Source organism: Schistocerca nitens, chromosome 3 (assembly GCF_023898315.1).
Source record: "Schistocerca nitens isolate TAMUIC-IGC-003100 chromosome 3, iqSchNite1.1, whole genome shotgun sequence".
Lineage (NCBI taxonomy): Eukaryota > Metazoa > Arthropoda > Insecta > Orthoptera > Acrididae > Schistocerca > Schistocerca nitens.
In genome coordinates, this window is record NC_064616.1 from 683,249,019 (window position 1) to 683,825,734 (window position 576,716).

A 576,716-nucleotide genomic window follows, 5' to 3' on the forward strand; every position below is an offset into this window, starting at 1 on the left:
ATATGTTTCATATATATATAATACTCAACCAGACACACTTTCAATGATGTCTGAGTCTTAATATATATTTCACATGTGTAAGGGGATATATTTATATTTTTGATGTTTGAGCCCTACTTGACCATACAATGTACATAGGAATGTTTTTGAGGTTTGTTTTCACTTTCCTTAATGCACCTATTTATTTTATGTTTGGAACAAGCTCTTCTTCCCTTGTCACATCAAGTTTTTCCAGTCTTCTTGGTGTTTTTATGCGAGGCCAGCTGTCCAGTTGTGAATTTTCTGCCTAAATGTCTTCCTCTCTGCTATATGAAACTGTATTATCCCTGCTTCCTTTGGGTCTTCTTTTACAGCACCAATCCATTCTCTTGTTTCTATTTTTGCTTTACTGTGATTTTCATGGAATTCCACAATCTGTCTAGTTAATCTGATTGGTTAAATTCCTCTAATATAATCATAGAATTTCCATCGGGGTTTTCCCATATCTGAATAAATGTTGATACACTTTTCAATTCATTTATTTCCCCTTAGTCTGTATGTTCCTTCTGTAGTGTAACCTGGACATAAAATTTTCATGATTTTTTGTCATACTCTCGTTTGGATTTTGTCGATATCTTTCTGTTTAACATAACTGTCTCAGCGCCAAAAAGACACTCTGATTTGATGGCTCTGTCGTAATGTCTCAGTTTGGTGAATTCTGAGATTCATTTTTTTTTATTGTGTGTCTCTTTTGTAAACCTGAAAGTATTTCTCATTTTATGACAACGAATTTCGTAATCAGCCATTTCCAGGCCACTTTCCTGAATGCTTTTGCTTAATATTTGAATTGAGAAACTATCACGATATTCCCGTGCTTAGTTTTTAGAATTTTGGGTGTCAGTCTATTGCTGGACATGTGTTCTGCTTTTTCAAACGATATTGGGACATTACTGCCCTACTGCTTTTTAAGAATATTATGTTCTGTTTGAATGCTGATATACAGAATCATCAGGTCATCTGCAAAAACTAAGCAGTCTATCTCAATTTTGTTCTTTCTAATTTGGTTAGTTCATCAATTTTAAGTTTTTATTTTAGTTTCCAGCACTGTTGAATTACTTTTTCTAATACACAGTCGAATGGTAATGGAGAGAATCCATCATCTTCCCTCGCTCTTACTTTAATTTCAAAATGTTTCGAAATTTCTAATCTGAATTCTACCTTGGATTTTGTATCATTTAGTTTTTCACTAATGATTGTAGTGGTTTTGAGATACAGACCATATTCTTGCAGAATTGAGAAGAGAGGTTTATGGTCCTCGGAGTCATAATATTTTTTGAAATCTTTGTGGGTGCAAACTACTTTCTTATTGTAAATTTTTTGATGCCTCAGAATTAGTTTCATAACTAAAATTTGATCTGGGGAACACCTGTTTGGTCTGAAATCTGCTTTATACTCACCAGTTTTGCATTCAAGTTGTTGTGTTCGATCTAGGAGACAGTGAGGTCTCTCTATAATTATTATCATCAGTTGTGTCTTCCTTTATGTGTAGCGGATGTATCAGTGTAATTTCCCGTCAGATGTTTTGTATGTTCAATGTAATTTAATTTCAAGTTTTATGGCCAGTTGATTTCAGTATGTCTGCAACAATTTCGTTTTCACCATATGATTTCTTAATTTTTAACATTTTAATTTATTTAGCAATTCCTCTTCGTCTGATGTGTCTGAACATGGATTGGTTTGTGGGGGAATTTCTGGTGGAAATTTTTCCATGGATGATTTAAATCTTTTCTATAGTGCTTGCAATGTTCTGTGCAGTTTACGTCTGTTCTCTTTCTTGAAAAGCATACCAATAATACTGTATCGGTATCTAGAATCACAATCAAAATAAATATTCTGCTCATTAAAGCATTATTATGTAGTGCCATCTGTTGGATCCCTACACGTGTGGACATTAAAACACAAGTGTTATGAGAAAACTGTTTATTTCATGAAAATTGTTACGTACGTTTACACCCTGTCAGAGATATTCATGTGCTGAAACTATAATAACTTTGCGCTGCGGATCAGCGTCACTCAGTCAGTGTTCGTTGTGGAGGGAGGTTATATTTTCGTGGTTTAGGTAAAAAATGACGTCCATCATTAGGAAAGCACCTGAATCTCAAAAAAGTGTCCAAGATCTTGTGCAGTCGCCGTTTGATGTAAGTTTTTAGCATAACCCCGTTGTAATACTACTTGTTTCCACATTTAAACCAAATAGTAAAAAGTAAATTATTATTGTGCGACATATTCTGTTGGCGGAAGCATGAGTAGCGGTCGTTAAGTATCCGTGATCGATGTAATTTCATTTCACTTTTTTTTTTTTTTAACCAACTGATTTCTGTAGTTCTGTAACAATTTCGTCGTCACCAAATGCTTTACTAATTTTTAACCTTTTAGTTTATGTAACAATTCCCTCTTTATTTGGTGCGCCTGATTATGGACTGGTGTGTAGGAGAATTTATGGTGGAAATCTTTCCGTGGACAGCTTAAAAGTTTTTCCTTTAAATATTTGCAATGTTTTTTGCAGTTTTCATCAGTTTTGATTCGTGAATCGGTAAATCAATAATACAGTATTTAGAAACACAATGAAAATAAATATTCTGCTCATTGAGGTACTTTAGTGTAGTGTCGGCGAAGCTGTTTACTTTTGAACTGTTTGTTCCCTATACGTGTGCACATTAAAACACAAGGATCATGGCAAAACGCTTTTTGTTTCCTGAAAATTCTTTAGTACGTTTACATACTCTGAGATATTACTGTACGCTAACTATAATAACTTTGCGCTGCAGACGAACTACATTCAGTGTTGGTTGCATAGAAAGACAATATTTCTGTGTTTTAGGTAAAAATGACGTCCACAATTACGAAACCACCTGAAGCTCAAAAAAGTGCCCAAGATCTTCACCAGCCGCCGTTTGATGTAAGTTTTTAGTTTGCCGCCGTGTATAACAATACTTGTTTTCATATTTAATTCAAATTGTAAGACGTGGCATAAATTATTCCCGTGCATCATATACTGCAGGCGAAACCACGTACAGCAAGTGTTAAGTATCCGTGTTTCTTTTCTAATAAAGTTACCATTTAATATCTAGTAATAACAGGAGTAAACCCCACCACAGAAACAGGGAGATGATTCCTCGGCAAATGATTTATGAGCTGCTTGAAACAACTGACATTATCCTGTCAGAAGCAATGAAAATGAATAAGGGATGGTGAAGGTGTGAAGTTGTTGCTACAGTTGCGGCTATGTGTTCTTGTCCCTTGTCGCAACAGACATACAGCCAAGCAACACATTATGCGTGTTACACGGTCTGAATCCTGGTTATTATCACCAGCTCACCGTCCAAAATATTTAGACGTGTTTGATACGTTGTTTGTGAAGTACAAAAACACGCATACATCATCAAAGCATACTCTTCTGTTAAGAGAAATGAACAATAATCTACCCGTCATTATGGTGTACTGCAATTTAACTAACATGATTGTTTATTGCTACCTGTTAATTTGATGGAGTGATAAGCAGTTCACAGTGGGTGCTGTAGTACTCATAATTAACAAGACATTCTAGAGAAACTAAATGTGTATACGCAGTTATTTTGAAATGAAGTAGCCCCCCACCCACTGTTACTATTTATGAGAGACATAATGAAGTACATAAGTGGATTAAGGCAACATTACTGTAGACAAATTAATTTTTTACTATAGTGTAAGAACAGTGAAACTATTATTTTTTTGGTGGCCTAATTTCCATAGGTACCCTTCGTATTGCCCAATATCATCAATGATGTTAGGTGTAACTTTGGAAAATTTACAGTATTTGATTGTAGTTATGTGAGGAAGTGAAACTGAAAATCAATAAATTATATTACAGTCAACTGAGCTTTGATTCATTTTTAACACAATAATGGTGTTACTGGTCACTTAAATTTAGCACTTTGAAATGCAATAAAACAAACTCCCCATACTTACTTAACTCACTTGGAGAAAATATGCTACTGTGTAGCTCATCAAGCCAATCAGATGGGGATGTAGTTGACAACGGATAAGTCATATGTAGAGGATTCAGGTACATTTTCTTATCACTTCAGAAGTCATGCTTTGGCATTTACTCATGTAAAACTTAGTACCAGTTGACAAAGCATGGCTGTACTCTCACAGTGTTGGCTGTTTTGAAACCTCTAGTGAAAGAAAGAAGTGTTTAGTTTGGCAGGCAAGCAGAAAAGTTGTACTACATTACTTATGTTCTAGATTCGTGTTTAAATGAGGTGTGAGCAGATATACATTGTGCCAGTGTGTTATATAATTACCCAGTATTTTGAAGCTGGATATGAATAATGGTGTCGATCACATTCAAACATTACACACAGTATTTCCCACAGTGTTATTCAAAAGTAGTAGGGCATGTGCTTGTTCTGGGGCCCTCTTCTTCCTTTCACCTACAACCCACATGTAATATGCACGAGTTGAACCAAATATTTACTATGAAGTCACAATACTTGCTAAAGGAAAGAAATAATGGAAATTTACAAATTAGTTGGCTGAACCATCTCCTCAGGTTCTCTGTCAACATTTGATTTTATTTTTAACTGTCACTTCCAGAGCATCTCACAACCATTGCCTGGTTCCCTGTGACTGGAGTATTATTAAACCAGCATTAACTGTTTTCCGTTAAAATTCTAGCATTTCTGTAGCTTCGATATGTCTCCAGAGCCAAACATAAAATTTCTGAAGATATGTTTCCTTTATAGTTCCTGATTCTGTAGTAATATTTTGTGCAGAGGAAGCTCAGTTTTATAAGAAAACTCTGACAAAAGCATATTGTCCATATTAATAAACAGATGTATATGTGGAGTGACACTGTAAGATAATTAAGACACACATTTGTTGATATACATTTCAGTGTCAGTGATCTAAATATTAAAATTGATCTCTCTGTAGGTATTGTATATCTGAGGTCATTTCAGATATAATTAGTTATAGCGGGTGTTTACATGTTCCATCAATCGTATTGCGACTTCTCACTGTGATGTTAAATGAGTCAGTTTTACAATTATAACCCACTTTCTTGATGAAAATTATAACAACGTACTGACCAGCTACATGATGTTCTTACAAGCATACAGTGATTTATATTTAACTACATCCAATCCCTCTCTTAAAGAATCATATCCTACCTAACCGCACTTTACTGAGTCTGCTACAGTAATTTGAAGGGAAGGAAAACGGAAGATTAGGGTTTAACTTCCATGACTACAATGTCATTAGAACCCAAGTAGATGTTCTGGTTGAGGAAAGAAGAATAAGGAAACCTGCTGTTTGCTTCTCAAAGAGACTGTCCCAGCATTTACCTTAGTGAGTTGGAGAAGTGTAGATTACAATGGCCAGGCAGGTATTTGAACCACCATCAGGATAAAGGGAAATATTTGATAAGAGCCATCAGTTTTGACCAGTGATGTAGGAAACATGCGGCAATTGCCATAAACAACATGGCAACTATTAATGGGATATCAGTGGCAGTTTTTCTTAAAATGGTCTAAACAACAGATCAGCCTGTAACTACAACAGTATTTTCTTTGTTTCACATTCTTTGGGTTCGCCAACTCACAAGCAAACTGTCACCTTCGAACTTAACCTAGACTCTGGGCTAAGCTACAGATTAATCTGTCATCACAATCAGGTTTTTTGCTTTCACATTCATTGGCTTCACCGACTAACTATAAAACTCTGAATATATGAACCAAAAGGTGATGTCACAGTAGCCATTATCATTAAGTCAAGCTGACAATTCGTATTGAATGTTCCTCATGACCCACCAACATACCAAATGAGAGTTCAGTATCTTACCACTGTGCCACCTCACATGGCCCCTTACACTGTGGAGAAAGTGTTGTACGAAATCTGTATAGGCAGTACTATATTCACTACTTAAGTTTTTATGTGCAGTGTTTGTAAGAGAAAGACAGAGGCAGAGTTACATAACATTTCTTATAATGTGAGAAAAGTTGTTACACACCAATCTGAAATACTCTATTTAAAGAGCCATTATTAATCTGGCTTGTGGGTTGAACTATGTCATTAACAATGTTGACATTGAAAGCTGTAATTTACATTACACTACCTAAGCTGATGTAAAACAATTTGGTATCCTGTACAAAAGGTGCAGTTTGTGTGTCAATGAAGGGCTGAAAAAACCATCACAAAATAGCTTGCTTTGTTCTACATTTAGTAATGATGCTTTGTATCTTTGTAGTATAACAATATCAAGGCATTGAGACTGTGTTAGAATTGATACTGAGGAATGTCCTTTAAATTTGGATGGGTGAAATGGTCCATCTAGTCTACTAGCAAGACTATTTGCTAGTGTAGGATCTGTCTATATAGACAGAACAGCAAGAGAAGTAACTGTGCAGTCCAGGCTTTCTTCCTCTATATGTAAGCCTCGCTATATTTTCTGTAATGATTGTAATGGGCATAATGTCATTTTCAGTGTCTGAAGATCACTGTGGGAGGAAATGAAACTATTTTAAGTGATTATAATAATTCAACAGTCAATTCGTTCTTTGTTGATAACAGAAGATATTACCTTCTGGAGTTACGTACCTAGGATTGGGTTTAAACATAAATGTAATCATTGTAAAATTGCTACTTCATGTTCAAAAATTCACCTATTGTGTAGGAGGAGCTGAATCATTCAGAAATTTTTAATCTGTTTTTAGATGGTGGTTGGCTATCTGCCAGACTTTTAATGCTCTTTGGCAACTGATCGGATTTTTGTGGTAGCATAATTCACCCCTTTCTATACCAAAGTCAGATTTAACCTGTAATAGTGAAGAGCATCGTTTCTTCTAGTGTTGCAGCTATGCATTTTGCTATTATTTTTGAATTGGGATGGGTTATTAATAACAAATTTTGTAAGTAGCAGATGTATTGTGATGGTACTGTGAATATCCCGAGTTAATTAAATAAATATCTGCAAGGTGATCTAGGGTGGGCTCACGCTATTATTCTGATTACATGCTTTTGTACAATGAATACTTTTTAAGTGTTCATATTGCTTTGCCCAACACTTTTAGTTAGTCAGTATTAACAGAATATTGTTTTAGTGACTGAGAGTTCTAGCCTTTTCCCAATCAGCTCACTGTTTTTAGGTAAAACCACAAACTGTATGTGTGTCCCAATGACATTTGTTAGACTTGTTGGTGGTTTAGTGTGTGTTTAATATGGGGTGGTTCTTGACCTTATTGCCTGAGTTCTCAAAAAGGTTATAAATGTTTTCTATCAAAAATAAAAAAAATGTTTATTATAGTATCAGAGAGATGAATGGGTGATGAGGTAAGTCATTATTTTGCAGAGAAGGATAGCTCAATTTGGTCTAGAATGGGGCAGTAAATCAGAGTAAATGACTCAAGGTAATAACAAAATCCTAATTCTAGATATTCTAGATGAGTTTGAATTTTGCTCCTCCATATTGTAAATGCAGTGTTTGTTACTGTATGTAACTAAAGTACTGTGTGAGATAGTACAGTGTTCTGTACCACCTCACTTGGAATTTTTTTTCATATAGTAAGGAACATCTGTGCCAAACAGATATCTAAAAACTATGAATAACTTAAATCGTAAACAAATTATGTACCCAATTGTATTGCAACTAGATCTGCAGCTATGTTCTATTTAATGTGCAGTAGATGTTCACACATGGCCTCCAACATTAGTTCATTCATAAAACTTCAGTGCTCTTCCTTTATAAGACTTCCTATGCTGAGTTACTGTACATAGAACATCTGCAAAATTATAGACCAATATCTGTAACACTGGTCTTGTGCAGGATCTTTGAGCATTTTTCTAGAGGGGGGGAAACTGCTTGAAAGCTGCTCTGAAAACAGAGCTTCACTGCAGATTTGAACATGGCGAAAGCCTCATAGACAAACAGAACTGCATAAGTCAAAATTAGAATAAGAAGAGACATCTGTTAAGCGTTCAATGAATTCAAAATTCTTTCTATTGATGTGACAAAAACTCTTAAGTTCTGGTGTCTTTATGATCCTAAATTATTTGTCCAAAACTTTTTCACTGAGGAAGATTGTACTGTTTTCAAATCATTGCATGAACATCAAATGAAGCATTGCCAGTGATTGGAAAAAGTGCAGGTTGCTCCTATTTTCAGGAATGGTCATTGAATAGGTGCACTACACCAGTAGTGTCAGTATGTTGTAGAATTTTTTTAATTGTATTATGCTCACGTATTGTGAGAATACTGGAGACTGAAAATCTCTTGGACAAATGATGTAAAATGCAGCTCACTCTGTTCTTCCAGGAGGAACATAAGAAGGATACCAGTGCCATTTTGATGCCATGTTCCTTGACTTTCAGAAGACATTTGTTACACCTTTGTTCTGTTACCTAATGGACAAAATGATAGTGTATGGAAATAAGACCAACTTTTTGATTGGGTTGAAGGGTTTGTAGCAAACAGAACACAGCATGTCATTCTTAATGGAGATAAATATTCAGATGTAAAAGTCACTTCAGGTGTATGTCAAGAGCATGTTATAGGACCTAATGGCTAACATTGGAACTTTTATGAGGCTTTTCAAAGATGATGCAGTTGTATAAAAAGAAGCCTCAGTGCTATAAAATTGGAGCAAAATTTTGGAAGACCTGCAGAGGATGTACACTAGGTGCAGGGATTGGCCCTCTGCATAAACAAATGTAACATTCATAAAATTTCTGGGAGTGTGCATACAGAGTGATGTAAAGTGGAATGAGCACTTAAAACAAATCACAGGTGAGGCAGATGCCAGACTAAGATTCATTGGAAGAACTCTTGGGAATTGAAGTCTGCCCATGAAAGAGGTAACTTAAAAAACCCATGTTCAACCAATACTTGAATATTGCTTGTTAGCTTGGGATCCATACCAGATAGGATTGATAGAGGAAAAGATATGCTCTGAAGAAGAGCAGCACATTTTGTTATAGGTTCATTTGGTAAGTGTGAAAGTGTCACAGATATGCTAATTCAACTCCAGTGCAGATGCTACAAGAGGCTTAGTGCATCGAAGTGTGGTTCTCTGTTAAGATTCTGAGAGCACACATTACTAAAAGAATTGACAAAATATTGCTTCTTCCTATGTATATTGTGAAAATGCCTTGAAGGTGAAATTTGTGAGATTTGAGCTAACGATGACACTAGTCTACAATTATTTTCCCGTGGACCATTCATGACTGAAACAGGAAAGGGGGAAGTGATAGTGGTACACAAAGTATCCTCTGCCAAACACCATAAGGTGGCTTGCTGAGCGTATGTTTAGTACATTGTCTCGGACAGCGAACTGCAAAGGTAACATCAGGAGTACCCCCAGAGAAATGTGGTAGGACCTCTCCTGTTCTCCATGCAAATAAATGCTGTGTTGGGTATAGTGAGCAGTAATCTGAGACTGTTTACTGCTAATGCTTTTGTGTTTTAGAAAGTGGCATTATATGACTGCAGAGGAGTTGAGGATGACTTACAGAATTGCTAGTTCATGTGCTGAATACAGTTTACTTTGGATGTGGATGAATGTAAGTTATGAGGATGGATAGAAGAAACATTCCTGTAATGTTGAAACACAAATGCTTGTTTCTCATTCAAATCAATTTAATATATACAGCAAACCAACATTATATGGAACGAGATTGTAACATCAGTTGTGGGGAAAATGATTGGCCAACTGCGGCTTTATGGGGAAAGTTCTGAGAAGTTCTTGGGTGCATCATCACATCTGCCCATAAAGGAGGTAACTTGCAAAATGCTAGAGTTTTATGGAAATTCTTCATGATGATAGATCGGAATCCTGAGAGAGGAGAAGATGACAATCTTTTTGTGAAGCACTGTTGAGAGAGTTGCAGAGAACCAGCGTATTAAACAGCCTGCAGAATGATTAGATTATCTGATCTGCAACATGCATCTTATGTAAGGAGCAGAAGGAAAAAATAGGGAAGATTAAGGTGCCTACAGAGGCATACAGGCAACCGTTTTTCCCTTTCTACATTTGTCAGTGGAACAATAGTGTGGAATAATTCTATGGTACAAAGTAACTTCTGCCATGGGCTGTACTGAAGTTTGCGGAATATTTATGTGGATGTAGATACTCATAAAATTTTATGTGTGGTTTACATTACTTTGAGCAAATATGTTCACTTAAATTAGTAAAACATACTTGAAGTATATAATGTTTTCAGTTATCTGAATTTAGTTTTCTCTTGAGCTGTGCTGTATAAAATATGTTTCTGTGACTTGCATGTCTCTGAGTAAGTTTATTGCACTCATTCTGTGTTGAGGTACTTCCATTTGCCTATGTTGAATGTATGAAATTAACTCTTCAGTTTTTTCCTACAGTGTCAAAATTTCCTTTAAACCACAATTTATTTACCCAAAAATATTATTACAGAAGTTAAGGGTGAGTGTAAAATGACAAAGCTTCATTATTGTTGTATCATATGGATAAAATAATCATTAAAATGATCTATGGAACATGACATAACTAAACTAAACTACAAGCCCTTTTCAATTCAGATCCTGATCAGTATGCATTGCTAACAGTTTTGTAGTTTTTACAGCTTGTTACCACCTACCAGGTTAAGATTTTACCCTATGGTCCACCAGATTCAGGGCTGCCTCCACTTGCTCCACTTGGGGGGTGTCTCTGTGGCGTTCCTCTGGATCCCAGGACATGTTGGTATCTGTGGAAATGAGGCGGCTGATGTAGCGGCCAAGGCTGCAGTCTCTCTTCTTCAGCCAGCTATTCGCATGATTCCCTTCGCTGATCTATGGAGTGTTTTATGTCGTCATGTTGCTCTTTTATGGCATGCACATTGGTCAACACTTCCCAATAATAAATTGCAGGACGTGAAAGCTCTTCCCTGTGCTTGGACCTCTTCCTCCCGAACGCGTCGTCGGGAGGAGGTAATTTTAACTAGACTCCGGATAGGGCACTGTCTTTTTAGCCATCGACATCTTTTAAGCGGCGATCCTCCCCCACTCTGTCCCCACTGCTCTCAGCTGTGGACGGTAAGACACCTTTTACTTGAGTGCCCCTATTTTACTCCGTTACGCGCCTGATATATCTTCCATTTTAGCAGATGACACGCGCTCAGCCGATCGCGTTCTCGAGTTTATTAGTGCCAGTGAGATGACTTCAGTCATTTGAAGCTCTTTTTGGGGACAACCAACCCCCTTCTATAGTGGTTTTTTAAGCTTTCATTCTGCTTTTAGTTTCTCCAATTTTTTTGAGTTTCATTCCCATTGCTGCTGGTTTCCAGTTTAGTTTTTACCTTTTACTAAGTCACAGACTGGGCGCTAATGACCGTAGCAGTTTTGCGCCCTTAAAAAAAGTTAAGATTTTGGTTTTGACACATTTTACATTTTTTGTGTTTGGTTATATTTACATTTACAACCTGTTGGCATTGAACCATGCATGTAAACTCTTCAGAACTTTATCAGTAGCTTTATACAAAGATTTCTTTACATTGCTCACAATTACAACAGTTTCGTGTGCTAGCAGCATGCTCATGGCTGCAGTGTTTGAGGTGTGTCATTATTGTGAAACATGAGAGGAATTAGATACTGCACTATTAACTGTTTGAAATGCTAATGAATATGGCTTTATGATTAGAATGAACTGTTGTGAGTCCCACAACATGTATCCTGCTTGGAGGGAGGGGGGGGGGGGGACGGCACCCACTAACAGTATCGAAACCTATAGAAAGGTTCCACACTTCCATTTTCGGTATTGCTATAGGTGTCAGTTGGTATACTGGTTTCGTGCAGCTCTCTACGCTACTCTTATCATGTGCAAGCCTCTACACCTCCAAATAACTACTGAAATGTACATCCTTTTGAACCTCTTTTTTTGTATGCATCTTTTGGTCTCTCCTTGCAAGTTTTACCCCACATACATCTCTCCAGTACTAAATTAATGATCCTGTGATGTCTCAGAATGTGTCATAGCAACCAATCCCTTATTTTAGTCAAGTTATGCCACAAATTTCTTTACTCCCCAATTTTATTCAGTACCTCTTCACTGGTTACATGATCTACCCATCTAATCTTTTGCATTCTTCTATAGCACCACATTTCAAATGCTTCTGTTCTCTTGTCTGAACTGTTTATCATCCACGTTTGATGTGGGCTCCCATAAACCCCTTTATCCACATTTCACACTGTCAATTATATTCAACAGCTCTTCCAAGTCCTTTCGCTATCTCTGACAGAAGTATAATGCCATTGGCAAATGTCAAAGTATTTATTGCTTCTCCCAGGATTTTTAATTCCTTCTACAATTTTTGTTTGGTTTCCTTTACTGCTTGTTCAATGTAAACATTGAATAACATTGAGGATTGGCTACAAACCTGTCTGACTCCCTTCTCAGCCATTACCCTTCCATGCCCCTCGGCTCATATAACAGCCACCTGATTTCTTTAAAAGTTGTAAATAGCTATTCACTCCCTGTATTTTACCCCTGCTACCTTTATAATTTAAAGAGAGACCACTGTCAAAAGCTTTCTGTAAATCTACAAATGCTTCAAACATAAGTTTTCGTGACCTTAACTTATCTTCTAGAAAATGTAGTGTCAGTATTGCCTTGCGTGTTCTTATATTTATCTGGAATTGGAACTGATCATCTGCGAGGTCAGCTTCCACCAGTTTTTCCAGTGTTCTGTAAATAATTCATCTTAGTATTTGGCAGCCATGACTTATTTAATTGATAGTTTGGTACTATTCACACCTGTTGGTACATACTTTTTACTACATTTTGCTTGAAGTCTGATGGTATTTCCCCTGCCTCATATGTCTTGCACACAAGGAGAAACAGTTTTGTCATGGCTGGCTCTCCCAAAGTTATTAGTAACTCTCGCGGAATGCCATCTACTTCCAGGACCTTGTTTCGACTTCAGTCTTTCAGTGCTCTGTCAAATTGTTCTTGCAGTACCGTATTTCCCATCTCTTCTTCATCTTCTTCTTCCTCTTACTTCCCTAAAATATTGCCTTAGTTTATTTCCCTTGTATATCTCCTCTCTATATTCTTTCCATCTTTCAGCTTTCCCTTCTTTGCTTAGTAATAGTTTTCCATCTGAATTCTTGTGATTCATACAGCTGCTTCTCTTTTTTCCAAAGGCCTCTTTAATTTTTCTATAGGCAGTATCTCTCTTTCCCTAGTTATAAGTACTGCTACATCCTTACATTTGTCCTGAAGCCATTCCCACTTAGTGATTTTGCACTTCCTGTCAAAGTCGTAAGTAAGGTGTTTGCAATCCCTTTCACCTGCTTTATTTGCTGCATTTTTATATTTTCTCCTTTCTTGAGTTAAATTCAATATAGCCTGTGATATCAAAGGTTTTCAACTAGGTCTTGTCTTTCTACTTACTTGATCATCTGCTATCTTCACTATTTCATCTCTCAAAGCTACCCATATGTCATCTACTGTATTCCTTTTCTTGTTTCAGTCAGTCAGTGCCTAACACTTGGTATGAAACTCTCTACAACCTCTTTTTATTCTACAACTTACACAGGTTCCATACCCTTTATTTTTTTATGTTTGTGTCATTTTACCCAGTAAACCATTGTTACTATTCCTGGGCATCTAGTGGTTTGAATGTCTCCATGATTACTTTTCAGTTACTTGCCATTTAAGTATGTAGTGACATGTTGCATCAATAATCACTGAGTTGCATTGATAAATGCTGGAATGATGATATGGATCAATAGTTTTCTACTACTAGTGGCAATAATTTATTCATCCAAGGATCATTTTTCAATAATACAAGACTAGATATTTTTGTTAAAAAACAGGTCATACGTGTCAACATGTAATATGACACATGTTTAATTAGCAGTGGACTGGTGGTCAGCTGTGATACGATATGGGAAAACCACAGGAAACCTAAAGCAGAATGGTCAGACAGAATGCAAGTCTACATCCTCATAAATCTGAGGCCACTGTCTTTAACAAAGATCCACTACCTCAGTCAGTTATACTTAACATGCAGTAATCTTATGTTTGCATGTAGTTGGAACAAGTTTGTTTAATAAGGTGAAACATAATTATACACTATTCACTTAGTCTCTAAATAAGTAATTACACAAACACCTGCATATGACTTTAGAACCTCGAGTATGCTGCAATACCTGTCCTAGATTCCCTTCTGCATGTCTGAAAAACTGAGTTATCTCCACATAATGATGATATGTTGAACTCAGAAAAATGGTGACACATTAGGCCTAGTATTACTTAGTAGTAATCAAGGGTGTATGATTTTCCTGTAAGGAGCATTACATCGTTAATGTTTATTGTAGTGTGACATACATGCTTTAGTTGTCACTTTACCAGTGCTTGTTGTGAGTTCTCTAAGTGATTTTTAATAGTATGCTATGCTATATCTAAGAGGTATGCTTTGGATAAATTTTTAAATAAATTTATTTTAAATATCTCTTTCATCTCCTTCTGTAAATTACACGGTATTAATCCTGCATAGCGAAGCATGATAAAGTGATTGCTTCCAAGACACTGAAGTGCGCTGGGCCCACATCAAATCTGCCTCGTGGATTAATGACAGGAGCCTCTGTGCCAGCCAGAATTTACTTAGTTCTCAGGTGGCCTTCCATATCCACTTAAGTAAATACTGGGCTAGTTCATATGTCTGGCCTCGGTTACATGATGTGTAAACACTTTGAATGGGGGGGGGGGGGGATGAGACATCACATTTGACAATGCCATTACAATAGATGCAGACAGAAGAGATACAGGGATTCTTCTCCCTGAGGGAGGAGGGGGCAGTTGGGATAGCCTTTGGGAGTCGTTACATCATCATAGTAATAGCCTATGTATGGGCATGGTTACTTTGCTGTTAGACTGGAGATGCACCATGTCAGTCCTCACCCAGTGCTGGCTGGATAAAAGGCGCTGGAAAGGAAGGGAGGAATCCCAGAAAGAAAATGCTGTTTAGAGTTCATTTTTCCTTTGTAAATGTAAGACCAAACTAGCTCTCGTTCTACGATCATGTATAGAACTGTTTGTGACATTCTTACTAATGTTTTTCCTGATGTGAGCAACAAACTGGTTGATGAACTCGTTAAGCTCAGTAAGGATACCCAATTATTCTTTCTAAACATTTCGTTACACTGCACCTTACTACTGCTTCTAAGTATTATTCTTATGGCCCTTTTCTGCACTTTGAAATTCGCTTCTTTGTTTAGTACATCTCATAACCGAAAAAGAATCCCATACTACTTTCTACCATTTTTGAAATTTTTAACCTCTTTGAAATACCCCTATACGTTATGATAGGTTAGCAATGTGTGCAACGTGTGAAGTAGTTTGGGTTATGAGAAGTGGTGGTACTTCGTGCTCATTTGTTGTAACTGTTGTTTTTCTGCAGGCAGCTCTTGAACATTAAAATCTTTCCAGCTTATTGAATTTCAAGTGTAAAAATTTATTTATAAAATAATTGTGTATCTGATTTTGCAAGCTTTTTAATATTAAAGTTTTCTGTGATCTTCTACACTCTTCCCAATTTACCTGCCGAAATTCCCCACACAGATTTTAGTGTTGCTATACTGTCTTGTTGAACTGTCTCTTATTGAATAATACTTTCCTATAGATAAGTTTTTTAATATTCTATAAATGGAGAATTATATTCACATTATAATTTCAAAATCATAATTTCAAAGCCCTAGAACAGTTACCTTTACCTGCTCTCCATGAAATTGGGCAGCTGTTTTTTGACACTACACTTCTCCTTCACAAACTCATTTCATATTTGACTCTTGGGTCAGCAAATCTATGTGCATATCTTTTCCCCACATTCTTTCAATAAGATTATAAACATTAATTAAAACTCTAAGCACCAGTGCTTCAAAATAAATGCAAACATTGTTGGCAGCTTGAAGAGATTTTATTCTTGAACTCGCAATGTTGTAGTGTGGATGTGTTAGCAGTTACACTTAGATTTTGTAGTGTCATACTTAGTGTTTCCATGAGGTGGTATACCAGAAACTGTTGGGCACTGTGGTATTCTTGTGATTTGTTGGGTGTTTCTGTTATTGTGATGTGATGATCATTGCTGTAGCTACTGGTGGCTTTTAGGCTTTTGGTGGTGATTGAGACTATGCAAGATAATTGCTTTGCTGTGTCCAATGTGTGGTAGAGGGTACCTCATGTATCATTATTATTTGCCTCCAATTCTTTCTCAGTTTACGAATTGTGCATAGGAAGTAAGACATTTAGTAAGCTTCTGCATGAACTCGAGATTATTTGCAAGATGTATGCTGTAGGAAGTGGGATGTTGCTTGAATTGTCCTGGAAGGTGTACTTTATGTGATATGCAATGTCTCTCTTATGGTATCTGCCACTGGAGTTCAATGAGCATACCTGTGATCATCTCACTAAACAAAACCCATTTCCAAAGAGTGGTGGAGTGCTTCACTGAAATCAGTTTTGCATCATCCAGGCCCCAGCTTCAGTATTGCAGCTGAATACCTGTGTAGAAAGTTCTGTGGGATTCGTAAAAAAAAAAAAAAAGCATGCTCGCAATTGCCACTTTTGTCCATCTGCAGTAGATTTGAATTTTCTGGTGTTAATCACAAACATGTTGTCGTGACATGCTACAAAATATTTGAGGCAATGTGAAGAAAATCATCTTAAGTGTTTGAACGGAATATGATGTACAGCACATCCAGGCATAAATAGTACATGAGTTGTATGCCACTTCTAACCCTAAAATAATGCATGTTAATAGTTGCCATAGTGCCACTTCCACCATCTTCACTGCTAAGGGCATGGAGCAGGTAGGTGGTGTACTGTGTTAGATCCCGCTACTGTCTCATCATTCATGTCTCATGGTTGCACATTTAAGAATCAATGTACATTGTGTTAATGAAGAAAGTGTTCCATATTTTGAGAAGTGGTAGTCTCAACCAAAACAAGAAAATAAAATAAACATGATCTCTAACATGCATACCTTAAGAGCTGTGAAGACTTGTCCATCTTCCCTTTTGTGTAACACATTTCTTATATAACAAGCACATTGTTTGTAATAGCAATCTACAGAAGACAGTAAACAAATGAAGACACATTCTTCTGTTACTGTGACACAACAGAACTTCTAATGTAATCTCCTGCTAATTACATACAAGCTGCACATGTGAGCTATTGCTAAAGGGCATGCTCAATATGGTGTCCATTCATTGTATGGCATGCTTTTGTCAGTACCTTAGGGAATTACACACACACTCTGAAAAACTCCGTGTTGCTCATAGATATTTTTCATCATACACGGCGTGGGCTTGAGAGTTGCTTCCATTTCCCAGACTGTAATAAGCATGGCTGCAATGCCCTGTGTGGAGTAATAGCTATCCATTATGATGAGTGCAAGGAAAAAACTGCAATGTAAAAGCATTTCACAGACTTACCAAAACACAAACTGGTCCCATTATAATTTATGTATCAACTGCACTTATCCAAAACTGTGAACATGATTTACAGTAACAACTCTAATAGATGTTTACTGAATCTACATCTACGTGATTACTCTGCTATTCACAATAAAGTGGCTGGCAGAGGGTTCAATGAACCACCTTCAAGCTGTCTCTGTACCCTTCCCCTCTCGAACGGCACGCGGGAAAAACAAGCTCTTAAATTTTTCTGTAAGAGCCCTGATTTCTCTTATTTTATCGTGATGATCATTTCTCCCTATGTAGGTGGGTGCCAACAGAATTTTTTTGCAATCAGAGCAGAAAACTGGTGATTGAAATTTCATGAGAAGATTCCGTCGCAACGAAAAATGCCTACATTTTAATGATTGTCATTCCAATTCACATATCATGTCTGTGACACTATCTGCCCTATTTTGCGATAATGCAAAACGAGCTGCCCTTCTTTGTACTTTTTCGATGTCATCCATCAGTCCCACCTGATGTAGATCCCACACTGCAGAGCAATACTCCAGAATAGGGCGGACAACCGTGGTGTAAGCAGTCTGTTTAGTAGACCTGCTGCCCCTTCTAAGTGTTCAGCCAATGAATCGCAATCTTTGGTTTGCTCTACCCACAATATTAAACGCTAAGAAGTGAGATTTGCAGAACTGATGGTTTTTCTAGTAATGTTCGTCATGTGTGAAGTACTACTGTGACATGTAGCACAGCACATTAGTTTGTATGAGAGACCACTGACACAGAAAATAAGTATATATGACACTAAGCAGACATTTTGAATTTTCTACATAGTTAACACTGCATTAGATACAGACAGACACAGATCCTGCGTCAGAGTTAGCAAAATATTATAATATGTTCAGGATGTAGCTGTGGAATTCGTTTTAGTTAAAGTGAAAAACAACTGCTCCAAATGCAGAACAACATTTTATATGGAAACAGATAATTCATAGATATGCATCTTCATATTTTCGCGGCGCAAAGACTGTTCCATAAAATTTCGGGCGTGCAGCCGCACAAATTCAGCCCCTCCTCCAATATTTAGGCCGATATGTCTATGCAGTATCTATGCACAATAACAGTGGAGAGTATTCTCATTTGTTTATTGCATCCTGTAGGTCATTTGCTGTAGCAGAGAGCTTACAGTAGAAGAGATCACAGTAGCGAAGATGAAAAAGTGTCATAGCTCTTAAGGTATACACTTTAGAGCCCATTTTAGTGAGCATTTTTGTCTTGTTTTGGTCCATACTACATCTCTAAAAATTTGGAATACTTTAACACCCTGTATTTCATGTTGGAAAGGAATCTTATCATCAGATTAGATGATAGACAAGTCACAATTATGTATGGCTACCACTGATAGCATAATTAATAAATTATCACCTAGCACCACAAACTTTCATAGATAAATAAACCAGAAAAAATACACTATGCGCAATTACTTTTTATAATTATTTTCACATTTGAAAAGTACACAGGAACCGATATGTCTTCTGCTGTGGAAGTGAGCTTGTGTGTCTCCTCTGTGCAGTGTTGCATAACAAACCTTACAACTGTTGCCTTACAGTGTTATCAAATGCCAGGAAGCTCTTTGTTTGCAGTACTTGTTGTAGAGGTGTTTTCCACCATTCATATTATGGGCCTTCTGGAAATGATTGTGAAGTGGTATTTCATATCCATGCCTCATAAGAACTATAGTACACATCTTAGAGAAGCTCTACAGTATTTGTGGAGCTAAATTTGCCCAGGTAACAGAACTAGAGGAGCTACTAGGCCTATTTGACTTTTTTTAACTCTTCCTAATTAAATATGAAGAGTAGTTGATGTGTTGATTTTTTTCTTTTTTAACCAGTTGGCAGTATCTCAGGTGGTATAACAGTGCATGCTTATAACTGTTCATAGTATAACATTTGCACTAAAGTGTACTGTAGAGCATCCTCACTTGTTTCGAGAGGCATGAAATTAGTCAGTCAGTCAGTTAGTTACATATTTCATAGATCATTTGAATCAGTCTTTTATTGAAATGATGTGGAACAAGTCAGTTTACAGGATACATATATATGATTAGTATTAACATTAATGAACACATCATTTTATTCGTACTCATGCAACTACACTTCAAAACTAGGTGTTTTTCCTACTTAAGTCATTGTGTTTTACTGCAGTTTCAAGATTGTTTCAAGTGTATGAACTCTTGTATTTGTTCAGTTCTTTTCGCTAGCTGTATATTAGAATTCACTCAGTGGGCAATTATGCAGATGCAAGTTGAGATGAAAAGTGATCAGAAAAGTTAATCATCTTAGAGTTCTTAGGTGCCCTTGAAACTACCTGGAAGATTACCCTACAGAGATGATATCCATTTCCCAACTCCAGTTTCTCAGGTGTGGTGCACTAGAACTCATCATTTCTTCTTGTCTTCCCACATTTTTTTAGTCCATCACATTTCCACAGTTCCAGTTTTTCTTCACCTTACATTTCATTGTCTGTAGTCACCATTTATGTGGCCTACACCTTGGTCTTCCTGTTTTTCTTTGTCAAAGTAGGTTCCTGTTCTTGCCCCCATCCCCTTTTCCATTGATCATCGTCATTGAGTGACCAATATCCCTGCAGTCTCTATAACACCAGTAATGGACATTTTGATGCCAGCTTCATTGCTAATTTCATTTTTGATCTTGTCTTGTTCACTCTTCTGATTAAAGGTTCTGACTGATTTCATTTATGTAGCTTTCATTTCTTCTGTTTGCTTTATGTAGGAGGGTATAGGTCTCCAGTCCATTGTTCATAATTGATACAAATCGAGTATGGAGCAGGATTAATTTAGCATTGATAAGTGTAGTGTAATATCCCATAATAGGTCTTTCACTTACCGTAAATCGGAAAGGTCTTTTCTGTTCTGTTGTACATTTCCTTTTCTTTTGTAGTTTGCTTGAACAGGATACTTCCCAAGTACAGTGGTGTGCAACACTTAAGGATGAAAACAACTTTCGCATAATGTGCCACTACCAAGTAACATAGATAGAAAGAACTGCTACAATGTAGTACTTAAGGTAACTGGAAGAATTACTAAATGTGAGAAACAGAAATAACACTTTTTCTCAAAGCAATAGCTACCCAGAAGCTACCATGATTTATGATGGCCCCCTGGATATTCCAGAAGGTTCCTAATAGTATGTGTGATCACCACAGAAGGCACTGCAACATGCTCACATGATGGCCACAAGGTTGGTAAGGATTTCTTATGGTATAGCATCCCATTTCTCTTCCAGTGTGGCTGACAACAGCTGGATGGTTGTTGGTGGATGTGGACATATGTTTTCCCAATACACCCCACACATGGTTAATGGGATTTAAGGTGGGTGGTGGGTGAAGAGGCAGGCCAGTCCATTCACTGTATATCATTTCATTCAAAGAGCTCCTCCACCTGTGATGTCCTGTGCAGTCGTGTACTGTCATCCAGGAAAGTGGTCAGGGCTAAATGCAGTCAGCATGTGACCCCATTCCTTGTTGGTGCAGTCCATATACTCTTGGTGTCATCACAAATGGTGCAGCTGATGTGCGGTGCCAGTGGAACACTACATACTGGTTGTTGGACAAATGAGCCACTTCCATGCAGTTGTCATGCCACTGTGGAATGTAAGATTGTGTGCCTTGAAGTTCTGTTAAATGTGGTTCCAGTTGCACCTACTGTTAGATGTGGGTCCTTCCTTGCCTGTTGCATAATATGGTGACCATTTGCTGATGTAGTTTACTTTTTGTCCACCACCACCTCCTCTTCGAGGAATGCTCCCCATGCACATGAAACAGTGCTGTAAGCAGTACCAAACTCTTGGGCTACATCATCATACTTAGTCCTTTTTCCAGTTTTCCGATGGTTCTTTACCACGTTAAGTCATCGAAATGTTGCCTCTGGACTATGTTGTAATAAAGACCACCACCACAGTGCACTGTAACTGCTTACTAATTAACAAACACCCTGTCCTTTCCCGTTCATCCAACTGCTTCATTTCGTGGGGCCAGCCCCATTTGGTGCTATAGCTCTGGTGACCTCAGACCATGTGACATCCAATTTTCTGTAAATGACTGGAAGACTTCTGGCAACATGCTCCCAGACTTCCATCCATTTCCACTGAAAATTAATATGTTAGTTTCATTTGTCAGTTCACCCTTAAGTTTTTCAGGGCAGTTTATTTAAAGCTGAGAACAGAGTCCAGTATAGTTCAACTTAAAATAATATTTGAACTTTGTTCCTTGTTGTCTGAAATTTCCACTGTCTTCATTTTGCGTATAGGTAGCTGGACCACTCTGAACTGGTTATTCCAAGTATTCAGTTTTTCTTGCTCTTACACTTCTGATTCTAAACTATCAGAACATAATTAACATATATATTAGTGGTGATAAACATTCTTGATGAACTCTTGTGTGTTTAAACAACTCGGATCCTCCATATGCTCTCAAACCTGTAACACATATGATATAACATTTTCGCTTTGTTAATCGGAAAGCTTTACACATTCATATCTTTAAGGCATTTCCAAATTTTCTGTCTTATGATACATCCATATGCCTTTTCTCTCTGGAAATACTTTGGTAATATACTTCCCCAGTTCTCAGTGCTTCTCCAGTACAGTTATTGTCCGAAAAAAATCTGTGGTCTATGTTTATTTTCTTGATTCTTCTTTCTTGTAACCCTAGAGTTACTTGACCATCAACCTAAACCTCCCCGTATCAATTTTTTCAACTACTTTAAGGTATGTGACAACATTGATACTCATTATTTTCCACATTTCGTTCTGTTTCCTTTCTTTGTCAGTCATCAGGAATTTGCTTCTCATCCCAGATGACGGAAAAAAAAGCTCTGTACAGCCAATGCAAATCTTTTGTCCCAGCTGCCTTTATCATATCAGTACGGAGTTCACCAAAATGTGGTGTCATTTTCCATTTTTTCATGTTCCTCAGTTTTGCCCTTACTGTCACGTTAGAGGATGTGTTCATTATTTACATGTGGTTTGTCTGCCTCTTCACCATTGGTGTTTGGATTCTGGATGTCAGTACTATTGTCAGTGTCTTCATTTAACAGTGTGCTAAAACTTTTCATTATTTTTCCTCTGATTCCTTCTCCTATCCTCGCAAAATTTCAATTATCTGTTTCTGTTGCTAGTATATTTTTATTTTATCTTCACTGCTTTGTATAGTAACCTCTTAGTTTCCTGGCAGTCTGTTGTTAGTCTGAAGTACTTACTGACAAGAGTGACTCTCTGTTTAAGAATGAACGTGCTTTTGTAGATAATTAGACAATTTTTGTGAATAAATAAAAAAAGTAGTGCTATTTGATCAGGTAATGCTTATCATGCCCATAATATTCCGCATGCCACAGAACCAGTGAATGCCTTGGAGCTGAACCAAGGTGACTGGGTGTAGGGTCAGTGAATTTAGAATTCCTGATGAATTTTCCAACATTGTCACTACTATATTACTGAAAGACTGCAAACTTCAGTGAACAGTCCCACTCATTACACCTCCAAATAAACATGACAGTAATCACTTGAATCATGAAGCTGCACTAAACACTTAAAGAAGAATGGACATTAGGACAAAATACTTCTCAACAACTAGTGTCTGGAGTAGGCACACAGAAATGTTGGAACTGACTTCCATTTCCCTAGCATCATAGCAGAATCTACTAACTCTGTAAAAACATTTCCAATAATTAAAGTAGTCTGCCTCACTACATTCAGATCCTTCCAGCTGAAAGACTCAAGCTAAGCACCATATAAAGTGCTAGTTATTTGGAGCCCTCACCATGATGTGTGACTTTCAAACTCCATGAGGTAGATAAAGCTCACAGGCATACAAATCCAGTACGCTAAGTTCTACTTCATCTTAATGTGTCAGTGCCTCAGGAAGACAGAAGAATTGGAGCGATGGATGTCCAATGTATTGATGAAAGGAGGATTCAGGAAATAATGGATATCTTGTATTAATAACTTTATTAATTATGTGAGGCTCATCTGATGAGTTGTGGCTCATCAGAAAACTGAAGTGATCTGTTTGGCTAATTGCAACTTGAAACTTCCAGGCCGTGAGGATGGGGCATGAGTCATGCTTCGGTAGCTCAGTTGGTAGAGGATTTTCCCGCGAAAGACAAAGGTCCCGAGTTTGAGTCTCGGTCCGGCACACAGTTTTAATCTGCCAGGAAGTTTTGTATCGGCGCACACTCCACTGCAGAGTGAAAATCTCATTCTGGTAATTGCAACTTGCCTGTTTGGTATAATTAACAGCTTCCCTTTCTGACTGAGCTGTTTTTCCAGAACTCAGCTGTAGCTCTCCTACTGCTCTTTCCTGTCTGATTAAGCAGTGAAGTGATTTTACTCCAGAAGGTATTCAAATAGCTGCAAGTTCATGTCCTGCAATGAGTGAAGAAACTGCTGACCTGCAAATGCACTTCATGGAACATTCAAAATGTCTCAGCATAATTTTAAACAAAATGCTAAAACAGAAGAGAGCTGTTGCAGTGGTTAAAATAAGAGCAGTCCTGCATACTGAACTTCGTATGTCGTTAAAAGGAAAACAAAAATTTTAAGAATTAAAAACATGAAATGCAGGGTTGGGCAAAAAAGTGGGAAGGCACAGGCAAGAAAATATGTTGAAAAGGGTGGTGATCCCTTGCAAGCAGAAAATAATCTACCTCTGCTGCAGGTATCATGTAAGACACTATGCAGTGAATGATTTTGACTTTTTCATTAATTTGTACAAATGATATGAACATAACTGCATGAATTGTGGCTTTTTAAGAGGGGGCTGTGTAGGTGGTATTGATAAGGCAATAGTACTGTCTGCAAATGAGGTTCTCAGTCAGGTGAAGACAGGTTTGATGCTGAAAGTGACCCCTCAGGGAAGCAGCCAAAAGTGATAAAAAGAGAAAGTTCAATGAGTAAGAGGCTGAAGAGGCCTCACTCTTACTGAAATACAAATACTGTGATGAAATACAAAGATTGATCATGCTCAGCTGAAAGTCATTGCAGTGCAAGAGAACAACAAAAACTGCAATTACAGTTCAGGAAAGGAAAAATCTGGCATGGAAGAAAAAAGACTGGCAGACTGAAGTCGAACACATATATGCCTCTGTAATTGTTTGCACTGTCATGTTTTTGTTATAATAAAATAAGAATACATAGCAACAAATTATATTTCCCAAGGACAAATGTACATGCTGACTTTCTGATGTTGGCCTCTGGAGGCCAAGTGGTGCCAACTGTTGTGGAGGTCACTTGTTTGTGACTGTTTATGGGCATGAAAATGTAATTATATTGTTTGTTTATATTAATAGTTCAAACATTTGGCATATTTGGAAGTAATATACACTATTCAACTCAGAAAAGAAAATAGATTTATGTAACACAATATAACCATATCACAAGACGTTCTGAAAGTCAAAATTTATATTTCAGTTGACAAAAAGTGAATTAGAAATCATACGCAGATTGTTGCACTATGTAAACAGTGAACATGCTCAGTTCAGACTGTCTTGAATCATTCTTGCAATTCCGTCCCTTTTTTGCTGGCCCCCATCTGATGTGATGTGCATCCTGCAAGCGGTCTGCTGCAGCTGCTTTATTTCCCTTTTTGCATTTATCTGCTGCTGGAATTTTGAAAAATTCATACTTAATTTGAGTAGCCTTACTTTGCAGATCCATAAACAATAAAATAAATGAAGGCTCTCTCTCTGCTACAAACTGTGTTGTTGGATGAAGACTTGGAAAATACTGTTTCATCTGTGTGAAACTGGGTTGAAACATAATGTGTTCCTTTATTGTGCATTTATTGTAAACTATTTATTCTGCAGTCCTAAGATTCTGGTAAGGAGTCATCAGCCATTATGGAATTCCATGGCCCAAATCTCTGTGAAGGAGAGCATTTGCACTGTGCCAGTCTTAACTCTGCACACATTGGAATTTTTCCATGTCCTTACATCTTGTGCAGATCTAGATCAGTTTACAGTAACTTCAATGAACTGTTTTACTAAATTGCTAATAGCATGAACATTAATGTTACGAACTCATTTCCTGGTGGTGATCTGTATTGAATTCGTTGTCATGTGCATGTGGGTTTTTAAATAATGCACGTGTCTGACTGCCCCAATATCATTGGGAATGTATTTTATTCTTTTATTTTCTCTTGACGGTTTTAAAAGCAATTTTTTATCAGTCTGCCATGATGCACATCTCATCAGACTCTTGTACTGAGCCACCATCTGAGGTATCTTTAGAATTTACAAGCCACATCTCACTTTTGAGAGTTGCCATTTGGTTTTATTAATACCAAGCAAAAGACGCATCTCAGCCGGTGGAAAGGGAAGTCGTCCCAATGGCTACACAGTGTATGCTGTGCACATTACCTGACGACTGAAGTAGTCTATTCCATAGACCAGTGCTGATATTTGAAAGACAGAAGTTGATGACACAAAAACATACAGTTCCAGAACTCTGCAGTTTAATAAACTTGGAAATTGGTCTAAGTTAGAAGTTGTCACAGAATCTAATGTGATGCAGTGTTTGCATCTTATCTAAAAACAAACATAAATGAGTAAAGAAATATACCATAAAATGCTACTTTATGAAGATATCCAAGGATTTTTCTTTGGAGAGGGGCAGCTAGAACTGCAGCTGCACCAGTGAAAGAAAAGGCTGTGCAACAATATACTTACATGTAACCAGATTGACATTTTCTGAGGCGAGAGATGGGACCTGCTGTGACAATGATTTATATTAGTCTGTTGCACTGCTTCAGACATACAGTGAAACAGATCTTCCTAGGACATTTTTAATGAAATGTGCCAGTGGGACACATTCCTGATGTTTGAAGGAGGTGATGTCCTCTATTGTGAAATGGGGGGGGGGGGGGGGGGGAGAATCATACATCACACATTATACATTATACAGGATGTATCATAATTAATGGTGTAAATGCATACAGTTGAAAGTACACAATACTAGAAGCAAAAAAGTCTCAGTAAACATGGAGTCAAAAATGTATACCGTAAGAGATATGAGCAATTTTTCATCTTCGATACTGTGAAACAAATCTCTTCTACTGCAAGTTCTTTGCTTTCCATATTTTGGGAACTGGTAGTATGGACCAAAACAAGAAAAGAAAAAAAAGTCCAGTAAACATGTGCTCTAAAATGCATTCCTTAAGAGCTATGAACACTTGTTCATCTTCGCTACTTTGAAACACAACTCTTCTAATGATAAAGTTCTTGTAGCTTTTAAGGTATTCATTTTAGAGCACATGTTTGCCGGACATTTTTTCTTATTTTAGTCCATACTACCACTTCCCAAAATATGGACAGTAAAGAACTTGCAGTAGAAGAGGTTTCACAGTATCGAAGATAGAAAAATTGCTCATAGCTCTTAATGTATGCGTTTACAACCCTATGTTTACCGAGACTTTTTTGCTTCTAGTATCGTGTACTTTCAACTGTATGTGTTTATGCCATTAATTATAATACACCCTGTATAATGTTGCACTACACTGACAAGATGTATAGGAAAAAGCCTGGACAGTTGTTAGCTGCCACGTACACAGTAGTTAGGAATAATGACGCATTCTTGTTACTAACAGTGTGGGATCGAGTTCTTGACGACACCATTAACAAACTGATCCAAATGGAATGACTATAAAAAAAGCTTTATTACACAGACATAATGCAATATCCATTGAGGATAGTAGTTGGGGGAGGAGGGAGACATCTGATATTATTTTGGACTATAATATGCTAGGAAAGTGTCAAGGTCAGTTTCATGGATAGCGATTGCAACAAACAATAACCATGAACAATTTTCAGCTGTAATATCAAATCAACATGGAGTATTTAGTGCACCGAGAAAATGTCAAGGTCCACATGTGATGATCTGTCAGTCGTTTTGAGTCAATAGCAATTGTTTTCTGGGTAGGTCTTTAATATGGTAGGTTATGATTTTGACCAGAATCACAGAGTCCTACTCTGTGTTCTTTATTTGTGAATGATTTTTGCAGTCTTCTGCTCATACTCTAGACATCCTAGTTTAAGTTTTGTGGTTCCTGTAAATTATTTTAGGCAAATGTGATGTAGTTAAATACACAAGGACTTGGCTGATTCCTTCCACCATTTCATAAATTCTTTGTAAGTAATGAGGACATAATCTATTTGCTCAGTGCTGCACCTCTTGTAACTTGGTGTGGATCCAATTAATATAGGTACTTTTACTTAAACCACAGATCATTTGGAACACCACAAAACAGCTTTAGATTTTCAAGAATATGAAATGACTGTACCATCATGTATGTTTTTCATTGTGTTTCTTTGTTTTTTAACGTGATCTTTGTAACAACATTTGTGGAAATTAAAATTAACAGTTCTAGACATGAAAGAAATTTCCATGTGACACTAATGAGAGGCTAGTAAACGGGTGTGAGGAGAGTATGAACACTTTTTTTCAGTATTATTGGAGCTCGCAAAAGTTGCAGTGACTTTCTGAAAGATTTGTTTGTTGGTTTGAACTTCAAGAGAGTTTAAAGAGCCTCATAGACATAGAATTAACTGAACTTCAGTAAAGTTGTATGATAGACTTGGGGGTGTTTCCAAAAACTGTGTTCAGCAGCTAGGTCAACAAACTGCACTCAGTGGAAGTACATTGGACCTTGTAGCTAAAAACAGGCCTGACCTTATCAATAGTGTCAGTATAGAGACCGGGATTTGTGATTATGGATGGTGCTAGCCATCAGTGTAGGTCCCATGAGACTGCGTCTGCAGTGCCATCTACTTCCTGTAACGGTTGATGACAAATGTCTATTTGAAGAAAGCTGCAGCAGAATTGCATTGAATGCTTGTTGAAGCTTTTGGCAAATGTGCTCTTGGGACAACAGTGTTTTCAATGGTTCAAAAAATTCAAGAGTGGTAATTTTGAAGTGAGAAATGCTGAACGCGAGAAACCACTGAAAAAGTTCAGAGACAATGAATTGCAGGCCTTATTGGATAAGATGATCCTCAAACTCAGCAGGAACTCGTGGAACAATTTGACACAGAAAGCTGTTCTTCTTTGGTTGAAAGCTATGGGAAACGTGTAGAAAGTTGGAAAATGGGTTCCGAATGAACTGAATGAAAGACAGAAAGAAATCAAAAGACCACTTGTGAAATGCTGCTTGCCAGGTACAAAAGGAAATCATTTCTCCATTGATCAAATAGTGACAGGTGATAAAAAATGTATATATTTTGAGAATCCTAATCATGGATGAATCCAAGCAAACCACTGACATCCACTGCAAGTCCAAATTGCTTTGGAAAGAAGACAATGTTCTGTGTTCGGTGGGATCATAAGCATGTTATCTATTATTAGTTGCCAAAACCTGGTGAAACTGTTCACACTTATTGCTGCCAACAGAAAATTATCAATTTAAATCGAGCATTACGTGAAAAACAACCAGCACATAGAAAGGGCAACACAAAGTAATATTGCTCCATGACAGTGCCCCATCACACACAACAAAACGGGTCAGGGAAACGATTGAAGCTTTCAGTTGGGAAATACTAGGGTATGCAGCTTATTCTCCAGACTTGGCTCCATCTGATTATTATCTGTTTGCATCACTGGGACAAGCTGAACAACGCTTCAGTTCATATGAAAATGTACGAAAATGGCTTGCTGGCTGGTTCGCTTAAAAAAAAAAAGAACTGTATTTTTTGTGTGGCATTCGTAGCCTGACGGAGAGGTGGGAGAAATGTATAAATTGCAATGGAGGTTAGCTATCAGTTTCAAACAACAGAAGTGCAATTATTGCAGCCAAATTCCAGTTTCGTACTTCTACACCTGGTAGTGATAATGACTGCTAAAGTTAATGAATTCATTAAAAAGGCTAGGCAGCATTTACGCTGCGAAGAGCAGACAAGCAGTTGTTAACATCTTATGTATACAATGAATGGACACCATTTAGTTCAAATATGATGGACATAGGGGAATTAGGGGCAGAGTTGAAACTGATTGTATATCACACTATGGAGAAGTGTATGCCAAGTAAGTGTATTAAGGATGGAAAAGACCCACTATGGTTTAATAACAAATTTGGAAAATGCTTCGGAATAGACATTTTTGCATTCTCAGATCAGAAAATGCTGTGAAAATGTTGTCAGGAAAAATTTAGTAGAAATTCATATGTCTATAAAAAGGTCAATGCTCAAAACATACAACTACTTTTACATTCATACTTTAATGAAAGATCTCGCCAATATCCCAAGAAAATTGTGGTCCTATATAAAATCACTAAGCCGGTTGAAGGCTTCTATCCAGTCTCTTGTCAACCAGTCTGGTGAGGCAATAAAAGACAGGAAAAGGAAAGCTGATGTTTTAAATTTCATGTTTAAGAAATCTTTCAAGCAGGAGGATTATACAGAAGTATTGTTGTTTTATCTATCATTTGACCATCACACAGACTGCTGTATGGGGGTCATAGTAATAGGCATCCTTGGCATTGAGAAGCAACTGAAGGAGTTGAAAAGAAATGAGTCACTAGGTCTAGGTTTTCCAAAGACTACAGTATGGCATTGACCTTCTACTTACCTTCCATTTATCCCTAGTCTCTCACCCTGTGCTAACTCCAAAACACCTAGAAAAAAGCGCGTGTTGCATCTGTGTATGTGTATAAGAAGGGTAAAAAGAATGGATCTACAAAATTATGGGCAAACTTCCGTAACGCGAGTTTTGCTGCAGTATTCTTGAACATATTCTATGTTCAAATATAATAAATCTCCTTGACACAGAGACACTCCTCTCCACAAATTGGCACAAATTTAGAAAGCATCGCTCATGTGAAATTCGGCTTCCCTTTTTCTCACATTATATCTCACAAACCACAGATGAAGGCCAACAGGCAGATTCCATCTACATCTAGAAGCATTCGACATTGTGCCCCGCTGCAGACTGTTAACGGAATTCCAAGCTTATAAAATAAGTTCAGAGATGAGAGTGGCTAAAAGACTTTTTAAGTAATAGAACCCAGTACATTGTCCCAGATGGTGAGTGCTCATTGGAGTTAAGGATATTGTCAGGAGTGCCCCAGTCGAGTGGGACAGTCTGCTCTTATTATCTATGTACATAAACAATGTGAGAGATAGGGTGAGCAGCAACATGTGACTAAAATGTTGTCGTTGAGTGACTGTAGAGGGATGCATGATTGCTTATGACTGGTTTTGGTGTAATGGGTAGCAGCTTGCTCTAAATGTAGAAAAATGTGAATTAATGCAAATGAGTAGGAAAAACAATTCTGTAATGTTTAAATATAGTATTAGTGGCCTGCTGCTTGACTCAGTCACTTCGATGAAATTTCTAGGCATAGTGTTGCAAGGCATTATGAAATGAAATGAGCATGTAAGGACAGTAGTAGGAAAGTTGAATGGTTGATTCCAGTTTATTGGGAGAATCTGTGGAAAGTGTAGGTCATGTACAAAGGAGGCTTTGTATGGAACACAAATGGAACGCATTCTTGGGTACTGTCCAGGTGTTTGGGATCCCCACCAGTTCAGATTAAAGGAACATGAAGCAGTTCAGAGATGTACTGCTAGATTTGTTACCTGTAGGTTTGATAAACACCCAGGTAATATAAATATGTTTCTTTAACTCAAATGGGAATCCTTGAAGGGAAGACAATGTTCTTTTTACAAACACTATTGGAAATTTTTTAGAGAATCAGTACTTTTAGCTGACAGCAGGACAGTTCTACTGCCTCTAGCTTCCTTTTGCATAAGGATGGCAAAGACAATATAAGTGAAATTAGTGCTTGTTCAGAGATGTGTTGCTCCAATTTCAAGTGGAACAGGAAAGGAAATCACTAATAGTGGCAAAGGCACCCTGCACCATGAACCATATGGTGGCTTACGGAGTATGTATGTTGATGTAGATTTAGATAATTTTGAAAAATTGTACAATGCGCTGAAATTGAGGTGACAGTTGAGTCATTGTTGGTGTCAGTAGACAAAGGAAAATGCACACAACCAGTGTTTTTGTTTCAAACAACAGTGGCATACAGACTGTCCATGGCCAGTTCTTATGTTCCTTGGCTGCATTAGTAGTATTAGAGTTCTAAGTATGATAATGTTTCAAAGTTCAGGTCATTCATGGTTTATCTTGAAAATAACCACTGCAGGAGATATTAAAGTCCATAAAATCATGCAATAATTTAATAAATCTTTTAACAGAACACTGCAGTTCACAAAATCTATTAAAACCACACCACCACCCTTGTTTATGTTTGTGAATGCTTGAAGACCTGACATACAAAAAATTTTAAACACTTTGAGAACCAACCGATGTGCATTGGTCTTACCTCATTGTCTGTAACCAACAGGCTGACCTAGGCTATTATATGGCCACAACCCTTAGATAGCCTTAAATTCCCCCTGCGGGTCCGAGGGTTAGAATAGGCCAGAGGTATTCGTGCCTGTCGTATGCGGTGACTAAAAGGAGTTTCACATGCTTTGGCCTTTATGTGATGGTCCCCTGTAGGATTGGATCTCCAGTCTTCTACATTTTCCCGAAGAGCGAGCCAATTGGGGAAGGGCACCTTACAAGGTGCATCGTGTCCATTGTGCATTGAGATCTATAGCCCACTTTCTTGTTGTCGCATTGCAGTCCTGCCCATTCTCCATCTCTTGGGAGAGGACACCTTCCTGGGTGCGTTTACCAGCATGCACTATGCAATGTCAATTTCTGTGTCGACGATGACCATGGACTTCTTTGCACCTGATATCCAGCATGGTAGCCAGTCCGTTGTGGTGAGGCCGCCATGTACCCTGTTGGTTGTAGCCCCCTGACCACACAGGGATCGCTCTGCTGATGCCTGCGCAGTCAACTCCGCAAGTACGCCAAGGGGTAGATCCCCATCCCCCTGGGGCATCGGGACTCCCGGCAATGGCCATCCTGCCAGGTGGCCTTTGCTGCGGCTGGGTGATGCCCGTGGGGAGGCCCCTGGTCAGAGTGGGTGGCATCAGGACAGACGGCACGTGATGTAGCGTAGTCCATCATCTCTTGCTGTTGGTGAAACACCAGCAGTCTCTAAGCGATCATGAGCTCAATTCAACGCACAAAAGTACGACCCCAAATCGTTCCCCTCCCTGGCCACACTATGGGAGGAACATCAGGCTAAGGATGGCAGCGGATATTATTTGCCCCAGTACCTTGTATGTTCGAGAGCTGATGGGAATCTTTCATGACGAGCATTTAGAGGACAGGTTTGGAGAGGTGGAGGGCTCGTCCAAAATGAGATCTGGGTCAGTCTTGATCAAAACAGCATCCTCTGCCCAGTCAAGGGAGTTACTCGCTTATGACAAGTTGGGGGCTGTGTCTGTAACCATCACGCCCCATAGAGCTTAAATATGGTCCAGGGTATCATATTTCATGGAGACCATCTTTTGCAGTCTGACGATGAGTTGCACGCCAATTTAGAGCGGCGAGGTGTACATTTCATCTGGCGTGTCCACTGGGGTCCGAAGGATAATCAGGTTGCCACCGGTGCCTTCATCTTGGTGTTTTGGTTTACCGGTGTGATGATGTAAAGCCCTATATCCCTCCCCAGATGCGGTGCTTTATGTGCTGGAAGTTCGGCCATATGTCTTCCCGCTGTACTTCCAGCGTCACATGCCAAGATTGCGGACGCCCATCACATCCCAATACTCCATGTGACCCGCCTCCCATCTGTGTCGACTGCGGAGAGCACCACTCGCCTTGCTCGCCTGACTGCAGGATTCTCCAGAAAGGAAGGAAAATCCTGGAGTACAAGACCCTGGACCAACTGACCTACACTGAGACTAAGAGAAAATTTGAATGCCTGCATCCTGTGTGTGTATGACATTGTCGTACGCTACCAGTACAACAGTTCTGGCACCATCAGCTCCTCCAACCCAGGTCACCTCTCGGAGCCAGAAGACTACACCTGCCCCCTTGATGGTGGGGGGGGGGGGGGGTGGCAGGGGGGCATTTCCCTCCCTGTTGCTCCTGCACCACCTACTTAGGGAGCAACACCCCCCAACCATTGGGGACGTCCTTCCCGACTTCTAAGCCGGAGAAGCATAAGTCTTCTTCGGCTTCTCTTGTTAGGAAGGGGTCCCTTGGGTCACTCCTTTCCCAGGTTTCTTCTAGTGGGAAAGACGACACCCACCAGTGGCTGAAGAGCCCAAAAGCAGCTGGTTGTAGGGCTTCACACTCATCCTCAGTCCCTGAGACTGAGCCAGTGAAATCCTCCCAGCCCGGGAAACCCAAGGAGCAGCGAGAGAAATCAAAAAAGAAAACCCCGAAGACCCACACCACTGTTATCTACAAGCTCTGTGGCTGAGGATGGATTGGAGATTTTGGTGTCTGCTGAGGACCTAGATCTCGCCAGACCCTCAGACACAATGGATATAGACTTCTCAGGTAATAAATCGGTGGCAGCAGGTGACTGTGAGGCGTAAACTGCCTCATTGAATGTTCCATGCCTTTCCCAGTCTCACGATGTCATCCTTCAGTGGAAATGCGGTGTTTTTTTTCCATCGCCTGGCTGAGCTACGGCAACTGTTAAGCTTTACACCTGCTATCTGTATTGCCCTCCAGGAAACCTGGTTCCCAGCAATGTGGGCCCCTGCTCTCCATGGCTATAAGGGATATTACAGAGAACCGTAGTGACTGTAATACAGTGTCAGGTGGAGTTCGTGTTTATGTCGTAAACTCGGTCTGTATTGAATATGTGCCCCTTCAAACCCCTCTTGAAGCTGTGGCTGTCAAAATAAGGACGGCACAGGAAATAGCTATCTGTAATGTATATCTTCCTTCAGATGGTGCATTACCCCTGACTGTATTAGCTGCACTGATTGATCAACTCCCTAAACCTTTCCTACTTCCGGGAGATTTTAATGCCCATAACCCTTTGTGGGGTGGTACCATGATTACTGACAGAGGCAGAGGTCTCGAAACTTTACTTTCACAATTTGACCTCTGCCTCTTACATACTGGGGCTGCCACACATTTCAGTGTGGCTCATGGTAGTTACTCGGCCATTGATTTATCAATTTGCAGCCCAGGACTTCTCCCATCTATCCATTGGAGAGCACATTACGACCTGTGTGGTACTGACCACTTCCCCATCTTCATGTCACTGCCCCAGCGTCAGGCACGTGGACGCCTGCCCAGATGGGCTTTGAGCAAGGCAGACTGGGGAACTTTCACCTCTGCTGTCACCGTTGAATCTCCCCCACATGGTAACGTCGATGTGATGGTAGAGCAGGTGACTAGCACAATTGTTTCTGCGGCAGAAAACGTGATCCCTCACTCTTTAGGGTGCCCGAGGTGTAAGGCAGTCCCTTGGTGGTCGCCGGAAGTAGGTGAAGCAATTAAGGAGTGTCGGCAAGCTGTACAGCGGCATAAGCAGCACCCTTCTCTGGAGCACCTCATAGCCTTTAAACGGCTCCGTGCCCGTGTTTGCTACCCTATCAAACAACGGAAGGAGGAGTGTTGGGAGAGATACCTCTCCACGATTGGGTGCCACACGTCACCTTTCCAAGTCTGGGCAAAGATCAAATTTCTGTTCAGGTACCAAGCCCTAACAGCTGTCCCCAGTGTTGTCATAAATGGCGAGTTCTGTACAGACGCAAATGCGATTGCCGAGCACTTTGCTGAGCACTTTGCTTGAGCCTCTGCGGCGGAGGAGAGCCCTCAACTATAGTAGGTGGCCTCATGGCAGGCACCATGCAAGTGAAAAGAATTAAACTTACACCAGTTAATGCCCATGTTAGATGGTCTGTGACAGTAATTGGAAGAAGGAAATTTAATGCAGGAACCTATACTCTGTCAGACATCCCTTTCGTAGCCATGTATTGGGCAAAGAGACAGGCTAGGAAACAAGAAATCAATCGGTTTACCCAGTATTTAATTCTCAATAGTGCAGATGGTGATTCCTCAATAACAATGAAACCTGTGTGTGTGTGTGTGTGTGTGTGTGTGTGTGTGTGTGTAGAATATCAAAGGTAAGTGTGGTGAAGTAGCTGCCCTGGGAAAATAATGCAGAATGGATTCTTATTAATGAAAGCACCATAACAAGTACTTCATCACATACCAAGTGTGGAAATGTCTGTCACTCTTACTCCTACACTAAGCCTTAATATGACCCAGGACTGTACTTTTCATTGAAGTCTAATGCTCCAATCTGCTGAGGAACTCATTTTGTACTATGTGTACAGGAAAAGCAAAGGAAAACAGAGTTGACCCAGTTGCCTTCATATTGGCATTTGGAGGACACGATGTTAATCCATTTGTCCCAACACTCACCAGGTGCTTCTGATGTTTCCATTTTTGCACTGTACTTAAGAACCTGTCTGTGGAAACTGTGGTAGAGCTCATGATGATTGCCCTTGTGAACAATCTTAGCTGTGCACAAACTGCATGGACAATCATCCTCCCCTGTTTCAAGTTTTCCTTAAAAAATAGCTACCATGTCCTCTGTTCAAAGTTGTGAAAGACTTCCTAAATCAATATATTGTTAACGGAAGAAGCCGCCAACTCCCTTGAAAACATCTCAGACCATGTCACGAGATAAACCTCTGGTGATGTAGCCAGAGGCCCTCCAACCTTTTCTGGCATCATCCCTAGGAAATCTTCCCCCCCCCCCCTCTCTCTCTCTCTCTCTCTCTCTCTCTCTCTCTCTCCCCCCCCTCACACACACACACACACACACACACACACACACACACACACACACACACACACACTCATCTTACCCTGGTGTACAACCTGACATGCCCGCACAAAAATTAAAATCTTCTGAATGAAAAAAGAAACAGAAACAAATAAAAAGATACAAATCAAAAACCTTTTTGGTAATGCTTCAGCTTGACTCTCCCACTACAGCACTACTTCCTGTAGATACATATGTTATACCAGTCACACAGGTTTCAAGTGAAAGAAGATTACTTTAACAAACTGCCTTTCACTTTTGCTGTCCCAACAGCCCCTCTTTTACTGACAATACGGTGGGACAGCGATGGCTATTACCACCAATTTGATGAAATCAGTTGATGTCCCACCACTGTGTGTTGCACTGCAGGCATTCCATTTAATGGAAGATCACCTACTTACAATCAGATACTACCATGTTTTTATTATTAATCAGACTAACATGATTAGGGCTTTGTAAAGTGTTCACATATTGGTACAGTCAACTAATTTTACTGAGCAGGTACTACTGAACAGTGCACTTGAGGCTGCAGTCATTAGAATCCAACTGCCTACCTTCATAAGTACTTGCAATTTATACCCCCATCAGGTAGGTATATATCCTTTCATGAGCTGGAAAAACTATTACATCAGTTACCTCTTCCATTTATCCTGCTGGGTGATTCCAATACCCACAGTTACCTGTGATGCAGTGCGAATACAAGCAGTATAAGTCAATTGGAAGAGTGGCTCCTTCTGGATTATAAGCTCTGACTAATAAATACAGGATCCACACATATTTTAACATCACCCAGGCATGTTTTCTGCAATAGACTTCTTGCTCTACACTCTTAATATTGTATTTATGATAAGACAGCATGTTCACAGCGATTTGTGCAACAGCAAACATTACTCTGTCACTTTATCTGTACCACATTGAGACCTATTGGCTTTCTACCAAGTTGGTTCATACAAAAAGCCTGTTGGGAAGCTTATTTTTCTGGAGCCTGTATCACAATTTCCCAAGAAAAATATGTTGGTAAGATAACGCAAGAAGCAACAAATGTGATTATTTATGCAGTGCATAATGTATCAATACCATATTGATCCATTGTCTGTACCTTGGTGGTCTCAAAACAGAGCAGAGACCATCAGGTGCAGACGGAGAACATTACACTGATAAAGGAGACTCCCTTCACTAATAATGGCATTTTATATAAATAACTGCGTAAAATAGCATGTTATTTAATCAAACAACAAAACCAGGATTGTTGAGAACAATACAGTGGTTCAGCGAATGCATGCACAACAGTTGACCATATGTGGGGAAATTTGTGATGTATCAATGGGCGTTACTTTCCTGCTGGAAGACCTTTAGATTTAGACCTAGGTGTGCTTCATACCAATCCTTTCAACACAGATGATTTTCTTGTGATGTATTCTGCTGAAATGTCAGCTTCAAAACATTTTCATATTTCACCACCTGACAGGTGAGAGACCTATAACACCTGTTTCACAGTCTGGGAATTCAACAACACGTTAGTACAATGCAAAAATGCCTCTCCAGGCCCAGACATATACACAGGCAAATGATCAGTGACTAAACAAAGTATCCTGATGATTGACATCATTTGGCAAAAGGGTGTTTACCCACCCAAGTGTCAGAAAGTATCATTGTGCCAATATATTGAAACCAGGTAAAAAAAAAAAAAACACTATACAGGCAATTACAGAATGACTATGCAAGCTCTTGGAATGTATGGTCAGTCACAAACATTTGCTGTCATGATTTCAGTGCAGATTTCGAAAGTCCAGAAACATAACCAACCACCTTTTACCATTAGTCTGCTGTCAGAGAAGCCTTCACACTTCGACAACACCTGGTAGCAGTTTTCCTTGACTTACCAAAGACTTATTACACCATGTGGCGTCACATGATATTAGCCACAGAAAGCATCTAACGCAACTGACCAATCTTTATCAAAATTTCTTTCCCCTTTGCAATTGCTGGGGTATTGTGGGTACAGACCTTAACAACCAACATGTACAGGAAAATGATAAATGGCCTAATAACCATTCAGTTGAGTCCCTAAGAAAAAACTACTCCTCCTCCTCCTCCTCCTCCTCCTCCTCCTCCTCCTCCTCCTCAAGACTTCCAAACACTTCGCTTTATATTCAATTTATTTTCGATATTCTGGTTCTTGTTTTCATAAAAACTTTTCTTGCTGTTGCCAGCAGCATTTTGTATCCTCTCTACTTCGGCCATCATCTGTCACTTTGATGTGCAAATAGCAATACTGACTGATTAATAATAATCTCATTTACAAATACAGGGTGTTACAAAAAGGTATGGCCAAACTTTCAGGAAAGATTCCTCACACACAAAGAAAGAAAATATGTTATGTGGACATGTGTCCGGAAACGCTTATTTTCTATGTTTGAGCTCATTTTATTACTTCTCTTCAAATCACATTAATCATGGAATGGAAACACACAGCAACAGAACGTACCAGCGTGACATCAAACACTTAGTTACAGGAAATGTTCAAAATGTCCTCCGTTAGCGAGGATACAGGCATCCACCCTCCATCGCATGGAATCACTGATGCGCTGATGTAGCCCTGGAGAATGGTGTACTGTATCACAGCCGTCCACAATACGAGCACGAAGTCTCTCTACATTTGGTACCAGGGTTGCGTAGACAAGAGCTTTAAAATGCACCCATAAATGAAAGTCAAGAGGGTTGAGGTCAGGAGAGCGTGGAGGCCATGGAATTGGTCCGCCTCAACCAATTTATCGGTCACTGAATCTGTTGTTGAGACGCGTATGAACACTTCGACTGAAATGTGCAGCAGCTCCATCGTGCATGAACCACGTGTTGTCGTACTTGTAAAGGCACATGTTCTAGCAGTACAGGTAGAGTATCCCGTGTGAAAGCATGGCGGTGAATCGAGGAAGTACAGTACATATTGACGAAACTAAAATGAACTATAACATGGAAATTAAACATTTCCGGACACATGTCCACATAACATCTTTTCTTTATTTGTGTGTGAGGAATGTTTCCTGGAAGTTCGGCCGTACCTTTTTGTAACACCCTGTATAAATATCTGAGCCTCACCTGATCTGATTTGGTGACATTGCATTACCCTTATTTTACTTTTGTTTTCAAACTTTAAAGTTTTTATGTATTTTCCCTGAACTTCAATTCAATTTCCAAATTTCTCTTCAGTTTCTTTTACTGCTTGCTCAGTGTACTGACTGAATAACATAGGGATAAGACACAATCTGGTTCCCACTGATTATAGCCATTGGCCTCCCTTTCATGTATACACAACTTGGTACTCCCCATGTTTCATACCTGTTGTCTTCAAATGGTGTATTATAGTCAACATTATTGAAAGGTTTCTTTAAACCTACAAATGCTGGAAATACTAAGTTACCTTTATCCAGTTTATCTTCCAAAATGAGTTGTAGGGTTACTATTGCTACATGTTCCTATATTTCTTTGGCCCCCATATTGATTTCGCCGTAAGAAAGTTTTCAGTTTTTCCATTCTTCTATAAATTATTTGTTAGTGTTTTATAACTGTGGTTTATTAAACTCACAGTTTGGCAATGTTAACACCTATCAGGAAGTGTATTTTCTGATATTGGTCTTATTACATTCTTCTTGGAATCTGAGGATGTTTCACCTTTCCTGCATACTAGTTCGAACAGTTTTACAATGTTTGGCATTCCCAGTGATCTTGATAGCTCTGAGTGAATATTGTCGACCACAGGTGCCTTGCTTTGACATCGGTCTTTCAGTGCTCTTTTAGATTATTTTCGTAATGTCACATCTCCCATCTAATTTTCATCCACTCCAAGTTTCTTTCCTTTTATAACCCTAATATATATTTCTTACAACATTCGGTATTTCCATTTTGTTTTGTACTGTCTTGCCATTTGAGTTCTTGATGTTCATACAGCTGCTTCTCTGTTCTCCAGTTTTGTATATGTGGTAGCAGTATTTCCTGTAGGCTCTTGTGGCTTTGCAGTTCTCCTTTGGCCATTCCTGATTTACCATTTTACACTTTATATCAGTCTGTATTCCCATTTGATGCAATTTTCTATTTTATTCTTCACTCAATTAAATTGAATATCCCCACCTTACAGTGGCAGAAGTGTCATCCTGCTGGGTACCAGGAAAATAGGAACCTATCTGGGGAATACTCATACAAAATGCTAGTAATCACTCTGTGATTCCAACATATTGTCTCCGCTGTCTCTTATCAACTTTTTATCTTAAAGACTGTAATACAAATCCTGACACTTGTAACAAAAAATTCCCCTTATATTTCATTCACTTTCTAAAGAATGCTGTCACCCCACCTAATTAAAAATATTGTTGATTAAATGAGGAAAAGAAGACTCATTAAAATTTTTAAGAGAAATACACATTGAAATGATTTATTCACTTATCAAGACATAAGTTGCAGAACGGCAGCACCTATATTGTTTGTCAATGAAATCAATAGTCATATTCATCTTAATTATTTGCAAATAAATGAGGTATTATCTCACTCCAAGAGACTATTTTTATCATGTTTAAGAAACATATTTGTATATCTTCCTGGCATCAGTGTTCTGCCACAATCCTTTCATCAAACAACTAGGTCAATAATGAAGTGCTGTTTGGTTTTCAGAATAATGTAAATGGGTAAACTTGAAATAATTTTCAATAAAACACTTTTTTAAAGCATGAATATTATGATTTTGAGACGTGTGATAAGACATCTTGATTGGCCACATGTTTCATAGATCGATGATACCATTTACATGAATTTCACATGTTTGCAATGGAGACAAGTTAGTCTTGCTCCCCACGCCTGTGCACCATCAATACTCTAAACCAACTTCATTTCAACTCCACTGTGACATAATGACTCTTATCTCTATGTACAAACTTCAGGGAGCAAAGACAGAGATGTTACATTTCAACAGATCACTGACTTTCATTAATATCAGTATTGTTCAAATGAAATGACATTTATGTAGAAATTATTTGAATCATGAGAGTTTGTAAAATATAATACGTTAAGTAATTTTTGAATGTAGTTTTTTATAACAGAGTGTACAAAACAGTTTGCCTGAAACAATTAAAGCTTTCATATAACAGTTGAAAATGTACATGAAGGGTTTTTCAAACATAAAGGAAATAATAAATGAAATATCCAATATAGACCTCCAAACATTAAAATAAATACATAAACTCACAAAGAGATTTTTTTTTGCAACAGACAAGAAATATCATAAGAACAAGTGTATTGAGGTGTGCATTAGACATAACCGTATCACTATCCACTGTAGTGCAGGAATTACACAGGTGTAGGCTCATTTCAAGTTGCATATTGTGATGAATTTTTTGTAAATACTACTTAAAAGCTTTGTAATTCATAATCACAAAGTCTGAAACCCCTATCATATGGTCTTTGGGGTAAATATGATTTCTTACAAAACAGACACCAAAACTAAACTTTCTGTCTTGCCTAGAAAAACTGCTGCGTATGCAAGAATTCCCCCCCCCCCACCCCCCCTCCCTTGTTTTCAGATTTGTGACTTGTAATTATTTTTGTATTTTGTGTGTTTTGAAATCTGTGTTGTTTGGAATAATTGTTTCTTTAATCATTTCACATGGATTTTTGTTTGGATTTTGTTGATTTTGTATTGCTAGCTGTTTGACTGCTCATATTGTCTATTTATAGAAGATTTCATTTGCATGTTAAGTATGATCTTGTCCATATGTATATTTCTTGTTTTACTTACTTTGCTCTCAGGTTCCTCTTTCAGTTAAAAGTGAGACTTTGTTGGTTACTTGCAACACCTGGAAAGCCAGTAGGATAAAAGTTTTGTGACATTTGTTAAGAATATGTTGGTGTGTGCTGAAATACTAGTAAGGAAGGGAATAGAGAGCTTTAACAATTGGTATTGTTGCATAACAGAGAAAACAATGGTCCACATTGATTAAAAGAAAGCCAGTAAAGAATGTTAAAGAAGTGTGTAACAAGGTGGACCTATGCTGAACTTTGATGGACTTGTTAGAGAGATTTGGGAAAGCTTTGTAGGGCAAAAGAGAAGGGAACTGCAGAGGCCACTTCCAACTGATGTGCATCAGACAGCTTAAAAAAGTGCAGGAAGTGATGGAAACTGTATACTGAAGACCAAACAGTAGCATCAAAAGAAAGAAAAGTGAAATAAAAGATAAAACTGATGCTTTTGTTTCCACACTTCAGTGAGAAACTGGTAAGACAATACTCAGTTTTGGTAGGAATTTCATTTTAATTCATAATTTTAATTTTCTGGAGCTTCTATAAATTACTTCCAATTAGTAATGTAGATGTGCTGCAAAAACACCAGGCATGATGATATGCCGGTTGTTTGTAATATAAGCATAAATACTATGCAAGGGTTCAGAAATTTCACTTAAAAACTCTTAGATGTGTAGAAAGCATTGAGTAGGTAGTGATTTAATAAAGCACACATCTCAAGAGATCTGTTTCTGTGATATAAGAACAAACCCATTAAACAATGTGTTCCACTCTCCCGTTTATGCCCAGTGGAAGACTGATAGTAATGTATGGTGATGCCGCTAATTATTGCATATATAATTAAATAATTGGTGTGACAATGATGTTCAATGGTAACCACTGTTGTATTAGTGCAAAAGGATGTAGATTATCAATGTAATAAATTAAAATTGAACTAAATAAGCCCTTGGTCACAATTTTTAGCCTTTTTGACCAGGTTTCAATACTTCTATGATTGCCTTCATCAGAAATTAATTATTTAAAGTGGCCTATAACATAAGTGCAAATTTATGGGAAATTTTTTTTTGTATAAAAGTGTAAGTACTGACTAACAGTACAAGAAAGAGACAGTAATTACATATCACACATAAAATAAATACTAAGTGAAAAAGCTTTAGTCACAATTTTAAAGTAGAAGGAGTGGAAAGTAGCCACTATGGGCTACCCGCATGTGTCGAGCTACAGGTAGCATCAGGGGTGTACTTAGTTCAACTTTAATTTATAAATGGTCACTGAACCAAGCAGCCATGTTTAAAACTTTGAGAATGTAAGACATAATATAAAGTTAGTAGTGATACACAATAACAGTGTATGTTTAGATTGTCCTCTGACATTTGATATTCTTATAGCGTCAGTTACTTACAAGTGTAAAATGACAAGTATCAGTATATTGCTATCACTTTTTTGTCCAGAAAATGTGGGTGAAAGAGGAAAAAACAATTGTACAGCATGGTTTGTTCCTGTAGCACAAAAATGGTACTTTTTGTTACATGATTTGTATTCAAACCATTTTCTGCACCATACTACCTACATGTCATAGGAAATTGCCCGTAAGACTCAGGGTACCTCATATTTCTTAATATATGTATAATCTTTTTGGTAAATAATGTCTTAGTTTACAAATTTATATCTTAATAGCTTTGCAAGTAGAATGTACAGCTTTAGCTTTAATATTATTTTCCTGTTGATGCATGTAGTTAGCATAAAAATTGCTGTGCATTTCTAAAAATGTCTGTAGAAATCACAATAAAAGGCATAATTGCATGCGAACATAACCATTCAGATATATCATCATTTTTTAGCTTTTTATTTCTAACAAAGTAACATTACTTTGCAGATGTTCTAAAAGAGTACTATTTCAAAATACTATAAGGATTGCAATGTGTCAGGATCTACTGAGAACAAGAATAAGTTGCTACAAGCAGAGATGACTGTACAAACATTTGAGAAAAAAAAGTAACTTTTTATACAAATTGCTACAGAGAATTATTAAGTCCAATCAAATACCCCATTAGAGCATACCGAGGTTACTAGGAAAGGGTCATTATGTGAAATTCTATAATGTTATCACAAAACTAGGTGGTTCAAGGTCAACTTCCCTATGTGTAGCATTTCCAATTATTGACAGTTTCAAATGTTAGTAAAAGTTCCGAAAAAATGTTATACACTCCGTTTATAGTCAGAATATGATTGAGCACTTTCTAAAAGTAAATTACTGTAGTTGCTAAAACTAATCTGACAAGATGTTTTCAAGTAAAATGTTTTTATGTCAACCCATGGAAAAATCCAGAAGCACTAATATATTTGGATTGGAAAAGAAATTACATCTTTTATTATCTTCTTCTTCTTCTTCTTCTTCTTCTTCTTCTTCTTCTTCTTCTTCTTCATATCCTTCCAGCCAACCAGGTAGGGTGTTTATGAAAAATTTGACTCCACTTTGTTCTATCTTGATATACTTCTCGTCGTGATACTGTTTCCCAGTTTTCTCCACTAGTTTTCAGTTCCTCCTTAATCTGATCCAGCCATCTTCTGCAGGGTTGTCCTATTGGTCTTTTCCCCTGCACATTTCTATCCAAGTATTGTTTTGGCAGGCAGTTATCCTTCGTTCTCTCCACATGTTCGAACCACTTGCGCCATGCAGTACTCAAGACTGTTATGGACAGATCCACTTGCATCTCTCCTCTGATGTCCTCGCTTTTAATTTTCTCTCTTCAAGTCTCCTGCAAGGCTGATTGCAGGAACTTCATTTTGCATGCTTGCTACTTGCGCAGATATTCCTTGTGAATTACACAGCACTCTAAGCTGTATGTCATAATCGGTAGGATATAATTTCTAAAAATGGTCTGTTTGGCTCTCACGGCAATTTCCTTATCCCACACAAGGTTCCATATTTGATGAAAAAAATTTAGATCCCTTTCCTACTGTGTTTTGCATGTCTAGTTGGCAGTCCCATTTCTTGATACTGTACTTCACCACATCCAATTTTCTCTCCTTCTAGCATCACCTTGTCCTGGACCCAGGTCCTGCTAATAATCATAGCTGCAGTTTTGCTCTTGAATACTGTCAGCTGGTACTCCTGTAAACTTGGAGTTCCATTCATCTAATCTTCCTTTTGTATCTCCCCAAATAGCTAAATCATCAGCAAAGACTAATGCACTGAGACCACCATTTCCTATCTTCTTGATTTCCCTTATGATCATGTCCATAAGTGTAATAAAAAGTAGTGGGGAAAGTTCACTACACTCTTGCACTCCCCTCGCTATCTTGAACCAATTGAATCTGCCATTGTGCACATTTTCACAACTTCTGCAGCCTTCATATATCATTTTCATCTTCCTTGTTAGTGAGTTTGGAACCATTAGGTGTTTTTTTTTAAACAGTCCCAGAACCTGCACCTCAGTCTCAGTGCATTGTTTCCAATGCTTTCTCCACATCCAGGAACACAATTATGAGATCTTTACTCATTTCCCAACACTTTTCTATTAACTAATGTAGCACAAATATGAGGTCCATTGTTTCTATGCTGCTTCTATATACATGTTGGTCCTCTTCAAACTGGTTTTCTGACAGTGGTCTTAATCTTTCCTCAATAATGTTTTCCAATATCCTAAGACAGGGTGATTCCTCAATAGTTAGAACACGTCCTCATATTTCCTTTCTTGAACAGGGATATTATAATCCCCTTCTTCCAGTGCTTTATTTTTTCTTTCAGATTTATTTATTTAATCATATGGCTAGGGGCCCCCCGTTGGGCAGACCGTTCATTGGATGCCGGTCTTTCAATTTGACGCCACTTCGGCGACCTGCAGTCGATGATGATGATGATGATGATGATGATGATGATGATAATAGCACAACACCCAGTCCCTGGCTGGAGAAAATTCCTCGACCCAGCTGGGAATTGAACCCTGGCCCAGAGGATTGACAATCCGTTACGCTGACGATTCAGCTACCGGGGGCAGGTTCCTTTCAGACGACTCCCAGTGTTTGGTGTAGCGATTGTATTACTTGGATGTCTGCTGCTCTGATCATATCTACTGTCAATTCATATGGCCTGGCTGACTGGCCTCCTCTCATATGCTTAAAGGCATTCTGTCTCTGCACAGACAGTAAGTGGTTTTACACACACACACACACACACACACACACACACACACACACACACACACACACAGAGAGAGAGAGAGAGAGAGAGAGAGAGAGAGAGAGAGAGAGAGAGATAATTTTCCATGTCTTCTGTGACCATTCTGCATCCTGGAATAGACCCCCCCCCCCCCCCCATTTTCTCTTTCTATTGCTTTCATGCCTTCACTGTCTGATCTTTTGCTTTTTACCAATCTGTAGCCTATTTTATTATTTCCAGTGCTATCTAGTTTTTGGGTGAATATTTTCCAACATCTCTCCTTTTCTTCCTTTAAAACGTATTTAACCCAAAGTTTCTCGTCTGTATATGCCTGTTCCAGTGTGGAACAATATTGAGCACCTACTCGTTTAATCCCATGGGTTTGTTTTGGTTTGTCCCATCTTTGACTTTCTTAGCTATGGTGTATTCTTTAATAGCTTTCTTTAAACAGTCATTCCACTAGTTGGTTTCCTTTACCACTTGTTTCATCACAGATTTGTACAGTGTAGTTTACTAATGCTATCTTACATGTTACCCACTCTTCATTTGCGCTACCTGTTTCATTTGTTGGTAACTTTGCAGTCATCTGACTTTGATAGATGTTGTTGTTCTCTGCTTTCTTTTGTCTTGATTCTTTGATCTTAGGCATCTTTCTTGGGCAGGTTGTGATAGCCATTTTCTCCTTCACATGAGCTATAAGGCATCTGTGATCACTGTCAGATGGTTCCGTCGGTATGACTTTTACCTCTTACTCTTCCTCAACTCTGTTGGTCAGTTATTATAAAATTGATAACTGAATTGCTTCTTCCATCCCAGCCATATCTGGTGATTTTATGGCTGTCTGTTTTTCCTGAAGAAAGTGTTGTTTATGGAGATGTTATTTCTTACACACAAGTCTAATTGGTGGTGTTCTCCAGTATTTCTTCCTCCCTACCAATAAGCATCCAGCACCTTTTCATATCTGCCCCAATCTGGGCATCAAATCACCCATTACCATGATTTTATTTTTCTGGATTTCATCTTTCAGTTCCTGGAGGAAGACTTCTTTGTCCTCATTTCTGCACCCTTGTTGTGGAGTATACACTTGTAAAATTGTGAGATTAGTCTTCCCAGTATTTATTGTGGCTTTAATGATTCTCTCATTGATGTATGTGACATCTGCAATACCATCAATGTCTGTATGAAGCACCAGGCCCACTCCATTTTTTGCCTTATTTTGGTATACATACCAGTAAATTTTATAGCCTCCCGTCAGTTTTTTAATTGGCAATTACCTCCTTTGCATATTGTGTCACTCAAACCAAGTACATATATTTTCCTTTCTCCATCATATTGACTATGTATTCACTCTTTCCAGGTAGTGTTTGATGTTCAGCGTTCCCACTCATAATCCATTCTGGTGTTCAGGTCCATTAATTGTGTGGTTGTCACATTTAGGATTCCTTCCTGTGATCTTAGCATGTCAGACTCCAGTTGATTGTCATTCATTCCAGTGGCATAAGATGATGAGGCTACATTTGGTTTATTCAGTTTGAGGGTTGTTCTAGTGTTGAAAGAAATTATACATGCATTTTATAATAAAAATATAGGAGTATTCAGAGATAAAAAAATAAAATACTTTAAGAGGAATGACATTTTTACCTGTGTAATGAAAAAATGTCGTTGCATTTTGTTTAACCTCGAAGAAATTTGCAGTGAGAAAGCTGTAAAATTAATTTTGGTAACCTCTGAGACTTCATTATTACATAATGATACCTATAAACGTGGTTCATCTCTGAGAGATTCCATGCAAGGCATCGCATGAGAACTTGCATGCTACCACTAGGACTTGGTACCAAAGCTAACCTTAATAGAACCTAGAATATTCTCTGTCTCTCGAAGAGATTATATTTGCACCTTTTACAGACTCATCGTCACTTCATCAGTCACTCGAAACACCAATATACACTATACAAGAGTTAACAAGAAACTGCAGTATTGTAGAAGCAGAGAAGGATAAGCATGAAGACCAAACGTAATTCCACAAGTGGTGTATGAAGTAAGACTTTAAAAAACAATTCAGTGACTATTTCTCATAAATATATCAATAGTGGTCTAGTGGGTAGAGCACTAGACTCAGGTTCTGGGTTCAGGGACAAGAATTTTCTTCATTGCAGTCCCTCCAGGACAGCCCCAGGACTACTCAGCCTACTATCAAATGAGTGTTGGGTTTCTCTCCCAGGGTTAAAATGTGGCCAGTGCAATGGGCTCGCCTCTCTCCCCACCCTAGTGTTGTGGCAAAGTCTGCACTCCCTTGCTGTCAGGCCAATAGCCTGTCATGGGCTTGTGCCATAGACTTTAGCTTAATTATCAAAAATACTGTTGAATTCTGGAGTTCCAGCATCCTTAACAAACTGCATTAATACTGTTCCATCATCTTTCGGGCGTGCACTCGGGACAGCGACAATTCTTCTTGCGATATTTTGGCTGGAAACCTCCCAGCCATCTTCAAGGCGAGTCTGAGACTGAGTTCATAGCGTTTGCGCGTGCCTATTTGTACGGAGAGTCACGTGATACAAAGCTGCTGAAGATTGAAAGCGCATGCGTCAAAGATATCAAAGTCGCCACTACTGCGCTAGTCATAGATAAGATGTATATAGCAAAGATAAACATATAAGCGCAGAGTGCAAACAAAATAGTGCTGCTGCGAATCCACCATGCTTGTAAATAAATAATTAATCTTTAAAAGTGGTAACATCTGTCGGAAGTGAAGATGCAGAAATTCTTTTCGAACGAAGGTGTGAAAGAATTTCTGCATCTTCACTTCCGACAGATGTTACCACTTTTGAAGATTATTTATTTATTTACAAGCATGGTGGATTCGCAGCAGCACCATTTTGTTTGCACTCTGCGCTTATATGTTTATCTTTGCTATATACATCTTATGTATGACTAGCTCAGTAGTGGCGACTTTGATATCTTCGACGCATGCGCTTTCAATCTTCAGCAGCTTTGTATCACGTGACTCTCCGTATAAATAGGCACACACAAACGCTATGAACTCAGTCTCCGACTCGCCTTGAAGATGGCTGGGAGGTTTCCAGCTGAAATATCGCAAGAAGAATTGTTGCTGTCCCGAGTGCACACCTGAAAGATGATGGAACATTATGTCCGCCGGGAAAACTTCAAGAATTGCATTAATACTCTTTCTCACACAACTCTTCTCCGTGCTTTACCACATGTAGCCCAATCTTCTTATGTAACATGATCCAGAGTGTCATGTATATCACATTCAACACCAGGAACACAGAAATTCAGATTCCTTTTTGATGTATCCTGTTTAGGTTGAACCCATGTGGGATCATTCTGGCTGTGGTAGGACTGACGTTGAACAACTTCATGCCCCATTCTCTTTGCAACATGATCCAATTCATAGATCTTCTTCGCACATCTTGTCTCTTGCATGGATAAAAGCTCATCCTTAGGTGTTCAGCAGGGAAAACTGAACATTCTTCTTCTGAAGCCAATCCATGATGATGTCTTCTTTGTTCCAGTGTGAAGATGGTGCTTTTTCAGTTTGTATGGAATGATAGCTTGCATTATCGATTAAAATAATGCAGCCTTCTTCCAACAAGTTCAACTGATTAATGAACTAATTTTTGAAAACTGCTCCCTTTCTGAACGGTAATCACTTTCAACAGTACTCTCACAGCCATAAAATACAAGTTTTTCTCCTGATATAAATCCAGTATTTGCAGAACCAGCATGAACCACAAGGAGCTGATCTGTTCTCTCTGTGGGTTCTGTCAGGCCACTATTTCCTTTCTCCATCATATTGACTATCTCTTCATCCTTTCCAGGTAGTGTTATGATGTTCAGAGTTCCCACTCATAATACCATTCTGGTGTTCAGGTCCATTACGTGTTGTCTTTTTTATTTGTTGTCTGTTTTATTTGTAGGCATCATTTTCTGCAGTTGCAGTTACATTAGATAGTATAGGTTATATACCATCTTTTGTGACTGTAAGAAAAGTCTTTTAGATCATACATGTTATGCTTAAATTAACGCATCTTCAGTGGCCCAGTAACAATGCAGTTTCCCATACAAATCTGTTTGTCAAGATTGTAACTAGTTTTCAGGTTTTAAATTTCTGCTATTAAACAGTGTTTAACTATGATTATTACTTGTGCAAAATTGAACACCTAGGTGGGGGATATTGGGAATGAAATTGGTGGTGGTGGTGGTGGTGGTGGTGGTGGTGGTGGTGGTGGTGGTGGTGGTGAAGGGGAGTTCGATACCAGGGGGGGAAGCAAGATGAGACATAAAGGGCTGACACGTGTGACCTTGAAGCATGTGGTTTTGTGATGGGGACAATGGATACATACAGTTTGCAATTCTGTCCCTGGAAACTTCTACTCATTCGTACTATAACTAAAGTATCAGTTTTTCATATCAATTTTATCCTAGTTCTTCAGTTATTTAATGCAAAGAGAAGTCATGTGGGAAGAAAGAAGAGAGGTGAGAAGTTTAATGACAATGTTTTTTCCCTGATCTTATTTTGATGGCTCTATTGCCAATACTTCATTGCACTAACATATTAAACAGTAAGTAGCATTGTAACCATGAACTGGCATATCCTCATCTTTCTTAAGAATGCACTAAGAAAAGTTAATTGTAAACTCTAGGTGAGTAACACGCTAGTAGCATTTGATTCAAGTGGAGATGAGAATGGCTTAGAGGTAGACAGGAAGTCGCAGAACCAGAGTGTACAAACGTCGGCCAGACAGTTTCCTCATCACTTAAGATAGATATTGCTGCTATGGAAGGTGCACCTTCAGGAATGAGATAATCTCTAACAGTTTTGGAGTACCATCAGGTCAGGAGTTTTTTGCCAGGACAACAAATCCTTCTGCACTGTAGTCGTGGACTATAGAAAGAATCTGCTAATCTTACACGAGCTACACCATAAAGAGAGGGGGAGGGGGGGGGGGGGAAGGACTGTGCACTTCCCCAACCACTGACAATGTGTTAAATCTCCCTATTTGTGGCCAATACAAATGTAGCCTGACCAGGTTCTTCATGCAGATAATCCTGGAATGGCTGCAGTAAAGGCAGCCCTAAATTTTAGCACATAGATCCTGGGGCATGACCACATGAGTCTTCTTGTTCTGTGTTTGGCATGATGGTGCAGTCTCCCAGGAAATGAACCGTCGTGGCATAAAGAATATAAGTAGGTGTCTTGCAGTGCTCTGTGGTGTCCTTGTGAGCCATCAATATTGGAAGCACTCAAAGACCTTTGGGGAGTGGGGTGCTGCTTAGTCCCCTGCACTACCTGTGCCACCATGACTTATCTCGTATTTCTAACCATCATAGCACATAGTTCCATATGAACTGGAAAAAAAAAAACCATATAAAATGTGACTGGAATATTTTAACAGATGTAACCTAATCTAAGGGACAGGTATGAATTGGAACACTATTTATAAGATCTTGCTAGTCCATTTGAATTATTATATGTTTACTCATTCATTGTCCACTGCATCATAATCACTTTTTTCCAAACCTTTCCAGGAACATCCAAGAAAACTGATCCCAGCACTGTGTCGCCAGTTCTACAATATGGGTTGGGTTTCCGGAACTGGAGGAGGAATGAGCATCAAATACGGGTATGAATGTAGTTACTCAGTTTTCCCCCTTGTGCTGCTTGATTTACTGTTGCTAAAGTTTATTGTTATTAGCCATTGTTATTCAATAATCCATGTGGGAAACAGATTCTGTTTGTTCTGTACTTCACCGTGTACTCAAAGCAAGCTCTTATATAGATGATATCTTGTCTATATGTCACACACAATACTGAAATAATAGATGTAAGAATACAGATTACTACCACCAAATGGAGGGGGCACATGGCAGTCCACTGCTTGCTGCCTCTTCTATTTGGTAAGTAATGAATTATCCTTCTTATATATTATTATCTAATGTGGATTATGTAGAATATAATAATGAAGTAATTATATTACACACATCAAAAAAGTTTTGTGTCACCTCGGTTCCAAGAGTTACGGACCCTGCACAGAAAATTGGAATAGAGATCAACATAAACATCATTTCTGCCCCCTGTTATTGGTCATGAAAACCACACATTGCATGTTGTACCACCAGACAGCGAGACCTTCAGAGCTGGTGGTCCAGATTGATGTACACAGTAACCTCTAATACCCAGTAGCACGGCCTCTTCCATTGATGCATGCCAGTATTCATTGTGGCATATTGTACACAAGTTCATCAAGGCACTGTTGGTCCAGATTGTCCCACTCTTCAATATCTTTTTTTCTGTGAAAGTTGTTTTATCCACATCAAGACATTTATATTCCTACATTCTTTTATTAAGAGCTTCATTATCCCTGTCAGGAAACAAACATATGGAATCAGATGAGCTGGTGTGTGTCTTGGTGCTGAGTGGCGTGAAAAGCTATCATGGACAGCACATGTTTAGCATCGTACAGGCAGTACTGCTGGCCCAGATGTTTATTTACTGGCAGCAATAGGCCAGACCCGTCAGCTCTTATGCTGATACTGCTTAAAACTGCTCTTGGTTCCATGAGCTAGCCTAGTTGTTACGGTCATTCAAGCTGGTCACATTTTGTGCTTTCGTCTGTGCCAGTCTCTGTACAATGTTTGGACTTCCTGCTCCCCAGTCAACTGACTCACACAGAATTATTCCTCTTCTGGGGTCCAGCGCCTCAGCCCCATAGTCAAGCATCCACGTTGTATAGAATAATGACTTTTGTACTGACGGGACAGCTCCATGGCTTTGACGTACCTGTGCAGATACAGAATGAACCACACTGGATGTTTGTATCTAAAAGGAAATAATCAACCAATCAAATGCGTGCATTTGTATGTGCATGTCATACAAGAGTAAGATTCAAAATTACACAGACTTTCTCAAACATAAGTCCAGAGTTCGTGGGAACCTGAAGTTCAGTATAAACGACAAACCACAACTGACATCCTGTGTAGATCCCTCAGAGTGGTTGGTCGGTCACTTCGTCCATAAACAGCCCTTTTCAATCTATCCCAGGCATGTTCGATAGGGCTCATGTCTGGAGAACATGCTGGCAACTCTAGTCGAGTGATGTCGTTATCCTGAAGGAAGTCATTCACAAGATATGCACGATGGGGGCGTGAACTGTTGTCCATGAAGACAAATGCCTCGCCAATATGCTGCAAATATGGTTGCTCTATCAGTCAGAGGGTGGCATTCATGTATTGTAGAGCCGTTATGGTGCCTTCCACGACCACCGGCGGCGTACGTCAACAATGTGTCTAATACATTCAGCCTGACGGGGTTGCCTCCAAACATGTCTCGAACAATTGTCTGGTTGCAGGCATTTGTGACACTCATCAGTGAAGAGAACGTGATGCCAATCCTGAGCAGTCCATTCAGCATGTTGGTGGGCTCATCTGTACCTCGCTGCTTGGTGTTATGGTTGCAAAGATGGACCTCGCCATGGATGTTGGGAGTGAAGTTGCACATCTTGCAGCCTATTGCACACAGTTTGAGCCGTAACACAACATCCTGTGGCTGCACGAAAAGCATTATTCAGCATGGTGGCATCTCTGTCAGGGTTCCTCAGAGCCATGATCCGTAGGTAGCGGGCATCCACTGCAGTAGTAACCCTTGGGTGGCCTGAGCGAGGCATGTCATTGACAGTTCCTTTTTCTCTGTATCTCCTCCATGTCCGAACAACATTGCTTTGGTTCACTCAGAGATTCCTGGACACTTCTCTTGCTGAGAGCCCTTCTGGCACTAAGTAACACTCCAGCCACGGTATTAACTGTCTAGGCATGGTTGAACTACAGACAACACGAGCCGTTTACATCCTTCCTGGTGGAATGACTGGAACTGATCGGCTTTTGGACCCCCTCTGTCTAATAGGTGCTGCTCATACATGGTTGTTTACATCTTTAGATGGGTTTAGTGACATCTCTGAACAGTCAAAGCGACTGTGTCTGTGATACAATAGCCATAGCCAACATGTATCTTTAGGAGTTTTGGGAACCAGGATGATGCAAAACTTTTTTCGATGTGTGTCTATGAGGACTGTCCAGAAAAAAAAAACTATTTTGTGCCATAAAAATAATCGTGAAGTCAATACAGGCCTACATATTTGCTTTACTTTTCTACATGATCATTATTCATACTTACGCATTTTATCATCTCTTGAGTAAATTGTAAATTCCTTCTGCACTGTAGATCCCATCCTGCCTATGGTAGTATGTTGAAGTTATTAGTTGGAGTCAAATGGAGTCAAAGTATTTGGAGACAAGCCAGTTTTTCATGTTCATAATGAGGTGGAAATGACTTGAAGTGAAGACTGGGCTGTAGCGTGGATGTTCAAAAATGTTCTATTTGAACTGATGTTAAGATTCTTGTGTTTTTGGCCAGCTTAGCACAACAGTGTTGTGCAAAAACATATCAGTGTTGGGCAAGAGACTGTGGCTGGAGAGGTCATCTGTTTTCTTAACATCTCACTCGAGGCTTCAGAATGTGTCGTTGCATATTCCATAAAATCAATAAAAATAGTTCCTTTAGCAGCCCAAGAAACATAACCATCACCTTTATAACTGAGAATGTTTGGTGTGCTATTTTTGATTTCTTTTCCAATGATTACTGACCATATGCCATGGGCACTGGTTTAGCCCCATATCAACAAAGGAAATCAGTGTCTCAGCATCAGTCAAAATTTTTTTTGCATACTGTCTTCTTCTCTATTGTAACAAGAAAAAAAAGAAGTTTCTCAGAAAGGAGCTTCATGACCTAACTATTGGGTGTATACAATACAAAGCCTGCATCACACCTTTATTTTTCCTGTACGTAGCATCTAGAACAACTTCATCCAACAAATAGAAGTTTCTGCATCAAGAACTTCATTGAGCTCAAGCACTTCCAGCTATTTAATACTTCCTAATGACTCTGACAGAAGTATTTTACTCTGTGTGAGTCAGTCGACTGGGGAGCAGGAAGTCCAAACACTGTACAGAGACTGGCACAGACAAAAGCACAAAATGTGACCAGCTTGAATGACTGTAACAATTGGGCTAGCTCATGGAACCAAGAGCAGTTTTAGGCAATATCAGCATAAGAGCTGACGGGTTTGGCCTATTGCTGCCAGTAAGTAAAGACCTGGGCCAGCAGTTCTGCCTGTACGATGATAAACATGTGCTGTCCATGATAGCTTTTCACGCTACTCAGCACCAAGACTCACACCAGATTATCTGATTCCATATGATTGTCCCCTGACTGGGATAATGAAGCTCTTAATAAAAGAATGTAGGAATATAAATGTCTTCATGCAGATATACCATTTTTTACAGAAAAAGGATATTGAAGAATGTACAAGGATGTACAAAAAGACTATACTGAGCTGAGATTCTAGATAATCCCCTTCTTCATTATTTCATTCTTTATAGAAAAGTTCTCTCACTCACTCACTCAGAGAGAAAGAGAGAGAGAGAGAGAGAGAGAGAGAGAGAGGGGGGGGGGGATTTTTCCCTCTAATAAAATACTGCTTATAAAATGGTAGTTAAATATTTACTTTAAAGTTGCTGCTCTAGCTCATATGGCCAAATTGTGTTTTTACGAGCTGAAGGTGGTGTAAATAAACTGAAACAAGTTAAAAAGTATTGAAGAATTTTAATTTTACTATAAGCAGTCTCTGTTGCTCTAAAATGTTCACTGCTTACTTGATGAAAATGGTTGTTTGTGGATTGGAAAATGCATGGTGTGGCTATTTTGTTGTAAGGCAGCAATACATAAGCCATGCATACACTGGTACAGAAAAGTCGCCAGGAAAAAGCTAAAAGTAGAACTTGAATTGTTAAAACTACACACTCTGTAATAGACAATTAATGAAGAGGTGTGGAGAAGTCTTAAGTTCATTGTTTCACGATACAGTCAACTCGCCAGTGTCAATGGAAAAACAGTGCTACACAGTTTATTTTTATGATCTACATCTACATTCATACTCTGCAAACCAGTGTAAAATGCATGGCAGAGGATACTTTCAATTGAACCACATATTAGGGTGTCTTCTCATTCCATTCTCATATGAGGTGCTTAAATACCTGTGTGCGTGCGTGCGTGCGTGTGTGTGTGTGCGTGCGTGCGCGCGCGCTGTAGCTAGTCTGATCTTTTCTCCTGATCCCACTGGGAGCAATACATAGTGGACTGAAATACACGACTTAATACTGGTTCTTGAACCTTCATAATTAGGCTTTCATGGGATTATTAATATCTGACATGAAGTTACTATCAGGTGAGGTTTCTCAGCATTTCACCGACACTCTCCCATGTGTCAAAAAAAGAAGCTGTAGCTATGTGTGCTGCTTTTATTTATATATAATAAAAATCCCCAATTAGTCCTATTTGGTGCGGGGTCCCATGTGAGCAGTAAGTGTTCAGAAAGCATTCTGCTTTCTAGACAGCCTGCATTTTCCCAGTGTTCTACCAGTGAAAGAAAGTCAGCCAACTGCTTTTTCCTGACGTTGATTGTATGTGAGCATTCCATTTAAATCTGTACATGTTGTTATACCTATTTGTTTGTATGAGGTGACTCATTTCAATTGTGACTATTATTTATTTATTTGTAATGTACTATTTTACATTTCTGAACATTCAGAGCAAGCTGACAATCTTTGCACCTCTTTGAAATCTTATCACGGTGTGATCAGATATTTGGGCACCTTTTTCGTATAGTACTTACTACTTCATTACACAGTGAAACCCCCCTTTTACACTTTTCAAGGGACTTCAAAAAATGGTGTAAAATGCGGGAAAATGTAAAATAGAAATAACGTTTTAAGCTGTAAAAGCTATGTATAGGATACCCCTTTGCATTTTCGCACTTTGTGTGATATATGTACATAACAGGCATCAAAAGATTTGTCAGGGACTTGTTTATTATGTGATAAAGGTTTTTTTATCCAATAAAAATAGCATATGTAACTGTAACTGATAACTGACTGGGAAATAGTAATGTTTGACTGAATTTCATATGTCGTAATCAGTGTTTTTGAAAGCCTGCAGCTGTCATTTGTTACTTAACTACTGAACTAGTTACATATGTTTCCATGCTTACCATGGTACATTTTGAGAATTTCTTCTTGTTGTCAAGAGCAAATAAGTAGATAAGTCTTATGTGTTGCATTTGCATGTGTTCTGTTTTTCTCATGTGGTCGTATTTTGGGGTTATCAGGTACTGTGCCTCCTCAGCTATGTAGAAAACCACACACTCACAAACTATCACTTGCATTGTTTGTGTAACATCCCAAACACACACACACACACACACACACACACACACACACACACACTACTGCACTTGGCAAAAAGACTAAATTCTCAAACACGTTTTGCTCAGCATTAGAAACTTGCATAACCAGTGCTGTGTTTATACTACACGGTAAAAATATTTGAGCAATGTGAAAATGAATGACTGTGTCAACTAGCGCTACGAGTGGCCAAACACTGAAACATGCTAAATATGATTTGACAAAGCTGACACGATGATCACAACAATCACGAAAATGTGTTTGCACAGCAGAGACAGTTTCAAAACCGTTGTTGTGATTGGTCATAATATATTTATTTGAACAAACCTAGTTACTTCCCTCAGCCAAGATGCCAAGTAGAGCTTGGCAGCAGCTGGAGATAAGACACAAATTGTTGCAACTGTTCACTGGTTCAAATCTGCTGACTATAGTGCTCTGTTGTAAAGAAACTTAACCACGTACTATTTATAAACACTACTGGATGGCCAACATCATACCAGCATCATTTTTTCTCCACGAACACTTTTCGTAATGAATATGTTGACACAAAATCGGGTGTGAATTAACAGTTTGAACATGGGAAATTTGATGGGAACAATAAAAAATATTGTAAACGGCGGGAAAACGTTAAAACCGGGAACGTGAAAGCGGGGTTATACTGCATCAGCTGCAAAAAGTCTGATGTTACTATTAATATTGTCCTGCAGGCCATTTATAACACCATGATCCATAACGGTCCCATTGTGCATCCCTGAAACGTGCCTAAAGTTACTGATGCAGTTGTCGTGTCACTCTATCCAGGATAACACTTTACATCCTTTCTTCCAAGAAATCCTCAATCCAGTCACAAATTTGGTTTGATATACAATTAACTAAAATGGTTTAAAACACTTAAGTGTTATGTTGCTGCTAATTTCTGATAAAAAGTCTTACAATGCAATGTTGTCATTTAGAGGCACCTGCCTCTTTTTTTTTTTTTTTTTTTTTTTTTTTTTTTTTTGCCCCCCCCCCCCTCTCTCTCTCTCTCTCTCTCTCTCTCTCTCTCTCTCTCTCTCTCTCTCTCTCTCTCTCTCTTTTCACATAATACATTCTTGTGAGATTAGCTGTTTCTTCCAGAACACACCCACAGATTTTATTTGTGTTCTTAAGTGTGATATGATGATATTACATATACCAAAGAAAATTGTAGTTTAAGAGTAAGACATAACTAGAACTTTCACACCATAGAGTGAGCTACTTTTGGCAAAAATATGACATTCAGTGTAAAATACAGTAATTGAGAAAGAAAAGATATCAGTTCAAACATAGTAAAATGTTAATAGCTTGTATGTTTTTATTAAAAATGCCAATACAGTCTCTGCCTTAGTTAGTCCTGAAGTTTATGTGTAAAGTGGTGAATAGTTTTGCATGCCTACTTCTAAAAAATGAATGTGTTAAAGCTATGACAGTTCCACCATCCCAGCCTAAATTCTGTCAGCACGTGTGTGTGTGTGTGTGTGTGAGAGAGAGAGAGAGAGAGAGAGAGAGAGAGAGATCAGTACCATCATTTCCCCTCCTTCTGTCTACCCTCATCCACAAATGGTTTCATTTAGTAGTATGTACAGATTCTTATCCCTTTGAAAGGCAACCACTCATCTATAGCAGACTGATGCACAGCACGTAGAAACACTCAACAGAATGCAGTATTTATACTAGCTTTTGAGCTCCTGCACTTTCTCTAGCAAATGTGCACACATTCCCATTGGGGATGTTTGCACTTTTGCGAGAGAAAGAAAATATTTTGAAAGCTAGTATAATCACTACATTCCATAAGAGTGTTTCCATGTGCCACACAATGGTCAGCTATAGGCAAGTCATTGCTTTTTCTTTATTTTATGTATTATTCAATTCAGGAATTTCCATTGTTATACATGTATTTCGTCATTCCACAGCGGCAAGATTTACATTGCACCCTCTGGTGTTCAGAAGGAACTCATTCAGCCAGATGATCTTTTTGTTATTGATATGGAGGGCCAAGATCTTGAGCTGCCTCGTCCTGAAAAGAAACTGAAAAGAAGCCAGTGCACACCTCTCTTCATGTGTGCATATACAGGTACAGCTGCTGTTAATGTGGTGTGGCAATAAATGTTAAATGCATCATCTTACAAGTTTCTGCATATTACAGCTCGTAATGCTGGGGCAGTCATACATACTCATTCAAAAGCTGCTGTGATGGCTACATTTTTGTATCCAGAATATGAATTTCGCTGCACCCATCTTGAAATGATCAAGGTATAGTTGTTCTTGGAGTAGTAGTTAGTTTAATTAATTTAAGCACAATTTTACTTACAGTCACTGTATTGTATGTATGTCCCCAGTTTGAAAATTAAATGAATAGACTCAATGGTTGTTTCCAGCAAAACTAGTTGAGGATTGTTCCTTTTTTAAAATGTGTATGATTTGGGGGGGGGGGGGGCGAGAGAGAGAGAGAGAGAGAGAGAGAGAGAGAGAGAGAGAGAGAGGGGTAGGGGTGTGTGTGTGTGTGTGTGTGTGTGTGTGTGTGTGTGTGTGTTACAATAAACTTCAAAAGTAATCATTAACAAAGAAATGTTAGCACTCTCATACACAAGTATAAAATGTCGAGGAGAAATGAAGTATACCTTGACAACAGTATTGCCATTCTACATACATTGCTGGATAAAGCTACCTCAAGACTTCATTCTTGATTATAGTGCTACCCACATTCCCTTAGGTCATCTTCTCGGTCTTTGTATCTTTTGGAATCCAGAAAAAAAACTTTCTTAGTCCTCCTAGTATTTGCCAAATTAATCTGGTGTGGGGGTGGGGAGGGGGGGGGAGGAGGAGGTGGGGATGAGGGGGCAGGAAGAAGCAGACTCTCAATAGAGAATGTTGCAGTGTAGTAGAAACTGTGCTTATATCGTAGAGTTCTACCTGTGTGATACATTTTGCTAAAGTACCAAAGTGACATTTTAATTTCCAGTAATGCTGTACATTGCTACAACTTTATTATCAGTTCTGAGAAACAGCTTTTGATGACATAGTTAATTATATTCCTCACATCATTCCATAGTCTAACAAACTTTCTTTGAGCAGTTGTATGCAGTTGAGACATGGGCCTGTATAGTTAACTGAGCACACATTGTGAAACAAATAAGCCAAGTAGCAGTGTGTGTGCTGTGATAGACAATATTCTTATTGTTGGGTCTGTTATGTTGGCAGGTACTTCACATAAAACTCTAGCAGCTGGAAGTCTTCAAAGCTCTGCTGATTCAAAAATTGGGATCAGGAAAAGTTAGACAAGTGGTACTGTCAATTCATCTAGCTAAATTACCAGTCCATGTAGATTGCATTTACATGACAATCACACACATATGGAAAACAGTTTTGCATTATCCCGGTTCCCAGAACTTCTGAAATGGATGATGACTGTGGATATTGTATCACAAACACAGTCCCTTTGACTGTACAGAGACGTCACTAAACCCGTCCAGAGATGTAAACAACCATGCACGAGCAGCGCCTATAAGACGGAGGGGGTCTGACAGCCTATCAGTTACACGGCTCGTGTTGTCTGTAGTTAAACTATGCCTAGACTCCCCCCAGGGGTTCACAACTCTTTTGTGGATACGTGCATGGCGAGCACAGGACCCCAAGCTAGTGGCACTCTTTCCTTTCCTGGCTGCATACCTTTCTTTTCCACATTCTTCCCCATTCCCTATCCCCCCCCCCTCACCCCCCCCCTCCACCTCTGCCTCTTCCCTTCCCCTTCTCCCCCTCTGGGAGTATGTTCCGTGCCTACATCCGGAGACGGACACTTGTAACTGTAAGACAGTCTCTCTACTTCGCTTTCTATGCTGGAAAGTCTCTGTCCTTCCTTTGTCCTTCTCTTTTTCTTGCCTCTTCTCTTTACCCTCTTCTCCGCTGCGGTGTTTGAGACCTCTCTTCTTTCCTTTCCTTCTCTTTGTTCCTCCCTTTCTCTTTTTTTTCCCCCCTGTGCATGTCTGAAGGCCGACCTATGCGTTCCCACACGTAGCCGGTGACGGGGTAACGCGTAATTCCCTACCCCGGGTAGACAGGTAGGACACTTACGTACCCCCTGGTAATGGCCAGGCCCAGGGAGGGGTGATTACCCGAGCTCATACCTTCCAAACGTGCCGATTGGTCCCTCCGTCCGTTTCTCAGGAGGTGTGACCTGAGGTGTGAACAATCACTTAAGGCAGGAGTGCCCTCAGAGAGGTCCCCCACAAGCAAGGAGCACGCCATCGGAGACGCCAGTAATCATGGGGGATACTTCCGCAATGTTTTCCTCTACATCTACAATGTCTGGTCACAAGCGAAAGTTAAATGAGTCTCAGCCACGGACAATTCTTCCATCAGTGCCACAGTTCCTTATTGTGTCTCGGTCAGACAGAGGTCAAGACTTCCCCACAGTCAATCCTTTCATTATTCAGAAGGGTGTCGACGCAATTGCATGTCCTGTTTACGTCTTGTTCCCGATCACAAAATGGCACCTTGTTGTTAGAAACAGTCAGTGCCCTCCAGGCACAAAAATTGCTGCGAACTTCACTGCTACACACCTTCCCTGTCCGGGTGGAAGCACACAGCACTTTAAATTCATCACACGGGGTGGTTTATACATGCTCTCCCTCGACAGATTGTCTGACGAGGAAATCCAAAACTACCTGTCTGACCAGGGCATAACGGCTGATAGTCACGAAAAGGGTTGACAAGAACTTGGTTCCAACCCGTACTATCTTCTTGACATTTGACAGAGTTCAACTTCCATCGAACATTAAAGCGTGCTATGAGAGAATTTCAGTTCGCCCTTACATCCCCAACCCTACGCGCAGCTATCGGTGTCAGCGGTTCAATCATTCCAGGCAGTCATGTTCCAATCCGGCCAAATGCGTTACGTGTGGCAAGGATGCCCGTGAGGGTGCTTGTCCACCTCCATCCCCTCAATGCATAAACTGTATGGGTGACCACGCTGCTTCCTCTAGAGATTGCCCCATTTTCAAAGATGTCTACATTTGCTGCTCGTAAGTTATTTGCCAGTCGAAAGTCCACTGTGCCTCCGGCAGGTAAATATAGCACTGTCCTTGCATCTCGTCGGCCTACTAAGGAGGCAGCCATGCAGACTTGTGATCTCACCTTTAGTGCCACGGTCGTCAGATCAGCCAGCACAAAGATTGCCGTTCAACCTCCCCACTATCACCTGCTCACTCTACAACTCGCCCTTCATCGGCTTCTGCTAAACAACGAGCCCCAGAATCAGTCATCCGGACTTCCAAAAAAGAGTCTACTCGCGAAGCTTTTTTACGTACCCCGACAACACAACCATGAGTTCCTCCCTCATCTCAACGTCCTGTTTCCAAGAAGGCTCATAAGAAACCAAGTTCCTCTCCTTCTCCGCCACGGCATGTCTCATCTACAGCGCCACCTGGCGGTAACCGCCCTCGGCCGTCTTCTGTCGCCAAGGCGCACTGCTGGCAGCCGATCAACCGGCCGATCGCTGGTGGCAGGAGCTGCCCCCAAACAACCCATGGATCAGGATCTTCTGCCTTTGGCTGAATGCCATTCCACTCTGTCGGCCGCCGGCTCTCAGCAGTCGTTGAGTTGAGAGAAACCGTGGTGAGATTCTTCCCTTTGCTGTCCATCCTATGTCAATTATCCATTGGAATATCCACGGCATTAGAACCAATTGGGATGAATTGTCGATCCTCTTACGATCCTACTTGCTGGTTATCTTCTGTCTTCAGGAAAAAAATCTGCGTCCCGACGATAGCTTTGTTTTCCCTCATTTTCAGTCAGTCCGGTTCGATCTCCCCTCTGTTGATAGCACTCCAGCACATGGGGGACTTAAGATTCTTCTCCATGATACTGTCCATTATCATCCAATCCCCTTAAACAGTTCCTTCCAAGCTGTTGCTGTCTGTCTTTCCCTTTCTGGATACATCTTCTCTCTTTGTACCGTATACATTCCATCGTCCACATTGATGGCAAGAGCTGATCTCCTTCATCTCCTTGGTCAGCTCCCACCCCCCTATTAGCTGGTTGCGGACTTCAATACCCACCACCCACTTTGGGGATCTCCGCGTCCTTATCTGCGAGAGGCTCCCTATTGATTGACGTCTTCCACCAAGTGGATCTTGTTTGCCTCAACTCTGGGAAACCTACATTTTTGTCTACCTTTCCGTCGGTACTGTTCAGCTAGCTTGGCACTTGGAATGGTTTGCTCTTGCTGACTCACACTCGAGTAACCATTTTCCATGTGTCCTTTGATTGCAGCCACAACTGCCATCTATGCGCCCGAGATGCTGGAAGTTTGCCCAAGCCGATTGGACACTTTTTTCGTCTCTAGCAACATTCGATGACCGTCATTTTCCTAGTGTCGATGAACAGGTCACTCATGTTACAGAAGTTATTCATACAGCCGCGGAATGTTCAATACCTCGCACCTCTGATTTGCCCTGGCACATCCCAGTTCCTTGGTGGACTGAGGCGTGCCGTGACACAATATGTGAGCAGTAACATGCTCTTCGCATTTTCTGCCACCATCCTACTTTGGCCAACTGTATCTGCTATAAGCAGTTACGTGCGCGATATCGTAGTGTCATCTGTGATAGCAAGAAGTTAAGCTGGGACCTCTTTACTAGCTCTTTTAACACCTTTACTCCCTCCTCAGGAGTTCGGAGTCACATTTGACGGTTATCTGGCGCGCCTATTTTCTCCCTGATCTCTGGGCTCACTGTTGGGTATGATACCTTAGTGGAACCTGTTGCAATTTCTAACTCATTGGGTCAACACTTTGCTGAGATTTCAAGCTCTTCAAATTACCCACCAGCCTTTCTCCTGAAGAAACGTGCAGCGGAAGTGTGACCTCTTGCTTTCTCCTCTCACAATAGCGAAAGTTATAATACTGTTTTCTCCATATGGGAGCTCCAACACACACTCTCTTCTTCTCGCTCTTCCGCCCCAGGATTGAATGGTGTCCACATCCAAATGTTGCTCCATTTATCATACCATAGTCTGCATTACCTCCTTTGCCTTTATAATCGAATTTGGATCAACAGTACTTTTCCCAGAAGATGGCGGGAAGCTATCATCGTTCCTGTTCCGAAACCTGGAAAGGACAAACATCTCTCCTCTAGCTATTGCCCCATTTCTCTCATGAGTAATGTATCTAAAGCCGTCGGCACACGGACCGTGCATCCGAACGTTGAGCGTTGAGCGTGCCGAGTTTCTGACGTCACAGCATGGAATAGCACGCTCGGGAGTCTTTCCGAACGTGCAGAGCAATATCTGGCATGTCAGATATTCTCAGCGTGCATCTGAGCGTTGACCAATGACATGGCACAACGCCACCTACGTCACAAGCACGCCGTCTCCCTTCAGTACAGAGTTGTGACGCGCCATATTGTCATTCATTTCAAGCCTATACGTATATATGCCGTTCCGAGCACCATCAAATTGAGAATCACTGCAAAACTCATTGTTAACTGTGTGATTCGTTCCAATAAAATAATGAGAAACATCATATTCGCGGCAAAATAATTATTGTAACTTGCGTATAATGAGAGTAGGCTATTTGAAGGCAGCGACACACTGAAGATCCACCCAAAACGCATTGTTCTTGGTACAATGTGTTATAATTAAATTTCAGTTAGTAAAATATCTACGATTAAAGTTTTTGGCAAGAGGTAAGGTACTATCATTAGATACACCAGATGTGATGGTATAGCGTAATGAATAGCATCATTGTATACTAGTGAGGTTTTTTTGTTGGGGCGGTGGTTCGCGTCCTGACACGACTATTTTTTTTCCTAACATTCGCGTTTTTATTAGGTTCTGATACTTTATTATTAGTTTAATATAAGTATAGACTGTAATGTTTGATTTTATGTAAATACAAGTTCACCTTTTTTTGAGGGGAGATTTTGTTCGATTGGCTTAATCTAAAGGACAGCTTACGCTACTTGTATAAAGGTATTTTTTCTCCTTTTTCTTTTACGCTTCGTAATTGACATGTTGCAAAGATTCTGCTACTGGGTACGAACAGTGATCAAGTAAGACTCACCTTGGGGTTTTACTAAAATGTGGGAATGATGAAATAATGTTTATCTTATGCGGAAAGTATTCCAATTTTGTAGCGCACTGCTTGTAATGGAACTTTTATAAGCCTGTGTCCTTATTGATTGGACATGGTACTTTCCTTTTCGTGGACGATGGAAGAAATGTGCATTTTAATAGAGCTAACGTGGGAATTTTACGCGCCCGTTGAGTAAACAGTGTGATTAACGAACTAGAAACATCCCTCAACTGTCGCTTGAGTGCGTTGCGATCGTGTATACCACGTTGGGGTCCACGTACCGTATGCACAAGTCGCATCGTTCCTGAGCGTTGAGCAGCACGTTGAACTGGGCACGCTCAACGTTAACGTTCGGCAGCACGGTCCGTGTGCCGACGGCTTAAGGTTTTGGAGCATATGGTGAACTGCCGTGTAGCCCGATGGCTGGAATCCCAAAGCCTTTTAACACCTGCCAATGCGGTTTTCTGAAAGCATCGTTCTGCAGTGGACCATCTTGCTGCTCTCTCCATTTATATAATAAACAATTTTCTCAGGAAATTCCAAACGGTAGCAATATTTTTTGATCTGGAGAGAGCATACGATATCTGTTGGAGGACAGGCATCCTCCGCACACTGTTCTCTTGGGCCTTTCGAGGTTGGCTGCCCCTTTTTATTCATGAATTTATGGCAGAGCGCACATTTAAAGTGCGAGTGAACACTACTCTCTCCCATATATTCTCCCAATAAATCAGGGTACCCCCAGGGGTCCGTACTAAGTGTTGTACTGTTTGCCATTGCCATAAATCCAATTATGGATTGTCTCCTTCCCGATGTCTTGGGCTCCCTCTTTGTGGACGATTTTGCGATGTACTACAGCTCTCAACAGACCGGCCTTCTTGAATGACGTCTTCAAAGATGTCTCGATCACCTCCACTCTTGGAGCATTGAAACTGGCTTCCGCTTTTCTCCCAGTAAGACTGTTTGTGTCAGTTTTTGGCGTTGTAATGAGTTTCTTCCGCCTTCCCTACATCTAGGCCCTGTTGACTTTCTGTTCATGAACGTCGCTAAATTCTTGGGACTTATGTTTGACAGAAAACTGTGCTGGTCCTCCCACGTTTCCTATCTTTGGCTCGCTGTCTGCGATCTGTCAACACCCTCCGTGTGCTGAATGGTACCTCCTGGGGAGCGGACCAAGTGGTCCTTCTCCACCTATATCGCGCCTCAGTGCACTCGAAATTTGACTAGGGAAGCATAGTTTACTCCTCTGCTCGGCCGTCTATTCTTCGGCATCTCGACTCTGTCCACCACCGTGGATTGCGTTTAGCATCTAGAGCTTTTTACACCAGCCCTGTGGACAGCCTTTATGCCAATACTGCTGACCCTCCACTGCCCAATCGGCGAGCTATCCTTCTAAGTCTTTATGATAGCCATCTGTCTTCTATGCCTGCTAATCTGGCCCATGACCTTTTTTTTTTGACGCCTCCTTGGATTTAGGGTATGCAGACCGCCCTTCCTCTCTACTACCGCTGGGAGTCTGCTTCCGTCAACTGCTATGTTCTCTTTCCTTCCACTTTCGTAAAACTTTCTTGACAGCTGAGAGTACAGCATGTCCTTGGCTCTGCCCCCAGACCTGCCTGCTCCATGACCTTTGTCAGCGTCCCGAGGATGGTACCCCTTCTCTCGTTTATCATTGGGCATTTGCTGCTCTATGCACACAAATGAAGGGTGCCACATTTATTTACACTGATGGCTCAAAAACATCATTTGGTGTTGGGAGTGCCTATATTGTTGGCGACACCCCTAATTGATTTCAGCTTCCCGACCAGTGTTCGGTTTTTACTGCGGAGCTTTACGCTGATCTCCAGGCTGTCCAATACATCCGTCACCATCAGCAGATACAGTATATTATATGCTCAGATTCGCTCAGCTCTCTCCTCAGTCTCCAAGCTCTCTACGCTGTCCACCAGATTCAGGACTGCCTCCACTTGCTCCAGTTTGGGGGCGTCTCTGTGGCATTCCTCTCGATCCCAGGACACGTTGGTATCCGTGGAAACGAGGCGGCCGATATAGCGGTCAAGGCTGCAGTCTCCCTTCTTCAGCCTGCTGTTCACATGGTTCCCTTCGCCGATCTGCAGAGTGTTTTATGTCATCATGTTCCTCTTTTATGGCACGCACATTGGTCGACACTTCCCAATAATAAATTGCAGGACGTGAAAGCTCTTCCCTGTGCTTGGACCTCTTCCTCCCGAACTCATCGTCAGGAGGAGGCAATTTTAACTAGACTCCCGGATAGGGCACTGTCTTTTTAGCCATCGACATCTTTAAATTGGCGATCCTCACCCACTTTGTCCCCATTGCTCTCAACTGTGGACGGTGAGACACCTTTTATTTGAGTGCCCCTACTTTACTCCGCTACACGCCCATCTACAGTTGTCGCCTGATATATCTTCCATTTTAGCAGATGACACGCGCTCAGCCGATCGCGTCCTCGAGTTTAGTAGTGTCAGTGAGATGACGTCGGTCATTTGAAGCTCTTTTTGGAGAAAACAACCCCCCCCCCCCCCCCCTTCTATAGTGGTTTTCTAAGCTTTCCTTCTGTTTTTTAGTTTCCACACTTTTTGAGTTACACTCACATTGCTGCAGTTTTTTTACAGTTGTGTCCGCATTGTTACTTTGTGCCAGGAAGGGCTCTCAACAAGGGAAATGTCCGGGAATCTTGGAGTGAACCAAAGTGAGGTTGTTCGGACATGGAGGAGATACAGAGAGACAGGAACTGTCAATGACATGCCTCACTCAGGCCGCCTGAGGGCTACTACTGCCGTGAATGACCGCTACCTATGGATTATGGCTCTGAGGAACCCTGACAGAGACGCCACCATGTTGAATAATGCTTTTTGTGCAGCCATAGGACATGATGTTAAGACTCAAAGTGTGTGCAATAGGATGCGTGATTCGCAACTTCACTCTTGAAGTTGATGGCGAAGTCCATCTTTACAACCACGATACTATGCAGTGCGGTACAGATGGGTCCAACAACATGCTGAATGGACCGCTCAGGATTGGCATCGCGTTCTCTTCACCGATGAGTGTTGCATATGCCTTCAACTAGACAATTGTCGGAAACATGTTTCGAGGCAATGTTGTCAGGCTGAACGCATTAGACACAATATCCAATGAGCGCATCAAGGTGGAGGATCCCTGATGTTTTGGGGTGGTATTATGTGGGGCCAATGTATGTCGCTGGTGGTCGTGGAAGGTGCTGTAACAGCTGTACGATACGTGAATGCCATCCTCTGACCGATAGTGCAACCATATCGGCAGCATATTGGCGAGGCATTCGTTTTCGTGGATGACAATTCGCGCCCCTATGGTGCACACCTTGTGAATGACTTCATTCAGGATAATGACATTGCTTGACCAGAGTGGTCAGCATGCTCTTCAGTCATGGACCCTATTGAACATGCCTGAGATAGATTGAAAAGGGCTGTTTATGGACGACGTGACACACCAACCACTCTGAGGGATATACGCTGAATCGCTGTTGAGGAGTGGGACAATCTGGACCAACAGTGCCTTGATGAACTTCTGGATAGTATGCCACAACAAATACAGGCATGCATCAATGCGAGAGGACATGCTACTGGGTATTAGAGATACCGGTGTGTACAGCAATCTGGATAACCACCTCTGAAAGTCTTGCTGTATGGTGGTACAACATGCAATGTGTGGTTTTTATGAGCAATAAAAATGGTGGAAATGATGTTTGTTGATCTCTATTCCAATTTTCTCGACAGGTTCCGGAACTCTTGGAACCGAAGTGATGCAAAACTTTTTTTGATCTGTATAGTTGCATCCTCAAATCCATTCTGTTTTTTAATCCAGTCCACAGCTCATGGTCTGTGGATTAATATTACTGCCCTTAGTTTCTTGGATCCTGTGTTCGACCCCCAGTTGGGCAGGAAATTTCCTCGTCCCCTCAGAACTGGATGTTTGTGTTGTTCTAATGATTTCATCTCATCTTCAGTGATGCACAAATCACCAAAAGAAGGAAGACTTGCACAAGGCAGCTAAATGACCCCACATAGTTTCTCCCAGTCAGTAATACCATATGATCCTTTCATTCCTGTAAACCATTAGTTTGTTTTTCTTGTCTCTGTTTCTCCAATGCTCACAAAATATCCCTCACTTCTTGAATGATTTTTGCATTTAAAAGTCCTTGACACTAACACAAGCAACAGTCTGTAATGCACAGGGATTGTAAACATCCCTTCTCATACACGTGGAAAGTTAAGTTTTTTAAAATGTATTTAGTTCACTAAGAGCACTCTACTCTTTTTACTCCTCTGTATCTTTCTTTCACAGTCCATCCACTCATTGTCTTCAGCTTTTTTGTATATTGATTATACATTAAATGTAATATGATTTTTCAGGCATACTCTCAAATGTGCTATGTTAAGGTGTTCTCTTGCTTGAAGTGTATCTGTATTAGGCGTAAACAAGATGATGTCATCAGCAAAACAAAAGGGTTGCAGCTGGGTACCATCAACATACATTACTGTTTTGTTTCTCCAGTTCAGAGATCTGAGAATAGTTCTGGTGGTATCTCTTTGCCTGACTATTCTTTCACTTTTGACTATCACTGTCTTCATGAAGTTCAATGAAATTTGTAGCATTGGTGTACTCATTTTTCAGTATATTAAAATAATTGCCTTGTTTTTAAAATGCTGAAACTACAGATTTTCCTAAAATATTATTGAAAGCTTTTGTAAAATCTCAAAATTGTGTGCAGATTGGTAATTCATAGGGTCATTCTACAGTTTCATTTGAGACTTGAAAATTAAAATCTATTTCTCTCTAAGTGGTTGTTGATGATGTCAGTTAATATTCCCATGAGCTGTGCTGCCTGTATAAGGGACAACCAAATGAAAATGAGACAGATGGAAAATTAAGTAAACTGTTTATTATATCAAAAGTAATCACCATAACTGTTAATACATTTATCCCACTGTGAGACAATACAGTCCATGTCTTCTTGGAGACATATTTGCAGTAGCATATGGAATCATGATTGCACCCAGGCATGCACATCTTTCTATGAAGCAAATTGACAGTCATTAATGTGTTTCTTTAGGTCTCAAAAAATATGAAAACTGCATGGGGTGAGATTGGGACTGTGTGGATGATGTGTAAGGGCTTCCCAGTGAAACTTCTGCAATACAGTGAAACAGTCTTGGCAATGTGTGGGTGGGAATTATCCTGCAACAGAACGAAGCCTGCTTTCAATATTCCTGGGCATTTGGACTTGATGGTGCATTTAAAGTTTTGCAAAGTGTCTACACACCACTACGTGTTAATTGTGATGCTGTGTTCCAGAAAGTCAATCAGCAGTGGGCCCTTGCAGTCAGAGAAAGTTTTCACAGCTTTCCTGAAGTTGATGTGCCTGATGTTCAGACTATGCTGAAGAAGTTTCAGTGGGATGCCCTTCCACATCTTCCATATAGTCTGATCTCTCCCTACGCAATTTCCATATTTTTTGAGCCCTCATGAAAGGCATTTGTGACCATTGATTTGCTTTGGATGTAAAGGTGCATGCCTCGGTACAATTATGGTTCCATAGGCAACTGCCAATATTTTTCCATGAAGGCACTGAACATCTTGTTCCATATTTCAACAGTTGTGGTGATTACTTTTGAAAAAGTAAAGAGTTTACTTAATTTTCCCATATGTCTCAGTTTCACGTGAATGTCACATTTTAAAGTGGAGTAATGATTACTATCACTGACTAGTGTGCTACAGGCCTCCATTTAAACATGATTACTGGAGTTATTTGTTATTCATCATTTCAAGGTTCTTGAAATTTCTTATGTTTGTAATGTTTGCGTAGTCTGGAATATTCAGTGTCGCAAGCCATTATATGGTTTGTTGCGGTGGGTACCTTGTACCACTAGTAGTCATTATGTTTCCTTTCCCACTCAAAAATGGAGCAAGGGAAACACTACTGTCTATGTACCTCTGCGGGACTTAATTTCTCTTGCATTCATGGTCCTTGGGTGAAATTATGTTTGCAGCAATAGAATCGTTGTGCAGCCAGCTTCCAGATCCGGTTCTCTAAATTTTCTCAACACTGCTCAGTGAAAGGTTTGTCGTCTTCCCTCCAGGATACCCACTTGAGTTCACAAGTATTTCTGTAACACCCGCATGTTGATTGAACTTGCTGGTAACAAATGTAGCAGCCTGCATCTAAATTGCTTAGATGTTGTCCTTTAATCTGACCTGATGGGCATAGCAAACACTCGAATGGTACTCAAGAATGGGTCACACTAGTATTCTGTATGTGATATCCTTTACATATGAGAAACACTTTCCTAAAATACACCCAATGAAAGTCCGCAGCTCGTGGTCGTTTGGTAGTGTTCTCGCTTCCCGCGCCCGGGTTCGATTCCCGGCGGGGTCAGGGATTTTCTCTGCCTCGTGATGACTGGGTGTTGTGTGCTGTGTTTAGGTTAGTTAGGTTTAAGTAGTTCTAAGTTCTAGGGGACTGATGACCATAGATGTTAAGTCCCATAGTGTTCAGAGCAATTTGAACCATTTTTTGAACAACCAATAAAACAAAGCTGACCATTCACCTGACTTACTACTGTCTTTATGTGCTCATTCCACTTCATATCGCTTTGAAATGTTACGCCTAGATGTTTAATTGACCTGACTGTCAAGCAGTACACTGCTAATGCTCATCATCAATGGCTAACCTGTCCAGTTGACTCAGGGGCTTCCTTTTTTTAATGTCAAATGCCTATTGTAGCTAGATAAAGAAGACAGTGGTGTGTGATTATACTAAAAGTCACAAATAGGAAACATGTCCAGTGGACAGGAACATGGAATGCAAGAATAACACTCTGTGACAGAACACAACCTTTTGAATTTGTCATTTTAACAGAATTTAGTCCTAACATTACTCTCAGATGCGACTTTTTGTTGCCATCTCAAGCAGTCGTATATTGTAGAAAATCAGAGCTCCATATTGACAGATTTTATCCTATTAGTAGACATAAGGTTCGTAAGGGTGGTTGTTAACCATTGAAGATGATGATATCCTCTCATCATCAATGAGACAAATTGTAATAGTCAGTCCAGATGCTCAGATGCTTTTGTCGATTGCAAAAAGCTACTCAGGCTTACAAGTGAATTCTGCAGGCCAGCAACTATCATACCATTGTACGTCGTTAAGGAGAACTTTGTCATGGGTAGCCCCAACTCATCCCTAAAGGTATGTTTGTAGCAACAGCTGAACCAGGTCATGAAGGACAGATTAGTGGCATTGACGAAGAATCGTGCTCCCCTACCACTACAGGCAATGCAGTTGAGGAAGCCACTATGAAACAGCCAATAGCATATAGCTCGAACAAGGAACAACATAAACATTTGTTAACAGTTCTGCAGCAGTTTTCAGATGCTTTAAAATCTGGTGTGGAGAAAAGACAGACCAAATGGCCCATGGTAAAACACCATATCAACATATGATATCATTGTCCCATTAAGCCAGCATTCATAATAGGTGTCGCCAGCTGAATGAAGGATAACTGGTGAGGAAATTGAGAAGATCGTGCATGATGACATCACTGAACTGTTAGTCCTTGGTCACCTTTGTTCGTCCTTGCGAGAAAGGGTGACAAAGCATGGTGTTTTCTGCATCAATTACTAGCATCTCTCTATCCATTGCCACACATTGATGTTAGTCTAGACTGCTTGAAAGGAACAAAGCATTTCTTAACTATGGACAAGTAGACAAACTACTGACAAATTGAGGTTGACGAGGCTGACCAAGAAAAGACTGTGCTTAGAATCCCTGATAGCTTCTGAGTTCAAAGTTGCATTTTTTTGACTACATAACACTCCAGCCACCTTTGAACATATGATGTAAATCTTGTCACTGCAAAATGAGGAAACAAATATGTACCTATACATACTGCTTACTAAAACCAGTTGTATATGGGGTAGAGAAAGTAGGGGGGCAGGGTGCTTGTGAGAAAAATATAAAAACAAATACATGCACACATGCTTGTCATATTTGTATCTCGACGACATTACTGTTTTTTTCTCAAACATGTCTGAAGAACATCTAAGCTACCTACAACTTGTATTGAAGTGTACAGAAATTTCATTCCCATGCCCGAATCCAAGAAATCCAAAGAAATAAGAATCTTTGAACATTTAGTGAATGGCATCTGAGTCCATCCTGATCCAGAGAAAATAAGAGCAGTCGCAGATTCTCACCTCCTCAGCGCATTCATAAAGTGAGAAGTTTTCCCAGAGTGTGGTTGTACTTCTGGCAATTCAGACAGGACTTTTGTAGCAAGCCACATCAATTACAGGAACTACTGTAGGGAGATGCCAAATTTGCCTGAAACAAGGTGCAAGAAAGGGGTTTCCTTTTCTTTAAGGATGCACTAACATCTTCTCCATTCCTAACATTGTATCACAAGAAGGTAAAGATAGAACTTCAGGCCAACACCAAAATGTTATTGAGTAGGTTCAATTCTCATACAAACTCAGAAATATGCTGAAAAGATTATAGCTTATGCTTCCAGAGAATTCTTGAAGTCCAAGACGAAGTGCTCTGCAACCGAGAAATGCTTTGGAGTTCTTTGGGCCATCAACAAGTTCCAGCAGTACTTATGTGGCAAACTTTTCACCATTGTGACAGAACACCATTCTCTACACAGACTGAGTAGACTGAAGGATCCATCAGGTCGACCTGTGAGATGGACGTGGGCTTCAGAAGTACACCATGACACTGGTATACAAAAACCGACACAAACACAAGGTTACCAGCTGCCTTTCAAGGAATCCTTTGGCAGAACACAATGGCATGGACAAAAATCTGTCATAGCTACATTATGAGATTGGTGTTACACACAATGAAGATGCAGCATTGCTGGAAACCATAGAAGCCTTGATGGAGGAGGATCTGACCAAAGGACAATTTTAATTAATAAACAGATCATTGTATAAAAGAAAGTATGATCCAATGGGGGCAGAAATGGTTGCTCGTCATCCCAGTTCATCTGTAGCCAACTATCTTGAAGTATTTCCACAACACTCCTACATCTGATCATCTGGAATTCATGAAGACTCTAGGCAGAATCTCTCTCTCTCTCTCTCTCTCTCTCTCTCTCTCTCTCTCTCTCTCTCACTCACTCACACACACACACACACACACACACACACACACACACACACATCACTGGCCGGGTCTCCACTGACCCGTTAGATGCTATGTGAGCCACTATAAGGAATGCTAACAGTGAGAGCCTGTGCTGGAGTTACCTCCAGGATATCTGGTACAAATTCTGTCTGTAGCAGTGCAATTCCAATGAACAGGGATGGACCTCTTTTGGACATTCCTGAGCTCAGGAACCATGAATCGATGGATAATAGTCAGCACTGACTGTGTCACCTGATACGCTGTTACTGAAGCTGTGCTAACTGCTGAAGCAGAAATTGCCAGGCTGCTTATGGAAGACTACACTCTGAAGCACAGAGCACACTATGTGATAATCTGTGATTGTGGAAAAGTTTTCCAATCAAGACTAGTATTGGAAGTAATTTCGTGTTACCACACCATCCATATGATGACAAATGTCTTAACACCCACAGACAAATGGCCTCCCAGAACCCTTTAATAAGACAGCAGATATTCCCTTAACGTATGTTGATGTTGAACAGAGATATTGGGATAAAATACCATATGTCATGCCATTTGCATACAACATAGCAATGAGACACTACTGGCCTTACACCGTCCTTTCTGCTCCATAGTCATGAAGCCAAACAACAATGGATATACTGTTCCCATTTCAACTTGACAAAATGGAATACTACATGAAACACTTAATCACCATGACCAAAGAAGCAAGGGAGCTAATTGCCAGGACCAAAGAAGCAAGACACCTGGCTTGCACATGGCTCCTGGACACCCAGGAGAAGGACCGAGAGTGCTGTAACACCAGTCACCAGCCAGTGAGATACAGCCTAGAACATTACATATGAAGTCAAGGATTATGACTAATCAAGGAGACAAAAGTGTAAAGTCTTCATCCATGTGCACTGAATGAAGCCTTGTTACAGTCCTGAGGCACAGATTGGCAGTGAGAGCTTCTTATTCAAGGGAACTGAAGACCTGAAGAGTCACAAGTTTTTGATGGGAGGGGCTACCATTGATGATGAGGCGGCTGTGATAATGTGACCAGTATGGGGAATCCACAAGTGCTGCTGTACAGATGACCATTGATACAGTCTATATCCAGGATACCATCGTAAGTTCCAATGAGAACTTCTGAAATGGCAGATCGTTGTTTTTCCAGGGAAAGGAGCAATACCACAAGCTGTTCTACATGCAGTTGGCGGGTGCGTTGCAGGTCACCAGTTCAAAGTTGACCACCAGCAGTTATTTGCTATTCATTATTTATAATTTCTGGAAGGTTCATGAAATTTCATATGTTTTAATGATTACAGGTTCTGGAATATTTGATATTTGTATAAATAGCAGTACTGTCTGTATGTTGGTGTTGGTAAAAAGTGTGATTTCAGTGCTGTGTGTTACACTTCGACAGCCCTGCTTTTGGATTTGGACGTGATTGTGGTTATGACATGACAGTATCTTGTGAATTACAGGGAGGGGGCAAGTAGGTGTATTGTTTCTCTATCTCTCTCCTTTGCTGTGAAGCAGAATTATTGGAGCAGTTTCTGAAGTACTAAGAATTGTCTTCCTTGCAAGTATCCAGTAAACAATTTTGCAAACTTCTTTTGTATTATTTTCCCTTAGACTTAAACCATTGCTGTTGAAACGCCATCCCCAGAGGCGTTCCTTCCCTCATACTTTGATGCGGTTTATACACCTCATATGGAATTATTTTTAGACTGTTACTATTATCATTATCAATTATATGTCTTTCTGATTTGTCTCTTGAATTAGTCAGACATTTAAAGTAATCTTTGAATGTCTCTGTGGAGTTACTAGTGTTGATAGGCACTGTGACCCATCTGTCATCTTAACTTTCGGATTGTGATGTATAACAACATAAGTCCAACAACAGTAAGAGTATGAGAAAGACAAGTCATTTTTCTCAAAAACTTTGTATTATTTTTTCTCTCACTCAAATACATTTCTAAGTTGTTTTAATTAACTCAGTGTAACTTTGCTGTTATTTTCTATCATTTAAAGGTTTCTATAAATTATCACTGTATTATTACACCACCTTAGCCGTCTGTTAGCGTGTTCTTGCATAGACTTTTTACTTGGCATATAAAGTCTTTCAGTTCTGTATGAGTTTACTTTAATATCTCTAATATTAATTTTACTTTTCCTGAGTACCTCGGTTCCCTTCCTGGTCTGTTCCTCTGTAATAAAACAAATGGCCAAATGGTTCAAATGGCTCTGAGCACTATGGGACTCAACTGCTGTGGTCATAAGTCCCCTAGAACTTAGAACTACTTAAACCTAACTAACCTAAGGACAGCACACAACACCCAGCCATCACGAGGCAGAGAAAATCCCTGACCCCGCCGGGAATCGAACCCGGGAACCCGGGAACAAATGGCCAGTTTTAATTTTATATGGTCTTAATTTTTTGCTCCACTTCTAATAAACCTACTGTATCTTGTTTGTTGTTATGACTCCTGTTTCAACCCTGCTAAACTATCAGCTGGAGTAACTGAACTAAAGTAATCACATGTATTACTAATTTTAGTAATATGTATTAGAAGGTGAAATCTGAGAGTGGTTAGATGAAGACTTAATCAGAAAGTTTTCATTTCATATAAATGGGTGCTGACAAGGACAATATTTAATATTGAAATTGGTGGCGAATCGTAACCACACATTTTTCATTTATCTAACAATTGGCTGATTTGCAGACCCATGTTTACTGGAACATTCATTAATGACTGATTATATGAAGGGTACTGATGTTAGAAATCTTGAAGAAAAGTATATCTGGTAAATTACATTTATTAATTAAAAAAATGGCAGTGACATAGTTGGAAAGAGATAATTATTATGATGCAGTTTACCTCACATAGTTTCCTACTAGTTTCCTTCATTCTCTCTTCAACATAAATCTCAAAATATGCAAATAATAATGTTCTGTTCATGGAAATATGGTTTTCTAGAAGCAAGTGCTTTATTTTTAATTTTTAAAAAAATATGTATGCACAGAAATCACATTCACCTGTAGATGACTAAGCTGCTTTTGTATACAACAGGGCCAATAAAAATACAATACAATACGAGAACTAGTGAAAGAAATAAACTGTCTATGTAATTTAGAGTTTAGAGCTAAGCGAAAGGAAGTCTAAGACAATGAGAGACAACAAAAATAAAATGAAGCTGTGCTGCACATCAAATTGGGGGTAGATACAGTAGAGGCAGTGAATGAATTTTTTTGTTTAGGAGGCAGAATTGTACATGACACTTACAATGAAAGAGCAATGAAAGCAAGACTAATGCAGATAAAAATCTTTTCTCCATGCAATCTCAGAATAATTCTGAGATTATTAAAGGTTTGAAAATTGCATATTTGTAACTCTATTTTCAGCTCTGTGTGGAAGCCAAAACATTTGTGACAGGAAAGCAAATGGAGGTGAGATGGAAATAATAATCTTCTTCTACTGCTACCACCACCACCACCACCACCACCACCACCACCACCACCATCACCACTACCACTACCACCACCAGGAAAATTAGTATGGGGGAGGAAATACATTTGTGGACGATATCTCAGAAATATCAGTCAGTGGGTCATATCCAAAGGTATATATTATTAATTTAGGTTTATGAATCAAGGGCACAGAAGAGAGAGGATTTTGAGGGGGACAACAAAGCCTCATGTTATATATATTGTGAAACATGGTTGAAGATAGGAAGAAAATAAAAATTTATCCACACCATTAAGAATGCTAAGGGCAAAAAGTAGTCTGTAACACAAACAAGACAATAAATTTCTTTTTATGTTAGTATATGTTAAGTGTTATTTGGTTGTTATTTCATCTCATTTTTGCTGTACCTATGGCCTGTTTCCACTAGTTGTTCCTGCATATTTGATTCTTGCATTATTTTCTTTCTTTTGTGTATATGTGTGAAATAATAAATATACTTTTCCTGTAGGGTATTTTTAATCAGAAACTGAGACGATACTACCACTATGATGAGGAATTGGTGGTTCCTATAATTGAGAACACTCCTCGAGAAGAAGACTTACAGTTCCGTCTGAAACAAGTACTAGAAGAGTATCCAGAAACATCAGCCGTTCTAGTACGGCGTCATGGTGTATACGTGTGGGGAAATACATGGCAAGAAACCAAAGCAATGTAAGTCACATACAAAATTTATTTCCATTAGTCTTGGCCTATTTACTTAAACCAGTTAAATAATAAGGTGTTGAGTATAGTGATTGACTTCAAATCCTCATCCAACCATTCAGATAGAGATTTTCTGTGGTTTCTCTAAATAGATTAGGATGATAGTTGAGATGGTGTCTTCTCAAAGAGGACATTTCCAGTTTCCTTCTTCATTATTCTCAAGTCCGCACTTGTGCTCTACCTCTAATTAGTATGTCATCAGTAAGGCGTTAAACCCCAATATTTGCTTTAAATAATTACGTTGCTTCATTGAAAATCTCCAGAGAGCAACTTGAAACAAGACAATACATTATCTGCACAGTGGTTAAAAGACTAAAAATCAGAACTTCCCATGTCAAAATCTGTCAAAGTATGGTTTCTGGAATATGTTTCGTTCAACCTTTACATCTGGAAGAGTATATTTTCTGTATATTGGCTAAGGTTTGAAATGATGATTATTCTTTATGAATTTCCTTACATTCCACATATTGATATAGCGAAACCGTGATGTTTCCTCCAATCTGATTACGACTGTATTGGTGTAATGTTGTTGTTGTCTTCAATCCAAAGACCTATTCATCTCTGAATAAATACTGGAACCCCACATCTATTTAAACCTGCTTGCTGTACTCTTCTCTTGGTCTCCCTCTGCAATTGATGATTTCTTGATGTCTCAGAATTTTTCCCGTCGACAGGTCTCTTCCTTTGGTCAAGTTGTGCCACAAATTTCTTTTCTCTCCAATTCTATTAAGTACTTCCTCATTATTCATGTGATCTACCCATCTAATCTTCAGCATTCTTCTGTAGCACCACATTTCAGAAGCTCTATTCTGTTCTTGTCTGAGTTGCTTGTTGTCAGTGTTTCATTCAATTCAAGGCTTCACTCCAGACAAATGCCTTCATAATAGACTTCCTAACACTTAAATCTGTGTTCGATATTAACAGATTTCTCTTCTCCAGAATTGCTGTCCTTGCATTTGCCATTCTACATTTCATATCCTCTCTGTTTCAGCTGTTATTAGCTACTTCACGAACCAAGTAGCAAAACTCGTCTACTACTTTTAGTATCTCATTTCCCAACGTCATTCCATCAACATCATCTGATGTAATTCAACTCCATTCTGTTCAACTGCTCTTTCAATACCTTTGCTGTGACTGTCAGAATTACAATGTCATTGATGAACATGAAAGTTTTTATTTCTTCCCTCTGAACTTCAATTTCTTCTCCAAATTTTTCTTTGGGTATTTTTACTGCATGTTCAGATTAAATAACATTGGGGATAGGCCACAGCCCTGTCTCACTCCCTTCTCTTCCACTGCTTCTATTTCATGCCTTTCAACTCTTATAACTGCCATATGGTATCTTTACAAGTTGTAAATAGCCTTTTTCTCACTGTTATTTTAGTCTTGTTTATCTTCAGAAATTTAAAGAGTGTATTCCAGTCAACATTGTCAGAAGCATTTCTCGAAATCTGCAAATGCTACAGTTTTAGGTTTGCCTTTCTTTAATGTATTTAAGATGTGTGACGATACAACTGCTTTAATCCATAATGAGATCAAAGGGTTGTGATGTTAAAGACACACAGTTCAGCAAATGCACTACTCTGTCTGAACTAGTAGCTCAATATTGCCTCAGAAGTAAGCCATGTTCCATCTGCTTTACATCCTAGCAGCTAAACACGCTGCGAATTTATAAAACTCATGACCCCGCAGTCTAAATTGTCCAAGCTTTGTCAAGCTTTCCAAAATTAAATAAAGCAAAAGTTGAATAATTAAAATATTAATAGAAGTGATAAAAAGGTGTATCCTTTTGGATAATTTATTTTATGACTGATGATTTATTCACCCACAAATATTATTGCTTGTACACAATGGGATGACTTTTATGATGTGGTGAATGGTTTTTCCATCTATAAAGATTTTATTGTAAATTTTCCAAGCAGTCTGGCGTCCCTGAATGTGGAAAATAAATAAATAAATAAACAAATCAACAAATCTTAACCCACATACAGGAGAATGACAGTTTTTAAAAACTCTTTGTACAGCACTTAGCACTTTTTTGAACTTCCGTGATTTCATGCCGGTCACAATTACATTTTTAATTTCTGAGTCAACTCATCAACTCTTTTTTGAACAGTGTGACTAAATTTTCTGGGTGGTTCTCGCATACATAAAAAATGTAAGGCAATATCTTTCCTGATGCAGTTATTGTATACTGTGCTGTGAAGGAACGACTAATCTTGTTCAGATCGATTTTCAGTCCTTTTTCCACTAGGGGTCTATTGTACATAGATTGGTACTGGCAGCTGGTTTGATTCGTATAATTTATGTGATGGAGGTCAAAATAGAGGATGAGTACTTTTGTCTTTATATGGAATCCTTCTGCAAGGGCACAGGGGCAGTATTGGAGCCCATGTAGACAGCATAGTAATCGTAAACCTTTGTCGCTGCACTGCACTTGTTCAGTCAAAAACTGATTAACATAACAGGTATAGGAGGTACACATAAAACTTCAGCATCAATTTTCTCTTAAACTAGGGGCCATTGCATGAAAATTTGCTAGCCAGGTACTCAGGATAGCTCCCACTACAACATACCTAAGACTCATCAAAAGCCGTGATTAATGGGTCTGATGTTCCTCATGTAAGTTCCTCCGATCACCTGTTAGCATTGTGCACAAGTTATCTACTGTTCCCAATCTGCCCCAGCAGTGTGTCAGTTCACTTGCTGTTTTGTACACATGTAATCTGTTCTCAGGTGCTACATTTAGTCTGTTTGACTAATGTTTCTGACAGCAGTGGCCAATAGCCTGGTACTTTTTGACTGAGCCTTAACTGAAAACCAACTGACAACCACACATTGTGGCACATGACAAACTATCAAGTTGCTTTGGTTAAACTATATTCTGTCATTCAGCACTAATAATATAATCACAAAAACAATTAGATAGCCAGTGTAGACCAACCACATCAACATGAACAGGATCAATTACACAACAATCGTATAATATGAAATGGCACAAAGCTTCACAGAGCTCCAAATGAAGGCGAGATTAGACTTCCACTGCCACTCCTCTGTATTAGAACAAAACAGTTTGTCAGAAATTTTGTATCATACTTCCAGTGCAATAAATTGCAATAACACTGTAAATACATTTATTTACATTAATTTTGCATGCTAAGATTAAGGCCTTCAGGCACACTCTTACATCTAACCAGAGGTTCTTAGTGAACTAACATAACATATGCGTAGTAGATGTAGATCATGGTGGTGGTGATGAAAAATTGTGTAAATGCAAGGGAATAGGCCACACTGACATCATGCAGTGCTGGGAACACACTTGCTTTCACATACAGTTTGTGCTCAAAGTGGCATTGACAGTGCCCTCTATTAGCCACCACTATAACAGCTATCTTCTGCTGTGTATTGTATGTCTGGGAAAGTAAAACTGAGACAGCGGCATAATGAAAGCTTACAGGATTTGTGAAATTGAAATTCATAATGTCATGTTGAATGATGATGCTTGTTGCTACTAATTCAGTGTCTGTTCTCATAGAAAATTAAAAAGAACCAGTAGTAAAACTTACTTTGTAGTAATAAAAAGAGAATGAGTAAAATTTTGAGCATTTATTCACAAATGTAATGCTGATTTGTAGGCACACAAAAATTGCTCAGAATCAGACTCGTAGTCAGTCAGACTCAGTCTCATTATATTCCTCATCTGTGCACGATTCATTATTATCTGTACTGTCTGAATGACCAGTATTAATGATTTTGTCTATTGCAAGTTTCATGACACCGTTGCACCTCTAGTAATGTTCATTATTATCTGTACTGTCTGAATGACCAGTATTAATGATTTTGTCTATTGCAAGTTTCATGACACCGTTGCACCTCTAGTAATGTTCTTCCAGTTGGACTTCCCTACAGTACGCTTCACAGCCATCAGCAGTTACTAACACAAGGGACTCACTTGCAATCTTAAACTAACTGTCTTGGGAAATTTCCCCGAAAATGTAGGCGGCTCTACCAGCTGCAATGGGTGGCCAGCAACAAGGTCACCATTGAAAATCTCAAGCAGAAGAGGGGCATGGCACAGTGCTTCCGCTGCCAGAGAAAGGGCCACAAGGCTCACCACTGCTCCTTCCCCGAGGCTTGCGTGAAGTGTGCAGGTGCCCACACCAGCAGTAACTATCTGCTACCGAGGACACCCATGCTGAAGTGAAGTGTGCGAACTGTGGCAGCCCACACGTGGCGAGTTGCCACAGCTGCAAAGTCATTAAAGCCGCAGTTGCTCGCCAACACAGGCACCAGATGCAGAAGACTGCAGACAGTTTCCTCCACCATTTGCACCCAGGTGCACAGGCGGCGAGGCGGCTGGCAAACACGAGGTCAACGCTGGCAGCTGATGCTGCCACGTCAACAGATGGAGCCAACAGAAGAGGTCCGATTCAGGAAACATGCTCATGAGGGTGCACGTGAAGATTTGCTCATTAATCCCCCCAGGGGAAAAACATGCAAAGAAGAAGCCACATTGTCGGGAGGTGGCAGGAGTAGCAACACACCAGCTGCCAGTCGTAACTCAGCTGCTTACAGCCATGGCACAGCACCCGATGTGCAAGAAGGAGAGCTGCAGAGGCAGTACTAACTGCCACACTGATGGCCCCCAAGGTCACCTGATGTAACACCACCTGACATTTTCCTCTGGGGTCGTGTAAAAGGAAAGGTCTACAGGAGAAAACCAACTTTTCTGAGTGTTAAAATTTGGTTGTGCAGAATCCTCCAATATCATTTAACTGTGGAGTCTTTTGTGTTTCCAACTATATCATGTATCTTTTTTGGTTAATTCTCAAAACAGACCACTCATTAATTTTTTGCTCTGCTCACATGTATATATCTGCCAGTATAGAGGATTTCTGAAGTCATGTGCATGATTTCTCTGTTTCGGGGTTACTTTGACCATTGGTCACTGTTACCCCATGTGGGCAGATACATAATTTATTAAACAGTATTGATACCAATGACAGTGTGGAACCGAGGAATACAAACATTACCCATCAGTATACACACAGACTCATTTGTAATTGTTAATGTGCATGCAGCCAAGAAAAACAAATATGTCATATTTTGCCCAAATTGCAAGCTATTGTGCTTCAGGCTGTGATTCGGGTATAACACATAATGTCAAATATCTCCCGAAACAAGGAATGAAGTTTGTTTGGTCCCGAGTCCCAGATATTGACTTCATAAATGAAGAACAGATAACGTTAGTTCTAACTGCACCAGATGTTGTGAAATGAGGATTTAGGATTAAGATGAATGAAATGGAAGGTGATATGCTCAACTAAATTTGGAACTATGTGTGTGATACTCTGTCCAAGTTCCTTTCATTCTGTTTAAAATTCTGATGATTGATAACACTGATTTATGTAAAGTACTAGGTTTATTCTTTCATGAGGCTTAATAAAGCATTTAAAAAAACTTCAGGCGAGTGAATTTATTTACGGGTGGCCCAAATTTCATTGTGTTTTTGAAATACCGACCATAAATGGTTTGGTAGTTGACAACTTTGGTGGAAATATGGCCAGTCAGTGTATCCTCATATCCATGCCAACTTTGACCATTACTTGCTCTGCATTTTAGAAAATGCATTTTACTAATTAGTATATACTCCTTTCATAAAATCCCTTATGTTTACTACCATAAGAAGCACAGACGTTAAAAAAGTCATGATATCACATTTTAATCTTTAAATTGGTTGAAGTATACTCTGTATATGGTATCTTAATTGTTCACTACGTGGGGTTTCCTAAAAAAAATAAACTTCAGCCACTTACTGGATGGCAAGAAATTCTTTTACATACACAAATAAAGGACCCTTTTGAAGTAACTGAGACAAAGGGGAAGGCAGCGTTAAAGCAATGTTGAACCGACAAATTTGAACTGAAATTTACCTCTTCTTTTGCCAAAAGTGTCTGGTGATTTCCCTGCATTGTTTTCACAAAATCTTTGAATTATTCTCACAGAATTGAAGCTTACCCATGTGTTATCACTATTCGCCTTGTCAGCTGAGAGACAGGGTGGAGCAACTCTTAGTTTTGCTCTCCTGCATGCAGAATTCAATGGCATTATCAATTATTTTTCTTGCTCTACTCTGTAATGTAATGCCCCTTGCCCTTCTTCAAGGAGTGGGAAGACTATCTGGCATTGTCTCTGATTGGCCAGGAACTGCTTCATCACTCAAGAGACCTATTACTTTACTACGCAGCACGACAGTCACTTCACAGTGGCTACATATACAAGGTGCTGTATTTAGATCACTGAGGTTGGCAGTAGCTGGATGCAAAACAGTGAATGGACAGAAGTCAACTGATTTCTGCCAATTCAGAACTAGGGAACCATCTTTCTCCTCATTGTGAACAAATTTTAGTATCTTTGGTTTATAATTAGAGCAAACATATGCACACACATAGCCCCCACAAAGAATACTCATTATATTCCAAAATACTTCAATCATTAATAAAGAGTTGTTGGCCTAAATTCAGTCTATACTGAGTAGATCACCTGCAGATTTATATGTCAAAACCAACCATTTAAAAGTCCTAAATGGCTGACAAAAATGATGCCACTGAATGTTTCAGTTCATGTTTGACAGAAATGGACTTCCAATGATAACAGTTGTCCTTGCTGTCATTTGAATACTCCACTTGTGCCACTGTAATGTACACAAACAGCATATGGAGAAGAGGTCAAATGCTATTACGATTCTGGGAGATTAGTCATATGAATATAAAAATCACTCTATATTAATGTTAAACTATAAAAGTCCTGGGTGTAATACAAATGAAGGAAGAAGTAAAGAAAATGACTCGTGTATAACTGGGGCAATGAGCACTCAACACATACAATTCAGATTGTTGCTGAGCTACAGGCAGTGTCCTTCTTCTTTAGACACACACACACACACACACACACACACACACACACACACACACACACGCGGGAGGGGGGGGGAGAGAGAGAGAGAGAGAGAGAGAGAGAGAGAGAGAGAGAGAGAGAGAGACTGACTGACTGACTGACCGATGGATCTACAACCACACCCAATCTTTCACTTCCTTGTCCGATCAACACTGATATCTATGCATATCTTTCTTCAGTTCACCAAAGATTTGAAAATCATTTGGAGAAAGATCCTGGCTGTATGGAAGATGTTGCAGTGTTTCCCAACCAGATCACTGAATCGTGGCCTTCGCCCGATTAGCAGTGTGGGGGTGGGTGCTATCATGCAACTGGATGATTCTGACAGGCAGCATTCATGTGCATTTTGACTTTGTGGACCATTGCAGTTTCTGCAAAGTGTCTCCACAGCACTGCACAATGTGTTTGGTCTCTCACTCAAGGAACTGAACAAGCAGCAGGCCCCTTGCAGTTGAACGGTGAGGTCGTCATGACCTTACGTGGCGCCACCATTTCGAGCCCGAGGGCAACAAGCAAAGCCAACAGTGGGAGCATATCATACCTTCCCCACCAAAGAGATACAAAGCTGTTCACATAAGTTCTAGTAAGTTGAATGGTAACCCCCGCCTATTCAGCTACAAAGACAACTGATACAACATTATCTATGTAGTTATAATGCAGTATAACTATATGTATAACACCAACATATTCTATTTACAGAAAAGTTTGTCTACTTTCTTTAATTGTTGTAGAATAGTAACAGGACCAAGTCTGGAATTTTTTTTCTGTTCTGAGAGTTACCAGTGGAAAAGGAAAACAGACACGCATTTCATTTGTGTTGGTGCTGTACGTGACTTTATCTGTGACTGATTACAATGGCTAATTTTTGCACTGTTAAGTGTATCCAGTTTGGGCGATTAGGAATCTTACAGTATCTTGAGATTGTATTGTAGATTGCTTGGTAAATTCTGCCAGTAAAGCAGACATAGAAAACCTGGTGTGCTTACAGTCTTGTCACCGCCAATTTTCAACAGCAGCAGCAGCAGCTGCTGCTGCTGCTGCTGATAGCCTTGTAATGAATTTTTTTTTTCTTTTCCAGACCAAAATATACCTGATCATATGATATCACATTAAATTGGAAAGTCATATAAATGGTCTTCCTGACCATGGTGAACAAATGCCTGTGTTTAACATCTTCAGCATCCCTCAGAATGGAACTGGTCTCCTATTAAGAGCAGTTAGAATAAAGAAGGAATCTATTTAAACCTTAAAAATCACTCCTTCAAGAAATTTACTAGAGACTCTTATCTTGCAGATTATATTAATTTAGAAGTACAATTTATTTTCTAATGAATTACTAGTTTTTCTTTCAAGTATTTGAAACAGTTAACGCAGAACAGGGAATCAGCAATCATAAAGCGGTTACTGCATTGATGATTTGAGCCGTAAATAGGAATATTAAAAAAGGTAGGAAGATTTTTCTGTTTAGCAAAAGTGACAAAAAGCAGATTTCAGAGTACCTGACGGTTCAACACAAAAGACCGATGACCTCACTGTCTGGTCTCCTTCCCCACAACAAACAATCAACACAAAAGTTTTGTCTCAAGTACAGATAGTGTTGAGGATCAGTGGACAAAGTTCAAAACCATCGTATAATATGCATTAGATGAGCATGTGCCAAGCACGATTGTAAGAGATGGAAAAGAGCCACCGTGGTACAACAACAGAGTTAGAAAACTGCTGCGGAAGCAAAGGGAACTTCACAGCAAACATAAATGTAGCCAAAGCCTAGCAGACAAACAAAAAATTCTGCGAAGCGAAATGTGGTGTGAGGAGGGCTATGAAAGAGGCATTCAATGAATTCGAAAGTAAAGTTCTATGTACTGACTTTGACATAAGACCAAAATTTCTTAGGATTTTCTGCAAAGCGGTAGGTGGATCAAAACAAAAGTCCAGACACTCGGTGACCAAAATGGTACTGAAACAGAGGATGACAGACTAAAGGCCGAAATACTAAATGTCTTTTTCCAAAGCTGTTTCACAGAGGAAGACTGCACTGTAGTTCCTTCTCTAGATTGTCACACAGATGACAAAATGGTAGATATCGAAATAGACGACAGAGGGATAGAGAAACAATTAAAATTCCTCAAAAGAGGAAAGGCCGCTGGACCTGATGGGATACCAGTTCGATTTTGCACAGAGTACGCGAAGGAACTTGCCCCCCTTCTTGCAGCGGTGTACCGTAGGTCTGTAGAAGAGCGTAGCGTTCCAAAGGATTGGGAAAGGGCACAGGTCATCCCCGTTTTCAAGAAGGGACGTCGAACAGATGTGCAGAACTATAGAGCTAACGTCGATCAGTTGTAGAATTTTGGAACACATATTAAGTTCGAGTATTATGACTTTTCTGGAAACTAGAAACTATTCTGTAGGAATCAGCATGGGTTTCGAAAAAGACGATTGTGTGAAACCCAGCTTGCGCTATTCGTCCACGAGACTCGGAGGGGCATAGACACGGGTTCCCAGGTAGATGCCGTGTCTCTTGACCTCCGCAAGGCATTCAATACAGTCCCCCAAAGTCGTTTAATGAATGAAGTAAAAGCATATGGACTGTCAGACCAATTGTGTGATTGGATTGAAGAGTTCCTAGATAACAGAACGCAGCATGTCATTCTCAATGGAGAGAAGTCTTTCGAAGTAAGAGTGATTTCAGGTGTGCCGCAGGGGAGTGTCATAGGACCGTTGCTATTCACAATATACATAAATGACCTTTTGGATGACATCGGAAGTTCACTGAGGCTTTTTGCGGATGATGTTGTGGTATATCGAGAGGTTGTAACAATGGAAAATTGTACTGAAATGCAGGAGGATCTGCAGCGAATTGACGCATGGTGCAGGGAATGGCAATTGAATCTCAATGTAGACAAGTGTAATGTGATGCGAATACACAGAAAGAAAGATCCCTTATCATTTAGCTACAAAATTGCAGGTCAGTAACTGGAAGCAGTTAATTCAATAAATTATCTGGGAGTACGCATTAGGAGTGATTTAAAGTGGAATGATCATATAAAGTTGATCGTCGGTAAAGCAGATGCCAGACTGAGTTCATTGGATGAATTCTAAGTAAATGCAATCCGAAAACAAAGGAAGTAGGTGACAGTACGCTTGTTCGCCCACTGCTTGAATACTGCTCAGCAGTGTGGGATCCGTACCCTATAGGGTTGATAGAAGAGATAGAGAAGATCCAACGGAGAGCAGCACGCTTCGTTACAGGATCATTTAGTAATCGCGAAAGCATTACAGAGATGACAGATAAACTCCAGCGGAAGACTCTGCAGGAGAGACGCTCAGTAGGTTGGTATAGGCTTTTGTTGAAGTTTACAGAACGTACCTTCATTGAGGAGTCAAGCAGTATATTGTTCCCTCCTACGTATATCTCACGAAGGGACCATGAGGATAAAATCAGAGAGATAAGAGCCCACACAGAGGCATACCGACAATCCTTTTTTCCACGAACAATACGAGACTGGAATAGAAGGGAGAACCGATAGAGGTACACAAGGTACCCTCCGCCACACACCATCAGGTGGCTTGCGGAGTATGGATGTAGATGTAGAGATGTAGATACCTCCCTTAGTACATAACGATACTGTGAGGAAAAAAGAATATATGTACACTACTGGCCATTAAAATTGCTACACCACAAAGATGACGTGCTACAGATGCGAAATTTAACCGACAGGAAGAAGATGCTGTGATATGCAAATGATTAGCTTTTCAGAGCATTCAAACAAGGTTGGCGCCGGTGACGACACCTACAACGTTCTGACATGAGGAAAGTTTCCAACCGATTTCTCATATACAAACAGCAGTTGACAGGCGTTGCCTGGTGAAACGTTGTTGTGATGCCTCATGTAAGGAGGAGAAATGCGTACCATCACGTTTCTGACTTTGATATAGGTCGAATTGTAGCGTATCATGACTGCAGTTTATCGTATCGCGACATTGCTGGTTTGACTGCTGCCCTGGCCAGCACATTCTCCAGATCTCTCACCAATTGGAAACGTCTGGTCAATGGTGGCCGAGCAACTGACTCGTCACAATACGCCAGTCACTACTGTTGATGAACTGTGGTATCGTGTTGAAGCTGCATGGGCAGCTGTACCTGTATACGCCATCCAAGCTGTGTTTGACTTAATGCCCAGGCGTATCAAGGCCGTTATTACGGCCAGAGGTGGTTGTTCTGGGTACTGATTTCTCAGGATCTATGCACCCAAAGTGCGTGAAAATGTAATCACGTGTCAATTCTAGTATAATATATTTGTCCAGTGAATATCCGTTTATCATCTGCATTTCTTCTTGGTGTAGCAATTTTAATGGCCACTAGTGTAGTATCCAAAGTTATAAAATCTTGCCGAGCTACATTATTGTAAGATTAATTGTAAAATTTTAGCAGAAGCAGCTGAGAAATTAGAAAGGACTTGCACAGGATCTGAAAATAATAAAATCAAAACAGTTCACCCAGCTACACTACTCTTTAACTGTATTTTATTGTATAAAACACTCACTAGGAGCCCATTTTGGCATGTTTTCGTCGTCAGGTGCTCTGTAACCACGTAAGTGATAGTCTTATTACAGTGGTCTGTAACTATTATCAGAAAAGTTATAATACTTTCGTTTGGTGTTTTCTTACCTTACGTGTAATATTGTTGCTGCCATGACCTGTCTTTTTTTATATAATTAATAGTTTCTCCTTAGGTGTACATCGGAGACACACGTCTGGCTTCAGTCGGTTTTATATACCCGGTTTTTCTGTTGACAGTTTGGATGAGAGTGGATCAGTGATATTACATGCTTACATAATTACCATTATAATTTGGATGTGTGGAATTCTGGTTGTTATATTATCTCCATAGGTTTGGTGCTAATTGTGTTTTAGGTTTAGAATTTTATGTTACTTTTTTTAAAATAATTTTGTTATTGTCTATGATTTTTTATGTTTTCTTGGTGATTTTGTTGTGTACTCTTCATGTTGTTATTACTGTTACTATGGATATGTATTATTTAGTGTCTGTGATTTGTTACCTTCTGCAGTTTCTTGCTTCATAATGTGAATAAAGATTTCTGTGTGCTTTTTGTGCTTCAGGTTGTTGTTCATTCAGCAAATTTGTGGGGTTGCTGTACACATGTGAATATATCTCTTATTTCTTCAAGGATGTTTATGATTGTTCCCTTTTGTGTAATATGGAGCGTTTCTAGTGCTTCATTTATGGGTTTATGTCATGTTTTTTTGTTTTTAGATGTTGAAAAAATGTGGATAGGTTGTTTTCACTTCCTCTGGTATGCTCTTTATACCTAATGTTGAAGTTTCTACTGGTTTGCCCTATGTAAAATTTGTGGCATTGTTACATGAAATTTTGTGATTCATAAAATAACAACCATTTGAAGAGCAGTGTAGTGGGCTGATATTGATGATAACCATGCCATTAGAGGACATATTTTGCAGTGCAGGCCCCAAAGAAGAAGAAAAAAAAAAAAAAATCAGAACGGTTTGGAATGTGAAAAAAAGAACTTACTTAGCTTTAACCCTAGAATGGACAGGCAAAAGAGAACACAAATGGGTGGGCTGGGTGTGACAGTCCCAACATTTCCTGTACGTTCCAGGATAAGGAAGACATAAATTTTCAACAGCAGTGCTAAAAATATGTCTCATTGTTTATCAGTATTTAAATTTACCATATATTTCTTTAAAAATAAGATAGTACTCCTCTTAAAATTAATTATTCAGTATTTAAAAACATTCTTGAACATTTAAAACCCCTTTGTTCATTCCTTAAAAGCTATGAATTTAAGAATGTCACACACAGTATTACACATTTTAGTGTATAATACAATCTGATAAAAAAAAAATGGTGGTCTCGCTTTGTGATAATGTGTACTTGCTACAAAATCTTCGTGTAACATTACAGAGTGGACAGACACAGCTGCTTCCAAAATTTTTACAAAAATATTTTGTTTTGTTGTCTTTGCATTTAGAACAAGGACTTAATTTGCCTTCTGGAACAACTTCCTTCTCAGTGGTTATTCCAGATAGCTATGCTGCCAGCTGGTGAATGTTCATCAGGATAGTCTTCTGATTAGCTCTCTGTGCCATGTGAGATTTTATCAGTTCCAAACCCAATTGCTTGAAAAAATAATCTTCTTGAAATATCCAGTTCTATGTTTGCTATGTATACTACCAATGTATTTATACCAGCAATGCTCAAAAGGGCATAAAACATTCACAATGGCCAGCATCTTGTTTACCTTAGGACATTATATTTTGAACACATCCATTATGTGAATATTATATAATCAAACACATCTCAAAAGAAGACAAAATCTTCACAGTGACATGCTTGGAGGGGAAGATTTCTGTTTCTGTGCTACAAGTGTCTCAAAATTCTTTCATATTCATTTTGCCTCCATAAAGAATGCCAGAAATGTACAAAAGACTTAAAAATGCCCTTAACACCTCTTTTTCCAAGTACCTTGCAGTATTTGGGTTACTTTTGCAAAGAGGTTTTACATGATCTATTATCAAATCGAGCAAATAGTCAGTGAACAGATTCCAGGTCACTTTCAGTAACAAAATTAGGATCTCAATCCAAACAACCACCACCACCACCACCACCACCACCACCACCACCACCACTTTCTGACAACAGTGTTTAAATTCCTTCTTCAATTAGTGGATGCTGACAAGCCATTTTAAGCAGTTTTATTGTTCAGTCACTATAACAAGAAACAAACAGAAAAAGCTAATGTAAACAGACAAACTGTGGGTCTTTATGACCCATAACATGTTTCCCATAACAGAAATCAACTGGCAAACAAAGAGGAATGATGAAACAAGTAGTGGTCTCTAGAAATGTTCACTGAAAAGCTACAGTGAATGGCTTACTTATAAGTAGTGTACTCTTGCAGATGAAAATCTGCCTTGGTCTGGGAGACCCAGCCTGTCCGTTCTAGTGTTAAAAAAGCCTCTCTTTAAAATCAAGAGTTCAGTAATGGTCGATAAACACACAGATAATATTTTCAACAACCATTTCTCAACTGTCATGTGAATCGCTCACAACTTTTAATTAAATAAAAAAAATAAAAATAGAAAATCATTTGCTCAATAACATGGTGTTTGGGAATAGACAGTATTTCCAGTTCTAAATTTAAATGTGCCTAATATTGCTTATATCTGAATCATCTCTCTTTCTCAAAGAGTAATTCTACATAGAATGAAAATGCTAGTTTTTACAAATGTTGTGAATTGTTGCCCTGTCTCTTGTTTAACTACATCAATTGAAGTTAATGTAAAAGCATTGTGCAGCAGGATGCAGGCACATCTTAAAAACCTGAACCAAAATAACAGTAAATTTGGTTTCAAAATGGTATTTTTGTAGATGAAGCCATTGTCTCATTGAAGAGTGTACTTTTATTATATTAACAATAAGAACTAATCAGTTGATGTCCCCCATGATATCTCTGATACTTGTATAGGTAACCAGATAAGTTTAGAGAAGGCCTAACATATCACAGTACCACAAGTTGACATGGAAGTATAGATCAGGATAAAAAGTGTATAGTTATGGAACTACATGGCTAACAGGCATCTGTTTAAAATTGTGCACAGATTGCTGGTAGAAAGCCACAGTCAGTTTCAGATGTCCCAAACACTGTATCCGAAAAACCTGAGTTTAAAAACATGTCTGTTTGCAACATTCTTTGCAGCTTGTTCCACAACATGTTTGCAGTGTTGTTCATTGTTCATGTCCCCATCTACACTAGCAACAAACATTTCTACATAAGTATTTGCATCGTCTGCTACGCTAACTAGCAGCAATCATTTCACATTGTGTATTCATATCAGACTATCCTATGACCTGGTGCTGCATTAATAATACTTGACAAACTAAGTAGACGAATAAAATGACATAGTCATCGCTGGCAGACAAAAACATACTGTAGAAGATGTGACAGAAATAATATGCTGTGTGAGCTGCATTTGGAAGATGGTTCTAGTTTTCATAACAGTATTAGGATGTCACTGTGTGAATTTGCAATTGTAGTGAATGTTATAATGCCAGTTCTTTCAAAGAAAGGCACAAATTTCAGAAAAGCAATACCTGTGAAGTAAAGACATACTGTTACTTTTTGTTTTTTGGCAACAGGAGATCATATCAAAACCTTGCGTATTTGTTCCACATTTCAAATTCAACCATATAAACATTCCAGAGGCACTCCTGTGCCTCATACAGACAGTAAAAGCAAACACTCGTGCTGTGTAGCAGCATTTAGTGATAGCAGGCCAGGAAGACTGTTCCTTTGATCTGTACCGACACAGCTGCAAACACTGGTTTCGTGTTGCCAATTCAGTGTACACACACCTTGAGTGGGGTGTAATACACCATGGAGTCCCCTAAGGTGCTGTAGCCCTCACTGATTTAAATGATAATTGTTTGCCTTTGTTCACCAAAAAAAAAAAAAAAAAAATCTAAATTTACATTGTCTGCTGGTGACACAAGTGTTGTCATGAATAGTGTCAAATTCTAACTTAGTCAGATGTCAGTGGTATACTGGAATAAGTTATGCTTTAGTTCACTGTTAACTCCTCCTTGATAAATTTGAACTTCCTTTGATGCATATTTTGTGTGAAAGATGTTTTCAAAATTTAATTTTCTCCTCTTTCTTGATTGTATAGATCAACATCTCCCTATATTAAAAAACAATTTTCCCCTTCTTTCCATTGTTTATAATGATGTACAAGGATTTCAAAAATTATATATCTGAAATACTTTGAGATATGTTTGTTATGTAATTGTATTTATTTAACAGTTGGGCAGATTCAAAATTTTACCTACTCTGTTTCACCCACTTAGGTGCGAGTGCTACGATTATCTCTTTGATTTGGCAGTTCAGATGAAACTACATGGTTTGAATCCTCAGCACTCTCCAGTGGACTACGAACTAAGGATTCAGAAAGAGAAACAAGAGGAGCGACTGAACATAAAGCCAACCTAAGCTTTGGATTGAGAAAGTGTTTTTGATACTTTAATCTTTTTTATTGGGGACATACCAAAGATTTTTAGTTACAACCTTTTAATTGTGTATATAATGATAAAAGCAGTCTTGGTCTATGAATTCCTGTACCAATATAATTTATGTTTGGTCTCAATTGTTGTGATATGTTATCTAAGCCAAAACATCATAATTACATTATTCTTCCTGCAAGAAAGAAACCCCAGAGAATGTGGACTCTATTGGCTTTCAGTTAACATCTGAATACTCTGTTTTAACATTTGAATATTACTTATAATCCATCAGACTTTTCAGTTTACTCCAAACTGAAACTTTTTTAAGTAGCTTCCTTGGTACTTTAATGAATGTCTTAAATATTATTTAGAAGCAACTTTCTGCTTTACATCTTTTTATTCTGTTTGCTTCAAAGGAGGTTTTTTTATACATAACTTTGATTTCATGCAGTAACAGTATTGTTTTGAATGTTATGTGTTTTAATGTACGTACTAGATATTCTTTTAAAAATTAGTAACTTGTGTAGTAATAATATACATAAACATATTTTCTCAATGTACTGAAATGTGCCAAAAACATTTGATATAAAAAAATAAATTTTGGGGGCATAAAAATAAGTGTTATCTGAAGCTAGTTTTAATTTTTAAGAGTAGATGTTTCTGGGTTATAATAAATGTTATCATTGTAGGAAATTGTGTTTCTAGTGATGGTGCATGAAAACTGTATGTTCATTACTTTGATGATATTGATGTGCCATATATATTATTAAGGCAGCTTATTATGTTGAAACACTGGAAAGTATTGCATTTACTTAGCGAGAGATCTGTGTATGTGTTCACATATAAATCATAATGTTTTGTCTCCTAAATATATTTTGATGTCAACATATTTCATGTTTGTGTCACTGCTATTGCAAAATGGATGTATACTGTCATCTTTGTCATTGGTGAGTTATAACGAAATGAAACGGTTACTATGTGTAAGATTTTTGAGTTTTCTATTGTAAATTACCTATCACCCCCCCCCCCCCCCCCCTTTCGTTCCTCCAATATTAATTTTCCAAAGTGTTTCAGAATTGAATTATCATACAATGTTTAATATTTACTGTTTACTACATTTAAGCTGTTTCAACTTGTAAAGCAAGTAGAAAAAGATGATGTGACTTGCAGAGAAGCAAGTTTCACTATAACAGTTAACTTCCTCTTCTTACTGAAGTGGACTGGGGTGAAGAGTCACTTCTGTGCAGGATTGGACTGTGGCAGTTGGTGATGGTTAGAGTGCATACCTTTATTAGCTTAAATATTTTATTGAGATTCATGCTACTACATTGTTAGTGCTGTGATGTAGTAGCTCCGCCCCCTTTAGTGCATGGCATGGTAGACTTGTGCACTGCAGTGGCCAGCTGTCATCCAACAAGCTGGCCATGATGTCCAAGCTGACACCCGGAAGCCTGCTCAGTAGTGCTTACTCCAGTTAGGCATGGCATGACAGCCTCTGGGAGTGGAACTCACCCCTATGAGCAAAGGAACAAGGTCACCACCTCCAGCACAGGATGGCAGTGTCTGTACTGCCCCGGCCATGATTCACTGGCCCCGATTGCCCTCCCCCCACCCCTTTCGTGCCCCCTTCCCTCGGCAGGGGTCTGGCTGCTGCAGAACTGAGCCTGGGGGCTCTGGTATCAAGTCCAGGAAGTAGGGATCAGAAAATTTTTTAAAATATTGATATATATTGTATTGATATTTATAAAAGTTGTCAATATTATTGAGACAAAATATCGATATTTCGATATATCAGTCGATTTTTCTTAATATTTGCAGGAATTTTTAAAAATCATCAAAGCCATAGAAATGATTAACAAAGATTTAAAAACTGACAAATACTAACCAATAACACACACGATGTACTATAAAATTACTTATTTGCAAAACAACTTATTAATGAAATCAATTGGCAGTAGACATTAATTGAACTCTTTGCTTAATATGTTCCCCTGTTAGCCTGCTTGTGTTATCTGGCACAACCAAGTTTATTAAGAAAAACACTCTTTCCAATGAAACAGCATATTAGGTATTATTGACTAATTTCTGAAAAAAAAAAAAAACAGGTGTGAAATGTTAACTATCAATACAGAACTATACAGTATCACAGTTCCATTCTAAATGTGGTTGATGGAGATATTGATTTAACTCATTGGGCACAGCATCAGAACTCTAAATTTGTTTGGTGACTGAGCTTTGGTACAACAGTTTTCCCTGTGATGACCAAACTGAAGGCTTGCTAGTCTCTTCTTGTGTTACATCCGAAACTTTATGTTCAAGGGATAGGTGACCCATCCACGTATCCTTCGATCAAACTTCGTCAATTATTCTCGCTATTACAGCTGATGCTGCACGAGGAGAATCAAAGTGAATGCACTTGAACCAGGGATCCAAAATTGTAGCTATGACAAGGAAAGTATTTGTTTTGAAAGGAAGTAGTGTGTCTTAAGGGCAGGTGGGATACCCTATCCCGACAATGTTAAATTTAGTTACTTGGCTTCCCTGCATTTCAGGAACCACTGTAGCCAATGACATGAAACTTTTATAGGGTGTTAAGCTGTATGTTCTGAGTCTACTGAACTACAATAATTGCATTTCAGCCGCTGCTTTCGGAAACACAATTTTTTAATTACACTGTTAAAATGTTGTGTACTTTTTTTGTATGTAATCTTAAATAATTTTAATTGTACATAACATTATGTTGTTCTTTTAGTTCAGTAGACTTAGGACATGTACGTTATTACTCCCTGAAAATTTGAATACTCTACTTGAAGTGGTTTCTGAGATTTAAGGAAAAATGTAAATTTTCAGAAATGGCTTCTAAAGTTTCAAAAGACTGTAACTCACTTGATATATGCTCAATTTTTTATTTTTAGTCACTCAGAAGCACCCTGCACCATATTGTATATCATTCTCTTTATCTTTTTCCAAGTTTTCTTTCTTCTTTCTGGACTCCTTGGTGGCCAACTGTGCTGCATACTATCAATGCAAACTTTGAATGAGATTTTCACTCTGCAGCGGAGTGTGTGCTGATATGAAACTTCCTGGCAGATTAAAACTGTGTGCCGGACCGAGTCTGCCAGGAAGTTTCATTGCGAACCTTGTCCGTCCGTTCAAGTTCTCTGATGCAGTTTGCTCCAGGATTAATTCCCATATGCTGTAGCACTTTAACCCTACCAATGTTGCCATCATTAAAAGCAATAACAGCATCACTGACACCCCCCCCCCCCCCACTTTAGTATCTTCATTCCAACAAAAACATTTTTTTGGTAAGCGAGTCCTTATAACATTATTACGACGACTCACTGGGATTTTGAGTCTGACAATGCAGACACTTCAGTAATTGCGGATTTTGCACTGTGAATCTGGTCAAGGAGGGCAAAGGTGGTGTACTAGTTTTTCATCAGGTGACAGTCTGTGGAAGATGGTAGCCCATACTACCTGCTTCATTTTCAACAAATCCTCAGTATTATTTCAATGGCCATCCCATAATACTGTTGTAGTTCATCAGTCATTTTCTCTGTCAGCCTGCCTCTTATGGTTTTACCATCAGAAAGTTTCTTGTTTCTCAAACTTTGTTTCAACTTCCTCGACCTAGTGCCCAGCCTCTTCTGGACATGACCAACACTGTTAACCTTTATAACACAGCAATCCACAGCCTTCTATATAAAAAAATTACCAATTTTATTCGATCTTGAAGTAATACACACACAATTTTTAACATTTTCAACTGGTGTAGATTGTTGATGGTGTTAGGACAGCAACCAGCCACAAATTTACTTTCAGTTCCTTTATTCAAAGGGTACTAATCCTCAGACGGTTTACATGCTTTCTTTATGACATGTTTTTTTTTTTTTCAGATTAATTGTCCTAAAATATAAATATAACATCATTATAAACACGCCACACACAGATGGTTGCGTTACAGATTTTTGTTGCATGTGACTTACGTGAAACGTCGGTTTGGAGTGTTTGTTTTCATAACATTCGTCCAACAGATGTAACTGCATTCTTTTGTTGCACACGTAAATTGTTCTCACTGAACACTTTAGATTTGTCACTGAGAAGATTTCTACCATGCACCACATGTTTTGATACATACAAAGAGATTACAAACAAATGAGTATCATAGATACTATGATGTATTGTAACATTTGACGATGATGTCCTATGTTTGGAAAGGATCATATATTCATTTACGCAACTGTAATACCTTTTACACTAGTACAGAGGAATTGAATTTTTGAGTTGATTTTGTTAAATTAATTATAAAGAAAGCATGTAAACCATCTGAGGATTAATCACAACGATTCGAAACTGGTAACGGTACCCTTTGAATAAAGGAACTGAAAGTAAATTTGTGGCTGGTTGCTGTCCTAACACCATCGACATTTGTCTTCAACAACAGCCACGGTCTCCATCATGTCGTCATATGACAAAATCGGTGTAGGTTGTATTGAAAAAATATTATTATTTTATTTTTTCAACATTTTTTTATATTAATGTGATGCCCTGAATGATAAATGAAAGAAAAAGCTGTTTTGGAAAAAAGATCTGTTTATTAGCACAAAAACTATAGACCATCCCATTTTTGGGACATCGGCAAAATTAGCAGTATTAATGTCAATATAGAAAACTATGATCAACATTGTGAACAAAATAAAACCACCGTTTTTAATATTATCGAGCATCTATTCAGTGCAAAATAGAACAAAATGCTTGTCACGTACACCAACATTGCACCTACCACATATTTCTGTCACTATTTTTTTTCATTTGTCATGGACATCTCTTTATTATTTTAATTTATATATAAAAGTGGTTTGCTCACCTGTCCTCCCATTAGTTTGCTTCCTTGTAGCCCTCTGCTTTTCGGTGTTGGTCCTCTTTTCTTTGAAAAGTGCATCACTGTTCTTCTTCAGACATCCAAAAGTGAGATCTTCTCATCTGAGTTAGCAATTTGGTATGAGTCATGTGTTTACCATACAGTTATCAATCATCCATGTGAATAATGGCCACCATCACATTTTTAATCTTGTCATCCTATAAAGTGATATCTGCCTGTCCAGTAGATCAATGCCTGCTCTCAGTGCATACTCTCATGCGAAAGCCTTTGTTCTACCCAAAGAAGAGGCATAGAAGAAAATTTATGTTGTTCTATTGGAAAGTGTAGATATTATTTTGTTCTGTAGTAGTAGTAGTAGTAGTAGTAGTAGTAGTAGTAATCTCTAGCTCCTCAGGAAAAAATTCCTCAGACACCTGGGCACCGTCTTATTTGATAGATATTCTGCAACATAATTTTCTTTGCTCTTTCCTGGCTCATTAGTGTTTCTGTACATTGGTTCACATTTATGCCACTTGAATTTGTGTTTTCCAGTCCATATCCTAATGCTTTTCTTTTCTTCTCTTAGCTTCTGGAGTTAAAAATGTAACATTAACTTTACCTTCTGATCATAAGTTCCAATGTACCTGCTACATTTTGTACAACATAGTCACTATTCAGTGTATTGTCTTCAGTGTCTTCTTCATCTACATTGGGTGGAATAATCACCAATTTTAGTCCTCACCATTGTCTTCTCTCACTTCATAGCTCTCCAATTCTGCTAGAACTTCTTCAACTGTAAGTCCACATGGCATGTTTTTATCCAGTTGGAAAGTGCGAAAGGAAATATTTCATTCTACCACCTAACCTTCAAGAAACTCTCATAAAATGCAAAGAAAGCAGATCTATTTCAACAATGTAAATACTAATTTTTTTATATAAGATTTGTAGAGATAGGCACATCTAAAAGGAGTGATACAACAACATTCCATTTCCCTATTATTGGGATGCATAAAATAAATTGATATTGGACTTACTCCAGGAAATCTGAAATATGTTGAATGTTACATGGACATCCATACGGTCATAAACATATTCAGACAACTAATTACAATTAACTGTTGTGCAGAAACTGCTATTAGGTGTACAGTGGAGCCAAGTGTGAAGATGGAGAACAGGCGAATTAATTCTTTTCCTAAAAAAAGCTAATCGGCCAAAAATTATTTCTTTTAAAGTTCATAGCATTAACTGATTGTTTAAAATATGCCACAATAGATTTGACCTGATCTCTAAGCCCTGAAAATGTATTATCCTCCTTTAGTCCACCATCGACTACTCAGTTTAGTGGTGTGTCGTGTAAAGATTCCTCTTTTCATGTCCTAAAACAATCGTGCTGCTGCAGATAAATTTGCACTGCCATCAGTAGTAAGAGAGAGAGAATTTCATTTTTGTCTGACACTCTCTCTTCTATAATTTTTTACCAGTGATTTCTGATGTAATGTCCTGTGTGCATCTTAAATACAATGCCCATCATGCGAGAGTATTAGATATTATCACACTATAAATATTGTTTTATTCATAACTTATTATCTGGAGATAATAATTTGGAAAGTAACTTTTTATTGAACAAAACTTATGACAAAGTCTGTGCACAAATAAAATTGTATTTTGAAGCACAAAACAGCCACATGTTGTGAAGAAAGTGAATTGTCAATACCAAGAAACACCTTGTGGAGTTGGGGACAGTCAGTTTGTCACCTGTAAAAGAAACAAATTTTGCTTCAGTCATGTTTTTTTATATTTTATCTCTACTGTGTTACCTACAATTCAGAAGTGTTGGTTACAGAATAGTTATATAAATTATTGTATATAACAATGCAAATCTCATTAAAATTAAATTATGAAAATATAATTAAAAACCTTTTACCTGGAAAGCATTTTGTAGAGAAGGGAAGCCATGTGCACAAATTTTTTCATTCCAACATTTTCCACTCATGAAAATGGCAAATTATCTTAAGAGATTGGGTTGATCAAGTCTTGTGCAATCCCACAATGCTTTTGGACGCCTTCTGAAGAATTAAAATTAGAACTAAATAAGAACTCTTAGAAACAGTAATTATTTATATTAAAACTATTGATAGTTTTAAAGCTTGGCACAGGCCTCACTTAGTGTTTGACACTGTGATTTGTTAATTTTAGCTGAACAATAATAAAATAAAATTGAAACTTTAGCACCCTGAATAGCTTGTTCAGACTTGTTGAATTTCAATTATGAATAAAAGATAAATATTTTCAACAAATCCAGGCTTAAAAGCACAAATATGGTAATTTAAATTTACCATCATAACTAGTACTTTCCTCCAAACAATCTCATAGGGTTGGTTGCTTTTTTTCATCAGAGCCTTGTAGAATAGAGATCTCTGCCCCAGAATTGGCTGTGAGGTGATGTGAATCATTATTACTGCACAATGTAACCTAAAAATGAAAAGATACAGGTAGATACAATGAATTCATAGTCTAACAATTTATAAATACAGTGATGATAAAAAAAAAATAGCCGTTGATTGTCACTTTCAAAGCCCCATTAATTATGAGCTTCCTATGAAAGGGGGTGGGGGTGGAGAAAGTTGATATGATTTTTATTGTCAACCTTTGAAATCGAACAGTCATTACAAATGTTTCAACAGTATCAGTTTAATTTCTTATTCATTACTACCAATAAGCACCACATTTGAAATGGATTTCTCCATAATGCACATTCACCTAACCTTGTAGCTCATTCCAGTGGTCACTTCTACCATAGCACATGATCAGCACGAAGCAGGACTCCAACCTCCAATATAGGGTTTCACATGACATGGCTGTTTGCACCACTCTCTACAACCCCTGAGCAGAGATACGAACAAAAGTATGAAAGACCGCAATACCGTGTATCATACAGTTTGTTATGAAGCAGTATGGTATGTAATTTTACCATTTTCAGTACAGTACTTGGTATTTTGAAAGTGCACACAAAATTTAACTGACTTTTACATAACAGCAGACAAGCCACTGGCGAACAAAAGTCAGTAGAAAATGTGTGTCCGCTAAATGCACAAGAGTTGTGCTGAAAAACTTACGACAAAAAAATGGCACAAAACATTTACATGGTGAGTAAGTGAAAAAGTGCACAACCAATCGCACATTAACATTACAGATACACTTTTAAACGTGAGCTCTTTCTCACAGGCAAGCCATGGTGAGATTACTTGTTATTACTGGCTATAGCTCCGCTCCCCTCCTCCCACACCAGCACTATTAGAGCAATAATATATGTATATTATACATAGTTTGTAATTCAGAAATGTAAAAATTAGTGCTGGGTATCTGAAGATGACAATTCACTTCAATATGCATGGGAAAATAAAACAAAACTTTTCTAATCAAAATTTGGGCTGTTGTGAACAAACGGCTTCACTGTAGCGTCAATAGATGGCATGCGATATGCTACACTGAGTTGCATCGTTCTTGGGAATATTGTATGTATGTGTTCAACATAGGACAAGCTGGAAGAAGTGAAATGTCTTAACACAAAAGAAGTCTCGGGAGTCAGACACTCCTGATGTGTGTTTGAGCATGAAACATTCTGCTTACCATAAACATGTCAGATGAGAGAGTCCATTTTCCATTAAATACCAGTGCAGTAATGTCTGTGGTATTTGTAATAAGTGTACGTTAGTTATACTGTGTACCCATCTTTTCTTTATCCAGGCACTCGGGGCAAGAGGAGCACACATTGTGCCTTATAGTTGGGAGCAGAAAGTGGTAATTTCCACCATTCTCATACAGTACTGTAACCAAATTTGTGCATTTTGCACCTTGTAATTATCATTTGCAATGGTAGGAATGACACATGTAGGTAACAAGCATTCATGAACGTGCAGTAGAGATACACTCGTATTCAAATCTGGTGCTCATTTGTAGTACTGAATATGAAATTGAGCCCATTTTAAGACATTTACTGCCAAACTGTAAAAATTGGTAGTAGCTGGAATAGGCTAGAAATATGCCAATGAGAACTATAGTGGCTGGGAGTCAAGGAAAGATGGGAAACAAAAGACCTTTTGATATTTAATATCAGTGTATCGATAATTTGAACACTGACAATATATATGACATTTCTATGAAAAATATTGATATTTTGAGATATCAATATTTTTGCCCATCCTTTCCAGGAAGGACAACTTCCTGCTTGAAGATGGTCTGGCAGTGACGGAGGCCCAAACTCATGTTGGCTGATTGCTGACCAAAATCACTTTGGTGTCCAGCATAGTCCTCTTGTTCTAGTAGGTGCTGCCAGATAGCCAATACCTCTGCTAGAATTGATGGTTATTTATACTGGTTAGAACTTCATTTGTTGTGCATATCCAGCACTTCCAGAGCACAGAAAAACAGATCCATGGCTTGACGGTTTAGGAACTGCCTCGCCTGTCCAGCAAGAGCTACATCTTCCCGCTGCATCGACAGGATTGTGGTTCTCAGCCTGGCCCACATTGCAATATTTGGACAGACCTGTTGCTGCAACCAGCATGCCGATGCCTTAGTGCCCACCAGTTGCTTATGTCTTCTTCAACTGGTGCGGCTGAGTCACCATTTTCCACAGGAATGCCCCAAAATTAGTGATGGTGCTACATTCTTCTTCTTCTTCTGCTGCTTCTTCGCCTTTTCCTATGTGTCTACAGGGTCACAATTTTATGTGAGTTTTGGCAATGTTGTGACAGATGCAGGCTGGATGCTGCTGCAGACACCACCACATCCCTTGGTACAGAATCTGTGTTCCCCATCTGTCTGTGTCTAAAGTAAATCACATGTTCAAGTGTAAGCACATTTTTTAAATGTTTGTGTAGCATGTATGTGAGAAGGATGCGAGTACCAGCTTAGTATTTACATAGCTGGATGTGGGAAACCACCTCAAAACCGTTTCCAAGCTGGCTGGATCACCAGCCCTCATCGTTAATCTAGGAGGTGGATTTTTGACTTGAGGATGGCTCACCTCCCTGAATCCCAGAAGTGGTATTAAAGGGCTTGGCTATTGAGGTGGGTTACTGTTGCAGTTAACTAGGGATTATAATGTAAGAGAGAGACTAAACTATATTAAAAATGGGCATTTGAGTTTCAGTTCCATTTAACAGCAGAGACCAGTATAAATCCATTTCAGGCTCATGACTGATTAGAAGCCTACAACACTGGCAGTCTCATTGTCAAGTACTGTGCTTCCTTTATTGATTTAAATTAGGTTCTCTGAAAGCTGTTCAGCCTCAAATAATCATAATGCTGTATAGAATGTGATCCTGTGGACCAGTGAAATTCAGTATTAGTACTAAGGTAATTCAGTAGAGATCAAGTTTCTAAGAATGTTAAAAGGGCAGTACTTACATAAACGAGACAGAGTTCAACCTGTACCAAATGAAATACAAGGACAGAAAGATTTCTAGCCACCCATGTTGAATGTTTAACAAAGATGACCAACTGAGAGTCTTACTAACTATTATGCCAGAACTGTTGTGCAAAAAGCACTGGCATCAAGCTCACTGCAGGAAGACTGAATTTATAAGAAAAATTTGAAAAGAAAATTTTAACTAAGTTGATAATGTCCATTTGAGTTTTTTGTATATGGTTTCAGGGGAAAGCAAACAGAAAATGGAAGCTTGTTGGTCAGTTGTACAGTAGCAGCTTCGTTATGACTTCTTGAGAGTTAATGTATGGGTTCAATGGCTGCCACTTTTTATTTGACTGTTTTCTTCTACAAGACCTGCATACTTCTGTTTCATAACATTAATAATGCTACATTTATGTGTACAAATGCATTAGTACTGTCAAACTGATGGATGTAAGGAGGGAATGAAGCAAGCAAGCTTCAATTCCAAACCTGTACACAATAGTAAAGTACCCAAACAATTCCTAGATGTTGAACTACCATATCCCACTAAAGGAACTGTATGTATAGAGTTCTGCAGAAATAAGACCACTGATTAATTTTTTCTTTAAATTTTAGTGGTATGCTGCAAGACGATGCTAGCTTACAGATTCTATGGTTCGGCAAGTTACAGTTTGAATGTAAATGTGTGGTGGGTGTTCATTATGTTACATGGTTTAAATATTTTCCTGGTGCCAGGTAGAAAAAGTAAATTTGTAAACATGTGGATTGTTTTATAAATAATGTATCTAAAAAAGCACCCAATATCAGCAACAAAAAAGGAATACATTGTGTTGTAATGTTGTATCTAAAGGACAGACATGCTTTTGAATAACATTAACTATCAAGGAGAAGGTAGTGCATTACTCCACAGGATCAAGTTTTTCAGCTTCACAGTAGCACATTTTTTTCTCATATATCAACTGAAGACTTTCTTGCTTGATCCTGTTTTGTGAAGAAATTTCTCACAGTGGTTTATTTCCTCCTAGAACTCGGTAGTATAAAAATAATTTTTCTACAACTTAACTACACACATATATGTGAGTCTTTCAAGAGATAAGAAAACTATTCTAAACTATGTTGTACTTTAGCCTCAAATTCTGTACAGCAAGTAATGACAAAAATAAAATTTTCAACTGTTCTACTATAATGGTAGTGTGATCTAATTTGTTGTATGAAATAAGTGACAGCAGTGCCATGTTTGGGATCATTTACTTTGATGTCCATAAATCTAACAATTCAGTAGTCAAGAGTTACTGAGAGTGTAAACAAAGACAAAGCCATATTGATCATACTAGCAGGCTAAAAGGGGAGAGCTAAATCATTCATATAAACAAATTCCATATTCCTAGATTTCCGGAAAGCATTTGACACAGTGCCGCACTGTAGATTGTTAAAGATGGTCCAAGCATATGGAATAGGTTCCCAGGTATGAGAGTGGCTCAGAGATGACGTTGTTCTGGATGGTGAGTGTTCATCAGAGGCAGAGGTATCATCATGAATGCCCCAGGGAAGTGCGAGTGATAGGACTGCTCTCGTCCTCTATGTTCATTAACGATCTGACTGAAACAGTGAGCAGCAATCTGGAAATCTTTGCTGTTGATGCTGTAGTGTACGGAAAGTGTCATCATTGTGTAACTGTAGGAGGATACAGGATGATTTTGACAGAATTTTGATTTGGTATGATGAATGGCACTTTTGTCTAAATGTAGAAAAATGTTACTTAATGCAGATCAGTATGCAAAACAACCCTATAATGTTTGACTGCAGTATCGGTTGTTTGCTGTTTGCTATAGTCATGAATATTAAGTATGTAGGTGCAAAGTAGCAAATGATATAAAATGGAGTGAGCATGTAAAATTGGAAGCAGGGAAGGCAAATAATCAATTTGAGGCCCATCTATAAAGGAGATTGCGTATAGAACACTAGTATGACCCATTCGTGTGTACTGTTTGAGTGTTTGGGTTCCTCGCCTGGTTAGATTAAAGTAAGATGGTAAAGCAATTCAGGGCAGGCTACTAGAGTTGTTACTGGCAGATTCAGTCAACACACAAGCCTTATTTAGATGCTTCATGAACTTAAATGGGAATTCCTGAAGGGAAGACATTCTTTTCATGAAACACTATTGAGAAAATTTAGAGAACTGGCATTTGCAGCTGACTGCAGAACAGTTCTACTGCTGGGACCACGAAGACCAGATGGGAGAAATTAGGGCTTGTACAGAGACATACAGCTAGTTATTTTTCCTGCACTCTGTTAGTAAAATCTCTGACAGCCAACTAGTCTTCCATTGTGTTGTGGGGGCTCTGCTGTTAATGCCTTAGCCATTGTAAGCATTAACTGTGATAGTAACTAGTTACTTGGTTAATTTTTATTCCATTCATTGCCATTATCTTGGGTTATGATGCTGATAAGCAAAAAATTCTGTATAAGCAAGTGAGAGAGATAATTTGCAGGATACAAGCTTTCTTCAAGTCCAAAACCCCTCTATGCACTGCAGCACTGTACACACTAAAATATGTGTACCTTCCTGTACAGGATTTTGCTTTAGCACACAACCACACTGACACACACAACAAATGAACCTCATCACACTCATGATTACTGTAATGTAAATGTAACTGGAATGCATTTGGTGAAAGCAGCATGCTGCTGAATCACATTGTGCTTATAAAATATTAGTTAAAAGTGACTGGAGCAGTAGAAATTATTTCATAAATTTGCAATACAGTCACAGTTTTCAAAACATTCCATATAACATGGATAAATTTAAGTTTAAGATTTTGTATGCTAAGATTTTTTTTGAGTGAGGAAATCGAATGGAAGGGGGGGGGGGGGAGGCAGCAGGAAGAGGAGGACAATATTTGTATAGGAGAGAAGAACCCTGCAGGTAATTCATACCATACCCAAGTCACATAACACATTAGAGTTTTTAACAATAACTTCTTACTTCGTCCTCTGCTGGTAAGGCTTTCTTTTTATGGATATTAGGCTAGTTACTTCAAAGTATGAATACATTATGTTACAGCTGTTGAGTGCTGTTTAATTCTTAGAGCAGTCTGCTCCATTATCAGATGTCATGTTTACATTTTGGAGTCTGAGGCAGATTCAGATCATGTAGTTCTGGCCAACTTTACATAATCACATGGACTTGCTAGTGGATTTACTATGAACGACTTTTCCAACACCTTTTCCAGATAACAGTCATGTAATGAAACCTTTCTCTCTCCCAATTCTCTTTGAAAATCCTTCACTGTATAGCCGCCATTATGTAAATTATGGTACATTAAAACTTCACAAACAGAAGAGACACTGTACAACAGACAGGCAGATATGAAAGGATGATATGCTAAGCTTTTTGAACAATACCTATTTTCAGAGCTTTGAAGAAAAACACCCATCCAGATGTATCAATGTCACCAAATGCTGCAGTGTGTGTATCATTACAACAGCTTAAAAATAATGATATACTATTCCAAATACTTTAGTTTGGAATCAAATAAGGTAAGAGTAGAAAGAGAGCTTATGTATTAAATAGGCAGCAGATACATTCAAAAATTGACATACAGATTAGCTTTCAGAGCCAGATATTTTTTCATGTGACAAATGAGAGTGAAGTGTTTAAGAAAAACAACACTTACATAGGATCTTAAGTCGAGAGCCACACAAGATGAGTGAAAAAGGGAGAAAGAGCAGGATAGAATAAGACTGAAAGAAAGAAAGAGTTGTATAATGTAGTTGGCTTGGAGAGACTGACAGGTAGGTTCAACTGCATAATCTGAAAGGATTTCCTTCATTGGTACACAATGGCTACTTATCTCATGATGCATCAGAGTTGTATCGTTTAAGTATGTTTGTCAAACGTAGTGACTGTAATGGATATGTGTATTAGTTGACCACAATATTATTGCACCTGGGAGTGAGGGCACTTTGGTCAGTTTATTGTGAGTTTTTATTATGATCTTTCACCATGACATGCTGAACACCTTGATAGTGTATGCACAATTCTGTTGAAATCCTTCACAATGTGATGCATTTTCTGAAGTCCCACTGTAATTGTTAACTGTAACAACACCACGCATTTCCGATGATGGCCACAGGAGGCCAAATGCAATAATGTTGTGGTCAGGTAGTATAGTATGGTGTCACATTTGTGTTGTACTTTGATGGGAGAAGGGAGATGGTGCAACTCAGTATTGGCATTTAAGGAACTGCTGAAGTTAATGTTCTCACAGGTCAGACAGATTGCCATCAAGTGTCTCATGTCCTTTCTCTGTGAGACACATAGGGCATTTTGGAATTAATTCGAGGCCATTGGCAAAAAGTCTGCTCATTAGCTACTTGATGCTAACATCTGTTTTTCCATCTGCCAGTGAAATATATCAGTAAAAATTTCTGCCACCTGCAAGATTCAAACTGCTTGCCTTTGAGTTATGTGTCATGCATGCAATAGTGACTGTTGCTTTTGGAGCTGGATAATGAGAGAGAGACATACTATGAAATGCTAAGATGATGTGTGAAAACCAAAGAAGATAAGTATGACAGAAGAAGGAGGGCAGGCAGTAAATAGAAGTCTCGATGAGACCAAAATAGGATACAAGACAAACAAAGGAATTAAATGCGGATGTACGAAAAGAAGAAGAAAAAAAAGAAGTATAAGAATCAGCATCAGACACACAAAGAACTATTGGCCTCAAAATACAAAGAGGAAGTAAGAAAATAGTGGGTCGAATAAAAGGGAGTGGGTGGCTATACAGTGGATTGGGATACATTGATGTGATTGTGAGGACTAGAAAATCTAATTTGGATTTCAGGGGAGAATTGTGACTTGTGCTTATGTCTGCTGAAGTGTCGTAAGTCCCTTATTTGATTTTAGTTTTGTTTTATTTCATTACTCTCAGAACTCAACCAACAAAGATAAAACATATGTGAGAATATTTTGGTGTAATTGCTCTACAAATTCAACATTACGCAACGCACTTTCTAATACCCCACCACTACAGTGATATGGAGACAGAGGGGCGGCGATATCATATGTATGGCACGTAATACTCTACTCAGCATCTACAAACCTGTGACCACTGCCCCCCCTTTCACCAAGCATCTATCTCACAGTTGGAGCAGTTTGTCAGTATTTTCAAGTTGCAGATGAGGAAGATTCTTCTAACAACATTGTACAATAATGCATTGACCAACTCCCTAGTCACGTATTAGTCCATCCCAGTCAACAGTAGTAGCTCAGGCAAAATCTTACATGGATGCAGACCACAGACTCTCTTCTATCTTTTGCACTCATCACAGTGAGCCCATATGTAGGGTCTTGGGTCTTGGCTTGCACCTTCGACCAAACTGTAGGGTGGACCCAAGGTGGTGGTGTTGGCCACAGGAGATGGCAATTGTTTGACTTCACAGCCAGTGAGGAGAAGGTGGTCTAGTGAAGAGCAATTGGTCCAGTATCACCATCAACTGCAGCTGTGGCGCCTAACACCGTATCTCACTTACAAGTGCAAATACAGGGACACCACAGACACCCGTATGCACCTGCCCCTTGTTCAGCTGCACCCTCCCTTTCCTCCTCTTATACACAGATACGACCTCCATCCACGCTGTCATTCAGAGGTCACATGTCATACATGAATTTCAGTGGTGGTGGAATCACTGCCATGCCCTGTTCTACTCCCTGAATCTGCTGAGACATGACTGCCTCAGCACCACTGCAGCAGGTGAGACAGAGCATCCTAGGCATAATCCTCATCACTATTGGTCCTTTGGACTGATCAAAGAGGAGAGGGAATAACATATCACCCCCACACGATAGAGTCGATGCCAATAACTTCTGCGAGCTACAGCAATCTAGGGTTGACAGCCTACTGCAAGTAAGTGCAAGAAGCAGCTGTATTAGTGATGCTCACTTCAAGACACTGAGCTGTAAAGCCATCTGCACTGACAGTTATTATGTTCTGTATGAAGCTAATCGTTATATGCCTTATCAGACCTGTTACATTTGAATCAGTTATTCTCTTGGTTTATCTTTTTGTTTGCTAGTGGAACTCTCTGACTTCTCTTACAAGTTCTCTATAGGATTCTCTGGTCACTGACAGTCCACCTGCGAGGCCAGTGTCTACGTTCAATGTTTGCATCCCTGCTGCCCACACTTGGGAATTCAAATTTTGAAGTGTGTATTCTAGTGCATTACAAAAATAACCATATTAGGGTTAAAGTAGGGTAATTAATAGCATGCCTTATCTTAAACTACAAAATTCTACATTCATAATATTAAAATAAAAGAACTGAAACAGTTAAATACAATGTGTTAGAAAAAGTGTTCCTAATATTGCACAGGGTGTGTTCCTAATACAGCATGAGGTGATATCAGAACACTACATATAAAAATAAAGAAAACAAGTGCAAAAGAGTTAAACACTACTAACTGAACCACTATAAATACTATTTTATTCAATGATGAATGTAATATAATAGCTACAGTAATCAATTTTTGATAGAAAAAACACATTCTTAATCTATAGACAGTTAGAAATTTTTCTTCCAAACTGTAATCTCAATAAACATGAAGGTGCCTCACTTGACATTTTATGCAAATAATCCATTTTTCTTCGTCTCTGTTGGTAGAGTAAAGCTAGTTGCAGGACGGGCACCTGCAATAATTTTCTTGCAGTCTTCGTCATCTCTAAATGCTGTCTCTCGTTGATCAGGGTATTCATGTGATTCGGGAGCTATCTCTGGTAGTGGGTGAGGTGATAGATTCAACAGTGAACGCCATTTTCATTGCCTGATTCAACCGACTCCGTTTTCCCCCAAGGAGCGCAAAATGGATCAGTGCCACTTGTTGAAACATACCGGAGGTTAAGCGTAAATTACACAGCACTTTACAGCGCGATACTTAATTAATAGAAGACACAGAAGTGTTGCCACACGATGAACAAACATAGCTGATAATGTATAACTATTTTCAAACGAAACCTACCAAACACAAGAGAATATACATCCGGATACATGGTCCACCAGTTATTACATTCGGAGAGCTCTAACAACAAAATTACAATTCCACAAACTAAATTCGGAGTGTGTGTGTGTGTGGGGGGGGGGGGGGGGGGGGAGGGGGGTGAATAGGAGACCGATGACCTTCGCTGTTAACCCAACAAGTGTTCCTGATTTAACTCCTAAAACCCATTACTACAGTTTTCATGAAGAAGAAATATCTTTTGAACGCTGCTGTAAAAGCAAAATGTAGCTATGTGTGCTTTGCTGTTGGCTTTGAAGGATATTCTTCCACCATCTGGAAGGCCCTCTGGTGCCTTTTTTGTCAGTTTACGACTGCTTTCCAGCATGTTTGCATTTTCATACTCGAAACCTAATTTGTATAGTCTTGTACTATCGAGGTACCACTAAAACGTGCGCGTGAGAAACAGCCGCAGAATAATCGAAAACATCTATCGCCTTTTTTTTTTACCGAAGGCTGTCGTGTATGGTGCGCAGGAAGAACGCCCGTTGACAGTTTGCGCATGAGCTCGAATGTCCATAATTTTATAGTAACGGTCTTTCGCGAGACATATGTGGGAGGAAGCAATTTCTGCGTGTGATGTACGCCTGGCCTATTAAGGAGGGTCCTGCAATTCGCCGCTGAGCTGCAATGGTCGATACCTCTCAGCAACGAGTATCGTATCGTTGCATCGTCTGAGCCTCTGGTTTAAACCCTACACCTGGTGCAAACCATGAAAGATAATGCTGTAAAATTCTACAACAGCTTTTACACCTCGTGAGAGGCTAAAAAATATAGTTGTCGTGAAGAGTTCAGGCATTCACTTGTAGGTAATGCAAATGTCCACACGAGCTTAGATAAGTCGGATTTTGAAAACAATATTTGAAACTCCTTTCTGACCCACTGACAGATTTAATAATGGGCAATAAAAGAATTTTTCCCTCTAGTGTTGTGCATATGGACCTCATTGTTCTTCTTAAACTGCGGTGGATTCTTTACGACGAATGTCATTAGTGAGTGTACTGTATGTATTGTGACGGCACAGTTAAAATGCCTAGTTCCTTGGTGAGGTACATGAAGTCCGTGCGTGAACACCACATATTATTTTACTGCTCGCTTTTGTGCCGTCAGTACTTTCTTTCTAAGTGTCGAGTTACCCAAGAAAATATGCCATAAGACATTATTGAGTTGAAGGTATGCAAATAGGTGGATTCTGCTCTAAAGCAGGAGAAATGTTCAGTAGAAAAAAGGTTATACAGATATCAAGTTTACATATTAATGCAGATAAAATATTAATACTACATAATATTTTAATGTATTAAGAAGTATGGTTACCGTGCACTTTTACTACCCGTCATTTTTGCTGTTCCACGACCCCAGCGAAACTAAATCCTCAAAATTTTTCTAAAAGAACGTACATTATACCCTAACTGCAGTCCACTACGATCATAGACAGGGCTGGCCATTTGACGCCTCCTTTAACAAAGTATTCTTTAAAACATCCAAACAAAGCTGCAGTTGAGTTGCTGCCATGCGTAGCGCTTACCATTTCAAGCACACGTACAATTCTTCTGTAAATATTTGTTACTCCAGCGTAGCAGTAATAAATTCTGTTTTCTTTCACTCCTGGTTGCCCGCTAACTACGCATCCTGTTGCGTGGAAATACAAAACTGCATGCCTTACCGATATTGTTTTTAACAAAGTAACCTGTTCGGAGCAATACATAAAGATCTGAAGCGGCACCGACACACGCTTAATGTCTTGCCTTCTGCATTTTGAATGAGGTACCGTAGTACCATATTCAAATAATCGTTCTTATCCAAATCACGATCACAAAAAGCTTCCGATCTGGCTTGCTGCAAAACATGTAATTTGTGTACGGTACATCTTGCATGTTACTACATCTTGCATGTTACCACTCAAAAAAAGATTTTCGTCGTAAATTTAAGATACGGCCGCCTTGGAGCGACATCTCTAAAAATACTTTTCATCCCTTCTCTCTCGACACCTCAGAGAGCACGGAATTTTTTATGCTAATTTGTGCGATTTCCAACTACATCAGTTGTTGTCACATAAACATGGACAATTCCTTTGTTAAGAAGGCTACCGAACTTGAAAGTCGTACAGTTGTTGTATATGCACTTTCCACAGCAAACCTAACTGAGATAGGGGTTTGTATTGTGCCTTCCGTTTGTTTAGTTCTTTGAAACATGACACAAGGCAACTTCATCTCAGTAAGCTTGAATCTAAAGGCCATGAAGAACTTCTATTTATCAATGTTGCGCGTATTTCGAAGAGTGCATGTAACAAATTCTAACTCAACTACTCTTACTTCACTATCACACGACGCTAACTGAATATTCCGATTAGTCACTTTCATGCAAGACGTCCGCCCCCGGTAGCTGAGTGACGCCGGCACGGTAACTCAGCGTGTTCGGTCAGAGGGTTAGTTGCCCTCTGTAATAAAAAAACTGAGATAATGGATCAACTACGAACTGAAACGGGTGTCTTGCGACGTCCGCACCGAGCAGATACAAAAAAAATGGTCAGCGCGACAGACTGTCAATCCCAAGGGCCCGAGTTCGATTCCCGGTTGGGTTGGAGATTTTCTCCGCTCAGGGACTGGGTGTTGTGTTGTGCTAATCATCATCATTTCATCCCCACCGACGCGCAAGTCGCCGAAGTGGCGTCAAATCGAAAGACTTGCACTAGGCGAGCGGTCTACCGGACGGGAGGCCCTCGTCACACATTTCATTTCATTTCATGCAAGACATTGCATTTACTTCTTATAGGTGACCTTTCCCCTTTTATTGTATTCCACACGTATCTTTCTGCCTCCATTTATGAAGCTGACGCACAATTATCCTTCTATCAGAATGCCTCGCAAAACTAGTGACTTCCTCGAAGACAGAGAGGGTTCCAAAATCATCAAAGTCAACGTCTACTTAGCTCACGCCTCGTCTTTTGATCACCTGCGCGACATGAAATGCGGCATAACCAACTTCAGAAAATCATTTGAAGTGTGACAGCCAGAGCGAGAGCACCAGCAGCAGCGAGTACTGTTTGTATAAAGCGTTTATTTTGCATTTTGTTTACGACCTTCCACTAAGGAAGGGATTCTATTTGTGTTTATCTGCTCTGCATAGAAACTAACAGTTCTTGATCGTTAGGAGAGAAATTTATTTTGTACTTATTTGCTGCGCTTAGCTTTTAAATAGTTTTTCTGGGAAAACCTAGCGTAGTTTTCGCGTCTCGTATTTCAGTGAGTGTTTCTTGATTATCAGAGTAGCTCATCAGAAGATTATCTTGGGAATTTGTCACCGTATAGAGTAGGGTAAACATAGTCATGTGTAGGGACTGTGGTTGTTGTGAGCGGACGCAAGGAGAATTGGCCACTCTTCGGGGGCAGGTGGAGGCTTTGTCTGTTAGGCTCATCGAGCTCGAGGCGCAGGCGTCGGCTCGTAGTGGCGTTGGGGCAACTGTGGTGAGACCTATGCCTACTTCGGTGGCCTTGGAATCACATGGAAACCCTGATGTCGCTGCGTCTTCCGGCAGTGAGCATCTTACCGGTCAGCCATCACTCCAGGGTGAATGGCGGACAGTGGTGGGCTCGCGTGTGCCTGGCCGAAAGGCGAAGGTGGGATCTGGCCGCGTGGCAGCTGCCTTACCCCTTTCCAACAGGTACGGGGTGCTTCCTAGTGGTGATGACATCGTTTCCGAGCCACCACAGGATGCCTCGCCTGTTGGGCCAGTGGCCGATTCTCCGGCAAGGTCCCGACAGTCACAGAGGGCGGGCCTATTAGTTATAGGGAGCTCCAACGTTAGGCGGGTTATGGAGCCCCTCAGGAAAACAGCGGGTAGGTCGGGGAAGAATGCCAGTGTGCACTCGGTGTGCTTGCCGGGGGGTCTCGTCCGTAATGTGGAGGAGGCCCTTCCGGCAGCTATTGAACGCACTGGGTGTGACCGGCTGCAGATAGTAGCACATGTCGGAACGAATGACGCCTGCCGCTTGGGTTCTGAGGCCATCCTTGGTTCCTTCCGGCGGCTGGCTGATTTGGTGAAGACAACCAGCATCGCACGCGGAGTGCAAGCTGAGCTTAATATCTGCAGCATAGTGCCCAGAGTCGATCGCGGTCCTCTGGTTTGGAGCCGTGTGGAGGGTCTAAACCAGAGGCTCAGACGACTCTGCGACTATAATGGTTGCAAATTCATCGACCTCCGTTATTGGGTGGAGAACTGTAGGGCCCCCCTAGACAGGTCAGGCGTGCACTACACACCGGAAGCAGCTACTAGGGTAGCAGAGTACGTGTGGCGTGCACACGGGGGTTTTTTAGGTTAGAGGGACCCCCCCTTGGGCGAAACGATAAAATACCTGACGGCTTACCAGAGAGAACATCAGCATCGTTGATAAAGAACGTCCGTCCTCAGAGACCAAAAACAGGAAAAGTTAACGTAATATTGGTAAACTGCAGGAGTATCCAGGGCAAGGTTCCTGAATTAGTATCGCTTATTGAAGGAAATAGTGCGCATATAGTATTAGGAACGGAAAGTTGGTTAAAACCGGAAGTGAACAGTAACGAAATCCTAGACACAGAATGGAATATATACCGCAAGGATAGGATAAACGCCAATGGTGGAGGAGTATTTATAGCAGTAAAGAATTCAATAATATCCAGTGAAGTTATTAGCGAATGCGAATGTGAAATAACCTGGGTTAAGTTAAGTATCAAAGGTGGGTCAGATATGATAGTCGGATGCTTCTATAGACCACCTGCATCAGCAACCGTAGTAGTTGAGCGCCTCAGAGAGAACCTGCAGAACGTCGTGAAGAAGTTTCGTGATCATACTATTGTAATAGGGGGAGACTTCAATCTACCGGGTATAGAATGGGATAGTCACACAATCAGAACTGGAGCCAGGGACAGAGACTCTTGTGACATTATCCTGACTGCCTTGTCCGAGAATTACTTCGAGCAGATAGTTAGAGAACCAACTCGTGAAGCTAACGTTTTAGACCTCATAGCAACAAATAGACCGGAACTTTTCGACTCCGTGAATGTAGAAGAGGGTATCAGTGATCATAAGTCAGTGGTTGCATCAATGACTACAAGTGTAATAAGAAATGCCAAGAAAGGAAGGAAAATATATTTGCTTAACAAGAGTGATAGGGCACAAATCGCAGAATATCTGAGTGACCACCATCAAACGTTCATTTCTGAGGAAGAGGATGTGGAACAAAAATGGAAAAAATTCAGAAACATCGTCCAGTACGCCTTAGATAAGTTCGTACCGACTAAGGTCCAAAGCGAGGGGAAAGATCCACCGTGGTATAACAATCATGTACGAAAGGTACTACGGAAACAAAGAAAGCTTCATCATAGGTTTAAGAGTAGTCGAATCATAGCTGATAAGGAAAAGCTGAACGAAGCGAAAAAGAGCGTAAAGAGAGCAATGAGAGAAGCATTCAACGAATTCGAACATAAAAATTTGGCAAACAATCTAAACAAGAACCCTAAAAAGTTTTGGTCATATGTAAAATCGGTAAGCGGATCTAAATCCCCTATTCAGTCACTCGTTGACCACGATGGCACCGAAACAGAGGACGACCGAAGAAAGGCAGAAATACTGAATTCAGTGTTCAGAAACTGTTTCACTGAGGAAAATCGTAACACGGTCCCTGACTTCAGCCGTCGCACGGACGCCAAAATGGAAAATATTGAAATAAACGATATCGGAATTGAAAAACAACTGCTATCACTTAGTAGCGGAAAAGCATCCGGACCAGACGAGATACCCGTAAGATTCTACAGTGATTATGCTAAAGAACTTGCCCCCTTTCTATCAGCAATTTATCGTAGATCTCTGGAAGAACGTAAAGTACCTAGCGACTGGAAGAAAGCGCAGGTCGTTCCCATTTTCAAGAAGGGTCATAAATCAGATGCGAATAATTATAGGCCTATTTCGCTTACGTCAATCTGTTGTAGAATAATGGAACATGTTTTATGTTCTCGTATTATGACGTTCTTAGATAATACAAATCTCCTTCATCATAACCAACATGGATTCCGCAAACAGAGATCATGTGAAACCCAGCTCGCCCTATTTGTCCAAGAAATTCACAGTGCCGTAGACACTGGCGAGCAGATTGATGCCGTATTCCTGGACTTCAGGAAGGCATTTGATACGGTTCCGCACTTACGTTTAGTGAAAAAAATACGAGCTTACGGAATATCGGACCAGGTTTGTGATTGGATTCAGGATTTCCTAGAAGAAAGAACACAACATGTCATTCTTAACGGTTCAAAATCTGCAGATGTAGAGGTAATTTCGGGAGTACCGCAAGGAAGCGTGATAGGACCTTTATTGTTTACAATATACATAAATGACTTAGTTGACAACATCGGTAGCTCCGTGAGGCTATTTGCAGATGACACGGTTGTCTACAAGAAAGTAGCAACATCAGAAGACTCGTACGTACTCCAGGAAGACCTGCAGAGGATTAATGAATGGTGCGACAGCTGGCAGCTTTCCCTAAACGTAGATAAATGTAATATAATGCGCATACATAGGGGCAGAAATCCATTCCAGTACGATTATGCCATAGGTGGTAAATCATTGGAAGCGGTAACGACCGTAAAATACTTAGGAGTTACTATCCGGAGCGATCTGAAGTGGAATGATCACATAAAACAAATAGTGGGAAAAGCAGGCGCCAGGTTGAGATTCATAGGAAGAATTCTAAGAAAATGTGACTCATCGACGAAAGAAGTAGCTTACAAAACGCTTGTTCGTCCGATTCTTGAGTATTGCTCATCAGTATGGGACCCTTACCAGGTTGGATTAATAGAAGAGATAGACATGATCCAGCGAAAAGCAGCGCGATTCGTCATGGGGACATTTAGTCAGCGCGAGAGCGTTACGGAGATGCTGAACAAGCTCCAGTGGCGGACACTTCAAGAAAGGCGTTACGCAATACGGAGAGGTTTATTATCGAAATTACGAGAGAGCACATTCCGGGAAGAGATGGGCAACATATTACTACCGCCCACATATATCTCGCGTAATGATCACAACGAAAAGATCCGAGAAATTAGAGCAAATACGGAGACTTACAAGCAGTCGTTCTTCCCACGCACAATTCGTGAATGGAACAGGGAAGGGGGGATCAGATAGTGGTACAATAAGTACCCTCCGCCACACACCGTAAGGTGGCTCGCGGAGTATAGATGTAGATGTAGATGTAGATGGAGTAGAACACTATCAACCTACACTGGAAAGATGTCAAACCGTAAGCAAACAAACAGCATATGCAGCGGCGACGCGCAAACAAATGTCCTCGGTAGATGGTGAGGCCAGTGTTCGGTTCCAGATACAGCGAACTCCGCTCTGGGGATAGACACGATCCACTAGACTGAGATATACTCTCTGTCTGATTGTGTGCACTGCCGAAGATGTCAGTCGAACTAGAACATTATCAAAGTTAAAATAGCCTGCCTCTTTCCGGCGTAGCAGAGAATGAGTTGGAACACAAACTGCTTAAGCATGCTGCACATAAAAAATTATACTGAAAGGAGACATCGGGTGCGACGAAGAGTATTGGGTTCTACAAAACCTACGGCAGTACTTACTTGTACGGCTACGTGACTACTCTGTAGTTAACACTCAGGTGCCTGGCAGAGGGTTCTTAGAACCACTTTCAGACTAGTTCTCTACCGTTCCATTATGTAAGTGGAAAAAATGAACACTTAAACCTTGCTGTACCAGCTCTGGTTTCTCTTATTTCATTATTGTGGTCATTTTTCACTTTGTAGATTGGCGACAATAAAATATTTTTACGTTCAAATGAGACAGTTAGTGATTGAAATTTCGTGAAAAGACTTCCCCGCAACGATAAACGCCTTTGTTTTAATGATTGCCATCCCAACTCGTCAATCATATCCGTGACACTTTCTCCCCTATTTCACGATAATACAAAACGAGCTCTCCTTCTTTGAACTTCTTCGATGTCCTCCGTCAATCGTATCTTGCAAGGATCCCACACGGCACAGTGATAGTCTAGCGGAGGACGCGTCAGCCTACTGTTGGCAGTCTCTTTAGTAGACCTCTTACATCTTCTAAGTGTGCTGCCAGTAATATGTAGTCTTTGGTTTGCCTCACCCACAACAGTATTTGTGTGATCGTTCCAGTTTATGTTCATAACTGTATTTCCTAGATATTTAGTCGAACTAAAGAATTTAAATTTGTGTGATATCTTCTTGTACTCATGTGGATGACCTCACCCTTTTTCTTCTTGAGAGACAACTGCCACATTTCGAACCATACAGATATGGGGTCTAAGTCATTTTACAATTGGTTTTATTCTTATGATGATTTTATTAGACAGTAAGTGAGAGCATCATTTGCAAACAATGTAAGAGGGCTGCTCAGATTGTCTCTTAAATCGTTTATGTAGATTAGATACAGCAGAGGACCTATCAAACATCCTTGTGGAACGCAGGATATCACTTCCGTTTTACTCGATGATTTTCCGCTGATTACTACGAACTTTTGCGTTTCTGACACGAAATCACGAATTAAGTCTCACAACTGAGACAATATTCCACAGGCACGCAATTTGATTAGATGTCTCTTGTGAGGACGGTGTCAAAAGCCTTCTGGAAATCTAGAAATAAGGAATCAATTTGGGATTCCCTGTCGATAGCACTCATTACTTCGTACGGACAAAGAGCTAGTTGTGTTTCACAAGAACGACATTGAGCACTGATGTGGCCTTTTGGTACGGATTTATCGTCAAGCCAGCGGTTGTATATGATGGCTAAGTATGAAGCTATCGTATCAACATACTCCGAATAAACCTTACTGGTATGCCATCTGAACCGAAAGACTTGCGATTATTAAATATTTTAAGCTGCTTCACCACACTGTAGATACCTAACCATATCTACTCATGTCAAACCCAGGTGGTAGTCGGCACGGTAGCTCGGCGTGTTCGGTCAGAGAGCTGGTTGGTCTCTGTAATAAAAAAACTGAGTGAAAGGATCAACAACGAACTTCAACGGATGTCATGTGACGTCCGCAACGATCAAATCGAACGATCAGCCATGAAAAAAAAAAAAAAAAAAAAAAAAAAAAGTGGTCAGCGTGACAGAATGTCAATCCTAAAGGTCCTGATTCGATTCCCGCCTGGGTTGGAGATTTTCTCCGCCCAGGGACGGGGTGTCGTGTTGTCATCATCATCATCATTTCATCCCCATCGACGCTCAAGTCGCCGAAGTGGCGTCAAATCGAAAGACTTGCACCCGGCGAACGGTCTACACGACGGGAGGCCCTAGTCACACGACATTTACATTTTTTTATAGACTCATGTTGTCAGTTGTTCTGGATTATAAATCTGGAATATTTACGTCATCTTCTTTAGTGAAGGAATTTCGGATTAAAAGCATCCCGTATTGAAATCCATGCTAAGTATCGCATTGAAATCCATGCTAAGTATCGAGCTTTCGCCAATCTTTGACATTTATATTCTTTTAAATTTGGCATGCTTTTTTGTTGTTTCTGTAACAGTGTTCTGATCCTTTCTATGTAACGTGGGGGATCAGTACCATCTTTTATTAATTTATACAGTATAAACCTCTCAGCTGCCTCAGATAATATTTCTGTGAGTTTAAGCCATGTCTGGTCTGCACTTACATAATTGGGAAGGAGTAGAGACTATCTCCTAGAATACGTCAAGTGAATTTTTATCCCTTTTTTAAAATAAATACGTAGGGTATATCAAAAAGAATAACTCAATTTAAAAAAATCATCACTATTATGTTATTTGAGATACGTGCGTGAACAACGTACTGTTCGAAAGAGCAAACTCTCGAGTTTTACATGTTTCCCGCTATGTAGAATCAGTGGGCGCCCCCTTCAGTTCTATACAGTAACAATGGTGTCGGGGAAACAGAAAGCGTTTTGCGTTCTACGTTTTGCGCAGTGCGGGTCAGTAATAACTGTTCAGCGCGACTTCCGTACTAGGTATGGTGTGGATCCTCCTACAGCATAGAGCATTAGACGATGTCATGAACAATTCCGAGAAAAAAGGTTGTTTGCGTAAAGGCAAATCGCCGGGCCCTCGCCGAGTGCCTGTCACAGACGTCGAGCGCATCCGCCATAATTTCACAAGGAGTCCGCAGAAATCCGTTCGCTGTGCAGCTTGGTAGCTCAACATGTTCCCCGTCTGGCGTGTGTTGCGTCGACGTTTACACATGAAACCATACAAAAAGCCACTGCAAGCTCTTCGTGAAGGTGACAAACAACAATGTGTGGATTTCTGTAATTTCATTCTTGGCTTCGTATTTAGTGACGAGGCAACATTCCATTTAAATGGAAAGGTCAACCGTCATAATGTGAGAATATGGAGTACGGAACATCACTTGAAGTTGTACAACACAAAAGGGACTCTCCAAATTTTAATGTGTTTTGTGCAGTTTGACAGGAAAAGGTGTATGGTCCATTTTCCTTTGCTGAGAATACTGTTACAGGAAGCACATATCTCGATATGCTTGAGAACTTTCTTTTCCCACAGTTGGAGACTGATTCGAACGACTTCATTTACCAACAGGCTGGGGCACCGCCACACTGGCATCTGGAAGTGTGGGAACGTTTAAATCAAAGGATTAATGAACGATGGGTCGGTCACACTGGACCAAATGATTCAGCCTTACATTACTGGCCTCCAAGGTCACCGGACCTGCATGTATGTGACTATTTCTTGTAGATGTTTATAAAAGATTCTGTTTATGTGCCTCTGTTATCAACAACAATGAATGAAGTGAGACAGCTGTGAAAACTGTAACTCAAGACAAGCTCGCTGCAGTGTGGAAACAATTTGAATACCGCATTAACATATGCCATACATCTCAAGGGGGGGGGGGGGGCATAATGAACACCTATGGAAAGGTGTGAAAAAAACTTTTTGAGTTTCCCATTCATCAAAAAACAAAATTCATTGTATATGTTTTTTAGTTTCAGTAATGTAAATGTGCCAAATCGGATGATTCTTTTTGATACCCCTGTATTTTGCATTTACTTTTGGTGGTTTTGAATGTTGCGGTGGTCAGTCTTGCTACAACGACCTTGCGGTCGCCAGTCCCTATATCTGTCATGTTGCTCCCTATCTACTCAGGATTATTTGTTGTTAGGAGGTCAAGTATGTTTTTGCAACCACTTACACTTCGAGTGGGCTTCTGAAGTAATTGCTCTAAATAATTATGGGAGAAAGCATTTTGTACAATTTCTGACGATGTTTTACATCTACCCCCGACTTCGAATATCTATTTTCGCCAACATATTGGGGGTAGATTAGAGTCTCCACAACCTATAACTGTATTAGTGTGGTACACATTTGTGGTGAGACTGAAGTATTCTTTCAACTGTTCAGCAACTGAATCATCTGACTCGGCGGGTCGGTTGAAGTCGGTACAAAGTTTGTCTGAACGAGTGGACCAAGCATGGAAAAATAATTACGAAGATTGCAGTGGGAAAGAACTGAATAATATGAAAAAAAGCAGGGCGAGCAAAACTGTAAAATTAACAATTTATGTTTCTTATCATACCTAATTAGTATAATACCGTTTAACCGCTGGACATTATTTTGCATCTGTAATATTTTAGTAATTATTTTTGTATTTGTGCCTTCTACCGTTTTTACATTACTCTTACTATTGTCATTTCTTAATTTTGGTAACTGTCTACACGTCCAACTATTTTTATTATGCTGTGTTATTACTTGTTGTAAATGAATACATTACGAAAACTTCTCCTGGGTTATCTCTGTTCTTAATTCCACACTCAAAAGTTACAGACACTGTCACTGCAGTAATATCAAAATGAACCGTAGCTTCGTGTGGTAACATCGTAATTCATTAATTTTTTTCTCTACTAGCAGAGTAGGCCCTGCAAATAATCCCTCTCTTTCTTCGCACTCTCAACTTTACGATCTACTGATAACATTTTGTCATTTACATTCAGTTGCTATCGTTGTTTCAGAAACAGATTTAAATGATTAATACACATTACTAACGTGTCCATAATTACCTCCTAACATCCAATAGTCCTTCTAGATCACCAAACCTCAGCAATCTCATCTTCAACGACAGTGGGATGCGCAGAATTCTGGAATTTCCCGAGTAACGCCGATTCCCAGAAACGTGGATAACTATCCCCTGCCGCAGTTAGGTTCAACGTTGCCCAACACCCATCAGCAGCAGCCTGGAACAAAGCTGCTACGAGCGCACTGAAATACCAATGCCTGTTGAGCGTTAGGAAGAAGTCACCCATGTACTCTAAATAAGAAGTGTACAGAGCATGTAACAAGTGTCATATTGCGACGGCAGATATTTATTTAGTTACAGACCTCCGAAAGTAGCGACCGAAAGCGCCCACCGCTTAGTATCCGGCCATATTCAGTGGCGGATACCCTAACCGGAGCTTAATATGACTTCATGTTTTGTTATTGAACTGAAGAACGAGTGTTCTCTGGATGCTGCAAGTGGGATATTGCGACAGCGAATATTTATTTAGTAATTAACATCCAAAGTTAGCAGACGAGGTCTCCAAGCCGTAGCTCCTGCCATATTCGTCTTACGGCATGTTGAAAATAGAGAGTGGTGAGGCAGTGATAGGGAGTGCGTATCATAACCCCTATCTGTCGAAAGTATTTCTCTCCTTCATACCTCCTCTGTGTTACCACAGATGACGTGTACTGATCTCATTTTTACTAGGAGGCAGTGCACGTGAGATGCTTATTTGCTTCCACCGCCCTGAGTTGAATGCATAATCGGAAAATTTGATTTTGCGGCACCAGTTATTATAGTTCAACTGAAGTACAAAACCAGTTCAGACACAGTTTAAAGCCTACTTATCACAGTTCTTATGCAGTTCTCTGGTCATTTACAGTTCACACGAATCACAGTCCTTTCACAGTTCGCTGGTCGGTTACAGTTGACAGTTCTCGCTAATAAAATCTAGCCTCATAATCCCCAGGCACTTCGACTTTAAAGATTATTCCCGCAAAGGATGCCAACTTTGCCCGCCGTCCAAGTTAGGCGCGATCCGAAGATCACCGAAGTGCTTCGTCTGCACCGTACCGAACAAACCCTCTGTCGTCGGTACCTCACAGCACATTACGTCATTTTGCCACTGCTGCCTTCTCAACTGCTCTAACAAGAGCTGCTTGGAACCGAATATGGTGGCTGCAAAGCCAGAAATATTAGAAGCTGCCAATATCTCCTAATCGGGCCGTTCATACGACTTCATGTTTTGTTACTGAACTAAAGACAGTGTTCTGTGGATGCTGCGAGTAGGATATTACGACGGCGAATATTTATTGAGATATCGCCCTCCGAAGCCGAGGGCGCCAAGCGCGTTATTTTTTGTCATATTTGCTGCCCATAACTCCTAATCAGACCAGTATCCGAATCTGTTTTCGTATTAAACCAAAGAAGCAGTGTTCTCGGGATGCTGGAAGTGGGATATTGCGACGGCAAGTATTTATTGAGTTATGAACATCCAAAGTTAACAGACGAGAGCACCAAGCGCGTAGTTCCTGCCGTATTCAGTTGCCATTATCTCCTAATCAGACCGTTAAGACGACTTCACCTTTTGTTACTGAACTAAAGAAGGAGTGTTCTCTGGTTGCTGCAAGTGGGATATTGCGACGACGAATACTTATTGAGTTATTGACCTCCGAAGTCAGCAGTCGAGGGCGCCAAGCGCGTATTTTCTGTCATATTCAGCTGCCCAAATCTCCTAATCGGACCGTTAAGCAGGCTTCATGTTTTGTTATTGGACTAAAAAAAGAACCTTATGTGGATGCTGCAAGTGTCATATTGCGACGGCTGATATTTATGTAGTTATTGATTTCCGAAGTTAGAGACTGAAAGCGCCTGGCAAGTATTTTCTGACGTATTCTTCCCTTCTTCTGTAGTGGTCAATCCAAGGATTGGTTTGCAACAGCTACAATGGCAGCTTGTCTCCATTCTGTGCGTCTTTCAGCTTTTCTCTTCATTTCTTTATAGGTGTTACATCCCACATCTTTCACGATTTGATCCATGTACCTCAGCCGTGGTCTTCCTCTTGGTCTTTTTCCCTCGACATATCCCTCTATGATTGTGTTCAGGAGTCCTTTATGTCTTAATAGATGGCCTGTAAATTGCACTCTTCTTTTAACAATGAAACTCCAGAAGCTTCTCTTCTCACCTGCTCTTTCCAGAACCACTTCGTTTGTGACCTTGTCGATCCATTTTATTTTGAGCATGCGTCTATAGCACCACATTTCAAAAGAATTTAGCTTCTGCTGTTCCTCTATCCCGAGAGTCCATGTTTCACACCAATAGCATGCCACACTCCACACATATGATTTCAAAAATCTTTTCCTGGTTTCAAGGCTGATGCTCTTAGATGTTAATATGTTTTTCTTCTTGTTAAAAGCAGCCTTTGCTTGAGCTATTCTACTTCTCACTTCTGCCTTGCTCCTTCCATCCCTGGTATATTACTGCCCGGATAAGTAAATTTATCAACTTGTTCAAGCAGTTCATTGCCTACATGAACTTGGACTTTCACTTGATCTTCTTTGTCGCATGCCATTACTTTTGTTTTTGCTTTATTAATTCTCATATTATATTCTTCACCCATAACTTTATCCATTCTATTCAGTAGGACTACAAGATCTTCTTCACTTTCAGCCAGGACAGCTATATCATCAGCATATATTATCATATCTATTCGTTGGCCGTGAATTACTACACCTGTCTGTGAATTTTCCCTTACTTTTTTCAGCGCCTCTTCAATGTATACGTTAAAGATAACAGGGGATAGTGCGCAACCTTGTCGGACACCTTTCCGTATCTGCACCTCTTCTTGTTTTGTCCGTCCACGGATAACTGCTGTCTCGTTTTTGTACAGGTTCCATATCATTTTTCTATCTTTATGGTCTATTCCTACTTTTTTGAGTACCTCAAACATCTTATCCCATTTAACATTATCAAAGGCTTTCTCTACATCTACGAAAGCTATGTATGTTTTCAGGTTCTTATCTAGTCGTTTCTCTATTATTAGTTTTAGAGCAAATATTGATTCTCTGGTTCCTCTATCTTTCCGGAATCCAAACTGGTCTTCGGAGAGTGTAGCTTCGACTTTTTGTTCTATGCGTTTTAGGATAATTGAGGTTAATATTTTAGAGGCGTGAGTAACTAGGCTGAGTGTCCTATAATTTTCACATCTTGTAGCATTTGCCTTCTTTGGAATGGGGATCATAATGTTTTTCTCAAAGTCTGTAGGAATTTTACCCTGCTCGTACATGTTGAAAACAAGATATTCAACTCCTGAATCAGTTTTGCTCCTCCAGATTTCAGAAGTTCGGCTGGGATATTGTCTATACCAGGCGATTTGTTGTTTTTCAATTTTTTCAGAGCTAGTTCAAACTCTACCTTTAATATAGGTTCACCTATGTTGTGTGCATCTACTTCTGTTTCTTCTTCCATGATGTTTTCAGACAGGTCTGGTCCGCTGTACAGTTTTCCTATATATTGTTTCCATCTTCTTGCAACTTCATCATCGTCATCCAACATATTGCCATTTTCATCCATCACAGCCCTACACTTGTTTCTTCTGTCTCCAAAGCAATGTCTCACACATTTATAGGCCTTGTCGATATTTCCCTTGCTCATGTTGTCCTCAACTGAAATACAGAGATCATAAAGATATTTTTCTCTTGCTTGTTTTGCCTCTCTGTTGATTCTGTTTTCCAGACTCTTGTATTTCTCTTGGTCTTCCTTCTTCACAGAATTTTTTAATTTCCTTCTTTCTTCCATCATATTTAGTAGGTCATTAGTGATCCATTCCTTCCTTTTCTCTGTCCTTTCTTATCCTATTACTTCTTCTGCTGCTTCTAAAATACCAGTTTTTATTTTTTCCCAGCTGCTTTGGATGTCATTGCAGCCCCGTGTATTTGTTTTCTTGTCTGTTTCTAGTTGATAGTGCTGCAGTGTATTTTCGTTTTTCAGGTTTGTCAAATCCCAGTTACATGTACTTCTTCTTTTAATGTTCTTGAATTTTAGTTCAGTCGTCATCATAACGAGTATGTGGTCACTTTCCACATCACAGCCTGGATATGATCTGCTGTCCTTAACTTGGTTTTTAAATCTTTGCTTCACTACTATGAAGTCAATTTGGTATCTGTTAATGTCACCAGGCATTTTCCAAGTATATCTTCTTCTTGGATGATGATTAAATAAGGTATTTGTAATGCAAAGTTTATTTCTTTGGCAGAATTCTACAAGTTTATCCCATCTTTCATTTCTTAATCCTAATCCAAAATTCCCTGCCACATCCTCTTCTTTACCTTCCCCAACAACGGCATTCATATCTCCCATGATGACAAGGTTTTCAGCTCCTTTAATTCTGCCAATTACTTCTTCCATTCAGTTGCCGTTATTACGTAGGCGGACCATTAACCTGGCATCAAGTTTTGTTATTGAGCTAAAAAAGAAGTGTACAATACATTCTGCATGTGGTGACGACATTTATTTAATTAAATTATGCGTTGCTGAACTTGTAGGTCGAAGTCACGCAGCCCGTTACGCGGTCGTAAACAATCCGCGAAGGCTTGTAGTCGCGTACGTTGTCACCCCCGCCACCAGGCAGCGAAAACATATTTGAAAACGAGGCTAACTTCAAGCCGGTTCTGATACCATTCATATCACTGGATCCTCCTTTTAAGTTTTCACACTGTCTAAAAAATGCTACTGAAACTCTTTAGAAAAGTTTACGAATCTATCCAGCCAGATGTGTGCTAGATGTATTTGCTTCCATTTATTACCTTATCTAAAAGCTCTGATTTGTTCTGAGAAATAACAGTGCATGTGGTATAATGTTGCTCCTAGAACTCACACCTGTAACGATCATTACTATGGGTCTTTCTGCAGAAGAAACAGCTCCAACTTGGCGATTAATGGCTTATGCTGGACTATTGTAATATCAGTCTCATCACAGCTGTACGGTATTTAAGTACACGATTTATTTTTCTGGAATTGGTTCGTATATATCAAAGAACTGTTTAATATTTTCTCAAACTTAATTCAAGATGCCTTTTCATGAAGGAATGTACTGAAAAAGTATTATAACGTGATTGTAATTACGTTGTTTCGGTTATAAATATAGCTTACTTTTAAACACATTGATCACTGTAAGATGACCATTTCAAAAAATCCTGCGATGCACAGTAAAAAGTAGACGAGCTGAACTCAACTGATGATTTCGCCAATGTTTTCATAGGACTGTCGCCCTGTTCCATCTTGCTGTAATATTCCCTTCGTTCTTTCCGCCGAGGGAAAGGCCATTTTCTTCACTTCTTTAGCAATCGAACTATAAAACTAGGTCTTCATGTCCAAGCAGTATTTGACATTGATTGCTCAAGGTTTTCCACCAAGTTGAGTAGATACTGTTGTTGTTGTTGTGGTCTTCAGTCTTGAGACTGATTTGATGCAGCTCTCCACGCTACTCTATCCTGTGCAAGCTTCTTCATCTCCCAGTATCTACTGCAGCCTACATACTTCCGAATCTGCTTAGTGTATTCATCTCTTGGTCTCCACGCTGCCCTCCAATACTAAATAGGTGCTCCCTCGATGTCTCAGAACATGTTCTACCAACCGATCCCTTCTTCTGGTCAAGTTGTGCCACAAACGCTCTTCTCCCCAATTCTATTCAATACCTCCTCATTAGTTATGTATGTGATCTACCCATCTAATCTTCAGCATTCTTCTGTAGCACCACATTTCGAAAGCTTCTATTCTGTTCTTGTCTAAACTATTTATCGTCCACGTTTCACTTCCATACATGGCTACACTCCATACAAATACTTTAAGAAACGACTTCCTGACATTTAAATCTATACTCGATGTTAACAAATTTTTCTTCTTCAGAAACTCTTTCCTTGCCATTGCCAGTCTACATTTTATATTCTCTCTACTTCGACCATCATCAGTTATTTTGCTCCCCAAATAGCAAAACTCCTTTGCTACTTTAATGGTCTCATTTCCTAATCTAATTCCCTCAGCATCACCCGATTTAATTCGACTACATTCCGTTATCCTCGTTTTGCTTTTGTTGATGTTCATCTTATATCCTCCTTTCAAGACACTGTCCATTCCGTTCAGCTGCTCTTCCAGGTCCTTTGCTGTCACTGACGGAAATGCAATGTCATCGGCGAACCTCAAAGTTTTTGTTTCTTCTCCATGAATATTATTTCCTACTCCGAATTTTTCTTTTGTTTCCTTAACTGCTTGCTCAATATACAGATTGAGTAACATCGGGGACAGGCTACAACCCTGTCTCACTCCCTTCCCAACCACTGCTTCCCTTTCATGGTCCTCGACCCTTATAACTGCCATCTGCTTTCTGTACAAATTGTAAATAGCCTTTCGCTCCCTGTATTTTAACCCTGCCACCTTCAGAATTTGAAAGAGAGTATTCCAATCAACATGGTCAAAAGCTTTCTCTAAGTCTACAAATGCTAGAATCGTAGGTTTGCCTTTCAAATGGTTCAAATGGCTCTGAGCACTATGCGACTTAACTTCTGAGGTCATCCGTTGCCTAGAACTTAGAACTAATTAAACCTAACCGACCTAAGGACATCACACACATCCATGCCTGAGGCAGGATTCGAACCTGCGACCGTAGCGGTCGCTCGGATTTGCCTTGCCTTAATCTATCTTCTAAGATAGAGTAGATACTATTAATAAAAATTTATTTATTTAATTCGTTGTCTCCAGAGTTTATTTTGTCTTTCAGTGTCGGCCCCGGAACTTCTAAGTATTTTGATGCGCGATAAACACCCATCCACTTACTCTGCGCTGTCATGGTTGCTGTCATAATGTTTTCTCAGTACACAATTTTCTCTTTTTAGGAGGCACTTGCAGCAATAAATTAAAACATGCTGTACAAGAACAGTAAAGCAAGAAAGTGTTATTATCAGTTTAAATAATTGTGTGTGTGTGTGTGTGTGCGACGCTACCTGCAGGTCAACTAACAAACTGTTAACACTATAACTATAGTGAAAAAATATTATAACGTGATTTTAATTACGTTGTTTTGGTTTGGAATATAGCTTACTTTTAAACACATTGATCAAAAAATCCTGCAATGTACAAAAAAAAGTAGACGAGCTGAACTCAACTGAGGGTTTCGTCATGTATTTACAGCACTGTCGCCCTACTGCTGGACAGTTAAGCTAGTTCCCGCCAGGTGGCAGCACATACTCCCTGAAAAACATGAGGGACACGATATTAGGATTACTAACACTAACATTAGCGGTTGGTTTGCTTATTAAGAGCATTCATACAATACTCTAGCTTGTTGATTGATATTTTTTGTAGTTTGTCGTCTTCTCATTTCGAAACACAAACGCATTCAATAGGTACTAGATTAAAATCTCAAATAGAGTGTGAAGAAACTGAAGTTGTATTAATTCTCGTTGGCCTATCTCCAGAATCTCACTTGACACAGAAATTTTCTATGCTCAGAATGTTAAATATCGTATGCTGAATCTTTAATCTTTATGGTTGGTTATGCGTCTAGCTCATGGCTACACTGTAAAAAAAAAAAAAAAAAAAAAAAAAGTGTAAAATATCTCTGAGCAGTAACATCTCAGGTCATCAGTCACCTACTCAGGTCATCAGTCACCTAGAACTTAGAACTACTTAAACCTAACTAACCTAAGGATATCACACACACCCATGCCCGAGGCAGGATTCGAACCTGCGACCGTAGCGGTCGCGCAGTTCCAGACTGAAGAGCCTAGAACTGCTCGGCCACCAGGGCCGGCAACGCTGTTCGTGCTAGCAGTCGTAGAAAGTCGGTTTCTATTTTGAACAAAGTTCTTCACATAGTTCTGTCATTTGAAATTGCATTAGCGGCAGGCCGGCCGAAGTGGCCGTGCGGTTAAAGGCGCTGCAGTCTGGAACCGCAAGACCGCTACGGTCGCAGGTTCGAATCCTGCCTCGGGCATGGATGTTTGTGATGTCCTTAGGTTAGTTAGGTTTAACTAGTTCTAAGTTCTAGGGGACTAATGACCTCAGCAGTTGAGTCCCATAGTGCTCAGAGCCATTTGAACCATTTGAACCATTAGCAGCACGACGTGCATACGACATTGACTTAGGTATGGTAAAAGTACATTTTAGCCCATGTCATTCCCTGAAGTAAACTGATGATAAGATTCCGAGTCACCAAACCACATAAGCGTAAATAAGGCGATTTGGAAAGTAGTTAAAAATTTCTTCTCAGTGTCTGCTCACTCCGTAATTTTCCCTTGGTTTACTGTGCAGTTTGTCTTGTGAGGACATATAAATCATACTCCATTGGTTAATATGCTTCAAACTATGTTAAGGGAAATGTTTGTATATTATCCTTCTTAAATACTAAATTTGACTGTAAACTGGCGAATGCAGTATAGATTCTATTTTACCAAATTTCTTTCTTGAAAGATGTGTATGTGATTCATTCTGAACATTAATATCATAACCGAAAAACTCAGAGATACATGAAATGTATTCGTAGTTGCGAATACAAACAACCATCAGCTGTATAAGCAAATGACGGCGATTGAAATCTGTGTCCGACTGGGACACGAACACGGATTTCCCGCTTTACGCAAGCGGTTGCCTTAAGCGCTTTGGCTACCCGTGCACGAATCATGACCAGACCCAAACTTCCATATGTCATCGTTCGTGGGTCACAGCCTGAGCCCGTACATACGTTATGTAATTCCCATACAGAGGAGGAAATTTAATTGAAAGTCGTTGCCTTGTATTGATGAATAAATACGATATTGCAGGCCTGTGTTGTTCATAAAAACGATGCAATGTTCCTTTGGACATGTATGCAAACTGTCTGTTAACAGCTGAGGACTGACCCAAGGCGACCAAAAAATGGCACTTGCCATTGTAGCGATACAGATCGACAAAAAAAAAGCGACAAACTAAAGATAGTGTGAAATACCTGTAATTGAAGGTTCAAAATGGTTCAAATGGCTCTGAGCACTATGGGACTTAACATCTGAGGTCATCAGTCCCCTAGAACTTAGAACTACTTAAACCTAACTAACCTAAGGACATCACACACATCCACGCCCGAGGCAGGATTCGAACCTGCGACCCTAGCGGTCGCGCGGTTCCAGACTGAAGCGCCTAGAACCGCTTTTTTTCTCTCTTTTTTCCATCTTTTTTTGTTTTTTTTCTCTATCCACTTTTTTATCCATCCTTTTTTCCCAGCAATCCAATTTTTATTAACCACTTTTATTTTCTCTCGGCCACTGTGGCCGGCGTAATTGAAGAAGGACTTTGAATCACTCTCTATTGGCGCGATTCTCTATATTGTGACGTAGTTTGCTCTAAGATATAGTGTGCCATTACAGGTGCTATAGTATGTAATCCGTGTTCTCCATTGGATTACCTCCGCCTTCAGTGACCTCCCTACAGACGTGACCTCGAACAGACACTTCACTATGAATTCGGGGAATGGAGCTGGCATGAAAATGGACAGCGGCGACGCTTTGCAACCGGCTAGCAGTAATGCGACAGGTAGTCAGCATGATCAACAACCTCAGCAAACAGCCCCTCAAGGTAGGAAAGTGCAAAACTTTAAACGGTCGGCGTTCTGGGCTTCACGGCCAGAACTCTGGTTCCTGCATGTGGAAAGTGTTTTTTTGCCAATGTAACGTACAGGAAGAGACCTTACAATTTCATTGTGTCGTCGCCCACTTTAGTGCACCTCAGACAATCACTGCAGAGATACATTGCACGCGCATAGCTACACAGCTCTTAAAGCCTGCCTAATCAAGCACTTTGTACAGTCACAAGAGCACCTGAATAGAGGCTCCGAAGATTAATGGCAGACGACGGATTAAGAAACGTGACCCCTCCCCCTCAGCTATAGTGTGACCTACGCGCGCTAGGGGGACCTGACCTACTTTTTGAATAGCGCCCCCGCGTAATATGGCTCACCAGGCTTCCAGAGAACACGAAGCTTCATTACAAGTGATGGGAGACAAAGCTGAAAACATGGCGGGTAGCATAAAAGGACAGTGCGATAGCATTCATTCTGTCAGCGGCCCCGTTCATAACATTTCGGCGGCCGCAGCAAAAACAGGCCGCGATGCAAGCGTGCCGAGGAAGCACCGGCCCTCACGCCCTATCAACTAGACCTAGAAGTTACAGCGCTTGCAGCACAGGTGGCACCACTACAGAGAGCACAGTGCCCGACAGAGCGACGCCTTAGACCACACAAAAACTTCTGTGAGGTTAAATGGACATAATGTTACGTATATAATCTAATATCAATGATGGAACAATGTACATCCGATAATTGTTATTGCAGTTACGCAAATGCATAGCTGAGATGGTATTTGTACCCGATGTTGGTCTGGCCCTAGACTGAAATCCATTATCCCTAATGAAATATACCATTCCAGCTGTGTATTGCATAATGCAATTCTTAACTTGATAATCCCCTCCATGAACCATGGACCTTGCCGTTGGTGGGGAGGCTTGCGTGCCTCAGCGATACAGATGGCCGTACCATAGGTGCAACCACAACGGAGGGGTATCTGTTGAGAGGCCAGACAAACATGTGGTTCCTGAAGAGGGGCAGCAGCCTTTTCAGTAGTTGCAGGGGCAACAGTCTGGATGATTGACTGATCTGGCCTTGTAACATTAACCAAAACGGCCTTGCTGTGCTGGTACTGCGAACGGCTGAAAGCAAGGGGAAACTACAGCCGTAATTTTTCCCGAGGACATGCAGCTCTACTGTATGATTAAATGATGATGGCGTCCTCTTGGGTAAAATATTCCGGAGGTAAAATAGTCCCCCATTCGGATCTCCGGGCGGGGACTACTCAAGAGGACGTCGTTATCAGGAGAAAGAAAACTGGCGTTCTACGGATCGGAGCGTGGAATGTCAGATCACTTAATCGGGCAGGAAGGTTAGAAAATTTGAAAAGGGAAATGGATAGGTTAAAGTTAGATATAGTGGGAATTAGTGAAGTTCGGTGGCAGGAGGAACAAGACTTTTGGTCAGGTGATTACAGGGTTATAAATACAAAATCAAATAGGGGTAATGCAGGAGTAGGTTTAATAATGAATAAAAAAATAGGAGTGCGGGTTAGCTACTACAAACAGCATAGTGAACGCATTATTGTGGCCAAGATAGACACAAAGCCCACGCCTACTACAGTAGTACAAGTTTATATGCCAACTAGCTCTGCAGATGATGAAGAAATAGATGAAATGTATGACGAGATAAAAGAAATTATTCAGGTAGTGAAGGGAGACGAAAATTTAATAGTCATGGGTGACTGGAATTCGTCAGTAGGAAAAGGGAGAGAAGGAAACATAGTAGGTGAATATGGATTGGGGGGAAGGAATGAAAGAGGAAGCCGCCTTGTAGAATTTTGCACAGAGCATAACTTAATCATAGCTAACACTTGGTTCAAGAATCATGAAAGGAGGCTGTATACATGGAAGAAGCCAGGAGATACTGACAGGTTTCAGATAGATTATATAATGGTAAGACAGAGATTTAGGAACCAGGTTTTAAATTGTAAGACATTTCCTGGGGCAGATGTGGATTCTGACCACAATCTATTGGTTATGAACTGCAGATTGAAACTGAAGAAACTGCAAAAAGGTGGGAATTTAAGGAGATGGGACCTGGATAAACTGAAAGAACCAGAGGTTGTAGAGAGTTTCAGGGAGAGCATAAGGGGACAATTGACAGGAATGGGGGAAAGAAATACAGTAGAAGAAGAATGGGTAGCTCTGAGGGATGAAGTGGTGAAGGCAGCAGACGATCAAGTAGGTAAAAAGACGAGGGCTAATAGAAATCCTTGGGTAACAGAAGAATTATTGAATTTAATTGATGAAAGGAGAAAATATAAAAATGCAGTAAATGAAGCAGGCAAAAAGGAATACAAACGTCTCAAAAATGAAATCGACAGGAAGTGCAAAATGGCTAAGCAGGGATGGCTAGAGGACAAATGTAAGGATGTAGAGGCTTGTCTCACTAGGGGTAAGATAGATACTGCCTACAGGAAAATTAAAGTGACCTTTGGAGAGAAGAGAACCACTTGTATGAATATCAAGAGCTCAGATGGAAACCCAGTTCTAAGCAAAGAAGGGAAGGCAGAAAGGTGGAAGGAGTATATAGAGGGTTTATACAAGGGAGATGTACTCGAGGACAATATTATGGAAATGGAAGAGGATGTAGAGGAAGACGAAATGGGAGATAAGATACTGCATGAAGAGTTTGACAGAGCACTGAAAGACCTGAGTCGAAACAAGGCCCCGGGAGTAGACAACATTCCACTAGAACTACTGATGGCCTCGGGAGAGCCAGTCATGACAAAACTCTACCATCTAGTTAGCACGATGTATGAGACAGGTGAAATACCCTCAGACTTCAAGAAGAATATAATAATTCCAATCCCAAAGAAAGCAGGTGTTGACAGATGTGAAAATTACCGAACTATCAGTTTAATAAGTCACAGCTGTAAAATACTAACGCGAATTCTTTACAGACGAATGGAAAAACTGGTAGAAGCCGACCTCGGGGAAGATCAGTTTGGATTCCGTAGAAATGTTGGAACACGTGAGGCAATACTGACCTTACGACTTATCTTGGAAGAAAGATTAAGAAAAGGCAAACCTACGTTTCTAGCATTTGTAGACTTAGAGAAAGCTTTTGACAATGTTGAATGGAATACTCTCTTTCAAATTCTGAAGGTGGCAGGGGTAAAACACAGGGAGCGAAAGGCTATTTACAATTTGTACAGAAACCAGATGGCAGTTATAAGAGTCGAGGGGCATGAAAGGGAAGCGGTGGTTGGGAAAGGAGTGAGACAGGGTTGTAGCCTCTCCCCGATGTTATTCAATCTGTATATTGAGCAAGCAGTAAAGGAAACAAAAGAAAAGTTCGGAGTAGGTATTAAAATTCATGGAGAAGAAGTAAAAACTTTGAGGTTCGCCGATGACATTGTAATTCTGTCAGAGACAGCAAAGGATTTGGAAGAGCAGTTGAACGGAATGGACAATGTCTTGAAAGGAGGATATAAGATGAACATCAACAAAAGCAAAACGAGGATAATGGAATGTAGTCAAATTAAGTCGGGTGATGCTGAGGGAATTAGATTAGGAAATGAGACACTTAAAGTAGTAAAGGAGTTTTGCTATTTAGGGAGTAAAATAACTGATGATGGTCGAAGTAGAGAGGATATAAAATGTAGACTGGCAATGGCAAGGAAAGCGTTTCTCAAGAAGAGAAATTTGTTAACATCGAGTATAGATTTAGGTGTCAGGAAGTCGTTTCTGAAAGTATTTGTATGGAGTGTAGCCATGTATGGAAGTGAGACATGGACGATAACTAGTTTGGACAAGAAGAGAATAGAAGCTTTCGAAATGTGGTGCTACAGAAGAATGCTGAAGATAAGGTGGGTAGATCACGTAACTAATGAGGAGGTATTGAATAGGATTGGGGAGAAGAGAAGTTTGTGGCACAACTTGACTAAAAGAAGGGATCGGTTGGTAGGACATGTTTTGAGGCATCAAGGGATCACAACTTTAGCATTGGAGGGCAGCGTGGAGGGTAAAAATCGTAGAGGGAGACCAAGAGATCAATACACTAAGCAGATTCAGAAGGATGTAGGTTGCAGTAGGTACTGGGAGATGAAGAAGCTTGCACAGGATAGAGTAGCATGGAGAGCTGCATCAAACCAGTCTCAGGACTGAAGACCACAACAACAACAACTTGATAATGCTTCACGTCTCGTACAACAGTTATACAAGTATTAATGGACAAATTCCAAAAAATATACACAAACCATATTACTTTAAATTACAAATACTGTTTCTAAACAACTAATACAGCGGTACTTGTGACGTTACTCTTATTCTGGAACGTTACGACACTAAAGTCCAACATCGTGTACATAGGAAGCCTAGTAGTAGTAGTAGTTATTATTATTGTATTTATAGGTTGAAAAGTGTAGCAAACACAAACAAATTCTGTACTCAATGTTACTGCAAGACGTTCAAAATGGTTCAAATGGCTCTGAGCACTATGGGACTCAACTGCTGTGGTCATAAGTCCCCTAGAACTTAGAACTACTTAAACCTAACTAACCTAAGGACAGCACACAACACCCAGCAATCACGAGGCAGAGAAAATCCCTGACCCCGCCGAGAATCGAACCCGGGAACCCGGGCGTGGGAAGCGAGAACGCTACCGCACGACCACGAGATGCGGGCCTGCAAGACGTAACTAGGATTTTGTAAAAGGACGGATCCGATTTGTTGAAGAGGCCTTTAAAAGGCTCATCATCTTCATTTATTCAGAAAAGAACTTGGTCCATTGATAGCGACCGGGCCAAATATCTCACGAAATAAGCACCAAACGAAAAAAAACTACAAAGACGAAACTCGTCTAGCTTGAAGGTGAAACCAGATGACGCTATGGTTGGCCCGCTAGATGGCACTGCCATAGGTCAAACGGATATCAACTGCGTTTCTAAAAATAGGAATCCCCATTTTTAATTATATATTCGTGTAGTACGTAAAGAAATATGAATGTTTTAGTTGGACCACTTTTTTCGCTTTGTGATAGATGGCGCTGTAATAGTCACAAACATATGGCTTACAATTTTAGACGAACAATTGGTAACAGGTATGTTTTTTAAATTAAAATACAGAACGTAGGTACGTTTCAGCCTTTTATTTCGGTTGTTCCAATGTGATACATGTACCTTTGCGAGCTTATCATCTCTGAGAACGCATGCTGTTACAGCGTGATTACCTGTAAATAGCACATTAATGCAATAAATGCTCAAAATGATGTCCTTCAACCTCAATGCATTTGGCAATACGTGTAACGACATTCCTCTCAACGGCGAGTAGTTCGCCTTCCGTAATGTTCGCACATGCATTGTCAATGTGCTGACGCATGTTGTCAGGCGATGTCGGTGGATCACGATAGCAAATATCCTTCAACTTTCCCCACAGAAAGAAATCCGGGGACGTCAGATCTGATGAACGTGCTTCGACGACCAGTCCACCTGTCATGAAATATGCTATTCAATACTGCTTCAATCGCACGCAAGCTATGTGACGGACATCCATCACGTTGGAAGTACATCGCCATTCTGTCATGCAGTGAAACATCTTGTAGGAACATCGTTAGAACGTTATGTAGGAAATCAGCATACATTGCACCATTTAGATTGCCATCGATAAAATGGGGGTCAATTATCCTTCCTCCCATAATGCCGCACCATACATTAACCCGCCAAAGTTGCTGATGTTCCACTTGCCCCAGCCATCGTGGATTTTCCGTTGCCCAATAGTGCATATTATGCCGGTTTACGTTACCGCTGTTGGTGAATGACGCTTCGTCGCTAAATAGAACGCGTGCAAAAATCTGTCATCGTCTCGTGATTTCTCTTGTGCCCAGTGGCAGAACTGTACACGACGTTCAAAGTCGTTGCCATGCAATTCCTGGTGCATAGAAATATGGTACGGGTGCAATCGATGTTGATGTAGCATTCTCAACACCGACGTTTTTGAGATTCCCGATTCTCGCGCAATTGGTCTGCTACTGATGTGCGGATTATCCGCGACAGCAGCTAAAACACCTACTTGGGTATCATCATTTGTTGCAGGTCGTGGTTGAATTTTCACATGTGGCTGAACACTTCCTGTTTCCTTAAATAACGTAACTATCCGGTGAACGGTCCGGACACTTGGATGATGTCGTCCAGGATACCTAGCGGCATACACAGCACACGCCCGTTGGGTATTTTGATCACAATAGCCATACATCAACACTATATCGGCCTTTTCCGCAATTGGTAAACGGTCCATTTTAACACGGGTAATGTATCACGAAGCAAATACCGTCCACACTGCCAGAGTGTTACGTGATACCACGTACTTATACGTTTGTGACTGTTACAGCGCCATCTATCACAAAGCGAAAAATGTGGCCCAACTAAAACATTCATATGTCTTTACGTACTACACGAATATGTAATAAAAAATGGGGGTTCCTATTTTAAAAAACGCAGTTGATATCCGTCTGACCTATGGCAGCGCCATCTTGGCCCAGTTACGATCAATGGACCACCCTATATATATATATATATATATATATATATATATATATATATAGTGAGACAAAGAGAGCATGAGTACAATTTTGATATCAATTTATTTATGCAAATTAATTAATTGATCAATTAATTACCCCACCCCCTGATGACATCATGGGTTTTCCCCACCCAACTCCGGGTTCCTTCCCACTCCCCAGCTCTACGCCTGGAAAAGCCAGCAGGAAACTGAAATTTTGGTGGAAAATTCAAAAAATGAGGGGAAATTCAAATTTATTGGAGGGAATATCCAATTTTGTGTGTTCACCTTGAGGTTTGGTGACCAGCTAGCCTAGTTTACACCACCACCAGACAGAGCTGTTGGCCTTCCCCTCCTCTTCCCCTCCCATCCCCCCGTCTGGGAATTGGCGGGAAAAGGACAGACATGAGTCTTTATTTTGTATGCAGTGTGTTATATTGATTATTTAAACAATTTGAGTTGGCATTGATCGAGCACTAGCCAGTAGCTCCCTCCAGTTAGGTCAGTAAGTAGTGGATATGGATATTTTCACTACTAGTCTAGCACAAGAGAGTTGCTCCAGCCAGTCTAGCCAAAGCCTATATGGGAAGGATGGGAGGTGGTAATAATAACAGCACAGAAAACTATCACTGAAGTACAGGGGAGTAGCCTCCTACCGATCTACAAGTGAATTGCTGTTGCTGGGAAGAACATGAAGATACACAGTAGCCTTATATATGGGAAGGATGGGTATTAATGATAGGACAGCATCCTGAACTACGCAGGAGTAGCCTTCTGCTGATCTACAAGTGAATAGCTGCTACTGGGAGAATAAAAACAGGTAATAGTTATACTGGAACAGTGATCTAATGTTCCACTCTGCCTGTTTCTTTTTCCTTCATTGTGATTTAATTCCCCTGTCTCATATGGGAAGGTGAGATCTGGCAGCAGTACAATCCGCCGCTCTTCAGCCGAGTGATATATTTAATAAAAAGATGAAAACAATACATATAAAAGGTGAAGAAAAGTAGGACATAAGATCATAAGAAGGGGCGACAGTGGAGGATAAAATATGCACTTACATGGAGATGTTCATGTGGGACAGTTAAAAAAAGTCCACAGGAAGATAAAAAACACGATTGGCAATTTCGTGGAGCACATAAAATATACTTAAGTCACATGCTCAGGTTAAAAGTTGGCGACAGTATTAAAACACATCAGAACGTTGACACTTTAAAACCACTGCATGAAACAGAACACACATGACAAAAAGTAAAAACTGTGGGGAGGAACCTGCCGAGGGAAGGGAGGCCTGAGAGGAGGGAACAAAGAGAGGACAGCATAAGAGAGAGCATAAGTACAATTTCGATATCAATTTAATTATGCAAATTAATTAATTGATCAATTAATTACCCCCACCCCCTGATGACATCATGGTAGTCGGGGAGGGGGGCTGGAAAGGGTGCAAGGAAAAGAAAAAAAGTGGGTTGGGCACACCAAGGGGCCGGAGACAGGCAGTGAGGTAGAAGGGGAAGGAAGGCCAGTCAGGAGGGAGCACAGAGACACAGAATGTGTGCACTAGAAACGGAGGGAGCATAGGAGGGAGGAAAAAAACCGCTCAGGGGAAGGGAAAAGGAGGGGAGAGGGAGCCCTGAGGAGAGAGGGAAGGTGAGGTTAGAGTTGGTAGGAGGGGTAGATATCAGGGCGAAGCTCTTCATCCTGGAGGGTTAGGTGCTAGAAGCTGCATTGGGAGAGGAAGTGGAGGGTGTGGAGATGGAGAGAGGGCGGGACACAAAGGTAAAGTCGCGGCAATGGACTGAGAGTACAGAGGATAGAAGACACTGGGAGTCAGTGTACGATGTACAGGTTGCAGATGAGTTCAAGGAAAGGAGGAAGATATGGGAAGGGGATGAGGTCATAGAGGTTCTGTGTGGGGGAGGGGAGGTGGATACAGAAGGCGAGGTGTCAAGGATTTGTAGGGCTTTATGGAATGTGGGTGGGACAGAAATCCAGGTGACACTGGCATAAAAAAGGATGGGATGGATCAAGGATTTGTAGGTGCAAGGATGCAGTCTCCATGTCCAGCCAGACAGGAGTTTTAGGAGGTGGAGTTTGTTATGGGCTTTGTGTTGGATTGTAAGGAGATGGAGAGTCAAGGTGAAGTGACGCTCGAGGGTGAGGCCAAAGCATTTCAGGGTAGAAGTGAGGTAGATAGGACAACCGCTAATGGAGCCAGAAGGAGCAGGTGGTACGACCTATGATGATTGCTTGGGTCTTGGAATTGTTGATGCGAAGGAGCCACTGGTTGCACCAGGCAGTGAACTGGTTGAGATGGGTTTGAAGGGTACATTGGGACCATTGAATGGTAGGATAAAGGGCCAGGAAGGCGGTGCCATCAGCAAACTGAAGGAGGTGAAGAGGTGGGAGAGGTTTTGGCATATCTGCAGTATACAGGAGATAAAGTAAGGGGGAAAGTATGGAGCCTTGGGACACACCGATGGTGGGCTAGAAAGTACGGGAGTTGGTATTGTGGATAGTAACATAGGATAGAGAGGATGGAAACAACGAGTCGGACAAAATTGATGGGAAGAGCGTAGGGCTGGAGTTTAAAGAGGAGCCCAAGATGCCAGATATTGTCATAGGTGTTCTGAAGGTTGAGGGAAACAAAGGTAGGGGAACATTTGGAGTTAAGTCGGAGGGAAAGAAGACTGGTAAGGTTAAGGAGCTCGTCATCGGCTGAGGTGGGCTGGAAGCTGGAAGCCTTACTGGCTAAGGGGAAGAAAGTGGTGCTGATTAAGGTGGTGATTAATATGGTGGGTGAGGATAGACTTGAAGACCTTATTGAGCATGGAGGTGAGGCAGATGGGACAATAGGAAGAGGTGTCAGAGGGGGATTTGTTGGATTTAGGGGGCAGCAGGACACGGGAAGTCTTCCACAGCTAAGGGTAAAAGCCAGTCGAGAGGAGGATGTTATACAGGGTAGCAAGGACAGCCAGCAAGGAGGGGGGGGGGATTGCTTGAGGTGGGTAGGTCATACCATTATTACCAGAGGCAGTGTTGCGTTTGGAGCAGAGGATTAGTTTGATGTTGGGTGTGATAATGGGAGTGTTTATGTCTGAGTGGAGTAACTGACTCAAGTACCAGAAACTGAGGGCGAGTGGCAGGACAGATCTATCAGTGCGTTCAAGGACTGTGAGGAAGATGGAGAAATCAAAATAGGGATCAACAGGAATGGAGAAGACTTTGGAGAAGTGGGAAACAAATTGGTTATCCTTGCTGAGGTTGTCAGGGAAGGGGCGGTTGTCATGGAGAAGGGTTGGAAAGCAGACCAGTACTTGGAGGAGTTGACAGGGAGGACTGGAGCTGAGGCGTGTACATGTCTGGCGCTAGTCTCAGCGTTTCTTTGCTGTTAGGAGGGTTTAGGTGTGTCATTGTAATTGCCAGTGGTGGAGGAGTGTATCCCAGTCATGTGTGCAGAGGAAGAAGCGGTAGAGCCTGTGGGATTCATGGAGAAGGAGGACAGCTTGTGGAGGAAGAGTAGGGCAATGAGGGTGGATAAGTTTGGTAGGTTCAAATGGTTCAAATGGCTCTGAGCACTATGGGACTTAACTTCTAAGGTCATCAGTCCCCTAGAACTTAGAACTACTTAAACCTAACTAACCTAAGGACATCACACACATCCATGCCCGAGGCAGGATTCGAACCTGCGACCGTAGCGGCCACGCGGTTCCAGACTGTAGCGCCTTTAACCGCTTGGCCACCCCGGCCGGCTTAAGTTTGGTAGGAATGCAGGCCTTCATGGCGTCAGTGATGGTCTTCTGGAGGAAGGACGAGGCACGGGTGACATTGGCGGGATGGTAAGGGTGTGGCTTTCGACCTGTGAGGCAATGGATTCCCAGTAGGCATCCCAGTCGGCATGGCATTAGTCATGAATGGACTTTTGAGGGGCAGCAGGTTGAGGGACAGGGGGGCGGCGGCGATTGGCTGAGGAGATGGTGAGAAGGACTGGGAAGTGGTCACTACCAATTGGGTCGAGGGCATCTATGGCTATTGAACCAAGGAGGTTGGGGGTAGTGAGGATAACATCTGGGGTGGAGTTGCTATTGGGATGCTGTGCTGTGGGAGGGGAAGAAGGGCACCATGGAGGGTGGTGAGGAACTGATGACACTGCCAAAGGGTTACGGCTGCAGGTGTTGAGGTCTGTGGCAATCATATAGGTGGAGTAGGTGTGGTCAACATGGGAGATGAAGTTGTAGGAGAGAGGAGCTGCAGAACAGATATAGATAGTGGCACAGGTGACAGTGAGGGAGGGAAAAAAGCGCTGAGGATAAGGTGTTCGCTCAGGTCATTGAGCAAGGACTGTGGCTGGACAGGGATATGCTTGAGGTGGCCAATAGCGACCCCACCCCATGCAAGAGGAAGGGGCTGTCGGTGCAGTGAAGGAAGTAGGGAGAGTTGCGGACAACATGGTGAGGTTGGAGGAAGGTTTTGTTAAGAATGAAGGAGTCGACCTGGTGCTGGAACAGGGTATGCATGAAGAGGTATTTGTTGACAGGGAGGGAGCGAATGTTTAGGTATAGGAGATGATACTGTTGGTGCACCAGGGAGTTGAGGGGGGGGAAGGGAGCGGAGGGAGGAGGAGAGAGGTTTAAACGAGGGTGTCTAGGTGGGAGAAGGTGAAGTGAGCCTGGTTGTGGAAGTATGTGGTGTAGGTACTCAAATGGAAGTGGGAGTGGGTGGCAAGGAAGATCTGCTGGAGGGTGTGGAGATGTTGGAAGGGGTGGATATTCTGGAGGATGATGGTCAGGAACAGGATGATGTCTATGGCTGTATGGGAAGGGTGGAGGGAACTGTTGGGGTGGATGGGCTGATCAATTGGCAAACAGATACAGTGAGCTCTGGGTTGGTGGGAGGGGTTTGGCCTTACATTTGGTGGAGTAGGTGGGGTGGGGTTCGTTGCATATGTTGCAGGAAGGAGGAGAGGCGAGGTTAGGACACTGTCTGAGGAAGTGGGAGACTTTACAGTAGGAGCAGGTGTGTGTGTGTGTGTGTGGGGGGGGGGGGACTCTGCTCGCTCTGTTCCTTCACCAGAAATGGAATGTAGCAGTGCAGTATCCTCCCATTTCTGATCAGTTGCAAATTAAATTGGCGACAGTGTTGCTGGGAGGGCTGGTCGAACACAGTGTGGGGAGATCTTTCAGTCTCCAACTTCATCTTATGAATGTGATAATACTTTGTGACTTGCATCCACATAGTGAAAGATGGCCAATCTTAATCGAAAATTCCGCACTATGATCAAAGTGCCAGAAATATGTAGACAACCCAATTGCATCATTATAAGACACTGTACAGAACACTTTGATGTATGCGTCCAAGAGTTAATCATGAATGGATGTACTGCACAGTCATCTATCTCTATTCGCAATCTAGTATATGGTACTCTGCAAAGCATTCGACTTTGTCATTGGTTGGCATTGAAATTATGGAAAAACTGGTAAAATTGCTAAAACTGATCATACTATCAACTGTGGTGCCTATTACAGTACATTGTCCCATACTGACAGTGTGTTTTTCCATCCCATCCATCCACTGGTATGCTGTTGGTTACCACACTTCTTTGAGATGGAGGGGGCGACACCTTCAGGGGACGGCCAGCACTGAAACAGTGATTGTGTACATGGCTGCAATATGACGAATCAATGCTCTTACTCTCTTCAGAACGAAATACCTAGAAATCTGCTACCCCCTCACTGTGGAAGATGAGATTAAACTAGCAGTCATCATCTTCAGACAGCTGTTTGGAAACGCTTCACAATGCCGCAAACTCTTCCATCTTCCATATGTTGCAATGTCTTCCACATTTTTGTAAATAAGAAACACTGCTTCTGTCTTTTATTTCAACCATCCTGTGTGTTGTGGGAGCATCATAGTTAACATCACGCTATGTCCAGCTTTCTGTGACAGCCAATGGATCGAAACGTGTTATGAAAACATAGTAGAAAACAAAATATATGCCTCTGTACACAGCTGTAGTCATACACTGCTCTGATATGTTACAGAAAAAACAGCGTATCAAATGGCTTAGGATACAACAACAATGCAAGAATTCTCTCCTTGTGACTGATAGTCAATATGGCCATCCTCCAATACAGGCGACAAAACTTTACATGGGTTCATGGAAGTGACTTCGATCACTGGTCGCCTTCTCCTGTGAGCCAATACCTGTATATTTAATGGGATCACCGCATATGGTTGATCTCAACATGCAGCCGGCATTTGTTTCCTGATGTATTGTAAGAGAGAGACATGGTAAAATCTTACTGAGTTCTCTACCAGGTAATGTTAGTGAAGTTTTTATAGTTCATGGTTTTACTCTGTTGGATGTTACAAAAATGACGAGGGGAGAGAGAGAGAGAGAGAGAAAGAGAGAGAGAGAGAGAGAGAGAGACAGAGAGAGAACGAGAGGGAGAGAAAAAGAGAGGGACACTAATATCAACAGAGACTCGGGCACCATTACACTGTCATATCTCTGGTATGGTAATGATAATAACACAATAAAGAAAATGACATGGACAGGGGGAGATTTATAGACCGTCATTCAATATCGATGAATTGTAGGTGTTATACTTCTGATTTTCTCTGTATAGTCCACGTATACTCTGCATGGTTGTGGATTTACACCTGTATGTTAGTCTACTATTTTTCTCTTTGTGATAGCTCTCTACCTGTCAGCCTTCTAACTAATGGAACAGTGCTATCAGAACGTGATGGGATTTCGAGTTTATGAGCAGGGGTCTGTAACTGGTCAGGCGACATCTCTTAGTCATCGAAATCATGTGGATATCGAAGACTGGGGAGATTCGTGAGAATACGCAGATAAACGATACTCTGAAGAGAAGGGAGTTGAGAGGTGAGCTCTGTACCGTTTCTTCTAACAAGGGGAGGCGACGATGTTGGGATCGCAAATTTACTTCATAATTTTTATACCTTCAGTAGGCCATTACAACAATATAATATGTAAGCAGTAAGGTGCACTGCAAGTCGAGGTCTGGTGTGCCGGCCAGAACAATAACACTGGGTTCGGTGTAGGGCAGCGGTGGGGTGGGTGGACTACTGTGGCCTGTTGTGGGGTTGTGAACCACTGAAGACTACTGCGGAACGAAGCCTCTCCGTCGTTTCTAGGTCCCCAGTTTAATACATACATACAATGTGCACGACTCTGGCAGTTCCGAGAAAATCGAAAGAGAAGTCTTACGTGTCTACTATGTACCTCAAGTATCTGTGGGAAAGTAACGGCTGCAGGACGTCGGTGTGGACATGTGGTTAGTGTTCACGCGACAAGGAGACGGTTCAAATCCAGCCACTAGTTATTTTTTCAATCTATATTTTTTTTCAACGCTGGTCACATTATTTAATTTACATCGTATTTGAGAGGTAGTATAGTGAAAAAAACCACATGTGTTTACGTGAAGCTTTAGTGAATTTCGTATGTTATTTGACAATTTACTATTGGTAATTTAATTTTCAAGGACGGGGGACAGGCTTGGAAAGCCGTAGTAAAACCTCGATAAATAATGGTACGAATAACGTTATCTAGTAATGCAGTAAGTCACAGTGTGGCAGACCACAAGTGTAATTTACAATTGCTCAACAGGTGTGCTCTCGACGTCACATTTTGCAGAATGATATTTGCCATAGACATGGAAAACATAAACTGAAAGGGCATCTACTATCTACATCTAATGAATGCAGAAACGTTCAAAGTTTCTAAGGGAAAGCGCACCTCTTTGACATTTTGAAAAATTTCTCTTTTTTCCGATAGTTCAGATGCAAACCGTACATGAGCACTAATGAAAAATATACAGACAAGTCTGAGTCGTATGTACACTCCTGGAAATGGAAAAAAGAACACATTGACACCGGTGTGTCAATACTTGCTCCGGACACTGCGAGAGGGCTGTACAAGCAATGATCACACGCAAGGCACAGCGGACACACCAGGAACCGCGGCGTTGGCCGTCGAATGGCGCTAGCTGCGCAGCATTTGTGCACCGCCGCCGTCAGTGTCAGCCAGTTTGCCGTGGCATACGGAGCTCCATCGCAGTCTTTAACACTGGTAGCATGCCGCGACAGCGTGGACGGGAACCGTATGTGCAGTTGACGGACTTTGAGCGAGGGCGTATAGTGGGCATGCGGGAGGCCGGGTGGACGTACCGCCGAATTGCTCAACACGTGGGGCGTGAGGTCTCCACAGTACATCGATGTTGTCGCCAGTGGTCGGCGGAAGGTGCACGTGCCCGTCGACCTGGGACCGGACCGCAGCGACGCACGGATGCACGCCAAGACCGTAGGATCCTACGCAGTGCCGTAGGGGACCGCACCGCCACTTCCCAGCAAATTAGGGACACTGTTGCTCCTGGGGTATCGGCGAGGACCATTCGCAACCGTCTCCATGAAGCTGGGCTACGGCCCCGCACACCGTTAGGCCGTCTTCCGCTCACGCCCCAACATCGTGCAGCCCGCCTCCAGTGGTGTCGCGACAGGCGTGAATGGAGGGACGAATGGAGACGTGTCGTCTTCAGCGATGAGAGTCGCTTCTGCCTTGGTGCCAATGATGGTCGTATGCGTGTTTGGCGCCGTGCAGGTGAGCGCCACAATCAGGACTGCATACGACCGAGGCACACAGGGCCAACACCCGGCATCATGGTGTGGGGAGCGATCTCCTACACTGGCCGTACACCACTGGTGATCGTCGAGGGGACACTGAATAGTGCACGGTACATCCAAACCGTCATCGAACCCACCGTTCTACCATTCCTAGACCGGCAAGGGAACTTGCTGTTCCAACAGGACAATGCACGTCCGCATGTATCCCGTGCCACCCAACGTGCTCTAGAAGGTGTAAGTCAACTACCCTGGCCAGCAAGATCTCCGGATCTGTCCCCCATTGAGCATGTTTGGGACTGGATGAAGCGTCGTCTCACGCGGTCTGCACGTCCAGCACGAACGCTGGTCCAACTGAGGCGCCAGGTGGAAATGGCATGGCAAGCCGTTCCACAGGACTACATCCAGCATCTCTACGATCGTCTCCATGGGAGAATAGCAGCCTGCATTGCTGCGAAAGGTGGATATACACTGTACTAGTGCCGACATTGTGCATGCTCTGTTGCCTGTGTCTATGTGCCTGTGGTTCTGTCAGTGTGATCATGTGATGTATCTGACCCCAGGAATGTGTCAATAAAGTTTCCCCTTCCTGGGACAATGAATTCACGGTGTTCTTATTTCAATTTCCAGGAGTGTATATTAGCCGTCGTCTCATACACATTCGGCTTACGAAACTCGAACGCTTACCATTTGACTACGATGAACTCAAACTTTCACCGCTACACACAGTTAAATAAGACGCATAATAGACGCATAAAACTTCTCTTGTGATTTCCTCGGAATTGCCACAGTAGTGCGCCTTACTACTTAGACGTTATGTTTTAATGACTACTAAAGGTGTACAAAGTTTGAAGTAAACCTGTGATCCCAACGTCGTGACCTCGTCTTGTAAGTATTGTGGGCAAACGTACGAGAGTTGCGCAGAGAGCGATGCACGGCATTTTTTTTCTCAGCCGAAAACAATGCTACGAAAGTGAAATGTTACGTATGTATTATTTGAAGTCTCTTGAGAGAGAGCGCCAAGTTTCTGTCACTTCCGACAGAGAGCGTAGCTGCAGGACAGTTTAAAAATCGCGTCTGTAGGAGATGTACATGCCGTCATTGAATGTCTCACTGGAGAGAAATAAACTGTGGGGAACATTCACAAGCTCTTGTGCAAAGTCTATGGAGCATTTGCTGTCGACTGAAGTACGGCTAGTTGCTGGGTATGGGGGGTGAGGTCATCAGAAGGCGCCTCGATGGAACTCCACGATTTGCGGCGGTCGGGGAGACTACACGGCTGCCACACCTGACATGTTGCAGCGAGCTGATGTCATTCGCGAGGACAGACGCATTACGACTCGGCAGTTGGCGCTGCATCTGTCAGTCAGCAAAATTCAAATGGCTCCAAGCACTATGGGACTTAACATCTGAGGTCATCAGTCCCCTAGACTTAGAACTACTTAAACCTAACTAACCTAAGGACATCACGCACATCCATGGCCGAGGCAGGATTCGAATATGCGACCGTAGCAGCAGCGCGGCTCCGGACTGAAGTGCCTAGAACCGCTCGGCCACAAAGGCCGGCGTCAGTTAGCAAAGGAAATGTGGATGCAATTATCCACAACCAGGACAGGAACTGATACCGACAGGGCATACACGACTTTGTTTCTTGCTGTAGGAAGGCCCTAGAACGGGATGGAGATTACGTGGAAGAATAGGGTTTGTAAATAAAAGACCATTCTTTCTTATGAGTAATTCTCATCACGTTCAGTAAAGAAATGTTGAAGAAAAAAAAATTCGGTGCCTTACTTTCTGGGCAAGCCTCGTATTACAACTGTTGTGGCGTAACAAGCTACGCCACACTGAGAAGGAAGCCGAAAGGCACGCGTACACACACGCCGACTGGCGTCAAGTCTGGAACAGGATAAGTTATTGAATACTATAAAGAAAATACGTAGCTTTGGAATATACTTAACTTTTAATGCTTCCTTTGGTACATCTCTCTTGACTATACAAATGAGACTCGTAAGATACATGCACTGATACAATTGGCGCCTTGCTAAGTCGTAGCCATTAACTTTAGCTGAAGGCTATTCTAACTGTCTCTCGGCAAACGAGAGCAAAGGCTTCGTCAGTATAGTCGCTAGCAACGTCGTCGTACAACTGGGGCGAGTTCTCGTACGTCTCTCGAGACCTGCCGTGTGGTGGCGCTCGGTCTGCGATCACACAGTGGCGACACGCGGGTCCGACATGTACTAATGGACCGCGGCCGATTTAAGCTACCACCTAGCAAGTGTGGTGTCTGGCAGTGACACCACATTCCTCCCCCGCAAATCGGCGAACGGTCGTGTTATAAGACTTCCGCCCGCCGTGTGGAGGACCCCATGTTGACGTATGCGATGAGGTGGGGAGCCTAACAATAGGCGAGGCTGTGTCACCCGCACCCGGCCATTCGGTCCGAGGGGAGCTAGGAAACGCCTGAAAACCTAGTCCAGGGTGCACGTCAACATGCGGTGTATGCGCCCGTAGAGAGACAGGAGGGGCCGAAGGGTCGACCTCCATGTGGTCGGGGCACCCGACGGGCGACGACGACATCTGGTCCAGAGCGGGCAAGAGTTCCATGGTGGAGGACAGCCGGTCACGGGAAGCGAGCGGCAGCGCGTGACCCAGGGAGGCGCCAGGCGGTTGCAGCGACGCGTCCACTGCGGGCGGCGCCGGCGGGAGAACAGGCGGCGGCGGCGGCGCGTCGCCATGAGGCAAAATGGAAGGCAGCGTCGGTAACACCTGGGGATGAGGCGAGCCAGTAGATGGGTCCCCAGGGCGCCGACCGGACGGCACCGTCGCTGAAAGCAGACGGGGAGCGGCAGAACCCAGGCGACGACAGAGGCGCAGCTGATTGAGATGCCGACGCACCTCACCAGAGGCCCCCAAAATCAAATACTTCGCGCGGCCGAGGCAGCGAAGAATGCGCCCTGCGAGCCAACGCCGTGAACCGCGATAGTTACGATAGAAAACAACGTCGCCAGGAGCAAAAGCAGTAGTCTGCCGCTGCACTGGAACCTGATGCGGCGGATGCAGCAAAGACATCAAGGTTCGATGAGGACGACCATGGAGCAACTCAGCCGGCGAGCGACCATCGCGGGGCTGAGAGCGATACGAAGACAAAAAGAGTAACAATGCGTCCTCCCTAGAATGCGACTCTTTCAACTTCAACATCTGTGACTTGAAAGTCCGGACCAACCGTTCAGCGGCACCGTTTGACTGAGGCGAAAACGGCGCGGATGTCAGATATTGAATACCATTGGCCTTGCAAAATGACTGAAATTCTGTGGACATGAATTGTGGGCCATTGTCGGAAACAATAGTCTGCGGTAGACCTTCAATGCAAAAAATAGCGGACAACGCTTGGATGGTGGCAGATGACGTCGTGGAAGACATCCGGGCAACAAATGGAAAATTACTGAATGAATCGACAACAACCAACCATCGAGCATTCCAGAATGGACCAGCAAAATCGATGTCCAAGCGTTGCCAAGGGGAAGTGGCTGTCGGCCATGCAAAGAATTTTCGCGGCGGGGCGGATTGTTGTTCGGCACACGCCACGCAAGAAGAGCACATATTCGCAATCGCAGCATCGATTCCAAACCAAGTACAGTGCTGACGAGCAAGTTGTTTCGTACGCACTATACCCCAATGTCCTTGGTGAAGAAGCCGTAAGACAGAGGACTGTAACGAACGTGGGACCACGACTCTGGATTGATCATTATCCGAACGCAACAGCAAAACACCACGTCGTACAAAAAGTCTCTCCTTGTGAGCAAAAAATCGGCGAACCAGCGGATCCTCGATCCGTGACTTTGACAAGGGCCATTGAGTAGCAACAAAACGCAAAACAGTAGCAAGGACAGGGTCAGCAGCTGTGGCTGTAGCGACACGACGAAAATCAATCGGAAACGATTCGACCACGTCATCGGTTTCCGAATCAATGAACATTCAAGCGAGTTCGGAAGAATCGAATGCTTTATCCTCAGCAACAGGCAAACGGGACAACGCATCGGCGTTTCCGTGCTTAGCAGTGGACCGATACAAGATATTGTAGCGGTACTGCGAGAGGAAAAGAGACCAGCGAATGAATTTCTGCGCTGTACGTGGAGGTACAGGCTTGTGCGGATGAAAAAGCGATGTCAAAGGTTTGTGGTCTGTGATGATGGTAAAGTGATGACCATACAAGAAATCATGGAACTTAGTAACACCAAACACGAGAGCTAAAGCTTCTTTCTCTATCTGGGAATAATTGCGTTGCACAGACGAGAGCAATTTTGAAGCAAAGGCAATAGGACGATTATGCGATCCATCTTTGTGCGCAAGCACAGCACTGATCCCGAATTCCGATGCATCGACCATCAACAAAAGGGGCTTCCGGGGATCGAATGGCGTAAGGCAAGTATTTGAAAGCAACGCCGATTTCAACTGGCGAAAGGCGCGTTCGCATTCCGTCGTCCAGACGAACGGAACACCTTGACGGCGTAAGCGATGAAGCGGAGCTGAAATGGAAGAAGCACGCGGCACAAACCTGGCATAGTAGTTAATTTATCCCAACACACTCTGGAGCTGTTTCAAGTTCTGTGGCGAAGGCAACTCCTGTATGGCACGGAGGTGCTCTGGACTCGGATGTATGCCTTGGGCATTAATGACATGGCCCAGATATTGGAAGTCACGAGCAAAAAACACACATTTGTCCTTCCTCAAGCGAAGACCATTTTGTCGCAAGACCTGAAATAACGTTCGGAGGTTTGCTAAATGTTCGGCTTCTGTCTTTCCGGAGATCACAATATCGTCCAGATAGTTCGCAGCAGTAGGGACCAACGCACAAACAGTTTGTAAATATTGCTGAAACAATGCAGGGGCGGATGCACACCCGAATGGCAGTCTTTTGAATCGGTACAATCCAAGATGCGTGTTAACCACCAAGACGCGCTGGGATTCTGCGTCCACTGGTATTTGCAAGTACGCATCCGCTAGGTCCAATTTCGAAAAGTATTTACCCGGGCACAGTTTATCAAAAAGATCTTCCGGGCGGGGCAAAGGAAAAGTTGCAGTCACAAGCTGTGGATTCACAGTCGCCTTGAAGTCCACGCAAAGTCTCAATTTTCCGGAAGGTTTTGGCAAAATTACTAAGGGTGAGGCCCAGAGAGAAGCCTGCACACGTTCAATTACACCTTGAGATTCTAAACCGTGTAATGTTCCTGCGACCTCATCACGCAATGCGTGGGGAACATTGCGCGCTCTGAAAAATTTCGGTTGCGCATTCACTTTGAGTTCCAAATGTGCTTCATAGTTCTTAGCGCAACCAAGGCCCGGTGCAAAAATGTCTGCAAATTCGTCACATAGACTAGAAACACTGGCTGAAGGCACAGTCTGATTCACTGATAGGACCTGGTTGACTATAGACAAGTTAAACAACTGAAATAAATCTAAACCAAACAAGTTCACTGCCGTAGAAGAACGAAGAATGTAAAATGACACAAGTTTTGTTTGTCCCTTGTATGTGACAAGAAGGCTGCACTGTCCTAACACAGGTATCTGCTGTCCTAAATAACTATAGAGCTGAACATTTGCGGCATGCAATGGAGGTTTGCCCAGTTGTTTGTACGTGTCTTGATTGAGCAAGGAAACTGCAGCTCCGGTATCGAGCTGGAATGGTATCACTTTGCCTCCAAAGTCTAAGTCTACAAAAAGTTTATTGTCCTGCTGACAACAAGAGCGACTTTCACGTGCAATTTGAACCGATACAGGTACAGAAGCACTTGCGACTTTACGGGAGTTCCGGCGACGTCGACGCACACTTTTTGTGGGATGAACACAGTCACTGTTAGATAAAGTGGCACTGGACGGGGTGGAATTAACGACATGAATGTCCATGGGCGAAGGTCCACGAGCCTGATCGTCCCTGGTTCGATTCCGGCGCGAAGCAAATGGCCTGGAACGGTTTTGATTGTCTGATCTTAGCTTTTTCTGGCAAACACTTTGAACATGTCCTTTCTTATGACAGTAAAAGCAAATAGCGTGGCGTGATGGGCAATTTTCACGCGAATGTCTAGTTGCACACCGCGGGCATGATTTTAGAACTGTATTGGCATGCTTACGCGGCACACGTGTTTGCGAGCTAGGCTGCAGCTGCGCGGACGTGCGCGAGGGCGGTTTAGCGTCCCGTGCTGCGCGCCCGGCGGGCCGGTCAATGCGACACACTGCTGGCGAAGTTTCAAATGATTCCTGAGCAAAGTCAAGTGTGTCTTGCCTATCCAATATGTCTATCACTTGTTGAAGGGAGGGATTAACTAGTTTCAAAATCTGTTCCCGTATGCGAACATCAGAAACGTTATGTGCAATTGCATCACGCACCATTATATCTGAATACGGAAGTCCACATTCACATGCAAAATCACAATCCCTAGTAAGTCCTTGCAATGTTGCAACCCACTCCCTATTAGTCTGACCGGCCGTACGTTTGGTACGAAAGAACGTATACCTTTTGGCAACTACATTAACTGTTTCTTTGAAATAGGCATCTAAAGCAGACAAAATTTCTTCGTAGGACAGTGTTGCTACATCGCGTCAGCGAAACAATTTCACTATCACACGGTAGGTGGACACACCGACACAAGAAAGCAAAAACGGCTGCCGCTCATTACCTTGAATTCTGTAGGCGGCTAGATGGAATCCAAATTGTCGGGACCATTCAGTCCACGACTCTTGGGTTGAATCAAAACTACGGAAGGATGGTGCAACTGCTTGTTGTGGCTGCGGTAGTGATGAAGCGGCGTCGGCCGCATCGGGGTGGAGCGCACGTTGACCCTGGACGAGCTGTTCAAGGGCATCCAATAACGCCTGCGTCTGCTGATTCTGCAAGCGATAAAATTCGGACAGTACATCTGGAGAATGTGGCGAAGCCATGACACAAATAATTCAGAGCAAAGGAAGTAGAAAGAACCCGATCCTTTAATCCTCGTCGTCAATCTGTTGTGGCGTAACAAGCTACGCCACACTGAGAAGGAAGCCGAAAGGCACGCGTACACACACGCCGACTGGCGTCAAGTCTGGAACAGGATAAGTTATTGAATACTATAAAGAAAATACGTAGCTTTGGAATATACTTAACTTTTAATGCTTCCTTTGGTACATCTCTCTTGACTATACAAATGAGACTCGTAAGATACATGCACTGATACAATTGGCGCCTTGCTAAGTCGTAGCCATTAACTTTAGCTGAAGGCTATTCTAACTGTCTCTCGGCAAATGAGAGCAAAGGCTTCGTCAGTATAGTCGCTAGCAACGTCGTCGTACAACTGGGGCGAGTTCTCGTACGTCTCTCGAGACCTGCCGTGTGGTGGCGCTCAGTCTGCGATCACACAGTGGCGACACGCGGGTCCGACATGTACTAATGGACCACGGCCGATTTAAGCTACCACCTAGCAAGTGTGGTGTCTGGCAGTGACACCACAACAACCTCTCACATATGTCTCGCGAAATTACTGCATTGAGAAAATTAGGGGCTAATACGAAGGTTCCTACAGAGAGGCAATCAGCAGCAGAAGTTCCGTCTTTCGTTTTCTTGATAAAAAAAGTGACTATATTCTTTCATCAGATTTTTGTGCCTATAAATGGGTGGACTGACCTTTTAGTAGGTAGACTAAATTTACATTCACATTGTACTGTGTATGGCGAAGGTTTCCCTGTGCCACTACTAGACATTTCGTTTCCTGTTCCAGTCATAAACAGAGCGAGGGAAAATGAATGCCTATATGCCTCACTATGAGCGCTAATTTCTCGTATCTTATCGTGGTTGTCCTTATGCGAAATGTAATTTGGTGGCAGTAGAACACTTCTGTGGACAGCTTCAAATGTTGGTTCTCCACCGTGTTCCTCGAAAAGAACATCGTCTTCCCTCCAGGGGTTCCCATTTGAGTTCTCGAAGCATCCACCGTCTAATTTGGTGGAACGCTTCTGTAGGGTTGAATTCTGGGGGAAACCTAGGTCTGCAGACTTGCACACGTTTGAGATGTGGTAGTCAGTATACAGGTATTTTGTGACTGCTCACTGCATCAGCCTTTCCGGAATATTTCTAAAACACATTTCAGAGCATTTCAGTTTGCAGGAGGGATGAGGGAGAGTATATTGTTCAACATTCTCGTATTTACTCCAGCCACATTTAAGCGCCCAGTCCTGAGAAGGCTAGGAAAACTTTTGCGGATCTGGAATCATTAACAGCTGTCCAGCACGGTGAGCAGTGGGTTGTCGGCCGGGAGTGGTACAGCTCCGACATGCGGGCAGAGGTTTGCGATCCGGTGGCACCTGTTCACATGTAATGCGTTGGCGGGGGCGTCATGCGGTTGGAGATGAGAGTAAAACATCCTGCACCCCACCCCATAGACTGACAAGTCTCAGCAGGATTAGTTCGGGAGCAGTATAACATAATTCTAAGTGATTTACTTCCATCACCATGACAAGACAACCGAGTGACAGAACACAATTAGTATTGGATGTCTTCAGCTATTTGACGATGGTTACCACCCACTTTGGTAACAGAGGAAGTGACTGCCTAGCCTGTTGGAAGCGTACAGAGACGTCATGTAAGCGTCTGTAACGGTTACCTGACGATTGCAATTCGACTGCATGAAAAACAAAAAATACTCACCATGCAAAGGGACTCTCATGATCACTGTAATTAATTAGCGTATCCATTCGGTATCAATGTTCCCAACGGCCTTGACGCAGTGGTAACACAGGTTCCGTCAGATCACGGAAGTTGAGGAAGTTAAGCGCTGCCGGGCTGGGCTAGCACTTGGATGGGTGACCAGCGTTGTTGGCAAGCGGGGTGCAATCAGCCCTGGTGAGGCAAACTGAGGAGCTACTTGACTGAGAAATAGCGGCTCCGGTCTCATAAACTGACATACGGCCGGGAGAGCAGTGTGCTGACCACATGCCCCTCCATATTTGCATTCAGTGACGCCTATGGGCTGAGGATGACAAGGCGGCCGGTCGGTACCGTTGGGCCTTCATGACCTGTTCGGGAAGAGTTTATTTTAGTTTTTATTCGGCATCACTGAAGTGCCGCCTGGCAGGTGGAAGAGATGCCTAGAGTACCATGGATATGTTATAAGAGTTGGAGTGGTAATCAAGCATTTTTTCGTTGCGGCGCGAACTTTTAACGAAATTTCAATCTCCCACTTACACAGGGAGAGATGATCATCGTAATAAAATCAGCTATATTATCGAATTTATAAAGTGATACTTAGTATAAACCTGATATTTACAACTTCCCTCTGCTGTTATCTTAAGAGACTTCGTATGTGTCGATGCATTTGGTTACTTTAAGATAATTCGAAAGTGAGGAGGGATCCTGTGACAGAAGTAGATCTTAGGAGTCCGGCATGAACCAAAAATGAGTTTAATATTCTAGTCCTTTGATGCAGGATGTGGGAGATAAGAACAGATTTTTTTACCTGATGAGAGAATACTTAGAGGAAATATAGCCTATGCCATATTCTTACAGGATTTTCACAAGTAACGATACTTTAGCGATTTAAAAACGTGTGTATGGTCTAATTTCTTTTATCTTCGAAAATAACTCGTATGAAAAGGAGAAATCTACATTTCGTGTGGGAAATTCAAGGTGTATCGTCATCAACATAATTTTTTAAGGTGAGGAGTCTATGTCAGGGATGGAAGTACTGTTTGCATCGAGGCTATTTGTGCTTGAATCGCATTGTGCCATGGTCAGTGACGGGAGTCACGAGGAGGTCGGGCAGTGACAGCAAGTTGCAGGTAGGCCTGGCCTCTGGCGACTGGCGGCTTCTCAGCTAGCTGGATCTTCAGCTTTCGTCTTGAGACGCTGTGTTCAGGTAAGATAAAGAATACTACTCCGTAAAAAATATCGTACGGTATATTTCTCATGTTTCTGTTGGCTAGGATGCGACTTGCAACTCATAAATAGGTATAAGTGTGTTTAATTCCCAAATGATGTTGCTTCAGGAGTCCTGTATATAGGGGTAGGATGTTGCAGGCGCAATGGCCTACCGGGTATCCATTGCCTCACAAGTCGAAAGCCACCCTCTACCTTTCACCATCCCATTGAATTCACCCATGCCTCTTCCTTCCTCCAGAGGGCTATCACTGACGCTGTGGAGACCCACGTTCCTACCAAACTCATCCACCCTCACCGCCCTACGCTTCCTCCACAGGCTGTCTTTCTTGTGAATCGGGACTGGGATACATTCCTCCACCACCGGCAATTATAACGACACATCTGAAAGTTCCTCACAGCAAAGAAACGCCAGGACTGGCGCCAGACATATACAAGCCTCAAATCCGCCCTTGCTGTCAACTCCTCCAAGTACTGGTCTGCCTTCCACCACCTTACTGGTAGCCACCCAGCCCTGCATTACCCTCTTCTCCATGACAATCGTCCCTTCCTAGACAAACTCAGTAAGGCTAGCTATTTTGCTTCCCACCTCTCTGAGCTCTTCTCCATTTCTGACGATCCCCATGAGTTACCCCCCATGGACATAAACAGTCCCATAACCGCACACGACATCAAACTAGTCCTCTGCTCCAAATGCAACACTGCCCCTGGTCATGATGGGGTCACCTTCTGCCACCTCAAGGAATTCCCCCCCCCCCCCCCCCCACTTCTTTCTGGCTGACCTTGTTACCTTAAAACCAACAAATCCCCCTCTGACATCTCTTCCTACCGTCCCATTTGCCCCACCTCAGTATTCAGTAAGGTATTCGAGTCCATCCTCTCCCACCATATTCATCACCACCTTAATCAGCACCACCTTCTTCCCCTTACCCAGTATGACTTCCAGCTTCCAGCCCTCTTTCTCAGTTGACAACCAGCTCCTTAACCTTAGCAATCTTCTTTCCCTCCAACTTAACTCCTATTGCTCCACTATATTTTTTTCCTTCGACCTCCAGAATGTCTACGACCGTGTTTGGCACCCCAGGCTCCTCTTCAAACACCAGACCTATGCTCTCCCCATCAATTTCGTCCATCCCATTGTAACTCCCATACTTTCTATCCCACTAGCAGCGTGTCCCAAGGCTCTGTCCTTTCCCCTCTCCTCTATCTCCTGTATACTGCAGATATGCCCAGACCTCCCCTGCCTGTTCACCTCCTCCAATTTGCTGATGAGACCGCCTTCATGGCCCTTTATCCTACCCTTCAACGGTCCCAGTTCACTGCCTGGTGTAACCAGTGGCTCCTTTGCATCAATCCTTGCAAGACCCAGGCAATCATCATAGGTCGTACCACCCACTCCTTCCAGCTTCACGATATTTACCTCAACATTTATGGTCATCCTATCCACCTCACTCCTACCCTGAAATACCTTGGACTCACCCTTGACTGTTACCTCAAAAATGGTTCAAATGGCTGTGAGCACAATTGGACTTAACTTCTAAAGTCATCAGTCCCCTAGAACTTAGAACTACTTAAACCTAACTAACCTAAGGACATCACACACATCCATGCCCGAGGCAGGATTCGAACCTGTGACCGTAGCGGTCGCATGGTTCCAGACTGTAGCGCCTAGAACCGCTCGGCCACGACTTTTACCTCACCTGGACTCTCCATCTCCTTACAGTCTCCTTACAACACAAAGCCTACAATAGACTCCTCCTCATAAAACTCCTGTCCAGTCAGAAATGGGGCCTGCATCCTTCCACCATCTTTTACACCTACAAATCCTTGATCTGTCTCATCCTTTGTTATGCCAGCATCGTTTGTATTTCTGTTCCTCCCAGATTTTATAAAGTCCTTCAAATCCTAGAACGCCATGCCCTCTGCCTTGCCTTATGTATTCACCTTCTGTCCCCCACACAGATCCTCTATAACTTCATCTCTTTCCCACATCTTCCTCTTTTCCTCTAACAGATCGCAACCTGTACATCGTTCGCCGACTCGCCCCCCCCCCCCTCCCCCATCTCCTGGTGTCTTCTATCCTCTGTACCCACAGTCCATTGCCCCACCCTTACCGTTGTGTCCCACCCTCTCTCCATCTCAACACCTTCCACCTCCTTTCCCAACACAAAGCCTACGGTAGACTCCTCCTCATAAAACTCCTGTTCAGCCAGAAATTGGGCCTGCATCCTCCCACCATCTTTTACACCTACAAATCCTTGATCTGCCTCATCCTTTGTTATGCCAGCATCGTTTGGATTTCTTCCAGCATCTACCCCTCCCTGATGATGAGCTTCAACCTGGTCTCTACCATTCCTACCAACTCTAACCCCAATTTCCCCCTCCTCCCCCTAGGCTCCCTCTCCCCTCCTCTTCCCTTTCCCTGAGCGTTTTTCCTCCCTCATACAGCCCCTCCCTTTCCCGTGCCCCCCTTCTGTGTTTCTGCACCCCCTCCTGACTTGCCTTCCCTCTTCATCTTTCATCTCCCGCCCCACCCATCTCCTGCCTCTTGTGGCGCCACTGCCCCTTTTTCTTTTCCTCCCACCCTTTCAGCCCCCCCCCCCCCCCCCACTGCACCTTCCTCTCCCCTCTTTTTCCCTCCTCTCAGACTTCCCATCCATTGGCAGATCCCTACCAGCGGTTTTTATTCTTTGTGTGTGCTCTGTCGCTTACAGTGTTTGTGTAAGTGACTTCAGTGTATTTTAAGTGCCCTACAAATCGCCACTGTCTCGTTTTAACTGTATGTCGACTTTTGTTAACTGTCCCCCATCTTTATGTTTATGTTACTCCAAGCAGCAGCTATTTAGTTGCACATCAGCTGGATGCTACTCCTGTGTACTTTAGGGATAGCCTGCTGTCCTATCATTAATAACCATCCTTCCAATATAGGGCTTCTGTATATCTTTACATTCCTCCAAGCAGTAGCTATTCCCTTGTAGACTGGCAGGAGGCTATTCCCCTGGACGTGAGTGATATCTTTCTGTGCTATTATTATTACCATCACCACCACCACCACCACCACCACCACCACCACCACCTCATCCTTCCCATGTAGGGCTATTAGCTAGACTGGCTGAAGCAACTCCCTAGTGCATCGACTCCACATCCACTAGTTATTGACGAATCTGGTGGGAGCTACTGTCTTAGTGCTCAATCAGTGCCAACTCAAATGTTGAAATATACAATATATCACACTGCATGCAAAATATAGACTTATGTCTGTTCCATCTGGCAGCCCAGCAAAGACTGAATCTTTTTCACATCAGTTTCCAAATGGGGGATGGGGAGGGAGAGGAGAGGAGGGCCATCAATGTTGTCTGGTGGTGATGTTGTGAACTAGATCAGTTGGTCTCTGGAACTCAAGGTGAACACAGAAAATTGGATATTGCCGCCAATAAATTTTAATTTCCCGCCAAAATTTCAATATCCCACCTTATCCAGCAGTGGGGGTTGGGAGAGAGAAGGGACCAATGTGCCGTCTGGGGAAAACCCATGATGTTATCAGGGGGTAGGCGTAATTAATTGATCAATTAATTCATTTGATGTCAAAATTGCACCAATGCTCTCTTTGTCCCACTACACGTCAAAACAAGTTTTGCATCACCTCGGTTCCGAGAGTTCTGGAATCTGTACAGAATTGGAATAGAAATCAACGTAAACATCATTTCCGCCATTTTTATTGCTCATGAAAACCACACAGTGCATGTTGTACCATCATACAGTGAGACCTTCAGAGGTAGTGGTTCAGATTGCTGTACACACCGGTACCTCTAATACCCAGTAGCACGTCCTCTTGCATTGGTGCATGCCTGTATTCAGCGTGGCATACTATCCACAAGTTCATCAAGGTACTGTTGGTCCAGATTGTCCCACTCCTCAACGGCGATTCAGCGTAGATCGCTCAGAGTGCTTGGTGGGTCACGTCGTTCATAAAGAGCCCTTTTCAATCTATCCCAGGCATGCTCGATAGGGTTCATGCCTGAAGAACTTGCTGGCCACTCTAGTCGCGCAATGCTATCCTGAAGGAAAAATTCCTCCCCATCATTCCGTATCGGAAATGGTTTTCATAACTGAGTATCGCATGGGTGACCACACTGGGCGATGTTTTGCCATTTGTGCCACTAATGATAGAATTTTAAACAAATTTTTTTAAAGAAATGCAACCATCGCCGTTTGGGCGATAATTTGTTGATCGATTTTTGGGCAGCACATGCAAATCCAAAACTTATTTTGACTCCCTGATATCAGTTTAATGTTATTTTTAGTGATTTTTACCCTGCGCTGCCTTGTGAAATACTGAAAAATTGCAAACCCGAAGTTCTACTAGTCTCCAAATAAAGACTCCAGTGCTAACATTAAACCACTGTAGGTAGGTAGTTAGGCTGTTATACTAGTGCGTACAAATTTTTCACTTACTGTAACGCTGGTGTACGAATCATAATCGGTTTCTTCCTCTTCCTTGTTACTAAATTATCAATAGTTAGGAATTATCATAACAGCACACAGTACAAAAACATGAAACAGACACATCTTACTTTAAGTTCAGCTGCAAGTAAGAACTGTACCGATCGATGGGCTTGTTGATTATCGATAGTGGGTATCCCGTTTTCGTCGTATGATTGAAAATTTAAAAAATCTTTTAGTTTCACTAACATGGCAACTACGTCGTTTGTAATTTCAATTGAGTGATAGAGGTGGTGGGGGCGTGAGGGGGTGTAGGATCACCCGGAACCCCCCTTTGGCTACGTCCTTGTCACAGCCGGTGCAGTTGCGCAGTGCTACGTCTTTTGCTTGCAACAAACGTTCACTAGTCGCTTCTGTCTGTAAAAGCTAACCCACTGTCTTCATCATAGTATGATACCGCATTGTACAGCATCATGTCGGTGCCATTACCTGTTGCCAAAACTCCTCTCAAACGCTAGATCTTACTGGTCACCAACAATGTGGATGTGGATCGCCAAGTGCATACCAGAGTTACCATATTTCTAATTATCGCTAAGACATACTGGCGTATCAGCTCACCACATTTTCAGGGAAGTAAACACTGTGTGGTAGAACCTACTGCTTTAAAAGTCCAAGTAACAATCAACGTTCCCTTCAGAAATGCCTATACCTGTAGAACAGTCTCATTTTTGTTATATTTTCAACATTAGCAACTATCATTTTTGGTTTGGACGTCTTCAGCGGTTTTGGATTTCAAATACTAGATTGGGTTAACATAATACCTAGTAGATTTCTGCTTAGTGATTTGGACCTTTTATGTAAGGAATACTCAGATTTATTTGAATATAATCTGGGCTGCCCACGCACACACATTATTAAAGCTGAATTTTACCGAGCGAGGTGGCGCAGTGGTAGCACACTGATTTAGGTTTTCCGTGATTTCCCTAAATCGCTCCAGGCAAAGGCTGGGATGGTCCCTTTGAAAGGGCACGGCCGACTTCCTTCCCCATCCTTCCTTAATCTGATGAGGCGGATGACCTCGCTGTTTGGTCTCTTTCCACAATCAACCCAACAACAAAGCTGAATTCCACTTAATTTTTCATGGTAAAGGCTATGCCTTTTGCTATGTGGGAAGTAGTTAAAGGAGATCTTGATCTTTTAGAGGCCACTGGTGTAATGATACAAACCGCAATGAACATGGCGGTAATTAAAATTCGGATTAGTGGCCCTTTTAAAACATGTGTCAATGCTCAGTCTAACGAAGATGTTTATCCTATCTCATTTCCAGTAGAGTTACTGGTTAAGTTATAAGGAAAGCAGTTCATTCTAAAATGGATTTCGATTATGCTTACGCATAATTACTTCTAAATACAGAATTAAAGCACTTCTGGTAACTAATTCGGTTTTCGGTCTGTATCAGTATCATAAAATACTTTTGGTTTTTCGAGTACTCCTGCAGTATTTAAAAAGAATGAGGGGTGGATCAGTTTTCAACATCTTGGATGACAATTTGAATAGTGATCAGGCATTTGAATAGGAATCAGGCACCGTGCGCTAGTCTCCACGACTGCTCACATCCATCCTAAATTCCCGACGAAATGTTGCGTCAGGCCTATCCAGATGACTTACAGTCACCATATACTGTGTGCGTCACTATGACTCCGAGACAAGAGCGTAAAACAATGGAAACATGTGGATTCATCATCAGCGCCGAAAAACTCGCAACCATCGGTGGGCAGCGATCTTCGATTGTTTACTGGCGATGCTGTGATGTGCTGTAAGACGTCGAAGTTGAATAACTGTACGTAGATACAAGACAATTCAGACAAAATTTCTAATTGGTATGATGAATGATAGCTAGCTCTAAATGTAGAAAAATTAAGCCGGCCGTTGTGCCCGTGCGGTTCTAGGCGCTTCAATCCGGAACCGCGCTGCTGCTACGGTCGCAGTTTCGAACCCTGCTACGGGCATGGATGTGTGTGATGTCGTTAGGTTAGTTAGGTTTAAGTAGTTCTAAGTCTAGGCGACTGATGACCTCAGATGTTAAGTCCCATGGTGCTTAGAGCCATCTGAAGCATTTGGAAAAATTAAGTTAATGCAGATGAGTAGGAAAAGCAAACCTGTAATGTTCGGTTACAGTAATACTGGCGTGCTGCTTGACACAGTCAATTCGTTTAAATATCTGGGCGCAACTTTTCAAAGCGATATGAAGCGGAACGAGCATCTGAGAACTGTGGTAAGGAAGGCGAATGGTCGACTTGTGTTTATTGGGAGGATTTTAGAAAAGAGTGGTTCACCTGCAAAGGAGACCGCATATAGGACGCTCATGCTACCGATTCTTGAGTACTGCTCGAGTGTCAGGGAACCATCCCAGGTAAGACTGAACTAAACGTCGAAGCAATTCAGAGGCGGGCGCCTAGGTTTGTTGCCGGTACGTTCGAACAAGACGTAAGTGTTACGGAGATGATTTCGGAACTCAAGTGGGAATCCTTGGAGGTAAGTCGACGTTCTTTTCGAGAAACACTGTTGAGAAAATATAGAGAACCGGCATTTGAAACTGACTGGCCAACGATTCTACTGCCGCCAACATACATTGCGCATAAGGACCACGAAGATAAGAGTCGAAAAATTAGGGCTTATACGGAGGTATACAGTCAATCGTTTTTCTCTCGCTCTATTTGCAAGTGAAACGGGAAAAGGGAATGACTAGCAGTGGTACAGAGTACCCTCCATAACGCACCGTGCGGTGGCTTGTGGAGTATCTATGTAGACGTAGATGTAGATCATCGGGAGAGGTGATACTGAGTATCTTATGGGACTACCCACGTGTGGTACTAACAAAGTATCCTCGTAAGGGACAAACCATCACAGGACCATACAATCAAAATCTGCTGAGAGCGTTATGAGAAGCGTTCAAGACAAAGCATTGTGGGAAGATGTTTCAGGAGGTGTTTCTGTGCGACACGCCCTAGCTTAATCAGTAAAGGACCTAGTCACACAAGTTGCTTCTTTGGACTGTAAAATTTTTCCTCACCTCATCCTGCTCCATATTCTACTCACATGCTATGCAGATACTTCTTCCTTTTTCCTCGGATGAAGAAACTATTTCACAACAGACATTTCCAGAACGACGACAAGGTGATTTTCGAGGTGGAACATTTGTTGGGCAACCACAATGCAAACTTTTGCAACGAAGATGTAAGCTAAGTCAGCCATCGTTGGGAAAAATGTGTCGCGTTGAAGGACTAACACCATCAACAAGTTTCGTGGTCGCGTCTTGATCCTTTCAAGGTGATAATTAAAACTTTATAATAATACTATCACATTTAGAGAATCTTCTGCAATGATGCCTCACAACCTGCTAACTATGTAGATAACATTATTGTCTTGGGTCTGTCTGAGAGCAACAGATCAGCAAACCAGAACACCTATTTAATTGACTTAGGGATAGTGGACACAATTGTCATTGAAGTAAACGTAGTTGTTTTCCAACCATGTTTTGAGTACCTTGATCATTTTCAGAGCAAAGGTGATCTCAGGCCCTCGTCAGCCCTCGTTGAAGCAACTGATAGTCTCCCTACACCCAAAGATTGGATGGAGCTCCAGTCGTTCTAGGGCAAGTGAACTTGCTACGGGAAATTTAGCTTCACAGCATTCAGTATATCATACACCCTATAAATCAGCTTTGAAAAATTTGAGTCAAATTTCAGTGGTTCGCCACTTACAAGGGGAGGAAGATTGGGATTTGACGTACTATCAACATATAGGTCATTGCAGATGGGGCACAAGTTCGGATTGGGGAACGATGGTGGAAGGAAATTGGTCGTTTCATGTCAGTGCCTTTCCGGAATTCACCATTCGCGTTTAAGGACATCAGGGAAAACTAAATGTAGACTGCGGGACATAGATTTGAATACGAGTTCAGTGTCTTAACCACTGCTACATATAACTCTCATAACACTGTCTGCCGCTTGTGAAACAAAAATTTTTGTTAAAAAAGAAAAAGAAGATGGTCCGTGAAGTCTGCTTCCTTCCTGGCCACGTGTACGTTAGGAAGGTATTTATTTCTGCCAACAGGTGCTTTTCAATTCGGTTTAGCGTTCTGGTATCAGCAACCAGTATGGACCAAGCAATTAGAAGCATGAAACTTCCTGGCAGATTAAAACTGTGTGCCCGACCGAGACTCGAACTCGGGACCTTTGCCTTTCGCGGGCAAGTGCTCTACCAACTGAGCTACCGAAGCACGACTCACGCCCGGTACTCACAGCTTTACTTCTGCCAGTACCTCGTCTCCTACCTTCCAAACTTTACAGAAGCTCTCCTGCGAACCTTGCAGAACTAGCACTCCTGAAAGAAAGGATATTTCGGAGACATGGCTTAGCTACAGCCTGGGGGATGTTTCCAGAATGAGATTTTCACTCTGCAGCGGAGTGTGCGCTGATATGAAACTTCCTGGCAGATTAAAACTGTGTGCCCGACCGAGACTCGAACTCGGGACCTTTGCCTTTCGCGGGCAAGTGCTCTACCAACTGAGCTACCGAAGCACGTGCTTCGGTAGCTCAGTTGGTAGAGCACTTGCCCGCGAAAGGCAAAGGTCCCGAGTTCGAGTCTCGGTCGGGCACACAGTTTTAATCTGCCAGGAAGTTTCATATCAGCGCACACTCCGCTGCAGAGTGAAAATCTCATTCTGGAAACATCCCCCAGGCTGTGGCTAAGCCATGTCTCCGCAATATCCTTTCTTTCAGGAGTGCTAGTTCTGCAAGGTTCGCAGGAGAGCTTCTGTAAAGTTTGGAAGGTAGGAGACGAGGTACTGTCAGAAGTAAAGCTGTGAGTACCGGGCGTGAGTCGTGCTTCGGTAGCTCAGTTGGTAGAGCACTTGCCCGCGAAAGGCAAAGGTCCCGAGTTCGAGTCTCGGTCGGGCACACAGTTTTAATCTGCCAGGAAGTTTCATATCAGCGCACACTCCGCTGCAGAGTGAAAATCTCATTCTAATTAGAAGCATGTTTATAACACTTAACAGCACTACACATAACATGTAGCTAAGTAGAATAGTAAACAGTGGCTATTATTTGTTGTATAAAAAAGTTTCATCCTTTCTTGTACGAAACTACAACGTGTTAATTTTCATGGCCTCTAGTAAGTCTCCCAGATAAGACGCGACAATAATTACAATAGTTAATACAGTTTTTCAGCAACTACCCTTATGAGATACACCAACAGCTACCATTCAACATACCAGTGCTGAAGCGCTTTTGCGACTACTGATGGGTCCTAATCATGAGTTCAACAAGCATGGGCTCCCTGTCCTATCTTGATAAAAACATTTCGTGCCGTAGCTTTGGAAGCGGCGAGACTGACAGATCAAGATCCAGTGCATCACAAAGTAGCATGTTAACTACATTTCGGTTGGCCAGAGCACCTGCCAAAGCTACAGAATACTCACTATGTACCTATTTTTCAATGCACCACAGTCTTAGTACTTCTGCTGTAGTCTCACATTCTCAAGCTACCCCATGAAACACAATGAAGGTTGTTGAGGGTGAAGATGTCGGCAAGACGTGATGTATATTTCCTGAGATTTTACCCAGACATCGAACATGGAGCCGAGACCTACCAGACATGGGAGCGAAACCAATTGGATCTGGTTCGACGTTTGTGTACATAGCCTACGTCACATCAGCATTGGGACAATGTACATATCGACTTTCAGGCCTGTTCAAGCTACTATGTGTTAGTTGATGTGGATACTCCTTCTACCTTCCAGTAATGAGACAAGGGGAAACCAGCACCAACAAGGCTCAAGATCTAAGGTCAAGGTCATGGGTCACAGCCCAAAGCCAGTTGTGCCTCAAGGCCATGGGTGAAAACCCAGGTCCTTTGTGCATCCACTTGCTCTTACTACTTTTATTAATGATCTGTCCAATAAGTGTAGTTAATGGCGTATTAGCATTATTTAATATCCAATTTTAATGGTTTAGTACCCAAAAGTAATAGATAATGACCTTCCCCCTACTAGTCCAATCATCAGACTGATTCTTTACTTGTGTTCTGTACAGCACAACGAGAGTATCGTTTCGAATCGTCAGCAGAGATCAACCACTACCCCGTGCTAGAATACAAACAATAACAAGGCTGTAAGTGTTATTCCACCCTTTTCTCTATCATTACGTACGTGTGTAATTTCGCAAACACTTACGATTTCTTTCTGCTATCAATAGCACGACAACCCCTTGATGCGGCTCTAGCTAAGGACATACACCTATCCACTGCATCCTCACTCATCGAGTAACAGGGGCTACCTGGTATTTCTGAGCAGGGGACACAATTGTTTCCTACCACCACCACCTCCAGAGGAAAACTGACATGTATGTATTACTAATCCATCCTCGTTCGTCATTATTATTATTCTATGTGCTTTCCTAAAAACTTGCGATTTTCGCTCTTTTACACAACTCAACAGCCCTCTGATGCATCGCCGCTCGATGAGCAGTAGCAGCAGCAGCAGCTTGTAGATACTTCAGAATCGTTTCCTACACCACCTGTCGAGTCTCAGCAAAGTGGTCTCAATGCACTACATTTCGTTAGTCCAGATGCAATAACACTACTTCTATCAGATTTGCATTATACCGTCTTAGAAGCGAAGCAAGGCGAGCTGGCCGGCGGCTCGCTCAACGCAGTATCAACTCGCTGCACCCATGGAGCTGACACGCGCACACATTCTGCAGCCAAAGGTAGGTGGGAGATGGGCAGCTGTGACAGACGTAAGCCTCTGTCACTGCTGAAAAAGTAACCATCATACACAACGAGCTGTTTTTTTTTTCGGAATTGGAATTGCTTTGATGTACTCTGCTTCTCCTAACAATAGTAATAATATTAAAAAATAATAATAACTGTGCTACACATAATGTCTTGCGTCTATGACAGTAGAGCGATGTACGACGTGCTCTTTGATTGCCAAGGATTTCACACTCCAGACAATCGATTTGTTGCAAAAGAAATAGCAGTTCAGATGCTGGATGGTGATCGAAGTAGCGTTATTTTATCTGGTGATTTTATTCTGGAGCTGACAACGTCCTGCCATAAGCTGGATGCAAGTTCTGCAAGATGGTTAATGGAGACTAACATACTGTCAGCGTATTATAGTTTGCTTCTCAGAACAGCGCAGAGGCCCCGAATGGAGAACATAAGCACATGTTTGATAATTAGTACAACTACCTTGAGCTCTAAATGACTTACGTAACTTTACACCGATTTGTGTGAAATGTCGTTAGATTGTTTGGGTATATCTTCTGGGCAAAATAAAATTAATTTATTGTTATAACAAATACCCAAGCACTGAGCGCTTGAATGGAGAGCATATTGCTCGAAGGAAATACAGGAGACGCAACTGCGGTGTAACCACTTACAGCTTGTTTACTATTTTTTCCGTATTTTACGTCCTACCAAATTGCCGATACTACCAGTTTCCAGATTTTAGGGTCACTCGCCTACTCTTTTTTTTTTTTTTTTTTTTTTTTTTACGGACTGTGCAATGACGTCATTATTTCATACTCTCAAAGCGCATTACTCTGCTTCTCACTACAGAGCAGAGGCCTCAAATGGACAGCAACAGTGCGTAGCTAATAAAAACTACATGTACTTTCGATCACTAAATTACTTACAGACGTTGTTCTTACATTATGCTGGTCTGTGTGACATCCTAAGATCGTTGGAATAGTTTCATGCGATAATAACTTAATTTGTTGTTGTAGCAAATACCTGAGCACTGAGCTGGAATGGGGAGCATACTGCTGGAAACCAGCGGGGGCCTCTGAATGTGGACAAGATTGGCAGTGGTGTTGACGAGCAAGTGCACGGGACGCTATTGCGGGTGGTGGGTGGGGGGCGGCAGGGGGGGGGGAAGGGGAGCTGGGTGCGCGGAGCTGGGTGTGCGGTTTATGGGATTCCGGAATGATAAAAGAGTGCTGATGCTGCTGTAAGCGGACTATAACACATATAATTGTCTCAGCTGGAATATGGCACCACATGGGGTGCGTGGGGAGCAATTCAAGCTGGTCAGCATATGCACAATCACATGCCACTGTCTATGCAGCAGAGTGGCACAGTGGGGCTGTGAGGGGTGGGGGATGCACGTGGCTGGTTGCAGTTTCTGCGTTCCTGGAACAATAATAAAGCGCTGATCCTGTAGTCAGCGGAATACGACATGCTTGAGAACTGCGGACGATTCTCGCTCCCACGAAAGTGCAAACGCAGCACTGCACGTCTTGCTGGGCAGCATATGACGACAAGAATGCAAATTGCATGGTATTGGCTAGCTGCCAAGCGGAATCGCTCGGGATTGGAGGGGGGGGGGGGAGGGGGGAGGGGGCTAATGCTGACAACACAAAAGCCAATTGCATGCTATTGGTTACAGAGCAAAAGGGGGGGGGGTGGTACATGAGCGTGAGGTCTAGCTGTCCTCTTCTCTCCGTGGCCTTGGCACATAGCAGCGTGTTATGATGCTGATGTGCTGATGTTAGCGAAATATGGTAACAGGAACACCTACATGAGCATGATAGGATTCCTGGAATGATAAGAAAGTGCTTATGCTAATGTCAGGATTCCCAGAATGGTCTTCATGCATGTGACCAGATGAAATGCAAAAAAAAAAAAAAAAAAAAAAAAAAAAAAAAAAAAAAATTGCTGATGAGGTGCTGACAGTTGCTGAGTCAGCAAAGTTCGCCAGAGACATCAGTGCCACACTATTCCTGGGCATTATCGCCCTTAAGACCATTTTCAACGGTCTAAGGCGCTGCAGTCAAGGACTGTGCAGCTGGTCCCGGTGGAGGTTCGAGTCCTCCCTTGGGCATGGGTGTGTGTGTTTTTCCTTAGGATAATTTAGATTAAATAGTGTGTAAACTTAGGGGCTGATGACCTTAGCAGTTAAGTCCCATAAGATTTCACACACATTTGAATATTTTGAAACATTTTCAAAGGGAGGTATCTTAACGTCCTGTCACTCCTGTGATATGGGGACAGACTTGGGAAGTGGCCGCAGTATGGCTCATAGTTGTGTCTTTGGTAGCCGCTACTCCAATAGTCGCAACAAACACATTACATGAGGATGGCTGTTAGCCTTCTACACAAGACAAGCAGCTGCAGATGTATCACATTATAGAAGCCTTTGTTACGACGATTCTCCATTACTATTGTTGCCTCGCTTCTCATGGCTTGCACTTCAATTTGTAACTTTCTACGAATGTCTCTTGTTGTGTAAGACGATTGTTCAAATGGTTCAAACGGCTCTGAGCACTATGGGACTTAACATCTATGGTCATCAGTCCCCTAGAACTTAGAACTACTTAAACCTAACTAACGTAAGGACATCACACACATCCATGCCCGAGGCAGGATTCGAACCTGTGACCGTAGCAGTCGCGCGGCTCCGGACTGAGCGCCTAGAACCGCTAGACCACCGCGGCCGGCAAGACGATTGTGGTTTTGTTCATCAGTACTGATTTCGGCTCACGTTACTTGCAATCGTAACGTTCACTCTCTATGTCATTTTTAGCCATCGGCTTAGCATCGAGTTTGGTTGCCACACCCTGCTTGGTTTGCGGCAGTAACCTGTATATTTCGTGTCAGGTAATGACACAAAAGTCTTCATCCGAGTTGTGCTTCATTTCCAGATTTCGTGGTTACATTTTGGATCTGAGGACACATTCAAGTCAGTTTTGCATGATTTTATGCAATCTGATTGTAGAGCTTGTTACGTGGCCAGTCTTCTTTGAAATTGATTCCCAACATATTTTATAATATTTTTTGCTCACTTCCCTTAACGGAATAGTCGATTACTGACGGTGCATGTAATAACTGCCACCGAGATTCGATACCTCCAGTGACCGTTTCTTTTAATGCCGTTTGCTCACTTCTCTTTGTTAGTGCTGTGGAGAGACTGCTGCTGACCGGCCACAGATAAGAATCCTTTTAAGAGGAATTTGGCTACCACAAAAATGTTCCAATGCTGAGGCGAAGTGGCAGTCGCAGTAGACGACCAAGCATTCGGTTCCCTCACTCCATGCGGATTTGGGGCGGTTGCCTTCTGTCGAAAAACCATAATATTCTACGCAGACGTCTATTTGCAAGATAAGAGACCTCAAGCCAGGTGTCGCTTCCCAGAGGACCTTGTTAATTTTCCTTACCTCGAAATAACGTTCGGTTTAAACTTTCAGAATCCATCGTTCTGATTGGTTCTTACTGCATTTTTTCGTAGAGCACGGAGCTTTTCGGCAGTGCCAACGTGTCAGGCACCTTATAAGTCGTTTTCAGTATTGTGTTATGTAGTGGGAGAGATTTTATGCCCACCTCAGAATACTTTTGTTTGAAAACAGTTAGTAAAAATACAAAACTTAGGATTGTACAGAAGTCACAATCTTTGTCATCATTGGCTGGCGTGTTTTTGCTCGTGGCGAAAACGCAGCCAAGTTACAGAGCGTCATAAAAGAGAACACCTCGTGTTAGGGTTTTGGAGAGTAATGACATCACTCTAGGCTACGGTAATGAGAGAGGTTCCTGGTCGACTGATGAACCGAGCTTAGCGGTTGCGCAGAAAAATGTTTTCACTTCAGTGTTGTGGACAGAGAGCGAGCTACACTCTATGCCTCCAGCCAGTACTACCGCTGCCTTCCGCATTACACCACGAGTGTGGTGAGATGCGCCATCCTTGCAATCGGCAATTCCGTAAGGACACGGTATTAGGACATTGTCTTGAGGGCCCAGTTATACCGTTTTAATATTTCACAATCAGCTTACTTGCTTCCAATATGCGCTTTGACGATGCCAGTAATGGTCGAGCCTATTTTACCGTGTTCTTCCTGTAATTAATTAACCATGCTTACGGTCACTGGTCGTATTCATGTGTTAGGTTCGGAAGTTTGCATTTATCGTGCCCACCAACCTGTGCCAAGGTTATAGTTCACCATTACAACCTCTTTGTCCAAGTATTCAAAGTTCAATTGTTTATATCAGTGGGTAAATTATGTATTGTACTTAACGATTGTAAATCTGATTAATACAGTTATCAGTTGTTTGTGTTATACATTAGATGATCTCTCCTCTCATTAATACAGGGTGACAATTATTGAACTATGTGAAAAAAACGTAAATTAATTGGTCGGCCGGAGTGGCCGTGTGGTTCTAGGCGCTACAGTCTGGAACCGAGCGATCGCTACGGTCGCAGGTTGGAATCCTGCCTCGGGCATGGATGTGTGTGATGTCCTGAGTTAGGTTTAATTAGTTCTAAGTTCTAGGCGACTGATGACCTCAGAAGTTAAGTCGCATAGTGCTCAGAGCCATTTTAACAGTAAATTAGTTACAGACTACTGCGTGCATAAACTTTATTCAACATGTAAACGTCACTACAGATATTCGTGTGGTGTCACCGCCAGACACCACACTTGCTAGGTGGTAGCTTAAATCGGCCGCGGTCCATTAGTACATGTCGGACCCGCGTGTCGCCACTGGCAGTGATCGCAGACCGAGCGCCACCACACGGCAGGTCTCGAGAGACGTACGAGCACTCGCCCCAGTTGTACGACGACGTTGCTAGCGACTACACTGACGAAGCCTTTCTCTCATTTGCCGAGAGACCGTTAGAATAGCCTTCAGCTAAGTTAATGGCTACGACCTAGCAAGGCGCCATTTGTACCATTGCATGTATCTCAAGATAGTCTCACTTGTATCATCAAGAATGCTGTATACCAAAGGACGATATAAAAGTTAAGTATATTCCATAGCTACGTTCTTTTCTTTATCACATTCATTACGAATCCTGTTCCAGACTTCGCGCCAGTCGGCGTGTGTGTACGTGTGCCCTTTCGGCTACCCGTCACTGTGGACTGGCTGCCTTGTCAGTCCACTACAAGTCGAGTTTAAGTTATGACATGTTCGATATGCTTCCCGTCATTGGCGATGATATGGCGCAGACGAATAACGAAATTCTGCATGACCCGCTGAAGTGTCAGAACATTGATGCCTTCGATGACCTTCTGAATGGCTGTTTTCAGCTCAGCAATGGCTTTAGGGTTATTGCTGTACACCTTGTCTTTAATATAGCCCCACAAAAAGGAGTGGCATGTGTTCAAATGCGTTGATTATGGCGGCCAATCGAGGCCCATGCCAGTAGCCTCTGGGCACCCCACAGCCAGAATCCGGTCCCCAAAGTGATCCTCCAGGACATGAAACACTCTCCTGCTTAGATAGCGTCGAGCTCCGTTTTGCATTGTCTTGTCGAAATCAAGGTGACTTTAGATAATGGGGATGAAATCATCTTCCAAAACCTCCACGTACCGTTCGGTAGTCTCCGTGGTATCAAGGAATATTGCACCGATTATTCTGTGACTGGACATTGCACACCATACAGTCACCCGTATAGGGTAAAGAGACATCTCGATCGTAAAATGCGGATTCTCAGTCCCCCAAATGCGCCAATTTTGCTTATTGACGAACCCGTCCAGATGAAAGAGGACTAAACCAAACCACGCGCATGCTAATTCCCATCATGCCTCGCGGCCAACCGTGCAGTTTGAACGTCCTAACGCAAACCGTTCAGAAGTTATGACGATTTCATTTCGTATAGTTCAGTAATTGTCACCTTGTATGTCCATATGCGTGGTTTAGTACCCTGTTATGTTTAGTTGGGCCACCCCTATTAATTTCCACTCAGGAAGCCATTTCTGTTGTGTAACATTGTTATTTCCCTTAATTAACGTGCACGATTATATGGAGTGTCTCCTTTATCTGTAGATCACCAGAGATCGGTCTGTAACATCGTAGGGGTATGCAAAACAGCACAACCGACGCCCACAAGTCCCTAAGAGTCAAATCCCTCTCCCATTTTAAAACAAAAAAATTGTAGCAGATGACTGTCCACAGAACATCACAAAAGTGTTTAATTTCCAAAAACACTTGCAAACGATATATTTCGTGCGCATGACTATCATGAGTGCAGATATGAATTATTGCTTTTGCTTACAGCGTTGATAACAGAACATTTTGGGAAAGTGAACCAGGTCAACAGTGTCCTGCAGATGAGTCAACTAAAGGTGGTGGAATGTCGATATGCTCTACTCTTACCTGACGGGAGTTAATTACGTGATTGTATTCTGTGGTAAATGGTTTGGACTTTTGTTGGGAATATCATGTATTGCCGCATCACGGTTTTAGGAACTGCAAGGATGGCTATGGGGAGAGTTGTGTGAAACATGGTAAAAAAAGAAGAAAATGAAGACCGACGTTTATTTCCCGTTTTAATTATATTGTCGAAATGTCACAAGAGAACTACGATCAGGAGAAACGCGTGGTTCGACAGATGTTAATTGACGACACAGTAGAATACTATTTTAGTCTCCCGTTGGGTTAAAGAATATACGCTTGCAGTCATTGCCTCAGAAACTGGATTATCTACAAATACTATTTGCGGTTACTATGGTTTTTGTCGAGAGGTGTTCAAATGGTTCAAATGGCTCTGAGCATTGTGGGACTTAACGTCTGAGGTCATCAGTCCTCTAGTTCTTATAACTACTTAAACCTAACTAACCTAAGGGCATCACACACATCCATGCCCGAGGCAGGATTCGAACCTGCGACCGTAGCGGTCGCGCGGTTCCAGACTGAAGCGCCTAGAACCACTCGGCCACCGCGGCCGGCTGTCGAGATGTGTGTTATGTGATTGTGACGATCTTTACACTTTTCAGTACCTGTATTGGCTATGGAAAAATAGGCTTTGTACAAAACACGCAGAATTGTCGATGATGAAGATCTGGATAACGAGCAAGATAAGTTTAATTACTGTCATCTTTAGTCATTGTTGTTGTCAACAACGTAAACGAAATCGGTACCTGGCGCCATGACAGTCGCGATTGTCGTTGTTGTTGTCAACGGTGTAAATAAAGTTGATATCTGCCGCCATGACAGTGAAGTGCTCGATGTATATCTCTTGCAAGTAATACTGGAAATTACCCAGAAATGTACATCGAGGACAGAAAGAAGATCAACATCGGTCGCAATGTCTTTTCTAGTTTTTTATTGCAGATCTAGATGTCAGCTGAAGGTGTAGCTGTTATCAGTGCGTTACAGGTAGTTATATAGATTCAGCGTCATTATAACAACACATATTCCACTATAACTTAGGCATGAACAACCCTTAGTCCAATTCATTGGACTAATGCTTGTAGATGTCTAAGTTGTATTGGAATATATGTTGTTATAATCACGTTGCGTCTGCATAATTACCTATAAGGCATTGGTGATAGCTGCACTGGTAGCTGAAATCTAGATTTGCAATAAAAAAGATTATGTTAGGACCGATGCTGACCTCCTTTCTGTCCTGGATTTCATCTCGGTCGTGGGTCAAAACCGTTCCCGTGGAATCTAACATGATGAAAAATGTACATATGAGTGAACATATTGGTAATTAGAGCTGGTAATTTAATTTGTGGTAAGGTCTTATGGGACCAAACTGCACAGATCATCGGTCCCTAAGTCTACACACTGCTTAATCTAACTTAGGCCTACTTACACTATGGACAACACATACACCCATGCCCGAGAGAGGACGCGTACCTCCGACGGGGGGAGCCGCACGGGCCGTGACAAGACGCCTAAGACCACGCGGCTACTCCGCGTGGCAATTATAGCTTCTCCCACTATATTTGTTATAATGATTGATATGTTAATATCAAGAGATCCTACATGGAAAGAAAGAAGAGTGCTGTCCAGTTTTGTGGTACAGTTTTCCTTGGTAGCTGTCAGTAAATTATTGCCTTCTACAGATGTGTCCGAGGGTTGTCAAAGACTGTCGGCACAGTGATGTCCCATTCAGATCGCTCAGAACGTTTTGGAGAACTAAGACTGCTCCCTTCTTAGACGTACCTTCTTCATTAGTCGCTGGAGACAAAATGAGTTCCCAAATTACTTTCTATTCTTTGTGTTTTCTTGCATCCTAGGCGGATATTTGAGGCTGTAGGGCCTACCCCATTTTTAATTTTTCTTCCATTTTTGACGCACTGTTTCCATTAGTTCCGCTCTTTCAAACAGTTTTCTCGGTATGTTCTGTACAAGCATCCTCAATGAATCTCTCTAATGTGATAGAATACTGAAACTGATACTCTTGTTACATCAGATTCGGTGTTCACATCCCTCCATAGGTTCCTTTTATATTCATCCCCACGTATCTACTTGTAATCTGCGGTTATCTACAGCTTCCAACAGATACGTTGCCGCACGTATCGGAAGACATATCACTGAACATAAGAAAATACCAATGGTATGAACATGATGGATGTCCCACCCATGTTAGCAGAACCTCTTAACAAAACATTGGGAGATGATTGGACCGATCGTTCGGGAAACACAGAATGTATCAGTGCTCGTAGTCAACGTTTAAATTACTTAATATGACAATCACAATTAAAAAACACACTAACCATACCTGAGCTACTTCCATGCTTATATTTGCTACTGCAGGACAGACTTTTGTGTGACCTCTCCCGACAGTGGGACATTGGTTTCTGGCGCTGGTATCTTCTGACTATTTGATCAAGCTCTAAACATCTTCCAAACCTTTTTCCAATTCCACAGAACAAAGTTTATAATTTTAATAATAAATAAACATAAAACTCAAAACAGCATTTTCTGACTAGCGATAATACTGTACAATAAATTGCTCAAGGAGATTAAAGAGATTACAAAAACAAACTTATTTAAAAAGGCAGTTTAAAACCACCTTTTAAGCAATACAGTCTATACATTGAATGATTACTCGTATAACAGAGACTAGGGGTCTGGTAAAAAATGTAACACAAATAAATAATAACAGCGATAATAAAACATTCATCATTTCACGTAAAACTTGCACACACTGTTTGCAAGGTAGGAGACGAGGCACTGGTGGAAGTAAAGCTGGGCGTAGGGCTCACGAGTCGTACTCTTGTGTCGTGCTTGGGTAGCCCAGCGGCAGTCTGCTTTAGGCGGTGGCGCGGCACGGACCTGTCGTCCCGGCGGCGAGCACGCGTGGGCGAGAAAGTGTTTACATCGCTGGCGCTCGCGCGTTTTGTTGTCTGACTAGATCGTAATGCCAAACAATTTTAGAGAGCGTACGCTCCAATTTACGTTTGACAAAGAATATGCCAGATCCAAGGCTTTCGAAATAGAGCGTTTTCTTGAGGGAAGAAGTTAGTTTACCCGCTACAGACGTAATTGGAATACACCTATCCACTGTAAGCAGTACAATGTACGTCAAGATGACCGATAAAGCTGCGTGTGAAAGAATTCTCGCCGCTGCTCAAAGAGGATTTAAATTTCGACACTTTGATGACCATATCGGCGATGTAACAGTAGCTCCTTCAGGCTTGGGTGTGAGGGTCGTCCGGATCTTTGAATTGGCGCTTGAGGTACCAGAATCGATGGTTACTGAATCGCTGTGACCATATGGAACGGTAATCAGTCATACGCCTGACCGCTGGGCGAGCTTTAGCACCTATCCCGTGCTAAACGGCGTCCGTCAGGTGCGGATCGTCCTTAACAAACATATCCCTTCATATTTGTATATTGGTGGATGTCGAGATATTTTGATTTACGGTGGCCAGCCACGCACATGTTCTGGCTGTGGTGGAGAAGAACATATCCGCTAGGAGTGCATACAACGCCGAGTCATGCAACTGCCACATGGAGAAGCGTCGCAGCGAGAAGTTCCCACGCAACTGCGGATGACGTACGGGTCGGTGATCCGCCGGGGGATGTTGCCGAGTTCGGAGCGTGACAAGTACGTGTTGATGCAAGGAGCATGGAGGTGACACGGAGAATGCCCCTAGACCCACGTCACGTCAGACGAGCGAGGAACCTTCCTCACCCTCACATGTAACACGCGGCGTGGAAGTGGAGATGGAGACATTGGCGGCAGCAACGGACTAACAAACGCTCGACGAACACAGTGAGGCCTTGCCTACGGCGGCAGAGGGCAGGGCGCGCAAACAACAATCGCCGAAACGTCGCAAAAAGCGTCGCCATAGTTAGGGTGACACGTGCTCTCGTAGCCTAGGGACACAGAAGTTATTCGAGCCGAAGAAATGTCTGACACAGAACACGTGCCTTTAGAGGACGCTGACAGGATTCCTTCAGATGGTGACCGGATGTCCCGCCTTTCAGGTGGTTCCTCTTCATTGACACCGACTGACCCGGTACTGCCGACGGAGGAGTCAGGGACAATGTCCCGGCAGCCACATCGAAATGCATCAGAGGACGTTTCTCTGATTGATAACCAATGCGACTGTGCAGAAACAGTCGAAGAGATACAGGAATTGGCACCCCCAGTTGATGACGACTCACTTATAGGAGGCACACCACAAAACGAAAACAACGGAGGACAGCCCGTTGGCGGGCACTCCTCTGAGCACGAATAGTGCAATAAAGCCCTTGGAGTTCACAGTGACATGACCCGAGCATGACGACAACGGACCAAGCATACAAGGTGGAAACAGTGAACATTAACACCGCGCGATCGCTTGCAAAGATGAAACGTTTCCGGGACATGATTTACGCCACAGACGTGGATATTCTGCTAGTGCAGGAAACCTGCACCTGTAACCGACGTGCGCGGTTACAACACTTACCTAGCGCCTACTCCAGACGGAGGACGTGGCACAGAGATATTAGTCCGGGAAGGGATTCCGGTGTGTGACCTCAGTTACCTCCCATCGGCTCGGGGTTTGGCGATAACCGTGAACGGCATTCGTATTGTCAACATCTATGCACCCTCCGGATCTGTCAATCGACGGGCGCGTGCGCAATTCTACTCGGAGGATATTGCGCCCCTATTCAATGGGAGATATGACAACATCTCGGTAAGAGGGGATTTTAACTGTGTTCTTACACCGAAGGATCAAACCCCTAATTTCAGCTCCTGCTACGCGTTACACACGATATGCCGGAACGTGGCATTAATGGACACGTGGAAAAAGATCCATGGCCAGCGAGAGGGCTGCACGATTTTTACTAGCCACTCGGCGAACAGGCTGGGTGGGATTTATGTTTCTGACGAATTAAGAGATCACGTGTTACCTGCTGAACGTTGTTCCACAACTTTTACGGATCACCTTGCATATTTATATACATTAACCCTCCCACGGCAGCGGGTCTGGCGGAGCCGTAGTTCGCGGAAACTTAATTTACCCTTATTGGTGGATCCCGAATGTCGCCAGCGGATCGAAGAAACATGACAGACGTGCACCCGCCATCTGCCGATGCACCGCACGGTTCTTCCATTGTGACTGCAATGTGCAAAGCCGGCGTTACGAAGAGCTCCCATAACGTATGGAAAGGAAAACGCGAAATGACTCCGAGATACACTTGATTATTACTCATGGTGCTCCGTGCCTATTCTTCGGGGCCCCATCTCTCTAGCGTCAAGCGGAAGTCTATCGCATTCAGGCGTGTATTTTATCGATCGCGAGACGTCAATTGGAGGGACTTTCACTCCGTGCTCGGTGCTTGGACAACGTCGTTGGAGAACGTATTAGCATGCATCATGTGTCCAAGGGACATGCGCGTAATCGCCTATACTTGATCACAGTACTCCAGGATGGTGATCGTCTGCCACTGATGTCACAGCAGGACATTGCTGCTAGGTTTCCGGAGCATTACCACCTCATTTTCACTGGGACGCCAATGAACGATCGGATAGGAAAAGAAATTTTGCGACAGATGAAAACGAAGGTGGATGGTCCGAATGCAGAGGTGTTATTGGAACTCATAACGGAAGATGACATACGGAGGGCACTCACAAGGGTTGTGGTGCATAAATCCCCTGGGCCAGATGGGTTGACACTCGAATTTTATCGTGAATTTGTGGAGTTAATGATGCACCAATTTGTGTTGTTGTATAACGAGTTATTGAGCCCTGACACGGACGTTCCGTCGCAATTCATGGCGGGACTGCTTATACCAATACCAAAATCGGCAGTGAGTGTCAGCGCCCATCAATTTCGACCGCTCAGAATGCTCAATACTGACCATACGATCTTTGCGTGAATGTTAACGGCAAAGCTCAAGAGTGTAATATCCAAGACATTACCACCAGCCCAGGCTAGTTTAGGGGTTCGGTGCAGCATCCATTCTGTCTTAGGCGAATACCGTGACATCATTTCCCTGACGGAAGCTTGTCGCATGCGAGCGGCGCTCTTATGTGATTTTGATCTTGCCTTTGACAGGATCAACCATGATTTCCTTGATTCGACCATGCGACGCAAGGCAATCCCTCCGGATTTTTTTTACCATCCTCATGCGCCTCCTTCGCGGCGCTCCTTCGTCGTGCGATTTGATGATACTCGACCGGTGGGAGAACGCAGTACGTAAGGTGGTTGCCCTCCTTATTACATACGGAGTAGCGGCGGGTATCAGGGTCAACATGAATGAAAGTAAAATTATGCACATCGGACGAGGGCTGGACGCTCTGCACAGTCCGTTTACGACGGAGGACATCTTGCGATACTTAGGAGTATTGGTCACCCGATCGCTACGGCAATCAGCGGCGGAGAGCTACCGACGTCTGCTCCAGCACGTCCGACTGCACATACGCAACATTTCACTCCGAACCCACTGCCTGCTCCAAAGGGTGGAATACACTAATATTCATCTGGCCTCGCGACTGCCGCACCTTGGACAGGTACTGCCAAAGCCACATGGTATTGCTGACAGGTTAATGACGGCCCTTGGATACTATGTCAGCCAAGGAATTTTGTTTAAGGTCAAATACGAGACTTTAACCCTCCCACACCATTCTGGAGGACTTCATCTCACGAATGTGCGGAACAAGGTTCTAGCTCTATACCTGCGAGCGACGCTACGGACTTGGAACCAACGGCAACACCCCATCACGTCGGCGATCCTAGACGTGCTTCTTTCCACGCCCTTTGAACCACAGGTGGCAGTAGGCACAATATCGCCTTCTTTGTCTCACTTCGCGCGATTCTTTGTGGATTTTAGTTATGTTCAGTTACAGATACCTTCTACAAGGATCCCCACTATCCCTGAGATGTATCGATACTTGAGGCATCATCATGGCAGCAATGTTGTCAAACTTAAATACCCAACGAGAGATTGGCGAGAAATTTAGCGAGCTGTCCATACGCCTCTCCTCACCACGCCAGCAAGATCGTCTTAGTATACATTAATCAACAGCAAGACAGTCACCCGCTAACGACTGTACGATATTCACATGGTGGATTCCCGGTTCTGCCTTATATGTGGCATGCAGGACACCGACGAACATTCTCTGCAGTGCGGTGAGGCAAAGGATGTATGACGGCTGACGCAACGCATCATAGCACACCTCCGGCGCACCGACGACTCCACGATCACGGCGGACGCTTTATTTTTACTAGACGCTGTCTTTTGTCTCTCACAAAAAAAGTCGGTAATCCGCTGGATTGGAGGAAACGCATCGCATTATGTGCTCTCACAGACCGTGATATCGGGCATGGACTATTGACATTATCTACTAGAACAACACGAAATCATCCGACGTCACTTTAAATTCAAAACGCACTTTGCGATCTTTTTACGCAGCATGTTTCATGAGGCCCCGAGCCCCCGAAGCGGTGGGCAGTCCCAGGTTTACGTAGTTTCGCAGGATAGGGTATTACTCCCAGTGAAGCGGCCAGGATGTTACTTCGGCACTATATTTCTTTCCTTTCTTTTTCATCGTGTTTTTCATATGTGATTTTAAAATTAAATAAATAAATAAAAAAAGAAAAAGAAGCGGCAGAGCACTTGCCTGTAAAAAGCAAAGGTCTCGAGTTCGAATCTCGGTCTGGCACACAGTTTTAATATGCCAGAGAGTTTTATGTTTTTCCTTCTTTTTTTTCTTTTCTGAAAAAACTTACTCCCAAAGCTAGGCAATGTGTAATACTAACACTTTATCCTCATTCTGAAACCAACAGCCGCGCGAAGTGGCCCGCGCGGTTAGAGGCACCATGTCACGAATTGCGCGGCCCCTCCCGCCGGAGATTCGAGGCCTCTCTCGGGCATGGGTGTGTGTGTTGTCCTTAGCGTAAGTTAGTGTAAGTAGTGTGTAAGTCTCGGGACCGATGACCTTAGCAGTTTGGTCCATGAGGAATTTGTCCACAGCTCGTGGTCGTGCGGTAGCGTTCTCGCTTCCCACGCCCGGGTTCCCGGGTTCGATTCCCGGCGGGGTCAGGGATTTTCTCTGCCTCGTGATGACTGGGTGTTGTGTGCTGTCCTTAGGTTAGTTCGGTTTAAGTAGTTCTAAGTTCTAGGGGACTGATGACCATAGATGTTAAGTCCCATAGTGCTCAGGTCCATTTGAACCATTTTGAACCTTAGGAATTTACACACATTTGAATATTTTGAATCAAACACCTCACTTGTTACAGAGAGATACTCAGTTTTTCGGGCTAGCAAATGGGAATTTGTAGAACCCAAAATGGAAGTCGGGTATAGTCGCTACGGTCCTGAAATCTGCTGATAGTATGTGTAGTGTAATATTATGAAGCAATATGTCTACAGTGTTTGTAGTGTCTGCAATTACGGAGTGAGAAATGAATTGACAATGTGACACTAGCGTTTTACATTATTAAATAACTTGTTTCTGAAACGGTATTGTGCACTAGGGACAAACCAATGAGGCAACACTATGTTAAACACACTGGTCTCGTATTCGGGAAGGTGGAGGCTCCAGTCTTCATCCAGCGATCCTGACTTTGGTTTTCCACGGTTTTCCTATCTTCAGACAAATGCAGGGGTCATTTCTACTATAAGGCCACGGCCAATTACGTGTCTCATCTTTGTCAAACTAAACCAGTAAGTATATAAACACCAGTGTATATGATTTATATTATTATTTGTTGTTATTGATTATAATACCAAGACTTGTCCAATTTCCCTGTAAAATTGATCTAAAGATGAATAAAACAACTACCACCAAAATACTACTCATACTACTACTAAAAAACACAGACAGCGGCATAATTCAGCAGATACAAACGTTAATAATTACTTGCCTGAGTCAGAAAATTTACCATATTGTCAGCTGTAACATACTGGAAACAGCACCCAGATACTCGTATATTAACGTATTCAGGGCCTATTTTCGGTGGTCTGTCTCAGCTGTCGCATTCTGTATTGCCTTTCATCTGTTCTGTTCCTGTAACCTCGTATACACACCTTTGATGGTAATGTATTGTTTTCGTCTCACTGTTCTGTCATCTTGAGTGATCTTTCTTTGTTTCCCTCATTTACAGTTATATTTTAACACCTTGTAGTCGGTTCTGTCATCTGTTCTCTCGGTGCTCTTCCTGCGACATCCTCTGGGTTTCATTATTTAAATTTCCACTTCCCCTTGACAAAAAAGTACTAACTTTTGTCGAATAAGCGAGAGACCTCCGTATGTGCAGACAAATGGCTCAAATGGCTCTGAGCACTATGGGACTCAACATCTTAGGTCATAAGTCCCCTAGAACTTAGAACTACTTAAACCTAACTAACCTAAGGACATCACACACACCCATGCCCGAGGCAGGATTCGAACCTGCGACCGTAGCAGTCCCGCGGTTCCGGACTGCAGCGCCAGAACCGCACGGCCACCGCGGCCGGCTGCAGACAAATGTTCGCCTTCGAGTGCATCTTCTTGTTTCTTGGTTAGTACCGGTGCTCCCTCGACAACTAACTAGGCGGTGTCAGTTAGGCCAACTCTCGCTGAAGGCGATTCAGATATATTTTTAACAAAAAAATGGTTCAAATGGCTCTGAGCACTATGGGACTTAACATCTATGGTCATCAGTCCCCTAGAACTTAGAACTACTTAAACCGAACTAACCTAAGGACAGCACACAACACCCAGTCATCACGAGGCAGAGAAAATCCCTGACCCCGCCGGGAATCGAACCCGGGAACCCGGGCGTGTATTTTTAACATCCAATGCAAAATATACACAAGAATGTATTTCTGTGCAAACAGCACTAGTCATAACCAACCTGGAAACATGCTCAGAGTTTTCCAATTGAATATTGACGACTTACCAGAAATAAGGGTCGAATGCTGTCAAAAATCTTACGACCGCGTAAGGTAGATGTCATAGCCCTGCAGGAGACATAGCAAAGATTAGAACGCTCTGAGCTAGCGAGGTAATATTCCTGGTAATAAACTTGTGCCCAGCGCCAACCACCCTCAATATGAGATAGCCATCGTTGTTTGCAATGAGTTAACTAATGTCTCAGTTATTCTCTAAGAGAAACTGGATGAAGGAAACTTCATGGTAGTGGTGATTCAAACTGGAAACAGAAAGGTAGCGAATATTTATAAACTATTGAACATCACTTGGACCAAACAACTTTTAGTACTAGAACATCCTGCAATATATGTAGGCGGTTTAAACAGCAACAGCCATGAATGGGGCTATGCTGAAGAGGATGAAAGTGGAAAAATTCTCGCAGAATGGATGGAAGTAAGCAAATTAAAGATGCGTTATGATGCAAAAGGGAAGGCTGGCCGCTGTGGCCGAGCGGTTGTAGGCGCTTCAGTCCGGAACCGCGCGCCTGCTGCAGTCGCAGGTTCGAATCCTGCCTCGGGCATGGGTGTGTGTGATGTCCTTAGGTTAGTTACGTTTAAGTAGTTTCTAAGCCTAGGGGACTGATGACCTCAGATGTTAAGTCCCATAGTGCTTAGAGCAATTTGAACCCTTTTTTTTTCTTTCCAAAAGGGAAGATCACATTCAAGTCTAGAAGATGGGACACAAAGAGCCCACAAGACATCTGCCTGTCAAATGTCGACACTTCTGGGAATATTAGTGGAACTATCATCAGAACGATCCTTCCTGACTTTCTCAAAAGTTAATATCGCCCCTTTCTCATCTCCCACGGCATACAAATTCCTCCAGCATGATCTGCTCCTTCATCCCATTGAAACTTTCAAAATCGCATTCGGATAAACTCTCAAAACTATCGGACGAGGCAGTAGAAGAGATTCCTGCCATGACTAACTCGTACTCAAAGTTTGTGAGAGCTGTCACATCTACTGCCAAAAACAGCACACCCAGAAGGTACCTTAAAAGTGATCAACCAGCCATTTAATAATTTCAGGGAAAATGGAGGCCAAGAAAGAGTTACGAATTTGTCTAATTCCTTGAATGAACAAAGAAGAGAAAAAAGCCACAAAGAAACGAGGAACCTTGACTAAACACATTCCAGCAGTAAAGCTTGGACTCTCATCCAGAAGCTGAGAGAAGACCTTTCCCACAACACAAAGAAGTCTACAGTCTCATGCGATACAGTCGCCAGTAACTTAGTGAAAGTTGCCAAAGTTCCAGCAGATACAGCAAATGTTTGGCAAGTAAAGAAAGAACTTATTGAAATCAAGAAATCTCTTCAACATAACCCAGAATTCTCTTCTCCATTTACGACCACTGAACTGGAATCAGCCGTTAACCACACAAAACATAGAAATGCTGCACGTGTAGGTGAGCTCCATCGCGAATTTTTGGTGTACACTGAACCTACAACACGAATGTGGCTAGTTCACCTTTTTAACAAAATTCTTCACACAGGAATATTATCAGCAAGATTTAAGAGAGCTAAAATTAATGCTATGAAAAAGCCTGGGAAAGAAGAAACAGCTGCAGAACACTACCACCTAATATATCTACTTAACTGTGCTTACAGACTACTGGAAAGAATGATGCTAAACCGAATACAAGACCAAATTAATTCTGTGATACCATCTGAACAAGCTGGATTCACATCTCATAGAAACTGCTGTGAACAAGTATTCTCCTTCACTACCCACACAGAAACTGGCTACCAGAAGAAACTCAAGAACATAGTAGTTTTTGTTGATCTGTCACCACCTCGTGACATGGTGCATTGCGAGGGTCTACTGTTGAAATTTCTGAAAACAGTGTCCTGTAAATCTCTAGGTAACCCTTTAAGTAACGTGTTGAGTAATCGGCGGTTTAAAGTACACCAAGGTGAAAAGAAGAGCATATGACATGTACTCGCTGATGGTTCGCCTCAAGGCTCTGTTCTTGCTCTGGTGTTACTCAATTTTTACACACAGACCTGCCGGACTTGGCCTGCCGGAAATTCCGATATGCAGATGACCTTGCAATTTCATATCACAGTGAAGATCTTTTTGAATGTGAAGTATAGCTAACAACGAGTCCACTAAACTTTACGAATATTTTCAGAAATGTCTACTTAGACCTAATGTTTTTAAAGCAGAAGTATGTCTTTTCCACCTCTCTAATCGACAAGCATCAGCAGAAGTTAAAAAAAGCTTAATGTGTGGCATACAATTTATATACAGATGTTGAGAAAATGACCACCACAGTAAACTTGTTAATTCATGTGGATTCTGTCTACATCCATTTAGAACAAATCACTGTGAAGTTTATGGCAGAAGAGACTTTCCAGTCTACCGCATATTAGGGTTTCTTTCCATATCGGTTACTTATGGAAAGCAGTAAGAATGGCTGTTTAAATACCTCTGTGTGCACTTCATTAGTCTAATCTTGGAATCTCTGTCAGTGCGGGAGCGATATGTAGGCCACTGTAGTATATTTTTTGGTATGTAATTAACACTGGTTTTTGAAACTTTGTAAGCAGACTTTCGCTGGATAGTTGGCGTCTGTTTCCAATAGTCTGCCGGTTCAGGTTTTCCAACATTTCCCTGCGCTCTCCCGTGTGTCAAACAAACCTGTAACCAATCGTGCTGGCCTTCTTTGTACACAATCGACATTCCCTGTTAGTTCTATACATTTGAGCAACGTTTTAGATGTACTCGCACGAGTGCTTTGTAAGCAGTCTCCTTTGTAGACTATTAGCTTTTTCGAGTATTATACCAATGAAGCGAAGTTACCACCTGATTTACCTACAATTGCACCTATTCCGTCATTCCATTTCATATTCCAACAGATTGTTACATCCTGATATCAGTATGACAAGGCCAATTTCAGTCGTGCCGTACTGAAACTGTAGTCACAGGATACAGCTATTGTGCTTTCTATGAAGTTCATAATTTTACATTTCTGTACTTTTAAAGCAATTTACCAATATTTGCACTACTTTGAAATATTATCAAGATATGATTGCACATTTGTGAAGCTTTTTTCAGGTAATACTTGATTACTGATGACTGAATAACGGGCAAGACGTCTGAGATTACGATGAAAGTTCATTAATGTGCTACACGAAGAGCAAGGGTACCAGTACACTTCCCTGGGGCAGGCCTAATGTTATGTCTATTTCTGTCTATGACTGTACATCCAAGATAGCGCGCTGCGTCTTCCTTACACCGAAATCGTCAATACACATATTTAGTCAGATTCCCCCATACGATCGTACGTTACTTAAAAAATATTGGAGCGGTACTAAGTCAAATATTTTTCGGAAGTCAAGAAATACTATACTCCACTGATTGCCTAGTCCCATGGGTTTGAGGACAGTATGTTAGAAAAGTATGAGTTAGGTTTTGCGTGATCAATGTTTTCTGGCTCCATGCTCGCTGCAATGGAGTAGGTCATTCAGTTCGATATATTTCATTACGTTTGTACTTAGAATATGTTCTACAATTCTACAACAGGTAGACGTCAATGATATTGCTTGGTAGTTTTGTGCATCGCTTCTCTTATCCTTCTTGTAGACGGGTGAGACCTGAGTCTTCTACAACCACTGAGCAAACTTATTCGTTTGATTAATCTAGCATGTACTAAGATTAAAGGGTGGTTCACTGAACTGCAGTTTCTGTTTATAATGTGAAAATAATTCTACTGGTCCCTAGAGTTTGTTTAATTTTAGTGATTTCAGCTGTTCCTCAGCGCCACTGGCAGTGGTATGAGAGTTAAACTGGGGAAATATTCCTGCATTTTCCCCTGTAAAGAATAATTTCAAAACGTAGTTCAGTGCTGCTTCGTTGGTTTTGCTGCCATGAGTTTCGGTTTCTGCATCAGCGAGTTTCGGTTTCTGCATCATCCATAACAGTCATTTCACATTCTCGTAATTTCTTTCATGAAATATATTCGCAGTTGCAAATATGGATTACCATTACCTGTATAATGGAATGACGAATGTGAAAATTAGTGCTGGACCCAGACTCGAACCCGGATTTCTTGCATATGAAGAGTGGTCGCCTTCCCATTAGGCTACCCTAGGACGACTCACGGCCAGACACAAACCTCCATATGTCATCAACCATGTGTCTACAACCTGCGTTCGTGCATTGGCTGGTTCAAATGGCTCTGAGCACTATGGGACTCAACTTCTGTGGTCATAAGTCCCCTATAACTTAGAACTACTTAAACCTAACTAACCTAAGGACAGCACACAACACCCAGCCATCACGAGGCAGAGAAAATCCCTGACCCCGCCGGGAATCGAACCCGGGAACCCGGGCGTGGGAAGCGAGAACGCTACCGCACGACCACGAGATGCGGGCGTTCGTGCATTCATTATATAGATTCCTGTACAGTGGAGACATTTCAATTGGAACTCGCATGACCGGTGTCAGTAAATACGATACTGCAGAGCCTGTTTTGTTCAGAAGTATGATGCACATAGCCGTTACGAAATACATGAAATGTATTTGCAGTTGCGAATGTGGATAACCGTCAGCTATATAATGCATCGTACTTCTAAACAATACAGTCATCGCAATAATGTATTTATTCACCAACACCGGGCAAGCTACTTTCAAATAAAATGTCTCCCCTGAACAGGAATATACAAAATGGATGTACAAGTGCAGATTGTAGACACATGGTTGACGACGGAGAGATGGAGGTTTGTCTGTGGCCATGAGTTCTACTCGGATAGCCTAATGGTAAGGCAACCGCTCACGGTAAGGGGGAAATCTGGGTTCGAGTCCCGATACGGCATACATTTTAACTGTCGTCATTCCATTATACGGTCGATGGTTGTCTATATTCACAACTGCGAAAACAAATTATTTATTTAATAACGGCTGTAGTAGCCACAGTGCCTGATCCTTCGAACATGAGCGTATGCCCAAAGGAACATTGCATCGTACTTCTGAACAATATAGGCATTGCAACACTGTATAATTTCTTTCAGTTTTATGAGACGTTTTTCGATAAGGTTCCGCTATTGTAGTCACTGAGAGCTACACGTATTGCCCTTTTGACAGCCAAATGCATATCATTCAGCTTATCTTTGTCTATAACCCGGTGCTTTGATTTATACCTATTACGCAGCAGTTGCTGTTTCTTTAGAAATTTCTCTACAGTGACTGTGTGTCATGAAGTCTCTCTTCCACCATGAACTGTTATTCTAGTTACGTATATATCCAGTGTTTGGTGAACTATTCTTCTAAACTTAAGTTGCCATTCCTCTGCATGCACCTACACAGTTAACTGTTTGGAAGTCCTCCTTGAGATCTGAAACTACTGCATTGTTACCTAGTTTGCTGAAATATAAACATTTTGATTTGTGGTACCACACCTTTAATGAAAAAGTAACTGCAGCTAAAGGCTGATTTAATTTCTTAAGTAGTTCTGTTAAGTTGAATGGATGCTCTTGGAAACAATTATTACAGTGGTCTAACATTGAACATCTACTTTATTTCGTATATGTTGTTTACACTACAAGACATTAAACATTAATCAGAGTTCTTAACTAATTTTTTAACAAACTTATAAACACCTTCATTCTTTTTATATTTGAAAATATACCTAGGAAAGCATATTTCAAACCCAATAAAATATAATTTACATCAATATAGTATTTAAATAGTAGCTCTATAATATCTCACATCAAAATACACCATCAAGGAAAATGTTACAGTTGAATTTATTTATTAGCAGGATGTAATCCAATGTACTATCACGATGGATAATTTTTTCAAAATTTGCTTTTTGCTCTATTATGAAAGCCGAAAATTATATTGAATTTGTGCTCAAATCAACAAAACAGATCAAACACATCTAGAAATTAAAATAAGTGGGCACCAGTCAGAAATCAGATGTGAACTGGATTCTACTCTATTGAAAATTTCCTCCTATAAGAAAAATTTTTTCTTATCTGAGGTTTTTCCACAAATCAATTGATCAGCTACCTAAAAAAGTAATTGAGCAAAAAACCATTATTTTAGAGAAGCAAAACAAATCAGAAATAAATATCTTTGTTTAGCAACAGTTGAAATATATCATTTTGACACTTGCACTGAATATCGTAACAGCAACGTTTCATACTTGAAAATACTAAAATATATTTTTGCTTTCTTTCCTTCACAGACAAACAAACAAATACACACTAACAAACAAACACACACAAACACACTTACATATGCGCTCAAATACAGACATAGACACAGACACACACACAGGCACACTCATATAGCCCGTGTGCATGCATATGTGACACTTAAAACTTATACTGTAAAACCATTTTTCAGCAGACATGGGTTTCATGACAGTATGGGTAAACCATATTATTATTGCCACTTGACCACATGTTGCTAGTGGAAGACATGGAATGTTGTCGAGAGGATAATTTGCTTTGGTGGGATGCACCAAACAATTTCTCCACTCTTTAATACTGTGCTAACATTAGTTATATAATTGTACACCAATAATCTTAAGAAACAAAAAACTGGTTGTTGGTTATGTAATGTACATGACAGGAATTTCATTCCATTAAAAATACATTGAGCTAACAGGAAACATACATATACATTATTCTTCATTTTCACATTTTTTAACAGACAAGAATACATTCCTTTTCTACATATATTACTATCGATGATAACAGTGATTTCATAACTGATATTTTTGTAGCATTCCACTGTGGAAATTGCCATGGACATTCAAATTAGATCCTCATTTCTGATAAAAATAGACTCTCTAATAAATGTAACGCCAATGGAGGAAATCAATGTTTCTTCCAAAATAAAATTCCTCAGCGATTTGTAGTAAAATTACTGTTTACAGCATGGTTTACATGATTCCAGCCTCAATAAACTGCAATACTAAGGCCATTTTTAATATTAACATTGTTTTTGAAATTGAAGATGAAGATTCTTCCCTTAATTTTGATGCTATTTTAACAAATATTGAAACATATATGAGAGTAACAAAAATACAGCTGTTTTCTAAAATGAGATCTTGAAGTAGATTATTTTTATTCACAGACTAGATGAATTATGAGTGTCCTATCTCTGTCTGAGGCTACAGTAAAACATATTCTACCACACAAAGCTTTTATCAGGAACATGTAGTGTATGAGTAACTTCTGATCACAATAATACAATTTTCGTGGCTGTGTAGTGCACAATGGTATAACTGCACTGTGATGTAGGTACTGAAGCTATTGTTATTTGGTGATTACAAGAGGAAATTAAACATCAGAATTAATGAAGATACGTTATATCAACAACTGAAGACAAATTTGTGAGAGTTGACCATCGCTACTTCTTCCCATATTTGCTGTGCTTCATTTGAACATATTTACACTGACACATATTTTTAATACATTACCCTGGTGTGAAGAGGGCTTCATGCAGTTGTGACATAAATTTATGCAGGAAGATTGCGACCATATTCCTAATCAGTAGGAGAACTGCACAACTGCTGTATTCGTCACTAAGTCATAAACCACCAGCTGACGAACAAATGACTTTATTTTATGTGTTTTGGGTAGAACCCATCATCAGATTGTCTGCAAACCAGAAATACATAGCCAATAACAGAAAATCTAACTATACAAAGAATACACAAGTATTGTCAAAATCAAACAGCTGAAATACACACCATGAACATCTTTGTGATCAGGTACATAAAGATGATATGTAACAAACAAACTTGTCACAGCAGGGTGACTGACCAGTCACAGTGCCATAACTACGATACAATTTAAGCCACCAGAAGGCAGTGATGAGTACAAAAGTAGTGCCACATAGTGTCAAAAGCAGAAAAAAATATTTTTTCTTTTTCATTAGAGATGTCGTATAGAGTATCAAATTTTTACAAAAGTTTACAAGGCATGAATTATAAACAAGTGAAGTTATAGGAATTTACAGTTACATAGAAAATACCAATAACAAAAAAGACATTAATGTAAAATGGCAATGCACGGAGTAAATATTCCAGAAAAGTTATGTAGATGCAAACACCAACAACAAATTACATAAATAAAGCAAGTGAAGGAAAACAATTTAATAAGGTACAATGAAACAGAAACAATAAAAACATCGTAGCATATGGCAAGGGCTCAAATCACTGCAAAATTAGATGAGGACGAGCATGCAAACAAAAATCGTCAAAAAAGAAAATAAATGATGTAACAATAAAAGACCATAGTAATGCAAGGGAAAATAGAGGGCGTGATACAGTTTCCAAAAACATTAGATTAAGTGGTAACAATAATCCATTCTGTAGATGAGCTGTAATTATAATATTAGATGTGAAGGATGCTAGGGAATCGAAACCCACAAAAAAGTAAAGATGAAAAACTTATAAGAATAAGAAACATTTGCTTGGAGTTATAGACATACATGTGAAAATGCTTGGAATTACAGGTTCACTATTTTGCCAAATATTTAAAGAGGGGTTGCATGGTTGGTGTCTAAAAATTTCTGATTTCTCTAATATATCTAGTACACTCCCTTTTGGCTCAACAAGGAATATATGCAGTCATTTATCTCTGTGTAATGTAAGGTGTCCCATCTGTGATAAATGGCGACTGGCTGCAGAATTACTTTTATTGGTGTGTTCTGCACTTGGTTGTCATTTATCACAGGAAGGACACCTTATGTTACATAGACGACTGTAGATACTACATGTTGACAAAAAAGGGCGTTTGCTATATGTATTATAGGAATAAGAAATTTTTACATCAATCATCTTTAATTTTGAACAAACAGATGTCTTCTAGACGCAATAGGTTCTTTAAAATATTCACTGAAATACTAGGGCTATAATTCCAAACATTTCTGCATGTATTAACCCATTCCTTATATCTCTACCTCCAAGCAGCTGTTTTCTATACTTTTAAGTTTTGTCATTTGTATTTTTTCAGGATTCAGGTACCCAGCATCGTTCACAGCTAGTATTTTAAATAATGCTCATGTACAGAAAATGTGGTTGTTGGCACTTAACCTAACGCTTTTGGAAATTATATTGTGCTCTTTGTTTTCCCTTGTGTTCCTTTGGTTTTTTATTACTACATAATTTTTTTATTTGTTAGCGATTTTTGTTTGCATGGCCTCCTTCATCTAATCCTGTCAAGGTTTGAGTCCTTACCCTATCCTATGATTGCTTCTATTATTTATATTTTTTTGTACCTTATTAAACTGTTTTCATCCACTTATTTTATTTGTGTAATTTTGTGAGAATGTTTGGATCTGTGTACCTCTTTTGGCATTTTTATTCTGTTTGTCATTTTACATCTATGTCTTTTTTGTCATCGGTATTTTATATGTAACTGTAAATTTCTATTACTTTTTTCATTTTATTATTCACATGTTGTAAGGTTTTGTAAAAGTTTGATTTTGTATACTACAATTCTTATGAAAAATTTATAATTATTTCTGCTTTTGACGCTATGTGGCACTACTCTTGTATTCATCACCTTCCTAGTGTCTTAAATTATCTTCCTGGTTATTGCACTGTAGCTGGCCTGTCAGTCTGCATTGACATAATTGTTTCTTACATATTGTCCTTACTTATGTGGTCACCAAGATGTTCATTGTGAGTATTTCAGCTGTTTAATTTTGATGGTACTTTTAGTTTTATACTCTTTTATATTCTTTGATTGTTACATTTCCTGTTATTTGCTATGTATTCCTGGTTTGCAGACAATCTGAGGATGAGTTCTACCCAAAACACATCTAATGAAACTGTTAGTGTATCAGTTGATGTCTTTTTAAGCAGCAACTGGTACAGCAGTTGTGGAATTATCCTCTTGAAGAGTACTTCAAATGCCTGAAAATGTTATACACTTGTTTCAAGGGAAGAACATTCTTTTTTCTTCTCAAGAAATTCTGAGATCAATATTCCTAGAAAAGATTATTATTTTTGGAGACTTTTCCAATAATATTCTTATAACTGGCTTATATCAGCTTTATAATGTTTTTGACATGTTCAGCAATACAGTGACAGGATAAATGACTGAAGTTTCATGATAAACCAGATACCCTGATGTTATTCTATTTGACAACAAAAGCATTGGTTATAGAAACTTCCACTGTGCATCTGTTACAAGTTAATCAATGCTGAAAACTACTTAATTGACTAACTTCTGCAACCAAATTGCAGTACTGTTTCTTAAATGAATTTCATATGGTGGACACCACATGAACAAACAAAATTATTCTTTTATAGACTTAGTCTGACTCCTTTTGCTTTTCATGCATAGAGAGTTGTCTGTACTGACAATCTTTGTCATTATGTTTGTAGATTAAAATGTTAGATAATGTTTAATCTTGATGCAATTTGTTGTTAATAACGTGTAATGACTTTCTCAATTTTTCGTAGTGTTCTGCCATTGCATATCATTCAGGAGTTGTACTATTCAGTAACATGATATTTGACTCATCAGTATCTCATTTTTGGTGCTAAAATTTTATGATGAATCCTTTAACTTATACACTTAGAAAAACATCAGGGCATACTGCAATAATGTAATACTGCAATGATATACAGGTAGTAGATTCATTAAGCATAGTGAATTCTCATATTTCTGATTAATTTGTTTGGACAGACCAAGAGAAGTTACAGGGGTCATAAATGGATATCATACATTTTAATATGCGATACTCTGTTGTTTATGTAATGGGAAAGGTATAATGATGGTCTATGTCACCATCTTTATGTGTGCACAGAACAGCTGTTTTGAGTTATTGTTAAGCAACAGGAATTTTTTTTAAACAGTCATTACAATAGTTACTAAGTTAACAAAATACTACTTTAGAATTGATTCTGAAATGATTTTCTCATTCTCACACAACACTGAATTATTAAGACTGTCTCGTTGTTTAAATCCTGCACATATCTGGCACTATGTAAGCTGTTATTTGCGATTCTAATTCTATAAAACTCGGTAATAACCAAGAGTCAACATGGCACTTTGCTTCAGAACCTTGTCTTCAACAAAATACTACAGCAGTTAGAAAGTTTCGCAGTTTCAGCTGTGTGTATGCTCTGTTATTGTTGACTAGAGATCTTACGAGAGCAGTTTATCTTGAAACAACTCAAATAAAATGATATGAACCACCTTGGAAGTAAACAAAAAAAAGCATATCAGTTCATAAGTAGACTTATTTCTTTAAGTTCAGATACGGAAAACTCCAGTTATATTCAACAAAACAAAATATTCAAATATAATTACATTATTACTGATATGTATTTCTGCAGAGAGTCTATATCTTACTTCAGTGGTGAATTTGAATCCATCAGTAACATTGAGTGAGTATATAACTTGATAAGTTATTACACTATGTTAAGACCATATACAATATAAGACTAAAATAACCTCTGTTATTCTGGTAACAACTTTATGTATTTGCAGACCATTTATGTTATATATACTAATATCACAGTTAAGCAATCACACATTCATCTACAAAAAAGTTATAAGACCTTAAAGCACATCTATATTGAAATGAGAATTAGTTTTAGGACAGCAAATTCTGTGAGACATCTCCAGATGCTAAGAGACTTCTTTAAAACTCACACTATACAATCCTTTCCCATGTTAATTGACTAATCATAAAATGTTTTGATTTGCATTATAAATTTTTACTATCGATTTATTAACTGAAGTGTCACCAGTTGCAAAGAAATACACTGGTTATTGCTTTATCATTTCAAATCAGTCATTTTAATATGTTCTTTTTTGTAATAATTCTGGTATTGCTACTTCAATGATATTGACATATTACAGAATACATTTGCTAACAACATGATAGTTGTATTATAGAATAGTTTAAAAATATCAAGAATGACAAAATAATTTTGTTCAATAATTTTTAATTGCCATTTTAGGCCATAATATGCAAGTATAGGTTTGGCACACAAGATGAGTATTATTGACAAATTTTCTGTATCACAGTTTTCCTGTTTATGAATGATTTCAGTATAGACAGTAACTCAATATTCATTTTTCATACACATGTTCTTGTTGTTTATTTTTAATGTACCTCATATTAACTGGTAGATCATCATCACAGGTTTTCCTATTTATGAAATGAGTGCAAACCTTAACAGGCTCTAGCCATTTCTTGTAGATAAAAATATCACAAACCAGCCATCATTCAGTTATAGGGCCTCATTTTAACATCATTATATTATATAACTTTAATAATTTAAAAAAAAGATTATCTGAATAATTTAAACAAAGATTATCCGAGTCATTTAAATATTTGACTCTATTACATATTTATGAAAAGCACAAATACAAATGCAAAATGTGTGCAGATAATTTTACTTGTGAAGAATCACTGAACCATGCAGATCAAATGAAGACCACAAACTTTTGTATATCTGAGGTTTTGCTTTATTAATTGATGCCAAATATTAGGTTTTCTTTATTAGATGAGTTGTGCTCATTTTTTTGCACCAAATCAACTCACAAATAGTAAACATAAATAGCAAAAAGTCAGCTTCTAGTGGGAAACACAGCCACTCTCTTTTTGAATTGGAAGTAAGGACTGAAATGTATTTAAGCTGCCAGATTTTTCATCTGTACTTCTGATTGCAGTGAAATAAAAGGTCCATATTAATGGCATTTTTATAGATTACAGTATTAAAATTCTATGCTCAATTTAGTTCTATAAAAGCCTCTATTAAATACTACTGTTACCATGATGGTATGTAAAACATACATGCATTGCACACACATTTTATGATTATTTATCCTTGATCACAAAATCATTTCTGGGACAGTAGCACTTATATTAATAATTATTTACAGAAACAATTCTTAATTGTGTAACAAAATGGCTACTATTGTAATATAGGTATTGTCATACCAGCGTAGAATGTCTTAAATCTGACAATTGTTAATTTACATACAGCTAGCGTGGATGAACATGTTTGCCATTTGGCTGAACAAGTATAATGTTACAGGTTAATCTGACTGTGTCCACACATAAAGCTATATATATGCCACAAATACTACCATACACAATACTCTTTCAACTGTTTTCATTATTTATTTTCAACATTACAACATCAATTAATATTAACACTTATGAAAACATAAAATAAACTGATATTTCTCCCTGATGTTGAGATTACAATGATACATTCCTTGAGGGAAAATTTTAATAGCTCACATATTACTCACCACAGTTTATTTCTAATGAGTTCTTACCCAATCATGCTAGCAGCTACCATCTGGCTATGTTGTGCTGAATACAAGTTGTTCAGTTTCAGTCTCTATGAAAATATGTTCGTCTCTTTTTGTAAATGGTGAATGGGATGTAGTTAACTCTTCTACCTTCATTACACACTGATTTTGTGCTCCAGGTGCTGAAACAATTCATAACCTTGTAAGAGGTGCATAATGGACTAGGACATAAAACTAACATGTTTTAACTATACAGAATATTTATCTGTAGATTTAACTGCTAGTGTGATCTAATAAATATTAAGAAAATCTTTTGAAAGCTTGTTGGGGCAAGTATTGATCGTACCACAAATATACTAGTAAGCATTTGCCAAACTCCTCTATGCATCTCAAGTGTTTTGCTTCGAAATACAGTTGCCATTTTCTTTATATCTTTTCCTGTATAGATCTGGAGATGGGTTACAAGTGTTAGCTGAACCATAGCTCTATCACTAACTCTCAAGAATAGCAAATATAAACAGTACCCAACATCCGGAATGTACTTTCATCAAAGCTGTTGAAGGTTAAGAGCTGTGATCTTCAAATTAGTGGTTATGCATGTAGAGCTTTGAGAAACGACCTCCTGGTGTCAACAAGGAACCTTAGGGCCGATGAATAGTGTTCAAAATTAAATGTACCAGAATTGTTCAATAAATAATGCCCCAAATGTTTCATTTTAGGTGCTTCGAATTTGATATTTCTTCTGGAAGTGTGTGACCTTGAAACAATTCAGCCAGATTGCAGATCTGTGGTGAACTATCAAAATCGCGTCTACACAAGACACTCGTTCCAAGCAACATACTGTAATTGTCTTTTGAGTTGTGGCAAAAGAAACCAGGGTAGCGTTTGTGCAGAACGAATGGTAATGATGTTACTTATTGGACTACTGTTAGGATTTGTGTAAAGAGAGTTAAAAGGTCAGGAAGAGCAGAAATTGAACATTGTGATCGGCCATGTTCAAGATGTCATGTCACAGCTACTGCTCTTGACGTGATGAATCCCATGGAAGCCATTATTCATGCAGACTATCACAGCTATCAGTGACATTAGAAATGCATGTGCAATGGTTGTGACTCTTGAACATTGTAAGCTGTGCTCAAGATGGGTCCCACAAATGCTAACAATAGACTATAACATCTAAAAAAAGGTCAAGATTTTAATGGGATGACTTGATACAGCTGTCAGGAATTTGAAGAACTGTACATTTTTCATAAGCTGTACAAATTTATTCTTTATTTTCTATTGGTTACAGTTGTAGCAATCATCTTCAAAGGAATACTATATCAACAAAAGCAAATGAACAAAGTACACACAGGGTAAAGGAAATAAGTTGTCAGCTTAACCATGGAAACACGTGGAAGTATTTGCAAAAAAATCTGTATATTAGCTAGATATGGAATTCAATTTTCCACTGAGGAAATTGAAAACTATCAGTCTTAAAATATTTACAGAATCAGAAAAATGTGCAGCAGGCCATGACTTTGATACTAGCTGGAAACTGACCTCACTATGATTAAACAGAAAGATCATTAAGGTAGTAACATGATAACTGATCTCTGTGGATATGAGTATACCAAGGAACTTATGTACGCATGAGAAATGTTGATATGACACAATGGAAAGACCATCTGTTTGTATTCGATATATGTCAACCATGGACCGTTAATATATATTGTTAACTGTAAAATATAGTTAACTGTTCATCATCATGTAGTATATGATGAAACATGGCAGTTACACTTTTCAGGTTGCTTACAGACTTATACAATCTCCAATAATACATGTTGAGTTTTGCAGCTTCTGTAGTTCCTCAGTAACGATGAGGTATGAAGTCATAGAACTGTGGTGCCTGATTGCTGCACAATGTTATCTCTAAGGTCTAAGTGAGACATTTCCTGATTTATAGGTCATGAGGTGCTTGAGGTCTAGGTTATTTGAAATCGAAGGTATAGGTTATATGGTGCTTATGGACTATGTGATCAGTGCCAGAGGTCTAGGTTGTGTGACAGCAGGGATTTAGATTTTTTGATCTGGACCCCTATATTTCCCATCCTTTCAGAGATAGACATAATATACAGTTCTTGTAGTTTTTATACGTTTATCTCATTTTGTACATATATAGATAGAATTTCTTATATTCAGCGATATGGCTAGTATAATTTACTCTTGACGTAACTTTACAAACTATGTTTCATTGCTGTGGCAATATATTATCATAGTGCATAACACAAATTATTTAGTAAGAGATAGTCTTCATGATGTAAAGTATCTAGATATCCCATATATACATAACTACTGTGATTTACTCATATCAGAAGAAGTTAGATATTTGCAGTGTCTTACATTAGTGAATTGAATGTGACATGGTAACAAGCTCTTTGCATGAAGTCTTCTCTGAGCAGTTGCCGTCAATAGATGTTAATTGAGATTTTTCTGACCTATGTCACTCTGGACTGTAGACAAATGTATTTTTGTCTTTTGTGTCTGCATAAGATAGTTACATATAAGAGGTAATGTTTAGTCAATATTTTTCGTCATACCATTTCTTATGATTACTATGTCTTCATACTGTTAACAACGTAGATGCAATGCAAATATTATGTTCATTTACAGGTAGACCTTCATAGTCTACATTTATCGATGGTTGGCAATATATATCTTTGCATATACCATGTATATAACACAAATCGATTCCTAAAAGGTGATCTTTGCAGTGTTAACTATTTATATCTTTCATATACTCATTCATATACTTAAGCTCTTTGATGCACTCATATCGACAGAGGTCTGTCTCATGTTACTATCTTAATGATAGTTGCGATTAATTGCAGTGAAATCAATTATGTACTGGTATAGAAAGCATGGTCTGTTATACGTTGTACATTTTACAACCCTGATGATTTTCAATTTATCCAATGGGAAGTTGAATTCCATATCCATCTAACAGATTTTTTGTAAGTGCTTCTGCATGTTTATCCTTATAAAGCTGACATGTTACTTAATGTATCCTGTGTGTACATTGTTAATTTGGTTTTGTTGATACAGTCTTCCTCTGAAGATGGTCGCAATGATCGAAACCAGTATAAAATAGATTATAAGCAGTTTGTACAGTTGATGGCAAACATGCAGTTCTTTAAACTAGCCATTTCGTCTTAGCTGTTGGAGCAATTTGATGTCAATGGAGAGATTCTTCTGTCGCAGGTCGTTGTAGGTCTGCCAGAGACAGAAAAGCAGTCACTGCAGTTGCTCCGCCCACTATAACAAAAAAAAAAAAAAAAAAGAAATTCAAGGCAGCTCCCTGTACTGGTAAAATCATGATGACAGTCTTTTGGGATAGTGATTGCGTCATTCTTATGAACATGGTACCTAAAATGGTCGGTTGTTAATTCAGAGACAAATTTGGAAACTTTGAAGAAACTCAAGAACCATTTCTGACAAGTTCGATCAGACAAGAAATCGCTAACACGACAATGCACAAGGGAGGTCTTACTCTAACATGACAAAGCACAAGGGAGGTCTTACTCTAACATGACAATGCACGCCCACACTGTCTCAGAACACTTGTGAAATTGGGTTGGATATAATTGCCTTTTCCACTCCATAGCCGAGACCTAGCGCCCTTGGTTTTTATCTGTTAAGGTGTGTTAAGGTGCTTCAGTGTTCTCTACGTGGGGAACACTTTGAAGATCATGAGGCTGTAATTCATGCAGTGAAAATATGGTTATGAGTATAGGACAAGAGGTTTTAACAACAGGGAATAAGTGCTCTTACACAACATTAGCATAAGGCCATGGATTGCGATAGAGGTTATGTATAAATACAGTACATTTGAAACAGACGTTGTATGATATTGTCACCAAATTCTAAATTTGAAGAATAAATACGTTCTGGGCAAAAAAATTGTGGGCATTATTTAATGAATGACCCTCGTAAACTACAGCCAATAAATGAGGGCGTGCTGAAAAGTAATGCTTCCATAACTACACTCCTGGAAATTGAAATAAGAACACCGTGAATTCATTGTCCCAGGAAGGGGAAACTTTATTGACACATTCCTGGGGTCAGATACATCACATGATCACACTGACAGAACCACAGGCACATAGACACAGGCAACAGAGCATGCACAATGTCGGCACTAGTACACTGTATATCCACCTTTCGCAGCAATGCAGGCTGCTATTCTCCCATGGAGACGATCGTAGAGATGCTGGATGTAGTCCTGTGGAACGGCTTGCCATGCCATTTCCACCTGGCGCCTCAGTTGGACCAGCGTTCGTGCTGGACGTGCAGACCGCGTGAGACGACGCTTCATCCAGTCCCAAACATGCTCAATGGGGGACAGATCCGGAGATCTTGCTGGCCAGGGTAGTTGACTTACACCTTCTAGAGCACGTTGGGTGGCACGCGATACATGCGGACGTGCATTGTCCTGTTGGAACAGCAAGTTCCCTGCCGGTCTAGGAATGGTAGAACGATGGGTTCGATGACGGTTTGGATGTACCGTGCACTATTCAGTGTCCCCTCGACGATCACCAGTGGTGTACGGCCAGTGTAGGAGATCGCTCCCCACACCATGACGCCGGGTGTTGGCCCTGTGTGCCTCGGTCGTATGCAGTCCTGATTGTGGCGCTCACCTGCACGGCGCCAAACACGCATACGACCATCATTGGCACCAAGGCAGAAGCGACTCTCATCGCTGAAGACGACACGTCTCCATTCGTCCCTCCATTCACGCCTGTCGCGACACCACTGGAGGCGGGCTGCACGATGTTGGGGCGTGAGCGGAAGACGGCCTAACGGTGTGCGGGACCGTAGCCCAGCTTCATGGAGACGGTTGCGAATGGTCCTCGCCGATACCCCAGGAGCAACAGTGTCCCTAATTTGCTGGGAAGTGGCGGTGCGGTCCCCTACGGCACTGCGTAGGATCCTACGGTCTTGGCGTGCATCCGTGCGTCGCTGCGGTCCGGTCCCAGGTCGACGGGCACGTGCACCTTCCGCCGACCACTGGCGACAACATCGATGTACTGTGGAGACCTCACGCCCCACGTGTTGAGCAATTCGGCGGTACGTCCACCCGGCCTCCCGCATGCCCACTATACGCCCTCGCTCAAAGTCCGTCGACTGCACATACGGTTCACGTCCACGCTGTCGCGGCATGCTACCAGTGTTAATGACTGCGATGGAGCTCCGTATGCCACGGCAAACTGGCTGACACTGACGGCGGCGGTGCACAAATGCTGCGCAGCTAGCGCCATTCGACGGCCAACACCGCGGTTCCTGGTGTGTCCGCTGTGCCGTGCGTGTGATCATTGCTTGTACAGCCCTCTCGCAGTGTCCGGAGCAAGTATGGTGGGTCTGACACACCGGTGTCAATGTGTTCTTTTTTCCATTTCCAGGAGTGTATATCGGTGTACTACGAGACACCCAGAAAACTAAAGGCACGAATTGAAAGAGTTTGTCCACCTATAGAGCACCCTGTCCTTCACCCTGACAATACCTGACCAAATACGAGTGCTGTGACATCGCCAGCAATCCAATGCCTTGGGTTTGCTGTCATAGATTATGTTCCATATCATCCAAACTTGCCCCCAATTGTCGTCTGTTGCCAAAACTGAAAGAGCATCTTTGAGGACCGCACCTTGATAGTGATGAAGCAGTGCAAACAGAGGTGAGGATGTGGCTCTGACAACAAAGCCAAACCTTCTACAGTGATGGTACCAATAAACTGGTCTCTCATTGGAAAAAATGTATATGTCGACAGGATGTTGATGTTGAAAAATAAATCTGTAGACATGAAGACTGGAGATGTAGAAAGTTAAGAACTTTTATTTGGTTTAAAAAGCATTAAGAGTTTTGACATTAAAAATTCAGTGGCGTTACTTTTCAGTACACTCTTGTAAAAAAACACTACTTTATCAGTTTTTTTGGTTTGGCTTTGTGAAAGTCTATAGCTGTAGAATGAAGCAGTTTGCAGTTAAACAGCAGTAGAGGATCAGTGCAGGTATGGGCCCAGATAATGATCTAAGTCCAGGTCACCATCCACCCCTCTAGGGAAACTGGGAGTGGTAAATTCTAGGTCATGATGTAAACTGATACCTACCATGTATGAAGATAACGCCCCTTCCACTGTCCACACCTCTGTGGCTATTTATGACACAAAAACAGCGGGAAAATTAAGATCACCCATCCAATGGGCTGGGTCTAAGACCAAAATCAAGATCACCCTCCCCCAGCTGATCTTGACCAATAGGATGACATAAAATGGTGGGAAAACCAAGTCAAGTGTTGGTATTTCCCACGTGCTGTTCAAGAGTGAAAGAATTGAGAAATAGTGCAAAAGTGATTCAAGACAAGAAGTTATGTTTGAAATGCAGAGTACTCATGTAGACGTTGAATAAAGTATTGTCATATAAGGTTGTCAACGATATTTTTCTGTAAAGCAAGAAAGAAAATATCATGAAAGTCAAAAATAAATAATACATTTTTTATGGTCTTGCAATAATACGGTGATTCATTGTGTAGGTTTTTTCCACCTCTAATTTCCTACACATGAGGAGTGGACAGTCCACTGTGAAACATTTTTGTTACAGACAATTCTCGATAGGTTTGGAGGTGGACAAAGGTGGTTCCCAATTGGAACTGAAATAAAAAGCCTGATGCACACATACCTTTGAAAACAGGGGTAAGTACGATATTGTAGTGCCTGTCTTAAGAAGAATGATGCAATGTACCACCGAACATGCATGCATGTCCAAAGGAATGGGCAGTGTGGCGACTACAGCTGTTGTGAAATGCATGAAATGCTTTCGCAGTTGCGAATACAAACAACCATAGTCTGCCTGATACCAGGCAGCGACTAGCAGTTAAAATGTTCTCCTCTGTACAAGAATTATATAATGTGTAGAAGTACAGATTGTGACGCAGGAACGACGACATATGGAAGTTTATGTGTGGCTGTGGATGGTGCACGGATAGTCAAAGCCCGCTCGCGTAAAACGGTAAATCCGGGATGGAATCTTGGTGCAGCACAGATTCCCCTTGCACAGATGATGATTGTTCGTGTTCACAACTGAGAATATATTTCAGTTATACTGGTAAGTTTACAGCTCCAATTGCGTCGTATTATCCACAAATCATTCAGAGTGCGCTTACTTTCTCGTAAATTATCGTAACCTGCTGTATTTCGCGTAAACAGAAAAATTAATTTTCAAAGTCACAACATAGTCAGCAGTTTCTGAAGTTGTGGTGCCTACGTAAGTGGCGCTGTTTTTCGATACTTATGTGTCCCCCTTGGATTACACTGTTTCCATTGTACTGTCACAAACAGAGTTCTGTGACGAAGTAAGGCAAGAACGCATAGTGTTGGTCTGTGAATAACCTAATGAGATTTTTGGACAAGAAACTACAATAATTCTGAAAGTCAGAAGTGGATAAGAAAATGTTTTTATTCAACGTCGCCATGTATTTAGATAGTGTTATGTGTGACAAATGAATGGACACCATCATATTATATGGCATTGCCTGACTCAGTCTTAGATGTCAAACCCCATCAGAAGTGACATCCCATTATATAAAATTCAGCATTAAGCCGATTCACAGCAATCGTTTCTCTCAAGTGAGGGATGAGAAAATCAATCACCCATTGTATTGCGACTGACATTGGGCACTATTTTGAAGGAGTGGTAGAAAAAGTAAAGAAGTTTTTATTTTATTTTATTGGCTTTCGAGACGTGATCATACAGCAGTCTCAATAGCGGAACGTCAATTGTGACGATATGAACGTGAGAACAACGCAACACTCCGTCTTCGGTCGGGAATCGAACCCAGGTTCCTTCAGTTAGCAATCTACTACGCTGACCGCGCAGCTACCAAGGCGGACAAAAACGTACGTTAACACCCCATCTATGACAGTGGCATTGAAGACGCAACACAAATCTATTAATATCAGAGTCTGATCAGTTCTTATAACCTGTGGAATAATAATATTTGTCACAAGAGTAACAGCTTAAGGTGCTTTTTTTTCGTCGCAATGCAGGAAAATGACAGTTTTTTTTTTTTTTTTGTAAATGTGACCCTTTAATTCTTTTGCACTGTGCATAATTCAATAATTTACTATTTCAGATGTAACACAGGTGGATCTGCCTCTGAACCGTACCATTGATCTGCTGGAGTACAGGCTATTCTTCGTGATCAAATTGCATTTCAAGATTAGGAGGTTGGGGGTGTGTATGCCTTAGAAGACTGTAGTTTGAACTGAACATTTGTTTACGGTGAAAGGCAGCACCACACAGCAATACTTCACTAAAATGGGAACTGATAACCGTTCGTAATGCAGCTTGTAGGATATGCTACTAAAATAAGGGGCTGACAGACATAATGTAGACGATCTTTGCTATCACAGACTCCAACACAGATGTCATTAGTATTACACATAAGTGCAATATTAAGACTGGGGAAAGATCCTTTTTTCAATCTAGGTCCCTGTGATATACCATGCATCAAAATTCTATATCGATATGGGTATTACTAAAGGAACAAATGTGTCAAATAGATTGAAAACAGTCCCTGTTAAAGGTTTCGTTCTGCAGTGAGTCCATTAGGGATAATAAGGACACACGAAAGTTGACTGGTGTAGAAGTACAACTTACGCATAACCAACACCGAGAAAAAGGTTGTAAACTATGTTCTGTCTATATACAATTTTAGTTCTCTACCTCTAAACCACACGCAGATTTTTAACACAGACTTCAACAAAGAGGACACAAGAATTATACACACACAGTGCTATGTATTTTTCATATTAGCAAGCAGTATTTGCCATGAACCTCTTACTATATACAGTATGTAAAGTGGCAAGCACCCAATCATGAATTACTAAAGTGCTGGAAACTCTAGGTCTGTACCCAAGAATATAGTGAAACGAGTTGATGACATGCATGCAAGAATGTGTGTGTTCTGTATGACTGTAGTTTTAGCTATTTAACGTGAAAATTCGATTACGCAAAATCATACAGTTAGTTTACTCATATGAAATATTGTATTTTACAACAGAAGAAACATAAGCGTGGGTTAGGTAAGGAGATGGAGTGTAAATTGACTTTGTGCTTCTCTAAGAAACACATCTGATAAGAATTCTATACCGCACAGTAAAACACTAGACGGAACAGGCAGTGTAGCAGCATCATACATCGCGTAAGTATTTCGCAGTCTTTGGTATGCTCTTCCACTTTATCTAGACATTGTTTTGTAGGAGGTGGCATCACTTCTTGGAGCATATGACTGATCTTGTATATACGTATACCCGACGTGTGTCACATGTATTTGATGTGGATACCACGTGACAAAGTGATTCACAATCATAAGAAAAACGTTGCAGGTAAATGGAGCTTTGCTGCAGGTATCGCTTATCTCCGAAATATATAAATATTACATTAACACACGAATATACAATGGAAAAAAAAACGTATTTCTCGGAAAATACTATGGAGAGTGCATTCAACGAAGACTGCATTGCCATTATGTCATCACCATCATATACTGTAGCGCCAAAGAACCTGGTATAGGCATGCGTATTCAAGTACAGAGATACGTAAACAGGCAAAATACGACGCTGCGGTCGGCAACGCCTATAGAAGACTAGTGTCTGGCGCAGTTGTTAGATTGGTTATTGCTGCTACAATGGCAGATTACCAAGATTTAAGTGAGTTTGAACGTGGTATTACAGTCGGCGCACGAGCGATGGGACACAGCATATCCGAGGTAGCAATGAAGTGCGGATTTTCCAGTGCGACCATTTCACAAGTATATCATGAATATCAGGAATCCGGTAAAACATCAAACCTCCGACATCACTGCGGCCAACGTTCAACATGACAGAATTGCAACCCATACACAGATTGCTGCAGATTTCAATGCTGGGCCATCAACAAGTGTCAGCGCGCGAACCGTTCAACGAAACAACATCGATATGGCACTGAGTGACAGCGCGGTTAGAGGCCCTTCGTGCCAGAGGTTCGAGTCCTCCCTCGGGCATGGGTGTGTGTGTGTGTGTGTTGTTCTTAGCTAAGTTAGTTTAAGTAGTGTGTAAGTATAGGGACCTATGATCTCAGCAGATTGGTTCCTTAGGAATTCGCACACATTTGAACTTATATATACACTCCTGGAAATGGAAAAAAGAACACATTGACACCGGTGTGTCAGACCCACCATACTTGCTCCGGACACTGCGAGAGGGCTGTACAAGCAATGATCACACGCACGGCACAGCTGACACACCAGGAACCGCGGTGTTGGCCGTCGAATGGCGCTAGCTGCGCAGCATTTGTGCACCGCCGCCGTCAGTGTCAGCCAGTTTGCCGTGGCATACGGAGCTCCATCGCAGTCTTTAACACTGGTAGCATGCCGCGACAGCGTGGACGTGAACCGTATGTGCAGCTGACGGACTTTGAGCGAGGGCGTATAGTGGGCATGCGGGAGGCCGGGTGGACGTACCGCCGAATTGCTCAACACGTGGGGCGTGAGGTCTCCACAGTACATCGATGTTGTCGCCAGTGGTCGGCGGAAGGTGCACGTGCCCGTCGACCTGGGACCGGACCGCAGCGACGCACGGATGCACGCCAAGACCGTAGGATCCTACACAGTGCCGTAGGGGACCGCACCGCCACTTCCCAGCAAATTAGGGACACTGTTGCTCCTGGGGTATCGGCGAGGACCATTCGCAACCGTCTCCATGAAGCTGGGCTACGGTCCCGCACACCGTTAGGCCGTCTTCCGCTCACGCCCCAACATCGTGCAGCCCGCCTCCAGTGGTGTCGCGACAGGCGTGAATGGAGGGACGAATGGAGACGTGTCGTCTTCAGCGATGAGAGTCGCTTCTGCCTTGGTGCCAATGATGGTCGTATGCGTGTTTGGCGCCGTGCAGGTGAGCGCCACAATCAGGACTGCATACGACCGAGGCACACAGGGCCAACACCCGGCGTCATGGTGTGGGGAGCGATTTCCTACACTGGCCGTACACCACTGGTGATCGTCGAGGGGACACTGAATAGTGCACGGTACATCCAAACCGTCATCGAACCCATCGTTCTAACATTCCTAGACCGGCAAGGGAACTTGCTGTTCCAACAGGACAATGCACGTCCGCATGTATCCCGTGCCACCCAACGTGCTCTAGAAGGTGTAAGTCAACTACCCTGGCCAGCAAGATCTCCGGATCTGTCCCCCATTGAGCATGTTTGGGACTGGATGAAGCGTCGTCTCACGCGGTCTGCACGTCCAGCACGAACGCTGGTCCAACTGAGGCGCCAGGTGGAAATGGCATGGCAAGCCGTTCCACGGGACTACATCCAGCATCTCTACGATCGTCTCCATGGGAGAATAGCAGCCTGCATTGCTGCGAAAGGTGGATATACACTGTACTAGTGCCGATATTGTGCATGCTCTGTTGCCTGTGTCTATGTGCCTGTGGTTCTGTCAGTGTGATCATGTGATGTATCTGACCCCAGGAATGTGTCAATAAAGTTTCCCCTTCCTGGGACAATGAATTCACGGTGTTCTTATTTCAATTTCCAGGAGTGTATATATATATATAGCCGATGTCCCACTCGTGCACCCTTGATGACTGCACGACACAAAACCTTACGCCTCACCTGGGTCCGTCAACACCGACATTGGATTGTTGATGACTGGAAACATGTTGCCCAGTCGGACGAGTCTTCTTTAAGATTGTATGAAATGGATGGACGTGTACGGGTTTGGAAATAACCTTATGAATCGATGGACCATGTATGTCAACATGTAACACCGAAAATGCAGGATGCATGGCACCTGCTGCCGATATAGTAAATTTTTTTCTGAGTTGTATGTAAATATTTATAATTCAAATGCTTTCTTTTAATAAGTAGGTAGAAGTCTGTTGACGTTTCATTGTATTTATCTGTGTCTTACTGTGAAACTTATAAGCTCTGGGAAAAAGGCAAAGGAATTGTTATATGCATCGACTAGCAACGTTGTAAAATCTTTGGGTAGGGAGTTACGGCGCGGAGTGCGCGGAGAGAGAGAGAAAGAGAGAGACAGGTTCCAGCGCTTGTAGTGTGCGGAAGTGTGGTGTTAACGCTCTCGCAGTAGAAGTACTATATTCGGCGGCATCATGTACGCGCGCCTGCCAGATGTCTAGTAGCAGGAGTACGGACAGTGGACAGTGGCGGAAGAGGCTGTATTAATTACGATTGCCTGTTCCTGTAATTAGCCGTGGCTCAACAACAGCAGCAGTTCCAGCAACACAGTTTCGTCGTCGGCTCCGAGTTTTGTCGTACGCAAAGCACTGAAGTAAGACTGTTCGTTGGTAGACTGTATTAACGGTTAACCTAGCAACACAACTGAATGTGATTTGATTGATGAAGCCGGCAGGTGTGGCCGAGCGGTTATAGGCGCTTCAGTCTAGAACCGCGCGACCGCTACGGTCGCAGGTTCGAATCCTGCCTCGGGCATGGATGTGTGTGGGGTCCTTAGGTTAGTTAGGTTTAAGTAGTTCTAAGTTCTAGGGCACTGATGACCTCAGATATTAAGTCCCATAGTGTTCAGAACCATTTGAACCATTTTTTGATTGATAAAATTTATTTAAATCGGCTGGTCCTGGCGGAGGTTCGAGTCCATTCTCGGGCATGGGTGTGTGTGTTTATCCTTAGGATAATTTAGGTTAAGTAGTGTGTACACTTAGGGACTGATGACGTTAGCATTTAAGTCCCATAAGATTTCACACACATTTGAACATTTTTATTTAAATAGTATTCAGTTAAACTCAGAGCGATTGTGTCCTCATTGCCCCCAGACATTGTTACCAAGCAGGATCCTTGTTCCTTTTTTCCTTGTATGCTAACTGAGTGTCATAAGAAATAAATTGAATAGTTACAGCCAGTTTGTTAATGAATAATCAGTTAAACTCAGGGCGATTGTGTCCTCATTGCCCCCAAGACATTGTTACCAAGCAGGATCCTTGTTCCTTTTTTTCCTTATATGCAGAGTGTCATAAGAAACAAATTGAATAGTTACAGCCAGTTTATTAATGAATAATTTCACTTTTAAGAATTTTTGCCTCAGTCTACTTTCAATTAACTGTTGTACAACAGAGGTTTCAGTATATGACTAAAGTAAAGCAATGTCATTTTTGAAGTTTGAGAATCAATCACTGGAAGAAATCCAAATCTAAAGATATGAACAAATTAAGAGTGCAGAAGTTTTATTTATTTACATATAGCTTGGAGCACATGGCTGTTTGGTTTGGTACGTATTCTAGTGTTTAATTCTGTTCAAGTCAGTAAAAAAAGGCTCAGTTGTTCAGACAATAATATGAAATCCAATTTGCAAAATAAGTAATGGCAAAGTAAAAAGTGCTTGCTTTTTTTCTAAATTTCTTTGATGACGTTATGTTGAGAACACTGCAAGTCGTTGTTCATGTAACGAAGTTTAATACTAACATACAGTTTAATTACATATTTTCAAATCATTGCTCCATTGCCTTTTTCAAAATTTAATGCCAAACATAACGTAAGAGTGACTTCTCAGTTTTCTTTATCATTACACACTCACTCAAAATTAGTGTCAAAAAACGTGACAACCTTCAGCTACCAAGTCAGTGTTTAATAATACATGTTTTTCTTTCCAGTTATCTTGTACAGGATTTTGGATGTAAATTGCCCTATTGGGCTGGCGACCGTTTATTATTTCCTTTTTGTTCATTAGGGTAACTTTTGGATTCATGATCAGTGGTACCTCTTTTCTGTCCAGTGTTGTTCGTGAGTGAATGCACAAAATAACTGTCATTTTCCAAATTATAGCCCTGTTCGGTATAATTACTTTTTATTTTTAGTAGATTTTCGATCAGAAGGGTCGGTTGTACACTTTAATTCTACTTATAGGTATCACTTCTTGGGGAAAGGTAGCCTTATCCAATTAGAAAAAAATCCATTAGGTATACACGCAATCCACGGTCATATTTTATATCGCAAGTAGGATAGGCCGATTTGTGAGAGGGAGGTTACAAACAGGGGACTGTTCAAGCTGGTGGAGGCTCTGTGATGGATGGTATGTGGCGTGAGCAGTTCGGGTAATATGGGACTCCTGATACGTCTAGATACGAATCTGACAGGTGACACATACGTAAGCATCCTGTCTGATCACCTGCATCCATTCGTGTCCGTTGTGCATTCCGACGGAATTGGGCAGTTTCAGCGGACAATGCGACATCCCACACGCCCAGAATTGCGACAGAGTGGCTCTAGGAACACTCTTCTGAGTTTAAACACTTCCTCTGGCCACCAAACTCTCCAGACATGAACATTATTGAGCAGATACGGCATGCCTCGCAACGTGCTGTTCAGAAGAGATGTCCACCCCCTCGTAATCTTACGGATTTATGGACAGCCCTGCACGATTCATGGTGTCAGTTCCCTCCAGCACTACTTCAGACATCGGTCGAGTCCATGCCACACCGTGTTGCGGCACTTCTGCGTGCTCGCGGGGCCCAACACAATATTAGGCAGATGTAACAGTTTCTTTGGCTCTTCAGTGTGTATCCACTGAAGCGACCATAAGAGGGGTTAGGGCATGTGCGGAGGCATACAGACTATCATTTATTCCTCGATAAGTAGGTGGAAGTGGAATACGAAAGAAAATCGACAATACTGCTACAGTGTACCCTGTGCAAGGCACTGCACAGCGGCTTGTAGAATATGCGTTTAGATGTAGATGTAGACGATTTTATAGGAGAGTTGCGACGTTAGTATGCAGTAATGAAATGTGCGAATAGGAACTGCGTAGGATTGACGATTGATGTGGAGACTGGCTGTAAATAAATGTAAGATATTGTGTATATAAAGAGGCGAAGAGGTCCATTACTTTTTGATCATGGTTTGGTAGTAAGCTACTGGAATCAGTAACAATCATATAATACCTTAAAGTAGAATGTGTACGTAATACAACTTGTAGGAAAATCAGATGCCATGCTGAGGTTCGTTGGCAGATTCTTAAGGAAATGCGATTCATTATCCATGGAATAAGTGGCTTACAAAGCACCTCTTCGACCGATTACATTTTCCTACACTAATCTAGAGAAATTACAGTTAATATGGAGTCTCAGCCTAAGGATTCCTATTACACATTCGGCTTACAAATGTGGTAATCTCATTGTTTGGTGTATAATTGTCAAGCGAAGCAAAATTCAGTGTGTTGAAGCCACTAATCCACCAATCTACGGCTACATACGGTGTGATTAATCTGCCCCTACCGATTTCGTTTTATGTAACCCCCAGTGTTAAATCTGGTCTTCAAAAACCAGGCGCAAGATATTAATATTATCTCGTTCGCTATGCGCAAACTGCTAGTCCTACAGAAAAAGTGAATAGGATGTTTTTACGGGAAATTTAAAGTAGCTAAATTTTGTATTGGCATATGTTTTCGCTGGAGGTCACGGTTTTCGAGTTATCAAAGGAAAATATAAACAAGTGACCTTCAAACGCACCTCCACTCCCACACCACTCATGTCTTCTTGTATGTTGCTTGTGGCAATCCCTCCTCCCAGTGACAAATATTCACTACACAAACTATTCCCGATATTCGACCTTTTTTGGTCTCTACTGATTTGGCTATCGCACCAGCATAGTCGAGCACTGAGAAATTGTAAAATTGACGTTTGTGTAAATTTTATCTAACAGTTTTGTGAATTTTAACAGCATAAAATAAACAATAAATCACTGTACTCGTCAGGCCTTCTGACTACGAAACTAATGTGCTTGTAAGGGTCAAATTCGTATCGAATTTTCAGTGTATTTAGTTTTAGCGTAAACTTTACAAAAGTGATTTTTCTTTCATTATCCTCGTGGGCACGTTTAAAAATAATATTGTTAACGAAACAGCCAACTATGCTGGTGGCGTAATAGCCCAATAACAGAGACAAAAAAGATCGAATGTCTGAAATAGATCGTGTAGTAGGAAATATTTGGACGGTGGTGGGAGGGAGTGCCACGAACAACATTCTAGAAATCCTGGCTGGTGGGGAATGAGTATAGGGATGGAGTTGCATTTGAAGGTTACTTTTGAACATTTTCTCGAATAACTCGAAAACTGTAGCCTTCAACGAAAACGAATATTAGTGAAAACATTACTTTAATTAAATTTCATACAAAAATATCCTGTTCATTTTTTCTGTAGACCCAATAGTCTGAGCGCAGAGAGCGAGAGAATATGAAAGCCTCGCGCGTGATTTCTGAAGGCTAGAAATAAGATTGCGGGTTGCATAAAGCGACACCGGTAGGGGCAGCTCAGGCACCACGTACGTGTTGTATTATTATATTGCAGGCTTTAAGGAAATGATCAGACTCAGATAATAGCTGATTTGTGCTCCGTCTTCAGTGACACTGTCACAGATAAGGCTCTAACCTACGACCTCCCTTACTTTTTCTATCCCTGTCTCAAAATAGTGTCCCATGTTATTCGCCATACAATGAGTGATTGATTTTCTCTTCCCTCGCTCGAGAGGAATGATCGCAATGAATCGGTGTACTGCTGAATTTTATAAGAAGGAATGTCACTTCTGATGGTCTTATGACATAAAAAACTGAATTCAGGAGCTGTAGTATAGTATAATGGCGTCCATTCGTTTGTTAAAAAAAAAACAAAAAAACTAAAAAAACATTATGAACATATACAGTGACACTGGATAAGAAATCATTGTCGTCCATTTCTAACTTTCAGAATTGTTTTAGTTCCTTTATATAGGAAATTTCCTTAAGGGCCAAAAAATCAAGAGCATGGGTTCTTGACTTAGTTCATCACAGAATGCTGTCGATGACAGTAAGATGGAAATAGTCAGAGGAATCCAAGGGTAATAAAAAGTGTCCAAAAATAATGCTACCGTACAAGTTAGCGCCTCTTAGGCAGGCAACACAATTTTAAACACTACTCAGTGAGACGGGACTTTGAAAATTGATTTCTCTGGTTACGCAGAAGTACAGCAGTTTACGATATATTATGAGAAAGTAAGCACACTCAAAATGATTGGTAAATAACACCAGGCAACTGGATCTGTAAACCTTTCATTACTTACAAAGGTTTGTGTGCATCATGGTTTTTTTTCGCTCCCTATTGCGAATCACCATTTCCCACCTCCAAATTGTCCGCCCACGGTAGCTGAATGGTCACCGCAACAGAATGTCAATCCGGGTTCGATTCCCGGTTGGGTCGGAGATTTTCTCCGCTCAGGGACTGGGTGTTGTGTTGTCCCAATCATCATCGTTTCATCCCCATCGAGGCGCAGATCGCCGAAGTGGCGTCAAATCGAAAGACTTGCAGCGGCGAACGGTCTACCCGACGGGAGGCCCTAGTCACACGACCTCCAAATTCGCCGAGAATTCAGTGTAAAGAAGGAGTTTCACAATAATCAGTGCCGTCCATGTGGGTAGGAAATGAAAGATGGAGAAAAGATACACAATGAGTCACACAGTACAACTGAAGGGCGACAGAAATTTATATTATTTATTTTCGACTTCCATGTTCTTTTTTCTTTTTTTCCTTCATAGAGACTTTCATAGGTAACAAGATTTGACAATACTTTTAGGAACAAATGTGAAGACATGTCTTGAACAGTGACATATGATACACGATCAGTGTCATTGTTTTTAGAGAGTTCATTAGAGACAATTATTATAGTTCACCTTTGTAAACATAATGAAAATGAAAATTCAATAACTCCATCGAGGTTGTTAGTCGTGGTGAGGCTGTCATAATGAAACAAGTAATTGTATAATTGTCACTGTCAATGTCCTAAAGCGTATTTTAGTACAGTCGACTTAAAAAAAAATTTTACTGTGCAGGAGAACTTTGCTAGCGGTAGATGTATGTCAAGGTGATTGAACGAATCATTATTAGAAATATCGTTATGAATTAAAGAGACATGTATTCAAAAATATTAAAGCTGTTTAAGGCAGGTGTAGTCGCTGCCTTCTCCTCTGCTGGTTGCTTCGTACATCGTCAGGTCAGTCTTATCAAGGTCGCTACTTATAGCACATGGTCAACATCTCAATAATAGCGGCCTACTGGTCTTATCACAGGTGTGTTTGAGCACCGGTCGACCATTGGGAAGAGTTGGTGTCTCATATGCAAGACACAGAGATGCAGCCCCCTATGCACTCATGTGAGTGGCTGACGCATGATGTCCGCGATCTGCTAGTTGCGACCTGATGGCTCTTATCGAGGCTGTGGCCAGTGTCTGGTGGTAGTAGGTTGTGTGTGACCATGGAGATGATTACATGCAGGACTCCCTGACTCATCTCTTGTATATTTTAAGTGCAGTACATTTGTATCCTATTTCCATCCTTCACTGGTGGTTGTAGTGGGTTGGGGGTAACTGGTTATTGTATGAACTTAGTAATGTTGTGTGTGCCTGTATGTGTGTACGTGTGTGTGTGTGTGTGTGTGTGTGTGTGTGTTTTCCACCGTTATTTACAAGTTCACTACAAACCTATAGTGTCAGACTCCTCTAAGGCACTGTAGGTTTCACTGTCATTTGTGACCTTCACTTTCTCATCATTTTTATGTCATTCAATTGCCCTAGAGGTGTGGGCGGCGGAAGGGGATGTCATCTTGACACGTGATAGGTATCAGGTTACATCGTGACTATGAACAGACCACACGCAATTGCCCTAGAGGCGCGGTTGGTGATCAGGAATTAGATCGTTATCTAGGCTCGTACCAGCATTGATACACTACTGACTGTCATTCACTCATAGGATGATTTAAAAAAACTTTGGTATTCATCTTCCCGAACTCTTTTTACAAGTATTCGAGCATCATGAATGTACGAAGTTTACCTTTGGTAGGTTCCATTTATCGGGATAAGAAGGCGTCGCTCGATATTAGATCTTCGCTGGTGTCAAGAACAAGATCCGAACTTGTGAACGTAGAATAGCGTAATTTGAGATGAGCACTGTCGTGATATCTTATTTGACAACCGACATCTCGTATTCTAGGCGAATTCCCCGAATAAATACTGAAATTTAAGGAATTAAACTGTCCGGTTGTGTTGTGCAAACAAATTTTATTTTTAGACAATTCCTTCCTTATATTCTTGACGGAGCCATTGCTTTAATCTTTAAGAAGTTGATAACGCCTGTGGAATGAAAAGTAAGAATTTTTCTAATATGTCTGAAGTCTAGACTACGTTAACTGTAGGAGACATAACAAAAACACGAGGTTTGCTGTACAAATTATTTAGATCGTTATTCATGTTGGCCTCTATAGATGTTATTAAATGGCATAAATTTCCACTTTTTACAAGTTCGCATAATACATTAAATTTAAAGTAAATATGCAGATAAAATAAAGCTATTTCACAAAATCGTCATGGGTATCAGTGTGCTGCTCGTATCTGTGCAAAGTACTACACACGCTTTATTCTGCCCGATGTTAACAACAGAGTTCTTTGCAATGTTTATCAGTCCAAAGTAACTCAACAGTAGGAGCTAAAATGCTCTAACGAAATGAAGGCTGGATAGATACTGTTAATATCGTGATCATAAGAGAAAGAAACATTGAAAGGTAATGTCTCGTCGACGGCGGGATCATTAGAGACAGAGTGCTAACATTGGCGGAAAAAGAACTGGACGAAAATCGGCCGTGGCCTATTCGAAGAACCAATCACAGCGTTCATCTGAAGTATTTATCGAAACCGTGGAAATACTTAACCAGCTTTTATGGAATGGGAATTGAACCCCTCTATTCCGTAATACGAGGTCAGTGGCTTAATTACTGTGTCATCTTGTAGAGTGGGTCGTTAGAACCAAAGTAATAATTCGTTTATTCAAAGATCGGAGGAAAATCCGTCACAAATTTGTCAAAAATGGAACGCAGTGACGAGCAATAGATAAAAAAAGTAAGCTAAATCACATTGAATTAATCTGTGACTTTTAATTAGTGTGATGATATTTTCGCACTATTTGTACATGCCACTTGATGAGATACATTTTATATATAAGGTAACATACCTGCCTGTTGGCTTATAAATCGTGTCCCAATCTATCCATCTCAGACAATAGGAAATCAACGTCAGCTTCGGTGACTGCAGCGCTGGATATAATGTTGCGGAAGAAGTTGGGTCTTTCGTCCAATGGTTGGTAGCCAACCATCAGCGTACCAGCCATCATCATTCGCCCCTTGAGAAGTGGCGTAATCTGCAATACAGTTAATTGTAGTGTATCACAGAATTCCTAACGGATACTTAAATATACTTCATTGGAACGTATGACATTACTTATCAGTAATATTTTAAAATTTTTAGAATACTACAGCTGAGAAATGAGACACAACGAGCCACCAAAAGTAAGGAAGCGGTGAGTAATAGTGGTCTGTTCGTCAGAAGTTAGACAACGCCAATAGCACAGTCGACATACTGAAATTAAAGGAAAAGTGTAGTACTCAGTAAAAGAGGAGTGTCGTATATCCCATTGTCTTATTATCATTGTGTTAGGTACCTGCGAAGCTCCATTATATTATATCATCTAAAGTGAGAAAAAATACGGCAACTTCATGAAGGAACTGTCAGTAGCAAATGAAATTTACTTAACATATAAACTATTTAGTGAGCCACATAAACTAATACAACGTAACGATAAAATTTACAGAGCACTAACACAACATTCGAAGCTACAAGGCGAATTTCATAATGCTGATACTCGCCTCGTAATACCTTCAGCGTGCTGTGGTATCGAACAAGCGTTTTGACTGTCTCTCTGGGAACAGCATTTCCAACATCATCTATCTGTACTGAAAAATGTACTCTGAAAGATAGGATTCACCCCTATAGCACCTGTCATATACTCGGCCACCACTGGTGTTCGATTTATAGCAGGAATAACATGGAAGATGATTTCTTGTCAATCAACATGACTCTGTAAATACGTTAAAAGATTTTCTACATTGCTACAGCGTGTTACTGCAACAGGATTACGTCTCGAAGAAATTGTTTTTTTGTTGATATGACAAATCACATACTCACATTCGTTATCTGTGAACTTCATATACTATCTGATCGGAAGTATCCAGGCACCTATAAGCGGAAATTAATACGGCATGTTTACATCCTTCGCCTCTATTACGACCTCAACGCTGCTGGGGACACTTTCACTGGGGTGCTCGAGTGTCTGTGGAGAAATGGTAGCCTGTTCTACCTCAAGAGCCGAAACGAGAGAAGATGGCGGTGATGGACGCTGGGATCTGGTGCGTAGTGGATGTTATAACTCATTCCAAAGGTGTTCTGTTCGGTTCGGTTCAGGACTTATGATAGGCCATTCCATTTCAGGAAAGTTACTGTCCACGAACCATTGCTTCATAGATGCTGCTTTATGACACGATGCATTGTCATGCTTATGCAAACAATCATCTTCTTCGCATTTTTCTTCTACTGTACTTAGTATACAATGCTATAAAATGTGACAACAAACATCCCCATTTCGAAATACCCATCCCCTCCTGTGTACTTCACTGTCAGCACTATACACTGTGGCAGTTATCGTTCTCCAGGCACCCCCAAACCCAAACCCTTCCATCGGGTTGTTACATGATATAGCGTGATTCATCATTGCAAAATTAACAGTTATACAAAGAATATGATGATCGAAACAAAACTTATATTACAACTGCTGTGTCAGTTACAGATCCTGAATGGAGAATACGCAAATAATATTATACGTGTTTACCAACAGCGTGGAGTAAGTAGTTAATGTTGAGGTCCTCAGTTAATTTTTAAATCTTCTGCTGTGTACTGCTTTCCGCCACGATGACTAAATTCACCTTAACTCGTCTACTATTTGAATGTGTGTATATATTTTGGCAACTGATAATTTAAACGTACGTATCATGACAAAAACTACGTGTCACAAGATTGCAAATGTCATGAAAATAAGATTTTTTTTTCCTAAACTATACACACTTACCTGACCCAACAACTTCTCCCGCTCGCGATCGTGTGTCATGGATCGCATTCGAGTCGGCACGTACCAGAAGCAGACGTTGACCATTTCCGGTTCCATTATCAAGTAAAATTTCTCTGGCATAGATTTGATGCGACGTACCATATACTGCGATAGCTCCATTAGTCTATCCATCATCCTTTCAAAGCCTTCAGTTCCCTACAAAAGAATATAACTTCGTTTAAAGTACTGCGATTTCAGTTCAAAATGGTCGTTAATCATTTGTTTCAGAAGACAAATAAGAAACACAGAAAAATGGACGTTCTTGCTGCTCAGATAAACCCTCTGCATAAAACGCAAGGGCTCTTGGTTACTGCATTGCGTCGTAGTAGTATTCTCCACTATTATACGAGAACTATTCGGAAAGTAAGATTCGGTCGGGAACGAAATGGATAACACAGTAAAAATCTGATGAAGTTTTGCACAGATGTGTTCTGCAGTGTCTCTAGTATGCCCGTTGGTTGAGGCATGTGGCTCTTTTCAGCTCTGGGCGCACAGTGAGCACGTAAAGATGCTTAGAAAACAGTGTCTCCCACCAAATGTGAGGGCCTAGTGAGAGATTTCGGCTGACATCATGCAGCTCACGTAACATAACTGTCATGCATTTCCTTCTTCATGACAGTTCTTTGCCGCGCTCTGCAGTGGTAATAAAGATGTTCCTGCAGCGTTTTCGATGGGAAGTGTTTGATCACTCGCAATACAGCCCGTAATTGGTTCCCTCTGAGTTTCATCTCTGCTCACATGAACCGCTAGCTGTGAAGACAACATTTTGACATAGACAACGAGGTGTAGACCAGCGTACAGAATTGGTTGAAATCACAGGCGGCTACCTTCTATGACGAGGGTACTGGAAAGCGGCGACTATGTAGAGAAGTAGCTGGTTCAAAATGGTTCAAATGGCTCCGAGCACTATGGGACTTAACATCTGTGGTCATCAGTCCCCTAGAACGTAGAACTACTTAAACCTAACTAACCTAAGGACATCACACACACCCATGCCCGAGGCAGGCTGGTTCAAATGGCTCTGAGCACTATGGGACTTAACATCTTAGGTCATCAGTCCCCTAGAACTTAGAACTACTTAAACCTAACTAACCTAAGGACATCACACACATCCATGCCCGAGGCAGGATTCGAACCTGCGACCGTAGCAGTCCCGCGGTTCCGAACTGCAGCGCCTAGAACCGCTAGACCACCGCGCCCCGAGGCAGGATTCGAACCTGCGACCATAGCAGTCACGCGGTTCCAGATTGAAGCGCCTAGAACCGCACGGCCACACCGGCCGGCTGAAGTAGCTGGAAGGTGTAGCTAGCTGTTGCAAGTAAAACATTTTTGATTTTAACAGTGGTTTCTATTTCGTGACCTGTCAGACCTTACTTTCCGAACAGCCCTCGTATGACACCATCAGCCCACTTACTGTGAGAGACTGGGTAAAATCCTTAGTTGAACTTCCAACAAATTTACATGTGAACTGCTTTACTAATAATAGTAAAGAAATATTTGAGTTTTATTTGGAATTATAGAGATCCTGAAAAGGATCACTGGCTCCGGTCCACTTCTGAACACTTGAGCATTTTCGCTACTGCGTCATCATAAATGGCAAATATTTCAACACTGTGAAGGACAGCACTTTTGCGCCGAGCCCAAACAAAGGCCGGCCGCTGTGGCCGAGCGGTTCTAGGCGCTTCAGTCCGGAACCGCGCTGCTGCTACGGTCGCAGGTTCGAATCCCGCCTTGGGCATGGATGTGTGTGATGTCCTTAGGTTAGTTAGGTTTAAGTAGTTCTAAGTCTAGGGGACTGACCGAGCGAGGTGGCGCAGTGGTTAGCACACTGGACTCGCATTCGGGAGGACGACGGTTCAATCCCGTCTCCGGCCATCCTGATTTAGGTTTTCCGTGATTTCCCTAAATCGCTACAGGCAAATGCCGGGATGGTTCCTTTAAAAGGGCACGGCCGATTTCCTTCCCCATCCTTTCCTCACCCGAGCTTGCGCTCCGTCTCTAATGACCTCGTTGTCGACGGGACGTTAAACACTAATCTCCTCCTCCTCTAGGGGACTGATGATCTCAGGTGTTAAGTGCCATAGTGCTTAGAGCCATTTGAACCATTTTGAACCCAAAAAAGGAAAACATAGAATTTGCATCTGAACAGAATACGGAAGGGGAAACAGTTCCACATTTGATTTCGAACCATCCTGTTGTCATGGTGACGATGATGATGGAGACAGGGATCTGCACTGTACACACGTCATCTGGAACGGGTTGCTGATAGCTCTGAGTAAGGGACGAGATCATCTACGGCCCATTCTGCTGTATGTTTTCACGACTTATTTACTTTGTAGGGGAACTGTATTCAGTGCATAGAGTTGAGTTTGTTAAAAAGTGAGAATATCACTCAGCACTGTGGCCAGTTTGCCTACCAGATTTGAATCCTACTGATCATGTTTGAGATTCGTGCAGAAATTTTGCATTTGAGCCGGCCTATCCCACGACTGTTTCGGATCTGTTGATTGCTCTTTTTTTCGATGATTGCCGCCCTTGTAGATGCAAAGCAGTGTTGGCTTTCTGTGGTGATAACATACCGAATCAATAAAGGAAATAAATATTCTGAATGAGTCTGCGATCGTTATGGATACTTTCTGAATAAAGCTGTCTAGATCGACTTATACAGGGTGAAGCAAAATTCGCGCACTCGGGCTTTGCAGAGCGACTCCTCACATGCCAGTGATAAAAATACGTCTGTCAGACAATTTCGTCAGGCGAGTGCATACGGCAGAAAAAGCAGGTTAGAGTGTGGCAATCTGGCAACACTGTAACCACGTGTATGGTAACTACTGGTGTCAGTAATCGTGCTGTACAGTTGGTGCAGTGGACAGAGTTTTGGGTTAACTTGCAGGAGGCCGATGGTTCGATCCTGGGTTGAGGCATATGTTTTTCATTTGGTAAATGTAAAGGCGGCACGGTATCTGGCATCTTTATCGTCAACAGCGATTGCAGCGGGTCCTCTAGAAAACATTTGCACCTACATACTACAATCGTAGAAATGGAAGATTGGTCAGCTTTCCACGTCGTGGGCGTGAATTTATTCGCACCACTTCATCTATTAGATGCTAAACCTGTTTCCTTTGTATCTTCTTCCAATCGTCCCATAGATTAGTACCAACTACTATTCTTGCCTCATTCAGGTCCCTTACATTTCGTTAGGGCCTTACATTACCAATGGGACTAGCGACGTGCTTTGCGAATAATGTCCAAACTCGGTTACTATTTGTATGTGTTATCAGCATGGTTCCACTAATTATACCTTACAGCATTGAGTCTGGTAACTGCATACTGTTTAGTACGTATCTCAATACATTATTATTATTTCTTTCTTTTCTCAGACGTTATATCTGGTCAAAAATGGAAAGTGACGCGGACCTTGATCAAGCGTGACTTCCTTTTAACTGTACGGTATATGTTATATTGCATTTAGGAACTTTCGGGCAATTAAACATGTATCAATAATTACGGATTTCTGTAGTTGTATATATAAGTTTGGATGTAGCTGTATTGCATTGATGTACTGGTGGATATTGTGTGGTATGACTCCTGTAGTTGATAGTATAATTGGTATAATGTCAACTTTATCCTGATGCCACATGTCCTTGAATTCCTCAGCCAGTTGGATGTATTTTTCAATTTTTTCTCCTGTTTTCTTTTGTATATTTGTTGTATTGGGTATGGATATATCGATTAGTTGTGTTAATTTCTTCTTTTTATTGGTGAGTATGAGTCAGGTTTGTTATGTGGTATTGTTTTATCTGTTATAATGGTTCTGTTCCAGTATAATTTGTATTCATCATTCTCCAGTACATTTTGTGGTGCATACTTGTATGTGGGAACGTGTTGTTTTATAAGTTTATGTTGTAAGGCAAGCTGTTGATGTATTATTTTTGCTACATTGTCATGTCTTCTGGGGTATTCTGTATTTGCTAGTATTGTACATCCGCTTGTGATGTGATCTACTGTTTCTATTTGTTGTTTGCAAAGTCTGCATTTATCTGTTGTGGTATTGAAATCTTTCATAATATGCTTGCTGTAATATCTGGTGTTTATTGTTTGATCCTGTATTGCAATCATGAATCCTTCCGTCTCACTGTATATATTGCCTTTTCTTAGCCATATGTTGGATGCGTCTTGATCGATGTGTGGCTGTGTTAGATGATACGGATGCTTGCCATGTAGTGTTTTCTTTTTCCAATTTACTTTCTTCGTATCTGTTGATGTTTTGTGATCTAAAGGGTTGTAGAGGTGGTTATGAAATTGTAGTGGTGTAGCCGATGTATTTATATGAGTGATTGCTTTGTGTATTTTGCTAGTTTCTGCTCGTTCTATAAAGAATTTTCTTAAATTGTCTACCTGTCCGTAATGTAGGTTTTTTATGTCGATAAATCCCCTTTCTCCTTCCTTTCTGCTTAATGTGACTCTTTCTGTTGCTGAATGTATGTGATGTATTCTATATTTGTGGCATTGTGATCGTGTAAGTGTATTGAGTGCTTCTAGGTCTGTGTTACACCATTTCACTACTCCAAATGAGTAGGTCAATATTGGTATATTATTATTATTATTATTATTCTATCGATGGGATTGCGGAAACATCACGTCTATTACCGTTAGGGAAACAGTGTAATTCGAAATCGAACATTTCACAATTAGCAGTGTCGGGATGAATCATGGAGAACAATATCTGTCAGAGGGATAATGCACGTTAGGTGGAACAGCGCGCAGGACTGAGAGCGTATTTACACTGTATGCACTGTCCAGCGCACAGGGACTACTTTTAAGCGGAATAACGCGCCCGTGACAGACTCCAATCTACATGCGTACACGTATCGAATTTTCTCATTGTAAACCTGTAAACCAGTGTGGCAGGCGTATGGCAACCGCAAACGATGAATATGTGGTTCTTGGTGCTTCTGATATACCGGGCTGGTGTTGCCGCTCGTGAATATGCTGCTAGATATCCTCGTCGACGCCATCCAAACAAAAATGTGTTTCGTCGTCCGGAGCTACGCCTTTGGGAGTCAGGTTCTCTCCTTCCACCATCGCGTGACAGAGGTGGTCCACAGGCTTGTCATATTTCAGCTACTGAGGAAGCTATTCTGGAGGTAATACACAAAGAACCCCAGCGAAGTACACGTAGCTTGTCTGGCAACGCACGGTCATTAACATGCTGCATGAGCATTGACTGCACCCCTATCATTATGCTTTCACGCAATACCAGCATTCTGCAGATCGCCATCAAAAATAGTTCAAATGGCTCTGAGCACTATGGGACTCAACATCTGAGGTCATCAGTCTCCTAGAACTTAGAACTACTTAAACCTAACTAACCTAAGGACGTCACACACATCCATGCCCGAGGCAGGTTTCGAACCTGCGACCGTAGCAGTCGCGCGGTTCCGGACTGAGGCGCCTAGAACCGCTCGGCCATCACGGCCGGCAGATCGCCATCAGCGGATGCAATTCTGTGAATGTTTCCAACAATAACAAGAAGCAAATGATGACTTCTTGAACGCCGTAATATGGTCGTATGCAGCAGCATTCACTCATGAGGGTGTCTTCAATATGCACAATGCCCACCATTGGTGTGGGGTTAACCCGCACGTCACCCGTGACCGTAGATATCAAATGTGCTTTGGTATCAATGTCTCGGCCGGAATATTGGGCGACAGGTGTTTGGGCCCCTACATGTTGCCTGACCGGTTGACTGAACGAAGGTGTCATGCATTCCTCTCAAGCCGGCCGGTGTGGCCGAGCGGTTCTAGGCGCTTCAGTTGGAATCGCGCGACTGCTACGGTCGCAGGTTCGAATCCTGCCTCGGGCATGGATGTGTGTGATGTCCTTAGGTTAGTTAGGTTTAGGTAGTTCTAAGTTCTAGGGGACTGATGACCTTAGAAGTTAAGTCCCATAGTGCTCAGAGCCATTTGAACCAGCCATACCTCTCAAACTATCAGCTTGGTGCTCTGGAAGATATTCCACTACATGTTCGGCAGTGGATATGTTTCCAACAAGATGGTGCACCTCCACACTCTGGAATTAATGTGCAACAGTATTTGGACAGAACATTTCCAGAGAAATGGCTCTGACGTGGAGGTCCAGTTGTATAGCCACCGCATACACCTGAACTAAATCCCCTGGATTTCTTCCTGTGGGGATGCCTGAAGAAGCACGTGTACTCTACTCTACTGACGAATGTGGAAGAATTGGTAGCGAGTGTTCATGCTACTCTTGTTACTGTGGATGCAGCTTTGCTGCGAAGGATCCACAGCTGTATGACTCGGCGAGTTGTGCAATGTTTCGACGTGAAGGCAGGTCCGTTTGAGCATCTGTTGTTCTGAGGGCAACGTATTTTGTTGTGAAGGTCATGCAGTCATTAATATGGACATTATTATTGTCACTGGTTGCTAATGTGTGTCATCTGAGCACTCATATTACATATAGTATAAATGACAAGTATATGTTGTGATATTGTACTGTGCTATCGTCTTTAGAATCTAGAAATTGATATTGTTTTTGTAGTTATTCTGTCCCATGACAGGTCATTTGTTTCAACTGTCTATTTCTTATTTGTCTAATCACGTATTTGTTATATTAAGCGTTACAAAACGTTGTAAACTTACGATAAATGTGACCTAAGAAACGGTGTATATAACAGTATGAAATGTCTGAATCAAAGTAGCAACTAAAAAAAATATGCACCCCCAACCGCGCATCGAACCCTCCACCTGCTGTATGCGAACCGATAACTCTATCCACTGCACTAACCGAACAGCACGACTGTTATGTGTTAACAGAGGTAATTACCATACATGTAGTTACAGTGTTGCCAGATTGCACTCTTTAACGACGTTTTCCTGCCGGATGTACACACCGGACGACATTCTGTGACAGACATTTTTTTATAGCTGCCATGTGAGGAGTCGCGCTGCGAAGCCCGAGTGCGCGAATTTCGCTTCACCCTGTATATGTATATAGTTGTTTCGGCTACTACTATGATCAGACCTGTAATTATGATTAATGTAACGTAAGAATCAGAGGTGTTTATTTGTGCATTACTAGGGGAAAAAGATAAAAGTTGAGCAGAAACTTTAGAAACTTCCAAGGTGTTATCGTTAATAATATCGGATAACTTATAGTTATCTCCAAGGCAGGGGTTCCCAAACTTTCTCTTTGACGGAAAACAATGAGAATCCTGGTACTTTGATGGAATACCTTGTTATTTTTGAAGGTTAATAAAACTTTTAAAAATGCTTCATTCAGTGATTACTTCATTTCCAATCATAGCAAATAACACATCATAATAAAATTAAAAAATTATTAATATCGTCAAAATATGGGAAAAACGCCATGTTAGTAACACTCTTTCGCGGAGCACTTATTCATTGCCAGTGGAAGAGCAGTGTTCCGCGAAACACAGTGTGGGAAACCCTGCTCTAGGGAATGAGATTGATTTGTTTTGGGGTAATGAAAAAAAACGGTCTAGTTTAGGTAAATCGCTCTACACTACATACGAAAAGCTATGCCTGCGATTTATTACAGTACCTTAGCTCTCCACTGCAACCAGAGCTTGAAGATATCGTTGTGGCGGCCACACTGGATCACCTTGTCACCTGTGTCGTACTGGACGTCATACAGCTTGTCTTGCATGAACAAATACTCAGCACTCATCTGGTTGCAGCTGATGAGTATTCCCTGTCAACATGCAAAATGTATACACCAGTCCATAAGTAAAACAATGAGAACATGGGCATAAAAACGAGTTTCTTTGCGTGGCCATTCTCCGCAGCAAGCACAGAAATATTTGTTTTGTAAATAAAAACCGTCTTTTCTTGCTGCACTGTGTTTTATTCCTCCCAGAAGCGTTTCGCCTTTTTCGTTTTAAGGCTACATCATCTCGATGCCACTGATGATGCCTTAAAGCGAAAAACGCGAAACACGTCTGGGAGGAACAAAACACAGTGCAGCAAGAAAAGGCGGTTTTTTACAAAAATAATAAAGGGGCATAACATTTTGGGAAGAACACAAAGCTATGGATGTACAGTCCTTTCATATTATTACACAGCTGCAGTAACGTCCAGTAGTAATGTCGATGCACATTCGCCCATACATTAAGTCACACCAACTGAGCAGAAAAATTGGCGTCGTTCCCGTCGGCGTCGGAAGATAAAGGATTTCAAACTGGAAGGAAATATTAATTACGACTGCACCTAAACCTTTAAAAGCCCTATCGCTCTATTATATCACAATGAAGTTAATTCTTTATTGTAAAGAAGTTTCCTATCTGCCTATTCCACATGCTGCCATAATTACTTATGTTGGCTGAGGTGGTTGTACAGCAACAAAAGAGCAATGTGTTGCTGTCAAAATGTTTACATGGTTAGAACGTAAATTTCTGTGTCTATTACACGAGTCAACAGTGAAAATGTAACTGAGATGAAATAAATGTTTGTTAACTATATCGACCACGCTGATAACGAAAACAACAATGAAAAACTTAAATTAAATCTAGTTTCCAAGTTAAAGGAGGAGGAATTTCATTATAACTATATCTTATTAGCATTCATTGTCACTCCCTTCCCATAGTTATGGGCTTCGAAATTCCACTGACGGTAGACAGAATGATGAAGTTTCAGGCAACAATATCTGTGTGTATTTTGTCGCTATTTTTAGCCCGGGCTCATAACAACAAAGGGAAGGGGAAGAGGAAGTTAGAAGCGGAGCATGTTTCATTTAAGCATGGTTTGTCTGTTACAAGCTGTGTTCTGTTCGTACGCTGGAACAACGTGTTACTGAAGTGCAGTTAGTGCGTTTGGTCATCGTGATTCCTGAGATGCAATATGTGTCGCAAATGCGTAAACAGTGCTGACAATTTTTGCTACATTTGCGGACAGGCTACATTGAAATTGGAAAGGATGCCAATAACGCCATATATTAGGAAAGCATGAAGACTGTACTTTGGCTGTGAAGTGGAAGCTCGGACAAGCCCTGGGCTCCTCATGTATGTTGCACATCGTCTTCGTTGAATCGTAAAGGATCTTGCATGGGCTTTGCTGTACTCAAGATCTAGCGAGAACCATCAAACCATGTGAATGATTGTTACTTTTGTATGACAGCTCCTTCAAAACCCAGTTCTTTGAAAGATCCTGATTTGAGTGTAACTATGAGTGTACCGAGATTCCAAAAACCAACACAGTATGAGTTTAATGACCTAGTGAGAGATATGAAATTGCCAAAAGGTAAAGCTGAGCTGTTGGCATCAGGCCGAAGTGGCCGTGCGGTTAAAGGCGCTGCAGTCTGGAACCGCAAGACCGCTACGGTCGCAGGTTCGAATCCTGCCTCGGGCATGGATGTTTGTGATGTCCTTAGGTTAGTTAGGTTTAACTAGTTCTAAGTTCTAGGGGACTAATGACCTCAGCAGTTGAGTCCCATAGTGCTCAGAGCCATTTGTTGGCATCAAGACAATAGTGGAACTTTTTTAATGGGACAATAAATGTGACTGCGTTCCGTAATCGCCGTATGCCATTCCTTCCATTCTTCGAAGGTGAAAATAATGGCAGCTTTGGCCATTGACTACAAAAGTAATTAGTTGAGGCTGTTCATCGACTTCTCCAAAGCAAGTCTCAAGTGTGTGCTACTGCATGATGGGAATGTGTTACCATCGATTCCGACTGGGTACGCACCTTACATGAAAGAAACATATGATAATATGAAACAGTTGTTATTGCGATTGAACTATGACAGGTTTAAATGGCAGGTTTCCAAGGATCTGAAAGTCATAGGCATATCCCTTGGGCTGCAACAAGGCTGCACCAAACTCTTTTGCTTCCTGTGCCTCTGGCACAGACGCGCCAAAGCTCTTCATCATCAAAAGAAATATCGGCCTAAGCGTCAATCACTTGAACCAGGATTTCAAATTCTTATGCATGAAGCACTTGTAGAAACCAAGAACATAATTCTAAATCTTCATGCTCTTCACGTAAAATTAGGCCTCATACAAAACTTCTTTAAGGCCAGTGACAAAACTGGGGAAGCATTTCTCTGTTTGCGCGAGAAATTTCCAGGTCTTGGTGAGACTAAAATAAAAGAGGGAATTTTCGTGGGTCGCCAGATACGCCACCTGTGCAAAGATGAGCATTTCAACACATTCCTGACAGGTGATGAAAAGTTAGCTTGGGATGCCCTTGTTCATGCTTCAACAAACTTTCCACGAAATAAGAGGGCATAAAACTATAAGGATCTTGTAGCAAATCTTCTGCATTACTTCAACAGACTGGGGTGCAACATACTCGTATCCTAAAAGTTACATTTCCTAGATTATCCCTTGGAATTCTTCCCTGAAAACTGTGGTGCTGTAACAGACGAGCATGGAGAACGCTTCCACCAACAAATTTTGGATATGTGACTGACTTACCATGGAAAGTGGAGTGCATCAGTGTTACTCGATTACTGCTGGACACTAATCAAGGAATCACATGCAGAAAACTACAAACGCCAGGCAAAGCCGTTACACCCTCAGTGACCTTACTCCGAAGGATAACACCAAGGTAAATACACTACTGGCCATTAAAATTGCTACACCAAGAAGAAATGCAAATGATAAACAGGTATTCATTGGACAAATATATTATACTAGAACTGACATGTGATTACATTTTTACGCAATTTGAGTGCATAGATCCTGAGAAATCAGTACAGGTACAGCTGCCCATGCAACGATACCACAGTTCATCAAGAGTAGTGACAGCTGCCCATGCAACGATACCACAGTTGATCAAGAGTAGTGACTGGTGTATTGTGACGAGCCAGTTGCTCGGCCACCATTGACCAGACGTTTTCAATTGGTGAGAGATCTGGAGAATGTGCTGGCGAGAGCAGCAGTCGAACATTTTCTGTATCCAGAAAGGCCCGTACAGGACCTGCAACATGCGGTCGTGCATTATCCTGCTGAAATGTAGGGTTTTGCAGGGATCGAATGAAGGGTAGAGTCACGGGTCGTAACACATCTGAAATGTAACGTCCACTGTTCAAAGAGCCGTCAATTGCACAACAAGAGGTGACCGAGACATGGCGATGACGAATACACGCTTCCAATGTGCGTTCATCGCGATGTCGTCAAACACGGATGCGACCATCATGATGCTCTAAACAGAACCTGGATTCATCAGAAAAAATGACGTTTTGCCATTCGTGCACCCAGGTTCGTCGTTGAGTACACCATCGCAGGCGCTCCTGTCTGTGATGCAGCGTCAAGGGTAACCGCAGCCATGGTCCCCGTACTGATAGTCCCTGCTGCTGCAAACGTCGTCGAACTGTTCGTGCAGATGGTTGTCGTTTTGCAAACGTCCCCATCTGTTGACTCAGGGATCGAGACGTGACTGCACGATCCGTTACAGCCATTTGGATAAGATGCCTGTCACCTCGACTGCTAGTGATACGAGGCCGTTGGGATCCAGCACGGCGTTCCGTATTACACTCCTGAACCCACCGATTCTATATTCTGCTAACAGTCATTGGATATCGACCAACGCGAGCACCAATGTCGCGATACGATAAACCGCAATCGCGATGGGGTACAATTCGACCTTTATCAAAGTCGGAAACGTGATGGCACGCATTTCTCCACCTTACACGAGGCATCACAACAACGTTTCACCAGGCAACGCCGGTCAACTGCTGTTTGTGTATGAGAAATCTGTTGGAAACTTTCGTCATGTCAGCATGTTGTAGGTGTCGCCACCGGCGCCAACCTTGTGTGAATGCTCTGAAAAGCTAATCATTTGCATATCAAAGCATCTTCTTGCTGTCAATTAAATTTCGCGTCTGTAACACGTCATCTTCGTGGTGTACCAATTTTAATGGCCAGTAGTGTACATGCCTAAGCTTATATAGGAAATAACGTAAAGTTATCATAACTTCAAAACGAGAGATAATCTTGAATTTTCATTAACATTTTGATATCAACACACCTGAAAACATGAATATTAGCTGTTTTCATGCCACTTACAGAAAAAAGTAAAATTTTGTTGGCTAGTGTTTTCTAGTGTTGCCCTTTGTTATCTAGGTATAGTAATAGACAGTCTCTCTTCGACAATGATTTGTAATCCTGCTGCTGAAAGTATCAATGAAACTCATCATCTCAGTCTATACTGAGATTCCGAACGTAAGTACTGAGTAGCACCGTCAATAATAATTCAGTGTTGATTTGGGAACAACACGGGAATGCTGTAGCTCTATTGTTGGCAGCTCGTAGTGGAATGGTTTGCCACTGGATTCATGCTTCCTGCGGATTATGTGGCAAATTGTAACAGTTTAATGTGGTGATAGACAATTCTGATTAACGATTCTTAAGTGCAGCTTCATCTTTGCGTTATTTTGTACTTGATACAAAGGATACACCATTTTTCACATAACCTGATTTCAGCACAGAGAAGACTGAAATGTTGTTGTTGTTGTGGTCTTTAGTCCGAAGACTGATTTGAAGCAGCTGTCCGTTCAACTCTATCCCGTGCAAGCCTCTTCATATCCGAATAACTACTGAATTTCATGGTTTCCCTCTACGACTTTTACCCCCCACACTTCCTGTCAATACTAAACTGATGACCCCCTGATGTCTCAGAATGTGTCCTGTCAACCAATACTTTCTTTAATCAAGTTGTGCCACAGATTTCTTTTTTCCCCAGTTCTACTCAATATCTCCTCATTAGTTACGCGATCTACCCATCTAATCTCCAGCATTATTCTGTAGCACCACATTTCTATTGTCTTCTTGTGTAAACTGTTTACAGTCCATGTTTCACTTCCATACATGTCTACACTCCAGATAAATACCTTCATAAATTACTTCCTAACACTCAAACTTATATACTTTGTTAACAAATTTCTTCAGAAACACTCTTTTTTCCATTGCCAGTCTACACTTCTGTCCTCTCTACTTCGGCCATAATCAGATATTTCACTGCTGAAATAGCAAAACTCACCTACTACTTTTAGTGTCTCGTTACCTGATCTAATTTTGTAACTGACACCATGTTGTAGGAGACCGGATCACTTGTTTTATCACCGACTACCGGTTTCAATCTGCGCTGCAGATGATCTTCGGGTCTGACCCACAAAGTGCAGTTTGAGTTGAGAAACTGCACTTCGTAGCCCCAGAACTGAAGGTAATCTGCAACGGAGATTGAAACTGGTAGTCGGTGATAAAAGAAGTGATCTCACTGTGTTGGTTTATTTATTAATCTAATTCCTTCAGCATCGCCTGATTTAATTTGACTACATTTCATTATCCTCGTTTTGTTTTTGTTGATGTCCATCCTATATCCTCCTTTCAAGACACTGTCCATTCCGTTCAACTGCTCTTCAAAGTTATTTGCTGTCTCTGAAAGAATTACAATGTCATTGGCAAATCTCAAAGTTTTTATTTCTTCTCCCTCAACTTCAGTTCCTTATCCAAAATTTTCTTTGATTTCCTTTACTGCTTGCTCAGTGTATAGACTGACTAATATCAGGGATAGGCTATAACCCTGATTTACTCCCTTTTCAACCACTGCTTCCCTTTCATGCCCCTCGACTCGTATAACTGCCATCTGGTTTCCGTCAAAGCTGTAAATAGCCTTTCGCTCCCTGAATTTTATTCCTGCTACTTTCAGAATTTAAAAGAGGCTACTCCAGTCAGCATTGTCAGCAGCTAACTTTGAGTCTACAAATGCCACAAAAATATTTAATTGCCCACAATTTACTTCTGTTGATGTTTATCTTATAAACTCTCTTCAAGATACTATCTATTCCATTCATTTGTTCTTCCAAGTCCTTAGCTATCTCTGACAGAATTCCAGTGTCACCGGCAAACCTCAAGTTTTTATCTCTTCTCCCTGAACTTTAATTCCATCTCCAAATTTCTCCTTGGTTTGCTTCACTGCTTGCTCAACGTACAGATTGAATAACATGCAGGATATACTAAAACTCTGCCTCACTCACTTCTGAACCACTGCTTCCCCATCATGTCCTTCGACTCTTGTAAGTGCACTCTTGTTTCTGTACACCTTGTAAGTAACCTTTTTTCGTTCCATGTATTTTACCCATGATACTTTCAAAAATTCAAAGAGTGTAGTCCAGTCAACATCGTCAAAAGCTTTCTCTACGTCTACAAATGCTATAAAAATAGGTTTGCTTTCTTTAACCTATCCTCTAAGGGACGTCGTAAGGTCGGTATTGCCTCACATTTTGTTACATTTCTCCGGAAACCAAATTGAACTTCCACAAATCGGTTTCCATCAGTTTTTTCTCTTCTTCTTTACAGAATTTGTGTTAGTATTTTGCAACCATGATTTATTAAAGGGATAGTTGAGTAATATCCACACATGTCTGCATCTGCTTTTTTTTTGGAATTGGAATTATTATATTCTTGTTGAAATCGGAGAGTATTTCGCTTTCTTCATACATCTTTTACACGAGATGGGATACGTTTGTCACCGCTGGCTTTGCCAAGGATATTACCAAAATATTAGTCACCCTTGAAAACATACCGTTTAACACCTTTCTAGCCTTGATAATGACTTGTGTTTGTGGAAGAAGGGAGTTCGGAAGTTTCTTGAGGTATGTCATATCCCGTTGAAGTCATTAATTGATGATTAAATACAATAGAGCTATCAGGTTTCGGTGTTGTTGGATGCTATGTTCCATCGCAATCCCAAATATCCCCAGACTTTTCTATGGGATTATAAATCGGGTGATTTAGCGTGCCAGTCGAACTATAAGGTGCCTGAGTGTTCGTACAACTAGGAACGCATGCGCACAGTCCTGTGAGCACAGCTGTTGTCTTCGTGAAAGATGAGTACGTCCACAGCATACTCACGTGTAGGAGAAACGGCAACAAGTGGTCACTGTGCATGTTGAAATATGATAATGGTTCATGTTCACGGCAACCTGAAGGAGCTGATCCAACCATGGTACGAAGAACACTCCCAAAACACTACAGAGCCACCTCTGTCATGAACTACACCCTTCACATAGTGCGGATTAAAAGCCGCACTAGACCACCGTGCACTCGCCATTTTGCATTATTTTAAAAGTTTGCAAAATCACCACTCGTCAGACCTCACTACACGCCTCCAGTCAGCTACTTTTTTGGCCCATCGAAGATGTGCAGCTATATGTATCGCTGTCAGCAAGCCGTAAACCATGTACTTTGACCACCGCGTTTACTTTGACCATTCATACACCAAAAGTTTCAAAGCTCTCTATGGCTCTCAGCTGCGTGTTAAGTATATACTGTTTGGTGGTAAAATTCCACCAATGCACGCTAAATGGCGCTATGTAGTGCCGATTTTCTTTCGCAACAGTCGGCTAACTTGTTGCGACTTATAATCGTATACGAAAACATGTGTTAAAATCTGGTTGTACAAAATTCACCAATACCATTTAACTGAAAGGCCATCGGTGTTTCCAACTATATCATGTATCTTACTCGATTAATTATCAAAACAGACCACTGATTAGTTGTTTGTTCACATACATATATATCTGCCGCTATATTACGATTTATGAGGCCATGTGCATGATTTCTTTGTTTCGGGGTTACCTTGGCCACTGGCCATTGTTACCCCAAGATTACAGGTACACAATTTATTAAACAGCGTAGATGCCAATGACAGAGTGGAACTAACAAACACATACATTAACCATCAGCATACAGACGAAGCCTCATTTGTAACTGTCAGTGTGACTACAACTGCGAACAACAAATGTCATTCATATATTGCGCACATTGGAAGCTGTTGGGGTTCATGCAGTGATTCGGGTATAAGACAGAATTTAAAATATCTCCAGAAACAAGGAATGAAGCTGTTTTGGCCACAAGTGCCAGATATTGACTCAAGAATGAAGAACATATCACCTCAGTTCCAACTGCACAAGATGTTCCGAAATGAGGATTTAGATTCAAGATGAATGAAACTGAAGGCATTATATGCTCAATTAAATTTGGAATTATATGTGTGATACATCATCCTAGTGCCTTTCATTATATTTATAATTTATGTACCGTACTAGGTTTATTCTTTTATGAGGCTTAATAAAGCACTTAAGAAAGCTTTGGAACATCGTGTATATTTCTTGAAGGTCAAAGTTTTATTATGTTTTCGGTATAATGACCACAAATGCACTGCTAGCTGACAGTTGTGGAGGAAGTATGGCCGGTCAATGTACCCCCAAATCCATGCTCACTTTAACCACCCAATTTTTTCCATTACTTGCTCGGCATTTTAGAAAATGTATTGTGCTAATTAATATGTTATCCATTCATACAAGCTCCTGTGTTCACTAGCATAAATATCACAGAAGTTAAAAAACTGTCATGGTAATCACAAATGAATGTGAAAATCGGTCAAGTACACCCAGTTTACGGTACTGGAATTCACCGCTGCTCACAGTACCCTTCGGAATGTTCGGTAGGAAAGTTGTTGAGATTGACTTGCAATCACTGAAAACAGTCATTTCTGTTCCGTTTGTTACCGATTTTTATGTACAAGGCGTGACCCTTATCTCTGGCCCCTGTCGTTTAAGACCTTCTTACAACCAGTGTTCTAACGGCGTGTAAGTTGGATAGTCGGCGGTGATGTACCAACAAATCCGGGAGCTTCTTTCCCTGCGCGGTCATGGGCACGTCCAAATATGATATATCCTTTCTGCCATTCTGTTACGTCAGCACATCGATCCACCATATTGCGCCGATTCCGTACAACTGACTTGCGCATGCACACACCACTTTATTGCCAACACTTACGTCAGCGGTGGTGGGTCACATGTCCTCTTGGTTCCAGTTCTGCACAGTCTGGGGCCCTCTATTGCTACCAGCGCGTACTTTTAAAAGAATTGCTATTGTGCATTCTTCAGAAGAATTAGGGGGACATGTGTCTCAACGTTCGTTATATTAAATCTATTTTGATACAGGCGGGATCTGTGGTCTTATTGCATGGCTTGAGATCTTCGCTTTCAATGTAGGCAACAATTAAAATCATTCTCCAGCTATTTGCTGTGTTATGCATACAGTGTCAGGTGACCCCTCAGAAGGAAGCGAGTGCAGGTGTTCCAGTGTTTTATGGTGACGTATGCAGATGGCAGTTGTCATTTGTGGACGTTGTATGTAACCAAGCACATGCAATTCGACATCTTACTGCAGTGAAAGCTGCAAGGGCAGTCTGTTTGATCCAAAAAGGCCGGAATTTCGATCGTGTTGCTGCAGATGTCAATGCCTCTCCATGCGTCATCTGTAGGTTGTGGACACGCTACAGGGAGATAGGTCAATACACAAGGCGAGTTGGACAAGATCGCTGACGCATTACAGCACCACATGAAGACCTCTCTGCCATCTCTGCGTGGCATCGTGATACGCATACCGGCAGATAACTTCAAGACGATCTCAGAAGGACCACTGGAGCCTCTGTGTCCGATCAGACGTCAATGAACAGATTACGAGAAAAGACCTTACGACCCAGACGTCCTGTTCGAGTACCCCCCGTGACACGACAACGTCTTACTGCTCGCCTTCAGTTCTGCCGTTCCCATGTCAACTGGCAACTTCGTTACTGGCGAGGCGTGTTATTCACAGACGAGTCCAGATATCCTCTGACGCAAGGTAATGGCCGTGATCGCGTGCGGAAACCCTTGGTGGGCGGTACCTGCCAATTGTTATCCAGGAAATAGACAAGATTTCCAAGGTTCTGTGATGTTGTGGGGAGGCTTCAATGTTGACAGCCATACGTCTCGTATCATTGGCCATGTTCGCCTTACAGCTAGAACCTGTTGGACCATATGGTGGCTGCTGCACAAGGTGGTGGCCCTGAGTTCCTTCTAATGATAGGGCCTATGCGGGGGCGTCAGCGGGGATGTCTTACGAAGCCTGGACATTGAAGTAACGGAATGGCGGGCGGTGAGTCCCGACCTAAACTTCATCGTGCATATGTGGGACATGCTTCACAGATGTGTTCGAGGTCGTCTTGTTCCACTACAGTCTGTCCAAGAACTCTCATGGGCTCTCATTAAGGAATGGGAACGGATACCACAGGGTGAGCTCCGTGGTCTTATATGTAGCATATCATATAGGTGTCAGGCAGTGATGAATGCTCACGAAGCGCATACACATTAATGAAGCTCTCAAAGTCCAATGAAAAGCACCCATGATGACGTGATGAATGACTGATTTAACTTTGTTTTCGACACCTGTCGGACATTTCAGTTCTCTTTGTGTAAGAAAGTGAGAATGTAATGATGTTTTGTTGTGTGCTTAATTTGTGAAAGATAAAGGTTTAATAACATACACAGTCCTCTATTATTGCTCAATGGAGTATGACAGACGCCCCAAGTCATATTCCCCTAATTCTTTTGAGCAGTGTATTTTCAGGTATGCTTGTGTTCGTTCATTTCTCTTCCAAAATTAATATAATGATAGATAACAAAAAAAATGTGAATTTAAACTGAAGTTATTAGTGCCAGCACCCGATATGAATATCATAAAAAATTGTAAGGGATGCTGCATTCATTTTTCCGTGTCATCAGTCTTCTGACTGGTTTTATGTGGCTCACCACGAATTCCTCTCGTGTGGCGACCTCTTCATTTCAGAGCAGGGCTTGCACCCAACATTCTCAATTAATTGCTGCAAATATTCCAAGCTCTGTCTTCCCCTACATTTCTTACCCTCTACAGCTCCCTCAGACACCATGGAAGATATTCCTTGCTGCCTTGGCACACGTCTTATCAACCTGTCCCTCCTTGTCAATGTTTTCCATATTTTCTCGCCGGTTCTGCGGAGGACATCCTCATTTCTTATCTTATCGATACACCAAATTCCCATCATCCTTCTATAGCACCTCATCTCAAACGCTCCGATATTCTTAGCCGGCCGCTGGTGGCCGAGCGGTTCTGGCGCTACAGTCTGGAACCGCGCGACCGCTACGGTCGCAGGTTCGAATCCTGCCTCGGGCATGGATGTGTGTGTTGTCCTTAGGTTAGTTAGGTTTAAGTCGTTCTAAGTTCTAGGGGACTTATGACCTCAGCAGTTGAGTCCCATAGTGCTCAGAGCCATATTCTTCTTTCCCGGTTTTCTCACAATTCATGATTCGCTTCAATAGAGTGCTTTGCTTCAAACGTGCATTCTCAGAAATTTCTTACTAAAATTAAAGCCAATGTTTTCTTACTGTTTTTAGCACTAGAGTTAGCTAAATGAGCACAGCGACAAAGTAAAATTACGTTAGCCATACCTCTTCCCTGAAGTGGACCGTAGAGCACTGAAGTAAAGCTCCCATCAATTTATGAGGATTCCATGTCACAGAATCGGCCCTGTGAAATAACAGAAATATAATTGACTATAGGTACACAAAAATAAATTCTAGAGAAAGAATCTATTCGTAGTGTGAGAACATAATTTTTGTAAACGTCATTCTGGTCAAGAATCTCGATATTTTCGTTAGAGCGGTCATCTGGCGATATCACGAGACAATTTAACTTATGTACATTATGCTTTGAAACAAAAATTAATGACAGATATCATTTACAATATGCTAATGTTTTGTTGTTCACGGTGGACAACGGAATTTAGGGACGTACAAATTTTGAGGATCTCAGTAACCTATGGTAAAAATTAATTCTGTTTGATCTAAATCGGTTTCTGATATTCGGTAATCATAATCGGATGATTAGAATTTCAAAATTTAGTTTTTTAAAGTTTTTAGAGGTATTTGTTCCACTGAGAAACTGCTATCCCCTAGATCATGCATTAACCGATGATATGAAATACTCCGTAGTAGTACAGAGATGCGAAGTGCAGGGAATCAAAAATTAACAAATATTCCAGTAGTTGAATTTTACACACTCACTTTGTGTCTCTATTGATACAAATATATCATGGAAAAGTTCTAAAACAGTAGCATTAAAATCGCAAAAAGCATACACTAACAATTACACACTCTCGACTAGATGTGAAATTTTATTAGGTGCACTGCAAGTGTAGCCATAATACGGGTATGAATCGATAACAAACTGGTCGCTGTATACTGATAAATGAAGGTGAATTGCAGTCGTGACACAAACGAAGCTGAGGCAAGTTCATAGGCATCCTGCACCAGCACTCACATCAGCTTGTCAGTTCAATGAAGTACGTTACTAGGGGGATGAGAGCGAAGTTGCGAAGTAGGAAGACACGCTGGCATCCAGTCATTTCCGTAAATCGTTTAAGGCAAATGCCGAAGCAATTTCTTTCAAAAGGCACAGCTAATTTCCTTTCACAATTCGAGCTTGTGTTCCGTGTCTAATTTTAAACCCTCTATTTCTTTATAACATTCAAAATATGCAGGCGTAAGCTCACCTTAATTTGGGTGTAACTTTTATTACTATGCTCACAGCGCAAATCAGTTTCAGCCTTCCTGATGAAATGGATTACAATTTTCACGTCACATGTTAGGTAAATCATGCCGTTAAATATTCGTTCCTTTCTCTCCGATGCGGTATTCCATTTTCCTGTGCCTCCATTCCGGAAGAGATAGCCTCACAGTGAACAGTACCGTGTGGTGCTCATTCCGCATTATTAGACATTTTTTACTCTGAAGTGTAGAAGAATATACACTCCTGGAAATTGAAATAAGAACACCGTGAATTCATTGTCCCAGGAAGGGGAAACTTTATTGACACATTCCTGGGGTCAGATACATCACATGATCACACTGACAGAACCACAGGCACATAGACACAGGCAACAGAGCATGCACAATGTCGGCACTAGTACAGTGTATATCCACCTTTCGCAGCAATGCAGGCTGCTATTCTCCCATGGAGACGATCGTAGAGATGCTGGATGTAGTCCTGTGGAACGGCTTGCCATGCCATTTCCACCTGGCGCCTCAGTTGGACCAGCGTTCGTGCTGGACGCGCAGACCGAGTGAGACGACGCTTCATCCAGTCCCAAACATGCTCAATGGGGGACAGATCCGGAGATCTTGCTGGCCAGGGTAGTTGACTTACACCTTCTAGAGCACGTTGGGTGGCACGGGATACATGCGGACGTGCATTGTCCTGTTGGAACAGCAAGTTCCCTTGCCGGTCTAGGAATGGTAGAACGATGGGTTCGATGACAGTTTGGATGTACCGTGCACTATTCAGTGTCCCCTCGACGATCACCAGTGGTGTACGGCCAGTGTAGGAGATCGCTCCCCACACCATGATGCCGGGTGTTGGCCCTGTGTGCCTCGGTCGTATGCAGTCCTGATTGTGGCGCTCACCTGCACGGCGCCAAACACGCATACGACCATCATTGGCACCAAGGCAGAAGCGACTCTCATCGCTGAAGACGACACGTCTCCATTCGTCCCTCCATTCACGCCTGTCGCGACACCACTGGAGGCGGGCTGCACGATGTTGGGGCGTGAGCGGAAGACGGCCTAACGGTGTGCGGGACCGTAGCCCAGCTTCATGGAGACGGTTGCGAATGGTCCTCGCCGATACCCCAGGAGCAACAGTGTCCCTAATTTGCTGGGAAGTGGCGGTGCGGTCCCCTACGGCACGGCACTGCGTAGGATCCTACGGTCTTCGCGCGCATCCGTGCGTCGCTGCGGTCCGGTCCCAGGTCGACGGGTGCGTGCACCTTCCGCCGACCACTGGCGACAACATCGATGTACTGTGGAGACCTCACGCCCCACGTGTTGAGCAATTCGGCGGTACGTCCACCCGGCCTCCCGCATGCCCACTATACGCCCTCGCTCAAAGTCCGTCAACTGTACATACGGTTCACGTCCACGCTGTCGCGGCATGCTACCAGTGTTAAAGACTGCGATGGAGCTCCGTATGCCACGACAAACTGGCTGACACTGACGGCGGCGGTGCACAAATGCTGCGCAGCTAGCGCCATTCGACGGCCAACACCGCGGTTCCTGGTGTGTCCGCTGTGACGTGCGTGTGATCATTGCTTGTACAGCCCTCTCGCAGTGTCCGGAGCAAGTATGGTGGGTCTGACACACCGGTGTCAATGTGTTCTTTTTTCCATTTCCAGGAGTGTATTTTACACCCTTCCATAGAAAACGTTTTTCCACCTGAGATATCTCTTCTATAGCGAGAGCCCAAAATCAGTATTCAGATCAAGGTCTAGTAACTAGATTTATTCTACCACGAAGATTCGTTAGATACTTGTTTCATAACATTTTCAGTTTGCTGAGCGCTTGCTAGCATTTTCCTCCATTAGCGCCTTGGAACATGATTTAATATTTATCGTAGAAGAGTATAGTAGAGCGATTAGAATGTATTACATGTATTTTGTAAATGAATACAAATCTTTCAAGAGAGTAAAATTTGTACGTTAAACGGTGTCATATCTTGCATGAAAGGAGTGAACTTGGCTTTTTAAAAGTGATGTAACTTTGGAAGCAAGTGATTCATAATAGAATCATTTTATTGGACCTCACATTCGTGTTCCGTATTCTTCACAAATTAACACCTGTTTCATTGTCACGACAGCTTTATGGCCATAATAGCTTCACCGACGACCGAAAGATCTGGCGAGAGGCTGAAAATTTCTTCATATCGCAGACTTCGAGTTTCTTTTGCTGTGAGACTTAATCATTATCAGAGGAATGAGGGTAATACGTGTAGGGAAAATACACTGAAGCGATAAAGAAGCAGGTATAAGCATGGGTATTCAAATACAGAGATACGTAAACAGGCAGATTACGGCGCTGCGGTCGGCCTATATAAGACAAGTGTCTGGCGCAGTTGTTATATCGGTTACTGCTGCTGCAATGGCAGGTTATCAAGATGTAACTGGCTTTGAACGTAATCTTAAAATCGGCGCACGAGCGATGGGACACAGCATTTCAGTGGTAGCGATGAAGTAGGGCTTTCCCGTAAGACCATTTCATGAGTGTACCGCGAATATCAGAAATCAGGTGAAACATCAAACCTCCGACGGAAAAAGATCCTGCAAGAACTGGACTAACGACGACTGAAGAGAATCGTTCAACGTAACAGAAATGCAACCCTTCCGCAAATTGCTGCATATTTCAATGCTGGGCCATCAACAAGTGTCAGCGTGCGAACCATTCAAAGAAACATCATCGATATGGGCTTTCGGAGCCAAAGGACCACCCGTGTCCTGTTGATGGCTGCACGACACTAAAACTTTACGCCTCGCCTGGGTCCGTCAACACCGACAATGGGCTGTTGACGACTAGAAACATGTTGCCTGGTCGGACGAGTCTCGTTTCAAATTGTATCGAGCGGATTGACGTGTACGGGTATGGAGACAACCTCATGAATCCATGGACCCTGCATGTCACCAGGGGACTGTTCTAGCTGGTGGAGGGTCTGTAATGGTGTGGTGTGTGTGTGCAGGAGGTGTGATGTGGGGCCCCTGATAATTCTGTATACGACTCTGAATGCTGACACGTACGTAAGAATTCTGCCTGATCACCTGCATCCATTCATATCCATTGTGCATTCCGACGGACTTGGGCAGTTCCAGCAGTACAATGCGACACCCCACCCGTTCAGAATTGGTACAGAGTTGCTCCAGGAACACTCTTCTGAGTTTCAACACTTGTGCTGCCCACCAAACTCCCCAGACATGAACATTATTGAGTATACCTGGAATGCCTTGCACCGTGCTGTTCAGAAGAGATCTCTTACGGATTTATGGACGGCCCCGCAGGATTCATGGTGTCATTTCCCTCTAGCTCTACTTCACACATGCCACACCGTGTTAGGCACTTCTGCGTGCTCGCAGGGGCTCTACTCAATATTAGGCAGGTGTATCAGTTTCTTTGGCTCTTCAGTGTAAAAACGTCTTGGTAACTACGTACTCTTAGTTTCGTATGCTTGAAGCCAATATGTATAGCGCTTCACATCAATTTTTTTTCTATTTCGGGTTGAGCCTCTATGGACTGCGTGGTAACAACCAATTTCATTTTAGTGTCTAGGTCTCGTTCTCGTTCCAGCTTTGACTCCCTGCCAGTATCTTCTGAGCCCACCAAGAAATGCCTGTTTATGCTCTTCGGACAAAGGTCTTCTACGTCTTTTGGACGTTGATGCCATTTTATAACCTTAGTAGTTCTTCACCAATCTTCTAAATTTGTTTCTGTCAAGAATTTCTCTCTCTGAGATACCATTCTACCTAAGATCTTTTTCACATTATTCGAACAATCTCGGCCTTGTTTTATCTGATTGGATGAAACTCCATATTCAAGGCTCTTGGCCTTCATATCAATATGACACACTTCATGACAAAATATGCTATCTACGCCGCCTATTTACATGCCCGAGACTGGACCTCAGTTCAGTTGAGTACATGAGATGTTTCGTTAAGCGTCTCAGCATCACGCGTTACTCTTGTTATGTTAAGGGCTTCAGCGGATGTCTCTACTGATGTTGAGATTATTTTTTATAGTTATCTGAATTATGCATTTCATTCTGTCGAGAATATGTTGAAATGCTCATGCTTGCGAGACAGGGGGGTGAACTATACCAGTACTGAAACCGCTCGCCTCATTGACACTGATCAACCCGAGACACGAGTGTGATGTTTAGGACTTTTTCCCAAACTAACATAAACAACGTCCAGATAATTTCCCGTTGCCGCTTCAGAAACCCAACTTCTTCTTCTTCTTCTTCTTCTTAACTCCGTCTACAGGCCGCAAGCGACCCCTCGGGACCATCCGACCGCCGTATCATCCTCAGGTGAGGATGCGGATAGGAGGGGCATGGGGTCAGCACACCGCTCTCCCGGTCGTTATGACGGGTTTCTTTGACCGGAGCCGCTACTATTCGGTCGAGTAGCTCCTCAATTGGCATCACGAGGCTGAGTGCACCCCGAAAAATGGCAACAGCACGTGGCGGCGGGATGGTGACCCATCCAAGCGCCGGCCACGCCCGACAGCGCTTAACTTCGGTGATCTCACGGGAACCGGTGTATCCACTGTGGCAAGGCCGTTGCCTTTCAGAAACCCAACGCACTTGTAATTTAACTACTAACACACACTGAACTCTAATTACACGGTCTGCATGCAGGTGGCGTATACGTTTGCTAAAGTTGTCTAACAAGTAAGATAATAATACAGTATGAGGGCAGGAACAGAGAAACTAAAACATTGCATGGTCTAGGGCAAAGAACGGAGCCTATGCCATTGCGATACTAACGCTAGCAGAGAAATTAAGTTGGGCGCTAACACAATCAGATTCATGCTCAGTTCTCGTCATACAGGGATATTATCGTTACGAAAATGCATGAAAGTTGTTTCTAGTGACGTATACGGGAGAGACTTGATGCGAAAGCTGATCAATAGTTTCCATTCCTTTCACATTCCACAGGGGCCTCCTGTCGTATTGAAAACATTTTAACTAGTCATGAATATTAAATGCAGCCACTACTATGCAGCAGTTATTAGTTGAAATTATAATCCAGATAAAGCCTCTGCAATTTTTTATTCCTGAAAGATTTTGTCGTGTGGTATAATGGAGGTCCTCTGTCAAATTCGCAAGGAATGAAGGGCAAGAAGAAGTTTTAAGTCAGTTCTTGAGGCATGGAAGGAAGACGGATTAGCGTTGAATGTTTAACCGCCGACGATGTAATTGATTTAAACCAGAAATGAACATGTGTCATGATGCCACATAAACTGAAGTGCCAAATAAACTGATACAGGCGTGCGTATTCAAATACAGAGATATGTAAACAGGCAGAATATGGTGCTGCTGTCGGCTACGCCTAAATAAGACAAGTGTTTGGCACAGTCGTTACATCGGTTACTGCTACTACAATTGCAGGTTATCAAGGTTTAAGTGAGTTTGAACGTAGTGTTTTAGTCGGCTCACGAGCGGTGGGACACAGCATTTCCGAAGTAGCAATGAAGTGGGGATTTCCCCTATGACTATTCCACTAGTGTACCGTCAATATTGGGAATCCGGCAAAATTTCAAGTCTCCGACATCGCTGCAGCCGGAAAAAGATCCTGCAAGAACGGGACCAACGACGAATGAAGAGAATCGTTGAGCGTGACAGAGGTGCAATCCTTCGGCAAATTGCTGCAGATATCAATGTTGAGCCATCAACAAGTGTCAGTGTGCGAACGCTTCAACGAAACATCATCGATATGGGCTTTCGGAGCTGAAGGCCACTCGTGTACCCTTGATGACTGCTCGACATGAAGCTTTACGCCTCTGGGCCCGTCAACGCCGACACTGGACTATTAATGACTGAAAACATGTTTCCTGGTCGGAAGAGTATCGTTTCAAATTGCATCGAGCGGATAGACGTGTACGAGTATGGGGACAACCTCATAAATCCGTGGACCTGCATGTCAGCAGGGGACTGTTCAAGCTGGTGGAGGCTCTGTAATAGTGTGGAGCGTGTGCAGTTGGAGTGATATGGGACCCCTGATACGTCTAGATATGACTCTGACAGGTGACACGTACTAAGCATCCTGTCTGATCACCTGCATCCATTCATGTCCATTGTGCATTCCGACGGACTTGGGCAATCCCAGCAGAACAATGCGACAACCCACACCTCCAGAATTGCTACAGAGTTGCTCCAGAAACACTCTTCTGAGTTTAAACATTTTCGCTGGCCACCAAACTATCCAGACACGAACATTATTTAGCATATGTGTAATGCCTTGCAACGTGTTGTTCAGAAGAGATCTCCAGCCACTCGTACTCTTACAGATTTATGGACAGCCCTGCAGGATTCTTGGTATCACATCATTCCAGCACTACTTCAGACTTTAGTCGAGTCCATTCCACGTCGTGTTGCGGTACTTCTGCGTACTGGCGGGGGCCCTACACGAAATTAGGCAGGTGTACCAGTTTCTTTGGCTCCTAAGTGTAGAGCGATGGATGGGAATAATTACGTGAATGGTTGAGAGAAATTATTACACTACTGAATTCTCCTATCAATGGAAAGTCTCACGCCGTCTATGTTGCATTCGCTGCGAAAGACTTGAAACAAATGTCATTTCATTCGTGTGTTGCTAACTTTGGTCACCTTCCTACATGCGACCGGCAAGCGTTTTCTCCCGCTTTCAGGACATTTCAGAAGCTGGTCGAATATTTCATAATTTATCCAGATATATTAGATTGTTAAGATTTCCCATCCGTGGATTTTTCCACAGCTCATTTTTATAACTATATCTAATTTCAAAACGTGATAAGAACAAAACGGCGGTGGGGAGGGGGGCGGGGTGTGCGGTGGGTGTTGGGGGAGGGGGGATGGGAAAGAAAAAGTGCGAAGAAGAAAACGCACAAACGGATAGAAGTTCCTCGTCGTTATTAACTTGACGGTTCCGACCAAAAGAAAAATAAGAATCGAGGAGCAACTTTCTTAGGTAGGTAGGCGAAGGATATTTTTTGCATTATGATGCTATAAATGCGCAAATTCTTAACGCTAGACAGACAGAGAAAAAAATCTATGGCTTCGTAAGGTGTTAACGTATGTCACTCATTTCTCTTATTGTTCAAAGTGTAAGCTTATTCATGTAAATTGTTTTTCGTATGCCATGCATTTCGTAGTGTGTGTGTTGAGCAAGTTACAAGAAGAAAGGCAAAAATGAGATGATTAATTCTGTTCTTATTTCCAATGCCTACATCACATTGGAGGTGAGTGATTCTATTCTCATTTCCAATATCTACATCATATTGCGAAATATCACTCTTGCGCAGAAGATAATGATTTTAAGGTCACAAACGGAAGTTAGTCATCACCTGTCATAACTGAATCATCTTTAAAGTTTCTTGATGTATTGACTGATGCTAGACGCATTTCCATGTGCTTAGTTTAGTTTGGTAAAGTTCAGTCTAATTTTAAGATATCCGATTCGCTCCAGTTGAGATAGTAGATCACAGTGATCACTAAATACAATGAGTTTCTTTTGATCTTGAGACCACATTTCAATGCCTAAGCTCGATATTCTGATCTCGTACTGGTAAATAATTAATTCTGTAATCATATTACTATTTCTACTGCTTTAATTTCTAGAGAAATATACCCCATTGTCTTTAAGCGTACGTAAAATAAACAGTAATAATATGTAATTCTGTCCATAGCTGTACAATGGTCTACTTTTATTTACGGTTGAAAGTCACTTGTTTTAAATGATACACGTCTTTTTTACGTAGACTGAAACTATTGGTGTGTGTGTGTGTGTGTGTGACTGTAGTTCATGAAGGACTATCTTAACCTGTGGGTAGTGTAGAGCAGGAGCTAAACCCTTGTAAAAATAACTAGACATTCCTAAAGAGCTGCAGACACTGGATATTTTGAACCTCCGACTGGACGCCATTGTGGTTATAAGAGTCTGGTTAGCTGAAGTGCGTTGTGGTTTGGGTTCCAAAATTATATAGTTATTGATGCATACATACAGTATTTGTTAGTCGCAGCTGTACTGTCTACATATTCCTGTGTACGTGACGAAAAAATGTGAAGAGTTGTGAGGCGTTTAATCGCAAGTACAAATTCGGGAAAAGGGAGCTATATTGGCTTTCACAGACACGTGGATATGTTATGTATTTTATATTAGTGACTTTCAGTCATGACACATATTTTCGGGAGGAATTCATCACTGATTTTATATTTTTTAACAGTAGCTGCTATTTTTGACAGTACTGGTATACGCGAGGTCTAAACGTTTCATTTTGTGGTGCTGTAAAACAGTTCAGACGTCGACAAGAACACTACTCAGTCAGGTATCAGGATTCACCGGCGTACTGTGTATGACACGAAACGGTAATAACGTAATGTACCATATACCGGAAAAATCATGTAATGCTAAATACATTTCATTTCAAAAATTTAGATCATTAAACAACGAAATGCTACAATTCGCTCTCGTGGTAACGACATAGGTGCATTCAGCTGTGAACAAACAGTTATGGTAAACTGATTGTACTAGGATACGCAAAAAAAGGTCGGTTACCATTCGTTCATATATTAAATTGCTGTCTTGTAGTTGCGTACTTAAATGAGACCTCAGTATTGTGACAAAACCCAAAGAAAGATTTGTTGTTAACCAGAGGAGCGTAAATTTACCACCACAGTGGCCACTGAGGCGCTTATCAAACTGGCCATTGTTCACAGTAGACCACTTACGGGACTGTGGGGCCTTGAGGCAGAGGCAGTACAGAGTGAACCATCAGAAAATGTAAAACAATACTTAGTGACATTCACAGCAAGACTAAATGACTCTGATTCAGAGAGGGTCACATTTGTTAAAGGACGTTCTAAGCATGATGGGCCATTCCCAAAACAGCACGGCAGGTACTTTTCTAGCTGTTACTATGATATTGTAATGAAATCCGCTCTTAACCTTAACAGAAATGGTTAATTATATTCAGGAAATCGTGACTACGTTTACTGTCAAATTTTATGTTTGTTCCCTGAAAACGGCGCTGTTGCATCTCAGAGGACAGTGGCAGTTAGCGAGTAATTGACTGGAAACATTTGTTTGAAAGGTTTGAAAGGTTAAAGGAATGGCTATTCACAGTCTCACGCACATTTCTACGATATATACGAATACTGGGAATGATGCAGAGCAGGTTGTAAACTATTGCAAAACATTTGAGAGAAGAGTGCTATTTTTGGCGAATAGTTTTTGCAGAAGTAACTACTGTGTAACAAACATTTCCAACATGTAATCATTTTTGGAGTACATACAGTCATCATGGCGAAATTACGTGTTACACGCTACTAAGGAAGCTCATCGGACAAAATGTTAGTTATCCCTCTAAAGGAGCACACCGATAGCTTTGGAGCGCTGTAGATTCTGCAGAACTCGCATCAGTTGGCCATGCGCCCTCCATTGTTGACGTGAGTAATAATGGCAGTAAGCTGGTGTTTATATGCCAGTCGGTTGTATGGAATCAGCGCAGTACGTTGAATTGACGTGGAGACGTGACAGAAATGCATAAAGGAGCTACCGTCTACAGACATACCATAACCACACTGTGAATGAAAATACACGATTTGTCGGTGTTTCTTTGGGGATAGTACAATGCGTGTACAAAGAATGGCGTTCCACTCGTAGACATTTGAAGGGATAATTTCAATAGTGGTACAAGTCCATTTTTGTTCATTGTGAGATACAGAGTCCTAAAGTTAAATGAGCGCTGAAAAATCTTCAGTTGAAATACCAGAAATATTCAAGCAAATGGTTTCTTACTAGAGAGGAACCATTCTTTCTGTTTGTTTGGATCATTAATTGCAGAAGCATTATAGGCAGAAAAGTGGAGGTAATGGACTTGTACCACTATTGAAATAAGCCCTTTATTTAACACTGCTAAGAACAGTGGTCGTAAAAAGACCCTAGTCGATAAGGTTCGGAGACGAGCGTCACACCTTGTCAATGGCAACAGGTTCCAAACCCGACAGGAATTTCTGCTGATAGTGGATGCAGGTCCACTTCAACCAGTTTCAGAGCGAACAGTGTGAAGGGAGCTCCATGTAGTGAACATACGGAGTCAGATACCTTGTAAAAGGCAGTTGGTTACCACGGCATATAAAGACGCACGTTTTCAATGGATCAGACAACGAAGAAACGGGACAATAGCTAAGTGGTCCGACGAGTGGCAATGACCTCTTGAAAGGCGTCGAGGGCACCGACAGCACAATGAAGCGTTTAACCAGCAATCTGTGAGGCGTGTAGTTCAGCCCGGAGGTTGTTCTGTGATATGTTGGGGGTGTTTTCGTGTCATGATTTTGCCATTCTCATTCAGAATACTGTGAACATGGACCAGGATCTACATCTACATGTACATACATACTCCGCAATCCAACATACGGTCCGTGGCGGAGGGTACCTCGTACTACAACTAGCATCTTCTCTCTCTGTTCCACTCCCAAACAGAACAAAGGAAAAATGACTGCCTATATGCCTCTGTATGAGCCCTAATCTCTCTTATCTTATCTTTGTGGTCTTTCCGCGAAATGTAAGTTGGCGGCAGTAAAATTGTACTGCAGTCAGCATATCATCTTTCTCGATGATCAAGTGCTGGCCTTTTTTCTACACATTCGTGATGATAATGCAGTGGACACACTCAGCTGTTAAGATGACAACATGGATACTTCCCTAGCGCCTCGACTGGCCCACTGAATCACCCGGTTTTCACCCCATAGAAAATTTTAGGTCTGTTTGGACTAACAGGAGAAATTGAGCGCGCAACATCCCCGCAGTATGGTAGTGACATGAGATGTCAACATCAATGAGTGGCATCAGCTGTATACGGCATATATGAAATAAAAGAAACACTTGTGTACTCCCTTCCTCGCCGAGTTGATACCTCTATTAAAGTTATTGGCCGTGTTATACAGTATTAGCGTCATGTATCTATGAGGTCATAATTTTTTGTGTGGTGTGGTTGTTTCTCATACAGTTGACAGTGAGAGTATTTAACAAGTTGTGGGATAACGAACAGAGACTGTATTCGGTACACAACTCTGCACGGGTGATGCCGGAAATGTAGCATCTAGGTAATACGCCAAAGTGAATCGTTCATCTGGAAAATGATGCGCGACTGCAGCAAATAAGTGCGTGGAAAGTAGCCAATAGTATGCTAGTTTTCGGCAAATTGGAGGACGATGAGGGCCGGAAGTGTGCGTATACGTGTCGGCACGAGTTAAGTGCAGGGGCCACGAGGGTGCGGCCGTGATTCTGACGGAGGGTCGGCGCGCAGCCCTACCCTCGCTCTCCCGTTTCATTCAGCGCCAGTGAAGTGTAACCGCGGATTACAATAATGGAACAGGGTCGCAGGCCGCCGGCCGCCGGCTGCTGCTGCACTAATTGCGTATGGGGCTAATTACACACTCATTTATCAACAGCAGTCACCCGCAGCCGCGGGCACTTCTCACCATCTCGGCTTCTTTCTCCTCATTAATAATTAAACGATGCTACTGCAGACTCACAATAAAATCCTCGTTGTAGTACACTCAAAGTAGAGGTACGCATACGTGAAAATGCGTTAGTTAATATTCTCTAGCTGATGTTAAAACGTTAGATTAAATACACTACTGGCCATTAAAATTGCTACACCACGAAGATGACGTGCTACAGACGCGAAATTTAACCGACAGGAACAGGATGCTGATATGCAAATGATTAGCTTTTCAGAACATTCACACAAGGTTGGCGCCGGTGGCGACACCTACATCGTGCTGACATGACGAAAGTTTCCAACAGATTTCTCACACACAAACAGCAGTTGATCGGCGTTGCCTGGTGAAACGCTGCTGTGATGCCTCGTGTAACGAGGAGAAATGCGTGCCATCACCTTTACGACTTTGATAAAGGTCGGATTGTAGCCTATCGCGATTGCGGTTTATCGTATCGCGACATTGCTGGTCGCGTTGGTCGAGATCCAATGACTGTTAGCAGAATATGGAATTGGTGGGTTCAGGAGGGTAATACGGAACGCAGTGCTGGATCCCAACGGCCTCACATTACTAGCAATCGAGATGACAGGCATCTTATCCGCATGGCTGTAACGGATCGTGCAGCCATGTCTCGATCCCTGAGCCAACAGATGGGGACGTTTGCAAGACAACAACCATCTGCACGAACAGTTCGACGACGTTTGCAGCAGCATGGACTATCAGCTCGTAGACCATGGCTGCGGTTACCCTTGACGCTGCACCACAGACAGGAGCTCCTGCGATGGTGTACTCAACGACGACCCTGGGTGCACGAATAGCAAAACGTCATTTTTCCGGATGAATCCGGGTTCTGTTTACAGCATCATGATGGTCGCATCCGTGTTTAGCGACATCGCGGTGAACGCACATTGGAAGCGTGTATTCGACATTGCCGTACTGGCGTATCACCCGGTGTGATGGTATGGGGTGCCATTGGCTACACGTCTCGGTTTCTTCTTGTTCGCAATGACGGCACTTTGAACAGTGGACGTTACATTTCAGATGTGTTACGGCCCGTGGCTGTACCCTTCATTCGATCCCTGCGAAACCCTACATTTCAACAGGATAATGCAAGACCGCATTATGTAGGTACTGTACGGGCCTTTCTGGATACAGAAAATGTTCGACTGCTGCCCTGGCCAGCACATTCTCCAGATCTCTCACCAATTGAAAACGTCTGTTCAATGGTGGCCGAGCAACTGGCTCGTCACAATACGCCAGTCACTACTCTTGATGAACTGTGGTATCGTGTTGAATCTGCATGGGCAGCTGTACCTGTACACGCCATCCAAGCTCTGTTTGACTTAATGCCCAGGCGTATCAAGGCCGTTATTATGGCCAGAGGTGGTAATTCTGGGTACTGATTTCTCAGGATCTATGCACCCAAATTGCGTGAAAATATAATCACATATCAGTTCTAGTATAATATATTTGTCCAATGAATACCCGTTTATCATTTGCATTTCTTCTTGGTGTAGCAGTTTTAATGGCCAGTAGTGTAATAAAACAAAAATCCTTCGTGAAGTCCTTCGGAATCTCTGGTGAAATCCTTACACTGAATAATTTTGCAACTTTCTAAATAAATACAGCTTTATATTAAGAAATAGTTCCACTGTTTGACACTGTTTGTCTTCGAAATTAAAAGAACAACGTATTGTTATGCGTTTGTACAATTTTTCCTCGTACGTTTTCTGGTCTACGGCCTTCACTTGATACACATTAAAGCACAATAATTATCCTAGTGGTGTGTGACTCCCTCTAAACTTTACGTTACAAACTTCACATTACAAACTCAGTGACAGGGGACTTTAAACTAAACTAACGAAACTTTCTTAGTATCTTTGAAAACTTTAACGTCTAAGATCTGTAGTTTGTTCATTGGATCGGTTAAAGTAACCTACATTACGTACTGAATAGAAATATAACTACAAAACAGCATTCATTCACTTTTATTTGTCTGGAATTCGAACTCAAGTAGCAAATTATAATACCGTTTCTGCCTCGCTTACGAAGGCTACCGCTCCACTGGACACATATGTAGGGTGCTCCAGAAATCAACGGTAAAACTTCAGCAATGGATTCCTCAATAACAAGAAGAAAGGAAGTCTACTAAACATGGGCTCTAAAATGCATACCTTGAGAGCTATGAGCACTTCTTCATTTTCCATATTGTAAAACACATCTCCTCTACTGCAATTTTTTTTTCTTTTAGGGCATAGTATGGACCAAAGCAAGAAAAGATTTCCAGTAAACATGTGTACTAAAATGCATACTGGTAGACCAATGAGTGCTTATTTATCTTCACTACTATGAAACACATCTCTTCTCCTGAACAAGTGCTCATAGCTCTTAAGGTATGCATTTTAGAGCACATGTTTACTGTACTTTTCTTCTTGTTTTAGTCCATACTACCTTCACCCAGAATATGGAAGGCAAAGACCTTGCAGTAGAACAGATGTGTTTTACAGTATCGTGGATGAAAAAGTGCTCCTACCATGTCCAGTCCGCTATCCAAAAATATGCTACTCATTTCTAATTCATTACGCCAGTATGGCTGAGTATCCACAGTCCTCCAATACAGATGGAATGGCGCTTATTCAACACCATCTAACTTTTCTTGCCACTACCGATCATTAAAGACTACTGCCACCTTCCATCTCAAGTCCAAGCCTCTCTCGCGTCACCTCCTGCTACTTTTTACCTCTTCCTCCAGCCACCCACCACTTCTCACACCCCAATATACAACCAGTCGAATGGCTGCCTTGGAATTATTGCTAATCTTCTTGGGCTGCTGTGTATGTTAGCCTTCTCTGTATATCTTTGAAAGCACCATCCTAGTGCCGCACCCCACCCATTCCCTTGTTTAGTTTCTCCCGATTGTGAGTCTTTCGCAACTGTGGGAAACTTCACATTCTATGGCAAGCATGATATTCATGCTACATGTTATCGTGGCAAAGCTTCCAGGACTCGTTGAGCCGCTACACTTGGTTGGTTGCAACATCTGGACATCTGCTAGCCCAGTTTTTCTGTGAATTCCTAAGTAAATTCTCTTAACAGTAGACATCTGCAGAAAATAACCATGCAACCTATTTTCCAATACTCACTATCAGTCATTCCCGAGGCACCAGTTATTTCATCTCCCGTAATAATAAAATGAGTTATTATTACGTCTTATTTTTAGATTTCTGGACATCGCTGACACTCGTTGATTGTCATATCACAGCCATAGTGAAATTGAAATAAACATTGTGCTCTGCAAGAGACTTTGCAATTCAGCTACGAGACTGATTATAATTCGGCCGCAGAGTCGGCCTCATAAGCAAGAGCCAGCCGCGGTGGCCGTGCTGTTCTAGGCGCACCAGTCCGGAGCCGCGCTGCTGCTACGGTCGCAGGTTCGAATCCTGCCTCGGGCATGGGTGTGTGTGATGTCCTTAGGTTAGTTAGGTTTAAGTAGTTCTAAGTTCTAGGGGACTGATGACCACAGCAGTTGAGTCCCATAGTGCTCAGAGCCATTCATAAGCAAGATACACGAGGTATTGGCTGATGTCGACTATAATACCTCAGTTAATATAAGGCTCTTATTTTGTTAACGATTTACAATATTTTATTTCCTAATGGGTAATACGGTATTCGTTAGTTGGCAGAACGACGTGCCTAAATTGGAAGTCATAAATTAATTTAAAAGAAACAAGGACATGTTTACAGACATGTTAGAAAGTGGTCGATGTGATGTTCTTGTTTATATGTCTATTAAATGGAGCTAGAATAAAGTATATATCAGAAAATTCATTGTTATAAAGAAAGATATGTTCAGTCTTCGCGATCTTTAACCCAATATTGTGTCGCGCTCGAAGTAGTGCCTACTTGACTACGAAACCGAAACTCGACTTTTCAGTCCTGTTTACCTTTATGAGTGCAATGACATTTAGACACTTACTATGTGAAGGTGACTGGGCTTTGATCATAGTACGATGAATGCATAATCAGGTAGACGCTTTTAGTTTATATAATACTGTTTCACCGCAACCGAAAAGTAGGAGTAAGATATTTTTCCTTGTGTCTCGGGGATGAAAAGGGTAAGGTGCTAATTTGGATATAGTGGGGGAAGGAATCCACCGAGGCGTTTCCAAATGAACCTTTTCGGCACCCCTTAACTGATTCAGGGGTGCAACGGAAAACCCAAATTAGGATCGTTGTACCGGGATTTGAAACCTGTTCCTCCCGAATATGAGTCTAATTTCTTAAGAATTGAGCAATCTCTCTGGGTCGTGAATAAAGCTACTATCAAAGCTCGTATTAACAATTTATACTTAAGAAAATTTACTTGCAGTTGCTTCTAAGGTAAAATAAACACTATAATGAGATACGAAACTATGACTAGCCATATGACTTTCGTAATTTGGAAAATTTCGTCCTTTTTCTAAGGTGGCCCCAAACATAGAATTCCGCGGAATACTTGTTGACTGGTAACATGTATTTAACACCTGATTTCATACGGTTCAAGTAACATAATTAGCGTGCATGGCCAATCACAGTAGAGACGAAGAAAATTCGAGGAGCGTGACAGCCTGTCGCTATATTCTGCCATGGAAGGTTTCGCAGAGTTTGACAATGTTTATAACACTCCAGTAGCCTCCTTTTTCGTGAAATTTTGACTGACAATGAAAAGGACTCAACGTGTGATGTCCGGGACGTTCATTAGTTTTCTTCTGTACATACGGTATATAGCCAGAGGGATTAAGCTGGTAAGGCAGAGAGACGGCTTATCGCAGCTGGGCGAGCAGGCGGCAGCTGGCGGCGACGCGCGGCGCGCCCCTCTAATTGAATTTTAATGCCGCCGTTAATCACAGGCTGCGGGTGCCGCCCTCATTGTCAGCTACGCTGATTCACAGACCCAGCCCGCACCTGAGCGCGCGTACTCTGCCCATCACGAGCGCTGTCTCCGAATCACGTGGTACCTACGTTCAAAGGGCGCTAAGTTAATGCTTCAAAAAAAAAGAATGGTTCAAATGGCTCTGAGCACTATAGGACTTAACTTCTGAGGTCATCAGTCCCCTAGAAATTAGAAGTACTTAAACCAAACTAACCTAAGGACATCACACACATCCATTCCCGAGGCAGGATTCGAACCTACGACCGTAGCGGTCGCGCGGTTCCAGACTGTAGCGCCTAGAGCCGCTCGGCCACCTCGGCTGGCTTAATGCTTCAAATGCCGACAGTGCAGCAGTAGCACACTTCTTTGTATAGGCTCTGGTCGTCTTATAAATAAATAAACAAATAAATAAATAAATAAAAACTATCTGAGCGTTAACTTATAGCTATTCTGATAAATATCATGAAATCTAAATCATGTTGGCTGGACGTTGATTGCAATCTCGCTAGTCTTGAATACGAGTGTCTGTTTGCAGCTGCGATAACTCGAGGTTCTGATACTCAGTAAATTAAGGGGACGTTTAGTATCTTTGGCCCGAAAAAGCATGTTCTTTGAGAGTTTTTTTGGCGAGATGTGTTATAGACACCAATGTCAAATTCGGACAAAATGTTTATTGATATTTCCTCTCCAAATTGGAATTTTTTCGACCGGAAATGTCGAAGAGCAATGGCGGAAGTGCCGTCGGAACGAAACAAAATTTCGATGTAGACCTCCACGCGCGGTATGTCACAGGTCAGCCGGCTCGTCTGAAATCGAAATTGAGTTGACGTAAGCGAAGTATATACAATTCTTTAGGAGTTGTACCTCGCTTAAGTTATTTGGACCATAGTAAACAAAATGGTGGCCATTTGAAGAAAATAGGGTTTTTTCGTCGATTTTTCGGCTTCGTCGGTCAAGTAAAAATATTTATAGTTGATGGATCGGAATAAAAGTGGTAGAACTCCTAGACAATTTAGTTAGCTTCGTCGGAAACAAAGCATCATGCCAATCGGTTCAGTAGATTTGAAGTTACCATACCACGCGATAAAAGAAAGGTCATTTCGAGAGAAACGCGTTTGAATTTTGACTACATATAAATGCAATATTATGCAACTTACATTCAATCTGCTATTCCGGGCCCATAAACTAGTCCTTCCTCTTCCGCATGGAGGGCGTTCTGTTCGATCTGATCCATTCTGCGCTGCTCCAGAGCAGCTCGTACGGCAGGTGACAAGCGGTTTTAGGCCGCTTGAATCAGGTGGTCGTCCGAATGCTTGGCGAACTGCGTCGAATATAGTCCCAGGGTGACGTCCATTGTTGTCACGGTATTCAGAATTGCTGAATACCCTGCGTTGGGTCTGCTCACTGCCAGGAAAGTCGTAATCTCCACAGTCTTCGCACCAGAATGCAAATGCTTGGGAGCTAACTTCCAAACACACGAGTTCAAACTTTCATTTGAATTTTGTGTGTTTCCTCTCAAGTACCGGTACAATAATTCGTCCTACGAAAGGGCCTCGTGGATCGGATGAATCACTTTTTGAACTTCTTTGGAGAGCGGCTGGTCGTGTTGATAGTCGTCCAGATGTCCGGTAGCCTCTGCAATGCACCACTTGGACAAATTTTGATCTTGTGGGTGGTTATCCGTCGAACACTTGTGGAAATACGTTGCCCAAATTGCCTTCTTCATCTGTTTCACGGAACTGGAATGCAGTCGGATTGCCAAGCCGTAGTACGTCGTAAGCTCCTTGACCACTTTATCAGTTTTAGTCATGGGCAAGCACATAGAATAATTTTTCGCGGCTACAAAGTCGAAATTCCCGAAAAAAACTGGTGCGTGAAAAAGGCCGATTTCAGGCAATTGCACTTTTTTGTTCAACTGCGAATAACAAACATTTCCGTTCCGTATTCGGAAAAACCGTTTCAGGGGTGGATTCTGAACACTTTTATGGATCTAAAAATGCAATTTTTTTAAAAATAGCTTTTTTGAACCAAAAGATAGTAAACCTCCCCTTAAGGAGGTAATCCTAGCTGTTACCTTTCTGTGTAATGCCCGAACTAGGTCCTAACTATGGTGAAAATTGTAACTAAATACCAGGAAACAATAGTTTCTGCTTGCTTGCTATACACTGGTGCGCAAAACTTAAGGACGAAAGAAACTTCCGCATGATGTGTTACTGCCGAGTAACAAACCTCGATGAAACTTGGACCATACACAGAAAGAACTGCTACAGTATACTACAGAAGGTAATTGAAAGAAATAAGCAATGAGGGTGGGTGCACACATATGGTTTATTCAAAGACAGTAATTGCACTCAAGTCGCTGCGATTTATTATGGTACCCTGGACATTGCAAAATCGGGGCATGGCTCTTAATAAAGTGTGTGATTACCACGGCCGGCAGTGCTTGCTCTGCAACGGGCTCCCACAAGGCTGGTACGGAGTTCTTGTGGTAGAGCGTTCCATTCCTCCACCAGCGCGAATGGCATGGTCGGCGGTGATGTGCACGTGCTGCAATACTTCTGCTCGACGCATCTTACACATACTCGATGGGGTTAAGCCAGGGGAAAGGGCAGGCCAGACCGTTCGCCGGATATCCTCTCGTTGCAAGAGATTGTCCATGTGCCCTCTTCGATGCGGTCGTGCATTGTCATCCATAAAAACCGGAATAGAGTGAGTGTGTCTCGCGCCGTGAAGATTCCGTACAAACTTAATTATGTATATAGATAGTTCATTTACAGTTTTTGATGAGTGAGTTTGCGGGTATCAAAATATGAGACATAAATAGTTGCATCTTTTGTTCGCGTTGACTAGGAAGCTCAAATTTTTTACACCACCAAGGTACCGTGGAGCTTCGTATTTGACATAAGTTTCATCTTGATACCTCGGGAGTTCCTGAGAAAAGGGGCCCTAACAGACGGAGAGATAGGCACCCAACAAAATGATCCTATAAAGGTTTCGTTTTTCTGACTGAGGTATGGAATTAAGTCGGGGTCGACTGCCCCCGTGAAAAGCAGCACTTTGGGAAGCAGTACAGCGTCACAATAACGCTGACTGTTGAGTGTACGGTATTCAAAGATTTGAAGGTCAGTACGCCCTTGGAGCATTATGCCTCAGCCACATCCTAACACGTGGACCACCAAAACGATCATGTTCGACAAAGTTGCTGGGTGCATTACATGTGTTCCCACCTTGTAGGTCAAGCCCTTGTCAAACATGATCGTTTCTGTGGTCCAGGTTATATGATGTGGGGCGGCATAATGTTACACGGGCGTAATGACTTCCCAATCTTCGAACACGACACATTCACCGCTCAACGTTATTGTGACACTGTATTCATCCCCTATATGCGCTTTTTTGTGGTAAGGTCTTATGGGACCAAACTGCAGAGGTCATCGGTCCCTAAGCTTACAAACTACTTAATCCAACTTTAACTTACGCTAAGGACGACACACACACCCATGCCCGAGGGAGGACTCGAACCTCCGATGGGGGAAGCCGCGCGGACCGTGACAAGACGCCTGAGACCGCTCGGCTACCTCGCGCGGCCCCTATATACGTCTTTGCAAGGATACATACGGTGCTGACTTCATTTTAATGGACGACAGTTTGCGATCGCATCGAACATCTTTGAATAAAAGTGTCATTTCTGTTTATCTTCTTGCGTATTTCTTCCAGTTATCTTCTGTACTTTACCATAACAAGTCTTTCTATGTTTGGTAACAGTTTCATAGGGCTAAATAAATTGGCAGTGACATATCATGCGAACGTTACTTTCGTCCTTATGTTTTGCACACTAGTATATGTATCGCGTTTTCGTCCATATATACTACTGGTCAATAAAATTGAAACAGCGCGAAAACCCCATGGAAAAGACGTCAAATTGGGATGAAGCGTACTAAATTCTTGCATATGCAAATAATTACTATTTCCACGCCGCCGCCTCGTGTAAGAAGGAAAGGCGTCTACCAGCACGTGTTGGGATTCGACAGTGACAAGGCCGTGAGGCATCAAGTTCGCGGTTTTTTGTTCCCCGATATCGATGTTCGCATTGATCAGGGTCTCATGAATGTTATGAGAATACGGAAACGATATGTTCAGGAGGGCCATACTAAACGCCACGCAGGATTTAAGCGACCACACACGACTAGCGCACGAGAGGACGCACATACCGTTTTGGCCACACAGGATCCTACAGTCTTGTCATGTATACTGAGTCAGTAAGTGGACTTATTTGCAAAACACTATCCACATGGGCAGGGCGACAACATCTGCAGCACCATGGTCTATTAGCACGGCCAACACTGTTGCAGCTTCCCTCAATGTGGCAGTAGAGAGAGATGTGTCGATAGTGGTGTACCAACGACAGCACTGGACACAGCAGTGGCACCATGCATCTTTTCACATGAGTCCCAATTCTGCACGCAGCATCACGATGGGTGTATCCGTGTGTGGAGGCTTCAAGGAGAACAAACGTAGCCGGGCTCCATTCGTAATCGTTGCACGTGCCCAACACCTGGTGTAAAGGTATAGGAGTGCCATTGGGCAGACAATAAGACCACCTGTAGTTCTCTCAATTGGTAATTTGGACAGACGCTGTTACTTTCGAGGTCTCTATGACGTTATCTTTTAACAGGGTAACACAATACTATATGTGCCATGCTGTCCTGATCTATCTCGATACAGAGGTTGTTTGACTGTTGCACTGCCCAGCATGTTTTGTGAATCTCTCACTCACTGGTGAGTGCCTAATTACTGACACACAAACGTTCACCAGCCGCTACGACTTATGAACTCAAACACAGAAATGAAGCAGCATACAATGACGTACCCATATGTCATCCAAGCTCTGTGCAATACAATGGCCAACCGGGTTAGAGTCATTATTGCTGCCAGATGTGTCAGCTCTGCGTACTAGATTTTGCACTCAGTATATCCCCAAGTTACCTACAAAATTAACCATGTATTCTTTCTGCATATATTATAATAACCACTATAATATAATAACCATTATTTTACTACATTCTATCCTTCACGATGTTGCAGTTTTCGTGACCGACTGTGTATGTAAAACAAAGTTAAAAACTTGAAGCCGGCCACTGTGGCCGAGCGGTTCTAGGCGCTTCAGTCCGGAACCGCGCTGCTGCTACAGTCGCAGGTTAGGATCCTGCCTCGGGCATGGTTGTGTATGTTGTCCTTAGGTTATTTAGGTTTAAGTATTTCTAAGTCTAGGGGACTGATGACTTCAGATGTTAAGTCCCATAGTGCTTAGAGCCATTTGAGCCATTTTTGAAAAACTTGAAAATTAGAAACAAGAGTTAAACTTAGTGGATATCACATCTATGACACTATGGAGGATTTATTCAGAGCCTTCTAATAAAAAATAGCTTATCAAAGTACTGTGAAGAAAAGCTATAGTTCAAAGTACAACTTAACCATCAATGCGGTGTTTTCAGATTTATACTTCTTCTACTAACTGAATTGTGCTGCTAAAAGAATTCCGTTAGATGGAATCTATGAGTATTTTTTTTGGAAACTCCAGAGACCTGTGTCGAAATGCAAAAAAAAAAAAAAGTGAGATGAATGATGGAACTTCACTTGCCCGCGAAAGGCAGAGGTCCCGAGTTCGGTTTCAGTCCGGCACAAAGTTTTAATTTGCCAGGAAATTTCATATCAGCGCACACTCCGCGGCAGAGTGAAAATTTCATTCTGGAAACATCCCCCAAGCTGTGGCTAAGCCATATCTCCGCAATATCTTTTCTTCCAGGAGTGCTAGTTCTACAAGGCTCGCAGGAGAGCTTCTGTGAAGTTCGGAAGGTAGGAGACGAGGTACTGGCAGAATTTAAAGCTGTGAAGACGGTTCGTGAGTCGTACTTGGGTAGCTCAGATGGTAGAGCACTTGCCCGTGAAAGGCAAAGGTCCCGAGCTCGAGTCTCGGTCCTGCACACACTTGTAATCTGCCAGGAAGTTTCATATTAGCTCACACTCCGCTGCAAAGTGAAAATTTCAATCTGGTGATGAATGATGTTTGCCTGAACTACAGGGGGTGGACAAAAATATGGTAACACCAAAAACCCACCACACTACCATGCTTAATACGGTGTACGAAAACCGTTGGCATTGAGGGCAGCTTCCAGTCGTCTCGGAATGGATAAATGATGATCCTGTATGATTTTCAAGGGAATCTTCTGTCATTCTTCCTGCGAAATAGTGGCAAGTTCAGGTAACGAGGCTGGAGGTGGTTAGCGATCACGCACCCTTCTCTCCAAAGTAGACTACAAAGTCTCAATAATATTGAGTTCTGATCACTGTGGTAAGCAGGAGAGATACAAAAATCCATCCTCATGCCTACAAAACAAGTCCTACACGATGCGCTCTGTGTCAGCAGGCGCCATGTCCTCTTGGAGCACTGGGGAACAAAAAGTGCACCATGGGATGGATCTGATAACAAAGAATAGCGACATACTCCTTGGTAGTAATGCGAGTTTGCAGAGTAACCATGGGACCCATGGAATACCACGACATGGCTGCCTAAATCATCACCGAAGAGCCGCCATGTTTCACTCTTTGGTCGTAAACTCGGCCAGAAGCTGAGAACAGTGTGCAACAATACGTATCTGACCAAATTCCTTTCGTTCTTTGCTCTATAGTCCAGGTTTAAAGGCTTCGGCAAACGTTTTCTGTTACGAACATTTGCATCACTGACGAATGGTTTTGAATTTCAGTTTGTCCTGCAGTCCCCAGCTTAGAGAGCTCCCTTCGTGTTGTTTTGATGCTGACAGAGTTCGCGAGTGTGACATTCAATTCTGCAATGTCTTTTACAGTTGCCTTCCTCTTAGTTTTTGTCACAATCCTCTTAAGTGACCTGTCACATTCATTTAACACACACGTTCGTCTTCGTAGCGTCTTAGCGGTTGATGTTTTTCCGCTTTCCCTGTACGCGGTATAAATCTTAGATGTGGTGCCTCTTGGAATACCAAAAACATCGGCTCCCGTGGAAGCACCTACCATACGAGACGAACTGCATGCCCAAGTTCGAATTCACTTTGCTCCGACATAATGCACTCACAACTACACAGAATATTGTTCTAACTACGACCGACGCTTGCAAGGTATAGAGGACATTGCGCAGTGGCCGGTCGTGGCAAAATACACTACTGGCCATTAAAATTGTTACACCACGAAGATGACGTGCTACAGACGCGAAATTTAACCGACAGGAACAGGATCCTGTGATATGCAAATGATGATTGCGGTTTATCGTATCGCGACATTGCTGGTCGCGTTGGTCGAGATCCAATGACTGTTAGCAGAATATGGAATCGGTGGGTTCAAGAGGGTAATACGGAACGCCGTGCTGGATCCCAATGGCCTCTTATCACTAGCAGTCGAGATGACAGGCATCGTATCCGCATGGCTGTAACGGATCGTGCAGCCATGTCTCGATCCCTGAGTCAACAGATGGGGACGTTTGCAAGACAACAACCATCTGCACGAACAGTTCGACGACGTTTGCAGCAGCATGCACTACCAGCTCGGAGACCATGGCTGCGGTTACCCTTGACGCTGCATCACAGACAGGAGCGCCTGCGATGGTGTACTCAACGACGAACCAGGGTGCACGAATGACAAAACGTCATTTTTTCGGATGAATCCAGGTTCTGTTTACAGCATCATGATGGTCGCATCCGTGTTTGGCGACATCGCGGTGAACGCACAGTTGAAGCGTGTATTCGTCATCGCCATACTGGCGTATCACCCGGCGTGATGGTATGGGGTGCCATTGGTTACACATCTTGGTCACCTCTTGTTCGCATTGACGGCACTTTGAACAGTGGACGTTACATTTCAGATGCGTTACGACCCGTGGCTCTACCCTCAATAGCGCAATCTGTAGGCTTGGAAGCCGGCCGCTGGTGGCCGAGCGGTTTTGGCGCTACAGTCTGGAACCGCGCGACCGCTACGGTCGCAGGTTCGAATCCTGCCTCGGGCATGGATGTGTGTGTTGTCCTTAGGTTAGTTAGGTTTAAGTAGTTCTAAGTTCTAGGGGACTTATGACCTCAGCCGTTGAGTCCCGTAGTGCTCAGAGCCATTTTTTTGTAGGCTTGGATAGCATCTGCATTGCCGGCCGAAGTGGCCGTGCGGTTAAAGGCGCTGCAGTCTGGAACCGCAAGACCGCTACGGTCGCAGGTTCGAATCCTGCCTCGGGCATGGATGTTTGTGATGTCCTTAGGTTAGTTAGGTTTAACTAGTTCTAAGTTCTAGGGGACTAATAACCTCAGCAGTTGAGTCCCATAGTGCTCAGAGCCATTTGAACCATTTGAGCATCTGCATTTATGTTCAAACATGCATTTCTCGCGGTGTTGCCACATATATGGTGGATTCTCATTGACGCCACGGAAATACAAGTAGATCTGTATTAAACAGATTAATCTGCGCGTCATGAACACTTCGTTTCGATAGTATTAGAGATATTTACGTCAGTCGGCAGCCTAGGTTAAAAGTAAGCTTCATTATGATTTTTTTTTAAAGTATTAAAAGTATATACGCCTCTTGACAATTTAGGACATCCGTATTCCAGCTGAGATCCTTATCGAATAGTGAATAATAATTTAAGAAGGCAATATTCTATAAGCTGCCAATATGAGCACTCACCTCTCGACACCCGTGAATCTCGGATGGCGGTATTTTCTAGACATCAGCAAGCCTCCTCCCCACGCCGCCTGAAAAGAAAGAAAAATAATAACGATGAAGCTGGTGTGTTTCCAAGAAACATAGCACACACATCTTCTATAACAATGCAAAATAATCTCCTGAAACAGCGACATCATTCTTGTTGATCGTTAGCATGTTTATGGGAGAAAATCTAAAAGTCCATCTGTTTTCACACTAATAGTTGGCTTAGACTACTGACAGAGATAATAAAGGTCTTCTATCCAGTCTTCATCCAGAAATAATACTTGTTTTACATTTTGCCTGGTGATGTAAATGTAGGATTAAGTGTACAAATTATCGTGGAACATGAAGCAAACTAAAATACATACTGTTTACCTCATCGTCTGACCCATACCTTCAAATACCTAACAACTAATGTTTTTAAGAAAGTTAATACTTATAATGCAAGTATGTTAATGTAATCTAGAACTTTGGCCACACGCATACAATTTTTTGAGCCTCTCGATTGATTACCGTTGTCTCTGTTTTGCAGGAGTTAACATGAATTATTGTATCTGTTGATAAGTTTTACTCATCAGCGTGAAAAAGCAAGCTGGATAGTATAAAATGCTCATAAATGTTGCAAAGAGACATACTTTACTGCAGATCTGCAGTATTAGCTAATGTTCTATTGTTATGGTTCAGTGGGAAACGGCAGCCAGTTTTAATCTGTCTTAAACATTAACTCCGGGTATTAACTGTTCTGGCGTAACAACAAGCGCCGGAATGAAGATGAAGGATGGAAGACCAGAGAAGGCGGTGAAACGACGTCGGCTAATGGTGCGCGTAATAGGACCGCACCACGACAGGAGCGGCCTCACACGAAAGTGAATTTAAGTGCCGCTCCTGTTCAGCATCAGATTCCTGTACTGCCCCCTGCTCCGTTAGATGCCACACAGCTAACGCAAATGTTTCAGTTTCAGACGCAGCAGATTTCTGCACTACTCAACACGGTGCAGCAGCTACTGGCCAATGCTTCAAACCCAACAGAACAAGCACCGCCTACTACAGCTGCTATACTGATATACTATGCGACTTAACTTCTGAGGTCATCAGTCGCCTAGAACTTTGAACTAATTAAACCTAACTAACCTAAGGACATCACACACATCCATGCCCGAGGCAGGATTCGAACCTGCGACCGTAGCGGTCGCTCGGTTCCAGACTGCAGCGCCTAGAACCGCATGGCCACTCCGGCCGGCTAGACTCACTAACAAACTATTATAACCAACAAGTGAATGTGGTAGCAGCTAGGTATCAATTCTTCAATTGCAAAAAAACGGTCAGAACAAACTTATCATGAGTGGATAGCAGATTTGCAAGGTATGAAAAGGAAATGCAAATTCAAATGTGCTTGTGGTGGTTTATATTCAGATGTTACGTTGCGTGATGCGATCGTGTACTATGTACCTGATGTCAAAGTCACAGAACAAATTTTGAAACAGTCCGATCCATCATTTCAGCAAGTAGTGCGAATTTCAGATCAGTACGATTCTGGTGTCTTGTCGGCTCATACATTTGAGCAGCCAGCTATTTTTCGGGTTGAGTCCCTTGGTTGCGATGGCCTCATTCTGCACCGGCGGCATGCGCTAGCCACCAAGTAAACAACCTTCCACGCCGCATAACCAGTTCGCTAAACAGGCAGCTGCACCGGCGAACAGAATTAAGTCTTGGCACAAAAGCCACGACTGCCACTTCCGACAAGCTCAGTGTTACGCTTGTGGCAGAAAAAGACATGTGCATTCCATATGTTTGCAACGGAACACACATAAGAATTCGGTCCACTCATAAAAATCTCGTCACAAGGCCCATGTCATTAATGCAGTATATTCCAAGTCTGTGGTACGTCAGTCAAAAAACTTTTTATTCATTTCCTTATTTGTGGAAAACGTGTGAAATTTCAGTTGGACACGGGTGCCTCTGTCACTTTGCTCAATCGTCACACATATGGACTATTAGGCTCCCCACACCTGCCTAAAATTAGCACGCAACTAACGGCTTATAATGGACAAGACATTCCCGTTCTCAGAACATGTTTGCCTGCCATGTATCGCTCGCATACGCGAACAGTGACTTTTACAGTGCTACAATCATGTGCGTGTGAGAACATATTTGGTCTTGATTCTTTTGATTTGTTCGGTTTTAACATTCAGGCCAATGAGTTGCCAGTGTCCGCATTGAATGCAAAAGACAGTGTATTTAGCTTGCTAAAGGAATTCTTGGAACTCATTTCTGAATGTTTAGGCAAAACTAACAATTTTGTTGCATATATTACGCTGAATTAAAATGCTTAGCCGAAATTTTGCAGAGCCAGAACTGTTCCCATTGCATTACAGGATAAATTCGCTGATGAACTGCAAGATAACGGAGTTATTGTGCGCCATATCAGCTAGTCAGTGGGCAAGTCCACTGGTTTTGCTCCCCAAACCTTCAGGTCGCATTCGCCTCTGTGTTGACTTTAAGTCTACAGTCAACCCACAAACTCATTGATACTTATCCATTGCCATGCCCAGAGGATCTAATGGAAAAATTAGGCACTGGATGCCACTGTTCAAAAATTGATTTGCGCAAAGTGTATGTTCAAATATCACTTGATGAAGAATCTCAAAAAGTATGTGTAGTAAATACTCATTTGCGCTTGTTTAAATATTTGCTTTCTCCGTTTGGCAGTGCTTCCGCACCCGCCATTTTCCAGCGGTATTTGGAACAGCTGACTGCACAAGCGACAACCTGTTCAAACTATTTGGACGATATTGTAGTAGCAAGTCATACACCTGAAGAACATATTGCAAATTTACGTGCTTTGTTCCGTGTGTTATCTGATGCAGGACTAAATAAATATGAGTTGCAGTATCTTGGTCGGTTCTAGGCGCTTCAGTTCGGAACCGCGCGACTGCTACGGTCGCAGGTTCGAATCCTGCCTCGGGCATGGATGTGGGTGATGTCCTTAGGATAGTTAGGTTTAAGTAGTTCTAAGTGACTCATGACCTCAGATGTTAAATCCCATAGTGCTCAGAGCCATTTGAACCAAGTAACTTGGTCACGTCATAAACTGTCAATGTGTGAATCCTCTTCAGTCGCATTTGTTAGCCATACGAGACCTGCCAGTTCCTCGCAATGTCACAGAATTGCAGTCAGTATTAGGGAAAATGAACTATTATAGTCGTTTCATACCGAATGCAGCACAAATCGCAGCTCCATTGCATCGCTTGCGGCCGGCCGGAGTGGCCGTGCGGTTCTAGGCGCTACAGTCTGGAACCGAGCGACCGCTACGGTCGCAGGTTCGAATCCTGGCTCGGGCATGGATGTGCGTGATGTCCTTAGGTTAGTTAGGTTTAAGTAGTTCTAAGTTCTAGGCGACTGATGACCTCAGACGTTAAGTCGCATACTGCTCAGAGCCATTTGAACCATCGCTTGCGTCGCAACAATGCCCCTTTGTTTGGACAAGCAGCTTTTCAAAAACTTAAAGACGACTGCTCAGTGATCGACGCTTAGTTCACTTTGATCCAGAGAAACCTAATGTACTGCAAGTTGACGCTTCCTCTTATGGAATCGGTGCAGTGCTTTCGCACAGGATTGGTGATAAAGACAGCCCTATTGCTTCCGCATCAAAAGTGTTGTCCAAAGCTCAGTGTAACTATTCGCAAATTGAAAAGGAGGCTTTGGCTTTTGTGTATGGTGTCACCAAATTCTACCAATATTTGTATGGCAGAAAATTCTACTTAGTAACGGATCACAGGCCTTTGCAGTCCTTGTTTCATTTGAAGAAACCGGTTCTTGTATGAACTGCTCTAAAATTGCAAATATGGACTTTGTTGTTGTCTGAGTATCCGTACGAGATTGTGTATCGTCCGACAGCTCAACATGGTAATGCGGACACACTTTCACGTCATCCGATTGGCCATGATACAGACTTTGATGCTTCTGCTGCATCTTGTTGCCACATCTATGCTCATGATTCTGAATTGCTTCTGTCTTTACTGCTGAGCTATATGAAAATTGCACAGGCCACGGAAGCAGATTCAGATTTGAACATTTTGCTCAATTACATTCGCACATCTCGGCCTCACGCACTGAATAGCATAAAGAACTCTGCAGTGCGCCGATATTTTGCCCGTCGGCATAGCCTCGCTGTACAGAAAGGTGTGATTCTTGTTCAGAATGACAGTGGCCAGTAACGTGTGTTGATCCCTAAAGTTTTTCAAACAGAAATATTGCAGTTGCTTCACCAAGGACACTGGGGGATTGTTCGCACGAAACAGTTAGCGTGTCGACACTGTACTTGGCAGGGTATGGACGCCCTAATACAACAGATGACGTCACACTGTCACGCATGTGCGGAAAATCAGTCCGCTCCGCCACAAAAATTCACTACTTGGCCGAAGTCGCAGTCGCCATGGCAACGTGTGCACATACTCTTTGCGGGACCTTTTTGGAACACCCATTGGTTGATTGTGGTTGACTCATACAGCAGGTTTCCTTTTGCGGTGCCAGTGAACTCGACGACGTCACGTAGCACAATTCAGGTGTACTCACTGACTTTTTGCCTAGAAGGCTTACCTGAACTAATAGTGTCAGACAACGGCCCCCAGTTCACGTCAAATGAATTTGAAACATTCTGCGAACGCAATGGCACACATCATCTAACTAGTGCACCGTCCCATCCAAACGGCGAAGCGGAACGTTTTGTCAGAACATTAAAGCAGCAGCTGGCCAAACTTTGCTCCGCACACACCAGAGATCAAGCATTGCAGCTGTTTCTCTCCTAATATCGTTCGCACCCATGAGATGGACTATCGCTGGCGAAACTGCTTCACGGCGGCCGCCATCGGACACTCCTCCACCTGCCCCACCCTCCTCAGCATCCGGTGCCGCAGGAAGGCCGCAAGTATCGCTTCGCGCCGCATGATATTATCTTTTACAGGGTTTTTAGCGGCAGCAGACGGTGGGCGCGAGGCGAGATCGTCCGTCGACTTAGCGCTTGCATGTATTTTGTTTCAGGTCCAGAGGGCTAGCAGCGCCGCCATCAAAATCAACTCCGCCTCTTTCATATACACGATGATCTTTCAGTCTCTCTTTCCCAGATTTACGGGTCCAGAGGGCAGCGCGGCCACAACAGCCGCCAGAGGGTGTCATCACGACACCGCGGGATGGCCCCAAGGAGATGGAGCCTTCGCTTCCTCCGCCTCCTCTCGTCCTACCGATGGAGCTGGACCCGTCCACACCGCAGCAGTCGCCGCCTTCTTCATCTGGTTCATGGCAGCAGGAGGTGGACGAGTATCATTCTCGTCGTTTTCCGGGGGACGTCTCCGCAAGAGCGCAGGCAAGTTGGCGGGGTACGGCCGGAAGCTTGACGTCCCCTGCAGCCACAGCTTCCGGCCCGACGTTGCGCCCACACTCCTGCACCCCCTGCCGTGGTCGCACTCCATACACGACAACGGTCCATCGCTTTGTGGAGGGGGTGGGGGATGTTCTGGCGTAACCACAAGCGCCAGAACGAAGATGAAGAACGGAAGACCAGAGAAGGCGGTGAAACGATTTCGGCCAATGGAGCTCAGAATAGGAAAGCACCACGACAGGAGCGCCCTCAAACGGAAGTGAATATAAGTGCCGCTCCTGCCAGCCTCGGCCGCTCAGATCAGACTCAGTTGGGTTGGGTTGTTTTGGGGAAGGAGACCAGACAGCAAGGTCATCGGTCTCATCGGATGCGGGAAGGGAGTCAGCCGTGCCCTTTGAAAGGAACCATCCTGGCATTTACCTAGAGCGATTTAGGGAAATCACGGAAAACCTAAATCAGGATGGCCGGACGCGGGATTGAACCGTCGTCCTCCCGAATACGAGTCCAGTGTCTAACTCAGACTCAGTATCACGGACATTAATTATCAGCGATGTGTGTAAAACTTGCATGAACTCTAATTTGGTTGCATGTCGCCCTTCGTTTGCGACAGCTTTGTAAATACAAGTATTGTCATTCTGCTTTATAGAAATAAAACTACTAATATTATTTGCTTGAATTGTTGTATAGCATTCCGAGAACGCTGCATTCCTTAGGCACCGTATACGAGACGAGTGGGTGAGATCCTACATTAACCTGCTACTGAATGGAGGACTCGCTTAAGAAAATGAAACACTTACTCTACTGAGCAAAGCAGTTGAATTAGCATCTGTACTGACAAAAGCGCTAATACTTTTGATGATAATTGCTCCAAAGTAGATCATACCTTGGAACAGAACATAAGGGTTTTGCATCACCCATTAGAAACATCTGTGGGCAGCCGATCTGCCGTAGTATTAACTTTCATGCGTAACGTGACACTGAAATCAACAAAGCAGATGTATAACTGTTGTGCAGTATTTCTCTCCTGAAGTTGATGTGATGAGAAAGCAGCTTCAGCAATGCCAAGGTCCTCTCTGAATCCATACTCAGTATCGGAAAGAGATCTTTCATCCAGCCAGTCAGCTAGTCAGTTAAGCAGTACTGTTGCTTTATCGAATATGCTATACAAAGGTATTCACTGGTGAGACCTGCAGTTCAAAGTATCGCCTTTTCCTTGTAAGTGGGATAGATCAGTGATGGCATGAAACAGTCACGAATTAAATCCCCTTCAACATAACCTTAAAAGTCTTTTATAAGCACATGTGGATTTCTCTGCTATCATTACTTGACGAAATACAGAAAATAGCCACTCTTTATTTAACTTTATTTATGCCAAAAGCGTTTAGAGTTTTCACCAATTTTCAACTGGCGGCACGGACAACGCATTAATCTACCGCGCTGTACTGATGAAAATGTAAATGTATTACACCAACTGAAAATGAATGAAAACTCTAAACGGGTCTTGGTAAAAATAAAGCTACATTAAAAGTGTCGTGGATTAAATAATGTCTGTATTGTATTTCATGACAACTGCAGGATGTTATTTGCTAGACGGACCACTCTCAAAACTATCCTTGCTATTGCACCTTCCGCTTTCCTCAGCACTGTTGACGCTATGAAACGTTCGAACACTCAAATTCAAGAGAAGAAGCATGTAATTATTCTGGTCACCTATAGAGAATGTTCTTTGGCTTCGGCAGTCGCATTGCTCCATAATCTGACTTGAAATATGTTGTTTGCAACGCTTTGCACCCTAGATTCTTCCAGCTGCTTCATAGAATGAGACAACTAGATGCTTATTTTCTAGAGTTTAAAACTCGTTTGTCTTAATTTGCCACCATTTTTTCTCCATTTTGCGGGTTCATTTTCAGCATTAGATTGTGTTACCTTGTTCGTCAGTTCTTGTGATGTTCAATCTATCGTGCTGATCTTGAGTAGCTCGTGGTGATCGTTTTCTCATCTGTGTTGGCCATTGTGGGCGTATACTCAGTCAGAAGTGTCATGAAATATTTTCCTCACAGGCTCAAGCCGAGTGTCGTATTAGGATCCAGTATCCCTCTTTGGTATTTCATTCAGGTTCCGAGATAGTTCATTTTTTATTGCAAAACTGCCATTGTGCCTGTTCTCGATCGCTGGTTTACCTTTACCAAAATAAAAACTCTTCCATGATCTGCAACACAAACTCCATTCAGGTTTTCGATATCGAAGGCGTATCGGTATAGTTCTTGGGCTAATTCTGCGGTCTTTCTTTCTATGAAAGTTATTGCTTTACCTTCTTGCAGTGTTCGAATATTCCATGCTCCTATCTTCATTTTACACTTAAAGTAGTAAAGGAGTTTTGCTATTTGGGGAGAAAAATAACTGATGATGGTCGAAGTAGAGAGGATATAAAATGTAGACTGGCAATGGCAAGGAAAGCGTTTCTGAAGAAGAGAAATTTGTTAACATCTAGTATAGATTTAAGTGTCAGGAAGTCATTTCTGAAAGTCTTTGTATGGAGTGTAGCCATGTATGGAAGTGAAACATGGACGATAAATAGATTGGACAAGAAGAGAATAGAAGCTTTTGAAATGTGGTGCTACAGAAGAATGCTGAAGATTAGATGGGTAGATCACATAACTAATGAGGAAGTACTGAATAGGATTGGGGAGAAGAGAAATTTGTGGCACAACTTGACCAGAAGAAGGGATCGGTTGGTAGGACATGTTCTGAGGCATCAAGGGATCACCAATTTAGTATTGGAGGGCAGCGTGGAGGGTACAAATCGTAGAGGGAGACCAAGAGATGAATACACTAAGCAGATTCAGAAGGATGTAGGCTGCAGTAGGTACTGGGAGATGAAGAAGCTTGCACAGGATAGAGTAGCATGGAGAGCTGCATCAAACCAGTCTCAGGACTGAAGACCACAACAACAACAACATCTTCATTTTTCAGTAGCTTTTCCTTTCATTTGTTTTTCGACCACATTGAAGTGCAATACTCAAGTAGCTGTGATTACCAGCTGTAGATCGTTTGGAATATCTGCTCTGAAGAGCCAAATAAACTGGTACACCTCCCTAATATCGTGTAGGGCCCCCGCGCGCACGCAACACAACGTGGAATGGACTCGACTAATGTCTGGAGGGAAGTAACACTATTAATCCTGCAGGGCTATCCATAAATTCGTAAGAGTACGAGCGGCTGGAAATATCTTCTGAACAGCACGTTGCAACGCATCACAGATATGCTCTATAATCTTCATGTCTGGGGAATTTGGTGGTCAGTGAAAGTGTTTTAAACTCAGAAGAGCGTTCCTGGAGCCACTCTGTAGCAATTCTGGACGTGTGAGATGTTGCGTTGTCTTGCTGAAATTGGCCAAGTCCGTCGGATTGTACAATGGACATGAATTGATGCAGGTGAGCAGGCAGGATGTTTAGGTACGTGTTAGCTGTCAGACTCGTATCTAGACGTATCAGTGGTCCCATACCACTCCAAATGCACACTACCCACATCATTGCAGAGCCTCCATCAGCTTTAACAGTCTCTTGATGACATGCAGGGTCCACGTACTCATGAGGTTGTCTCCACACCCGTACAAGTCCATCCGCTCCTTACAATTTGAAACGAGACTCGTCCGACCAGTCATCAACAGTCCAATGTCTGTGTTGACGGGCCCAGGCGAGGCGTGAAGTTTTGTGTTGTGCAGCCATCAGGGGTACACGAGTTGGCCATCGGCTGCGAAAGCCCGTATCGATGATGTTTCTTTGAGTGGTTCGCACCCTGACACTTGTTGATGGCCTAGCATTGAAATCTGCTGCAATTTGCGGGAAGATTACACTTCTGTCAAGTCGAACGGTTCTCTTCAGTCGTCGTTGGTCCCGTTCTTGCAGGATCTTTTTCCGGCCACAGCGATGTCGGAGATTTGATGTTTTGCCGGATTCCTGATATTCACGATACACTCGTGAAATGATCGTACGGTAAATCTCCACTTCATCGCTAGCTCGGAGATGATGTGTCCCATCACTCGTGCGCCGGCTATAACACCAGGTTCAAATTCACTTAAATCTTGATAACCTGACATTGTAGCAGCAGTAACCGATCTAACAACTGCGACAGACACTTGTTGTCTTATATAGGCGTTGCCGACCGCTGCGCCGTATTCTGCCTGTTTACATATCTCTGTATTTGAATACGCATGTCTATACCAGTTTCTCTGGCGTTACAGTGTACGTTAGTATCTTCCTTCACTTAGAGGGGGAGTAGTGGTATCTCTTAGGAGAGCTGAAGCTGTGAATCTAATCCATTGCCGCAGTATGACACAAAAGCGATCACCCTGCCACAGTTGCTTCAGATATCTATTTTCTAGAACAACGAATGCATCATGTCAATTCCTTCACCTACCAGTCGTCATGGAAATTTTCTACACTACTACATGCTTCTCAGAGTTTACATTTGAAGCAGTAATTTGTTTAGAGGAATAATCAATTGGCCGAGCGGTTCTAGGCGCTACAGTCTGGAACCGCGCGACCGCTATGGTCGCAGGTTCGAATCCTGCCTCGGGCATGGATGTGTGTGATGTCTTTAGATTAGTTAGGTTTAAGTAGTTCTAAGTTCTAGGGGACTGATGACCTTAGAAGTTAAGTCCCATAGTGCTCAGAGGCATTTGAACCATTTTTTTGAATAATCATTTGTGCTGAAAGTACTCTCTCTTCTGGTCCATATTCCTATGGGGCAACGGATCATGGTACACAGCTGCTTATAAGGTCCATCCATCTTTTAGCCGTAAACATCCACATGCGCCTTCTGAACTACCCGCAGGTGCTCTTATGCATCGCTATGGTCGCTGTATTTGGCTATCATCAGCTTGGTCAACCATATGGCAAATATTTAATCATTTCTGATACTTCTGCACCAGGTAGTATAGGAATAATAAGTCGTTTCCCACGAAATGGGCCATTGTGTAGTTGGTAGGAATGTAATACTTTCCATCAGTATTCTGTGCCGCTGATCCAGTTATGTACGTTTAGCCACCCTCGGTGCCTCAGGACAGAAAAACACTCGGCTCCGAAGGTAATTTCAGCTAGTATTCCGGCCCCTCCTGTGTCAACCCCCTAGAGGACGTTGCCTGTGCCCCAGCGCTGGGAGATACAGGTCGGGAACCTTCCTTCATTGAAACAGAGCAGGCGGCATTTATCAGTACTCTCGATTACTTTTGTAGAGCAATCACTCGATAATGTAGCATTCACACAGAATGGAGCCCATCCGCACATCGCAGGTCCTTTTCATCAACCTCTATGAACGAAAACTGTCTGTAATCTTGTTCTCAGCCACTCTTTCATGCAAAAAAGAGATTTCAGAGTTGTCTAGCCTCTACACATTGTCACTTTTGGCTGTCGAGGTACCCAAAGGCACAGAATTACTGAGGTTGGCCGACGTCACTGGCCTTGCTAAAAGAATCTGTGCACTATCAGTTGTCAGGAGCAGCAAATGAGATCTTCTCCAGTGATATGAAGAGTGTCAAGCTTCGTCTGACGAGTGTTCTTTAGTCAAGAGTTTGCCGCTTCAAAAATTTGTAATTATAGCTGTGTTGTGTTGCGAACTTTGAGTAAAGAGCCACTTATGGACGAAAAATGTAAATACTCTTAGAAGTTATTTTTAATTATCAACAAAAGACATACATTTTGAAAGCATCGCTTTACTGGGGATACTTGTAGAATAATTGATATTTACTTCTTCCTTTTTTGCACTTTTTAGTTCAGGGGAAATTACAGAGTGTAGAGTAATATTTTTGGTAGTGACTGCAAGTAGAAAAGAATGTCATTTAGTGAGTACTTACGTCAATATGTAACCACAGTTTGTACTTCTGGCAGATATCAGCAATCGGTTCAATAGGGTCGAAAGAGCCAAGGACTGTTGTTCCAGCTGTTGCATTCACAAAGAACGGTATCTGGCCTCTCATCTTCCGCTCTACAATGAGACGCTCCAGCTCTGATGGAATCATTCGGCCTCTGAAAAGTACAAAGGGAATTAGGCAAGATGTGTATGACTTGTAGACGTGCGTCAGGTTTGCGTGTTGTGTACCTACTTGTCATCAGACGGGACTAGGACGCAGTTGTCGGTACCCAGCCCGCACACCGCAGCGCAGCTCTTCACTGAGTAGTGGCACTGCAACAAAAACTTCCGTTAACATTCGTTTACCACAATTACATGTTTACAGCTGCAAATCCTGTTCAATACGTTACAAATTTGGGTCCTAGAATGATTCCGAAATACAGACCGATCATGGCAGTTGGGTGTCTGGAAAGACGATGTTGTAAATTGGGCAGCTTGGGAGGAGAATCATACGGGCTCTGGAGTACATTTTGTGCCGTGTTTTATATTTTCTCTGAATATATGAGTAATTCTAGATGTTATAACACTCGCCTCTCGCCATCCATGTACAACGCAGATCAGTGATGCTCATAGGCGAACTGGGGAGGGGGAGGGGGCAAAATTTAAATTGACTTGGTTAATAGCTTCATAATACTGTTCTTCCTGCTCTCTCGATCACATTATCACCACCAATGTGATTATCGTCTGATGACGTCTTTGGAATAAGATTTTTTTTTTCAGTTGGTGAAAAGAGCGATAATGCGTTAGTAGGGGATATGGACTGTACGCTCGACACATCAAAATTTACCATCTAATATAGCAGGCAAATCGCAGAAAGTATGATACGTTGCTAGAACTATTTATAGAGTAAAGTAACGCTCGTCCTACGTAGTTTTAATTGATTTTAGGAATTGTGGGGTGTCAGATGAAACTCTACGCAATAGCGAAAAACTGGATTTTAGGAGCCCAATCTCAGTTTAAAACTTGGCAAGTGTCTTTGGAAGATGTCTGAGAGGTTTGGGACTAAGTTTGGAACTTCGTCTCGTCAAATGACTTTTGGGACACAGGCTGCCGTTACAAGTCTGTCTTCTACGAAGAACACATTTACACAGTGACAGTTATTGAACTATGTAGAATAAAATAGTCAAAACTTATGAAAGGTTTGCGTTAGGACGTTCAAACTGCACGGTTGACTGCGGGGCATGATAGGAATTAGTATACGCATGCATGGTTTGGTTTAGCGACGAAGCCCACTTTCATTTGGATGGGTCCGTCAATAAGCAAAATTGGTGCTTTTGGGGCACTGACAGTCAGCATTTCGCGATCGAGAAGTTTCTTCACCCTCAATGGATGACTGTGTGGTGTGCAATGTTCGTTGACGGAACAATCGGTGCTTTATTCTTTGATGACACGGTGACTACCGAACGGTACGTGAAGGTTTTGGAAGATGATTTCATCCAAAGTGACCCTCATTTCGACAAGACGAGCTCGACCCCATCGAAGTAGGAAAGTGTTTGCTGTCCTGGAGGAGCACTTTGGGGACCGCATTCTGGCTCTGGGGTACTCAGAGCCACTGGCATGGGCCTCGATTGGCCGCCATGTTCAAGACAACGTGTAGAGCAAGAACCCAAAAACCATTGCTGAGCTGAAAACAGCCATTCGGGAGGTTATCTACAGTATCGATCTTCCGACACTTCAGCGGGTCATGCAGAATTTCACTATTCCTCTGCGCCACATCATCGCCAATGATGGCAGGCATGTCGAACATGTCATAACCGAAATCTAAATATCTGTAGTGACGTTTACATTTTGATTAAAGTGTGTACACGCCATAGTTTGTAACTACGTTACATTTTTTCATATAGTTCAATAATTGTCACCTGTACCCGAAGTTGTTATAAAACATTAGTGAGCTAGAAATTAAATTCACCGATTGTGTTGGCGTCCATCCTTACTGCTGGTGCCATAGGCAGTCCATCACAATCGCTGTGGTAATTTTCAGCCTTGCTTACCTGATAAAATTAGGTTTCAGGTTTCCTTCTTCGAACGACAATGACTATGGCCATGCTTTCGCACTAACAGAGTGTTATACTTACGCCGTGCTTATATTAACATAACTGTTTTCTTGTAATTTAAACCACGGCAATGCTGCTAAACTTCGTGATTTTGCTGGCACTTATAAATAAAAATGAGGAGAGATTTGGTAGCACGAAAATGTTTCAAAGTATTTGATTCAAAATATACCCTTAATTCCTTAACATCTTGTATCTCAAATTATTTGAGAAACATCACCTTCAAACAGCCTAATGTTGATTTTACTACATACTCATACATGGGAAACAGATCTGCCTTTCACCACACAGTATTAACTACCTACACAGCTACACTCATAAAAGGAGAGAGTCAATCTGCAGATGGAACAAACATTATCTATTGATCCACGTTACGAGTAGATATAATACAGAGAAGTGGAAATTATATATTCAAACAATGTATATTTAAGGAATACCTGATCTGAGGTGTACATGACAAGTTGACCGTTGATGGAATGCAGCCCTTTCTCTTTGTAGCCTGGGAACATTCGATGCCTGGCCGCCAGAAACGCGTACAAGTTGGATACAGAGCCACCTGCAAAAGAATTGTGCTTTCTGTTCATAAAAATAATGTCATTTTGCAATTGCATGGCTTTAAAAGGTTGTATTAGTATGCAAATTACAGCACCATAAATGTTACTGGTTGTGTCTAGAATCATGTTATAACAAGGCCGGCCGAAGTGGCCGTGCGGTTAAAGGCACTGCAGTCTGGAACCGCAAGACCGCAACGGTCGCAGGTTCGAATACTGCCTCGGGCATGGATGTTTGTGATGTCCTTAGGTTAGTTAGGTTTAATTAGTTCTGAGTTCTAGGGGACTAATGACCTCAGCAGTTGAGTCCCATAGTGCTCAGAGCCATTTGAATTTTGTTATAACAATGGGTTTCGAGACTGACATTTATTATTTTCTCAAAAAAATTCACAGTAGGGAAAAGGGTGGTGGAAATCGACACGTAGATCAAACGTTACGCTACTGCGAGTCTTCTCGGACATCTTATCATCCATTACATAATTTTTAGAGTTATTACATTTTGTTTTATTTGTTCCGGAGTGACACTAACTTTGGTGCACTATATGCTATTCAGGTGAAAAGTTACGTTTTCCAGAGAAGAAAGCTATCTAAGATGTTGATATTTTTTGGTGTGTGTGTGTGTGTGTGTGTGTGTGTGTGTGTGTGTGTGTGTGTTTGTGCGTGTGTGTTTGTGCGTGTGTGTTTGTGCGTGTGGTGGAGTGTGGGGTAAACATACGCATTCAATATCTGAAGCATGCAGCAGATATGACGACTTCCAACTACTGTTGCCCTCTTCTGATTCCTGTAAGTAGTTAACAGGGACAAGAAGTCAGACACCGTTTGAAATGAGGATTGCTTGATTATGAGGTAAATAAAACAGGCCAGGTAAGCTTACAGTTATTACTGATTTACTTTTACCTGAATATGTTATTAAAACTTGCAGTTCATTGTATCATTGCATGGATTTGCTGTATAAATATGACACTTTAATAAGCAGAATCTGGTCGTAGTAGTACGTAATGACAGACTGGGGTAACGGTGCTGTGAAAGAGAATAGTTGAGCACTCTCGTGGAGAAAAAGCTGGCTGAAGCTTAGATGGAGAATAAAATAAGGAATGAAGAGAAACACGACACTAGGTTGATAAACAAGAATGGAAGAGCTGTAAGTGAATGTTTCAGTGAGCGACTAGGATAGAAGAAGAAGAAGAAAACCACATGTGAGTAGAAGATACCTGAGTCATCGGAAGTAATCGAAGTTGTGATGATGACGATGACAATGACAATGATTACAATAACTAGTTCACTGGTGAATTTAAATCACTACCGACACATGGGGAAGAACCTAATGAGTTATTTTGCATCTGTGGAGAAGTAAGTAAAGGCAGAAAATTTTGGTACAGGTATGTTGGGTGCACTGGTGTATGTAATGGAGAGGACACCCCAAGACTATGTTTGTGATGACTGCTTTTCGAAGAAATGGACATTCTAAAAACTGTTGAAATGTGAAAATGAAAATGATTACACATTCCATGTTACGGTTTGAATCATTTTAATATTCTGATTTCCTAACAGTAAGTGGCTGTTATTTTCACTCATGTACACAATTCCCCAACCACTGAGGATGATTATCCCATGTGATGGAAACCGTGCGCAGTCGTATATTCGTGATATTTATTTTTTTAACTTCATTGTACCGCTTGTTACTTTTAAATTGGTTTAATATAGTAAAAGTAGAGAACCTATAAATGTAACAAAACAATAATTTTTGCTGAAGTGCGTACTATTCCTATACTTTCCCTTAATACTAATGATCACACACATACTAACAATACATCTCGCTTCTCACATAACAGCGCTTCCCCTTCTGCTATTATTGAAATATCTCATATGATCCTGCCAGCTATTTCCTGTCAATAATAGACAATATAGTTTTCCTTACAAAGGCCTAAGGAATTTGATAACATTATTTTATTTCTTTAATTATTCCTTCCAAATTTCCATTGAATAGATGAGGTTATTTTTACTAAATATTAGGTTACTTGTTAGTGTACTTCATGCAATTTCTTGTTGTTACATATAAAATTCTGAACTGTATTGCTGTTATGTGAATTTCGAACGATTGCACATAGACGTTTCATTATTTTTAACTTAACCTGACGAAACTGAAACCACGCTCCCGTTTGAGTAATATTCACTCTTTTCATTGTCTTACAGCTGATAATTCTTTACACAGTTTTTAACCTTTTTTAACATAAACATAGATAAGTCCTCGGACTTCGTACAAAAAAAACTGTAAACTAAATGCATCAGTAATATAACTTCAGCATGCAGAATTATCATACATACTGCGAACATGGATCTAAATGTAAAACACAACAAACAGACGCTGAAATTCAGTAAGATCTGCATAGTGAGACTACGAGTTACGAATTATTCTTTTTTTAGAAATATTACGTAATATAAATAGGTAATGTTTAAACTGTGGCATCGTAATTTACCGGGAGCGAGGATAGAATCTCCACCGCGCCAGCCGATGATTTCCCTCATGCGTTCGAGCACGACGTGCTCCATGAGGATGAACACGGGCGCTATCTCGTACGTGAACATGTTGGTGTTGGCTGTAGCTGTCAGCCATTCGCCTGCCATTGAGACCAGATCCAGGCCGCATGACAGTTGGTTGAAGAAGTGAGGATGGCCTAGAACAAAGCACAACAATCAATGAGAGTTTCGTAGCATGTGGGCAGCGAAAAACACAGATACATCACTTTCTAATACGTGCCTGAGAATTATTCAGCACAAGCCTAAATTTCTTTAACTTAAGAAAATATTACTTTAAGAAAGTAGTACTAATACCACTGACAGTGGATCTCTTCTGCTGAAAGCTCTTTCCTTTCCATATTATGGGAAGACATAGTACTTACGAAAACAAAAACAAAGAAAAATGCCCCTTAAACATCGGCACTAAAGTGCATGTCTTAAGAGCTATGAGCACTTGTTCGTCTTCGCTACTGTGAGAGACATCTCTGCTACTAACAAGTGCTGAACACTCTGTGTTACGAGTTTTAGAGCTCATATTGACTAGACACTATTTTTTTGTTTTGGTCCATATTAGCTCCTCAAAAGATATGGAAAGTAAAGATTTTGTAGCAGGAGAGGCCCACCGTCAGAGGTATCAGAACGATTTTCGCTGATAAATTTCGATTCGGTTGTTTCCGGACCAGAGTATCATACCCCACGTTGATACATTTACCCTTCTCCATCATCTCTGAAAATTTGTAACATACCCACGGAATCAATCTGTATAGAGAGACAGCTGTCAGTCCTTGCGACAATCGCTGATTATCTGCATCTCTTCTCAAATTTCTCAAAAGAGCTATACCGATGAGAACAGCCTTAGAGATTCACCAGTTTTTCCGACACATACGAACTTAGGACAAGAGTGGCTCAAACTCACAGCTGGGAGGAACTATCCATACACGCAAAGATATTAGTAATTCTGCAGTACTTATGGAAAACTTAGCTGAATATTTCGAAGCTAAGTTTGAAATGTGTCTCTCATGGGAATTTCACAACTACTGTTAAATCGAAAACATTTCAAAAATTGACGGTTTCTCTAGAAGATATGGAGAGGCGGATATTTGGATTAACTTGAAGAGACAGAACACAAGCTAATCGTATGGAAGACGTAATTGTTTCTGTAATGAAATGGAAATGTTTGGGACTGATAGCTAGGCCAATAAATCGAAGATGAAAATTGAACTTTTTTACTCGATTCCAAGAGATAAGAAAATTCCAAGACGGCGACCTAACGGAAGGCACGTGGAGGATATTACAAAGTATGAAGCAGCAGCGTTGCTGCACATGACTCAAGGCTTTAATGCACGGAAAAGTCGGACAAATCAGAGAATGTAGAAAGAAAACTCTCAGAATCATTAAAGAAATATAGTCCATTCTATGGGTGTATCTTTTGGAACCCAGCCACTTACGAACATGTTTCCATCTCCGTCAAAAAGAACAAGCCTGCATTAGGAAAGCAGTGAACGACGTGGGACACTATTCTTTAGGATCTCCTTGCGACTCCGACATTTATAGGAGAAACTGGAGAGAGCGTACTGACGTATGAGAGCGACTGTGTAGAGATGGAACACAAATTATCTGCAAGAAAAGTATTCTTTCCAGAATACATTGCCCGACAGAAAACGTGACGCACCCGGAAGACATGGTCGGATGTCAGTGTGAGCTTCGTACATGTACACACTATCGGCAGGTACTGAAACGCTTGGAGCTGACGTCCACCAGAGTGTGCTAGTGTTGTTAGTGTTTAGTACTGCTACCGGGTTTGGTGAGATACATAAGAGATGTGAACAGCGTCAGATGTTGAATGATCACTGCTGTGTACTACCCGTGTGCGACAGTTTGTTGTACAGCGACTCCATTGGATGTGATGAACTGTTCCTGTTACGCTCAACAAAACTGCGTCATACTGAGGGAAGCGAACGTCAGCCTGAAGTCCAGACAACATCTCACACGAAGGCGTAGTCGGAATGAAAAAAATGCTTATCCAGCAAAGTGCCGAAGCAGAAGAAGCTCGCCACCGCCTCTGGAATGTGCAGTTGGGTAACATTACGGTTCCGGCTAGGCTCCTGCAGGAACTGAGTAAACAACAAAATCAGGACAACGTCATCGCTACCCAATGGCGACGTCTGGCCGCAACAGACTTTTGTCCGTTTTGGGGTGGGATAGCTGCTGTTGGAGAATTACTGGCTAGCAGGCTCTCATAAATACATCCCCCACCCCCTCCCCCCAAATCAGACCCTCACTCTCAGATGTTGACCGATGTTCACTTTACACGATCATATCGAGTAATGCCTAACATCACCGTCCTCATTAGCTGTTAATCTCAAGGCGAGGACTACTGCAGTGCCAGATGAAGTACCCAGTCACCTTGCACGGATTTTTTCTGCAGTATCAGCAGGTACCCGCCTGAGCAGGAGACTGCATGCAGCAAATTGGTGCCTTCGCATCGCTGGGGCACATGTCGGGAGACTATCTTCCGTGGTGACCACATGCCTAGTGCGTCGCATGTTCGAGACTGGGCTAGGAGTTGCCCGGCCTCTCTGTTGCTGTGAGACCTTATCGTTGCTGATCACTACCTACTGCGGGTATATGCTCTCGGCGTCGTCCATTCTGGATACCACGGATTAAATTCTGTCCTTCTTGATGTACGCCGTGACCACCTGGCTGTAAGACTGCCAGAAGCTTCGTCTGTCACACATCGATGGCGGCACGTGGTAACGTCAGCCTTCATCGGCTTCATTGACACCAGCATCCGTCGCGACTAATGCGTGCTGTCTTCTGGGCTGGCAGTTGCTGACATTGGTTCAATACACATCTGCAGCCAACTACGTCATCTGGGAGCAACAGCCTCCCGCCTGTTGCAATCTCATATCTGTATAAAAATGACTAAAGTAGTATTGTAAACAGGGGTGTTTCAAGAACAGTTCGTCAGTGCGTCCTGATCTACGAATGGCCGATTCCTCCGCCACTTTCGGGGTCACCTGTCGGCCCCAACAGCGTTATCAGCACCTGACAGTTCGAAATGGGCCTCATTTTGGGTCTCCATTTGGGCGGCTGGTCGAATCGTGCAGTATACAGATTTGTGGGGTGTTCGGATGTGACAGTGACCCAATGCTGGACTGCCTGGGAACGTGAGGGCAAGTATACTCGCCATCAAGGTTTCCATCGAAATGAACTCCCTACAACATTCTGTGTCATCCCACAACACTGGTTGGAGACTAGCAGCAACCGCAGTAGGGAATTATGGTCCCACGAGTAGGCTGCCTTTAACACCACAATGCGAACGGCTGGGTTCGGAGTGATACTGTGACCGGGAAGGATGAATTACTGATGACAGGGATTTCATTGTGCTCAGGGTTTAATCGTGGTTCTGCACTACTCCAGGTGACCATTGTCGTAGAGTAGGGCAGCAAACTGAGAGAGGTCCCATTCCTTCAGTTTGTTGGAGAGACACAGCTGTGTTATTTCTGGCATCAGAGTGCGGGGAGCCATTGGCTATGATGTCAGATCACGTGTGGTAGTGGTTGAGGGAGCTCTGATGGTGCAACCGTACAACGTGGATATACTGCGTCCTCTTGTGTTACGATTCATGCGACAATTTTGGTGCCACTTTTTAACGGGACAATGTTGGTTCACACATGGCACGTGTCTGTATGAAATGTCTGAGTGATGTTGAGGTACTCCTGTGGCCAGCAACATCCCCAGATACTGTATGTCTCCCATAGAACATTTGTGGCACCAGCTCGGACGTCAACTTCGACCCAGTGCCAGTGTCCAGGTTATCAGGGACCAGTTACAATCTTGTAGAGCAGCTTGCATACGAGAGGATACAACGACATTATGGCACACTTCCCAACCGAATCATTATATTTATCCAGGACAGAGGCGATGTAACATGATGCTGATAAGTGAGGTCATATGTTCTTTGTCACTTTTTTGTCAGTCAGTGTATTTGGTACTACTTCTGGGGCCAAAGCTTTGTCACTCGGAACTTCTGTAGTGGTAGTATATTTTGCATCAGAACACGCATGTCAGTGATGTTGAGAAACAGCTGAAAATCGTTAAAAGAGGAAAAAGCCCAATGGAATCCCTATCAGATCCTACACTGAATTTACGGCTGAGCTAGCTTACTTTTTAACGATAATATACCGTAGATCTCTCGAATAAAAGACAATGCTCATTAGTTGGAAGAAAGCATAGATCACACCCATCTATAATAAGGATACCAAAAGTGATCCAAAATCACCACCCAATATCCTTGACATTTATTTGTTGCAGCATATTAGAACATATCTAAGCTCAAACGCATTGAGTTATCTCGAACAGAATGACCTCCGCTGCTGTTCTGCATGGATTTCGAAAATATCGATCATGTGAAACATAAGTCGTGCTTCCTCACATGGCATCTGGAAAACTTCTGACTTCTGAAAAGCATTTAAATCAGTGCCACACCGACGTTTATTGTCGAAAAGACAGTAGTAAGGGTTTCAAGCGATTCTTGTGACTGGGTTGAGGAGCTATTTATGGAGCGGACGCTTAATTTAGTTCCAGAATAATGGGCATAGAGGAATTATGGAGAAGGTTTAAACGGATTGAAACTACTGCTCTATGTACGTATGTACTGAGTAAATGGATTAAAGACGGAAAAGACCCACCATGGTTTAATAAGAAAATTCGGAAAACGCTGGGGAAGCAAAGACTGTTGCATTGTCAGTTCAAAAGAGGGAGCGCAATAACGAAAGACAAAAGTTAGTTGAGATTCGTGCGTCTGTAAAAATATTTATGCGCGAAGCATACAACTACCACCGAAATACCTTAGCGAACGATCTTGCCGAGAATCCGAGAAAATTCTCGTTCTGCGTAAAATCGCTGAACAAGTCGAAGGCTCCTATCCAGTCACTCTTTGACCAGCCTGCTGCACCAATAGAAAATATCAAAAGGAAAACTGAAGTTTTAAATTTCCCTTTTAAAAAATCATTCAATCAGGAGTACCGAAAAAACATACCGTCGTTTGACCATCGCACGACTCCCGTTATGGAGGACATAGTAAAAGGCACCTCTCGCGTAGAAAAGCAACTGAAAAAGTTGAAAACAAGTAAGTAGCCAGGTCCGGATGGAATCCCAATTCGTAAGAATACTCTACGATATTGACCTCTTACTTAGCTAATTCCCAAGCGACTGGAAGAAAGCGCACGTAACGTCTGTATATAAGAAGGGTAAAAGAATGGACCCGCAAAATTACAGACCAATATCCTTACCATCGGTTTCCTGCAGAATACTTGAACTTATTCTCAGTTCGAATATAATACATTTCGTTGAGACGGGAAAGTTTCTGTCCACGAATCAGCACAATTTTAGAAAGTATTGCTCGTGGAAAACTCAGCTCGCCCTTTTTCGCCCCTTTTTTCACATGATATCCTGCGAACATTGGATGAAGCGCAACAGGCAGATTACATATTCGTAGATGTCTGAAAAGCGTTTGACACTGTGCCCCACTGCAAACTGTTAACGAAAGTAGGAGTACACGGAATAGGTTCCTAGACATGTGACTGGCTAGAAGACTTCTTAAGTGATAGAACACAGTACGTTGACCTCGACGGCGAGTGTTCATCAGAGACAATGACATCGTTAGGAGTGCCCCAGGGAAGTGTGACTGGAACGCTGTTATTCTCCGTATACATAAATGATCTGACGGACAGGATGAGCAGCAGTTTGCGGCTGTTTGCTGATAATACTGTGGTGTACGGCATGGTAACATGGTTGAGTGACTGTATCAGAATACAAGATGACTTAGTCAAAATTTCTAGTTGGTGCGATGTATGACAGTAGCTGTAAATGTAGAAAAATGTACGTTATTGCAGATGAGTAGGAAGAAAACAATCCAGTAGTGTTAGCATACGGCATTAGTAGTGTGCTACATGACACACTGATGTCGATTACATGTCTAGGCGTAACGCTGCAAAGCGATATGAAATGGAACCAGCATGTACGGATTGTAGCAGCGAAGGCGAATGTCGACTTCAGTATATTGGGAGAATGTTAGGGAAGTGTGGTTCATATGTATAGGAGAACGTGTATAGAGCAGTAGTTCAACCCATTCTTGGGCGCTGCTCGAGTGTTAGGGATGCCCATCAAGTCGAAGCAATCCACGGGCGAGGTATCACATTTGGTACCGGTAGTTTCGATCAACACACAAGAATTACGGAGATGCTTCGGGAACTTAAATGGTGATCCCTGGAGAGAATACGACGTTCTCTTCGGGGAACACTCTTGAGAAAATTTAGAGAACCGGCATTTGAACGTGACTGCAGAACGATCCTACTGCAGGCAGCGCACATTTCGCGCAAGGACTACGAAAATACGATCAGAGGAATTAGGGTTCGTACGTATACAGCCGGCCGGAGTGGCCGAGCGGTTCTAGGAGCTTCAGTCTGGAACCGGGCGACCGCTACGGTCGCAGGTTCGAATCCTGCCTCGGGCATGGATGTGTGTGATGTCCGTAGGTTTAAGTAGTTCTAAGTTCTAGGGGACTGATGACCTCAGAAGTTAATTCCCATAGTGCTCAGAGACATTTGAACATTTTTTATTCGTACGTATACATATAAATTGTCATTCTTCCCTCGATCTATTTGACAGTGAAACAGGAAAGAAATTCGCTTCAGGTGTGGCGCAGGGAAGTGCGTTGGGATCCTTGTTGTCCATGTTGCATATTAATGCCCTTTCAGACAATGTTAATAATCTCAGACTTTTCGTAGATTATGGCGTTATCTGTAATGAATTATTGTTCGAAAAAATATTGATCGGGTCTGGATAATGTTTCAAAGTGATGCATAAGTTGGTAGCTTCCTTTAAATGTTCAGAAATGAAAAACTGAGCATTTTACAAAACGGACAAAAGCTATATCGAAAGGCTAAAATGTCAGTGAGCCACAGCTGGAATCGGTCGACTGATACAAATACCTGGATGTACCAACCTGTAGGCATATGAAATGGAGCAATCACATAGGTTTAGTCGTAGGTAAAGCGGATGACGAATTTCAGATGATTCGTAAGATACCAGGAAAATTCAATGATTTTATAGAAGAGATTGCGTACAAAACACTCTTGCGAGACGTCTTAGAATACTTCTCAAGTGTTTGGGACCTGTATACAATGAGAGTAAAAGGTGATACTGAACGTATATGGTTCAAATGGCTCTGAGCACTATGGGACTTAACTTCTAAGGTCATCAGTCCCCTAGAACTTAGAACTACTTAAACCTAACTAACCTAAGGACTGTAGCGCCTAGAACCGCTCGGCCACCCCGGCCGGCATACTGATCGTATACAAAGGAGCGTAGCACGTATGACATAGGATTGTCTCAGCTATGGGATAGCGTCACAGAGATGCTGAACTAGCAATCGCTTGAAGACAGTGCGCACTAACCAGAGAAAGCCTACTTACAATGTATCAAAAACCAGCTTTAAGTAATGAATCTAGGAATTAACTACAACCCCATAGGTATGGCTTTCGTAGGGATCACGAGAGCAACATTAACCTATTGTATAGAGAAGGAGACGTTCAATTAATAGTTCCTCCTATGCTCCATACGTGAATGGAACCGGTCGAAGCACTAGTGACTGGTACCACGGGAAGTACCATCTGCTATGCACTTCACAGTCGATGTAGATGTTATGTTTGCTAGAGATCATGCCACATTGAAGAATTGGGCATTACCTTAAACGACATTTTCAAACTGATTACTAGTTACTTAAGATTAACGACTTGCGATGAAGTCTATCTGTTAAGTGTTGAATCGACTGTGGCAGCCAGATATGGGAAAGCCTAGCCATAAATCCTCACGATTAGAAGTCAAGGATAATGTTGTTCACCAACATCCTAGCCTTTTAGCTGAATGATTTTATCTGAAATCACCCACCAGGAACCTAAGATGCAAACAAAATATCTGTAAATAGTAGTTTGCTTGGGAAATGATTCTTGGTGATATTGGTGAAGAAAAAAGTCATGGCTCATGTCCAAAACTATACCTGATATCCTCTAATGCGTGCTTCAAAAAGTGTAGTTAAGACAAAACCAAATGGTCGTGACCTTGACAAATAATTGTGTAATCCTAATGTGGTCTAGGACATGCCTTCGCTATAGCAGTTGTATCGCCAGTTTTCAAAGAGCCTGTCTAGTGTAATGTATGCATTTGTACACAGTATTTTTTCCATGTTGCCGATGTTTTGTATGTAAAGTACATTATCTTCGTATACCATTATTCGTATGCAAACGTTGTTACTCTTGTTACAAGTAACCTGATAAGCCCTTACATGCGCCGTTATTATATCGCGCTGTAGCTCCACATCCCTACATCACGGAAGGTTGTAATGGTTTATCTCCTCTGAACGCGGTTCCTGTAGCACGTACACATGAAGAAGCGAAAAGACACCTCGTACCAACATGCCAAGTTCTTTTTACGCCCGAAACGAAAAGAGTGAAAAACGTAGCTAAACTGATGCTAAGAAAATTATATCACGAAATGGTAGAAATGGTAGAAATGATAGAACAGAAGCGGAGGAAATGAGGATTTGACAGGTAAGGACGCCAATAATATCGCAAGGAAAAAGTGATGGAAAATTATTTTATTCCATAGAACTAAACAAGGAATACAAAGGATTAAGTTATCAAAAATAGTTTATTTTCAAGCCATAACAAGAACAGAACACGAGAGTGGATTGCCCTAAGAAAAGTGAGCATAAACTCAGTTACACGTGACCAGTTCACTTGCTATTCGTCTGAAAGACTGACTTTTGTGACAAGACTGGTAAGTTGTTCACGATTTCATTTTATTTCCTAATCAACGGACGTAAATATTATTTCTTGATCCATAGACGTATCGTGGAAAAAAAGACTTTACTTACATCGTCGTGCGCATGCGGGATTGTTTGCACAAACTACTTAACACAGGGTTTAATTTACTTGGGACACGTACTGCACTGACGAAAAACAATCGCAACTCTAAAAAATAATTAATGAAATTTCGGGAATACATTTGTCTATGTAACATATTTAAGTGATTAACATTGTAAGATTACAGGTAAACGTAAACGCGAGGTAAATCACTGAAAATGTGAAATTCTGCTACATTAATAACCGTTGTAACCACCAGAACGTTGAATGCAAGCATGCTAACGTGCGTACATTGTGTTGTACAGGTGCTGGATGTCAGTTTTTGGGATGGAGTTCCACGCCTGTTGCACTTGGTCGGTCAGTACAGAGACGGTTGATGCTGTTTGTGGATGACGCTGGAGTTGTCGTCTAATGATATCCCATATGTAATCGACTGGAGACAGATCTGGTGAGCGAGCAGGCAAAGGCAACATTTCGACACTCTATAGAACATATTGTGTTACAACAGCGGTATGTGGGCGAGCGTTACTCTGTTGGAAAACACTCCTTGGAATGCTGCTCACGAATGGCATCACAACAGGTCGAATCACCAGATGGACGTACAGATTTTCAGTCAGGGTGAATGGGATAACCTCGACAGTGCTCCTACTGTCGTATGAAATCTCATACCAGAACATAACTCAGACCATAACTCCAGTTGTAGGTCCAGTGTGTCTCGCACGCAGACAGGTTGGTTGCAGGCCCACAAGAGACCTACTTCTAACCAACACACTGTCCTCACTGGCACCGAAGCAGAATCAGCTTTCATCAGAAAACAGGACAGACCTCCACCCTGCCCTCCAATGCTCTCCCGCTTGACACCAGGGAGTCGCAAATGGCGGTGGTTTTGGGTCAGCAGGATGCACGCTACAGGACGTCTAGCTCGGAGCTTTCCTTGAAGTAACCGATTTGTATCTGTTTGTTGTGTCACTGTGATACCATCTGCCGCTCAAATTGCTGCTGCAGATGCAGTACGATTCGCCAGAGCCAAACGCCGAACACGATGGTCTTCCCTCTCGATAGTGCCATGTGGCTATTCGGAGCCCTGTCTTGTTGCGACTGTCCATTCCCGTGTTCACTCCTGCCAGCAATCATATACAGAGGCTACATTCCTGCCAAGTCTTTCTGTGATATCACATAAGGAACATCCAGCGTCTTGTAATCCTATTACACGACCTCGTTCAAACTTAGTGAAGGGGTGATAATGGCGTCTTTGTCGCCTTAAAGGCATTCTTGACCTACATCAGCTCACCACGTCCAATCTCGAAAGTAACTAACGCTCACGACCGTTACAGCGTGTATTTAAGCAAACCTGATTTGCATCCACATAGCAGCGCAACCAGCGCCAGCCTTATACGACTGGCGTGAAATCTGACTAGCCATCATCTTTCAGATGTAGGAACACGGCTACCAACTTTCGTTTATGTCGTGCAACTCCGTCTTGGTAGTGCAATTTCTTTTCCGTCAGTGTGTATGGCTTTTGTGTAGCGTTAGAGTGAATGTTTTCTTGAGACCTGTAGAGGATACTACCACACTAATGCGATGATATAGTGACAATGACGGTGTTTTAATTGTAATAAATTTGTGATTGACAAAGAGCTTTGCCTCTCGTCCAAATGAACGCTAATATTCTCCCTAGGAATAAAAAATGGTAGTTTCAGTGAGAGTGAACCGTTAGAACTACTTCCAAACAGACTAGAATTCTCAAAAAAATCTATAGTACATAATTGAAGTAATTATGCGTATGTACTTCGACTTAACTGTACCTTGTTGTTCATGATTCCATATTTATTTTGTTTTTATTTATCTTTTCAGGTTAATGTTTTTTTTTTGTCCTCTGATATAATTAACTGCATATTCAAATTTTAGATTTGTGCAAATAGTGGTGCAAACTGTAGTGAATGGTTCACTTTCACCGACGTCATAGTACTAGTCGAAACCGTTGTGTATAAGTTCTGCATTTGTCGGCTAAATAAGGGCGTGATACTGAATGTGTTAGTCTGCTGTTTGTCTCAAGCTGATTTTTTTGACAGGCGTAATGCTAGGTGTTGTGCGATCTATCATAAATATCTCAACAATTATAACTGCTTATGAATGTGTCTGCAAAGCACGTGAATGAGTAATTGCGTGCGTATTTCATTTAATGTCTCGCTCTATTGCTCGTAAATGTTTCTGAGATATCGACAGTAACGGGAAATTACGTTGCGCGCTGGTGACAATGGCAGTAATTCATTAGAAGTCTGTTCAAATTGCTAACGAATTCTCGGAAAGCAATAAATTTTGTTCGCAACGGTTAAACTCGTTCTCTGACTGCAACAAAAGGGGAAAGAGGTTATCTTCATCGCTGGCGTATTTGTAAAGCCTGATGTGTCAGCGCTTGGATACTCCAATGTCGTAGAAATAAAAACAATACTGAAGTTTTAATTACGGGTATGTATCTTTCACGCAATGAGAAATAACACGAAATCACCAAAAGTTCGCTGGGAAACATCTGATATGTGAACAAAAACGACGGGGTCCTCCCGTATATCAAGCGCAATGCGTCCCATAACTTATAATTTTACAAGACGGTTAAGCTTATCGTAAACAGTGGTTGGTGCGGCGTATAGTAGGAAACGTGTCCTTGAATAATGAGAGACGGCGTTGGCACAGAGATATACGGTCCTGTCATATTAATGTGACCACCGCCTATGTTCGACGTCAACGTGCAATAACCGCTCACAGACGTCAGGCTGAAGTACTAGCAGTGGAAGGTGTATAAAGCGTGTGGAGGTGAAGCAGCAAATTGTGCTGTCGTTGTCGTAATGCGGAAACGGAGCGATTTATGTGACGTCCAAACGGGCCGATCATTGGCTTTCGGGCCAAAGGTGCAAGTATTTCTGAAACGGCTGGGTGTGTGAACTGTTCGCGTACTGCCGTGGTTAAAATACGCTGTGGCTGGAAAAATGGCGCTATTCAAATGACGCCGAGGCAACTGTGGCAGCACGGGCCATAGATGGCAGTGGTGAACGACGGTTACCGAGATGTGTACGTGCGAACAGACGGACAACTTTTGAAGTCACTGACCACCCAGGTGGACAGAAGATTTCTGGAAACGAGTGGCTTGGAGAGATGATTACGCTATGCCCTGTGGAAATCCTATTGAAGGGTTTGAGCTCGGCGGATACCTGGCATCATACGTATCGCCAACACTGAATTGCAGAAGAAATGGTGTTACGGTATGTGGGTGTTTTCCTCGGCTAAGTTGTGATACTCTTATTGTGCTTTCGAAAACGCTAAATGCGGAAGGATATTAACACATTTTTAGCATTGTGTACTACGTAAAGTAGAGAAATATTTCTGAGACGATGATTGCTTGCATTAGTATGACAATGCACCAAGTCATAGAGCAGCATCTGTGTGGCAATGGCGTGTGGATAACAACATTCTTGAAATGGACTGGCAATGCCCAGAGCCCAAACCTGAACCCAGTGGAACAACTTTGGGATGAATTAGAACGTCAATTTCGCTCCAGATGCCAGCGTCCAATATTACCACCTTCCTTGGTTTCAGCGTACTGCTGTTCCTCCACAGACACTTAGAAACCTCACTGAAAGCGTCACCAGCAGAGTTGAAGTCGTCATAAAGGTGAAGGGTGGACATACCCCATATTAATGGCCACTAATTGGTATCCGGATACTTTAGATCAAATAGTGTACACAAAACTTTTGTCTCGCGATGTCTACGGAATATACACTACTGGCCATTAAAATTGCTGCACCACGAAGATGACGTGCTACAGACGCGAAATTTAACCGACAGGAAGAAGATGCTGTGATATGCAAATGATTAGCTTTTCAGGGCATTCACACAAGGTTGGCGCCGGTGGCAACACCTACAACATGCTGACATGAGGAAAGTTCCCAACCGATTTCTCACACACAAACAGCAGTTGACCGGCGTTGTCTGGTGAAACGTTGTTGTGATGCCTCGTGTAAGGAGGAGAAATGCGTACCATCACGTTTCCGACTTTGATAAAGGTGGGATTGTAGCCTATCGCGATTGCGGTTTATCGTATCGCGACATTGCTGGTCGCGTTGGTCGAGAATATGGAATATGGAATTGGTGGGCTCAGGAGGGCAATACGGAACGCCGTGCTGGATCCCAATGGCCTCGCATCACTAGCAGTCGAGATGACAGGCATCTTATCCGCATGGCTGTAACGGATCGTGCAGCCACGTCTCGATCCCTGTGTCAACAGATGGGGACATTTGCAGGACAACAACCATCTGCACGAACAGTTCGACGACGTTTGCAGGAGCATGGTTTATCAGCTCGGAGACCATGGCTGCGGTTACCCTTAACGCTGCATCACAGACAGGAGCGCCTGCGAAAGTGTACTTAACGACGAACCTGGGTGCACGAATGGCAAAACGTCAATTTTCGGATGAATCCAGGTACTGTTTACAGCATCATGATGGTCGCATCCGTGTTTGGCGACATCGCGGTGTACACACATTGGAAGCGTGTATTCGTCATCGCCATACTTGCGTATCACCCGGCGTGATGGTATGGGGTGCCATTGGTAACACGTCTCGGTCACCTCTTGTTCACACTGACGGCACTTTGAACAGTTGACGTTACATTTCAGATGTGTTACGACCCGTGGCTCTACCCTTCATTCGATCCTTGCAAAACCCTACATTTCAGCAGGATAATGCACGACCGCATATTACAGGTCCTGTACGGGCCTTTCTGAATACAGAAAATGTTCGACTGCTGCCCTGGCCAACACATTCTCTAGATCTCTCACCAATTGAAAACGTCTGGGCAATGGTGGCCGAGCAACTGGCTCTTCACAATACGCTAGTCATTACTCTTGATGAACTGTGGTATCGCGTTGAAGCTGCATGGGCAGCTGTACCTGCACACGCCATCCAAGCTCTGTTTGACTCAATGCCCAGGCGTATCAAGGCCGTTATTACGGCCGGAGGTGGTTGTTCTGGGTACTGATTTCTCAGGATCTATGCACCCAAATTGCGTGAAAATGTAATCACATGTCAGTTCTAGTATAATATATTCGTACAATGAATACCCGTTTATCACCTGCATTTCTTCTTGGTGTAGCAATTTTAATGGGCAGTAGTGTATATGTTAGGAGCTGTAAAACGTTCGTACTTTCTACCCTGAAAGATGAATCTTTAAGTAGGTTCTTGTGAAATGTACGGCGACTTTTTCGTGTATCTGCCAGTTCGATTTTTAAACATATTTGTTAAGCTATCCCGTACCATACCACTCGTCTTTGTACAACTCGATGTCCCCTGTGAATTCATTCTGACAGTTGAGCAGTATTCAATTATGTGCCGTACAAGTGTTTAGTGTACAATCTCTTTTGTAGATAAGCTGCAACTAATAGCCGGCCACTGTGGCCGAGCGGTTCTATGCGCTTCAGTCAGGAACCGCGCTGCTGCTGCGGTCGCAGGTTCGAATCCTGCCTCAGGCATGGATGTGTGTGATGTCCTTACGTTAGTTAGGTTTAAGTAATTCTAAGTCTAGGAGACTGATGACCTCAGATGTTAAGTCCCATAGTGCTTAGAGCCATTTGAACCATTTTTTTGCAACTAGTGGATCGTAGCCTGCCATTTGCCTAACCTGCAACTGAGACTTTGTGATCGCTCCATCTCATATCTCCACATCCTTTTACTCTCAAATATTTTTACGATATGACTGATTCTCATTGTGACTCATTAATCCTGTAGCCAAAGTACACCATACGTCTCGTGAAATACACAACTTTGCATTTCTCTGTATTAAAAGCTAGTTGCCAGTGTTTGCACCAGACTGATATTTTGTCTAGATGTAACTGGAAATTACTACAATTTTATCGAACATAATTTTCATATTAGTAAGTATATAACCTACTGAAAGTCTGAGACTGTGACTAGTAGTATCAGGAAAGTTGTCCATGTCTAATACGATCAGCATCGCTAGCATTATACTTCAGTGGGGCACACCAGATGACTGTGCGTCCAGGATAATATGCTACGTCCTGCCTGATACAATTAGATACAATTACATACTTGTTTAGTTATACTATAGGAACGTTTTTTTTCATTAAAGGGCGTTAATGTGATACTGAATCCAACGTCTTAGGTAAGTCTGAAATCACCGAATCAACGTTATTCTCTCTGTACGTCGTCCAGGGATAAATTGTGTGCAGAGAGCGAGTTAGGTTTTGTTCTTGACTCTATCGGGCCCTGGAATCTTATTGAGTTTTAACAATTTACGCTACTTTCCAACACCACTAGAACGGTTTACTATGTCATTCATATTAACTACGGTACAATATTCCTTGATTTTCCTTTGTGAAGGAATATTTATAGACAGAAATCAAAACTTCGTCTTTTGTTTTGCTATTTGCTGTTTCGTTTCCAGTATCGTCCACAACTGCGTGGACACATTTATTTTTGCCTCTGATGGGCTTAATATACAAAAACACGTTTTAGCGTTGTGAGACGGTCCTGTGATTACATTCTGCTGCGATGGTTATTTAAGGCTTCACGCTTTGGCCTTCTCGTAGCTGAGCTCGTTTAAAGTAACTGTTTGCGGATATGTGCTTTGTTTTGAACCTGTTTTGCAGTAGCAGCTAATTTCTTGTGGAGCTTTAGATTATTATCTTTATACTATGGAGGATCACTGTCGTCATTAATTGGTGTGTTAAGTACATATTTTTCTAGAAAAAGCTAAATTCTTCGTTTGAACTTAAGTCAAATTTCTTTAGATGTTCACTGCCTGAATTTCTCTTGTCTGAGAAATGAGATAATCTTCTCCTTATTCATTTTACTTAAAATATACATTTTATATTTTTCTGCTTTTATCTGAACGGATGTTTAAAGATTATTTTTTTACAGAATGGTATTCTGTTTTGGGCGGTAATAGAAGTCGCTTGGAAAGAGGAGTGAAGTGATAGAACAACTGAACATCTGTCAAAGTTTGCAGTGGCTGTTTACCAAAACTAACTAAGTAATTTTATAAATACACGTGCCATGGCAGACAGCAAGACACAGTTTCTTAGTGGATGGAGTACGAGGTTTGATATTTCTTAGTATTTATACAGTAAATGGTGTTTTTTGAGTTCATTTACTTTATTCGCGGAAGAGCATATAGAAGGTCTTCAGAGACTCATGCAGAACACGGTGGTAGAATACAGGGATAACCCTTAACCCAGGAGGAGGTCCCATTGTCTGTCGATACCGTTAAAAGAGGGAAAAAGCCAGTTCCAGCTGGTATTTTCCACGAGATTTTACAAAGGGTAGCACCGGTAGCTGTGCATAGTTAATGTGTCGTTACAACTAAGGAAGGCACTTGAGAGCCAGCAAGAAACTTGAGTAGTAATCACTAAGAAGGATGTATATAAAGACTCCCTTGAACACAAAAGTAATAGACCGATTTGTTTGAACAATAATTTGGGCAAGGTGCCATAGCGACTAGAGTGTGGGCTGTAACGAAATTATACGTAGCTCGTGGAATTTAGTCACAGGCAATACGGATTTCGGAGGTAAATCAATGGATGACGGTACAAGCCGGGCATTAGGTGGCAGTTGTGACAGACATCGCAGATGCCTTCGATAATAATCTATGGTGGCCAGCGTTGTCTTAAATAACTCCAGGTCCGTAAAACACTCTACAATACGTTTGAAGGCATAACGATAGAGCTCATGTTGGAATCGCCAAATGGGACGAATACAGTGGTTAGAAGTGTTGCCTAAAATGATGAAATCCATACTGTTGTGTGTGCCGACTCTAGAGCGAAGCTAGAGGACAGAGTGAACGATGCGTTACGCTGATAGTGCAATGGTATGTGGGGATCAAATTGAAAACTGCAGCCACGAACACAACTATTCGGCTGCATGACCTTTCAGTATAAACAAAAATTGTATGCAAATGTCTAGATCTTGATATTTTAGGGAGAAGAGATTTTTTAACAAGTAGCTACAGTTTCGCAGAAGACTGTCAGATTTATGCTCAAGGCAGCACGTGCCAGCGCTGCAGGTTGCAAAACACTGCACTGTATGAAGTCCCATTGGTGACTGTGGGATTATACCCTGCCGATACAACTGTGAGATACACTGAGCAGCCTAAACATTATGACCACCTGCTTAACACCATGTTGATCCACCTCTGGAACGTAATATAAAAGCGATTCTACGTGACGTGGATTGAAGAATTCCTTGATAGGATTCAGGAGGTATGTGGCATGAGATGTCCACGCAAAGGTCATGTAACTCCCGCAAATTAAGGGCCGGTGTTTTTGGCCGTGGAGTTGGCTACCGATAGCGTCCTAGATGTTAGTTAGTTGGTTCCGTGTTCCATTGATTAATCGCACGGTATGGTAGCCGTTATGATTTGGAACGTGTCAAGTGCACATGAAATGCACGTATGGAACAAGATTTTTTAATGTTGTTGTTGTTGTGGTCTTCAGTCCTGAGACTGGTTTGATGCAGCTCTCCATGCTACTCTATCCTGTGCAAGCTTCTTCATCTCCCAGTACCTACTGCAACCTACATCCTTCTGAATCTGCTTAGTGTATTCATCTCTTGGTCTCCCTCTACGATTTGTACCCTCCACGCTGCCCTCCAATGCTAAATTGGTGATCCCTTGATGCCTCAAAACATGTCCTACCAACCGATCCCATCTTCTAGTCAAGTTGTGCCACAAACTTCTCTTCTCCCCAATCCTATTCAACACCTCCTCATTAGTTATGTGATCTACCCATCTAATCTTCAGCATTCTTCTGTAGCACCACATTTCGAAAGCTTCTATTCTCTTCTTGTCCAAACTAGTTATCGTCCATGTTTCACTTCCATACATGGCTACACTCCATACAAATACTTTCAGAAACGACTTCCTGACACTTAAGTCTATACTCGACGTTAACAAATTTCTCTTCTTCAGAAACGATTTCCTTGCCATTGCCAGTCTACATTTTATATTCTCTCTACTTCGACCATCATCAGTTATTTTACTCCCTAAATAGCAAAACTCCTTTACTACTTTAAGTGTCTCATTTCCTAATCTAATTCCCTCAGCATCACCCGATTTAATTTGACTACATTCCATTATCCTCGTTTTGCTTTTGTTGATGTTCATCTTATATCCTCCTTTCAAGACACTGTCGATTCCGTTCAACTGCTCTTCCAAGTCCTTTGCTGTCTCTGACAGAATTACAATGTCATCGGCGAACCTCAAAGTTTTTACTTCTTCTCCATGAATTTTAATACCTACTCCGAATTTTTCTTTTGCTTCCTTTACTGCTTGCTCAATATACAGATTGAATAACATCGGGGAGAGGCTACAACCCTGTCTCACTCCTTTCCCAACCACTGCTTCCCTTTCATTCCCCTCGACTCTTATAACTGCCATCTGGTTTCTGTACAAATTGTAAATAGCCTTTCGCTCCCTGTATTTTACCCCTACCACCTTCAGAATTTGAAAGATAGTATTTCAGTTAACATTGTCAAAAGCTTTCTCTAAGTCTACAAATGCTAGAAACGTAGGTTTGCCTTTCCTTAACCTTTCTTCTAAGATAAGTCGTAAGGTTAGTATTGCCTCACGTGTTCCAACATTTCTGCGGAATCCAAACTGATCTTCCCCGAGGTCCGCTTCTACCAGTTTTTCCATTCGTTTGTAAAGAATTCGCGTTAGTATTTTGCAGCTGTGACTTATTAAACTGATAGTTCGGTAATTTTCATATCTGTCAACACCTGCTTTCTTTGGAATTGGAATTATTATATTCTTCTTGAAGTCTGACGGTATTTCGCCTGTCTCATACATCTTGCTCACCAGATGGTAGAGTTTTGTCATGAGTGGCTCTCCCAAGGCCATCAGTAGTTCTAATGCGATGTTGTCTACTCCCGGGGCCTTGTTTCGACTCAGGTCTTTCAGTGCTCTGTCAAACTCTTCACGCAGTATCTTATCTCCCATTTCGTATTCATCTACATCCTCTTCCATTTCCATAATATTGTCCTCAAGCACATCGCCCTTGTATAAACTCTCTATATACTCCTTCCACCTTTCTGCCTTCCCTTCTTTGCTTAGAACTGGGTTTCCATCAGTTCTTGATATTCATACAAGTGGCTCTCTTCTCTCCAAAGGTCTCTTTAATTTTCCTGTAGGCAGTATCTATCTTACCCCTAGTGAGACAAGCCTCTACATCCTTACATTTGTCCTCTAGCCATCCCTGCTTAGCCATTTTGCACTTCCTGTCGATCTCATTTTTGAGACGTTTGTATTCCTTTTTGCCTGCTTCATTTACTGCATTTTTATATTTTCTCCTTTCATCAATTAAATTCAATATTTCTTCTGTTACCCAAGGATTTCCATTAGCCCTCGTCTTTTTACCTACTTGATCCTCTGCTGCCTTCACTACTTCATCCCTCAGAGCTACCCATTCTTCTTCTACTGTATTTCTTTCCCCCGTTCCTGTCAATTGTTCCCTTATGCTCTCCCTCAAACTCTCTACAACCTCTGGTTCTTTCAGTTTATCCAGGTTCCAACTCCTTAAATTCCCACCTTTTTGCAGTTTCTTCAGTTTCAATCTGCAGTTCATAACCAATAGATTGTGGTCAGAATCCATATCTGCCCCTGGAAATGTCTTACACTTTAAAACCTGGTTCCTAAATCTCTGTCTTACCATTATATAATCTATCTGATACCTTTTAGTATTTCCAGGATTCTTCCAGGTATACAACCTTCTTTTATGATTCTTGAACCAAGTGTTAGCTATGATTAAGTCATGCTCTGTGCAAAATTCTACAAGGCGGCTTCCTCTTTCATTTCTTCCCCCCAATCCATATTCTCCTACTATGTTTCCTTCTCTCCCCTTTCCTACTGACGAATTCCAGTCACCCATGACTATTAAATTTTCGTCTCCCTTCACTACCTGAATAATTTCTTTTATCTCGTCATACATTTCATCTATTTCTTCATCATCTCGAGCTAGTTGGCATATAAACTTGTACTACTGTAGTTGGCATGGGCTTTGTGTCTATCTTGGCCACAATAATGCGTTCACTATGCTGTTTGTAGTAGCTAACCCGCACTCCTATTTTTTTATTCATTATTAAACCTACTCCTGCATTACCCCTATTTGATTTTGTATTTATAACCCTGTATTCACCTGACAAAAAGTCTTGTTCCTCCTGCCACCGAACTTCACTAATTCCCACTATATCTAACTTTAACCTATCCATTTCCCTTTTTAAATTTTCTAACCTACCTGCCCGATTAAGGGATCTGACATTCCACGCTCCGATCCGTAGAACGCCAGTCTTCTTTCTCCTGATAACGACGTCCTCTTGAGTAGTCCCCGCCCGGAGATCCGAATGGGGGACTATTTTAACTCCGGAATATTTTACCCAAGAGGACGCCATCATCATTTAATCATACAGTAAAGCTGCATATCCTCGGGAAAAATTACGGCTGTAGTTTCCCCTTGCTTTCAGCCGTTCGCAGTACCAGCACAACAAGGCCGTTTTGGTTAATGTTGCAAGGCCAGATCAGTCCATCATCCAGACTGTTGCCCCTGCAACTACTGAAAAGGCTGCCGCCCCTCTTCAGGAACCACATGTTTGTCTGGCCTCTCAACAGATACCCCTCCGTTGTGGTTGCACCTACGGTACGGCCATCTGTATCGCTGAGGCACACAAGCCTCCCCACCAACGGCAAGGTCCATGGTTCATGGGGGGGATTTTTTAATATACAGAGTTAAAGATTAATATTTCTATTATTTACCCCATTCTCTTAAATGGCACAAAAATGCATAAACTATATTTATAGATATATTTATTCCTATTCAAGAATTCGTCTATGGTATAGAAGGAGTTGTCAAGGAGATATGATTTCAATTTATTTTTTAAGCTATTACTGACATTTTATTTCATCTGGTAATTTGTCGAAAATTTTTATAGCAGCATATTTTACCCCTTTCTGTGCCAAAGATAGGTTGAGTAAAGGATAGTGTAAGTCTTTCTTTTTTCTGGTATTATAATCATGGCCGGCCGAGGTGGCCGAGCGGCTCTAGGCGCTTCAGTCCGGAGCCGCGCGACTGCTACGGTCGCAGGTTCGAATCCTGCGTTGGGCATGGATGTGTGTGATGTCCTTAAGTTAGTTAGGTTTAAGTAGTTCTAAGTTCTAGGGGACTGATGACCTCAGATGTTAAGTCCCATAGTGCTCAGAGCCATTTGAACCAATACAATCATGAATGTCACTGTTGTTTTTAAACTGGTCCATGTTGTTGGGAACAAATTTCATTAGTGAGTAAATATACTGTGAGGCTGTTGTAAGAATTCTCAATCTTTTAAAAAGATGCCTACAAGATGTGCGACTATGAACAACCCCACACATTATTCTAACCACTTTCTTTTGAGCAGTGAATAATTTTTGTCTAAATGTTGAGTTACCCCAAAATATTATTCCGTATGACATCAGGGAGTGAAAGCATGCAAAATATATTAGCTTACTAATTTCTATATCCTCAAAATTGGCAATTATTCTGATTGCAAAAGTTGCTGAACCTAGTCGCTTTAGAAGATCCAAAATACAAATTTTCCAATTAAGATTCTCATCTATATGTACACCCAAAAACTTGGTATGCTCTACCCTGTCTACTGACTTCTATTGATGTGTTATATTTATTGAAGGAACTGTACTTTTTGCAGCAGAAATTTGGATGTACTGTGTTTTTTCAAAGTTTAGAGCAAGCCCATTTTCTGAAAACAAATTAATGACTTTTCCAAAGACCTTATTTGTATATTCTTCAATTGGAGTTTCTTTTACTGTATTATTAATGATGCTTGTATTATCAGCAAACAGTGTCAGTTCAGCTTCCTGTTTCAGATGGGAAGGGGGTCGTTCACACATATCAAGAACAGGAGGGAACCCATGATTGAACCCTGTGGAACACCTAATGTAATTTCACCTCAGTTAGATGAAGTGGCAAACTTATTTAAATCACTTGACCCATGTAATGAAACTTTTTGGTTCTTAATCTGTAGGTATTACTTAAACCACTCATATACTATTCCATTTATACCATAGAATTGTAATTTCTGTAACATAATGTCATGGTTCACAGAGTCAAATGCTTTGGACAAGTCACAGAAAATTCCTATTTGTAACATTTTACTATTTAAAGACTCTATTATCTGGACAGTGAAATTGTATATTGCTGTCTCAGTGAAACAGCATTTTTGAAATCCGAACTGTGATTTACTTAGTATCCCATTACTGTTGAGATGGCTAACCACTATTGAGTACGCCGGCCGGTGTGGCCGTGCGGTTCTAGGCGCTTGAATCTGGAACCGCGTGACCGCTACGGTCGCAGGTTCGAATCCTGCCTCGGGCATGGATGTGTGTGATGTCCTTAGGTTAGTTAGGTTTAATTAGTTCTAAGTTCTAGGCGACTGATGACCTCAGAAGTTAAGTCGCATAGTGCTCAGAGCCATTTGAACCATTTGAGCCACTACTGAGTACATTACTTTCTCGAAGATTTTTGAAAATGGTGTAAGCAAGGATACTGGCCGATAATTATTGACATCTGTGGTGTCCCTCTTTTTGTAGAGAGGCCTGACAATGGCATAATTTAACCTGTCTGGGAAAGTACCCTGAGTTAGTGATGCATTTGACTCAGAACATCAGCTGTAATTACTCCACATTGTTTTAATATCTTATTAGAGATGTCATCTACTACAATAGAACATTTATTTTTCAAAGATTTAATAATTTTACTTATTTCACAAGAGGCTGTCCTATCACGTTCAGAACTGGTGAATCTGCTAGCTAAGACATCAACGTGAGTTCACTATCATGTTCCTCAAACGACTGGCGTCCCATAGCTGGTGTAACAAGAAACGTGAATCGTCCGACGAGGTGACAGGCTTCCATTGATCGACGGCCAAATCTCGATGACCCCGTTCAAATTGCAATCGTAATTGACGATGTTGTTGGGTCAAAATGGGAGCACGTAGGGGGCGTCTGTTGCGGATCCCCGTTTTCAACAGAGTGTGCTCAATGATGTGGTACGTAACTCTTGTCCTCGCGCCAGCATTGTTGTTTATCGTCAAATCTGCTACAGATCGTCTCCTATCTTACTTTATAGAGCGGACAAACCTTCGACCTCCGCGTTCTATGATGAGACTTGGACCTCCAACACCTTGTTGCCTGATCGTCATTTCACCGTTCTTCAACACTTTTCCATAAATGCTCACGAAAGTAGCACGCAAACTGTCGACCGGCTTCTTAGTTTGCAATAAGCCAGTTACTTTCAAAGTCGCTAATGTCAATGGATGTTACTATTTGCGGCCATATCGGTGCTAGAGGAATTCCCCTTTCGTTTCTGCTCCGTTTATATACCTTCTTTACTGAATCACATGCCTGCATCGTCACCAGCCAGTATTCAATCCCTCGACGTGCAGTGGTCATAATGTTATCGCTCATCAATGCTTTTGGCTGCGTCGCACTGGCTGAGACTAGAAATGGATTCGCATTTTGCGAATCCGGATTGACGTCAATTGTTTGTGACAAACGAAAATTTGTGCCGTACCGGAATTTAGTGCTTATTGCGAGCAGTCGCCTTAATTACTTCGGCAACACGAGCACGCCTCCAGGACTGGCACAAACTACCATACGTCACGGAGTCCTCCACAACACACACTTCTTGATTCCCGCATAGGGAGAGACTAATTAGGATCCGTGAAAGCCGGCCGCGGTGGTCTCGCGGTTCTAGGCGCGCAGTCCGGAACCGTGCGACTGCTACGGTGGCAGGTTCTACATCTACATCTACATTCATACTCCGCAAGCCACCCAACGGTGTGTGGCGGAGGGCACTTTACGTGCCACTGTCATTACCTCCCTTTCCTGTTCCAGTCGCGTATGGTTCGCGGGAAGAACGACTGTCTGAAAGCCTCCGTGCGCGCTCTAATCTCTCTAATTTTACATTCGTGATCTCCTCGGGAGGTATAAGTAGGGGGAAGCAATATGCTCGATACCTCATCCAGAAACGCACCCTCTCGAAACCTGGCGAGCAAGCTACACCGCGATGCAGAGCGCCTCTCTTGCAGAGTCTGCCACTTGAGTTTATTAAACATCTCCGTAACGCTATCACGGTTACCAAATAACCCTGTGACGAAACGCGCCACTCTTCTTTGGATCTTCTCTATCTCCTCCGTCAACCCGATCTGGTACGGATCCCACACTGATTAGCAATACTCAAGTATAGGTCGAACGAGTGTTTTGTAAGCCACCTCCTTTGTTGCTGGACTACATTTTCTAAGCACTCTCCCAATGAATCTCAACCTGGTACCCGCCTTACCAACAATTAATTTTATATGATCATTCCACTTCAAATCGTTCCGCACGCATACTCCCAGATATTTTACAGAAGTAACTGCTACCAGTGTTTGTTCCGCTATCATATAATCATACAATAAAGGATCCTTCTTTCTATGTATTCGCAATACATTACATTTGTCTATGTTAAGGGACAGTTGCCACTCCCTGCACCAAGTGCCTATCCGCTGCAGATCTTCCTGCATTTCGCTACAATTTTCTAATGCTGCAACTTCTCTGTATACTACAGCATCATCCGCGAAAAGCCGCATGGAACTTCCGACACTATCTACTAGGTCATTTATATATATTGTGAAAAGCAATGGTCCCATAACACTCCCCTGTGGCACGCCAGAGGTTACCTTAACGTCTGTAGACGTCTCTCCATTGATAACAACATGCTGTGTTCTGTTTGCTAAAAAATCTTCAATCCAGCCACACAGCTGGTCTGATATTCCGTAGGCTCTTACTTTGTTTATCAGGCGACAGTGCGGAACTGTATCGAACGCCTTCCGGAAGTCAAGAAAAATAGCATCTACCTGGGAGCCTGTATCTAATATTTTCTGGGTCTCATGAACAAATAACGCGAGTTGGGTCTCACACGATCGCTGTTTCCGGAATCCATGTTGATTCCTACATAGTAGATTCTGGGTTTCCAAAAACGACATGATACTCGAGTAAAAAACATGTTCTAAAATTCTACAACAGATCGACGTCAGAGATATAGGTCTATAGTTTTGCGCATCTGCTCGACGACCCTTCTTGAAGACTGGGACTACCTGTGCTCTTTTCCAATCATTTGGAACCCTCCGTTCCTCTAGAGACTTGCGGTACACGGCTGTTAGAAGGGGGGCAAGTTCTTTCGCGTACTCTGTGTAGAATCGAATTGGTATCCCGTCAGGTCCAGTGGACTTTCCTCTGTTGAGTGATTCCAGTTGCTTTTCTATTCCTTGGACACTTATTTCGATGTCAGCCATTTTTTCGTTTGTGCGAGGATTTAGAGAAGGAACTGCAGTGCGGTCTTCCTCTGTGAAACAGCTTTGGAAAAAGGTGTTTAGTATTTCAGCTTTACGCGTGTCATCCTCTGTTTCAATGCCATCATCATCCCGGAGTGTCTGGATATGCTGTTTCGAGCCACTTACTGATTTAACGTAAGACCAGAACTTCCTAGGATTTTCTGTCAAGTCTGTACATAGAATTTTACTTTCGAATTCACTGAACGCTTCTCGCATAGCCCTCCTTACGCTAACTTTGACATCGCTTAGCTTCTGTTTGTCTGAGAGGTTTTGGCTGCGTTTAAACTTGGAGTGAAGCTCTCTTTGCTTTCGCAGTAGTTTCCTAACTTTGTTGTTGTACCACGGTGGGTTTTTCCCGTCCCTCACAGTTTTACTCGGCACGTACCTGTCTAAAACGCATTTTACGATTGCCTTGAACTTTTTCCATAAACACTCAACATTGTCAGTGTCGAAACAGAAATTTTCGTTTTGATCTGTTAGGTGGTCTGAAATCTGCCTTCTATTACTCTTGCTAAACAGATAAACCTTCCTCCCTTTTTTTATATTCCTATTAACTTCCATATTCAGGGATGCTACAACGGCCTTATGATCACTGATTCCCTGTTCTGCACTTACAGAGTCGAAAAGTTCGGGTCTGTTTGTTATCAGTAGGTCCAAGATGTTATCTCCACGAGTCGGTTCTCTGTTTAATTGCTCGAGGTAATTTTCGGATAGTGCACTCAGTATAATGTCACTCGATGCTCTGTCCCTACCACCCGTCCTAAACATCTGAGTGTCCCAGTCTATATCTGGTAAATTGAAATCTCCACCTAAGACTATAACATGCTGAGGAAATTTATGCGAAATGTATTCCAAATTTTCTCTCAGTTGTTCCGCCACTAACGCTGCTGAGTCGGGAGGTCGGTAAAAGGAGTCAATTATTAACCCAGCTCGGCTGTTGAGTGTAACCTCCACCCATAATAATTCACAGGAACTATCCACTTCTACTTCACTACAGGATAAACTACTACTAACAGCGACAAACACTCCACCACCGGTTGCATGCAATCTATCCTTCCTAAACACCGTCTGTACCTCTGTAAAAATTTCGGCAGAATTTATCTCTGGCTTAAGCCAGCTCTCTGTACCTATAACGATTTCAGCTTCGGTGCTTTCTATCAGCGCTTGAAGTTCCGGTACTTTACCAACGCAGCTTCGACAGTTTACAATTACAATACCGATTGCTGCTTGGTCCCCGCATGTCCTGACTTTGCTCCGCACCCTTTGAGGCTGTTGCCCTTTCTGTACTTGCCCGAGGCCATCTAACCTAAAAAACCGCCCAGTCCACGCCACATAACCCCTGCTACCCGTGTAGCCGCTTGCTGCGTGTAGTGGACTCCTGACCTATCCAGCGGAACCCGAAACCCCACCACCCTATGGCGCAAGTCGAGGACTCTGCAGCCCACATGGTCGCAGAACCGTCTCAGCCTCTGATTCAGAGGCTGAGAATCCTGCCTCGGGCATGGATGTGTGTGATGTCCTTAGGTTAGTTAGGTTTAAGTAGTTCTAAGTTCTAGGGGACTGATGACCACAGCAGTTGAGTCCCATAGTGCTCAGAGCCATTTGAACCATTTTGATCCGTGAAATTACAGCTTTCAGAATCTCTGATAAAGGCAGCCCGAAAATCTAGAAAAAGAAACTGAGTTGCAGTGTGAGGGTACGAACGCCTTAAAGCTAGAAGAGTGTATTGTATTTTCGCTGATATCAGCAGAAGATGCAGTACGATGATACACTTAAATCAAAATCAGGGCACGATGCTTCCGATTACCGGTCATGATCCCTACTCAAAATTTATTTAAAATTGGGTAACGATTCTCAGAAAGTTTGGAACTCCAGAGAACGTAATATTAATTTGTCCACTTACGACAGATGTTAAGGACTAAGTTCTTTCGACAGATTACTGTTACCTTCTAAGGGACCCAAAAATATGGTCACAACCGCATGCAGCGTTTCGAAAATAGAGCTGAGTCATTTAGTTCCTTGGCCACTTCCCAGTAATAAATATTTTTATATAGTGTTACTACAAGCAATATGTTGAATTTAGTGTTGGTATTGGAGTAGCGGCAATCCACACGGACATGTGAAGAGTCGAGTAGAGCCAAGCCCTATAACTGTAGTGTGGTACCCAGTAGATTACGTATAATGTAGTTACATAGGTTAGGCTGTGCGACAATCGAAGACTCAAAGTCTTTCCGAGACACCAATCAAACCTTAGATGTATGTACGAGGGTTGCCCAGAAAGTAATGCACCGCATTTTTTTTTCTTCAACAATTCTTTATTGAACATAATGAGAATTACGCACACGAAAGAATGGTGTTTTATCGACACACCCCATTTTTCCACGTAATCTACATCCCGTTCCCTGACCTTCCTCCTGCGCCAAACAAGGGTGTGTATGCATTGTCACTATCAATTCTTGATCACCTACAGACGTTATTTTGAAACTGTCGGAAGTGACGGAAACTTGGAGCGTTCACTCAGGAGACTTCAAATAAAACATACGTAACGTTTCGCAGTTTAAGCATTGTTTTCGGCTGAGAAAAGAAAAGAGGTGCATTACTTTCTGTGCAACCCTCGTAGAATACAAGCTAAGTAGTAGTAGCAGAAAGAGAGGGGTTAGTTTATTATATTTAATTGGATGTGGTCTGTACCAATTTCATTCCATTTTGTTGTGCTCATTATAAATGTCTAATGTTTTGTGTTGCTACAGATATACTTTTCACTCTAAATTGAACGAAAATGGCGTGGAATGTAGATCCTTTCGTGAGTTGAGCGAGCTGTAAAAGAGATTCAAGAGTGCTCGTCTTTACTGAATGGCTATAAAGAATTGGAAAAAAGTTATCTGTCCTGCAATATACGTACAGTTTCCAGTTTATCTGGCTTTGTCGAAATGGTTCAGAGGGCTCTAAGCACTATGCGACTTAACATCTGAGGTCATTAGTCACCTAGACTTAGAACTACTTAAACCTAAGGACATCACACACAGCCATGCCCGTGGCAGGATTCGAACCTGCGACCGTAGCAGCAGCGCGGTTCCGGACTGAAGCGCCTAGAACCGATAGGCCACAGCGGCTGGCCTGGCTTTGTCATCGCTCTGATTACTCTGAAGGGTTACTTGCAGGCAATGTTAATTTTGCCATTAAACACATTTTTTCCTTTCACTTTTGCTTCATGTGTAAAGTGTGTGTGTGTGTTTAAGAGAGAGAGAGAGAGAGTGAGTGAGTGAGTGAGTGAGTGAGAGGGATACTGAACTAGTATGTCGTTGTTTATTTGCATGTCCGGTATTATCCATACTAACTATCTCCGCGTAAAAAGGATTCATACGGCGATAATTTCTACAACTGCTACGAGTAACTTAACAACACAAATTAACATTTGTTATACTGAATCGTGCTTCGTTTTGTATTGTCATGGCTCCGGGAATTTAGAGACAGAAAACAATACCACAAAAGCAAACCATCGTCATTTTTCAGTAAGCGCTAACGACAACGAGAAATTCACTCTGTGTCGTCCTAGACAGCGTCCTAACGGAAGTGCGTTGGCAATGCGTCTCTCTGAGATGTGTATTATTGACCTAATAAATGAATAATTTATATTTCTGCAATAAACATAGTTTATGTGTACTGCTGGGAATTGGTCTGGAAAAACTGTAAGGGAAGGGAAGACAGGGTGCGGACCTGACACGGAGGTCATTATTTTCGAGCAAACGTCAGGGAAGTGACTGATCCTAGCCAACGCTGCGCTTTTTATTAGCTTCATAAGCCACTGCGGAGAATTTTGCAGTTGCACCATAGCCCTTAGGGTACGCTAATCAGGGAAAGTACGTTTCCACCAATCTGAAAATAGTTTGCGGCTTATCTCAGACGGACATCTATGTGCACTAGGACTTCATCCCATTTCTCAATCCGGCTGCCTGCCGTTGAGTTCAGAGCAATTCCGTAGAGGAACCCATACCCGATACGTTCGCAGGTAATCACATTTCCGTTCGAGGCAGCAGATTATTTGAAAAGATTAACTGATATCCGGGAGTCGCTCGATATCTGATTCAGCCTTTCTAGTCTATTTGCAGAGAGGGAGAGAGCTGAGGAAGACAGGCGTCCTACATCTCTCTGTAGGCCAAGTTCCTTGGAGTGTGGCACACACACACACATACACACACACACGTGCGGGAACGAATTAACTAACTGAAATACTGAAGTGAATATATTTAACTGTACAGTCACTGAAGTAAAAATAAGGGGTCAGTCACTATCCAAGAATCAAAAATCTTCTATCTAAAAGCTACATTGAAAGTTCGTAAAGCGAGCGAAATGAATTGCTTGTAGCTCTCACATTCAGGTTAAATTGTGTAAAGTACCTTTTTTCACGAGTGGTAACAGTTATTGCAAGTATTATTTGTGGACTGTGGTCAAGTCTTACCGTACCGTGTACATACGTCAGGTGAGTCTTGTAAGGGATGTTAAAAGTTAGATCAACTGTAAATGTTCATTCTTAAGCGGAAAAAAATCGAAATGATACCTAAGCGTGGACAGAGGTGAGCGTCATCGATATGTAAGGCAACAGAGACAGGAAACATGCTCGGATCGGTCGCGGATGGGAAAGGAAATCAATCGTGACCTTGTCCAAGGATCTAACACGAAATTCACCTATTATGATGTAGAGGAACCAATGAAAACGGGAATAGGGATGGCCGGACGAGCGTTACACAGTCGCTGCTACCGAATGAGCTTTAATATCTTAACCGTTGCATCACAACCATTTATGTAACAAAATGACAACATACTTTTATATACGAAGATTGTATGATAAAACACAAAGACAGATGGAGCCTACGGTTCGTTTAGTCGTGCTAGTGAATAATTTTAAGTGAAATTTCGCTGCTAACAAAGAACTATGAACAAGATTAAAGAAAGATGTGTGGTAGATTCTGTAATCGAAACACGGCGCTAGAATCGTAATTGGGTTAATTCAAGGCTTTGTTTTCCAACATAAAAGTAACCTAGCTGCTATCAGCATACGTTTCATAATCAATCACCAGTCACTTTTACTACACGAAGCACTGCTATTTCAAACCAGAAGGCACGTGAGAATAAGAACATCACATTTTTCGACAGAATAGGAGGCTTAGCGATTAACATCCTCCTGGTAAGGAAGTCTTTCGTGATTGTTAGGTAGCTTGTATCACAAGAATGGGGCCGGATGTTGGGCTGTAGCCTTGCTTAACGCGAGTTACTGAAGGTATACAAGTAAGGCAAGCACGAATGGTCACGTGTTTTGGACCCACGGGAGAGTGTCATTCAGGAACTAAAAATCCTGAACTGGCAGACTATCGAAGATTGACACTAAGTATACCATGAAAACCTACTTACAAATATTCAAGAACCAGTATTAAGGAATAAATTACAATCTTCTACATATCGCTCCCGCAGTGGCCATGAAGACAAGATCAGCTAATTACGGCTAGCAGAAAGACGTTTAAGCAATCATTTTTCCTGCGCTCCACGCGCGAATGGAACGAGAAGAAACCCTAATACGAGGGTTGACTTTCAATAGTGACAACTATTTATTTACAGCTCATACAAAACAGATACGTGTTTCAAAGTTTTACTGACCTTCAAAGTAGTCACCAGCATTGTGTATAACCCGTTGCCAGCGATGTGGAAGTCGTACGATACTCTTAGCAGTGCCAGGTGTTGACAGTTCGAGCGGCGCGGTCTATTGCCCGACGAATTTATAGCAGTTCTGAAGCGAATGCCATGAAGTGTTTTCTTCAGTTTAGACATAGAGTTGAACTCAGGAGGGCTTAAGTCAGGGGAGTGCAGTAGGTGGTATAGCACTTAGCAGCCCCATCAATCAAACAAATCAGTAACAGCTTGCACTGTAAGTGCTTGAGCATTGTCCTGTAAAATGATGGTTAGGTCCTGCAGAAAGTGTCATCTGTGCTGTTCATTTTTGGAACACGACCTACGACCAGGGCGGAATGCACCCTATAAAAGATACACACGAGGAAGGAGTACAGTGGCACAATAGTGGTGGCCAGTGACAGTATTGTGTTCAAAGAGTTAGAGATCAGTACGCCTATGCAATATTGTGCCTCCGCTTCCATAACACGTGGATCAACAAAACGATGGGAAGACGTACTGCAACACGTCCAAGCGCACCAACGACCATTCAGCAGCTACCAACCTCGCTGATCGAGAAATGGAACTCTCGACCAGAAGAATTACTTACCAACCCTGTGACCAGCACGGGAGCCCGTTGCAGAACATACACCAGCGTCCTCGGTGATCACATACCTTATTAAGAACCTTGTCCCACCTTTTGCAAAGCCCAGGGGACCATCATGAATCGCGGTGACATCATGGTAGTAATTGTCTTAAAAAAAGTGCCATTTCTATATCTACATAGATATTCTACAAATTCCATTTAAGAATCTGGCAGAGCGATCATCGAAACACCTTCACAGTTCTCTATTATTCCAATCTCGTATAGCGCGCGGAAAGAACGAACGCTTATATCTTTCCGTACGAGCTCTGATTTCCCTTATTTTATCGTGGTGATCGTTTCTCCATATGAAGGTCGGCGTCAACAAAATATTTTCGCATTCGGAGCATAAAGTTGGTGATTGGAATTTCGTGAGAAGATTGCTCCGCAACGAAAAACGCCTTTGTTTCAAAGACGTCCACCACTAATCCTGTATCATTTCCGTGACACTCTCTCCCCCATTTCGCGATAATACAAAACGTGCCGCCCTACTTTGAACTTCTTCGATGTACTCCATCAGTCCTATCTGGTAAGGATCCCACATCGCGCAGCAGTATTCTAAAAGAGCTCGGACAAGCGCAGTATAGGCAGTCTCCTTACATCTGTTACATTTTCTAAGTGTCCTACCAATAAAACGCAGTCTTTGGTTAGCCTTCCTCACAACATTTTCTATGTGTTCCTTCCAATTTAAGTTGTTCATAATTGTAATTCCTAGGTGTTTAGTTGAATTTACGGCCTTTTGATTTGACTGATTTGTCGTGTAAACGAAGTTTAACGGATTCCTGTTAGCACTCATGTGGATAATCTCACACTTTTCGTTGTTTAGGGTCAATTACCAGTTTTCGCACCTTAGAGATATATTTTCTAAATCGTTTTGCAATTTGTTTTGATCTTCTTATGATTTTACTAGTCGATAAACGACAGCGCATCTGAAAACAAGCTAAGACGGATGCTCAGATTGTCTTCCAAATCATTTATATAGATAAGAAACAGCAAAGGGTCTGTAACACTACCTTGGGGAACTCCAGAAACCACTTCTGTCTTACTCGAAGACTTTCCGTCAATTACTACGAACTGTGACCTCTCTGACACGAAATCACGAATCCAGTCACATAACTGAGACGATATTCCATAAGCACGCATTTTCACTACAAGCCGCTTGTGTGGTACAGTGTCAAAAGCTTTCCGGAAATCCAGAAATACTGAATCAATTTGAAATCCCTTGTCAATAGCACTCGAACACTTCATGCGAGTAAAGAGCCAGTTGTGTTTCATATGAACGATGTTTTCTAAATCCGTGTTGACTGTGTGTCAATAGACACTAATTGCGTATTTCTTGCAATTAGCTTCAGTACTGTACTGTAGCAGTTTTTCAGTGTATGGTCGAAGTACGTTACTTGAATTTACTTCATCGTTACAAAATATTCAGAAATTTCCCATCACTGGTTCAGGGAATCAAAGGATAAAAAAAGTAATAAAGCAATCCGCTCCTCCGGAATAAGTTTTCGGTATTATAATAAAAGAGAGAGATTGTAGTACGATTCCCGATCTAGTTTACGCATATAAATCTGCCGGGAGAGTTCGTTTCAATACACACACTGCTGCAGACTTTATTCAGGAATAAAGAAAACTACCCCTCCCCCCCTCCGTGACACGCACGCGCGCACACACACACACACACACACACACACACACACACACGCGCGCGCGCGCGCGCGCGCGCACACACACACGTATATTCTACATATGCTTTTACTTGCATGTAAGGGAAGCCCAACGTTACGGAACAGTGCGCTGTGCGGGGTTCTTTGTTTTCCTGAGCTTCAGCTGGCCTCGTCAGAGGAGTGGCAGCATGGGCCTGCCGCCTGTCACTCACTGCGCGAAAACAATCTCCCAGCGCATCAGAGCGTGCCGCCCTCGCGCCTGCAGGTGAACACCGGAACTCCATCTGCGACCAGAGGGCACGTGTTGCAGATTTACAGGCCGGGGGATGCTGCTAATGCACTTGCACTCGACGAGCCTGTCAAGGGCGTTCAGGAACGTGGTATAATCCGCCTCCCTCGCCAGCTGGCCGTCCTGTCCGCGAGGGGGCCTCCCGCCGTTCTGAGAAGACCTCTTGTGTCTCTTGCCGGAGTGCACTCACCACGCTTTCTACAAAACCGTTAGAGTTACTTGCGTACTAAACAACCACGGATTTCATTCCACCAGTTAAACTGGTAGAAAGGTGAACAGAGCAGCTTTTCTACCGATTTGTGGAGTGGTGGAATCTGGGACGTGATAATACCTAGAGACTTCAGAAAGTAAGTTACACATGTCGTCCGACGTTTAGAACATCGCGCAACAGGAATGGCGCATTGGCAGAAGAGAGCGCTTGTTCCGAGTTTTCTGCAGACAGAGTTAAGCTGCGGTGTGGATAACAGGTGCATCATAGTGTGTGGTTGAAATAGCACAGCATCTGGAAACATACTCTAAAGTTGAAGTAATGGAGGATAATTATGTAGATGTAGATGAAGCATGTGGGACAACACAAATTCACTCAGATACACCGTGAAATTCAGACGGTATACGGAGCAAATTCAATATCGCGTCCAGCCCTACTGCAACCGTGCCAACAATTTGCCCAAGGCCGCACAGAATTGGGTGATGTAGATTGGGAAGTCCATATATGGCACCATGCGATTTCCATCTTTTCGGCGAGCTGTAAGAACATCTGGGGGAAAGAGATTTTCCAACAATGGGTACATTCAGACAGCCGTTCCCCAATCGCTCCGTAAGCAAGGAGGGTTTATATCATCCGACCTTTGTTTACAGACACATATTGACTATGTTAAAAAAGATTTCATGTCTCTGTGTCACTTAGAACTGTAGTACAACATCCCATAAAAGTTACTTGCCTGACATAAAAATGTGTATCTTACTTCTTGAAGCGCCCTTTTATAAGCTCATCGGTCAAAACATTAGTAATTCCTTGTAAGAGCACACTGGCCGCTTTGGAGCAGTAGAAATGGTACTAGGCGGTTTTGTTTCTCTCCACCGCCGACGTAAGTCATTCCAGTGAAGTCGTGTGTATCTACATATTGGTTGTATGGATTCAGTGGAGTAAGATGGATTGACATATACATACAATATAGTGGCGGAAAGGAGCTAGGAACTATTGTGTTTGGAAGTGAGCATGACCGCACCATAAATGAAGTTTCCCTGTTTGTTGGTGTATCAACACCAACTGACCAATGTATCTATAAGGAATAGCGTACCGCTGGTAGCCATGTACCACGGTGTAAGAACAGTGCTCGTGAAAGATTCTGACCGGCAGGGACAGAAGGCGAGTATGTGTCAGTTAGTTAGTTACACGATTATTTTGTCGAAATGAAGCGTAACGGTTCAGTTTACAGGATACGATTAAAGAACACATTATAATTTTAGTCCTATACATGCAACTACACTTCAAAATAAGTTATTTTGTTTATGGGAGTGGCAGTTAGTTTTAAATCCGACAGGAATTGCTGTTGGCTGTGAACGCAGGTTCATCTCAAGCATCTCGCATTGAAGTACGCGCTATATTTCGAACTTCTGTAAAAGTCTGCCAGTCTTGGGGATTGTTTCAAATTTGGCATGCTTTTTTCGCTGCTTCTGCAACAGTGATCTGACCCGTTTTGTGTACCATGGGGGATCAGCCCCATCACTTATTCATTTATGTGGTATATATCTGTTCATTGCTGTCGATACTATCTCTTTGAGATCATTTCACAACTTTTTTATGCTAACATAACCTGATCGGAAGGAGTAAAGACTGTCTCTTAAAATAGCGTTAAGGCATTTTTTCAGCTTTTTTTAAATAGATATACTTAGCGTTTCTTTTTGAGGACTGTAGGTGTTACGGCATTCAGCCTAGCTGCAGCTGCCTTGTGGTCGCTAATCACTGTATTCGTCACGATACTCACTATTTGTCCAGGATTATTTGTTGCTAAGAGGTCAAGTATGCTTTCGCAACCATTTACGCTTCGAGTGGGCTGATGAACTAACTATTCAAAATAATTTTCTGCGAAAGCATTTAGTACAATTTCGGATGACGTTTTATGCCTGCCGCCGGCTTTAAACGTATAATTTTTCCAGCGTATCGAGGGTAGATTGAAGTCACCACCGACTATAACTGTATGAGTGGGGTACCTATTTGAAATGAGATTCAAGTTTTCTTTTAACCGTTCAGCAACTATATCTTCTGAGTCGGGGGGTCGGTAAAACGATCCAATTAATAGTTTAGTCCGATTCTCAAGTATAACCTCTACCCATACTATTTCGCAGGAACTATCTACATCAATTTCACTACAAGGTAAACTACTTCTGACAGCAATAAATACTCCACCACCAACTGTATTTAATCTATCCCTTCTGAATACTGTTAGATCGTTTCAAAAAAATTCGGCTGAACTTATTTCCGGCTTTAGCCAGCTTTCTGTACCTATAACTATTTGAGCTTCAGTGCATTCTATTAGGCTATGCGACTTAACTTCTGAGGTCATCAGTCGCCTAGAACTTAGAACTAATTAAACCTAACTAACCTAAGGACATCACACACATCCATGCCCGAGGCAGGATTCGAACCTGCGATCGGAGCGGTCGCGCGGTTCCAGACTGAAGCCCCTAGAACCGCTCGGCCACCCCGGCAGGCCCTTCTATTAGGGCTTGGAGCTCTGGTTCTTTCCCAACACAGCTACGACAATTTACAACTACAATACCGATCGTTTCTACAACTAACTTATTGTGTTTTATCTGTTCCCTTTTAGATGGACGCCCTTTCTGTGGTTCCCTAAAAAACCGCCCAGTCCCTTCCACACAGCCCCCACTACCAGTGTATCCGCTTCCTGTGTGTAGTGGCCTCCTGACCTATTAAGGGGAACCGGAAACCTACCACCCGATGGCCCAAGTCAAGGAATATGCAGCCTACACGGTCACAGAGCCGCCTGAGCCTCTGATTCAGATCCTCCACTTGGCTCTGCACCAAATGACCACAGTCGGTTCTATCGACGATGCTGCAGATCGCGAGGCCAACCTTAATCTCGCAAGCAAGACTGCCAGTCTTTACCATTTCCGCTAGCCGCCCGAAACGAGAAAGAATATCCTCCGATCCAAAGCGGCACACGTCATAGGTACCGACATGAGCTACCACCTGCAGTTGGCTGCACCCTGTACTCTTCATGGCATCCGGTGTTTATGGTCAGACTCTACATATGCCGCTGGGAATGTCTTACAGTTTAAAATCTGCCTTCGAGCTCTCTGCCATACTATTATACTCGTACAAGCAATCTGAATCCCTCGGAAGCATCCAGGTCTCGTCCATGTGTACAACCTGCTTTATTGATTTTGTAAAACAAGTATTTGCGGTGATTAAATGATACTCTGTGCAAAATGTTGTCATGTGACTTGCTCTTTCGTTCCTGGATACATATATCACATCATATATACAGAGAAATCACAATATAAACAGTTTCAATAATGGTTTGAGATTATTTTGCTGTGTCCACATATGCACAACACTTAAAATTAAATTATCTTGACATGACATCAACTATAGACGAAATAGAATATAAAAATCGACTTAACAGATTTTGGGGATTATACATCTGGAGATTAAATTGTTTATGAGACCACAGATAGTACACCAAATTTCATATATGGTGTGTATCATAATTAATGGCGTAAACACGTGGAGTTGAAAGTACTCGTTACTTGAAGCAAACAAATCTTAGTAAACACAGGTTCCATAACGCATACTTTAAGTCCTTTGAGCACTTCTTCGTCTTCGGTACTGTGGAACATTCTACTGGAAGCTCTTTACTTTACATATTTTGCGAGAAGGTAGTATGGACCAAAACAAGAAAAAAGTGTCCAGTAAACATGGTCTCTAAAGTGCATACCTTCAGAGCTATGAACACTTGTTCAGCAGATGAGATGCGTTCCACAGTAGCGAAGATTAAGAGCTCATAGTTATTGAGGTATACGTTTTAGAGCTGATGTTTACGTAGATCTCTAGTGTCGTGTACTTTCAACTGTGTCCGTTTACGTCATTAATTATGATATTCTCTTTATAGACGTTACTATCTCATATAAAATCGAACAGGCTTTGTATACCTGTGTAATTTCATGACATTATAAGACATGAGCACTTGTTGAAAGTGACAGCTTCAGTTTCACAAGGTTTTGTAATAATAGGTTTTGCTGCACTTCGAAGGAAACCAGCAAGTGATGTACATGTCCTTCTTCTTTCTTCCTACAGTGGGAGAAATGCTTATCCTTGATGCTTGTTCGATGTAATTGGGAAGAAGTTGGACCATGGATGGTACGAATTCGCATCAAGATAGTTATCAGCCTCTTGTTCAGCTGAACTTTTCGGAAGGGCTCCTGACTGATAATTGGATCGTAGTGTAGTATTGACCTTTATGGCAGAGTGAAAGGCGCCAATTCTCTTCCCATTCTTCTATAGTCAGTTTCAATATCTATAACATGAAATCGGAATATGGTAGACTGATGTTCATTACAGGGTCAGAAACACGGGCCTCCTTGCCGACCTTATAATTGTGAACCGGTTCTATCCCAGATGGCGAGAAATGCGATTCTTGTAACTCCTCGTTTATTTTGCAATAATTCTCGTTTAGTTTCCATTATTTGGTTACTTATTTTGCTTTTCCTCTTTCGGTTTTCAATAGATCTGAATATGCGTTTTGAGTTGATACTATCCGCAGTTTCTGTATCTCCGCAAGGCGAGCAAATTTGAGAACTCTCGACTTGCTATTGCTTCTTTGGAAAAATTGAACAATATAAGGGCCGAAAAAATTCAGGTCGCTCTACTGAACCGCACTAATAATGAAGGTCTACTTTTACTTTAATTACACATTTAGATGCAGGTAGTGATTTACTGTAACCAAAAGAATATTGAGAAAGTAGTTTAATATAAAAAATAGGAGCTATGAATGTCACCAGAATGGTGCATAACTTTTTTTTGACCCTTTTCTACTGAAAAACAAGTGATTTCCATAATCAGAAATACACACTTGAAGATCGTATTTACATGTTTAATCCAACTTATTTTGCACAGTACTTCATTGTCTCGAGTCTTCACAGCAAGCGTCGTGTCACAGTGGCTCAGACTCTCCATTTGGCGGTGTTCAAACCGGTGTCGCGCAACTTGATTAAGTCTCTTCACGGTTTTTCTCAATATCTACAGACGTATGACGGAAGCAGCCTTTCCACATCCGGAATGATTCCCCCCCGATATGCACACGGAGTGCACACCGGCTTCCTACCCCTCCCTGGCAGTCATGTTCCTAAGGGGCCCCATTACGCGCCTAACGTTGGAGCTCCCAACTAACAGCCAACCCCCTCTCTGTGAACGCCCAGACATTGCGGACCGAGAAGGTGCCTGTGGAATAGGGTGGACGGTTGCATCTGGCTCAGAGACATCGTCAGCCACAGATAACGCTCGAAACCTGTTCGTCAAACGAACCGGGGAGGCCCTACGATCGGCCCCTCGGAAAGTTTTTCGTTGCCTGCCAGACTTTGGAATGATCTCCCACTCGATCACGGGTGAGGGGTCAACCTCAGTGCAGGCAGTATCCGGGGCGGCCACAGCAGTGGACCGAACGGGGGACACGTGGGACGTGCTCGACGTCTCTCGCATCCCCGCATCCGACCCCCCCCCCAAAAAAAAAATGATGCCCCTTGGCAGCAGCCTCAAGCTGTGTGACGGAAGCCAACGCAGCCTGAAGCTGTGAGCAAAGGGTCGCCAACTCAGCTCGCATCTGTACACAGCAATCACAGTTCCGCCGGCCGCGGTGGTCTCGCGGTTCTAGGCGCGCAGTCCGGAACCGTGCGACCGCTACGGTCGCAGGTTCGAATCCTGCCTCGGGCATGGATGTGTGTGATGTCCTTAGGTTAGTTAGGTTTAAGTAGTTCTACGTTCTAGGGGACTTATGACCACAGCAGTTGAGTCCCATAGTGCTCAGAGCCATTTGAACCATTTGAATCACAGTTCCTATCCATTACTACAGTCGCTCCCGTTTGGAGCTCGTAAAAATATACAACAAACGAACGGTGTAGTAGGCTTATTAGCAGCAGGAATTCGAAGTGCGCTCTCACTAACAGTCTAAACGACACTTAGCTACACTAACCAAAACAAACAAAAGCCTGTGCTATCCGAGGGTCGATAGCAACGGCGGTACGGTACGCTACGCTGTTATTAGAATAAAAGCTTGTGCCTAGTAAGCACTCGAACACGCAAGAAATTATAAAAATAATCTAGTAACTACACAGGTACCTGTAAATAAATAAGTCGCTCCTGCTGGAAGCTCGTAAAAATACGAGTATACAAACGGTGGTGTACTCGCCTTCTTAGCAACAGGAACACGAGGTGCTCTGTCACTGACGGTCTATCTGACACTCATAAAGTTTTATTACAACTGGTACAAAAAGTGTTGCATTCCTTAATGCGTTATTTCAGCATAAAACCCGCAAAGCCTTGCAATCGGATACTGCAAAGTGACGGGTAGAATTACTGATTAATTGAAAGAATGTTGAAGAGGAAAAATGAGGATTACATACACGCGGTAATGTGGAGACTATGTTAATCACGGTAGTAAACAATATTCGGAAACCCATGTACAAAACGCAGTTGTATTCTGTTACTAATTCTGGAATATTGTACTTGATCGATGTCTCCATCATTCTGTCTTTGCCGGCCGGAGTGGCCGAGCGGTTAAAGGCGCTACAGTCTGGAACCGCGCGACCGCTACGGTCGCAGGTTCGAATCCTGCCTCGGGCATGGATGTGTGTGATGTCCTTAGGTTAGTTAGGTTTAAGTAGTTCTAAGTTCTAGGGGACTTATGCCCACAGCAGTTGAATCCCATAGTGCTCAGAGCCATTTGAACCATTCTGTCTTTATTTTACAATGTGCGCTTTTCACTACCTCTTTAATTACAGACTTCCACATACTTTGAGCCTTGTTCTTTTTTATCTGAAACTTATTTCTATGGCTAGTACTTTTTCTAGTGCCAAATGCCATCTTAAACTCAGAGGAGAAACGTTGAATGCATTGAGTGTCTGCGGATCGTGCAAGCTTTGTCTGTGTGTTTATATGTTTGAGCTCTAAGCCACTCAGAAAGAAACCAAACCCGCTATTCGCCAAAATGGTGAAGCACACCCTCCAAAATCAAGGAAAGACTGGTCAATGTACGAGATAAATGATATTGAGCAGAGGATACTTTTTATTATTCCATTTATTTGCGTTTCTTGTCATTCGATTCTTGATTCAAGTGTGACGAGGACTGTTGCTTATATGTCTATGTGCAAACTGTCATTAGACTTATTTTGTCTTCGCTGTCTCTAAAGAAGCCATATTGAGACCAAAAACTGAAAACCGATTTTTTATTTTATGAGCAGTCCTTCTCCAGATATTACGCACATTTATTCAAATGTCTGTCATCTTAGAGCTTTCATGATGCCTGTTACATTCTCTCAGAGGGCAAAGAAGTCTATGATCACTCGCACTGCCCTGCTTCGTGCACGTTTGATGTCTGTTTCATGCATTAGACGAAACGAACGTATAGACGAGCTGAGTTTAGTGGAACTACCTACATCTACAAAGTCACAGATTTATTTCGTTCGAGCGAATGGAAAGGCGAGTAGCACATTGGTATAAAGTCGTGGTTAATATATAAGGGATCAGTAAGCCGGTTTGGCCACTCCATACCCCTGCTGGGGGCGTTCCCCTCCTACGAGCTCTTGGGGGACTTAAATAGCTTATTTACAGTACACAGCCCTCGGCGGGAAATATGTCATTGTTTCAACCATCTGACATTCAATTACCACACGAAATCGCTCGAAAAATTCCGGCGGTAATACGAGCCGACGGGACTATTACAGAGGGTTGCGAGTCGTGTGACAGAGGGACGGGCGAACGATTACACGACGCATTGAGTGCTATAATAGCCTCCTGGGGAAGACGACCCAGCCCCGCTCCCTGCTTCACATGCTCCACGCGTTGCCCTAGCCACGCGCTCCATACAGTTCCTGGAGTCTGTCACGTCTGCTTTAAAACCTCATCTATTCCCATTTCTTTGTTTTCGTACGACTTGTGCAACCACACTATTTACCTTCTAGAGCCATGCCCTGCCTGCATTACCAAGTTTCTCGATTAGAGGATCGATCACCAAAATAAAAATAGCATATATAACCACATACACTATATTAAATACATCAGTAGGCGTAAGGGGAATTAAAGCGAAAACTTTTATTGATACATTATTGTAATTTTGTTTAGTTATGAAAGCAATTATGCTGTAAATCAATAATCGGTGCTGGTCTTGAGGTTAATAAATCACACATAAGGAAGACATTTTTTGCATTGCTTAATTTCAGTCAGTATATTCGTATAAACACTGTAAATGTTATGGTACGATTATGACGAGGGGAACATCAGCAGCCAATCCACTTTCTTGGTGACGAAATTATCCTATTTTGTATGGGAATGCAGACCTCGGCGAATTTCGATGATTAATTCTTCTTGGGTTATCAGCCAAGTCAAGGTGTCGTTCTATTTTTACATAACGTATTTCGACCTGTAGCACTTGTGTTCAAATGAACTGTGCACTCTGCAAATAAATCAGTGAAGCGATCTGATGATTAGTGGGGAGGTAGTTAATTGCCTGACATTAGTCATTTCAACTACAGCGAACATTCTTACAGTCATAATAAGTGTTAAAACGTGCTTATTTTTGGTAGATAATACAACGTTATTCAGAATATACATTATTAGAGTCGTGTTGACATCTATTTTTGCTCATGATACGTACCCTTTACTTAAAACTTCGAAGAAAATGCATCAGCACTGCTGAACGTATCACTTGACTTTACTAAATGTTAGTAGCTCTGCCGGTACTATAAATTTTTGTCAAAAATCACAAATTACTGATACGTTACGACTGACGAGTTTTTGTTTTCAAGCGATACACAAAAAAATGGGAAATAAAAGTTAACCTTCAACAAGTTCATAACGGCTGTGGAAGAAGATGTTTCTCTTTACTTTATTTTCAGTTCCTTTCTTGGTCTTTTTCTGAATCGCAGGATATAATTCTGGCAAGGTTTTTCTCATCGTGGATCTGGTTCTGATATCTGTGGTGAGCTTCCTTTTCTGACAAACCAGTCTCAATGAATGTGGCTATACTATCAGTGTGCATGCTATACTAACAACTGTTTTTTTACCTTTTTTAATTTTATGTTAGTTATGAGGCTGAGATAGGCATCAAGTTCAGTATACACGTAAAGGGGTGTAGGAAACACCTAAAAGTCATACCCTGGTCTGTCTCAAAAACCATAAACTACTGATACGCCACTACTGAGGACTTTTCGTTTTCAAGCGATGCATAGAAACATGGGAAATGAACGTTAACCTTCAGTAACATCATAACGGCTGTGGAACCAAACCTAAAGCAGATGGTTCACATTACTTTGTTTTCAGTTCCATTCTTAGTCTCATTCTGAATTTCAGGATATGATTCTGGCAAATATTTTGTCATCGTGGATCTCGTTCTGATTTCTGTGGTGACCTTCCCTTTCTTATAAACTAGTCTCAATGAATGTGGCTATAATATCGGTGTGCAAGTAATGCTAACAATTTTTTGTGTCTTTTCGTATTTTAACTGTATATTAGTTATAAGTCAGACACTGAGATAGGCATCCAACCCAGTATTCGCTTGAAGGGGTGTAGGAAACAACTAAGAGTCATACCCTAGTCCGTCTCAACTCAGCGGCTTGCAAAATCGTGCTCTGCGCGTATCGATTTTCGAGACAGACGCATCATATTCCTATCTCACAATTGTCTTAATCTGTGAGCGCTTTACCTTAAGGTGGACGTGAAATGAAAACCAGATTACGAAAAAAGGTTGCCAACAAATCCTAAGAAAATGAAATGAAATGAAATGTCGTGTGGCTAGGGCCTCCCGTTGGGTAGACCGTTCGCCTGGTGCAGGTCTTTTGAGTTGATGCCACTTCGGCGACCGGCGCGTCGATGGGTATGAAATGATGATGGAGTGCAGCCAGCTGTTACGCTGGGCATGCACGAACATTGAAGCTTTGGTCGTAAAAAAGAAGGTGGAAATATACTGACTACAGCGGCACTGTTATGTCAAAAATACTTGTGTGTCCAATGCTCGACACTAACGTACTTCAGTTCATATTCTTTCTTAAGGGATATACTGATACTTTATTTCTTACAGAATATTGTCTCTGTACCTCTCACGCTTTTCAAGAAGTAGTTTTTTTCTTCTAGTTATTCCCTGTTGTTAGCCTTACTTGTGCAACAGTATCCACATACAACTGTTTATTTGCTGTGGCTGTTATAGGTTGAGGTAATTATAAGACGACGAATTATGTCCATACGACCGTCCTCATACCCCTCATACCTGCAATCATTATAAAATTGTGTTGGGGTAGAGGTTCAACTGTTTTTTGACCTTTCGGGACAACAAGTGCCCCAATTAATTGGTACCTAAGTAAGTAATTTATTTGTAAAATATATTTAAAACTACCTTTCGATATCACTAATAGCATTACGCTACAATACCCAAATGTTGTTGTGACGTTTATAAAAAAAACTTATCCTCTTAGAAATAAGGCACAGTGTTAATAAACAACATTCAAATCTTTTCTCAGATGCATCTTCGCTCAAAGTTTAGTGCGTGAATCGTTGCGTACAAGCTACCACATATCAAACTCACTTTGAGTGCAGAAGTTCACAGAATCTAATTTCCTGTACAGTAAGGCGATTTTCGTCGAGATGCTTCTATACGCGAGAGGACAAAAAGATTTGCCGCACACAGACGCTGTAATGCGTTGCGGGAGGGCTATCATACTCGCTTAGTTTTTCATCTGTCAACTCGCTCTATTGTTTCGGTCCCCCTTCACTCGTCCCCAAACCTCTGGAAGTTCAGACCTAGTTCTGCGTTTCGTATACTGTTGTGGGAATCAGCAAGCAAAAATCTGTGATTATTTCTATTTTTCAGCTAGGTAATTTGTGAAGTTTTTATCTGACATGTCCACTTCAAGAGAATCTGCTCTTTATTTATAAGACTCTAGTATTCATGCTGAAGATGATGAATTCTGGGGATAAGATAAATAGGTACTAGCGTGGACAGTTTTCCAACGATTAATGCTGTTCGGATGTGTTCGCAGTTGATAATTCTGTAAGGGACGAACCTGTTAGGTACTCCAGGGTACAGATATAGATTTTATAGCTGTGGCATTTCAGAACAAAGGTGACATATAATCAGTATCCTCTCCGTAACGTCCAGATGTTCATTGAAATAATCACTACTTTAACAATCTTGCATCAAACAAAGAAAAAAATCTGGTTAAGCTTATCCGTTACGGCTATTTTAAAACTCATGACTGTTAATTGAATGTAGGGACATAAAACTGCAACCAGTCACTTTTTTGAATAGTTATTTATTATTCCATGAACCGGTTTTCGATCCTTTTCAGGTTCATCTTCAGATGGTTTTCTGGAAGTTACATAACTATTTCTAGCATACTGCTGCGTGCTGGTTTTAGAAGTGGATACAACACAATGAGGCACTTGGAAGAATTCATTGATTCAACCTGTGTTAGAGCACTGCAGTATATTTCTGACTAATGCTGAATCTTCCATTAGATTTCATCAGGACTGCAGTGCATCCATAAATGAAGGATGTGTCTGATAAGGAGAATCAATATCACGAAAAATTTTATCCACAGGTGCTAAGAATGTTTAAGACTTCATAAACTTGGAAAATGAAGAAGGGATACGCTACAAAGGAACGTATCTGAATCGTTTTCATTTTGCTGGCGATATTGCACAGCTTGCCTCTACTGAAGATAAGCTCATCAACCTATGAACCAGCTTACTCAGTGAAATTGAAAGTAGGCCTGAAAACCATTGTAATAAGACTAAATTAATTTATGATCAACACAGAAAAAATTATAGAAATTAATACTGAAAGCATAGAACCTATAGATGAGTTGTATTTAGGGCTCCACCTGGAAGGACAGTAAACCAGATAAGCAGAAAAATGCAAATAACGTGGAATACTTTTGGGAACTTGCCAAAATTAAGCCCTCTTTATGTATGAAAATAAAAATTTATGGTAGTTGCATTTTTTCAGTTTTGAAGTATGGCAGCAAAAATGACTTTTAACTCAAAAACCATAAAAAATCCTAGGATAGCTCTGAGAGTAATGAAGGAGTGCATGCTGAGAAATACTAGAAGACACATGATAAGAAACAAAAGCAGCAATGGACGGGATGACGTAGTTATGACTGACATGAAAACGACATCGAGAGAGATGAGAGGAGTCAGAGACCTCGAAGTAACAAAAAGGTGGGAAGAAGACAGTAGGTACCATGCAGTAGCAACATGCGTGAATACTGATGAAAATCTTAACACACGGAGAAGTCTAGAGAAGGATTTTGTCCATCAGTGAATGCCGAACGGCTGTTGCTGATGATGGTCAGAGTACAATCCAATACTGTTACCGAAGACTACACTATATTTTTGTTTTAACTTATAGCTCATTCCTTACTGGCATCCAAACATAAATTTCGTCCTCTTGTGAACGACACTGTGAGAAATAAACTTGTTAAATGTATACTAAAACAACCGCATCTCCTGCAACAGCAACTTGTTACTCTACACCATTAACATGACTATTCGTAGCTATAGCACGGCGTGGCTACATTTAGTTGTAAAGAAGTCGTATGTCTCTGTAAGATGCTTCATTGTGATTGTTGCTGTCTGCCTACAGAGTCTGCGATAGAGAGACGAGAGCAGGAACTGAGGCCAGACACTGGAAAGCAGCGTCCCTCTTGTTCCTGTGCATCGCTGCGAAAATACGTGCCTTTTTGTCGTGCTGAAAGCTCCCTGCGGGCTCGTAATCTTAGTGCAGTTCTTTGAATGAGAGGGGAAGTTTTGCCTTGTGAGTTTTAACGAGACTCCTACTATTTTCGTTCTAGTAACACTGATGCACTTAACATCACACTAACTGAAGTGAAGTGTAATTTTGTGACTTGTCTTTGTCTGTTTTCCTTTCTTGAATTACCTTTTGGCTTGTTCATTTATCACTTGTTGCGTTCTATAAGAGATGAAGCGGCAGCAGTATTTTGACATCTCGCACAAAACTTAGCTTAGTATAAAATGTATCTCCATGTGTATTTTAAAATATGAACTGTAAGGAAATGTCGTGTTTACATCTAGAACACCACACCCCGGTTCTGTATCCTAAAACATGGATCCAAATAGCATCGTGTCTCCGCTGCGCGGCTTTAGCAAAATACAACTAAAGTCACACACTTATCGGATTTAAAAAATTATATATTTTCACATGTTTCAAAGATATATGAAAGTACATGTCGTCGGTTTGTATAATCGGAAAAATCTGTTCATACTAATGCGTCAGTATTTAACGAAGCAGGTTATGTTCAGAGTGGTTTCAGAAGTGGTGATTTAGCTTACTTGTCTTATTATGCAGAGACACATAAGCGATCCATGTAACATCTACCACGAAACTGAATATACAGGACTTGTAGTAGGTAAATGGAGCTGCTGTTTTTTCAAATTTTGATAACACTTGCGGATACTCTTTGTTCAAGATGAAGGTCATACCGAATAAAATAATAATATCCCAAAGACACTGCTGACTAAGAAAATTATAAGATATACACGATCTAGCGGACTGATAAGAAACGGAACATTGACAAGAAGCCCTAAAAACCAGGATCTACATGTGTTTTTCCTAGTTACACATGAAATCACACAGTCAAGCGCAATAGGAAAAATAAAAAAAAGGAGATAAGTATTGTGTTTGATTCTATAATACATGGGAAACAATCAATTATTTTCTTAACTAAAAATGAAGTAAGAAAACAATCCACGAAACAAATTGTTGAGAAACGAATTTCCACCGCCTTTTAAAGTGAAGCCATCTGAGATTTTGATTAACTGTGAATAGGTATGTTCTAAAATGAGACTGGATTTAGATGGCAGATTTCTGCACAAAAGTGCAGATCCTGAATGTACATGACGCAAATGACGTTGAACACTAAACGTCAAAGATATCAGCTTTATATACAAACTTCATATAACCTAACTGTCTGAGATCATCAAGTCAATCTTAAGTCAGGTTTTTATGTTGCCAAGGCTTGCATGGAATATATTTATTTGGGAGTGATGCTAACGAATCAATGAAGATATTAGCAGAGAAGAGGATGTGAGAAATGGCTTAATTAACAGTCCAAAAGTAAGATATGAAACAGACAATTATGAGCGCAAACATTATGACACCTGCTTAACAGCTTATTTGTCCATCTTTGGAACGAAATACACCACTGATTCTGCTTATCAGGGATCTCATAGTTTGTTGGTAGGTTTGTGGAGGTAAGTGGTATTAGATGTCTGTGCACAGGTCATATTATTCGCGTAAATAATAGGCCACTGATTTTCGTACGCGGTGATGGCGCCCGACGCGATTCAGATGGGTTCCATTGGATTGACACGAGAGGAATTTCGACACCGAGACGTCAACGTAAGTTCAGTATAATGCTCCTCAAACCACTGTACCATGTTTGTGGCTCCGAGACACCGACAATTATACTGCTGAAAGATGACATCGCCGTCGGGGAAGACAAGCACGAAGGGATGCAGGTGGTTTGCTGCTGTCTTCGATTACTACCACAGGTCCCACGCAAGCTTAGCAGAGTGTCTACCATAGCATAATACTCCCACCAGCCTACGTCCGAGGCGCGCTGCACGTTTCGAGCTGTAGTTCGCCTCGGGGGCGTTTGTGGAGACGACCGTCGACCTAATGTAGCAAAAATGTGATTCACCCGAAGAGCCGATACGTTCCCACTGATCGACAGTCGAATCCCGATGGTCCCGTGCCCACTGCAATCGTAGTTGATGATGTCGTTGAGTCAACATGTGAATACTTAGGGATGGTCTGCTGCGGAGCTCCATGTTCAACAATGCACGATGAATGGTGTGCTCCGAAACACTTGTACACTCCTGGAAATGGAAAAAAGAACACATTGACACCGGTGTGTCAGACCCACCATACTTGCTCCGGACACTGCGAGAGGGCAGGGCTGTACAAGCAATGATCACACGCACGGCACAGCGGACACACCAGGAACCGCGGTGTTGGCCGTCGAATGGCGCTAGCTGCGCAGCATTTGTGCACCGCCGCCGTCAGTGTCAGCCAGTTTGCCGTGGCATACGGAGCTCCATCGCAGTCTTTAACACTGGTAGCATGCCGCGACAGCGTGGACGTGAACCGTATGTGCAGTTGACGGACTTTGAGCGAGGGCGTATAGTGGGCATGCGGGAGGCCGGGTGGACGTACCGCCGAATTGCTCAACACGTGGGGCGTGAGGTCTCCACAGTACATCGATGTTGTCGCCAGTGGTCGGCGGAAGGTGCACGTGCCCGTCGACCTGGGACCGGACCGCAGCGACGCACGGATGCACGCCAAGACCGTAGGATCCTACGCAGTGCCGTAGGGGACCGCACCGCCACTTCCCAGCAAATTAGGGACACTGTTGCTCCTGGGGTATCGGCGAGGACCATTCGCAACCGTCTCCATGAAGCTGGGCTACGGTCCCGCACACCGTTAGGCCGTCTTCCGCTCACGCCCCAACATCGTGCAGCCCGCCTCCAGTGGTGTCGCGACAGGCGTGAATGGAGGGACGAATGGAGACGTGTCGTCTTCAGCGATGAGAGTCGCTTCTGCCTTGGTGCCAATGATGGTCGTATGCGTGTTTGGCGCCGTGCAGGTGAGCGCCACAATCAGGACTGCATACGACCGAGGCACACAGGGCCAACACCCGGCATCATGGTGTGGGGAGCGATCTCCTACACTGGCCGTACACCACTGGTGATCGTCGAGGGGACACTGAATAGTGCACGGTACATCCAAACCGTCATCGAACCCATCGTTCTACCATTCCTAGACCGGCAAGGGAACTTGCTGTTCCAACAGGACAATGCACGTCCGCATGTATCCCGTGCCACCCAACGTGCTCTAGAAGGTGTAAGTCAACTACCCTGGCCAGCAAGATCTCCGGATCTGTCCCCCATTGAGCATGTTTGGGACTGGATGAAGCGTCGTCTCACGCGGTCTGCACGTCCAGCACGAACGCTGGTCCAACTGAGGCGCCAGGTGGAAATGGCATGGCAAGCCGTTCCACAGGACTACATCCAGCATCTCTACGATCGTCTCCATGGGAGAATAGCAGCCTGCATTGCTGCGAAAGGTGGATATACACTGTACTAGTGCCGACATTGTGCATGCTCTGTTGCCTGTGTCTATGTGCCTGTGGTTCTGTCAGTGTGATCATGTGATGTATCTGACCCCAGGAACGTGTCAATAAAGTTTCCCCTTCCTGGGATAATGAATTCACGGTGTTCTTATTTCAATTTCCAGGAGTGTATATGCACCAGCATTGTGCTCTTTCGGCAGAGATGCCACAGATCACCATCTATCCTACTTAACAAAGTAGACAAGCCTCAGAACCCCACGTTCTTTGAAGAGTCGTGGGCGCCCAACCATTTAGCTCCTAGTGGTAGTTTCACAGTCGTTTTACCTCTTTCTGCAGGTGCTCACGACAGTAGCACATGAACATTCGACCAGCTTTGCCGTTTTCGAGATACTCGTTCAGAAGCTCTGCGTAATAACAATCTTGTCAATGTCGCTTATTTCAATGGATTTCCCCATTTGCAGTCCATATCTCCTCTAGGGCGTCCCCCGTCCCTGTCTACACCGCTTACATACTTTTGTTAGCGCTTCACGTACTAGCAAAGCCACTAGTCGGCATGTGACGTGGCGGTGTGCAGTGGACATAATGTTTTGACTTATCGATGTATATTTATACTTTATTTTCGGAAATGCTCCAAATAAGTATAAAATATAATTTTAATCACGTACAGCAATGGATTTCGAGTTCTGCATGGCTACGGTGAGGGCTCGTTTGCAGTTGCAGATGAAGTGTAGCGAGTCAGTAATTAGCTACGAGAACACTAGGACATCTCGAAAGTGCTCGCGGGAAAGAAAATTTAGTGCACTCATTCGATTGCAGATATCGAGGAAGGGATCTGATGATGCGCTCGTGGTGATCAGTGTGGCGGCATTTGGGCGGATTTGGCGGCTGGCGGGGTGTTTGCAGAAAGGTGCGCCCGAGTGGAGGCAGAGTATTTATCACGGCGGACGTGGGGTAAATAGGGGAATTAGTGGCGTGCCGCCGGGGATATGCGCCCCTCGCCCGCAGCTCCATACAGGATTACAATGATTGATTAAACTCGGCTTTCTTTAAAAGAGGCTTTTAAAAGGAAATGCACTCGCGTGGGGCTGCGCGCTCAGAGAGTGGTGTAGCGCTGCCTCCGGGGATCAGTTCCCCGCAACCTTACGTCCGCTTCGTATACCAATGAAAGTCTGCGCCAGTTTGTTTCTGCCTAAAGAAGGAAAACTCGGCGGATCGAGAAATGCATTTTTCACTTTGTCCTAAAGCGACAAGTTCTCTGTTAAACTGAAGCCACTGCACGCTTCATACATATCCCTTTCTTCATCTGTACTTTGCAGATAATAGCAAGGTGCGTAGCAGAGGATATTTTATGTTAAATCTCAAACTACGGTTCTTATCCCTCTATTCAAAGATATACTGTGAAAGCTAGTAAGCATCTAAATGCGTTATTATTAGTCCAATTTTATCTTTATTTTGTGTAGAGAACTTGAGAGTATCCGTATATTTTAGCTTTAAAATTTGGAATTTAAAATTTATAAGTATGATTGTGCTATGTATTAGGAACTCATTCTTCCATGTTAACCACGTTGGATCTGTCTGTATTTATGATACGCTGTTCAGAGGGGATTGCAACAAACGGCGCTTTCATAATGCACTCTCTACGCCGCCTGTTCGTCCAACCTGATTTGGATTACGCACTCGATCGGTACTACAGATATGCCGTTTAACTGTTTCATACACGGAAAATCTGCAGATTTGGTGTACTCTACAAAGAAATAAAATCCTTTTACGTATTTTACTCACAAGGGCCCGATATGTTCGTTCTGTTTCATGCCCTCATTTATACTCTTTCGCGTTAGAAACACCATTACGCCATAACTAAGCCGTTTCTCCGTTATATCCTTTCTTCCAGGCGTGCTATTCAAGTAAGGTGTACAGAAGAGCTTATGTAGGGCTTGTGAAATAGGAGAGATGTATTGGCAGAAGTGAAGCTGTGAAGAAGTGTCGAGAATCGTTCTGGGACATCTCAGTGGTTAACAGCATAGCCAACGACAGACAAGGGTCCTGGTTCGAGTCCCGATGTAGCATAAAGTTTTGATTTGTCAGGAAGTTCCCCAGTAGCTCCCAATTCACTGCATAGTAAAGTTTCATTCTGTCCGTGTCCATTTATCCTTTTTTCGTATGGTGATAGTTTGTATTGCTCTTTTGGAACATTCTCGTTGTGTAACATATTAAGTTCGCTTGATTGCCGTTCAGATGGGAATCTTAGACCTTTTATGCTGCTATACTGGTGACAAAAAAAGTGAAGCAGCCAGAAGACATGGTCCGATGTCAGTGTAACCTCGTTCGCGCACACACCATAGAAAAGGATGGAGGGGGAGGTATGTAAATCTCTGTGAAAGGTAGCACGACTACCAGAGTGCATTAATGTTTTTAGTGTTTAGTATCGTTACCAGGCCTGGTAGGGTGTATAAGATATTCAAACAGCGTCAGATGTTGCGTGATCACTGTGAAGGACATGGAAATGCCTCATACTCGTGTGAGGCAGCGTTATCAGCGCCTGAAAGAGTTTCAAAGGGGCCGCATCGTGGGCCTTCGTTACGCCGTCTAGTCGAATCGTGCAATATCCAGATTTGTGGGGTGTTCGGATGTGACAGTGGCCCGATGTTGGACTGCAGGGCAACGTGGGGGCAAACATATTCGTCGTCAAGGTTCCGGTCAGTCACGTCTGACCAGCGCAAGGGAGGATCGCCGTATTGTGAACCAAGCACATCGTAGTCGCTTGATATCCGTGACTGCCATCCGAGAACAAGTAATTTACTCCATCCAACGTCCTATGCGATCCCACACCATTGGTCGGAGACCTGTAGCAGCTGGATTAAGGAATTGTCGTACCATGCGCACTGTCGTTAACACCAGAACACAAACGGTTTCGTTTGGAGTGATTCTGTGACCAGGAAGCATGGACTGCCGATGGTTGGCATCGCATTGTGTTCAGGATTGAATCGTGGTTCTGCAGCTCCCCAGATGAACTGCGGGCAGTGAACTGAGAGAGGTTTCATTCTTCCATTTTGTTGGAGGGGCACAGCTGTGTTATTCCTGGAGTTATAACGTGGGGAGCCATAGGGTATGATTTTGGGACACAAGTGGTAGTAACTGAAGGAACTGTGGCGGCATAAGGGTACGCACAGGACATCCTGCGTCCTCATGTGTCATCTATCATGCGACAGCATCGTGGCGCCAGGACATCGAGGCCCAGTTACAACGGTTGTGGGTCAGCCTGCCTCAGGAGAGGATACAACGGCGTTATGACACTCTTTCCAACCGAATCAGAACATACATCTAGGCCAGAGGGAGTGCTACGTCATACTGATAAGTGGGCCCATGCTGCTAAGTTCTTTGTACATTTGATTCGACTTACTAGTCACGGAAATGACGTCATATGCCCTCTCAACATGTGAAGTTTCATTTCGTTTCCTCCTCTCGTTATAGGTGCTTCACTTTTTTTGTCAGATGAAGTACTTTGTTCGCTGTCTCCTCGCTTATTCGTGTTTTAGGAACTCTGTACGCTAAGGGGTGAGACGCAGTTTCTTCAGTAAAGGCTCTTTTTTTTCAATCAAAGCTCACTTCGTCAGATACAAAGTCACTTCTTTAGTCGTACGCATCTCGACTCCCCGGATTGTGTAATTTATGTCAGTCTGTTCACAATTTACATCGTATTTCGCTTAAAGACTCACCTAGAGCTAGTCGTGTTTGTTAGGTACATTCCACCGTATCGAACTAGCGTCCCAGTATCAAATGTAAGTGGCGTATTCGTCATTTAATCAATTTTATGTTCTTGTCGCCTACGAACAGCTTATAGATGTATGTGACATTCAACTCCGGGATTACCTCTGACTGACTGCGGTTGGTCGCTAATATACCCATGATTCGGTGATCCATAATATCATCCACATATTTTCAGTGTGCCATCCTGCTTTCCCACGAATCTTATTGTGTGTGTTAAACGTACGAAACACATTGTCGAAACTACTAAATTGAAAATTTCTGCCGAAAAAGGCCTAAGTAGCCTCGTACTGGCTTTTCATTTACGTCATGTGTTTCCGTGTTGTGCCACTGCTGTTTAGTTCGTACATGATGCAATGTTTGATGATGCGTCTCTAAGATCATTCAGCTTACGGAAATGAGTAATTCTCTTTGAATTCTATTAATGTTGTTAGAAATTTTGGATAAACAGTTGATCGAGTCAGAATACGTCTTGCAGCTATTACAACGAAATTATACCTCGAAAATTTACTAACTAAACAAAACAAAGTACAACAGCAGATATAAAATAACACTGCAACAATAACCGATTACGGCAAAAGCCCATAACCCGATACGTAGTAATAAGTGTCGATTTAGAACAATGGATGAAAGGGATTTGCTAATACAACTTCAGCTGTACGGAAGCCTTTGTATTACAAATCTACTGTATAGAAATCTAACTCCCTTTTCAATTACAGGCATTGTGTCTATAGTGGATAGCCAGCGATCGATAACTTTGTAAGAGGTTTATTTGGTGTTCTTGCCAGATGTCACAAAAATATTTCCGTTGATTTCGACCTGTTTTGAAATTCGCCTTCAGACAATCTATCATATTATATCTTCGAAGAAACTTCACTTAAACGTGGTTCCTCAAACTGTTGTTTCCGCTGCGATACCAATGAAAACATCGAGTCGTGAGGTAGTAGAAGAAACAATAGCTTACAGAAACTAGTTTCGTGGAGGGTATGTGCAAGGTATTGTAAGATGTAATGAATATATCACAAATTCTGAGGATAACTTGCAAAGGAAGTCGGAACCTATCATAATACTATACATATTTTTCTGTAATCTCGATTTACTAAGTGAATCAGTAATCCGCCTGAGATATTCTATTTGACAGATGACGATAGAAAGTAGAAAATATCGCTAATAATAGAAGTATGGACTGAATAGAATGGTCAGTCAAAATAAGATTACACATAATTTTCTTGAATGTAAGAAGTTAAATCGATAGATTTTTAACATATTTGCCTTGGCCCATGTAATAACACTTATGTACAAAGCAAAAACTTACAGTGGATTTAAATGTATAAAACCAACAGAAATGAATATATCTGGAATCACAGTCTTCTCGGAGCGAGTTGTACCACACTTCTACACCTGTATGACAAAGATGAGCACTATAATTATAGTTTTCTCCTCACATGCTGTAGCTTCGAGACACGAGAAGCGCTGGGTTCGCGCATCCTTCCCATCTGAGGCATACAATTGAATTTTTACGCTATATGGAACAAAAAGTATAGCATTAAGATGGTCAGCTTGACAAGGAAGAAAGTAAGATTAGAGTTTAACGTTCTGTCGACAGCCAGTTCGTTAGAGACGGAGCACAATTTCGGATTATGAAGGACTGGGAAAGATAATCGGCCGTAACATTTTTTCATTCAAAGAAATCATCCAGGCATTTGCCTTAAGCGCTTTAGGAGTATCAGGGAAAATGTAAATCTGGGTGGCTGGACGGGGCTTTGAGCCGTCGTCCATCCGAATGCGTGTCCAGTGTGCTAACCAGTGCGTCATGTCGCTCGTGTCAACGATGAATATCGAGGCGAGTTTTGTAGGAGGGAAAACATGCATAGCTTTGTTTCCATATTTCTGTCTTCATGAACAAGATATTGGGCAGTGAGGAAGTATCATAGCAGTGGTTTAATGAGCATGGCCGTGTGAGGTGGCGCTGTGGATAGGGAACTGCATTCGGCAGGGTGATTCAATTTAGAGCCCACGAATTTGTGACTAGTTTTTCGATGGTTCCTTCAAATCTCTTCAAGTGAATCTCAGGGCAAAAACCTTAAAATGGTTATGATCAGTTTCCACTATGATCCTTGCACTATCCAGGTTTGTACCCCGACTTCTCTAATGACTTCGTCGTTGACGAAACTTTAAAACGTAACTACCCTTCTTCTTTTCAAAATCGATCACGTATGAAGCGCAGAGTTTTACGTGGAACTGTACGACGCGCTTTACGTATGCTTCATTCCATGAGAAAAACCTTAGAGAGTCATTATGTTTGCCTGTAACTAATTCAGTTAGCAGTGTTCGTGTAAGTGGGAAGCAGTTTATGAAGACGGAGAAGAATAGCAATAAGGCACACCTGCCTTTTTTTAGCTTCGGAAAGAAACAATGAGACTCCAGTTAATTTTATTTTGCAGTTGTGTGCTAACCTTGTGGTGATGTGTCTCTCATTAGCAGAGAACCAAGTGAATCAATATTTGATGAACACGAAGCCTTCAGAAATAAATTAAAGCAGCTAGTTTCTTCAATAAGTCTTATTACACCTCAGCGAGTTATCTACATTATGTGCTCAGACTACACGCACGTCTATGTATTAACCACAAATGAACTTAGGTTTGAACATGCCGTCGACGACGACATCATTAGAGACGGAGCACAAGTTTGGTTTAGGAAGGAATACGGCAGTTTCTTTTAAAAGACCCCATCCAAACATTTGCTCTCAGTGGTCTAGGGAAATCTGTAAATATGGATGGCGTGAAATCGATTTGAACCGCCGTCCTCCAGAATACGAATGCAGTGTTTTACCACTCCGTAATCTCGCTCGTTGTTTCAACCAAACTACAACTACATTTACAGGGATATTTCTGTCTGTCATTATTACGTTGAGCCTGTATTTTAGCTTGGTGCTGAAGAAATGTGAGAGCCGACCGGTGTGGCTGTGCGGTTCTAGGCGCTTCAGTCTGGAACCGCGTGACCGCTGCGGTCGCAGGTTCGAATCCTGCCTCGGGCATGGATGCGTGTGATGTCCTTAGGTTAGTTAGGTTTAAGTAGTTCTAAGTTCTAGGGGACTGATGACCATAGATGTTAAGTCCCATAGTGCTCAGAGCCATTTGAACCATTTTGAAAGAAATGTGAGATGTAAACACTGTATGCTACTGTTGTGCAGGAGCGCAAACCAGGAAGGCTTTTTACCTCCATACACATTATCCATTTAGAAGAGTAACTGTTTCGTGTAGCTGACTCCGATGAATTCATTTACAGTGTGATTTACGTTTACACACTTACAGTGCGATACTGCGTTTGTGCAATGAGAGACAGAAGGGAGACCTTGAAACCTGGTACCGATGCATGGCAAATTCTTCTTGAATGCTGTAGCCGTTGGACGAGCGGATGGTCATCAATAGTGTCGCAAGCTCCCACTGTGTCACCACGTTATATGAGCTCACAACTCTAGCTTTCTGTAAATAAATTTCCAAATACAACCCTGGCTGGTAATGTGAACAACACAACTTCCATTCTGGGTATATGACTTTGTCTACAGGATTTCAGATCCCTCAGTCCGTATTCGCTCCATATAAAACTTCACCGCGTTTGACTCTTGACTGAGTCGTCAGATTGCTACTTTTTTCTTCATATATCGCTTAATATGTCGTTTTTGTGTGAAATGTAGAAAAAGACTTGACTGACCAGGACGTTGTTCATTTACTTTATTTAACTGAAGTTCATCTAATATTATTGTTATTATTATCGTTATAATTATTACTGTTGTTCTAGTCTGAGCCCTACTGGACAACGTGATGAACAACAACTGGCATTTACAGGTTTCTGTTTTAGCTTTTCTTTGTGCCCATATCACATTCACTCCCTCAGAATGGGCTCATTTTCACACGGGAGACCAAGTTGTTCTGGCCTTGTTTGCTTTCTGTGCCAAGACGATTGTCTAGTTGTGAATTTTATACCTAAATTATTTCTGTCTGATAAACCAAATTGTGTTATTCCCGCTTGCTCCAGGTCGTCTTTTACTGTAGGGATCCATTTTATTGTTTCAGTTTTAGCTTTACTGCGGATTGCATAGAATTTCACATCCTGTCTAGATAATCTGGTTGGTTCCATTCTTTTCATACGTCCATATAATTTTTGTCATGTCCGAATAAACACCGGTATACTTTTCAGTTGCTATGATTGCTCTTAGTCTGTATGTTCCTTTTTCAGTATATTTGCACCTAAAATAATCGGCGATTATACATACATCAGGAAGGTTTTTCGAGATAATCGGAGGGTGTCTATAACAGCTGGTCATTGGAAAGGTTCTGCGTTTTCTTTAACTAAAACCGATCAGATGTGACAATCATCTTTCTCTTTTGCTGATACGGGCAGTATCTTCCATTAATCTGACCTAATACTGCTATCACAGGCTGTATCAGTATTCATGAGTATATGGTATCTGCTTCTTTCGTAAATTACGTATATTTTCATAAATGTGAAAGATCCATAAATGATTTTGCTAAGGAAGCTTTTTAGTGATAGTTCCAGTTACAGCTTTTGAAAAAAAAGTGAGTATCTTTGTATTACTATTGGTTTGTGATGAGATTTGTTAAAGTAACAGTAAAAAGCTACAGGGAAGCGTAAAACTAGAATATTTTCGCACGATGAAATAATTTATAGTCTCAACATCAGACTGAGCCATTCTGAAACTCGAAGTGCACATTCGCACAGATGCTATCTAAAACAAGATTTTGCACAAGTAAATGTATCATATGCAACAAAAACTGAAGCCAAAAGTAATTTCAGGTTTAATGACATTAAAATAGACTCTGTCACTTTTCTCTGGAGCACACGTCTTTGTTAAAGACTACCCATACTTGGTAATGTACTGTGCTCTGCCTCTTTAGAACTCCTTGGTTCTAAAACCAGGATAGATATACCATAGGAACAGCTTTTCTCTAGTAAGCGTCAGTGCCATATTATACCAAATGTTTTAAAAAAGCTCTAGGAACATATAAGATTGTCTGCATATGAGGTCTTTAGAGCAGGGCCGTACAAACACGGAAAACCGCACGCGTGCAAAGCGTGGTGCAGCGAGTACCTGCACAGTGCATCGGTTCAACTCGGCATACTTCGCCGCAACTCGGATTGCTAGGTGAGGCCGACGCTGTGCGCTGCAGAATGCGCTGCCAGACGGCTTAGTCAACATTGGAATACGTAAGCGCAAGACAATTACCGGAGTAATGGAACCATGTGCTCCAAAAAAAGAGAAAATTGCCGAAAGTCAATTTAAACCAGAATAGGAACTCTCCTTCTTTTTTGTGCGTTGTGACGATAAAGTCAAATGTCTAATCTGCGGTACACTAATTACGTGTGTCAGAAAATCGTCTATTGAAAGGCACTACAGCAAATTGCATTCAGAAAAATATAGTGATATAACAGGGGATGCCAGAGAGGAAGAATTACGAAAATTGCAAACTCTTGCAGAAGAGAATTCTGTATCTACAAACGAGGTTTGTTGCAAGTACTTTAGCATGTATATTTTGGTTAAAGGTCATGCGAAACGAAATAATATTTGTTTAGATTCCTTAGTTTTCGTTTTCGCATAAATTATTTGTAACATTTTTTTTTCTACTTTAGGATGAAGAAGATGAGGGGTGTTGCGAAAGGACTCTCAGAGCTAGTTACAAAGTTGCTCTATGTTTAGCAAGAGCTGGGAGGCCATTTATGGACGGGCCATTAATAAAAAACATTATGTTGGACGTAGTAGAGACAATGGATCCCACATTAGCTCCCGCGTACAGCAAAATACCACTTTCCAGAATGACAATACATCGGAGAATCAACGGCGTTGCTGAGAATTTGCATGAACAACTGGCAGCCAAAATTGAAAACTGCCTAGCATACTCCATCGCACTTGAAGAGTCCACGGATATTAACGACACGGCTCAGTTAGCAATATTTTTGCGTGGCGTGGTCGACGACCTGCATGTAACTGAAGAGCTCCTGGATATGATTTCGTTGAAAGACACTGTTACAGGGACGGATATTTTAGCAGCTGTTGAAATGGCAGCTGAAGGAATAGGACTCCCTTGGGAAAAGCTGTTTTCCGTAACCACAGACGGAGCACCAGCAATGTGCGCTAAAGCAAAAGGGTTTATTGGCCTACTGCGGAAAAAACTTAACATGCCGAATTTACCTTCCGTTCATTGTTTTGCACACCAAGAGGCTCTTTGTGCGAAAGTTATCGCTCTTCAAGATGTGATGAAGGTAGTGGTGCGTATCGTGAACTACATTCGTTCTCATGGACTCACTCATCGTCAATTCAAAGAATTTTTGATTTCCTTTTAAGAGGAGTATCCAGATATTCCCTACCACGCTGAGATGCGAATTTTTGGACTACGCCACACTGTGGCTCAGTTTTTGGAGAGCAAAGGACGTCCGGAGCCACTTTTTCATGACCCTCAATGGGCAGCTGATTTAAGATTTTTAGCAGACATTATGGCTCTCCTAAATGATTTTAGTCTGAAACTCCAAAAAGAAAACAATCTCATCAACGATATGATGAGCAAAATAAACGCTTTCCATTATAAACTGATGCTCCTCAAAAAAAACCTTTCAGAGAAAAATACGCAACACTTTCCTGAACTAGGTAAGCGAGATACAAATTGTACATTTATTAAAACAACCTGATTTTTATAACCGCTCTAATCAAAACGGTACTATGTTTTTGTTTGACAGCATCTGTGCAGGAAGGAGCGTGCTTTGAAAAATACATCGACGTGCTACAATCCCTTGAAAATGCGTTTAACTACCGATTCCAGGTAATGTGCCGGTATATGACATACAGTTAAATAAAGGAGATTGCGTTACATATGCAAGTGTAACATTACATTAAAACCAATAGTACACATTACATGTTTATTAAAATCTATCGCATTTTAGTACTTCGAAACAACGGCTTACATTACTTTCATTAATTAACATTGGCTTTGTTATTGTTTCAGGAAATTACCTACCTGCAGCCAATTCTCGATGTTTTTGTGAAACCTTTTTCGATGGATATTCAAAGTGCGCCTTCAGATTTACGTTTCGAACTAATTGATTTGCAAAGCGATGTTCACCAAAAGGATGTGTTTTACAATACAAAAGGTTTGCTCCAATTCTCCCAGAATTTGCCGAAGGAAGAATTTCCCAAGTTACACAGAGAAGCAGAGAAGATTATTTCTATGTTTGGTTCCACTTGTGCATGTGAAAGGTTTTTTTCTGTTTTGTCTTGTACAAAAACTAGATTGCGTGCGAGTATTTCTAACTGTAATTTTAAAAAATTCTCTCAGAATTTCTGTCAGCCAATCTCTTGTTCCAGATCTTAGTAGCATAATTGCAAATAAAATAAAGAGCACATAGGAAGATACATTTGTGTTGAAACCAAATTTAAAATTGTTACCATTACAGTTATTATATAAATCTCTTTTGTACCGGTACACCAAACGAAGCTCTCCGCCTAGTGTACATTAGTATTTGGCAATGACGAAGACAACAGGGTAAAAGCTTTGAAACAGGTCGAGACAGGCGGCGCGAGCGACACAAGCTAAGGAAGTGAGAGAGCGCAAAGCCGAGGAGTGGGGGGTCTGCACCGTCGTCAACATAGCGCAGCCGTCTTCTGCACTCTGCACTGTGCGATGCACCGGTGCATGCACCTTGTGCGGCCCTGCTTTAGAGTATCACGTATAAGTAACAAACAGGGCGACTCTGGATGAAAAGTACACGCTTCGAGGGTTGATAGTATCAGTGATACTGATAAAAAAAAATTCGTTTGGACATATGCCCGATTCCGAATGGTTTCTAAGACAGAACACATTTAATATTATTTTTGTACGTTTTTCATTAATAACTCGAAAACCGCAGCTTCCATCGAACGAAAAGGTCCTATTCATTTTTTCTTTAGGACTAACAGTTTGCGCGAAGAGAGCGTGAGAGTATTGAAAATATCTCGCGACGCTCATGCGATGTAGCTAGGGTAATTATTGTAGGCCAATTTGAGGTAATTTACTGCCTTGACTGACGCAAGTATCCTATATGAAACGCTCTGCTCGACTTCCTCTACACAGCTGTGGTACGCTGTACACAATGACAATGTTTGAATAATAAAGAGAATAAATAGCAATGTACATTAAATGTGTTCTATCTTTGAAACGATTCGTAATAGAGTGTATATCCACATGAAGGCTTTTGTTCAGAATCACTAAAACTATCACCCCTCAAAGCATATATCTTTCCTCGTGACTCACCCTGTAGATTGTGCTCTATGTGAGTAATGTCTCCGAGTTTTTTGATCCTCTCAGTGACGTGCGTTGTTCGGAACTGATCGGAATATTTGGTTTCTGAATATGTTATATGATTCTGTAGTAGACTGATAGCCGCGCGGGATTAGCCGAGCGGTCTGAGGCGCTGCTGTCATGGACTGTGCGGCTGGTCCCGGCGGAGGTTCGAGTCCTCCCTCGGGCATGGGTGTGTGTGTTTGTCCTTAGGATAATTTAGGTTAAGTAGTGTGTCAGCTTAGGGACTGATGACCTTAGCAGTTAAGTCCCATAAGATTTCACACAGTAGACCGGTAAGACTGTCTCGGAGCGTAACATGTCATAAACTAATACACATGACATAAACCCAATATTACCTTTTCCAGTTGTGTCGTAAGTTCGACCGGGCAAAATTTATAATAAGTACCGTATTCATGAGAGTTCAGGAGAAGGCACATTTATTCAGGAAAGTAATATCATAGACTGTTTATCATTTCCTTCTTCAGACCTGTGTGCCAGAATATGTTGTGTATACCGCGAGTAAGTATACGAAGGTACGGAGGTAACTGAACTTGATGCAGTTAATTTGCAGCGCTAGTACCGCAGGGAGAGCAAGATTTAACGTTACTTAGCGGAGTTGAAACGAAATCCAGAAAATAGTGCCCTGTCATTTGATTGGTAATTGTACACTGCGCATCTCTTCTTCTTACTGGAGAGATTACGGTGTCGAAAAATTCTGTAACCATCAGAAATAGAAAGGGAAACCTTCGGTTGGAGACAAACATCATAAAAGCTATTTAGCGACCTCGGCCACGAAGCAGCAGCAATGATGAAGGTAAAAAATTGCACATAACGTTATGTGTGGCTGTATGGCGGATGGATGCGAGAGGCGACAGAGGCTCATTTCCGTGTGCATATCTCGGCGGAAAGCTGGCAGCGGACTGATACGGACGCAGAGGCAGCGGTCGGAAGACGGGCCATTCCCCGTCCCCGGCTACCGAGAATTCCCCCGGTGGCGCCAGAGCAGCACGCCGCGGCGCGGCGACAATGCGCTCTGATTGAACTGAATCATCGCGCCACTCAATGGCCTTGTTAACACCCGCAGATTCAATTACGTAACCATATTCCTCTCGGATTACCACGCCGCAGGAAATTAAGTTAAAGATACACGGGCGTGTTTCTAAAGCCACTGATCGCGCTATCAGCAGCCACACGAGCGGCTCCGCGGGACTCTCCATTGGGAGGGGGGAGGGCGCTGCAGCACAAAGCAGCCCCTGCCACCCTGACTTTAGCTGCCATTCGCTGCCGCTGATTGTGGCGCTCCACGAACCTAGCTGCTCGCACGTCGAGGGTTTGCAAGCAGGAGGTATCGACTCGTCTGTTGGACAGCGGTTTCCAAAATAACATAAAGGCCCTTTTTGATTTTATGTAGAATCAACTTTGGTATTCATAACAGCATGACCACTGCTTGTACCTTACGAAAGGTGGTCAGTGTGATTTTAATAACTTCCCTCGCAAAGAAACTCTTACATCAGTTGTTAAGAGCAGATAAGTGTTTCAACTAGAACTACGAATGATGTTAGTGCTGGTGGTGCACTTTGAGGTACTAAATGTGTAAATATATGATTGATGTGAGTAAATCGGTTTGCTCCACAAATTTCTGAGGGTTGATCGAAGAATAATCCAGGTCGATTTATTGTGAATATTCCTTGATTTAGTCGTCCCGCTCGAGAGTTTTTCCAATACACAGACAAAGGATTCGATAGTATTCCAAAGTTTAGAAGCCAAGGCAGGCGGATTATTTCGTACTCCTCTTCATAAAACAAAAACGTTTCATGTTGGGTAATTTGAGAAATTATCGATCTGGAAGACTCAGTCCTTTCTTCGACATAATGACGACGCTATTAATTATGTAGTCATCTAAAATGAACTGTTTGACTATGGATCCTCCATTATACTATCTGATAAAAAGGATCTCGACACCATTTAGTTGGCATTAATGTTGGGAGTGTCCAACCGTCGTCTTTATTAGGCTTAAACTCTGCTGGGGACACTTTCAATGATGTGTCTGAATGTCTCTGAAGGAATAGGATCCCATTATTCCTCAAGGGCAGAAACCAGAGAAGGTAGTGGTGTCGCGGTGAGATCTGGAGCAAGTCGTCGTTGCGACTCATCCCAAATGTGTTCCCTTGGTTGAGTTGGGACTTTAGGTAGGCCAGTCCATTTCAGAACTGTTATTATCCTCAAACGATTGCCTCACAGATGCTGCTTTACGACAGGAAGCATTGTCACGCTGATACAAACAATAATCGTCTCCGAACTGTTCTTTACTCTATGCAGTACAGCATTTAGTTGTTTCTTAAGCGAGATAAGAGGATCAAAGCTTACCGCGAAAAATAGCCCCATACCGGAACACCACCTCCTTTCTTTGATAGGGTACTGCCTATTTCCTTCCCTATCTTCCTTAATCAGAGGTTGTGCTCTGCCCCTCATGACCTCGTTGTCGAAGATGCGTTAAACACTAATCTCCCTTCCTTCGCTGTAACTTCACTGTTGGCACTGCAAGTGATGGCAAGTAACGTTCCCCAGGCATTCGCTGAACCAAAACTCCAAACGGCACTCCAAACCTCTCGTTTCCAGTCATCCACTCTCCAGTAGCGTCGCTCTTTAGACCAACTCAAGTGTCGCTTAGCACTGAATACGAAAATGTGTGACTTATAAGGAGCTGTTTGACCGCTGTGATTGTACAATCGCCCCCCCCCCCCCCCAGCTCTCAACAACTGTCTCTGTCCGTCAGTGCATGAGGTCTACCGGTTATTGGGTTAGTTGTGATTCTTCCTTCGCGTTTGCAATTTACGATCACATCACCATCAGGCGACATGTGCAGCTTTTGAAGGGCTGCAATGTCCATGGTGGGTTTATTGACTACTCCACGTTCGAAATCACTGAAATCTCTTGACCGACCCATTCTGCTGTTACTACTTGACTGTTGACAATACAATTCTCCCCGCCTCGTTTTATACTGGCGGGTCCGCCTCCGTGACATGTGGTGTTCAGTTCTGCATTACATAGTGGTGTCCGGATACTTTTGATCAGATTGTCTGTGTACCTTCCACCATGTTTCATTTGGGGTAGAAGGCAGTAGGATATAATTGCTTCATCAATCGCTCAACTTACTACAAGAGAAGTGAATTCGTATTACCACATTAATAATTTTATTGGTAAGCAGTCCAAATTTTGCGCTCCTTGCGTCTCTGGAGCATGTTCTTTGGATTCACCTGGACCACTGATGTTTAACGGTAGTAGCTCTGTCTATGCATTTCCTCTCGTACTGCTTTCGTCGATACTGCATTCTGGTAAATAGATTTTATTGTCTGGTTCGGAGAAAAATTCAATTAAGAGAAGATCATACCTGTAAGTCATCACTATCACGTAGAACTTCAGTATCATGTAATCTGTTAAAACTATTACTTAAAAATTTTGTAAAAATGATGACTGTCAACATCGTAATACGGTTCCGAATTCTATCACAAGAAAACAAGAATCTCAAAGCTCCAATCTGCCTTCCTTGTTTATAAAATTATAAGAAAGGAAGTGGTTGTGACCCATCAAAACACGTAAGTTCGCTTCAAATGTAGTTAGTGACAAAAAAGAGCAAAACTCGTTAGCTGTCCCTCAAGAAAACTACTACTATTTTAATAAAGCCCATCTGTTAACTGTCGTCCACTTCGTGCAGAATTTTAGTAAAAATTGTTAATTAAGAGGATTGCTTCAGTTTATGTTGATGTCTGACGAAATTTTCTTGATCCGTCGATTACCTAGTTGTGGATCGTTAAATGTTGAAAGAGCTTAGCTCATTAGTGTATTGTTTTCTGATACTGTCAGTATTTGATTTCACTTTTTTTCGCAATGAGTGATTACACAACTCTTAGACAGTAGCGGGTGCAACAACCGACACATTTCTTTCACGAAACCCTTAAGCGTTCTTTACGTCCGTGTGTCATTTCTGCTTTGGTATAGATGCGTCTTATAAGGCACATACATTGATGGACAAAAATATGGAAACATTGCGTGATATGATTGACTGAACATAATTGCAGATGCGAGCGTAGCCTTCAGATTGCACTGTTGTATTTCACCACGAATGGCGTCTATGCAATGTCATCAATAGGTTGCAAATATCAGAACCGAGATCTGGGTACTTATGAGTCCATTATGTCGGAGCTCATTGCATTAGAATGTGGGCAAAATGTTGGTCCTGTCTGGTTTCTAAGAGGAACCCTTCCTAAGATTTATACTGCACATGGGGAGAGCGAAAAATATCATCCGCTAAGTCCCAACGCAGACGAAAGTCATGATGAAAAACAAGATGACGGCAGATGCAAATTCCTTGCAGAGGTGAATGTCGCACTCACGAGCCCTATCAGCATCAAAAGAACACGAATCGAGCCCCTTAGGCCGGTAATTCCAGGCGAGCTCGAATTCTAAAACCACTCGTCAGTGCTCCAAGTTCGCGTAAACCTTCTAGTTAGTGATAGACGTTTTTCCCCTTATCACTCGTGTCTACGGTTTCTGGAAGATCAAGTTACTTCCTATTCATTACATTTATATTTTTACTCTCGGGTCTATAAAGATGCACGTGTTCTTTGCATAGCTATAATCTACTTCGACATTTAGTTCTCAGCATTATTTTGTTGTCAGTTTTTGTTCGTAATAAATTCACTCGGTTTAGTAACGCAATATGACCTTTTATTTGCTATTCATTACACCTGCCTTACATCAGTGTCATATGGTATTTCTACTTTGATGTTGCCTCTAATCTACTTCCGTTAAGATGCATCGTGGGGTTATTAATGCTTGTCAACTTGTGAGTGGTTTTGTGCTCTAATATCTCGTCAAGTAACTTCAGTAAATGGTTATGAATTCTAATGATAGACAGTATAGTCACTGTGTGAAGAACGATTTGTTATAAATTATTTACGAGATAGCATAAGATACTTTCCCTCAATAACGCTTCAGCATGAAGCCATATGGGGCAGGATGGCAAAGCGGCCTGTCCACATCGCACGGTCTTCAAGGCCTGAATACGGAGTTTTTTGTTTTAACACATTTTCAGTTGTGAGAATATCCCGCAATTGGTCAACTTCTGTTAACCCAAGTTCGACGCGAGGCTGAGCAGCAGCTTACCTGTGCGAACCTGGTACTTGAGCGTGGTCTGGCAGTCATCTACGAGCTGCTGCAGAGAGACGCCGCGATCGGGCAGCTCCAAGTCCAGCAAGGAGCGCATCTCCGCCGGGTGGTGAAACTCCAGCACCTTGGCGTTCCTGTCGTGGGACTGCTTGATGTATTCCAGCAGTACATCCACTACCTTCAGCAGGAACTCTCTCGTCACGGGTAAGCCATCCTTCGAGTACGGCAGGAGATCTGTAAAAAAGAAATACATACATTTTAGTAACGGACAGAGATAAATATAGATCATATTTCATGTGGGGGAGGCGCCGGTTGAGCTCAAATTTAAGGTAACGGTTCGATTTGAAGACTAGAGTGAGAACAGCCTCGAATAAATTACAAGGAAGCGTCTTCCGTGATGCGGTGAGCAACACATTCACATTCTGTCCATATTGCTAGGAGCGTCGTTCAGTTAACCACTTCAGCTTTGCCAATTACAACAGCTATCTGTTACACGACTACACATCTTCTGCCAAGTTTCCAGAGTTCTGACATGCTGTTGCACGAGCACACCTTAGGGTACTTAAAACTTGTGTGGGTGCCGCTTTTAACTCTTCTTCATGTTTACGTAGAAAACGTTTAGTTGTACAAGCTTTTTAGATTTTCATTTTACATTAGCACGACACACAACTGAGAGTAACAGATAATGAGTAAGATGTTGTCACTCACATTGTGTAAAAGGAAATGATTAAAACTACAATATTACTGCAAATAATGATAATAATCACTCCGCAGTGAGGGACTGCCGCTCGTCGAACATTTCCTTCGAGGACATATAATCAGTTGTGACGTCCTCTGTGAGCAACAAAAGCTGAGCTGGATTATTCATAGCATATTCTGTGAAACGACAACGCAGGTAATTTATTTATTGCACGACAATGTCCGTGTGCGTACTGTGCCCAACTGAAAGGATATATCGCAGGTATCCGGGTGGCACAGTCTGGTCGTCCAGACTGGTTTTCCCGTGGTTCCCTCAGACCACTTAAGATGTGTGTCAGTACTGTTCCTTTGAATAAGCTACGATGAATACCCTGTCCTATCCTCGTCCAATGGTAGCTCTTTCACTGACTCAGACGGTCTCATCACTGTTTCGATATTAAGCCCTTAATCTTCCTTCATTCGGGTAAGAAATTTGATGTAGCCAATGTACAGCATGACGTTTTCAGCTAATGGTTTTCCACTTGTTTCTAAAGTTGATGGACTGAGTGAGTGAAAATACAAATACAAAGAAAGAATAAATTGAAGAGACAGTGGTAGAGTAGGCCCAAATGTGCGACATTAAAATTAGAAAGGCTCACAAAATATTTAGATATTGGTTTTGATTTTATAGAGAAGTGATTAAAAGGCTGTGCCAATCATGCATTTTATTAATACGAAAATACAACGCTGCAGAAATGCAAAAATGGAAATTATTTCTCTATGAAGTTCCAATCAGATATGTATCCGACTTTGTGACAGAGTGAGGCGGTGCAGTGGTTAGCACAGGACTCGCATTCGGGAGGACGACGGTCCAAACCCGCGTTCGGCCACCCTGACTTGGGTTTTCCGTGATTTCCTTAAATCGCTTCGGGCAAACTTCGGGATGGTTCCTTTGAAAGGACACAACCGACTTCCTTCCCCATCCTTCCCTAATTCGATGGGACCGATGACCTCACTGTTTGGTCCCCTACCCCAAATCGCCCTACCAACCAACCGACTTTGTTAGATGTTCGTCACGTGGCAGGTTTAAATAATTAAATTTTCGCCCCATTCGAAACTAATGTCCATCATAAACATCAGCATGAAGTGTGACCCATACGGTCACGAATACAGTCTTTTATTCACTGTAGTATGGAAGCACACTGCCCTCGAATATCATCACGATTAATTTTTTGCCATCCTTGAAACACATGCTTCGTTAGTTCGTGAAGATTGCTGCTCGGAGGTTGATAGGATAGTCTATGTTTTCCCATCGTTTCTCAGAGATGCTGTATGGGCAAGAGCTCAGGAGGCGGATATGCCAGTTAAGGATCCGTAGATTCCTCGAGCCTCTTAGGATGTAAACTGCAATATCTGTTCTTCCATGAACCTGATGCAGTATACTATTTGGTACTCTGGTCATGAAGATTATGCCAATAGGGTTTACCGTTCTTGCTACATAGTGGCTAGCATTCAGCCCCCGTTTAACAATTACCAAATCAGGCCTTTTGTCGTAACCAACAGCTTCTCTCAAAATGATTCCGGGAGTTGGAGAGGTATGGGTCTCGAGAATCGCTGCTTTCTGTAAACTTTCACTATGCCGTCTAGGGAAACCGTAGTGTCGTTGTGACTGCCACGAACGGAAGCGGAACTCATCGCTGTCTACCCAAGAAAGTCTCACTCAATATCCCAACTGACTCTGTCTCTACGTCATACAAGTCTCTGTTGTCTTCGGTACGGTGTTAAACATAAGCGACACATGTCAACTCGAGCACTCAACTCAATTTCTAGTAATCCGTCCCAAACGATTTTTGGTTACACGCTACCTGTAATTTCTTCTTGGATTCAGCAATTGTTATCCGTCTATTCGTCAGAGCAAGTAGAACCATCTTACGATCTTCTCGTGGTGTAGCCGTTCAAGGGCCTGATCCTCCACTCTTCTTTTTACACTGTTATTCTGCGTTGTTCTTTCTGAAGTCATTCAGCTTCAGTCAGCTGTCTATGCTACCTGCCGGTATGATGTTTCTATGGCCCTGATGCCAATTATACAACATTTCTTAACATCCAAAAGATGGCGAGAAGGTGCACGCGCATGCCTCCTGAGCATGTTGTGTTGCGATCTCCTCCTCTAAATTCCCATCAACGCTAGACACACCGATAAGCCCTAATGTTCTCACATTGTTCTTCATTTCTAGGAATGAGACTTCACCGCACCCCAGATAAGTTCTCATACGGATGAAATTTTTATCATCGTTCTCCACATGCATGGAAACATGGGAGTATGAGTTTAGTAGCGTGGTGTTCATGGTGTAAACTTACCATTTCCGTCACTGTATATTCTGTGTTTTGTATATATACCTTCTAAAACTCTTGCGTACGCCTCCAAGTCCTGTTAGTTTCAATAAACAAATATAATCCACTTACAAGACCAAGGTCGCTAAATCTGTCGGACAGGGTGGCTAACAGTCTGCGGTTGTTTGCTGATAATGCGGAGGTGTACGAAGTGTCGAAGATGACCTACTATAGGATGATACAAGATGACTTAGACAAAATTTTTAGTTGGTGTGATGAATTGTAGCTGGCTCTAAACGTAGAAAAATGTAGGTTAATGCGTGTGAGTAGGAAAAACAAACTCGTAATGTTCGGATACAGCATTAGTGGTGTTCTACTAGACACACTCGTTTAAATATCTAAGCGTAACACTGCAAAGCGATATGAAACGGAACCAGCATGCGAGGACTGTGGTAGGGAAGGCGAATGATTGACTTCGATTTATTGGGAGAATTTTAGGAAAGTGTGATTCATCCGTAAAGGAGACCGCATATAGGACGCCTCTGCGATCTATTCGTGAGTTCTGTTGGTTCAAATGGCTCTGAGCACTATGCGACTTAACTTCTGAGGTCATCAGGCGCCTAGAACTTCGAACTAATTTAACCTAACTAACCTAAGGACATCACACACATCCATGCCCGAGGCAGGATTCGAACCTGCGACCGGAGCGGTCGCTCGGTTCCAGACTGTAGCGCGTAGAACCGCACGGCCACTCCGGCCGGCAGTTCTGTTGGAGTGTTCGGGATCCGCACGAGGTCGGATTAAAGGAAGACATGGAAGCAATTCAGAGATGGGCTACTAGATTCGTTACCGGTAGGTTAGAACAACACGCAAGTGTTGCGGTGATGCTTCGGGAACTCAAATGGGAATCCCTGTGGGAAAGGTGACGTTGAGAAAATTTAGAAAATCGGCATTTGAAGCTGACTGCCCAACGATCCTGCTGTCGTCAACATACATTTAGCGTAAGGACCACGAAGATAGGATACGAAAAATTAGGGCTCATACGGAGGCTCATAAAGCTTTTCCTCGCTCTATCTGCGAGTGGAACAGATAAGGAAACGGCTAATAGTGGTACAGGATACTCTCCGCCACCCATCGTATGGTGGTTTGCGGAGTATGTGTATAGATATAGACGTAGTTAAGAGCTACTCAACGGCTGTTGCACCAGTACTGGTAGCAGCATTTTTACTGGAATCTATCGAACTGGTAAAACTGGCGGCGTATCTCTCACGCTCACCTGAACGTCCACTCGTTTTTAGCGTTACGTTCTAAGTATGTCTGCTTACTGTAAAAGTACTAAAGAATCTGTCTCGAGGACTGTTCACCAGCATATGTCGTTGATATCTAAGTGGAACTACGAATTAAGACAACGTTTACAGATTGCGATGAAAGGAAGCCGCAGAACATATGAATCATTATTGTTATCAGTCATTGAAAAAGCACTTCACACGTCATAAGTGGTGGTTTAGTGTGCTTCTGCAGACGCACACCTCTCACAGGGTGACAGCATCCGCCGCAAGCCTGTGCTGCGCTACGCTCAGCACCTGCGGCCAGTATCTGTGTTTATGCAGTACGGCCGCACAATCTGGCGCGCACCCCTAAGCTGCGAGGGTTTGCATTCCGCAAACAAGAGGCCGCCCGCCGATAAAAGCCATCTATAATAACTTTCACACACTTATTATGCAGATGCTAAGCCGCTTTGTGTTTTTTCCCCCCTGCGCCCCCTGACTACCCCCCACGTTTTGCATGGGCGGCAGATAGCGACTGTTTTATAGCGGCGCGGTGCTGACGTGCGGCCAGATACTGGCGTGATTTATCACCGCATTGCCCCCGTGTGACAAGGTTTATCAATTACAACGCAATCGATATAACCACGACGGGGAATACGGAGAGCTATGCAATCGACTTCGGAGATAAACAGCTTGTCTATAGAGACTCGCTCTAGCTCCCTATTGCTCTTCTTAGGAGCGGACGTCGTAAATATAAGGTTGCTTGATTTATGCCGGAGCGTCGGAGGATTACTGACCGCAGAATACAACTACCTCTATTTGCAAAATCTTAATGACATATTTTATCCGTAAAGGATACAACACATTCGTTTCTTCTGTCTTTATTTCTTAGTTTTTCCCACTTAAGATGCACGTTTCAACTTGGTAGTTGGCATGATAAATTTTGCCTTTTTAGTCTCCCAAAATCTCTTCATGGATTCATCATTTTTTCTTCAGTTCCTCTGACTGATTCTTGCTGGTCTTATTTTGAAGCTTTTCCGTGTATCTGTTACTAATGTTCCAAAGGCTAACCGATTTATGAAGCTTTATTCTGTGACGTTCATGTCTTGTAAATCACTCGTTTTTTTCTTACCAGCCGATTATGATCCTCTTTGAGTTAATACTGTCGAGTAGTCTTTTCAAAAATGGTTCAAATGGCTCTGAGCACTATGGGACTTAACATCTGAGGTCATCAGTCCCCTAGAACTTAGAACTACTTAAACCTAACTAACCTAAGGACATCACACGCATCCATGCCCGAGGCAGGATTCGAACCTGCGACCGGTCAGTAGTCTTTTGATGAGCCCATTGTTGACCATTCTGTAATTATGGATATACGTGAACAAAATTCAGTAGAGTAGACACTACTCAGGCCTTTGCAACACGCTACAAACATCAGCACTGAAATAAGGACAACCTTAAAAGACAGGAAAACCGATAGTGGAACACAATCTGTGATAAATCGGTAGCGCCTTCATCAAACAAAGGAATGAATGGAACGGACACAGAACTGCTGAATGATGCAGAAAATGAACTCCAAAATAATCCGTAATGAAAAACGAGTTTATGGCAAAAACAGATTTATAGAAATGGAACAGGACTTCTTGAAAGACATCATGTTTACGCCAGTGACTGTTACACTTTTTATTTCCACTATTGCAATTTTGGCCTTAGGCCATTATCATGTGCAGATATTTTGTCTTTAAGCCATGTCTTCTTTACACAAGCTGACACATTTATATGTCGTTGTCATCTGCTGTTATATACATTCGTAATGCTGCTAAGTAGTGCGAGCACGCATGTCCATATATCGTACTTAGCAGCGTTACGAATGTGTATAACAGCAAATGACAACGACATATGAATGTGTCAACTTGTATAAAGTAGACATGGCTTAAAGCCAAAACATCTGCACTTGATAATGGCCTAAGGCCTAATTTGAAATAGTGGAAATAAAAAGTGTAACAGTCACTGGCGTAAACATGATGTCTTTCAAGGAATTTCACATGACTGTGAATCCTAGTTATGAAAAGTTAATTTAGAACAGGACTTCTTCAAGATTTTAAAAGACCTTCAAGGGGAACTTATCTCGCTACCAGTCAACATCTCCGTGTTTCGGTCGAGCAAATGGAACATTCCAGATGAACTCTGAAAAAACTTTACGATACAGGTCGACAATGTTCAAGACACACTTAACTGTGATGCACTATAAGAAAAATTTTTCTTCGAAAAACCAGGGATAAATCCTGGTTCAGAATCCCCTATAATAAAGGAAACAGTAGATATCACAAAATCGCTTAACAAAGGCTCTGGTGAAGACGGTATTACTGCTAAGAAAGAGATGAACCCCTAAAGAGAATACACACATGTTTTACACAGATCTGGGGGACTGGGTCTACTGCACAGGACTGTAAATGTGCATTGACACTCTGTCTGTCTGTCTCTCTCTCTCTCTCTCTCTCTCTCTCTGTGCATAAGAAAAATGATACGACGGACCCAAATAACTACAGATGCTGACGTCTTTTGCTGGTCTTATAAGAAATGATTTCCGTAGCTCTGCGAAACCGCATGGAACAATCGTATCCCCACCTGATTGGTGGCTGCTACTTTAGAGCTCAGAATGGATAAGAAGAGCGGAGAACTGAGAAGCCAGTCTCATATAAAAACAACAAATTTATCTATATTTAGACCTATCGTGGGGAAAGAGCACCTGAAATAACTATCGACAGTTTTCTCTGCCTCGTGATGACTGGGTGTTGTGTGATGTCCTTAGGTTAGTTAGGTTTCAGTAGTTCTAAGATCTAGGGGACCGATGACCATAGATGTTAAGTCCCATAGCGCTCAGAGCCATTTGAACCCACTATCGACAGGAATTTTATGTGTCTGCTTTAGAAATATCCGAAGTATTCTCGCCCCTTTCTTGGATTCCAAGCTTACATACTGTTTACACTGTTTTCTTTGTGCCTGACGTGTTTCAATCTCCTTGATTATGTTGTAGAAAATTACCCGAATACAAAAGGAGGTTGATGCTGACAGGTGTATTACCAAACCATCAGTTTAGTAAGTCATGACTGAAAAATGGTATTACGAATTATGTGAAGAAGAATGGCACTACTGCTAGAAGTCGACCTAAAGAAAGATTAGGTTGGTACCCGGATAAACCTGGAAACACGCGAGGAAATACTGACTCTACGACCTACTATAAAGGTAAATTAAAAGAGAGACAAATATATATTTATGGCATCTGTATTTTTTGACTGAGCATTCGATAGCATTAACTGGAAAACAGTCCTTCTCAAGTGAGGTATAAAATACTGGAAGGGAGACATTATCTACAACTTGTACAGAAAGCGGACTGCAGTTACAGAATTTAATGGGAAAGAAAGGGAGACAGTAATGGGAGTGAGACAGTGTTGTAGCCTATGCCCCATGTTATTGTATCTGTCCACCGAAAGTGTTCTAAATGAAACCAAAGAAAAATTTGGAAAATGATTTAAAGTTCAGGGAGAATAAATAAAATTTAAAGTTTACCGATCACATTAAAATTGTGGCCGGGACGGTAAAGGATTTGGAAGATCGTCTGAACAGAATGGATAATGTCTCAAGATAAAGGAGTGTAGCATACTGAGGGAGTCAGACACTGTGGCCGAGCGGTTCTAGGCACTACAGTCTGGAACCGCGCGACCGCTACTGTCGCAGGTTCGAATCCTGCCTCGGGCATGGATGTGTGCGATGTCAAATGGTTCAAATGGCTCTGAGCACTATGGGACTCAACTGCTGAGGTCATTAGTCCCCTAGAACTTAGAACTAGTTAAACCTAACTAACCTAAGGACATCACAAACATCCATGCCCGAGGCAGGATTCGAACCTGCGACCGTAGCGGTCTTGCGGTTCCAGACTGCAGCGCCTTTAACCGCACGGCCACTTCGGCCGGCTGTGCGATGTCCTTAGGTTAGTTAGGTTTAAGCAGTTCTAAGTTCTAGGGGACTGATGTCCTCAGAAGTTAAGTCCCATAGTGCTCAGAGCCATTTTTTTGAGTCAGACACTGAAATTACTATTGCTGCTTGAGCAGTAAAATAACTGACGACGATAGAAGTAAACAGGATAGATAGTGCAGACTGACAAGAGCGAGAAAAAAGTTCCAGAAAAAAGGAAATATTTTATCATGTAATATAAATTTAAGAATTAGGAATCTCTTCTGAAAGTTTTTCCTGGAATGTAGTCTTATATGAAAACAAAACATTCAGGCAAATAGAGAAAAGAAGCCTTTCATATAAGGTGCTACGAGGCATTTCTTAAAAGAACGAATTTTCCCGCGTAGGCCACTACTTTATTTTCAAATAAACTATTTTTATTTATAATCAAGTAACTAATTTCAATCCCATGACTATTACTTAGCTATATCCCAGAAAAATTGTTACGTTTACCGCATGTTATGACACATGCATCAATATGGTGGAAAAGCAACAAGTGATGCCGTCCTTAATAACAATGTCACACAAACATAGTTGGTACGCGCACAACTACCACACCTACGAAGCACTCGCACATACGCTGATGAGGCAAAACATACTGACCGCCAACGTAATAGCGTATTAGTCCACATACAGAATGCAATACAGCTGCGATTCTACTTGACATGGATTATAAAGGTCGTCGGTAGGTTGCAGAAGGTATGTGGCATCAGATTTCTGCCCACAGGTCACGCAATCGCCGTAATTTACGGACCGGTGATTTGTGGGCGCACAGCTGATGCCTGATAGCGTTCCAGATGTTCTCTATGAAGTTCACATCAGGCGAATTTGGCCGCCAAGCAATCATTTTGAGTTCATTATGATATTCCTCAAACCACTGTACCACAATTCTTGCCTTGTCACACAGACAGTTATCCTGCTGGAAGATACCACCAGGGGAGACAAAAAAAATTAGCATGAAGGGATGCAAGTGGTCCGCAGTAATGTTCACGTACTCCACAGCTGACATAGCGCCTTCGAATACTACCACATGTCTCATGGAAGGCGAAGTGAAAGTCCCCATAATATAATACTGCCGCCACCAGCCTGTGTTACTAGAAGCGGTTCTCCTGGATGGCGGTGGTGACCACCACCGTCCACCTGATGTAATAACATACATGATTCAGTCGACCAGGCAACGCGTTTCCATTTATCCACGTTCCAATGTTGACGATCCAGTGTCTACTGCATTCATAATTGACCATGCCGTTGGGTCTACATGGAAACACATAGGGGCTGTCTGCATCTGAACCCCATGTTCAACGATGTGCACTGAACAGTGGGCTTCGAAACACTTGTAGCTGCACCAGTACTATACGCTGTCGTCAGACCTGCCACAGATCACCGCCTATCCTGTTTTACAGAGCGTGCAGGCCTCCGATCTGTGACGAGGCGTGAACGTCCAATACCTTGTAACCTATTCATTTCGCCATTCTTCAACCACTTTAAGTAGAAGATAACGACAGTAGAAAGCCGAAAGCGGACCAGCTGGTTGTTTCCGAGACGGTCGTTCCCAGGTGAAGGACAATAACCATTTGCTCTTTGTCATAGTCGTTTATATCAGTGTTTTTACCCATTGGTGCTTGTATTGTAGTTACAATGATGCCGCTTTTGTCTTTCCTCCGCTGAAATACTTCTCTCACCACATCACGTGTACACAGAGCAACAGCCACGATTCAGTCTCTCGGTGGTCAGTGGTCATAATGTTTTGTCGCATCAGTGAATGACAAATCGAAGAAATGGAACCCTATACACAATACAGTGAAATGACACATAAGCGTAACTGTAGAAGTGAAACGCACGTGGCATGGCAAACATCTTAAAACAAAATAGAGTGCATGACTTGAATACAGCAAACACCTTGGAGCAGATGTAGAATTGCTGGGATGAAAAGACATGCCCAGAATAGATAGCTCGGAGACGCGCGTCTATCCAGTCTTTCAAATGAAGACCACAACATGTTGTTGCGCATTTATCTACTCAAGTCTCTGATTCATAGACAGATAATTTGACAAAATACTTTTCACATACCAGTAGCTTACAATATAATAGTGTTGTGGTGCAGAAGCTCTGAAATTATTGACTATATCACTCAAGAAGTTATGCGGCCATTTCTTTACCGAAAGCAGACGATAGAGTTTTTATTTTTATCCCCTTAAAATGGTGTTAGTCGCAGCAAACGATCAACTCTGTTTTTAACTACGTGACAGCGGTTCTTTAACATTCTTGATGAGTACCCGAAAAATCCTTTGCGTTCATCAAGATGAATAACCCCTAGTTCTTTGACAATAGTGGGGAAGTGGGTGATGGCATGGCGGTACCAAGCCTACGTCCTCCAGCAAATACTAAAATTTTTCATTTGCGTTCAGCTCCTAGCAAGACACTGGTTTAAACATTCGGGTGACACTCTACCTTTTTAACCTTCAGCTCATCAGCTCAGGTATTCGGGACGAACATTGTCTTGTATAAGAAGCCCACGCCTTCATTCCGCCACTGCAATCTGTTTTCTTGTCGTATGATAGTTATAGGAAGATAAAAGAATACAGAATACAAACTGTATCTTAAGTTCACCGTAAAATACAATTACCATACGTTAATCAGTGTGGAGGAGCACCGTGGTGTCTTAGAGGCATCCGTGAGCGATATGTTGATTGGTTTCATTCTGGAATATGTTGGTTGATTTAATTCTCCAGCCAAAGGCGCACTTTAGTGAGGATACATCCCAACACCAGTGCAGCCTAATGGTACACATTGTGCAGTACTTATGATTTTCAGTTGTGAGCATATCTCTGTGGTAGGTTAGAATCCGGGGAAGATGTCATAAGTGACACGCTCTTGTAAGCGGAAAATTAGGCACCCATACATGCTTCCAAGCACCTTTTAAAAAAAAAAAAAAGACCTCAGTAGGGCTTCAGCTGATACAAACGTTGGAGTTTTTAAACGAAATCCATTACTCTCAAGGTAATCTACATCGAGAAGGCTTGGTTGCCTTAGCATAACTCAGGTCTGAAGATGGTATAAACTGTGTATGGGCTTATATTATATTTGCAGAGACGTGTAGGGTTGCTTGAATTCAAACTCTCCCTTTAGGTGCCAATGTGCTGCTTTCCAGGCTCGGCTACCCGCTAGAAGGAGCACTATCGCTGTATTCTGTGGGACTCATCCGTTATGTACTTGTGTCTTCTTTACTATACAAGTCGTTTCGTTATATCCGTTTAAATTTGGTCACGATGTTTATTACAAGAGACTATATGAACCGATTATGTTAAGAGTTCAGATAAAAGGACGAGCCCAGTTCTCCTTTTAAATCCTATATGCGATGCCAGGAGCTACAACCAGAAGACAATTAATACATTCTTCACAAGATGGTATGCCAGGTGAAACAGCAGAAATATTCAACATTCATCACCAAACAGATAAATCAATATGCGCAGACGATTGACTGAAGTTTATTTAAGCAATGAAAGAGCCTGTGACATCTGTTTATTCACATATTTCCACATAATTTAAAGTGCAACTAAATTCTCTTCGTCCGATCACTGTCAATAATGCGAAATTCCATTCGTTGGGAAAGTCTCCATCTTCCTTAATGTTAGGTGGCTGAAACACTGAGAATTTTAGCTCACCTTTGACTGGACATGCCATTTTATGTAAGTAACTGGACACGTTATTTTACCGGTATATAACGTAGAGTCCTGTAAAGGGTTGTAACCCTTGATGTTGGCAGATTGTGATTTATGAACAGACTATTCACAATCTTTACTCAGACTAGATGTGTGATGCTGTATTATCCTGGTGACATTGACTGCTACTTTATCTGGATGTTTTACTAGTTACTTCTCTGGTTTAATGTTTCTTGGTGGTGCGCTACTTTATTTGAGTGTTGTGTCACTACAGAGAGGTGTTGTAAATGTACCACTGTAAAATTAATTTTTATGCAAATTTGCTTGTAGAGACAGCTGTGGAGAACCGGAGGGTGATGTAACTGACTTAATCTCTGTCAACGCTGTGAAGAGGGAGACAGGAAACTTATACTCTTATGAAGAGGGAAAATAAAAGCAGAAAGTATACTGAAAATTTCAAATAACACAGAAAAAAATGAGAAGGAACAGAGGCGGGTATACCTGCCTGTGTACAACTTTTTTGTGGTACCCAGCGGCGACATCAGATTGAAATACTAGTATTTGCTGCACATAGGACTGAAAAATAAGAAAATAAATAATAATATTTGTGGGTTAGGTTCTAAATGACCTTTCAACGTGGTCGAAGGCTTTGTATTACTGTCAGGTATAGACGTTTAAACCTCTTACTACAGGTACAGCTATTTTCAATCGTTGAAATATTGTAACTACAGGACGCCTGAACATTTCTCTACAAAACGTCCGGTGTCAAATAAGATGGAGGCAAAATATAGACAGTAATGAAAAGGTACAATTTCGAATAGTTCTAGATGCTACACAGTTAAAAATTAATTTTCCGCAGTCACAGCGAAATTTTTTGCAAATGATGACTGTCAAGCGCTGTTACCAATACGTCATAACTTTTGTGTGGACTACATACGGCATGAATGGTATTTGGCTTGGTAAGAATTCATTTTAATCGGTGTTAAATTAGTGAAGAGTCCAGTGCCAACGTGCGTTACTGCAAAATAACGGATAACGGGTCTGTCCTTGCCATGCGATTTTATTAGAATTGTTTTTGCGCTTAATTTGAAAATTTTTCAAACAGCAACTTCTAGTTTCATTTTTATTATATAGCTTATAAAAGGTTTTGAGTTCTTATTAACGGTTGAATACGCGAAAATAACTCGTTGAATTCAATATAAATCAGTAATTAATACTATGAAAGTACGACAAAAATTAATTTTCAGGATTTAGTTTTGTCGCGTATTTAATTTGGTTCGTTAATTTTAGCTGAAAATGAGATCACTTCTTTAGCTTAGGTGTTTTCCAATTTAGGATTATTTCGAAATTTTTATTATTTGATCTTCTTTGTTGAAGATTATGTCTCTGTATTACAGTCTTTACTAATTATCGCATCGGTCTCGAACTGAAATGGTTTCTCTTAAGCCGAGACTGTTTTATACGCTTCGATTTAATTCACACCTTGAGAAAGAGAGAAAAGAGTGCATTCACGTTTTTAAGCGGTTCTGATGGGCGAATTGAGTGTCAGTGAATATCATTCAAGGTGCTTGTACGAGGTGTTTATTTAAGACATTCTAGCAGACTGCTGCGTGTGGCATGATGTTCAAGTTCATGGAAGTCAACTTACGGAATGTCGTCAGTAGGAACGGGGCTCCCGCTCGATCGGGGAAAAATCAGGGGTGTCTTAACAAAGAACCCATCTCAAAATTTGCCTCTGAAGCGATTTATGGAGACCATATGCAACTTCAACCAGCAAGGGCAGACAGGGATTTAAACACTGCTTCTCCAGAATGCGAATGCAGCACCCTAATTTTTGCGTAACGTTATTGTTCAAAGGAAAAATTAATCTTTGACAGTTGAGACTTTTGCGTAGCTATTTTGGTTTAAAAATATCCATTTGCTGACAGCCTTCACTGTGATACGGGATAAGTCGCTCAAAACTCTCTATACCACCTCGTAGCAATACGTCGTTTCTGTGAGTAACAGCCTCATTCCTTTACTCGGTAACTATTTATCCTGTAGGCACTTTTTATGTGTCTCATCATTTCTCGTTCCCTGCGATCTGCGGAGGAAAAGAGAGATTATGGGCTTCCTTCTAGAGGCGTTTATTGTGTCATTTTGACAGATGGGTAGGCTGGTACCTGCAAGAGAGAGGCGGGAAATCCGGGACAGAGGCCTTGGCGCAGGGAGGAAGAGAATCATTAACCTCAGGGATCAGCAGTAAGCCGGCTGCGAGGGCAAACTGAATCCTCACTACTCCCTCGTTCCCCAGCCCGAGAGCCACAAGAGGGCCGAGCGGTATTGCCACCAACACATATACGACTTTATTCTTCTTTACGTCGTACTTCGTCGAGCCAGTCCGGCACTAGGCACAGTACTCCTTAGTTTTTTGTTTCCTCAACTCGGCAAGAAAGAAGTCAACCAAAGTTAGTAATTAAGCAGATTAAAATCTCTCAGAGGTCTTGACCTATAAACCGGATCGCTCTCACGACTGTCTGAGTGTTTAACATGAATATTCAAACAGATGTCGTGGTTGTTGAAGAACGGGTATATTACCTGCACTTGATATTCCAACATGTGAGAAGGTATGACTACACTATCTGATCAAAATCGAGCGGGGTGGTGCTCTGGTTAGCACACTGGACTCGAATTCGGGAGGACGACGGTCCAAATCCGCGCACTGCCATCCTGATTTAGGTTTTCCATGATTTTCCTAAATAGCTCCAGGCAAATCCCGGAGTGGTTCCTTTGAAAGGCTCAGCTGATTTCCTTCCCCGTCCTTAAAACTATACGAGCATGTGCTCCGTCTCTAATGACCTTGATGTCGAGAGGATGTTAAACCCTAATCTTCCTCCCTTACTTCCTTGTGATCAAAAGTATCCGGTTACCTATTAGTGGACATTAATACACTCCTGGAAATTGAAATAAGAACACCGTGAATTCATTGTCCCAGGAAGGGGAAACTTTATTGACACATTCCTGGGGTCAGATACATCACATGATCACACTGACAGAACCACAGGCACATAGACACAGGCAACAGAGCATGCACAATGTCGGCACTAGTACAGTGTATATCCACCTTTCGCAGCAATGCAGGCTGCTATTCTCCCATGGAGACGATCGTAGAGATGCTGGATGTAGTCCTGTGGAACGGCTTGCCATGCCATTTCCACCTGGCGCCTCAGTTGGACCAGCGTTCGTGCTGGACGTGCAGACCGCGTGAGTCGACGCTTCATCCAGTCCCAAACATGCTCAATGGGGGACAGATCCGGAGATCTTGCTGGCCAGGGTAGTTGACTTACACCTTCTAGAGCACGTTGGGTGGCACGGGATACATGCGGACGTGCATTGTCCTGTTGGAACAGCAAGTTCCCTTGCCGGTCTAGGAATGGTAGAACGATGGGTTCGATGACGGTTTGGATGTACCGTGCACTATTCAGTGTCCCCTCGACGATCACCAGTGGTGTACGGCCAGTGTAGGAGATCGCTCCCCACACCATGATGCCGGGTGTTGGCTCTGTGTGCCTCGGTCGTATGCAGTCCTGATTGTGGCGCTCACCTGCACGGCGCCAAACACGCATACGACCATCATTGGCACCAAGGCAGAAGCGACTCTCATCGCTGAAGACGACACGTCTCCATTCGTCCCTCCATTCACGCCTGTCGCGACACCACTGGAGGCGGGCTGCTCGATGTTGGGGCGTGAGCGGAAGACGGCCTAACGGTGTGCGGGACCGTAGCCCAGCTTCATGGAGACGGTTGCGAATGGTCCTCGCCGATACCCCAGGAGCAACAGTGTCCCTAATTTGCTGGGAAGTGGCGGTGCGGTCCCCTACGGCACTGCGTAGGATCCTACGGTCTTGTCGTGCATCCGTGCGTCGCTGCGGTCCGGTCCCACGTCGACGGGCACGTGCACCTTCCGCCGACCACTGGCGACAACATCGATGTACTGTGGAGACCTCACGCCCCACGTGTTGAGCAATTCGGCGGTACGTCCACCCGGCCTCCCGCATGCCCACTATACGCCATCGCTCAAAGTCCGTCAACTGCACATACGGTTCACGTCCACGCTGTCGCGGCATGCTACCAGTGTTAAAGACTGCGATGGAGCTCCGTATGCCACGGCAAACTGGCTGACACTGACGGCGGCGGTGCACAAATGCTGCGCAGCTAGCGCCATTCGACGGCCAACACCGCGGTTCCTGGTGTGTCCGCTGTGCCGTGCGTGTGATCATTGCTTGTACAGCCCTCTCGCAGTGTCTGGAGCAAGTATGGTGGGTCTGACACACCGGTGTCAATGTGTTCTTTTTTCAATTTCCAGGAGTGTATATGGTTTGTCCACACTTCACCTTTATGGTAGCTTGATCTTTGCTGGAGACACTTTCAATGAAGTGGCTGAATGTTTGTGAAGGAATTGCAACTCGTTCCCCCTCACGACCCGAAACCAAAGACGATACTGATCTTGAACGCTGGGGTCTGGAGTGAAGTCGGCATTCTAACTCATCCCACAAGTTTTCCATTTAACTCACGGCAGGCCAGTCCGTTTAAAGAATGCTATTACCCACAGACTGCTGCCTAAAAGATGGTACTTTATGACAGGGTGCATTGTCATTCTGATACTGTCATCTCCAAATTGTTCCTCTACTGTACGCAGTATACAATGCAGTGAAATGTGTTCATACTCTTCCACATTTCGAATTTTCTTAAGCGAAGTAAGAAGATCACACCCTAACCAGGAAAAACATCCTCATACCGTACCACCACCTCCTCTGTGCTTCACTATTGGCCCTACACATGATGCCAGGTAACGTTCCCAAGGCATTCGGTAAACCCAAACCTTCCCATCTGATTGCCACAGGGTACAGCGTAATTCATCACCCAAAATCACTCGTTTCAGCCATTTACTGTCTGGTGGTGTCGCTATTTACACCACCTCAAGCGCCGCTCAGCACTGACTACGTAAGTGTGTGGTTTATGAGGAGATGCTCGGCCATTGTACACCATTTTTTTTAACTCCATTCGCAGTCACTGTGCTAGCTGGACTGCTGGTAGGACTTTGGAAATCACCAATAGCTGTTTTCGCTGATTTCAAGCGTTTTTTTACAACCTTCCTCGCCAATGCTCGACGGTTCCCGTCCGTCAGTACACGAGGTCTGCGCTGTCTTGGTTTAGCTGCAGTTGCTCCTTACCGTTACCACTTCACAATCATTTCACCAACAGCAGATTTGGGCAGATATAAAAGGATTGAAATGCCCCTGCTGTATTTGTAGCTCAGCTGACATCTAATGACTAATCCACGTTCTAAGCCAGTGACTGGCCCACTCTTCTGTTACTGCTTCTCTTCTGTTAGCAGAATACTCGCCGCCTCGTTTTATTCTGGCGGGTCCTCCTCTCGTGACATCTGGTGGTAAATTCCGCATTACAAAGGGCTATCAGGATACTTCTGACCAGATAGTGTCTTGAGATTATCATATCAGTGGCGCGTAATCGTCAAACGGGGCCCATATTGCACAGAAGCAGTATTGTAAAGTTGGCTGGATCTTCTGCTTTAGGGTTCCCGTGTCTTATTTGAATCCCTTTCGCCAATGTCAGGCTCGATCCTTCATTGTATCACGGCCGATTCCTATCCCTATTTACGGCCGTCTCACTGCGGTTAGGATGACATTTGTTATATAAACAGAGAGATCATTAGAGTTAATAAGCTGTAACTGTTGAGGAGCATTTCTGTTGCGACAGTTCAGTTGCCTTGAAGAAAGACAGTTTTCTGTATGCTGTTCTTGTAGTCAGAAGTAACATATGGGGAAACTCGCTCCATATCCCTACGGTGAAGGGCTTTAGATTTACTACTTTAGAGCCCTGAAAAGTAGAGTCATTTGTTCGGTGATGTTAATGTTGTGCAGTGGAAGGATGGATATGGATCAACGTTTTACTTCACTTAGTGTGAGTTAGCTGTTTGGTTTTTTAGGTTGGTAACGCCACGTAGTGCTCTGTATGAAAATCGCTGACTGTGCTGTGTGCAGTCTCTGGCTGGTTAGACTCATTGTTGGAATATTCGCTTGTGCAGTGTTGGGCAGTTGGATGTGAACAGCGCGTATCGTTGGGCAGTCGGAGGTTAGCCGCCACTATTAAGGTAAATTCATTATTTGTTCTCTGTCAAAATTTTTCGTTTGCTAACTATGCCTATCAGTGGTTAGTGCCTTCAGTAGTTAGAATCTTTTATTTAGCTGGAAGTATTGGCGCTCGCTGTATTAGAGTAGTTCGAGTAACGAAGATTTTTGTGAGGTAAGTGATTCACGAAAGGTATAGGTTATTGTTAGTCAGGGCCATTCTTTTGTATAGATTATTGAAAGTCAGATTGCGTTGCGCTAAAAATATTGTGTGTCAGTTTAGTGATGATCAGAATAAGTAAAGAGAGAACTGTCTGAGTACGTTCAGTTTTGCTCAGCTCTTTGAAAATCAAATAAAGTAAGAGTTTTTCCAGCACTGTCATTCTTTACATACAAAGGGGAAGTTTCACTAAATACGAGTTGATTGTCTTAAACACAGCATCACGTCTCTCAATAATTTAGCGTAGAGTATGTGTGAACATCAGGTGACAGCAATTAATTGATAATCAGGTGAGAATGTAAGTTTATCGAAAAACTGAAGAGCCTAAAAGCCACCAAACTGTTTATTTACCGTAAAGGAAAGAAAAAAGTAAGGTTTGATGCCAATAACGAGTTCATTAGAGAAGGTGCCCAAGCTTAGGTTGGACAGGTATAGGGAAGGAAATCGAACACATCCTTTTCAGGTAACCCATTTCACATTTGCCTTAAGCGATTTACAGGAACAGTGGCAAAGCTAACTCTGGAAGACCGAAGGTGGAATGGAAGCCCTGTCCTCCCGAACGCCGCCGAGTGTTTGAAAGTGTAATGTAAACAATCATTACGAAATATATAGTGCGTGAAAATGAATCGTATTGTTTTGTGCGAAGTATAAATTGTGTTGATTGTATGTGACTTTAGGATTGTGCAGGACGAAGTCTCGAATCCAGACCCCTGGAATTCTCGGGCAGAGCGCTATCAAATACGTCCTCTGAACACGGCTCGCGATCCACGTTAAGGCTTTACTCCGTCACTGGTACCTCGCCTTTCTTTCCGAAATGCAGAGAATCTGCCACGGAGCTGTGAGACCAGTACGTCAACGAGAACGAATGCTGCGGAGAGTTTGGCTTGTCCACAGGCTCAAGATTGTTGCCGAGAGTGAATTCTCTTGTTCTGCGTTAAGTGCACGCTGCGTTTCTTGTACGTTACAAGTGAAAACTTTATGGCGGATAGAGCTAGCACTCAGAACACTACCACTGGACGTGCTTTCCATTATTTCCGTCACTTCGACAAACTTTTGTAATTGTTTTCTTAAGTTGCTCCCGTAAAAGATTACGGTTTTACGTGCCGTAGGCGACGAGGTAATTAGCGACCGAGCAAATACTCGGACTGAGAAACAATGAAGAATGAAATCGGTAGTGCCCTATTCAAAGGAGCCCATCCAGGCATTTGCCTTTAGTGATTCACGGAAACAACGGGAACCTAAATTTGGGAAATTGAACAACCGTCTTACTGAATGTGGATCCATTGTCTTAACCACTGTGCTACTTCACATGGTTGTTACTCTGGCACTTGTTGTGCTTCTCAGTTTAAAGATTTCCGAAAGGCATCCAACACTACCGCATCGTTGACTGCTAAGCAACATACGAATATACGAAGTATCTTTCCAATTTTGTGATTGCTTCCATGAATATTTGACTAATAGAACACAGTAAGTTATACTGGATGATTAATCTTTCACAGCCCACTCCTTCTATTCTGTGTTACATGGTTAACTATGCTAGTGTATATTCAGCAGTTTGTCACCTACGTATAATTGATCTAAATTTTATTTTATCTACTATTAACTTTTCTCAGAAGTTCATGTACTGACACGTTCCATGACCATGGAGAATTTCTCCTCAGTTTGGTCCTACGGAACTAGACACGTAAAATAAAATAAACAAACGGAATTGTCAATGAATATGGCCGAGGAAGCGCAGTATGACCTCTTATATTCTCAGTATACATAGACGATTTACCTAATTAGATGAGCAGCGCCATAAGATTGTTCACGGACACTGGTTTTGTCTACGGGGAAAAAACGTTGTAGGATGAATGTAAGGAAATGTAGAAAGACTTGGAAAAAATTTCCATTTGATATAATTAGGCAGATCTTTTTAAATGAAGATAAATGTAAGAGAAAGCCTATAACAAAAAGAAAGAACCTCACAGTAACCGATTACAAAATCAACGATGTATATCTTAAGAACGTCACATAGTATAAGTATTTAGGTGTAATACTAAAAATCTGCATGAAGTGAAATGATCAGGTAAAATTAGCATTAGGGAAGGCGAATGGAAGACTAAGAATTGTTGGAAGGTTTCTGGAGACATGAAATGTAACTGTAAAGAAAATTGCTTACAAGTCGTTAGTGCAATCAATCACTCCTGGAATATTACTCCAGAGTTTGGAGTCTTTTTCAAATAGGCTTGTAAAAACTCATCGAACGATTTCAGATACGCGCTAGGATCTTAACAGGTCTATAGCGCCTATATGAAAGTGGAACAGAAATGATCGCCAAATTTAAAGGGAAATCCTTGGAAGAAACACAGTTCTTGTGAAACCTCTTTGACTTATTGTAGACAAACTGTATTCGAAGAACACTTTGCATTTAATTGCTGCCACCATCATATATCCTGCATATGGATCGTGAGAATAATATATGTAAGATTAAGACGCGTCCAGGAGCATACAGATAGTAATTTTTCCTCCTCTCAGTATGCGAAACGAATAGGACCGAAAATAGGTAACAATGGTACAACGTACTCTCCACCATCCATTGAGAAGTGGCTTGCTGCGTATGTACATTGATGAACCAAAACTTTATGATCATCTACTTAATAGCGTGCTGTTCCATCTTTGGAACGCGATATAGCAGCGATTCTGCGTGCCATTGATTCTATAAGACCTCGGTAGGTTTCCGGAGATATGCAGCACCAGATGTCTATGTACAGATCACCATTTCCCAAAATTACTCGCCGATAGTCTGTGGGCGCCGAGCAAGCACGCAATTAGCGTCCAATTGGGTTTTGATGAGGGGAACTGTGTGGCCAAGACATAAGCCTGAGTTCACTATCGTGCACTTCCGAGCACTGTAGCATGATCCTGGCCTTGTGACACACAATGTTGCTGAGAAATGCCATTGGTGTCGGGGAACGCATCAACCATGAAGTGATGAAGGTGGTCCACTATAATGTTCACGTAGTCCACAGCTCTGACGGTGTCTTCAGTTATTGCCACGGGTTCCATGGAAGTTCAAGTGAATGTCCACAATAGCATAATACTGACCGCACCGGCCCGTGTCTGTCGCGCGATGTGTGACTCGAGCGGCCATTCACCTAGATGACGATGTATCTGAACACAATCTTCAACCTGCTGTAACAAGAAACGTTATTCATCCGACCAGGCGACACGTTTCCTTTGATGCTCTGTCATGTCTCGATTATCCTGCGTTCACCGCAATCGTAATTGTCGATGGCGTTGTATCAAACACGGGAACACGTGTGGGTTGTCAGCTACAGAGATCCATGTTCAATAATCTGCACCCAACGGCGTGCGCCGAAACACTTCTACCTGTTCCAGCATTGTACTCTGTCGTCAGATCTGCCACAGATCGCCGTCTATCCTGCTTAACAAAGAAGGCATGCTTCTGACCTCGACATTCTGTGATGAGGCGTCTTGCGTGCTCGTGGTTTCGCCGTCCTTTAGCCACTTTCTGTAAGTGCTCACACAGTAGCGCTCGAACAGTTGACCAGATTCGCCGTTTCCGAGACGTTTGTTCCTACGCGCCGGGCCAAAACAGTTTTCCTTTTGAAAAGGTTGCTTACGTCAGTAGATCTCCCCATTTGCGCCCCGTATCGTGGCTAGTATGATTTCCCATTCGCCTCTGTTCAGATTTTATAATTTCACGCTACGTCACCAGGCGGTGAGGAGCAGTCGTGTTTCGGGTGATCATCCTGTGTAGACGTAATTCTTTGCAGACTGTCTTGTATCTGACTGTAAGGCCTTGTGACTGCCGCGAGGCCCACGAGAAAGACACGCCGCGGCGCGTACGTCACGAAGGTAGGCCTGAACTCGCTCGCGCGCTCAGCTTAGCAGACAAAATACGTTTCTAACCCTGCTAACTCCCAGTTGGGCGTTTACTTACTAACGAGAATTGCATCTTCTACTGGAGTCTGCTATTATGAAGTCTTGCTGATTAACAGCGCTACAACAAAATTTAATTTAAGATCAATACTCGATATAAATTGTATAACGGCTTGTTTATAGCATTAAGTCTCTTCTGCTTGATAGTTCTCATTTGATACAAGAAGTGGTGCCCTATGCAACTGATAATTATTTTGGCGTGATTTTAATTTTATTGTACCCAAATACAGCCGTAACAAATTATATGTAGGCCTATGGACTTCCGATCATTGTAGGAATAATAAAAGTAAAACTCCATAATAACGGATTCCAGCAGAACATGGAATTCTCGTTTGTACGTACACTCACAGTCATGGGTTAACAGGTGCAGAAACGTAATTTTTGTGCCTCCGCGAGCTCAGGCCTACATTCGTGACGCACGTGCCGCGGCCTGTCTTTCTCGTAGGCCTCGGACTACCGAGTACGACGTCAAAGAGACACCACAGATTATACAAATGTTTTTGACATCAGTACAGGGGTGAACGTCACTTGCGAACCTCAGTACTTACAGAGAATCGTTAAGGCGTTCACAGAATGGCATAACGATGAAAACAAGGAAAGTAAAGCATGTTCTTACTGATGTTGTTAAACAACCAAGATAATGTAGCAACTAACGCTTTGCAACTTTACAGCTGGCCGATTTTGGTTTATTCAGGAAAAGACACTTACTTCTCCACAAGACGTGCACCAGTACAGCCAATTTTTGTCATTGCTTTATATTGCCACATATGATCAAAAGACCGTAAGATTACTGCAATAACGCTATTTTTATCGAAAACAGACACTTTGAGGTTCATGTTGGTAGTAGATTTATAAGGATTACAACTTGAATATAGTAATCAGCAACAAGTATGGAATGAGAGGCTTTTTAACCACTGTCGAATACATCGTCAGAGGGCTCTTACACCCTGAGGTCTCGCTATGTGGTGATTAATTGTTTGGTGATGCAAGATGCACGAAAGTATATAAAAATTCAGTGAACATATGGAAAATATATGTTATTTGAGCAGTCACACGAACATTGTCTTAACGTTGTTTAATTTATAATCTGTAGAAAAATTATGTCTTAATCACCTTTAAGACACGAAAGAATTAAGAATCACAAAGCAAGGCCTCAGCATGAAAGCTCCCAAGAGCCTTCTGATGAACGATTTAAAAAGCTCCTAAACCGCTAGTGGTTAGTTGTCAAGAAATTCATACTTGTGGCTGGTTGCTGTGTTCAGGCTTATACAGGGCGGTCAGAAAGAGTCTGAAAAGCTTGTAAGCGTGTTGCAGGGCACGTTGTGCTGAAAAATAATTGTTAAGACAAAATCGATACCTCTGCGTCGTTTACGAGTTACTTAGCGTTGAAATCAGTCAATCAAGCTGCTGACCACGCAGACTCAAGCGGCCCGCCATAGTGTAGATGACAGCGCACGAGACTGCTGGGCCCTTGGCTCGCGTTCGACCCTTACTGCCGTCCTATGTCCAATTCTTCGTATCGCTCTCTTGTTTGGTTTTAGGAAACCAAACGAGGAACATATTTAGCGACAACGTGCCTGGAGGACCACTTGAATCTGAGTGCGCAACGATCTGACAAGCTGGCTTCACTGCTACAGTACTGGCCATTAAAATTGCTACACCACGAAGATGACGTGCTACAGACGCGAAATTTAACCGATAGGAAGACGATGCTGTGATATGCAGGTGATTAGCGTTTCAGAGCATTCACACAAGGTTGGCGCCGGTGGCGACACCTACAACGTGCTGACATGAGGAAAGTTTCCAACCGATTTCTCATACACAAACAGCAGCTGACCGGTGTTGCCTGGTGAAACATTGTTGTGATGCCTCGTGTAAGGAGGAGAAATACGTACCATCACGTTTCCGACTTTGATAAAGGTCGGATTGTAGCCTATCGCGATTGCGGTTTATCGTATCGCGACACTGCTGCTCGCGTTGGTCGAAATCCAATGACAGAATATGGAATCGGTGGGTTCAGGAGGGTAACACGGAACGCCGTGCTGGATCCCAACAGCCCCGTATCACTAGCAGTCGAGATGACAGGCATCTTATCCGCATGGCTGTAACGGATCGTGCAGCCACGTCTCGATCCCTGAGTCAACAGATGGGGACGTTTGCAAGACAGCAACCGTCTGCAAGAATAGTTCGACGACGTTTGCAGCAACATGGACTATCAAGCCGGAGACCATGGCTGCGGTTACCCTTGACGCTGCATCACAGACAGGAGCGCCTGCGATGGTGTACTCAACGACGAACCTGGGTGCACGAATGGCAAGACGTTAGTTTTTCGGATGAATCCAGGTTCTGTTTACAGCATCATGATGGTCACATCCGTGTTTGGCGACATCGCGGTGAACGCGTATCACCCGGCGTATCACCTGGCGTATCACCCGGCGTGATGATATGGGGTGGTTACACGTCTTGGTCACCTCTTGTTTGCATTGACGGCACTTTGAACAGTGAACTTTACATTTCAGATGTGTTACGACCTGTGGCTCTACCCCTCATTCGATCCCTCCGAAACCCTACATTTCAGCAGGATAATGCACGACCGCATATTGCATGACCTGTACGGGCCTTTCTGGATACAGAAAATGTTCGACTGCTGCCCTGATCAGCACATTCTCTCCAGATCTCTCACCAACTGAAAACGTCTGGTCAATGGTGGCCGAGCAACTAACTCGTCAGCCGGCCGTAGTGGCCGTGCGGTTCTAGGCGCTACAGTCTGGAGCCAAGCGACCGCTACGGTCGCAGGTTCGAATCCTGCCTCGGGCATGGATGTGTGTGATGTCCTTCGGTTAGTTAGGTTTAATTAGTTCTAAGTTCTAGGCGACTGATGACCTCAGAAATTAAGTCGCATAGTGCTCAGACCCAGTTTTGAACTAGCTCGTCACAATGCGCCAGTCACTACTCTTGATGCACTGTGGTATCGTGTTGAAGCTGCGTGGGCAGCTGTACCTATACACGCCATCCAAGCTCTGTTTGACTCAATTCCCAGGCGTATCAAGGCCGTTAATACGGCCAGAGGTGGTTGTTCTGGGCACTGATTTCTCAGGATCTATGCACCCAAACTGCGTGAAAATGCAATCACATGTTAGTTCTAGTATAATATATTTGTCCAATGAAAACTCGTTTATAATCTGCACTTCTTCTTGGTGTAACAATTTTAATGGCCAGTAGTAATTAACTAGGAAACAGCACAACGAATTATTTCTCAGCAAAACCTACCTTGTAACACCCTTTAACAAGCTTTTCAGACTGTTTCTGACCAGCCTCTATAGTACTTCCAATTATTTGTTTGTTCGCACAGTTTCTTTACTGGAGGAGAGAAAGAAACTGAAAGTGTAAGGTGTTTGAACAAAGTACGCGTTCTTTTGGGGACCTCCGCGCGCGAATGAGAAAGACAGTGCAGCGTACAGCTGGAGGCAATCCGCTTTGCCGGCTGATCTGAGCCAGCGAGCAGGCGGCTAACTACGCAATTAGCGCCAGCTGGTCGCTCCCAAGAGGCTTATCCGCGCCCTCTCAGCCTCGCACTGCGTCACACAGCCCTCACTCCCTCTTTTATCCTAACTTACTTACTTACAGCGTTTATCAAGATAGAGACAGTCTGAATCCTCAACACGAGGATCACTGACAGCTAGACGTGTAAAACTACCTAAGCTACCGTAGATTATCAGCAACTGTAGACTACGATAGTTTTCCTACAGCTTAGGTCAGTTACTGCATTACATATACGTTAGGTGTGATGCCTACATATCCGGCGTTACTGATTTCGATCCGTTCGTTCGCGAATGCAGTTAGTGTATAACTAGGGTCTCCTAGAAACCAAAAGTGATGAACTGTCTAGAAGCTGAGTGCAGCTATACAAAAGGTCGTGTAACCTAAAGTACATTTTTGTGCTACATAGTTATCCTCCTGTCTGTGACTTAAAAATAAACAGTATTTATAGCAGAAATGTAATTGTTAATGTTTAATTGAGGCTTTATTAATAATTGTTGATTTGTAATTTGAAACAGAGAGATATTTTAGTTTAAAAAACCTGAGATATCATATAGTGCTCAAAAAGGCAATTTCCTCAGAAAAAGGGGTAAAATTTTAAAAAAATGCAAAACAAAAAGATATCAAACATCACTTCAATATTTTGGCGAGCTTATATAACACACGTTTCTTTAATTCATAAAAACTGTCGTGTTTAATAAGAAAAATAGCAAACTTTGACTTTTGATCATGACAAAGAACGTTCTATTGAGTACAAAATAACAACAGTTATTATGTAGATTTTCTTCTGTTTGTGCATGTAAACTGTACTTGCACCAAAAGTATCGCTTTGGTTACATAAAAGTGCAGAAGTCGCGCGATCAACTAATTTTTATCACTCATGAAACGCAATTTATGTTTTGCAAGAATAGTTTCTCTCTCACATATTGATTCATGTTTCGTTCCCTACCAGTTCTACCAATAATACTAGCAATCGTACCATTTATTACGTCATTTATGTACTGTACCAAAACTACCGAAACGTTGTGGTAGAGGGGAATTCTAGTCATAACTCAACAGTGACAATCTGAGATGAGAATGCATCCACTTAGAGCCAACAGTATTAAAGATTAACTTTTTTAAATGGAGAAGTTGAGTGTTTTACACACTGAAAAAAATGGTACAGAATTTGCAAATCTGACTGATAAAATCTAGTTGCAGCTGGTTCTGAAGTATTGTCATTCAGGATGCTTTGATCTCAGTCGACAGTTCATCAGTACTCTCTGCCAAGGACGTTGAAACATCGGAAACCGAGCAGCTATGTTCAACCATTAACGAGTCTATCGAACGGCTAGGCAACTGATTAACCAAAATCGCTTGCGGTGTGAAGAGGGTGTGAGTATTCCGGGTGAGGTTTGAACAGGAAAGACTATTTTCGAATCCGGCGACGGAGTTATCTTGAAGGAAGGCTATGTTTTGCCTAAATGACTTACTCAAGGTATTGGTTTCGGTTAGATACAGGCACAGAGGGCAACACTTCGTACTATCGCACTTGCCCCGTATCCAGTACGGTGTTGCATGACCCATACCAAAAAAATGGTTTAAATGGCTCTGAGCACTACGGGACTTAACATCTGAGGTCATCAGTCCCCTAGAACTTAGAACTACTTAAACCTAACTAACCTAAGGACATCACACACATCCATGCCCGAGGCATGATTCGAACCTGCGACCGTAGCGGTCGCGCAGATCCAAACTGAAGCGCCTAGATCCGCTCGGCCACACCGGCCGGCCTAACCCCTACCAGAACATTAATATTGGTTGTATACAGGACGTATCACAATTAATAACCAAAAACTGACACAGGTGAAAGTATACAGTATTAGAAGCAAAAAGGTTCGAGTAAACGTGGTTCCACAAAGGAACCGTTTTCAAAATAATTGGGAATCTACAGCTACGAGCTGCAACTGACTACGGTATGAAATACATGGGATGGACAAAAATATGGAAACACCAAAAAGAGAACACATTACCACGCCTAACGTGGTGTAGGAAGACTGTTGCCGTTCAAAACAATTTCTCATCGTCTCGGAATTGAAGGGGCCTCTATGGATTTCAAGGGAAAGGTATACGATTCTTACTGCAAAATAGCGGCTAGTTCACGTAACGATGATGGAAGTAGATACCGATAACTCACCATTCTCTCCAAAGTAGACCACAAAAGCTCAATAATACTGAGATCTGATGACTGTGCTGTGTAGGGAAGGTGCGACAATTCATCCTCGTGCTCACAACATCCAGTTCTGGACAGCGAGAGCTGGGCGAATAGGGGACCTGTCGTCTTCGAAAGCAGCATCGCCATTGGGGGACAAACATTAGACCATGGATTGGACCTGATTAGCCAAAATGGTCACATAATCCTTGGTAGTAATGCGACTTTTCAATGTAACCATGGGGCCCATTGCATATCACATATGGCTGCCCAAAACGTCACCGAACTGCCGCCATGATTCACTACTGGGACGTAAACTCTGCCAAAAGTTGGAAACAGCGTGAAACAAGACTCATCCGACCAAACGACTGTATTCAATTGACCCATTTATGGAGTCAGCACCACGTTTTCCTGTTATGAATATTTTCATCATTGATAAGTAATTTTGGAACTCCAACCTGCCCTACAATTCCATACTTATGGAGCTCTATTCGTGGTTACAATCCCCTATAATGATCGTCTGCAACGATCACTCAGCACATACTTTCGTCCGTGTTGAGGCTTAGCGGATGCTGTTTTTCCGCTTTCCCTGTATGGCATATGCAGTACAAAGTTTCGATACGGTGCCTCTTGGAACACGAAACACTTCGGCTACCATGTTAGGGTAGTACCCGCCATACGAGCAGCAACAATTTGCTGACGTCCAAATTCTCTTCTCTGACCTTCGACATAATTCACTCACAACTGCATAGAACACTGTTCTGACCATGAATGACACTTGCAATGTATTGAGGGCACTGCAGGAGTATTATTCATGGTCAAACACGACAGCGCCATCTGCAGGCTTGGCTAGCATCTGGATATATGTTCAAGTATATATTTCTCGCGGTGTTTCCTTATTTTTACCCAAAATCTGTATTTCTTAGTTAGTACAAATATCAACATTTTATTGTGTTTAACTCTGATGAACCAGGAACTCGAATGTGTGTTCGTCTGTATTTGCCCATGGTATTTTCCATTACTGCCTTTTGTCATCTTTCCTTAGCTGTCTTGCTCTTACACACAGAAGCTCTTTATGTGTAATAGAGAAATTTAATACTTAAAATAGGTTCTCCAAGAAGGCTCTTTGTGTGTCTTGCATGTCCGATAAAATTGTCCAATAAAGATCAACATTTCAGAAAACTGTTGGTTATCTGATAGTAACAGAAGCTCTTTATGTTTAATGGAGCAATTTAATACTTTAAATAGGTTCTCCGGTAGAGCTGTTTGTGTGTTTGTTGTACGTTAGATCAGTTTATCCAACGCAAAACAACGTTTCAGAGGTTGTAGTCTGGTAACATGTCATATTTTTCGAGTTATCACTCAAGTCGATTTCTAATTACTCATTCTAAACTTTTCACGAAGCACGATGATAGTGTATTGGGTGTACAGGAGAAGACTCGCCATGGATTATTTCTAAGTTTTCAAACTGATATATTTATCTGTGTGGTGAAGTATTTGCAAAATGATTCGTAAAACCACATTCTGTTGAAAATTTCGAGCACACAATGTTTGGCGGTTTGTGACAATTCTTCAACACTGCAATACTAATATATGCAATCTTTGTGATGTATTCGCTGCATAGGTTAAAACAGTAGCAAGTTCTTCCTTTGTAGACAACGAGTATAAAAAATATTTTGATAATAATGAGGAATCCTAGTTTTGTCTAGAATTGCATCTAACACCTACTTATAAACTCTCTTGACATTGTTATTTCCTTGGTTCTTATGTTTCAAAGTATTAAATTGTCTTCATATATGCACAAAGTTGGTATCTTTATTTATTATCGTCACAGAACCAACTGCCGCATGTTACTGCGAAATGCTGTCCATTTCTACGCAATTTTTTTTCTAATATTCTTCACTTGGGAATATATTTTGTGATGTTGCAGAAATATATAAATACTATGATTTGAGTGGTATATTGTCAATGCATTTTTGCTTGTCGTAACAGCATCGTACCATTCTAGCCCTAGCAATTAGATATTTCTTGAATTCTTAGATTTCTCTTGTTAAGATGATTTTGAAATCTTGTTTGTCTATTAATATAAATTTGCAGTAGACATTATCTTGGTTGGAACATTTATTTTCATTTGAGAACTTAGATCGATGTCTTATGTTGTTTCGAACGCACTTATTTTATCTACCATGTTTCCATCTTCTTGTTGGAAGCTGCCGATATCTCCAATTTAATCTCAGTTGGGAGGTGGCGTGAGGTACTGTTTCCTTCTGAAATGTCCATTGGGCCAACGTAGCTAATTCCAGAGAACACATGGTTGTGTTTAACGCCCTCGGCATTCTACATGTATTAGATACTGTCGTGTTTTTCTCAGTCACTAAGCAACACCAACCCGTAGTCTTCGTTTATCACTTCTAGTTGTTTCTCCCAGCCGTCATTAAAAACCAGGTTTCTAGTTATGGTCCGGTAGTAACGGGATATTACCAAGAAGCTCTTTAATTTTGCTTGAATTCTGACTACTATACCTAGAAAGTTTTCAGCAGGGCGTATGTGAATGGACAGTGTGGATCATAAAATATTCGTCGGATTGAGAGTCTACACCTACTCATCCTGTCTTTTGTTACAACAATATCCAAGAGATACAACAGTGTAAGTCAGTTTAAACCACACTTCTCGTATAGCCGCGACATTTCTTTCTTCCTGGTAAATTCTTTAAAGAGCTGATCTTGTGTTCCGTTATAAAATCGCTGTTTGGCGTGTACTGTATTCGATGTTGCTCCTGATCTTCAGTTGTCGAGTGTTCTCTTCCGCATCTCATCTTTATATTCTCCATTATAACTCACATTATATTCAAATTACAGTTGACATCTTAGCGATGTTTGTCCTACAGAGTGGTGGCGTATACAGCTATACATTATTGGTCGTACTGATGGATTGGATGGAACATATACTAATGTTTGTGGTACTCAAATTCTCAGTGTTTACCCTTTGCTAATTTTCCGTGTTTATTTTGTTGGTGTTGTTCCTTGGAATCAAATACGGTATTTCACCACCACGACAATATTGCACGTGGCCTCCCGTGGCCGTTCTCGGAAACACACGGTAAACAAGTACAGTGGTGGCTAAGGAAAACGCATGGCACTGTCAATGATTTCAAGACAATTATGCAGGTACTATCAAGTGTTTCGGCGATATCACGATAAAAACTCGCGATAAGCCGACCGAAGCATCCTCAATCCCAAGAGAAATAATATTGTGACCGACTATTACTCATTCTATCGGTCTTGGGTGTTGACTTTCAATCACTTCCCGACGCTCTTCGTATTTTGCCTCCAATGGTAAAACTTAGGTGATACTGCAAGAGACTTCGCGCCGTATTTATGTTAAGATTATTTCGTTTGCGCTGAATGAATGTTGTGTATCGTATCTTGCCTGACCCTTCCTGTGAATGCTAATGAGGACATGAAACATATTCTAACTGCCTAAATAGGGGTTGGACAAGAATATGGAAAAATCGCGAGAATGCGAACTGAACATAAATGTAGTGCTAGGCAAGCCTCAGGTGGCACTGTTGTGTTTGGCCACGAACGACACAGTGTAATGCCCTTAATAGGTTGCAAATGTCGGTCGTGGTCAGAACGTCGTTCTGCGTAGTTATGAGTGCATTACGTCGAAGATCACAGAGAATCTATTAGTGGGAAAATTGTTGGTATTCGTATGGCGGGTGCAAAAAAAAAAAAAAAAAAAAAAGTTCAAATGGCTCTGAGCACTATGGGACTTAACATCTGAGGTCATCAGTCCCCTAGAACTTAGAACGACTTAAACCTAACTAACCTAAGGACATCACACACATCCATACCCGAGGCAGGATTTAAACCTGCGACCGTAGCGGTCGCGCGGTTCCAGACTGAAGCGCGTAGAACGGCTCGGCCACAACGGCCGGCTTCGTTTTCCAAGAGGCACCGTATATAAGATATATAACATATACAGGGTCCGCTAAATCACAACGTGGACGAAAATATGAGTCAAGTGATCGTGACATGCGGTCATTGAAGGGGATCGTGGCGAAAAATAAGATGGCGACAGATGCAAAAGTCGTTGCAGAACTGAATATTGCACTCGCGAACCCCGTTAGCGCCAAAACAACACGAATGGAGCTTCATAAGTAGGGAACTGCTGGGCGAGCTGGAATTTCAAAACCACTCATTAGCGATGCAAGTATCCATAACAGGAAAACCTGGTGACGAAGTCGTAAAACCTGTACTATGGTGCAATGGAAGAAAGTCATTTGGTTGGATGAATTTTGTTTCAGATAGTTTCTAACCTTTGGCAGAGCTTACGTCCCAGTAGTGAATCGGCGATGGGTTATGTGATAACTTTGTCAGCCATATCGTGATATTCCATGGGCCCCATGGTCAGTCTGCCAACGTCGTATTATGTGAGCATTTTGGCTAATCAGGTCCATCCCACGGTCCAGTGTTTGTTCCCCAATCGTGAAGCTGCGTTCCAAGACTACAGGGCCCCCTATTCACACCACTCGCATTGTCGAGGACTGGTTTTTGTGAGCAGGAGGATGAATTGTCACATCTCCTCTAGCCACAACATTCACCAGATCTTAATATTATTAAGCTTTTGTGGACGACTTTGGATAGAAGAGTGCGTGAACGGTATCCACCTCCATCATCGTTACCTGCAGGAAGAATGGGATCTGTGCTCGTATTTATCCATTCCGAGACGACTGGAAGCTGTTTTGAATGCCAACGGTTTCCTTCAATATTTTTGTCCACCGCTGTATGTACGCTACTGCTGAGCATATGATGACTTGAATATAAAGAAATGCAATAATTTGTGAATATGCTTTAAAAATTTTGCAAAATATCGTACAATTTGAGTCCTAACGACCATAGAGAAATTGTAGCCCTTTTCCTCCTGACTACCTCAGCCACAACATAACATATCTTGGTTAAGCAGCGAGGTGTTTTTGGCCTGATAGCGAGTCTCCCAAGGAGGAAAATCTTTAGCATATGGTGATCCTGCGCCATTTATATAGGGTGTGTCACAGTTAACAGAAAAAACTGATACAGGTGAAATCATACTATACTCGAAGCAAAAGTGTTACAACGAACGTATGTGTAGGTCCGAAAACATTTTCCAGGTAAGTTTGTATGTGTGGTTACTATGCAACTGACTTCACTGTGAAATATTCTCCTCGTTGGTACAAATGTTATTTAAATTTAATTTTTTTTTTCGAATAAGTACTCAACTAACTGTCCTCAAATTTCACCAATGGCCCGTGGTTAGTGAAGATCGTACATGCATAATTGGGCACCAGAACAAATTACTACTGATGTGAGACTAAGTCTACCGCGTAATTGTGTTTCAGATGAATACGTGGAGCAGAGCCCTGTACCTTGGCCGCCAAGATTATCTGACCTGAAGCCTCTGAATTCCTATCTGGGCCAATCAAAAGAAAAGTGTATAACACTCTTGATGGTATGTTTGAAGAACAGGAGCAGCGAATGCTCCATCTAGTGAAGCTTTACGGGATGTTCCTGAAGTGCTTGAAGTAATTCATAATTCACTTTGAGACGAGTGAAGTATTACATCCAGATGCGACGTCCACATGTGGAACATCTCCTTTAACACGTACGAGTGTACAAGATTTGTAACATGTCACTTGCTAAAGTAGAAATGTATTTCTTGTAAAGGCAAGCCTTAGGCGAAATTTTAGCCAATTCATGTGGGCACGTAATCGAAAATTTTAAATTTCAGATACGTTTGTACTAACTGGGACATTTCATACAGAGGGCAGTGGTGGCTTGTAACCACACATTCGCAATGACCTCGCGAATGGTTCGTTTGCGAGTCCACGTTTATTTTTTGCTTTTGTTATTGTAAATTTTCACCGTGTCCGTTTACGCAGTACATTGTGATACACTCTGTATACTATACCGACAGAGAATTATACTATTATCTTGCAAAGAATACTCACATATTACTGGCTAGCGAATACACGTTGCAAATCGTAACAAAGCCTTGGATGTCCGGAGAAATGGGGGGAATAACATAAGATTTTGAGCAATATTGACACTGAGCTAGAAATCTATGCAGACTGTCCCAAGGATGAATATCTGGTGTCAGGCATGCTTTCGACAGCTCGCTCGATCCTCCTGACATGTCTCGTTCTCTTGTTCTGAGAAACCTAGTCGAGTGAGTTGGTGCAGTGATAAGACACTGGTCTCGAGGAGGGAAATGGTGGAAATGGAAAAGGGGAGAGGGAAGGTAGAGGAGGAGCAGTGGCTGAAATTCCAGTTCGGCATCAAGGTATAAGTTTTCCATGGTTTCCCTAAATCCCTTAACCTTCTGAGCACCAATGGTTTCTGTCTCAAACGATCATTTGTTTTGAAGTACCAGTGCCTCTCACGTGAAACCACTGAGAGCTACTTCTACGAACATAATGCACTGTATCGGCCACTTACAGCGTTCAAAGCAACAGTCGCCACGAAGTGTTCGCTACGTGATTGTAGCATCTTATGACGTGCGGGGTTTTTATTACGGTCATATTGAGGAGAACATTAACAATGAAAGTAAGTGTTGTAACGTAAATTTGAGTTTGTACTACTGCTTTTATGAATTGTTTCGACGTGAAACTACTGACGCACTATGTACTTTTATAAATTTTGTAACTGGATATAAATTTTGCAATTTGATATAAATTTATTAAATGTAAACTTGTTTTTTGCTTGTTATTTAGCAACATAATTTGTTTTTGGCATTATGAGTGCATGGACGTTGCGATACGGGCGAATGTGTCTAGGAAAAATGCAAAATTGCTTTCAAACATATCACATGAAATGATGGGTGGCTGAAAACTGTATGTCCCAGTGATTCCAAAGTGAAACCACCTACTTGAAGCGCTTGATTGTTTACTTTATGCCAATTTCTTCTTGTATTCGTTGCTTACTATGGCAAAAGAGGTTACTTTTGTGTAAAATTTTAAAATTACATATCTTTTCATATTGTTGGGACTCTAAGGGTTAAGGTGATTACGGTACCAGAAGGTTACCTTTGAATAGGACATGGTCGAGTTCCTTCTTCACTTTCCTCCCATTCCGAGCTTGTGCCCCGTCTTAATGACCTCATTGTTATAAAGGGAGATTAAACACTAATCTTCCATCAGTTTTTGCACTGAAAAAAATGTGTCAAGTTTGGAATGTTGCCTTACAGAATCCAAATCTATCGTCCATCGGCCGGCCGATGTGGCCGTGCGGTTAAAGGCGCTTCAGTCTGGAACCGCGTGACCGCTACGGTCGCAGGTTCGAATCCTGCCTCGGCCAAGGATGTGTGTGATGTCCTTAGGTTAGTTAGGTTTAATTAGTTCTAAGTTCTAGGCGACTGATGACCTCAGAAGTTAAGTCGCATAGTGCTCAGAACCATTTGAACCATTTATCGTCCATCCTCGATTACGAACAAGAAGGTAGAATGGCAGTAACAGACACCAGGGGTGCACAGGTGTAAAAAAAGCCGATAAGCTGCAGGTCTGGCCTGCACGCTTGCATCGCAGGACGGTGGGGGGAGAAGGGAGTGGGCGTCGCGACAGATGTTGGGGCGCGTGCGGCCCCACTCAATATCGGCGCCCGTTCGCCATCGCGGCCGTGCACCCCTGCAGCGCCATCTGCGGGAATATTAATTTTTGTGCGCATCTGCTGCCGGGGCGCCCCTCGCCGGCTAGGGGCAGCTTTAATTAAACAGCACCCAGGAACGCAATAACATTCCGACGCGCCAGCCTGTACCGCAATGTGAGGGGTGCGTCAGTTTTCTTTGCCGATGCATTCCCAATTGGGCGGCGCCACATGCCTTAGGCATGTGCAACACCGAGGCGGCAACATTCCCCTCGCGTGCCGCTGGCCGCCTGAGGCCGACAGAGGCGCACTGCTAGGCAGGAAATTCCGCTGAGACGCTCTGTCTGACTGCCGGCATTTTTACAGAGGAATGCAATTCTGTTCTCCACAGTTACGACGTTCTGTTGCGTAGTTACTGTAGTAACTATTTATTCTACGGACTGATTTTTAGGGTCTCGTACCTCAGACGGAAAAACGAAATCCTTAAAGCATTACTTTGTTGTCGGTCTGTCTGTCTGTCTGTCTGTCTGTTGCGACCTCTTTTTCTCAGGAACGGGTAGAGGTATGAAGTTGAAGTTTATGTGACATCTTGAGGTCTGTGGTCTCTTGGCGGTGTACAAAATTAAGCTTCTAAGCCGTTCAAACCTAAAAATGCCGCCATTTATGTCACATGTTCCGATACTCACAAACTCAGTCATCAAGACCTATAGACGAACTATCTATACGCTTAATTAAGTTTGGACACAACTCTCAGAGCGCGGGTCCTACTCGCGCTTGTCACTGGTAGATATGTAACATCTCATTTTCCAGCCGTGGTTGTGTTCCTTCCCATTAGCCGTTGACTACGGCAGGACAGTTTTCATGGGGGGGGGGGGGGGGAAGGAGGCATGCTGCGAGATGTTAGGCAGAGATTTCCAGTAATCCTCACGTATGGGTTGTGACTAGAGTTTACAAGAGGAAAGTGAAAGGCAAGTCGTTCCCCAGTGACGGTCGGCGCCTTCAACATCTGTTGCAGAAAAAGTTCTTTATGTCCCGCCAGGAGACAGCAACTTATACGAAAGCGGTAAGGAAGTGGCCAGTGGGGATGCGTCCTCCTGTTGGCTGGATTCCCTGAACGCTAAATAAATTTCTGGAGAAATATGGAGCTCGCGAAATCGGAGAGTTCGCCGGTAGCCCTCGTGGATTGACTTGGCCAGTAGTGGGCCTCTGGGGCACAATTTGTGTTTTTAAGTGGTTAGCATTTCGGAAGTTTTAAGTTAGTGATCCTCCCTGATCAACGAAGTTTCTTTACCGACTCGGAAATTCTACAAAGCGTTCGAAAGTGACTTCCTGTGTAGAAATTCTGCTTATACACTTTTGTGTTTTTCTCTGCGAGCATTGGAGATTAGTGAGGGCAGACTTGTTTGGTAAAAAGTATCGGCAGAGCAGAGCTGGAGGTATTAGCTGGAGGCGGTGTTAGATAAAAGTGGTGGACATAACTAGGGTACCAATAAAATTCATTTGTTTCCACGCAATATTGAGAGTAGCGTTTCTGAGTGACCTAGTCCACGTTAATTTTGAACTGTGTTCTTGTTTTGTTGTTATAGTAATTATCAGTGGCAACTAATGACAGCCAGTTGAAGGCGACGTCCTCAACTGTTAGGGATGAACATTTTCCAGTCCAGTGGTTGAACCTCGGTATCTTTCCTGAAAGTTGTTGGATAGTTACAGGGATTTCATTATTGTCTTTTAAGTTGTGAAGTTTATCTTATATCGCAGTTCAGAGTGAGGACGGTGAGGCAGTAGTGCAAGTAATTAATTCGGCTCTGCCAATAAACGTTTCACTTTAAATCCTAGGAGTAATACGTTACGTAATTTGTCTCGTACGCCGTACATCACCAAGTTTTGAAATTAAACTGAATAAAATAATGTACATTAAAAACAACAAAAGATGATATCTATTGATAACACTTTTATACAAAACACAGGTAGAGTTGCTATGGCTGGTGTTTTGGTGTCGATGATGGTGCTACATAGGTTTATATGCGATGGGTATTGTGCATCGTGCTCTGTTCCTGGTGAGGGTCGTAAGATGGGAAGGGAGATTGCGATAATGAAGGATAAAATGATCTGGACACAATTTCTGAGCATGGATGTGGTTTTTAAGTACTGGGAAGTGTGGGAGTAAGAGGTGGGAGCAGAAACAGGGAGAAGTGGGGATCGGATTTTGATCATGAGAGGTTGTGTAGGATAGAGGAGCCTTGATGTAACGAGAGGATACAGAGGTTAGGATTGTAGTTGGTAGGACAGTAAAATGTCACCAGGACGTTCTGGATCAGGCATTGAGGGCTTGTTAAAAATTTCCTTAAGACGGGATGTGGCATGTGTGGAAGTAAAGGATGGGAGAAAATATGATGGTATAGGAGCGCTAAAGGTACTGAATTTGAAGTGATTGTTTGGGAGTTGGGATTTTGGTCTTCGAGTATATGGAATACGTAGAACTGAAGAGAATGTTCTAAGAGATGGGATTTTATTAACTGGAAGAGGATGTATGTGAGTGAGGGATAATGGATAAGGAAGGCAAGGCAGACAGCATGGAACTCGAGTCATGTAAGGAGTGGTAAAGCCTTTTAGGTTGAGAGAGGAATAACACACAGGCGAAAATAAGATTGAGTTGAATAAGGCTCTTGTAGGTCTGAAAGATGGTGGAGGGATGTAATCCTCATGTATAGTCTGTTAGCAGTTTTAATCGCATGTCTGCTTTTTGTTGAATTTTAGTAGATGGGAATGCCAGATTGGTTTGACTTTGAGAACTTGCCCAAGAGTTTTTAGTGTATTAAGAAGATAGATGGGATGGCTGTAAATGGTGAGGTGGCAACGAAGAAAGAAGTAACGAAATGTCCGTTCTAAGATTATTGCTAGGATTTTGATGAGATTGCATTTGAGATACTAGAAGTTTCACAAGAAGGTGATGTTATTGTTGTAGGAAATGTTGGGAAGTCTGGAAGATTGAATGGAGGGCACGTAAGGCAGTGCTGTAGGCAGTAATATGGCTGTGACGGCTCCAGCACAGAGTTCAAGGGTCCACTGCTAGCTGGGGCACTGTGGTCACGGTACTGCAGTTGCTGGCAGTGGTGGGAAGTTCTTTACTGAAGATCGAGCTGGTAAGAAATTTAAAGACGCAAGATTTCACTAATGGGGAATCAAATAAAGACAGGGTGGGGAAATTTAAAAAAAGTAAAAATTCAAAAATAATTAAAAGGTCCAAGATGACAGAACTAGTTCACATGTGCCAATTGCCGTTATTATCCCACGTTCCAAAATATCCAAACACTTTGAAAATGGCACCACATTCAGAAGTATTCAACAATCTTAATATTTTGCTCCATGATCGCAAGGCTCTGAAAAATATGAATTTTCTACTATGTTCAATTTATTTACCCAGAAATTATGTAAAATACTTGCAGTTCTGATCTGTAATACGTAAGTTTCATAATCAAAATCAGACATACACACACAAGTCTGTCAAAATTGGTGCATAAAACATCATTGTAGGCTCTCAAACTAAATGCTCCAATACTATTTCCATGCTTAAATTATTATGAAACACATGTGACTAAGAAATAATAACTTAAGTATATAATTGACATTCCCATTTTAGGCCTACACTGAGCATAAGGCATAGTGGTGTAAATTGTTTCATGATACTTTTCCAGTGTAGTCATGTTAAATAAACATTTAAAATGTCTGCAAAAAGTACTGAACTTGATCAGCGACACAATGTTTATATCAGTGTCATTTCCACATCATCTCAAAAAATATGTCAGCACCACACACTGTGTGTGTGTGTGAATTAGATACTGTGTCCAAAGATATGTGTTATTTGCATTTAGAAGTGGCAGCAAAAGAATCGAAGTTGTCTTGGGACAGGGTTGATGATATGATATGGACCCATTTTATGGAACTAGTCACATATTGGTGTACTTGCAGAAAAATGACAGATTCTAGGGTGTTCACTACGTTAGAGGATATATGAACAAAATATTTGTTTATGAGCCTCCACTCTTACTCGGATCTACTTAAAAAATGCATGAATGAAATGTAAAATTAAAAGTCCTGAATGCTGTCAACTACTGGCAGACATGGTGTATGCCGTCTCTGTAGTAGATTTGGCACAACTAATAGGTGTTCTGTTAATAAAACGTACTATTACTGAGACATACAATAATGTAGGTTAATTTACATGGTATTTCAGACATGAGAGAGAGACACAGAAGATACGTATACGTTATGGATGTTCTGCATAGTTTACATCGCATTGGAGATACACAGTCGCAGATCCTACTGACAGGTTAACAAGAAATGCTGCGTAATTATATATTCACGCGCAATGGATGTAATTGATTTTTGTCTTAAAGTAAGACACTGATTACATTGCGATTTCACAATTCCTCCAGAAAAACTGGCGAACATTAAACAACAACGATTTTAGTGCAAAAACATAGAATTGTTTGATATGAGTCTGCACAATACAGCCATTTGTTGACATGGAAGGATTTCCACAGGTCTAAAGCACCATTTTGCCCTCCTCCCCCTGCAGACTACTCTTGTTAAGGCATTTAGGCCTGTACTACACAGTTCCGTTTCACCATTTAGCAATCGTCTTGAGGTGTGGGGATAGTTGCAGAAACAACGAAAAAAGCATGCCAAATTCAAACGAAAGCAAAATGCGCAACATCTACATCTACATACATACTCCGCAATCCACCATACGGTGCGTGGCGGAGGGTACCTCGTACCACAACTAGCATCTTCTCTTCCTGTTCCACTCCCAAACAGAACGAGGGAAAAATGACTGCCTATATGCCTCTGTACGAGCCCTAATCTATCTTATCTTATCTTTTTGGTCTTTCCGCGAAATTTAAGTTGGCGGCAGTAAAATTGTACTGCAGTCAGCCTCAAATGCTGGTTCTCTAAATTTCCTCAGTAGCGATTCACGAAAAGAACGCCCCCTTTCCTCTAGAGACTGCCACCCGAGTTCCTGGCGCATTTCCGTAACACTCGCGTAATAATCAAACCTACCAGTAACAAATCCAGCGGCCCGCCTCTGAATTGCTTCTATGTCCTCCCTCAATCCGACCTGATAGGGATCCCAAACGCTCGAGCAGTACTCAAGAATAGGTCGTATTAGTATTCTACTAATGAACCGAAGATGACTATCTTCATTTCCCACCACTGCCATTACATGCTTGTCCCACTTCATATCGCTTTGCATTGTTACGCCCAAATATTTAATCGACGTGACTGTGTCAAGCGCTACACTACTAATGGAGTATTCAAACTTTACAAGATTCTTTTTCCTATTCATCTGCATTAATTTACATTTATCTATATTTAGAGTTAGCTGCCATTCTTTACACTAATCACAAATCCTGTCCAAGTCATCTTGTATCCTCCTACAGTCACTCAACGACGACCCCTTCCCGTACACCACAGCATCATCAGCAAACACCCGCACATTGCTATCCACGCTATCCAAAAGATCATTTATGTAGATAGAAAACAACAGCGGACCTACCACACTTCCCTGGGGCACTCCAGGTGATACCCTCACCTCCGATGATCACTCACCATCCAGGACAACGTACTGGGTTCTATTACTTAAGAAGTCTTCGAGCCACTCACATACTTGGGAACCAATTCCTATATGCTAGTACATTAGTTAGTAGTCTGCAGTGGGGCACTGAGTCAAACGCTTTCCGGAAGTCAAGGAATATGGCATCCGTCTGATACCCTTCATCCATGGTTCGCAAGATATCATGTGAAGATTGGCCATGTTTTACAGAAGCTCGAAATTTAGCGCGTATTTCAGTGCCAAATGCTTATAATAGTTTCCACAACGAAACCTTGGCTCAAACCTAGCAGAATATCCTAAGAGATTCTGGTCGTATGTAAAGTATGCTAGCGGTAAGACACAGTCAATTCCTTCTCTGCGCGATAGAAATTGAAATACCATTGATGACAATGCTTTTAAAGCAGATTTACCAAACACAGACTTCCGAAGTTACTTCACCAAAGATGAAAAATATTCAAGAATTCGAATCAAGAACAGCTACCAACATGAGTAACTAAGAAGCAGATATCATCAGAGTAGGGAAGCAACTTAAATCGCTTAATAAAAGCAAGTCTCCCGGTCCAGACTGTACGCCAATTAGGCTCCCTTCAAAGAGTGTTGATATAATAGCTCCATTCTTAACAATCATATACAACCGTTCGCTCAACGAAAGATTCGTACACAAAGACTGGAATGTTGCACAGGACACACCAGTATTCAAGAAAGGTAATAGGGGTAATCCATTAAATTACAGGCCCATATCATTAACGTCGATATGCAGCAGGATTTTGGAACATACACTCCTGGAAATTGAAATAAGAACACGGTGAATTCATTGTCCCAGGAAGGGGAAACTTTATTGACACATTCCTGGGGTCAGATACATCACATGATCACACTGACAGAACCACAGGCACATAGACACAGGCAACAGAGCATGCACAATGTCGGCACTAGTACAGTGTATATCCACCTTTCGCAGCAATGCAGGCTGCTATTCTCCCATGGAGACGATCGTAGAGATGCTGGATGTAGTCCTGTGGAACGGCTTGCCATGCCATTTCCACCTGGCGCCTCAGTTGGACCAGCGTTCGTGCTGGACGTGCAGACCGCGTGAGACGACGCTTCATCCAGTCCGAAACATGCTCAATGGGGGACAGATCCGGAGATCTTGCTGGCCAGGGTAGTTGACTTACACCTTCTAGAGCACGTTGGGTGGCACGGGATACATGCGGACGTGCATTGTCCTGTTGGAACAGCAAGTTCCCTTGCCGGTCTAGGAATGGTAGAACGATGGGTTCGATGACGGTTTGGATGTACCGTGCACTATTCAGTGTCCCCTCGACGATCACCAGTGGTGTACGGCCAGTGTAGGAGATCGCTCCCCACACCATGATGCCGGGTGTTGGCCCTGTGTGCCTCGGTCGTATGCAGTCCTGTGTGGCGCTCACCTGCACGGCGCCAAACACGCATACGACCATCATTGGCACCAAGGCAGAAGCGACTCTCATCGCTGAAGACGACACGTCTCCATTCGTCCCTCCATTCACGCCTGTCGCGACACCACTGGAGGCGGGCTGCACGATGTTGGGGCGTGAGCGGAAGACGGCCTAACGGTGTGCGGGACCGTAGCCCAGCTTCATGGAGACGGTTGCGAATGGTCCTCGCCGATACCCCAGGAGCAACAGTGTCCCTAATTTGCTGGGAAGTGGCGGTGCGGTCCCCTACGGCACTGCGTAGGATCCTACGGTCTTGGCGTGCATCCGTGCGTCGCTGCGGTCCGGTCCCAGGTCGACGGGCACGTGCACCTTCCGCCGACCACTGGCGACAACATCGATGTACTGTGGAGACTTCACGCCCCACGTGTTGAGCAATTCGGCGGTACGTCCACCCGACCTCCCGCATGCCCACTATACGCCCTCGCTCAAAGTCCGTCAACTGCACATACGGTTCACGTCCACGCTGTCGCGGCATGCTACCAGTGTTAAAGACTGCGATGGAGCTCCGTATGCCACGGCAAACTGGCTGACACTGACGGCGGCGGTGCACAAATGCTGCGCAGCTAGCGCCATTGGACGGCCAACACCGCGGTTCCTGGTGTGTCCGCTGTGCCGTGCGTGTGATCATTGCTTGTACAGCCCTCTCTCAGTGTCCGGAGCAAGTATGGTGGGTCTGACACACCGGTGTCAATGTGTTCTTTTTTCCATTTCCAGGAGTGTATATTATGTTCGAACATTATGAATTACCTCGAAGAGAACGGTCTATTGACGCACAGTGAACACGGATTTAGAAAACGTCGTTCTTATGAAAAGAACTAGCTCTTTACTCGCACGAAGTATTAAGTGCTATCGACAAGGGATTTGAAATTGATTCCGTATTTCTAGATTTCCTGATGGCTTTCGACATCGTACCTCGAAAGCGGCCTGTAATCAAATTGCGTATTTACGGAACATCGTCTCAGTTATGCCACTGGATTCGTGACTTCCTGTCAGAGAGGTCACAGCTCGTAGTTACTGAGGGAAAGTCATCGAGTAAAACAGGAGTGATTTCTGGCTGTTCCTTATCTATAAAAAAATGTTCAAATGTGTGTGAAATCTTATGGGACTTAACTACTAAGGTCATCAGTACCTATGCTTACACACTGCTTAACCTAAATTATCCTAAGGACAAACACACACACACACCCATGCCCGAGGGAGGACTCGAACCTCCTTATCTATACAGACGATTTAGGAGACAATGTAAACAGCAGTATTAGTTTGTTTCCAGATGACGCTGTCGTTTACTGCCTAGCTACGTCATCAGAATATCAAGACAAATTGCAAAACGATTTAGAAAAGTTATCTAGGTGGTGTGAAAATTGGCAGTTAACCCTAATGAATGAAAAGTGTGAAGTCATCCACATGAGTGATAAAAGGAAACCATTAACCTTCGCTTACACGATAAATAAATCAAATCTGTAGGACTTAAACACCTTGCATTTACGTTTACGAACAACTGAAATTGGAAACAACACGAAGAAATTGCTGTGTGGAAGGCGAACTAAAGACTGCGTTTTATTGGCAAAACACTTAGAAGATGCAACAGATCTAGAAAAGAGACTGCCTAGACTACGCTTGTCCGCCCTCTTTTGCAGTGCTGCTGCGCGGTGTGGGACCCTTACGAAGTGTCACGGATATGACAGAGGATTTGGGGTGGACGTCATTAAAACAAAGGCGTTCCTCGCTGCGGCGGTATCTTGTCACGAAATTTCAGTTACCAGCATTCCCCTCCGAATGCGAAAATATTTTGTTGTCGACCTACATAGGAAGAAACGGTCATCATAATAAAATAAAGGAAATCAGAGCTTGCACGGAAAGATATATGTGTTCATTTTTTCCGCTCGCTGTTCGAGAGTGGAATAATAGGGTAATATTGTGAAGGTTGTTCGATGAACCAGCTGCCAGACACTTAAGTGTAATTTACAGAGTAGCCATATAGATGCAGAAGAAGTGCACCATTGAGAATCGAATAAAAGCATATCCAAAAAGAGGCATCTTGGACACTCCCCTAACTTCATAACGACTCAAGGCTGGAGTGGGAAGTATACCCTGGAAAACATTCGATTCCACTAGCACACAAACCATCTGTAACATAACAATTATAATTAGTTTCTTACACATATATATATGAGAATCCTTTACAATTTCGACTTTAGTAATATCGCGCTGATTTATAAAAGCACTTAGAGAAAGCAGTTTACAGAGGAAATGATTGCAATTTGTAGCAGAAGCTACTTGGCTTTAATGCAAACACTAGATATAACAGGGAGATGACTCCACGTATGTGCAATTTAGTAGAGGAAGGATGAAACGTTAGGGTGGGAAGGGGGGGGGGGTGGGCATTGCGTCAAGACAAAACTTCCAAATGGCTCTGAGCACTATGCGACTTAACTTCTGAGGTCATCAGTCGCCTAGAACTTAGAACTAATTAAACCAAACTAACCTAAGGACATCACACACATCCATGCCCGAGGCAGGATTCGAACTTGCGACCGTAGCGGTCACGCGGTTCCAGACTGAAGCGCCTTTAACCGCACGGCCACACCAGCCGGCGACAAAGCTTCCAGTATTCCTTCACGGGGACAATCATATGGCTGCAATAGGCACATTACGAAAAACTTGGCAATGAAGCATTGGTATACCTGAATTGGTATGGTATCGAGGAAATATAAAAATCCTGTAGAGATATCATATAAAGCGGAATTGGCCGGTGTTAAAATGGATGTTCTAATTAATCAACTGCCTGGGCTGTTGTAACAGCTTCGGGTAGACGCTTATTACCTTATGGATCTGGGCGTAACATAAGAATTTTGCTGGGATTTATAACAAGATGTAGATGTGACTACCTAACATCAAACCACGACTTCTGTCTACAAGAAGACTACTAAGTAAACGGCAGTGTTGTTGTAAACAACGATAACACAGCCGGAACATACTGTTTAATGTGGATGAGCTCTGGTTGCAGAGTAAGAATATACAACAAATTAATATGTCATATTACAAGCCCAGGTGTGAGAAAAGTTATCAGTAACCATCTCATCAATTTTATAAAGTGCCCTAATATGCATCTAGGAGAAAATTTTAGAGCATACTTAGTTGAAGACCAAGTAATTACCAGACAAACTGTGGAATGGACGATATGTTTGACCCGGTTTAAGACTCTCTAAATGCATCGAATGCCAAGAAACATTGTTTACTATATACTCCACTCTACTCTTTGCCAATCATTTGTATGTGGTGTAAATTATTAGATAGCTTACAAAAAAGCTGCTGTGTTTTTTTTTAAGTGTTCTGCAATTCGTCTACTTGGGCAATAAGAACACACGAAACGTTGACTGATGTACAAGTAGAACTTCTGGACACTCGAGAAATAGATTACAAACCACATTCTGTCTGCCTACAGTTGTAATTATTTACCTGTAAACTTCATGGAGATTAGTCATACAGTGTAGGCTTTAACGGCCGGCGTCTTCCTCAGTTAAAACTTCCAGGGTGCAAGATCGTGGTCCTTCTTAATGTTTCGTCTCCAACTGCGGGAAACATCTTGCGAGGTAGAACGGCTACTGTCACTAAGCCTTGAGGGGTTCTCACATTTATAGAGCGCATAGAGGGCACCACCATACGTCACATGGTGCCGACTGTGTGACTATCTCTGGATAGCGTCATCACTCTCGATTAAAAATAATCGATTGTCATTGTCTTAGCGCAAAGTCGACATCTAATTTCAAACCTTCTTCTTTTCTATTAAAATTATTGTGGTGGTTCCTCTCCACGGGACACCACCTTGACGAAGCACTGTCTGTGCGGGTGGAGAGGCTTGCGTATCCGCGTAAGGTGAGGGCTATGTCGAAGGTAGAGGACCTGCTGCCGCAAAGGCCTCAGCCGATGGATCAGACTAAAACTGTCCCACAACGTCCCATCTTCCCTATCCACTCCTAGCCCTACCCAATTCCCTTTCGCAACCCAAGGTGTGATCCCAAGGTGTGATGCGATCCGTGCCGAGGGGTGCGTGGCACATGGGAAGATGTGTCACAAACGGAGCCTTAGGGATACCGGGTGACCTCCCTGAGTAAGTAGCCTTACACTGCGTGGGGTATTCGTAGTGTGGACCGTGTAGATCCCCAAACCTCGTGGGGCCAATATGGACACGATTAAAGAAAATAAAGAAAAACAAACTGAGGGGCAAATTGAGACCTCAGACACCCAAACATCGGGGTCAGGACCGATGGAAGGCATTCCCACAACTGAATCAGGGTCTAGACCTGAGCCAGAAGTGGGAACTGTAACCGAGAAGTTAGACCAGATTAAGATCAATGCCTTGTCTGGGTCCCAGAGAAGGAAGCTACTCAGGGATCAGGGGAAAAAGGAAGGGAAAGTGGCTTCCTAAAGGTGGAGGGTATTAAAGAGACTTGTACGTAAGAACCCCAGTAAAAAAACTGTCTCAGGCCGAAGGGGCTATGCAGACCTCCTCAACGTCGAAGACAGGTAGCAAGAGGATAAGGGAGGAATCTAAGACTCCCTCCTCCCTGGATAAGCGAGTCTAGAAAAAACAAGGCAAGAAATAGGGAAACAGACCTATAGTACTGCAGTCTCAGTTTTTAGGATGGCCGTTATCCAGGAAGGCTATCCACTGGTGGCCATCACCTCGCACCAGGAGGAATTGGTACAGATGGCCCTCTTTGAAAAGATTGGGAGTGGGGTGGGGGGTGGGGGGGGGGGGACGCTGGCCCAGGACCCAACTTCAGGAGGTTCAAAAAAATGGTTCAAATGGCTCTGAGCACTATGGGACTTAACATCTATGGTCATCAGTCCCCTAGAACTTAGAACTACTTAAACCTAACTAACCTAAGGACATCACACAATACCCCGTCATCACGAGGCAGAGAAAGTCCCTGACCCCGCCGGGAATCGAACCCGGGAATCTGGGCGCGGGCAGCGAGAACGCTACCGCACGACCACGAGCTGCGGACTCTTCAGGAGGGTCGATCTAGATCGTGGTGCCCTCATTTCTGTCTGTGAGGGGGTGCACACGGTGGAATGGCTTAAGGACAAGGTGCCCATGATATCCTGTGGGAAAATGCGAAGCTGCTGGTCAAGACGGCAGCGGAACTTCTTAAGACCGCAAAGGTGTCAATATGGGTACCAAAGATCCTTAAGGAAGTCTCTCCTAAGACTGTTTTAGAAAATAGGGGCCCAGAACCCAAAAGTTTCAACAGGAGACTGGAGAGTGATCAACCAGGAGGTTGTACCTGAAGGACGAACCCTGATGGTGGAGGTCGGAGAGGTCCCTAGAGACAATGCGGGAGCAGGACCTGAAATTGATTTTAGTGTTCTCGCAGGTCAACGTCAGGGTTGTCAAAGACCTCAAAGATGGCAGCAAGACGGAGACTGGAGGTGCTGCAGATTAATCTGCAGCACAGTAAAGGGGCCTCTGCTGCCCTGAGCCGCTGCCTGGGGAGGCAGGAAGTGGACGTGGCTCTGATACAAGACCCCTATTAATATAAAGGGGGTGTATCGGGCCTCAGTGGCACTGGAGGCAAGCTGATTTATGCTAGAAGTCTAAGAACCTCTAGAACATTCATCTATGTAAGAAATTGAATTTATTTCATACCAATGATTGACTTCTGCTCCAGGGACTTAAGTGAGCATTAAAATGCAACAATCTGAGGAAGGTATCACAAGGGAAATTATTTTGGCCTCAGCGTACCTCCCTTATGAAGACAGCTCTCCTCCTCCTTTGGAGGTGAGGAGACTGGTACAGGCTTTCCATCGGCAAGGTGACCAACTGCTGGTGGGATGCGACGGCAATGCCCACAACCTAGTGTGGGGCAGCAAGGATACCAACAGGAGAGGTGAGTACCTTCTTGAATTTCTTTTAGCTAACAACCTGGAGGTCCTGAATAGGGGTAATGAACCTACATTGAGGAGTAACAGAAGGGAAGAAGTAATTGACATAACCTTTGGTTCCATGATGATGGGCAGCTATGTCAAACAATGGCATGTACTGTTAAAGCCATCCTCATCGGACCACATGTACATTAAATTCAAGATTAAAATGGGAATCAGACAGACCATGGCCTATAGGAATCCCAGGAAAACAGACTGGGAAACATATAGGAGGGACCTTGACTTAGGCTTATCGGAAATTAAAACCTCGATGAGAAATCCAGTAGAGTTTGAGGAAGTAGCAGAGGCTGTTACCTCTGCCATAGTGACCTCATATCAGGACAACTGTACAATCACCAAGAAGTGCAAAAATAGGAGTGTGCCTTGGAAGAATAATAACTTGGAAATGCAAAGAAAACAGGTACAAAGTCTGTTTAACATTGCGAGACGTAAAGGACAATGGGCTAAATATCGTGAGGCCCTTGTCAATTACAGCCTTGCAATAGTACAGGCAAAGAAGTCATCCTCAAAGGCATTCTGTGAGGAAGCCGAGGACACGGCTGCTCAAGCCAGACGTCACAGAATTCTCACTAGAGTACCAACCAATCCAGAAGGTATGTTGAGGAAGGAGGATGGGGAATATACAAAGACAGCACATGAGATGCTGGAACTGCTCCTCAAAACTCACTTTCCTCATTATGCTATGCCAGACAACACAGACCACAATGTGATCCCGGAGAGACAAAGGTTCTCAGGCACTCGAAGAGAGGGCTAAGAATCGGTCAAGGAGTGTGTGGACTTTAATAAAATCCAATAGGTGGTGGGAACATTCCAACTGTTCAAGTCACCTGGCACAAATGGAATTTTTCCAGCTCTCCTGCAACAGCCAGGAGAGAAGCTCATAAGAGTCCTATGCACGTTATTCAGGGTTAGCCTAGAAGCAGGAAATATTCCCAATGCTTGGAAGGCAGTGAAGGTTGTCTTCCTTCCAAAGCCATGGAGAATTGATCATACCAAGGATATGAGACCAATCAGTCTGTCCTCCTTCATTCCCAAAACATTGGAAAAACTGCTTAATGTATACATTGTGGAGAGGAGGCTAATTAGGGCCCCTCTACATTAAAGCCAACACGCATATCAACCAAGTAAATCATGTGAGACAGCTCTCCACCAACTCATTGGGAGGGTGGAGAAAGCACTTCACTTCCAAGAAATAGCCCTGTGCATCTTCCTTGATATCGAGGGCCCCCCCAGTAATACGACCTTAGATTCCATAGTAAGGGCAGCAGATATGCATGACCTAGGGACCACTATATGTAGGTGGACCAGGGTCATGCTTAGTGGAAGGAAGGTAGAGACTACCATGATGAATGAAAAGATGGTAATTAACACCATTAGAGGCTGCCCACAAGGAGGAGTTCTGTCCCCTTTACTGTGGAATCTAGTGGTGAACGAACTCACTGAGGAACTAAATTCCAGACAATGCTTCTGCCAAGGATACGCAGATGACCTTGTCATAGTAATACCTGGCAAATTTACTGACAAAGTTAAAAATATGGCACAAGGAGGGTTGGACATTGTGCAAAATTGGTGCATCAAACAGGATCTGAGGGTTAATCCTAAGAAGACTGTTGTGCCATTTACGAAGAGGTATATCCAACACTCAAGTCGGAATCTGTTCGATGAAGCTCTACCTGTGAAGGGGATAGTGAAATATCTAGGGGTAACCTTAGATGAGAAACTGACGTGGACCCCTCACATTAAGAGCATCTGCTCCAAGGCAAAAAGTACTCTAGTGAGTACCAGAAGGGCTTGTGGCAAAAACTGGGGCCTAAGCCCCAGGGGTATGCACTGGATATCCACCACAGTGGTTAGACCTAGGATTTGCTACGGGACTAGTGTGGTGGAAGAAGGTAGAACAGCGGGTTGCAGCTAAGGAGCTAGCTAAGGTGCAGAGACTGGCCTGCTTAGCCATAACAGGAGGAATTAGCAGCACACTAACCGCTGGAATGGAAGCCATGCTGGATATGCCTCCGCTACACCTTTGAGTCAAGATGGAGGCAGCAGCTGGGGCATACAGACTTAAAACTGGCAAAAACTGGGTCTCATTCAGATATCCAGAATCACACATTAACATAGTGAGCGATGTAAATATAGGAATGACTGGGGAAGTGCCTGCCGACTATAATAACTGCCAATTGCTTCAACAAGCTTTACAATACAATAATTGGAAGCAGGGAGCAGTGGGAAAAAACACTTCGACACCATACGGGGGACATCGATTGGTTCACCGATGGTCGAAATCGGACCAAGGAGTTGGGGCAGGGGTGTACGGGGTTCAGCCAAGACTCGAAGGCATCATCTCTCTAGGAAAACTGGCCTCTGTATTCCAAGCTCAAATTACTGCAATACAATCAAGGCATGTGTGGTGGAGAATATGCGTAGGTGCTACAATGACCACAGCATCTACATCTATTCAGACAACCTGGTAGCCCTGAAATCATTGGCAGCTCCTGCAACAAGATCTAAGATTGTTACAGAATGCCACAGGGCTCTGGTGGAGATAGGGGGAAGCAATGGGGTAAACCTAGTGTGGTCCCCTGGCCACTCAGGGATCTGTGACTATAAACAAGCCGACAGATTGGCCAGGATGTGGGCAATGACTCCATTTATTTGACCGGAACCTGTCCTGACGATCACCAAGGCTATGATCAAACTAGAACTACGGAAATGGCTTAGGAAACAGTACGTAGAATATTGGATCAAGGTCCATAAACAAAAACATGGCAAGGTAATGATGCCCAAGCCATGGTTTAAAAGAAGCTCAGTAATCTTGGGATTGAACAGGAAAAAGATCAACTCATGACTGGACTGATGACAGACCATGGGAATTTCAAAAAACACCTACACAGAATGGGTATAACGGAAGAAGACCATAAATGTAGGGTCTGTGAAGAGGGCATTGGAGAGCAAAAGATACAGAATCTTCAGGACAACTAGACCTGAAGTAATTGTGTCTAACAAAAAACTGGTAAAGGGACTCCCTGCACTATTCAAGGGCATTGGTTGGCTTTATTAGATTTTCGCACAATAAACTCAATTTCGGTGCTGGCAGTGGTTGTGAATTACTTGCTTCATTAATGGAGACAATCTGCTGTTGAGTGCTCTGGCAAAAGTTTTGTAATCAAAGTTGAGTAACGTAATCGTCCGGAAGTTATCTAAGGTTTTTCGGTGTTTGCTTTTTGGTATCAATACAATTCGACCTCGCATCACTTCATTGAGAACATCTGTAAATGCGTGTCCGCTTATGGGCCAGAAACGCACATAAAATTCCTGTGGCAAACCATCAGGGCCTGGGGATTTATTCGATGGCGAGCCAGAAATCAGTTCAAGGATTTCGTCTGGAGCAAAATCATTTACGACCGTCGCGTTCTCCGCAGGCATGACTACGGAGGGCAGAGCACGCACGATACCGCCGCCGTCATCACCATGTGCATCGCATTGCGAGTACAGATCCGTGACGTACCGCTAAACTGCAGTAAGAATATCACTCTGTTGGGTCAAACGGAGTCCATCATCTGTGTCCAGCTCCTCGATAAAAGCTCTCTTGCGATTGGCACAATGTTTTATGAGGTGATACAGCGATGCAAGTTCATCCTCTTAAAGCGATTTTGCTTTTGATCTGATCTTCATTCCTTCAAGCTGCGTTCGCTTTATGCCTATAAGCTTCTCCTTTATTTGTTTGATGGTCGTCAGCTGCGTGTTGGTTGGTGACGTAGTCGCATACAACTCTCGCAGAACTGTCCGGTAAAAATCAATCGTGCGTTTGACATCTTGCGCCCTGTGCCAACTGTAGTTTTTTTAAGGATAATCGCATTTTCCGTTCGACCACAACATTCCACGAGGCTATCTAGCTCGGATATCTGCAGCAAGCATTGCTTGAGACAATCCGCCCATGTCGTGGAGATGACATCTTGTAGCGCGGCATCGACGAGAATAGAAACATTTAAGCTCCACGGAATCCTAATCGATTGAGTATGCTGTTTGGCCAGATTTATCGTGACACAGAGGACGCAGTGGTCGGAAAAACTAGCCGGAATGACATCGGAGTCCAGAACATGTTGGCAATTGTTCCCGGAGATGTACAAACGGACTAGATGGCTGCATGCGGTGGAGGTCAGGTACGTGTACTTTACCAGGGTAGGAAATTTTAGTTCCCCCGCATCCTTCAGCTGCAGGTGACGCACCAGATCATGGTTCAAATGGCTCTGAGCACTATGGGACTTACCTTCTGAGGTAATCAGTTCCCTAGAACTTAGAACTACTTAAACCTAACTAACCTATGGACATAACACACAGCCATACCCGAGGCAGGATTGAACCTGCGACCGTAGCAGTCGCGCGGTTCCAGACTGTAGCGCCTAGAACCACTCGGCCACCCCGGACGGACCAGATCATGTAGTTCCCTACAGTAAAGTTTGGCGAGTGATCCTTCCTGTGGATCGCACAGTTAAAATCACCACTAATTATCAACTGGGTTTGGCTGCGGTTTAGCAAGTAAATGATGTCTTGTTTAAAGAAGTTAGCTCTTTCTGATTTTAGAGTCGTTCCAGATGGAGCATAGACATTGACGAGGGTGACGTCAAAAATTTGGCAAGATATGCCTCTACCCGAGTCCAACATTTCGATATTGCTCACTGGGATTCCGTCTCGTGATAGAATGGCCGTAATTGTACTCCCGTCCGCCGCGGTGTTTACGATTGTTGCAAATCCTGATACATGAAAAATTAAGATAGACACTTCCTGTAACAGAACTATATCAGCTTCGGACTCATAGATAAACTACCGTAGCATTGTTAATTTTAAATCTGTCCTAACTCTATTAATGTTCATAAATGGGACTTAACATCTATGGTCATCAGTCCCCTAGAACTTAGAACTACTTAAACCTAACTAACCTAAGGACAGCACACAACACCCAGCCATCACGAGGCAGAGAAAATCCCTGACCCCGCCGGGAATCGAACCCGGGAACCCGGGCGTGGGAAGCGAGAACGCTACCGCACGACCACGAGATGTGGGCTATTAATGTTCAGGGACAAAAACTTATAAGCTTGACTCTTGATCGTCAGAGATGTGTGAGTGTTGGGAAGCGTAGGAAGCCCATTCCATCTTACCGTCGGACTTCGAACCTACATCCGCAGGTTTTGTACCAGTTTTTGCGCTGACTTTACTTTTTGACTTACTTCCAGCCACGGAATCATTTGGTTTAACTTTATTTTGCCGTCGCACTGTCGTCCGAAGTGTCACAGAAGACGGCGGAGTCGGCGAGTCATGGCTGTAAGCAGTATGTGAAAGTCCTTGCTTCGGAGCCGGCCGGAGTGGCCGTGCGGTTCTAGGCGCTACAGTCTGGAGCCGAGCGACCGCTACGGTCGCAGTTTCGAATCCTGACTCGGGCATAGATGTGTGTGATGTCCTTAGGTTAGTTAGGTTTAATTAGTTCTAAGTTCTAGGCGACTGATGACCTCAGAAGTTAAGTCGCATAGTGCTCAGAGCCATTTGAACCATTTTGAACCTTGCTTCGGAACGGCTTCACTAGGCTCACTGTGTTTGTTTGGAGCCGCACTGCTGGTTGTATACAGCTTTCCGGTTCCTCGCGTTGTTTGGAAGCATTTCCGAGGTGGCGAGTGTTTATGTTATGCTCAACACCCCGTGCATCATCCTCTGTGTTTACGATTTGCGGTTGACTGACTACCACCTCTTATGTGTTGACCATCTGTGGCGAGTCGAGAAGCGGTATCGGAACGGATTGCTGTAAACACTCGACAGCACTCGTATTGACAGTTTCTGCGTCGGGAGTTCCAATGTGAATTTGACGGGTCGTAACTGAGCCATCCGATATATGCGTGCCCTGTGTGGAGGCCCGTGACTCCGTGTCATCGGTTTGATGTTTTTCTACCTGGTCACCGGAGCCACTACTGTCACTAGTACGGCGTCGTATGTTACCGTCCGATAATGCAACATCGGCGGCTAAGGGGTGACTGGCCACGGGTTTCTGAGGTAAGGGTGGGAAGGCCGTTACCGAGATCGTTGTCCTCTGACACAGATGCACTTGGTTGGGAGTCAAGCACAGAAGGCGTCTGATTTTGAGTTAGGACATTAGCCAATATTAATCTCAGTCGTTGTTGCACATTGTTTCGATGTACGACAACGAGCCGTAGGCAATCATCTCGTAAATGGCCACTTGTGTTACAAATAAAACAAGTGCCTACTTGTCCATCGTAAATGACATGAGCCTTATAACCACATACAATTATATAGGATGGGATATTGACTTTAACGGCCATGTCAACTGAGCGAACCCCACTATAACATTGGAGTTTGTGACGGCTCGACAATTTTTCGTTTCTAATCTGTCGGATGTCACCGTATTTGGCGAGGACATCTCTAAGAAAACAATTCTCAACCTCAGGTGGCAAATTGAACACTCGCACTTGTTTATAGTCGAAGTCAGCGTTAGTAATTGAAACTGTACTCACCGACTGATCACGATGTCGGAACTCTGCTTTCCCACCAGTATTCACCAAATTTTTCTCCAGTTGTATCTGATCTAAAAGCTTCACAAAGAAACAGTATTCCGCCATGCCATAATATGCTGTATGGACCTGTTCGGACGTGAAGCCAATAATATCTACTATCCAGTCATGGATTTCTAGAGAACTCGGTTGTACATTCCTGGAAGATTCTCAAATGCAAAACAAAGGGTATTCTTACGGGGTACACTGGGACCCATAACTGCACTATATGAGCGGCCGAGACCCCTGTGAGCGACTTAAGAAGCTTGTGTACGACGGTAGTGAAGAAGCTCTGACATTATCGCAGGTCACAATCCAAGAATTTCTATAAACGCGGCTTGCGGCGCTACGACTACGCGGAAGTACCGGCACGTCCGGTCGCTGTCGCGTCCCAAGCGGAACTTTGCACTCAGCTGCCGGGGGCGGACGATGAAATACATAATTATAATATTGTTACAGTTGAAATTTTATCTCCGTGTATGCTTAAAAAGTGAGTTGAAATTGATTCTGTGCCACCTCTAGTCGCATATCTAATCCTGTGCGGCCACTGCTATAGATCGTACTGTGTTTAAACAATCTGTAGACATAGCAGCCATTGTCTTGATGCAAATGTGCAGTATAATAAGATTACAATATGAGGGCAGCAAATGGAAACTGAACACCCGCCACAACGGGATCATGGAAGGGTTCCTTTCAAAACCAGTCCCAACACACATGGAGACATGTATCCCACAGGGAGACGAGACGATCAGTGCTTGTTTCGCAGAACGCCGTCGGCGTTTTTGGCAAAACTGTGCGGGAAGTCTGGAAAATGAACGATGTAAAACTTATAACATATTGGTAAAACAGGTGCTGAGCTGCTGGGTTATTCCTAGGAATGATCTCAGAAATAACATTATATTTACAGGAAATTTATTTGTTACTGAATTAAATACATTTAATATTCTGTTTGATAAACCTACAGCTGTGTGAGTGGTTATTTTAGCCATTGCAAACACTTGGCTTGAAGTGTTTCATTACGGGTACAAGTTGAAAAAATTTCCTACCAAAGGTGTAAACTTGCGGTATACTGGCATTGAAAGTTTAATTTAGCATGTAACAACTCGAATATTTTTGAGGTTATTAGAAGTGACATACCCAGATGACCTATTACTTCAAAACTTCTCAAGCGTAACATATAACACGTATTTACTATTCAATAAAAAGAATGTTGAATTAAAGAAACATGAGTTAAATGGTGACCCTAGTATTAAATTCAACTGAATGTTCTTCAGATTGAATCACAATGAGTAATGCTTAGAATGAAAGGCGTGAAGCAGTCCTCGCTTCCTCCTTTGTGTCTATGTCGTCCTGACAGCAACCATTCAGACTGCCCCAGTTGGATAGAGCCGACGAGTTCTCTTTGTTTTCTGTGGCAGCTGGGACTTCCAAAGCGCAGAAGCAAGGCAGGATACGAACCTACAGATAAGCGAACTGTAGCACCCACGTCTGTAGCGGTTTACTGAATGGATTTTTTTGACTAGGCACCGTTATTATCTATACCTTTACGCTGAACTACACAAAAGGTTTCGTATCGAGTTCGAAATGTAAGAACCAAAATAATACTGTCAGCATGGGGGCTGACAGTGCAATAGGCAGAACTCCGCTGCGTCATAGACTATCTATTTGACTATTTCTCTCTCTGTCTCTAATGACAAGACTCATCTCAAAGTAAAAAATGTTCAAGATGTTCCTTCCTCAATTTACGACGTTATCCAAAGCACAACCTTAAATTTCGCTATACCAATTTTCTAAAACTTGGCCTGGAAATAGTAGATTTAAGCTGTAAAGGTAAATAAATCTAATCATAAACATGTCACTGTTACTCAGTATAAGTGCAAATGGTCTCCATTTCCTTAAGTCACACATTTTTCTGTGCTAAACCATTGTTTGAAAGTTAAGCATAACAAGGAAAAGAGGAAAATGAAAACAGAAATGATGAACGACCACTTCAGTCAAGATATCTCAACAAAGCCGAGTTATGCTATATGAATAGGAAAGGAGAATTTCTTGGGTCGAAAGGACATGTGGTTCAAAGACAATGAAAAGTAGTGCATTGTTCCCATAATGTTTCTGTGGTATTTCGATCCTGTTTTATAGGATAACATGACCAGAAGTATTGGTCCACAATGGACACAAATTGTAGTTTAACCAGACTTAAACGTACATCAAACTGTCGTTTCAAGGTTTTAGTGGCAGTACCGAGACACAAAATTTCTTTGTTGTAGGCCAACACCATGTCCAGAAACGACTTCATAACAGGACCGTTATCTAACCTTTATCTGGATCACGAAATCGAAAACTGTGTACTCTACAATCTTAAGCTGACCCAGCAGTAGTACTTTCACTAACAACTGCGTACCAGAAATTCGGAGTAATCAATCTGTATGCCATACATCCAGTAGTATGCCCCACTCCTTGGAGTGCATAGAAGTACCCGTCAACTGTGTAGTTATTCACTTAGAGACTAAACACTGTGGGAATCCACTATTCACAGATGCATCATGTTTCAGTTTATAGAATGATTCACATTGCACATTCATCTGAAGGGAATGTAGTAGCTGATACGATGGGACGAACATCATGTAAGAGACTATTAGGGTAGCGGTGAGATTCTTGTGTGGGAGGAAGCATCATTTCGGATATGCATACAGAGTTTCATATCATTGATGGTGGTCACAGGAAATGAAATGAAATGATGGTGTGGCGTTATTGGTCCGGAGGCCCAATCCGGGAAAGTTCGGGCGCCGGGTGGAAAGTCTTGTTTCAGGCGACGCCACATTGGGCGACTTGCGTGTCGGTGATAATGAGGACAACACAACACCCAGTCCACGAGCGGAGAAAATCTCCAGTAGTGTTAACACGGAGAGCTACAGTGACAGGGTACTGCACAAATGCCTCTTTCAGACATCTGTACAGCTGTTTATGAGGAAATGTATTGTAAACAATACTCCAGAACCATAACGCAGCCGGCCGAAGTGGCCGTGCGGTTAAAGGCGCTGCAGTCTCGAATCGCAAGACCGCTACGGTCGCAGGTTCGAATCCTGCCTCGGGCATGGATGTTTGTGATGTCCTTAGGTTAGTTAGGTTTAACTAGTTCTAAGTTCTAGGGGACTAATGACCTCAGCAGTTGAGTCCCATAGTGCTCAGAGCCATTTGAACCATTTTGAACCATAACGCAGATTGTATGCCACGTCGCTTATAATGTGTGTGTACCACCAACTACAGATAACCTAGTCACATAATCACTGTTTCTTGCTAATTTTCCTCAAATGGTTCAAATGGCTCTGAACACTATGGGACTTAAAAGGACATCACACACATCAATACCCGAGGCAGGATTCGAACCTTCGACGGTAGCAGCAGCGCAGTTCCGGACTGAAGTGCCTAGAACCTCTCTTCCACAGCGGCCGGCTAATTTTTCCTCAGTTGCTGCTTCAGTTATACAAGGGGTTCTCAAATGCAAACGTGACAAATGGAAAAAAGTAAGTAAACAGTTTATTGTTTCAAACATAATCGTCATTTCTATTAATACATTTCTCTCTCTGCGAGACAAGACGGTCAGTGCCTTCTTGGAAAAATGTTTGCTGTTGCCTGCGAATACATGATTGTACCCAGACGTGCACCTTTTAGTTTGAAGCAAATTGACGGCCACGAATAGTTTCCTTCAGGGCTCCAGAAATACGGAAATCGCATGGGGGAGATCGGGACTGTAGGAAGGCAGTGTAAGGTACCACTGGGTACAGTCACGGTCCTGAAGGCAATCGAATTTTCCATGAAGGCATTCACCGTCTTGTCTCACAGTGGTATGGATGTATTAATAGTTACGGCGATTACTTTTGAAATAATTAACAGTTTGCTGAATTTTTCCATTTGTCTCGTTTTCATTTCATTATCCCTTATACTTTATCATAAAGATAATAAAAAATTCTTTCTTTTGCAGCTCAATGATTTGTTTGCGTCTACCAAACGTGTTTCGCTTATTCATCCTAGGCATCACCCGTGATCTAAAACACAAAGAAAATTATTTAATTATACATATTTTGATAGGCGACCTCTACTGATTCTTGGCAGCTCAGTTAAATATCTACTTACAGATATATTCTTGGGTTTCATTTTTGTGTCGTTCTCATGTATACGTGTGTTCTTCTGCATGAACTAGACCCACTTAGTACTGGTTGATCGGTCACATTGAAATATTTCACTGCACATAACTTATCCTGTTGCACACTGAACATGATCTTGCCCACATTGGATAGGGCTGACTGAGGGATCATGGGAACGGCGGGGGTGAGTAGAGTGCGCTGATGGGATGGGGATGAAAGGAGGGGGGCTGGTGGGGCTCTGTGTGCCAATCTTTCTTTGTTTTTATTTTTTATTTTCATTTTTTATGGGAAGTTATGAATTAGCCAGGATGTTGTCCTACTGCTACTGCGTATTTTTATTTTCTTCTTCAGTAGCAGAAGAACAGTATTCTAATTCATAACTTCCTATAAAAAATGAAAATAATGAAGAAAAACAAACTCTCTCTCTCTCTCTCTCTCTCTCTCTCTCTCACACACACACACTCACACACACACACACACAAAACCCACCACCCATCCTCCCTCCATTCCCACCCAAACACATCTCACTCTACTCACCCTCTCCAGCTCCAATGATCCCACAGTCAGCCCCACAGCATATGAACAAGATCAAGTCGTGTGAAACAGAGTAAGTTACGTGCTGTGAAATGTTTAAATATGACCTGTCAAGCGGTAATAACTGCATCTAGTACATATAGAGGAATACATGAGTACATGAGAAGGACATACAATTGTATTTAGATATAAAAAGCAACCATATATTTGTAAATAGTTAGATAATTTAAACGAGCTGCGAAGAATCACTGTCCCCTATCAAAAGCTCTATTTTCCAAATGTGTGTAATTAGATAACTGTCTTTAAATTATAGACCAGTTATGACGCCAAGCATGAATAGGCTAAACATATTTGGTAGACACAAATAAAACATTCAGAGGCAAAGGGTGTAATTTTTTCTTATCTGTATGATAAAGCATAGCTATTTTGCTGCGGGTAAACGAGATATTGGAATCTGATTACCTTTTATTTTCTGTCGCTTTTAATGTGCGTTAATAATTCAATAATTTTCCAGTCATACGAGGGGCGTTCTACAAGTAATCCAACATATTTTGTTCTCGAACAGTTACGGTTGAAAATTTGTTGTGGGAGATCGTGGAATATTCCCGCTTCAGCCCCTATAGTTTTATGAAGTTCCAATGGGTGGCGACGCTATACGTAGCTTTCAAAATGGCATCTGTAAGGGAAACGCGTTCCAGGCGGAGGTCTATCATTGAGGTTCCTTTGGCGGAAAACCAGAGTAGCGCATATATTCATAGGCGCTTGCAGAATGGGATGACATTTAACAAAAGCACGGTGAGTCGTTGGGCGAGGCTCCTGTCGTCTCCGCAACAAGGCCATGCAACCCAAACGTGTTCGGCCTCCCGCATGCCGGCCGGCCGCTCACAGCTGTGACTCCTGCAATGTTGGATGCAATGTTGGACTTCGACGTGTTTGTCGCCACAAAAATACACGAATTTCTCCTTCTCCATGACAACACAACGCCTCACACAAATGAGAGGTGCTCACAGAACTTCATTTTACTGTTCTTCCTCATCCACCCTACAGTCGGACTCTCGCACCTTCGACTTGCATCTGCTTGAGCCAGTAGAGGGCGCACTCCACGGGGAGCAGTACGTAAATGAAGAGAAGGTTTTGCCGTAGCAAGACGTTGGCTCCGACGTTTATTATAGAATGGTACCATGCCGACATACAGGCCCTCCCACTAGGGTGGCATAATGCCGTCGCATTGAACGGAGATTATGTTGAACAATAGGGTTTTGTTGTCAAAAAAGTTGAGAACAATATGGTATATTGGAATCCTGAATAAAACAAACCCCCTTTCAGAAAAAAATGTAGCATTACTTATGGAACACCCCTCGTATTTTTTGTACACAGTCAAATCCCTAATACTTTATGACTGAGCTTTATCTTGTTCCGTGGACTTTCTGACATTCTATTCAGGATCTGTGTTTCCCTTTCTGGATAATATTTAGTCTTCGGGCATATGTGTTCATAATTAAGCTACGAAAATCACTACTTCTAAGAAATGATGTTCGTTTTGTTTTGTTTTAGGGCGCAAAGAAGCAACTAGGGTCATATTCGTCCATGTCAGAACTGTAGAACACGAAGACAAAGACAGAAGTTAAAAACGACTACACGATAATCCAAATCGACGGGGAAGTGGAGAAAGATCTATAAAATACGCCATATAGAAACTGAGGTCCTGAAAATTAAATGGCCTTCACCATGCTAAGGAATGATGACACAGTGGTTCAGGTTGACTGCGGACAGAACACATTATTTCCGAGGACGGCTTATCAGTTTGGGGTGTCAGCGACGTAAAACGTCGGCCGCTTGCAGGGAGAAGCTGCGTCCGCGTGAAATCTGGCAGGGGCTGCAGCTGACAACATGATGTAGGGCCGGCGTGGCAGCGTCACTCGCACGTTACACGCCGCTCCCTTTCTGTCGCAGATTTATCGCCTCGCTGAGTAAGCGATTGTTGGACCGCGAGCCATTCAAACACACCCACACCGTACTCGCGGTATGCGTCTGCAACAGAAGGGGACGCGTCGCTAGCTCAAAATGCTCCACGTTCCTAGCGTGCCAGTCACAAGCAACAGCCCATCTAGCTTATCGTCTACGCTCCACGAGGTTTAGTTCTAATACGTGGAGGTATGTGAGATGGAAGACTGTTATTTACTTACTCTTCTGGGCTATTTAGAGGAAAATGTAAGCCAGTATTAACGTTTCGTCGTGCTTTTTTTTTTGGAAAAAAGTATTCAAACTTTAATGACAATCTACATTAGTGTTTACCTACATAAGCGAAATAGATCGTTTAGAGACGAGCATTAGTACCTATTAGACGTGGAACGACCGCGATGAACAACAACTGATAAAACCTGTTACTAGCATGGTATCAAATGTGGTGAACATTTTTCGGTAATGTGCGATCACAAATCAAAGTGAGTGCATCAAAAATAAAAGACATTTAAATTTATGATTGGTGCTCATGCTGTGAAGGTCTTCTATGTTTTTTTTTTTTAAGGAAAATGTTCGCTTTACCTCTTTAGATGAAGAATCTCTTTCTTCATTTACCACTCTCTGCTCTCATCTCTTTCAGTTACATATGATATTCCCTTGACATTTTACTACTTGAACACTTGTTTTTATATTACTTCATCTTGATGAAGAGAACGAATCTACCCTATTAAGAGGGCTGAATTCGTTCTTGGTTGTACCTGTATCCTTACAGACCTGTGTTTTTATAACATGAATTAAAACCTTTTTCTGCCTTTGTTTGTTTCAGTTTATGAGATGCATGTGTTTGTATCCGTGGAGAGCACACTTATCACTGGAAATCTGACATCTTAAGGAAAGAAACTGTGAAGGGCACGTCAGTGATTTACCTAACAGACTGAATAGCCACATGATGCGAAATATGAATAGAAAATATACATATTTGGATATTAGAATGTACTACATCCACAAACATAAATGAGAATTCTTCATCTTGTGCTGTATTTAGCATTGCCGTAGGGGTGATTTCTGCCAGTCGTTTCAGCTATAAAGATATTCATACTTAATTGTCCCATTGACCTGGTGAAGTGACCAAGTTCCAAAAATATTACCAATATTCATTGGTCTGTAATGTATGTGCTGTGAAAGTGTGGAATATAGCATTACTTGTTAACAAATAAATTTACTAGAAATATCAGTTTTTATTTTCGTATCCTCTTCGGATACAATTTAGTGGATAGCGTTTAACTACATTACTGTGTAGTGAGTTAGACAGCACGCAAAGGTCCATACACATAGATTTTCAGTTTCTCACGAGGTGACTAATATTTTCTTCCTTTTTCGATTCTGAATACCAGTAAGAAACGGCATTTAAGGGCTATAAATAGGAATATTAATGCTACATAAAGCGTTCTGTTTTAACGAAACGATTTCACAAGATATGTAGAAGACTACAAGCTAGTGAGACTAGAAGAGAACGTACTGCATGTCTGATATTCACATGTTCTCCACATAACGTGGGAGTAACGTATAGTGGAGTAGCAAAAACTTAAAATTTTGGCTTTTCACACAATGATATTTGTGAACGCTGTATCTGTGACTGTATGTTAAACATTAAAATTAATATTTAAAAAAATCTTATTGCCTTTTAAGTCTGTTGTCTTTATTCAGATCTCAATTGGATAACAAATGGAGGAAATGGGACAAAACCGTAGAACATTTAAAAGGCGGTTTGCTCACGGGAGCTATGCTGACGAACTGATGTCCAAGATTGCCCCTGAAGGATTTAAGTCTCCAGACGCAGCGTAGCTATTAGGCTATAAATTTTAGTGGTTGGTTATTAAGTATTTTTCCTATTTTAAGAGTCAAAATTATTTATTTCTCCCTGAGATACATCTATAGTGGTACATTCATACCTTTTCTACAAATAAAATAATTTCTGCGACAGCTATTTATTTTGCACTACGCTTTTCGATGGTTCACATCATCATCTGCAGGTGGAGAACAATGTACTTACTTAGCTGGTGTTGGTGAAGAGTACAGACGTCTTTTCACTGTAGTAGACCAAGGGCAGTGTAGGTTAGGTTGCGTCTTTTATAATGCCGTCCGTCACGGACGAAATATTCGTACCTTTTCTGCTGCAACAAGTATATACGTCTAATACATCTTCACTTCCAGGATATTTATATTATTCTAATGCTTCTCAGCATGAACAGTGGTGAGTTGAAGGTTGATGGCAGACGTTTTACGTTATGACTGTAGTGGCTTTCTAAGGTAGTAGGTTCAAAAACAGAGAACAAAGAGTAGCTAATTACACTTAATGGTGGATACATAGTACGACGTGTTTTAAGCTTTGAAATCTTATTCTTGGTTTCTTATTCTGGCTTCATAGTCCACATTAATGGTTGACTGTTCGATATTATTACAGTGTTTTATAATTATTTCATCCATTGCTGCTTCTGCGGAGAAAACCGTTATTTTCATGGAATTCTACTGAGATGTGTTTAAACTCTTTGTATACATATTTTCTGTATGTAATTTGAATCTTTTCCTCCAGTATTACTCAATAAACTACTACAGCCAGTTGCTAGTACGAAATATACAACAAATTCAAAACTGAGCACTAGATTTCATATCGAATCACATATTATCATACTCTTACGATAACTTTGTAAATAATTGGCATGTTTTGATGTTAACATATTAGATGTCCTAACTAAACTACTTACTTGTCAAAATGGTGTTGCGATAGCTTAAAAAACTAATTTCGTAGTCCGGTTATTAAGCCATGAAACCGATAGACCGAACAAATGTAATTTTACTGTCATCTTTACTAAAAATCATCTTCCCTTTGTGGCCACACAATGCTGTAACTTACAGGTACAATTTTGTCACAAAATAATACGCTTGTGCAAAATAATGTTCGTTATAGACTTCTTAGGCTTAAGTATTAAAAAAAGAGTCCGAAAAAAAAAAGAAAAATAGCCACTCGGAAATTGGTCCAGCGAATTTCCAATAAAAAGTTTCTTGAAACCTCTGCTGAGCTGAGTTACCACTTCTGCAATGAGACCTACTCACATATTCTGGTGACTACTTACGTCAGAATCAGTAACTCAAGCTGGCCTAAGCCCGAGAGCTTAAATGAAATTAAAAATGTTGTTTACCTAAGTTCCAAAGAAAGTTACATCACGAAGCTTTGAATCACTTTGTAGTAAACATCAGCATATAGAGCACTACGATTTTTTTGTGTTATGTAATTGTTTGATTGCGGTAGGTAAAAGCTTATATCAGAGGGCAGAACGCCGTCGAGCCAAAACAACGGATGTTTCTTTGTGCGTAAGTTTCGTAGTAACAGAAAGCAGATCCTCATGGGCTATCTCTTTAACCACAGAACATAGATGCGAGTATCGATCAACGATTGTTGTATGACGGTCTTTCAACCGCAACTTCCGTCGTCCGGAAATAGAAAGTGTAACAGGCCGGAAAACGAGTAGCAGATAGTAGCGGCAGCACGGCGTCTCCCCTAACCTTCCGCTCTCCGCCCAAGATGTGGAGACTCATCTTTTCTTTTTTCTCCTGAAAGTCCCACAGCATTACGTTCAAGCCTCTTTCAGTTCAAAACTGTCCACACAGTATTAATATCAGTTGAAGTGCACGTAGTTATGTAGACTTATTTCCACCCGTTTGACCGTTTTACACAAATGATCTGTCCTGATCTAGACTTCATGAGTTATTTGCTACTGATGTTTTCCTATACTTAGATTGTGAATTGTAGAGCAGATCGGGGGGGGGGGGGAGCTGCCTATCGGGGTGAGATGCCTAAAGCTGGCTTTTCCGCCGGCTCTCAACAGATCGCGACACCAACCTGTACGGCAAATCGCTAGTTGTAGTATGGGGCGAAGACAGCTCCGTGTATCGCTGTAGTAATTGTTTCTCCGCTTTGGAAGCAACGAATACAAGGTAAGAGCTAAAACTGACGCCTTCTTAATAGTGGACAGCTATTTTCAAGAGCTACGTGCGTCTGAATAATGTTGTAGAGCCAAATGCTGCCCATGTTGAGCGTAGAAGATACTTTGTAGTTTAAGTTGCCATCCGCCGTTGTCACACAACGGCCACGTTGTGACAGTCATGGTAAATGGCACCTCACCCAGATCCTCGGGAGAGGAGAGACGCCACCGTTTTCTGGGGGTAAGATGCCGAATCGTATCCCCCAGGTGCACAGACTTTCTTTTCGTAGGAAATGCCTCGAACGTATGTTAGAACATCAAACATGGGTCAGTGGTCTGAAGAATCCCTACAAAAGGCAATGGAACATGTAAGGACTGATAGAATGAATTGTTTTGAGCGTCCGAAGAATATGGGATCCCATATAGAACGCTGAAATGACGTCTGTTGAAGAAACATGGAAGGAAGCATGGCATGGGCCCTCAAAGTAAGCAGTATTCTATGAATTATAATGTTTTCTTTGATTATGAAGCAAAATGAGAATAATTTCTAACTGAAATATTAATTCACCTAAAAATTAATGATTGAATTACACTTTTCTAATTCCTCAAACTTTTCTCAGTAACGAATAACTATCACATTATAATTATTGTTATGATTTATAGGTAGCCTTGGTGAAGAGAATGAGAAACAATTGCTCACTTACATAAGACAGTTGCAAATGTGTGGATTTACACCAACTGGAGAAACTCTTCGTAGGCTGGTATTCCAATTTGCGGAAAGAAATGGAATTCCTCAATTTTCTAAAGAAAATCAAATGGCAGCTTGGGACTGGTTACAGTCCTTTCTGAAACGTAACCCACAGCTAGCAATGAAGAAGCTACAATGTCTCTCTATTGATAGGGCTATTGGAATGAATAGAGAAGCTATTGCAGCATATTTTTCTGTAGTTCTGGAAGTCTTAACAGCAAACTGGGTTTCAGATGAATCCTAGGCCAGACAAAGTGATAACAGAAGAAGGTTCTCCTTCTTTGTATCAAGTAACTTCCCAAGAAAAAGAGGAAACCATAACAGTAATCACTTGCTGCAATGCTGAAGGCAACTTCATTCCTCCAGTGGGCATTTTAAAAGGTAAAAGAAAGAAGTCTGAATGGGAGGATGGACTTCTGAATGGTTCAATTGTATTTATGAATGAGTTGGATGAAAGACCACTTTATTCTCAGAAAATAACAAAGAAAAGTAATTCTCCTTCTCGATGGACACGCCTCACATTCTACTGATCCCGATATGCTTGATCTTGCAACAGAAAATGATGTGATCATGATTTGTTTACCTCCGCAGTCAACACACTACCTTCAGCCTCTTGGCAGGTATGTTTTCAAATGACTGAAACAAGCTTTTTACAGGACAATACGGAACTGGACATTGTGCCATCCTGGACGTAGTCTCAAGAGCACAGTTCCCAGTCTTCCTCAGCGAAGCCTGGAAGAAAGCTGCAGTTCCATCCAATGCTCAGTCTGGATTTGAAGCTTGTGGCTTTTGTCCATACAACCCGGGAATAATTCCAGAGGAGGCATTTCAAATTTATGATCTGGTTGCTTGGTGTGGCAGAAAAGAATGAAGGATATAACACCGACTGTAGAGGATGTGCTCAGGTTGTTCTCCCACAGAAAGGCAATAGAAGACTTGAAGCACAGGTCGATAATGAGCCGATGCCAGGAACATCGTTTATACAAATTACTCCTATGCCTAGCTTGGATCCATTACCATCGAAGGCAGAAAGAAAACAGCTGAAGTTCACACAGAAGGTAGTCGAAAAGAAGCAGCAAGAACTAGCTCACAGCGAATCAAAAGCAAAAATCAGCTCCAGGTCGGTCTAAGTTTAGCAAACCAAGTAACTCAGCAAATGACAGGGATTATTGTGCTGAGTATGCCAAGAATTACTATGATAAAAATGGACCACAGGTGGACTCGATTCATTGTGTCATTTGCAATAAATGGTTGCATGAAACCTGTACAGAGGAAGAAAACATGCGCAATAACTGTGCAAATGAATTCTGATTTCATTTGGATGCTTTCTTGTCATTTGCTTATTCGTAAGTGTATTTATATATTTGTTTTGTATTCCATTCCTTACAAGAGTAATAAATTTGCATTCTGAATTACTTATGTAGCTATATTGTATTATAAATGCACAGAACTAGTGCTGAAATCTCCTTGCAAAATAACTGTCATCTCACCCCGATGCCTGGGGTGAGATGCCTAAACGACACTATTCATAAAAAAATTAAATACGCATATAATTACTAATGGTTTCGTAACGCCAACTGGCCTTTACATAGAAAAACCTCATCAGTGAACAATATATCAGTGCTGATCCTAAATCTCCCATTCTAACTCGCCTTGTGATCCTCTAAACCTTAAGTAAGGCATCTTCTCCCTATCTACTCTACGTTGACTACAGGCACAGCACAACGATTTTTATTTAATGGTAGACGTTGTCTCATGGCTTTCCCTCTAAAACAATCCATTTTTGAAGGTAAGTAAAGTTACTTGGCTTACGGCTTGTTGCATCGTCCCACCGTAAGCAAACCAGTTTACCATCATGTTCACATCAGTCCTGCGCAGTATCAGTTACTGACGTTCGGATTCTGGTGGCTAATTATATTCAGACCTAAATCAACTGCACTGTTACCTTTGGCCGTCCTGTATAATACTACAGTTCACCACTTTTCGACATTTTTGGCAGTTAATGTATATTTACCGTGCCTTTACCTGTGATTACGTCTTGTTTTACATTCTTGCTGCTGCAAAGCTGAGAACGAAAGGTTCCGATACAAGGAGATCGTGTGGCACACGCGGGTCGGAACCATGCGCCAGAGTAACAACCGTTGGTCTGCATATTCAGCGAGATTCCTTTTAAGATGAACACGCTAGTGATACTCATTATAGTCACAGATACACGATAGGTATGCAACTGAAATAGGTCTAAAATGTAGAGCGGACTCTACGCTATTACTCAAGAGACGACGTACACCATTCCGTTACGTCAATGTGACGTGATGGCAGGAGGGAAAGAAGTGCAGATTCGAGAGTTAACTCATCACGCGAAGTGGAAATGGGGTATGCTAGCCAAAAGGATGTAGATGGGTTAGTTGTACACAAACTGACCGCAACAATAAGACATGTATGTAGAGAAGTAGAAATGAATGAAACCACATTGATTGAGCTACAATGTTACTATATTAAAACAGTTTCAACATCGTAACACGCAGGCGATACAGTTACCATCTTAGCCATACCGTTACTGGCATTTCAGTTTAAGTCCAGTATGTGGTCCTCTACAGTCAGTGTATGCGTTGTTGACATTTCAGTTAAATCTAGTACGCGATCCCCAACGGTGAGTTCATCAGAGACAAGGGTATCGTCAGGAATTTTCCAGGGAACCGTGATAGAACCCCTGTTATTTTATATATACATAAATGACCTGGCGGACAAGGTGAGCAGCAGCATCGTAACACGCAGGCGATACAGTTACCATCTTAGCCATACCGTTACTGACATTTCAGTTTAAGTCCAGTATGTGGTCCTCTTGGCGGTGGGTGGTAGCCATGACATTTTTGAATCCCCATTTTTGAATCCCATCTCGGGATTTTGACGATCTGACGCTCCAGTTGGACAGAATTTGGTGCGATATCCCTCAGGAGGACGTCCAAGAACTCTATCAATCAATGCCAAGCCGAATAACTGTCCTGTGCTGATGACGCTGTGGTGTGCGAGAAGGTTGCGTCGTTGAGTGACTGAAGAAATATACGAGACGACGTAGATAAAATTTCTGGTTGATGTGATGAGTGGAAGCTTGATCTAAATATAGAAAATGTAAGTTAATGCGGATGAGTAGGAAAAAATAGTCCTGTATCGTTCGAAAACTGCATTAATAGGGTGCAGCTTGACAGTCGCTAAGAATAAATACCTAGACGTAACGTTGCAAAGCGATATGAAATGGAATGTGCACGTCAGGTTGGTAGTCGGCCTGGCCTGGTCTGGAATTTCATTGATTGGAACAGAATTGTCTTCAGTGGTGAGTGTCGCTTCGAACTGAGCCCCGATGACCAGCGAAGACGTGTCTGGAGAAGCCAGGGGCAGTGGTGGGATACCAACCTGACTGTCACATGCCATACGGCCCGACAACCAGGAGTGATGGTGTGGGGCGCAATTTCTTTCCATAGCAGAACCCCGCTGGTTCTCATCCGCGGCACCCTTACAGCACAGCTGTATGTCGACGACACTCTGCGCCACATTTTGTTACCCTACTTGGGAAGCCATCCTGGACTTACATTTCAGCAGGATAATGCCCGCCCCCTTCGAATTGAGCCCCAATGACCATGAAAGACTTGTCTGGAGATGCCAGGTTCAGCGGTTGGATACCAACGTGACTGTCACCCTCCATGCGCCCCGACAACCAAGAGTGACGTCTCGGGTGCCATTTCTTTTCGTAGCAGGACACCTTTGGTTGTTATCCGCGGCACAATTACAGCGCAGCGGTACGTCGACGATATTTTGCGTCCCATTTGTTTGCCCTTCATGGAAAGACATCCTGGGCCTAAATTTCAGCGAGATAATTCACGCCCGCACACGGCGAGAGTATCTGTTGCTTGTCTTCGTGCTTGCCAGACCCTACCTTGGCAAGCAAGATTGCCGGAACTTTCCGTAATGGAGAACGTTTGGGGCGTTATGGTCAGGGTCCTCCGACCATCTCGGGATTTTGACGATCTAACGTTCCAGTTGGACAGAATTTGGCGCGATATCCATCAGGAGGACGTCCAAGAAATCTTTCAATCAATGCCAAGCCGAGTAACTGTTTGCATAAGGGCCATAAGTGGATCAGTGCGTTACTGAATTGCTCAATTTGTGAAGCTCTTTGTCTTGAATAAATCATCCAAATTTTCTGAATATGTACTCATTCGTTCGTCGTAAGGATTTGTTTAATTGTACATTTATGTCAAATCTACTGATTTCTTCACCACTCGGATAATTGCTTGGTGGAGGATCTTTTTTTTGTCTTAGAGCATAAAAGTAAAAAAAAATTTATCTGATCATTATATGAGATTGGTACAGTTAAGCTATGTTTTGTCAAGAGGGACTATTAGTGCTTTACAGAGATTAAGTAGTTTGTGTGTGCCACTGAACCAATTTATAGAGTATGTCTGAGATTCAATTTTGATAAATTTCTATTTCTTTCAGTAATAGCAGTATGCTATAATCTGCACTTAGGCACTTTAATTCAACAGTAGTTCAAATTTTTTAATCAGTTCCTAGAAATTCACTGTTTTTTCTGCATTTTTTTATGCATGTAAAAATAGCTTCATTTTCAATTCTGTTTGTTATGTGAGTGCATAAAATCTTGATTTTGTACATTGTTGTGAATGCTGTAAATTCAACGGAAAAAGGCATTGACGGCGATGTGCCTGAGAGGAGAGACAAAAAGCGGCCTTAATGCGGTAATGGCGGTCAGTCTAGCAGCGAATGCGTGCCGACGGAGTGGCAAGCTCAAATCCTCTTAGTGGTAGCGTCTGCCACGAGCTGCCAGGTTAATCTCGGAACCTCAATTATGCAAATTTTGTAATGCCCCTGTAATGGTACAGGAGAGATACTGTTGCCTTGGAGGGAAGCCGAACGAGAAGCCAAATGCACTGAGGGACCAAAAGTCATGAAGTAACATTGCGCAGTTAGTCGGGTAGAATAAGCATCTCATGAAAGGCTAGTTAGTAGATAGGACGATACCAATTTTTCATGTACGTACTTGCTGTGATTGTCGGACGTTTTTCCTGATCATACCTGCACAGTCCCAAAATATTCAGAAGGGTTTGAGGTGGAGGCGTAAGCTGCGCAACACGTATCCTTACAGCGTCCGACACTTCCGCTGTGGGATACTGGTTCATTAAATATACACATTTGTGCGATTTCTTCACTAGTCCATTTTTGCGATTGATGGTCTACGTGACTTCGGCCATTCACTTACATAGTAAAATGGAACACCTGCAGCCGTCCATTTGATATTATTTTATTATATTTCAACCAATTTTTGGCGATTCAATACACCATCTTCAGGTATTAAGAGACACGGAGCAGGGCGGCGCAGTGGTTAGCGCACTGGACTCGCATTCGGAAGGACAACTGTTCAACCTCGCGTCCGGCCGTCCAGATTTAGGTTTTCCGTGATTTCTCTAAATCACTTCAGGCAAATGCCGGGATGGTTCCTTTGACAGGGCACGGCCGATTTCGTTCCACATACTTCCCTAATCCGATCGAACCGATGACCTCGCTGTTTGGTCCCCTCCCCAAATCAACCAACCAACCGACCTTAACAGACGCTGAGGGACTGAATTCTAATGATATAAACGATCACATCAGTGGCCGACATATATGAACTGGTTCCCGTAGAATACTGTAAAAGCTTTCACAATGTTCTACGGAAGCCAGTTCATAGATGTTGGCCACTAATGGAATCATGTATGCGATTGGAGTTTAACCCCCTCAGCGTCAGTTAAGACCTGAACATGGTGTACTGAGACACCGAAACTGGTCGCAGTATAATAAAATAACAGCCAAACGACGGCTGCAGGTGTTTCATTTTCTTACGTGATGGGAAATTAGTTGACACTGCACCACAGGGACTCGAACATATCCATCGGCTATATGAGTAAAATGCTCTTTCATTATTGTGATCATAACAGTGCGCTGCCGTATACTACTGCTATAACAACATACTCAAAAGCATTTGAAGCAAAACATCTTCTTAAAAATTGTAGGTACATGTGGGGGATATTCGGAAAGTAAGTTCCGATCGGTCAAGTAACGGAAACCACTGTGAAAATCTAATAAAGCTTTGCACATATGTGTTCGACAGTGTCTGTAGCATCCCTGTCGGTTGCATCACTCCACTCTTTTCAGTTCTGAGCGCATGGTAAGCATATAAAGATGCGTAGAAAATAGTTTCTCCCGCCAGGTATGAGGTCCTGGTTAGAGATTTCGCCTGATGTTATGCAGCCAACATTACAGAACTGTCAAACTTCGTGACAATTCTCGGTCGCAATGTGCAGGGGCGATGAAAATGCTCCGGCAGTGTTTTCGATGGGAAGTGTTTGATCACGCGCACTACAGCCGGTAATTGGCTCCCTCTGTGTTTCATCTCTGCTCACATTAACTACTGGCTAGGAAAACAAAATTTTCGCACAGAAAACGAGCTATAGATGAGCGTCGAGAATTGGTGGGAAGCACAGGCGGCTGCCTTCTATGACGAGAGTACTGGAAAGTTGGTATAACGGTGCAACAGATGTCCTAGCTGGAGCGGCGACTATGTAGGGAAGTAGCTGGAAGGTGGAGCTAACTGTCTCAAATAAAACATTTCTGATTTTCAATGTTGTGACCATTTCGCGACTCATCAGAACTTACACTACTGGCCATTAAAATTGCTACACCACGAAGATGACGTGCTACAGACGCGAAATTTAACCGACGGGAAGAATATGCTGTGATACGCAAATGATTAGCTTTTCAGAGCATTCACACAAGGTTGGCGCCGGTGGTGACACCTACAACGTGCTGACCCGAGGAAAGTTTCCAACCGATTTCTCATAGACAAACAGCAGTTGACCAGCGTTGCCTGGTGAAACGTTGTTGTGATGCCTCGTGTAAGGAGGAGGAATGCGTACCATCACGTTTCCGACTTTGATAAAGGTCGGATTGTAGCCTATCGCGATTGCGGTTTATCGTATCGCGACATTGCTGCTCGCGTTGCTCGAGATCCAATGACTGTCAGCAGAATATGGAATCGGTGGGTTCAGGAGGGTAATATGGAACGCCGTACTGGATCCCAACGGCCCCGTATCACTAGCAGTCGAGATGACAGGCATCTTATCTGCATGGCTGTAACAGATCGTGCAGCCACGTCTCGATCCCTGAGTCAACAGATAGGGACGTTTGCAAGACAACAGACGTTTGCAGCAGCATGGACTATCAGTTCGGAGACCATGGCTGCGGCTACCCCTGACGCTGCATCACAGGAGCGCCTGCGATGGTGTACTCAACGATGAACCTGGGTGCACGAATGGCAAAACGTCATTTTTTCAGATGAATCCAGGTTCTGTTTACAGCATCATAAAGGTTGCATCCGTGTTTGGCGACATCGCGGTGAACGCACATTGGAAGCGTGTATTCGTCATCACCATTCTGGCGTATCACCCGGCGTGATGGTTTGGGGTGCCATTGGTTACACGTCTCGGTCACCTCTTGTTCGCATTGACGGCACTTTGAACGGTGGACGTTACGTTTCAGATGTGTTACGACCTGTGGCTCTACCCTTCATTCGATCCCTGCGAAACCCTACATTTCAGCTGGATAATGTACGATCGCATGTTGCAGGTCCTGTACGAGCCTTTCTAGATACAGAAAATGTTCGACTGCTGCCCTGGCCAGCACATTATCCAGATCTCTCACCAATTGAAAACGTCTGGTCAATGGTGGCCGAACAACTGGCTCGTCACAATACGCCAGTCATTACTCTTGATAAACTGTGGTATAGTGTTGAAGCTGCATGGCCAGCTGTACCTTTACACGCCATCCAAGCTCTGTTTGACTCAATGACCAGGCGAATCAAGGCCGTTATTATGGCCAGAGGTGGTTGTTCTGGGTACTGATTTCTCAGGATCTATGCACCCAAACTGCGTGAAAATTTAATCACATGTCAGTTGTAGTATAATATATTTGTCCAATGAATACCCGTTGATCATCAGCATTTCTTCTTGGTGTAGCAAGTTTAATGGCCAGTAGTGTACTTTCTGGACAAGCCTTGTATGCAAACAACAACTGTGCAAATAATCGACATATCACCTCTTTTGACGTCCTTCAGTACCACAGGGAGTGGAGGAGACAGACGTCTCTATAGGCGTCTCCACGTATAGTCATGTGTATTTATTTATTTTCAATGAATCTCACATACAGGATCAGTAAAATGACATTGGCCTTTAAGACGCACTACCTGACAAAAATTCTGAAGCGCCAAGAAGACGTGGTCGGATATCATTCGTAGAGCACACACGATCGGCGGGTATGTAAATGATTAGAAGTGCATTTTTCTGTGACAGATAGAACAGCCACCAGGGTGTTTAGTGTTGTTAACAGGCTTGCTAGCACATATAAGGGTCGTGAACAGCGTCAGGTGTTGCGCGAGCACTGTCAAGGACACGCAGATGCCACATTCTCGTGTAATGCAGTATTGTCAGCAACAGACAGAAATTGAAATGGGCCCATTGTGGGACAGGTTGACAGGTTGACAGGTTGGTAAAATCGTGCAAGATCCAGAGTTGTAAGGCATTCGGATATGAAAACGGTCCAATGTTGGACTTCGTGGGAACGTGAGCACATACTCGTCGTCAACGTTCCTGTTGACCACGTCTCAACACCACAAGGGAGGATCGCTGCATTGTTCACCAAATGCATCGTAACCTCTTCACCTCTGCAGCTGACACTCGACAGGAATTGATGGATTTCCTGCAACATTTTGTGTCACCCCGCACCATTGGTCGGAGACTAGCAGCAGCCGGACTTGGGAATACCGTACTATGCCTAGGCTGCCATTAATACAACACAGACGACTGCGTTTGGAGTGGCACCGTGACTTGACATAGGGACTGCTAATGTCTGGCATCGCATTGAGCTTAGCGGTTCTGACTACCCTGGGTGACCACCGTCGGTGAATATGGCGGCGACCTCGGGGAGGTCCCATTCTTCAGATGTCTTGGGAAGGCACAGCGCTGTCACTAATGGCGTCATCGTGTATGACTTCAGCTCACGGCTGGCAGCGATTGAGGGAACTCTCATGCACACCGGTACGTCACGGAAATCCTGCTTCCTCGTGTGTTATCTCTTAAGCGACAGTATCGTGGTGTCAAAAAATGGCTCTGAGCACTATGGTACTTAACATCTTAGGTCATCAGTCCCCTAGAACTTAGAACTACTTAAACCTAACTAACCTAAGGACATCACACACATCCATGCCCGAGGCAGGATTCGAACCTGCGACCGTAGCAGTCCCGCGGTTCCGGACTGCAGCACCTAGAACCGCGCGGCCACCGTGGCCAGCTATCGTGGTGTCATTTTCAACAGGAAAATGCTCATCCATACATGACACGTGCGTCTGTGAACTGTCCGTGTGACGTTGGGGCACTCCCGTGGCCAATAGAACGTGTGTGGGACCGGTTCGGATGTAGCTCCATCCCAGTGCCAGTATGCAAAATATCAAGGACCAGTTTGAAAAACTGTTGGCCAGCTTGCTTCCGGAGAGAATACAACGGCCTTACGACATCCTTTCTAATAGAGTCAGTTCATGCATCTAGACCAGAGACCAGAGGGGATGCAACAACATACAGATTGGTTCAAATGGTTCAAATGGCTCTGAGCACTATGGGACTAAACATCTGAGGTCATCAGTCCCCTAGAACTTAGAACTACTTAAACCTAACTAACCTAAGGACATCACACACATCGATTCTCGAGGCAGGATTCGAACCTGCGACCTTCGCGGTCGCGCGGTTCCAGACTGAAGCGCCTAGAACCGCTCGGTCACTCTGGCCGGCCAACATACTGATTAATGGGCTCATATCGCCTAGTTGTGTGTCCATTTTCCTTTATCCATCCTCCACAATAAGAACAGGGGCCGGCCGTTGTGGCCGTGCGGTTCTAGGCGCGTCAGTCTGGAACCGCGAGACCGCTACGGTCGCAGGTTCGAATCCTGCCTCGGGCATGGATGTGTGTGATGTCCTTAGGTTAGTTAGGTTTAATTAGTTCTACGTTCTAGGCGACTGATGACCTCAGAAGTTAAGTCGCATAGTGCTCAGAGCCATTTGAACCAGCCAAGAACAGGGAAGGATGTCAAAGAAGACCCGCCAGGATAGCCGCGAGCGCTAACGCGCTGCTTTCTGGACTCGAGTAGGCGCACCGCCCCCAGATCGAATCCGCCCGGGGGATTAACGACGAGGGCCAGTGTGCCGGCCAGCCTGGATGTGGTTTTTAGGCGGTTTTCCACATCCCGCTAGGTGAGTACAGGGTTGGTCCCCACGTTCCGCCTCAGTTACACGACTCGCCGACATCTGAACACGTTCGCACTATTCCATGAATTACACTAGACGCAGACAGCTGGGGTACACTAATTCTGTCCCATAGGGTATGGGGTGGCGGCAGGAAGGGCATCCGGCCACCCATTCATCCTAACCTTGCCAAATCCGTTCCTAACAATGACGACCCTGCGTCAGTGCGGGACATGGCACCAGTGAAAGAAAGAAAGAAAGTATGTCAAAGAAGGAGAAAAGACAAGTCTGTTGATTCTCGGGGAAGCATCACGAAAATGTTGGAGAACATAAATTAGTAGGCACTTGAAGAAAGTCACTAACTTTTTCACGAAAGTTTACTTACAAATTTTGAAGAATCGTTGTTAAATTAGGAACCTAGAATATACATGATATAACGGGTATAAGTGCAGATATTTTTATTGGTGGCTGAGGACGGTGTACTGAACAACATTACATCAATATTTACGTTATTTGGAGACATAACTATAGCTATTAAAAGTCGTATGTCTTTTGGTTCTTTAATACCTCCAAGTACATGTTGAAGTACGGACTTATGAACACAAAACGGTTAGTCCATACTGATAGCTGTGGTCCACGTATTTGTGTAGTTACAACGATACAGAAAACATGAAGCCGTAAAGTTTGTGAGGTGTTTGCGGAAAGACTGTTTGACGCAGAGAAGAAACAACCAACGCGCCGATGTGTGTACATATTAATGTACCGCATACAAAAATATCTGCACTTACCTCGTCACATTCTGTACATTACAGGCTCCTACGAAAATTAAGTTAGACTGATTGCAGTGTGCACAGAGATATTCAAAAATGTCATTGCTAACACCCACCGTACGTGCATGGAACGGTAGGAAACCCTAATATGTAGCAAAATGACATGCGCTTCGCAGTGGTTAACCTGTATGAATCTAGACCTAGATGAAGATGTACTTGTAAAACATTCCGTCGAGACTGAGGAGATAGGTATGGGAGGAAACCAGCCATGGTCTTGCTTCGGTAACCGTCTCGGCATTCACCTTAAGTGAATCTATGGGCAAGATAAATAGGAAAGATGGTCGCACATAAAAAAATTCGGATGAGTGCCACTCAACAGTGACAAAATGGTTCAAATGGCTCTGAGCACTATGGGACTTAACAGCTGAGGTGATCAGTCCCCTAGAACTTAGAACTACTTAAACCTAACTAACCTGAGGACATCACACACATCCATGCCCGAGGCAGGATTCGGACCTGCGACCGTAGCGGTCGCGCAGTTCCAGACTGAAGCGCCTACAACCGCTCGGCCACTTCGGCCGGCTCAACCGTGACAAATGAACTATTGTATAAGTATATAATTGTCACCAATCTTTTCACTTTGACCTATACAAGTAAACAGATTGTGTTTCTACAGATGGATCTCGATTTACATTTCATTCTTAGTATTCATTTTACAGAAATAGGTGATTGCCTCGGAAGAAAACGACGTTTTAATTCGTAAAACACTCATTTAAAATGGTTTTTCCCAAAAAGTCATTAAGTAGAATCTCATTTCTATCTTTATTCCTCTATCGTCTTGTGAGTTTCAACGTAGCTACCGCGAGTTCTCTCTAAAGAGGACGATCTATGCAGCGAGAGGAAACGTGACGCACAGGCCGTGAGGGAGCACGGGCATTTGTCAGCCCGCGTGGCTGCAGATGCGCCTGCGGATGATTGCAAGTGACGGCAATGCGACTGTGAGAGCAGAGGATTACAAAGCGCGCCCTGATGGGGCTCAGAGTGGGGCGGGGTGGCGCTGTGTTTCTGCCGCCTGCCGCTGCTGATGCTGATGCGCTGGCTTTCGCCAGGGGAGGATTTAGTGCTGCGAGGGGCCTCAAGTAGCGCGCGCCGGCCGCCGCTCAAAGCCTCCGGTCCTATCTGAGAGCTTGTTTTTATAGCTTAGCTCGATACAACAGCCGAGGCTGACACTGCCGCACGTGTGCCCTGTAGTTCTCAGTGATTAACGTCTATAACGGCACGTTACACACATAGAAGTCTGCCTCGTATACCAGCAGTATATTAGATAAAGGACAATATTATAGAAATAGAAGAGAATGTAGATGAGGATGAAATGGGAGATATGATACTGCGTGAAGAGTTTGACAGAGCACTGAAAGACCTAAGTCGAAACAAGGCCCCGGGAGTAGACAACATTCCATTAGAACTACTGATGGCCTTGGGAGAGCCAGTCATGACAAAACTCTACCATCTGGTGAGCAAGATGTATCAGACAGGCGAAATACCCTCAGACTTCAAGAAGAATATAATAATTCCGATCCCAAAGAAAGCAGGTGTTGACAGATGTGAAAATTACCGAACTACGTGTTTATTAAGCCAGTGCTGCAAAATACTAACACGAATTCTTTACAGACGAATGGAAAAACTGGTAGAAGCCGACCTCGGGGAAGATCAGTTTGGATACTGTAGAAATGTTGGAACACGTGAAGCAATACTGACCCTACGACTTATCTTAGAATATAAATTAAGGAAAGGCAAACCTACGTTTCTAGCATTTGTAGACTTAGAGAAAGCTTTTGACAATGTTGACTGGAATACTCTCTTTCAAATTCTGAAGGTAGCAGGGGTAAAATACAGGGAGCGAAAGGCTATTTACAATTTGTAAAGAAACCAGATGACAGTTATAAGAGTCGAGGGGCATGAAAGGGAAGCAGTGGTTGGGAAGGGAGAGAGACAGGGTTGTAACCTCTCCCCGATGTTATTCAGTCTGTATATTGAGCAAGCAGTAAAGGAAACAAAAGAAAAATTTGGAGTAGGATTTAAAATCCACGGAGAAGACATAGAAACTTTGAGGTTCGCCGATGACATTGTAATTCTGTAAGAGACAACAAAGGACCTGGAAGAGCAGATGAACGGAATGGACATGGTCTTGAAAGGAGGATATAAGATGAACATCAACAAAAGCAAAAAGAGAATAATGGAATGTAGTCGAATTAAATCGGGTGATTCTGCGGGAAGTAGATTAGGAAATGAGAGGCTTAAAGTAGCAAATGAGTATTGCTATTTGGGGAGCAAAATAACTGATGATGGTCGAATTAGAGAGGATATAAAATGTAGACTGGCAATGGCAAGGAAAGCATTTCCGAAGAAGAGAAATTTTTTAAGATCGAGTATAGATTTAAGTGTCAGGAAGTCGTTTCTGAAAGTATTTGTATGGAGCGTAGCACTGTATGGAAGTGAAACATGGACGATAAATAGTTTGGACAAGAAGCATGTGGTACTACAGAAGAATGCTGCAGATTAGATGGGTAGATCACGTAACTAATGAAGAGGTACTGAATAGAATTGGGGAGAAGAGGAATTTGTGGCACAACTTGACTAGAAAAAGGGATCGGTTGGTAGGACATGTCCTGAGTCATCAAGGGATCACCAGTTTAGTGTTGGAAGGCAGCGTGGAGGGTAGAAATCGTAGAGGGAAACCATGAGATGAATACACTAAGCAGATTCAAAAGGATGTAGCTTGCAGTAGATCCTGGGAGACGAAGAAGCTTGCACAGGATAGATAGCATGGTGAGTTGCATCAAACCAGTCTCTGGACTCAAGACCACAGCAACAACAATCATACTAAGTTACCAGTAGTAAGGACTTTTGTACGTTGTGCGTGGAAAGGAAGATTAGGGTTCAACGTCCCGTTGACTGTGAGATCATAAGAGACAGAGCGGAAGCTCGGATTGGGGAAGGATGGAAAACGAAATGGTCAGTGACCTTTCTAAGGAACTGTCCTTGCAATCATTTTAAGCGATCTAGGGAAATCACAGGAACCCTACATCTGGACGAATTGACGGGGATTTGAACCGATGTCCTCCCGAATACGAAGAATACGAGTCTAGTGTGCTAGCCACTGCGCCAACTCGCTCGCTGAACGGTGTGGACTGAAGAAATAAAATGTAAGTTGCGTTCCTGTATTATAGAATACCAGGTTCTTTCGTCTTTAGGATTCAGTACATCGGTTTTGATCGCTGAAGAACAATGGGAGAAAATTCCTAAGTGATTACTGATCACACCCTAGCGGACAACTGGGCGAAGGGAAAAGCGCAAGACGTGGAAATGCGTAGAAAGTGTGCAACTTGCTTTTGGTGTTGACCTACTGGGGCGTACTGTCTGGCCTGTAGTGAGGGAAGGTACGACTTTCTCTGAAGAAAAGTGCCAAATTAGTGTTTGTTGACGGGAACATGCGTGTCGCGGGTGTCAGCGTCAACACTATCCGTCTTGAAAGACAGTGGTGTTGTGTGGCGCAATTTAAGAGAGGCTGCACACCTTCACTTTGAATTTTCAATCGAGCTAGGTGGCGTATTGGTTGAGATACTGAACTCGCAGTTGGAAGAGCTTGGTTCAAATCACTGGGAATTTCATTGCGTCCTAAAATCATTAAATAACTTCAGGTGAATGACAATACGCTGCCCTTGAAGAGCTCATAGCAGATTTTATCCCGCATTCTTATCCGACCCCAATCCATCACTGACTACTATTATCGATTTGGCGTTGAGCGCTGACCTCCCTTCTGTCTTGTACTGACATGCCTCGGGATTACATGACAACATATCATCAGAAATACGTAGTATTTCTTAGCTAGTATCGTCATGCATTTACTTATTTTGCTGTCGTCGTCATTAATTCTAACCCCATCACTCAGTATCTAAGGGCAGTGGTGATGCTTTATATCAGTCACTACAATGATGACCATGTGTGTAGCTGAAGATACTGATAACGACAGCCATCTTGTGTTTAGAAGTTGTAATGATATGATGGGCCATAACACCAGCTACGAGAGTAATAGATTCAAAATGGCGAAGTTTCATCGACTCTGTCCTAGTGCGGTTTTCCAACTCAACGGATAACCAGATGTGTGTCTGCTGCGGCATTACATCGAGTCTTGCAACACGTGAGGCTCCATAGCAAACGGATAGCGTTTGTGCCTATGCTGTGATCGGGCATTAATGTGAAACTATTGAATTCGCTCGAGACGGTCTCGAAACTTAGCCACTGGAGATAGCCAACGGACATGCGTGGGAAGGAGGTTGGCGTGTCCAGCAGTAAACGTTAGAGAACGAACTCTTTGGAACCAGCGCTGTGCACTCCATAGAATGCGAACATAGACTGTCGCAGAGACTGAGCTCAATACGTGCTCTATATTTCTCTCAGCAGTTTATCCTCTGTTTTTATAAAAGTCGACAGGCTCCCATCGCGCGTTACCTATCTGTTGCCATCCCAGTGCTGTCGCCAGTTAGCAGCATCAACACGTCGGCAGTGCATTACCTTTACACTTGCCCCTAATATTGTCATCATCTCAGTAGTAACAGGATTTGTTTGTGCTACATCACTCCTGGCGTAGCTATCATGACTGTCATATCATTTCTCGTCCATACTCTTAATTGTGTATATTGTCTCCCCATCTCAGTTATGAATGTAAACACCGAACCGTGACCAGTTTTATTCATTTACACTACCTGATCAAAAGTATCTGGACACCTGTAAGTGGACATTAATATGAGGTGTGTCCAATTTCCGCCTTTATGACGGCTTGATCTCTACTGGGGACATTTTCGGTTGGGTGTCTGCATGTCTATGGAAGAATGGCAGTCCATTGTTCCACAAGACCTGAAACCGAAAAGGGTAGTGATGTTGGACACTGTGGTCTTTACGTATGAACTATATGCATTTCGCATAAATTCAGTTAGATTACTAATAAGCCTGGTTAAATATTGCACTTATTTTTAGGTTTTAATATAAATTTCCTTTTGTATTGTTTTAGAATCTGAAGATGGTCATTGTATGGCCGAAACCGGTTATGACTGTGTCATAAGAATGTGGTTGCGTCTATAAATAAACAAAATTTTTTTTACAAATTAATCAATCACTCACTCCACTGACAAAATTTCGTTTTTTTCAAAACAGCAATTATATCCGGATCTAGTGTAATCTAGAAGAATTTCTATTGCTATGAAAGCTTTCTGCTCAGTGAGAACAATCCTCATTTAGACTCGGAGAACTGCTAGAGATATTAGCTCAGATCTTGTACTCGCGTGTTTATATAGTGTCTGCTGCATTGCTCATGTCACTGATGGAAGAAAGGATGGAAGAAATATTAGGGTTTAGCGTCCCGGTGACTTCGAAATCATTAGAGATGGAGCACAAGCTAGGAATTTTTTAATGATGTTTGAAGTCTTCCCCGACGGCAACAGCATATTCCAGCTGGATAAACAACTGTGTAACAAAGCCACAATCGTGCTACAGTGGTTTTAGAAGCACGATAGCGAACTCATGTTGAAGTCTTGAATACCAGATTCGCCTGATCTAGACACCTTGGAACACATCTGAGACGTTATTGGGCGCAAGCTCCGCCTCCAAAAATCACCAGCCTGTAATTTACGGGAACTGCGTAACTTGTGCTTAGAAGCGAATCAAAAGCTTAAATTTTACTAGGTCTACCTCATTTCACGTGGAACAGACGAGTGGGTAATAGGCAACACACACTGCATAAAAATGCCGCAAAGTGCCTATGTTCTGCTGCCTCTCTGGGGCATAACCAGTCTTAAACGACGTCTAGCATCACTAGAAAGCTTCAGCGAACATTATGTCTGTAACAAAAGTTGTTCCCTCCGTGTGTTGTTCAATCTCACCCTTGCCTGTAAGCAATTAGATTTCGAAGCAGTATTCATTTCAAAATCAATCTATCAGCTTTTGGATCCGCCATGTTCTTGAGAGCCATCACGATATTTGGTAACTATCCTGAGCATTTAGCACACCTCTGCCACTCGTTGCCTCAAGCTGATGGTGATCGTTTAAAAATGTATTCACATGTTTGGATTGTCTTTATGCAACACTTCTGAATTCTATGCATTCGATTCGGTGCGGTCCGTATCTGAGGTTGTACCACGTAACGATCGTGCGGACTATGAAATGAATTTCTCTGCTATTCCGCAGGACTTGAGAGGTGCAAAAAATTTGACGTCACATGTATCTTAATGAAGACGCTGTTTGACGATTTCCTACAGTACTTTCCATAATGTATCTGATTTGAGACAAAGTTCAGTAGAATCTCAATGGCCCAGCGATATTACGAGTTGGGAAATGCATTCCTCTGCAGATGTGTGGCGTTTTTAAGGCAGCTGTGAATTCGTGAACTGTCATGGGTACATACCTATTGCTAATTCCAGAACAGTTATTTTCTGTCCACGATAATTGAGTCTCCGGCATCCAACAGAAATATACGTTGCCTGACAGAAAAGTGAAGTACCTGGAAGACATGGCAGGTTGTCAATGTAACTAAGTACACGTACACACCGTACGCGGTGTAATGGTTCTTTATTTCCGTGACCATTATGGCACTCCAACCCCAGTTCTCGATACCAGTAATATCGTACTACTTTTCTGCTTAGTAACAGACATATTTTTGTGACAACATTCACATTTGGTTCTATGAATGTATAGGTGTCCGCCCCCGGTAGCTGAGTGGTCAGCGCGACCGAATGTCAATCCTAAGGGCCCGGGTTCGATTCCCGGCTGGGTCGGAGATCCTTCTCCGCTCAGGGACTGGGTGTTGTGTTGTCCTAATCATCATCATTTCATCCCCATCGATGCGCAGGTCGCCGAAGTGGCGTCAAACCGAAAGACTTGCACCCAGCGAACGGTCTATCCGGCGGGAGGCCCTCGTCACACGACATTATTATTATAATGTATAGGTACTCCGATGTATCGATATATTACAGTGATATGGTTCTTGTGTGTATTCATTTCTGTGAGACTGTCATAATCTTTGACTTACTTGTAACCGTTTTGGCGCGAATGCGCACAGGGCAGTCTTTGTTTCACTTTGCAGAAGTTAAGTTGTTATTTCGCTTTGTAAAAGAACAGTCAAGTCTTGTGTTTGGTTAAAGTGGAAATTAAATATATGAAGATTGATACAAAACTGTTTTCTTGATTATGTGACAATTAAGAATAAGTATATGTGAATTTACAAGAAGTTTAATAAAAATGTGGATCGTGAACACCAAGTCGAAAATTATTTCTGCCATACTATTGCTCTGATCTGGGATTGTTTGATCATTAAGAATTTCCTGAAAAACGCATTTGTTAGGTCTTCAAATATTGCTAAAATACAGATCTGGACCTTCTAGCAGTCAAAGTGGAATCACCCTAGAATCAACAAGATGAGCCATAACAACTTCGACGAAATCGACGTGGGAATCCATTCAAGATAAGTGCCAAAATTAATGACTTTTTTACAGTGACTTCATTATTTCTATTCTGACGATACCATCCACAGTCAATAACTTTGTTGTTGCCCGATAAAGCGAACATATGCTGCGTGAGCAACATTATTAATCTTATTTCTAACCTACTTTGCAAGTGTTGGTATTGTTAGAGCGGGTATGTAAATGAGCAGAGTTGCAATTGTCCATGACAAGCTGACCGTCCACCAGAACGCATTAGTGTTTTGCGTTGTTGTCAGACCTTGTCGGGTATATTTTTTTTATTTATTTATTCGTATGGTTAGGGCTCCCCGTCAGGCAGACCGTTCGCCGGGTGCCGATCTTTCAATTTGACGCCACTTCGGCGACCTGCAGTCGATGAGGACGAAGGGTTTATGATAAGGACAGCACAACACCCAGTCCCTGGGTGAAGAAAATTCCCCGACCCAGCCGGGAATCGAACCCGTGCCCAGAGGACTGACAATCCGTCACGCTGACCATTCAGCTACTGGGGGCGGACGTCGGGTATATGAGGGGCGTGAACAGCACCAGACGGTGAGAGACCACTGTTAAGGCACAAAGATGCTGCGTAATCCTATGAGACAGTGTTTTTGACACATGACCGAGTTTGAAGAGAGTCTCATTGTGGATCCTCATTTAGCTGCCTAGTCAGATGGTGCAGTATCCTAATCTGTGGCTTATTAGGATGTGAGAGTGACCCGAGGTTGGGTATGTGATATCAGGCATACTCGTAATCAAGGTTCTGGTAGGCCATGTCTCACCACCGCAAGGGAGCGTCGCCGTATTGTTCACGTACAACATCGTAACCCCTTAACATTTGCGTCTGGCATCTGAGAACAAGTAAAGACACCTTGCAATACTCTGTGTCATCCTGTACTATTGTCTGGAGACTAGCAGCAGCTTGACTAAGAAGTTATTGTTCCATTTGCAGGCTGCCGTTAACGACACAATACGAGGGCTATTCGGAAAGTAAGGAACGATAGGTCGCGAAATGGAAACCACAGTGAAAATCAAAACTGTTTTATTTGCAACGGTTAGCTACACCTTCCAGCTACTTCTCTACACAGTCGCCGCTCAGACTTAAGACATCTGTCGTAGCGTTGTACCAATTTTTCAATTCCCTCGTTATAGAAGACAGCCGCCTGTGCTTTTCGACAATTTCCTACTCTGGACTGCACCTCGTTGTCTGTGTCAAAATATTGTCTTCACAGCCAGCGGTTCATATGAGCAGAGATGAACCTCAGGGGTAGACAATTACGGGCTGTATTGTGGGTGATCAAACACTTCCCATCGAAAACGCTGTAGGAGTATCTTCATTGCCCCTGCAGAGTGCGACCGAGAACTGTCGTGTAGAACGAACCGCATGACAGTTATGTTATGTGGATTGCATAGCTTCAGGCGAAATCTTTGGCCAGGGAGACGCTAATTTCTAGCCATCTTTACGTTATCACTGTGAGCTCAGACCTGAAAAGAGCGACATGATTCGATCGACGGGCGTACTAGACACAGTGCCCAACGCATCTGTGCAAAGCTTCATCAAATTTACACTGTATTTTCCATTTCACGATCCATCGTTCCTTACTTTCCGAATAACCCTCGTACAAGCGGCTTCGTTTGGAGTGATGCTGTGACGGGAAGCATGGGTTGCTAATGAAAGACGTCGTATTGTGTTCAGCGATGAATCGCGGTTCTGCACAACCATGGATGACTATCATCGGCGAGTATGCCGGCGATAGTGTTACTCCTCGCATCGTATTGTGGGAAACCATTGTGTATGACTTCAGGTCATGACTGGGAGTGAGAGAGGGTATCTGACGGTACAACATTGCGTCACAGACATCCTTCGTCCTAATGTGTTACCTCTAATGCGACAGCATCGTGCTGCCATTTTCCAGCAGGACAATGCACGTCCACAAATGCCACGTGTGTCTATGAACTGTCTGCCTGATGTTGAGGTACTTCCGCAGTCAGCAAGATCCCCAGATCTGTCGCCGACAGAACGTATGTTTGACCATTTCTGACATCAACTCTGTCCTAGTGCCAGTATCCAGAATTTCCAAGAATAGTTGCAACAATTGTGAGACATCTTGAGTCAGCAGAGGATACTACCGCTTTGTGGTACACTTCCCGTGCGATTCACTCCGTACGTCGCAGCCGGTGGGCCTGCAACTTTATACTGATACGTCGGCTAATACTGACAAGTTTTTTTGTATAAATCTGACTGACTTTTGTTATCACTGAAATAATATCATATAACCTCTCAAACCATGAAGAAGTTTCTTTTCGTTTCCTCGTCACATTCTGAGTGCTTCAGTTTCTATGTAAGACAGATTATTTTCAGCCAATCTAGAACGAAGCATCATAAAAGTTTATGATCACAAAACTCTGTTTGGATTTTACCAATAGCTTAAAATGCTTTGCGCCACCACACACCGACTACTTTCCAATGTTTCCTAGATTCGCTACTGTGTAATTTTACTCATTACACGAATTACTCAAATGTTCAAATGTGTGTGAATTCCTAAGGGACTAAACTGATGAGTTCATTAGTCCCTAGAATTATGCACTACTTAAACTAACTTATGCTAAGAACAACACACACACTCATGCCCAAGAGAGGACTCGAACCTCCGGCGGGAGGGGCCGCGCAATCCGTGACATGGCGCCTCTAACCACGCGGCCACTCCGCGCGGCACGAATTACTCAGATGATAGCACAGTTAGGGAACCAACCAAGTTCATCATCTACGCAACCTCCTAAAGGCTTTCTTACTGCTACAGCAAACAGTTTTGCGTTGTGGTGTATACAAGTGACAGTTTCTTCTGACAGAAGCCTATTTCTTGAGAGAACGTACTACTGCTAGGGTGGTGAGCAAGGGGGGTCAGGGAGGGGGGGTAGATGCGGCATACTAACTCCATCCTAAGAGCCATCGAACAGCTCCTGGAACCACGCAGTATCACAGTTTTAAGGTCTGTATCCGGGCAAATTCAAAAGTTATGAGCTTCTCATGCCAGGCATCTCCTCAATTTGCATTTCTCTGTACCTTAAAAAGTGAAGAGGGTTTCAGCAGATTCTTGCAACTGTCATGTCTCATAAATTCCACAGCAGTTTCGTCTCTCATTGTAGCAATAGATGTTGTAGTGTACAGGCTTAGCGCAGTGGAGCCGCATCGTGCTTCGTGTGATGTCCAGAGTCATACTGGTTACTTTCTATTTCACTATTTCATTCAGTAGAAAGTTATCACTGATTATGCAACACGTACAAGGATGTTTAGAGAGTCAGTAAATGTGCCTGCTCGAAAGACCGGAAGGAGTGTGAGTTCAAGACCTGTCATTGGTCACAGCTAGTTCAGGCTGGGAACTCTGAAAGTATGAATGAGCTGTTCGTTCAACCACTGTGATTGTCGATGGGAATGTACGAAATTTCACCAAAAATTTATAAAGTTCCATCAAAAAGTTTCCGTTTGAATGCCACACTAAACCATTGCCAATATGTCGGTGCTTATATACCCACACCGAAGTCACGCTGGGTTGCATAGAGTCACGGTGGTTTGCATATGCGTACGCCGGAGCATCACCCTCAAACGGAAACTATTAAATCGCCCCTTGTGTTAATCAAACGTAAACTACTTTCATTCTGGACATCTGTGAAAACTTCCCGGTGTCTGACATTTCAACTGCAATATTTTTCAATTTAAGAAAAGAAAAAAAATGGTTACTTATAGGCATTACAAACAAGACTGATAGGTGCCAACGTTTTACGAAATTTCACGACCTTAACTTTAAGACTATGGTAATCATTAAGTTCATAGTAGTAATGTTGGACCTCCATGGCCATAATGCAGAAATTATGAATATATCAAACTGTTTTGAGGACTGGTTAAACTAGTTTTGAAAGTATAATTAATGTTTATTAAAAGCACTAAATCTCGTAATGAAACTACTGAAGGGCATTCCGGATTTATATGGGTGTAAAACCTATTACTATACACATCCAGGTTATGTAGTGACGAACTCTGATGAGCTGTACTCACTTGAAGTGGTGCATGTGACATGAGATCAAGAAGAATACCGTTTCGAGGCTTGATATGATTCTGCACGGTCCAGTCACATTAATGTGACCACAACCCATGTTCGACGGCAACGTGTAATAATCGCTCACAGACGGTAGGTGGCAGTACCAGGGGTAGAGGGTATAGACAGTGTATCGGGGGCACGTGGAAAACAGTGCAGCCGTTGTCGGCCTGAAATGTCATTGACTGGAGTAGAATTGTCTTCAGTGATGAGTCCATCTTCGAAATGAGCCCCGATGACTAGCGAAGATGTACCCGGAGGATACCAACTTGACTGTCGCCCGCAAAACGGCCCGACAACCACGAGTGATGGTTTGGGGTGCCATTTCCTTTCATAGCAGAACCGCTTTGGTTGTCAACCACGACACCCTTGCAGCACAGTGGTATGTCGACGATATTCTACGCCCCGTTTCGTTGCCCGTCATCCCAAGCCATCCTGGGCTTACATTTCAGCAAGATAATGCCCGCCCACACACAGTGAGAGTCTCTGCCGCTTGTCTTCCGGCTTGCGAATACAATGTCGCTGGATCTCTTTCCCGAAGAGAACGTTTGGAGCATTAAAGGTAGCGCCCTCCATTCAGCACCGGATTTTGACTATCTAACGTGCCATTTGGACAGAATTTGGCACAACATCCCCTAGGAGGATATCCAAGAACTCTATCAATCAATGACAAGCTTCATATCTGCTTGCATAAGATCCAGAGGTGGAACAACACATTATTGACTTGCTAAAGTTGTGAAGCTTCTTCTCTTGAATAAATCGTACAATTTTCCTGAATCTGTACTCATATGATCGTCGTACATGTACGTTACATCTTACGATTTCCGCCTCATACTGATAATTCCTTCATGGTGGGTCATTTCTTTTTTTGTCTTAGAGTGTATTTAAGACATATTATATATCAGAGATTGTTTTCTCTAATAATGAAGTGATAATGACGCTACCGATGTTCACTCTCATATAGCTCGAAAAAACCCGCATATACCATTAGAAGAGCACAGGCCAAAAAATGAGCCACCTCTGGAGAAATGACACTTATACTGCGCATCGCCGCCTCTAGCCTTGATAATGGCCTGAATTCGGCGATGAAGACATTACACACGCTTTTTTAGGTATTGCGTATCTGACTGAAGCCAGTCATTGATTATCGTAGCTCACAGAGCTGCTAAACTGCGGTATGTTGATTGCTGCGTTTCACCCGATGTTCCAAATAGACCAAGACGTTTTCTATGGAATTAAAATCAGATGATCTTGCGAGCCAGTGCTCGTCGGATCAGGAACGTATTCGCGGAGCCCTGTGAACAGGGCTGTTGCCAAGCAAAGCAACTATTTGTCACCGAGAATGTTGAAATGAACGTTCAGGTCCAATTTCACGTTAACCTGAATGAGAGATCCCAAGTCATAGCACGAAAAACAGCCTCAAAACAATAGAGATCCACCTCCGGACTGAACTACACCTTCCACATTATTTGAAAAGAGCCAAAATGGCGACCACACTACACGAATCCAGTCAGCTACTGTCCACTGTCGGTGGCGAATGGCCCGCTAAAGCCGTGAAGCTTTATTTGCTGCTGTGAGCGTTGGAGTTATTCGAGGTAAACGAGTACAGTTCCCTTCAAAACGTTCTCTCGGATTTTTTCTTTCTTCGTGATGGACCTCCATTCATTGACAGCTGCAATTCCTATGGAATGACAGTCGTCTCCAGTCCACGTTGGTTAGGATCTTTTTACGACTACTGCTCTTACGAAGTGTTATTTGGCAGCGAGTGGTACACTATTCATTGAAAATACGTCGGACGGTCCTCGTTGATATACCGACAAACCGAACACGGCATGATCATGAGGAAGTCTAAATACGACAGCTCCTTCTTGCCACTCTTTCATGTCATCACTTCCACCCAGGTTACTGCGCTGACTCCATACAACTGACTGGCAGATACACAGTACTTCAATGCGACGACTAGTGTCAGCTGTGGAGGGTCATCTGATGGCCTGGTACCCACTATAACGTGGGACCGATAATTATCAAAGTTGTTCTGTACATACCGACTGCAAAATTGAAAAATGATCTATAATAATTCTGACATCACAACATGCTTTGTGTTTTATTTTTAAATTTTTTATATGTTCTTGAAGGGTTTTTCAACTTTGACACAAGTAATTTATTCTACTGAATGAAAAACCATTGAAATACTAACAGGAACCAATAGCCGTTTACAATAGGTGTTGTTGTTGTTGTGGTCTTCAGGCCTGAGACTGGTTTGATGTATCTCTCCATGCTACTCTATCCTGTGTAAGCTGCTTCATCTCCCAGTGCGTACTGCAGCGTACATCCTTCTGAATCTGCTTAGTGTATTCATCTCTAGGTCTCCCTCTACAATTTTTACCCTCCACTCTGCCATCCAGTACTAAATTGGTGATCCCTTGATGCCTCAGAACATGTCATACCAACCGATCTCTTCTTCTTGTCAAGTTGTGCCACAAACTCCTCTTCTCCCCAATTCTATTCAATACCTCCTCATTAGTTATGTGATCTACCCATCTCATCTTCAACATTCTTCTGTAGCACAACATTTCGAAAGCTTCTACGCTCTTCTTGTCCAAACTATTTAGCGTCCATGTTTCACTTCCATACATGGCTACACTCCATACAAATACTTTCAGAAACGACTTCCTGACACTTAAATCTATACTCGATGTTAACAAATTTCTCTTCTTCAGAAACGCTTTCCTTGCCATTGCCAGTCTACATTTTATATCTTCTCTACTTCGACCATCATCAGTTATTTTGCCCCCCAAATAGCAAAACTCCTTTACTACTTTAAGTGTCTCATTTCCTAATCTAATTCCCTCAGCAACACCCGATTTAATTCGACTACGTTCCATTATCCTCATTTTGCCTTTGTTGATGTTCATCTTATACCTTCCTTTCAAGACACTGTCCATTCCATTCAACTGCTCTTCCAAGTCCTTTGCTGTCTCTGACAGAATTGCAATGTCATCGGCGAACCTCAAAGTTTTTATTTTTTCTCCATGTATTTTAATACCTACTCCGAATTTTTCTTTTGTTTCCTTTACTTCTTGCTCAATACACAGATTGAATAACATTGGGGAGAGGCTACAACCCTGTCTCACTCCCTTCCCAACCACTGCTTCCCTTTCATGCCCCTCGACTCTTATAATAGGTAGCGATAGTAACTATTAGGGGCAATAAAAAATTTTCCTTTTGTGGACTTTGCCGCAGCTTATATGCAACGTAACGGACCACGATGCGGCTATATAAGCAACGACATGTGTGCAAGGGATTAGTGTGGTATTCGTATGTTTCGACAAGCGTGCGGTTGAATGCGGGAACGGGAACATTACCAACGTGCCTTTATCCTTATCTTGGCTAGCGAAGGAAAAACACCATCGGAGAGTGAAGAATAAGTATGGGGCAGCATGTCTGTCAAAACCACTGTTGTGGAACGGTGCTCCAAGTTCTGTGTGGTCGCGATTCAATACAATACGCAAGTCAATCTGGAACGTCAGCCTCATCCATTACGGATCTGGTGTCTCCATCACTGCGGAACGGTACTGTGTAACGCTGGAGAAATTATGGCCTGCAGTTAAGTCGAAACGTTTGGGAAAACTAAATCTGCGACAAAGGGTGCTGCTGCTTCATGGTAACGCACGACTTCACATCGCAAATGTAGTAACGCAGAAGTTGTCCCAACACAAATGTGAGACACTCGAGCTCCCGCCCTATTGCTCTGATCTCTCCCCATGCCATTATCACGCCTTCAGTTTCTTAAAAAGGCCTTGAATGGTCTACGATCGTGTCGGACGAGGATATACAGCAGGTAGTTACGGACATCCTTCAAGGAGCAGGACAGGCGTTTTACCAAACGTGTTTATCCGAGCTACTGCGTCGAGGGATGATTGCCTCGGTGCTCGCGGCTATTTTGCCTGGTTAGCATACCGATTCTGGACTGTACGGCCTTCGGTCGGGAACTTAATAGTGGAAAAAAAACGGTAAACGTGTCACTTCTCGCGTATTTGATTTAAAAAAGTAACAAAATTTTCATTTTATTACAGCTGGGGAAACATTTATTCTCAAATCTCATATTTCAATTTGTTTAGAGTTAATACATTTACTGTGAAGCAAATGTGAAAAAGAGGAGAGAACTCCACTAATGCACTACGTGCAACAGCTTCACGAAAGATGCTGCGGCTGGTCCCGGCGGAGGTTCGAGTCCTCCCTCGGGCATGGGTGTGTGTGTTTGTCCTTGGGATAATTTAGGTTAAGTAGTGTATAAGCTTAGGGACTGAAGAATCTTAGCAGTTAAGTCCCATAAGATTTCACACACACAAAGATGCTGACTGCGGCTGATGGTAAACTGTTGTTGCTTCACCTTCCTCCTCCCTTGCCAAATGCATCTGAGCCACTTTTTCACATTCCGTATCAAACAACGAGAGAGGGAGCGCGTTAAGTTGACGGGCGTGGAGCTTCGTAATACGTAAGACTTCAACAGACTCTGGAGGTGAGTGGAGCGCCAGGAATAACACGGCCGTTACTTAAGAGACGCCCCCGATGGGAGGACTTCCCGTAAGCGGATTTGTGCCTCTACTGCTGACACTCCGGACAACTTAAGTCCCACGTGACTTGGGCTAAAGAACTCGCAAAGTGTGAAAGAGCAAGGGACTGCCGCATCAAACGTTGACTTTTACCGTAATAATAGAAAATAATTAAGTGAGAGAGGAAGTTTCAGGCTACTTATGCATCATGCAAACGGTATTATGTTTCTATTAGAAGTAAATTGTTCTCAGGAAAATATTGGTAAGAGTCTTCATTCTGCAAGACAGCGCATATCGTTATAGAAAGACTAACACCGAGCCATATGACAAAACCTCTCGTTGCTATCTCATAGGACGTGATAATAGACAACCTGTACGCAATTTTTCGCTTTTAATTATGAGGTCCTTAGGAATTAATATTAAAATGAAAATAAGTAAATGCCATGGAAATATGACTGGAATATCCCATTGAAACATACAGATATTTTTCAGAAATATTGTCATAGCAATGAATATTTATATAACCATTCGCTGGCTGACAGTCACTGGGCATTTTTTAAAGGTTAAAGCCATAATTGCACCAAAATGATACTTCTTCCGTTGTAGTTGCAAGAAACTTTATTGATACCGTAGATTACCATAGGCCATCTTCTATCAGTCATTCGGCTTCAATAAACCCCTTCAGTATTTCTTCATAACTGACACGCAAATTTCCGTGCTGTTCATCCATTTTGCTTTTTATTTATTTTATTTTCATTTTCATTTTACTGAAAGTTGTTAGATATTCTGCAGTTCCACAAATGTCTGTCTACAATGCAGTTAAGCGTAACTATCCGTATGCGCTAATACAAATTTTCCAGAAATGATTTTAAACGTAACAGCCGAAACCACCGCTCTCCACACGTCAGCTTTTACATTTATTAAATAGCTACCGCTATTTTTATCTTCCTGTCTTTCTATTTGAGAGTTTTAGCAACATTCATTTCGGCTGTAGCTTGTTTATAAAAGTTGTTCAACAATACATTCTCATGCTGTCGTTTTCGTTGAGGATAGTCAGGTATTGTTTGATGATGATCCTGTAAGTGTACAAGTAGTTATTAAAAATCATACTGGAGAGCGTCCACAATTAGTACTTGCATTGATAAAAATAAAATTGGTCAATCCAGAAGTAACGGAAGACACGTTTAAGATGAATTTCAGATTTTTCATAAATAAACCCGAATTGCGTATTATAAGCTTCGCCTGGACTATAACGAAACAATTGTATCACTTTTTTTTTTGTTTAACTGAACACTTAAATGCAGAATTCTCCAGTGAAACGGGAGGCACAGAAAAAAGCGTTATCGTCTTAGGAAATAAATCTAATAGAGTACCCCAACAATTTTTTTCGTTCTTATTGTTGTGCTCTTCACTTCGAGGACAGGCTTGACGCAACTCTCCGTGCTAGTCTATCCTGTGAAAGCGTCTTCATGTGTGCGTTATTACTGCAACCCACATCCATTCGAATCTGCTTCTGCATTCAAGTGTTTGTCTGCCTCTACAATTTTTTACCCACCACAGTTCCTTCCATCACAAACCTGACAATTTCTTGAATCCTCAGGATGCTACCTATTAACCGAGCACTTGTGTAGTCTTTTTTTTCTTATTTCCATACGTTCCTTTCTTATTTGCTTCTTTATCTACCTACCTAGTCTTCAACATTCTTCTACCGCAGCACATTTCAGAAGCTTTTATCGTCTTTCCGTCTGAACTGCTTACTGTACATGTTTCACTTCCGTGCAAGGCTACAATCCAGACAAACACCTTTAGAAAAAACTTGTTAACACTTAAATTAATATTAGATATTAACAAAATTATCTTTCTCAGAAATGTTTTTCTTGCTGCAGCCAATCTGCATTTATATCCTTTCTATTTCGGCTACCATTAGTTATTTCTCTGCCCAAATAAAAAAGCTCATGAACTAATTTTAATGCTATCGGCACCACATGATTAATTCAGCTATACTCCATTACCCACGTTTCTTCTTCTGTTGATGTTTATCTACATCTGCATCATCAACATCATATGCATCAGTACTCCGTAAGCTACCTGATGGTGCGCGTCTGGGGCTACTCTGGTACAGCTTACTGATCTCTTCTACTTTCACTCGCCAAAGCCGCATAGAAAGATTGATTGTCGGTATGCCTCTGTGTTAGCTATAATTTATAGAATTTCCTCATCATGGTCATTTCGCTAGATGTGTGCGAGAGAGAGTAATATGGTGTTCGATTACTAACGGAAAGTAATCTGTCGCATCAATAGTAAACCTCTGCGTGATGCACAACGCGTCTGTCGCTGAAGTGTGTTTAACATATCTGTAACTTTCTCGCTCCGACTGAATGATCCCTTGACGAAACGCGCTGGTCTTCGTTGGATCTTCTCTCTCTCTTCTATCAGCCGTATCTGGTAAAGGCCACAGACTGATGACCAATACTCAAGATGCAGTCGAAGAACCCCCTTGTAAGCCACTTCTTTACAAGATAAATTATATTTCCCTAAGATACTTCCTATGAATCTCAGTCTGGCATTTGCTTTACCAGCTGTTTGTTTTATGTGGTCATTCCACGTATGGTCGCTTTGGATAGTTAATCTTAGATATTTTATGTTCAGGGTCAACTACCAAAGCCTGCACCATTCACCAAAGCTCTTTAGGTCATTCTGCAAATCGACACTGTCTTCTGGCGTTGATTTTTTCTTACAGACAACCGCGTCGTCTGCGAACAGTCTTAAAGAGCTACCGACGCTTTCTGCTAGGTCATTTATATACATTGTAAACATTCTTTAGGGTACTCTAGAAAATACCTTTACATTTGTCGATATTGGTTCCACTGCGAGCGACGTGTTGAGTTCTGTCTGCAAGGAAGTCTTGGATCCAGTCGCAGGTCTGGTCCGATATGCGGTGAGCTCATACGGTACGGTGTCAAATGCCTTCCTGATGTCAAGGGACGCAGCATCATCCTGAACAACGATGTGTACAGCGATATGGTGAAACATAGAGAGCTGGGTTTCGGCAGATCTCTGTTTGAGAAACCCATGTTGATTTTAATGGAGAAGATTGTCGTTTTCCAAAAATTTCATAATTAATGAGCATAAAACACGTTCCATTATGCTAGAACAGTCTGTAGGCAACAAATAGCCCTATAATTAGGCGCATCGTCTTACGACCATTCTTGGAAACGGGAATGACTTGCGGTTTTTTCCAGTCGCTAGGTACCCTTCGTTACTCCACCGAACTACTGTAAGCTGCTGTTAGACGTGGACCTAGTTCTTGCTTATAAACTCTCTTCAAGATACTATCCATTCCATTAATGTGCTCTTCCAAATCCTTTGCTGTCTCTGACAGAATTCCATTGTCATCGGCGTACCTCAAGTTTCTATCTCTTCTCCCTGCGACGAACCTCAAGTTTTTATCTCTTCTCCCTGAACTTTAATTCTCTCTCAAAATTTCACCTTAGTGCCCTTTACTGCTTGTCCAGTATAAAGACTGAATTACATGTGGAATAGGATAAAGCCTTGCCTTACTCCGTTCTCAACCAGTGCTTCCCCATCATGTCCCTCGACTCATGTAACTGGACTCCGGTTCCCTAGAAGCTGTAAAGAACCTTTCGACCCCATATTTTATTCATGATACCGCCAAAAATTCAAAGAGTGTAGTCCAGTCAACATTGTCGAAAGATTTCTTTAAATGTACAAGAGATATAAACGTAGGCTTTCCTTTCTTGAATCTATGTTCTAGAATAAGTAGTAGCGTCAGAATTTTCTCTTGTGTTCCCAGATGTCTCCGGAAAGCAAACGTATATTCCCTGGGGTTGGTATCTACCGGTGTTTCCATTTATCTGCAAATAATCTGTGGCAATATTTTTCACTCAAGACTTATTAAACTGGTGGTTCGGCAGAATTCACATCTGTCAGCACCTGCGTTATTTTGAATTGGAATTATTACATTATTCCTCGTTACTACAGCCCTTCCGTCTTACCTCCCAAATCTTTGGACTAAGGAACTTTCTTTGCTTATTTTTAGCGCAGTAATGCACATAAAGGGGCACTGATATCTAAGTGTTAACATTCATTATCAATCTCCGCATTTTATGATTTAAATAACATAGGAAGCTGTGCAATTTTTATAGCAGTATTTCTTAAAGTGCTTTCCTAATGGCAGTTGCATCTATAAATTTTTATGAATCGGGTTATTTAGTAGTGATAGCATGTAAATTGCTCCACTCCAAAATACGATTCACCTGTCGCTAGAACTATGGCTTTATATTGGTTCTATTTTTCTACCAGGATGTTGGTCACGTAATACAGTCTAGTTTGCTGATGAAGAAGTACCCTAGTTTCAAAGACCTTTTTGAAGAAACCTTGGCAGCAAGGAAGTGGAACTCAGCAACTTGCAGCCTGTTAGCATACACGCCTTGCTGGGTAATTGTGGAGGAAAAAAAAAAAAAGAAAAAAAAGGAAAAAAAAACGAGAAATGAATTTTACTGCTTTCTACCGGATCAAAACGCCATTGTTGCCAAGTGATGTAAGTGATGTGGCGTAACGATTAAGACAATCACATTATTTTCGGAAGAAATGATGTTGCAATCCTTGTAACACAATTCTGGTTTAGATTTTCCACTGTTCCCTGCAAGAGATTGATCGGATGGTTCCTGTAAATGACCATGACATACACAGTGTCATATTTTTGGTTCCTCTGAATTCATGGTCCATCTCTAACGGCTTCAACGACGACGGGACGTAAACAGTGATCATCTGTAAGGACAGTTCTTAGAATCTCTCATAGAATATCAGCAGTAAAATTAACTTTTATCTGCAATCTTAGCTCCGGTTTGTCAGTCTGACGTCTTTAGCATTAAAATGTGTGGTTTGCGGCAGTATCACCATAACACCACATAATATTTATTTTCTCTAACTTTTCAACCACAGTGTCAAAGAGCAATATTTATATTTAGCATTTCAAACTACCCACTAAGTTCTGGAAATATATTCACGATGACGAATTTCAACGAAGTAAAAAGGAAAACAGCAAAAGTAAAAAAAAAGGAAGAAAAATGAAACACAGAACACCGCGTGGGCGTCTCTAGTCAGTTGCATTTCTGCTAACTGGAAAACAGTTAATCATTGGGCTACAACTCCACTCGTCCCAATTCTAAAGACAAACGATACTGACAGAATACGTGTATAGTTGAATTTTCTTACGACATGACTAATGTTGTTTCGTAAACGTTACGACTGTGTTGTAATTGCCAATTTTAATTCTCGTTATACTAACCGCTTCTTTCAGCGTAGGAGTGAAAGGGGGAAAAGCATTCATCTAACAGCGGCGTTTGACATATTAGCTTTTACAAGGACTGGGATAGCATTAACGTAAGCTAGGTGTTTTCACGAGAAATAGGTCGGATGACAATAATGAACAGCCAGAGATCAAAGGGCAGTTTTGTGTTCCTTTTTATTCTGAGACTTATGCTTCAAACACATAAGATTTATTATTATGAGATCTGATAGAAGTACTCTGTTTTTTTTTTAAATAATAACTAATATAAACTTGTTATAATCCTCCCTATAAAATTTAACCAATGAAAAATGATAATTTGTAAAAAAAGCTGTCTAGTTTACTGAAAAAGATGATTCTGAAACAATTTAACAGGCATAAAAGATGTATGTGTAGTAATAATAATGACTAATGTTCACTCGTGAAACACACACCGTAAACACTGAAAATGGAAAACTATTGATTACAGAAAAGTAACATTTTTATATAAGGCAGCTAATTTTGTGATTGCTGCCAGAATGTAGCTGTAGGTAAATCCCGGTCATTTAATTAAAGCAATTTCTTAACTTATGCGCCATATTTTTATTCTTGAAGCTAATCTCGGAGACATGGTGCACTGTAAGACCGAAAATCTGACGAGAAACTGTGGCGAAGTTATCATTATTCATGATTTGTGTGTAATATTCACGTAGCAGAATTAGAAAAGTGTCGTAAATTTTTTCATAATAGCTGACTGTGCCCTCAAGCTAAATTGTAAGAATCGATGGATACATAGATTTTTATCGAAACTTTTAGGTAATCATAGTAGTTATTTTTCGAATTTTGTTGCAGCCATTGGCGAATAAGACCTTTATCAGATGCTTCACTAGCAACCTACACGGCCGTTACATGAATAAAACGGAAGAAATTTATAGTGTTACAGGTTTTTTTAATTTTAATTTTTCAGTCTGTTACTTTTCGGAATAATTTCAAATTGGCGGAGGGAGTTTTTCCTGAGACACCGTCTGAAAGCTCAAACTGAATCTACATTTGATCTCCTGATACTCTTGCAACACAAAAATGAATCTGAGCAGCAGGTCTGACTAAAAAATAACGCCGAGGAACACAATAAAATGTCATTCCGAAAGAAAACACCAGACGTTCTGCCACTTCATCTACGTGACTGGTGTGCTGTACTCATTTTATGTATACATACTGTGCATGTATTTAAAGCCATACATTGTTTCCTTCCCTACATCCTACTTCTTAAGCTGAAATATAGAGTTACTGTTCTATGCGGAAGAAACAACAAAGAATCATGCGAACAACATGTGCTGAGAAATTTATTAAAATACTCTTCCGGGATATATTATGTCGTGTTCGAATGAAATTCTTAGAGAAACCCAACGTTTCGTTTCCATCTGCGGAGGACCTGCTAAAGGGGTGTAGCGAGCCAAAGTGTGAATCGGCCGTGACAGTTTACGTTCTACATGTGCTGAGACTTCCCCCATGAACCATGGACCTTGCCGTTGGTGGGGAGGCTTGCGTGCCTCAGCGATACAGATGGCCGTACCGCAGGTGGAACCACAACGGAGGGGTATCTGTTGAGAGGCCAGACAAACATGTGGTTCCTGAAGAGGGGCAGCAGCCTTTTCAGTAGTTGCAGGGGCAACAGTCTGGATGATTGACTGATCTGGCCTTGTAACATTAACCAAAACGGCCTTGCTGTGCTGGTACTGCGAACGGCTGAAAGCAAGGGGAAACTACAGCCGTAATTTTTCCAGAGGACATGCAGCTTTACTGTATGATTAAATGATGATGGCGTCCTCTTGGGTAAAATATTCCGGAGGTAAAATAGTCCCCCATTCGGATCTCCGGGCGGGGACTACTCAAGAGGACGTCGTTATCAGGAGAAAGAAAACTGGCATTCTACGGATCGGAGCGTGGAATGTCAGATCCCTTAATCGGGCAGGTAGGTTAGAAAATTTAAAAAGGGAAATGGAGAGGTTAAAGTTAGATATAGTGGGAATTAGTGAAGTTCGGTGGCAGGAGGAACAAGACTTTTGGTCAGGTGATTACAGGGTTATAAATACAATATCAAATAGGGGTAATGCAGGAGTAGGTTTAATAATGAATAAAAAAATAGGAGTGCGGGTTAGCTACTACAAACAGCATAGTGAACGCATTATTGTGGCCAAGATAGACACAAAGCCCATGCCTACTACAGTAGTACAAGTTTATATGCCAACTAGCTCTGTAGATGATGAAGAAATTGATGAAATGTATGACGAGATAAAAGAAATTATTCAGGTAGTGAAGGGAGACGAAAATTTAATAGTCATGGGTGACTGGAATTCGTCAGTAGGAAAAGGGAGAGAAGGAAACATAGTAGGTGAATATGGATTGGGGGGAAGAAATGAAAGAGGAAGCCGCCTTGTAGAATTTTGCACAGAGCATAACTTAATCATAGCTAACACTTGGTTCAAGAATCATAAAAGAAGGTTGTATACCTGGAAGAATCCTGGAGATACTAATAGGTATCAGATAGATTATATAATGGTAAGACAGAGATTTAGGAACCAGGTTTTAAATTGTAAGACATTTCCAGGGGCAGATGTGGATTCTGACCACAATCTCTTGGTTATAAACTGCAGATTGAAACTGAAGAAACTGCAAAAAGGTGGGAATTTAAGGAGATGGGACCTGGATAAACTGAAAGAACCAGAGGTTGTAGAGAGTTTCAGGGAGAGCATAAGGGAACAATTGACAGGAATGGGGGAAAGAAATACAGTAGAAGAAGAATGGGTAGCTCTGAGGGATGAAGTAGTGAAGGCTGCAGAGGATCAAGTAGGTAAAAAGACGAGGGCTAATAGAAATCCTTGGGTAACAGAAGAAATATTGAATTTAATTGATGAAAGGAGAAAATATAAAAATGCAGTAAATGAAGCAGGCCAAAGGGAATACAAACGTCTCAAAAATGAGATCGACAGAAAGTGCAAAATGGCTAAGCAGGGATGGCTAGAGGACAAATGTAAGGATGTAGAGGCTTGTCTCACTAGGGGTAAGATAGATACTGCCTACAGGAAAATTAAAGAGACCTTTGGAGAGAAGAGAACCACTTGTATGAATATCAAGAGCTTAGATGGCAACCCAGTTCTAAGCAAAGAAGGGAAGGCAGAAAGGTGGAAGGAGTATATAGAGGGTTTATACAAGGGCGATGTACTTGAGGACAGTATTATGGAAGTGGAAGAGGATGTAGATGAAGATGAAATGGGAGATAAGATACTGCGTGAAGAGTTTGACAGAGCACTGAAAGACCTGAGTCGAAAGAAGGCCCCGGGAGTAGACAACATTCCATTAGAACTTCTGATGGCCTTGGGAGAGCCAGTCATGACAAAACTCTACCATCTGGTGAGCAAGATGTATGAGACTGGCGAAATAGCCACAGACTTCAAGAAGAATATAATAATCCCAATCCCAAAGAAAGCAGGTGTTGACAGATGTGAAAATTACCGAACTATCAGTTTAATAAGTCACAGCTGCAAAATACTAACGCGAATTCTTTACAGACGAATGGAAAAACTGGTAGAAGCGGACCTCGGGGAAGATCAGTTTGGATTCCGCAGAAATGTTGGAACACGTGAGGCAATACTAACCTTGCGACTTATCTTAGAAGAAAGATTAAGAAAAGGCAAACCTACGTTTCTAGCATTTGTAGACTTAGAGAAAGCTTTTGACAACGTTAACTGGAATACTCTCTTTCAAATTCTGAAGGTAGTAGATGTAAAATACAGGGAGCGAAAGGCTATTTACAATTCGTACAGAAACCAGATGGCAGTTATAAGAGTCGAGGGGCATGAAAGGGAAGCAGTGGTTGGGAAAGGAGTGAGACAGGGTTGTAGCCTCTCCCCGATGTTATTCAATCTGTATATTGAGCAAGCAGTAAAGGAAACAAAAGAAAAATTCGGAGTAGGTATTAAAATTCATGGAGAAGAAGTAAAAACTTTGAGGTTCGCCGATGACATTGTAATTCTGTCAGAGACAGCAAAGGACTTGGAAGAGCAGTTGAACGGAATGGACAGTGTCTTGAAAGGAGGATATAAGATGAACATCAACAAAAGCAAAACGAGGATAATGGAATGTAGTCAAATTAAGTCGGGTGATGCTGAGGGAATTAGATTAGGAAATGAGACACTTAAAGTAGTAAAGGAGTTTTGCTATTTAGGGAGTAAAATAACTGATGATGGTCGAAGTAGAGAGGATATAAAATGTAGACTGGCAATGGCAAGGAAATCGTTTCTGAAGAAGAGAAATTTGTTAACATCGAGTATAGATTTGTCAGGAAGTCGTTTCTGAAAGTATTTGTATGGAGTGTAGCCATGTATGGAAGTGAAACATGGACGATAACCAGTTTGGACAAGAAGAGAATAGAAGCTTTCGAAATGTGGTGTTACAGAAGAATGCTCAAGATAAGGTGGGTAGATCACGTAACTAATGAGGAGGTATTGAATAGGATTGGGGAGAAGAGAAGTTTGTGGCATAACTTGACTAGAAGAAGGGATCGGTTGGTAGGACATGTTTTGAGGCATCAAGGGATCACAAATTTAGCATTGGAGGGCAGCGTGGAGGGTAAAAATCGTAGAGGGAGACCAAGAGATCAATACACTAAGCAGATTCAGAAGGATGTAGGTTGCAGTAGGTACTGGGAGATGAAGAAGCTTGCACAGGATAGAGTAGCATGGAGAGCTGCATCAAACCAGTCTCAGGACTGAAGACCACAACAACACATGTGCTGAGAAGTCAATATACTGCGCATAAATATTTAATATTTTATTGTATTATTTCAGTTTAGAATTATCTGTGTTCTCATATAATTTTTACGTCGTTGTTGTTTGAATTAAAAATTTCTTCATTGAATAGTGGTATATTTCAACAGTAGCTAATTGGTTTCAGTATGTGCTAGTCAATCCTTGCGTCATTGAAACACCTTCAATTTGTACGATCTAATGCCCTCAACTAAAATGTTAGTGGCTCATTGAACACTGATGAAACATAATAATTTTTTAAATCGTACTTCGACTTTTTCGAAATTTTTACATTCGGTGGTAAGTTATTTGCGACTATACGTGACAATCAGAAGAGTCATGTCAAGGTGGACAATTTTCAGAAAACTAGTTTCCAGTTATTTGTTCATGAATTTACTGAGACATGGCGACAAAACGTAGAGTTTTCTGAGTAGTAATAAGGTTCTTTTCGAAAATGTAGTTAAGAAATATGTTTAGTCTTGTGACATTACGTGTTGATGATATATATAACTGCCATATTTAAAATATATTTAAAATTTGTAAACATATGTATGTGTATATCTGTGTGGTTTTCGTGAGTAAACGATGCCTACGTTAAACAAAATGAATATATAAAGAAACAGCCTTAAGTAATGACCAAAATATCATGATCAGGAATGAGTTGTGAAGTATTTTTCTGTTTGCCGTGGCAGCAACTGCAAATATTCTCTGACAGAATATAGCTATCGACGTAGCATGGTTCAATTGAGCTTTCATCTATAACTTTTGGAATGTGTATAAAACTGTAGAAATTTGTCTCCAGTTAGAATATCTTCAGACTTCTTAGCCCACACGCTTATAATTCGAGTGATCTTTGGCATCCAATCGTTTCAGATTAATACGACGCTTTGACCACGCATAATGCGTGTTGATTGAGAATTTAGACGTTCGCGTGTAGGCTATATGTTCACCGGAAGGCTTACAGTCCGAGTCCTAAGCAAAGATTGGTATTTTAGTTTTTTTACTGGTCATTTGAAATTTTCATTCAAGATAACACGATTCGGCTGCTATTTCATATATACGTATGTTCCAAAATTTATCTCGTTAAAAGAACGATGTTTTTAAATATATAAAAAGAAACGAGCAGTTAGGTCAGTGGTGACTTTGTATGGACTGCCAGACAAATATTGCAGATGGAATGTCTATATCTTTCTAGAGTAAGAATGAATTTACCTCAGATTACGATAAACCGATCTTCAGTTTCATTGTAACATGTGTATATGATACAAGAAAATTGAAGATTATTTAACTAAAATCTGAGGCAAATCATTCTTTCTTTCAGTTTATCATACGACTGCGTACCCGTGGTTGCTTCAGCGATACACACTGGCCCTCGGTGTATATTGGCCACGTACAACGAGATGTCCTACATTTGCCTGAATAGATATGCCTTTGTAAGTTTTCGAAGCATGCTATGTCTCTGTTCTTTCCGGTACGAATGAATACAACATCTAATACAGTCTCTGAAGGTCTGTTTGTTACTGAGTATACCAAAAAATTATGTCCAGAAGCTTTAAAAAAGCTGTAAAACACAGCGTGTACAGTTCGTCACATACCGTTGTCAGCATTCATTACGTTATTGAAACTGAATATAATGTCTGAGGATATAACATACTATGGTACAAAGTAAAGATACGTTGGTGAATAGCTTTACAGCACAATGATGATGGGTTAGTGACTGAATTACTTGGGTCCATGATTCTGAGGAACCTTTGCATTAGCATACCGACTGTGAAGAGGACATTAGTGAAATCTTCAGACCCAGAAACGTAAGTAAAGGTTTTTGTTCCCGGTTGCGAATACCTCATGTATTCGCAGACAGTTATCTATCTTTTGTAAATATAGTGACGTTTCTACATAAGAAACAATGCTAATCAATCAGGATCGCTACTGCTAACGGACGAAGCAAACTCATTTGGAGATTAATTTTTAGTGCAGTGAAAATTGGACACGTGCCAGATTTCTCTATAAATTTGTGGAAGTAGATGAGAAAGCCCTAATATAACGGAGACGCTCTCGGTTACATCAGCTCTGAACAATCGTATTTTCTTTTTCCATCCGACTGCATACTTAATTAGAACTAAAAGTTTGGCTATCGGGGTGAAAAACTTCTTGCAGAACGGTACTCAGATTTAGAAATGTTTCAACTCACAAGATAAGAATAAGCTCGTCAGGTACTCACTATGCTGCTGCCATAATACTCATTCACAGCAGCACTGAAACCAACAAATTTATAATGGCTGTTCACTCGTATTTTATTCCTAGTACTCTTCTTTCCCGATGAACCAGGTGCACCGTCTTACGACGAAACTGCGTAACGGCGCTAAAATTTCAAGTAATCTGGCATAGTGGAGTCCGATAGAAACTCCATAGCATAAGAGGTTTATTATATTTCCAAAAATTATGTTCGATACAGTCTTCGTTTAACCAGTTACGAAATTTGGTTCTACAATCTTGATCAAAACGTACGATGTTATAAGATCAGTAATGGGAAACATTACGATCTCGACTGTATTAGTTTCTCGTGACTTTTGCCGAACAATAATCATGTTATACTCGTACATTTCGAATTGTTGCCTTTTTTCTTCATTTTAAAACGCGTTAAAATTATGTAAGACATGTCATAAACTATTGTAACTACAGAGAAACTAATGTAGCTTGTCCTACAAATATCTTTTTAATTTTATTGTTGTTACTGGAAGTAGTAGACGCGCAGCTAAAAGGTTAGTGATTTTATGGATTTCATTGGTTACGCAAATTCTGCGAATGACAACTCACTTTTAGTTAAATACTCAGCACTGCTTTCTGAAGAACGCTAACAAGGTAAAAATTTCTTTGAGTGTTTAGTTATCAAGCATTTGAAAATAGAATGGAACTAAATATGACGTTCTGCGACTCATTAAATGTTTTGGTTCTTCTCTGCAAAGGGAACATATATCAGAAACTTGAAACAAAAGAAATTAATCCATTTTTGTGTATAATTTTAAAAGTTACTCGCAATCATTCAAAAAGCATCATAATGTGAAGGAAAAATATGTATAATGTTGTACTGTTTAAATGGTTAGTGGATTGAGCAGACGTCTATCCGCCTTACATGTAATTTCTGATTCTTCTGTTTGTCGAGAGTATATCGTGGTTGGTTATCACCATATTGTGATCTCTGGTGACTTTTACCCGTATTATTTGCCTTCATGAAGGCTAAAAGCGTTCATTTCTATGACTGAAACATTTTTTTAGGTACAAAAACTCATACCATCATTTCATTCAATGCGAAACACAGCAAGTAACATATTTGCAAGAAAGAGCAAATTAATTTCTACATCTACATCTACATACATGCTCCGCAAGCCACCCTACGGTGCGTGGTTGATGATGACCTGTACCTCTACTGGTCATCTTCTTTTTGTTCCAATCGCAAATAGAACGAGGGAAAAACGACTATCTATATGCTTTCGTATGAGCCCTAATTTCTCGTATATTACATTGTTTGTAAAGAGGAGGCTCATGAGGTATTTGTTTTCCAGTGAAACTCCTAATGAATAGCTAAAAATATCGCGGAAATCGTGTATTTTTATGGCGCAACAGATTAAATTTGAAGCTGAAGTCCCTCACATAAAGTTTCATCGTTAATTGGTCTACTGTACTTACGTCGTTGATTCTAAGAAGTGACTTAACGATGTTTACCTCATATAACAATCGCGTTGATAAGCTGAATGTGGTAATGATATTTTAATTTCATAAGATTCTGTTGGCCACTGGCAATGAAATGACTTCGGGCCAAAAACCATCTGACAGTTGATACTGAACATTTGCTTTCGTTTTTAAAGGTCCCTTGGTCTCAGACAAAACTGGTTTTCCGAGGCCATAGAAAACAAAATTATCAGTTTCCCTTTTAAATGAAGTTCTATTGACAGCGTCCTCTCTTTAAAAAACTGATCAGAAAGACGATTATACAGCACGCAGGATTCGGGTAGTTATTATTCAAAATTTTCTAAATAAAACGAAGATAAGTTCAAAATGTTCAAGTTTCGGCGCAACAACGTTTTAACAAAGCACCCTATAGTAAATTTGAGAAGAGATAAATTTATGTAAAAGCTAATCGTCTATATATAATTATCTTTAAAAGGGTAGTTCGAGGAACATGCACTAATTTTATTCCTCTCACAATAAACCTACAACAAAACCTAAAAAAATGTTATTTTTTGAAAAATAAAAATAAGAGATTTTTTCCATAAATTCTGAAACAAACATCTAGCAAACAGCATTCATGCGCTTCAAGAAGTTTTAATATCTACATTTACAATAGTTTCTCCATAAAATGTAGTGAGAGTTAGAAAGAGATGGATGAAATATTTTATTAGATTCAAAAACTAATTCTTGGAACGAATAGGCATATTATGAAGAACATTTGAAACATAGACGAGCATACGCCTAGATAACTCTATAGTTGAACGATATCCTGAATAGATATTACGCAGAAGAATGTCCCTTAGAATATGGTGTAAATAAAACCTTTAGTAATGCAATGATCATTCTATCTGTGAAAGGGACAACACTAGTTGTGCTGTAAGTTCACATGTTGCTACTATGAGATGAAATGAACACCTGCTTAAGAGATTAGCGAGAAACCTAATACTACACGATTTATGAATTCGATCGGGTGTCTAGGCTCTTAGGACGAGGCCACTGAACAAGACGTAACTCAAACGGTAGATGCTCGCGAACTATCAGGAGTGTTTTATAAGTTTGATGATTATTGAAAATAAAGAAATATTCGATGAATATCTGAGAATCGGAATTTCCGTCATACAGTCCTCGAATGCACCCACTCGTCGTCAACATATATACAGCAAAAAAAAAAAAAAAAAAAAAAATGGTTCAAATGGCTCTGAGCACTATGGGACTTAACTACTGAGGTCATCAGTCCCCTAGAACAGAACTACTTAAACCTAACTAACCTAAGGACATCACATACATCCATGCCCGAGGCAGGATTCAAACCTGCGACCGTAGCGGTCACGCGGTTCCAAACTGTAGCGCCTGGAACCGCTCGGCTATATACAACAGTTACGAAGAACAGGTGAGAGAGAATTCAATGCGATCTTGTCCACTGTAACTGTTGTAAGAAAAGAATGGAAACTATGTACGAACCTGGAGCGTGGATACGAATGAGGAAATATGTATCATTTGGGCTCGACACGGAGCCGCCAAAGGGAGGGACATGAGCCAGTTCAAAATAGACATAATGATACGATGAGAAATTCACTGAAGAGGGAGCAGACATGGATGCTGCAGCTGAACCAATTGCAGAAGGTCTTAAAATGAACCTTATTTTATGACATACAAATAGACAATAAATTATATTTAGTGTAACTGTATTAAATATTCTTATTAAAATGCTGCATAATTTGGGACTTTTTGGTTCGTCATTATTTACGTGCTTGCAATGGGGACTTTGCTTTCATTACGGTGCTGCTGGTTCAAATGGTTCAAATGGCTCTGAGCACTATGGGACTTAACTTCTGAGGTCATCAGTCCCCTAGAACTTAGAACTACTTAAACCTAATTAACCTAAGGACATCACACACATCCATGCCCGAGGCAGGATTCGAACCTGCGACCGTAGCGGTCGCGCGGTTCCAGACTGTAGCGCCTAGAACCGCTCGGCCACTCCGGCCGGCACGGTGCTGCTGGTTCAGAGAAAGTGTGACTAGAGGAAGGAAACAGAGGACATCTATTTCGCTGAGGAGCTGATTCAGAATATCCACGACGCTTTCGTTCCATGGAACCTTAGAATTTCTGTCCTGGAAATCAAACCTCTTAGGGGTGAGCACCTTTTATAATCGTACAGTTTTGTGATTGCTCAGTTCATTCATATGACAGATGATGATGTATTGATTCCGGTGGATGACGAACTGGAACAAAAGTGTTTCATCTGTTTACGGAGATACTGTGGACTTATAGTAAAATAATGAGTTCTTACATTAGAAAATTGCATGTACTCACAAACACATATAAGCAAACAAAAAATTTATAAGTGAATGCAAAGTAAGAGCATACATTATGAATGACAAAGCGACTCTGTAAAAGTTATCGCCTCCATAGCCTTGCAAATAGTAGTAGCCAGTTCCATGTATTGGTTAATGACTCTTCACATCAATACCATTGTTAAAAGCATTGATTTTACGGAAGTTACCACTTCGAAAAGAGACACAATTGAGTAGTGCCATCTGTGCCTCTCGAGTATGAAACAAGCAACAATTCATCGAACGTCTTATAGACTGCTACAACTTGCTTTAAGCGACTGAGAATGGCGCTCATTATTTACAGGGCTGAAGTATCTGGGAACAAATTTGAGCTATAAAAAGAAGTAATAAGCGAACAATTCCCTTTACGCTCGAGCTAAAGTAATCCCAAAGGGAAGGAGAGTCATTGAGCGATATTGGCAAGGCGACCAATGGCAGCCGGGTCCGTCGGAGGTATCGACAAGATGGAGGCCGGAAAGTAGGTCGCGAGACGTCGCTTTAGGACCTACGGAATTTGAAAGAGAAAAAAAGGGATGATTTCAGATGTGCTGACGAAAAGTGAGCGATGTTGCCTAGATCTACTGATATACAATCACCTCTGTTTCGTTCATTAGCGGTAGGAAGGAGGCGATGCTTACGCCATTCCATATCATTTTCCTAAATGTAATTGACGAGACAGTAGTTGCACCGTCAAATGGACGGCTTTGCAGAAGACAGTTTCTGTAACTGATAACCGACCTTTGCGTTAGTTCAGAGAAAACAGGACACTAGGACAAAGAGCTACACGAGGGAGCCTGAAAGGAGAGAACTGTGGGAATGTGAGGGTGGCCCCAGAATCGCCCGAAATCAACTGGAGGCCCCGGGCAGATTGACGGCAAAGGGCGGCCGTAGAGCTGGTGAGCGCTGCGCCGGCAGCTTTGGCGCCAACTTACCATTGTAGTGCATCTGGCCGACATCCCGGCTCAGCACGAAGCGGCTCATGGCCTGCTCTCCGGGGAAGACGTACTTCTTGAAGCAGGCGATCTGCTGTAGTATGCCGCTCAGCCGGTTGTAGATGTTACCGGTGGCGGCTTCGAAAGGGCTGGCGGAGTGTGCCACTTTGGCGGTGAGCGGGCCGGCTGGCCGTCGGGCGGAGAGCAGACCGGGAAGTGGCCGAGGCCAGCGGCTGCGGGGGCTGCAGCGGACCCTGCGCGGGGGCGTGCGGGGGCGAGGGCGCCGCCACTGCGCACGCCTGCCGCCTGCGCCTGTCGCCCACCACCGCCCGCTCGCTATCACCCCGCTGACATTTTGTAAAGTCAGTTCTCGTTGCAATAAAAAAAAAATTATAATTTTGATGCTATTGACAGCTTTGCAAAATGGCGAATGTATAACAAGATCAGTGAAACAAAAAGGAAAGCTGAAGATTAAAATTTTGCGTTTAAGAAATCATTCGCGCAGGAGGATCGTACAAACGTACCATCGTCTGACCATCACAAAGGCTCCCGTTTGGAGAACACAGAAATAGGCATTCCTTGCTCAGAGAAGCAACTGAAAGAGTTGAAAATAAATAAGTGGTCAGATCCGCACGGAATCCCAGTTCGATTTTACAGACAGTATTCCTCGTCATTGACCCATTACTTAGCTTGCATTCGTCGCGAATCTCTCGCCCACCACGAAGATACTAGCAACTGGAAAAAAGCGCCGATGACTCATGAGTATAAGAAGTGCCAATATCCTTAACATCGGTTTTCTGAAGAATACTTGAACACGTTCTCAGTTCGAATATAATAAATTTCCTTGAGACAGGAAAGGTTCTGTCCACAGATCATAAATTCAGTTTGCCAGTTCTCGCATGTTATCCTGCGAACTGTGCATGAAGGGCATCAAGCAGATTTTACATTCTTAAATATCCGGAAAGTATTTGACACAGTGCTCCATTGCACACCGTTAATGAAGGTCCGAGGATACGGAATACATTCTCAGGTATGGGAGTGGCTCGAAGACTTTTTAAATAACAGAACCCAATACGTTGTCCTTGGCGGCGAGGGAGTTCATCAGAGGCAAGGGTATGGTCAGGGGTGCCTCGGGGAAGTGCGATAGTCCAGATTTCGGATAGAATGAGCAGCTGTCTGCAACTGTTTTCTGATGACGATGTAGTGTGTTAGAGAATGTCTTCGTTGAGTGACAGTAGGAGGATGTAGGATGACTTAGACAAAATTTCTATTTGGTGTGATGAAAGGCAGCTTGCACTAAATCTAGGAAGTTAATGCAGATGTCCGAAAACAATATTAGTGGTGTTCTGCTTGACACGGTCACAATGAGTAGATGTCTAGCCGTCACGTTGCAACGCGTTATGAAATGGAATGAGAATGTACAGTCGATAGTAGGCAAGGTGAACAGTCGACTTCGGTTTACTGGGAGAATTCTAGGTAAGTATAGCTAATCTATAAAAAAACATATGAGGGAAGACGAATGGTCGACTTCGGTTTGCTGGGAGAATTGTAGGAAAGTGTAGCTCATCCATAAAGGAGGCCGCGAATAGAACACTAGTGCGACCCATTCTTGAGTACTGCTCGAGTGTTTGCGATCCCCAGCAGGTCAGATTAAAGAAACACATCGAAGCAATTCAGAGGCGTTCTGCTGGATTTGTTACCGATAGGTTCGATCAACACACGATTACGTAGGTGCTTCGTGAATTCAAATGGGATTCCCTGGAGGGAAGACGACGTTTTTTCGCGAGACATTATTGAGAAAATCTAGAGAACCGCCTTTTGCAGCTGACTACAGAACGATTGTACTGCAACCAATGTACATTTCACTGAAGGACCGCAAAGACAAAATAAGAGAAATTAAGGCTAGTACGGAGGCTTACAGACAGTCGATTTTTCCTCGCTCCATTTCCGAGTGGAACAGGAAAGGAAATTCTTTATCGTAATCCAGACACACTTGCGCTTTATTAAGCTGGCGAGTGGTTTCCAACTACCAAGCTCATTTTCAAGCCAGGCCTATTAAAAGTGCACTATTAGTGCTTGGTTAAGGGACAATCGGTTCACACGTAGTTAATACACACACTATACATATTCACGTGGAAAGTCAGACTAATTTCGTAACGTAAATGACTTCATGAAGTGAATTTGAACTAGACTAAGCACTGACTTCCCATTGGAAATACGCAGGAAAGGAAATTACTAGCAGTAGTATAAGGCATCCTGCTCCATGTTTCGTATTTCGGCTTGCGGATTATGTATACAGATGGAAATGTATTACGTATGCTTTGCGGCCGTGTTTATTTTCATAGTCATTTACGGTATTTTTACTTAATGTCGTTAGTCTTGAAGACAGCCTGTTCGTAGTAAGTTCTTAATTGGTTAAGCATGAAACTATCTATCATGGATCTGCGATATAAAATGCACATTCAGCTAATTCTGGAAGGTAGATTGAAGTTTTAAGAAGGGAAAACCTAGATAATTAGTATCTTGTCCAACTGTATACGGAATGTGAAGGAGTTCGGTATTATTTTAGAACCAGTGCAGGTGGTCAGCAAAAATAATCTAAAGGAATCAAGGAAATAGCAAATCCAGGTTATCGGACAGAGATTTGTATCCCGTTCCTGCCTAATAATTACTTATTAGGCTACATTGTAGAACAAAGGTTACCGTAAGAGAAGAAAAAATATTTATCCTATCATTCGTAATAAATAATGTCGTTTAACTTAATAAAATTTATGGACGCAAATAGTACGACATTTAGTTCGTCTTTTGCGAGTTTACAAAATGGTGGGCACCTCGATCGCCCCTTAGACGTACACCGATGTAATTATAAGTTTCATATTTTTTTGGCACTTTAATTGGAACGTATCATAGCATCTTACAGTGATGGAAGAGGAATAGAAGAAATGCAAGAGCAATAAGCGGATGTATGGACTGTCATAAAAAAGATACGTTCTCATTTAGCTTTCGTGATGAACTTACAGATGTGGTCAGAGGTGTGTTAAAATCCTTAAAGCATTACAAATTTTATCTCTGGGAAGTTTGCACAGTTAAACGTTTTAGGAAAATTGTACCATCACCTCAATAGTTAGGAATCTACATGACATAGAGATGGTAACGTCTCGCTGACGATGGGCTCGTGAGAGTAGGATAGTCTGTGTGAAGTTCACAGTTTATGGGAATAGATGCCGCAGATGATGCTTTCAATGGCAGCCATCATTTCTTAGCTCCGTCAGTAGTAAGACATATTTTTAGTCTTAAATTTTCTGTTAGTTACTCCGGTTGCGCTTTTAATGCTTGTATATCCCAGAATTATTTCACATAGAATTCGTTTATGCACATCTAACAACACCATGTGTGCTGACAGAACGAGCATATTGATAGAGTTGCAAGACTAATTTAATAGTCATTTTCCATTGGCGAAATTTAATCAGTTACAAACTAGCCTAATGTAGCAAAGATTATCATCTCAGAAGTCAGATCACAGAATGTTACTGTCTTCGATAAGATGACGGGCAAATGCTAAACCTAGATGTAGTCGGCTTAATTAAACTCATGGAACAGTCTCTTTGTAATTAAAACTATCACACAACATCATATAAGCCTCTTTCAGGTTATAACATTCTTTCATACAGTGCTCTCAGGAAGAAGTCTGAGGTTTTTTAATGAAAATTGTGCTGCGCATCATTCACGAACAGACAAGAATGTCATCCATTAAACAGTATGAAATTTTCCAATTCACCACGGTCCGATATTCGTGCTACGCCGCTCATAGTAGCTGAACCAATTTACTATCAAGGATGAAAAAGGAATTCTTGTGTGCCGTTATGTTTCAAGCATCCATGTGGTATACATTCCTCTGGTTTATTCGTCCATAAAAATGTTGGAAAAGAACAACATTAACAGCTATGATCGGTGACACAAGCCAGCGGCCTCTCTTCGCCATGATCACCTTTCCATCCCAGTTCTGAATCGAGTTCCCAGTAGTCCTGAATTTTCCCTAATGCTGGAAACCCTGAATAACAGTGCACTGCGGCAATTGATAAATTCGCCTCTTACCTTACTGAATGAGCTTTGATATGTTTATAAAGTCAGGCATACCTTTTTCCGTCGGTATTGTGTTCCACGTTACACATCATGACCGATACAGAAACTGTTTTATACCAAATCCGTGAACACTATGAACACTAGTCAGCACAGTAGCCGCCTGCTCCACTTCATTGCACATCATGTACTTTGTAGGCGTCTTATGTTACCATTAGCAGCAACTAACTTTCTGCACAGTGAATTTGTCGCAGAGTATTGAACTACAGACCTTTTCTTGAATAAAATCGTCCCTGTACAACAGTAATGGTTCCATTAATACTTCTATTTTCAGAAGCGGACATCTCGAAAGACTTCGAGCAGTGACGAGCGATTGCGAGTAATTGCGTTCAGTCTCTCAGGGTTATTAATTTAAAGTCCTAACAAGTCACCGCATCCAGCGCGTTTCACGGATATGTGGCACGTTTGGGTCTAAATGAGAACGAAACCTGAATCCCAGTTTGACCATAGGAATCTGGAGTACAACTGCTTAAGTTTTCTGTTCTTTCTGTGAAGCAAATCAAGTCCCTCAAGGTCTCCACACCTGCTCAGTTGCCGCATGGCGTCGTACTACAGACGCCGTAACATCGTATTATTCACATCAATAAATGGTGCTTCGTTTCTTCAATATGATCATATCATAACCTCTCTGACACTTTTATATATTTTTCACAATTTTTTTTGCAGTGCCATGTTTCACTATTGTAATTTTTTTCTTTTGTTATCTACGTCATCGCAGGTTTACGTCTCGTGGCTGTGCAGCCTTCGAGTGGATTAGGTATTTAAGTTCAGTGTGAAGTTTGCCATGACACCTGGGTGCCAAAACGCTTTATATATTACATGCATCTATGAATAACACCCAGTATTTTCCTATCTGTCTTACAAATGTTAATACATGGCATAAAAGACCAGCGTTACCAAAGGATAGTATACACCGAAACAAACAGAAAAATCTAGATACGAAAATGTGACTTGAGGAGTGCTTCACTTTAAATTATCTTTCTAATTCTGCTGCATTGCTGGTATAGATTCTTAACATGTCTAAAAGGCACACCTTATGTTTGAATGGAAGCATGTAATCAGCTTGTTGAGAAGCTAAGAAGCATATATGTCTAGCCACTAGGTGGCTCTAAGTAATATGTAGATAACGCAGGATCTCCGAAATATTCTGGAAGAAGTCAATTTTGTGAGCAATGTATCAATTTGTGCATAACGAGCAAATAGAGAGCGAGAAAAATCTGGATTCATATTCACAGAGAGATGGGTTCGGTTCATAGTCATTAGGTCTTAGGCTCAAAGGCAAGTCGCATTCAGTTTTTTCAGTTCGCCCGAAATATTTTCATTTCTCTTCTCCGTCCAACTGGATCTCGTACTATTTCACTCATTACCTTACCATTGACAGAAAACTGAACAGTAATAGAGAAGAAAACCCTCATCACAGTTACCCTTCAGTAATGACATGCTGTATTTTCTCTGGTACCACTTGAATTGCTTTAACATTTTGATATTTATTTTCGTAAAATACGAACTCATTTAACAGACTAAACCCGATTTAAGATACGCTCGTCGACTATTCATTCGTGACAAACAAGAAAAATATCAGTAAGGAAGAACGTACAGCGAAAGCTGGTTGAAGCATTCCTTAGCTTACCTGCACTGATTGTCTGTAATTTATCCAGAGAGGATAAAAGCCTTACTTGGCACGAATGTAGCTACGCTCAACAGGTCGACATTCAGTTGAAGGACATCTGCGAAATATTCAGTAGCGACTTAAAAATCGATGCGACTGCATTAGTTATACTGCGTTTGTTTCATTCAAAAAATAGTCGTAAAATGGTAACACATGAGTACACATTAGAGACAAGAAACTAAAAAATACCCTTAGCGTGGCGATAGCTTGTCCCGCATCCATCTTAAATGCAAACAAAAACGTTTTTTCTAGTTTACTGAGAAGATGACTGTCATTGAAACAGCCAATTTTCACATATAAATATTTTCTCTCAGGCCGAAGGAATGCGTGACATTTCGAGACGTGTCACCAAACATCAAAGAATTCTGAGTAAGCGTGGGGTGTTCCTACCTGTTAATAATGTGAAACCAGTTACTGTAGAAATGTAGTCTCGAGAAAAGGTATTCTGAAGGAGGTTACAATGCGGCGAGTCTTTTCTGTGAAACTGGATGCTTGTTCATCAACATGCGTAGGTTAAACCAACTCTCCAAATCGGGCGTGATGGCTACTAGTTACTAGGCACTGAGAACTGCAAAGCGAGCCTGCTAAGGTATACGTGAAGGATACATTTGAGAAAAGTCAGTTTGTAATTAGGCTAAAACAGTCCATCGGACACTGTGTAGCTTAACTAGACAAGGATGGGGGAAGAACGTATTCGTCAGGCCTTGTGACTACGAAAATACTCTACTTGTAAGGGTTACATTTGGATGGAATTTTTAGCGTAATTAGTTTTAGCGTAACATTTTCAAAAGTCGTTTTTCATTGATTACCTTCACAGGCACATTTAAATTAAAGTTAACGAAGTATCCTGCTATTCTGGTGGCTTAATAGCCCAATCAATGAAAAACAAAAATGTCGAATATCGGGAATAGTTCATTTAGTCGGTAATTTTGGTACAGTGGAAAGAGGGAGTGCCACGAACAACATACTAGATACGCTGACTGGTGAGGAGAGTGTGGGGTGAAGGTACTTTTGAAGATCACTTTTGTACGTTTTTCTTGAATAATTCGAAAACCGTGGCCTCTAACGAAAACGTGTCCCAGTACAAAATTTAACTACATTAAATTTCCTACAAAATGGACATGCTCATTTTTCTGTAGGACTAATAGATTGGGCGTAGAGAGAGAGAGAGAATATGAAAATCCCGTGTGTGGTTTTGAAGTGCAGTTACAACATTGCGGGTTGCGTAAAACGACCGGTAGGGGAAGCTAAATCACCGTGTAATTTTCCGCTCACACTTCACATCATGACCATTTGGGTATCAGACCGTTGGACCTGTAAGTGCATTTTGACAGCCTCGCCAATTCAGTCAACTACTAAGGCAACGGTGACAGCTACGAAATACCTAACTATACTCTAATATATAACGAATGCTGCATCGGGATAAAAGCATACGAACTCGAAAGAAGCTGAGGGCTTCGTATTTGTGATCTAAAAATATTTCCATTCTTTGCACAGTTTACAGAACTTTGGCGTTTTTATTTCTTCTGGCACGGATGATGCAGTTTTCCTTCTTTATAAACACTGACAGAAACTCCTTTGTGAATCTGAATTTCAAACATAAGGCGTCACACCACCTGCAAATATATTTAATCCGAATCTGATTGACGTTTCCATGACTAAAGCATTACAGTGTCCTGGAGATAATTGGTTTATCTGTTATTTATAAATGGAAACAATAACTACCATAAATCTCATTGTACTTAATAAAACACGGGGATTTAAGCTAAGAGAGAGAGAGAGAGAGAGAGAGAGAGAGAGAGAGAGAGAGAGAGAGAGAGCATTATGTAAATGGTGTTGCCACAGACTACAGAAACGGAACGGAGACGCGAAGAGTGAAGTTAAGACAAAGACGAACGATTTTTCGCTTAGACATCTGTTCACAGTAGTACTCTTTCCGATTCATAAAATTATTACATACCTTCATCATTATACTTGTGCACTAGTGAGGTTATAATGCCGGGACATCTAAAAAAAACCTGATTTTTGATTCGTCCCTTGAATTTGAGGATTCAAAAAGGGACCAGAAAATTTCTTTATTACGAAGTTAGAAAAAACCATCGGTATGTTACGGAACTGAAGCGCATATTTAAGAGTAGAAATGGGAGACATTCCAAATGAAAAATATCACATTTTTTTAGGAGACTCAATACACCATCTATCTGTTTTTGTACGTAACTTTTTTCCATCCAAAAGAGTTGAGAAGGTATTACGCTGCTCCCGTCATAACCGCAAAAAATGAGACAAATTGGAAAATAAATAATTTATTAAGAACGTTCTAAGTACCATACTAGGAAACGGACTGGTTATAAGTGCTAATAAGAATGTTTTTGAAACTTCCTGTCAGATTAAAACCGTGTGCCGCACGGATATTCGGACTCGGGACGTAAATATTGCATCTGGATGTCTCACACGTCTGCAGTGACGATAATGTTTCAGTAGCATCTTTAAAATCAAAGAAGTCAGTTGTAGGCGTTGGAATGACATGGAATGGTTCATACCTGTAGCTGACTCAAAAATCTTATGTAAATGTTCCAAAACAAAGGCCTTGCTTACTTTCCTTCAATTTTCTGTAGTTCCAGAATCTCTATCGCAGCTCAAAAAGCTGTTCCCACTGACCTAAAACCTGTGTGTTATCTCTCCAAACCATCCCAGACTAAACGGAGGAGACATTTACGTACGGATCTTGCAACTCCGGGAGGAGGCGCTGCTTGGCACAAAGACTCTGCGCCATCTAATATTGAATGTCTGAAACATTTTATCCATGATTTGGCATCCGAACAAGTCCTGGGGTATACAACAGAGAATCGGTAACAAAATAGCACTGAAAACGCATTTTGCAAGATGTGGCACTTACAATTTTTTCCGTCTACTCTTCAACTGATTTCCTAGCAGTTACGAGTAGGTGTACTACCACCAAAAATTCCTGTTTTCTAGCTATGTTATTGTCTTTTCTTAGTTACAGATTTCGCTTTGCTATGAATAGATACACAGTCATCTTATTTACGAATTCAGGGAGCAGGGCAAACGCTTTTAGTTGAGAGACCTTGTTTTAATATTGAAAAACACACATAGAAGAAAAATTACGCTATTTCGAACGTATCTACTTCTTGACATTTGTGACGCAGTAGACTAGATTTAAGAAAATTTCTAGTTTAGATAGCGAGAGATACTACGATTTTTATTGTGTTCGAAGCGGTATTTCCCAGTGATATAGCTAGATGATGGAATATTCAGTTGCCTTGTCTAGAACTGAACACTCAGTTTATTGTGATCCGTTAAATCGTCATCTCACAAGGACAGTGTCCTCCAAATGGGGCTCATTAGCTTCTTCCTCTATGAAGGTCTTCATGATTAGCGCCAAGAGCTGCTGATGAAATTTCTTTATATAAGAACCAGTTTCGCTCCAAGGATCATCATCAGCTTTATCAAAGCATTTGCTTTTGTTGTTGGTCTCTGCCGAACTATTTACCAATGATGGAGCTAAATACTAGAATATGCAGTTATTTTGTAACTGATTGTTAAATACAAAAATTTCATCAACAGCTCTTGGCGGTAATCATGACGTTCTTCAGATATTAAGAGCTGTGAGTGCCCACCTTCTGAAATAATATTTACTTCTGGACTAAATGCAGACTCAACAGCGGTAAGAAGCTGTACCAAAGACCGTGATAATTTGCATGATAGTTCTCTTTCTTGTGTTTCATATGCTCGGTAATACTGAACCACGGTTTGCAAATAATAAGTTGTTTCTGTAATCATCGAAACTGGTTTCTCAGAAAAACAGACACTACTGTAGGTACACCACTTACGAATCCTTTGCAGTCCAACGTGAAGTGGTTATGGTACTCCTTGCACGATACAGTATCTCTATACCGACCACAGGCGTTTGTGGGCCGGCCGGAGTGGCCGAGCGGTTCTAGGCGCTACAGTCTGGAACCGCGCAACCGCTACGGTCGCAGGTTCGAATCCTGCCTCGGACATGGATGTGTGTGATGTCCTTAGGTTAGTTAGGTTTAAGTAGTTCTAAGTTCTAGGGGACTGAAGGCCTTAGAAATTAAGTCCCATAGTGCTCAGAGCCATTTGAACCTTTTTTGAACAGGTGTTTGTATCACTGGTAACAATTTCTGTGTACCTTGCAAAACAAGAGAGTATGTTTTACGAGGGCACGAATCGTTATTGGCACTGCAGCTGCGCTACATTTTTCAACATTTTTAACATTTTGGATGTTTCGTGCCTCTTATGGGGGCCATCCGCAATTGTTGGCTGTCGAAAGAAATGTAAATGACGCAAGCTTTTCGACTAGACGCCACTTCAGTGATTTATGAGTCAATTTCGGTGTATATTTATTAAAGAAAGTTCTCAGTTAGTCTCATAAGGTTCAAAGGCTCTCATTTGAAAGACTAAAGGAGACAGCAAGGTACAAGACTGTGGCATAATTTGAATGCTGCCTGCAAAAATACCACAACTGATAATTTACTTACAACCAATTACATGATACACAGATTTGTAATTGGGTTTTTCATCACCTCCAAAGCTCCGAGATTGTTTCAAATTGTTCAAGCTGTATTATATTTGTTACTGGAAAATTGTCGAACCAAATAACTGTAAAAAATGCCTCAGCAATATATAGGATGCCTAGAACTTTTTTGCAAGGTATTTGATTTCAATTTACTGAATATTTTTCTAGGAAATGTATGAAATGCATAGGTATTTTATGAAATGCGAAATGAACATAGGCAAAGTATAACATTACAATGAAAGGATGAGTCTGAAAATCAATTACGTCAACCTGGCATTTAGAATTTAACTGAGACGAAATCAGTGGTTTTACTAATATGCCTTTTCTACACCCCTTCTGCTTCCGCTAGCCGAGTTCACAGATTTGTACGAAATGCTCTTTATCATGACAAGTCATATTAACATATCTGGTAGACAACTTCTGTGTCGTCTTGTCTCGTTCACCATGGTCAATAAAAGAATGCGTCTCGTAAAGTGTGTTAAACAACTCACCATCTGATGCGTAAAATTTGATAGCACCATATATTTCATTCAGTTGTTGTACCAGTTTCTGTGTTCCTGTGTTCTCTGGACGTTCATTACACTGTACTTCTTCATTAACCAATAATGACGAGGCTGCTTCTTTTCCACAGTCTTGGCCGTATTCAAGACCCTTGTTATTCCCTTACAGCGCCCGTCTTCTGTTAGAAAAACACTGTATCTTGCAGAATTACTCATTATTTCTAACTCTCTACAGAATCTTTATTCCATTGCATTTGCACGGTCATCAATGACAACGTTTTCACAGTCATCACGTGCAGCCACCATTTTAGAGAAATTGACACTCTGACACCACTGAACTCTAACCGAATTGGGCTCAAAGTTTAACACAATGATGTCTGTGGCTCTTATAACAGTCAAAATAGTTAATTTAGCTTTTTCTCATAATTTGCGTTAAATGTAACAGACATTGTATTAAATGCTTCGTCAAAGTGATAAATAAGATGCATTTCATACCCTGCATAATGATTCTTGGTATTCCATATATTGGCTAGGTATTCCATACAATGCCCGATTTCTCTGTTTGTCGATAAGATATTCATCAATGTTTTTAACATCACGGGACTATATTATTTCTGTTGCTAACTTCTGGCAAATGGGAAGAACAGTGCTAACGACAAGTCGTATAAGAATGGACTCAACAGGAATTTAGCGTAAAAGTTTCCACGGCAAAATTCAGTTAATGTCAGCTAATAAAGCCAGCTCGAAGTGTTTCCACAAAGCTTCATACAACTAAAGGATTCCCCTACAGTTGTAAGACGGGCGCTACATTCTTGTAATTGTGATGGAAGCAGACGCCTCGAAATTTCATGAGTTAGTGGCGCATTTTTTTGGGGCCGTTTGGCCGGAGGGCCCGGGTGCGGGCTCGGTCGTTGGCGCGGGCGCAGGCGCGGGGGCGGAGGGCGTGGGTGTGACGTGTGCGGACGGCGGCGTGACGCAAGAGCGGCCGGCCAATGGCGAAGCGCGGCGCGCCATGCGACGAAGCGCCGGCCCGCCAACGGCGTCGCGACGGCGGCGCCTGCGCTGCAGACGCGCTCAATACGCGGCGCCCGGCGGGGAGGAGCCAGCGCCAGGCCTCACACTACCCGCACTTCGCGCCGCGCAAACTTCCTAAGCAAATATGCGCGCTTGCGTCGTACGCCGGCCGCGCTGGGGTTGGACCGCCAGAAAGGTCATTCCGCTGCCGTCATCGCTGTTTACCGATCCTAAGAGGAATCGTTAACGCTGCTTATGCTAGGTGATTTTGCTAAATGGGCACAAACTGCAGGAAACGGTCCCTGAGAGGATAAGGAGCGGGAAAGACAGTATGGACGTATGTCCAGGAATGCGTTCCTAGGGATATACTCCCCCTCGAAGGCGGAGATAAAATATCTGTTTTATCCCGATATCAGGACGAGGCAGATGGTCCGCCAGGAAGGGATAAGCCAGACGACTATGTGGAACATCCTTCACGACAGCTGCCACTATCCGTATCACTTTACACAGCTGACTGGTCTTATTACGGACTAGCCTCCACTGCAACGGTTTTGTCGCTGGTTCTTCGCACAGGCCACCACTGTGCTTGGATTTCCATCATTCATCCGCTTCACAGATGAGGCTTCCTTCACAAAAGACGTTCTCTTCAAGCTTCGCAACACCTACCTCTGGGCTACAGACAATCCCCGCGGTATGGTTGCTGCGAACAGTGTGAGGAGGGGATTATTGGCTATCGCCTTCTGTAACGAGTCATCTTCCCACAACGCCACTCAGACGAGGCCTATCTGCAAGTGACTCCACTTCCCATGCCGGCAGAGGTGTCTCTGGTGGCCCAGCTCTCTGCCCTATTGAGAGTAGAGCTAGAACGCTAGTATAGACATTCCTACTTGCATGGCGTGTGCTCACATGTGCTTTCAATCTCTGAAACCTACACTGTCAAAGATCTTTTATCTTCACCTTCAAGTCGGTGTACCTCCCTCGCAATGCATTTCCAGCCATACTTATTTATTTAACCTGATCTGATTAGGGCCATCAGGCCTTTTCTTAGATCGGGCCAGGGTTTCACACATAGTTACCTAAGAAATAATCATTTTAATATGACAAATACTATTGAAATGATATGAGTGTCTTTAGTGTATTTGTGGGCAAATAATGCTATCTATGAACTAACAGAAATAATAGTGGCAATACTACCGCTGCTGCTGCTGTTATAGTGATAATAGTAATAATAATAATAATAAGGACAATAATAACAACAGTGACAGTGGCAGATACAAAAAGAATTTATAGATTTACAAAAGGAAAGGAGACTACACCAGCTAAGAATACTGCGAGACGAGGAAGATCTGGTTGGAAAGACGGATTTACGAGGGAAAGGAGTGTGTACAGGGACAATGGTAGTCATTAATGTTCCTTTAGTAGGTGTGCCATTAACTGTCTTCTGAAGCTGAATATGTTGTGCAGCTCTCTAATAGAATGCGGGAGGTATTCCAGAGTCGGGTTCCTGCTACTGAGAAGGACCTTGAGAGAGTGACTGAACGACGAAGTGGGGCTGGAAGGATTTTTCTCTGATTTAAACGGGAGTTTCTGCCATAATGTTCAGACAAGAGCGTTAAGATCGAGGAGAGATATGAGGGACAGTGTACGTTTATAAGACAGTAGGATATGTATATGCCCATATGACCCTCTTTGCTCCGTATCCTACCAAGAACAGTTTCCTACAGTTCGTCCCCATTTATAAAGATCATCTAGCATGTGCGTAGTGGACGAGGAATAAATTCGCTCACATTAATGTAGATGATAGAAACCGCCAAGGAAAACGTATTTCAAACAAGCAAATACGTTCGCTGAAATCGGATATGGGAGTCACTGGGTCTGTTTCACTTGCCAACTACGTGAGGCTGCTGAACTTGACTCGCATACACTCAATACATAAGACCTTTAATGAATGGAATTGACTGTGGCCTGAGGTTATAAGACGAACATCAACAAAAATAAAACAAGATTAATGGAATGTAGTCTAGTGAAATCAACCGATGCTGAAGAAATTAGACTGAGGAACAAAACACTCAGAGAAGCAGATGAGTTTGGGCAGCAAAACAAGCGAAGATTATTGTATTAGGAGGACATAAAATGCAGACTGGCAATAGCAAGAAACCATTTCAGAGAAAGACAGATTTTTTACTTTTATGAGGGGGATCAAAAAATTTACGTTTGAAAGCGTTTCTCGAGCATAGATGCAACGTAGCGTGACTCAGATGGGGTTCATCAGCACCGACATGTGGACGAGGGGTGAGTGTGGCTTTCGTGTCCTGCCGACGTGAATGGGGTAAATGCGGAAACGTGAACTATGGCGACGTTATTACCATATGCATCCAAACTGGACCAGCGTGCTGTTATTCTTTTCTTGGCTGTCGCAGGACAAACGTCGGTAGACATCCACAGGAGAATAAAGAATGTCTATAGGCAGCGTGTCTGTCAAAAACTACCTTTGTCGAATGGTGCACCGTTCTCCGTGCTGGTCTAGATTCGGCGCAACGCACGTCCACATATTGCAAATGTCGTAACGCATAATTTACGCCAACTCAAGTAGGGGGCACTCCAGCACGCGCGCTATTGTCCTAATCTCTCTCCATACGATTATCACGCATTCGGTCCATTAAAAAAGGACTCTTGAACGGTCGAAGGTACCTGTCGGACGAGGATGTGCAGCAGGCAACTACGGACTGCATCACGCAGCAAGTCACGTTGTTTTACCAAACGGATATCTTCAACCTGGTACGTCGATGGAATGATTGCCTCAAAGCTCACTGCTATTTTGACAGATTGGCATATCGGTTCTGGAATGTATGGCTTTCGAACCGAAGCTTTTTGATCGCCCCTTGTATTTAAATGTTAGCAAACTCTTCTGGAGGAGGAGACATCGCGGACGTGTCACAACAACTGCTGGTAGAAGAGAATTTGCATGTTAGACGAAGGATATGTTTCCAACGCAATGGAGTGCCACCCAGAGAGAGCAATTCTGCAGAAAGTCACTTCACAGCTCTGTTCTTGAACCGATAGATCGACCGCGGTCATCATGTATCCTGGCAACTTAGATGAGGAGACTTCAAAGCTCTGGAATCTTTGTTCTATGGATAACCTACCAGCTCGTGCAAGCCACCTTTCTTCGAATCGCTTTAAGAACTGCTGTCGCTGCTGGTACCTTTCTAGACACGCGGGGAATCTTCCGATATACGCAGCGTCCGTTATTTCAAATGCGTAGAATCTGGTGGACGCACATTGGAACTCCTAATTTTAAATACTGCAGTTCTTCGCATTAAGTTACTTGACCTTCTCTAACTAGTTTGTAAATGTGCACTAACATCATAAGATGATACTTCATTGTTTCATATGTCTCTGTCTTGGGGTTTCCTGCCTCATATATTAATACAAGGTGTATGAGAAACGTAATGACACTAACAACACTGCGAGCGATCTGTCAACCCTGTGTTACTCTATTTGTGTAGACCGGTGTGTTCATCCCTTACAGCTGAACAGTCCGAGCTTCAGCTCCGTACAGCCATCACGTGATTCTTGAGAGATCCATTAGTAAAGTTGTGTTTTTGGTGTGTGTTACGAAAATGGAACACCGGAATTTATAGTAAAGTTATGCCATCAAGTTTTGTGTTAAACTTGGGGAATCCACAAGTGTCATCAGATGGTTCAAATGGCTGTGAGCACTATGGGACTTAACTTCTGAGGTCATCAGTCCCCTAGAACTTAGAACTACTTAAACCTAACTAACCCAAGGACATCACACACATCCATGCCCGAGGCAGGATTCGAACCTGCGACCGTAGCAGTCGCGCGGTTCCGGACTGAAGCGCCTAGAACCGCTCGGCCACATCGGCCGGCCAAGTGTCATCTTTGACAAGTTGAAACAGACCTATTAGGAACATTCTTTATCAGACCACAAGTTTTTCGCTGACACAAATCATTTTTGGAAGGCCGAGAACACATTGAAGATGGACCTTGCTCAAGGAGACTTTCAGCTTCAAAAACCGACGAAGACTTGTGGGTGCTCTTCTAAGATCAGACCGACGTTTAACAATAAGGACAAACTTTTTAATGACAACTTCACCAACAGCCGTGTACTTTAAGATATCTTATTTTATTCTGAAAGCAACCAGTTTCATTTTGCCATCTTCAGGCCCCATACGCTTTTATCCAAATAAACCAACTTATCGTGTAGCGCCATAAAACACTGGGTATTGTGAATTCCAATCGTTATACAAATGCTTCATACGAAGACGTGACTTATCAGCCCATGTCCCCTGGCAATGATGGACCAACAGAGATAAGGACAAATTGTCAACCAAGCATTTTACAAAGATGTCCTTGAAAAGCTCAGGAAAAGAGTGAATCGAGAGAGACCGGATATTGAAGACAACGCTCGATTCCACACGGCCACTTCCATCACGGAATTTTTTACCTCAAAAGTCATTCCTGTTGTTCCACAGCCCCACTATTTACGTGATCGGAGTCCTTGTGACTTTCATTGCCCGAAATTGAAAAATGTCCTAAGAGGGCATCATTTTGGGTCTCTAAACAACATTCAAAAGAAAGTGACCGACATGTTGAAGGCCCTACCAGTTGAAGGCTTTCAGCGCTGCTACCTAGACTGGGGACAATGATCCCGCCGGTGTATAGCTGCCACAATGGAACTACTTTCAAGGGGACACTATTGTTGTTAAAGGAAATGAAAACAAAAATTTTGGTAGATAAAAAATCAGTCATTAGTTTCCTCACACGCCTCGTACGAACGAATAGCTTTGCAACTCGGCGTACTGTAGCGAGACAGGAGGCTCGAGCTGATGTTGCTTGATGACTCAATACGATAGAGCCCTACAACGACACATGAGAATTTACCCAGCTGTTCTGATACGCACGGCAAAGTATGGTATCAGTACAGAGGAACCATTGTCTTCCGTGAGGGTATGAAGGTTCGAACGTACTACTTCTGACCATTATGATCATAACGAAACATCTGCTGAATCTGCTGAAAAAAGACGGAAGTATAAGGGCCTTATACTATCATGTTACACTACTAGAGAATAGAAAAGAAGGTCTCAGAAGTGTTATTGCTTGGACACAAGAGCTAACGGCCAACTTTATTGAAACAGATTCTAAATTTTCTCTCAATAGATTTACATCTGGAGAGAAATAGGAACCTGGGTTTGAACCATAAGCTCGTGATGGTGTAAAGTCAGTTGCGTCAGTCACGGATGAGGGGAAGATTAACAGCCGTCTGGTACCGAGATGAGATCATGGTACTTTATGTTGGGTTCTTCCAAAGGTGCTGTCGGGCAGGATTTCTTGCACTTTTAAACCAATGCAATTCACGGATTAATTTTGAGTAGTGATGGTACTATTCAAATGCAGTAGCCTGCCCGCTCACTGAACGTAACTATAACAGGTTTTCGCTCTAGCCCAGGGTCAGGAGGAACTGCACGCCAGTTTCTCTGAGATTGTGAATTGCTCTCACTGACGCAAGCGGACATTGACGGCCTTTTCACAGGATGAAACGTCACTTTCAGCCCTGTATTTCTGTAAACGACGCCCATACAATAGTTTCCAGTTTTCCAAAACGATGTAAAGTCGTCTGATTCTTCTCGACGCTGACGCACAGAGCTATTTTCTTCCCTTTTCAGTTACTTATGGGAGATCTATTTACTATGTTTAGTACATCCATTTTCCTTTGTCTGGCGTTAAATTAGTTATGTATTAATTTAATTTTGGGCAGAACTATAATTTTATGGTTCGTTCTTTGCTATTTTCTCCAATAAACTCAAAATAAATACACTCTCACAGTAAGTGTCCACGTACGCACGTGGGTACACACACACAATCACACACACACACACACACACACACACACACACACACACACACACACACACACGAATTCACTGTAAATTCCCCCTCAGTTTTGTTAGACGATGCAGAGAAGGTTGTATATTACATACAAACAATAGCGGAGTTGTGACTTTGTAACTAGTATCATTCACAGCTTAAAGTTACTGGTTACGAACTGCTATCTCCTGATGCGTATACCATTTTACAGTTGCATTAATCTATTTCACCTAGATGTGTTCTGATAAGATACAGAGTGCTGTTCAGGCGAACGAAGGAAGCTCGGAAACGTCATAGGTAGCAATTCGGTATTTGTATAGTTTCATGCATGGTTTCTTCTCTCGTTATTTGCTAAGTTATGGAGCACCTAATACCGAATGAAGTCCGTGGCTTACTTAGGGGTATGATAGCATATAATCGTAATGTACAGAAGAACTGGGTGGCGTGACAACTTCCTGCATTGTGTAACATGATTTTAGTTGTCAAAGAATAATCTTAAACAAATTTACGGATGCAGAGTGTAACACCTACAACGTAGTCACATTAGAAATACTACAATAGCAGACATTTGGACCATCCTGTATTAATGCTATAAGTAAGATATTTCTCCGTCTCATGCGCAAAAGTCATAAATCATACTCACAACATGATGGTCAGTGCCAGCAAACAATGTTAGTATCAATAAAAATGAGACGTGGTTTGAAACACATTTTCTGAGCCTCAGAGCAGTTCCTTATTAAGAAATAGGTATGTATCAAGCGCCATACGTCTTCAGCAAGGAATCATTCCTTCCTCTGACTCACACACCAGTTTTGTTTGAGATTAATAAAACAAACGGCGACTCGTGTAAGTGCTATACGGTTCTCTGTTTTTTAAGCCAACTGAGTTGGTGTCTAGGCACAGGTGAGTAATAAGTCATACCTCATAGGAGACTTGGTAATGGTGCTTACTGCACAATTGAGAAACGACTGTAAAACTTAAAATTATGAAGACCTGACCTTTGCTAGAGTATAATCCGCGACACCCGTCGCATTTAGCACCACTCGGTCACTGTAGACTGGTAGTTGAAAGTCTGCTAGTTGACTCGTCGCTGATGAACAGATCGTCTGTTGTTAACTGTATTTATATAAATAATAGTTTACTAATATTTAAAGTTATTTCCATAACAAAAATTTTAAAAATGCAAACAGTTACAGAAAAATATAGTACGATCATCCCTAGTTTCTCTAAGTCTTTGTTCTTGCTTCCGCATTAGTTTTTCCTTTCGTAGGCTTAACACCTATAGCTGCAGTTTTTTCTTCTCCTCTTGCACCGCAAGTAATTTCGGTTGTGTAAAGATGACCAATCCCCATATTTCATTCAAGGTCAATCCTCTCGTCCCTTGAGTCCCCTATAGAATGAGATTTCTCTTTGTATCTCAGGTAAAAATTTTGGAAATTTGTGGTAAGGTCCTATGGGACCAAACTGCTGAGGTCATCGGTCCCTACACACTACTTAATCTAACTTAAACTAACTTACGCTATGGACGACACCGACACACCCACCCACCCATGCCCAAGGGAGGACTCGAACCTCCTACGGGGGGGGGGGGGGGGGGGGGGGTTAGCCGCACACACCGTGACAAAGCGCCCCGACCGCGCGGCTACTCCGCTCGGCCGTATCTCAGGTATTGAACATGGTTTCATCCAACCGTGAACCACATTCGCAGACGATGGTTCTGCCTCATCAATACCAACTTCACGGCCTCCTGATAAAGCTACAGTTTACGTAATTCTGTTCATATGAGCAGCAAAAAGCAACGAAAAACTAATATCGTTCATTCCACGCTTTCTTACCTGTTATTCTTGCCAGCGACTGATTATTTCTGCTTGCGGCAGACTCAGGAATGCTATCTCCCACTCTTTTAAAAGTACCAGTTTCTTTAAAAAACGATTTTCTGTAAATGTTACGCCAAATTCGGTATTTCTAGATTCTTTTATTTTAACTGTAGGTATAGCTTTCTTACTTTTCAGTTACGACTGCTGCGTTTTGTTTACAGTATCGCCGTAGCATTTCAACAGTTTCTCAAAGTGTGTTTTAGATCCATCTGTTGCTTCTATCATTGCGGGACACGAACGAGCAATTCATTCCAAACCTTTCTGAAGAGAAATGTTGGACTGTTCACTTCGTCAGCTGAGCCACATTCTTCCTCTTCGATGATACGGCTCAGCAGGTAGGGAAATCGTTATTGACACCAAACAGACGAGTCACGTTTCGCCTAACAAAGCATCTCGGTAACGACGCGACAACTATTTCAGATGGCTATTTAATAGTATCTGGGGACACACAATTGTATGTAGATACTGAGTGTCTTTCCACAATGATCTAACGTCTTACTATTAGATAACCAGAGCTGGAAAAATAGTTATTACTGCTCCTTTAGTTGTTTTCATATTTGATTATGAGGCCAAGAAGCAGTTGTTCACATCAGGATAAGTATCACTGAAGATACTTTAACTTTGTTTAATCAATCATTTCAGCTATCTCCAGGACTGATGGGAACTCAGAATGCTCACACTGCGACAAAAACCATGTTCCTCGACACACCGCATCCTTAGTTTTATGGCTTCCTTGGTAAGCTGTATGTGCTCGTGAATCTTCCTGTTACTCTAAGATGTATCAAATCTAGGTTAGGGACATGCAGTTCACCGGAGTAACGTCCAATTGAAAGACTTGCACCAGGCTAGTGAGCCACACGAAATTATTATTATTATTGTTTCTGCAGAGCACACGGACGCCAACTTTGATTATGAAATTTCCATGTAACTAGCCAACAAAAAATATGTATGGTATAGCCCAGCTTCACTGAATGTAATCCATCTGCTCTTTCTTTTCGCGCAGCAGAAAATTCCAATAAGAGTCCGTGCGACGCGCTTATGTGTGCGGAGGGAATAACAAGGAGTCCTCCCTGTCACGCATTCCACTCTGTGGAACAGAAGAAACAAAGCAGACACAAGGATGTATGGTGTGCAGTGGCACAAAAAAATGTTATCTGACGCTACTCCTTCTCCCGCTCCCCCTCTCCCAGGGCACAACAAGGAGTATCGTAAAACATGAATATTTACAGCACTCATTGAGGGGATTTTTTGTATGTTGGCTTGTGGTATATATATATATATATATATATATATATATATATATATATATATATATATATATATATATATATATGAAAAAATCTCTGTTCATATTTCACACCTCATTACACATATTCTCTGGGTTAGTTTGCACGCTCACGGTAGAAATAACAGAAAATACGAAAGGAAATAAACCAACGCTCGAAGGTGAATTTCCATTCGTGTGATTAAAACTCCTCATGCACCGCTGTCTCGATATCTTGGAACTAGAAGGTATTAGAGAACAGAGATACTGCAGCGGTAACTGATTCACTTAAATTGTCACTAGTTCTGAAAAGGAAAAGGAAGATAACGGTTAAAAATGAAGGAAGATTATAATTTACGTCGATTTCTAAGTCACTAACGAAGAAGCACAAGATCGTACGTGGAAGGAAAAAAGTAATGTCCCTTCCAAAAGAACCACTTCAGCAATAGCATTGGAACCAAAAATGTATAGTTTCTCCAGATCCTCTCATAGGCGAAGCCAATGGATGAGCCACTGGGCAACGTCTCTCTGTGATAGCATTGTAACTAAAAATTAATAGTTTCCCAAACTCCATAGATAATTTCAGCGTAACATCATTTTAAACACAAGTTTCACTATAGCCGGAGTACGAAGGGTCAGAAAATGAATCATATGTTACCTTTTCGAAAGATACATCAGAGTATTCGACTGAAGTGATATGGACAAGCTGTGGAAAATTTAAAGTGGAATGACTGGTTTGAGAATCAGAACACTGGTCCTCCGGAGTGTAAGGCCAATTTCGTGTGCGTCGCCTCACCGGTTACTACGTCGCCTCTCTTCCTTCTAATCAGCAAAGCGCAATAAGGTTCTGGTCTTATCATCGCCACATAAAAGAAATGAAAAAAATTAAACAATAATCGTCAGAATTATTGATGTAAAAAAAATCCGACCATCATTTTAAAATCGATAAATAGCTTTTCAATAAACAAACGGCCTTCTTTGCGTGCTGAAATGTAGTAGAAATTTTTAATCCATACGTGTTTCAGTATTACTTTTAAAAACATCTTTTGTGTGTGAGCTGAAATATTCACTTTTTTTGTTATAGAAAAAGTAAGTTTGGTTATTCCACAGAAAAGTAAAATTTATACAGTTTGCGAATAATATGTCCACTGAAACAAACTTTTGTTTTGCGAAGGTTTGCAACGAATCTTCCCAAACCATTCACTCGTACATGCTGTATTAGCCTGTTATACTTACTGCTTTTTTGTATATAATCGAAATAGCCCTTTGTTTTACACAATACAATGATTTACGTCTGAACTTATAAGTTATTTATCGTATGATGAAGAAAAGAAGCTGAAAATCAAATAGTATTACTAAGCATTCAGTGATACGCTACTGTGCAAAGAGGTCAAGAGATATTTGCATATAAGACGCATTTGCTACCTCAATGTAGACCGAGACATTGCAGTGACAAAGGAATGCATAAAGAGTGCTTTATTCTTTACGAATACTGCTTATATTCGAGAAACATTGAAAGCGAAATGTATGCGATGAACGGTTATGAAAACTGAATCTCAGTGATTTGTGCATACGAGCAAGGGAGAGATTCACCCGGCGCGCCATCTTTGTTACCTGGGGCACGACCTCTCACCTCGCCTGTGCGCCACAGATCAATCTCGTAGGCGTGGCGCGCACACTTAGTTCTTACAGCAGCTATGGTATTGCTGAGTTATTTTGTGAAGAAACCATATTCAGAAAGCGAGAGTGACGCCGTCAACTATTTTATTATAAAATGAGGATTTTTTTGCAAAACTCGCTTTATATAATTTAACAGAAGACATAGTTATTTAATTAACAAGCAAGCTGAGACGGAAAACTTTTTTACAGTTAGAAAATTTCTTGTAGTTCTAAATATATTTTAAGATGGCCTTTGTATATATATATATTTTTTATAGTTTATCAACTGCTGGGAATACGAAAACAATTTTCTTTTTCAAAACTCGCTTTATGCTCAAACTAGAGCAGTGACACCTGAATATTAAATGTCCGTTTTCTACATTAAAGTTTGAAAACAATATTTATTTTTTCTCTTCTGCACAACTTCAGAGGACCCTTTATCCTCATAAATCCTCAGTGAGCTCTCATGAACTTCATACTCCTCAGGAAGTCGTTGTAGGAACTTGCTGCATCCTTAGAAATGGTATGAAAACGTATTTGCTTCATTATATCCTTCTCCTTATCTGCACTCACGTAGCTTGTCTTGGGAATAACTGCTGCACATTTCATGGCTTTTAACGAAGAAACGTTGTTCTTCAAAACATCACAACATACTCCTGATCCAGAAAAAAACGTCGTTTTAATAGCACGTTGAATCTTACCACTGGTTTATCTGTCAAGTATTGCTCGTACATCAATCACTCCGAAGTTTAAAGGAGACTTCAGTATTTCTTTAGATATCCGTTTGAGGTCATAGGAAAAGCAGTTAAATTGGTTCAAATGGCTCTAAGCACTATGGGACTTAACATCTGTGGTCATCAGTCCCCTATAACTTAGAACTACTTAAACCTAACTAACCTAAGGACATCACACACATCCATGCCCGAGGCAGGATTCGAACCTGCGACCGTAGCAGTCGCGCGGTGGAAAAGCAGTCTTCTTCCCCCACCAGTACCTTTATGAACTTCGCTAGAATATTCCTTTATTCACAGGGTGATACGGAGTCTTCTTTCTTCCGATAATCCTTCTCAACTCTACCGAATACAGAATCCGCTGGCATGAAACTATGTCCGCGAATAGGAAAATAGAGGGTAAGTTGATAGAGCACTTTAGTGTGTTCCAAAAAATGGGCCAGCACACAGTGCATTTTAGGATTATTGTTCTCACTGGTCCACGAGTCTGAAAAAAGCTCAAGTTTCAATCCTCTCTTACCAATATCTTTAGTTCTCTCTTCCAATGTAGGACAACATATTGTAGTGCAGACGCGATTTCATTTGCACCTCTGCCAGCTTCTGTTTCACGCCAAGTATGTTGAAAAATGTTATCAGTACCTTGCTTTCATTTATGTATCGCCACATGTTATAGAACCATACTTGTCGTGTGCAAAAGACTTCTCCAACAGAGAGCTTTGACAGAGGTTGATTTTGTTGCATGTCAAAGACAACTTTTACAGTGTCTTCAGAGTATTTGTTCATGATGCTATGGTACTTTTCTTGCATGGGCTTCTTCCAGCGTATGTTAGTTTCACACACTTCCTGGCATTCTTCGGTTTCTGCGATCTTTATTTTCAGCTCGAGTTCCTTGCATGTTGAACAGGTGTCATTGTGATGATTACCAAAGCCGAGATGAAAGTTCTTATAAAATACAGCATTACATTTTGGCACAGAACTGCTTTTATTGCCTGCTTTTCTTTGTTCTTTGCAAATATTTTCCCACATTATATTTACATATAATGTTTGGGGGCAGATATGATCCACTCATTTCCTTTGCTGTAATGACACTCTCTGTACTTACATTTAAAAATTGTGCTCCTTCACTTGTTGGGTCATAACAATGTCGGCTTGAGTTTCTCTTGAGCGACCTCTTCGTTCCTGTAGTGCAGTCTCATGTTCCTGATGATGCTGAGCAATCCGGGCTAAGCGATCCCGCGATATACTTACTATTTTTTGAAATGTAGCAGCACAAACTGGTACTTGTGATCCATCTCGAAGTTTTATCTTATACTCGATAGAAACAGATATACAACCTTAGCTTCAGTGGGATTTACAACATATCTAGCTGGTGCTTAGACATCCATGTATGACAACACCTTGCTTGCTTTTATCTCCTGAACAATGCAGTAGATTATTTCAGCGTTAGAGAGTTTGGTTGCATGACAATCTTTCTCTCCATGGTTGCTTGCCTCGCCACTTTCATTACGCCGGCAGTCAATATCATTCGCAGCATTTTGCTTTGAATATCGAGATGATTTTGCTTTGGAGATGTTTGCTTCGTTTCTGTTCTTTTACGCCCACCACGTGTTCCGCTCACAGGAATATTATATTCACCATCATCTTCCATATTCAGTATTTAACACAAGTCTCATCTTCTACACTTAACTTCCACGGAATTCGTCTCTTCAACATTCGGCGCGGTGGCTAATGGGAGCTCCCTCAACCACCTCGCCTATTATTAGCCTAGTTGGTGCACACAGTAATATGCACTGCCATCTACAGCCAAGCAAAACAATTATTGCAGGAGTGCCATAACACGGTCAGAAAAGTACTTTTTCTGTCATCTGTCACACATTAAACGAATTTTGAGAAAACCTAGCAATACCTCTAACATCTGTCGCAAAGCAAGTAGCATAAAGCGGGTTTTGAAAAGACCCCTACATACACATGAGGCGTGTTTTGCCAAAAACGGGCTCTATTCTCTGTACTATAAGTGCCGAATGAAGTAAGTTTTGCTAAAGTTGGCTGCATAGGTTTGCAGAGGAAGCTGAACAGTAGGTGTTAAGAAAAAACTATTTTTAAGTAAAAATACGTGAAGGGGGTTTTGCGAAAACGGTCCTCCATTTATTCTGGAATTATTGCAATTTAGAGCCGGTAGCCATCAGTGTACGAGACATAACTAATACTATTTGTGATATTCTTATCTCTGTACTACACCACCTCCAGCATCCGCTTCAGGTTACCCTACATCAGCACCAGCTTTCCAACGTGGACACATCCGATTTTTCATTTATTATTTTGTTACATCAGAAATACATATATTCTTTAAAAAATAGGATGTGCTGCGAACTGAAGGCGATGGGAGCTGCCGATGTGCGTCCACTGAAAGATATGACAGAAACATGTAAAATTGCATCGGCGAAGGCAATACTTTAATGGCTATTTTCTAGGCCGTTAACAGGTTCCAATCTCTTGTCTTCTGTACAGGGCGTTTCAGGAGAAATAATAAATACTAGAGACCGGTCCTGGCTTCGCACGGGTAGCACGAAATGTCTACAGCCGGACAACTTGTATGGTGTAGCGTTAATAGAGCACACACACAAACTTTTGTCGTAAATCAGGTAGTCTATTAGTGAAAAACATATCAAAATCGAAACAGTAATTCATGGGGTTAGGCTTCACATAGTGACAGGAAAACGCGGCGATGTAAAAATGTATAGATTCTAGATGGTAAGATATCTGTAGCCTAATTCAGAAAAAAAATACCTTGTAACATGCGTTCAATTTTTATTGCCTATAGATACAGGTGGTTACAGGAAAAAGTTTTCATTTCACGTGTTGGAACTCCAGTTGCTATGGGTTTTATTTGTCTAATGCCACTTTTATTTTGAAGTTCAAGTTGTGAAGTTGTGCTTGAGCTTATATAATTAAATTTTTCTATTGTGATTTTGATTTGTTAGTCAATTTTACTCTATCGGTTAAGCATGCCGCAAGCCTTTGTAAATGCTAGTATGTTGATATAGAACAGTTCATGCAAACAGAGGACACTCTTATCTCGTGTGCGCAGGAGGGAAATGCAAGGGAGGGGAACATCACAGCAATGTAGGGGACGAAGAACGGGGTTAGAGGCGGCACGAGTATACATAAAAAGGGGTAAGGGGGTTTATTTTACAAGAGCAGCCGAGTGAAATGTGCAGTTTGTTCCTAAACAGCAGTTTCACTGTTAAGAAGACTGCCATAGATCTTTGGGGTAGGTACAGAAACAACTGAACATTGCAGATAATAATGTTCGTAGTTTGACATAATATTATGAATCATGAATGACACTATTTCCACACATAATAACATATTCACAAAATGATCCAACTTACGTTTATTCATCTTCAATAGATGTGTCTATTTCAGTTTCACGTTCAATGTACGTTGATTTACTTTCATCTTCGCTTGCGGTACTATGACTATCACCATTAGTGTCTGTACAACTCCCAACATTCATGATCATCTCCAGCATTTGATCCAGTAAGCATTCACTTGAAATATACTGATCTCTAATATTCTTTATGTGCTAAAAGCGTTTCTCCAACTCTTCTTTTATTATGGAAGCAATTTGTTCATCTGCAAGTTTTAATAACGAGGCCATTCAGAATGTCAGTTCAGAGACGCAGTTCTCGACACTTTCCCATATCATCCGCATAGGATAAAGCTCTGGGAGGTATGGAGGAAGTTGTAATACAGTATAACCAAATTTGGTTAAAACATTGTCTGTCTTATAAGTGCACTGGCCTGGTTTGTTTATTTTGATCAATGAGTGTTACTCGGGTCTCAGCATGTCCTTGTAGAAAGGAAGTACCATTTTTGGTAAGCAGAATATCATTTCTGTCCTCGTAGAGGTTGATGACGGAGCATGAGTCAGCTGCTTATTGTGGTAAGGGGTGTTATCTATAACAAGGACAGTAGGAGGTAATGCATTAGGTGTTAATCCTTCTTTGAACAACTTTTCATAATCTGAGCAGTCTATGTCGTGATAATCCCCCGTTTCCTGGCCAGATTTAAATCTTGCGGATGCTTTCGGTGCAGAACCAACATGAATGATAATAATTCTGCTTCCTTTCGATACTGGTTCGAACAGACCCTGTAGTGAACTCTCAGCCCATATGTACGATGTTGCAAGACAATTGTAAATATATGGTTCGTCCATGTAGACACCTGGACGACACTCAGATCTGTACTCCCGAATGCTTTTTAAGTAAACAACTCGTTTTTCTTGATAATACTTTGTCCCTGCAGTTCTTTGTGATTACTCGCCGTCTCCTTCGACCTGAATTCTATACTGTGAAGAATTTTTCGAAATGTTGTTATACTTCCTTCCAAATTTACGAAACTCTGTAATATTCATGGATGCTTTTTCTTTTAAATGCGTCCTATTTTATCTGTAACGCAGAAATTATTATCCATGTGAGAGACATGCTAATTAAAATTGTCTAAACAGATTTTCCAAGATCTTTTGCGTGTTTCCTATGAGGTGCTGAAAACTTCTGGGATTCACCTGCCTGGACTGTTTCCCGCCACAGCTCACGGGACGGGAGTAAAAAATACACCAGTTGCTTAAGCCATTCGCTTCAATGTTGATTCTAGTTTCTATAGATCTAGCACAGCTTCTTTCTTCAAAAACTGGTAGACATCTATAACCGCTTCGCGTGTTTAATTATGAAGAGCATTGCCCTTTAACTTGTTTTGTGCTGGTTTCATTCAACTTCGAATGCGCTCCCCCACATTACTTAATAGCTGACAAGGGGACCGTATGAAATTTCCATCATCGATTTGATTCATACTGACAGGGTGTGTAGGGCATGACTACGAATTCAACATACGTAAATAGGAAGACGTAACTCTCAAGGATTTATGAGAAAACCGAGTTTGAATTTTTTTTGGCTTGCTTATACACTTTGTATGGTCGATAGTATTCAAGAAGTACACAGCCGAAAGAGTAAGTGTTTAACTTCAAAAGGGCAAAGTCTCTGAATCGAATCTCGTAGCTGATAATGTTTTTACTCTTCATTCACACGTAAAGTTTTAAACACGGAGGTGGTCTGCCAACGTGAAGTATTAACGTAATTCCCGCAAAATATACTCCGCTGCTAAAGTCTTGCTACTTTTATTTTTACAGACAGGTAAAGAACCTTATAGAACGATTACAAAATTGTGCGTACACCATCAAACAGAATAGAGAGATAGCTTCTAGAGAAGACTGCATAAAAATTCAATCAATCGTACAGCATAAGTTGTCTGTAACAACATCCGGTGATAGGCTTCGATATCCTAGGTAAGCAGCGAAATTGCGTGAGGACTCAGAACCCTTCGTAAATTTAAACCAAATATATCTTGCAATAGACACATTGGAAAAACCATGCACGTGCAAAACTTCGGCGTTCATTACATGTGCTGTATGTCTCATTACACTACCGTTTCCCACGTTTCTATGATCTGTGTTATCCTGATTCGTGCAGTGCTCCATACACGTGTCACAAATGCAGATGCAATAACATAAATAAAATTACTATACTGATTTGATTGAAAGTTCTCGTGTTTCCTTATGAAAAACGTTTTCTTCTTTTTTGAGGATAAGGTTATGAAAATAATAAATGATTCATTATATATTGATAATTGACAGAGCCATTATAAGACTGTTGTTAGAATTACGTGGGAATGAAAAAAAGTACCAGTAGAGTGACTAGATCGAGAGACCTCTCACGTGTGAAACTAAGCGCTTACGGGCTCGGCTCCCCTCTTGACCAATCCCCCTGACACAATGGCAACACGTTTGACATCGGCGATCGACTGACAAGCGACCGCGCCTACTCGTCACTACCGGCATCATCAAAATTTATGGCGTATGCAGGGCTTGGCCAGAAATGAAAGTGATAGAAGTGGGAGCTCCAAATGGCCAAGTGTTCAGAATAAAACAGCATTCTTGACGCGCGTGGGCCGTATCATGAGTATGAGGCAGCGGCTGGAGCAGTGTAAAGGCTTCAGAACGGCAATGTTAGAGGGTCTGGGGACCGAACCCTTGTGTGAATTTTTACGTTAGCTCTTTTTTTTTTTTTTTTTTTTTTTTTTGAGTCACCAGTCTTCTGACTGATTTGATGCGGCCCGCCATGAATTTCTATCGTGTGCAAACCTCTTCATCTCAGAGTAGCACTTGCAACTTACGTCCTCAATTATTTGCTAGATGTATTCCAGTCTCTGTCTTCCTTTACAGGTTTTGCCCTCTACAGCTCCCTCTAGTACCATGGAAGTCATTTCCTGATGTCTTAGCAGATGTCCTATCATCCTGTCCTTTCTACTTGTCAGTATTTTCCACATATTCCTTTCCTCATTCCTTACCTTATCAGTCGACCTAATTTTCAACATCCGTCTGTAGCACCACATTCAACTGCTTTGATTCTCTTCTGTTCCGGATTTCCCATAGTCCATGCTTCACGACCGTACAATGCTGTGCTCCAGACGTACATTCTCAGAAATTTATTCCTCAAATTAAGGCCTATGTTTGATACTAGTAGACTTCTCTCGGGCAGGAATGCCCTTTTTGCCATTGTTAATCTGCTTTTGATGTCCTCCTTGCTCTGTTCGTCATTGGTTATTTTGGTGTCTAGGCATCAGAATTCCTTAACTTCATCTACTTCGTGACCATCAATCCTGATGTTAAGTTTCCCTCTGTTCTCATTTCTGCTACTTCTCCTTACTTTTGTTTTTCTTCTGTTTACTCTCAATTCATATTCTGTACTCATTAGACGGCTCATCCATTCAGTAGATCATGTAATTCTTCTTCACTTTCACTCAGGATAGCAATGTCATCAGCGAATAGTATCGTTAATATCTTTTCATCTTCAATTTTAATACCACTCATGGACCCTTTTTTTTATTTCCATCAGATGGAATAGTAGGGGCGAAAGACTAAATCCCCTTCTTATACCCTTTTTAATCCGAGCTCTTCGTTCTTGCCTCTTCTACATATTGTATATTACCCGCCTCTACCTATAGCTTACCCCTATTTTCCGCATAATTTCTAACATCTTGCACCATTTTAAATTGTCGAACGCCTTTTGTAAGTCGACAGATCCTATGAACGTGTCTTGATTTTTCTTTAGTTTTGCTTCCATTATCAACCGCAACGTCAGAATTGCCTCTCTGGTGCCTTTACCTTACCTAAACCCAAACTGATAGTCATCTGAAAGGTCCTCAGTTTTCTTTTCCATTCTTATGTGTGTTATTCTTGTCAGCAACTTGGATGCATGAGCTTTTAAGCTGACTGTGCGGTAATTCTCGCTCTTTTCAGTTCTTACAGTCTTCGGAGTTGTGTGGATGATATTTTTCCGAAAGTCGGATGGTACTTCGCCAGACTCATACGCTCTACACACCAACGAGAATAGTCGTTTTGTTGCCACATCCGCCAATGATTTTAGAAATTCTGATGGAATGGTATCTATCGCTTCTGCCTTATTTGATATTAAGTCCTCCAAAGCTCTTTTAAATTCTCATTCTAATACTTGATCTCCTATCTATTCTAAATCGACTTCTGTTTCTTCTTCTATCACATCAGACAAATCTTCTCCTTCATAGAGGCCTTCATTGTACTCTTTCCACCTATCCACTCTCTCCTCTGCATTTAACAGTAGAATTCCCGTTGCACTCTTAATGTCACCACTGTCGCTTTTAATTCCTCCGAACGTTGTTTCGACTTTTCTGTATGCTGAGTCAGTCCAGTGCGTCCGCCAATCATTTCTTTTTCGATTTCTTCACATTTTTCATGCAGCCATTTTGCCTTAGCTTCCTAGCACCTCCTATTCATTTCATTCCTCAGTAACGTGTATTTCTGTATTCCTGAATTTCCCTGATCATTTTTTTGCGTCCTTCGTTCATTGATCAACTGAAGTATTTCTTCTGTTGCCCATGGTTTCTTCGCAGTTACCTTCTTCGTACCTATGTTTTTTCCCAATTAGAGATGTCCATTCCTCTTCAGCTGTACTGCCTACTGAGCTATTCTTTATTGCTGCGTCTATAGTCTTAGAAAACTTTAAGCTTATCTCGTCATTCGTTAGTACTTCTGTATCCCACTTCTTTGCATATTGATTTTTCCTGACAGATCTTGAGAGGTGGCAGGAGCCCCCTCTCATATTTCTGTCTTAGTCTGAGTAATTCGATTCTCCTCTCTAATTGCATGCCGTGAAAAGTTGCTATTCCTTCACACGCGGACTTCCCACGCAGCGTCTCTCTTCACCCGGGTGGTCCGGTGACAGGCGAGTCCTGCTGAGCGTGAAAGGGTTAAGCCGACGGGTGTGAGGGAGTCGAGTGGATGCTTTCCAGACGCTGACATTGACATAAGAGCGGGAGCGACACGCTGAAAGGGGCCAGAAGGGGCGGCTGGGCTAGAAATTCCGTTACTTCGCAGAAACTTAGTGAAAACACTTTCTGGCGGGCTACCAGCGAGGCGTGGGAATGGCTTGTGTTCCCAGGCAGTCTTGGTGGGAAAATTCCCGCGTTTTCTGCAAAATCGTAACTGTGATTGGCTTGCTCAGGGCATAGCTCCATGACGTAGCAAAATCGGCGCAGAAATTGGCGCCAAGAATCTCCATTGGTGGACTGGTAGTGCTTCGGCAATAGAGTGGAATTTTCCGCCGGTTTTCGAGTTGCTGATTGGAACGTTTAACCACGGCCACTGTCGTGGGGGCGGAAATGTTCTGTGTGCTCTTGAGAGAGTCGGCTCTCGCCTTTCGGTCGGAGTAGGTTACAAGACTGAGCTCTCGCTGCTCTGGACAGCCTGCCTTCCGTTGGCTGTATAATATACTTTTATTTGATTGTAACTGTTTAACGAAGTTGCTGAAGTTTCGACTTCAACGTAACTTTCCGAGTACAGTTGGCAATTGAGCGTTCTGCGTACAAGCGGCCTATGTTGTCTGTCTTGGGCAGTTTTGGCTAAAGTTGACTGTATCGAAGTTACTGTGTGACATCGCTTGTTAAAATCAATCACTGTACCGTCAGTGATTGTGTGGCGGGCCTTCTTCGTCTCCCTCAGAGGCGTATTTGTATTGATAGGAAGTCTTTAGAATGGAACAGCCAGACCAGGATAATTTGGTTCGGACTATACTCGTGACATTATCATCACCACGATGGGACGTCGAAGCAACCAGCCATCGCTTCCGGTACGCCAGATCGCGTCCTTGCAGTTATGAAGACAGCTTGGTAATGTATGTCCGCAGCACCGGCAGAATAGGGAATTTTGCTCTGTGATAATCAGAGCTCAGCAGAGCGCGCCTGTTCGCGTCTTTTCTTATGTGGTTCTGTCTTGGGTGTTCATTTTCTGAGTTCTCACTACTGTAACAGCAATTAATGTTCGGTTGGCTGGGTGTTTCTCTTAAGATTTGAGTTGCAAGGAATTGGCTCCACATACCACTTGGTCATAAACGTCACAAGCTAGTTTACAGACAACTTCACCTTCACAGCATTTATTTGAGTATCCAATTTGACGTATTGTAAATGTTTCATGTGTTGTGTTTATTATTTTGAGTTTAGTCATAATAAATCAAATTGTTATTTTGGACAGAACTTTCATTCTGTAGATCGGTAGAGCAACCCTTTCAATTCCCGCCACGTTAATGAAACTTATGTATCAAATTAAATTATTGCAGGTGCCAAACTCTTTTCTACTCCACTTGCAGGGTCGATTAGAGTCAGTTCGCGTATCTTCTTAATCCGTGTGCAACAGCAAACAGCAAAAGTCGGAGTTAGAAAAGGGAGCGGTGAGGGGGGGGGGGGGAGGGAAGGGGGGGGGGGGGCTTAGAGCATCATTTCCTTATGAAGATTCTAGAAGAATTTAGTGTTAGATACACTGCTAGCCCCGGCACCTCACAATCTTTTAAACTTCAGCCTACTCTTCATCACTACTACATTGTGATCTGAGTGTATATCTGCTCCCGTTATACCATTTTCTGCTGCTGTTGATATCACCCTATACTCATATGACCAGAAATCCTTGTCTTCTTTCCATTTTATGTTACATATATTGCAAATAAACCGAAGTACCGACAATATATAGTGTATATTAATATTTTCATTAAAGTCGTGCAAGACAAAGGCAAAGGAGTATTTGAGGTTGCAAACAAATTTCCTGGAAAAGAATGTAAGGCATACACGAGAACTTTGTGCATAAAATTGGATAAAATTAATTTGCTTTTCTATTTTACGGTTGGTGATTTACTCGTGATGACGCTAGCTGACATCGTAAAACCAGGGAGTCTATTTTTCACGTGCGGCTGCCGTGGGTTGCTCGTAGTTCAAAATGAAACTAACGGAATAAAAAGTCCTGGATACTTTAATTAATATCCCTACTTGGAAAGTTATTTACAATGTACTCGTTATGCTGTCCACATAATTCTTTTTTAAAATTATTAGCAATTCCAAATTTTCTTTTGCCTTTCCTTTTCCTCCTTTTTTGAACATATTAGTAAATACAATATACTGAGCATTATTTAGATTGATCTACAATGTGAGTAACGTAAAAATTGAAAATAAAAACAAAGAAAACAGGTTTCAGGATATGGATTCGAGCCGACGACCACGGATTACTGTTCAACCGTATTTCTGTGCCAACGGCTGTATGAAACTACACTAACATAAATACCATATGCCTCAGCCGCACCGCGCCAGAATTGCTATTTCTTTTTATTTTTTTTATAAGCGATTGCCTATCCGCAGCTCCCACTTCTCTCACTTTCAGTTCTGGCCAATCTGTGTAGAGACCATAAATTCGGACGAAATCAGTGATGACGATTAGGTGCAGGCCCGTTGTGAGCGAGGCCGGTTATCCATTCTGTTTTCAGTGTTCAGTTCTGTTTGCATTAATTGTGTTTGTTTAAGGATTTTGTAATGAAAACGTTGTAGAGAATACGGTAGGCGATTTCCTAGCAGCAGAGTAACAGGCTCAGGAATGTTTACTCGTGTTTTCACTAAAGCACCTGACACTGTTGCAGTGCCCAGCAATCATATTTCATCTGACCGTGCAAATAAACTGGTCGTGGAGAAAGTAGAAGACATTATTCTTTTGGTAGAACGTAGTCTTTCAAAAAATCACACGCAAAGTTTCTATACATATTAGAGTTCTGCATACAAGAATATGGTGGATATTACGTGTGCTCAGTTACTATCCTTATCATTTACAACGGATTCAACATGTCCGAGAAGGAGATGTAGGTAGACAACTGGAATTCTGCTGTTGGAAAATTGCAGTCGTTGAATAATCACATTAAGATTGTTTACTTATGAAACCTCTTTGACACGTGATGTTATCAATAACACCTGTGACTCACCCATAGTGCTCAGAGCCATTTGAACCTGTGACTCAACTTGATGGTCCGACAAAAACCCACATACCTTTGTCGAGACGCATTTTCAAGAACGCTTCTGTGTGAAACAGTGGAGCAGTATGATAGTCAACTTACTGGCCCTGCTGTGTTAGCGCATCGTCTATCAGGGCCTCGTTATCTACAATTTTTTGAAAATGACCATCTAGCGTTATTGGAAGAAATTCCTTTGACAATAGGGTTGGGTATGTTCTTCCAGGATGACCGAACCGCTGCAAGTTCTCATCATCAGGTGACAGGTGATCCAAAGCTAGCATTTTCCAGAAAATGGGTTGGAAAAAATTATCGCACTTCTTGGCCACCAAGGTTCTCAAACACAACCCCTTTAGATTTCGGCCTGTGGGGAGGATTGAAAGGCAAAGTTTACAAAGGAAAAGCCAACACAAAACACAAATTGATAGTTAGGATTATGAATAGTAATGCCCTCATGAAAGAATATTAAACATCTTCCGAAGAGCTACACGTGATGTTATTACTAGAATTCGTAAGTGCATGGAAGTCGGAGAAGGAATTTATGAATATCAGCTTTGAACTTAATGATTTACCTATGCTTAACACCTTCGGTGAGTGTTTGTTTGTGTTACATTCTAATGGCTATATCTCTGTAACCAATAATTGTTTGAATACAAATACATACTCGTATTTAATATAACACGTTTTTATGGTATTCAAAAGTATAAAATAATTTCTCCTAGCCCATACAGATTCATAAGCTGTAGAGAAAGTTCTAAAAAGCTGTAACCGTGACCTTTTAATAGCTTTTAAAATACTTGTAATATTTATAACTATAAACGTGGGGAGCACGCAACAGATAATAGTCAGGTGGTGAACTGTTCATGCACCAATTGTGTATTGAATGTGCCCACGTTTTTCATTATAAATCTTACAGGTATTTTCATAGCTATTAAAAGTTCACCCTCACAAATTTTCAGAACTGTATATGTAGGTTTACAAATTTATATGGGCCAGGAGAAATTATTTTATACTTTTTAGTCCAATTTAAGAACGTGGTACATTACAAATTCACTTTAATTTAAATAATTCTTTTCTAGTTTTTATTCTTGTGTGTCTGCAATTTCTAAATGGATTTTAAACGTTCTGATGAGATTCTAAGAGACATGTGTCAAATTTCAGGTTGATTTCAGTGCCATCTCACCCGATCATCTTTGAAATAGTATAGTGTTATACCTACTTAGCAATAATATATCAGATTGTTTTATTGTTGCTTTCCTAAAAAATAAAACACAAAATCAGGCAAAATGAATTTTGTTTGATTTTTATAAGATTTTTATTTTTATTATTACAGACTATTTTGAATGGAATCTGACAAGGATACGGAACGACTCAAAGAACCAGCAAAGCCTGCTAACCAGCCAGGGACCATCAACAGCAGTTAACGAAGAACGAACGGAGGACAACAACTAGAGCAAAATGGAAAACGGAGACAATACGGCAGAATAATGAAGTTCAAACGAGTAATCCAATAGTGAAAACCTAAGGCGCAGCTAGCTTTTCAGTGCAGCCGTGAGCACCAATTGGCCAGAAACGTGGGCGGACCTGGTTCTGTGACGCACTGAGGCCAGCATGGCAGAAGCAATACCAGCACTTGCAGACATAGCAGTGACGTGTGGCAGCCATCTTTGAGTTGGACACATACTGCCTGGAATGCATTCTGATACTATGCTCACAACATGCAGGTCGTGCAGGGCAGCTGAGAAGTCAGGCGTTACCAACCCTTTTCTCCTCCACCCTAATGAGAACTAAGTGGATCAGACAAACAATAAAGCGAGTTAATATTGCACTGTCATCCATTACTGAGCTATGTTCAAAATTTAAAGTACTTAACTCATTGGATACTTAGCTTAAATTCAATTTCAAAATAAGTACTGAACAGACAGACAAGAAGGCGACCTAATAAAATGTGTTAATAAACATAGGACACTTGTTACATAGGATGCTTTATTCGAATTAATCTATATTATCACCTCCTAAAATATTTAATACTCCTCACAAAACACAATTATACCCATCTGCTGTTATGCTGAAAAGCGAAACTGAGACTTATAAATGAAGACGACAGTCTCAATTGTGCTCCATGTCAAACTACGGTTTTGCACTCTTTGCAAACATTCTGTGTTCAAAAGAAGTGTGGGCGATTCACATTTAAATTTTGACCGATATCGGCTAGATCTCCTGCATGCTGAACCTATGATTAAAAATTGTTTTCACAGTCTGTAAATTACAGAATGACGAGCAATTAAACGCTTACCAGTCTATGGTACCTCATATCAGCAATTGTTTTCCATCATAGTTTGTCCAATAGATGATACCTAGACACTATTCTGTGATAAGGTGTCAGGATGGCCTGAATTTGGCAAGTGATTCTATACTGGAGATGGATGTGGGTGCAGCAGAAAGAGGCATCTCATGATACAAAAGCCCTTCACTTTTTATTATTTACAATAATTGAGCCTTCTTGGCCATTGGTGTTGATCTCTATGATGTCAGTGGAAGTGAAAAATATGCCATCACAGCACCTCCCAGCATAGCTATCCTCGCGGCACCATGCTTGTCAGTAGCAGAGCATACGGAGCACCTGTTGATGCTGCGTCAGGCCCTGTGAGCATCTCGTGTAACTAACCACGTAGCAGTCCAGGATACGGCGTCTGCTATTCTCCTGTTGGATGTGGCAAAGTGGTAATAAGGTGATCCAGTCCCATGAAATCCACACTAGATGATGGACAGCTGTGATTGGCTATGTCAGGCCTAGGTGTCACAGGGCTGAGTGGACCTTAGTTCAAAGCTCAGGGCAAGGAAAGGTGGCTGAATCTCGGTGCATAGGCCTGCAGTGGGTGAAGAGTGCAGGGCTGCCAAGAGTCTGGGCGACCAAGCAACAATCAAGGGTTTGAGCCATGGTGACAGCGTTTGCAGCTATGTCAAAGGTACGTTTTTGTCTTCACGGCCGCAAGACCGCTACGGTCGCAGGTTCGAATCCTGCCTCGGGCATGGATGTTTGTGATGTCCTTAGGTTAGTTAGGTTTAACTAGTTCTAAGTTCTAGGGGACTAATGACCTCAGCAGTTGAGTCCCATAGTGCTCAGAGCCATTTGAACCATTTGTCTTCACGGCGGCATCAGACACAGGTCATAACATAGCCTAAAGTCAGAAGATGAATGGCTGGTCTCATGGATATAAATACTGTTGCCGGGGGGCTGATTATGTGGAACAGGTAGCACTGCTATATCCTTCCATCACACGGGAGCTTCTTGAAAGGCGGTCAGTGTCTCAGGACGTTGTCATTGCTTTGTGCAAGTAGATACGAGCATAGAATCTCTCAGTTGAGGGTGCTGATCCGCATGCTTCGTTGACTGTGGTGGTCAGTGCCCTGAATACGGTCACCGAGCAAGGTGGCGATGTGGTTAGCGCACTGGACTTGCATTCGGGAGGACCACTGTTCAGACCCGCTCCTGGTCATCTAGATTTAGGTTTTACGTGATTTCTCTGAACAGCTGCCAGCAAATACTGGGATGTTTGCTTTGAAAGGGCAAGGCCCTTCCTTCCCCATCCCTGACAAATAATGGTTCAAAAGGCTCTGAGCACTACGGGACTCAACTTCTGAGGTCATCAGTCTCCTAGAACTTAGAACTACTCAAACCTAACTAACCTAAGGACATCACACACATCCATGCCCGAGGCAAGATTCGAAATTGCGACCGTAGCGGTCGCGCGGTTCCAGACTGTAGCGCCTAGAACCGCTCGGCCACCCATCCCTGACACAATTCGAGCTTGTGCTCCGTCTCTAATGACCTCGATGTCGTCGATGACGACGGAACGCTAAACTCAATCTTCCTTCCTCCCAGAACATGTTGCTGTGGCTACAGGCACCATTTACTGCGTTACAATGCGATCATTTTGGCTATTCCAGCCGTCTTCTCTCACTCTCATAGAACTAACTACAGTTCTACACCGAACGAAAAGTTGTCTGCTTTATAGATATGCCTAAACGGATTGCAGGACCACTAGTTAGCACGTGCTAGCATTGTGCAACACTACTGTCGAAACATCGTGCTCAAATTTTCATTTAACTGATTGATTCTTTCCTGAACAGTTGCTGTTTTTATGATGCTTCACTGCTTAAATGAATTTCTGCAAACAGATTCGTGAGTTATTCTAGTCCAGAAAGTTGTGCGCGCCATCTTTCTATAAATCGTCCACATTTTATTCTGTGTGTATTTGTATTCGTCTGTTCATCATTTGTGTTTCTCTGACAGGAATCAGTTCGGTATTTTATAGGGATGTGGAGACAGTATAAAAATTATTCTCAAGCAGTTCGGTGAACCAGGAAAACGGCCCTCAGTTCCAGACGTATTTCGACTACAGGATTATTCATGAGAACATTTCGGTGTTCAGAACGCAGCTGCGTGAAAACAGCAAGACGTACTGAAAGAGAACACATTCCCGTGGATAAAGTGCCTCTCCAAGTTTCGAATCGCAATACACGCCGTGGCGCAGCTAGTGGGTACGCGTGTCAAAGCATACAGACACGTCATCCGCTCCGTATTGGCACATCGAATTAGTTTGAACCTCTAAACATAGAACCAAATGCAAATATTTCCAAAGAGAACTGCTGTCACGCATTCCCAGGCACTTCTTGTCAGGGAATTCTATGAACTGGACGCACGTATTCACGTTTGCCGCGTCACAAATAATGTCCGTGTTGAACACATGTAATGTGAACTAAAAATTTGGAGATATGCTCGATCCCCTAATATGTTTCTGTTTTCTTTCTGTACATCTATTAGTTTCCATGCAGTAGTCCTCTGAGTACCCAGAGGTACTTACAGGCAACCCTGAATATCACCACTGTATAACCTATAGTAATTTTATTACGTGCAGGAATTCCTTTCGCGTACTGTGACATACACAGTGAAAATGAGGGAATTGAAAATTTACATACTCATACTATGCATATATACGTAAACTGTCCTTATAATGCACAATAGTAACATCAGTTACTCGAGTTACTTTTAATATAAGAGCAGTTCGGAAAATAAGGTCCGGTCGTTTGCGAAATGGAAAGCGCTGTGAAAATAATACGAAAAATGTAATATTTGCAACTAGCTACACCTTCCAGCTACTTCTCTACACAGTCGCCGCCCCGACTTAGACATTTGTCGTAGCGTCGTACTAATTTGCCAATACCCTCACAATAGAAGACAGCCATCTGTCATTTCCACCAATTCTGTACGCTGGTCTGCACTTCGTTGTCTGTGTCAAAATGTTGTCTCCCTAACTAGTGGTCCATGCGAACAGAGATGAAAATCAGAGGGAGCCACGTCCAGGCTATATGGTGGGTGATCAAAGACTTCCCATCGAAGACACTGCAGGAGAGTTTTCTTTGCCCCTGCAGTGTGCTTTCAAGAAATGTTATGAAGAATGAAATGATGACAGTTACATTATGCGGGCTGCATGAAATCAGGCGAAATCTTACGGCAGACACCGATACTTGGCGGGAGACGCTATTTTCTAGGCATCTTTACATGTTCACTGTGCTTTCAGAATTGAAAAGAGCGATGTGACTCGATCAACGGGCATACTAGAGACACTGCCCAACACATACGTGTAAACCTTAATCGGATTTTCACTGTGTTTTCCATTTCACGCCCGATCGGAACTTACTTTCCGAACAGACCTCGTAATACAGAACGAAAGAATCACCAGAGGGATTTGAATTATGAAACCTTTGTAGGCAACAAAGCACGTTTTTGAAGAACGAAATGATCTTTTGATTACGGCGGCACGGACCTACTTCGTTGAGTCAGTGCAGAGCGCACGTTGTGGCGCAGGTGGCGCTGGCTCTATAGGCCGCATCCTCCCTGAGGGAGGCTCTGCCACAGATGGAGGTCCGCAGCCATGCCCTTGCTGATCCCTGTGTCTCAAGTCAGCATCTCCCGGCGCCTCTTTTGTTTCCGTCTTCATTTGCGGACAAATTCTTAGGCGAGTCTGAAGCTGTAGGTATTGTAGGCGGACACGAACTTTGGAATTCAGATGAATTCGAGGAAGAGTAGACAAATCACCGTATCTGAATTCCTTAACTTTGCCTTCGGTTACAGTAACTATTTCCAAGACACGAAACATGTGCTACGTAGACAATGGGCAAAGCTAATTAGAACGGACCGTGTAGTAAAAGCAGAACGACACTACGGATGGAAGAAATCATTGATTTGTGATGCTTTTTATGGAAAATACCCCAGATTGTGAATGGAAAACAGACTTCTCTAATACGTAACAACGAATGAGACGCTCCTATTTTCATATTCTTCTTCGAATTTTTCTTCGTCTTTATGTGTACATTCAACGTACTCACAATGAAGGATAACGTGAAAAGCAAAATCCGTGTCTTCGACAGCAGCACTGAAACGATAAAATTGATGTTGCTAGAGTAACAGTTAAAAGTTAGAGCTAAGTGCCACTGAGGCATTATTTCAGGAGTAGAGACAACTGTAAAATAGAGAATTTAGTGTTAAATGGTAACACCCAGTCGCCAGCACACTGGACTCGCATTCGGGAGGACGACGGTTCAATCCCGTCTCCGGCCGTCCTGATTTAGGTTTTCCGTGATTTCCCTAAATCGTTTCAGGTAAATGCCGGGATGGTTCCTTTGAAAGGGCACAGCCGATTTCCTTCCCAATCCTTCCCTAACCCGAGCTTGCGCTCCGTCTCTAATGACCTCGTTGTCGACGGGACGTTAAACACTAACCACCACCACCACCCCGTCGCCAGGACAGCCACAGTGGCGTGGACAATAACGTGACTTTATGTCAAGTATCTATAAACAGATTGCGTTATCATCCAGAACTAAAGCAAGTGTACAAAGATGAAAAATTTTGATACTGGTCACGATTTGAATGCGCTAACTATATGTCACCAGTCGTTTCGTTTTCTGATCAATAAAAAGAAACAAATTCAAATGAACGGTTATCCTCACTCACATTTTCTGGTTATATTCAGTAGTGTATCACACATACTGTCAACTGGTTTTTGAGATGTAACGCGGGCAAAACTCTTTATAAAACACAGAACTTTCCACAAAAAGAGAGACACAAAATTTGCAGAAGCTGAAAGCAATGGCGACCAGCACAGGGGAACCAGTACAAAAACGAATATCATTTGATGGTTTCAGTGACCGTTACTATGCCGCCATGCAAAAAGATGCCTGGTGGATATGAGTAACGGCTGCAACTTGCGCAATGTTATCTCTGAAAACACCAATAAATTGGAATCACACCTGTTTTTAATAATTAAAAATTCTTTTTCATATAACTTTCACAGTCTCTGAAAATGTTTGTGTTAATGTTCCTACGCAGTATCGATTAATAAAACTGGCTATTTTGGAGGTGGGGTTATATGGTAGATCCTACAAATTTACAGAATATACAAGCCGGTAACAGCTGTTCCTTAGACGCCAGGTTCCGTTCGTGAACCACCAGAGGAAAGTAGCTCGTCCTTTTTGTATTGTATTAGGTGCTTCTAAGTAGAAGCGAGTTACTTATTTAATTTTATGTCTGTGCTTTTGTAGTTTAATTCTTAAATTCCTCGAGTGTTTATTAATTTAAGAGGCATAGTGTTATGTTTTAGTAACTGTGTAGTTTTGATTTACGCCATCTGTAGCGCAGCTGTCGTTTGTTTTGAACAGCCAGCGGCCATTATAGACAGCTCAGTTAGGGGCCAGCCTCTGTACATAAACCACCGAGAGGGTAGTTCCTTTGTTTTAGGCTGTCAGCGTGCAGTGAACTACTATCTGTGACAGGCTCAGTGTTTTGTAGTAGCGTGGCTTTGTGTTTTTAGTAAATCTGGTAGAACAAATCCTTCTTTAAAAGACAATAGGGCCCGTTTTTTATTTTTTACCTGCTGTTTTCATCCGAATTTTAGTAGTAGAGTGGGCAGAGAGTGTGCATGCTATGCGGGGACACGGGAGGAGTTGGCGCCAGTTCGCGGACAGCGGAAACCGCTGCTGTCCACAGTCAGCTGTTTAGGGCTGTGTCTCCTGGCGTAGCGGTGGCGGAGCACCTGGCGCGTCGCATGGAACACCTCAGGTGTCGCTTGTTTCGCTCACGGTTTCTGATGCCAAGGCATCTTCCAGCGCACCAAAAGCGGGGAAACCGTGCTCACTGCAGAGTGAGTGTAACGCGTTAGCGTCTTTCGAGGCCGAGATTCAATATGGGTATCGGTCGGGTGGCCTCGTCCATTCGCCCTGTGAGTAGACAAGTGGCCGTTCCTTCAGAGGGGTTCGAGGAGGCATACGGAGAGAGTGATGTATTAGTTACCGGGAGCTCCAACATTAGATGCGTTATGGAGACCTTTAGGGAAATAGCCTCCAGGGCCGGACAGAAATCCAGTGCGCACTCGGTATGTCATCTTCAAGTTAAGAAACGTGTCTGCACCAATGACGCCTGACACTTGGGTTCTGAGGACATTCTCAATTAGTACTCGTTCGGGGCTGCAAGCAGAGCTTTCGATTTGCAGTACCGTACCCAGAATTGATCTAATTTATTTATTTATTTATTTATTTGGAGCTAAGTGGTCTCTGTCGATTCAGTGACAGTCTTAGCTTCAGACTTATGAACCTGCGTTGTGAGGCGAAGAATTGGAGGACTCAACTTGTAGGTCAGTTGTGCACTGCACAGAGAAAGCAGGTACTCGTGTACCAGGACACCTGTGGAGTGCACAAGGGGTTGTTTTTAAACTAGGTTGTAGTTTCAGGACCTCTAATGAACGATCGTCAGCCGATAAGTAAAGACTCTTGTTACGAAGCATTCGTAACAAAGTTCCTGAATTTATTGTTCTTCAGGAAAACTGTCGCCCTCAAATTATTCTCGGAACTGAGAGCTGGATGAAAGTCTAAGTAAAAAGCTCCAACGTATTAAACGAGGAATAAAACTTATACCGAAGAGAAATGTTAGGCGCCATAGGAGGGGGAGTATTCATTGCAATCAACAAAAATATTGTGCCTGTAGAGGCCAAAATTGAGTTTGACTGCGAAATTATCTCAATGTGTATAACTGACGTAGGTGAACCCAAGTGAATCATCGAATATTTTTACCGGCCGTGACAGTTCTAGGTCTTGTCCTACAAACAGGTCTGGCCTTATCGACAGTGTCAGTATAGAGGCAAGGAGAGTGATCAGTGGAAGCTGGAAAAGTTTTTATGCCTGAAACAGCAGATAAGCAGTTGTTAGCATCTTACTTGGACAATGAGTGGCATAATTCAGTTCCAATGTGACGGACGTATAGAAATTATGAGTGAAGTTTAAACGATTTTAAAGGGCGTTCTGGAGAAGGACGTGCGGAGTAAATGGATTAAGGACTAAAAAATACGAACACTGTGGTTTCATGGCTAAATAAGAAAAATTCAAAGAAAACAGAAAATGTTGCTCTCTCGGTTCAAAAAAGACAGTGGAAATGTCGATAGCCGAACGTTAACAGGAAAACGTGCGTCTATGAAAATATTGATGTGCGGAGAATATAATAACTTCCAACGTCATACTTTGAAGAAAGATCTTGCCAAGAACCAGAGAAAATTCTGGTCGTACGTAAAATCGTTGACATTTCTGGAGTGACAATAGGAGACAGAAAAATAGAAGATGACGTTTTAAATTTCGTGTTTAAAACATCATAAACGTAGGAGGATCATACAGACATATCATCGTTTAACCGTCGCAAAGACTCCCGTATGGTGGACGTAGAAATAATCACCCTGTTGTTGAGAACCAATTGAAAGAGTTGAAAACAAATAAGTCGGCAGGTCGGATGGAATCTCAGTTCGATTTTACAGAGAGTGCTCTCAGCCGTTGGTCCCAAACTTAGCTTGCATTCATTGAGAATCTCTTGCAAAGCGCAAAGTCCCAAGCAACTGAAAAAAGCGCACGTGACTCCTGTGTATAAGAAGGATGAAGGAAGGAATCCGCAAAATTGCAGACCAATATACTTAACATCCGTTTGCGTCAAAATTCTTGAGCATTTTCTAAGTTCGAATATAATAAATTTCCTTGTAACAGGAAAGCTTATTTCCACACAAGCACGGATTTAGAAAAGATCGCTCGTCCGAAACTCAGCTTGCGCTTTACTCTCACGAATCTTGTCCTTTTCTCGCACAATATCCTGCCTACCTTCAATGTAGGGCAACAGGCGGATTCCATGTACCTAGATTGACGGAAACTGTTTGCCACAGTGCCCCTCTGTAGACTGTTAAAGAAGGTCCGAGCATACCAAACAGGTTTCCTGATTTGCGAGTGACTCGAAGGCTTTTTAATTAATAGAACCCATTACGTTGTACTGGACGGCGAGTGTTCTTCACAGACACAGGGGTATCGTCAGGAGTGCCCCAGGGAAATGTGACAGAACCGCTCTTGTTATCTGTATAAATAAATGGTCTGACGGGTAGGGTTAATTACAAGTTACTGTCAACGTAACATCAGTCTCCATTTTTATTTTTATTTGCAAACCCCAACTCTTGGATGTAGTAATAGAGCAATCCAGTGTTTTATTTCAATAAACATCGTTCTGGGTCACACTTCCTGATCCTTTCCATGACCGTCCTACTACGTGTGAGAGCGTAATGATGTGGGAAAGAAATAAGATAGGCAGTAGCGCAGTAAGCTTCTCAATGCTGAAACCGGCAAGGATCAAAGCAAGTATGGCCTGCGGTGCTTGAGACAGGTCAGTTTGGTTAGAGAAGAGAAGGCACCTACCGCCCCCCAGCCAATGAGAGCGAGCGATTCGAATAAGGGACTTTGGGTCCGGCCAGGAGCCCTCTGGAGTCTGTTAGCTGGAGCGTGCGTGCTAGAGGGAGGACGTGCCGCGGAGGCGCTACGGCTGCAGTGCGGTAACATGTGGTAAAATGCGATATTGTACTTAATACGTTTCTAGTCGTTGAGTTTCAGTCTAGAAGTGCTGAATGAGGCATTAATTGTTCTAATTGTGGCAGACTGAGTCCTTTTGTGTGTCACAGTCATAATGACTTTATAGTAGTATGAGCAAGGAGCTCCTGGGGCGGTAAGACGAACAGCAGATAGCAATATGGTTGTTTTTCGCTATAGTATAGATGATTTCAATTCGTGGTATAAATTATGTGCGGCGAAATTAGTATTTCATGGTATTTTCTTTGTGATGTTTATCAGGGTGCATGTTGGCGCACTTTTCCACATGCACAGCCTAGGGTGCCTTGCCACGGTTCGCGCGGCTCACCCCGTCGGAGGCTCGAGTCCTCCCTCGGGCATGGGAGATTGTGTCGTCCTGTGCGTAAGTTATTTTAAGTTAGATTAAGTAGTGTGTAAGCCTAGGGACTGATGACCTCAGCCGTTTGGTCCTACAGGAACTTACCACAAATGTCGAATTTTCCACGTGCCACCTTCAGTGCCCACAAGAATGCAGTCCGTGAGCAAATAAGGATAGGAAGTGCTGTACATTAAGATTAGGCGATGTGTTGCTGTAAGTTTTACGTAATTATTTTGTGTTTGTTTACGTGTTGTGTTCGCGCCACGTGTCATGCAGACAGCGAACGAGCACGGCAGTAGTAACATTATTCCGCTTTTGTAATGTTCTCTCACGTTAAAACATTAAGATAAATTTTATGAAATGAGAGGCGCGCGTTTTCTGCAAGTTTTGTAAACTTTCAGGTGGTTTTATTTGTGCGAACACTGAAAGTTATTGCTCCCAGCTTAGGAAAGACATGGGCAATGTACTTAACCACTCCGCGAACTCATTAGTGCAATTTTTAATGTTACCATTTTACTTACTCTCGTAATCTTTGTAAATTTTGCGATAGTTTTGTGTCCGAGACCAGTACTTTTACGATACTGGACGGTCTGTTCACGCGTTCGGTTTGTGCTTTGCTTGGATAAATACTCACTACTTAATAATTTCGAATGATCATTGCCTTCAGTCATCCCTTTCGTGCTAAAACCAGAGCTTTCGCCGTAATATTTCCGATGAGAGACGCGTCTTTGCTCGTTTCAGCCAACTAGCGCTGGAATCGGCTGAGCCGCGACGGTACAGGTTACCGCAATTGCTGCAGAAACGCACTTTAATTCGGTTTACTAACTAATAAGTTAGATACCGTGTATTTCTTTTGGTCTGGTCTTTGATTTTGCTAATGGAACTCTCAACTTGGGACCCATTGCGTAGCCTTTCTGGTTTCTCGCATTTGCCCTTTTCGCGGGCCATAGAATAGCAGCGCCTCGAGTAAATTTATGTGTGTGTGTGTGTGTGTGTGGGGCATGTTTTAAAAGAAGTAATCTGTTTGGTTGGAGAGAAAGGAGAATGTTAATCCCACCAACTTTCGCATAGTGTGGCCCACAGTAATATGAAACAAGAGACCATTTGCATAGTTCATTTAGATTTGTGTGTAGAGTCAAATGTGTGTAGAAGCAAATGAACGAGTTTAAAGAATAAATATAAAATCTGTCTCAGTCAAAATCATGAAGCTCTAATCGAAAATAAGACCCCCTTCCTAACCAAATCCACTCAATACCCAGTCAGTAAGCACTGAAAGACAGTTACTACCCCATAAAATATGTTCAGTAATCCTCATAGGAAGTACTATTATCAGGTTCCGACAGTAGTTACTGCCATGCCTATAGCACACAGTCGCGCAGTTGCCGTCCCCCATCCCCCCGCCCCTCGTATGTGTTGGTTTGCTGTGCAAGGATAGTTATACGTTTCACACATTTTCTCGTTTAAATGTAATGAAATTCAGTTGGGATCTATATGAAATGCCTTGCACCCGTAACCTCAGTATACGATACGGGAGGTACTTTGTAGCACAGTATAATCACCGGCTATAGCAGGGCCGGCCAAACGCTGCACAGTGTGCGGACGTGCAGAGGTGCTGCACATGTGCGCACGTGTGCGACAGCGAGCGACAGCGACATCTGTTATTAGACATGTGTCCTAAATGAACGGCGGCGGCTCCACTTCCCTGTGGTACAAGCAGGAGCGCAACATATCCAGTCTCGTTTACCTCTGGTGACCGTAACCTTAACAGAGAAGTACTGAGAAATGGCAAGTACTGTGTAAAAGCAAAGGACGAGAGATCTATGTTCTCAGTCGTTTAAAAATAACTGGGAACTGCAATTCTTTTTTGTAGCCGTCGGTGAAAACTCACAGTGGTTGCTGTGCCGCCGAATAATAGGCGGCCAGCGTAAGTTTTCAATTGAAAGACACTACAATACATATCACAAAGACGAGTGTAGTGTACTTAACAGTGAAGAACGGCAAGCAAAATTAAATGTCCTTAAGAAAACGGATGAGACACATCAACTCGATTTTACTGTAAAAGTAACTGATACTTCTTGAACTCTTAGTTTCTTGCGTTACATTTATGTCTGTTTTACTGTGCGCTGTACAATGTACTGTTTTCAATTTTCCAGAATGACAACCACACTAAATCTTCACTGCGAGCAAGTTTTAAATGGCATTAAGAATTGCACAATCTGGGAAACCCTTTTCCGAAGAGGAATTTGTGAAAGGGTGTCTGACTGATTGATGCTGCAGAACTTGTGTGTCCCACGAACGTTAGCAGGTTTCAAGGAATCAGTCTATCCAAACAAACAGTGACAAGACGTATCAGTTCTATGGCCGGCGATGTGCACAGGCAGCTAATACATAAGGCTAAATACTTTGTTGCTTTCTCTGTTGCGCTCGATGAAGCAACAGATCGTACAGATACAGCCTAGGTTGTGATATACAGGGTGTTTCAAAAATGACCGGTATATTTGAAACGGCAATAAAAACTAAACGAGCAGCGATAGAAATACACCGTTTGTTGCAATATGCTTGGGACAACAGTACATTTTCAGGCAGACAAACTTTCGAAATTACAGTAGTTACAATTTTCAACAACAGATGGCGCTGCGGTCTGGGAAACTCTATAGTACGATATTTTCCACATATCCACCATGCGTAGCAATAATATGGCGTAGTCTCTGAATGAAATTACCCGAAACCTTTGACAACGTGTCTGGCGGAATGGCTTCACATGCAGATGAGATGTACTGCTTCAGCTGTTCAATTGTTTCTGGATTCTGGCGGTACACCTGGTCTTTCAAGTGTCCCCACAGAAAGAAGTCACAGGGGTTCATGTCTGGCGAATAGGGAGGCCAATCCACGCCGCCTCCTGTATGTTTCGGATAGCCCAAAGCAATCACACGATCATCGAAATATTCATTCAGGAAATTAAAGACGTCGGCCGTGCGATGTGGCCGGGCACCATCTTGCATAAACCACGAGGTGTTCGCAGTGTCGTCTAAGGCAGTTTGTACCGCCACAAATTCACGAAGAATGTCCAGATAGCGTGATGCAGTATTCGTTTCGGATCTGAAAAATAGGCCAATGATTCCTTTGGAAGAAATGGCGGCTCAGACCAGTACTTTTTGAGGATGCAGGGACGATGGGACTGCAACATGGGGCTTTTCGGTTCCCCATATGCGCCAGTTCTGTTTATTGACGAAGCCGTCTAGGTAAAAATAAGCTTAGTCAGTAAACCAAATGCTGCCCACATGCATATCGCCGTCATCAATCCTGTGCACTATATCGTTAGCGAATGTCTCTCGTGCAGCAATGGTAGCGGCGCTGAGGGGTTGCCGCGTTTGAATTTTGTATGGATAGAGGTGTAAACTCTGGCGCATGAGACGGTACGTGGACGTTGGCGTCATTTGGACCGCAGCTGCAACACGGCGAACGGAAACCCGAGGCCGCTGTTGGATCACCTGCTGCACTAGCTGCGCGTTGCCCTCTGTGGTTGCCGTACACGGTCGCCCTACCTTTCCAGCACGTTCATCCGTCACGTTCCCAGTCCGTTGAAATTTTTCAAACAGATCCTTTATTGTATCGCTTTTCGGTCCTTTGGTTACATTAAACCTCCGTTGAAAACTTCGTCTTGTTGCAACAACACTGTGTTCTAGGCGGTGGAATTCCAACACCAGAAAAATCCTCTGTTCTAAGGAATAAACCATGTTGTCTACAGCACACTTGCACGTTGTGAACAGCACACGCTTACAGCAGAAAGACGACGTACAGAATGGCGCACCCACAGACGGCGTTGTCTTCTATATCTTTCACATCACTTGCAGCGCCATCTGTTGTTGAAAATTGTAACTACTGTAATTTCGAAAGTTTGTCCGCCTGAAAATGTACTGTTGTCCCAAGCATATTGCAACAAACGGTGTATTTCTATCGCTGCTCGTTTAGTTTTTATTGCCGTTTCAAATATACCGGTCATTTTTGAAACACCCTGTACATATGAGGCGTCGATAACGCACTTTGTGTAACAGAGGAGCGACATCTGTGCGTAGAAACATGCACTATATGAACGCTGACGGCTGCGGCGTGCACGCTGTGACCCTGTAGCACAGAAGCACCGCACGCGTGCAGAATTTCTGCCCGGCCCTGGGCTAGAGGGTAACCGCGCACCTACGTAGATGTAGACGTTGATACCACATCATCGTATCATGCGGAACTTGTAAAGCCACCTAACAACGGCATCCAGGCCGGTGATTATTTCAGGCCAATAGGCGATTTTCAGAAGCTGAGGTCTTCTACTCGTATAACTGACTTGCTGACAGTAGTCCAGCTCCATGCATTGCGCTATCGCAGCAAGTCGTACACAGCGCTGAACGTCCCGTAGCATCAGACGCAACCTTCGATGAAATTTTCGAGAAGTGTAGCAGAAGACTAATGATTCGGCATTCTTTAGAGGAGTGACGCACTAATGCGTGCCGAGTTCAGTGGGAGGCGGGAGGCTGCGCGCGGCGGCCCGTAATGCGCTTGTGGTGGCGTCCGGCCGCCGTCGCCTATCGATCAGGCCCCGCCCTGTGAATAACTGCTTAATTACTCGTCTCGTCACTGCGATTGCAGCTTTTCACAGCAATGCAAATTACGCCCTACACAATGAAACTGTTTTTCTTCTTTCCTCGCTATTTTTATCGTAATGTTTTGTTAAAGCACACTATGGCACTCGGAAGGGATGAAAAATTATCTCATTTATAGGCATCCAGATTTAGTGATTATGCGGTTTCCGTAAATAGATTAAGCTGGATTTTTAGATGTTTGGCTTGGCAAGGACACGGCCATTTCCTTTCCGATCTTTGCCCAATCCGAGATAGTATTACGTGTCTAGTGACATCCTCGCCGACGAGTCGTTAAATACTAATCTTAATTTTTTTTATACTTAGAAGGAGAGACAGCATTGGTCGTATTTTTTGTTTTTTTTTTTGTTTTATTAACCGCAAAATCGATTTTCGGTCACTTAGTGACCATCCTCAGTGCTGTAATATACAATTTAAATTGGTAGGCACTGGTGTCAGCAGGCTTAGAGCGATCACATAAACGATCACGTCACAAAAAAAACAAAAAAAAACGACCAATACTGTCTCTCCTTCTAAGTATATCCTTTATCTGGTCGTGGTGAACAGGACACTCCATGGAGTCGCCAATCAATTAATTTTTTTTGTTACTTCATTATCACGGAATATTGTCTACTTATTTTAAGGAGATTCGAATCTACGTCAGATTTTAAAGAGACATTCCAACCCCATAGAAGTAAAGGATAGTGTTTTTCTCACTTTATAACATTATTTGAACACTCCTTCCCTTGTTGCTATTTCTCATCTTACTTTATTTCCGAGAGTGAATTGGCAACTCGTACAGCCTACATCTATTATACACGTGTCCGTTTCTGGAATCAAAATATGTGTAACTGTCGCACCAGATTTAGCCGATAACTGACACTGGAGAGAGCAAATTACGACGGTGGGCACGTGCTCTGCGTCATGGATTCCGAGCGCTCGTCAGCCACGTTCGAATCCACAGTCAGATTCACGTCTAATGTGAGGTCGGCTTCATACTTTAACATCGCACTGCATTACGTCTTTAATTTGCACTACGCAACATTACTAAGTTTTGGCAGTATCCATTCTACTAATGGTGACCTAGTGCTACAATGGACAGTTCATACCAACTTCATACTGCGACTTAAGCGTTCTGATGCCAAGTTTCGTGTTTACTAAGCTCAGTGTCAAGTACTCGCTTTAAATAATTAACTTCATTTGTAGCTATGTAATTTTTCATCTCGCTTCAAGCTCAGTTAAACGGTCTGTAGGATCGATCTGGTCAAACAGCAACAAATACGGCAAGCAAACTGTTTGGCTTTGAAAATATTTATCTTGTTATCACACTCTGTTCATACATCAGTACTTTTGCGTCATTAGTCCTCTGACGGGTTTGATATGGCGCGTCACGAAATTCTCTCCTGTAACAACCTTTTCACTGAGAGTAGCAACGAATATTCTCAAACATTTGTTGGGTATATTACAATCTCTGTCTTCCCCTACAGTTTTTACCCTCTACGGCTTCCTCTGGCACCATGGAGATTACTTCCTGATGTCTACCAGAAAAGTACACTCCTGGAAATGGAAAAAAGAACACATTGACACCGGTGTGTCAGACCCACCATACTTGCTCCGGACACTGCGAGAGGGCTGTACAAGCAATGATCACACGCACGGCACAGCGGACACACCAGGAACCGCGGTGTTGGCCGTCGAATGGCGCTAGCTGCGCAGCATTTGTGCACCGCCGCCGTCAGTGTCAGCCAGTTTGCCGTGGCATACGGAGCTCCATCGCAGTCTTTAACACTGGTAGCATGCCGCGACAGCGTGGACGTGAACCGTATGTGCAGTTGACGGACTTTGAGCGAGGGCGTATAGTGGGCATGCGGGAGGCCGGGTGGACGTACCGCCGAATTGCTCAACACGTGGGGCGTGAGGTCTCCACAGTACATCGATGTTGTCGCCAGTGGTCGGCGGAAGGTGCACGTGCCCGTCGACCTGGGGCCGGACCGCAGCGACGCACGGATGCACGCCAAGGCCGTAGGATCCTACGCAGTGCCGTAGGGGACCGCACCGCCACTTCCCAGCAAATTAGGGACACTGTTGCTCCTGGGGTATCGGCGAGGACCATTCGCAACCGTCTCCATAAAGCTGGGCTACGGTCCCGCACACCGTTAGGCCGTCTTCCGCTCACGCCCCAACATCGTGCAGCCCACCTCCAGTGGTGTCGCGACAGGCGTGAATGGAGGGACGAATGGAGACGTGTCGTCTTCAGCGATGAGAGTCGCTTCTGCCTTGGTGCCAATGATGGTCGTATGCGTGTTTGGCGCCGTGCAGGTGAGCGCCACAATCAGGACTGCATACGACCGAGGCACACAGGGCCAACACCCGGCATCATGGTGTGGGGAGCGATCTCCTACACTGGCCGTACACCACTGGTGATCGTCGAGGGGACACTGAATAGTGCACGGTACATCCAAACCGTCATCGAACCCATCGTTCTACCATTCCTAGACCGGCAAGGGCACCTGCTGTTCCAACAGGACAATGCACGTCCGCATGTATCCCGTGCCACCCAACGTGCTCTAGAAGGTGTAAGTCAACTACCCTGGCCAGCAAGATCTCCGGATCTGTCCCCCATTGAGCATGTTTGGGACTGGATGAAGCGTCGTCTCACGCGGTCTGCACGTCCAGCACGAACGCTGGTCCAACTGAGGCGCCAGGTGGAAATGGCATGGCAAGCCGTTCCACAGGACTACATCCAGCATCTCTACGATCGTCTCCATGGGAGAATAGCAGCCTGCATTGCTGCGAAAGGTGGATATACACTGTACTAGTGCCGACATTGTGCATGCTCTGTTGCCTGTGTCTATGTGCCTGTGGTTCTGTCAGTGTGATCATGTGATGTATCTGACCCCAGGAATGTGTCAATAAAGTTTCCCCTTCCTGGGACAATGAATTCACGGTGTTCTTCTTTCAATTTCCAGGAGTGTAGTTACAGCAGGAAGTGTCTATACGGAAAGCTCAGTGAGGTCCATCAGGAACATTTCAATCTTTCTAAAGCTACCTAAATCGACATCCGGTGATACGATTTTGAAGTGAAAACGCGAAGTAACAACCACAACTAAACCAAGTCCAGGCAGAGCTCGTGTACTGATAGGCATGGAACGTCGAGCATTGCGGGGGGTGTTTGTAAAAAATAATTTGAAATCACAGGAAGGAATCACTCGTGAGTCCCAGCGTGCTACCAGAAGCCCAGTTAGCTCAGTGACTGCTTAGATAGTTAAAATGAATGACGTACAGTGGACGAGCAACTCCTCATACGCCACACTTTTCTGTACTTAGTGCTAACAGTAAGTGACGCTTGAGGTGATGCTACGAGCAACGACACTGGACGGTGGGCAAGTGGAAACGAGTAAATGGGGTGATGAATCACGCTATACACTATGGCAACCCGATGGAAGGGTTTAGGTTTGGCGAATGTCTGGAGAACGTTACCTGCCATCATGTGTAATGCCAACACTGAACTACGGTTGAGTTGATGTTAGGTATGGGGGTGTTCAGGTTTTGGTAGCCTTGTTGTGCTTGCGTATACGCTAAAAGCGGAAGGATATGAACACAAAAAATGGTTCAAATGGCTCTGAGCACTATGGGACTTAACTTCTGAGGTCATCAGTCCCCTAGAAGTTAGAACTACGTAAACCTAACTAACCTAAGGACATCACTCACATCCATGCCCGAGGCAGGATTCGAACCTGCGACCGTAGCGTTCGCGCGGTTCCAGACTGTAGCGCCTAGAACCGCTCGGCCACCCCGGCAGGCGATATGAACACATTTTATAGTATTGAGTACTGAGTACAGTAGAAGGAAACTTCGGAGACGATGGTTGCTTGTGTCAGCAAGAAAATGCACCCTGTCGTAAAGCAGCGTTTGTGAGGCAATGGTTTGTGGACAATAACATTCCTGAAATGGACCTGGGCCCAATGAAACACCTTTGTAATTAGTTATGAACTCGACTCTGCTCCAGTCCCCAGAGTCAAAGGTCTCTATCTTCTATGGTTCGGCTCTTCGGGAAGAACGGGCTGCCGTTTCTTCACAGACATTCTGACACTTCACTGAAACTGTTCCCACCAGAGTTCAAGCCGTCATAACGGCGAAGGGTCGGCACACCTCATATTAATGTCTACTAAGTAGTTCTGGACACTTCTGAGCAGATATTGTATATCCTATGAATCTGTCCGTTCTTCTTTTCAGTGTTTCCCACAAATTCCTTTCCTCGGCGATTCTTTGGACAAACTCCTCATTTTTTGTGTCATCAGTCCATCCAGTTTTCGAGGATCTTCTGTAGCACCACATTTCAAACCCATCGATTTTCTTCTTTTCCTATTTTCCCACAGTCAACCAGTCACTTCGATACCATGCTGTGCCCCAGTTGTACATTTTCCGAAATTTCTTCATCAACTGTAGGCCAATATTTGAGACTAGCAGACTGGTTTCGGCAAGGACTGTCCTCTTTGCCTGTACTAGTCTGCTTTTATATCTTCTTTGCTTCGTCCATCATTTGTTATTTTGATTCCAAGGTAGCTTCTCGTCGACTTCATGGAACCGATTTTTGATATTAAGTTTCTCACTAATCTCAGTTCTGCTACTCTTCATCCATTTGGTCTTTCTACGGTTTCTTCAATGCACACATTGAACAGTAGGGAAGACAGTGCATATCTGTTCTAAACCATTTTAAAAGAAGCACTTCGTCTTGGTCTTCTGTTCTTATTTACTTTATTGGTTCTTATACTACTGTATACTACCTGTTTTTCCCTATAGTTTAAAGCTACTTTCCTGAGAATTTCGAACTCCTTGCTAAATCTTACATTGTCCAACGCTTTTTTGAGATAGACAAATCCCATAAAAATGTCTTGATTTTTCTTAAGTCTTGTTTCCATTATTCCATTATCAAGCGTAACGTAAGAACCGTCTGTCCGCTGCCTCCCTAACTCTCCTAAGGCGAATCTGATACACACTCTGCTTTGAGAGGTGGTAGTATTGGTGATTCTGAACAAAAAACCTCAAATAAACATAAGCCCTTTTCTTAACTGTACCCGACTTCCAGCTGTTTGAAAATCATGTGCGTCAGTCGCACGTCCTACTTCACCTGCTCTCACGTGCAATGTGGCCCAGGAAAATTTTCCCAAAGAAAAGGCCATGCTGGTCAACAAATATGCACAAGCTCGAAATAATTTTAATCGACGTTAAGTACCCCGAATAAGAGTTAAATGAGTCTGCAGCAATTTCTGTCTCGTGCCTAACTTTTGAGTGCCATAAAATCAGGAATTCTTGGTAATTTTATTAGCTTTTCACTCATCACTCGAAAACGATACATCCTACAGAAAATTCCAATACTGAAAGAGAAAAAATTTGCCGTAGAATGAATTACTTAAAAGTTAAAATCGGTTCAGCCGTTTTGCCCCAGTCGATTGTCAAAGATCGACAATTTGTACCAATTTGGCGGGTAAGTGAGTTATGCTCACGTTGCAACGCCTGTAACTCAAAAACGGCTACTACAAATTAAAAGTGTCGTACATGAAAGTTGTAGAACATCACGTTCTGCGTAGAAAAGCTCCTAAATTTAAAACTTACCACTTTAGTTTGTGTCAATTGCTTGTGTTAATTTTTATTTATTTATTTAGCGTAGAGTAAAATTGCACACATACTATTAATTAATGTAATAAACGAATTACAAATATACTATTAAATGATTGATTGCAAACAACAATATGCGAAAGATTAGGGAGACAGCCACTGCAGCTATTACGAGTCCACATCTAAGCAGGTCACCCACTGTACAGCACCTGGAGTAGCATTCATGATATCCCTCCTTTCTTCTTCAAATCTCCTCGTAAGGCATTCGAAGATCAGGTGAGGGATTGTTTGTTCTTCTGTACCACAGTCGCATCGTGGGTCATCAGTGAGTTTCCATTTGTGGAGAATGGCCTTACACCTGCCGTGGTTGGTCCTCACACGATTACGTCTTCAGTAAGTTCTTCTGGGCATTTGAATTCCTTCCACCTGTATCAAAGGACCAAAATCAGTGATGAGAGGATGGTCATTATTCAGCGACCAGTATTGCCTCCATTCCCTTGCTATGTCGTACCTTTCTGGGAATTTGAGGATTTCGTCTTCCCATATAGGTTTTCTGGATTTTAGGCGGGTAGTTAGTAGATGGTCCAATATTTTTCGGATAGGTATATCTTCAGAGACAGAGAGGTCATTAATTTTCTTTCATTCTCGGATAGCTGCTTGTTGCCTTCTGAGGGATAGAGGAGCTATATTGCAAAGGGCTTGAAGCCAGGGAAGTGGAGTTGATTGCAGAGTTCCTGAGACAATCCTCATGGAGGTATTAAGCTGGACATCTATTTTCTTCGTGTGTGTGCTCTTGCACCAGACTGGGGTGCAGTATTCTGCCACCGAGTAAACAAGAGATTCTGCTGCGGTGCGTAGGGTGTTAGCTTCAGCTCCCCAGAAGGTTCCAGTCAGCTTTCTTACTATGTTATTTCGATTTTTTATCTTTTGACTGGTTATTTCTAGGTGTTTTTTATAGGTTAGTGACCGGTCAAGAGTAATTCCTAGATATTTTGGATGGCTGTTGTGCTTCATGATTGTCTTGCCTCATGATTGTTCAGGTGGAATACGCTTACCCCTGTTTTATTTGGATTTGGGCAGAGCCTTCATTTCGTGTAATATTGGTTAAGAAGTTGAAGGTCCGTTGACAGAGTAGATTCCCCCTCTCTGAGTGGCAATTGCAATGTCATCTGCATGGCAGAATTATTGCGATTTAGTTGCTCGCATGTCACTCGTGTATACGTTGAAGAGAAGGGGAGCCAACACTGAATCCTGTGGCAGCTCATTGTTTATTGAGTAGGATTTACTCGTAGATTGACCTACGTTCACTCTGAAGTAGCGATTTTTCAACATGTTTTCCAGAAGCTTAGTTGTCTTGCGGCAAGTGATGGCTTTTTTCAGCTTGAGTATGAGTCCGTCGAACCAGATGGTATCGCAGGCGCCCGAGAGGTCCACAAAAGCCACACAGGTTTTTTGGGCCCTTTGAAAGCCTTACTGAATGTATGAGGTTAAGGCAAGGACTTGTTCACAGCAGCTCCGTTTGTTCCTAAATCTTGCCTGGTCTGCGGGAATTAGTCTATCTATGGAGTCATATTCTGTTGTACAGCAGTCTTTCTAATAGCTTGTAGCAAATGCTCAATAGGGCTATTGGCCGATAGTTAGCTGGGTCATCCTGTGGCTTTCCTGGTTTTAAGATTGCGAGGATTTTGGCTATCTTGAACTAATAGGGAATGCGGCTGGTGTTCATGATGTCACAGTAGAATTGTCTAAGCCATGCACTGGCGGAGGGGCCCAGGTGTCTGATGAATTCCGGGAATATTCCGTCTAGACCGGCGGCTTTCCTCAGTTTAAGAGATTTTATCGCGTTATTCATTTCCAAATCCGTGAACGGAATAGAGAAATCCGTATGTTCTTCGAGTTGGCTGTCGATAGTTTTAATCTCTGCTTTAATCTCTTTCTCGAAGATATCATCTACTGGGACATTTTCCGCCGGTCGTTTTACCTGTAGTGCTACTTGTGAAGGAGATATTTTAGGGTTGTTATGGATTAGGGGTGTTGCTGTTCCCAACTGGCGTAAGAGAGACCATGCCTTCCTGCTAGATCGGGTGAAGTCCAGGTTTTTTGTTGTATATTCCCATCTTTTCCTTCTGCCTTCATTTATCGCGTTTAGTATTTGGTTTCCTGTCAGGATCTCCAGTTCTTTGGAATTTGTTATAAAGCATTTCAGCTTCTCGATTCCAACAAGGGAATTATTCTTTCCTATAGCCACGACGGATGTTACGTTTTGCTGCTGCAGTAAGGACACCCACAAACCGTGTATAGTTCTCTGCAGAGGGTGGGACCCATCGCAGGTGTGAGTCCACTTCTTTGGCATAAGTTGTCCAGTCTGCTTTTCTGAAATTCCGTCTTGGTTTCTGTGTGGATCTAATTAGGGGGAGTTGCACTCCAAGGCTCATTAATACTGGGCGGTGTTGCGTGCGGGGGAAACCAGGTAATACCCTTTTAGTATGTAGTAGTGAATTCATTATTTGATCAGTTGTTATGAGGCATAGATCTGGGTTAGATTCACTCTGCCAACGGGCAGATCGGAATGTTTTCAAGTCTTTAGCATCATAGGCCAGGTGGAGCCCTAGGTATTCAATCCACTCGGATAATATCTCTCCATTTTTGTTGTTTGTTGAGTACCCCCAGTTCGTATGGTGGGAATTAAAATCGCCGACATAGACTCCAGGATGCCCAATAGTTGGTAGGGGAGGTTTGGGCCATGTAACATTAGGAGGTTTGTAGACTGTGGTTATTTTTATTCCAGAGAATTCGATTACCATGGATTCCACACCTTCCCGCACCGGGCAGTCGAGGACTTTGTAGTTTTGGATGTCATTCCGTACATATACCATAGATCCGTAAACGTCAGACAGAAGATTTCCTACAATTTTGTAGCCATATATTCTCGCTCTAGTTGTGAGTTGAGGTTCATCTGCGGCATGTGTCTCTTGCAGCGCTATAATGTCTATGTGGTTATCTTTAGCTGTCCTACTCAATTGTTCGAATTTGTCTCGGCTTAAGCCTTCAACATTTAGTTGTAAGATACGGACACAAGTTCCGATATCTCTTGTCAGGTGGTTCTGATAAGAACCATTACCTTTTTGCTTTTTCATTTTCCTCTGTAGATTTTCTTGACCGTGAGAGAAATTCATTCTAGTTCGGTCACCTAGTGTGTAGAGTTTGCTGTTCCGTCGTCACGGACCGTTGCCCGGGTTACACCGTCTTGGAGGTCGTCTATACTTCGTACCCCGCTTGTGTTAATGATAATAGCACAAAGAATATTAAAAGCATTGAAAATATTCCAGGGAAAAACTTTAAAGAAGAGCAGTTCCTGAGGGAGAACCGAGTGTGCCCCCACGAACCATGAAGTGTACAGTCAAGATGAACGGTGGACCAGTCCCTGTCAGTCCTGATACAATTTTTCGTCGAATCTCTTTCCATGTGAAGTCACCACAAAAGTTCGAGTCACACTTCACCTTTGAGTCAGTCCCATATCCCTTAACTATTTTTGAGGACAACAGAATAATGCGCAAGACAAGAAAATCAGACAATTTTAAGCTGTTCTATCCAGTCAACTTTAAAATCGGAAGCAACACAGACTTCCCTCTTGGCGGTGGGTTTCTCTTGCACCAAGTTGTGTGGAATACTGGTAAAATGTTTTCCTCCATCCTTAAAAGATACGTGAACTACATAGAAAAACGATTTTGGTCCGATTGCACTATAGTGTTTGATGGACACCTAGAGAAAGGAGCTGAGAAAATATAAAATCTACCGAACGTTCCCGAAGAGCCCACTCTATGTCATCCACTTCTGTTTTACTTGATGAGACAATTTCAACAATTATGCCAAAAGAACGGTTCTTACCACACGAAGTTAATAAGAAACGTCTTATCTCAACGTTTACAGAAAAATTAAATGGTGAAGGGCATCAGGTCAAGCAGGCTAGTGAGGACGCAGACCCCTGATTGTTGCACAGTCATACAAAAGTAGAAACAGGTAACGCCTACATTGTCCCGGAAGATACTGATTTATTGGTCCTGCTGACTGACCACATAGCTGACAGTAGTGAGCAGGAAGAACCCATCACCAATATCTTTCATATCAAACTTGGAAAAAGCAACCATGACACATACATTTACAGCCCCAACAGTTCTAAGCTCTCTGAAGAAACCAAACAACATTTTGTTTCTTCACGCTTTCAGTGGCTGTGACACCACCCCTACATTTTGTTAATAAGGCAAAATCAAATGTATAAACATGTTTCGAAAGAACGCGAACCTCCAACTCGTCGCCTCAGACTTCATGGATCCCAACGCCACTCCTGATAAGGTCGCTGAGGCAGGAGTCAAGTTCATTTTGTGTTTGTACACAGGGCAGCTGCAAACCTTCGAATGAAATTCCTCTGTTCCAGATAGGTTTATCTCAAAACACTTGCTTGAATCAGCTACTAGAATAATTAATACATAGAGTTAACTACCTAGTTAGGTACCGTAACTAAATTACCCTTAAATCTGAATATTTGGACGAATGAGGAGGATCTGGTGTTTAAATAAAATTTGGCTTCACAAAAATGTCTTAGCTGGAATGTAGCGTTACGAATACTTCCACTTTCTTTTGTTCTCTGGAGAAGAGAGTAGTGTATTTTTAATTTTAGGACCTCTTTTTACGCGAATATGATGCTCTACAACTTTCATTCATTACACTTTTCATTTGGAGTAGGCGATTTTGAGATACAGGCGTTGGAAATGAGCATAATTCACTTTTTCGCCAAATTGATAACAATTGCTGATTTTTGACGATCGATTGTGGCTGAACAGCTGAACCGATTTTAACTTTTAAGTGATTCATCCTACGAGAAATTTTATTCTCTTTCATTCTGATATTTTCTGTAGGATGTATCGTTTTCGAGTTATCAGCGAAAAACAAAAAAATCCAAAAAAATCGTGGGTTTCAGTCCTCAAAAGTTTGGAAAAAGCCAGAAATTGTTGCAGACTCATTTAACTCTTATTTGGGATTCCTAGCGTCGATTAAAATTATTTCCAGCTTGTGCATATTTATTGGCGAGTAAAAGTCTAATTTGCCTACACTAACTGTAGAAACAAATTTTCAGTGACGTTTCTCAGTGAACGTGTGCTATGATATTACTGATGACCAACTCATTGGTCCAATGGTCTTAGATAAACGTCTTAATGGATTACGGTGTCTTGATTTTCTTCACAATGTGTTACCAGAACACTCGGAGGATATTCATTTGGCAACACGACGTCTTAAGTACTTTCAGAAAGACGGAACTACTGCATATTCTATACGGCCAGTGATACAGTACCTCACTGAAACGTATCCTGGGCGTTGGATTAGTCGCCGTTGAGTCAAAAATGGTTCAAATGGCTCTAAGCACCATGGGACTTAACATCTGAGGTCATCAGTCCCCTAGACTTAGAACTACTTAAACCTAATTAACCTAAGGACATCACACACATCCATGCCCGAGGCAGGATTCGAACCTGCGACCGTAGCAGCAGCGCGGCTCCGGACTGAAGCGTCTAGAGCCGGCGCCGTGGAGTCACTTCTTGGTCACCGACGTCACGCGATCTTACTCCATTAGATTAATATTTGTGAGGTTTGCTTAAGAACGATGTCTACAGGTGGACAGTGCGCACAAAGTATGAACTTCTCGCTTGTTTTTAACATTACGTAAAGAACCCCACAAATGCGCTCATAACAGCGATACAGCAGCTGTCTACAAGAGCTGCAAATTGCATCGCAGTTGACGGTGGACTTTTTGAACATCTTTTTTGAGGAAATGCACACAATTAACAGAATAATACATCACAATGTTTCCTTTACTATCACCTGTATTTGTTCTATTCCTCATTGTTTCCATTAGTTTTCTCGGAAAACGTTAAGAACAAGACATATGTTCATATGACGCTCTTTGATAGTATTATTATCACCCCTCAAAGCATGTAGCTTTCCTCCTGACTCACCCTGCATTCACCCAAGAGACCAAAATTTTTCTCTTCCATTCTTCTCTAGGCTACTCGTGTCAGCAACTTGGAGGCATGAACTGTTTAGCCGATTGTGCGATAATTTTCTCAATTATCTGGCCTTGTCATCTTCGGAATTGTGAGGATGCTGTTTTCCAAAAGTCTGGCGGTATGTCTCCAATCTCATACCTGTAGTTTCCACACACCATCTTATATGGTAGCCATTTCCCTCAATGATTTTAGAAATTCCGAAGACCCGTTATCTATGCCTCCTGCCTTATTTGATCGCGTCTTTCGAACCTGTCAGACACTGCTTGTAATACCGGCACTCATATCTCTTTCATATCGATTTCCCTTTTCTTCGTTCTGTCACGTGGTCATAGTGTTTCTGCCCGTCTTAGAGGCAGTCGCTGCATTCTTTCCTTCTATACACCGTCTCCTCTGTACCTATGTCACTGTTACTTCATAATCCACTGCTGCATAATGACGTCCTCAAAAAAATTCCTTCATTATGCTTCCATGTTGTTGCTACATGTTTTCTAATGCCAACGACTCACCTTGCATTAGGTTTTCACGTTTTTTTTCATCTCTTTGCCTGATTACGTATCCCACCCACCTCCATATCGTTTTCATTACAGTCGTAAACACGTTGTCCACTCCGATCTATTCCTTGAACAATTTGCTCGTTCTTCTGTCTCTAATTTCCAAATGAATCTCTTCATTTCTCGCTGAGCATTAGTCTGTTTTTGTATAGTTTTCTGCATTGAAAATCCATATTTCACTGCTATAAGTTTTTTCAAATACACATTCTACATCTACATGGCTACTCTAAAAATCACACTTGAGTGCCTGGCAGAGGCATCACCTTCACAATAATTCTCTGTTATTCCACTCTCGAACAGCACGCGGAAAATACGAATCTTTCCATGAGAGTCTGATTTCCCTTATTTTATTATGATGAACGTTTCACCCTAGGTAGGACGGTATCAGGAAAATATTTTCTCATTCGTAGGAGGAAGTTGGTGATTGAAATTCGTTAGAAGTTTCCGCCGCAACTATAAACGCCTATGTTTTAACTATGTCCATCCCAAATTCTATATCATATCCTTGACACTCTTTCCTCCTATTTCTCGATAATACGAAATCTCTAACTTTCCCTTTTAGGCACACTGAAATCTCCGCTCTGAAAATTGTGTTTAGTATACCAAAAGAAATTCTGAATATCTCCGTATCTTGATGAGATCTAATGGAAGTTGTAGCTTTGAAGTGTATGCATTTCCCGACAAAAAAGTGAAGCAGCCAAGAGACATGTGAGGATGTCAATGAAACTTCCTACCCGTACACACTGTAGATGGATATATAAATTATTAGAGCTGCAATTCTCTATAACTGGTAAAACGGCCATCAGGATGTATTAGTGATATTCGTGTTTAGTGTTGTTACCAGGCATGGTACGACTTATAAGGGGCATGAACAGGGCAGATGCCGAGCGATCACTGTGAAATACAGAAAGAAGCCGCGTAATTGCGTCAAAAGGCGTTATCAGCACCTGACAGAGATTGAAAAGAGCTTTATTGTGGGTCTCCATTTGGCCGACTGGCCAGCGAGATCCCCAAGTCTGTCCCCGAGGGAACATGAGTAGGGCCATCTCGGGCGTCAACTTCGTTCCAGCGTCGGTACTCAGGATATCAAGTACCAGTTGCAACAGTTGTGGGGCAGCTAGCCTCAGGAGAGGAAACATAACGTCTCAGTCGAATCAGTGCATGAATTCAAGCCAGAAGGGATGCAACGTCATAGGCTACTGATAGGTTGGATCATACTGCCAAGTGATTTGTAAATTTGACTTGATGTTGTAATCACTGAAATAAAAACATGTGCCGTCTCAATGTCTTTAGTGTGCGATATTCCAGCAAAATCAGCTAGCACTGATTGTTCAGGCAGTATCCCATACATAGCATGTTCTGTTTCTGGCCTCCGCTTTCACGCAATATGATACTGATTGATCGTGTTGGAAATTTTATTGAGGAGACACTTGCTCGTCAGACTTCTCCATCACACATCGGTACTCGCATCCAAGAACTCATAAAATCTCTTCTTCCAGAGTGATACCCAGTATTTTTTTCCTTTCAACGTCATGCAGAGTAAAAGGCCATGTTTCTTCACAGGTTTCCTTTACTCGTACTTCTTTTTCTCAATGAAAAATTACCGTGTTGCGCTGCAAATAAACTGAATTATACATTTCGTTGTGAGTAACTTATATAATAATTTTCATTGTTTTACTCGAAGGCGACGTCGCTAACAAAGAATTGTGCGGTGATCTTGGACCAAATTCTCTGATTTGAATCTGCAACCGCTCCATGGTATCTTGTGGAGTGAGGAGATGGCGACAATTCGAATGTCGAATGGGTGACATTCATGATGAGTAAGTTGTATACCTGGCGCCCGATATTTCGCCGTGTATCTCCGTGTCATTCTCTACTGATCCAGGATAACAAAGTCACAATATCACTCCGTACATATATCCTCATGATGCAAACACCGACGGGATACTGTATGTCGTAACAGGTTAGTGCGAGGCAGTGGCAAACGACCTCCACTAGGAAATTCCCTGTTCAGCAACACGGGAATCTCTTAGTGCCTGAAAATAGAACTGACTTTGACTTTCGTCTTTTACTCATTGACAGAGCCATGTGGCACACTTTTTAGCACACGGGAGAGCGGCTATTAAAATCCACGTCCGACTAACCTCATTTTTGTTCTCTATGGTTTCTGTCCATCGGTTAAGGCGACTGACGAAATCGTTCCTTTGAAAAAGACACGGCCGACGTCCTTTCCCATCCTTTCCTAAACTGACCTTAGGGCCAGTCTCTAATCTTGCTTGCTTTCTTGTTATTCCTGGTCTTACAGTTTACGCAGATAACATTGTATTATTGGTAGTGACCGTTGCTGCGTATATGTGATGATCTCAGTACATTTTAATATTAAAAAGTGCAGCAGCACTTATGAGGATAAACTCTAAGAGCCGTAGCATAGCAGCAGTAGCGGTACAGAGGTTTACCGTGGTATTTTCAGGCTCATTTGTAAAGCTTTAGCTAGAGAGTCTTCAAAACAAAAAAAGTATTTTATGGTACAAAGACACCTGCTCATTCTTATGAAATAAGAATGAAGAGAAAAAGAGGTAATATTCAGCAATGCGAGAGAAAAATTATGCACAAAAGTTTATGTACAGAATTTTGATGGCTTGCTCACATGTTAAGGGAACGCCGAGTAGTAGGGCCATTTCAACCAAAATTGATATAAAACTTTTATTATGTAACTGAATAAAAACTATCCTTGAACTTTTTTCGTGAATGGAGGAAACAAATTCTAACCAAAACGATGCACAGCTAGAAAACATTTTCTACGATTTCCAACAAAACATAGGATTTTAAATAAAAAAACTGTTTTTGATGTATATAAACAAACTAATCTGTGTATACACTGATAAGCAAAACATTAGGACCACGGCCTACCGCGACGGTGGATGCCGCCTCGTGTCGTTGCGGGCACGTGACGTGGTTACAGAAGTGTGCAAGCGGAGCAGACACAGACGGGTGATCACCCTAGCGAAGATATGGGCTGCAAATCGGGAAATCCATTGAGATAAGCGACTATGAGAAAAGGCAGACTATTGTTACGCAGAGCCTGTGAACGAATAGCTGGTCGAACGTTCACGTGCTACTCTCGTGAGCATGTACGGAAAGAGGTAGAAGGACAGTGAAACTACCACCAGGTGCTAAGTGGTTGGACGTCTACGACTCTTCACAGAACGTGGGGTTCTGAGGCTTGTCTGCTTTGTGAAGTAGGATAGATGGCGATCTGTGGCATCTCAGCCGAAAGAGCACAATACTGGTGCACACAGAAGTGTCTCGGAGTACACCGTTCATTGTACATTGCTGAACATGGAACTTCGCAGCAGACCATCGCTACATGGCTACATGTTGACCCAACAGCATCGACAATTACGATTGCAGTGGACACGGGACGATCTGGATTTGACCATCGGTCAATGGAAACGTGTCAACTCTTCGGGTGAATCACATTTTTGCTACACTAGGTCGCTGCTCGTCTCCACAAACGCCGTCATCGAGGTGAACAGCGCCTCGAAAGGTGCAGAGCGCCACAGACGCTGGCTGGTGAGAGCAGTATTATGCTACGGGAGATAGTCTCCTGCGCTTGCATGGTAGTAATCGAAGACACGCTGATAGCTGTGAGCCGCCTGCATCCACTCATCTTTGAAGCCTTCCCCGACGGCGATGTTATCTTTCAGCAGTATAACTGTCCGTGTCTCGTGCCAGAACCGTGCAGCCGGCCGTTGTCGCCGAGCGGTTCTAGGCGCTTCAGTCCGGAACCGCGCTGCCGCTACGGTCGCAGGTTCGAATCCTGCCTCGGGCATGGATGTGTGTAATGTCCTTAGGTTAGTTAGGTTTAAATAGTTCTAAGTCTAGGGGACTGATGATCTCAGATGTTAAGTCCCATAGTGCTTAGAGCCATTTGATTCGAAGAACCGTGCTACAGCGGTTTGAGGAGCATTATAGTGAACTCGATTTCTCGGCGACCAAATTCGCCTCACGTAAATCCTGTGAAACCCATCTGGGTCGCTGTCGGGTGCCATCACGGCGCATGTAAATCGGCGGCCCGTCATTTGCGCAAATTACATGACCTGTGCTTTGAAATTCAATGCCACATACCGCCGCAAATCTACCAACAACTGTCTGATCCCTGATACGTAGAATCAGTGATGTATTTTGTTCCAAAGACTACCAAACAAGCTAATAAGCAGGTGGTCATAATGTTTTGCTCATTAGCGTATATCAAAAGTACGAGATAATTAAAAAACCAGTTGGTTGAAAAATGTTTGAGCTTATGATCGATTGAACCTGACACAATGTTTTAAAATTTTGGACTGACGTTTTTATAAGACAGTTCTGGGTGGTTCTTCATAAAGTTTTGATATAAATTTTTACCTGACAATTTATTTTCTGAGTTATATCTGTGCGACAGTTTTAAATTTTCTGTCACATCGTAAGCGAGCTTTTGAAATTCAATCTTGTTGTTGTTGTTGTTGTGGTCTTCAGTCCTAAGACTGGTTTGATGCAGCTCTCCATCCTACTCTATCCTGTGCGAGCTTCTTCATCTCCCAGCACCTACTGCAACCTACATCCTTCTGAATCTGCTTAGTGTATTCATCTCTTGGTCTCCCCCTACGATTTTTACCCTCCACGCTGCCCTCCAATACTAAATTGGTGATCCCTTGATGCCTCAGAACATGTCCTACCAACCGATCCCTTCTTCTGGTCAAGTTGTGCCACAAACTCCTCTTCTCCCCAATCCTATTCAGTACCTCCTCATTAGTTATATGATCTAACCATCTAATCTGCAGCATTCTTCTGTAGCACCACATTTCGAAAGCTTCTATTCTCTTCTTGTCCAAACTATTTACCGTCCATGTTTCACTTCCATACATGGCTACACTCCATACAAACACTTTCAGAAATGACTTCCTGACACTTAAATCTATACTAGATGTTAACAAATTTCTCTTCTTCAGAAACGCTTTCCTTGCCATTGCCAGTCTACATTTTATATCCTCTCTACTTCGACCATCATCAGTTATTTTGCTCCCCAAATAGCAAAACTCCTTTACTACTTTAAGTGTCTCATTTCCTAATCTAATACCCTCAACATCACCCGACTTAATTCGACTACATTCCATTATCCTAGTTTTGCTTTTGTTGATGTTCATCTTATATCCTCTTTTCAAGACACCATCCATTCCGTTCAACTGCTCTTCCAAGTCCTTTGCTGTCTCTGACAGAATTACAATGTCATCGGCGAACCTCAAAGTTTTTATTTCTTCTCCATGGATTTTAATACCTACTCCGAATTTTTCTTTTGTTTCCTTTACTGCTTGCTCAATATACAGATTGAATAACATCGGGGAGAGGCTACAACCCTGTCTTACTCCCTTCCCAACCACTGCTTCCCTTTCATGCCCCTCGACTCTTATAACTGCCATCTGGTTCCTGTACAAATTGTAAATAGCCTTTCGCTCCCTGTATTTTACCCCTGCCACCTTTAGAATTTGAAAGAGAGTATTCCAGTCAACATTGTCAAAAGCTTTCTCTAAGTCTACAAATGCTAGAAACGTAGGTTTGCCTTTCCTTAATCTTTCTTCTAAGATAAGTCGTAAGGTCAGTATTGCCTCACGTGTTCCAGTATTTCTACGGAATCCAAACTGATCGTCCCCGAGGTCGGCTTCTACTAGTTTTTCCATTCGTCTGTAAAGAATTCGTGTTAGTATTTTGCAGCTGTGGCTTATTAAACTGATTGTTCGGTAATTCTCACATCTGTCAACACCTGCTTTCTTTGGGATTGGAATTATTATATTCTTCTTGAAGTCTGAAGGTATTTCGCCTGTTTCATACATCTTGCTCACCAGATGGTAGAGTTTTGTCAGGACTGGCTCTCCCAAGGCCGTCAGTAGTTCCAATGGAATGTTGTCCACTCCGGGAGCCTTGTTTCGACTCAGGTCTTTCAGTGCTCTGTCAAACTCTTCACGCAGTAGTTAGAGAAATTAACCTGGGATCTACATTTCTCATGTGTGTTACAAGCATTTCTTCGTAATTACCGTTAACTGTTGGTCTGGAAATCGCCATACGATGTGTCACAGATGTCTGCTGATTATAATGATTTTAATTTGCATTGCACTTCATTTCTATGACTATTAAAGTCATTTGCTTCATTGCAGTCCCCGACCACTCCTCCTATCCTCACTTACACACTTCTTCGATCTTGGCAACGTGCCCTAAACAATAAAAACAATTAAACAACCCATACCACCAAAATTTGGTATGGCCCATACCACCCTACTGACACTGCACATTGAAACATTGCGGAAACAGAAACTAGTTTCAGTGAGCGAAATTTCTTTACTACGACACACTCTACATTAGACTACTGAAATATTAATGCTATTATGTTAATATTACTTCCTACATTTAAAAGTATAAACTGATGCTGAAAAGTACGCTTTTCGCCAGCTTTAAACTCAAAAGCAAATACAATTTACTAGTAACACAAACACAACAGCTACATCACGAAGGCTTCGGAAAATTTTGGAGTGACATCCGTGCTTTATTCAAAGCACTGCTTGCGCCCCCTGGTTTGTGGCAAATCAGAGAAATACCAAGTGGCCCATGCTACCCGCCGGCCCATACGAACCGCCGTTCCTCATAACGTCTAGACTCCTCGTAAATAACTGTGAAAGTTCGGTAGTACTGATAAAAGTAACCCCATTGCAGAACTCCTAAAGGGCACTAAACGTGCTTTGTTAAAAAATTATGCTGTTTGATAATGGTTGAAAAATTTTTTCGATTAATTTTTTCCACTAAATTGACTTCATACAGCATGAAACCGGTGAACGGCTCAGTCTTGAATCTTTTTTGCGGAAGGAGCTCAAAAAGTGGTGCATCGAATCGAAATGTCTAATCTAAATTATCCTACTTTTGTTTTCAACTTTAAGCAGTATTAAAATTCGCCAAAAGTGACGTGTGATCTCACACGATAGTTTTCAGCCTCCTGCTGGTAGCATCTTGAAACCGTGATTTTTTTGGATTTGGAGCCCAAATATTGCACAGGTTACAAGAGAAACATCCCAACGCACCGTCCTCAGATTTAATGGTAAGATGGTCTATTGGCTAGGCCCTCAAAAACTGAATACAGATCAAGCATTAAAACAGGAATAAAGTGTGCTGAACCGTGAGAAAAGAAGCAAAATAGAAACAGTGAACGATGCATGCGTAAGACATGCAAAATCAAGCGAATTGGTACGGGGAAAGTGTGTTGGTTCTGTGGTCACGAGACTGGACTAAAGCACGGAATATCCGTGTTCGAATCTCCCTTAAGATATTTTTTTTCTTCACAAAATTAAAAACTGTCCGTCTGGTCGTTGACGGGTCTGTTAATTGTATTTACATTTGTGTCTATGTCCAATGACCAGAAGGACAATTAATAATTTTGTGAAAAAAAAAATTGGTACGGGAGAGATTTGAACAACGATCTCCCCTTTTCCGATCCAACACCGTGTCCAGACGCCCACGACGCCTTGGCTCTATAAGTTGCCTGATGCTGCATATCTTGAACATGGATCATTCACTGTTTCTATTTGGCTTCTTTTTTCACAGTTCTGCACACATTCTTGTTTTTACGTTTGATCTGTGTTCAGTTTTTGACGGGCTATCCACTGGGTCATCTTACCTCTAAATCTGAGTGGGGTGCACTGGGGAGTTCATCTTGTTAGTTTAATGTATGAGGAACAGCCGAGAAAAATTTCATTCAGATTGGAGATGGTGGGTCTGTGAGCACTTGGTATGGAATGATCGTCAAGGCAAATGACAGTTTTCTTGTTCTATCCTAACTTGTGCATGGTCTCTAATGACTGTGTCCACTGGACATGAAACTATAATCTTGTTTGCATTCTGATGAGTCTAAGTGAGTTTTTGGATTTTGTCAAGTCTATTTACGGGAAATCAGGTTTGTTAGAGGAATAATTTATACATTCTGCGTAAAAATAGTAATCACATGTTTACTATTTGATTTAATTTGCTAAAATAATAAAGAATATATGAGAGAAAATTAATTGTAATTTGACCTTTGACTATAATAACAAATTGTGCAGAGTCTAAAAAGATCTCAGATAGAGTGAGTTTATTTCCAACTAGAGACATGGCTGCAACCTGCTAACTTGTTTCATATTACGCGCACTCGTGCGCCAAACACAAGTCACTTATTTTCTCAGAGAATCTATGTCGATGGCGGATTCATTTGCCAACGAGGTGTATCTTTGCACGGCACCTCTGTGGTATTTCTTCTTCGCTCTCACAGCTTTGACTTGTGACAACCACTCATGAGACTCGCCGCCGCAATTCAGTTAGTCTATCGCTTGTTGTTAAACAAAACAGCACTCTGACTTGGACTTTTGCTGCCGTCGCTGACTGCTGCTTCTTTATGAGATATGTTTAAAGTAGAAGTTTGTCTTCTGAGCCACGCCTGGTAGCCGAGCGGTCTTAGGCGCCTTGTCACAGTCCGCGGGGCTCCTCCCGTCGGAGGTTCGAGTCCTCCCTCGGGCATGGGTGTGAGTGTTGTCTTTAGCGTAAGTTAGTTTAAGTTAGATTAAGTAGTGTGTAGGCTTAAGGCCGAAGACCTCAGCAGTTTGGTCCAATAAGAACTTATCACAAATTTCCAAATTTGTCTTCTGCATTTAGAGGCGTGCGCATTCAACTTGCTGTTTCAAAGAATTTCATGAGATAGCTGCTTCCTTCATGCACACGCGTTTAATTAATGTTCCTGGAATCTTACAGATGGTTCAAGCTATGCTACGCTAATTCTGTTGTGTTTCTCATTCGGTTGGCAGACTGAACCGAGCATTCTTTTGTAGTCCATTCCATACCACTTGCGTATGTGGAAGCCTTTATCTATTCCTGGTTACAAGCGACTTACGTCTCTCTCTCTCGTAAAATCATGGTACCCAACGTTTTAATTCTTTGTAATCCTGTTTTGAAGATATCTTGTGTGATGATATAAATTTTCGATGTGAATGCTATGAATCGGATGCACTGCATCTGTATAATCATTATAATGCATGTTAGGTGCTTTTGGCTTTCATGAATTCGTTATTTTACATACACCCTTTGTCAATGTTTTTTGCCACGTGTTTCTCACCTGATAATATTTATATCAGAGTTGCTTCGTAGAAACGGGCCTCATTACCCACATTGTGTTATTTTCACGAACAGTGTCATCTAATTATGTAGTGCTTTTGTTACTGTCTTCCTCAGAATTTGCACAGCATTACAGATAAGTCTACGTGACGCAGTTCTCCAAGGCATACTGTTGGAGAAACAGTGTCACTGGAATTCATTCCCTCCACCATGCTGGCTCAGAATATCAGATGTTTCATGAATTGAAGGCTACAGATGGCAAGTACATTTGTCCTGAACCAGCTGAGTCTACAAGGCAAAGCTTAAGACACGACAATAGTTAATTGTGCAGTGTTTTTAGTCAGCGCTCAAACCTAAATCTTTCAGAATGACGTTAGAATTATCCGCTGTTGTGCTTGTGGAAGTTCTGTCTCATCAAAAATGTTATTATTTGAGACAGATCGCGCTTCCAAATGACCATGTTCATTAATTTAATTATACAGAATGTGATATGCTTTCTAACTGTAACAGACATCTTTGAATCGACCTTCCGCTACACAATTATCGAGCCGAAAACACCAAAATTGCCCTATGATTGCTTCTGCGGATAGCCTAGTTACGAAAGTTTCGGGACTAATGTGAGTTCCTTGCGAGCCTATACTGAGAATCATATCGTTTAAACGAAAAGAGAGCTCGAGACACTTTCAATGCTTATGTGGAACACTGAGTGGTACACACTTCGCCTCGCCGGCCGCGGTGGTCTAGCGGTTCTAGGCGCTCAGTCAGGAACCGCGCGACTGCTACGGTCGCAGGTTCGAATCCTGCCTCGGGCATGGATGTGTGTGATGTCCTTAGGATAGTTAGGTTTAAGTAGTTCCAAGTTCTAGGGGACTTATGACCACAGATGTTGAGTCCCATAGTGCTCAGAGCCATTTGAAGCATTTGAGCCACACTTCGCCTCAATAGATAGGAGATAATGCTTTCAACTAATCACGAGATTTTAGCGATGTCCATATTCATGATTCAGTTCAGACTGAAAATGTATAGGAAACTTTTTTTGGTATCTTCTTTTCTGGCTCTTTTTCTGATTTAAGCTATTGAATAACTTACTGAAATTTCTCTTTTGGTGTCTACATCTACATTTAAATACATAATCCGCAAGCCACCGTATGGTGTGTGGCGGAGGGTGCCCAGTACCACAGTAGTGCGGCAACACCGCCACCAGCTCGTTTTGTCAGTGCAGGTTGCGTACATCAGGGGCAGGTAGGCACTCAGGGGCAAACCTATTTTTCTCCTTTGACTGACAGGTCATTAATCTATTATTTTCCTTTGATTGACAGGTCCTTAACCTATTGTTTTGCTAAATGGGTCCTTCCTTTTGATTGACAGGTCCTTAGCATATTGTTCCCCCCCTCCCCCTCCCTCCCCCCACCACTCAGGAAACCTCTAACCCACCCCCTCCACCACGCTGCTGCAGGTACACTTTCAGGTCTGAGTTACTGGAATAGACCCTCTCACTCTTACCAATTTGATTGACTACTTAATTAAATTAATCAATTAATTAACCACTCCCTGTCTGGTAAACCAACTCCACCCCGCTCCTGGAAATTGCCGGGAGAAAGACTCAGTTGATTGGTCATTTGGAGGGAATTCGACTGCAGTGCATGGAATATTGTTTAAAAAATTTAGACAATGTATGGAATATTGTTTAATTACTTGTGGCAGTGTAAGGAATGTAGTTTATTTATTTATTTAAAGAATTTTTCAGGAAATCGACCCCCCTCCCCGCCGCCCCATTCCCCCTTTCCCTCTCCCCCTCACCTTTCCCTCCTCTACCTGGAAATTGGCGGCTCTGCGGTGGAGAGGAAGGGTCTCATGAAGGGAAATTCAAGGGTATATTGTTCATTTATAAAAAAATCAGTTTGTGGGTGCTGGATTCCTCTTGTTCATCATTCTCTGCTGTTTGGAAAGATGCAGGTCTTGTAAGAAGTAATTAAATCGATCGCTCTTCTTTTGATTCCAATCACGCAAGGAATACCATCATGAAACACACATCACACGTAATTACACAATTAAAAATATTTCGATTGCAAAGCACGCACCGCCCACTGTCCCCTGTCGACTGGACCACACATAATGCCACCGCACACACTGCTAGGAGTCGAGATGCACCGGCGGCCCCTGTGAAATGACAATGGGAACGGCAGCTGCTGAGCCATGCGCAGATGTTCATTCGGATCCTACTAGCATGAGGCGGCGACATGAGAAATTTCTGTTGAAACACGTGTTTACCTCGGCGCTGTTGCTGGCGTGATGACAGATAACCTTTGTACCTGCGGTCCAGCGAGATGTTCGCATAGTGGCTCACCCTCAGCGAGATGTTTGCATAGCGGCTCACCCTTGTGGCACAGGTAAAAGGTTGTCAGTGTTATGCTGACGTCACATGTCTACGAAAATAACAGCCAGATCTCCCTCTGGACGCGCTACAGAAATTTTTCGTAATGCTCCCCAGAATAACACAGGATGCATTCTTCCTAGCGATTCTAAAAGGAAAGCCCGTTTGTTACATATCAGACCCTTCCCAGAAATCGTAAAGTGTCGCAAAAATAGTCAACGGTCGCTTTTGTTGTTGTAGGAGCTTTCATAATGTCTCAGCTTGTCTGCATGGAAATTCTTGTCCTAACATTACCTGTTTACGAAAATAGCCCAGAATAACACAGAATGCATTCTTCCTGATGATCCTAACGAGGCATCACCTGTTCCCTTGCTGGAAACCGTGACGTCCTGCTTTCAACATACGTCTCAGAAATGGTTAACGTTCTCATCGATAAAAGCCTTCATTATGTCTGTGCACGCTCACGGTAACACCATTAATCATAAAAGCACTCTTGTTGTTTGGAAAGAGAGCACTGTCTAAGCACAGACTGGGGAAACCAGAACAATTATGCAAACAGAAATCGAAGCACTGTCCTACAGAAGAGAAAAATGGTTGGAATTTTCGGTGTCCTACAGCTATGGTCTGGAGACGTCCTAATGCTACAATGGCGGATGAGGGACAGCAATACGCCAGAAATGGCTGGTCTGCTTCAACTTGTCTTTCAACACTTAAAACAAAGAAGACAAGACGTTACTCTCATAACTTTCTGCCCCCATCTTGCTCAAACAAGTCTGCAGAGGCTCCTATGTCCCAGCACAAAGGATATCTTATAATGGATGGAGCATTCTGATTGGCTTTTACTGAATTTACCTGCCAAATTACTGATTCTACCAGTGTGGAAGCACTGTCCACTTCTTTTTTCTTCAGACGAGACTTTCAGCGGTAAAACTATTTTGCACAATTTTGGAAATTTGTGGTAATGTTCTATGGAACCAAACTGCTGAGGTCATGCGTCCCTAGGCTTACACACTAATTAATGTACCTTAAACTAACTTATACTAAGGACAACACACACATCCATGCTCAAGGGAGGACTCGAACATCCGACAGGGGGAGCCGTGCGAACCATGACAAGGCGTCTCAGACAGCGATTCTACCCCACGCAGCTATTTTGTACAGACACTTCCTCAGTTACACTGCGCTACTACTGACTAGGGAAGCTTGAATATTTCGGCGTGAAACCGATCTACAACCTGGCTATATACACTCCTGGAAATTGAAATAAGAACACCGTGAATTCATTGTCCCAGGAAGGGGAAACTTTATTGACACATTCCTGGGGTCAGATACATCACATGATCACACTGACAGAACCACAGGCACATAGACACAGGCAACAGAGCATGCACAATGTCGGCACTAGTACAGTGTATATCCACCTTTCGCAGCAATGCAGGCTGCTATTCTCCCATGGAGACGATCGTAGAGATGCTGGATGTAGTCCTGTGGAACGGCTTGCCATGCCATTTCCACGTGGCGCCTCAGTTGGACCAGCGTTCGTGCTGGACGTGCAGACCGCGTGAGACGACGCTTCATCCAGTCCCAAACATGCTCAATGGGGGACAGATCCGGAGATCTTGCTGGCCAGGGTAGTTGACTTACACCTTCTAGAGCACGTTGGGTGGCACAGGATACATGCGGACGTGCATTGTCCTGTTGGAACAGCAAGTTCCCTTGCCGGTCTAGGAATGGTAGAACGATGGGTTCGATGACGGTTTGGATGTACCGTGCACTATTCAGTGTCCCCTCGACGATCACCAGTGGTGTACGGCCAGTGTAGGAGATCGCTCCCCACACCATGATGCCGGGTGTTGGCCCTGTGTGCCTCGGTCGTATGCAGTCCTGATTGTGGCGCTCACCTGCACGGCGCCAAACACGCATACGACCATCATTGGCACCAAGGCAGAAGCGACTCTCATCGCTGAAGACGACACGTCTCCATTCGTCCCTCCATTCACGCCTGTCGCGACACCACTGGAGGCGGGCTGCACGATGTTGGGGCGTGAGCAGAAGACGGCCTAACGGTGTGCGGGACCGTAGCCCAGCGTCATGGAGACGGTTGCGAATGGTCCTCGCCGATACCCCAGGAGCAACAGTGTCCCTAATTTGCTGGGAAGTGGCGGTGCGGTCCCCTACGGCACTGCGTAGGATCCTACGGTCTTGGCGTGCATCCGTGCGTCGCTGCGGTCCGGTCCCAGGTCGACGGGCACGTGCACCTTCCGCCGACCACTGGCGACAGCATCGATGTACTGTGGAGACCTCACGCCCCACGTGTTGAGCAATTCGGCGGTACGTCCACCCGGCCTCCCGCATGCCCACTATACGCCCTCGCTCAAAGTCCGTCAACTGCACATACGGTTCACGTCCACGCTGTCGCGGCATGCTACCGGTGTTAAAGACTGCGATGGAGCTCCGTATGCCACGGCAAACTGGCTGACACTGACGGCGGCGGTGCACAAATGCTGCGCAGCTAGCGCCATTCGACGGCCAACACCGTGGTTCCTGGTGTGTCCGCTGTGCCGTGCGTGTGATCATTGCTTGTACAGCCCTCTCGCAGTGTCCGGAGCAAGTATGGTGGGTCTGACACACCGGTGTCAATGTGTTCTTTTTTCCATTTCCAGGAGTGTATCACCACATATCGTCTCGTTGTAGTGAGCTCACAATTCGTATCCTACGCCTAAGAAAATCACCACTTCTGCGTCCTGCATGTAGCTAGCGAGCACCAGACACTCGTACATACACCGCAAAGACAGACAGGATAAGCACGTGGAATGTATATAGTCCTCGCAGCTCTAGACATTTCCTGCGAGGTTGGTAGGTCATCCATTGCAGCCGACGGTCGCAATACATCTGCCCCCACACACGCACTGGCCTTATGCATGACGTAGCAACTTCAGTGGACCAACCTCACTCTTTGAACTGTTGTACAAAGGCAGGGTCGGTTCCCCTCGGCACAAAGGCCTTACTGTTTCTGGTCCCGACCTGCTTGCTTTCTACACACATCTCCAGATTCTGTGATTTCAAGAACATACGTATTTTCACATAGTTTGCCAGAATATCGAACCATTTTCGCGATACTTCTCGATATCAAGCACATGACAGTATGCTACCGATCACTTGCACAATATAACTCCGAAGATATAGACTGGAAATAATTTCTCTATAAGCCTGAAACTTCAGTGAGGTGCAGCGTGCTGTAAATCACTGTGTAACTAGAAACGTATCCCATATATTAAGATCTTTACGTGAAAACTCGAAAAACATAGAGGAAACTGATATTTCCACTAGCGAATACCGATGTCGGTGATATAACAGATTCTAAATCATCCTTATGGTTTACAAAGTCAACTAAGGTGTTCCTTATGTCTAGAGAACCATCAAACGTGTCTTCCACCAGTCTTTCACGCCCTATATGCACACGACACACACAACAATCGATGTTCTTTCAACCAACTAAAGAAGGGAAATGTGCAAAAGCAGTCAACCAGACAATTTACATGGGAGGGAATATTGGTCCAGCGCAAACACACGTCTGTATTAAACTTTCTCAAATTTCCGTGGACAACACACGCGTTCACAAAGAGTGTCCGACACATACTGAGTACTAGTTCGCTATTCATTCGTCTAGAGGGTGAGACGAATAGGTCAGGTGCATTCCTGTACCCTAACATTCCTTTCCATTTGGACAGCTCCCTCTGAATCATTCCAGACACAGGCCACTGCCGCTGCGTGCCCCACACCCCCAGACGGAATCGTCTTAGGAAACCGGCTACGTATATATTTTATCACTGTACTCAATTGGACGACATTCGACAATGAGCAAAATGCCTCCCGCTGATGGTTGTGGCTCCGGAAATAGAAATATCTGTACCATTCTTTTGACTTCACACACTTTCCCAAATGAAAAAATTTCCATTCCCTTTGCTATCGCAGTATTTCACGTCAAATACATACCTTCCTTACGACTGGACATAGTCATTTTCTTTGCACATGTCGGTATACACATACACATACTTTATAAGCCTGATGCTCAAGACGAACCTACCACACATCCCCTATTACTAACTACACTAATGGCCATTAAAATTGCTACACCACGAAGATGAGGTGCTACAGACGCGAAATTTAACCGAAAGGAAGAAGGTGCTGTGATATGCAAATGATTAGCTTTTCAGAGCATTCACACAAGGTTGGCGCCGGTGGCGACACTTACAACGTGCTGACATGAGGAAAGTTTCCAACCGATTTCTCATACACAAACAGCGGTTGACCGGCGTTGCCTGGTGAAACTTTGCTGTGATGCCTCCTGTAAGGAGGAGGAATGCGTACCATCACGTTTCCGACTTTGATAAAGGACGGATTGTAGCATATCGCGATTGGGGTTTATCGTACCGCGACACTGCTGCTCGCGTTGATCGAGATCCAATGACTGTTAGCAGAATATGGAATCGGTGGGTTCAGGAGGGTAATACGGAACGCAGTGCTGGATCCCAACGGCCTCGTATCACTAGCAGTCGAGATGACAGGCATCTTATCCGCTTTGTAACGGATCGTGCAGCCACGTCTCGATCCCTGAGTCAACAGATGGGGACGTTTGCAAGACAACAACCACCTGAACAAACAGTTCGACGACGTTTGCAGCAGCATGGACAATCAGCTCGGAGACCATGGCTGCGGCTACTCTTGACGCTGCATCACAGACAGGAGCGCCTTCGATGGTGTGCTCAACGACGAACCTGGGTGCACGAATGGCAAAACGTCATGAATCCAGGTTCTGTTTACAGCATCGTGATGGTCGCATCCGTGTTTGGCGACATCGCGGTGAACGCACATTGGAAGCGAGTATTCGTCATCGCCATACTGGCGTATCACCCAGTGTGATGGTATGGGGTGACATTGGTAACACGTCTCGGTCACCTCTTGTTCGCATTGACGGCACTTTGAACAGTGTACGTTACATTTTAGATGTGTTACGATCCGTGGCTCTACCCTTCATTCGATCCCTGTGAAACCATACATTTCAGCAGGATAATGCACGACCGCATGTTGCAGGTCCTGTACGGGCCTTTCTGGATACAGATAATGTTCGACTGCTGCCCTGGCCAGCACATTCTCCAGATCTCTCAGCAATTGGAAACGTCTGATCAATGGTGGCCGAGCAACTGGCTCGTCACAATACGCCAGTCACTACTCTTGATGAACTGTGGTATCGTGTTGAAGCTGCATGGGCGGCTGTACCTGTACACGCCATCCATGCTCTGATTCAATGCCCAGGCGTATCAAGGCCGTTATTACGGCCAGAGGTGGTTGTTCTGGGTACTGATTTCTCAGGATCTATGCACCCAAATTGCGTGAAAATGTAATCACACGTCAGTTCTAGTATAATATATTTGTCCAATGAATACTCGTTTATCATTTGCAGTGTATAATACTTCGCCAATAACTGATTGCTGACGATATGAAAGAAAACTGACCGAAAACCAGCAATGGATGGACATGTCTCATAAGTTTTTCTTGCGAGTGGTAGCATAGTGTCTTAGAAAGAGAAACATAACTGTCTTACAAACCCTCGGTTGTTAAGAACACGATCGCAACGGCTATGTTACTGTCAGAAGCGGTCTTGGTTCCACAGGTGCTCACAAGTATCGTTAACGACATCTGTGCTGAAAACTATACAAACCCTATAAATCGAGGTATGGCATTATCTCAGAATGAAGTGGTTTCCCAGAAAAAAACCGCGACACTAAATATAGACGGTGATCGCCAGAGTGTAGATTAACAGACCAACAGTGTGGTTACGTGTCGCCAACAGTGAAAATTAGTAATAAAATCGCCGAGTTGAGAAAGGGATTCGGCTAAGTAACGCGGTATGAAGCCCGTATTTGCAACAACCTCATGCTGTCGCTACATATTTCTCCAGTATTTGAACACATTCTGTCTCGATACCACGTCAGAGGTTCTGCGATATATCCACTGAGTTATAGGTGATGGTTGATTGAGAATGATCACATACAGCAGACGGTGTGCTGATTGAGGTCATAAGAAATGTACACTAGCTTTTCAGATCTCTTGTTCTAGGCTTTGTGGTAGAAATGCTGTCTGAGATTTGGAATCATGTCTTTCCATTCAACCACGTAACTGCGTTGGATCCTATGGAGAAATCTTTTAGTGATTACAGCCACTAGGAAATCATATTTCTGGCACCCTGGTATCTGGAAACGAGTCAGCTTTTTCGAACGTATGTGCTACAGTAAAATTCCAACGTGATTTTAGGTAGTCCCTACACATACTGCAACTGCTCCTCAGACACTGCACTGCCATCTCAGCAGCTTTTCGGAAGTGATCGTTCCAATTTAAGTCGGAACTGAGTAGAAGTCAGGGAAAGATATATCTACCACATTCTGCAGTCCGTGCAGAAACAGGCTGAGTTAGTGCGACAGGACTATGTTTTGACCATTCGACAGAAATAAGAACATGCTGTCATAGCTCCACCAACCATGTACGATGTGTAAAGTTGGCACCAAACGAAGCCCGCTCCTGCAACATAGGTAGTATAAAGACAGTACGAACAGTTACAATGGCGCTTCTTATCAGGAAAATTAGGAAGACTCAACATCATACAGGTACTTCAGTCCGAAGCAGATCCGCGTCCCTGAGGGCCCATGCACGTCTATCACTCCAACATTCTATCATCGTTATTCTGTACCATCCAACAGAGAAAAATTACGAACTATAAAAGCTCCGCTAACTTCATCCGATAGATTTTTACCGCATCTCTCTCTTCCGATATATCGAAAGCACATACTCTCTACGTGTGGCATCGAGCATATACGGGGATACTATTAAATATACCGGTATCGATCCACTGCACAGACCAGTGTAAAGTTTCATTGCCTGTACTGTAGAAGGATGACTGTATCCCACAGACTATACTATCAGTCGCTAGAGAGTGACTCTGTGTCGTTGTTTGAAACATGTTTCTTTTTTTTCCACTGTAACGCCCTTTTTACACTGCCATACAGTTTGTTTTTTCCGCCGCGACTTTGGGGTCTGTGTCGGGTTCTAAACTGACATTAACACGTTCTGGTCCATTGCCTCTCACAGAAAACTAGACTTCGCATGGTGTAAATCATGTTGTTGCTGCTGCTAAAATAACAGGCCCACACACACACACACACACACACACACACACACACACACACACACACACACACTGGTGGATTTTTTGTAGAAGACTGTCACACTATAAGGAAACTGGAAGAGTTTTGTGGCATTGTGGAGCGTTTCCAAACTGCTGTCCGAAGGTAACTGGTGGCCTCTACCCTTAAACTCATCTGTCACAGTGACAGAGTAGCTGATGACTCTGTGTTCCGTTTCGATTGCTTCAGCCGGCCGGAGTGGCTGAGCGGTTCTAGGCGCTTCAGTCTGGAACCGCGCGACCGCTACGGTCGCAGGTTCGAATCCTGCCTCGGGCATGGATGTGTGTGATGTCCTTAGGTTAGTTAGTTTAAGTAGTTCTAAGTTCTAGGGGACTGATGACCTCAGAAATTAAGTCCCATAATGCTCAGAGCCATTTGAACCATTTTCGATTGCTTCCTCATATTTCAATCATATACACGATCACTGTTTCGGTGCTATCCATCCCCAGAAGGTGTTACTCCTCCACCAAAACTCTTTATCCATCTCAAACAAGCGATGTCACTCAATCATTATGTGGTAATCAACAGTGTACCACTGGGTGGATGGGATGGAAAAGACACCGTCGATGTATTGTAATAATATGGATCACAGTTGATAGTGTGTTTAATTTTAGCAATCTTACAATAATTTCGACACTGACCAATGATGCGACAGTATGCTTCCCAGTTTCAATACCATCGCTATACCTCTTCTCCTCTACTTTGCGAGTACCATTGTGAATGTAGATAGATAAGTGTGCAGTGCGTCCATTCATTGTTAACTATCGATCTTATACATCATCAAAATATACCAGACAGCGATCTTCATATTTCTAGCACCTCGAACATAGTGCGTAATTTACAATCTTTATCTATGCGGATGGGAATCACAGGGCATTCTCGCATTCTTAGGATAAAGTTAAAGACTGAAACATACTCTCGCACTGTCTTTGACCAACCCACCCTGCAGCACTGTTACCGATTTAATATGCAGCTGACCAGAAGTAGACCGCTACATTCTGCGTTTCGTGAATGAAAGGATATTGCCGCACCCATTCAAGTACACAAGATTTTCCAGATGCGGGCATGTCGAGGAGGTTAGCACACCTTATCAGTGTATAGTAGTAGATGTGAAAGTGTTGTGATGTAATAGCTAATATTAAGAAGAAGTGGAAACGGGTGGTTTTTATGCATGATGGAGCTCTAGGTGGATGGAGTTCGAAGCAGTTTTACCTAAATCAACTCTCTACTTGTAGGCCACAAGCACCAGGAGACTTCTTGAAAGAGATTTTCTTGATTGTATCTAGAGACTCTTGTTCTGCTACTGGTTCCGTAGCCACGGCGTTTTTTTTTTTTTTTTTTTTTTTTTTTGTCACGTATATTTCAGTAATTTCTCATCTTCCTGTTCTTCCGTGAATAAGTTTGATGACTGATTTTCGTTGGCTTGTAAGTATCTTTTTCTCGGATTCATCCGTTTTTAGTTCACTTACTAATATCTTCCTTGCATTCCTCCTTTCTTCGACCATGTCAAGAACTATGCCAGGTGTTCACTGAAAAGGGAAGGATCTGATGGATCCCCTGGCAAGAATTCATGTTTCGAACATCATCGGAACCGTTTCAACTCGAACGAAAGAACTCTTTGCGAGGAAGTCATGCCTACGAAGATGCAGAAGGACGCAGTTAAAATAAATGAAATGATGCAGACTCTATTACAAGTCTGTAAGTAAGAAGTAATAACGCATTTTTGTTACAGTTAAATATCCCCATTGTGGTGTTACTATATTTCCTAGTACACCAATTACAAGAGTAATCATACAGGAAACGCTGAAAAAAAATTATGTACCACGCGAAAATGAGAAACTCGTTACACACGCCCGTGAGATATCAAGGCAATATTATGGTACACCGCCTCTATTCTTCATAATGACCCCATTGCGGCTAAGAAGAGGGTCCCAATATTTCTACCGGTGTGACATATCCAGCTGAAGTCCCTTGTTGTTGATTAGATAGTATAGAGCTACTAAATTGCCGGTATGTTGTCAACTACGTTTCACCCACTGTTTCAAATAGTTCCAGGCACTTTATATAGGATTAAGATCTAACGATTCAGCGTATTAGTCGAGTTGGGACACGGTACCTGAGGCTTTGTCAAGCTTGGAACGTATACCCGCAGTCCTGTGAACATGGATGTTGTTATCGTGGATGACGGAAGTGTCTACAGCATAATCATCAGTGATGCAGAAGAAAACATACCTTCTGGTTCATATTCTGGATAACCCGAGTGAATGAGCCTAAGGCAGTTTGGTCGTAGCGTTCCTCTTTCAGGCGACTGGATCTAGAGATAGTACAGGGTAATACTAACGCGCCTCCGTAATGGCCATCGCTCAACGACAAGGTGGTTCCTCCTTCAAGAGGACTGACTGTTATGTGGTGCCTGTCGTGTAAAAGTTTCTTAACGCCACATTTAAAATGAGATTGTTTTATATCACGGCAAGAGCACATTAGTCTTTTTAGCGAATGATCTGTATTTTATGTGATGATGAAAAGAATGGGCAATGTGTTCTAAGATTTTGTGATACACTTGCTAGCCTTCATAACTTGTGAGCTAGAAGATTATAGTGGCCAGTCTAGGTGACTGAATCAACCAAATTTATGTAAATGACCACCCAGTCACAACTCTCTGAGCTATCTTCCAGTCTCAATTTTGTGCATTTCTACAGGCTTTCTAGCGAAGCATTCCCTGATTTCAAACCTAACCGTCTCGAAAACAAATATCAATAGACGTTTGCAACAAACAGTTTGTTTATTCTGAAAGCTGCAAGAATTTTATACAGAAGTTTCAAAATAGTTCGAAAAGTTGCTAACAAATGGCTCTGTACCCTGTGCAGTTCGTGCAGTATGAACGTGATTAATTAAACTCGTCCTCCGCAAGCAGTGTTTACAATCACATAACAGACTTTTCGAACTGTCCACCACTCGCAGTACGATGCTGGCACCAACTAACAATGAAATTTTCCATCACATCCTGTAATGTCCCAACGGAAACTGATTCAGATGCCTCACAGACAGCCAATTCAAGCTCGAGCAGCGTGGTTGGATGTGTTCCACAAAAAGTAGTCAAAAGGAGTCATATCGGCGAACGTGGAGACCAGTCCGTCCCTGCGCGAGTAAATTTGCAGTAATCCAACGCAACGGCTGTTCCCGAGTCAGAGTTCTGTGCGATGTGGTCCCGCGATGTGGTGCTTGGTCGATCCTCCAACGCCAACTGCGTGGCGACAAATTGCATCGTAACGTTCACTAGTGACCGTTTCTGGCATGAAAAAGGGCAATAATGGCTCTGCTGTATATCGCAGCTCAAACAGTAACTTTGGAAGAGTTTTCGGAACCTCTAAAGCACGCTAGTTTCGCTTGTTCACGGCTCCATTCAGGTGGAAGCGTGCTTCATCAGTGAATCAGATGCAACCAACATCAAATTCTTCATGATCAGTAATTGTGAGCATCTGTTTCGTGAAGTCAGCCCTCTGTCGCAAAGCTCGTACAGTTATGGCCTGGTGGCGTTGGATTTTGAAAGGAAACATGTGTAGGCTCTGTCTCAGTATTTCCTACGTGCTGGAACGCTTGAAAACAGACTATGCTGCAATTCTTAGGACGGATTTCCTTGGTTCTCAATAATTTCAGGAACCGTGGTGACATTTTCAGGGGTAACTACAATCTGGAAAGGGCCAGCATTTCCCAGTAGATCATCAATCACGCTACCTGTCCGTTGGAATTAGGCGAAGAGCTTGTGAATGGTTTTCGCAACGGGTCGTTTTGGAACGCTAAGTCGTGTTTGAAAACTGCTTCTTGTTGCCGTAAGACTGTTTTGCAACCCGAGGCAATCCAGTACTGGGAAAGCATGTCGTTTAATGGAATACATGACTTCAACTTCTTCATTCCATGCACTAACCTCTTTTCACGTTTTCACGGTGGAGCTGATAGATCTGAGCTGCGGAGCACACTGCGATTACAGCGCCATCTCTTAGCAGCTTTTCGAACTATTTAGAAACTTACCTTTAATTTCTGTATGAAGTCCTTACAGCTTTTACAGCAATACATCGTTTGTTGCACTCGTCTGTAGGCATTAGTTTTCGAGATATTTAATTTTGAAACCAAGAACTCCTTCGCAAGACACCCTGTATCTTGCAAAAGCATTTGAAGACAAAGGCGTCTTGGCAGTTTTAGGTTTTGTATGAAAGAGGATGAATGTGTACATGCGAGGGACAGTATGTTGGGAGAGAATGAATGGTTTTTTAACCAAGATTTTGCAGTTTCAATTTGTGAGTTAAATCCAGATTTTCAGTTTAAATTTAGGAGTTTTAGAGGTTTTGCTTTAGTAAGGACGATAACAACCTTGATACAGAGAATCCAAAAATCATAATCATTACACAGATCGACAAAAAAATAAAAAATAAAATAAAATAAATTTCGATACATCACGGAAGTTGCACCGCATACTTGGTGTTTTGTTGTCGTTGAATTCGAATCTGTCATTGGGTTTTCCAGATTGGGTGTATTTTTTAAAATGCAGTGTGTTTATGAAATAAACCCTGCAGTCTGACGTAAATTGTCTCCGCTTACTTATGTGGGGGAATCTTTCATTATTTTAAATTCATGTTTGATCATTTATTGTCATGTAACATTGTATTGTGTCAAATATTAAAATCATAATTTCTACTTTTTTTTTTTTGGCAGTTCTTCGCGATGAGATTGTCTGACATCCCTTGAGTTCTATTACGTGTGTGGTGAATACACGTCACTGAGCAATAAACAGAACATCACTAACTTTGTCAAGCAAACATATTTGGCATATTTCGGTATTCGTTCAAAAATGGTTCAAATGGCTCTGAGCACTATGGGACTTAACATCTGAGGTCATCAGTCCCAACTACTTAAACCTAACTAACCTAAGGACATCACACACATCCATGCCCCAGGCAGGATTCGAACCTGCGACCATAGCGGTCACGCGGTTCCAGACTGAAGCACCTAGAACCGCACGGCCACACCGGCCGGCTCGGTATTCGTCTTGGGGCAGGGATAAGCCTTGGGCTACCATAACGATCGTAAATCGTATGTGGAGGGTCTTCGAAAGTGGACAAAAGGGAAAAAGATATTTAAGCTTAGGAGTTCCATCGGTACGGATAGAAGCACGAAACCATCACCACGACTGCTTTTGTGCCGTGTGCATAAAGGGCTTCAATAAACACAAGAAAATGAAGTAAGAGAATCCCCATTTGGAGTCAGTATGGCGACCTGCGCGACCCAGCAAAGATATTCCAGTGCCAGTATTTACCACTTGTCCTGAACTTTCAGTGTCAGATATCATGGAGGAAAGATATCAAGGAGGACGGGTAAACCACACGTTGGAATCTCCAAGGTGACTTTGAGCCACATAGGAGACTATCATACAAACGAAGTTTTCTCGTGCAAAATTTAGAAATACTACGTTGTCTTTGTTTACTTTATAACGGTTTAATATTGATTTTATGCTGATTCTGAGTAGATTTACATAGTGATGTCGACCTTCATGTTTTTAAAGTTTTTTGACTGGACCAACAAAATAAATCAAAAACAAGAGATAATCTAGAAAAAAAACTGATGCCATATCTGAGTTCATTGTAGTAATGATGAGATGAGGTCCCGTACTCCGAGGAGCGTAGGGGACGACGCGGGAGACCCGCACCGCCGATTAGGCAAGGTCGTAGCGGAGGTGGTTTGCCATTGCCTTCCTCCGACAGTAACGTGGATGAATTGATGATGATAATGACGATACAACAACACCCAGTCATCTCGAGGCAGGGAAAATCCATGACCCCGCTGCGAATCGAACCTGGGACCACGTACGCGGGAAGCGAGAAAGCTACCGCAAGACCACGAGCTGCGGACCGTTGTAGTAAAGAGAGACCCTAAAATCGTTCTTAGATTCTTGGTAGCAAAATGTGTGTTGACCAGTAATAATTATCGTCATCAGTCTTAGGGTTTACCCATCTACACGTGAAAAGGATTTCGTGGATGGTCTTAAGTATAAAATCCCAGTGTTTTTCAATAATATTTTGTGATTCGGACTGGTATGCTACAAAAAATTACATCTGAAGTATTCTTCCACAGACCAGCAGCAAGCCTACCATAAGGTTTGGGACAGAAGACTGTGAAGGACCTGAAAATAACAAACTGAGAACAGTAAAAGTTTTACCATCTGATAAAATGCTCACACCGAGCACTGTCTTGAATATAAACATAGAATTTGCACAGCGGTACTGGTCTTGTCACACATTTCACGTTTCTTGGAGAGCGTCATTAAGCGATCTATTAAGTTGAGAGTAAACAGAAAACACAATAAACAAGGACAGCGTCAACAAATTAAGTAAGGGTTGGGCCCGGGGCTCAGTTTCTTAAGATCGTGGCAGCCTCTTAAAACCCAAGGGAAGGATCGAATGAGCAACGCTGCGCTCTGCATCAATACACAGTCGTGTACTAAAAGCAGAAGGATAGCGGGAATTGATCTCTTGTACAGCGCAGTAAAAAGTCGATAGCCGAACCATCCCAGCATGACAACTGTTTGCTGGTTCATTGTCTCACAGTTGTCGGAATGCAGACGGCGAGCACCTAAAACGTTATTGTTCGTAGCAATTGTCGATGGCCACAGGGAAAATCGTCGAAAACATGGAATCAACAACTCTCTACTTGAAAGCTTGACTTTTATCAATGCTCTGCTGAAACCTCATAAATAATTGTTAGTAACTATTAATTAAGCTTACAGATGATACAAAAATTGTAAACTATTAGATATAATTCTGGATGTGAAAAAACAGTTCTAACAAAACAGAGATGAGCCAAAAATTCTAGACCGAATGAGGCATTAGAAACGGCCTTTCGCGCAACATTTAATACCTCATTAAGCGAACACTCCCACTGTATATCGTGTTACAGGGTACCAAAGAGCAGTTCGAAAAAGTATAGTTGGGGCGGCTCAGAGAACACGAAATAGTAGAAAATAAATATATACTGGAGAGGCAAACAACAGATGTAACTGCGTGGACGAATCGTCAGAAAAGCGTGTAGATTAAACCACACATGATCGTTGGTGGTAGAAATAAACGACTATAGCTTCACAATAATGCATATGCATAGCTTTCAAGAAGGAGGCACTAACATTTACTTGTCAAGATATTACATGAGAGATACATTTGACTTGTTTTTGGCAGATTGCTTTGGCGAGAGTTCAGTGTTAACCAACAATAACTTTTGGACACTGCCGTTTAGAGCTGATTAAAACTTCAACCATGTGATGAAGTGCCATCTTGTGTAAATACGTGCTCCGGAGTGAATTTCGTTTGGGCGTACCCTGAATGTACTTGCTATTTGTATTATCCCTGACGTAACAGCTGATGCTGGGGTATCCGATAGCTGTGTCAGTACAAATCGATGATGAATAGCTGGGCACACCGAGGCCTAGGGGATGCAGTTCGTTGGTTGGTTGGTTTGAGGATGAAAGGAACCAAACTGCAGAGGTCATCGGTCCCTGCAGTTCGTTAGGAGTTAGGTTGCATACTGGTTATACAATCGTAACGATTACATGCTGGCTGTGAGGGCATATTTTTAATCGAAGGTAAACGACGGTTTTTGCATGAGTCACTTGGCGTAAAACAGTCGGGCGTATAACATCATTTGTAAGAAGCCTAATATAAAGGGCGATCAAAAAGTTTCCGTTTGAGGACGCTGCTGCAGCGAATATGCAATATACCACGTCTTCAATCTCGGTATCTAAACACCGACATGTAGACAAGGGATTAGTATGACATTGGTGTCTTTCCGACGTGCTTGGTAAATGGGGAAGGCTGAACTATGACGACGTTATAACCACACAGGACAGAGTGCTGTTATTCTTTTCTTGCGTGCCGAAAGACAAACGCCAGTAGACATCCATCGGAGAATGAAGAATGTGTATTGGGCAGCATGTCTGTGAAAACCACCGTTATGGAATGGTGCACTACAAAAGGTGTTGTTACTTCATGATAACGCACATCCACAGATCGCAAATGTCTTAAAGCAGAAGACTCATATGGGAGACACTCGAGCAACACCCAATAGCCCCGACCTCTTCCCGTGCGATTATCACTCCTTCGGTCCTTTAAACAAGGCCTTGAAGTGTGGACGATTCCTGTCGGACGATGATGTGCAGTAGGCAGTTACGGACTTCTTCACGCAGCAGCACACGTGATTTTACTAAACGGGTATCTTGAACCCGATGTGTCGGTGAGACAATTGGCTCAAAGCTCACGGTGATTTTGCCTGATTGGCATACCGATTCTAGACTGTACGGCCTCCGAACGGAAACTTTTTGATCGCCCCTTACACATTCACAAATATCGTTTAATTGAGGCATTTTTCCGATAGCAGCCAATATATCACGAAATGTAAAGTCTCCAGCATACTAATGTCAGTAAATTCCACAAAATCAACGCCTTTCAATGTGATGTTCCAAATGTCTATGTGATTTTTTATACACTCATTAAATGCATTGTCATGGACTGGCCAGTTTGATCGGCATAGCGTCGACTGTACATAAGTGAGTAACGGTCATGTGACAGCTAGCCTGTCAGCTTGCCGAAACAGCAACCAATAATCGTGAAAGTGGATTGAAGCACACTGGCAGGCAACAATTCGGAAACACATCAAACGTATCTTTCATTCAAGCTCGAGTCACTTTTATGCTATCTTGACATACTATCACGTTATAATTAAAGTGATTTGATGATAATGGGTGCAAACTTTAATGATTCAACTATAGCTCAGTGGATTTTTCAGTCTTATTGGACGGTTTATTCATAGTGATTGGAATGTTTTTGTTCAGGTATCTTTCATCATGTCCTGCACGTGATTCACATATTTTGAAATGTACCTAAAACAGTGCAAACTGACTGCCCAAAATCTTCTGGTTTCGCACTATGTAATCCGATTCTAGGGAAATGAATATGGTTTGAAATCATGGGACTACAAAGCATGAGACTGTCTATTTAAAAATAATGTGATCTTTTACAAGAATACTCGCAGCTGGACCAGAGGAACTAAACGACTACGAAGACATTCTTCAATGTTGACTATAGACATAAAATTTAATGGTGATGGAAAGTTTCTCTTTGCACTTAGACCACTGCAACAGACACAACTGAGACAAGTGTATGTGGCGCGGTTTTTCGCACTGTGCACAGGGAGTTGCCTATGCCGTGTGCTTCTACTTTGCTCACGTCACTTCGTGCCCATTCTGCCGCCATGTTAAGCCCTCACTTAAAATAAAATGATGTGAGTGACTCTAAACATATTATCTTGTTTGCATAATTTTATAGAGGTTACTATAAAGGTTGAAAGTGTGAAGTTTCGCCGGCCGTGGTGGCCGAGCGGTTCTAGGCGCTTCAGTCCGGAACCGCGCGACCGCTTCGGTCGAAGGTTCGAATCCTGCCTTGGGCATGGATGTGTGTTATGTCCTTAGGTTAGTTAGGTTTAAGTAGTTCTAAGTTCTAGGGGACTGATGACCTCAGATGTTAAGTCCCATAGTGCTCAGAGCCATTTGAACCAAATTTTTTTGTGAAGTTTCATTACTTTAGGACAAATTAAAAATTTAGCGATATTTTTAGAGATTACAAGTGTAATAGCTGCATGGAGTAAATTATACATCCAGTTGTAAATTCAATAGTAAAATCCGTTCTGAAAGGTAAGTCTGCCTACTATACCATTATTGACGTCTTTGACATTTTTCATGTTTTTTTATTGTAAATGTTGAAGATTAAGTAGTAGAGTTACTTTAAGACACAGCAGAAATGATTCAGTACAAGCTATAAGTACATAACTAAGCTGTGTGGGATAGATACTATCGAGATAAAGAATTTTTAACGATTTTGCCAGAGTATCCTTAGATTACTCTCTCTCTCCAGCTTTACTGAAATAGTAACCATCCACTTCGGAATTTTTTCTACATGTAAGCATATTGATCTGTTGAGAGCTGGTTTCCCCTTAAATATCGGAACTCTGAAGCTTTCTGCTTCTTTGAAGCTGTAAAGGCACTAGACGCCAGAATCGCACAACAGGTCTGACGTTGGCATGAGGTTGAATCTAAACTGGCTGACGAAAAACGGTGAAGCACCCGGAAGACATGATCGGATGTCAATGTATTACGTATTGTGTATTTAAACCGGGACCTGGAAACGCCATCTATCACAAAGTGAAAAAAGTGGTCAAACTAAAACATTCATATTTCTTTACGTACTACACGAATATGTTATAAAAATGGGTGTTCCTACATAAAGAAACGCAGTTGATATCCGTTTGACCTATGGCAGCGCCATGTAGCGGGCCAACCATAGCGCCATCTGGTTTCCCCCTTCAAGCTAGACAAGTTTCGTTCTTTGTAGTTTTTTCGTTTGACGCTTATTTCGTGAGATATTTGGCCCGGTCACGATCAATGGACCACCCTGTATAGTTGTCACTATTTTAGTTCTAATCGTCGTAAAAAATTCTTTGAGATGCTCTACAGTGTGGTGCATTTTTCATTGTCATATATACTGTGATTTTTTTTGTCCTGGATCTTTGAACTCAGGGAGGTTTGAGTGGGACACCCTCTATAAGGAGTGCGAACAGCGTCAGACGTTGAGTGATCAGTGTGAAGGACACGGAGATGCTGCGAACTCGAGTGAGACAGTCTTATCACCACGTGACAGCTTTAAAGTGACCTCATCCTAGTTGTCTATTTGGTTGGCTGGTTTAATCGCAAAAATCAGATTTTTTGGAACATTCGAATTTGACTGTGGCCCGATGTTGGACTGCATGGAAACGTGGGGGCAGGCGTACTCGTCATCAAACTACCCCAGATGACCGCCGTCGGTGAGTAAGGCGGTGATCTGGAGAGAACTACTCTCCCAATGCTTTGAAGAGACAGCGGTGCTATTCCTGGAATCATGATTTGGGGACTCATCGGGTATAATTTCCCGAATCAGCTCTTAGTGACTGAGGAAACTTTGATGACACAACGATACACCATGGACTTCCTGCGCCTTCATGTGTCACCTCTCATATGACAGTACTGTGCTGACATTTTTCAACAGGACGATGCTTGTCCACGCACGGAACGTATCTTTCTGAACTGCCTACGTGATGCAGAGTTTCTCCCGCGGCCAGGCAGTTCCCCGGATCAGTCCGCGATAGAACACGTGTGGGATCATCTCGGACTTCATCTCCGTCCCAGTGGCAGTATTCAGGACATGAAGAACCGGTTACAACTCGCCTCAGGAGACCAGACAGCGACTTCCCAGCCGAATCACTGCATGCATTCAGATCGGAGGGGGTGCAACGTCTGATACGTTGGCCCCTTCTGCGTGCTTAACTGTTTCTACCAGGAAGATTACTTCGCTCGGATATTCTGCACCGGTGAACGCTGCAGTAGCGCGGGACTAACAATATTTCTCTAGCATGTGTATGTGGAACATGCAAGTGTTAGTGAAGTAGGAGTTTGGTGTGTCATACTATGATGGCACGACTCAACGCAAAATTTCTACCAGAGATATGGCGTTGAGCATTTAAGACTTCTGTTGAGTTAGGATTGTCTATCAGAATATGAAACAATCTCACAATTATTTGTTTCATCTAGAACGGAATTACAATTATATTAATACCTTCAGCTTCCGACAGGGGTGGATATATATCAACGGCGACAGGTGAAAAATGTGTGCCCCGACGGGGACTCGAACCCGGGATCTGCTGTTTACATGGCAGGCGCTCTATCCATCTGAGCCACTGAATGCACAGAGGATAGTGCGACTGCAGGGACTATCTCGCGCAGGCCTCCGGCGACACCCACACACTTACCTTGTATGTCCATACACTACATTCGTAGTGTCCCACCCACCCCAACACACTCGGGCCGGCCGAAGTGGCCGTGCGGTTAAGGGCGCTGCAGTCTGGAACCGCAAGACCGCTACGGTCGCAGGTTCGAATCCTGCCTCGGGCATGGATGTTTGTTATGTCCTTAGGTTAGTTAGGTTTAACTAGTTCTAAGTTCTAGGGGACTAATGACCTCAGCAGTTGAGTCCCATAGTGCTCAGAGCCATTTGAACCATTTGAACCAACACACTCGTTACTCGTGGAAAACATTCTTACCAAGTCCCGTAAGAGTTCGGGGAATATGTGTGCATCCACACAGAAGAAGAAGGTCATGGCCGGTATTGCCAGAACTATACACTTATATAGCCGGCCGTGGTGGCCGAGCGGTTCTAGGCACTTCAGTCAGGAACTGCGCGACTGCTACGGTCGCAGGTTCGAATCCTGCCTCGGTCATGGATGTGTGTGATTTCCTTAGGTTAGTTAGGTTTAAGTAGTTAAGTTCTAGGGGACTGATGACCTCCGCCGCTCGGGATTAGCCGAGCGGTCTTAGGGGCTGCAGTCATGGACTGTGTGGCTGGTCCCGGTGGAGGTTCAAATCCACCCTCGGGCATGGGTGTGCGTGTTTGTCCTTAGGATAATTTAGGTTAAGTAGTGTGTAAGCTTAGGGACTGATGACCTTAGTCCAATATGATTACACACACATTTGGACATTTTTTGATGACCTCCGATGTTGAGTCGCATAGTGCTCAGAGCCATTTGAACATTTTTTTTTAAAGAACAGACCCCACATCCGTGTAAGTGTGAAGTTCTGGCAATACTGGCCCACGACTTCCTTCTTCTGTGTGGATGCACACATATTCCCCGAACTCTTACGGGACTTGGTAAGAATGTCTTCCACGAGTAATGAGTGTGTTGGGGTGGGACACTACGAATGTAGTGTGTGGACATACAAGGTGAGAGTGTGGGTCTCGCGGGAGGCGTGCCCGAGATAGTCCCTGCAGTCGCACTATACTCTGTTCCCACGGTGACTCAGATGGATAGAGCGTCTGCCATGTAAGCAGCAGATCCCGGGTTCGAGTCCCGGTCGGTGCACACATTTTCACCTGTCCCCGTTGATACATATAAACGCCCGCCAGCAGCTGAAGGTATTCATATAATTCTAATTTCGGCTTAAGAACTTTCCGGAGGGGAAGGAGCTAGAACTGAAACCGAAACTGGGAAACTCAAAAGTACTCTACACACACATTAAAACTCTAGACAGTCAGCTAATGCCACTAAGCAAGGAAGAGTTTTTGAAGCTTGCTTATCAATTTGCTCAGAAAATGAAAATAAAACATTGGTTCAATAAAGAAAAACTGAAGGCAGGAAAAGACTTCTACTATGACTTTATGAAAAGACATCCAGATCTACGTCTGAGGACAGCGGAATCAACAAGTTTACAGAGAGCAGCAGGTCCTAGAAAAGAACAAGTTGACCGATTTTTCGACATACTTTCTGAGTTGATGGACAAGTATAAGTTCAGCCCCTTCAAGATTTTTAACGCCGACGAAACTGCCGTAACATCTGTTCATTCCAACAGACTGAAATTAATGTTAGTTAAAGGTAAAAAGCAAGTTGGAAAATTGACCCCAGGTGAGAGAGTCATGAATGTCACGATTCTTCTCTCAATTAATGCTGCAGGGGATGTGTTTATCCCACCGCTGTTTGTCTTCCCCCGTGTTCGAATGGACAATGATCTGAAGAAAGATGGCCGCGCGGGATTAGCCGAGCAGTCACGGACTGTGTGGCTGGTCCCGGCGGAGGTTCAAATCCTCCCTCGGGCATGGGTGTCCGTGTTTGTCCTTAGGATAATTTAGGTTAAGTAGTGTGTAAGCTTAGGGACTGATGACCTTAGCAGTTAAGTCCCATAAGATTTCACACACACACTGAAGAAAGGTGCCCCAGCAGGAAGTGTTTTTGATGCCCAAACAAGGGGATGGATCACTAAGGATGGTTTCCTCAAATGGCTTGTTTTGTAGGTAGAACGAGTGAATCCAACTGAGAAAACCCCTGTATTACTAATCGTGGATGGCCACAAAAGTCACAAGAACTTGGACACCACAACGTTTGCAAAGCAACACCACATTCACATGTTAAGCCTACGTCCACGCACTTCCCACAGTCACGGGACAGAACTGTTATGAAACCTTTTAAAAATGCTTATCATGAGGCATGTTCGTACTGGATGCGACAATATCCTAACATGAAGATAACCTTTAAGGACATAGCAGGTTTAGTGAGCTAAGCTTTTTCAAGTATTTGCAGGATGGAGTTGGAAAGTCTGGCTTTAAATTCACAGGCATTTCTCCCCTGAAGCGAAATATTTTTAGCGACTTGAATTACGCTCCTTCACTAAACAAGAACCGTGAAACAACTGGTATCTCATCCACCAGTTCTGGACCTGGCTCCTCCACTGTCATGCCTTTACAATGACCATCTTCTGCCATGTCTTTACCAGGCTCCTCATCTGCTGCCAAGTCTTTACCAGGCCCCTCATCTGCCGTAGGCCTATCTTCACCATCCCCCTCGCCTGCTCACCATTACCTGAGTCCTCGCTCCTCGTCTGCATTACCAGAGTCCTCTAATCATGATCCAGCAACTGAGTCCCCTAAGACATCTCAGTCTTAACAAATTTTAGAGGCAGTTTCCCCTCTCCCGTGTCATTCTTCTAGTAGATTTGTATCAAGGCAGAATCGTGGAGAGAAGAATGAAATATTGATCTCAACTCCACACAAGAAACAACTGGAAGTAAAAAAAGAAGAACAGGAAGAGAGATAAAAAGCTGCTGAAGCTAAGTGGAAACTTAGGGAAGAAAAACATAAATTGAAAGAAGGGAAGAAAAAAGAACAAACCTCAAAAAAGCCTGTAGACCTAGCTAGAACCAAACCTTAGAGAAATAGAAAAAATGGATGGTGTAAAAGGAAGGATAGTTCTACAACAGAAATGGAAAGATCCAGCGAAAATTCTAAGAAAAAACAAAAAATTGACGATGAAAACACTAGAAGTGATGGCGTGACTCCCTGCATTATTTGTGACGAAACTTTTGAAGAGGACTGGATCCAGTGTCGACTGTGTAGCGGCTGGGCCCACGAAAAATGCGCAGACCTGGAAAACAACGCTCTGTACTATGAATGCGATGGCTGTTTCTTGAATAAAAAATTAAAGTCGTGTTCAAGACGTAGTAAAATTAATTGTTAAGTGCTTAAAACTGAAGATTTATTATTTTTTATCAATTAGTGACTATTTGTGAACCTAAAATTATTAAAATCACTCAATTCAATAAACATTTACCATTTGCCATGTATTAATACCAATAAACAAGTGTTTTGTGAGAAATATTTGCTTATTTTCTGTAATTTTATCCTGTCCGATACAACCCTCCAACCTTTCTCCTTAGTTAAAATTCAGATAAATTTTAGAAACCAATAGATAATAGTAATTCTCCTCCCTAAGAGTAAATGGATGATTGTTTTATGATTTATGACAGTACATTATTATTTTCATATCAACCCATTAATGTATTTAAAATTTGAAAAAAAGCTTAACCGTCCGATGCTAACCGACCTTCCTCTATTTGGTCAGGATTATTTGTTCCTAAGATGTTAAGTATGTTTCCGCAACCATTTACATTTATCTCTAGTTTGCCTTCCTCAGCAGAAAGTAGCACACCCTAGTTTTCGTATTCAGAATTTCAGGTCAGCAGCAGAAAAAAGCAAGTTAAACAAACAACAGAAGTAGTAGGTAGTCGGAGGACAGAATATTGATAGCATTTTTCAGATCACCGAAACAATTAGGTGATTTTCCCATATTGGGTGGTAGTTATCAAAGAATTATTTAATACAGAAACTAGAAAAAATTTTAAACACAGAACTTACCATGTTTCGTCATCCCATACGCAAAATCTTAAAGTTTCCAACAGTAGACAAACCGGTCTTTATGATGGAAATCCTGCTTGGAAACTTAACAGGAATAAATCGTAGGATTGTGTTCTACCTGCTTTTGCTATGTCTGAACATCTATAATCATATATGGGCCATCATCAGTAGATTTTTTTATGTGGTTTTGCAAGATACTTTGTAATAACGGTAAAGAGTGTAATTTAGGTCAAATATTTTAGTTTTTTCCCAGTTTTCGTTAAATACTGGTTGGTTATATTTTGTAGGTCTTTCAGCCACTGGTTGGATATCTTTTCATCTGAAACTTCCTGGCAGATTAAAACTGTGTGCCGGACCGAGACTCGAACTCGGGACCTTTGCCTTTCACACGCAAGTGCTCTACCAACTGAGCTACCCAAACACGACTCACGCCCCGTCCTCACAGCTTTACTTCCGCCTGTACCTCGTCTCCTACCTTCCAAACTTTACAGAAGATCTCCTGCGAACCTTGCAGGACTAGCACTCCTGAAAGAAAGGATATCGAGGAGACATGGCTTAGCCACAGCCTGGGGGATGTTTCCAGAATGAGATTTTCACTCTGCAGCGGAGTGTGCGCTGATATGAAACTTCCTGGCAGATTAAAACTGTGTGCCGGACCAAGACTCGAACTCGGGACCTTTGACTTTCACAGGCAAGTGCTCTACCAACTTTTTTTTTATCTCATTTTGTTCGTTTTCGTTCGTTGCGACTGTTCGGGGCGGACGTCGCAAGACTCCCGTTTCAGCCCGTCGTTGATCCATTAACTCAGTTTCTTTATTACAGAGGGCAGCGAACCCTCTGACCGAACACGCTGAGCTACCGTGCCGGCTACCAACTGAGCTACCCAAGCACGACTCACGCCCCGTCCTCACAGCTTTACTTCCGCCAGTACCTCGTCTCCTACCTTCCAAACTGCAAAGTTCGCAGGAGAGCTTCTGTAAAGTTTGGAAGGTAGGAGACGAGGTACTGGCTGAAGTACAGCTGTGAGGACAGGGCGTGAGTCGTGCTTGGGGAGCTCAGTTGGTAGAGCACTTGCCCGTGAAAGGCAGATGTCCCGAGCTCGAGTCGCGGTTCGGCACACAGTTTTAATCTGCCAGGAAGTTTCATATCAGCGCACACTCCACTGCAGAGTGAAAATCTCATTCTGGATATTTTCATCTATTTTTACGCCTTCATTTTCACCGATAGTATAATGAAGGGTTTACAAAACGTAAGCGCCTATTAATTAAGGCAAAAAATCGCTCTAGACATAATTATTCCTCGCCGTTTGTCGGTGGATCGAATAATCCATCTTTTTACTGCAGTGGATCCGGGATATTATTAACTCTTGTACCAATATTTCGGTTGACAACCTTTCAGCCATTCTCAGTGTGAGTTGCTTGCAAGCTTTTTAAAGGACTTTACACTGTGGAGTAAACGCACACGTGCTACCGCCTTTTCTCTTATTTGCAAAACAGAATATCATTATCAGGTAAAGTCAGTCTTAAAAGTTAACTTTCCTTATGAATAGTGCTACTATTTGGTACAACTTTGTCTAATTAGGCTGGCGACGTTTACTTTTACATAATTACAGTTTACTTTATTACTATCAGAACCTTGGTTTGATTCCAGTTTGATCTGCTATTGTTTCATTTCAATGGAAATCTCTACGTTAAGCACGACCACGGTAAAATTAAAATCCTTTCACAGGAGTAACATCGTCGGTCTATAACTAATTTAATAGTAACTGGCAGTGTTATAGATGGTACCGCAAATGTCCTTCAAACCTTTCTATATTCCCCACTACCGTGAACTGAACGCCAGACGTAACTGCAAAACAAAGGAGTCCGATTTTCATGTTTTCTTGGGTGCCTGCAACACTTACTCTCGCCCTGTGTTAGAAATAATAAAAGGATGACACGTTCGACCATATTATTACACTGCGTATTTCTGAAAGTTGATTATCTGGCGTATGTTAAATGTCACAAAATGATTATTGTTGAGTTACTCGCTTGAAAATATCTGCATCTGCAGTAATACATTATTCAAGACGTTCAGTTATGACGTTACGTACGTTTCCTGAGCTCTACCTTACATTTCGGTGTTCTACGACCCTTATCACTGAGAATTGTTCGTTGACCAACATTACACTTGGTTGATCGTGTTCTTCACGGAACATGCTCTTGATACATCTAAAAGGTAGTCTTTGATGAAAATTATTCGACAACCTGTAATGTAACAATATGCTTTCGTCTAAGTAGAGGATGCACAGACTGCGTATCGCGGGCCACATGCTGTCAGCCGTTCACCTGATGACGGCCCGCTCCTCACCGTTCGTTCTTGCAATTTTTTCGATTTTTTACTCGTCTTTAATTTCGTTCGGAAACGAAGAGATCGTGTCCGTGCAGAACTTGGTTCTCTTGAGCCCAGTATAGCTGGAAATGGGGGAGGGATATCCCGATTCAGAATAATACCTTGTCGCACGATATTTTTGAGCTTGCGACCGTCATGTAGTCAAAGTTTGTGGACCTCGGTACCAGCAAGTTTGTACACTCTTGGTCTAAATTAAAAGAAGTCTCCTGTTTGCCGCATGTATACTACTGTTTGTAAACAGTGGAACACTCAGGTGGAATGGTCTGCAACATGCCATGATAGGAGATCGCGTAAAACAGCGGAACTATAATAAGTTACCGGACAGGTCAGTGTTACGCAACGCTCAGTGGGTGTGGAGCCGTCATACGAAGTGAAACGTGTAACCAAGTGCCACTAATTCTCGCCGACATCACAGGGTGCAGTATCGGCATGAGAGTGCCTTCGAACGGGGCACAATTATTGATCTCCGGGTGACGAGTCTGTCGTTGCGAGACACTGCGTGTTGTACAGGACACGCTGCTTCCACAGTGAGGCGTATGTCGGGCCAGTGGAAAGAAGAGGGCCGTACACAGCGCCGACAGGGTACCGGACGACACAATGCGACCACAGCGCGAGATGACCGCCATCTTGTCCGCTTAGCCGTGACGGTCACAGTATTGGCGCGACGCTGAAGAACTGCTACGGGTGTGGACATGTCTGGGACGACGGTTAGACGTCGTCTTCTGCGAGCTGGACTGGTGGCGCGAATGCCATTGTGTCGGCTTCCATTGACCAGAACCCACCAACACTGCAGACTTTAATGGGCACGTGGACGCCGACATAGATGTGCTGAGTGGCAAAATGTACTTGCGGGCGAGTCCCGCTTCAGCTTGTCACACGGTGATGGCCGCATTCGCTTTCAAAGCCGCCGTGGGGAACGCAGTCGGGCAGTTTGTTTTGTTGAGCGGCATTGTGGACAAACGTCAAGCATGATGGTTTGAGGTGCCATTGACTAAAACCCGCGATCTCGCCTCCTGCGTCTTCAGGGCAATCTGAACAGCTACTGCTACATCAAGGAGGTTTTGCGGCCCGATGCACTGCCCCTGCTGCAGGCCGGTCCACATGCCGTATTTCAGCAAGACAACGCCTGACCGCATGTGGCAAGAAATGTGCAAGCCTTCTTCGAAGAACGACCGGTACCACTGCTTCCCTGGCGTGCCCGTTCGCCTGATATGTCGCCATCGAACATGTTTGGGATATGATCGGTCGGCAACTTGTTAGTTCAGGTCCTGCAGCCACAGTTGGTGCTCCGTAGTCGTGCCGACAAAAAGTGTGGCAGAGTATTCCCCAGCAGCGTATTCGGTCGTTCTTTGGTTCCGTGCCACGACATCTAGCGGCTCTGATTGCAGTAAGTGGAGACGCTACTCCGTACTGAATTTCCACAGACAAGATGCATTTACACGACTGTAATGCTAATCATTAGGCTAGTGTCATGTCCCTTATCGCTGGAATAAATTTAGTTCTGATCACATCTCTCGGTTTTGTTGTTTTACTTTTTCCAAACAGTAGTGTAGTTCTAACCAACTGAATACATGAATAAATAATGTACTGGCTAGCGTAAAACGGATTTCGTCCACTGCAGTAACAAATGACGCGTACGACTCTCCTCTTATTGCAAACTGGGAAAACTGCTGTATTCTTGAACTAAGGGGTTTCATTAACTTTTTTCGTCTTTCTCATGAGGTAGAGCTTCCTACATTTTATCAGTATACATTTAAATAAATTATTGCATCAGAAACGACTCTAATATCTGACGGAGAGAATAATTATTGACTTCAATAGTACGAAATAATTTCACTAAATGCGAGTCTCCCGATCTCATTGATAAAATTCTGCTATTCAATTACACCAGAATGCAGTTTCTTCCATTTGGAAATTCTCTCGTCAAGAGGACTCAATTCGATATATGAAACTATTATGTTCTGTATCAGTCTTTTATTTTTTGCAGAAAAGTGTTCACTTTCAACATGACTGCAATAAGGAGAAATGAGAATTGGATATATTAGGATCCCTCCGTTCTTTCTCAGAATACGACTTCGTAACGTGAAATTCGCTATGTTTTTAAATAATTTTCTCGTTGAAGTTGATTGAATACGTTTTGAAAGTTTTCCATCTCTCAAAAGTGTTGTGGAAACATAGTTTGTAATGATATTAACATACTGAACAGAGACAACATATTGATTTGAACATCATGAAGAAATTCTGATTATCCATCTTAACGTGCATGTGAAATTTCTTCCCCTGCAAATTATAAATATGTATTTATTTTTGCTCTATTTTACTTGAAGCATTTCCTCTCTCTTTCAGCCTAACGGTTAATTTCACCGGTGGTCTTAATTATTGTCATTGGCAGTTATTCAATTAATCTGTGAAGATTTATGTCTTCCGTGCTACGCAACGTTTACCTTTTATCGATCGATTTCTAGCGCGGTTTCAGTATTCGCAATAACTATTTTATGACAGCACTTCTTAGATAGACCGTTTGCAGTTATCTGATCGATTATTCTTGTTGAAAGGCATAGTGTTTTGTTGTAAGTCCTTAAAGTCAAAATTAACGCTCGAGGATCTATGTGCACTGTGTACAATTTCTTCACATTTTTTGAAGCTGTACAAGTACCATACTACGCTGATTCCCTTTTTACGAAATCCTATAAATTTTTCAGCTGTTGCATCAATTTGAAACTCCCTAGCAGTTACTAAATCTCAGACGGAATTTGTTTCATACATTTTTCCCTATTATTCACGATTTTATAAGAGCAGATAACGATAATTAATAAGTCCAGTGATTTTATGGCTCTGAGCACTATGGGACTCAACTACTGAGGTCATTAGTCCCCTAGAACTTAGAACTAGTTAAACCTAACTAACCTAAGGACATCACAAACATCCATGCCCGAGGCAGGATTCGAACCTGCGACCGTAGTGGTCTTGCGGTTCCAGACTGCAGCGCCTTTAACCGCACGGCCACTTCGGCCGGCCCAGTGATTTTATTTCACAATTAATACAACCTGACTGTGCTAAGACGCAAACAGCATTACGGAAGAAAGACTAGACTGTCATTGGGTTATTTAATCCAACAACCTTAACACAGCATTAATTATTGCTTTGTGTCGATGAAATTTCAGCGTTTTGCAGTATTATGACAATGAAAATATTATGTATCTGTAAATTTTGGAGTAACCCGCAAGAATATGATTCCATTGGTGAACATTAGAACAGCCTGTAGTACTGTACTGCTATCGCTATTAAAGTCATGAATTTCATCAGTAGTGGTAATAAATTTGCTTCATTTTCCCGCGAATCACCAAACTGATATAATGGCAGAGACTTGTTCTTCAGCAACTTTTACAACGGTAACCACAAATTTACAAGTCTGGAAACAAACCTAATAAAAATGAGACACGTGTTTCAGACATCAAGAACAGTATTTCGTTCTCAGCAATCACCCTATTAATGTTTAAGCTATACAATCGCATTTAACGAAATTGAAATTTCTTTATTTTGAATTCAACATGCAATATCTTCATCAGGAACTACAATCTATTCGAAAGTATCACTTCATTAAAACGTATATTGATTAACTGCATCATGTTCCACCAAATGATATATACGTACAAATAAAAGGAAACCCCCGATCTCAGTTTCCTCATTTCATAATAATACATGTGGTATGCCTGTAATTTGATACGGCAGTGAACAATATTTATCAGTAATAGGTTTTCTGGTTCCCTATGTATTCTTCTGTACAGCCCATTACATCTAAATGAGGCAGAATGGGAGACCGCTATGAACTGAAGCAATAGCATGTTGTTGGGCCATGGTTTCTCGAGGGCAGTTACCGAGTGGCCAGGTCAGTTGATTCGCTTCAGGTAAGGCGGGGCTCAAATCCCTAGGCCATCCGTCATCCATATTTAGCTTTTTCCATGGTTTCATGAAATCGTATATGGCTAATACCGGGGTAGGTAATTTAGAGAGAAGGAGGAGATAAATTTTCTTCTACAACCTGTCCATTTCGAGCTTGTGTTTCATTTATAATGGTGTGATAGTTGACGGGACATAAAGTCATGATTTTCGATCAAGCTCATCGAAAGATGCGATTGTGTTAGGATCTCTAAGAACAAAAGTATTCAACGTGAATTCAGCACTTTCCGTGCCGAAATATAATATAGCATATAGTTAGCTTGTCCGTCTGTAGGCATACTTCCAGTTGAAGGTATTATAGGGAGGGGGGGCGAGGGGGGCATAGCTCTAAAATTGACAATAAACTTATCTCCTTTTTGCGTCTCCACCCCCTCCGGACGCCTATGCAAGTAAGGGTAATAGCATCAAAAACCAGTCCTCTGTCATATAATTTATACTGTTGAACTTTGAAGAGCACTGCCGCAAAAATGAGCCCGTTTAGCACGAGTCATGCCAGAACGTAAATATTGACTCAAATAATTTGTATCTGCAGTCACAGATCATCTCTAAATATACATGGTAGTGTGGTAATTTTCTAATTTCAGATGACCACCAATAACTCTTCAGAAAATCGTAGTATAATCACATTATAAAATGCCATCCTTCACATTACAGTTTGTAATACACGCTTTCGTCTTGATGGCGACGGCGACGTTCAGGATAAGGTAAGGAATCCGAAGCTATTATAAACCACGGCAGCTCAACCGCAGGAACTTACAGAGATTAATCAGAGCTAATTCGATGGCATATATTCACGATGGCGTCCCAAATGTCTTAAATAGGACTGAAGTCAGATGACCTAGGGATACTTAGCACATCATCATCATAATTATCATCAACATCACAATCATTGTGGTCTTCAATCGATTCTGACAGTGCTGGAAGGATGGGTCTTGCAGTGTCCTGAAGATATAGCGAGGCCACAGAATGCTGCAGCCTAAAGAAGGAATTCACCTTGATCGGACGTTAGGTTCCTGTATTGTTCATCTTTGAGAGACGGGGGCATACCTGTACATATCAAGAACCCCATTTTATCCAAAATAAGCACCCAGAAAAGAAAAATACCTTCATGTCGCGTGTGGATTCTGGAACAATCGGCTAATCTAAGTAACGATAGGTTCTCGTTGTCCAGGACATTCTAAATTGAATAAAAGTGTAAGTCTGGTCGATAATTTCATTTTACAGTTGCATTTCTAACAGAATATGACCACATTATTCTTCAAAGTGGGTTGATTCGTTGCTAAATTGAATCACTGAATGATCTGAATAATATGAACGACAGCAGGGCGTTAATTATCTTCTTCTCCTTAGAGGACAGGAAGTGTTGTGTAACTTTGATCTACTGGATCGTGTCTCCTGTAATGAAGACTGGGTATTCCCTTATCCATACTAGATACTTGCGTTAGAAACTGATGTATGCAAATGTACACTCCTGGAAATGTAAAAAAGAACACATTGACACCGGTGTGTCAGACCCACCATACTTGCTCCGGACACTGCGAGAGGGCTGTACAAGCAATGATCACACGCACGGCACAGCGGACACACCAGGAACCGCGGTGTTGGCCGTCGAATGGCGCTAGCTGCGCAGCATTTGTGCACCGCCGCCGTCAGTGTCAGCCAGTTTGCCGTGGCATACGGAGCTCCATCGCAGTCTTTAACACTGGTAGCATGCCGCGACAGCGTGGACGTGAACCGTATGTGCAGTTGACGGACTGTGAGCGAGGGCGTACAGTGGGCATGCGGGAGGCCGGGTGGACGTACCGCCGAATTGCTCAACACGTGGGGCGTGAGGTCTCCACAGTACATCGATGTTGTCGCCAGTGGTCGGCGGAAGGTGCACGTGCCCGTCGACCTGGGACCGGACCGCAGCAACGCACGGATGCACGCCAAGACCGTAGGATCCTACGCAGTGCCGTAGGGGACCGCACCGCCACTTCCCAGCAAATTATGGACACTGTTGCTCCTGGGGTATCGGCGAGGACCATTCGCAACCGTCTCCATGAAGCTGGGCTACGGTCCCGCACACCGTTAGGCCGTCTTCCGCTCACGCCCCAACATCGTGCAGCCCGCCTCCAGTGGTGTCGCGACAGGCGTGCATGGAGGGACGAATGGAGACGTGTCGTCTTCAGCGATGAGAGTCGCTTCTGCCTTGGTGCCAATGATGGTCGTATGCGTGTTTGGCGCCGTGCAGGTGAGCGCCACAATCAGGACTGCATACGACCGAGGCACACAGGGCCAACACCCGGCATCATGGTGTGGGGAGCGATGTCCTACACTGGCCGTACACCACTGGTGATCGTCGAGGGGACACTGAATAGTGCACGGTACATCCAAACCGTCATCGAACCCATCGTTCTACCATTCCTAGACCGGCAAGGGAACTTGCTGTTCCAACAGGACAATGCACGTCCGCATGTATCCCGTGCCACCCAACGTGCTCTAGAAGGTGTAAGTCAACTACCCTGGCCAGCAAGATCTCCGGATCTGTCCCCCATTGAGCATGTTTGGGACTGGATGAAGCGTCGTCTCACGCGGTCTGCACGTCCAGCACGAACGCTGGTCCAACTGAGGCGCCACGTGGAAATGGCATGGCAAGCCGTTCCACAGGACTACATCCAGCATCTCTACGATCGTCTCCATGGGAGAATAGCAGCCTGCATTGCTGCGAAAGGTGGATATACACTGTACTAGTGCCGACATTGTGCATGCTCTGTTGCCTGTGTCTATGTGCCTGTGGTTCTGTCAGTGTGATCATGTGATGTATCTGACCCCAGGAATGTGTCAATAAAGTTTCCCCTTCCTGGGACAATGAATTCACGGTGTTCTTATTTCAATTTCCAGGAGTGTAGTTACAGATGGAACACATCTACGTAGAGGAGTCTCAACCTTATATTGAATCGTAGGCACCGGAATCATCAAATGACGTCAATTATATATGGATGATGCTCGAGACTAATAAAAGAATCTGCAGTGCATTCAATTTTACTATACGAAAAGTGAATTTTATCCATAATGGCTGCCGCTGAACTTTCTGATTGTTTCTTTATAGGGTGTAGAATAAGATCTGCTGCCAGTCACAATTGTGACTGGAAGCAAATGTTATTTTTCGCATATATATGAAATATGAAAACAAAAGCGGGATGCTCTTCAAGTTATCCACTCACTTTGTCATCACGTTTTTCACTTGAACAATATCGTCGTCTACCCATTCCTGATGCAACTGTTTCGTATCTATCAATGTCCATAATGTTCTTTCTATACAATTTTCTTTATAATTTAATGTGTTAGTATAGTATAATCGCCAAGAATTTTCGCGTGTAAGAGCTTAGTTACATGTGCAGTACTCGCCGTCTCTGTGAATATCATCAACCACTTTCCACGGAATAGTGGGTGCGAGTGTAGGGATAGATCTATGAAGGCGAATGATTATGTTTCAGTGCTAAACTGTGTATTCTGTAATTATGTCCGAAGACCTCTGACATTAAGAAACCCTCCACAATGAAAGCACTAAAGCAAGTGAATAGAAAGACGATGGGTACTCTCGATTAAAAACAGTCACAGTGTATGCCATGTAAGCTGCCCTTCTTTGTACATGACAATATCCCACTTATCAACGAGATCACCCATATCAAGGACACATCATCATTATCATCATCATTATCATCGTCATGTGTGAAGCCACGCGGACCCTCCCCTCCCCCTACTCCTCCCCTCAGGCTCACCCTGCCCTCACTTTATGAATGCTTTATGAACAGAAACGGACATTCTCATTTACAGTTCTCTACTTGGTGTATACGAAAAACAAAATGTTAGGTTGCATCACTATTTTCGAAATCAACAAAGTCGATATTGTTCACTCTTCCCAAATAGATCATGTGCAAGTTGCTGCTGTTGAGAAAGTCAAGTTCACCATCACTGATCTTGACAGCAAATGTATTTTACAGTCTTTCACATGAATCAGCACTGCAGCTTCAAATTTGCTGTTGACGCATCTTGCACCAACATTGGATGCTGCTGTCCCTTCCCGAGTGCAACAATTTTTCATTCCATACTACACTCCCACTCTCACCTAGATCTTTGAAGTTCTGCAACGTACAGTCAGAAGAATCCCTGTTTTCTTGAATTCCAAGTAAGTGAGTGCCAAATTATAAATTTTATTAATACTAGTGTTTAGTATTTGCCGGACATACCTTTTGCGACCAAAAAGAAGAAAGTATTGAACAATGATAACAATTATGTTGGCTGCAACTATGATGGTCCATTAACAATGACAAGCTACTCACAGTTTTAAGTTCCGCTTTTATAACACACCATCACGCTGAGTCAACAAGTTAAAGCCAGTTCCAACTAATACAAACAAGAAAAAGAAATTAAGACTGAAGGCAGGAAGTCCATTGACAATGACAAGCTACTCACAGTTTTAAGTTCCGCTTTTATAACACACCATCACGCTGAGTCAACAAGTTAAAGCCAGTTCCAACTTATACAAACAAGAAAAAGAAATGAAGACTGAAGGCAGGGAGTTGTGACAGTCAACAAGTCCTTTCTTGTCGACACATGCATTATGTTTAGTTTTCCTCATTTCATTGTCTGTAATGTACGTGTGCTTCAAGATATGCATTGTTGGGGGCTCACTACTCTGTAATAGCCTGGTTGGCCGGGGGTGGGACGGAGTGATGGGCCGCTGCGGCAGGGTGACAGGCTGGTGGTTGAGAAAACAGTTTATTACTATTAGTTAAAATGTTTCTCTATCGTCAATAAGAGGCAGATACGCCACTCTCCGGCGCGGCAGGCCGGCGATGGTCAGCGAGCAGCTGGCCTGCACTCCAGTGGGACAGTACTTGCGTCAGCACCCTGCGATACCGACGTAAGACGTGCGCAGTAAGCGTAAGTAGGTCAAGGCCCTGACATCTGCTTCTGACATCGAACACCTGTGATCAGGTGACACAGGCGTGGCTCATGGTCTTGATGAGGGATGACTGCTGTGCACAAGCTAGGACAGGACTCAGGGTGGACTAAGAGTGAGAGGCGGCTTCCCCGACCCTGTCTTGAACCTACGGCTGCAGCTGCTGGCACTCAGTCTCATCGTCTAGCGTTGCCCCGGCACCATGGCAATACTGCTGGGCTCTGAATGCCCCTATCTAAAAATTCAATTATTTATACTGTTAAGGTGCGCGTTTGTTGCACTACTGCCTGGCTCCCGGCCACGTAGCTCATATCAGTTCTAGCCCTGGTGTGGTGACACCGTCCTGCCTGCTCAGGCGGTTATCGTTGTGTGGAGCAGTTTTCTCTGAGCACAGGTAGCACATCTCAACCCTGTTGCGCACATGTTGCTATAACATTCACGTCGTCGCACTACACTTATCAGCCAGTGATAGTTAAAGCAAAGTTCCATGGCAGCTTGTTGCGAATTTAACCTAAGACTTGGTAGTGCGCTACATTTCCCCCAATCCCGCGGGTGTTGCTTCCCCACCTTGAGTTACTTCCACCGACGAATTACGAAACAAGTGACACACTCCCAAGATTATACTTGGCTAGCAGTCCTATATACTATACATTTCTTATACTACATTAAACCAAATGGTTGTGGCCGAGCGGTTCTAGGCGCTTCAATCAGAAACCGTGCGACCGCTACGGTCGCAGGTTCGAATCCTGTCTCGGGCATGGATGTGTGTGATGTCCTTAGGTTAGTTAGGTTTAAGTAGTTTTAAGTTCTAGGGGACTGATGACCTCAGAAGTTAAGTCCCATAGTGCTCACAGCCATTTAAACCACTTGAAACCTTATGGCTGCTTCCTCGTAGCTCCTTCAGCACATCCACTGCTTACTTTACCTGCGCCCACCACGTGTCCTTGCTTATTACATGCCTATCTCCGCACGCACTTCTAATCTTCCTTAAGTCTAACAAATTCATATTTTACACAAAAATGCTCTCCATCTAAGGCTCAGAGAATCCAGTCCACCGAACCTGGTTTACCCACGGTTGGGTTGCTGAACGGCCCTCCATCACAAGTGAATAAAAGCTAAGCGAAATAACGTCAGGCTCACTATGAGCCCAGGAATTGTAAAATTTTAGCCTCACTGATACCCCTTGTATTTCAGCCTACCTTGCATGCAAACAGCCATTCTTACCCCATCGATATATCTGCACCAGCCCTCTGTCCATACACCATCTCTCTTCTTCTATCATTCTTAACGACCAACCTTTCCCACCTCATCAACAGACTACCTATCCCAGGACAGGTCTTCCCAGATTTAGTGCCAGTGAAAAGCTTCTTTTCAACATCAGTGTTCCGCATCATGTTTTACATGTATTTTGAACGTGCTCTTACTGTGTTTCTGTTTTTACCTTTTACTAAAAGATCTTTTCAAAATGGTTCAAACGGCTCTGAGCAATATGGGACTTAACATCTGAGGTCATCAGTCCCCTAAAACTTAGAACTACTTAAACCTAACTAACCTAAGGACTTCACACACGTCCATGCCCGAGGCAGGATTCGAACCTGTGACCGTAGCAGCAGCGCGGTTCCAGACTGAAGTGCCTAGAACCGCTCGGCCACAACGGCCGGCTAAACGTGTTTTCAAAGCACAGGAACTCATGTTTCTTATACATAAAAACTTCCATTTTACTTTCACCTTAAACAACATTTAAAAGTAATTGTAAATAATTCCTTGCTGTTTAGAAATATTTAATCTTATTTATATTTTGTTTGTCAACTACTGAAGAGTGGGTTGACTGTACCGCTGACAGCCAGCCCCGCCCTCCCGCCCAAATGGGGCAACTGGGGATGAAATAACAACAAAGAAAAAAAACGGATAGCACCGTTGGTTAGTAGTACATTTAGACTCTCGAGCCCAAATTTTTTATTTATTTATTTATTTTTGCCAGTATGGGTCAGCCAAGCGTTCGGACTGGTTCGATCAACTCTCCGGCAGCGCTAGCAAAATTTTTTTATTGTCACACTGGTTAAAATATTCGTTAATGTCTGTTTCAGTAGCTGTAATCCAGTGGGGTGGTGGCAACACAGTAATTTTTGTAGCTGCAGCTTTATCCGGTAGCAGCGACGAATATTGAAAAACATTGCACATTTTTCTGCCAATTTGTGGCGTCAGTGAGCTGAAAATAGTGTATCCCAGGAGGTAAGTAGCTCATGGGCTAAAATTAATGTCCAACAATTCTGGGAGAGCACACCCTGACCTAAAAATAGAAGGAAGGAAGATTGTGTTTTACGTCCCGTCGACATAGAGGTCATTAGAGACGAAGCACAAACTCGGATTGTGTCAAGGATGGGGAAGGAAATCAGCCGTGCCCTTTAAAAGGAACCATCTCGGCATTTGCGTGGAACCATTGAGGGAAATCAAGGAAAACCTAACTCCGGATGGCCGGAAGCGGGTTTGAACCGTCGTCCTCCCGAATGCGAGTCCAGTGTGCCCAAAAACAGCGTAGGAAGCAGGTCAGGGGGTGTTGTCCCAGGACTGATGGGCCTGTGGCCTTCTGTAATTTCCGCACAGTCAAGTCAAAACTGAAAATCTTGCTCATGTTATTGTGAAATGCATTCGCAAATTGCGGATACGACTGTAAAATGGCTATACGGTTTACGAGTAACATATGAAAATTTGTGATGGATCGGGATTCGAACCCGGATATGCCGCTTTAGGCCAGCGGTTGCCTTAATCACATCGACCATCCGAGCACGACTACAGGACCGACCCAAACATCCATATGTTCTTGTGTCTAAGTCCGACAGTGCTCGCATACAAATCGTATTTCCCACACAGGGCGGCACATTGTTTTGCTCGTCAGAGTGCCTTACTTTGGCATGAAGTACAGAAGGGCAATGTCTGTTTTTTGCGTGTTTGTATAGTTCGATGCTGTGTTCCTTCGGACATGCCAAAACCAAGGCAGTCTGACGAGCAAAACGATGTCTCTCCCTGTGTTGAATTCATACGATTTATATGCAAGCACTATGGGACGTAGGTCCTAGGACATAATATGGAAGTTTGGGTTGGTCCTGGAGGCATGCTGTTATGGCCAAGTCGGTTAAAGCGACCGCTCGTGTAAAACCGGAAATCATGCTTCTAGTCCTGGTCTGGCACAAATTTCATATGGATCCGGTAAACTACATAAACGTTGTATAATAGTATTCGCAATTTGAGAACGCATTTCATAATGTAATACGGCTGTCAATATTCAGCAGTCTTCCACGAACATTAGATCGAACTATACAGACACTGTAAAATACAGATATTGCCCTACAGTTTTTATTCATGGACCACTCCTTCTATACTGTCGCGGAGTTCTCGGAAAAAAATAATGACAATGCCTGTGTTATAGTGATGATTATGTAATACATATTCGCAGCCTGTCATCTGCATAGTATTCGACTACATTGTATTTTATCTTTTCTTAACTTTTCTGACGTTAATTTCATGTACTGAATCGTTCCATGACCATGGAGATTTGGTCCTCAATTTGGTTCTACGGAACAAGAGGTGTAAAATAAAAAATAAGAAAAAGCAAACAAATTACGATCGTAGAGAATGGGTGGCACCGGCTAATCCAGGAATTCCGGATTCACCAAATTCAAACTCAAGCACCGATATCTGACTTCTCTGAGGTGCTTTTCTCTTGAAAACACCAAGGATCCACATGTAGCTCATGAAATGTGGCGAAAACTATGAGCACTATGCCGGACCCTCGTCTCAGGATAGTTTGTTTGTTCTGGATAAGGCTGGTGTGAATCTGGACAATTAAGTCTCGTTATAAAGTTGACGCCACAGTAACTGAATGACTTAAAGACTGCTTGTTTTGTAAGTATCAGCTCGAATACTATCTCCTCTATTTTATACTGAAGAGACAAAGAAACTGGTACACCTGCCTAATATTGTGGAGGGACCCCGCGAGCACGCAGAAGTGCCGCAATACGACGTGGCATGACTCGACTAATGTCTGAAGTATTGCTGGAGGGAATTGACTTCATGATCCTGCAGGGCTGTCCATAAATCCGTAAGAGTACGAGGGGGTGCAGACCTCTTCTGAACATCGCTTTGCAAGGAATCCCAGATACGCTCAATAACGTTAATGTCTGGGGGGTTTTGTGGACAGTAGACGTGTTTAAACCCAGAAGAGTGTTCGTGGGGACATTCTGTAGTAATTCTGGACGTATGGGGTGTCGCATTGTCCTGCTGGAATTGCCCAAGTCTGTCAGAATGCACAATGGACATGAGGGGATGCAGGTGATCAGACAGGATGATTACGTATGTGTCACCCGTCAGAGTCGAACCTAGACGTATCAGGGGCCCATATCATTCCAACTGCTCACGCCCGACACCATTACAGAGTCCCCACCAGCTTGAACAGTCCCCTGCTGACATACAGGGTCCATGGATTCATGAGGTTGTCTCCATACCCGCACGCGTTGATCCGCTCGATACAATATGAAACGAGACTCGTCCGAACAGGCAACATGTTTCCAGTCTTCAACAGTCCAATGTTGGTGTTGGCGGCCCAGGCAGGGCGTAAAGCTTTGTGTCGTGCAATCATAAAGGGTACACGAGTGGGTCTTCGGCTCCAAAAGCCCATATCCATGATGTTTCGTTGAATGGTTCACATGCTGACACTTGTCGATGGCCCAACATTGAAATATCCAGCAATTTGCGGAAGGGTTGCACTTCCGTCACGTTGAACGATTCTCTTCAGTTGTCGATGGTCCCGTTCTTGCAGGACCTTTTTCCGACCGCAGTGATGTCGGAGATTTTATGTTTTACCGGATTCATGATATTCACGGTATTCACCTCATCGCTACCTCGGAGACGTTGTGTCCCATCACTCGTGCGCTGACTATAACACCACGATCAAACTCACTTAAATCTTGATAACATGCCATTTTAGAAGCAGTAACCGATCTAACAACTGTGCCAGGTACTTGTCTGTATAGGCGTTTCCGACCGCAGCGCCGTATTCTGCCTGTTTACATACCTCTGTATTTGAATACGCATGCCTATACCAGTTTCTTTAGCGCTACCGTATATCTTGTAACAATACAAAATGAATTATTCAGTGATGCCGCAGAATGTAACCTATCGACATATCCCATCTTTTTCCACGTTGCGCCACAAAACGCTTTACTTCACAGTTGTATTCGGTACCTCTTCATTAGTTACTCGTTCTATCCATCTAATCCAAAATGGTCGCACGACAGGACTTAATAGACTTTGAACGCGGATTTGTAGTTGGAGCTAAACGCATGGGGCACTGCACTTCGGGGAATTCAATTCCGAGATTCACAGTGTCAAGAGTGAGCCCAGAATACCACATTTCAGGCATTACCTCTCACTACGGACAACGCAGTGGTCGACAGCCTTCAGTTAACGACCGAGAGCCGTGGCGTTTCACAGCGCAGTTATCCCGATATGAAATTTATCGTTGATAATACATCCTAAATCCAAATGAATAGTAAAAATCACAAAAAATATATCTAGTGGACAAAAATGGTTGTATTTCACTTCATAAATGCTGTCTATGACTTGCAAATGAGTTAATTATGATGTCACATTGATGTAAAATACCTGACTGAGAGAAAACGTACTGTTAAAAACTAAGCAAAACAATTCAATCTCCATGATTTCCTGTGTGATATAAATAAATGTTGAGATACACATCAGTAGTATTCGCATGTAAGCTGGAAAGAGTAAAACGCTAGTGGAAAATCGAAAACAAACGCGCTGAAATAATAATTAGATTAGATTAGATTCTGTTTTCGTTCCATAGTCCCAAAAATGA

General features: G+C 42.2%; 2 protein-coding genes across 2 annotated transcripts; one reads left to right on the forward strand and one right to left on the reverse strand.

Annotated features, from left to right (window-relative positions):
• Positions 1-2,044: 2,044 nt before the first annotated feature.
• LOC126249713 (probable methylthioribulose-1-phosphate dehydratase) lies at positions 2,045-95,954 on the forward strand. Its single transcript, XM_049951393.1, has 7 exons — positions 2,045-2,177; positions 2,861-2,938; positions 51,717-51,811; positions 59,414-59,574; positions 59,647-59,753; positions 78,719-78,921; positions 94,818-95,954. The coding sequence occupies exons 1-7, from the start codon at positions 2,106-2,108 to the stop codon at positions 94,957-94,959; spliced, it is 858 nt and encodes a 285-aa protein (XP_049807350.1). The 5' UTR covers positions 2,045-2,105; the 3' UTR covers positions 94,960-95,954.
• Positions 95,955-199,979: 104,025 nt separating this feature from the next.
• Positions 199,980-462,209, reverse strand: LOC126249714 (glutamate decarboxylase). The gene is made up of 12 exons (XM_049951395.1): positions 462,080-462,209; positions 351,151-351,387; positions 283,856-284,053; positions 281,265-281,383; positions 278,970-279,049; positions 278,721-278,892; positions 267,469-267,536; positions 241,235-241,313; positions 229,523-229,672; positions 221,900-222,094; positions 219,953-220,138; positions 199,980-200,056 (listed from the first exon to the last, which is right to left on the reverse strand). The coding sequence occupies exons 1-11, from the start codon at positions 462,126-462,128 to the stop codon at positions 219,965-219,967; spliced, it is 1,521 nt and encodes a 506-aa protein (XP_049807352.1). The 5' UTR covers positions 462,129-462,209; the 3' UTR covers positions 199,980-200,056; positions 219,953-219,964.
• Positions 462,210-576,716: the final 114,507 nt, after the last annotated feature.

Coding starts and splice junctions, on each gene's coding strand:
- LOC126249713 (XM_049951393.1), top strand. CDS start 2,106: ATGACGTCCATCATTAGGAAAGCACCTGAATCTCAAAAAAGTGTCCAA. Junction 59,575..59,646: donor CTTCATGTGTGCATATACAG/GTACAGCTGCTG, acceptor TGCATATTACAG/CTCGTAATGCTGGGGCAGTC. Junction 78,922..94,817: donor TGGCAAGAAACCAAAGCAAT/GTAAGTCACATA, acceptor TCACCCACTTAG/GTGCGAGTGCTACGATTATC.
- LOC126249714 (XM_049951395.1), bottom strand. CDS start 462,128: ATGAGCCGCTTCGTGCTGAGCCGGGATGTCGGCCAGATGCACTACAAT. Junction 279,050..281,264: donor TCATGTACACCTCAGATCAG/GTATTCCTTAAA, acceptor TTTTTGTTGCAG/TGCCACTACTCAGTGAAGAG. Junction 267,537..278,720: donor AACTGTGGTTACATATTGAC/GTAAGTACTCAC, acceptor CTTTCTTTTCAG/GCGGCGTGGGGAGGAGGCTT.